The sequence below is a fragment of the Chelonia mydas genome, chromosome 8 (assembly GCF_015237465.2).
Source record: "Chelonia mydas isolate rCheMyd1 chromosome 8, rCheMyd1.pri.v2, whole genome shotgun sequence".
NCBI lineage: Eukaryota > Metazoa > Chordata > Testudines > Cheloniidae > Chelonia > Chelonia mydas.
In genome coordinates, this window is record NC_057854.1 from 76,833,706 (window position 1) to 77,334,718 (window position 501,013).

Genomic DNA, 501,013 nt, shown 5'->3' on the forward strand with positions numbered 1-501,013 from the left:
GTACAACTGGCTTTCCAATGAGCATGTGGTAAGATGTGTTAAAAGAGGCCTGGGAACTCTGATCCAGGATTTAGTGTTGTTAAGTTTTTAACAAGTCAAGACAAAGCAATACATGTGTGACAAACTAGGAAATATCTCTTATTTATTAATAAGGAGCTTGTCTCTGTGTGTTTATATATGATGCATTACTTATTATGGAGTTAGATCAAGGAGGTTGTTAAGAACATAAGAATGACCATATTCGGTCAGACCAATGGTCCATCTAGCCCAGTATCCTGTCTTCTGAAAGTGGCCAATACCAGATGCTTCAGAGGAAAAGAACAGAACAGGTTATCATCAAGTTATCCACCCCCTGTTGCCCTTCCCAGCTTCTGGCAAACAGAGGCTAGGGACACTTCAGAGCATCCCTGCCCACCCTGGCTAATAGCCATTGATGGACCTATCCTCCATGAACTTATCTAGTTCTTTTTTGTATCCTGTTACAGTCTTGGCCTTCACAACATCCTCTGGCAATGATTTCCATAGGTTGACTGTGTGTTGTATGAAGAAATACTTCCTTTTGTTTGTTTTAAACCTGATGCCTATTAATTTCATTTGGTGACCACTGGTTCTTGTGTTATGAGAAGGAGTAAATAACACTTCCTTATTTACTTTCTCCACACCAGTCATGATTTTATAGACCTCAACCATATCCCCCCTTAGTCATCTCTTTTCCAAGCTGAAAAATCCCAGTCTTATTAATCTCTCCTCATGGGGAAGCTGTTCCATACCCCTAATAATTTTTGTTGCCCTTTTCTGTATCTTTTCCAATTCCAATATATCTTTTTTGAGAGGGGTGATTAGATCTGCACGCAGTATTCAAGATGTGGATGTACCATGGATTTATATAGAGGCAATATGATATTTTCTCCCTTATTATCTATCCATTTCCTATTGATTCCCAACATTCTGTTAGCTTTTTTAACTGTTGCTGCACATTGAACAGATATTTTCAGAGAACTATCCACAATTACTCCAAGATCTCTTTCTTGAGTGGTAACAGCTAATTTAGACTCCATCATTTTATATGTATAGTTGGGATTCTGTTTTCCAGTGTGCATTACTTTGCATTTATCAATATTGAATTTCATCTGCCATTTTGTTGCCTAGTCACCCAGTTTAGTGAGACCCCTTTGTAACTTTTTGCAGTCTGCTTTGGACTTAACTATCTTGAGTTTTGTATCATCTGCAAATTTTGCCACCTCACTCTTTACCCCTTTTTTCAGATCATTTGTGAATATGTTGAACAGTACTGGTCCCAGTACAGACCCCTGGAGAACACTACTATCCATACTTACCTCTCTCCTTACTGAAAACTGACCATGGATTCCTACCCTTTTGTTTCCTATTTTTTAACCAGTTACTAATCCCAGGGGACCTTCCCTCTTATCCCATGACAGATTGTTTTTCTTAAGAGCCTTTGCTGAGGGTCCTTGTCAAAGCCTTTCTGAAAGTCGGTACACTATATCCACTGGAAAAACAATGAGAAGTCCTTGTGGCACCTTAGAGACTAACAAATTGATTTGGGCATAAGCTTTTGTGGGATATAACCCACTTCATCAGATGCATGGAGTGGAAAATACAGTAGGGAGGTATAAATACACAGCATATGAAAAGGTGGGACTTGCCTTACCAAGTAGGGGGTCAGTGCTAACGAGGCCAATTCAATCAGGGTGGATGTGGCCCATTACCAACAGTTGACAAGAAGAGGTGAACATTTGAGTTCCTTCAGAACTCTTGGGTAAATACCGTCTGGTCCTGGTGACTTATTACTGTTTAATTTATCAATTTGTTCCAAAACCATATCCACTGGCTTCTCAGTCTGGGGCAATTCCTGAGATTTGTCACCTAAGAAGAATGGCTCATGTTTGGGAATCTCCCTCACATCCTCAGCTGTGAAGAAGTAATTTAGTTTCTCCAAAATGGCCTTATGTTCCTTGAGTGCTCCTTTTGCATCTCAATCTTCCAGGGGCCTCACGGGTTGTTCAGAGGCTTCCTGCTTCTGATGTACTTAACTTTTTTTTTTTTTTGCTGTTACTTTTTGAGTTTTGGCTAGCTGTTCAAATTCTTTTTAGGCCTGTCTAATTATATTTTTTACACTTCACTTGTCAGAGTTTATGCTCCTTTCTAATTTCTGTTTTCCTCACTAGGGTTTAACTTCCACTTTTTAAAGGATGCCTTTTTGCCTCTCATTGTTTCTTTTACTTTGTTGTTTAGCCACGGTGGCACTTTTTTGGTCCTCTTACTATGTTTTTTAATTTGGCGTATACATTTAAATTGAGCCTCTATTAGGGTGCTTTAAAAAGTTTCCCTGCAGGTTGCAGTTTTGGCACTGTATCTTTTAACTTCTGTTTAACTAAGTTCCTCATTTTTGTGTAGTTCACCTTTCTGAAATTAAATGCTACCATGGTGGGTTGCTGTGGTGTTTTCTCCCCCGCTGCCCCACCCAGGGATGTTAAATTTTATTATGTTATGGTCACTATTACCAAGCGGTTCAGCTATATTCACCTCTTGGACCAGACCCTGTGCTTCACTTAGGACTGAATCAAGAATTGCCTTTCCTCTTTTGGGTTCCAGAACTAGCTGCTCCAAGAAACAATCATTTAAGGTGTCAAGAAACTTTATCTCTGCATCCAGTCCTGAGGTGACATGTACCCAGTCAATAGCTGAAATCACAGCCGCCAGCTTCTTCCTTCCCCGATGGTGCTCAACCCACACTGCGCCCCAGACCCGGCCCCCACTCCACCCCTTCCCCCAAGTCCCTACTCCTGCCACGCCTCTTCCCACCCTCCACCCCAGCCCAGACCCCACCCCCGCTCCACTACTTGAGAACCCGCAGCTGAGGAAACTGTATGCAGAGCTGTTCCCTGAGTCGGGCAAATCGGGGTGACCGCCCCAGGCCCCACACTCTGGGGGCCCCCACGCTTCGATAAAATCGGGACTGTCCTGATATTTAGCCCTTTGTGCTGCATCACGACCAGTGTGCGATCGGGATGTCATTTGTCCCAGTATTCAGGTGAGGAGGCAGGCAGGGAGGTGAGGTGGGAAGTAAGCGGGTGAGTGGGTTGAGGAGGCAAGTAGCAGGTGGGCAAGTGGGAGGGGGGTGAGGAGGCAGGTGGGTGGGAGGATGGCAAGGAGGAGAGCAGCATTCGGGCGGACGGAGCTGGCGCTGGATGGACGGCAAGGAGACTAACGGGGAGGCGAGTGGCAGGCAGGCAGGTGGGGGAGGAGGTTTGGCATCAGGCTGACAGTATTTGCCTGAAAACCCCACCCTGTTAGCAGATAATGATCTTGATGGGAAATGTTAAGTGCATTTTGCTGACTCGTGTTGCAACTGGCTTGCTAACTCTAGAGGGAATTCATTAGAGGGTCTAGAGAAGAGGGTGGGGGACAATGCTACAGAAGAGGGGTATCTCCCTACCACCCACCTCTTTGTCCTCCTAGATCTGTAGGCTTGCACCACTCCTCCTCCCCATTTAATATATTAGCAAGGTAGTGGGGGTTTTTTTGCCTTTTTTTAAAGAGACCCATAGCTCTCTTTCTGAAAATACCCAGATGGAATCAGAGCAGCTGCCTTAATAAAGATCAGTAAAATATTTGTGCTTGTTATCCACAGTTATACACCAGCTAAATCCATGCTTAGGAAATGGCAATGGAGATTTTCCTTGATCAGATACTATTGCCATAATTAAACGAAATGCTTTAGTTTCTCCAATTTCCTAAACATAAATGGAAAGAGTTGTTATATTTTTTAAATCAGATAAAGAATTGGACCTTGACAAACACCTAGCAGAGTCTGCATAATATTTAAAGCAGCATGTCTTTCCTGGCTCTTCCCATCCGTCCCACCTCTCTTTTTAAAGCCACAAAGTTCTTTCAATGTAGTTTTTGGTGAGTGATTATTATAATCCTGTGTATGTATGATGTAGAGAAATCAATATTGTAATGTTATTTCTTACTGTATAATCTATGACATATTATACATTCAGAGTCAAATCCTGCTCACCTCACTCATATTAGCAGTCTCACTGATTTCAAAAAGTCTACACATGTAAGAAAGTTTTATGCTATATTTCAGTGAGGAAAGCATGTTGAGTTTGAGCCTATGTATTGTGTATTACATAAAAACCAAACAACCACCTTCATTATAATTTACTACAACAATTTTCTGCTTTAATTTGAAAATCAGGTTTATCAGTTTCAAGGGTCAATTATCCAGTTTATATATCAATTTGTGATAAGATGAAATTTTGAATTGTCTGATATAGTTATGATGGCCTAGAAGTGGCTATTCACATACAGCAGCCCAATATCATCGTAAAACGCTATGCCAGTGAAAAGTTATATTTGAGGTTTTTAAGGCACAAGTCAGACAATTCAAAGTTATGGCTCCTACAGGCAACAAATGTTGGTCCTTTGCACATATGAGGGCAAATTCTCCTAGCTGTTACAGAGGTATAAATCTGGAAACAATCCAGCGTGGACAGTGGACTGATTCCATATTGACACGTGTAACAGAATGCAGAATTTGGCCTTTGTCATATTTTATATTTCTGCATATGGAATTATCTTTTTGTCTTAGGGTCTGTGCACTCTCCTTGTTCACTGTGGAGCTTGCGGGGGTGAGGGCAGGAGGGAAGGAGGGAGGGATGTATAATCATTCCCGAAACTTTCCCTGATATGGTACACTACAATCTAGCTCTTAATACATATGTATCAAATAATATAGCCAAGTTACAATACCCACACACTTCTTAATATCTGGCATTGTGTTGGCAAACAATTGACAATGTAATGACATTAATGCCATGAATACCACACATCTATATGAAAAATAGTCACTGTGCATTCTAGTGATCTTTCAGTTCAGCCCCTTTTTGTCAGAGCAGTCCCACTGCAGTAAATGGGAGTTTACATTTGTGAGTACTGTGTGCATCACTAATTCTCAGCAACACATTACCTCTTCATTAAATAAAAGGGTGGAAGAAGTAGATGTATAGTATGAAGAAGTGCTGGCAGTTTACTGAAAATATCTTTGGAGTAAAGATTTAGCTGCCTTAGCTATAATTTAACTTAATTGACTGGCTGAGGTGTTTTAGATTAAATTTTACATCAGCATCCTGAACAGAATGACTTGACTAGCAATAATGAAGTCCATGGCATATTTTGGACAAACACAAACAACTGAAACAATCTATATACAGATTATTAAACATTGTATTAAATTATTTTTTTAAGTAATGACAGTATAAATATGGTGTAGTCATTTATTTGGAAGTCATGACAACTGATCGTCCAATATGCAGTCATTTATGATAAAGGCCTTTGGGATTGCAAACAATACAGTACCAAGTACATTTAGATAATTTTTATATATCACATTATATAAGCCTTTCCAGCAGGCCAAAAAAAAATTAAAAGGATGTTTGTTTTCCTTACAGTTACAACCATGTCAGTCAGCCTATGTAGCATATACTGAAATAACCTAGTTTTGAACCTAGTTCAAAGACTAACATACTTACTTACACTAGTTTGTCTTATTTCAGCAAAAAAATGAAATGTCATGGCAGCTTGTAGGATTAGAAGATATATAAAGGGTTAGATTACCTTGACTAAAGAATATCTGTGTTTTGCAGTTTGTGTAAAGTGCTGGTGCTTAGCAATTGTGAGAATGCCTTGAAAGATTGTATGCTTAATTGGATATACTGGGCTTGGAATGTGACCTTAATAGGAAATACTGGACCTGGAGTGTGGCTCATAAGTTCCAAGGAAAATCTTTGAAGAAAAAGCCTCAATTATCAAGGATGGTTCTAACTGGTTTTTGCAAAGAAAGGAATTCAACAAGCAGTCACAATCATCATGAAGGTTCTGATAGATAAGGTATACAAGGGTGAACTCTTACTGTTAAAGGATTTGTTACTAGTACCTCCCTGTCCAGTGGGAGCCAGCCAACATGGGTTTAACATCCCAGGTCTAGCTAGTCCTGTTCTAGATGCCTGAACAATGTTATAACTGCATGCTACTGTATGGGTGTGATGATTGCTTAGGTAGTTAAGGTATATTTGGAGCAGCTGTAAAAATACCATTTAGCCTTTTCGATTTAAAAAAGAAATTTATAGTTAAGAAATGTTGGTGTTGTAGTGGAATCCTGTATTATTATCATTAATAATAATAATTCCAGCACACTGTAAGAGTGATATGTATATTTTTGCCTTATTTAGATGCTACAGTTTTATTTTATAGTATGTTTACGAGTGTTGGAGTTTGTACACTTGGTCACAGCAGTTGTGGATGTTCTTGATGAATGTGATTTGCATCTTTGTAATACACTGCTTACTGTGTGTGATTGTGCCTCCACCTGACATTGTCCCTAGTGGTTATAACAGTCTACTACTTTCTCACAGCTAAAAGTGTCCTCCTATACTCAATTGATAAAGGTCAGTGATTTTTGGAGCCGGAACACAGAGTTTCAATCCTTGCACATGATCCATACTGTTAGCATGTATACAGTCATTGTTGTTACACAGTTCTCACCATTTAATCGTAGTTTGCCCTTCAATGAAGCCCAACAACTGAGAAATTATTACTTCAGCTATATCCAAAAGAGGTATCCAAATATTGTTCAGCAAGGTTTCATAGAATGTGAATAGATTGTGAACTCCACTAAATAGTGTTGGACTGTAATAAAGAACATGCCATTTCATAAACTAAGCACCTTTTAAAAATGTTGATTTCACAAACATAATTAAATAATTGTGTTATTTTTAATAGTAGAAATGTGTTTATGGCTAAAAAGTCCCGGTTTTGCAAAAGGGAACAAAATGGGCTAGTGCTGTAATTCATCAATTATGGCTCTCTGGATTGCAAAATGGTGTCTAACATGCCAGGAGATGATAACACAATAGGGTGTCTGGGAGTGGCAGAAAAATACAGCACAATAAGAGACTTGCATCAGAACAATAAACACACTGTATGAACTATATTTACTGTTGTGTGAAAGTTGTATATTATAAACATTTACATTATACACATGGCCAAATGAGTTTCCCAAGAGTCCAGCACGGGAATGGTTGTACCATATTTTATTATCATCCCTTGTTCAAAATTCTGCTTGTCACTAGTGAAACATAATTTTGCATATTTTATTTGTCAAAATAACACAATGTAATCACACCAGTTTCAATTATTTTGGTAATTTATTAAAAAAAAAAACTTGTCAACAAGATGTCTAAGGCACTTAAGATTCAATAAATGTTTTTTAGACAAATAGATTCCTTAATAGGCATATTAATACAGAACTTTGAGTAATAATTCCTTTAAACTACAATACAGAAATGAATTTCCTGTACCAATCAGAAGCAATTCAAAGGCTTTGAGGAGCTGGGTAAACGGAGGAGCTGAGGGAGAGGGAAGTAATTGCTGGGAAGGAGCCTGGAGTGAACCTGGAGGGTTGTTGGGTGTGGGTGGGAGAAGTATGGAAATTCTTTTGTGGGGGAAGGATTGTTAGGGAGTTGAGGAACCTCTCCCTGCAGACCCGGATGACCCCTAGCCCTTCCCATTCAGTCAGGAACATTTTTCCCTCTCCCCATGTGCCCTTGCACCCCCACTTCCATTCAACATCCACCTCAGTCTGTCCCCCCAGTAGCCATTCACAACCCCAGTGTGACGTTGCACCCCATAATGCTTTATAGAAATATGCTTATGAGTGTAAATATGACATAACTGGAATATGTTTTATGCGAGATATGCCATGCAACATATCTCTGCAAAGGTTATGATCTACTGGATATATTCATCCTATTTGCATGTATGTATCATTTTTGTATTTGAAGTTATGAATATTGACTATGTACTTGTTTGATTTTAAGTAGCCTCAGTGAAGCAGTTGGTCAGCTTCTTGAGAAAAGACTATTCTCAGTAAGTGCCCAATCAAGAAACACTTAAGCTAACGATTAACTTTAAGAAACGCCAATCCACATCTGAGCTTTCCAGGGAATGTGGTGTCGGCCTGTAAGAAACTGAGTCATGCATGGACATGTGACTTGCCCATGTGACTCCAAAACTCCATCTTGGAGCTGGATTCTGCATAGGAGAGGGAAAGGGGTTTCCACCTTTCCACAAGAGAGAGACTATTTAAGCCCCTGGAGACGCCCCTCCATTTTGTCTCCAGCTGGCTCAAGAGATAGCCTCTCTACCCGAAAGGATGCCTGAAAGAAACTGGAACAAAGGACAGTAACTACAGGGGTGTGAGGGATTGCTGGACCCAGACTAGAAGGAGGCTATCTGTCAAAGAAGCTTATTGGAACATCTCTGAGGGTGAGATTGCCTGCATTTAGTTTCCTACTGTATTAGGCTTAGACTTGTGTGTTTTATTTTATTTTGCTTGGTAATTCACTTTGTTCTGTCTGTTATTACTTGGAACCACTTAAATCCTACTTTTTATATTTAATAAAATCACTTTTACTTATTAATTAACCCAGAGTAAGTATTAATACTTGGGGGGGGGCAAACAGCTGTGCATATCTCTGTCAGTGTTATAGAGGTTGAACAATATATGAGTTTACCTTGTATAAGCTTTATACAGGGTAAAATGGATTTGTTTGGGGTTTGGACCCCATTGGGAGCTGGGTATTGGAGTGCTGGAGACAGGAGCACTTCTTAAGCTGTTTTCAATTAAGCCTGCAGCTTGTGGGGGATGTGGTTCAGACCTTGATCTCTGTTTGCAGCAGGCAAGCGTGTCTGGCTCAAACAAGGCAAGGTACTGAAGTCCTAAGCTGGCAGGAAAAACAGGCTCAGAGGTAGTCTAGGTACATCAGGTGGCAGTCCCAAAGGGGGTTTCTGTGATCGAACCCGTCACACCCAGCATTTGTGACCTGCCCCCCCACCCCCAGCAGCCCCATGTGCCCTGCTCTGTCTGTCCCCCACAAATCCTCACCAGGCAGCACACATAAGAGGCTGTGAGGAATGCAGCCTCTCCTCCTCCCTATCCACTGCTGGCTGCTCTGGCCTGTAAGCCAGCTGCTGTCTGTTCTGACACCACAGCAGCGGTTGGTGGGCAACAGGCATAATTGCAGTGCCTCTTCGGCAGAATGTATTTTCTGCAGAGAAAATTAAAATGTGGGGGACAGGAATTCTGCACATGCGTAGTGGCACAGAATTCCCCCAGGAGTAACATTTACATGAACAGAGCTGCTTTTGCATATGCAATATACACATCCAAAACTCATCATATGTATGGGTGAAGGGTTCCCTCCACAGGGAGCCACCTGGAACTGGGGTACTACTGAGCCATCCTGGCCCACCAGCCTAGGCTTCCTTTACATCAGGGGTTCTCAAACTGGGGTCAGGGGGTCACAAGGTTATTACATGGGGGGTCGTGAGCTGTCAACCTCCACCCCAAACCCCGCTTTGCCTCCAGCATTTATAATGGTGTTAAACATATTAAAAAGTGTTTTTAATTTATAAGTGGGGGTCGCTATGTGAAAGGACTCACCAGTAAAAATGTTTGAGAACCACTGCTTTACACTGTACTGCTGTGACCAGCCTGCCAAGTCCTCTCCCAGGCATCAGCATGCCTACAAGTAGGGACACACCCAGTTGCAGTATATACAGAGCTGTGATCCGCTCTGCATGGGGAGGCTACAGCTAAGGAACTGCCCAGTTACTCAAATGCACACACCCCTCTTGAGTGCAAACCCAAAATTATACCGGTCTTGCACTGCACAGTGATCTGTACAGCGTAAGCTCATGAAATTTGCCCCATCCTTCAGTGTGGAGAAGGATATGCAACAGCTCTCTGCCCCAAGTTATGACTCCCACACACTCGTTTTATACAAAGCAAAAATAAAGTTTATTAACTACAAAAGGTTTTAAGTGATTATAAGGGAGAGCAAACAGATCAAAGCAGATTACCTAGCAAACAAACAAAACAAGCAAACTAAGCTTAATATACTAAAGAGATTGGATATGAGTAATCATTTAGGATGAGAATTTGCTATTCAAGCAGGCTGCAGATATTCTTAAGGGGCCAGCTGCACTTGCTTACAGCTTAAAAACCCCAGGTGTTCCTTTCACAGGCTAAAAATCACTTTAGCCTGGGTCCAGCACTCAGTTCAGTCTTTGTTCCTTAGCTCTTTCCAGGAGTCTCTTTAGGTGGGGAGTCAGTGAAGAACCACAGTGATGTCACTCCTCTGCCTTAAATAGCTTTTGCATATGGCAGGAACCCTTTGTCTCATGCCAGTCAGTGGAAAAACACCAGTACTCCAGGATGGAGCCCAGTACCAGGTGACCTGGTTATATGCCCCTGTAGCGCCACAGCAGGCTGTTTGTAATGTCCTCAAGAAGACACCCCACCCACCCCCATTGGGAGATAAATTTCTTCTAAGGCCTATTGTTTTCTCCTCAACAGGGCCTGACAATTGCAATCAAATAATTTGATCATCTATGAAAAGTAATATTTGTGTGTTTTAATGCAAATCTTTAAAAATATTTAGCATCTAATCCTTTCCTTTTCAGACAGTTTAGCTGGCTCCAGAAGGACCGTCAGGCTTATGGGAATCCTCAGGTGGGGTAGATGCCCTGAAATGTCATCTCTCCACCTGGCAAAGATGGTGCAGTTGGTGCAATTGCAATTGCTGGTGCAATGATCCATGGCTTTTGGAATGGTCCCTAGGGGCCATGGGCAGCTAGTACAATTACACCAGAAGACTGGCTCAGTGCTGAGCAGTCTCAAGAGCAGGGAATTCAAAGATGGCTCAAAGCCACTTTTCCACAAACACTCTTTCCCTAATTGCACTGAGTACTCCTCTGCTGGAGCCCATTATTAGAGCTTCAGTGCCTTTGACAGGCAGGACCCGCACTGCGCTTCAGAATTTGCTAATATGACAATCCATTAAGGAAGGTTAGCTTGGCATGAGAATAGCTCCATTACTGTGTCTTCATGCACATCTTATTTTTCTCATTGGCCACAGACAGTCAAGTGGCCCCGTCTGGCTGGTGAATTTAGGATTGGGCCTCTCCAATTTTTGATTAGTCTGGAGATGTGTGTGATGGATAGGCAGGGGAGGGGTCCTAGTCTGGAAATGCATGTAATGGGGAAGGGCCCTAGTCTGGAGATGCAAGTGATGGGTGGGCATGGTGTGTGTATGATGGGCAGGGGCAGACAAGGGGGATCCTGGCCTGGAGCTGTGTGTGATGGGCAAATGGGGGGGGGGAAGGGGTCTAGCCTGGAGCTGTGTGTGATGAGCAAATGGGGGGGGGGGCCTAGCCTGGAGCTGTGTGTGAGGGGCGGACGAGGGGGGCCCTGGCTTGGAGCTGTGTGTGATGGGCAAATGGGGGGGGCCTGGCCTGGAGCTGCGTGTGACGGGCCCTGTTCCCGGCGGGTGACGGGGACTTGGGAGGACAAAGCTGGGCTCTGTCCGGGGCGCTCGGGACCAGCCTCCGCGGGGCAAGGCCCTGCTCTCACAGTCACCAGCAGCAGCCAGGCCCGGCCGAGCGGCTCCCCGCGGGCGGAGCTGTCCCCGGCCGCCCTGCACCACTCGGCCCCGCATGGCAGCGGGCTCCGCCCCTGAGTGCTGGGCGAGGGAAGGGAGCCGCGCTGCGGAAGCGGCGGGCGGCTACAGGTTGCCAAGGAAGCAGCTGCGGCTCCCGCCTCCCGCCGGGGAGAAGGAGCGGGACGGCCGTGGAGGGAGGCTGGGTAACGTCACCAGGGACTCCGGCGGGGCAGGGCACCGGGTGGGCCTGGGCGGGGCAGGACTGAGCGGGGGGCGCCCCTGTCCTGCTTGGGGGCGGGGCGTGGCATGGCCCGCGGCGCTGCTTGGCGGCTCAGGGTCGTGGCCGGGAGCTGGCCGGTACCGGCGGGGCAGCGCTGGGGGAAGGTGCCCGGGCACTGCCCGCGGCAAGGGGAAGCTGCTTGGGGGTGCCCTGTACGGCCCGTGTAGTGCCGGCCCCTTTCCCGTCCCCTCACACTCACGGCGTCGGCTGCTGTGTCTCGGGTGGGGGATCTTGAGGCCAGGCTTTGCCCTGACGGGCCTCTCTCCCTCTCTCCCTTTTATGTCAGTTACAGTCAGTAGCCCTCTATTTTGGGGGGTTGTTTAACTTTTCTACAATGAATGTGTGATTGGTCGGGGCCAAGTAAATAAGTGCTAAATAAATATCCCTTACAACCTTACTTTATTAAGTATTGACTCTGGCCAGTAATTTCACTCAGGGTCTGGAATCCTCATTCTTGTGGTCGGTCTACGTTTTGTTCATCCTGCATTTTATATTCAACTGAACTGAGGTACCAGTGATCCTTTAACTACTGTGCCTTCCCTCATTAGCTTGCTTTTCTATTATGATGATGGCACTGTAGATAGATGCTTTTATATCAGCTTTTAATCTTTTTGCAGAATTAGGACACAATGTTGTCGTCCATGCACATACAGAATAACGATAGTCTATCAGAGTTGCATGTTCAACAAAAGCTGTCTTTTGACATTGCTGAGGTAAGTCAAATCATACTAATTTGCAGTGCCATCACTAGGGCCGTGTGTGGCCCGGGGCAGAAGTGACAGATTTCTCTTTTCCGGGACCGACCACTTGCACCGGCCCACGGGGCCCCCCAAAGTGCAGGGCCCGGAGCAGTCACCCCAATTCGCCCTAGCCAAGGGACTGCTCTGCTAATGTGTTACTGATGTATGAGCATTTCCTACAAAGGAGAGGAATGTATGCACTTTGTTACTGACTAGACCCTGGCTTCAAATCAAACTTTAAATTTTGTGTCCTATCTGTAGACAGTAGAAAGAAGGGATGCATTTGGGGTTTGATTTTCAAAAGGGTATGAGGGAGTTTTGTGCCCAATTCCCCTTGAAAAAAGTCAGAGCCAGGTATTTAACTCCCCTAGGCACTTTTGAAGAGTCTACTCTTGCTGTTTAGGAATGGAGTGCAATGCTAATAAAGGACAAATGTAGGATAATTCTTTAAGTGAGTTAGGGCAAATCTACATTACAGCGCTACATCGGTGCAGCTGCTAGTGAAGAGACACTATGCCAGTGGGAGTGCGCTCTCCTGTTGGCATAATTACTCCACCTCCGCAAGAAGTGGAAGCTATGTTGGTGGGAAGGTGTCTCCTCCTGACATAGCACCAGTGTGAACAGCACAAAACTTGCATCTCTCAGAGGCTGCTTTTTCACATTCCTGAGCGACGTAACTTAGATGGACTTAAGCAGTAGTGTAGACCTGCTCTTAAACAAGTGTTTGTTGGAAGCTGTTTGGTCACATCTCAAGCCACTGGGAAATAAATTCAGAGGGGAATAAAAGAAAAATGGGGTTAGAATAAAGGATATTATGTGGAAGACTTCTGCTTTGGTTTATGAAAGTGTATGCATACGGTACACATTTACTAAGAGAAGCTATGTTCTTAAAAGAAGATTCATGCAAGTTTGACACAAGGTAGGAGAGATCCTATATCCTAATTGAAGACTACCTCTAAAAATTACATATTGAAAAAATGGATAAATTCTAGTTTGTGCTTCTCTGGTTCTGGATGAACTAGGATAAATTAAATGCTATGCTAAGCCTCCCAAGATGCTGCATAGAAGGAATTTGACTAATCTCAGTCAGATTTTTGTGCTTAGTTGTGCAGTGTGTAAATATAGCAAAAATATTTTCATAGCAATATTAACTTGAGAACATATGAAAATTTGCATTCAGCACACATGGAATGAAATGCATTAAGCTTCTGTGTAAATATATTTTATAGAACTTAACAAGCTTACATACAAGTAAATTTGCAAGAATTTACTTTGTAGAACCAATGGAGACTTAATTCACTCTTACAACTGAAACTGGGGCAACTTAAATTAGTATTGGTTAGCTGGTTTCATTAAATGCTTATGAATTTTAATTTGGTTACTGTTTTGTTGTACATATTTATATCACTCTAGAAAAATTCTACTTCTCCTGGAACTAAGCACCCTTTTAACTTGCATCACCAGTCAAAGAAACAATCAGTTTATTATTATTTATTTATTAAGACTTCAGACTGGAAATGTTCTAGATTCATTGAGTATAAGATCTTGTAGCAAAACAGTGATGGAGAATTTGCCACAGCCTTTGAGTTGTTCCAGTGGTTAATTACCTTCACTGATAATAATTTTCACCTTATTTCTAGTCTAAATTTGTCTGGTTTCAACTTCCAGCCATTCAATCTTGTTATACTTCCATCTGCTAGATTGAGAAGCCTTCTAATATCAAATTTATGTTCCCATGTAAGTACTTAACAGACTTAAGTCTGTTTAATCTTCTCTTTGATAAGCTAAATAGCTCCTTATGTCTTTCACTAAAAGGCACATTTTCCAGTCCTTTAATCATCTTGTGGCTCTTCTCTGAATCATCTCCATTTTACCAACCTCCTTCTTGAATTGTTGACACTAGAACTGGACTCAATATTTCAGTAGTGGTCAGTTGCACCAGTGCCAAATACAGAAGTAAAATAACCCCTCTCTTCTCCTACTTGATATTCCCATTTTTACATCCAGAGTTCGCTTTAGCCTTTTGGGGTACACTGCCACACTGGTAGACCCCTAAAAGTCTCCCATCCTTTAAGTATGGCCTGCATTCTTTTTTGTAGATGTATGACTTTACATTTGGCTGCATTGAAATGTATATTGTTTCCCAGTTTATCAAGTAATCCAGATTGCTCTGGATCAGTGGTGCGAATTCATTTTTTAAACACTCCCCAAGTCTTTGTCATCTGCAAACTTTAGCAGTAATGTCTTTAAGGTGTGTCATTTTTCCATAGCCAATATTATACAAGGGAGTAATGTGACTAGCATCATGTCCAGCCACCTTTTGTAGCGCAATGTGCCCTCACCACTATGGCACCTCCTGCTGGTTAGTCCAGGAATTACCTCATCCAGCCTCAGAGCATCTGCTGCTGTTGCTACTTGTCTTTTTATTCTTGATCTCCACCACTATACTTCAGGCCCCGCATCCCTCCTGGCCCACAGTACCCCCACTCCTGGGTACTGCCCCACAGCAGTGGCCCCCACACTCAGGTTCTCCCCTCCCCAGGGAACCCCCATCCCCTAAGCCCACCTCACCTCAGTGACCCACTGCCAGTCCTCATCTAGCTCCTTCCCTCAGGGCAAACTGCAGTCTGAAGTGGCCACTCATCATCAGCAAGGGAGTTGGACTGGCTGCCTAGTTCTTCCCTGGCTGTTCCCCTCAGTCCCAGTACCTCCTCAGGCCTTGGAAGCAAAGCCTCAGCCTGGGAGTTCACCAGGCTGGAGCTCCTCCTGCTCTTCCCATCACTGCTCTGTCCAAGATAGTTCCTTTTGCTTGCAGTCAGTCAGTCTTTCCCTCTCTAGGCTGGAGAGAGACTGGCAGCCTTCTGGCCCTGCAGCCCTTTTATATGGCCTAGCCTGGCCCTGATTGGCTGCCTCCCAGCCTTCTCTGATTGGCTGTCAGCCCCAGCCCTCCCCAAGGACTGGTTTTTAATCCCTTCTGGGCTGGGGCAGTGTGACCGCCCCGCTACACCCTTGACTTCTCAAACCCTATGGAGGTGAACTGGAGACAGCCTTTCAGTGTAAGATCAATCGAGACTCCAACCCATTAACCTCTGGGATTGTTGTCAAGTGCATTAACCACCACACCACATTTTGTATATCACTTCCCCTCTGAACCAGGTTGTTTTTTAAGCAATATAGCCTTCTTAGTTGTGGAATTGTACCTTTTTTGGCATTTAGTAAAATCTAGTAACAGCTACCAATTATCTTTCACATTTTTCTGTATAAATTCTTTCTCTCAACCGATTTGGTTCATAATTGTTTTCAGCTTTCTATAATTGGCCCTTTTAAATCACCATGACTGGCTTGGACTTCATTGTCTTTGTGTGCAACATATGTAATCAAGTCACAATCACTTGCACCTATGGAAACGCTCATTTTTAGTTCTGCAATCGATTCCTCCTGTCAAGATGATGAGGTTTTTTATAGAATTCCCCTGAGCTGGGTATAACACTTTTGGAATTAAAAAAATTGTCCTCTAGAACTTTTAGAAATTCAGAGGATGTTTTCGTACGAGAAGCATAAGACTTCCAGCATATGTCATTCAGATTGAAGTCCCCTATGAAATGCAAACCTGTGAAAAAACAAAGAAATGAAAATGGAAAAAATAGAAGTTGGTTGTAAAATTTCACATTATGAGAGATGTAAATAAGTGTGATGTTATAGTCTAGTTATTAAGAGTCTGATGCTAAATTCTCAGTTTTCTCAATTCTCACCTCCTCCTGTTATGTCACAGGGTGGGGCCTTTAATGATGGTGGAAATAACAGATGAAAATGATAATTTAGTTTGTCCTGAACATTTTTCTTGAGTATTTCTACTTAATAAAGAACTTAAGTTGTTTTGTCTTGAGATGTCTCTTAGGCTCATGTGGCAGGTTATCATAGCAAGCCTAGCAATGAGTGGTACCAATTGTTACATAATTCTCAATATTGTTATTGTAGGGAACAAGACATGCACTACCTATTACACCCGGAGAAGCAGCAAAACTCTGTTCATTGATTCAGTCCTGTGAAGACTATTTTAGAATCAGAAAAGTCAACCAACATGGAAAATATTTTACTGGTCTAAGTGAAGAAGCAGACCAAGTAGGGAATTGTGGAAGTCCTAACAATAGTATCAGTATGAGGCTGACGTTCTTCAGCCTTTCTTGCACTCCTGTTGGCATTAGAGATATTTATACATTTGTTCTTAACTCCCTTGCATTAAATAATTTTCTGCTAAACTGGAAGGAATTCATAGAATGATGTGTGTGAAAGCATAAAAAAATTCTACCTAATTCCTGACTAGCTGCAAATTCCTGTAGAGTGGAACTTTCAAAGGATCATCAGGAAGTTAAGCACACAATTCCCTTTTGAAATTAAATAGGATTTGGTTGCCTAACTTTCTTAGGCTCCTTTAGAAATCCCAGCTGGATTGTTTTCTGTACAGTTTTTAAGAAGCTAATAATTAAACTATGTGACCTTAATGCTAAATTTGTCGCTATGATAACTATAATCAGAAACATCCTTCTTTCTGCCCATTTATACAAATAAATAATTCTGGACTTTCATTTTTCTCACTCTGATGGTAATATGCTTGATCTTCAGGGTATAACGTCCACTGTTAGCTGTTTTACAGCATTGGACAAGACTTCTTACATATAGACTAAAGAAAATAGGAGAAAAGTACGTAGAGTAATAAATTATTGAGGAGAAAATTGGTACCATCTTTTAATTCCATTCTGTTTCCCATAATAAAAGGGATGATGGACATTTGAAATAATTCTGGCCCCATATTCTGGTTTGTTATCTTTTGATTAAGCTTTGGTTGTTATAGGTAGAAAATATGTCTTGAAATAGTTGGGGAGAAGATAAAGACTAAAATAAAATGTTTGTAAGTTTTCAGCATGCATGGAGGAGGAACCCTTGAAGCAGAATTGGAGTTCATTTACCAAAGTTATGGATAAACATCAGAGCAAGCTGAAAGAACTGTCACCCCAGCTCAGAAGCAGATCACAGGAAAACTTCCTACAACAAAACCTGAGTGAAATGAGATGGTATGCTTCAGACCAGGAAAAATATAATTACAGAATTTCATGAGACCAACAGTCTTTCATCTGTTCTGACAGCATTTATTTATGCTTCTTTAGCTGTTCAAATCCACACAATGTGTTCAAAACATAAATATTTATCTTCTGTGAGTGCAATTCATGCCTGGGCAGATGATTCATTTAAGGCTTTGTGTTTAGACAACATAGGGGCTTATGTAGGTCCTCTGAACAGAGATTAATTTCACCCTATAATAGGGAACTTTTTGAAAGTCTCACCCTGCCTATGTTTGCCATCTGAACACTGCTGCATATTGTACTAATTCATGAGACCCTGCAAATGAGATTGTTTAGTCTATTTTCATTCCCCTGGCTGAGTGAAATGCAAAAAGCAAACAGCTTAATTAGTGAAAAGTACATTTGATTATTAAAAGTTCGTGGTACAGTCATCTAAGGAGTTATTGGTAACACTTAAAATAAACTTTGCTTCGAAAGGTTTTTTTTGTTTTTTGTTTTTTTAAATAGGGTAATTCCCAAAGTTCTTACTTCCTCTGGCTTTAGAGGACATAGAATGCAGCAGCAAGAAAGTGTTCCCATAAGTATTCAGTGTAAATAATTTATGATATGCAGTTGAAAAGGAGTTGTAGCCTGTATATTAAGGTAACACTATAAGAAAATTCTGCCTTTGGTTAATAAATATTTGTGAAATGGAAAAGTTTATTTAGATATTAAACATGTATAGTTCGTGCAATTTGATTTCTATTAAGTTCTTGTGAATAGGTTGAAAGAAGATGAAATTGCCACATTGCAGGAAAAGCTTCTTGAAGCAGAGATGGCAATCAGTTCAACAGAAATGTTTTTGCCTTCTTTTAAAGTTACTATTGCTGGAATGACAAATGTAAGTTACTGTATTTTAATACTATACAAAAGTTTGTGTACATATTTACCCTCAGAACTCTAACTGGATTAGTGTTCTGGGATATGCTGTATGGTTTTGGGTTTTTTTTTTTTTTTTGCTCCACTCATTTCTGCAGAATTAAACATTTATTTTATAAAATCTTAAATGTCTAACTCATATGGTTGATTAGAAAAACACTCTAAATGTTGACTGATGCGTTGATATGAGTGCAGACATACATCTTTAAATAAGAGCTTTGAGAGGTCCGAATGTTTGTTTTCATCTCACATGAATGTTAATTCTGAACCCTAACGATGCCAGTCAACATTCTGAGCTATTTTACTGCTGATCATTTTAGCAGAAATGTATATCTACTTGTGTATTGTGGGTTTGTGAGAAGAACTTGAGTACATTTGCATCTTCTTCCCCAATTGTAACCCTGTTTATACACAATATTGTACAGTAGTTACTTTTTTTACTATGATTTTAAAAAATATCTTCAAATGAGATTTTTGATGTCTGTAACCTGTTGAGTACAAATACATTATTACTATTTAAGTTTATTAAACAAAACAAATATTATTCTAGGAGTCAAGATATCTTGATTTTTTTGTAGTCCCTCATGGATAATTTGTTTAAGAATTACCATTGGGAATTCACACTTTTCTGTACCACAGAGTTAACATTTCCAATAGTACTTCAGTTTCTCTCCAGCTACAGACAGAAGTATCGTGAATACATATGTGCAAATCCAGATGAAATAACTTCTGTGATAGTACTTACTAAAAGGTCTATTACCTGATTGTCCTTTGTTATTTTTGGAGCAGCATAACTAGTTTGATTTAAATAGATTTTCCCTGGGGAGAGGAAAATTGGGTCTTTTATCAGCAAAAAAGTTAAACTAGAGAAGAGCATATGCCTGATCTCTCTGTAACAGACTTTGAAGAGTGAATATTGAATTATGTAGTATTTCATACCAAAATGTTTAAATTCTAATCTAAACAGTATTTTGCATATTCATTATGATATTTTTGCAGTGTACTTAGAAAAATAGTTTTATATTTTCTATATTTTAAAGCTAAATTTTAATAGTGGTAATCATGCTGTTTTGGGGAAATATTGTAGTACACTTACAGTATATTTGTTTGTGGCTTAATATTTTATCAGGTGTGTAACCTTTCTACATCAGATATGCTTAAGATTTCTAAACAAGAGGATTTACTGATAAAGGAACTGGAGACTCTCAAACACATAAAAGGATTATTACTGCACCTACTTAGAACAACAGAGCATGAAGAAGTAAGATGACCCAAAACAATCTTGGGCTGGTTTAGAGAGCACGAGCACATTTTATTTTTTTTCCTGAACTTTTTCAGTAGTGTTTTCAAAGAAAGAAAGAGCCAGTCACAGAAAATGCAAAATCATACTGTTTCAAATATTCTTTATTGTCCAAATCAACCCCAGGTTGTGTGGGAAGTTTAACCTATTTCAAGAAAACTATGCTATGCTGTGCTATGCTATGCTTGTATAGTATTGTAAATATCATAGAATACCCATACTTTCCTTTCATGTATATGTAGTCTTTAATCATAATCACATTTGCTGAATAAGTCAGAATAGGAATTGCTTGACTTCAAAAAAGATATATTAAGTTTTTAATAAAAAGCAGATGAGAGAAGGCATGTTTTTTCTTTTTTCTGGAGCCTATGTATATAGAATAATCAAGGAAGGAGAGGAAGTTTAAAAAGGAAAAGACAAACAAACAGAGAATGACAATTGGTAAATAATAGGGAGGCAGAGAGAAGAAAAGTGAAGAAATATAGAGAGCATTATATTACAATAGTAGTGTGATTATCTCTTTGTGTTTGAATACCTGCTATTCACCGGTGTTTGTATTTAAACAAAACCAAACATACATAAGCAGTGAATTCCTAAAGTGGACATTGTACACATGTGCTGGTGGCTCTGTTCAGAATGCTCTGTAAGGCTTCCCTCTCACTGATGAGCCAGAGTAGACCATGCTTCCAAAATCCAGCAGAGTGCACTCTGCAAATACGAGTGCCGAGAATGCAGCTCTCATTTGCTTTTCCCCTTGTTACTTTTCTCTGCTTTCCGATCCATCTGTAGTTTAACACCCAACTTGCTGGTTATCTCCTTCTTATAATTCAATATTCATATTGGGCCTGGTCCTGTAACATGCTGAGTCATCTAAACTTCCTTGGAAGTCAGTGAGCCCATTCTCTGAAGTTAAAAAGTTTGGGATTTACTTAACTGGAAGTTCCATCAATAAGGGTAAAAAGACTAACTGATAAAATAAGGACAACTCTGACTGCCAAATTATGTAATTGATGATTGTGTGATAGTTATGGCTACATAAATGGTTTTGCCATTCCAAGTTTATTTATATTTATGATAGAAGTTAATATTGTGGGATATAAGATTTTGGGGTCTGGAGATAATCTTAGCTGCCATCAAACAATATTTTCAGAAACTCTTAAGGAAATGCTTCACTTTGTCTTTAAAATAGATGAATGGAATACACATTTGTACTTTAGTCTACTATTTGAACAAGGAAAATTAAATATGAATGCCATGTAAGTGCTTCTATTTAAAAAATAATCAGTGTTTCATATAGAATTAACCTTGGTTTATTTTCCCCTATTCATAAACTCCGCACATAGAATGAACAGAATCTCTAAGGTATTTCCCACCAATTGTAAATAATCATGCATGTCAAAGTAAATACCTCCTTGCTGTGGGTATTTCATATATATCAGTCTCCATTCCGATTACACTGAATCAGCAAGTTCCATATACTATAAAATAATTAATTTTAAAATATTGGTTGTTTTTTCTATTTTGACTTGCAGATAAGCAGTAAACAAATTGACATTTTGATGCAGAAGTTAACTGAAAGTGAAACTGAAAATGATGTAAGTAAATTACATTTTCTGGCTCCTTACCCTATCAAGGTGTGCCAAAACAGTGAAATCCACATCTCATACAATTCCACTAGGCAACTGCCAGACCTAGGATCAGGAAGGCTGCTTGGTCTTTCTGTCTTGCGGTCACATGTATGTGTATATTGATATACTTGCCTGGCTCTCACCCAAGTTCCATCATTTTGTTTCTTCCTTACCCATTTTACTAGTGATATTTTTCAGGAGTATGGTGTCACAGAGTTTAATGTGCTGTACATTATCCTATATATAGCATGGGCCAGTTTATGATGATGTTCACCAGTGTTATTCCAGAGTAACTTTAATGGAAATGCTACTTATTTACACTGGTGTAACTGAGAAGAATGTCTAGCTCTGTTTCTCTAAGGCCAGATGTTACTTTTGTTTTAATGTTATGGTTATTCAAGTGTATTACCTTTTTATTCTGACATAAATCGATAGGCACTGTAAGGGAGGGAAAAACGTGAATTCATTGCTCCCCCAAATTACCATTTTTGTTATAGTTTATGTAATGTTTCCATTCCATGATGAGGTCGTATTCCTACCCAGATGGTAGCTATCGTGATCAGACTACACCATTTTGAGCAAGCAGATGGAACTAAAAGCTTGTAAACCCTCTGAATCATTCCCCCAAATATGCCATTTGCCACAAATGAGAAAATAAAGGTCAATATGGTATCCAAGTACCTAAAGCTTCAGAGAGGTAAATCCAGATAGTTAACTCCATGAAAGCAATGACAAGAGAAGTTTTAACCATTTTGTTGCAACTTCAGTATTACAAAGAAATGTAAAATTCCACCAGTGCCTTTTTTTAAAACAGAGTAATTAGAAGTTGAAGTTCAATTTACCCCAGTACTGAGAAGGAATAACAAGATGTTTAGCTGAAAAGCGTGATATGGTGCTAAATATCTCAGGTAGCATGTATTATTATCCTCATTTTACAAATGGGGTAAATTGAGGCCCAAGGTGGTGTTAATGACTTGTCCAAGGCCAAAAAATATAAACCAAATCACTTTATTCCTAGTCTGGGCAGAAACTGACTACACTGGAAGTTGAATGATATCAGATTTAAAAGAGCTGTTTATTTTTCACAACACAGGAAGTCTGATACTCAGTAGTTAAGGCAACCTGAACTATAGGTGTCAGTACAAGGGCTGCTTATGGAACACTACCAGTCTGGGAGAGGGGCAGAATATGGCTGTTATGTCTGAAAACCATTCAGCCAACAAATTTACCTTCAACAGAGGTCGAATCCTAAAACTCACTTTCTGGGGAAGACCAAATAATCTTTACAATTAGGAGCTCCTCTCTCAAAAGTAACATTACTTTTACTAAGTTCACAAATATTTACTGGCTCTGTGTTTAGATTGGTTTTTGTTTTTTTTACTCACCAGAGTAGCACCCTATTCTTAATTCCTTCTTCTGGCTTTTCCCTTATTGTCTGCTCTGTCTCCTTGCTCCCTTGTGGCCTCTTCAAATGTAATTTTAAAAAAGCAGAATTTTAAAAACAATTTGATAAGTAAATGAAGTGTATGTGTATCCTTCAGTAATTTGATTTGCAGGAAATTGACAAAACTTGACAAAAAGAGTGTCCCAGAACAAATCCTTGTAATACAAGGCATCATTGTACATCAGCTAAATTTAGGTACCCAATTATGTTGACTGTGCATCTGTACACTTAAATTCATGTCCCTGCTTTGAGACACTTTTGTTCTTATATTCAGGTGTACGATTTCTTTGCTTTTAAGCATCATCTTGAAATTTTGTGTCACTGGAAATGAGAGCTCAATTCCCTAATAAACTATCCCTTTTACATGTGCAATTTGAGTGCACTGTTATGAAAATGTAGCCCAAAATGTGCATATTGAGACCTTTTAATTTTGTATTAATTTTCCTTCATGAAGGGTCTCAGAAAAGAAACGCTTGAAACAGAAAAGCATATTGTAGAGCTTTCTTCTCAGCTTCAGCAGGAAAAAGTAAGTCCGTTTCCACCTCAGAATAGATGTTTTATCTGCGTGTGCTAAATTCTTACCTCCAAAACTCCTAATTTTTCAAATTGTGAGAAGTGTAATATTTAATTTCAAACATAATATGAAAAGCTATTCCTGTGGCCAGTGTTTCTCATAGAGGTGAACCCACACCAGGAAGTTTGGCTCCAGATGGTTTTTTTTTGGATTGTGAACCACTCTCACCCCAGCCCCTCCAATGGTCAGTGTGAGGGATGGCTCTGAAGCGGGAGGTTGGTTTGGACCTGACTGTCGTTTCTCATTTAAGGTTAGGTTTAGGCTAATGTTGCACACATGCATAAGGTAGAGGGTAGGGTTGCCAGGTGTCTGATTTTCGACCAGCGCACCTGGTCGAAAAGGGACCCTGGCAGCTCCGGTCAGCACTGCTGATCGGGCTATTAAAAGTCCAGTTGATGGGGGGGCTGGCAGGCTCCCTACCCGGCTCTGTGCAGCTCCCAGGAAGCAATAACAATTCCCTCTGGCTCCTAGGCATAGGGGCAGCCACGGGGACTCCACATGCTGCCCCCGCCCTGAGTGCCTGCTCTGCAGTTTCCATTGGCCAGGAACTGCAGCCAATGGGAGCTGTGGGGGTGGCACCTGCAGGCTGGGGCAGCATACAGAGCTCCCCGGCTGCGCCTCTGCCTAGGAGCCGGAGAGACATGTCACTGCTTCCGGAAGCCGCCTGGGGTAAGCGCCACCGGGAGTCCACGCCCCTCACCCCCTCCTGCAACCAACCCTGTGCCCCAGCCCTAATTTCTGGCCCCACCCCAGAGCCTGCACCACCAGCCAGTGCCCTCACCCCAACCCCATGCCCCAGCCCGGTGAAAATGAGCGAGTGAGTGAGGGTGATGGGGAGAGAGAGGGGTGGATGGAGTGAGAAGGGGTGGAGCCTCGGGGCAGGGGTGGGGCAATGGTATTTGGTTTTCTGCTGTTAGAAAGTTGGCAGCCCTATAGAGAAGAGAGTGCAAAAGCCCCTCTCCATTTTGCCTCTGTACAGGGGCTGTTCACAGTCACTCTCCTTGTGCTCTTTGAGTTCATCTGTCGCTGAAGGCTAGTGTTCTAGACAGTGCTAACCTCGCCAAAATATGTAGATAAAGGTCCCTTTTACCCTCTGTACCAGACAAGGGAGATGGCTCCATTCAAAGTGAGGGTGGGAGGAAAAGCACTGACTATACTCAATAAAAGGGTTAAAACAGCTCTAGACAGTGCTTCAGTTGAGGGTATTATACTTGAGTCTGGGTTTGCAATCTATTTCATAATTATATTGTGTATGTACATGACCCACAGAGTGTGTGTACTACTCTGTTAGAAATCAATTATACTGAAAAAATAGAGAAATCTTATTGCATATCTGCATAAATTAAAAGATTTGTGTTCATATCTTTTGCATAGGCAAATGCACTGAAAGCAGACCACCTATCAAAGTCAGTAGAAGCTGTACAAACCCACCTGCAATGCCAGATTCAGAAAAAGGAGGCTGAGAATGATCAGTTGAAAGCAAAATTACAGGTTACAAATATTTTTCCTTTGGTTTTACTTTTAGTTCATTGGTAAATTAATGAAAGTATATTGGGGCCAGAGGGCCATGTTTAATTAGAAGCTGTCAGTCAAATCTTAAAATGTCACTTGCTATTATTAAATTAAATCCCTGGTGTAGACTTAAATTAGAATAGAAAACCCCAAACCAGTAAAAATAATGGAAATATATATTTCTTGAGATCCACTTGGACAATGCTCTTAATTACAAATGAGTTTTACAAATGTTCAGAGCTTACACTATAGACACTCATAGAATGATGTAAAAAGTATCCAAAGTAGCCTTTATCCTGTAAACACTTACACATGTGCACCTAAGGAGTCCCGCTGAAGAGAATGCAACTATTCACATGCTTAAAGTAAACATGGATGGAAATGTTTGCAGGATCAAGGCCTAATAAAGGGACGTATATTAGTGTTAACAACCAGAGAGAGTTGACAGGGGTTGTCATTGTTGAAAGACTGCAAGGATTTGATCAGATGGCTGCAAGGGAGGGGACAGACTGTAGCCACAGATTCTCTACTAGTATTTGAAATGTGCAAGGAATGTGAAATTTAGGATTGAGCAGGGGAGTTCTCTTAAAAGTGGACTATCCCTATTACCTTTTATCTTTTTGAATTTGCCGGATACCTTACCATCAACCTGTTGGTCAGTTGCTTGTTATCACACATTCAATAAAAAGAGAAAAATCTTAGTATGAATATAAGCCTTTGTTTACTTTCTCCAGTTTAGAATAATAATAAAAAAAAGGAAGTTCACTCTTACTGAACAATATTTTGATAATGGTCTCTGCTGCACACACTTTCAATGTGCCAAACTTCAAGCAGAACTGCTACTGCTGAAAATATAACTGCCAAGCTTGGTTTTTTTTATTTAAACTCATTCTTGCTTGTACACTAAATAATGACAATGACATTGAGTAAAACCCTGTGTTAGCCATACTTTATTCTCCCTTATTAAAGATGAGCTAATTTTGTTTGGCTCTTTTTATGGTCTGTGCTGTCTATAGGCCTGGCTGGCATGCCTGCTGGTTCTTCACCAGTTCAACGCATGTATTCTATATACTGGATAATATAATTGAAATTAGCTACTTTGTCTACTACATATAGTATTGTTCTCTGAATACAGAATTATGGCCTACGGAGCCCAAACAAAACAGCCAAGTAAATAGGCTGTGTTCAGGGTTCTTTTCAGGGGCGAAGTAGCATGGAATCCTACCCCATTGGCAATGGAGCACCAGTGGAGAGGCCACTTCTACAATCCATGGTCTATGGGAGCTTGCATAGGTGCTCTGTCATCTCCCATCATATGTGGGGGGAAGGTTTGGCCAGTTGATCTGTATAATTAAAAATTCCTAAAATAGAATCTCTTACTAGAGAAAGATAGAGCAGCATATCATTTTCATTTCATTTTAACTGATCCTCCAAGTAATTACTTGTGGTTGCTCCAAATCAGTTGTAACTAGCCACATATTCAATCTTTTAAGCACAATTAAAGAAACTAGGGAAATTAATACAAGTTGGCAATATAATTTTAAAGGGGAAGGAGAGGTTTTATATAGTCTGAGGAAAGCTGAGTTTTGTAGTTAAACTAAGCATTGTATGTGTATTAGTTGAACATGTCAGAAAAATCAGTTGAATCATCTTACATGCGTAATTTGGGTCTTTTGGTCACTCACGAAGCCCTCCTAGAACAGTAGGAGTTGAAAGGCATGATATGTGACATTGCAAAGGTAACTTGCCTAGATTACAGAGTAGCAGCCGTGTTAGTCTGTATCCGCAAGAATAAAAGGAGTACTTGTCGCACCTTAGAGACTAAAATTTATTTGAGCATAAGCTTTCGAAGTGAGCTGTAGCTTATCTCCTGGAAGCATTATCTCCTGCAAATTGTAACCAAACTTGTTTTTCTGAGCGATTGGTTGAACTAGAAGTAGGATTGTGGACTTGTAGGCTCTAAAGTTTCACATTGTTCTATTTTTGAATGCAGTTATTTTTTGTACATAATTCTACAGTGGTAAGTTCAACTTTCACGATAAAGAGATTGCACTACAGAACTTGTATTAGGTGAATTGAAAAATACTATTTCTTTTGTTTTTTACAGTGCAAGTATTTGTAATAAAAAATAAATATAAAGTGAGCACTGTACACTTTGTATTCTGTGTTGTAATTGAAATCAACATATTTGAAAATGTAGAAAACATCCACAAATATTTAAATGGTATTTTTTAATCGTGTAATTAATCACGATTAAATTTTTTTTAATCGCTTGCCAGCCCTAATATATGGTATTTGCCATTAAGAAGTCAACATTTGGAAATAAAAAGTAGGGTAGATTTTTTTTTTTTTTTTCAGGTTTGGAAGATTACTTATTTTCTCCTCTAACACTTTTACTCCGGAACATGAAATTAAGTATACACATTCCATGTTTTGTTCTGAAGGATATTGTTTCTTGTACTTCTGCACAATGTAATTATTAGAATTCTCCCAGCAGATTTTATTAAATGGTATATTTCAAGGAATAAGCTGATCTTTGCATAAAGATTCAGTGAGAGTAGACAGCCGTATGGGCTGAGGATTTCAAAGGAATCTAAGGTAATTAAGTGTCCATAGCCCATTGAAGTCAGCTGATACCCTGACAAAGCCTTGGGACAGGTTGAATGTTTTCTGCTCATTATGAAATGAGTTCCAAGTTTAAATTTACTAAAGTCTTTGTAAAGGACATAGCTGCATGCTACGCAGGACTGTCAGTCATACTGTGATAGTGACATCTTGTGGTGATATAAAGGACTAACAATTGTATTCCATATGTATTTCTTTAACCTAATATACACAACACGGTAGGTGAGGTAATATCTTTTACCAACGTATAAGCAACAGACTGACAAATAAAAATCTTCTATATTCTCCTAAATTTGCTTAATTCATTGCAGATATTATCTCCCAAATCACAGTTATAAAGATCAAACACAAATATAAACTGCTTCATTTCACACTTACATCAAGAAGTAACATTGTTCCTTTTTTTTTTTTTTCTTTTGACTACCAAGTAGATTGCATACCATTCTAGCTATGTATGTGTTTGGAACCCACCTTAGGGAGGGTCATGGCCCAAACTTGAATGAGAAGGCACTATACCTGTTTTTAATTCATGTTACATTTAGTCATGTCTGCCTTTAAACTATTTTAAGATGACCTGATAGAGGATTTTATATAGACTGGTATATGTAGCTGACATATTTACTACTTTATTGCATGGTGGAAAAATTGTCGATAATATCAATGTGGCTTTAAGACTGTCCATCAAGAAACAGTTGCATGCTGGTACATTGTTGATGCCATCAATGGCCATCCTAAAGACAACTGTGTTTGGGCCCTCTTTCAAGCAGGCTTTAAGGATACATCTGATTGCTTTCTTCGCCAAATGTCACTATACCTTGTTTTAATGTCTTTGATGTGATTTGCCTCTAGCATCCTTATTGAAATAAAAAATGCTATGTAGGGGAACAAACATAAATATCTAGTTCAAGTAACTTGCCCAGCCTTGCATAGGAATTCTGTGGCAGAGGCATGGAGAGAATCCAGTTCTCCAGGGCAACGTTCATCTGACTCAACTTTGAGACCATCCTTTCTCTTTTTGCAATCTTCTGCCTCATTCACTGTATACTTCTAACTTCTGCAATAAATGATGCAGGGGTGCTGAAGATAATTGTCTTGTTCGCTGCACAGCCCTGATTCATCCCCAGACTGGGTGCATTCAGACCACTGAATGAGGCAGGGGTCCTGTGGAAAATATACTATGTTATCATGTAATTAAAGACTGTACTATAATTTATACACATAAGGCAGTGTTGGCGTTTCCTAAGTTTTGAGTGTATGACTATGCAGCCTTAATGTTCTTTTTAATGTATTTGGTTAAATGTAATTTCCTAATTTTTTCAAAAACAAACTGCAAAAAAGTTTCTGTCATGTGGAGTCATATTGATTGCCAGGTTGGGTCATCAGCAGATATTAGACCCTTACATCCACAGCACATACTTGAACCACTTGAGCTAATCTAGTAACTGATAGCAGTAGTAGGTGGTTATATGCTGTGTTGGCCAGCCACTATAGGAGGATGAAACACACACACACTTTTTCAGTGGTCTTCAGAACTATTTGCTGACAACAGAAGAATGTAGCGACTTAGGACTCTTGGGTTCTATTCCAGGTTCTGGATGGGAGTATTTTCTAGTAATTGTAGACTCTTCTGCCCCTCGAACCCCAGTCTGTCCTTCTCCCCATTTGCTGCTCGTGCCCCCCACAACCTACTCACTTATTCCTATCCTCTTCCCCTTCTGCTGTGCCCCCATCCCCAAGGCTTTCCCCCACCATTTGGCTCCTTCCTTACCCTCCGGCTTATGTACCCTCCTCCCCCTCTGTCCCTCCATCCCCATTTCTCACTATTCAGTGTGTGGAAATATGGGGTGCACAGCTTCTGTTCTCACCCTGGTGCATGTATTTGGGATGCAGGAAGCCTAGTGCAGGTGGGGTGAAAGTCTTTCTCCCCTGCATGGTTATGTTACTGTGACTCAAAATCTGCCCCATAATGTTCAGAATATATCATTCATTTTGCTTAATTATGCTGCAGACTCTGGAAAAGAAAATAACTGAGTGGAAGCTTCAAATTGGCAAACACAAGCACCAAATTTTAGCTGTAAAGGAAACAAATGAGCAAAAGAAGAAAGCTCTGAAAAAAGCAACCAGAGCCCAGAAACAAAGAGCTGAATGTTTTGAAGCATCTGTTGAAAAACTAACTTCCAAAATTAGAAAGAGGGTAAGTGGCTGTGTTGATATAATCAAATGTTTTTTAAAATAATCAATTATTTAAAATAATAAGTGCAATCAAACATTAAGATTGCCTCATCATTGAAGAACAGTAATGACCGACTGAGCATACTGTACTCTGGACTGGTACCTTTTAATTTGTTCCACTTTAGAGAAGGGTAATTTAAAATCAGTGATCCAAAAGTAATTGCTAGATAAGATGCATGAACTTTAAGGTCAGAAGGGACCATCATAATCATCTAGTCTTCATTTTGTTAAAAAAATTAAAACGTCAGTTTAGTGAATGACTTGGACCATGTGGTTGTACAATTTGTAAGTTTGCTCTAGGGGCTTTGGTCTCCCTTCAGTACGGTATGCCAGTTAATACTACTGGGAGTCATGCACATTAATCCTTAAATATCATTGAGAAGCTTGTTCCCTTACATTCATAGGCGGGCCCCGATCTTGCAGTTTGAGCTGTGTGGATAGACATTGAAGTTAATGGGCACAAATGTCCACTCACACAGATCAGATTGCAGGATTGGGGTCTTGATGTCTTAGTACGCAGCTATTGTCTTTTTTCAAAAATGGATCCAGCAGGCAGCATGTCTTGTAGATGCTCAAATCTCTCTTTGTAAGCTGTATGCTCTGAATTTTGTAGAGCTTTGAAAATGAAGTTAGAATCCTCTCATTCAGCTGTTGCTTGGACCTTGTTGAGGGCCTCTTGCTGCCTTTTTTTTCACCAATGTTAAGAAATTTCAGAAGGCCAGGAGGATCAGAACTTTTTTGAGTGATCTTTCTGGAGCTGGTGGATTACAATTCTGAATAGAATCAGTTGTCCCATTAGAGTACATTTAAAACTTGGTCTCCTTTCATTGCACTTCCCAATAGGTGGGAATATGCTTTCATCATAACGTTACACCATTTTAGACATACAATACATTTGCCTAGTTGATATATCAGGATCTAATTAAATTTGCTTTGTTTCTTCTTTGTGGGCTTAATTTACCTTCAGACCATACGATGCAACTTGGTTTTCTCATGATGACATTCAGTTGAACTGGACCTTTTAATAAATTAATTAATTAAAGTAATTTAATTGCCATTTGTCTAACTCCAATTTTTTTGTGTTCTCATAGTACTTTCCCTTTATTTTCCTATTGTGAGGTTTAAGCTGAAGGTTTTCGAAGCAGTTAATTTTAATGGAACATGTGTGGCTAACTCTTCGCTGCTTTGAGAAGCTCTACTTTAACTGCCATTAAATAAACCACAAAATCCAATCTTTCTTCTTTTGTGTTTGAAACTCTCTTAGTTAGCTATTGTTTCTTTTTCACAACATTTTGATATTGTGACTCAATTTCATTTTGGCATTTATTTTGATCTCTTATTTTAAAAAATGTTGTCATTCTTATGTCTCAAAGATTAGTACAGTCAAAATATTTATTTTAAGAAAACATTTTACCTCAAATTTTGAAGTCTTGCTGCAGTCTGCAGCTAGAAAACACTATGAATGCTTAATTGTGATTAAGTTCTAGGGACTCATAATTCTGTAGTTCAAGCTTATTTAACATATTTAAAAATTTATTTTAATTTCTCTTCTTGAGATTGCAAGCTTAAGTTTACATTATTTTATACTACTGAGGTGTGACTTATGGTTGCTTTAAATTAAAATTCCTTTTGTGTTTAGGGAACTGTGCAAAATTAAAAAGCAGTTCTTATGTTACATGATCTATATTTTGTATATTCTCCAGGAAGTCAAATTGTCTGAAGTACTTTCAGCTTCCAGTGTCTGGAAAAATCATCATGAGAAGGCTGTAGAAGAAAAGACTAGATTAGAGGTTCAAACTGAAACTCTGAAGAAGTAAGTTAAACTATTGAAGCTTTTTGCAAATTAATAAGAAATCATATTAATTTCATATACAGGTTTTTCTATTTAAAATTCTAGGTAGAATTTAGAACTTGGAAATTGGTGCTCAGAATTAGATATTTCAACTATGGAACATATCTTAGCATTATAGCCTTCTCTCTATTGGATCACACAACTTCCATTATAACTAAAGAGTAACTCCTACTCATCAAGGAGTGTATTCTGTCCGCTACATCATTCCTGACTACAGGGGCTTACTGTGCTTGACACAGGGAACCCTCTCATCTGCCAGCAGTGGCTGCAATTACAGGCTATGAACTTGGGTTACACCTCACACGGGGAAAATAGCTGAAGGATCTGAGTAGTAACTGATACAACAGGGATTCTCCTCTCCAGCCCCACTGTCAAAGCTTGCCTCCACAGCAGCACAAAAGAACCCCCCTGTATAGACTCCTGGCTTTCTACTCACAATTCTGCTGCAGTGAATCTGACCAGTTAGTTCCACTACGGAATGGGCCTTCCATACATGGAGATAGGGGTAGGATTTGCCACCGAATGTATGCATGTGTGCCATTTTTATAACATTGTATTCCCTGTAATCACAGACAAAACAGAACTCCCTAAAATCTTAAAATATATAATAGAAAAAGGTTGAATAATTAAAAATGCCTTTTTCCTTGGCATATGGTAAGAAATATTCTTACACATTTTTATGGTTTGAACTACAGTTTGTATTTCCAATAGGTTTTTCATAAATATGTAAAATAAGACTAATGGCTGCTGCCTGTACTTTTTAGTTGGGTTTCATGCAGAATGTTTGTTTTGTCAAATAGCTGTTTAAAGAGGAATGTTCACATGTTTATAAGGGCCAAAATTAAGTTTACAGGTTTTGGTTTTTTAAGTCTCAGAAAACCTAATTTTCATGGAAAGCATTCTCATTTTTTTTTTTTAATTTCAAAGAAAAAGTTTCTTTCCTTAGAGTTAAACATTGCAGCAAAAACTATGGCACTATGCCAGGGAATGAGCACCAGAAAGCAAAACTCTCTATGAACAGACGTGAATCTGATTAGACAATTTTCATTATCTAATTTGACAGTAGTACAAAAAGTAAATTGGCATAAATGGTGAAAAGTAAAGTAGAATTGGTTTACTTTTAATAGTTGAAGGTGGTATTCCTAACCTACATAAGACAATTTTTTAAGATGGCTTTTAATTTGACAGTCCCTTTTTAAATTCTGCATCATAATGTCTTGGGCTGTAAATATATATAATCTGATATTTGTGCTGGAAGAGTGCCTGTGCATTCCATCTAATCAGCTTATTTACAATTGTTCTAACCCCATTTCACATCCTTTAATCTTATTACATCATTTATTGGAAAAGCTGAAGAACTTGCAACTTCTCCAGTTGCTCATTTGGGGTGTGTAAATATGTGGAGTTACTTTAATAAAAACAAAAAACCAAAAACCCACAAACTTTTCAATAACTGCTAGAGGAACATAATATGCAACTTAAATTTTAAAAAGTACTATATGCTAGTTGCTGCAAAAGTTCTTGATTTATTTAATAAAGGCAGATCACAAACCTTTTGGAGGACCTGAAAAAAATACAAGATTGTGGAAGAAATTCAAATGAAGAAATCCATGGAAAGCTTAATTCTATCAATTCAGAAAATGCAAATATTCGTCTTGAAAATGCAAAATTAAAGGTAGATATATCATTTCATTGTTCAGTATGAGAATAACACTGGATACCTGATGCATTTTAAAATAAAGAGTAACTAGATTTAATTCAGATGTTGTTATTCCTATACATTTTTAATATCTCGAAGCCTCCTTTAATAATCTGTGCACTTATACAGTACCTTCCATCCAAGGATCCCAAAGAGCTTTACAGGCATTAATGAACTAAACATCACAAGACCCATGTGAAGTTGGTGAAAATGAGACAATGATAGGTTAACACAGGAAATCTGTGGCAGAGCTAGGAATAGGTCTTTGATCTCCCAGTCCTGTACCTTACCACACTACCTTGTGTCCTTTTCATTATCATTATCTGTATGATTACGTAACTAACAATTACCCTTCTAACTTGAAACAAATTTTAACAATGTTCCAAACATGGGAACTGAGTTCACTTTTAATAACTAGTTTCAAATTAAGTTAAGGAGGTTTCATACTTGCTTGGCGCAATTTGATAGAGTCTCTCGGACTTTCCTTTGCTGGTTTTGCTCCTACCTATCCTACTGTTCTTTTTCCGTGGCTCATATTATTGATTCTGGATATCTCCATTGTGGGCTTTTCCTGTAAACCAAAGCTTTACACACTGAAAAACCAATCACTGGGGCTTCTGGGTGGCCACCTTTCATCCCACTCCTCCAAAGATTATATTCACAATTATTATTTAATTGTTAATTACATCAAAAGATGCCTAGTTCATACGTCATTTGATCTACAAATACTGCAATCCAGTTTGTAACAAGAAAGCTTCTTTACCATTCAAGTAATTTTATTGCTGCATAAATAGTTCAAATGGCATTTGACTTTCTGTGTGAAATTCCCAAACAGTAAGTCTCGAGAGATCTAATTAAAAACAAGATTTATTAAGAGTGTAGAGAGAAGATCAGCTCAGAATAAAATAGTATACATAATATCTGGTTTATGTTTAGTTACAATAAAAGTTTAAAAAAAACCTAAACATGTCTAGAAAGTACTCTTTTCTTTTGTCCTTCTAGCCTTTCACAGTATGCCTACACTTGGAATTGGAGCTTGGGGGTGTAATTCCCAGCTCAAGAAGAAATACTCATGCTAGCTCTGATCAAGCTACCATGATAAAACTAGAGTATAGCCATGAGCAGCGGAGGGCCTAGCTGCCACAAGTACGATCCCATCCAAGACCCCAGACATATATTCGGGGCTGCTAGGCCGTCCGACTGCTTGTGCTGCCACAGCTACATTCTGTTTTTAGCATGGTAGCTTGATCAGAACTAGTGCGAGTATTTCTCCTCGAGTTGGGAATCACACTCCTAGCTTGAAGTATAGACGTACATTGAGAATCACATTCTCCGGTTTCAAGTACCTCCCTGCTTCCCTTTCAGATCCCAGTACTTTAATGTTGAAAGTGGTCACAGACTATAAAGAAAAGGAGTACTAGTGGCGCCTTAAAGACTAACCAATTTATTTGAGCATAAGCTTTCGTGTAGCTCACCAAAGCTTATGCTCAAATAAATTGGTTAGTCTCTAAGGTGCCACTAGTACTCCTTTTCTTTTTGCGAATACAGACTAACATGGCTGCTACTCTGAAACAGACTATAAAGATGTTCCAGAATTCATCATCACATCAGACCTGCTGGTCAAGGTTACATAGGCAATACAACAATATATTGTTTGATCAGGTGTACTATCTGGGGGAAGTGAAACAGTTTCTGTTCTCTATATAGTGACTTATCCCCTATAGTCCTTACAATCCAATAGCCCTTGCAACTTGGAAAATAAATCCAAGATTTCCTTTTTTTAACCAAGGCTGTCAAATGCCTCTTTGATTTTGCCTACTTCTTAGTCAGCCAGAGAATCAAGCTGATTGAATATTGGTTTGCCCTAACTAGAGTTAGATTAACTCACACTCAGTCTGTCTTTAAAATGACAGGATTTACATCTTTTGTGTAGTATTTCTATTCTGGATCAAATATGAATGAAAGTTGACAGATTTAAATGAGTTTGTCACAGTTACTTACCATGCAAAATAACAAAATGTGATCATGTACAACTAAATACCAGTAGTTTAATGGCTAGTCATATAATAGTGCTGATGGTGCTTTGATTTCTTAATTCTTCATTATCAGAAAAAAAGTGTATTGCCTATAACAAGAATAAAATATTTATTTTCTGTATATTTTAATCTAGGCTTTACTTGCTGCTTTGGAAGACAACACTGTTTCGGCTGAAGCTGAACTCTTAAACCTGCAAGAAAAAGTAAAGCAGCAGGAAAATCTTGCTGAACAGTATAAAACTCAGGTGACTAATGGACCTGGAGGCTTAAGTATCAGTTTTATGTCTACATGCAGTTTTGAGATAATGATGAGGATCTTATTTGAGAGACAAGGTGATAAGGTAATATCTTTTACTGGACCATCTTCAGCTGGTGAAAGAGACAAGCTTTTGAGCTACATAGAGGTCTTCCTCAGGTCTGGGAAAGGTACTCAGAGTGTCACAGCTAAATATGAGGTTGAACAGTTTAGCATAAGTAGTTAGCACATATTCTAAGGGACCATTCCAGGTGAAGTTACCTATTAACATCCCTGTAGTCATAGTACAAAAAAGGGGTGAGGGGATTAGTGGGTTACAGATTGTTGTCTTTAGTAAGATCATGATTTTTAGGCCTTGTCTACGCTACAAAGTTTTGTCAACAAAAGTTAAGCTGCTTTAATTAAAACCGCTGTTGCATGTCCACACTGTGCTCCTTGTGTCGACAGAGTGCATCCACGCTAGCAGCTGTTGCATCGATACAGAGAGCAGGCCACTGTGGTAGCTATCCCAATGTGCCACTGGCCGCAGGATGCTTTGGGAAGAGTTTGCAATGCCTCATGGGGCAGGTACAGCATCACATGTTGCAGGTTTCTCAATCCCAACTTTCCATGGGCATCCTAGTAGATTATCAGCTGCTTTTCAGCTGAAGTGGGGGGGCGAGGAGAGACAGGAGAGTGGTGTGTCCAGGGCAGGGAAGACAGCAGGCCAACCGACTGACCTATCCTGAGGCAGGGGAGGAGGACACGCCCCTCCACATCAGCCCCCGGCTCTGCTCTGCACAGCAGTCTGTCCCGAAGCAGCCCGCTCTGCCTGCCTATGGTTCTGTGATTCCCTCCGAGTTCTCTCACAGCCTCCTCAGCTGCCGGGAATGGCATCCTGAGCAGCTCTGTGAGCTCTCCATGCTGAGGAATGTCAAAGCAGCACAGCAGTCCCCACCCACCCTCCACTCCCTGCAGCAGCAGTCTGCCTGGTGCTGTGTTCCTAGTGCAGGGCAGAACAGGAGCATGCCAAGTTAATGATTTGCTCTTTGTTCTCAGAGCAGAGCAGCATGTTCAGCTGTCCTGGAGCTTTGAAAGGGGAGGGGCACATGCCTTCAGGGCAGCAGAGATCAAAACAGTGAGCAGAGTGGTCACTGCAGGCATTGTGGGATACTGGTGGAAATCAGTTATGTCAACAAAACAAACGGCAGCGTCTACACTGACCTGACGCTTTGTTGCTTTAACTTTGCCACGAAAAGCTTTATGCCTCTAATCAAGGTGGTTTTATTTTGTCAGCAAAACAGCAGAGTTTTGCTGCCAAAAACAGCTCTGTAGTGTGTACACCTCCCCTGTTTTGTTGGCAAAAGGCAGTGTTTGCTGACAAAACTTTGTAGTGAAGACAGGGCTATAGTGTCTAGCAAAGTTAGGAATTTAAGCTCCTAGGCTCTCCTTTTGAAAGTGGTGTTGTGCAAGTTTCCTTTGAGGATGAGGACTGATAGGTCAGATATATTGTTCACTCACAGGTGATATGGTGTTTTTGTCTTGTATCATTTTCCTGTGTGAGTTCATTCGAGAATGTAGCGATTGTCTGGTTTCACCCACATAGTTGTTACTGGGGCATTTAGTGCACTGCATGAGGTAAACCACATGTTGTGATAAGCATGTGTAGGACCCATGGATCTTTAAAGGTGTGTTGTAGGGGGTGTTGATCATGGTAGTAGTGGAGATAAGTCTGCAGGTTTTGCATCTGTTGTTCTGTCAGGATCTGGTGTCGCTTTGAGTTGCTGTTCTGGTCTGCAGGGAGGTTGCATCTGATGATGAGCTTGGAGAGGTTGGGGGGGTTGTTTGAAGGCCAGAAGAGGGGGTTCAGGTAAGATTTTTTTTTTTTCAGGATGGGGTCCACATCGACTATGTATTGTAGCTGTTTGATGATACCCCTTATGGGTTCCAGTGTGGGGTGGTAGGTGACAACTAGGGGTGTGCTGTCAGAGGGGGGTGTATTTCTGCATTGAAGCAGGTTCTCTCAGGGTATTTGGGTGGCCTGTTCCATGATGTGATCTACTTCTCTGGTGGAGTGTCCTTGTTCAGTGAAGGTGGTTTTGAGTGATTTAAGGTGTGTATCCTGGACTTTCTCCTTGGAGCACAGTCACTGGTATCTGAGTACCTGGCTGTAGTTAACAGATAAAACCTTGAAGAAATTTTTTTGGACAAATGCACCATGAAACCAATGATATACCTGAGATACATCAATGATATTTCAGATGACTTAAGTTCCCTCATAGATTTCAACCATGACTTCAACAACCACCACCCACCCATTAAACTCGCTCTGGAACATTCCGATGCTAGCATCAACTTCCTGGACACAATGATCAGCTTCAACAATGGAACCCTAGAGACAATTATATACAAGAAACCCATGGATCACCACACTTACCTTCATAGATCCATTAATCACCCCAAACACACCAAGATATCTGTTATCTAAAGCCAGGCACTCCGATACCACAGAATATGCTCCAAGGAGAAAGTCCAGGATACATACCTTAAAACATCCAAAACCACCTTCACCAAACAAGGACACTCCACCTGAGAAGTAGCTCACATCATGGAATGGACCACCCAAATACCTGGAGAGAACCTGCTTCAGTACAGAAATGAAACCCACTCCAAATGCACACCCTTAGTTGTCACCTACCACCCAACACTGGAACCCATACAGGGTATCATCAAACTACTACAACCCTTACTTGATGAGGACCCCACCCTGAAAGAAATCTTTCGTGAACTCCCTCTTCTGGCCTTCAAATAACCTCTCCAAGCTCATCAGAAGCAAGATCTCCACAGACCAGGACATCTGGTAACAGTCCTGGGACTAGTGAGGCAGCACTAGAGTAATGTTTTGGCAGTCTGTTTATATGGCATATGGATATTTTGTCTCAGTGCTAGGGAAATACCAACAAAGCCCATATTTTACAAATCTGTTTTAAGTTCCTTAGCAATTCCTTTGTAGTATGTGCCTTTGTTTACAGAGAGGAAATTTTAGCATGATGAAATCAGATATTTTATAGAATTCGGTGACAGCGTAAGGGCACACTTGACTGACATCCCTGACTCGTCATATTTTATAATTACTCACCAGGAAGTAGTCAGTTTACAAACTCTAAACCCTGCCAACAGGCCTTGCCTATGGAGCAAAGAGCTACAATAAAATTTTTAGCCTGCTGTAAGAGACAAGAGGTAGTTCCTTAGCACATCCAGCCTTAAGTAGGTATTAGGGTCCAAACTAATGACTGGGCTACCTTCAGAAATAGGCTACCGTTAGTTGACACCCATTGTTTTGAGATGGAAGGGACTGGACAGCCAACTGCTCTCACACAACAGCTGCAGCTCGTTTTCCATGGTGGATAATGAGCCATTATATTACCAGTTAAATTTGGCGTTTTATATTCAGAGTTGCCCTTTCAAAATATTTGCTGTGAAGCGGGGTCTGTCACACTGCAGCAAATTTGAAAAAAGAAAACTTTAATACAAATATCATTTCCTGATGCCAGGAACTTAGTTTCCTCACTGCTTCTCTTGATTACATTTATTTCAGAAAAAACTTTCTCCCTCTCAGCCCAGCTTCTCCACTTACTTGCTGCTGCAGGGAAGCCATAATTTTGCTCTTTATCATAAGAATTTGTTACAGTGGAAATGATTGATGTAATTTTGACTTCACTGCAAAGATGAGATAGAAGAGAGATTGGAATACAAAGGGGGAAATTCCTTGTTGAAGCACATATATTTTTGATAAGTAACAGAAGTTGGAGGCATGGAAAACCTGTGAAACACATGCAAGGAGAATGGGTTTACCTTTAAGTATTCTGCAGTGTAAAAGCTCTTTTTAACTGAAGTAGTATTTCTCTCTGTTAAATACATTACAAACAGATAGTTGCTTTCAGCAACCTGAAAGGGGGTTCCAAAGAGGATGGATCTAGACTGTTCTCAGTGGTAGCAGATGACAGAACAAGGAGTAATGGTCTCAAGTTGCAGTGGAGGAGGTTTAGGTTGGATATTAGGAAAAGCTTTTTCACTAGGAGGGTGGTGAAACACTGGAATGCGTTACCTAGGGAGGTGGTGGAATCTCCTTCCTTTGATATTTTTAAGGTCAAGCTTGACAAAGCCCTGGCTGGGATGATTTAGTTGGGGATTGGTCCTGCTTTGAGCAGGGGGTTGGACTAGATGACCTCCTGAAGTCCCTTCCAACCCTGATATTCTATGATTCTATGATTTTAAACAGTACAGCACTTTTTTCACAGACAGAATTTTTCAGTCTGCAATAAGATCTCATCACACCAAATCTAAATTATGGTAAATTAATGCTGAATATGTTTATACCAACAAGAAATAGAAATTCAGTTACTGCTGTCTAACTAAAAGGGCGTACAATTTGATCATTTTAAAGGTGGTGGTCCATTGGCTTCAGCAGGAGCTTCTGGGTACTGTGCACCTTAGAAAGCCACACCAGATATTTAGGTGCCAAAAAATTTGTTTAGGAGCCTACATTTATGCACACAATTTTGAAAATGTTGGCCTTGACCCTTTAGAATCAGTCGAACTCCCACTGAAGTCAATAGGAGCCTGTCCAGTGACTCCAATGGGAGTTGCATCAGGCCCTTAATGAATAACAGGCAACATCCATTACACCAAGGATGAATTTGACCCCATGTATCTTAAATTGATGGAGAATCTTTGAAATTTGGAGACATGGACGTATGATCTCTTGAAATGGGTAGATCTATTCATATTTATGTCTTTATAACTTTTTGCATATGGCCTTTGGCCATAACAAAGCTTTTGAAATGAAAGATATAGGTGCTCATAAATCATATTAATTAACCACTTGTTGCCTTTTATTTACTGTATGTAATAAAGTAACTTTAAAGTGCAGTGAGCATCAAGTGCCTGTGTAAATTCAAGTGAATTGTTTCAAAGATAGTGGGGATTTTTTCACGATAAGCACAGAGGCTTTTGATTAAAGTCTGTGTGTCTTAACATGAATATGTTAATGCTATTTGGGCTTTGTTAGATGAGTTTTAATTGCAGGACAGAAAAGTTTGCCTATGGAAAAAATAATGACGACAATGCTTGAATTAATACAGAGGAACCTCATCTGAAAAGTAATTTGGTCTTGTTTGAGTCCCAGAAGACTACATTTGCCATTTACACATTTGGCTGACTTCATTGGGTTGACCTGGTGTCACACGGCAAGGAAGGAAAACTGCAGTTGTTGTGACTGGGGAGTGATGCAAGCGGGCTCAGGTGAATGAGTCAGATGACAGTCAAATAGGGTGGAGTCACAGTTTCTGCCTCTGCAAAGATATACATTTGGGGGCAACATAAAGTCAAAATAGGCTTTCTGTATCTGTACGAGTACAATACATGGCTTGGAATAAGGAGCAGTCTCCACAGTTGCTCAGCAGTTTGGGTGGTATTCAGTGTTTCTGCAGCCTACTCAGTTGTGAAGGCAATGATGAAGATAGAGAAAATGAATAAGTAAGTGCAGGTCAAGACAAAGTACCATTTAGGGAAATGAAAGGCTGTTGCTTGCCAGAAATGCTTCCAGCTTTAAGGAATGATGGAGTTGCATTTGCAAATACATGTAAAATATATTGTATCCTAGGTACAAAAATTACAAACAGAAGCAGAAGAACTGAAAGTCAGATATGAAAAAGTGTTAAATGAAAACAAAATAACAGAAGCCAAAGATTTAGAGATAAGTGAGGTAAGTAGTCCACTTTAATAAACAGTATAACATGGTTTCATGGTATTTTGTAGAACAGTGAACCTCAGACTGGCCTGGGAACCACTTGCTGGTGTTGTAAGGTGCTGGCTTTCTTGTTTTCCAGGTACTAAATTTCATAAAAAGATGCCAAAAATACATTAAATACTTCACTAACATTACTTTTCCCTGTAAGCAATTGCTGTAATCACCACAGAGTGAGAATTGCAGAGCAGGAGCAGCAGTCGTTCCCAGGACAGTGACTAGGGAGGAGGTGGTCCATAAGCTGCTCTCAATTAAGGTGTGGTCCACACTATAACAATTTGTGAACCCATCATAGAATGTTCAGATTGACTTGTTTGTTTGCTTTTAAACACTAATCAGTGGCCTAGCTTATTCCCATCCTCAAGAAAATCTGTGGAAGCTGGACAGGGAAGAAGGAAATTACTGTAAGGTTTGCTTTGCTAAGCATCCTACAAATTCTTCCTTTTGGGGGGGAGCAACATTCCCAACTGTGCAGATACTATAGTTGTGCAGGAGACTAGATGACCTCTCGAGGTCCTTTCCAGTCCTATGATTCCACATAGATCTCTGGTATCTTCTACACTCTGCTTCCTGACTCCCCGTGACTCTTCCCTGGTTCATTGTTAGCCATGCTAGGTAGCAGAAGGTAGAGCCCTTCTGCTCTTCAGTTTCTGAATTAGTAAAATTGGGATAATCTTTACCTGATTATCTGTGACTGCATATAACTTAATTCCTATATGTTTGTGGATTTCCTTTATGGTAAATATTGTTGCCCTTTTTACTGAGACACAGACAGGTGTTGGTTCGCCTGTAGGGCACCATGGTTTTAAAGATTAGGCCTGAGCCTCACAGTGAGAAGACCTAGGTTTTTATTCTGGTTCTGAAAATAACCTGCTGTGTGACCTTCAGCAAGTCACATTCTGTTCCAGCCTTCATCTGTAAAATGGGGATATGGTATTTGCCTATCTCATAACTAAACAATGTTTGAAAAGTGTTGTATGTGGCTGTTGCAGCTGAGGAGGGCACTTGCCACTGCCTTTCAAAATTACACTATAATCCTCATGTTCAGAATGTCTCATCTAAAAAGCTTTTAGAGCTTTCACATGCCTCACTGTGAAAAAATTATGTTACACAATGTCCCAATAAATCAGCATTTTAGGAGTGCAATACACATACAATAAATTGTTGAAAAATTTCACATTACTTTTCATTAACATTTCATTACATTTCCAGTTTCACTGAGCTTTAACTAAAATATAGGGCTGGAGGGATGAGTTTGTGCCATAATGGTAATTACATTTTTCATTATTATTTAGGGTGACCAGACAGCAAATGTGAAAAATCGGAACAGTGGGTGGGGGGTAATAGGAGCCTACAAAAGAAAAAGACCTGAAAATCGGGACTGTCCCTATAAAATCAGGTCATCTGGTCATCCTATTATTATTGGAGGAATAACGTTATGCAAAAATGTGTGTAGAATTTTAGACGTATTATGTATGTAACCATGTGGAAAACATCTGAAGATTTTTAACAATTAATTTATGGTTTTGCACCTACCTGTTTTCCCTTAATGCTACCGTGCAGGTGAGGAGCCAGATGCAGGCTCACTTGAAGGAGTTAGAACGTGTTCGTGACTTACTGAAAGTAGCTGAAGAGAGGCTGCAGGAGTATCAGGAAAACCTGTTGTCCTACAAAAGGAGCTATGCAGACAAATCCAAAACCATTAGGAAGCTACAGGTCCAGGTGCTTAGAGCATAACCATTTAATAGTAAAGTACCTAAACTATGGAAGAAAGTCTTGGGAGTAGTTTTGCCATCTGAGGGAACCCATATCAATGTTCTCTCAGCCACATACTTGCTTAATACAACAAAAGTTCCTTGTGCAGCAATTGTGATGCTCTTTGTGATACGGTCTGCTTACGTTTTTCTGTACGTTTAGAGAAATGAAATTGCAGCTTCATTCCCTCACCGAAAATTCTTATTTACTTTTGTGTTTAGATTTTAGAGCTTTCTGATTAAAAAAAAAACAAAACACCCTCTTCCCTTTTGAATAATTAGGTATGTTAAATGTGAATCCCCAACTGAATCCCAGAAAGTTTTCCTTGTTAGTGTATTGTACAGTTCTAAAGGACACCATTATATCTAATGGAGTAATTTCAATGTCTGGATTGTTTCCATGTAATGAAAATATTACATTTTTAAAAAATGATATTGTAATGTCTAATTCATAAGCTGGGCAATATTTGTTCAGGGAAATGACTATAAATCATAAACTTCAAAGCAGTAAATTATATCCTTTCTATTTTACAAGTTATATTGTATTTTACGTATAAATGTACTAAAAAGGGCACTTCAGACTTCTAAAAAAGATTATTTCAAGTAATTTTTAGAGTTTTTTAATCACTGTTGTTTGTAATACTAATTAAGGGCCTGAACATGTTTTTCCTCCTGTTTTTTATATACATTTCATTTTTCAAAGATTGTTTTTCTCTCCGTGTTCAGAATAAAAACTTAGTTTTTTATTTTAAATTTAAATTTATGTGACAGACCATATATCTTTTTTGTGGACTAGAATAATCTGTGACAGCAGAGCTCTGGAAAGTGTTAGAATTAATGGGGAAAACCAGAAAAGGTCTCCTAAAACTTATTGACAGGTAGTCAGTGGCAAAACTTCCGATGACGCCATTAGAAACAGAATGAGGTTCCATGTGCTATTTTTATGATCCCTATAAAAATACAAGCTCTGGATTTTATGTTAAATTTCTTGGAAAGGTCATCTTTATAGATCTAGAACCAGCTTCTGCTCTCACTTAAACCTGTCCAAGGCCTCAATTCAGGAAATCACTTAATCATGTGTTTAATTTTAAGTATGTGCTTAAAGTTAATCTAATGCTTCCATGCTTTCCTGAGTAGGGAGACTGTCCTGAATTGAGCCCTAAATGCAGAGGAACTCTGTCAGTGATGAGAACGAGGAATACTTGTGGCACCTTCGAGACTAACAAATTTATTTGAACCTAAGCTTTCGTGGGCTAAAGCCCACTTCATCAGATGCATGCAGTGGAAAATATAGTAGGAAGATACAGATATAGATTTAACATGAAAAAATGGGGGTTGCCATACCAACTCTTAACGAGACCAATCGATTAAGGTGGGCTATTATCAGCAGGAGAAAAATAACTTTTGTACTGATAATCAGGATGGCCCATTTCTAACAGTAGGCAAGAAGGTGTGAGTAACAGTAGAGGGAAAATTAGCACGAGGAAATAGTTCTTAGTTAGTGTAATGACTCATCTACTCCCAGTCTTTATTCAAGCCTAATTTAATGGTGTCCACCTTAATCGATTGGTCTCATTAAGAGTTGGTATGGCAACCCCCATTTTTTCATGTGTTGTATGTGTATGTATATATATATATATATCTTCCTACTGTATCTTCCACTGCATGCATCTGATGACGTGGGCTTTAGCCCACAAAAGCTTATGCTCAAATAAATTTGTTAGTCTCTAAGGTGCCACAAGTACTCCTCGTTCTTTCTGCTGATACAGACTAACACGGCTACCACTCTGAAAGCTATCAGTGATGTTTCTCAAGGTTTTCACTGTGTACCTGTGATCAGAATCTGATCACTAATTTGTCAACAAGACATTTAATTTCAAATCAGTATTTTTCTTCTATTAGATCTGGTTATAGTCTAATATATATAGTTAAAGTCTAGTATATATGTTTGCAAAGTTTATTGCTCTTTTCAAAATGAATGATTTGGTGCTTTAAAAAATCCATCAGACAGCACTTCTAAGCTGCTCCTGCATAACAGCAGTTGTACATGTAGGAAAATGGTAAGGAAACAAATATCATTATCAAGCTTCCAAGCACTTTTTATATACTGTGAGGACAAAATAATTTTAAAATGGAGAAAAAAGCTTTGAGCCAGATTTTGCACTGATTTAAACCGGTTCAACTAAATGTATTAGGTTGCAGTGTGTAAGCCAGCCCTAAATTCATGCCTTTACAAGTCTTTAGCTTACATTATATTCTGCTACATTAGTTGTATTTTATTTGCTTCAAATATAGGCCAAATACTGCTTGCCATGGTGATGAAGTAGGCCCACTGATTTTAATAGGATAGCTTGAATAAGGCAAGCTTGATTTGGCTTAAAATGTCCTGTGCAAATCTCCATTAAACAGAATGGAAACATCATTTTCACAGATGGATGACAACAGGTTCTTGAGAAACCATTCTTTGGAAGAGGAAAATTGTAACATTAAGAAGAAATATGAATATCTTAAAAGGTAAATGTGATATCTGACTAGTACTCACTTTTACATTTTTCTCCTCTTAATCAAATTTCATGTGTGTATCTGTTTTGCATAAAGACAGCTAGAAAAGATGGAAGTACAAAATGAAGAACTTGCACATCAGCTGGCAAACCAAGAGGAGAGTCTTCAGCAGAGTGAATTGCAGCTTAAAGAGAAATTAGCAGAATATGGTGCTTTAGCCAGACAGTTGGAGGCTGTTTTGGAAGAAGGCAGAAAAAAGGTATATATGGTGTAATATGTTTCTAAATTTGATTGCAGTTTTTCCCATTTTCAAATAAAGAAAAACCTGGAAAAGAACAATGGGCTTGAGGAGGTGTGATGGTCAGACAAATCAAGAAAGGTAGATCATTCCATACGTAGGGGGCCGTGTGGAAAAATAGGTCAGTGGGAGTTTGCCTGAATAAATACAAAGAACTTTGGATTTCCTAACCCTGTTGAAACTGATGGCAAAACTCCCATTGACTTCAATGGGGCCGGGATTTTGTCCATCTTTATACAAAGGAATTCTTTCCTTCAAACAACATGAAGAGCTTCAACCGTCCAATATTTAAATGTGCAGAAGTGACAGAGTTTCTGATCAAAAGCTTCAGCTTGCCTTTTTTCATTTTCCTTTTGAATGTGCAGCCCACTAGGACTTTGTTACTGAGTCTTTCTAATGTTAGAAGAGGGCTTTCCACACTCAAAATGTACAAGTTTTTGTGTGGTCATGAACAGAAAAGATAGATTTCAAGTAATAAAACAAATAGGTGAAGAAGTGTTAGAACTTACATCACAAGTAACTATTGCAATACAATCAGAAAATATATATCTGAAGTGATAATGTCGCCATTAAATTAACTATAAGTAAAGTAGAACCTATAGTTGTATGATTGTTCTCATATTCTAGTAATACTGACATATTCTGAATAAGTCTCAGTTCAGGACATATTCACAGATGAGTCAGACTTTTTTTTCCCCCCCATTAATCATTCGGACAGTATTTTCCTATGAGACAACTTATTTAATTTTAAATCAGAATGTATTCCATGTGTGCTCAAGATAATTGGTGGGGAACAGAGGGAGGATTATAACCAGCAAATATGGAAGAGACGATCAATTGTAGCATAAAATAGTTTAAAATAATTATTTGTTGTTTTGGGCTTCAAATGCAGGTCTATATGTAACTACATCGCTACCTCGATATAACGTGGTCCTCGGGAGCCAAAAAATCTTACCGCGTTATAGGTGAAACCACGTTATATCGAACTTGCTTTGGCTTCGAGCATTTCCGTTATTAAGTCACTTCCCACCCTGACTGACACCTTAGAACCCCCGACCCATCCAACTCCCCCGCTCCTTGTCCCCTGACTACCCCCTCCAGAGACCCCCCGCCTATAACCCCCGCTCCAGAGACCCCCACCCCCTACCCAACCCCCCTGCTCCCTGTCCCCTGACTGCCCCTACCCCTATCCACACCCCCATCTCCTGACAGGCCCCCCGGGACTCCCACGCCCTGTCCAATGCCCCCCGTTCCCTGTCCCTTGACCGCCCCACCCCCAGAACCTCCGAACCATCCAACCCCCTCTGCCCCTTATCCAACACCTCAGCCCCAGCCCGGCACCCTTAACATGCCGTTTAGAGCAGCGTGTCGGAGCCAGACGCGCTGATCTGCCGGAGCGCACAGACCCACCCCCCAGAGCACTGCTTTACTGCGTTAGATCTGAATTTGTGTTCTATTGGGTCGCGTTATATTGGGGTAGAGGTGTATATAGCTTTTTGTTCTTTCATTACATCACAGGAGTCTGAAGTGGTGGAAAAAAATTCATCCAAGGAGAGAGCTCTTCAGACAAAAATATTGGCTCTGGAAACTGAATTGAGAGAGAGACGAGAGGAGCAAAAGCGACTTGTCTGCAAATTAAACAATGTGAGTATCTATCTCTTTCCTGACAGGTTTGAGAGTGGTAGCCATGTTAGTCTGTATCAGCAGAAAGAATGAGGAGTACTTGTGGCACCTTCGAGACTAACAAATTTATTTGAGCATAAGCTTTTGTGGGCCAAAGCCTACTTCATCAGATGCATGCAGTGGAAAATACAGTAGGAAGATATAAATATAACATGAAAAAATGGGGATTGCCATACCAACTCTTAACGATACCAATCAATTAAGGTGGGCTATTATCAGCAGGAGAAAAATAACTTTTGTAGTGATAATCAAGATGGCCCATTTCGAACAGTTGACAAGAAGGTGTGAGTAACAGTAGGGAGAAAATTAGCATGGGGAAATAGTTTTTAGTTAGTGTAATGACTCATCCACTCCCAGTCTTTATTCAAGCCTAATTTAATGGTGTCCAGTTTGCAGATTAATTCCAGTTCTGCAGTTTCTCATTGGAGTCTGTTTTTGCAGGGTTTTTTTGGTGAATAAGTGCGAGTTTTAGGTCTGTAATTGAGTGTCCAGGGAGGTTGAAGAGTTCTCTGACTGGTTTTTGAATGTTATAATTCTTGACATCTGATTTGTGTCCATTTATTCTTTTGGGTAGAGACTGTCCAGTTTGGCCAATGTACATGGGAGAGGGGCATTGCTGGCACATGATGGCATATATCACATTGGTAGATGTGTAGGTGAACGAGCCTCTGATAGTGTGGTTGATGTGATTAATCCTATGATGGTGTCCCTTGAATAGATATGTGGACAGAATTGGCAATGGTCTTTGTTGCAAGGATAGGTTCCTGGGTTAGTGTTTTTTGTTGTGTGGTGTGTGGTTGCTGGTGAGTATTTGCTTCAGGTTGGGGGGCTGTTTGTAAGCGAGGACTGTCCTGTCTCCCAAGATCTGTGAGAGTGAGGGATCGTCCTGCAGGATAAAATCATAGAATATTAGGGTTGGAAGGGACCTCAGGAGGTCATCTAGTCCAACCCCCTGCTCAATCCCCAGTTTTTGGCCCAGAGCCTTAAATGCCCCGTTAAGGATTGAACTCACAACCTGAGGTTTAGCAGGCCAATGCTCAAACCACTGGGCTATCCCTACCCCCCAGGTTGTAGATCTTTGATGATGTGCTGGAGAGGTTTTAGTTGGGGGCTGAAGGTGACGGCTAGTGGCGTTCTGTTACTTTCTTTGTTAGGCCTGTCCTGTAGTAGGTGACTTCTGGGTACTCTTCTGGCTCTCAATTTGTTTCTTCACTTCAGCAGGTGGGTATTGTAGTTGTAAGAACGCTTGATAGAGATCTTGTAGGTGTTTGTCTCTGTCTGAGGGGTTGGAGCAAAAGCGGTTGTATCTTAGAGCTTGGCTGTAGACAATGGATCGTGTGGTGTGGTCTTTACTAACACTGATCATAAACTTCTTAGTTAATTTAATCTCTACATATGCTAAAGTATTTTAAATATATGAATATATTTCTAAATGAACTTGTACATAGTTTGGGGCAAAAAGTCAGTTCACATAATTCAGTTAAGCATAAAGCTATCAGAAAGACTGCATATTTTGTGCACAGAATTATAGATGACAGGTTAGGAAAAGATCTCTAGGATAGTTAATCCATCTTCCTACATTAGTGCAGGATTGTTTACTCTGCTAAGACCCCTTAGTAACCTCCCTTAGGGCTACTCCTTATTCTAAAGGCTCACCTGGGCACAAACAAATTGGTAGCAAGTCCATACCTACTTAGTGAAGTGGATAAATGTATTTCTGAGCTGGTAAAAGAATCTGATCTTACCAGGAATCTGTGCCAAAATTTTCAAACATGAGTGCTTAAAGTTAGGCACCCATAGCCTTATATAGGAATCTAAATAAGTGCCCTGATTTTCAAAGGTTTCAAGCACTTGCAGATCCTAGGTGTGGCACATTGGTACTTACCCTATCAGGGCCCCATTTCAAGAAGGTATTGTGGGCTTGGCACCTTTTGAAAATCAGGCTAGCTATTTAGGTGCCAAAGTATGAATTTAGGTGGAGATTTTCAAAGCAATCTTGGGGATTTCAACACATTTTCCATTATTGTTAATGGAAGGCATGTCTAAATCCTCTACTCTTTGAAAATTGCATCCCAGGTGTTTAACTTTAGGTATCCAAATAGAAAATGTTGGCCCTTGAGTTCATGGCATCAGGCTAGAGACAACAGTACGCAAAGAGATACATACGTTTTTAGAGACCCGGGGCCTGATTCTGACCCTGCAGTACATCAGGTTTAACTTAACTGTAGTCATTAGATACACTAGTGTAAAAGTGGTGTCAAATCAGAATTGGGCCTTTGGTGTCCTTTCATTTAGGTCTACTTCAGACAGATGTTCAGAGCAAACTTTTACTACTACAAGCAGAATGGATTGTCTTGTCTTTTTTCCCCCCAGAGTTCAGTAAAGTTGGAGATTGAATTGGACTGTGTCTAATTAATCATATTTATTAAATCTTTTGCTTAGAAAGAAATTATTCTTTCTGACTGATTAATTTCTATGATTAAAAATCTCAAGTAACCTTTGGTCAGAGAAGGGGAGGTCGAAGCTCTCCTGAAAGAGATGTTTCTTATCTCTGAGAAGAATGTTGATGAAATGGTATTTTTGGCCAACGGCCACATAAACACCACAAAGGTAACAAATGTTTCCCCCTTAATTTAAAAAAAAAATTCATTTTTCTCTCATATCCTTCATGAGATGGATGAACATTACATAAATCTTCATAGACATTTTTTTTTTGTGCAGGGCGGGGGGAAGAGATGAATTCCAGCTAAATTGAAGGTGGTATATGGTCAAAAGGAACTCTGGCTACACCTGATCACCTAGAGCTAGGGATTCTTCTTACATTCTGAACTGGTCTTTTTCTCCTTCTAGCATGAACTCTGGTTTAAGATTCACAGGACGTTTTTTAAACTCTCTAGAAGCTTGTGGAGGGGGGGGGAGCCCAAAACTGATGGCCATTATCACATAATTAAAGACACATCAAAACAATTCTAATAAAATAAAAAACAATTTACAATGGATAGAAATGATAAAATAAGAATGGAAAGGCACATCGCTGACAAAGATAAGCAGTATTGTAGGGAAAATTTAGTTTCTTATGCTACTTTGGATATTTCTGTGAAGTCTGTTAGAGATTTCCAAGTTTGAGACAGAGAACAAAGTTAGCTTTTTTTTTGGCTCCATGTTCATCCTTGTGTAGTCAGGGTCAAGATGAAGGTAGTTAGGGCTCAGCAAGGGGGGTCTGGGTGTGGGGGGATAGGGTTTGGTGGCGGTGTCTGAGCAGGCGGATCCAGGTGTTGGGGGAGTGGGGCTTGGTGGAGTGGAGGTCCAGGTGTAGGGGGTGGGGCTCATCAAGGTGGGGTTTAAGTGTAGAGGGGTCTCGGTGGGGGTGGGGTCTGGATGCAGGGTTGGGAGTCCGGAGCCAGGGAGGAGAGGCTCAGTAGGTGAGCCAGGGAGGGGTGGGGCTTGGCAGGGAAATCTGGGTATGGGGGTTCTGGATGCATGGGAGTTGCATGGATGGGGGAGCAGCTCCCTGTACAATCACCCCTCCCCCCATGGCTGAGGAGTGATGGGGGCAGGAAGCCAGAGGGTGGAGCTTTCTATAGCTGGGGGAGGTTCCTATCTGACCTGGACATGGCTTCTCTTTGGGAGGAAGAGTAAGTCCCGTCCTCTCCCAGCCCAGCCAAGGCTAGCAGCTAAGCCCGGCTCTGGTAGGAGCCAATGGCCAGTAGGTCCCCAAATACCCCCTCCCAGCAGCGATTTACCTCTCCGAAACGACACACCTGGGCTGCTGGGGAGGGGTGCATGACTGTTCTTGCGGCTTCCCTATCAGAAGTCATTTTTCTGCACGGAAGCAAAGAAATCTGTTGGGTACATGAATTCTGTGCACGTGCAGTGGTGCAGAATTCCCCCCCAGGAGTAATGTTGACTCTTTGCTGGCTCTTTGAGGGCTGGATTCTTGAGAGTTTAAGATTTTTCTGTGGAAACTGCTAATCCTGTCATGGCTACAGGGCAAGCTGCGCCTTTAACTTATTTTAGTTCCTCTCAAATACACCTTTTAGGTGACAGGTCTGGCTTTCTGCACCTCGCTCCAGGTAGAACCACTCGGTCCAACAATTCCTAAACTGGATCTCTGGGCTGCAACCCCTTTTTACCAAGCATAGTAATCACCCAGGCCCAACTCATTTTTGGTACCTGTAAGAGGTTTCCTTCAGGGAAATGTAGTAATGTAAGTTTGCAGTGACATAGAAAGTGTCTTCCAAATGAAGCATTATTTGTTTGTTCCTCAAAAGTACAAAGCACTAGAATACAGGGTAGAAACGATAAAAGACCTACACTCATGAGTCTTACTTACAAAGGCTGCCAAGGAAAGTTTAAGGTACAAATACTAATCAGCCCAGCTAACTCCATCCCTGGCAGGGAGAAGCAGCCTGCCCTGCATAGCATCTCTGTCTCTTGGTGTCGGTCTTGGTGTCAGCTTCAGTCTGCTGACACCCTTTTCTACCTGTGGCAGTGTGCTGCCACAGAAGCCCTTAATCAGCTCCTGCCACTACAGCCCCAATACATTCTCCCTGATTGGGGCTGGGTGAACCTCCCTATCTTTGCCTGATAACTGACCACACCTGCTAGCCTCATTAGCAGGAGCTATAAGGCTGGAAGGCAGTGAGAGAAAAGGGGGTGGGTGTGGAGATGAGATTAAGTGGGAGATCAGGCTCAGAGGGAGTAGGAGCTTCCTAGTCTGTTGCTGGCAGCACCAGGACAGCCACACTGGCCACTGCTGGAGCGTCCCCACAGCCTGCTGCTCGGGCAGTTCTGCAGTCAGCCACAGTGGCTGCTGCTGGGTGGTCCAGGAGCCAGCCGCGCCAGCTGCTGCTCGGCATCACCCAGCTGTCGGCCCTGGGGACTGCCCAACCAGTAGCTGGTGCCGCTGGCCCCACAGACGGCCTGAGCAGTGGTACCAGTGAATTTTTGTTTATGGCCCGTGACCTGTCCATTACTTTTACTAAAAATATCCATAAGCACCTTATAGAGGCATGTATGTTATTCTTACAAAACAATGCAATAGAACCCCATTTGTCCACGCCTCCATTATTTGGCTCTCCATATTAACTGAACTGGGTAGCGGGGTTCGGGTTGTCAGCCCTGCCACTTCTGGAGCAGACAGCTGGAGCCTTGCCCATTCTCTTGATTTATCCAAATTTTTGATTATGCAATCTGGCCTCAGTCCCAATTAATCAGGATTCCACTATATAGCTGATCTTCAGTGGCACTCACACGGCCCGGGTCCTGGCCACCAGTACCGGGGGCTCTGCATTTTAATTTAATTGAAGCTTCTTAAACATTTTAAAAACCTTATTTACTTTACATACAACAATAGTTTGGTTACATATTATAGACTTATAGAAAGAGACCTTCTAAAAACATTAAAATGTATTACTGGCACGCAAAACCTTAATTTAAATTGAATAAATGAAGACTCGGCACACCACTTCTGAAAGGTTGCTGACCCCTGCACTAGAATAGGGGAGTTTTTAACATTTCAAATGACTTTGTTGTTTGTTTTTTTCTTTGTTTGTGGACTCTAGTTCGTAAAGGATTTTCTATGAAGCAATGCATAATTGTTTTCCCATAGCCTTACGTTTTTACTCTCTTCTGCTTTTGTTTTCTCTTGCTGTGTATCTTTTTTTCCCAATAGCATGGAGAAATGAAGGAACAAATCTCCACCTGGTACATGGTTCAAGCAGCTGAGCTGGACATTGGTCAGATTAGCCAGTGAAGTCAGTATAAGTTTACCTGAGTAAGAATTGAGGGCTATATTGACTCCTCTGCCTCAGTGGCTAGAGTAAGTGGTATCTGACAGATCTCGGCCTTGGAATGAGATCATTCTGTCCCTTTCCTGATCCCCTCTACAGTAGTCAAGGATCTACAGCTGTGAAGGCATGATCCAGAGGGGCAATTGCAGAAGTAGTATCAGATCTCCTGGAAATATATAGGATTTTGGCAAGCAAATTAATGCTGAATCTGTGGGGAGCCCATGGGAGTAGTGTTGGAACTACACAGCCAAATATTCTGAGGGGCATGGGATGATTATAGAGCCAAGTGTGAAGGCACAGGGATGACCCTGTGCCACTTTGAGGCTGGAAGAAAGCATTAGTAGAATAATTCCAGGGGAACCTCCTGAGTGAGAAAAGATATCACTCCCCAACAGAGGGGGGTATATCCACCCATGGGAGAGGACCACAGATTTCAGCCCCCTACCTGAGTGTTAACAAGGAAGACATGAGTTTCTTTTGTGGCTGCTTCAAATAAGGATATTCAAGATGTTCTGTTAGCTGTTTTTATAACTTATTTCCAACATTGCCAGTGTTCCTCCTCTTCCTTCCCCCCCCCCCCTTTGGCATTTCTATTTTGGGCAGGGTGTTCTTGTTCCCTTTTTTGTTTTTTCCCATTTTGAAAGGTACCTCTAAAAATCTATCCATGATACCTATGGACGTCTTCATTTTTATGAGCCTGATCCTGCTTCTGTTGAAACCAGTGGGAGTTCTGACATTGAGGTCAATGGGAACGTAGTCAGGCCTCAAAGCATGGATTTATTACAACTCACTTAGCTTTATAAAAGAATTTGAGTCACATGACCAGAGACTTTCCCATGCATTCTAAATTATTTTATCTTGCAACTCCACTTCCAAATCTCCCACCTGGGTCTGAAACCTTTTAGATAAGGACTACAAGTCATTGCTATTATTTTTTAGCAGAATCTCTCTGATACCTTTGTATCAGGTCTGTAGTACATTTTTCAGTGGTTTCATTCTAGAAGTATTTAGGCACCAGTTCAAAATAAATATGAAAAGAGAATTATTTATGCCTGAGGGGAGGTTTTATTCTGAACAAACACAAAACGTATACATTGCTCACCTTCTCCAGTTACATACCCATAAAATTGGGAATATATATGGAAAGGAAAAACAAAAATCAAATTGTTCTATTCCTGTTAGAATGATGCTGGAAACAGGGGAGGGCTCAAGAAGGTAATTTTTTCTTTAGCTCATTTTAACCTGATTATTTCATCTAATGTTAGAATTAAATCTAAATGTTATAATTGACTAAAAAATTTAAGAAAAATGTTATTTTAAGTAACTTACATCTGAAATCTTGTTATGATAGGCATAAAAGAGAATCCAAAAAATGGTAATTTGTTACATAAACAATAATCTGCGATTTACCGTGTATGGATCTAATAAACAAGTAAATGGTGTTATCATTCACCCTTTATTTTAAAGGGTAACATAGGCAACAAAAATCAGGCTGCATTAAAGATCAGTAACAGACGTTCTCATTTAAAAAAATAAGCATGTGAGTTTTGAGTTCGTATTGGAATTAAGGTGCCACAAATGTTTAATGATGGAAATGCAAAACGTTTGACAGTTGCTGTAAAGGCTATCCCAGGACTAGTGTCCTTTTTTAAGAGTATAAAGTTATACAAACAGATCAATTTGGGCTCAGGAGACATAATGTATAGGTTCAAGCTTTTGGGATCATTTTGAAGGTCTTGCGTTTGTGTGGAGTTGGCTAAAATTTTAGGGAATGACAGACAGGGTTATAAACTTGAAGTGCTAGTCTTACTGTATTTTTATTTTGTATTTTATTTCTAACTTGCATCCCCTTTCTCTCTTTTTCTTTAGAGTGAGAAACATCAGGAAGTATGTTTGAAAGAATTAGAGCACAATCTACAAAAATCAGAAAACCAGAACCACCGCATCCACAATTATGTACAGTTCTTGAAAAACTCATATGTAACAATGTTTGGCTGATTTCTTTAATTTAGAATACTTTAAATAGCACCTGACAAGATTCTGTCCTTATTGGGTGTCCTTAACTCTCAGTGAAGTCAATGGAAGTTGAGGACACTTTGCTGGATTGAACCCTGTGTCATTAGGGCTTCATAGCAAAACTCTCACTCCCAAGTTTTTCAGAATTGAGCCTACCCTGATGTGTATACACTGTCTAATCATGTTCTGAATGTTTACATGGCATTACTAATCTGCATTTCTTGAACAATAGTGAGGGAAAAACTGCGCAGTCTCCATGAAAGATATGCGTTCCTGTTATTCACTGTACTTCCGTTGCTGTAAAAATCTCACTGGATTCAATTTGCATTCCAGCTACCATGATAGTAATAGAAATACTATTCTTAATATTTTGTAAGTGTAATTTATAATTGAAAGAAAATCCATTCAAATTATTATATGGAGGCACTAAATGTGGTGACAATCCTCCTGATAATGGCCCCAATTCAACAAGGTATTTAAGAATATCCCTAATATTAAGCACATTAGTAATTCATTTGAAGTCAATGGATTACTCATGTGCCTAAAACAAACCACATGCCTAAGTACCTAGCTGAACTGGGGCCAGAATGAAGGAAAATCCTGATTATGTAAATTGGTTTTCTATAGCCATAATATAAAATATTCTGACAGAATTGTGATATAGTTTTTAAAGGATAACCGTTTCAGATAACATCTAAACATCTCAATATATAAATTTTAAATGTATATTAAATATCCTATAAATGTCCTTTTTATATAAAAATATAACTGACGTTTCTTATTTTGTTTTACATGCACATGTTTTAACTATAATCTTTTCTCAATATATAACAGACTACTAGCAATGAAATATTTATTGGTGCATCAGTGTTTCCTTTTTTAATTTGCAATTAGGTATCCATATCAACAAGCTAATGGTATATGAAGTAGTATTCTGTTGGTTTACACTCTACGTGTTTTTTGTTTTTTTTTTTTTTTTTTAAAGAAAACTATTTAAGTATATTTGATTATTGTGTCACGAGCACAGTACTTTCTATTACAACTTTTTGGTTGCCTGCCTTAAACTAACACTAAATTTTCTTTTGATTAGGTTTAATATTTTCCTCCACCATTCAGAATTTACCTGTTTAGTGATACTGAACCATCATAATCTTTTTAAAAAATCATGAATGAAGAAACATCAAGATATGCAGAAGTAAAATCTTGAATCCAGTACCAAGTTTACTTTTAAAAGCCTAGCAGAGTCCAATTAAACCACATGAAGGTCACTGTAGTAAGTGTAGGCTTCTTATTTGATAAATGGTTTAAGAATTTCCAGTAAATTGCTTTTAACCTATCCTCTGCTATCCAGGAAATTAGAAAAACCTGAACCTTTTGTCTTTACCTTAATGCAATAATTAGAGCCCTATAAATACGCGGCTATCCGCTTCATATCGGTAGACCATTTTTGCGGGTAGTTGAGCAGATGCAGATACAACCTTACAGGGCTGTCTGGATCTGGAGTGGAGACAGATACGCGTTTGCACAGGGCCAAGCCAAGCTGAGCCGCGCCCGGCCAACTCCCAAACCGTTTTGGAGACACTTTGCTTCTTCTCAGAGCCTGCTGGGCAGCTTATAAAACGCAGCCCGGTCCCGAGTCCCCTTCGTGGCAGGAGCAGCGACCCCTCCCTCCCTCCCCCACCCAGCAGGAGCTATTAAGCCAAGAAATACGTCCAGGAAAAGGTCATCTGATTTCCGACAGAGCCCAGAGCACTTTAAATAGGGATGGATAAATACGCTGCCTGGGCTGGGAGCGTGAGGGGCGAAGAGAGAGGAAGAGGGAAAGGGAGAGAGTCAGTTCCTGGCAGGGGATGGAGAGACCAAGGAGCCGGGCTGCCTGTCGGGGGTGGGGAATCTAAGCTGGGGCCTCCTGGGCCCTGTCCTGCCCTCATGTCCCCTAGGGCGGCAGGCCCCATACCTGGCAAGTACATGTTGAGCAGCAGCAGCTGGACTCTGGCGCCTTTTGTCACATGGCAGCACCTAGGGTGACAGCTAGCAAGTATGACAAATTAGGACAGACTGTGTAGGGTAATAGATGTCTATATAAGAAAAAGCCCTGAATATCAGGACTGTCCCTATAAAATCAGACCATCTTCTTATCCTACCGGTGCCTGTCCCATGGCATCCAGCTAGGGCAACCAGGGAGTGCAATATGCTCTGGGCCGGTGGCAACTGCCAGTGGCTGGGGCTGGGAGGCAGATCGGAATTGGGGCTGTCCAGCTCCTGCTCGCCATCCAGCAGCTCAGCCCCCCCTCCACACAGCCTCTTCTCCTCAAGACCCCACCCCTGCACCTACCCTCACGCTGCCACTTTGTGCAAGATTGCCCCCCCCTCGCTCATCTCAGCTCCTTCCCGCCCTTGAGACGGCTTGCGGATGCGGGTAGAGATAAACTTTGGCTAGTGGATTGTGGGTCGGATCGCGGGTTGATCCTGGCGGATGCGGTTCAGATGCGGATTCACATTTTTGTATCCGTGCAGAGCTCTATCCATAGCTATACCTTACCTCCCATAGCTGGCTACATGGATTAGTGGAATTGGTGACAGTTTCAGAGGCAGAATCTTTACCTCAATGTAGTACGCAAGTTTGTATGCTTCAAGTATCCCATGAGTATAATACACCTCAGTTGTGTCTGAGGCTGATTGTTGGTGATGCACTGCTCAGAAAACACTAAGCCACTGAGATATCAGGTTGAGGTTGCTGGGCTGGCAGTTAGAAAAATATATCTTTTTTTACTTGTGAACTGAGAAGAGAAATTATGGAATCACTAAGGCCCTTATCTTTCAAATTCTTATGCATGCACTTAACTTTATGCGTGTTGAAGCCAATGGAATTACTTATGTGTCAAGTTAAGCTTGTGCAAGATTGAGTCTGTGGGACCATTGTTTTTGTATAAAGTTGAACATGAAAGTATTTACAGGTTTGAAGCTTAAGAGAACATAGCTATTCAGCCCTTTTACCCACATACTTGGATGCTCCTACTATAGGTAGCTGCAACTAGAAAGCACTCTGAGTTTGGCTGAGACTACTAAGTTACCAGTAGATACTCTGACTGTGCTTAAGTATTATTTACTTGAAGGCCAGGATATGTTAATGCTAAGCAAAGAGAATAACCTCTTTTATAAACACATCAGGAGGAAGAATACTAGAGGAGGAAAAAATAGGCCCATTAGTAAGTGGTGTCCAGTGTTGACTCAAATACCTAAGGTATTGAACTCCTTGTTTAAATCTGTATTCAACTACAAAAAATAAAGTAAGTTTTGACGGTTCAGAAATGAGGAAACCCTTATAAAAATAACTGTTCACAAAGAATGGGGAGCCATAAGGGAACACTTGGAAAATCTGAATGTATAAAAGTCAGCCAGCATGTATGTACGTTATGCCTTGCAGGTCAGAGGTTCTTAAATTGTGTTCTGTGGAGCACTTTGTGGTCTGCAGGGAGCTGGTTGATCACATGGTGCTAGATCCTTCCCCCTTATTTCCAACTGCTAAATGGTATTAAAAGACAGATCGAAATATATGTAGTTGCCTCAGAGATATTATGGGATTGTGAATTGGCAGGCTGCAGACAATCTGTGTATTTACTACACAGAAGAACAAAGTATATTCGCCTATCTTCATGTTGATAATTGCCTGTCAAAAAATTACTAACCCCAGGCAAGTGAGTAACTTTCTGCATGGTTGAACTAATACATCTGGATAAACAGATATTCAGTAGGAGAAATTTATTGGTGATAGTGACAGCAAGTCAGACATAGTCTGTAATGTCAAATGAGAGCAACAAAGGCCAATGCAGTTTTAGGCTGCATACATAAAGGAACAACAGCCCAGGAAATGAAAGGTCTGTATGACTCCAGTGTAGCACACCCAGAATATAATGTTCAATTCTGAGCATTTTATTTACAGGAAAATATGGACAAATGGAGAGTGTTCAGAGATGTTAGGACGCATATGGTACATTGCCAGCCATCAGAATGTTCCCCAAATCTGCCCTTTTTTGAAAATAAGACAGCACAGTTCTTGATTGTGCTCTTTTATTGCTTCCAAATGATTTAAACAATTGCTGGATCCAACTGGATAATACTGCTAGGTCACATACGTCATATGTCTGCTCAGTCGTAAGTGCATGCTGCCTCCACACTGAAAGGGAACATCCCGAGCTCCCGAGGGGATGACAACCCAAAAAGGATTTTATCTCTTTATGAAGCATTAGCTATGTGTTACCATTAACATGTCTACATCTTGTAGTTTAGAAGGTACCTTTATGGCTTGGTGTCTCCTTGTTTTTCAGCATACACAGCAGCTAGTGATCTTTATTTTCACATTACAGAATTCAAATATTTTCTCTTTATTTGTAGTTCTCTTATTATGAGGCACATATATTGGCTTTTTTCTCATGCTGCTAGTGGCAAAGTTGACATTCATGTCATTTAGTCATAGCACTGAAATGATGTCATGCTTGTGTAATATATTGTACTCAACCTCATGATATGCAGCCACCATCAATGCACTGTGGAAGAAAATTTAATTTTATAAGCAGCTTTTAAGGACACTCTTGACCATGTAACAAATCAAATCATACAAATACTGAGTTTATTACCTTGGATCCAACCCATCCACAGAGCTGCTGGTTCTTTCTTAAGCAGGAGGAAACCTTCAGCGTCCAAGATGGCTTATCACTGGTTCTACAAATATGCAGCATAGTGTCCTGAGACATAACCTTCCCATTTGCATCCCAGTGAGCTGAATCCTGTCTGTACTCAGGCAAAATTCCCCTTAATTTATAGTGCTTAACTTGAGGAGTTCAGTGTAACCGCTTAGATAGGTTACTGTAGATAGAAGAAATTTAGGACTTGGCTCAGTAAATTTGATCTAACTCAATTTATGAAATGAAAGCTGTATGTTTTTAAAATTCACTTTATAATCTTCGCAATTCCAGAATCTTCCGACAGGACCATTTTGGAGTCTGAAGTCCCTCTTACAATGACAACTGTGTTTTCCTGATTGTGATGACATTTTGTGGCTGTTCAGAATGGTTGGGTTTTTTCCCCCCACCGTTGAAATAGGGTGGCTAGCCCCAAGCATAATTTGTTTTCTTTCTCAACTGGGCTTTTTCCTTTTATGAAGAAAGAGACTGATTTCTTTTATTTTTCTAACTAGTTAATTACTTAAAATTCGCACCAGATTACTGCAGATATTTTTAGCAACATTGTTAATACTGCCAATTTAATTATTTGTGTTTATTTTACTATATAGAAAGCAGTCTGTTACACTGCAGATTTCCTTAGCAGAGCTATGTTGAACCGATGGAGTTTGGGGTCTCTTATCCTTTAAATTATTTTATTTGCCCCCCCCCCCCACACACACACATGAAAATGATGGCAGAGCCTACACCATTCTTTAGAGAGAACCAGATTCTTCATTTCCTATATGTATATCTTAAATCTCTATCAAACAGGTCTTTTAGAATGTTGATATATGTACCTTTTACTGTCATTTTCATCTTTAGAGGCACATGACAAAGCTGCTAACATAAGTGCCCACGTAGTTTTCAAATAAGCTTTTGATTTTTTTTTTCCCCAGACAAATCTTTACATGTTCAACTGCAGCTGTATCACTTCAAAAGAGAGAAAGCTGGTTGCATCGAACTTCTTTCTGGTGGTTGTTACAAAAGGTTACAGAAGAATTGTCAAGCAGCAATATGAGCTCATCGGTACTGTACTTGCTTACGTGGTTACGAATATCTGTCTCTTATAATACTCTTTTGTTGGAGCTTTAACAAGTGGGAACCTTCCCTTTCTGCTGCTCTGAGCTCACATAGAGTAGCAAAAGTGATCAGACATTCTTCATGTCAGTTTGAACATCCTTTTCAAAGATGAGTTCATCCAGCAGAAAGTGATAAAGAGATTTAAGCTATGTAAGAACACAAACAGTTTGTGTTGTCTGTATAATGATGAGAAAAATAAGGCTGCAATATTGGTCAGGTCTACACTATTCTGTATTAAGAAGCTTCTCTAGTAAAAATATATTTCACTATAGTTTTTTAATTTTTAATACAAAGACATTCGTTCTGCATACTATAGGATTTGACATTCTGGATGAGACATCTGACTTATAAACAGTTTGTGCCAATACAACCTAAAGGCTGATTCAGCATCTGTACATAACTTTGAGCATGTGAGTAGTCCCGCTGTCCCATCAATGTCATTGGGACTATTCTCTGACGCTTAAGTTCCCTGCTAAACCAAGGTCAAGGACACTTACACTGTTACATTATGCTCTTGATAGTACTGAAGCATCCATGTTTTTTAATCACTATATTTGTACTAGTAACTCCACATGATGAATGGGATTTTTTTTCTTAAATTACGTTTCACTGTAGCTTCCATCCAAGGATTGTTAATATGTGATCCATGAACCCAAGTCTCTTTAATCAACCTGATAGATTTGTTTGGGACTGGGAGGAGAAACAACCCATTAAAGGGACAGTGTCATTCAGAAGAGTTGTCTTTCCTCCATACTCTGTACCTTTCTGTGTATATTTGTTAACACAATAAAATTTAAACTGTTTGGTTTTTTAGAATTATCTAGAACAATCTAGACACAGTGAAGTCAGGAAATGAGTTGCATTTATATCCATGCACAGTGTCCCTTAATTAAGGTTCTGAAATTCTAACCAGGTGGAGTTTTGAGTCTGCTAGTCCAAAAGAAGCCAATAAGCACTCAGTCACTAGTCTTGCAATTATTGATCTCTGATAAAAGGGAAAGTAATGCACCAGTGTCTCATTTTTCACTGTATTTGGGAAAGTCAGGATTTGAAGTAGAAGATGCTCATAATATCATATGCTTTAGATTTGTTAATGTCTGGAAGAACAGAATTTAAAGCAGAAGCATAAATTTTAAGACTACTTGGAGCCCTACCCTCTTTAATCCTGTCTGCCAAATAGCCTATTACTAGTAGTTTAAGGTTGATAGAAGATCTTTTATCTCTGTTTCCTATCCATGGCATAAAGCTGCTTTAAATTCTGTTGTAAGATATATTCATGGAAACTTTCCAGAGAGATAATAGAAAACTTAATAGCTTCCCTCTGTAAACCTGCCTCCTCAAGAAATTTCTTGATAGAAGACATATGAGATATGATCTCCACTGAGTTCCTTACAGCTGAGTCATCAGCCTGATGTGATATGTTACTAGCTCTCAAACCTTCCCAGTTCTCTTGCATAGTCCATTAGTATTCTTATTAGTGCCTGAAACCAAGATCTGGATCTCCAGATAAGTTTTAAAAGGGACTACTAATATCCAATTCACCATAACTTCCACTAAAATCTTCACTACTGCATTTTGCAGCAGAGGGAATAAAGGAAAGAAATTAGTCCCCATATATGCACTTTTTTGCAAAGGCACCTGTTATTGAGTCTTCCCTACAAGGGAACTTGCAAATAAATATCTCCAATCTCCTGTTTTCTGATTGTTCTGGAAGTCCCCCATAGAGCTATATATCTATGGAAAATTGTCTTCCTCCTGAAGACTTTCCTTTTCAAAAGGGCATTCCCCATCATCTTTCCTTTGCTTGGAATGTGAAGAGTTGCAAGAGAAGCTGCTAGAATCTAGCATAATTTCAGAATTATTAGTAGAGCCATCTGTCTAATATTGCCCTCTACAATCTCTTCCCTGGCTAAGAAACCACCAATTTGCTGCCTTAGAACTTGTGCATGATCTCTTGTGGGACATCTAGAAGAAGGAGAACATTTCAAATGGACTGGATTAATCTGTTGATTTTTGAGAAAAGTCCCCCAATTCCCTTTCCATGTTTGATTGGATGGGCAACCCACTTTCCTTTGGAAGCCTTTTGCTCCATAATCATAGGAGGTACAGTAGAAAGGAGAGACTGCTTGGCAGATATCTGGCACAGATTCAACACCTCTGTCTCATCCATTAATTTCTCTTCTCAGTTGCTCAGGGAATAACAAATTATTGTATTGTGCTTAATACTTAGTTCCTAATTTTAAAGTGGGTTAGGAAGAGAATAAGAAGGAGCAAGGGAAGTTAGAAGCCAAGAAAGAATGAGGTCAAGAGGCAAGTTGATAGGTTAAAATTGCCCCTTAAGAAAAGGAAAACTTAATTGTCAGAGACTGAGCTGAAACAGTCTTGGTCAGGTTGAGCAGGGGAGTGATGGTGCATGAGTAAGGTGAGTGTGCCTACATGTGGAAGGAAACAGCTCCTTCTTTCTCCATGAAGTAACTGGTGAGAGGTGGGCAGAGTGGGAGGAAGGGCTTGTAAGAGACAGTGAGCCAGACTTACTCCGCTAGCAGAATCCAGGCTGCTGCGTAACAGTAGAAAGTCAGCTATATTCCTTCCCCTAGTGGGAGAGCTAGAGCCAGTCAGTTCAACCAACAATAGAAGCAGAACCACACGGGAAGGGGGTTGGGCTACAGCACCAAGTAGATGCAATGATTTAGCTCAAATTTCAGGCTGCTTTTGTTGGTGAGGCTCCTGTGGAGCTCCAGTCAGTTTAAAGCTCCACTGAAGAATGCTTCTGCTGATGGAGCTTCCCCCACAGGTACAGGGAGCTTGCACACTCCCTGAGCCCATACTGGTAAATAAACCCCATTGATGCCGTTCACTGGCAAGGAATTCCTGCAGTCAGAGGGCATGTTTATTGTAAACCCCCTACCTATCCTGATTTGCACTTTGGGTTAGAATATTTACTCTTTTGTTCATGGTTAATCCCAAAGCTCATAACTGCACGATCACTTAGTGATAAACTTCAGAGTACCCATCAGTGGTGCAATGATTACATCATCACCAAAATGAATTCACAACTTGCAGCCCAAGATCTTAGCATCACATGGCTCGTTTGAGACCCATTACAAAGGTTCTTGGGGCTTATAAGTAGCCCAAAAGAATATCATCCTATTAAGTGGTGAATAAATTATTCCTGCCCAGAGAACTCTGATACCTTTTGACATTCTGATTGCATAAAAGGTATTTCCCCCCCAACCACCCACCCCAGAATCTCAGAACTCTGAGGTTGACCTTCCACACATTTTATTATTTTCAAAGGTTACACTGTACCAAATGCTTGATACAAAGCAATTAACACAAAGCAATTAATCTCTGATCTGGTTCATTTGAAAAGTGATAGAAAAAATATGCCTCCAGGTGTGTACACCTTCCCACAGGGCTGGCCTTACCATGAGGCGAACTGAGGCAGCTGCCTCAGGTGCCAGACAGTGGGGGAGGGGGCACCACTAGGACCCAGAGTGTAGAAAATTGTCTGCTCCTGGTGCATATGTATTCTCTCTGCTCTAGATGCACAGAGGTGGTGGAGTGCTGTGCTGGAGGAAGGAGGGCACAAGAGACATAACAGGCAGGCAGGAGAAAAGGTGAGAGGGAATAACAGAAAGCAGCAGGAGCTCTGGGGAGAGAGAGGAGGAAGAGCCTCTTATGTATCTCTCTAGCACCCCCAGGAGCCGGGACTGATTAACACCAGCTTCTCAGGAAGCTTCCTGTTTCCTGCTGCTTCCCTGAACCCACTTGAGGAGAACAGGCAGTCAACTGAAGTAGTAGGAGCCAGTTAGGCCCTTAAGACTCTGATATCTTCCCTCACTAAGGCCCTGCTACCAGCCTGCTTATTTGTCCCCTCGGGAGAACAAATGTTCCAGTGGAGAACGCAGCTTCTCCAAGCTGAAGTTAATAAAAACACATCTGTGCTCCACAATGACACAGGAGAAGCTGGTCGGCCTTGCAACCATCTCAATAGAGCATGAGCTGTCCCAGACTTGGACCTTGAGGAAGCAGTTCAAATCTTTGCAACCAAGAAAGCATAGAAAGCACCACTTTGATTATTCAAACAGATAAAAATGCCAGTGTTTACTATGCAGACAAGAAAAGTTACATTTGCTGTTCAGGCGTTCGAAAGTTAAGTGTTACTTAACATTTTTGAATAAGGCATTTTAAGTTAGTTCTCCTTTATTGGGGTAGGTAGCAGAGCAGTACCATGAGAGGAGTAGAATAGGAAGAAGGAACAGAATTGAGACCTTTAAAAGTTTTGGCCCAAGCGAGTGGGCATGGGGGCGTCATTTGAGCTCCCCGCCTCAGGTGCAAAAATGTTGTGAGCCGGCCCTGCCTTCCCACAGTCTCACCACATCTTCTCACAACACAAGTTATCTTTTTCTTCTCTAAAATTGTGCCTTCTGAATTATTGTTAGCATAAATACTTCAAATGCCCCTTTCTTTCATTGGCTCTGCTAAAAATAGAAACCATGGCCTATCAGTTATACTTTGTATCTTTTTCATCTTAATGTAACCCTTTTAAGGTAATCTATGCCATGTAATTTTTAGTGAAGTTTTTCTGTAGCCAGCAACCACCTCCATAGCTTTAATCGTTCCCCACCAAAGCTTCTTTCAGGCCAAGCCCTTTTTAATTATCACTGTGACCACATCTATTCTTAGTAAAGATCCTTGCAGAGATGCAGTTTACTCCGCTGTGGCAGCAATCCACTTGCCAATTTACAGCTCCACCCACTAAAGTACCCCTTTGAATTATAAACTACTAAAGTAAACATGTATTTTTAACAACCTCATGTATTTTTAACAGTCGTGCCTGGTTATCAAAACTGAAAACATTTTGAAGTACAAAAATGGTAGGTTGGCATTTCAGATTATTCTCAGAATACAGGGTGTTCTTCCAGGTTAGGTCTTTTTCCTCTAAGAAAATCAATATACAGTATATTGTAAAACATGAGCTATACGTTACTTACATTTAATTAATTTCTTCAGGTTAAAGCCCAATTTTCAATAATCTTAAAAGAAATCCCAAACTTTTCTACCTTTTCTATAATGGTCCTAATGCATGAATATACTTTTTTTTGTTTGTTTTCTTAATTTATAATGTGATGTACTGCACTGTACTTTTTATGACTAGCATAAAACATAACAGAACCCAGAGCAGTTGAAATGCTTTCACTGAGCTTCTTCCCCTTTCTTCATCTCTTTCTCTCTCTCTTTTTATGAAGTTAACTTTTGTATAGTAGAAGAGGCCACATTTAACTCAAGCCCAATTTGGCTGTAGCAAATTTGGGACTCAAACTTGTAGTCTCTTATATATGTGCTTAACTTTAAGCACACAAGTTGTTCCATTGACAAGTCCAGGGCAAATACTGTATATTTTCTTGCAGATTCATTCACACAGATTATTTTTCAGATAAATTACTATCTGACTATGATCATTATATTCTGTAGCATTCCATTAAAGTGATCTGAGCCACTGTAAATAGCAGTTATATTTTTCTTTGTTTTTAGTTATAGGGCTCTGCAATTGTTTCAAAATCAAATATCAAAAATATGTCATAATTACTTAAATAAAATATCAGATTATTTTATCCCCTTTGTGTTAACCATAATCCTAGTGTGTGGAGTACTACCAAGCAGTACCGGTAACAATATTGACATTTATGTTGACATGATTAGATTTCAGAGTTGACTGTTCTGTGACAGAGGTTTGAACCTCTGTCTATAATTCATAGGTTATGGAAAAAAATTAAACAAAATTGCTTGGAAAGTTTGTCATAGGATTTGATCAAAAATGGCAATTGCCAGTAAAAGTAAAATCTGAGCAAGTTGTAAACCTTTGAAAGGCAGCCATTAATCATAGTTAAGGATTTTCTTTTCCTCAGTGGACCATCTTCTACAAAGTGAAGAATAAAGCTGTTTTACCAGACGTTATGGTGTGCATAGGTAACTGGAGAAAACTGGTTAGGAAAAAGGAGGAGTAGCCCTGGATCAGGTTGCGCTTGATTAGGAAGTCTTGAGGATAGCAGACAAAAGTGTTTCTGTAGACACCAGTGCGATGCCAACAGATGGGCAAAAGAGTTCTGAAGGAGGATACTGCTTTCCAGGGATATAAGGCAATCACTTTTCTCTGTAACTAAGTTGAAGATACCTCATCTAGTTTAGTTTCATTTTCTATTTTTACTAAATCTTTTTATTTAGATTATTGTTGTAAGGGAAATTTCACAGTGCTGCCCAAAGAGAAAAGAACCCCACAACTTCTAAGTGCAAGTGGTGAAGGATAGAGTCCCTGAAACCAAAATTCCCAACTCAAGCTTGTTCAAGGAGCATGGACAGAAGAGTCTGCTCCCAATAAGTTGTGTTATCATCAGGCTGTAGAGGAGAATGCAAGGAGAATGAAAGACCAGTGTGGGGATGAGAGCTGGCCATTATGTTGGTCACACAGTTGGTTCAGAATGTCTGCATACTCAAGCGGGCTACATTGCATTGGTTATTCAATTTTTATGTTTTGAGGGCTATCTTTGCAACAATAAAGGCTAAAAGCTTTTTTTTATTAATGAACATTTAGATTCTGGATTATAAGATGGCAAGCATGAAAATATACTGGCTCACCAAGCTTCTGTGAGCTGTCAGAAGGCAATCCCCAAGCCAGAAAGGTCAAAACACATAACTCTGATTCTCAGTCTCGCTATCCAAATCTGGTTAAAGAAAAGCCCTTCGCAAGCAAATATTTTAGAAGTATGTAGCTCAGCCTTGATTATCCAGACTTCAGCTATTTGAAACTCCCTGTTATCAAAACAAGGTACTACCCATCAATGTTTATTAATTACTGTAAACCTCCTGATTATCAGAATTTAGCCCAAGTCCTCAGCGACAACTATGTAAGTCTGGAAATGTATTACTATAACAATCATTGTCTTTGGAAAACATCAGTAAACATACCTTGCATAACACACTTTTTAAATGCATCTTAAATTGCATTGAAAAGTGCCATTTAAAGCTTATGTAGGAGGGTCTATCATTTAGCTTTTATCCATTTAGTCATGTCCAAATTATTGCCGTAATTTTGGTGCAGTTAGAATGTAATGGAGCTTATAGCTATCTGTTTGGGATGCATGGATTGGAGATAGAAATATAAAGTTTTCTGTACCTGGGCCACAACTCCTTTTTGTATGCTTTTATTTAAAGGGAATTTCCCCCTAGACAGAAGCATTCAAAGGTGGTGTTCCTGTTTATTTCTCTTTCAGTCTGCATATGTAGTAATGGGGAGGAAATTTGGTTGTCCTATAAATGACATGATCTCATCAGGCAACCAAGGTCTTAAACAAAAGAAACTCCCCAGAACAAACTAAATCTCCACAACAAATACAAGCCTCCTCATCACTCTTTTGTGGGAGACATTGTCTAAATCCTACCAGGGCTTATTTTCTGTTATAACTTCTGCAGTAGTTTCTCTGCAGAGTTCCACATACCTACACGAGCCGTTCTTACCCCCAGCAGCATACAGTGCTTATCTGGATCTATGAAATAAGCTTCTGTTCCCACTTTTATAAAATACCACTTGCTAGGACTCAGTTCTCTTCTTTTGGCTTCAATTTCCAGACTAACATCTGGAAACAAGAGTACTTTATGATTTTTGTACAATGTCTTGTTTCTTTTTAGCAGCCTAATCACTTAGTCTCTGTTCTTGGCATCTGATCAGGCCTTGAATAGTAAATTGTTAACAAGAATTCCCTTTCCCTTCTTGTCTTCTCACCATATTGATTAAACTAATAACTTTATGTTAATAGTAGGCACTATTTTCCATCCAGTTCCACATCAGTTTGAGCCTTGCATCCAATAATTGAAAAATAATATCCCTTCTTGCCATGGTCTATTCCCACACTTAGCTTTCTCACTAAGATTTGGAACACTTTATCTGAATGTTCCTATACAGTATCCAAAACCAAATGGTAGGCATCCAGTTTTTCACAAGCCCTATTATTGGTATCCTTTCTCTCTGAGCCTTTTGACAAACCACATTATTTGCCCTAAGATCTCTACAGTTTTTCTAAATGGTATTCAGTGCCTGGTTTTCCTTTCATGGAACAGCATTTAAACTGTTGGAGTGAGCAACTTTCTTCAAACCTGCTTTCAGACATGAGCAAACTGATGTCTTTTACATTTCCCAAGTCTCTGATCCAGCTCCAGAATAGTTCCAATAGAGATGAGTTTGCCTGAGTTCCTGCATCACTGGAGCTGCACAGGAATAACTGAGAGCAGAATTAGCCCTAAGATTTTCTACTGTTTGCATTTTGTCTTACTTTACATGCCATTGTTTGTTTATATTCATAGATTTTAAGGGACCATTACAATAAGAGCTGTCCCTGAGGAGGTGCGGGGCCCAGGACATTAGAAACTCGGTGTCTATCTGCCGGGGGGTGCTCCGCCCAGGCCCCCGCCCCACTCCATCCGTTCCCCCAAGGCCCCCCCCCGCCTGTTCCTCCCCCGAGCATGCTGTGACCTCACTCCTCCCCCCCAGTGCCTCCTGACATCGCAAAACATCTGATCTGTGGCAGGCAGTAGGCGCTGGGAGGGAGAGGGAGGTGCAGATTGGTGGGGCTCCTGCTTGCCCCCTGCCCATCTGCCAGCCTGCCACTCGCCTCCCCATTTGCCTCCTCACCCCGTTCACCCGCCTGCCTCACCTCCCTACCCACGGGGACCCCCAAAGCATGGGGCCCAGGGCAGTCACCCAGATTCACCATACCCAAGGGACGGCTCTGATTACAATCATCTAGTCTTATGTCCTGTATAACACTGGCCATAGAACTACTCCAAAATAATTCCTACAGCAGATCTTTTAGAAAATCATCCCATCTTGATTTAAAACTTGACAGTGATGAAGAATCCACCAAGACCCTTGGTACATTGTTCCAGTGGTTAATTATGCTCACTGTTAAAAATGTACACCTTATTTCCAGTCTAAATTTGTTTAGCTTAAACTTTTAGCCATTGGATCATGTTTCACCTTTCTCTGCTAGATTCAAGAGTCTATTTGTTCCCCACGTAGAAGTTTATAGATTATAATCAAGTCACCCCTTACCCTTCTCTTTGTTAAACTAAATAGATTGAGCTACTTGAGTCTGTCACTGTAAGACATGTTTTCTAATCCTTTAATCATTCTCATGTCTCTTCTCTGAACCCTCTGCAATTTATCAACATCTTTCTTGATTTGTGGGCACCAGAACTGGACATAGTATTCCAGCAGAGTTAAAATATCCTGTCTACTCCTACTCTAGATTCCTCTGTTTATGCATCCCAGGTTCACATTAGTTCTTTTAGCCACAGAGTCACATTGGGAGGTCATATACAGCTGATTATCCACCCCCACCCCCAAATCTTTTTTCATAGTCACTGTCTCCCAGGATAGAGTCCCCCATTCTGTAAGTATGGCCTACTTTCTTTGTTCCTAGATCTATACATTTAGTCACATTAAAACGCATATTGTTTGCTTGCCCCCACTTTACCAAGCGAATCCAGATTGCTCTGAATCAGTGTACTCTTCAATATTTTCCACCCCCAATTTTTGTTTCATCTTCATCTCCAAGCCTAATCAGTGATAATTTTATATTTTCTTCTAGATCACTGATAAAAATGTTAACTAGTATAGGACCAAAAAACAGTCCTTGCAGGACCCCAGTGGAACCAGACCCACTCAATGACTATTTCCTGTTTAGAGTTACATTTTGAAACCTATCAGTTAGCCAGTTTTTAATTCATTTAATGTGTGCCATGTTAATTTTATATTCTAGTTTTTCAGTCAAAATATCATCTGGTACTAAGTCAAATGCCTTATATTAGTCATAGAAAGTTCAGGAATTCAAGACAGCATAATTCCCTGGGATCAAACAGCTGTACAATGAAGACTATATAAATCACTGAGTAGCCATTTCATTCTCTCTCTCTCATGGGCATTTTCCAGTGGCAGCTGTAGTTTGGCCAATTAAATACTGGAAACAAAAAAATCAAGCCAAAAAGACCTCAAAGTGGACTCAATAACTTCTCTCTGGGGCTGTGTTCTTGCTTAGTTTGCCTTCAGTACAGTTAGAGCAAAGCTTTTGATATGAATATTTTAAAGAAGACTTATTACAGCTATTGTCCCCGCCCACATTCCAGTATATTCCTTTACCAATCTCTTGGCCTTACTATAGTCACTATTACAAAGTTAGCATTTGTCATTGCTAACAAATAGTTTCCAAAATGCATAGAACTTTGGCTTCCCAGAGTATTCTGAAACAAGTCCCATTAATTTTGACACTTTGGTATTCAACATTATTTGACTATCCCAAGCAAACAAATGGCAGTCTATGGAATATTCATAAAAATCGGGGTGGATTGATTTAAATAGAAATGATTTACATCACAGATTTCAATACTTATTTAAATCAGTGAGCAGGAAACCTTGATTCAAAGAATATATTTTAATATTTGTGTTTGTACTTTAATTTTCTGAAAGAAAGATTGATTCTCGTTGGTTAGTAACTATTAAAGCATGTTGATTTGTATGAAATACAGCATTTACATTAAATGTGGTACTTCTTTTTGCTAATCAAGAGATACACTGTATTTATATATGTTTATTTAAGCAGCTATGTTGCTTAACATACAGTTATTCAAATTCTTAATTTTTACTTTTTTGTTAGAAAATAGTGAATGATGCATTTCTTATTAACAAGATCATGGTTATTTTTGTTTACGTATGATTTGTGTCAAGCTGTATTTGAATGGAAATTGAATTAAATTAAAAATATACAAAACTAGAAAAACTGAAATTGTTTTTAATTAGTTAAATAAAACTACTTTAAATGTGCTGAATACATAAGGAAAAAAAGGTAAGTTTATCAAAATACGTTTTGCATGTAAAACTAACTGATTTATTTAAAAAAGGATGTGTTGTTTGGAGTTCGTGCATAGAACTGATTGGTTTTGATCACTATGACCATCTAGATTTTAGAACTATAGATCTCCTTCTCTCTCACCTCGTTTTTGTTCATAGATTGGAAGAGGAAAACAAGTGGAAACTCCCATCTGGTTTCTCAACTTTGAATGAACTAATCATTGAAATGAACTACTTGAATAAACTGAAACAAAGAAAATATTATCGGTGCACCTGCAGGAGAAGTTACTGCTAGCAAAAGCTGGTTTACCACTTCAATGAGCTCCGGTTCCAGGTGTGTAGTCAGTGACTTTCACCAGTTTAGTTGCTTGATTTTCTTTAAAATTCAACAGTAAACATGTAATGTTTGAATATTTTTTTAAAATTAAATTAAATGATTTTAAGGGATTATAGTAAATGTAGACCTTGCTATAGGTTGTCATAATTTTAAATAGGTCTACTTTGAAAAAGAAGAATGAATGTAAATATTTTTTTTTCCAATTGAGTTTTATCCACCCTGCAAAAAATCTATTGTTGGTATTTGAGTTTCAAAATTGGTGACCAAGTGTTCTAGCGGGCAGAAATCACATACTGTGCTCAGTGCAAGACCAAAGAGGTATGCCAAAGATGGTTTAAAGCTACTTTTACTTTTAAGAACATAAGAATGCCCATATTGAGTCAGACCAAACGTCCATCTAGCTCAGTATCCTGTCTTCTGACAGTGGCCAATGCCAGGTGATTCAGTGAGAGTGAACAGAACAGGCAATCAAGTGATCCATCCCCTGTTGCCCATTTTCAGCTTCTAGCAAACAGAGGATAGGGACACCATCCCTGCCCATCCTGGCTAATAGCCATTGATGGACCTATTCTCCATGAACTTATCTAGTTCTTTTTTGAACCCTGTTATAGTCTTTGCCTTCACAACATCCTCTGGCAAAGAGTTCCGTGGGTTGACTGGGCATTGTGTGAAGAAATACTTCCTTTTGTTTATTTTAAACCTGCTGCCTATTAATTTCATTGGGTGACTCCTGGTTTGTGCGTTATGAGAAGGAGTAAATAACGCTTCCTTATTTACTTTCTCCACACCCATCATGATTTTTATAGACCTCAATCGTATCCCCCTTTAGTGTCTCTCTTTCAAGCTGAAAAGTCCTAGTCTTATTAATCTTGCTTCATATGGAAGCTGTTCCATACCCCTAATAATTTTTGTTGCCCTTTTCTGTACCTTTTCCAATTCCAGTATATCTTTTTTGAGATGGGGCAACGAGATCTGCATGAGTATTCAAGATGTGGGTATATCATGCATTTATATAGAGGCAATATGATATTTTATCTATCCCTTTCCTAATGATTCCCATCATTCTGTTCGCTTTTTTGACTGCCGCTGCACATTGAGTGGATGTTTTCAGAGAAGTATCCACAATGACTCCAAGATCTCTTTCTTGAATGGTAACAGCTAATTGAAACCCCATCATTTTATATGTATAGTTTCTTTTTTCCAACGTGCATTACTTTGCATTTATCAACATTGAATTTCATCTGCCATTTTGTTCCTCAGTCCTCCAGTTTAATGAGATCCCTTTAACTTTTTGCAGTCTGAGTAGCTTTGTATCATTTGCAAATTTTTCCCTCTCAGTAGTTTTCCTTGATTTTATTGTTGCTCTCATTGATGCCCAGCCCAGATGGTCCCAAAGTGCTCTTCCAACAACACAGGATCCCTGTAGGCACACCATCCTTCTCTCCAATCCTGTCCCCTGTCCCAAAGGCTGGGTTGGAGTGTGGTGGAGGAGTTTCTACACTGGCTCGCCATCAAACAAGAGTTTCCTCTCTGTGAGAAAATAACCCCATTAAGGGCTTGTCAACACAGGGAGGTTATGTGCCCTACAGGGGTGTGATTTCTAAAGCACCCTAACACATGGAGCGTTAGTTGGTCCATGTAGACCCTGCTGATGTACACTAACTGTTTTTAGTGTGCTTTCACATAGTGTACTTTAGAGAAAATTTAGTGCACACCAGCAGCATTTACACAGACCAATTAATATGCAACATGTTAATGCACTTTAGAAATCACACCCATTTAATGTGCATTACCTCCACTGTGTAGACAAGCCCTTAGAGTGCCTGGGTGAAATCTGGCTCCACTGAATCTATGGAGCCAAGATTTCACTCTACAACTCACTGTGAAGGTGTACTTAGATTAAATTTATAGCTATGATCTGACTTGGGGTCTTTTTAGCCAGCAATCTTCGGTGACTGGTTTAGTTGGCTTCATGGCAGCTTTACCATGCTGCAGTAGCACAAGCCAGCTAGAACAGGGTTAAGGATCTAGGGTGAAATTCTGACCTTATTGGAGTTGACAGGAGTTCCACTATTGACCATATCGGGCCAGGATTTTATCTATGGTTTCTAAAGTTTACAAACCCTATAACTCCTAGTCTTCACTACAAAGTCTAAAACAAAACTCTGCAGAGCTAACAGGATTTAACACTCTGCACAGAGCTGAGTAGGAAGAAGCCCAGGGAAATGGCAGCAACGATTGAGATGGTGGAGACCTTGGCTACTGATTGTGGGGTCCCTGGGCTGGAACCTAGATTAGCAGGTGTGCCTGGGTTCTCCAACTAGCCACTGGGAAAGCGGCACAAAATTGATTAGGAAGGTTGCCTGGAATGGCACCCAGATAACAGTGAGACTTGGTTACCCTGGAAGGAGAAAACTGTATAGTGAGCTGGCTGGAGGGCCAAGCCACAAAGAGGAAGCAGAGAAATTCCTAGAGAGCAAGAGGGCCACAGCGTCAGCAAGAGAAGGAAGGAGGCAGCAGACCCAGCAAAGCTAATCCCCAGCCTCAGCCACAGGGAGGTACCCCAGCTGTGAATAAAACCCCATGATCGAGACAACCAGACAGCTGGAAAGATACATGTCTTCTAAGAAAAAATGGCACCTACCAATTAAACCATGGCCCTAGAATCCCTTGAAAATACATGTTCAGATGCTGCGTGCCAAACTACAAAGGAATACATCTAATAGCTGTGCATATTAATAAACCATTTAAAATCCTGTCTAATATTTCCATAATTGATTCTGGATTTTAGTAATTTAACATCTATTTTGAGCAGGGATGGTGAAGCTGGAGTACTTCCACTAAGAGATCATAATGGGAACTCTTGTGTCCTTTATAAAAGTACACGAGAGAGCATATGGATTACAGAGATTCTTTCAAGGTAGCTAGCAGGCAATATTTTTTGGTTCAATGGGTAGAGTTTTTGAGACGCAATATCCAACAGTGCTGCCAAGTGGCTCTCACAATGAAATTATTCTTGTTGTGACAGATGAGGCTGGCCTATGATGTCTCATTGTGCCAAATGAGGCCTGTGATATACGACTAAACTTCCTGTATGTATGTATTTGATTACCCATCCAGAAGCTTAAGGTCTTGAATCTAGAACCCAGAATTGATCATCCTTGTTTAATTTTATCACACTGGAGCTGATGAAACATTCTTTGAGCTAGATTGTTTACCTATCAATATGTTACTTATGATAAATTTTCACTTAGCTGATCAGTACGTTTAGGTAAAACCCAAGTGGTGCCTATAGAACCATGGAAGTTATGTGTGTGATACTGGGTGAATCTCCATGGCTGGTGTCATGCAGGGGATGGGAGTACATAATTATAAGTCACTTGTGGCCTTAAAATCCATGAATCTAGTAAAACAACAAATGTAAGGTATTGGTTTGCAATACAAACATGATAGGGCTGATCTTATTTAGTAGTAATAACCCACATTTCCCTGCAAATTGTTATGATCTGGTGCTAGAAGTACTTGAGCCTTGTTAGCAGCAGTGAAGTTCCTCTGGCTGGAAAACTGGTGTAAAGTTTTTTGCTTAGCAACTGCCCACTGACTTCAGAGAGTGTTGCGAGCCCTCTGCATTGCTCAGGATCTGGCCTTTAGGGCGGTGAAGGGCCTCTCACAAGTATTAGGCCACATTCATCTCTCGGATGGGAGAAATTCATTTGCTCAAGTTAATGAAGATTTTTTGGATTGTCAGTCTCTCGTAACAAATTGCACCCTCAACCACATTTTTTAATTCTGGCCCTAATGATTACAATTCATGGGATAGAGCACATGGTAGCCATCTGAAAGTGTGTGTGAGACTTGCATTTTAGAGCTCTTGTGGTTCCACTATGTAAAACAATGTGCATATGTGCTGGTAAATATAAAATTATATTTGATCTACACACCTTTTCTTGGGTGACTACAAACTATGACCACATTCTTGAAACTAGGAACAACAGACGTACAGTGTACACATGAATCCCTTCCAGAAAAACATATTGCTGACAGCTGCATTATTATTAATACAATAAAAGCAGCTATAGTTAGATTCCTTTAAATGAATGAGCAGAGTTTTTTATAGGTCCTAACATAACTTTAAGCTGTATGACACAAATTGATAGATGGGCTTTGAATCTCTTGAACACGTGTTCAAGAGATGATGTTGAAAAGTCTGACTTTTCAGTCTTGTTAGCCTTGCTGCCTGACAAGTCTTGTCCTGCATTCATTAGTTGAAACTTTTCCTCTTCACCAACGTTTTGACCTTATGAAACAGAGGATACTGCAATCCAAATAGGCGACATTAAAGGAGATTTCGAGTTACACATTAAAGAGCAAAGTTGTTCAGCACTAGTAAATACTAGTTTCACTGCTAACAAACTGTTATAGAAATTACTTGTGCATAATTTTTTCTGACTAGTCCAGTAAATTGTTGTGCATCAGGTTTTGATCGCTTGCCTCTTTTCACTTTAAAAGATCCAGGTTAAACACACAAATGTAGCAATAATAAAACTTTAAGTATGCAAGACAAAGGGCTCTAACCTCAGCAAAATTACAGAAGTTAAGGTTTCTTTCAGTGACATTAACTCACCCAGGTTGCATATCCTATGTATCTTCTGGTATATGATTATAGCAAACAATATTTGAAAGCTTACATCAAACAAGGAAAAGAGAAACAGAAAATCCTGAATGCTTTCTGCTTGGCTACTCATGAAGCTGTTGTTCAGGTGAGACCCACCTGTCGCTTCCACTATGGACATGTCAGATCCTTTAACTTAAACTCCAAAAGTAGCATCAGTTCCATGAATAATTAATGCCAATTCCTTTCACAGCTATTTGGCTTTCTGCAGCTAATGCCCCTTTCCCAGCAGAGATTGTCAGCAGAGCTACTGAAACTACAAAGGCAATGTAAAGCTCTTTAGTCTGGAGATAAGCAGTTTCCTGTACTTACAAGCTCCACTGTCCCTTGCACCAAACTTGTTAATCCTCTCAAATGTACAGTTTCCTTCCTCCTTCTCACAACTGCGCTTCTAAATTCCTGTAGCCAAAGAACTAGGCTAACTATCTGCTTGTATATGGACAACACATCCATCTTTACATGCGCAGCTAACAATGTAACAATTTTCATAGGTGGGGGAAAATGTATTTTGATTTTGTCATTAGTATTATTATTATTTATATTGTAGTAGTGCCTACGGGCCCCAGTTAGGAATCAGGGCCCCTGTGTTCCAGCACTATACAAACACGTAATAAAAAATGGTCCCTGTACTGGAGAGCTTACAAACGAAGTATAAAATGAGTGATCACAGGTGAATACTACAAACAGACAAGGGGCAATATGAAGTTTATGAAAGTTGGCAATGAAAATAACTAACTTAGCTATAGGTCTCTAAATTCTGCTGTCTTTGAAGTTACCTGAACCTTTCCAAATTACAGAGGCTCTTCCTTACTAACAACATCTTACATTTATTATCTAGCATTCTTTGCTTTCCACTGATCTAGTGTATACTCAGTTCCCTTTGAGATCGCTATATAATTGCACAAAGGTCTAATCTCTGAGCATTCAGTTGAATTTTTATCTTACTGAGTCAGTGTATTGTTTTATGCTTTCCCTAATTTCCTTAAGAGCTGGAAACAATTGAAGAGTAATTTATATACTAAACTGAAGTGGTGTGTGCAAGCAGATTTGTAAAGATTTTAATTAAGTGGGCTTTCTGTGATCGGTAGACTTTGATGTTTTTTCTTAAAAGAAAAGGGGATTTAAATTAATTGTGGCAGTTACTTAAACAAATGAGCAAACCCAACTATCTGTGCTAACTAATTATTGTAATGGGCTGGCAGAGCAGTAGACAGTCTTACACTTCTTTAAAAAATTCCAGTTCTTAAGAGGCACTAAAACAGAATAAAGGTTTGTAGGGTAAATGTGAGGAAAACCTTCCACAAGTCTGATTTGAAAACCTCAGAGTAAAGGGATCAGTGAATCCACAACCACAAGCCAAACCTGTTTCAGCAGAACATGCTTGTGACTGTATATCCAGAGAGGTAATTCTGAAGGTAACATAGAATCATAGAATATCAGGGTTGGAAGGGACCTCGGGAGGTAATCTAGTCCAACCCCCTGCTCAAAGCAGGACCAATCCCCAACTAAATCATCCCAGCCAGGACTTTGTCAAGCCTGACCTTGAAAACCTCTAAGGAAGGAGATTCCACCACCTCCCTAGGTAACCCATTCCAGTGCTTCACCACCCTCCTAGTGAAAAAGTTTTTCCTAACATCCAACGTAAACCTCCCCCAACATGTCACTTTCCGTCTGAGATACAGATTCCTTGAGTGAACGTATGGGACATCAATATATTGTGTGAATGTTTAGTAAGTTTCAAGAAAGCTTTTATTCTGTGTTTTATTACACTTTCTCTCTTCATTTTTCTGTATAATGTCTGTATTTCAGATATTAGTGATATAGGCAAACTGCGATCTTACCACAAGATAGTGTATGAAGATTCTTAGAAGTCCTTGCAATAGGTCACAGTACTGTAATGATTAACAGACACTCAAGAGTCAAGCTGGTTGGAGAGAAGACCACATTTTGTCTTTCTTTAAGCTGCACCAATACTCTTCTCAATCTGATGCTGTTCAGGCTTCTCAAAATGCCTAGTTCACCCTGGTCATGCTCAGATGCTTTGAAGGCAATAACATAGTCCTTCCCCTACAAGTAACACGAGACCTCTCCCATAAGTGCTACAGGGCATTGTTTATGAGCACAACAACATATAACACAATTAATTATTTATAATCAGACCAAAAATGTACTACGGGTAGGTTGGTCTGTTAATCAGGAACTTTCCAAATTTTGCTCATTGCAAAAAGTTTGGCAGTTCTAATATCAATGTAAACTTCCCAGAGAAATGTAAGTGGATGGAGGTTATATATATTCTCCATATAAACTTCCATATGCACATTTCTGTAGCATAAGTTAAAGCTGACCCCAGCTAGCCATGATTTACGTGATCTTCATCTATACCAGATGTTGGTAAAGAAATTCATCATTCGTTTAATATCAACAAGCAATTCCTATAGACTTCACTCAGGCATCTCATGCAGTTATTTAAACCTCTAGATACATATCCCAAAACTTGTTCTCACACTTTCCAAACTAAAACAATGCCTGCACTGATCCAAAAAAAAAAAAAAAAAAAAAAGTCCTCTCCAGAAGTCCTTAGTACATAAACATATTTATCAGTGTAAAAGAAACTGTAGACTCTCCACTACCTAGGTCTATTTTAAAAAAAATAATTGATCTCACATGTCATGGTTTTTAAGAGTTTAAAATATATTAACTATTTTGTTTTAGAAAACATATAGGTGGAATTTTCAAAAACATTCAGCCTTGTCCTAACTGTCTTCCCTTTGAAATCAATCCTTAAACTCCTGGGAACAGAGAGGCCAACACTGATTCCTTTAAAAAATCCCACTCATAATACCCAAGATGAAAACTTAGTTGAAAATCTGGGTTGTTATTTTTATAGACGTCATTGCAGACATGCAATTGTGCCCTCAAAATCTATGTGCATACCTCAGTTGTGCATTCAAACTGGGTAGCTGCACATCCAAGTGACCATAAATATCCATTTATGTATTCAGTTATCCAGTTTGTGAACATAGTGTGAATAATTGCATGTGCAAATTGAGAATGTATTTGCATCCCTAGCTTAATATTTAATATTTAATATTAAATTTAATATTTACATTTTAATATTAAATTTAATATTTAAACCCAATCCTTATAAAATCCTTATTGACTTTTCTGTCATTCAGTTCATCCTGAAGAGATCTCCTACTTCTCTTTCCTTCCATGTAATTAAGAAATATAAATAAATATAAATGAGTAGAATTTAGCACTGGTGAAAGGTGCCAGACTGCCTTCGTTAGAGATGGTATAGAAAAGGTACACTAACAATGCAAACACATGTTAATGTGCCTCAATCCTTATCTGGCGGAATTACCTTTGTGGAGAATGGGAGTCTCATACCCTTTAACTTTGGGGCTTTGATATGAGAATATCAGTTATAACAGTGGTTTTGTGATATGGATACTTAGGATTAACTGTATATGTTCTGACACAATGCCACACCGAACTGTATTGTGCAACTCTTTTTGGATGTAGCTTTCAGTGATTTGTATGCTAACGGGTTTATCTATTAAGGTCAAATGGGCATCTTTCCACTGATGTCAGTTGGCTTTGGATCAGGTCCTAAATCACTGAGCCAGATTCCCTGCTGGTGTAAATGGGTGAAACTTCATTGAAGCCAATGTTGTCACTGAAAAACCTAATAGCAATGGTCAATGTTCCATGCTGCACTAACTCCATAAGAATATGGATTGCCATATTAATGCATGTTACTCTTTATAGATTAGGCATTTTATATTAGCCACTCCATAATTGCACAGCTCAGTATTATTCCATTCCTTTAAGGAAAATTTAAAAATAGAAATTAATATTAATTGAACCACACAAAATCAGTTAGGATAAATTTTTTGAAAGAGTCCAACTGACAGGCACTTAGGTGCTAAAGTCTCATTGAAAGGCAATCGGATTTAGGGGCCTAAATCCCTTTTTTTAAAGGGGTCTTTGGCTCCTGAGTCACTTAGGTTTCCTTTAAAAATTTACTCTTAAACTTAAAGTCCATCCTTGACTAATAATGTTCTGTAGATATAAAGCAGAGCTGTTAGGAGAGCATATGTTGTAGTATTGTCACCTCACAAAGATTTATTTTCAAGTGCATTTTTCAGAAGTGTTTGTTTTTTTGTTTTTTTTGTATATCACAGAATTTTATGTTGGTTTCAAGTTGTATATGGTTTTATTTTATAGTGTTCCTGTTCTTCTTTAAGAATACTTCTCATTGTTCTGTTAATGGCGTGCCACAGGAAAATGGTCTTGGCCCAGGTCCTTCCCCAAGGAGCTCTCTTCATCTCCTTCAGTGCTGAGTGTTAGTAGTCAGATCTGGCAAGGCAATGAAGACAGCAGGCGCTGAAGCTGCTCTGCACTTCATAGGATTGAGCACTTGAAGGACAATGCTCCTGATACAGTATCTCTGCTGTTGATATTGCTGTCTTTCTTCCCAACGAGGTTTTTGCCTCAGAATTCTCTGAAATTCTACTGTCTTCTTCCTCAGATTCCCCTCTCTTCTTCCTCAACGAGTACCAAATAACAAAATAATAAAATCCTACTATCCAGTAATAGTTAAATACCTTCTGCTTGTTCTTCACAGAGGCATATTCCAATATTAGTGCCCACTCTTGCTGACTCAGCTTATTTGTAGAGGTGAGGAACTGATTCGACCCCAAGTCAATAGAAAAAATGTGAAGAGCTAAGGTCTAAGCACTGAGAGAATGTGCCACAGGGAGAAAGCATACTTGAGTCTTGTTAGGGCAAGAAGAAAACAGCAAAGTGTCTGACATCATGTCTAATGAACTTTCCAAAAGTTTTTTCAAAAGAGGCGATAGGAGGTTAATGAGAGGGAGGGAGAGAAGTGTGAAATGGTCAGAAAAGAGTACTAGCCATGTCTCAGCAGGAGTGCAACTCTGGAAACCTTTCTAGTGTTCAAAGTGAGAAACTGTTTTGGTGCATAACTGCTTCTGTATTTGATTGTGTTGGTAGCGCTCTTTCATTCAGTTTTTATCTCTAGTTCTATCTAGTCCCTCTCTGCAATCAGCTTTCGTATGCTTGATCACTAGCCATGAGGGAGAAAACTTGTGCACCATTAAAATTACGCTGCTCGAAAGGTGTTCAGGAAAGGAATTTTACATTTATAAATCTTCATCCTTCTGTCCAGAGTAAGGAAGATTGGACAATAATTTATCCACTGTTCCCTGGCCAAGGACTTGAAACAACCATGGTGCTGGAGATATTGAACGCTGAAGTGTTCCTTGTGTCCAAGTCTCTTTGCCCAGATTTTCTAATACCATTAGGCCATAACGTTAAGAAGACCCCCTTGACCCATCACTGTAGGGGGTTGCAGAATCAGGCTGCATTGCTGTCACCCATAATATTGACACACATTCTATGTGTGCTATGAAAATGTCTCTGTCATGTGAGAAGGAAATTTGTTAAGGATTTAGGTGAACTCTGAACACAGCTAGCTTATATTAAATACTCATTGTTATTGTTACCTTGTCTTTCCTCTCCTCTCCCCCATTTGTTTGTCTTACTCACCTGTAATGTCTGGTTGGGTCACTCAGGATGCATCTGCATAAGATGCCTAGGGAGCAGTGGAGGGTTGTGACAACCTAAAGATGGAGCCATTCCAGGTTCATTTCCAGCAAGCCACGATTGTTTTTACTCTCATGTAGAAAACAAAAAGAGGGTGAGAAAGGGAACCTGCTCTCCACCTACTTCTCCCTCTACTATCTGCTCAGCTCATTCATGGGTGGGTTCCTGATCCATAGGGAAGCACTGTTTCCATGGCTCAGAACAGATTTTGCCCACTGCTGCTTCAGATGAGGGGTAGGAAGCCCTGCTATAGCTCTCTTGCTGACACCTGCTCTTCTCTGGCACTGGTCCACTACGTTGCTGGCCCAATCAGTGCCCATTTGCTGTTCTCAGTGGCCACCGTGAATGAAGCCTGTTCACTGGACATTCCTCCAGTATTCCTGCTGGCACTATTTTCACTTCACCAGTTGGCTCGTTTCTGGGTGAGGGTGCTATAAATTTGCGTTACCAACACAGTAGCTGCTTCAATTCAAAGGAAGGGCAATCCGCCCCTCTGGGTTTCCCACTGTACCTCGATAGAGCACAGCTGCGTAAAATGCATCAAGTGGAAGAACTATAGTTAAAGAGGACTTTGGCAGAGAAAGGGACATAGGCTGAATACTGGGGCAGGGAAGCAGAAATTCTTCAAAAGCACATTCTGCTCTGCTCGGGTATATTCAAGTTTGCTACATTACTCATGCCACTCCCTCACATCTCCTCGGATGGCTCAATCTCGGTCTTTCCCAGCCTCAGTCTTGTAGCTAGCAGTTGTGAATGCTTGAATGAAAACACACTATTTATTTTAAAGTGTTCCTGGGTTATTGGTTTTTCTGTTTGCTGCTTGTTTTGTTTCCATCAGTTCAGTAATCAACTGATTATTTGTCTACCCACATTTTTTTCAGGTAACAGGTAATTTGGCAAAGATATTCTTGAGCATATCAGTTAAGTGAGTATGAACATCTTATGTGATAGTCTATATATTTGATTATCATTCTTACTGTTTTGAAAAAGCTCTCTTGGGACCCAGATGACCCAGATATGTACTTCTCTGGGAGCTACCATACCCAATAAAGGTATTTGATAGAATAGTAAATATTTAATGCAGTGGTTACAGCCAATTTCTGTCTAGTGTTAGCTTTGAACTTCTCTCAGTCGATAAAACATAATGAAGCATTTGTGATCTCATTCTGGTGGGAAGAATTCCAGATCAAAGAAAAACCTTTCATGTTTCCTTCATTTTATTATCCAAACTTTTTATTCTATAGTCTGTGGACTATAGGATAAAAAGCTTAATTAACAGTTAGTGAGTTGTGTTGACTTCAGCAAAATCATTAAGGAGCTTACTTCAAAGATGCTAGCTGCCAGATGGATTATGTTTAAAACTAGGTTAGCATCCTCACACTATTTTTAAGGGAGACACATTAAAAAAGATATATGTGCAATTACAGTAGGAAGTGAAGATCAGGTCACAGCAAAATTACACTGGGTTACAGTTTAGTGAGAGTTGTGCTCCTATATTGCACTTTGAACATGGCGTCATGTAATTTTGTTTTCCTAAATCAAAGGTCCAGTCTCCTGCCTATAAATTATGCTAATTGATATTTGCACGCTGCAGAATCAAATAGACTTTTAGTGATAAATATATTTATCTACTGTTGGACTCAGGGTGAACTTTTTCAGTGGCAATAGAAGAAACATCAATGAGATACATATTTCAAATAATGTCTTGATAAGTTCACTTCTAAATTTTAAAATCTAGTTTTGTAAAATGTAGCTAGATCATGTGTCATATTATCCTGAGTTACACTAGTGCAAGCCATTGGCTTCAATGGAGTTGTGCTAGCATGACTCAGAGGGGAACCTGTCTGCAAGTACTGGAAACATTTTTAGTTTTCAGCTCTGAACCTGAGGATTTGTATTCACCTTAGTGTTGTATTTGCTGTTCTGTGTTGGCTGTAACTAATATGATTACAGGTATTTCAAAGGTTATTTCTAGTACTCTGTTCTTTGCTTCACATACCACCAGTTTTCCTGAAATGCTGGTAGCAATAGTGGGGAATGCTAGCAAACATTTTATTATGATCTGTTACAGTACTGCCATGGCCAAGATCAAGCTGGACTGTAGAAGGACATAGTGATAGACAGTCTGTCACAGGGTGACTGGCCCCTTAAGGGGAAGTGGGGGTCCAGTAAATCTGTGACTTGTCCACTGTCTCCCCCTTGGGTTTAAAGAAGGCAGCTGGGCCTGAGAAGAGGAAGTTATGAAGGGGCATTTGAGAGATCCCTGAGGAGATGAGAGACACAGGCAGAAAGAGGAGCAGCAGAGGAGAGCTGGTACAGAGAGCCGCTGGAAAGAACAAAAGGTGAAAAATGTTGTTGGCGGGGACTGTCCAGAGCTGGGGAATCCCATCTGAGTTATCAGAGATCTTGTGCAGTGGGCCCTAGAAGGAAGTGGAAGAGCCTTCCTGATTAGAGGAAGCCAAGTCCTTCCAAGAGGGTTGGTGCGGGAGGGTGGATCCACAGGGGTAGGACTCACAGGCAGAGAGGCCTGGGTGAGTAGAACACTGAGGGAAGCCCCCTTGCAATAGATCTGAGTGAAGGGCTGACAGGCAGGGAGGCCTGGCTGAGTGGAAGATGCCAAAAGTTCTCTTGTGGGAGCCCTGACTTGGGGCAGGAAAGAAGGGAATCTGGGAGCTCTCCAGTGGCTGACCTTGGAGAGTGGAGCCCTGGAATAAGGGCAGAGAGTTTGGGAACAGACTCGAGATGGATTCTTGGGAGGGTGAGCTGAAAATGATGTCCCAGAAGAGGGCATGGAAAAGTGCTGTCAACCTGTTGTACTTTGGGATTTGGAGAGAATGGTTTTGTCATGAGGGGTCCAGACTATTGAATCTGTCCATGAATAAATTATGCCTAGAGATGGGGTTTTGAAGTAGGCTGTGATGGGGTGCCCATCCCACATAAGGCCTTGAGGGATTGAAGTGGCTAGGCAGGCCAATTAATTGCCCCTGCTGCACCTAAAAAAGGAGACAGGGAGCAGGCCACTAATTGGAAATGGGCCCAGCTGTGCAGGAACAGGAGGGGCCTGTACAAAGCCTAGGAGCTGTGAGCAGCAAGGGAGCTGCAAGGAAGTAGTCTATACTCACTCCCTGGGAGGAGGAAAGTTGGGCTGGCAAACCCAGAAAGAGGGGGAAGCCAGATAGGCAGGTGGAAACCCAGGGAAACAGCAGCAAGGGCTAGGACTGTACAGACCTGGGCTGCTTGTTCTAGGGTCTCTGGGCTAGAACCCAGTATAGAGGGTGGGCCTAGGTTCCCTTACCAGCCACCTAGTGGAGACGCTAGCTGGACCCCTGGTCTGGAAGGACTTTGACTTCCCTGAAAAGGGAAGACCTTAGTGACCTGACTGGGAGGCCAAGTCACAAACAGGAAGCTGCAACTCTGGTAGCAAGAGGGGCCACAGGGAGAAAGAGACAATGGATAGAGACACTGCCAGAGGAGAGCAGTGCTTGGAAAGAGCTAATCCCCTAGAGCCACCAGGAGGAGGCACCATGTGCAGTGAGTGGACCCTGTGACATAAGCACAGAGAAACTGTATTCCTTTTTGACTGGACCAAGTAGAAACTGAGGCAGAGGTACCTGTCAAGGCATGGTCTGCCACAGGGCAAAGCCCTAGGCAGGGCCCACCTTATCATACTGTCCGTGCTGTGAAGAGCTTACAGTCTAAAGAGGCAGGACAGAGAAAGGATGTGAGGGAAAACAGAGGCACAAAGAGGTGAAGTGGTTTGCCAAAGGTCATCCACTACGTCAGTAGCAGAGTTGGTATTAGAAGTCAACTCTCCTGACTTGCTGTACAGTGACCTGTCCACTGGATCATGCTGCTTCATGTCCTAGTGAAGACAAGGTCAAATTGTTTCAGTGCAACTGCAATTGCAATTCCATTTACAAGGAACTCTCCTTATACTGGCATTCTGTGGAAAAAGAACACTCTTCAGGCCAAGAGTTTTCCGATAGTCTGACTGTATTTATCCAATTTCATATGTCTATAAACTTGAAATTCTATATTTAGGCTTCTGAAAACAAAGGAAATGGAAATAGAGCCACAGAAATGTGTGTCTGTCTGTGTCTGTCTGTCTCCAGGTTGGAGGTTTCAGTTGGAAGTCTTTTAGCAGATATTGTGCTCCTGCAGTCCATGTGTAATGGTGTTGTGTTTTGGTAACAGGCAAGGACAAATATGAAAGTAAGACATCAGTTTCACTCCTACACCTGGAGGTAATTTTCTCCAGAAAGTTTCTGCAGTAGAAAACTATTTTCAAAGAGCAATTCTTCCAGCCTGGTTGTTATTTTATTAGAGTATTGCAGGAAAAAGAACAATAAAGAACTCAAGGTAAATTTTTTTTCATTATAAAGTATATTTGTATCTCCACTTAAGCCAGGAATATATGCTCCTGTTTTGACTAACTCACCAACACTGTTAGTAAAAGCATCAGAAGAAAATAAGTCCTTTCTTTTATAACAAAACAAAAGGACTGCACTGCATATGAAAACTCTCAGTAGGAATTCTGCAGAATGTCAGTCCAAACTTTCTACAACTTGTTTCCTTAATAAGAGAGCTACAAAGGAAGTGGTTAGTTCACAAAGAGACTTATGAACAAACAGTAACCTCAAACTGGAGAGAGGGGTGAAACAAACATTAAATACAGTGGAAAACAAACAACAAGCTAGACATTACAAAATAGGAAGCCACAAAATCAAATGTGCATTTATGGCATTAAAAAAACCATCAGGAACAGGGGGCAAAGCTGGGAAGTTTTTTCTGTTATCGTTTTATCAGCAAGCTATATAGCACTAGTTCCAGTGGTATGCCCCTTTTGTAATTAGAGGACAGTACAATAGGCCTACTCAAACTGCTAATATCTTTACATTACAAAGGTAAGACAGAACTTTTTGGCTGCATCCACTGAATGGCAAAATGACTTGGTGGTTGTCCAGTGCCCTGTTTAAAATTAATCTTGGTCTCTCAGATCATAACACCACCAAATGCTCCGAGTACCACAGAGATCCTTCTTTCAGGCTTCTTGGAAGGATGCAGTTCATGATGTATTGCTCAAAAGCAGCCTTCTTAACAGGATTAATGGCACAAGAGACAGTTAGCCCTATTGTCTATAATAAGAGGTCACACATAAATTGTGGATATGTTATGAGAAAGGGGGAGGAGATGGCTATAAAGCATCTCCCAAATGACATAAAGAAGAAAGTCATATTCACTTGATTCAGACTTACAATAAATCATAAAACAAAAGGCTTAGCAAAGATGAAATTCCCAATTAACATATGCCCTGATCAGGCCAGGCCAAGCCAAGTGGGAAATTCCCATTCTTCTTCTACTGCTGCATCCAGATTGCAAAACCTTTACTTACCCAAATAGCCCCCATTGACATGAATGAGACTATCTGTGTGAGTAACCACTCACCAATACAGTCCAAAATGATTAGCCCAACTGAATAGAAGTAACCTACAAAACTTAACATGTAACTAACCGCATAAGAGCACTAACTTCAGAAAAAATAAAAGTTATCGAATAGCATCTCTCCATTCGGTGCATCTGTTTAAACAGGACCAGACAATACATGTAGTGATAGAGAATACTCTGCACACTTGTACTATGGACTATGTATAGGAATATGTCTAACTTGTTCAGTGTATAAGTAAAAAAAAAAAAGAGGCGGGGAGAGAGGTAGTACTACTAACCCTGCAATTTCCTTCTCAGAGTTGAAAGTCAAGCTGGGTTCATTCTTGTTTATTCCCCTTCATTAATAACAAAGATTTTGTAACTGAAACTTTAACAATTTAATTGCTGTAGAAACCAGAATAGAATCCAGCCCCGATAGCTGTAGTGGCTCTGCTGGACTACAAGAGCTATTTTAAAAAGGCTAATGAAAACTTTTTTGTCAGTAATGTAAGAAGCTACTATTCTGAAATGTCACAAGGTGCCTCCATTGGTATCCAGTATGTCACGCTGCCTGGTCTGGCCTGTCTCTTGGTCTCTTATCCACAAACACACATCAGGTTGTTACCCCTTCACCAGGTGTGCATTTATATTCTTCACTTACAAAATATAACAGTGCATACTGCAGGCGTGCAAGAGGCAGACTTCCATGCAGTCTTCTCTCCTCAACCCAGGCTAATCCTGTTCCTCCCACTTATATCTTCCCAATTACTGAGCCAATTGCCTCATTAGCCTAGAAATTGCCACCCAAGAGTCAGAAATCCCCAGCAGAAACTGATTAAGGGAATGTCGACTACTAAATGAGGTTGATTTAATAGAAGTCAATCTTTAGAAATCTATTTTATACAGTCGATTGTGTAAGTCTCCACTAAGTGCATTAAGTCGGTGGAGTGCGTCCTCAATACCATGACTAGCATCGACTCATGGAGCGGTGCACTGTGAGTAGCTATCCCACAGTTCCTGCAGTCTCCACTGCCCACTGGAATTCTGGGTTAAGCTCCCAATGCCTGATGGGGCAAAAACATTGTCCCAGGTGGTTTTGGGTACATGTCGTCAGTCTCCCCTCCCTAACTCCCTCCGTGAAAGCAACGGCAGACAATCATTTCACGCCTTTTTTCCTGGGTTACCCATGCAGACGCCATAGCATGGCAAGCATGGAACCCGCTCAGCTCACCGCTGCTGTTGTGAGTATTGTAAACACCTCGTGCATTATCCTGCAGTATGTGCAGAACATGGCTAAGGGGTGCCAGCATGAGGACGATTGTGAGGAGGACATGGACACAGACGTTCCTGAAAGCACGGGCTGTGGCAATTGGGACATCATGGCACAAGTGGGGCTGGTTGATACAGTGGGATGCCGATTCTGGGCCCGGCAAACAAGCACAGACTGGTGGGACCGCATAGTGTTGCAGGTATGGGATGATTCCCAGTGGCTGCGAAACTTTCGCATGCATAAGGCCACTTTCCTTGAACTTTGTGAGTTGCTTTCCCCCACCCTGAAGCACAGGAATACCAAGATGAGAGCTGCCCTGACAGTTGAGAAGTGAGTGGCAAGAGCCCTGTGGAAGCTTGCAACGCCTGACTGCTACCGGTCAGTCGGGAATCAATTTGGAGTGGGCAGATCTACTGTGGGGACTGCTGTGATCAAAGTAGCCAATGCAATCACTGACGTTCTGCTATCAAGGGTAGTGAGTCTGGGAAATGTGCTGGTCATACTGGATGGCTTTGCTGCAATGGGGTTCCCTAATTGTGGTGGGGCGATAGACAGAACACATATCCCTATCTTGGCACCGGACCACCGCAAGGGGTACTTCTCAATGGTGCTGCAAGCACTGGTGGATCACAAGGGACGTTTCACCGACATCAGCGTGGGATGGCAGAAAAAGGTGCATGACGCTCGCATCTTTAGGAACTCCGGGCTGTTTGAACAGCTTCAAGAAGGGACTTACTTCCCAGACCAGAAAATTACTGTTGGGGATGTTGAAATGCCAATAATTATCCTTGGGGACCCAGCCTACCCCTTGCTCCCATGGTTCATGAAGCTGTACACAGGCAGCCTGGACAGTAGTAAGGAGCAGTTCAACTATTGGCTGAGCAAGTGCAGAATGGTGATAGAATGTGCCTTTGGACATTTAAAAGCTCTCTGGTGCTGTTTGCTGAGTAGGTTAGACCTCAGCGCAACCAACATTGCCATTGTTATTGCTGCTTGCTGTGTGCTCCATAATATCTGTGAGAGTAAGGGGGAGATGGTTATGGCAGGGTGGGAGGTTGAGGCAAATTTTGAGCAGCCAGACACCAGGGCGATTAGAAGAGCACAGTTAGGCGCGCTGCACATCAAAGAGGCTTTGAAAACCAGTTTCATGACTGGCCAGGCTACGGTGTGACAGTTGTGTGTGTTTCTCCTGGCTGCAAACCTGCCCCCTTTGTTGATTTTAATTCCCTGTAAGCCAACCACCCTCCCCCCTTTGATCACAGCTGGCAAAGGAAATAAAGTAACTATTGTTTTGAAACCATGCATTCTTTCTTTATTAATTAAAAAAAAAGTGAGATAACTGACAAGGTAGCCCGGGTGGGGTGGGTTGGTGGAGGAGGGAAGGACAAGGCCACATGGCTTATTGTAGCCACATTACAAATCAAAACTATTTGAATGACAGCCTTCTGTTGCTTGGGCCATCCTCTGGAGTGGAAAGAAAAGGAGTACTTGTGGCACCTTAGAGACTAACCAGTTTATTTGAGCATGAGCTTTCGTGAGCTACAGCTCACTTCATCGGATGCATAGCATATCGTGGAAACTGCAGAAGACATTATATACACACAGAGACCATGAAACAAAACTTCCTCCCACCCCACTCTCCTGCTGGTAACAGCTTATCTAAAGTGATCATCAAGTAGGGCCATTTCCAGCACAAATCCAGGTTTTCTCACCCTTCCCCCCCCCCCCCAAACTCACTCTCCTGCTGGTAATAGCCCATCCCTCTTTGAAACCTCTCTTTATAATGCGCATGATAATCAAGGTGGGTCATTTCCAGCACTAATCCAGGTTTTCTCACCCCCCCCCCACACCTCCCTCCAAAAACCACACACACAAACTCACTCTCCTGCTGGCAATAGCTCATCCACACTGACCACTCTCCTTACAATGTGTACAGCAAACAAGGTGGGCCATTTCCAGCATAAATCCAAGTTTAACCAGAATGTCTTGGGGGGGGTTTGTAGGAAAAAAACAAGGGGAGATAGGCTACCTTGCATAATGACTTAGCCACTCCCAGTCTCTATTCAAGCCCAAATTAATAGTATCCAATTTGCAAATGAATTCCAATTCAGCAGTTTCTCGCTGGAGTCTGGATTTGAAGTTTTTTTGCTTTAAGATAGCGACCCTCATGTCTGTGATTGCGTGACCAGAGAGATTGAAGTGTTCTCCGACTGGTTTATGAATGTTATAATTCTTAACATCTGATTTGTGTCCATTTATTCTTTTACGTAGAGACTGTCCAGTTTGACCAATGTACATGGCAGAGGGGCATTGCTGGCACATGATGGCATATATCACATTGGTGGATGTGCAGGTGAACGAGCCTCTGATAGTGTGGCTGATGTTATTAGGCCCTGTGATGGTGTCCCCTGAATAGATATGTGGGCACAGTTGGCAACGGGCTTTGTTGCAAGGATAGGTTCCTGGGTTAGTGGTTCTGTTGTGTGGTATGTGGTTGTTGGTGAGTATTCGCTTCAGGTTGGGGGGCTGTCTGTAGGCAAGGACTGGCTTTTCTCCCAAGATTTGTGAGAGTGTTGGGTCATCCTTCAGGATAGGTTGTAGATCCTTAATAATGCGTTGGAGGGGTTTTAGTTGGGGGCTGAAGGTGACGGCTAGTGGCGTTCTGTTATTTTCTTTGTTAGGCCTGTCCTGTAGTAGGTGACTTCTGGGAACTCTTCTGGCTCTATCAATCTGTTTCTTCACTTCCGCAGGTGGGTACTGTAGTTGTAAGAATGCTTGATAGAGATCTTGTAGGTGTTTGTCTCTGTCTGAGGGGTTGGAGCAAATGCAGTTGTATCGCAGAGCTTGGCTGTAGACGATGGATCGTGTGGTGTGGTCAGGGTGAAAGCTGGAGGCATGTAGGTAGGAATAGCGGTCAGTAGGTTTCCGGTATAGGGTGGTGTTGATGTGACCATCGTTTATTAGCACTGTAGTGTCCAGGAAGTGGATCTCTTGTGTGGACTGGACCAGGCTGAGGTTGATGGTGGGATGGAAATTGTTGAAATCATGGTGGAATTCCTCAAGGGCTTCTTTTCCGTGGGTCCAGATGATGAAGATGTCATCAATATAGCGCAAGTAAAGTAGGGGCGTTAGGGGACGAGAGCTGAGGAAGCGTTGTTCTAAATCAGCCATAAAAATGTTGGCATACTGTGGGGCCATGCGGGTACCCATAGCAGTGCCGCTGATCTGAAGGTATACATTGTCCCCAAATGTAAAATAGTTATGGATAAGGACAAAGTCACAAAGTTCAGCCATCAGGTTAGCCGTGACATTATCGGGGATAGTGTTCTTGATGGCTTGTAGTCCATCTTTGTGTGGAATGTTGGTGTAGAGGGCTTCTACATCCATAGTGGCCAGGATGGTGTTATCAGGAAGATCACCAATGGATTGTAGTTTCCTCAGGAAGTCAGTGGTGTCTCAAAGGTAGCTGGGAGTGGAGTGGAGTGGCTGGGTGCCCGGAGGCTCCCGCCACCCCATGTTCTTGGGCATCTGGGTGAGGAGGATATGGAACTTGGGGAGGAGGGCAGGCAGTTATACAATGGATGCAGCAGGGGTCTGTGCTCTTGTTGGCTTTCCTGCAGCTCCACCAGATGCCTCAGCATCGCATCCTGCCTTTGCTCATCGCGCTCACTTAATGCTTTCCTGGCCTCTGCCACTGAATGCCTCCATGCATTCAGCTGTGCCCTATCAGTGCGGGAGGACTGTCTGAGCTCAGAAAACATGTCATTGTGAATGTGTTTTTTTTGCCTTCTAATCTGCGATAACCTCAGGGACGGAGATGATAGGGGGAGCACAGAAACATTTACACCTGCAGGGTGATAAAAAGGAGAGTAAAATTTAAGATGTTACATTTCTGAGAACAAAAGGCAGACTCTTTCACAGTGAATCAAGGAATTCGCAGCAGATAGCACATGTGCTTTAGGTACAAGATTGCATTTTGCCTTTTATATTGAGCGCCTGCCGGTATGGTGACACACCACACACAGCTGGGCAACAGAATTCGGTTTCCAGGCAGCTGTGGTAAGCCAAAGGGTATGCGGGGTTTGCTTCTTCCGCCTTCATAACATGTGGGAATGGTTTCAAACTGCAGTGCCCTCCTTTCCCATAGCAAGCAATGCCGGTTGGATTTCACATTTAAAAGGAGGGGCTGCAGTTTTTAGGGTGGATGTGCAGCACACACCTCCCCCCACCCCACCGCGTGGATATTCTCTGAGATGATCCCTTTTAGCCAGGCGCAAACAGCCCAGCATGAATGGGGTCCTTTTACTGTTCCCTTACAAAAATTCCCCTATTTCAACCAGGTGACCATGAATGATATCACTCTCCTGAGGCTAACACAGAAAGATATAGACCAAATGTTGCTTGAATGCAACCAAAACCCAGAACCATTTGCTGCCATGCTTTGTGCTGCAATGATTCCAGACTACTTGCTACTTGCTTGGCGTGGTAAAGTGTCCTACCATGGAGGACGGAATAAGGCAGCCCTCCCCAGAAACCTTCTGCAAAGGCTTTCAGAGTACCTCCACGAGAGCTTCATGGAGATGTCCCTGGAGGATTCCCGCTCCATTCCCAGACACGTTAACAGACTTTTCCAGTAGCTGTACTGGCCGAGAATGCATCCCAATTCTTCAGGGCAAATCAAACATTAAACACTATTGCTTTTAAACCCTGTACTGTAGTTACAAATGTGCACTCACCAGAGGTGCCTTCTCCAGCTTCAGGGTCAGGGATCCCGCCTTGGGAGGGTATTGGCTCCAGGGTGATTGAAAGGTCCTGGCTGCTGGGGAGAACGGATTCACCACTTGCCTGCTGCACATTCTCCTCCTCCTCCTCCTCTTCCTCATCCACAAAATCCTCCTCCCTGTTGTGTGAGACTCCCCCCTTGCAGGTGTCCACAGACAGTGGTGGGGTAGTGGTAGGGTCCCCCCCCTCGAATGCCATGCAGCTGATCATAAAAGCAGCATGTATAGGGCTCTGACCCAGAGCGACCATTTGCCTCCTTTGTCTTTTGGTAGGCTTGCCTGAGCTCATTAACTTTCATGCAGCACTGCTGTGTGTCCCTGTTGTAGCCTCTCTCCACCATGCCCTATGCAATTTTGGCATATATATTAGCATTTCTTCTTTTTGATTGGAGTTTGGCCTGCACAGATTCTTCTCCCCATACAGCAATCAGATCCAGTGTCTCCCGTTCGCTCCATGCTGGAGTTCGTTTGCGATTCTGGGGGGACTGCATGGTCACCTGTGCTGCTGAGCTCACCACGCTGACCAAACAGGAAATTAAATTCAAAATTTCCTGGGGCTTTTCCTGTGTACCTGGCTAGTGCATCAGAGTTCAAAGTGCTGTCCAGAGCAGTCACATTGGAGCACTCTGGGATAGCTCCCGGAGGCCAATGCCGTCAAATTGCATCTGCACTACCCCAAATTCAACCCAGCAAGGTCGATTTTAGCGCTACTCCCCTCGCCGGGGAGGAGTACAGAAGTCAATTTTAAGAGCCCTTTAGGTCGACGGAACAGAGTTGGTTGTGTAGATGCATTCATTTTAAAATCGACCTAATGCGGCTAAATTCGACCTTACCCAGTATAGTAGACCAGGGCTCAGTGGCTTAAATTAAGCCTGCACTCCAACCAGTGCTGCAGCAATGTCAGTGACCAGGGCACTACTAATAGTGCCCTGTACATGAATACACACAAGCAACAGGTCTGATCACATACTATAATCCAGGTGTGAGGATGTCTCAGAAGAGGAATCTAAGACCATACTGTTTCAGTAAAGTAAACAAAGCAATTCTTTAGACCACTTTTAAGTCTTCTGTCCATGATTCCTCTTTTCCCTGCTATATTCCTTAGTAATTAAACTCAATCATTCAAGAAGGAATGGGACCATTTAAAAAAAAAACTTATGCTATAGGGTGGCATTTTAAACTATTCAGTTGGTGGTTAGGACTTAAGTCTTAACTGATTGCAGCCACAGTCTCCATAAGACTTTGAACAACATTAAGGCCTTGTTGTTTTTGTAGAAGATTCTCAATTTGGAGCCTTTCAGGCTCCCACCAATTAGGGGCAGCCGCCAAAGATTTTCCTCTAGAAATCAATTGCAGAAGCCACCAGAAACCAAGCTGTCTCTCTGTATTAAATATGTGTGCAGTTCACAAAGATTGGATTCCAGTAAATTAGGCTCTTAAAGTGAACTCTCTGTATTGCTTCATTTATATTTTCAGCCATGGACCAGATAGATAATTCAAGGAATGCTATTCAATTAAGAAATGCAATAGAAAGAAAATCTCAAATTTAATAAAAGGGTATGTCTTACTTCAGAAGATTCAGAGCTACTGCAGTAATGGAATCTTCCTGCACTGAGAATCTAATAGAAGATGGTTTGGTCTGAAAACTGTAAATCGGAGAACATATGGCACAAATTATACTGTGTATGCTAAACAGCTCTTAAACTGTAAACATCCTCTGTCAGACCTTCTCTTTAGAGATGCTAGAATGTCTCTGGCATAGTCTGATGACTCCAATAACTCCTTTTAGTAAGATAAGGTTTATTTCGTTAATATATAAGAAAACACATTTTTCCTAGCTTATTGTGACAGACACTCACAGTACCTGTGGTGTAGCAAGTCTTGGCTCTATGTATGAGATGGGTTTAAAACAAAACCTGCCAATTGTAGAGCAAACCAGATTCTGCTCCAAAAGTTATTAAAATCAGCCTGGTTCAAGTTTGAATGTCTATGAACCCACCCTAGCTTATTTGTATGTAGATTGTGATTTTAAAAAAAAGGGTTTGCAAAAAGCTTCTGGCTTTACGTTTTAGCAAATTTTTATTTATGCTCTATTTTGATTTCAAGACTTGCTCATTGGACTAGGTCAAATGGAGGAAGTTGCATGGTATATCTTATGTGTTTTTGATTGACTAAGCCGCTCACATGCATAGGAGTGTCAGCTTGAACTAAAATCCTTACTCCAAACATAAACCAGGATTTTAGCACAAACATTACTAAAACTCACTGAGATCAGTAGGAATAATTCTATTGACTTCAAAGGGCACTGGATCAGGCTCTTAGCCCTCTGACTTCTAGCAAATCTCTGCCACTCGGTCTTATTAACATTTTGTCTGATAACTAGTACAAAATAATTTCCTATGAGGTTCTTGTTGTTCCAAGTGATGATGTAATCTTATGTTTAATCATAAGGATGACAAAATGTTCTACTGATCATGAATAAAGATCACTTATATAGTACAATAAGTTTATACAGTTTCAGAAACAGGATACACATGTACCCTACAACGGAAAGTTTACAACATAAAGGATCCCTTAAGATGTTTGTAATCCTGGGAAGATGGCAAATGGTAGGAAGGTTTTTGACTGCTGAGGTTAAAAATAGAAAACCTGTTGAAAATACAAAAAAGTAAATAAACCCATAAATCTCCTGGAAACAGATCTGCAAAATAATCAATTTGTAATTGGGAAGGTGCAAATAAATACTCCAAAAACTAGGTTTCAGAAAGAAAATGTGTGTGGCAATGATATGAGAAGGCATGATACATAGTGTAAGCTACTGAAATAGATAAACCCATGGATTTAGATGCAGGAAACGGATTATCAGTGTAAAAGACCAGTTTAGGATGACATGAAATGGGGAGGGAAGTTGTTTCCTTCAAAGAAATTGTAATCATATTCCAAATGAATAATTAGGCTAGATTAGTCAAATGTTCTGAATTTTGGCTTTCTGTTTCAAAGTAAAGAATTAGAAAATAAGACTATGATCATTTTTGTTCCCTACTATGCTGCATAAAATAGCAGTTCAATTAAAATGAAGGCTGTGATACAAGGAACAATTGATATTCCAAGTTAAGACTCCTGCTTTATCTTGGTCTTCATCTTGAGTAGGCACTGAAAAAAGAGCATGAAAATCATCTGTGTACCATATGTTTCATTAATTATCCACAATGGAAAGAATTATTAAGTTGTTAAAGTCTTAAATTGGAATTTCTTGGCTCTTGTTCACTTTGGTTATAATCTCAATGTTAGTTCAATTCATCTTTTTTTTTTTCATCATACAAAAAGGGTAAGAAAGAAGTTACTTCCACTTTGATTCTAGGAAAATTTGTTGAGATCTTGCATCTCAATACATCCTGGAAGCACCTGATGCTTTAAAAAACATAGCTCTGTGCTATTCAAGACACAGAGGGAGCACTATTATGGATCAGTTAATACATGTATGATTTAAGTCATCATAATTTATACTATCAGGGCATAGTAGAGATTCCTTAATGTATGGACCATTGACAAAATGTCATAACAGAATGTATTGCTAGTGTAATCTTAATCTTTAGATCGTTTATAACCACTGTGATGAATGGTGCCAAAGCATGCTACCAGGGAGTTTACTTGCTATGAATAAGACAAAGCTACTAAGTCTTTGGAGTTTGTTCTATCTAAGCATATATATTGAATTATGTTTTTGTATCTCATAGAATCATAGGGTTAGTAGGGACTGCAAGGGTCATCTAGTCTAACCCCTTGCCAAGATGCAGGATTTGTTGTGTCTAAGCCATCCAAGGCAGATGGCTATCCAGCCTCCTTTTGAAAACCTCCAGTGAAGAAGCTTCCACACCCTCCCGAAGCATCTGTTCCATTGTCCTACTGTTCTTACAGTTAAGAAGTTTTTCCTCAGAATTAATCTAAATCTGCTATGCTGTAATTTGAAGCCATTGCCTCTTGTCCTGCCTGCTGTGGCAAGAGAGAACAACTTTTCTCCATCTTTTTTGTGGCAACCTTTCAAGTGTCTGAAGACTGCTATCGTATCCCCCCTTAATCTCCTCTCTTCCAAACTAAACATACTCAGTTCTTTCAGCCTTTGCTCATATGGCTCGCATTCCATCCCTTTGATCATCTTTGTTGCTCGCCTCTGGATCCTTTCTAGTTTCTCTACATCCTTTCTATACATTGGTGACCAAAATTTGACACAGTACTCCAGCTGAGGCCTAAACAACGCCAAGTAGAAATATCACCTCTTGTAACTTGCATGCTATGCCTCTGTTAATGCCACCTAAACTTGCATTTGCTTTTGCAACAGCATCGCATTGCTGACTCATTTTGAGGCTGTGATTCACCACAACTCCCAGATCCTTCTCAGAAGTGCTGCTGCCAAGCCAGTTTTCCCCCATTCTGTGTCTGTGCATTTAGTTTTTCTTCCTTAAGCATAGCACCTTACATTTGTCTTTGTTGAATTTCATTTTGCTGGCAGTAGCCCAGTTCTCCAATTTATCAAGATCCCTCTGAATTTTAGCTCTATCTTCCAACGTATTGGCAACACTCCCAGTTTTGTGTCATCTGAAAACTTGATCAGGATGCTCTCAATACCTGCATTCTCTCAATACTTCATATTAGGATGCTCTCAATACCTCATTAATAAAGAAACACCAGACCTAGAAGAGATCCCTGTGCAACCCCACTTGAGACCTTCTTCCAATCTGACATCATTCCATTAATAGTTACTCTTTGTTTGCGCTTTTCAACTAATTATGTATCCACTTAACGGCAGTTCGGTGAAACCCACATTTCTCCGGCTTATTTATCAGAATGTCATGTGAGACTGTGTCAAAAGGCTTGCTGAAGTCCAGGTATATGAGGTCCACCACATTCCCCCTATCCACCAAATCAACTTGATTTCCTTCTTTGATAGGGTAGCTGGTTTGGCATGATTTGTTCTTGGTAAATCCATGCGGGCTGCTGGAGATCACCCCTTCATCCTCCAGGTATTCACAAATTGATTGTTTTATATATTACTCTAGTAGCTTCCCAGGCATTGAAGTCAGGCTGACTGGTCTATAGTTGCCCAGCACCTTCTTTTTCTCCATTTTAAAGATGGCCACTACGTTAGCCCTGCTCCAGTCTTCCAGGACCTCTCCTGTTCCCCATAAGTTTATAAATATTATTGCCAGTGGCTCTGAGATTTCTTCAGCTAATTCCTTCACTAGCCTGAGGTGAATAGCATCCAACCCCACTCATTTGAATTCATTAAAATTGGTCAGAAGATCTCTGATATGTTCTTTACTTATCCCAATCTGCTTCCCTTCTCCTTTATTGTCTATGGTAACTTCACTAATCGTCCGGTCACGTCTTATTTTTTGTGAGAAGACTGAAGCAAAGTAGGCATTGAGCAGCTCGGCCTTTCTATCTGTTCTGCTCAGATGCACGCACACTTTAAATCTAGCTCCTCTTTATTAATGATTTACAGAAATGTAAACAACTCTCACTGGAATTACATTGTCAGTTTTCTGCTTCATTTGAGCTGATGTGTATCTTGAGGAAGCTTGCCAGGTGTGGTGTGGGGAGGGAGGGCCAGCAAAGGATGCATTGTCTAAAAGACACAGAATATCCAATCCAGAAGTGAAAGCAAATTACATGAACTTTTCATCCACTAAACTGGAAAATAATTTAAAGCTGCTGATAATTGGCTTTAGTAATCTGCAAGATTTGTTCTCAGTTCAGACTTTGCACAGCATTTTTTCTAACTGAATTTATCCATCTTTCTATCAGGAATTAGCCCTGATTCAGGAAAACGCGCCTATCCAAGACAACATTAAAGTCCCATTGAACTCAATGAATTTGCTTAACTGCTGTCCTGAATAAGGACAGACTAGAACATATGCTTACATGCTTTCCTTAGTTGGAACCCTATTGACTGCTCTAGAAGTGTCCCTGGATTGTCATAAGATTGTGTAGCAGTAGCAAAACCAAAATAGCAGCTGAAGATTTAAAGGCAGATGCTGATGAAATTCTCATTCTGGACAACAGCTTCATCTTATCCCTCACATCTGGTATGTATTTATAAGTTGTAGAATGGGGGCAAGTAAAAATTAATGTGTAGACTTGTCCATTTTTACCTACAGAGGTGAAAAGGGGTGTTTGGATATTATCAGGTCTATAGTTGGAGGTAATATCACCAATGTGTAAATGCCCCTTGAGCTGACGGTACCTGGTGTAAAATTATATAATTCAGAAGCCTGAGAACACACCTCAGGAGAGCCAATGTATTTGCTCAATGGCATGTACAAGTACAGAAAAGCTGAGGAGAAGCTGTAATACATTCAGCATATTGTGAAATATTGTAATGGCCTCTTAATATGCAATCTTGGTGGGGGTGGGGCAGGGCAGGAAAAGTACTTACAACACAGCTGCTTCTGTAACATAATGCTCATTTCAAATTTTAAGAAAATATTCCAAAGTAACTTGCCCTTTTACTGTTATTGATGCATTATATAATACTTTAAATAATAATGGCACCTTTAAGAAGAAAAGCATAAGAAGTTTCTAACGCCAGCCAAACTTGCATCCATTTTTGCCCTCTAACTATAATCTAGTTACCTAGGGCTAAGCAAATCAGCTTGCATGCAACAAAATTTGCTTTTTAGCTGAGAATCAGTTTTCAGTCCAATGTAGTGTTGCAATGTTTACAGTACCTGAAGAAGGAGGATAAGGTGACATGAGAAAACCCCTTAACTGTAGTAGCAAAACTGGCAAATTAATTGTAGTCGCAAAGGAAGAACACTGCAGAATGATTATTGAGAAGTACCGAGAGTAATATTTTTAAATTACCTGTGTTGTGATTTGGCATTAAAAAAAGATCAGTTGAGATCCTGAGGCATATACAGTATATTAAAGCATGCATGAATAAAATGTAGAGAGATTCTGCATTATGAAGGAACCAGAGAGATTATATCTAGAATCTTTTTATTATCAGAACAATATTTGTAAGAATTATAAAAGTCCAGCAGAGCATAACTCAGAGTGTGGAGACTGTGTTAGATTCATATATGGCAGGGCTGATGGAGCCATGTATGGTTCCTACAATATTAGTATAGTATTGGTCCATTAAATGATAACTAAAGTCCTTATAATGCCTATCCATGCCAGACCCTATGTTCATTTAGTCTAGAATCGTCTAAGTGGGCTAATATTTTAGCAAGGCAAATGTTAGAACTGTAATATCTGCACTAAAGAGGAAGTGGAGATAATCTTGCAGAACACTTGCCCTGAAGAAAAAAAAAGCAATAAATGGATTTAGGGCAGTACTAACATATCAGAAACAAGATGTAAAGAAATTAGATTGAGAAGAAAATTAGAATATAAGCAATCCAGGCAAAACTTCTCTACACAGAGTTGGGAACAAACTTCCTGAGTCCGCAATTCAAAAACGTTATTTATGGGAAGCACATTGAGATGCAGTTTTGTGACAGGTGCCTGAAATTGATTTTGGCATTCATTGTCATCCTCAAGTCCCTCTTTTCCTTCAACTACCTTCTAGATTTAATTTTTACTCATGAATATCTAATTAACTCTGGAATTCTAGTCGAGCCAACTCCTGACCGCCTTCCTCATGCAAATTTTGATGTAACTAAGAATTAGTCCTTAATCCTTGCACTACCATACCTGCAGAGAAGCCCTAGCAACAATGGTTTGTTTAAATTTTCTTCAGAAAATTCACTTATCACTTCGTGAAGCTCTTTCTTTCACACCTTACATCTGTCATTCTCTGTTTCTGCAACAGCTACAGCTTTTGTTGTAGTGGTTTGTTAATATAGTTGGTGGATATCTGATCCTCTTTTGGATGCAAACTTTGGTTCAGTTTACACTTTAACTCTTCCAAATGCATTATTTTCTGTGCAATTTAATAGTAACATATTGCATTAAAATACCCGTAAATACTAATTAGGATAGGGCATTTTCTTTTACCCAGAATTCTTTACCCATTTAGAACTATTCATTTCATGTAGCATACAATTTTTATTTGTAATAACTCAGACAAGGTTTGTAAGGCCTAGAGCATTTATTTGTCTTGTTGCATAAAATAATAAAGGTTTGCAATTACATTTTATATATTTATATTTATGTAATATAAATCTTATAAAATAATATACACACAATAACCCCACACACATTTCAGTGTATAACATGAAATTCCAATAATTCTTCACCATTGGCCAATCTCAAGAAGAATGAATTACAGATGAGAGTTTCCCAGACCTAAAGAAGAGCTCCCCACGCTAGCCCTGCAAGAGCTGAATTAGGCCAGGTGGGCCCAATCAGTGAATTAGGCTTCAAATAGGGGAGCTTTCAGCTGTAGGCAGCTAAATAGAGAGAGAAGCTCACCTGTGAGGGACAGGCAGAGCTTCTACAAAAGCCAAGAGGCTGGCAATAGAAGGGGCTGCAGGGAAGGAGTCTGCAGTCACTCCCTGGGAAAAGGGAGGGCTGCAGAGATGAGTTGCCTAAAGTTACTCCCTGGGAGGAGGGAGTGAAGAGACTGGCAAACCCAGAGGAGTGGGGAAGGCAGGAGATATGGAAGTGGCTCAGGGAAAGGCAGCAAGTGAGCCTAGTAGGAGGCAGGAGTGCCAGCACCCTGGTCAGAGCAGTGCTGCCAGCAGGGACCAGGGAAGCTAGAGAGAACTTCTGGCTAGCTGCTAAAACTGGCAGGGTGAAGCCCTGAGGTAAGGTCGAAAAAAGTGCTGGGGGCTGCGGGGAAATGGCCCAGGGAAATGAACTGAGGAGTCAGAGGGGATGCAGCAAGTGGCAGCCATCTACAGGGTCCCTGGGGCAGGAACCAGAGTAGTGGGCAGGCCTGGGGCTCCCCCACCCCTACTCGCCACTGAGGAAGTGCCTGGACTGAGGGACTGTGAGACTATCCCCTGGAAGAGGGGAGCACAGAGTGTGGCACAGCTGGAGGGCTGAAGAGGATGCTGCAGTCCTTGGAGCAACATGGGTCCAGCAGCAGAAGTGATGGTGGCAAAACACCACCAGAAGAGGATGCACTGGTTAGCAGAGCTAATCCCTTGGACACCCAACAGGAGGTGCCGCAGTGGTGAGTGACCCCTGTTACAGGTGGAAACTTTGGAAAACCTATTTTAGAAACAATATTATACATATATTCCATCTTCTATATTTGTCTTCCATTATTCTTTATTATAAAAATAGATGTGTTCAAATTAATTAATAATGCATTTACTCTTGGCGGCGGTTTCCCCAGTATAGCCATGGCACTTTTTGCATCGTAGTGATGACTACGAATTTGAGTGGGGAATCTTAAAAGTGGATATTGATTTCTTGAACGAGTAGATTGTAAAAAGAACAAGGATAGTAAAATTCAGAACATATGCTATCCTAGCATTATTCCTAAATGATATAGTTACCATAAATCAGCTCTTGCAATCATACATTTTAACCTCAGATCTAAGGTCTTACTTTCCTGTACTTGCCTTTATATGTTTAAAATCTGTGACTTTGAAACAAAAGAGTAAATTTTTGGACAGGGGTATATGTACAATTTCAGTGTTAACATACAGCAGAGAGATTTCAGCTTTCATATGAAATGGAACCAGTTTTTCTGTTAATACAATACGCCTCTAACTTTTTATTAAGCCTCTAACCACATTCCCCTACCGATCGTTGCCCTTCTCTATTTTAGAGTGCTGTATCAGAAAAATGGCTGTCTTCCTTTTAATTTCATTTGTGAAATGATACAACCACTGATGTCACTATAACTGCACAGATTTTTTTTTTTTAAATAATAGCAGCAAACGTCATGGAGAAACCTGGTAGTGATGGCTGTTGTTAAGGTTGTCTAGTACTATCCATCACAGAGAGAAATTTGTGGCTTGTTTGGAGATGTAAAGGGTCGTGATGGTCAGAGTCTCAGAGCTGTGTCAGCTCATCCATGTAGAGAGACTCCAGGTGGAGCGAACCAGTGAGTGCTCCATTAAAGAGCAGGAGAATAGCAAGGAAAGGCTAGTAAGGAGGCCTAGGTTGCCCACGTAGGAAGAGTCATGGGGAAGCAAAATCAGAGCAGTTCACAATACAAGACAAACAGTCCAATTGTTAGGGTCCCAGGGCTATGGGAGGGTGGCCATGGGCTCCTTATGCTGCCAACTTGTTGGGAGGGTGCAGACACTCCTTGTCAGCAAGGGGAGAAGGGTCTGTTGGAGCCCAGGAAGGCAAGAAGTTGGAGAAAACAAAAGGCTAAAGACTGTTGCATTCTAGCTAACTTTGGAAAGGATGGATTTCTATGACTTAATCTGGCTAAGTCACTGCAGTGAGCTAACAGTGCTGGAAGCTGGTGGATGTCTTCTGAAACGGGAAATTGACACAGCATGCTGAGTGGACAGGTCTGAAACCAGAGTGGGTGAATCCCTGCTACGGGTCTCTATAAAAGCCTAGCTAAGCATTTAGGGCCACATTCTCTGCTGGGTAAATGGGTGCAGTGGTATTGACTTCATGGGAGTCTCACAAACTGACACCAGCAGAGAATTTGTCCCATAAAAGCTTCACTCTGCTTAAAGCTCCCAGAACTCATGCTCTGGTGGCCCTGCAGAGGTAGCAGGTTCCAGAGGTGTGGGCCCTGCTGCTTTAGATGGTTGTCTGTTAAAAGGTCAAGAAAGGAAAACTTTCAAATCATTTTCTCACTGTTAAGCCCTAACAGATTAAAATGATATTTTTCTCCCTTGCACAGATACACCAGTTATGTTACAGTAGAATTGGTTGTGGCTACGGAAGTTGGTTTTCTTTCTTCAATGATTTTTTTCCCTGAAGCATTTGCTTTGTAAAACAAATTATAGAAAGAAATTGAAAAGAGATGCTAAAAATTATAATAAATCAAATGTTAGGACTTGGCAACTGTGCTTTTAAGGATTATAATGATTACTCTAAAAAATATCTGAATCTTGCCCATAATATTGTAATCGTTTTACCAGAGGCTGGCTGTCTTGTCTCAACAGAGAGTGCATTTCTCTAAAAGTTTTGTAGTATATGATTCCTCTCCTGCTAACATGCCGGTTAGAGTGTGGACACTAGTGTCCATATTGTCCCACTGTAGTTGGTATATTGCTATTGAATGGCACATCCCTCCAGACTTTCTAACTGAAACTATATATTTCTGACAGGCAAAACCTCTGCTGATTGACTCTGCTGAGCAGGAGGATGCCAGTATGACACACTGTAGAACATTCATGTCAAATATGCTCATCTATCTTAAATGAAATTTACTGAGTTGGGGTAGTCATTCCAGTACTATAACCTCATGGGATTTATGCCTAAATTCCGTTGGTACAATCCCCGTTTCAGCTGTGAATAGACATCATTGTCTGTCAGATTTGGCCTTTGAATTTGTAGCAAATGAAGCCATAGCATTAGTCTCTAAAGTTTATTAGAATATTCATTTACAGGAATACTAATTAACTGGTGTTTACTTTCATCACCGTTTCAGTGCCAGTTATTCAACTGTGTCAGTATTTGGACTTATTTGATCATTAAAAATGTTTCTCATGCTGCTGAAAAGGCATTTGGATGTGCAGTGGCCGCAAAGTAGGTGTTTTACTACTATTTAAACTGAGGTGGTGATTCTTTTCACTGCAGATACTGAAACAAGGCTGAATTTACTCTGAACCTTTTTAAGAAGGTTCTCAGCAAGACATTATATTAAAGGAAATAACCCCCACCATTTTTGGCATGACAGCTACAACACTTGGTCATTCTGGGAGTATTATTTTGGCAATGTAGGAAGAGAGTCGTGTGATTTTTGGAAAGAGGTACTGAAAAAGTGTTGGGCAGAAGATTATTTCCTGTATTTTTGAAGAAAGGAGGCTTTATTTTGAGTGATGCACCAAGTTTTACAAGGATTGTTTATTTACAAAAAGTCAGTCTCTATCTTTCTTAACTAAATCATGCCTCTTGTTTACACATTGCAAAAAAGGAAACGTTGCCATATACCATTAAATTATTCCCTCAGATTGGTGGATTCTGCAGGATTAGAGGGGAATTAGCTGCCCCAGATGTAGGACAAGATGACTGAGCTATGTGGCTGTCTTAGAATGTAACTTTGGCTCTGCAGTAATTGCCATGTAGCGCAACTATGATTGCTTTGTGTTTTTCCTCACTCTGTGAACCGGAGATGGCCATAAACAAGGCCACTTGTTGATCCCAGACAAGAAAAGATACCCAAAGAGACTCCAATTCAAACAACACAGAGTGAGACTGCAGCTGTAGTGGGTGGTGCTATCCTAGGGCAGGTGGAAGCAGCAATGTTTTCAGATTGCTTTCACAGCAGTGTTTGAAAAGGGGAAAGGTAGAATTATAGGGAGGAAAGAGGAGCAGCTGGTAATCCATTGAGTCCATCTCTTTGTAGTAAACTAGCAGCTACCCCACACCTTTATGCCCTCCTTTGCAGAGATACATCCCTCCTCATTCCTTTGAAAATACTTCTTTACATTATTTAAAGGCTAGCCCTTGTTTAAAACGTTGGAGGAGGCGGGGATGGCAGCAAGGAGGAATAGAGGGAGACAGGAGAAGGATTTTAAACAGGTCTTCCAAGGAAACAGACTAAAGGGAAGTGAAAAGAAAAATCTTTGTCTGGAGCTATCTGTCTGCATGAATATTGGGATTAGGAAGAGGAGAGAGGGAATGGAGAATGGAGTTAGGGACAAGAGATGGGAGTGACTTCAATATGAGAGATGCATCCTCTCCTTTCTGCAGAAAGCAACCACAAAGTAACTGTACACACAACACCCCCAGAATCCAGCCTGTCAGATTAATGTGGGAAACTGTGGCGGTGGGTGGGGGGGAGGAGGAGGTAAAAGGAGTTTCCCGATGCCTCGTGTGCACCTTGCAAGGGTTACTCACAACTGCAGTCCTTGTACTTGTGGAAGGACAGGGCCCACTCTCTCTCCCTGAAGCCCCAGGGATGCACACTGCTTCAAAAGGAGGCAGGACCATGGCCCCTCCACTTATCCTTGTACTGGTCTGTGGAGGGGTGCTCCAGGAGAGTAGACTGCAGATAAAAGATCATGCAACCTGCCCGGTTCCCCTGTATTCTTATGTTTAACCACTCCAAGCTTAGTTTCCTGCTGATTCCTAAGGCCTAGCCCCTTCCCGTGGGAAGTATGGTTCTTCACGACCCCTGAAGAGCCCAGTGACTAAGTGCCAAAGCCACAATTTGGTTTTTTAACCTATTATCCTCAACACAGGAATAACCCTCTGACAGCTGCCAAGGGCCTCACTCCCTTTCCCTGGAGAGCTCCCAAGATCTGTAAGTCTCAGAATCTCTGCAGTAGGAAGGGGGACATCCAAGCAGATGTCCCTTGCCTCCCTTCTAGTAACTGGTCCCACTAGGAGCAGTGCAGGGACCCTCTCAACTGTCCCCTGAGCCCTCCTTCCCTGCAAGGAAGGGTTCTGCAGCACAAGTAGTTTAATGCAACTTCAGTCCTATCTTCTCTTCTTCTGTAGATTTGGGGCAGGGGAGAATCTAGAAAAACCCTGCTGATTAAAAATAAATCCCTCTTTCTTTACTGAGTCAAAACTGACATTGATTTTAATTGGAGGTATGCTAGAGTAAAGAGTTCAGGATTTGGCTCCAGAATACTTTATCTTAAAATCTATTGTCACATCAAAAAGTGAGACCGTAGCTAGTCATAATCTAGTGCCTTTACTGGTAATGACAGCAATTAACATTCAGTCTTTGGTGTGTTTGGAGGTCAGAAGTACATAGTAAAGTGTTCCGTACGTGCTGGGGATGGGAAAATGCATATTTCTGACAATCAAGATTTCACAAATCACACACCCCAAAATGTGATTTGAAGGTTACATAGAGGGAAAAACCTGATTGACAAATAGGATTTAAAAAGGACGGGAGAGCAGGTGGAGTGAAAAACCAGTCCAGTCAGTCTGTGAATTAACGAGTAGGGAGGCTGAGGAAAAATTCTGGATGTGAAATATTTTATTTGTGTGTGCAAGGCTTTAGGAGCTGAAGGAGACCTCTTTCCCAATAAAAGGAAAACAGTCCTCTTTCCCCTCTCCCCCACCCATAGAATTACCCTTCTGGGTGCATGGGGCATATTATGAGTTTAAATTTCAAAGGAAAGGGCTTGAGAACCTGGGCTAATTTTGGAAACCAAGAAAGAAAAAGATTATTTGAGACCGTACAAAACCTCTGAGTATAGAAATCTCCCATTTTTATTCAATGTGTTGCCCCTTTAACCCGGGAGACCTGGATTCAAGTCTTATTTAACCTGTGAGTGATGGACATGCAAAATAACCAAAATAAGGAACCGTAAAATTCCAACCTGTCTTGCAAGGCAAGTTCCATTGAATAACCCTGACTTCTTGTAAAAAGGACATATGCTTCCTGCAGAATGGAACTCTCTTTAGTCCTAGGACTATATTATTATGTGTATTATGGTAGAGTGTAGAGGCCTCACTGTACTAAATATGCTCTGACATTCTGTTCCATCTTGTTTTCCTTTCACGTTGTTTTTGCATCATATTAGCAAATTCTTTCATAGTCATCTTTTGTAAGTTCTCTTTAACAACACTATTAGAAAAATGTACTGCCAGACTCTCCCTCTTTAGATAAAGAGTGCAACACTACCAGTAAGTGCAATTCTGTCCGATACAACTAAACGAGGCATCACGTGATGAATTAGAAGATCATTTGATACATCCCTTAAAACAGCCTGGCATTAGTTTTGGGGTTTTATTTTATGCGTGCATCAAAGCAGACTGACAAATTCAGTTTCACTTCCATTCAAAGTCATTTCCTTCAAAAACTGAAAGACCTGGCACAGTTACACACTGTGAATTGTTCTGTAATTAAAAAGATCCTGGGCAAAATGCCCAAATTTGGGCGCTCTAACATGGCTCAATCCATATTCAGGTATCTAAGTGGCCTGATCTTTCAGAGGTGTTCAGCTCTTACAGTTTCCACTGACTTTCGTGAGAGCCATCAATGCTCAGCACCTCTCAAAATCAGGCCACTTATTTAGGTGCCTAAATATGGATTGTGGTGCCCAAAGATAGACAACCAAGCTTGAAAATGGTCACCCTGTTCCTTATTTACAGCATAATATATGCATAACCTTCTGATGCTTAACAGTGTTTAGCGTCTCTTATTTAATGCACTATGCAGGGAGGAGCACTCTGTATTTCTCCTCAGCCTGAACTGGATCTTCTGTATGTTTGCTTGCAATGTCTTCAAACCTTTTGTCCTCTAGAATGTCTGAACTGCCAAGTTCAGACAAGAAACAAGAGCCTCATGTGTGTCACTGACACTTTGCACTAAGTGCTACCATTGACTCAAAGATGCTATAGATCTTAAGAAGGGACTCTCACACTTATATGGGTCCTTTATAGCTGGGAATGTTGCGTGCCATATTATAGATCTTCAGTTAAAGGTAGTAGTATATTGAAAGTCTTTGGGAATGCTGTGAAATCCTTGAGAAGTGGAAAATAAAACAGAATGATTTACTAAACTCACACAATTGGCTTTTTATTCTTCAGTTGTCAGTGTATTAAAAACCTGACTAGTCTCTGGGCTTGTGTTGGCAAACTGGACACTGGTGCTGCACTGTGGGCTGCAGCATTATTAGCTATTTGAAACAGCTGCTGCCAGTAGAAATGCATGCCAAGGACCGTATCACTGAGTCCCCATTACACCAATAGTGGTGATCATCATAGCATGGATACAAAATGAACTCTGTATTTAATGGCTTTTTTCAGTCAGTCAAAGCTTTTCTTCAACAATATTTTCTCCATTTCTTTTCACTGCTAATGATCTATGTAAAGCGATTGGGAGAGCTGCTGAGACAGCATGGGCTGAAGTGGCAGCTGTAGAGGGATGACACCCACATCCCTGCCTTTTTTTTTTGCGATGCCTGGATCAAACTGGCACACCTCCACTGACGAGCCAGTGGCTAAGGCTAGGTCTACTCTATGGACCTTACAGCGGCACAGCTGTAGCGCTGCAGCTGTGCGCTGTAACGTCTCCCGTGTAGCTGCTCTTAATAATTAAACCACCCACAACTAGCAGCGTTAGCTATGTTGGCAGGAGAGGTTCTCCTGCCAACAGCGCTGTCCACACCAGCACTTTTGCCGATGAAACTTATGTTGGTCAGGATGTGGTTGGTTTGTTTGTTTTGTTTTTCACACTCCTGACCAACAAGAGTTTTACTGACAAAAGTAGTAGTGTAGACAAAGCGTAAGGTTGATGCCAGGCAAGACTGAGGTGATGCTGGCAGGAAAAGGGAAAGCACTTTGAGGAATATGTCTTCTCTATAAAATCCCCTCTCATGACCATAGCTTGGTTCAAGCTAAGGCCTAGTTTACTCAGCTGGGAAAAAAGAATAGACAGGGCATTGCTACTCCTCTTCCTGTCTTCTATAAATGTTTTCTTCTTTGATTAATGGCCTGTCCTACCACTTAGAGCAGGGACATATTTTGTATTCCTGTAGCCAGCTTAACATCCTTAATTATATGTGTCTTTATATGTCTAAGGAAAATTTAAGGTTTGAAAGTGAATGAAAAGTTACTATATTTGTAACAGTGTATATATATTTTTCATTTAGCACTTCCTGTCAGACATCTGGGACTGATTCTCACTGACAGTAGGGCCACACTACACTGCTCTGGCAGCGTGAAGAGGCTTTAAAGTGGAGTAAACCATATTTACTGCTAGAGCAGTAGAAAGTGGTGTTAGTGTAAATGAGAATCAGACACATTAGAGTCCAGCTGTCAACTTGAAAGTGATGGTACTGTTTGAGGTACTACACCTGGGGAAATAGCTTTATACTCTGAATCTTACAGACAGTTCTCCTGAAACTCTCTCACATTTATAATCGTGTCTGTGCAAACAAAAACATGTATTGCAATAAGATATTATCTAGAGTCCTTGTTGCTATCAGTCAGTTTAGTGTATCTGTATACAAACCTCATTCTGCTTCTTCTCAAACTTGTTTTGCTTCCTGGTCTTGCCAAGAGGTTGTTTTTTAAAAAGGATCCTCTTTATGTGAGCCTATTAGACTCTTCGGTAATGCTTCATGAAACTTGACAAAAGAGCCAGAACCTTAGCTATGGTTTTCCATCAGAATGATTTTTTCCAGTAGAAACTGTTTTTCACAAATCTGAAATTTCCTTTAGGAAAATTTTGATTTTGCTGAAAACTTTTTCCCATTGTGAAAATCAAAAGGGAATATTTAATTTCAGGACGGTTCAAAGCAAATCAGGATAGTTTTTGGCTTTTTTAATGGACCTTTGACACTTAGTTCAGCAGAACATTTAAACTGCATTTTCCTATCAGCACATTGCCTTAAGGGAGTTGTAGTTTGGAGGACTACATCTCCCATAACAAAATGCAGATTTCCCACTGACTGAGCTGCATGCTACATCACGGGAGTCGCACGGTTCTGGGCTCATCATGGAAGATGTAGTCCACCAGGAAGCCTGGCCCATAGGAACGAATGGGGGCATCGTAATCTTAAACTACAATTCCCATGAGGCAACTGTAAGGTGGGGGACCTGATCACCAAACAATTGGCCACACTCAGTTCAGTCTGTAACCTCTGCTCAGGGCTGTGTTCAACACACAAACAAAAGGAAATGTGGAATAATAACAAAAAGCAACAGTATTGTTCTCAAGTGAGATTTTGGGAACCTTTGTCCTTAGGCAGCTAAAGGTCTCAACCTTCCCCAGCCTTAAGAGGGTCCACAGGGCCTGCTTGCCCTTTTATAGCCTTCTGCTGCAGCCACAAGAGAGGGTACTCTCGGTCCTCTCCTTGTCGAGGCTCCCTTGTGGGGTTTAGGCCCTCATTTATATCCCCCAGCTGGGAATAATCAGACTCAGGTTGCCAACCCTCCAGGATTGTCCTGGAGTCTTCAGGAATTAAGATTAGTCTTTTATCGGAGATTATGTCATGTGATGAAACCTCCAGGAACATGACGAAAACTGCCAACCTAAATCAGACCCGGTTACTAGATGCTGTCCAGCTGGGTTGGCTGATCCCCAGCACCTGTCTACTAGTCTTCTCTCCAGAACAGGGCTAGCTGTTCTCTGGCTCTCTCTGCCTCTTAGAGTAGCAGACAGTCCTATTACAGTTTACTGTTGAACTGACTAAAACAAAAAGGCATTTTGGGTGATTTGGACAAACCAAAATGAAACATTTCAAAGTCAGGAACGTTAAAATGTTTTGACACTTCCAAATCAAAATTTCTTAGTTTTCATTCCACAAAAATGTTTGAAATTCATCTTCTGTCCTGATTTGGGACAAAAACAAATATTAACATGTTAGAATTTTCCATGGATGGAAATTCCATATTTTGCTCAGATCTCTTAATGATGATCATTAGGATTTTTCCCAAAATCTTATGATGGACTATAGAACCTTTTCAGACTTTCTTTAACTTAAAAATCATGGTAGTATCATATCCTGCCTCTTCACCACCATCGGCTTAGATCATTGCATTAATTCAGACTCCAAGACAGCAACAATGGGCAGTCAAGTACTATAGGATAATGTGAAAAATAACCATACAATGCATCTTCTCCTTCTGCTTGGTAGTCCACTATAGGAAAAAACTACACAATAACTCTGATTGTGAAAGTACTACTGATTGAGAGCACTACTTAGTCTTCTCTGAAGGAAAGACTATTCTGCATTTTTATTACTTCATATCACATGATTCAGTATCACAAAATGCATTATGATCTGAAACCAATATTAAAACAGCCACAGAAGAACTGTATTTAACAATGAAGAGTAACAAGTTCGTGAGCTCATGAAAGCTTATGCTCAAATAAATTTGTTAGTCTCTAAGGTGCCACAAGTACTCCTTTTCTTTTTGCAGATACAGACTAACATGGCTGCTACTCTGAAACCTGTCATTATGCAAGGCACTGAATTTAGCCGTATGGAGTGGAAATCTATCAACTTCATGAAAAAACTCATACAGATACAGAAGTGAGCTGTAGCTCACGAAAGCTTATGCTCAAATAAATTTGTTAGTCTCTAAGGTGCCACAAGTCCTCCTTTTCTTTTTGCGGATATAGACTAACATGGCTGCTACTCTGAAACTTAACAATGAAGGTTTTTTATAAAAAAACTTACATTAAAAGGAACTATTAAGATTACATTCTACTTTTCAATTGTTTTATACTGTCTGCATTTAGATGAGCAAATATACATCTGTTTTGCTAAATACTGGCTCAGTGTTGGAATTTAAAGTTATAAATTTTTGAACACAGGCTGAGAGGTGATCATTTCTTGCTCCTCTTTAGAAGAGGAGGTTCAGAGGTTTCTCCATAACCGATTCACAGAAATGTATATTGTTACCAGTTATTTTCACTTTCTGAATATTTATAAGATTTCTCTTCCCAAAGGAGCTACCTACCAGAGAGTCAGAGTTTACTTTGGTCTAGAATAAAAAGGCAACATGACAGAAATTTACATAGCTTTTGCTTGCTTGCTCAGTGCACAAACCACTGTCTTTTTTTCCATTTCCTCTACTTAAACTAGGGTGGAAAACTCATCAAGAAGACAAATTCATTCATTTTAAAGATGTTGAATCAGGAAATGAAATGGAAAACTCATTTATGCTAGATACTTCTGCGTGGATTTTACTATTTAACATTCTGATGGACAATTGTTTTGGGTGCTTTATCAGTCACAGTTTTGTTTTCTGTTGGATTATTTGGCAGCCTGCTGTTGTAGCCATTAATAATATCCTAAGCGAAAGATAAAAGTAGTCTGATTGGTCTGACATGTCAGATGCTTATAACCTGTACGTATGTAATTAAACAAACATTGTTGGGAACCAAAAGTACTTTCTTTCTTTTTCTTTTCTTATAATGTGAATTGCTTGTTTATATATAAATTTTTCATAGTGTCCCCAAAACCTTACACAAAATTATTTTTTTTCTTTCCAGATAAAGAAACTTGTATGCTAGAGTGGTTAGATTGGACAATAAAACTAAATACTATCTTTTACAAAGGATTTTGTTAAGACACAGGTCTCCATTCAGAGATGAATTACCCCTTGAATTGGAGATCACTCTAATAAACTAAAAAAAGAACAGGAGTACTTGTGGCACCTTAGAGACTAACAAATTTATTTGAGCATAAGCTTTCGTGGGCTACAGCCCACTTCATCGGATGCATGCAGTGGAAAATACAGTAAGACGATTTTATATACACAGAGAACATGAAGCAAATACTCACCAGCAACCACACAACAAAAATACTAACCCAGGAACCTGTCCTTGCAACAAAGCCCATTGCCAACTGTGTCCACATGTCTATTCAGGGGACACCATCATAGGGCCTAATCACATCAGCCACACTATCAGAGGCTCGTTCACCTGCACATCTACCAATGTGATATATGCCATCATGTGCCAGCAATGCCGCTCTGCCATGTACATTGGGCAAACCGGACAGTCTCTACATAAAAGAATAAATGGACACAAATCTGACGTCAAGAATTATAACATTCAAAAACCAGTCGGAGAACACTTCAATCTCTCTGGTCACTCGATTACAGACCGAAAAGTGGCAATTCTTCAACAAAAAAACTTCAAAAACAGACTCCAACGAGAGACTGCTGAATTGGAATTAATTTGCAAACTGGACACCATTAAATTAGGCTTGAATAAAGACTGGGAGTGGATGTGTCACTACACAAACTAAAACTATTTCCCCATGTTTATTTTCCCCACTACTCTTCCTCATACGTTCTTGTCAACTGCTGGAAATGGCCCATCTTGATTATCACTACAAAAGGTTTTTTTTTCTCTCTTGCTGGTAATAGCTCACCTTAACTGATCACTTTCATTATAGTGTGTATGGTAACACCCATTGTTTCATGTTCTCTGTGTATATAAAATCATCCTACTGTATTTTCCACTGCATGCATCCGATGAAGTGGGCTGTAGCCCACGAAAGCTTATGCTCAAATAAATTTGTTAGTCTCTAAGGTGCCACAAGTACTCCTGTTCTTTTTGTGGATACAGACTAACACGGCTGCTACTCTGAAACCCATCTAATAAACTAGAACATACAAAAGGTGCAAATCCCATGCTTTCCCTGTTTACTCATCTTCTCTTATTTCCAAAGCGACTAACTCAACGCCCAAAAGATGTGCAGATCAAAAGAAGGATAAATTGGCCTAAAGAAACAATTTGGAGCAGGACACAACTCTGTTCTTGCTAAGAATAAAAACTGAGACCCTTCACCAGAAAACTAATTGAGTCCAATGCTGCTCTCCAAACACCAATGTAAAGCTGGTGTAATTCCAAAGCAGTCAACGGAGTTAGTGCAAAACCAATTTAAGTGAAAAGGGCATCAAGCCTGTTGCATTTAAGTGGGAACTCGTCAGAAGCAACTTCAACTCTCAGTACCACAGTCTACTTTGGACTGCATTTAACTATTGGCTATTGTGTTCTATATATTTTACCATTGAGCGAAATCATGCAATCCTTATTCTGGTAATTGAATTAATCGAATTTTGCTGAATAAGGACTATAGAGTTTGGTTCCCCAAAGAAGTTTGTTTGTTTGTTCTTCTTGATAATTTTCTAAACATGTGCAACATCATTAACTTCAGAGTTTGGTTCATGTTCTCTTTTTCTAGAGTTAGTTTTAAAGCCCTTCTGTTTTGTTTACGGAAACCAGGGATTTAGGAAACCACATTTTCACCCATTTCTGGGCTAACATATAATATTGTGATTCATCACTTCCCATTGTAGGAGTGTGACACTTCATGTTAAATATTGCACTGCAACTGGATGGTCCAAATGCAAAGAGATGTGGCATGTTTCTGCAGGAAATCCTTAAAAGTCGGGCTCTCTTTTTTAAAAAGTGTTGTAACTTTTGTATTTTTTTTTTTAAGTCTTTCTATGCATGAAAGCATCAGGCAGGTTTTTGCAGGTAGAAATATCAAAGAAAAGAGGATATGTTTGTCCCATTCACTTACGTTTAGTTTCAAGCAAAACAGAGTGGTGAGCTTCTTGGTAATTCCTAACAAGGAAGATGGAGCTCATTTCAAATCCTGCCATGTGGGTTGTAATACTTGTTTGTTAGCACCCGTGGATGCTGAAATATTATATATTTACTTCCCAATTTAGTTCTGATACATGTACACAGCTCCCACTGAAGTTATTGTGCAGCTGAGTACCGGCTTCCCTTAGGGCTTGATACAAAGCCTGTTGAAGTCCACCAGTGTCTTTCCATTGATTTCAGTTGCCTTCGAATCTGGGCCTAAATGTTATGTTTTCCTACAATCTATAGATAAAATCTTGTAGTGGGCACATCATATGATATGACACTTTTCTCTAGAAATAGTCAGTTGAGTAAGACTCACATGGGCCTGATCCTTCACCAATGTAGTCAATGGGAATTTTACTATTGAGGTCAAGGGGAGCATACTGGGCCCTATATGAATTACAAATACACCAATTAGGTTTATGTGACCAGCCATTCTCTGAGCAAAAATTAAGGATTTCCAGTCCCTGTTGTTAAGCAGTATACATGCAATCTAGGAGCCAGATTCTGATCTCATTTACACCAATGTCAATTCAGAGTCACTCCTTTGAAGTCAATTGTCATTACAGACTTACACCACTGCAACTGAGACTATAATTTAGCCCATAAATTGAAATTTTTATTTCTGGGCAAAACATATATCACTGAAAATACAGGCATTCCAGGAGAAATTTGTAAAAGATTTACTGTCATATTCTGTTTGTGAGAGGAGCAACTCTATTGAATACAGGTTTACACAACAATGAGGCAAAGTAAAATTAAGAATGACCAGAAGAACAAGGCCAAAATAATTCCCTAAGGAGGTCTGCCATTACCAGACATTAGAGAAGCGATTTGTGATTTTCATGCAGTTGAATATAACCTTTCCTGAGCTGAGCTACACTGTCAACAAGCAGCAGGTAACTTAACAAATGGTAGAAAATCTGGGGGAAACAGAAAATGTATACGAGTCCACGGACAGGGTAATGTGATTAGAAGATTTGTCAGAAGAAGGGGGAAATTAGTAGGAAGATTGTCTCTACAAACTTGAAAGTAGATCTCCTTGGGCAGCTCTTCTGTCTGCTAAACACTCCTTTGCTCTCTCTTTAGAGTAATAGGAAAAATGTATTTCAAAATGCTAGCCAATTTCTCTCACAGAATGAATGAAAACAATCAGGTTACATATGTAATAACTCAGGGTAGAATTTGGTCCTTAGATTTTAAGTTCTACATATGCACCAGTGAACAATTTTTTTAAGTATATAATAGGCTATGAGAATATATAACTGCTATTGGAGGAAAAACACAGCATTTCATTGAGGGGAAAAAGATTGAGTGAGGTTCATGTTGTACATATCTGCAGAAAAGAAGAAACCTGGATTTCTTTGTAAAATATGATAATCCTGAACCAAATTCTGCTGTACTTAACCTCTTTATTAAAGGTTATTGAATGATTTTAGTAGCTGTTTTATTAAGGGCCACGACACTTCAAAAGTGCAATACACAAAAGCAAAACACTATGTACAGCACACAAAACAGGGGCAATCCTCAGCTGGATGGATAAACTGGCTGTGTGGAGACCCCCTCTATCTCTGGAGCAGCACAAAGGAGCCATAACAGACCAAGAAATCTGGCCTAAGATATTCAAGTGTGAAACAGACAGTCAATACTGGAAGCAAAATATAAATGAACCACTGAAGCCATATGAGGAGCTTGATCACCCTTGGGCCTAGACTGTCGGATCTATTTGAATTAAACTGTAAAGATTACCTCTTTCTAGTAGACTACTGGTTAGTTGTGCTTTTTTAAAATTGAGTAGCAATATCATAATACATTGTAAATTGCTGTCTGCTCATCATGAGATTCCAGATAAGCACTCACATTTAGGTAATTCTCGTTGATAGTCAGTTCAAGCACTCCGTGTTGAGCCCTTACTATGCACACACAAATAGATTAGCAGAAATGTCAATGCAACTAGCAAAGAAAGTGCCAACAACAACAAAAAAGCCCTGAGATCAGTACCTGTCATTGTTTAAAATATCACCACAGAGCTCTTGGTGCTTTATTAGGACTTGTGGACCAAAGGACAAAAAAATCCTAGTGCCAACATCAATCAAGCTTTTTGAGCTGAAGACAAGTAACCCTGAATCAGTTTCTAAAGAGCAATATGCCAAGAATCGGCAGCAGAAGAATTACTGTAATAAAGGACACAATGATGCCTGCTATTACAGTTGAGAGAATTAGAGTTGGTTGGGAATTTTTTGACAAATTTGTCAATTACAAAATGTTTTGCGAAAATGTCTCTGGTTCAATTAACTCTAGTTGAATCAAATAGGTTCTGTCGAAAACTGCCTGGTTTTCTGACTAGTTGCTGGAGGCCTCAAGGCTTCCAAGCTCCCTGCTGTGGAGCCAGGAGCCTGAGATGTACTTCCAAGGTCTGTGGCTGTGGACTGTTCTGGGCTGGGGACCCAGGATATCCAGACTACTAGCCCAGATGCCTCCTTGGGCTTCCCAATTCCTGCAGCCTGGGCAGTGGTGCAAGTGGAATCCATTTCTTACCAGTACGGGGGGATACACTTGGGAGGCACATGACCTCCTCACATGACCCTCCACGTGACTCCTCCACACCCCACACCCAGCCCGTGGCCCCCAGAGTCTCCCCGTCCCCTCCCCATGATCCCTTCCCCTTACCTGGGGAGTGGGGGGGCTCTGACCTCCTCCTGCTGCGCGAGACTTCAGAACTGCAGTGGAGAAAGGAGCAGAACACGGGACACTGGGTGGTCCCATGCCCGCAGCTCCTCCGGTGTGGCTGTACTGCCCCCAGACCTGTCCTCCAGCAGGGCTGCTGTACAGATGGAGGAGGTCCTGCATGGAAGGGCTGGGGGCAGTACAGCTGCACCAGAGGAGCTGCTGGGTGGCCCCACGTTCGGCTCCTCCTGTGTCTTTCTGGTACACCGTACCAGCTTTAAATATCACCATACCACCCTACTTGCACTGCTGAGCCTGGGAGCCAGCTGGCCTGGCAGTCTTGAAGCTCTTTATCCCCAGTTCTGACCAGTCTGCTGGATTGGGCTGTCCCTGAACCACAAGCCCTGTCTCACCCAGATTTCATTTTGTACTAATTATGTCAACATTTCCTGCAAACTGGAAATTCTGAGTTTTGGCCAGCTGTAAAGAGAATGTTAGCCTTCAAACTGATGCGAATTGGCAAACTCCGAAGATAACAGCTACACTATGTGCACCAAAGTTATATGAGCTAATCACCTCTTATAGTTAGTCCTAGAGGAGGAAGAAAACCCCCCCTAAATAAAACCAAACCCAACACTGCCTGTAGGATTCTTAAGAAAACCAGAATGCTGCTGACAGTGTTCTGTGTTGACAGAATTAGTGCAAGAATTTGTTCATTGATGATGGAACAAGAACAGGAGCAACACATGCAGGCCTCAGATGCCAAATTTGCCTTAGCAGCTGAATAGGCCACTGCAAAAAGTATTGTTTTGAGAACAGGAAGTGACCGGGTGATTGCAATATTAATTGATTATACTAATTGTCAGTTTTGATTATAAATTCTATATGCATTTGATAGTCCCTCTATAAGTATGTAAGAGTAACCACAGGAGCCAGTGCATACAGAACCCCTTTTGTGGCATGGACATTTGTCTTTGGAACTGTAACCCAGGTCCACTTGACTAAGGCCAGGAAATAAAACTTCAGGTACTTACCAATATTGCTGTGCAGCAGACCCTTATTAAAATAATCATGAGCACACATTTTAATCATATTTACAAGTTGTACCCTGTACTGTGTGCCTATAGTAGATACAGAATGCAGAGTAAATATTTTATTTAAAGCATCTCTGAGCAAAATAGAACAAAATCAAACATAGGGTGCAAGAGAAGATGACCAGATATGTACTGCATTTATGGAGTATCTCAATATTATTGCTGTTAAGACTCTGCATCATTACATCTCTCAGTGCATGTGTGCATGAACACCTCCCCAAGAAAGGTACATTGAATCAATCCTTAAAGCAGGGGTGAGCAAACTTTTTGGCACATCAGGGTTCCAAAACTGTATGGAGGGTCAGGTAGGGAAGGCTGTGCCTCCCCAAACAGCCTGGCCCCCGCCTCCTATCCCCCCCCTCCCACTTCCAACCTCCCCTTCTCCTTGTCCTCTGACTGCCCCCTCCTGGGACCCCCTGCCCCAACTGCCCCCCCAGGACCCCACCCACTATCCAACCCCACTTGCTCCCTGTCCCCTGACTGCCCCGACCCCTATCCACACCCCCAGCCCCTGACAGGGCCCCCGGGACTCCCATGCCTATCCAACCCCCCTGTTCCCTGTCCCCTGACCGCCCCCCTTCCCAGAACTTCCGCCCCATCCTACCACCCCCTGCTCCCTGTCCCCTGACTGCCCCCAGGGACCCTCTGCCCCTTATCCAACCCCCCCGTTCCACACCTCCTTACAGTGCCACTCAGAGCAGCATGTCTGGCAGCCGCGCCACCCTGCCAGAGCCAGCCACACCGCTGCACTGCCCGGCAGGAGCTCGTAGCCCCGCCACCCAGAGCGCTGGCGGCATGGTGAGCTGAGGCTGCGGGTGAGGGGAGACAGCGGGGGGGACCAGGGGCTAGCCTCCCCAGCCGGGAGCTCAAGTTCCAGGCAGGACGGTCCCACAGGCCGAATGTGGCCTGCGAGCAGTAGTTTGCTCACCTCTGCCTTAAAGGTTTCTGTCCACACATTCAGAACAATAGACAAATATAATATTGACAAGGAAGATGATTCATTCAGACATGCTATTTTGAACAGGCCAAGAATTAGCCAAAATCCAACCAGAAAACAACTGTCTGAGGTAAAAATTAGTCTGAGTTATATACTGTGCATTTTTGTGTAGTCTTTTAAAACATGACCATGAGAGCAGGGAGATCCAGGTCATTCAACGAAAAATAGCTGCTTATACAGTAGGACCTGGATAGGGTGACCAGATGTCCCTATATGAAGGGCTTTGTCTTATATGCAACTATACCCCTATTGGAGGGGGAAATGTCCCGATTTTTCACACTTGCTATTTGGTCTCCCTAGACCTGGATGAACTTTCACTGGTTTCTGCTGGTGTTTGAGGATCTTCACTAGAAACAAAATCCCATTAAAAATGTTGGGGATACTTTGGGATGGTTTCTAAGGTTAGAGGGTGATCTACGGGGGGTAGCTGCTAGTTCTGTCTTCACTATATAGGAAAACATTAATTTGGGTGTTTCATAGAACTGGAAGGGACATCGAGAGGTCATCTAGTCCAGTCCCCTGCACTCATGGACAATCCTGGACAGATGTTTGTCTAACCTGCTCTTAAAAATCTCCAGTGATGGAGATTCCACAACCTCCCTAGGCAATTTATTCCAGTGCTTAACCACCCTGGCAGTTAGGACGTTTTCCATAATGTCCAACCTAAATGCCCTTGCTGAAATTTAAGCCCATTTCTTCTTGTCCTATCCTCAGAGATGAAGAACAAATTTTCTCCCTCCTCCTTGCAACAACCTTTTATGTACTTGAAAATTGTTATCATGTCCCCTCTCAGTCTTTCTCTTTTCCAGATTAAACAGACCCAATTTTTTTAATCTTCCCTCAGAAGTCATGTTTTCTAGACTTTTAATCATTTTTGTTGCTCTTCTCTGGACTTTGTCTAATTTGTCCACATCTTTCCTGAAATGTGGCACCCGGAACTGGACACTACTCCAGTTGAGGCCTAATCAGCACGGAGTACAGCAGAAGAATTGCTTCTTGTGTCTTGCTTACAACACTCCTGCTAATACATCCCAGAATGATGTTTGCTTTCTTGGCAAGTGTTACACTGTTGGCTCATATTTCGCTTGTGGTCCACTATGACCCCCCAGATCCCTTTCTGCAGTACTCCTTCCTAGGCAGTCATTTCCCATTTTGTATGTGTGTAGCTGATTGTTCCTTCCAACATGGAGTACTTTGCATTTGTCCTTATTGAATTTCATCCTATTTACTTCAGACCATTTCTCCAGATCATTCTGAATTTTAATCCTATCCTCAGAAGCACACGCAACCCCTCCCAGCTTGGTATCGTCCACAAACTTTATAAGTGTACCCTCTATGCCATTATCTAAATCATTGATGAAGATATTGAACAGAACTGGACCCAGAACTGATTCCTGAGGGACCCCAGTTATTATGCCCTTCCACTGTGACTGTGAACCACTGATAACAACTCTCTGGGAATGGTTTTCCAACCAGTAATTCACCCACCTTATAGTAGCTCCACCTAGGTTTCATTCCCTATTAGACCAGGTTGTTGTAATGCAGTTTGAGTCATGGGGCTAAAGTCAGATCTAGGGTGTGACCAAAACTTCACTGACATTACACCCACGTAAGGTCTGAACTTAACCCATCATATTTGTTTGACTTCAGAGTATAAAGTAGAATTTATGCACCTGCATACAGCAATGTACCAGTCCCAGAAATCAGAATAAACCTTGAGTTTTTAGGTAATTCAGCATACTAACTGACCTGTAAGAGCTCTTCAAGTTTCTGACTACTGTCCTTGCAACTAATCTTTTCTGGATCCATCACAGTCTATGTATATGCTTTGTAAACACTTCCTCTTCCAAAAGGCTACAAGTATCATTTTCTTCAAACTTTATGGAAGATTATCAAATGACTCGAACAGCTGAACTAGAGAGTTATAGGAAAGGATGGAAAATAGATTATGTAACATTAACATGGAAGTGACTGTCAGATTGTTAAAAAAAATTTCCTTGAGTGCTGCACTATTAAAACATTTATGAAATTGGCTTAAAATGATATCCTGACACAATGCAGATGTAGTGATTTATATTTCTTTTCCTGAAGGGATCATAGCTTATACAGTATATTGTTTTTATATTTTTTAAATAGGGAAAAAATTAATCTATGAATTTACTGGAAGTTTTCATATGTGTAGTGGAAGAACACATAACAGAATCCAGCATAGGCAGTATGGATTTCCCTGCACTTCCCTGTCAATATGCCTAACCCTTGCCTAGAAGGACTAACTGGTGATGATGATATAGTTCAGCCTCCGTGCATGTTCAGTCTTTGGCCCCTCAACTGAGACTGCCGACAAGGCTATTGGTTACAGTGCGATGTCAACATTTGTCGGTCGCAATTTAGATCAAAACCGCCAACTCCTCTTATACAGAACATTGAAGAGACATCAGCTGTTAATGGCTTTTTTTTCACTGACAACCTGGCCTAGATTCAAGCCAGTGACCTAGAAATAGGAGCCTTGAAACCCAGGGGCTTTCTCCTGATTTACACCAGTGATACTAAAAAAAGAGTTTCCATGTACTCCCTCACTGCATAAAATCATATGGAGGGGAGAAACATAGTCCAAGAACTTTATGGCAGTGTTAGAACTTCAGTTTAGGTGAACATTCCCTCCTGAGTCATGGGACTGGCCATGGTTCAGGGCGTGCAGGGGTAGGACCAGGACTGGGAAAAGGACCAGAAGTTGTGGCCTGCGAACCAGATCCCAACCCCATGAGTGTTCAGGAGGCTGCATAGCATGGCAGATGTAGTTGCCAGGCTGCTAATAGCTATCAGGCCAATGCTGTATGTCCCTTCAAAAGGGAATCACAGAACACACAGCCTTAACCATACATTTATTGCCTATGTTACTCCGTTTTCCAAGGGAAATATACCACTTAATGTTCTGTCGTCTTCTGTCCCCAGACACAGCCCCTTCACTTTCTAGGCAGTTCCTTGGGTCTGAGGCTGTTTTATGGAAGACACTAATCTGTGTAGAGAGGGGAAGACACTTCCTATATAACTTCTTTTCCGCACTGTGCCGTGCCAACATGAGACTCTATCAGCACTGTGCAGTGCTCTCTATCGTTGCCCACAAGAAGTAACTTTCCTGTCTGTTGATTGCTTACTTGTGTGGAGGTTTATACATTTGTGAGGCAAGTATTTAAAGACTGTTAAAGTAGCAGATCCAATGGTGCCTTCTGGTAAAATAAATAATAACCAAAGGCCCAGTGTGGCAAGGTGCTGAGTGCCATTAATTCTTGCTGAAGTCAATGGGGGGCGGGGGGCATCTATATGCATGATTGCGCCCCAGTTGAAGATAAGCCATATGAAAGACTTTCCTTGCTTGGCTCCCTTCTTAGGAATCCATCTCACTTAAAACTTTCATGCCTATTTTAGTTACAAAAATAAGTGTTACCTTTCTGAGCTACAGGAAAACATCCATTAGTTCCTGCAGCCGTCGCAGACCTAACATCCTCTTTCAAGTACCCAGTCACTAGAAGAATGAAACGATTCTGTTTTCCTCAGCCATTGAACTATGTGACACATCAGCTTACTGACAATCACAGACTGTTTTCACCCCAGGATACTTTAGGGGGTTTGAAATGGATTTGTTTTGGTTTATTTTCCTTTGAACTTTACATTTTATAAAGAAGGGGGCAGGGTGATGGTGCTAGATGAAGATTTGAGCACCTTTTATGATTGAAGGAATTTTCAGGAAGTGCTGAGTGTATTAAAACTCGGCCACATAGGCTGCCCCTTGACTCTTTTAGGCCCTCGTCTCTGGAGACACTAATACTGCTTTTGCTGGCATCAATTACCGAATTTTCTTTCTTTCTCTCCTCACTCCTTTTATCTCTTTGTATAGCAATTTAGTCCTCTTGGACTAACAAAAAATATGCAGAATTTTATACGATATATATTTTTAATAATGTGTGATCCAAGCCCTGCATTGTGTATTCTGATGTATCACCACAGTGTTTAAACTTTATTGCAGTGAATTGTGTAGACTCTCATTTCTAAGTAGATACATTGTAATACTTTCCCCTATTAAACTAGAGGTTGATCTGGGCCACAACATTTGAGCTGGGTTTGGGTCTGGATTTAGAAATCCCCAAAGCTTGGAGTTCAGATTTGCGGTACTCAGTGGGTCCTAGTATAAACACAGTGGGGGAGATTGTGCCCTTAAGGTGCAGTCCTGCTTTGGGTGCACTGCAGAGCAGCTCCAGGCCCCTGAGTGTGAGCTCAGAGCTACAGTGTGCGTCCAAAAGGAACAATGCCTCCCGAGCTCTTAGTGCACCAACCGCAACTACTCAAAAATCCTGAGATTAGTTTAAAACATGAGATTTTAAAAACATTTGAGGTTCTTTTGATTAGGCTTCTGGAGTTTGAGCCATTAGGGGTCTCTCTCTCCATAGCCAGGAGGGATAAAAATATGTGTATGTTTAGTTTGTTTTTTAACAAAAGCTGAGATCCTCACTTAGTCACATGATTCCAGGAACTAAGGCTTTAAGAAAAAAGCCAAATATTGGGAGACTTGTGATAAAATCATGAGAGTTGGCCACACTGCAGGGCCCTCTGTCCCACCATGGCACCACGATGGCTATCAATGGCATACTGGGAATAACTGGCTGGACTACAGATGTGCCTAGTTTCTGTGTGGAGGAGCTGTGAAGAGGGTAAGGTCCTTTTTGCTCTCCTATCCTGCTCACTTACAGGCCAATCACAATCTAGCCATTATATGGTTACTATTCTCAGTGGTAGCTTCTTGTTTGTTTTGTGGTCATCTCCTTAGCTTTCTCACAGTGGGCATTGTTTTTATGACTTACTCTGCGCTGTTTTGTTCCTATGATTTGAAGTGAAATGTGCTAATGGAGATACAATGGGCCCAGTTCTCATTTACACTAAGGTCCCGTTACACCATTCCAGTAATGTACAAGGGCCCTAAACAAAATGTCATTTCTTTAGTACTATATAATTCCTGCCTTCTATATGGTAGCTTGCCTTGCAAGGGATACTAGCCTGGTGCAGTCACTCAGGAGAGCACAGACTACGATATTGCTTATCTCTTGCATGGGTGGCACACCAATGGGAAGAAGGAAGGTATTTTGTGCTCTCCCACCTTGTGCACCCTCAGAATGCCAGACACAATCCTCCCTTTTGAATAGGAGTTTTGTGATTTATGAACACTTGCACTTGGGACTAGTATGCAACTACCAGATTCCTTTCCAATTTTGACCAAAGAAGCATTTGAATCTAAGAATAACATCTCACAACCGAAACTAACTCTCCGACAACTGACATCTTAATTGCAGGAAAACCCAGCCAGCAACCAGCTCTGAGTGAGACCAATGCAAAAATTAGACATGGTGAGACAAGCATAGAGATGATCTAGTCTGAGAAAGAATCAAGGGAACAGATAGTAGGCATCACATTACCAGCATTGTGATATCAATCATGACTGCTGAAGACAGTGGAAAATTGTGTGAAGGGAGCGTTGGGGGAGGAGGGCCAGTATAGAAGATCATTGGCCATGAGGTTATTAGCATTGTTTATCATTAACAAAAAAATTATCTGGGCAATTTTGCTCTGGAAAATTGAGGATGTGCTTGATTACACTTCTCAACTGGCACTAAAATGACAAGCTGTCTGAGATCAATGATCAGTGGCATAAAACAGATGTTTGATTTCTGGAGCTAGAAGCTGTGAAGCCAGATAATTGAAAAGTACTGGCATAACACTGTGGGACCTCTGTGCAACTGTGAAAGTGCTCTTTCTGAAGTAACCCTGAGATCATTGCAAAATCAAATCTCTCTCTCTCTCTCTCTCTCTCTCTCTCTCTCAAGGACACATCAGATCTGATCTGTAATGAAATGTAAAGCATGCCATTGTGAATAAGTAGATAAATAAAGTAAGGACAGTGCAGTACACTGATTCCCTATTGGAAATTCCAAGGAGGAAGTGAGGGTACTCACAGACAGAACGAAGCATGTGGAGTATCTTTGGTCAATAGAAAGTTGTTACATTTATTAATGATCATTCACAGAAGTGTGTGTTTAAAATGTAATACTTATTCTTTTTCTTCAAAAAGAACAGGAGTACTTGTGGCACCTTAGAGACTAACAAATTTATTAGAGCATAAGCTTTTGTGGACTACAGCCCACTTCATCAGTACTGTATGTGTATATACTATATGTTCCATTCTATGCATCCGATGAAGTGGGCTGTAACCCACAAAAGCTTATGCTCTAATAAATTTGTTAGTCTCTAAGGTGCCACAAGTACTCCTGTTCTTTTTGAGGATACAGACTAACACGGCTGCTACTCTGAAACCATTCTTTTTCTTAAAAAGAAAAGGAGTACTTGTGGCACCTTAGAGACTAACCAATTTTACAACAAAAAGACTTCAAAAACAGACTCCAACGAGAGACTGCTGAATTGGAATTAATTTGCAAACTGGATAAAATTAACTTAGGCTTGAATAGAGACTGGGAGTGGATGGGTCATTACACAAAGTAAAACTATTTCCCCATGTTTATTTCCACCCCCCACCCCCCACTGTTCCTCAGATGTTCTTGTTAACTGCTGGAAATGGCCCACCTTGATCATCACTACAAAAGGTTTTCTTCCCCCACCCCTCTCCCCCACCCCCCGCTCTCCTGCTGGTAATAGCTCATCTTAAGTGATCACTCTCCTTACAGTGTATATGATAACACCCATTGTTTCATGTTCTGTGTGTATATAAATCTCCTCACTGTATTTTCCACTGAATGCATCTGATGAAGTGAGCTATAGCTCACGAAAGCTTATGCTCAAATAAATTGGTTAGTCTGTAAGGTGCCACAAGTACTCCTTTTCTTTTTGCGAATACAGACTAACACGGCTGCTACTCTGAAACCATTCTTTTTCTTGTTTATTTCAGAATCCTTGATTATTCCTTAGAGTTTATTATTTGTAATCCATTTAAAGAAGGAAGATAGTAGGGATAAATTAGATGAGGATTGGTAACTCCACTTTGTGGGATTAATTGAGAAACTCTTTATTTATGTATTTTGTTTAACAAGACTCTTTTGCCAAATTGTATAAGATAACATGTCTGCTTTGGAATTTTAAATAAAGTGAACTACTCCACCTAAGAGCCTGATTCCTAAAACCAGAATTTCTGGTTTTGTAATTTTTGAATGAATGGAACTCAACTTCTGTCTCTCGCTCCCCATTCACCTACAAAGTAATATTGTTATATTCATAGTTGCAGTAGTGAAACACTTGGGATTGCAGTGATGATATAGAAGTATTACACAAAATCTCAGTTTACTGTGCTCTGCAGTTGTCTTGGCAACTCTTAAAATGTCAGAAATAAATCTCGGCCTTTTACAAGGTAATGCTAATTTATAACTGGTCTGCAGAAATAAAAGGAGTACTTGTGGCACCTTAGAGAGACTAACAAATGCTCAAATAAATTTGTTAGTGTCTAAGGTGCCACAAGTACTCCTTTTCTTTTTGCGGATACAGACTAACACGGCTGCTACTCTGGTCTGCAGAGATCATTTAGGCTAATTATTCCACAACTGTACAAATAGTTATCAGTTCAAGATATCTGAATCTAAGGTATTTTTAGCTACAGCCTCTAGACGTTACAGAGGGCAGTTTTAAGAAAATGTGGACATTGGCACCCAATCCACGACCTCCCTTGGAAGCCTGTTCCAAAGCTTAACTACCTATATAATTAGAAAGTTTTTCCTGATGTCTAACCTACATCTCCCTTGCTGCAGATTAAGCCCATTACTTCTTGTCCTACCTTCAGTGGACATAGAGAACAAGTGATCACTGTCCTCTTTATAACAACCCTTAACATACTAGAAGATTGTTATCTGGTCCCACCTTGGTCATCTTTTCTGAAGACTAAACATACCCAGTTTTTTTCAACCTTTCCTCATAGGTCATGTTTTCTAAACCTTTTATCATTTTTATTGCTCTCCTCTGGCCTTGCTCCAATTTGTTCACATCCTTCCTAAACTGTGGTGCCCAGAATTGGACATAGTACTCCAGCTGGGGCCTTACCAGGGCTGAGCAGTGCAGGACAATTACCTCCTGTGTCTTACATACAACATGCCTGCTAATACACACCAGAATTATATTAGCTTTCTTTTCTTTTTCTTTTTCTTCTTTTTTGTAGCTGCATCACATTGTTGGCTCATATTCAGTTTCTGGTGCACTATCCCCTCCAGATCCTTTTCAGCAGTACTACCACCTAGAAAGTTATTCCCCATGTTGTAGTTGTACATTTGATTTTTCCTTTCTAAGTGAAGTGCTTTTCACTTATTGAATTCAGACCAATTCTCCAATTTGTCAAGATCCTTTTGAATTTTACACCTGTCATCCAAAGTGCTTGCAACCCCTTCCAGCTTCGTGTCATTTGCAAATTTTATAAGCATACTCTACTCCATTATCCAAGTCATTAATGAAAATATTGACTGGTACCAGACCCAGGTACTGACCCCTGTTGGACCACCTTAGATACATAAGAACATAAAAACATAAGAACAGCCATACTGGGTCAGACCAAAGGTCCATCTAGCCCAATATACTGTCTTCTGACAGTGGCCAATGCCAGGTGTCCCAGAGGGGATGAACAGAACAGGTAATCATCCCCTGTTGCCCGTTCCCAGCTTCTGGAAAACAGAGGCTAGGAATTGTTCCTGCCCATGCTGGCTAATAGCCATTGATGGACCAATCCTCCATGAATGTATCTACTACTTTTGTGAACCCTGTTATAGTCTTGGCCTTCACAATATCCTCCCAATACACCCTCCCAATTTGACAGCAAACCACTGATAACTACTCTTTCAGTATGGTCTTTCAACCAGTTGTGCACCCATCTTATAGTAAATTCATCTAGAACACATTTCCCTAGTTTGCTTATGAGAATGTCATGTGAAACTGTCAAAAGCATTACTAAAATCAAGGTATATGGAACACATACATGATACATGCCTACTGCTTCTCCCCTATCCATTAGGTCAATAATCCTATCAAAGAAGGAAATTAGATTGGTTTGGTATGATTTGTTCTTGACAAATCCATGCTTACTGTTCCTTATAACCCTAGTATCCTCTAGGTGCTTACAAATTGATTATTTAATAATTTGCTCCAGTATCTCTATAGATACTAAAGTTAGGCTGACTGGTCTATAATTCCCTGGGTCCTCTTTTTAAAGATAGGTACCATGTTCGCCCTTCTCTAATCCGCTGAGACCTTTCCTGTCTTCCAGGAGTTCCCAAAGATAATTTCTAATGACCATGAGATTGTTTCAGCTAGTTCTTTAAGTATTTTAGGATGAATTTCATCAGGCCGCGTAGACTTGAATACATCTAACTTCGCTAAATATTTTTTAACCTGTTCTTTCCCTATTTTGGCTTGTGTTCCTTCCCCCTGGTTATCAGTATTAATTGTGTTGAGTATCTGGTCACCATTAACCACAGATTTTAGTGAAGAATGAAACAAGATAGGTATTAAGCACTTCAGCTTTCTTGATGTCATCAGTTATTAGCTCTTCTTCCTTGCTAAATAGAGCACCTACACTTTCCTTTGTCTTTCTCTTGCTCCTAATGTATTTAAAGAACTTCTTGTTATTGCTTTTTATGCCCCTTGCCTGATGCAACTCATTTTGTGCCTTAGCCTTTCTGATTTTATCCCTACATACTTGTACTGATCTTTTGTATTCCTCCTAATCAATTTGATCATATTTCCACTTTTTGTAGGATTCCTTTTTGATTTTCAGGTCATTAAAGAGCTCCTGATGGAGCCATACTGGCCTCTTATTATTTCTTATCTTTCCTTTGCATCATATAGTTTGAAGTTGTGTTTAATATTGTCTTCTTGAGGAACTGCCAGGTCTCCCAAACTCCTTTATCCCTTAGGCCACGTCAACACTACCCGCCGGATTGGCGGGTAGTGATCCATCTAGTGTAGACGCGATAAATCGGTCCCCAATCACTCTGCCGTAGACTCCAGAACTCCACCATGGTGAGAAGCGGAAGCGGAGTCGACGGGGGAGCGGCGGCCGTTGATCCCGTGCCGCGAGGATGCGAAGTAAGTGATTCTAAGTCAATCTAAGATACATCGACTTCAGCTTTGCTATTCTCGTAGCTGAAGTTGCGTATCTTAGATCAATTCCCTCCCCCCCCCAGTGTAGACCGGCCTTAAATTTTTTTCTCATGCGACCTTACCACCAGTTCTCTGAATTTATTACAGTTTGCTTTTCTGAAGCCCATTTTCCTTATTCTGCTGCTCTCACTCCTTCCTATCCTTAGAATCATGAAATCTATCATTTCACGATCACTGTCACCCAAATTGCCTTTTACCGCCAGCTTCACTACCAATTCCTCCCTGTTGGTCAGAATCAAGTCTAAAATGGCTGTTCCCCAGTTACTCCACTTTCTGAAACAAAAAGTTGTCCCCAATACTTTCCAAGAACTTACTGGAGATTTTGTGTTTTGCTGTATTATTCTCTCAACAGATATCTGGGTAGTTAATGTTCCCCATTACTACCAGGTCCTGTGTTTTGGATATTTCTGTTAGGTGTTTTAGAAATACCTCATCCACCTCCTTTTCCTGATTTGGTGATCTTTAGTAAACATCACTCCTATTTTGTAGCCCTCTTATCTTTACCCAGAGACTCTCAATTTGTCCACCTCCCACCTCCTTCTGGACCTCAGAACGTGTGTATATAGCCTTTATGTACAATACAACCCACCCTCCCTTTTCCCCTGCCTATCCTTTCTAAATGAGCTATACCCTCTATGGCAATATCTCTGATGCCAATTAAATCATAATTTAGCTCAGGAAGAACTGGAAGTATTAGTACATGTTTGTTCCCCATACTCCTTGCATTTGTGTACAGAGATCTAAAATGCTGATCAGATTGCCCCACTGATTTTTTCTGGTTGTTCCTTTGATCCTATTGTACTTTTCCATGCCCCTCCCCCACCCCCAGCCCCACCCTGCCAAAATCTAGTGCTCTGTTAATGTCAACGTTTTTATACTTACCTGTGGGCTTTTGTCACCTGCCCCCATTGAATCTAGTTCAAAGCCTTCCTCATTAAGTTGGCAAGTTGGTACCTGAAGATGCTCTTCCCCTTCTTGGTCAGATGGACCTCATCTCTTCTGGGAAGAGCATCACGTGGTTGAAGAAGCTGAAGCCCTCCGGGTGACACCATCTGCACACCCATGCATTGATCTCCAGGATGAATGAGTTCATGCCTGGATCCTTACCCTCAAATGAGAGGATGGACGAGAACACAACTTGCTCCCCTGACTCCTTCACCCTACCTCCCAGATCCCTGTAGTCACTGCTGGTCTGCTAAGGGTCAGACTTGGCAGTATCCTTAGTGCTCACATTGATGAGCAGCATAGAGTTGTAATCAGAGGTGCTTATCATTATATCTCCTAGATTGCATGTAACACCAGATGTACAAGAGTCTCTACTGAAAATAGCAGATGTTAGTGAAGAACAAATTGAGTGAGTTGTGAGAAGTGCACTTGATTCTGATGAGGGACACAGGTTCTTCAGCCCAGTCAAGAAATCTGAGATCAAAACATTTGCTTACATGGCCAAGAAGACAAAATTTAAGTCTGGCAAGAGAGAGGGCACCCAAAGCAGCTATCACTCCAAAAATTCTTTTCCACAAACTCCTGTCCTTAGCCAGACTCAGAGATGATGTTTCAGTGGCAACTGTTCTTAGTCACCCAATAGGATCTATGCCTATGTCCCTCTTTCAGGCTAATGGAACAATGAGAAGAACAGATAAAGCAGAATTAGGGTATCAGCTAAAAGGTCAAGCTGAAAGAATCCATGTGTTAAGAGCATGCAACAAAGAAACCACAGTGTACCTCAGAGATGCCATTGCTGTCATGCAAATGATGGCTGGAGACAAATATCACACATTTGATGAATTGGCTGCTGAGCACTTGAGGCAGGTCCCAAAAGGATTTGACAGAGCTAATTCTGTAATCAAAGTCTTTGACAGATCTGACAAGAGATACTCTGTGAAAACTGCAGAAAGACAACACTGGACAGGATCTAAGGTTAGATTCCAGAAATAGAGGTAATTGGCGCATGCCCTATGCCTCCATGGAAAAAGTTTCTAAACATGGCATTCAACAATCAGTCACTTGTAAAATTCCTCTGTGAAATATATGGTTCAGAATGCACCTGAGAGTGAGGGAGTACACACAGTACAAACATGACTTCTTGCTGAAGGCTTTTGCAATGGTGAAGTAGCAAAGTCCATCACCAGTATAGGTGTTGAAGAAGCACAAGACATGTATAGACTCAACGGAAGTGGACATAAGGATGCTTCTGTATGTTCCCATATGGCTTTTGGGTCTCTTGGTGCAAAGGAACTGTAGTAATTAGATCACTTGATTCAGATGCTTTAATCCTTGCTGTTCACTGCTTTCCAAAAATGGAACACATACATGATATGTGGATAGAAACAGGCACCATTACCAGCACAATTGACAAGTGTCGCTTCACACCTGCGCATGCGATTTGTGACGCACTCACTCCTGACTTCTGCAGCATACGTCCTGCTGCACAAGCATTAACAGGATATGACTTTGTGTCATCCCTATTTGGAATTGGGGGAGGGAATCTGTTTAGTGTTGTCAAAACAAAGGGAGCTTACCACTTTAGAGATCTTGCCAAATTGAGAGAGAATCACAGACAAGCCTCAATTTCTGCAGCAAGGAAGCTGGTAGTCGTGTTGTGTGACCAGAGTGAGAAAGAAAAGGAGATCTACAAAGACCTCAATTCTTGCACCTCAATCCAGCTTAAAAAGGGACAAGTCACTGGTCAAACTCCCACTATGTGAGGACAGTTTTGAAGAGCATGTCAAAAGGGCATCTCAGCAAACAAAGACTTGGATATCTTTGCACATAAGTAAATCCAGTATTGGATCACCATTGCAACGCTGATGGAAAAATGTGGATCATGAACTACTTCCTGTATTTTTCGAGCGCCCAATGGCATCTGACCCTGTATCAGAAGGTGTTAGTGCACAATCTTCCCTGCACAGAATTATGTACATGCTAAGGCAATGAAGACTCTGGTAACTCACGCACTCTCAACAGGGGTAATGATGAACAAGATGATGATTACAATGTTGACTAGACATTTCACCAGTACTATTACATTTCAATGATACTTCTACAAATTTATTATTTGATTTTTGTCTTATCCTTTTGATTGTTGCTGTGATGCTTTGAGATCACAAAGAAATCCAATTTTATGTCTTGAAATATTCATAGTCATTAAATTAACAGAAACAAATGTAAATATTTAAAGTGGTTATTTTTAAATGTGTTGATTTTTATCCCTTTTTCTATGGTAACAACACCACTTGACAACCTCACATCATACTCCCCGAAAAGTAGACAAAATAAGCTTTCAGATGATGTGCATGTGTGGTACATTAAGAGGGTACATTAAGTCAACCAATTTTGTGGTGGCAGCCGCTTGCCTATACAGAGAGAAATACAGAGATTAAATTTGTTGGGTAGCTCTGAAAAGAGATTTTTCCTTGGAACATTTAACAGGTTGTATGCCAGTTTCCTCAGACTTTTTTCCCACTATATCACAAACTTGGCTTCCTTGGGCCATGGGGCTGTACCGGACAAGAACTCTGATATTCCTGCCCAGTTTTCAGCAGGAAATCCTTTTCCAATTCATTTCATACTTCCCCAACTACCCCACTGAACTCCACAACATGAAATTGACATGTTTAGGTTATAAATAACATTAAATCATGGGAAGGGATCTTGTAATCATTTTAATTCCACTTCAAGAGTAGGACAAATTGTCTGAAAACATGTAAGGAAAATACATCCAGTTTTTTAATGTATATTTTAATTGTTAAACATCTTTCCTACAATAACTAAGATTCTCCTTGTAAAGGCAAGCAAGTCTTTGTCATCCAATAACAAACTCATTTTGCAATAAAATTTCTAAACTGTTTTCCTCCATTTCTGCGACGAATGCATGACAATGTGTCAGCATACTTTATGTAAGACAAACCATCGAAATGTAACAGCTAAGGGTTAATGTTCATGGTGGTAGGCTGTTTGTATGTCATGCAATCCTATAGCAAAGCTAAAACATCTGATAACCATAAATGCCATTATTGTGAGTACACTCCAATGCCATAAACACTTCTTAAAATTAGAAAAGGGATCCAAGAAATTCAACAAAATATATTGAAAAAAAGAAGGGATTTTTTTTTGCCTCATCATTACTGGAATGGTCTAAGCTGCAGAGCCCTCAGACTTTCCACTCCAAGGTGGTTGCTTTGAAGGCTGTGCTTGCATGAATTAGGGTGGATATAAAAAGTTATTTCCCTTGTGGAGCACAGGTAAAAATTATACTGTTCTACAGGGGAAAGGAGTGATGTAATAGCATATAAATACTGTCACTAAGGATTTAAATTTATTTTGATTTTTGTGAGCTGTGATTGTCTAAACTTTTTCATACTGTATAAAAAGAAAAAAAGAAAAATTGTAGTTTGCACATGCCCAGTAGTGACTTGCTAGAGCTTTGTAAATAAATTCCTTGAAGATTCTGTCCATACTGGGCATGCTCTAACCTGTGGAAGAGCAGGACTTTCCCTGTAACTGCAGTTCTGGGTTTTTGCGGATTTGTGGGGGGGCCGGGTCCATGCACCTGAACTGTTTCTCCTGTGCTTTTAGTGATCCCCGAGCTGAACCCAGACAGCATGTTGGAGGAAGCTGCCTAGTTTGAATACAGGTTACAAGATGAGTAGATTGGAACAAAGAGCCTAGGGCAGCGGTGAAAGAGGCGAACTGGGACTGGGAGAGGGGTCGGTGCAGACTGGGACTGTCTGGGCAAACATGCTGGGACTAAGAGCTGGGGGAGTGACTGAAGGTTGGGCCTTGGGGAGGCAGATCAAATGAAGAGCCAGGAAGGGGGAAACCGGGACTGTCTGGGAAAGGAGACTGGGAACAAGAAGCTAGAAGGTGAAGGGGAATTTGGGAATAGCTGGGCAAGGACACTGGGACTGGGAAAACCCTGATTCATCCCCACAGCAAGTCCATCCTGTACATGGAATGAAGCAGGAGTCTTCTAGGAAAAATAGTATGTGATCACTTAATTAAAGGCTACGCCATTGTGCATATGCCCAAAGGAGGTGAATTAAGACAGCACATGTTCCTAACGTCTGAGCTATTGACTTTACAATCTTCATAATGTTACTTTAATATAGGGAAGTTTTGTGTATGTGTAATATAAATAAAGATTATGTATACAAATAGTTAGTCGTACTCATCTGGTGTTCAACTGTTTGGACTATTTTTAGGGCAACAGCTGAAGATTAAACAAACCATGAGGATTTTATAGTTCATTGTATTAAAAATTCTTCTCCTAGCAATTCTGGCCTGATGGATCTCATGTTTAATCTGAGGAGGAAAACTCCTGCTTCTGCTGTCCATCTTTTCTCTCAACTCTGTTTCTAGGGATTGTTGATTGGTTTTTTTTTAATTACCCTCCACTTTCTGAGAATATTCAGTGCCATAAGATATGCTTTCTCTGGGCTGAAACCATATTGGAGCTACTTAAGGGCCCAGTCCTTTAACCCTCTTGAACAATACTCACTCTTACACATAATCCAGTTGAAGCTGGGTTTTTTTCAGGATCCAGCCCATGTCTGCACTGCTGTTACCCAGGCTATGAAAATAGGTTATTAAAAATACCATGCTATGTTGATACTACAGCTGTAAAGGATTTTTAAAAGGTAATTATACTACAACCTTAAAAATATCAGTGTTGAAGAGCTACACAGCCAATGTATTTTGGTCTACTAGCTCCCTGTTTTCAGCTGTCTGCTGTTTTGAGAGGATGTCTGCTTAAAGAATCCACTTGGGAGTTTCTGAATAGAAACTTGTTTTGCTGCAGTCCTACATGCCTGATCTATAATTCTTAATTTAGAAGTTAATTGCCTATGGTACAAAAATGAGTCATGCCAGGAAATACTTTTGACTTTCTCCCTTTGGATTCTGAGGCAAGAAACTTTGCTAACCCATAAAGATGCCAAGCTCCAAGGGTGCTGGGTTGGTTTGGGGTTTTTTTCCCACTGTACAAAGAACTAACTAGCACTGAAAGATTTTGATATCAACATGTTTATTCCAAAAAGGAACGTGGGAAATGCTGTAACTTCCATTTTAATTAGTATACACCTATTGAACTTGCAAATCATGCTACAGTTTTGATGAACTTTGTCAACAGATATCATTAGCAGTAGATTACTAATTTCAGTGATCAGTAGCAGTTGTTTTTTGACGGTTCCATATAATATGTACACAGTGTGGCAAGACAAACTCTTAGGCTGTTTAAAAATCACATTGAAATGCTTCAAGTGTAGAGTGACTTACTTCAAAGATCAGAGTAATTGTCTATTAGTCAATTGTTTGAAACAACTGGGTGTTTGACCTTGGACAAGTTACTTAAAATCTTTTGTGCTTTGCTTTCCCTGTGTGTAAAATGGGGCAAATACTTATTCACCTTGTAATTTACTTTGAGGTTTTAGGAAGAAAAGTGCAAATTATTTCATCATTATTTTGCTCTGATTCATACTTGGGACTGCAAAAATGGAGCTTACCCAGCCACCTTGATTGTTTCTATTTGACATCATTTCTAAGACCACAGACTGTAGATTTTCTGTGATTTTTTTTCTCTTCTGTGATATTGATTAAAATAGTCAATTGTTATTAAAAATATTTAAAAGACCAACTAACCAAAGTTAACCAAACTTATTGCTAAAGACAAACAGTTCAATACAAAAGAGCAGACATACATAGCCTCCTTCTGGTAAGCGATTCATAGTATGCTGACCTTACACAGAAAGTGTGCTTCAAATCCACTTTTACTTATATTGTATTATTTACAAGCTAAAAGACCCCTATACGTCATTTAAAGTTGAAATTTAACCCACTACTTTGCCAGCTTTGCCTATGCTTTCCTGTATCTTGTTTTGAATACTACATTCCAACTGTTGATGAGCCATTAAAGTACTCCCTAACTGTACTTGGTATACAGTATTCATTCATCTTTGCTTTGACAGTTTTCCTATTTTCTAGTGCCAAAGCTGACTTCAACTTTGCAAAGTGTTGTGGGATATTTGACGTGTGAACAGAATTGTGGGAAAACCATAATAGATTAAGTTAACATAACTTCCCAACACCCCCATATATAATGTGTAGTATTAATACTATGGGAATATCTATTTTGGTATATACAATGCTTAACGCATATGTATTGACTAACAGTGATCTGGGAGTAATTTTTGACTATGTTTATATATGAAAACTTGCATCAGAATGGAGTTGGAAATACAGTGTGAGCCACTGACATCGACTCCAGGTCAGATAGTGCAGAGCTGAGTCTTTGCCAGATCTGAACACAGTACCTCAGTTTCCCTCCTACTGCCAGGATATAATTTGGCAGAGGCAGACTGAGAACTTCTATTGGTGATTGCAGTGGGAATGCCTCAAAGTCAGAGGAGATTAAACTCTTGTAGCTTGCAAGATAGCACTAAAAAAGCTATTTATTCCGCAAAAACCTTGAAGTGAAGTATTAGTTTTGCCATGAGAGGAGGTGGAAATGGTCATCAAGAAAGGTTTTTTAGGAGTAAGGAACTGGGGTTTTTTAAAGTTAACTATCCCTTCCACTGATTCAGAAATGGCTTTTTTTCTCAAACTCTTCAATAGAGGATAGGCCTAGAAGATCTGAATTTTCTAGGTTTGGGAGCCTAGTAGTGGGTAATTGTCAGAGTGTCCATGCTTATTTCTCTAATAGTTTTAGCGACCTTTAATACTACATGAGTTTTGTTAACTGGTTGGCAGAGCCAGGCTAAAGTGGAGAGCCTCACTCTAGATTGGTTGTGTTTTTTCTCTTTTTGCCAAAGCATGTTTTTAGGCAAATGTTTATTTGCCCCAAGGGGTCTCTTATGTGGGTTTTTGCAACACTCTCCATTTTCAACACTTCTGTTCATGTCTGGGAAGCCACTGGGGAAGATTGCAAGATAGGCTGGGCGGCAAAGTCATGACTACATGGATGACCACTATTGCTGACTTGGTTTTGTCAGACCTGAATGGTGCCGTGGCTGTGGCTTTCAGTTGCCCATCTAAGATCAGGATTTGAATGACACTCAGATAAAATGGATATGGTGCTGGCCGAATGGGAGAAGGATTTTGAGAGTACTGCAGGAGTGGTTTCTTCCCCCATTTTTGAGGGAGATTGCCTGCTGTTATCCCAAGAGGATCACAATGTTAGGGGTATTCTTAGACCCATTGACACGTCTGCAACCTCAGCTGGCATAAATGGCAGATAGCACTTCTATTTTCATCTGTGCCAAGCTAAATATTTACAAGCCGTTTGTTCTGTTGCTTTCCATAGCAGCAGGTTCCTCTAAACTCATAAGGATTTCTTTGCATAAGATAATGTTGACCTTGTCAGTATTACGTTTCACTCTGTCCAATCCCTCTCCCATTTGGTTCAGGCATTGGTGGAGAGCCACTGACAGCATGGCTCCTAATGGAACCATTCCTGTCATGGGAAAGAGGGTCTGAGGAATAGCACAGTTGCCTTGGCATTCTTTGTTTGCTCTGAAATGCATGGGATTTCCCCAGGGCTTTCTGATCTTCTACTGGCTAGATTTGCATCCCTACTCCCTGATGGGAAGATTTGTAGGAAGATCCACTGATTGAGACCCCTGTTGTTCTCTGTTTCTCGTGGCTTTCTTGTGGAGGTTATGATTCGACCATGTGAATACAAATTCTCTATCAGACCCAAAGATTCTAATTATGTGTGTTTTCGGTACAGTGAATATCCCAGAAAAAAGCTTATTTCCAAACAATCCTATCCACTGTAGGAATGGGTATTTCCAACTCTTCTCTGGGTTACAAATTGCTCTAGCAAGGATGGGAACAAATAAAGATTAAAATCACCATTTTCTTTCTGGATCCTTTCAGGGCTCTTCCTTTGCCAATTGCAAGGAGGTTACAGATCCGCACTGTGAGACGGAAATTCACCATGCCTCTCTCTAGGCAGATTGGCCTATTTGTCAGATGTAATGATGTGGGTCTCCTGGTCCATTGCCAATGCACTCTTAAAATTCTCACATCGCAGTTCCCTTCTTGCATCTTCTCCCCCGCCCTACCCCATTGGCTTATCACTTTTCTAGTGTTTCCTGACCAACTTTTTTCCTTCCCCTTAGTATTTTCTTGAGTGTTTGGCTAGTTTTCTCATAGATCCTGGGATGGCACATGCTACACCATCACTTAAATAAAGCCTCGTAGTATCAAGTATAGAATTTCCTCTGCATGGTTTGTATTAATAGTGTGTCTCAATCTTTTCAACAAGTTTTTGCTCAGCTTTATGGTGGTTTTTTGCTACTGAAGCGGCTTTATGAATTAGTGTTGCCAGGTCTTAGTAACAATTGCAAGTATGTTGGCTTCACTGCAACACCTTTCTCAGACTGAATCACAGGAACCTTGTGGTCTGGAACTTTTGCTTTCTATTGCAGTTCACTGCTCTTTTCTGTGCTTTCTCATTCCTTGCTGGGTATATTCCTTTGTTTTTGGTTCTAAATTAATGTCTTAAGGAATCTCAGTGCTGCTTGGCTATTTTGCCTTTGTGATACATGCCACATTTAGTATACAGGCTTGAACTCAATCACTGTTCTCTCTCTCTCGGTTTCTGATGTTGTTCCTGCAAGACAGAAAAATACATTACCCTATAGTCTGAACTCAGAACAATATAACTGTATGCTAATTACTTTTCCAGTTTGCTAATAGAAAATTTAAAGGGATAGAATCCATTTAATAAGTCATATGTATTGTGCTCATTTTAAAGGCCTTTCCAGACTTCTAGTCAAAATAAAACCAAGAGTCAGAAGATACTGCATTTCATACTAATTTCTTTAATAGAAAAAAATGTATGTAACTAGAGTTAAAAAAAAAAACAAAAAAACCCCAAGAAACCTGGGTTAGTTATTTCAATTCTGTTCCTTTCACATTCTACACAGAACTGAAATGTCTTAAAGTTTTTAAAACTGGAGTCCATCTTTTTAATTTAGCCAGTTAATTTAGCCATCAAAAACATCCTTCCATTTCTTGAATTTCCTAAATCCATATTTGATAGCTTGGCAATTCTTTCTTTTACCAGAGCAGTGTTATCCACTTCTTGGCTGCCACTGATAGAATTCTAAATAAACATTTTGCTACATTACGTTCCAACAATTTAGGTATGTAGCCTACCACCATGTATTGTGATGTACACGGAAAATAAATCTCCTAAGTGGCCTCAATTGCAGTGCAGATCTGTTGCCAAAATTCCCATATTGTGGGACTGAACCAGAAAATATGTACAGGTCCCATCCTACTCCCAGTGAAATCAATGGTAAAACTCCCCTGGATTTCCGTGGGAGAAGAATCAGATCCTAATTCTGAATCATGGCCTATACAATGTCATGCCCTACATTAATGGGGAAAAATCCTATTAATTTTGTGTTATACCAAGGTCTTGGAAAAATTCTGACCATTGCTGTCTATAGAATTTCCTTTCTAGAAAGAGAAATCAGCTGTATGAACCATCTTCCATACCTCAGACGAGTTCGCATCATCTCTGAGCCATCCCTGCTCTGTGCTTTGAAGAGTGGAGTTTAGAAATGTATCAGTGAACAAGTTGGTTCATGAAAGGAGAGACCTGCTAGAAAAAGAAAAGGCTGAAACAGCCTGCAGCCCTGGAGGAAAGGCAAAAGCAATATTGAGAGAACTAATTTTAGATCCCAGTAACCCCAGGATTTGCTTGAGAGATAAGATAAATCAGTGATAGACTGAGGTCAAGGAGAAATGGCAAGAGATACTGAAAAACTGGAATTGGGAAAAACTCATCTTAGGAAGTGCAATTCAAATTTCACTGTCAAGCACAGTTTTTATTGCTCAAAAGTATACAGACCACTATATATAGTCCTGGAGGTAAACACATGTAACTGGATTGCTTTACACATAGGGGATTTTGTGCATTAAAACATGTCAAAATGCATGGAGAAGGCACATTGAGTAAAGGAATAAGGCTGTTATTGATTGATTTTTAGTACAGTATGGTGATTAATACATGATTTGCAGTCTATTTGAAAAACAGGGCACTGGACAAGGAGTTGGGAGACCTGGCTTCTGTTTTCAGCTCTGCTACTGACTTGCTGTGTGAACTTGGGCAAGTCATTTGATTTCTCTGTACCTCAGTTTCACCATCTGTAAAATGAGAGTAACTGTTCTTATGCACTTCTGTTTTGGGAGCGGTGGGTAAAAAGTGCTGTGTAGATGTGTTATTTTTCAGTGATATTAATTTAATAATAAACTGCAGAATCACATTAGACACATTAAAAATACAAGAGGTGGTTGGCTGCCTGTACAAGTGAGGAACATCAGGGGAAGTGAGAAACTACCTCACATGTATGGACACAGCTAAATCCTACCCTATGATGTGGGAGTGCACTGGATGAAACAGGGGCAAAAAGAGAGGGTGCAAGAAAACCCTTTTCCTGGCCCCCATAGCCACCCCTGAAGCTAGCTATGCAAATTGAGGGGACTCATGAGCACTAGTATGTGTGAGGAATGGTGCACCACACTCCCATGAGGACATAGTCAAAATCGTCAGCCCATGGGTGTGCTGTGAGTATAGTAAGCGTCAGGTATGCTGCTCCTTTCTCAGCACAACTATGAAGTGAGTCCAAGTGTGTAGTCACCCTGCCCCATCTTGCCTTGTGCTGGCAGGATGGCTCCCATATGCACCAAAAGCCCAGCACTGCTCTACTTCCGGTCAGTGTGAAGGACAGGATTGGTGCAGTATTCAACCTTCCCCCAAGGTTTTTTCCATCACTTTTTTATATCTGATGTTAAAGAGTTAACAAGTCACATTGTTTAAAAACTCTGGTTATATAGCATCCAGTTTAAGTGGTTCATAGATTTCTGCTAATTCTTGGAAGGCATTTTGCAGTGCCAAATGCAAGCTCTAATGTACCTGTTTTAGCTCAGCTTATTGCAAATACACAAAAACTAATTGCTTGACTGGTTTTGCTGTAGTTGTTGGAGCTCATTCAAGTGGGGTTTAAAATGGAAATGCTAACAGAACCTTCACTACAGAACTGGTAATGCCACCACTATAAAACTCTAATGAACAGGCATTATGCCCACTTTAACAAACACATACATAGCCATGTTCTGCGGCTGTTTTTTTTATGAAAGAAATGTGGGTAGGAATACAATATGTTGTCGGCTTTTCTCACCTTCCTTTCAAAAACTGAAATAAATAGGAAATATCATGGTAGCCAGTGGGACAATATATATTTTGGATGTTTCCAGATGTTGAAATAGGCATATATGCGTGTGAAGATAAATGCTTAAAACTTTCAGATAACTTTTCTAGATCCACCTTTGTTCCCTGGAATTGTAGCCCTTGTTAGTGCAGAAAATTATTTAATATCCTCACTCAAATAAAACTTCAGCTGAACTTAATGGGAATTTTGCCTGAGTGAGCATTGTGGCATCTGGCCATTTGTCTTTGTACTACTCTTTCTGTAATGTATATAGTGCACTGTCTTGTATTATTCAATTCTCTATCAGGCATGTTTTGGAAGGCAGGTTGACCCTATGTAAGATAACACCATATAATATATTGTGTTACTGAGGCAAGGTAGGAACATTGGAAAAGAAATGAAAAAGACAAGAAGGCAGAAAAGGGTGTCCTCTTTCTTCTGGCATTATAGAGCTTCCAAATTACATCTGTTCTTCATACATTTTCCAGAGAGAGTTTTCTTAGATCCTGGTTTAATTATATTTGAGATGCAAAACCTCCAGCAAACTCATTTTTCTCTATATATCATTTCATCCTCTTTTTTCCCCATTCCCCTCATATTATTTGAGCCTACATCTTTCTGCCAGGACTTTGCTGCTGAACCCCAGCAGGAATCTAAGCAGATGCTAACCATTTAGGTTTATTAAATACATTCGTCAGTTTTATGTCTCCCATCCCCTTCATTTTTAGCCTGACTGCACCACCGCTAATCCGTTTGGGTAACATGCAAACAAGCAGATTGGGGTAAGGACGCTGAAAAATTCTGGTATCATTGATTCGCTCCAAAAAACAAAATGAAACAAAACCTCCCCTCTTTATTAAATTGGTCATACTTAGAAAGAAGGAGTCATTGTATAATGAAAAGGAGACTTAGCAATGTCTCTTTATTAAATAAGTAAATATAAGGTGACAAGGCTGTCATGGAGCAGGACACCGGAGTTTAGCCAGGGGCTTCAGTCAGTGGGAGCTGGAGCAGGCCCATGACAAGAAAGGGAAGTACACTGCTGTTATCCGGGCTACATTCCGCTCCCATGGACGTGGATGTAAATCGGAGGGGCTCTTCATTACTTCATTGGTCTTACTCTCATTTAGCTCGGTGTACTTCATCTGCCCTCCTGAGAGAGGCTTCGGGGGCGAGAGCAGGGAGGAGAAGGAGCAGAGGGGAAAGGAAGTGTCTGGGGAGAAAAAGCAGAGGGCAAGAAGGAAGGCGGGAGCAGGGACAGAGAAGATGCTTTAGGAGGCCACCTCTGGACAGATGCGTGCAAGAAAGGATCACAAAGGCTGCGCGGCGCTTCTGGCCTTCCAAGAGGTGCAGGGCTCCCAGGACAGCCGATGCAGCAGGCGGCTGCTAGAACTTGCAGACAGTGCTGCGGCCGAGCGGGGCGGCTGCGGCGGCAGCTCCCTCCCGAGGCGGGAACCCCGAGACCGCGTGCGCCCCGCCTCGGGCCAGGCGCGCGCTCTGCGGGGCTCTGCGCGGCTCGGCCCGGGCGGGCGGGGGTGAGGCGGGTTTGATGATGTAATCGCAAATCAGGGAGCGGTGAAATTTAACACCGAGCGCGGATGGGGAGGGTTTGCCTTGGGTCGGCTGGCGGCTCTGCTCCCCAGCCAGAGGCAGGCTGCGCTCAAGGCTGCGCGCCAGTGCATCGCCACTAGACACCTCGGGCGCTTTGCAAAGGCTCTGGTAACCTGGGCACTGTTTCTTCACCACGGCCAAGGATTTCTCCGCAGGTCCCCTCCCGGCCCGCCCCATCCCCGCCGCGGATCGTCGAGTCCAATGCAGGGCTCTGCTGTACTTGCAAAGGCTCCTGTCTGTGAACCACGTGTGAAGCCGAGTGCTCCGCTCTGGTTTATATTGATGCCATCCTCTCCCTGACTCCCTTGAGAGTGAAACCCCAAGTCACGCCCCTTCACCATGCGGGGGACGCACTAGGGCTTGCCAAGAGCTCGGAAGGGACCTCTGCTCTGGGGTGATTTCATGGACAGTACCTGAACCTTGAGCGGTTTGGAGCTGGCTTCTGTTTTCGGTTAGATCTTCGCTGCTCGGACAAATGCAGACAAATGCATTTAGGAGCAAAAAGGACAAGGAGTGGAAGCATCTCTCCCACAGCAAAAACGTAAGTAAGAGCCCAGCAGCCAAGGGTGTGTGTGTATGTGTGTGTGTTGGGCTGGGGGGGGGGGGCGGTTGATAGCTCGCTGCACACACAGCGTACGTCTTGTCAGTGTCTGTGAGCAGGGCAGGCGGTTTATTTTGGAGCTACGCGTTCCCCTTGTCTTTGCAATTTGTAAAATGCCCCGTTTAAAAGGCCTTCTGCCAGCGGGTCTACAGGCGGTTTATGTTAAAGCAATCAAGCCGCGCAGAAGGAAAAGTTTATTGGCACTTTTCCCACTGCCGGCTAAAACAGGCTTCGCGGACTTAGCGACTTTCAGGTCTTCCTCCCCCTTCCGAAATGAGTTACGAGATCCACTTATCTTAAAAACCAAACCAAACCCCCGAGCTGCCAGCTCCTGGGCTTGAGATTTCCCCACGGGAGGGAAGAATTCTGCGCTCGGTGCGTTCTCTAGGGTGGGAGACCGAGGAACGGTGCTCGCGGGTCTCGGGTTAGCCTAGTCATGAGAGAGCCTCGAAATGCTGGGTAGCAGTTTAGGGGGTCTCCGGAGTTATGAAGCGAGAAGGTTGGGGCAAGGGGTTGATAAAGAGATGACTGAGTGCGTGTGTTTGGCCGCAGCTTCCTTCTCCTCCCGAGGACACAACAGTAGTGCCGGAGCTGCTGCGGGGGCTGTGAACCCCGCAGGGACAGACGGGCTTTGCCTCCGGGGCCGGGGAGACCGCTGTGGCTGATCTTGTTGTCACTCACTGGTGAACTGCTGCTGATGGAGAGCGGGCAATAAAGTGAGGGAACTAAGGGGAAGTGGTATTTTGCCTTCCTCCCCGATAGGGCAGACCCTGGCGTTATTTTTAGACTCGAGGATATGCTCAAGTAGTTTTTTCCCGACGCACTTGTAGGGGGAGCTGCTCGTCCGTAGCTGCAGCCCCCCTCGCCTGTTCAGGCTAAGATTGATTACTCGGGCTAGTGGCTATTTAAAGAGTCTGCAGACACGAACCAGTTCGTAATAGCGTTTGTGGCGCCTGCAGCCTCCTGGCGAAGTGCTGGGGGGGGGAAGGTCCCAGATCAGCAGTTCCCCGCCGCGAGAGAGGAGTTGCAACGACGCCCTCGAATACTTGTATGGGGAGGGACGGCAGCCCATATAGGAGGCTTCCCCCCCCCCCACATGTTTACATGCAAATGATGCCAGAGACCCGGGTGGCAAAACATAGGTGCAAGTGCTTTCTTCTGGTGCATCGTAGTGACAGTCTCTCCGAAGAACGGGCAGGAGGAGACGGGGTCCGAGGGGGGAGGTTTGGGGGGGGGGGGCAGATGCCTGGCCGGGAAGAGTGCGTTACAAACACAACTTTGTGTTGTTTAAACACGTAAGGAGGGGTTGAGATCAAGGCACTGAATCCGATCTGATCACTCCGGCCGGGCGCAGTTTGACTTCGCTCCGTTTCTCCTTCGCAACGGACCCGCGTCCCACCGGACCGCCCGCCTTGTTCCTCGCGTACGGAACCGTCTGCTGGCCCCGTTTCTACAACGAAGCGCTTTGGCGGGGCGGGCCGTGGCTGGCCCAGGGAGCCGCACGGGCACGGCAGGGGGTGAAGTGGCCGTTTCACCGCCCGGCGGTGGGACTGAGGCTCCGTGTTTGACACGCTCGCTCCCGAGGAGCCAGTGCGCTTTGCTTACATACGGGTAGCTCAAGCGTGCACCGACTGTGGCAGGCGCAGCGTCGGCGAGCCCGCCTTGGAGATGCCCCCTCCCCGCAGACCCAGTCACCACGAGCTCCCTTTCACGTTCATGCCCGGGCCAGCCGCGCTAGACAGGCAGGGGGCTGGGACGGTTTTCATAGTGGGGGTGCTGCCGATGGAAATCAGGACTTCAGCACCCCTGGCTCCAGCGCCAGCGCACAGCGCGGGGTGCTCGCACTCAGCCGTCCCCCGGGCCCGCTGGGAGCCCCCTGCGTGCTGCAGGGGAAGGCAGGTGCGCTCGCTGCTGCTGCCCCCGGCTCTGCTGGGCCCGGGGAGCGGAGGGGCTGGGCGGCAGGCACGGTGGGGGGACGAGGGGGCGCCGGCGGGGGAGGGCGCGGCCCTGGAAGAGGTCAGGCGGAGACGCGGCGGAGCGTGGTGCTGCTGCGCCCTGCACACCTGCCGGGGGCCATAGCGGGGCTGGGGAGAGGTATTGGGGGGTGGAGGGGAGCCTTTGGAAGGCGCCGCGGGAATTGATGGGGGAAGAGGGCTGAGTGGGGGCGCGCAGGGCCCCCCAGGGCTGTGAGCGTGGAGTCCTCGCTTTGCTGGCGGCCGGTGCAGGCACCCGTTCAGCTCCCCGGCCCCGCTGCCTTGGAGCACCGCCGAGCCCCCACAGGCAGCGCTGATGGCTCAGTGGAGTGGGGCTCCCCCTGCACAGACCCTGCCCCGCGGGCTCGGTCCCCCCACAGCCCTGCTCCCCCTAGCTCCCTTGGCCACTCAGCGTGCGGCAGCATAAGGGGGACCCCAGCAGCACCGAGGCGGAGCAGGGCGCTGTGGGGAGCGTGGTGGGGGAAGCGGAGAACTCCCTGGTTCCCTAGCGCTGAGCTCTTTGATGAGCCCCCTGTGGTTTGTCATTGCACAGTTCCTCTAAACTCTGCTCCCCCAGCTCCTCAGCTCAAGCCCGCTTCTCCACCTGCACAGCCCACCTCCGTTGTCCCCTTCCCAGCAGCCACTCCCATAATCCCGACAGATTATCCCGATGCCGCTGTCCATGCCTGCTTTCCTGTATGCTCTCTACATCCTCCCTTGTCCAGCTGTCCCCTCCAGCGCCTATACCCCCCAGCCTCATTCCCCTTTCCGTACACAATCCATCCACACTACCTGCCCCTCCCTATGCCCTCCTAATACCCTACCACATTCTGCTTTTCAGTGGGAAGCCCAGCCTGGACGGGGTTATATGTTATCAGGACTGAAAGGCTGGGGCCTGTGGGGGACAGTGAAGTTGTGTGGGGTGGGGAGCCTGGAGGCAATCTGGGCTGTATGCAAGGGTCCAAGAGGGTGTGTATGGATTGTGGCTCTGTGGTGGTTGCTGCCTGTCAATGATGACAGCTTGCTGTGTGAATAACTATCGGAATTGACATATATAGTATTTATTAAAAACCTGGAAAATTCTCACTAACAAACAAAAAGCTTTGTTTCCAGCTTAGGTTTCTGAATTACTTAAAATCAAGGAGATCATGAGGTCAGGTAACCTATCTTGTAATGCCTGCTTACTTCCACAACTTCACTTGCATTTGCAACATATAACTACCACTGTGCACACATCAGATTCCTCTATGCAGCACGATAACATACAACTTTATGATTTCATACTTTTTCATATAAAAATAACATTATAGACTTTACCAGAGCATGTCGTCTGTCAAGTTTATGTGTTAACCTAGTTGTGGTCAGAGTTAAGGTTGCTTGTAAGTCTGGGTGAACAGTGAAGGCATTTGATGTGTACACTGTGACTAGTTATATGTTGCAAGTGCAAGGGAGTTTGTTGTGGAGGTGAGGGATCTTTGAGTGATGTTTAGTTATTAAGGCATATGAATGTAAATTGCCTTAATTCAGGATCTTCTTGATCTTTAGTGATTGCGTTGGTCGGATTTCCCCTTTAGCAACCTTAAATCTAAGGTAACAGATTTTTTACTGTGGGATTAAACAAAATTGTAGAGGGATCTTAATGCTAGATAAATGCAAATGCATTTGTTAAAGTAGTACAACAGCACAAACTGAAGTTTACCTAATTGTGTCCAAAACTTGTGGTGTTCAGCTAGTTTGAGCACTACACTAATGCAAATAATAATATAATAATAATAATTGTGGTTTAAATTACTTTTGTTTTTTAAAAGTCCAGACACTCTGGGTGCTACAGGATTGTCTCTGGGTTTAAGCTGAAGTAAAGATCCTGCTCTGTATTCTGTCACTTTAAATTCTACCCCTGACAGCTGTTTAAGCATGAGGGGTCCCTGTATCCCAGGCACTGGCTTAGAACTGCTGCCCACTATTTCTTACTAACTGACCAAATTGCTCCTCCAGCCCCCCTTCCCAAGCCCTGCATTCAGCCCTCAGATGGATTCATGGGTAATTCAGGGCTTTGCAAATTGGGTCCAGATGCGGAAAAATCTGAACGATTTGAAATGGGATGGAAGAGTTTGAAAAATCTACATTATACATTTGTGTAACACAGCAACATGAAAGTAGCAGCAGGGAAGGAGTTTGGCTTCTTGGGAGGCTGCTGCTGCTGGGACACTGGGGTTGGTTTGCACATTCCTGGCAAGGGAGCTGTCTTCCCCTGCCCAATAGCCTTGTGTCAGAATCAGTAGCAACCCATCCATTAATAAACTTCATATATGTAGCCAGCCAGGGAGAAAAGTATTATAGGAAGCTCCGCTTGGCAGGGTTTAAACAACATGACATATTTATCCAAGATAGTTGTGTTTTCTTAAAGGGCAATGAGAGAGAGAGAGAGTGTGAGAGAGAATGTTTTTATTGAGGGGGTTTATCTCAATTAGAAACAACAGGCAGATGCGTACCCTCTAATGCTTGGGAGAACTAAGTGTAATTCAAGAGCCAGATCCTGCTTGCCTTACACACAGAAATAATTTTGGGCTGAGTCTTGCTTACTCTCAGAAATAGTTCCATTGACTCCAGTGAGTTTACTTGCATGAATACAGTTAGGGTATTTTGTCCCCAAGTTAGCTGAGCAAGTAGAGCGAATAAGCACCTTCTGGCATAATGGAGTGTTTGTGTTAAGCAAGCAAAGGCCACATAGAAAGTACACCATTTTTTGCCATCTTGAAAGCATAATTTGAGGGGATGCTGTTCAGTCAAATTTGGCTCCAGTGTTCTCTGTGCAGGGTATGCAGTAATGTACCTGATCGTGCATTCCTTGCACTTCCAACCTCCCTTTGAATTCAGTTGACAAAACCTTTAATTCTTAAATGTGAACCATATAACCCTATAATACTTTTATTTACTGACTTTTTGCATTTGATTAGCTGCAAGTCCTGAATTGTTGTTTTATTTAAATCTTACATTGGTATCACTGTCTATAAAATGAAAAAAACCCCTAAATTTATTAGTGAAGAGGAGGATATAGAGGAATACTTTAATGAAAGGCTTTCCTTGGGTAGTCCAAATGGAAGTATTTAAGATACTGTGGATAGCAGAACTGGTTAAAATAAAAAAGAATCCGGTAAAAAATTCACAAAACATTTGTAGAAACTTATTTTCTTTTATTATCCTCTGTTGTTTTATTCCAAATGTTGTCAACATTAAAAAAAAGTTCTAGGTACATGTTACATGTGTTACCTTATGCCAAATCCTATTCGCAGTGCACAGCTTGAGTAACTTGGGTATTCATAGGGGAGTTGTGCAAGCGCTGGGGAGGGAGGCATCTTTCCTCCAAATCCATGGTGGAGTAGCAGAACTTCTCTCAGGCCACTGCTGCAGTAGCCCTTGTGGCTGTTCTGTTGCAGCACTCTTCCTCAGAGAGGAGAGGAATGGTACACTGGCCTCATCTCATCCCTGGCCTGCTGCTCATTCTCTCTCTGCACTTGCAGTGCAATCAATCTGCTATTCTCTGCAGCATGCAGAAATGTGGGCCTCCTGCAAAAGTTCCAGTCATTCTGCCCCCTAGTCTTTGCTGTGCAATGGAACCACACAGATTCCACTGGACTCTGGGTGGCAATACTGCTGTGAACTGGGGATATAGCAGTCTGAGATGGAAAGAGATTGTGGAGGTTTGGATCACTCCATCCGTGTTGGGTGTATGTTTAGTCCCAGTCAATTGATTCTAGGCTTGTTATAATATGGAAACTGCAGAAGTCATGATAATTGATCATATAGCAATGAATGAACATCTAGTGCCCTTGTTGGTTCTTCTCAATCTGTAAGATGCCCTCAACATCACTGACCGCAAGGTGCCATCGAGTTGCCTGAAGAAGCTAGCAGAACGCAATGAGGTTGCACTTGAGAAGCTTTGCTTCTTTCTTTGGAGAGATCTCAGAGGTGGTAGTGGGCAGATGCCCAGGTCTCACATTCTGTTGCCCCTCTCATTTAACATGGAGATTGGTCCACAATGGCAGTTACTGAGGATGTACGGGTTGCAGTATGTTCAGTATGCTGAAGATACCCAATTGTCAAACTTCATTTCATTGGACCAGTCTGATGTGGTGGAATGACTTACCAGGTGTCTAACGAAAATTGGGAAATAGACCAGGGCTAGCTGACAGAGACACCAATCATGATAACATTGAGATAATGCCTGTGGGCTGAGAAAAACAACTGAAACAAAATCGAGGAAAATATATCAGCACCTCTGGATCAGTGAGATGCATCTGCAGCTTGTTTAAGGTTCACAACACAAGAATCTTGCTGGATCCCTAACTGCTTCTGGTTACTCAAATAACAGCAATTTCCAAAAATGCTTTTTTCTCCTCTGTGCTTGGCAAGAATGTTGAGTCCTTTTCTCTCCGGTGTGGACATCACTGTGGGAATCCATGCTTTTGTCATCTCATGATTGGATTATGAGAGTGCAGAACGTGCTGATCTGCTTGTTAAGCAAGCAGTGTTTCACCCTGGGAGCATATTACTTCTGTGATCCATGATCTACACTTGTTAAGAAATTATTTCTTGGTGAAGTCTAAGGTGTTGATTTCAACCTATAAAGCCCCAAATGGTTTGGGTCCCATCACCTTGTAAGACTGACTCTTTCCCCATATTATAGCTATTGTTCCAGGCACTCAAGCTAATAGCCCCCGGTTGAACTGGGTATAATAGCCAGGAGGTGACTGTGAAAAGTCTATGGTTCACTAATGCACTCTCTGCTTGGTTGATCGGAGCCTGGATTTGATGACCTTCAGAATGAACTGAAACACTTACCTACTCTCTCAGGGGACTGAGCTGGAGTTGAAGAAGGAAGTTAAGATGGAAGCCATGCTGATGGTTTTAAAGGATGTGTGGGAAGTCTGTTAAGATTTAGTATTATGGTAAGATTTGTGTTCATAATGTATGTAATGTGATGAGAGCTTAAAGTTGGAGCAAAATGATAAATTGAAGTCTGTAATGAATGAATTTTAATAATACTTTAACATGTTTTAAGGGAGGTAAGTATACTTATCAATTAAAACAGAAAATGCCTCTCTCCTACAAAAACATATTGCCCTGTTTTGTAGGTCTGAAGCTGAAATCTCACAACAGATGCTTTAAAACCGTTGGATTAAAAAAAAATGACTAATGTAAATATAATATGTATGTGCAACCAACTCCCATCAGGCGTGTATCCCCAGGTGGCGGACAGGGAACATCCTGCAGGTATATTCAGGGACGGCCCGTCTATATATATGAACTAGGCGGTTGCCTAGGGTGCCAAGTTAAATGGGATGCCAAATTTGAGGGAAAAAAATCAAATTTAAAAAAAACCTTTTCTTTGTTTATAACTGGTTCACATGTAATAAATAAGGGCCATAAGAGAAAAGTAACAGCGTTAACGCTTACTAGACTATGAAAGTGATGATGTCACACTCCAGGCAGGTAACCGTGAGGAAGGGGATTACTTTCCAAACAACCGGTGTCGGGTTATAACGTTGAAAAAGATCATTTCGTGTCTGTGTAAATGCTGTAACTAACTGTTTTAATAGGTAAGTGAGAGTATGTTACTAGTCATTGAACCTTTAAGCAGTGAAAAGACGTGTTGGGATGGCTGCATGTGGTTTAAATCACCAACCATGTGGTGGGTGTGACAGCCATCCTTAACGCTATCATGCTTGCAGTCGGGAGCACAGTACATAACAATATTCAAATGCCCCATGGCGGAAAGAGGAAAAAGAGAACCCTCAGGAGCTGAGTATCGTAAACGAAAGGCTGAGAAGGAAAAGACCAAGCAAAACAGCAGGGATACTTCCTGAAATATCTTCTCTTTAATCCAAATAAAGATGGAAGCAGTTTACAGCATCCAGATGAAGGAATTTAACTTGGAGAGGAGGTTAGCTCACATCTGCATGGAAGCAGTTTGGAACATCAAGATGAAGGTATATTACTTTGAGATGAGGGTAGCTCACATCCACAAAAAAAGTTTGGTTTCAGAGTAGCAGCCGTGTTAGTCTGTATTCGCAAAAAGAAAAGGAGTACTTGTGACACCTTAGAGACTAACCAATTTATTTGAGCATAAGCTTTCGTGAGCTACAGCTCACTTCATCGGGTGCATAAAGTGGAAAGTACAGTGAGGAGATTTTATATATACACACAGACCATGAAAAAATGTACATTGTAAGGAGAGCGATCACTTAAGATGAGCTATTACCAGCAGGAGAGTGGGGTTGGAGAGGAGAGAACCTTTTGAAGTGATAATCAAGGTGAGCCATTTCCAGCACATTTCCAGGAGTTAACAAGAACATCTGAGGAACAGTGTTGGGGGGGGGGGGTGAGGAATAAACAAGGGGAAATAGTTTCACTTAGTATAATGACTCAACCACTCCCAGTCTCTATTCAAGCCTAAGTTAATTGTATCCAATTTGCAAATTAATTCCAATTCAGCAGTCTCTCGTTGGAGTCTGTTTTCGAAGTTTTTTTCTTGAAGGATACTCACTTTGAGATCAGAAATCGAGTGACCAGAGAGATTGAAGTGTTCTCCTACTGGTTTATGAATGTTATAATTCTTGATATCTGATTTGTGTCCATTTATTCTTTTACGTAGAGACTCTCCAGTTTGCCCAATGTACATGGTAGAGGGGCATTGCTGGCACATGATGGCATATATCACATTGGTAGATGTGCAGGTGAACAAGCCTCTGATAGTGTGGCTGATGTGATTAGGCCCTATGATGGTGTCCCCTGAATAGATATGTGGACACAGTTGGCGATGGGCTTTGTTGCAAGGATAGGTTCCTGGGTTAGTGGTTCTGTTGTGTGGTGTGTGGTTGCTGGTGAGTATTTGCTTCAGGTTAGGGGGCTATCTGTAGGCAAGGACTGGCCTGTCTCCCAAGATTTGTGAGAGTGATGGGTCACCCTTCAGGATAGGTTGTAGATCCTTGATAATGCGTTGGGGAGGTTTTAGTTGGGGGCTGAAGGTGACGGCTAGTGGCGTTCTGTTATTTTCTTTGTTGGGCCTGTCCTGTAGTAGGTGACTTCTGGGTACTCTTCTGGCTCTGTCAATCTGTTTCTTCACTTCCGCAGGTGGGTATTGTAGTTGTAAGAATGCTTGATAGAGATCTTGTAGGTGTTTGTCTCTGTCTCCCTCAGACAGAGACAAATGCGGTTGTATCGTAGAGCTTGGCTGTAGACAATGGATCGTGTGGTGTGGTCTGGGTGAAAGCTGGAGGCAAGTAGGTAGGAATAGCGGTCAGTAGGTTTCCGGTATAGGGTGGTGTTTATGTGACCATCGCTTATTAGCACTGTAGTGTCCAGGAAGTGGATCTCTTGTGTGGACTGGTCCAGGCTGAGGTTGATGGTGGGATGGAAATTGTTGAAGTCATGGTGGAGTTCCTCAAGGGCTTCTTTTCCATGGGTCCAGATGATGAAGATGTCGTCAGTGTAGAGCAAGTAGAGTAGGGGCATTAGGGGACGAGAGCTGAGGAAGCGTTGTTCTAAGTCAGCCATAAAAATGTTGGCATACTGTGGGGCCATGCGGGTACCCATAGCAGTGCCGCTGATTTGAAGGTATACATTGTCCCCAAATGTGAAATAGTTATGGCTGAGGACAAAGTCACAAAGTTCAGCCACCAGGTTTGCCGTGACATTATCGGGGATAGTGTTCCTGATGGCTTGTAGTCCATCTTTGTGTGGAATGTTGATGTAGAGGGCTTCTACATCCATAGTGGCCAGGATGGTGTTTTCAGGAAGATCACTGATGGATTGTAGTTTCCTCAGGAAGTCAGTGGTGTCTCGAAGATAGCTGGGAGTGCTGGTAGCATAGGGCCTGAGGAGGGAGTCTACATAGCCAGACAATCCTGCTGTCAGGGTGCCAATGCCTGAGATGATGGGGCGCCCAGGATTTCCAGGTTTATGGATCTTGGGTAGCAGATAGAATCCCCCTGGTTGGGGTTCCAAGGGTGTGTCTGTGCGGATTTGTTCTTGTGCTTTTTCAGGGAGTTTCTTGAGCAAATGGTGTAGTTTCTTTTGGTAACCCTCAGTGGGATCAGAGGGTAATGGCTTGTAGAAAGTGGTGTTGGAGAGCTGCCGAGTTTGGAAACTCAAGATGATGGAAACTTACTTCTAGATGAAGGCAGCTCACAGCATCAGACTGATATGGAAGTGGAACAAATTTATTCACCTTTAGAGACACATGCAGAAATTGAAGTAAAGTAAGTAGAAGGAAGAAAGGATGATGAACTTACAAACAAGTTACAGTATGGGGACCCAGCTTCGTGGCCCAGATGTGATGACAGTGTGCGGGAAATTCTCGTGGAACATGGACCTAACAAGTTCATGAATTTCCCTTCCATAAGGATGGAAATAAAAGAAAATTCTCTGCTCAGCATTACAAGAGGAAACTCATTAATGGGGAAGAAATTCATCGAAACTGGTTACAATATTCAGTGTTGAAGGACTCTGTGTTTTGCTTTTGCTGCAAGTTGTTTAGAAATCAAGCAATTGGTACATCACTTACTGAAAATGGTTCAAAGGACTGGAAAAACATATCTTCAATTCTCTTTTCACATGAAAGAAGTACAGAACATTTGGAATGTTTTCAAAATTGGAAAGAACTTGAATTACGATTGAAAAAAGGAAAAACTATCGATGAAGAAAATGTACATGTGACCAAGGAAAAAGAAGAAATATTGGCAACAAATATTAGAGCGTCTGATTGCTTTAGTGAGAATTCTTGGTGGGCAAAATTTGGCATTCCATAGCTGTGGTAGAAATGAAAAATTATACACGCCAGGTAATGGAAACTTTTTAAAATTTGTTGACTACCTAGCTTTGTTTGATCCATTCATGAAGGAGCATCTACGTAAAATAACTGATCATGAAACACAGGTTCATTACTTAGGAAAAAATATGCAGAATGAACTGATTCAAATCCTAGAAAATGTCATTAAAAAGAAAACAGTAGAAGCTGCCCATTCTGCAAAATACTTTTCAATAATAGTGGACTGTACTCCAGATGTGAGTCATGTTGAACAAATGATGAAGATCATTCATTTTGTGGCTATGGAAAAGTCTGTAGATGAAGATAATGTTGAAGTGCTCATAAAGGAACATTTTTTGACTTTCGTACCACTGAAGGAGACGACTGGAGCATTTATGACTGAAACTATTCTACAAGAACTTGAAACAGTGTCATTATCTGTTGAAAACTTACATGGCTGGCTATGATAATGGGAGTGATATGAAGGGTAAAGACAATGGTATGCAAAGGAGAATGATGGAAATCAATCCTAGGGCCTTTTTCATTCCTTGTAGTGCACATTCTCTGAATTTGGTTGTCAGTGACGCTGCTAGATGCTGTTTGGAGGCAAGCAGTTTCTTTGACTTGGTACAACGTGTTTATGTGTTTTTCTCAGGCTCAACACGCCGTTGGGAGATTCTGACTCACCATGTGAATTCTCTAACTGTGAAACTACTTAGTCAGACAAGATGGGAGAGTCGCACTGATGCTTTGAAGCCTCTTCCCTATGAACTTGGAAACATTTATGATGCCCTAACTGAAATTTCTGATGATACTACCTTTACTGGATCATCTGGCAATACGGCACGTTCAGATGCAGAAGCTCTTGCAAATGGCCTTTCCAGGTTCAAATTTGTGACTTCACTCATTTTGTGGTATGATATCCTTTTTAAGATTAACCTCGCTAGTAAGCAGCTTCAGGAAAAGAACTTGTACATACATTCTGCTACTCAAAAACTGCAGCAAACTAAAAATATTCTGGAGGAATTCAGAAGTGATGAAGGGTTTGAAAGAACACTGATAGATTCTCTCGAGCTCGCTGAAGAAATGGACTTTCCGACAGAATTTGAACCAGAGCCAGTTTGCATTCTGCAAAAGAAACAGCAGTTTTTGTATGAAGGATGAGACACACCCATTCAGAACCCAAAACAAAGGTTCAAAGTGAATTTCTACTTCGCAGTCCTTGATACTGCTATTCACTCGGTTGACAAAAGATTTCAGCAGATGCAGCAGCTAGAGTCAGTATTTGGCTTTCTATATGATATCCACAGCTTGCAAAAGAAAACAGCAAAACAGATAAGAGAATTTTGTATAAAACTGGACTCAGCATTGACTCATGAAAATTCAAAAGACATTGATGCTACAGATTTGTGTAGTGAGCTTCAGGCTTTTTCAAGACGACTTAAGAAGCATTGCACTCCTGAAGAAGTACTGAAGTTTGTTTGTGAAAATAAACTCAGTTTTCCAAACATTTTTATAGCTCTATGCATTCTTTTAACTTTGCCAATTTCCGTAGCTAGTGGGGAACGTAGCTTCTCAAAGTTAAAATTGATAAAACATATCTGCATTCAACAATGGTGCAAGAGAGACTTGTTGGACTTGCCACAATGTCAATACAGCATGAAATAGCTGGGACATTGGATCTAAAAGAACTAGTGACTGAATTTTCAAAACTTAAAGCAAGAAAAGTCATGTTTTAAGAGCACAGAGTGTTTTTTATCCGGCGTGTTTTGTAAACACAGGTTAAAGTTCATTGAAGAGTTTTCTTATTTCTTTCTATATTGGATGTGGCGATAATGGCAGTTAAAGCAGGATAGCGTAATGTACGATTTTGGATTTGTAATAATAAAAATTATAATTAACATTTGAATGCATTTTTATTTGAAATCAGACTGAAATATCATCTAGCTGTTGTGTACAAATCTATTCTGAAAATTTCATGTCTCTATTGTATCTGATCTCAGAAACATTGGTTGGACAGACGAATGGATGGGCAAACCAAATAATTAAGCCTCTGTTTAAAAAAAAAAAACGCTTAAAAAACAGCTAGTCTAGGGCTGCCCCTGCCTGTTAATGAAATTTTTGGGATTATTTTGTTTGTTTTTGTTCATTTGGGAGTCAATTTGGTGCTTATGAAAGTCACTAATAACAATGGGTTGAGGTTGAGCCATGCACACTGTGGCAGGTACAATACACGCTTCCATATATAGGTATGTTTGTTACAGCAGCTAAAATCTGACCTTCAGTATCTTTCTTGCTCTAGCTTTGAGCATCTCACTGATGAAATCACACAGTGCAAGTTGTATGATATGTGTGAATGGGGATTAGTATGTGCTCACATTTACTTGTGACATTACGTTAGGATTTGGATTCATGTCTCCAGAAATGAAAGCCTAAAATGCAAACCCATTGCATCACCTGGGTTTCAGATGTCAGCCAATGGTTTTTGCTGGTGAATGGCTGCTAAAAATGCTTGTAAAAGGCATTTCTTGCTGTAAAGGCAAGAAGAACTGCAGCAATTCCATCAGCCATGAAAGAAAGCAGGAAAAGCAGAGCCAAAAAATTGAATAGCTATTTTAAAATATAAATGTGTACTGCATGGGTGTGTAAAGAAATAGATAATAGAGTATATGCACTTTGACTCACACTTATAGGGTGGGATTTTGAATGTTGACCTTATTCTGCTGCCATTTAAATCAGTGGTAAAATTTCCAGTGATTTCAGTGAAAGCAGTTAGATCAACAATGAACACCTTTGAAAATCTCACCTATTATATATGCATCTCTCTTTAAAAAAACTGCATGTATTTATACTTTTAGTTGTAGGCAGCAATTAAGGGTACAAATCTGTGGTTACCCAGATTTCTTGTCTATGAACTCTTTTCCATGGCGTAGGTGCCTAAATGTAGGTACCTACAGTAAATCCATATAAAGATACCTCAATAAGATCCTGACTTCCTTTGAAAATAAGGCCACTTATCTAGTTTGACAATTTGGGGCTAACCTTCTTAAGAACTCTGTGCAAGCCTTATACAGTGAAAACTTTCCTTTGATTTGTGACAGATTGCATCATGATGGCAGATCCTAGCCGTGTAGCTATACCTAGTTTCATTTTGTAAATAATGCTATCTTTTCCTAAGCATCTGAAATATTATACAGTTGATAGAATATTTAGCCTAATATATCAGTAATGGTAGAGAGGTGGTTCCTGGGTGATGTCAGTGTCACTTGCTCATCAGCCAAAAAAGAACAACAAAGATGTTACCACTTGGAGTATTTTTTAAAAGTACCTTTTAAAGACAAAACACCTTTGACGAATTCTACTTGTTGGGTCTATAAAACGCCCTCCTGCCTCATAGCATCTACCACAGGTGTTTGTCTTCAGAACGTCAGTTGCCAGGGGACTCAGAGAGAGTGGTTTCAGCTGCAGTGAAAATTTGTGTCTTCAGGAAGGACTATATTAGAAGAATGAGCTCTTGAGAATCACTGCTGTGTGGATATGGGCAGAGCTGATAGTGGGATAATGTGAACAGAATTTGTCTGAATAAAGCTATTTATTGGTGAATGCTTGCTGCAAGTATCCCGTTTGCTGGAAGGGACCCTGGAGTTTTCAAAATCAGAGTCTTCTCTTCCACTAGTATTAGTTAGGAGCAACTCCTTTTAAGCCAATGGATTTACATCACTATAAACCTGTATAAGTGAGAGAATTAGTCTGCTATATTTAAATAAAACATTGGCTTTACCTCCATTACTAGTAGTATGTCAGTCATCTAACTTACTTTTCACTTTGTATTTGTTTTCTTGTTTCATTTCACTCACAGTTTGGACAATAGAAATAGTCTTTCACTTGGATTCTCCTTCGCTAGTATTAGACAGACTCAGTGTTAATGGATTCTTGTTAAAAAATCCAGACGCATTATCTTGATCTATTTTTGTTGCTATCTATTCTCATGGGTCACCTGCGAATACAGGAGTGCCCCTCTGAGCATGGAGTTTTATTCCAAAGATGTTCTGTGATTTTTATACCCCTAGGAGAGCATGATACACTGCTTCCTGGGAAACACTGGCAGTTATAACTGGGATCTTGGTCACGCAAAAGTAGAAAAGAAGGAAGTACAAGACTTACAAAATTATTAGTTACTACATACCATTTTCATTTCTGGATAAACTGATAGAATATGTGATAAAATTGGTAATGGGTACAATGCACAATGATCATCGTGTGTAACAAATTGTCATGTCTTATATTTTCATTACAATAGTATTTTTCTAGAAAGTAGTTTAATATATAACAGCCTCTAAATATGAAACAGATACAACAAAATAAAATAATTTCAAAATGAATATAGTTGTCTTGTGAATAGGAATCAATGTAGAATGTATCTACTGGGTATGTGTTGGTTGAAACATGAGGACATATATTATCCTTGAGCCTTGCGTGAAACTTCCTATTAGCATCAGTGGAAAGTTCTACAATCTGAGGGTACTGTGTCTCTGATCCATAACTAAGTGAAGTCACTAAGAGTCTTTTCGCTGACTTCAACTGGCTTTGATTCAGGCCTTCTAAATCCCAGGGAGTTTTAAACTGTTGATTGGTTAAGATTTTTTTCACATTTTAAAATTCTTTTTTCTTTTAGGAAAACCCTCCTCCTTTTTCTTGCGATATGCGTAGCTGTGGGTGCCGCACAAATGCCAGCACAAGGTGAGAAGACTTCCTTATAACAGAGTATTTGAATAATCTGCCACTAGAGGAAAAAAAGTAAATGGCTTCTGGTAGTAATGACCTTAAATTCAGCTGTTCAGAAGTTACTAATCCAAATGTCAGATAGAGTACAATGAGATCATAAGTTCAAATTAACCATTTGGAAAAGATGACCTTTTGAATATAACTCAGATTTTCTGTCTATGAAATTGCTTACATATTTAACCAAAGTCTTTATAAAAGAGAAGTCTTGTACAGTGAAAAGGCTTTGATTGTGTCGTCATTGTAAGTGGGTGTTCTTGGGGGTGGTGAACTGTGGCTGAGTTACCTTTGCACTTCTTAAGACTTTGCAAGCAAACAAGGGCCTATAATAAGTGCTTAGTCTAGATGGGCATTATTAGGCAAAAAGTGAAATTTGCATGTTAGCTTATTTTTGTATTCAGATACAGATGTTGGTTAGGAAATAGGGTGGTGTTTTGTTTTTGTCTGCTTGGTATCCTGGCACTGCCAGATGTGAAGGGTTACATCAGAGACAGCTGAGGAACATGCATCCTAAATTGATGAAAGTTAATGTGTCAGGATGGTAATTTTTGGCTGCCAGTAATGGGTCATGGATAGCATTGAGTGCCTGTCTTGTAAATTGCCTTTCACTGTCTAAGCGGCACACAAAATGACTTCACCTTTGAAATAAATGTTCACTTTTGGCTGGTGACTAGACTCACCACAAAGAGAACCAAACCAAACAACTGGAATATGTTTTAAAGAAAAGGACTGATTCCTGATTATATTGTGCTTGAGTCTGTGGTGATGAATCAGCAGCTGAGTACCCTCCTCCTCACGTATCACTTAGCATTGTTACCTGTCAGTTGCAATATTTTTCTGTTCTTGTTTTCTTCTTATCTTGTGGTTTTTGTTCCAGTATGTTCCTTCTTTTCCTTTCTTGCTCTTAATTTTTTCCTCTATCACTTGTTTATGTCTCCCCTGCTCTCTCCATCTGCCTTGGCAAGGCTGTCTCCCTATTCTCCCATTCAGAGCATGCTATATGCTGCCTGGGATGTTGCTAATTTCTTAGTGCCACTCTCATTGAGCCAAGTTCTGCAATGGAAGAGAAAGAAAGTTTGGCCTTGCAGGCTGAGCCTACAGCTGTATATGTACATGGACTGCTCCGATGGCCAGCTACATTAGGGGCCACCACAGGAACAGGGTAGGAAGGTGGGTGGATTTAAGGAGTCAGCTTCCACTTTTCCTGAAGCAGCAGAAATGGTAAGAGATACCAGTGATGGGCTTGACATTATGGAGTGATGGTAGCTGCTATATAGTTAAGGATGAAGCTAACTTCCCATTATATATCCAGTTTTCAACCAACCACTCCAAACTTCTCCAAAAGATAACAAGTTCCCCCAAAATTTCACATGCCACATGTCATCCCCAGGAGGAAATTTTCTGGGAAGATTGGCAAAATATCAGAAAAGGAGTTTTAAAGTTACAGGACTAGATCCTCAGCTATAGCAGAACCGCGCTCCTACCATTAGGAGGTGCAAATGTGCCCTCTGCTGTCCTTTCAGTTCGGGAGGCACAGGGTTGGTCTTCTGCATAAAATAGAGAAGTGTCATGACTGCTTTGTTTCATATAAGCAGTCTGGTACCCTGAGTGGCTGCTCTATCAGCTGGGGCTTGTTAGGTAAAGGAATGCCCTGTCTATGCTCCTTGTACCAGGAGGGGACTCGTGTAGAAGCTACAAGTGCAGCTCTACACTACCCAGAAATTCCACAATGAAGGGGAAATCCTGCACTGGCTGCCTGAGGAGTTTTAGGGCTGCTTTGCCTGGGAAAGATTATTTTGTAGTTGGGAGTTGTCTGGTTCCCTTAACTGTTAATTTTTAAACTTTTCAACCTTTGGGCTAGGTCTTAAATCCATGAAAGAACTGAAGGTGGTAGGTACAGAGTGTGCTTCATGCTTAGCAAGTATCTCAGCAGGAGCATGTTACACCCTTGCTTTGTGATCTGCCTATAAAACCCTAACTGGCCTTGCACCTGCATACTTCCCAGACTGCTTGTCTCTGTGCCACACTGCCACAGCTGAGATCAGTGGAAGCACTCAAGCTGACACTCTTTGAGCATCAGGGAGGGAGTTTTTGACAGGGCATTTTATCTTGCCGTTTATTCACTTCTATAGCCCTCTCATCCTAGTATTTGAGAACCTTTTGGCTTTGGAACTTGCTTCCCACTTGTTAATTCCTAGGGCACACTGAAAAGCTTACCTTCTAAAAGGGATTTGGGGAAGGGGATTTTCCTGAGGAGCTATCATTAGTTAGTTTTCGCACCTTTACTTTGCTGTAAGTACTATCTAATTACTGCTGTGTACAGTGGAGATTGCTGCAGGTTTTATATTTATATTAGTGGGTTTAAAATGATTTCCAAGGATGCCTAGAGCTTAGGATGCACACCTCTTCTTAGAAGTCTATGTAGATAAAATAAATATTCAGCAGCGGCAGCGTGATTTGGAATCATGTGATTTTCTACCCCAGCCGCATGCTCCCCGGTTAGAGGAAAAAGCAGATAAGAGGAGCCATTTCTGATGCATAAAGAAGAAAATGTTCTGTGTATTTCACATCCATATAAGCAAATGAACTTTCAAAGGTGTTTGTTTGCCCCTCTATGGACATGAACATAAAAATGGCCATACTGGGTCAGACCAAAGATCCATCTAGCCCAGTATCCTGTCTTCTGACAGTGGCCAATGCCAGGTGCCCCAGAGGGAATGAACAGAACAGGTACTCATCACGTGATCCATCCCCTGGCGCCCATTCCCAGCTTCTGGCAAGCAGAGGCTGGGGACACCATTCTAATAGAATTAATTGTTAAGCGCACACTGCAAAGTGAAAAGAACCCCCCAAATTGCATTAAAAGATAGTGAAAGTTGTGACTTAACCCACCAAATGTATGGAAGTTTGCAGAAAAACATCATTACTTGGGCACAAGAGAACACATTACTGTTCTTCTGCTGAAGTTTATTGTGACCTCTTACTCAGAGCCTAATCCTTAATTCTGAAGCCCGTTCTTCCCTTGGCTTAGGTAACAAATGTAACATTCTTCTTTTTGAATTTCTTGATGAAGTGAGCTGTAGCTCACGAAAGCTTATGCTCAAATAAATTTGTTAGTCTCTAAGGTGCCACAAGTACTCCTGTTCTTTTTGTGGATACAGACTAACACGGCTGCTACTCTGAAACCCATCTTGCTACAGCTGTCATTGCACTGTTGTAGACATTACCCCCTTTGTAGTTGATATCAGTTCCATGTAACTCAATGGGAAATTTCCTTAAATGAAAATCCCCCCTAAAGCAGATGTCCTATGCAACACTTCAGTTCTATTTAAGTCCAATATTAAGGGCTTAATTGGGACCAAAATAATATGCAGGGCCGTGCGATGGCAGCCTGCACAAGCATGAATTTTGCCTATCATGTGATTCTTTGAGATAGTAATATAAAAAGCTATAAAAAGTAGTTATACATAAAAAGCAACTGATTTATAAAAGTTTTCTGCTTTAAAGCGTATGTGGGTTAGTTTAAATAAGAAAAGGCATCAGGACATATTGAGATACCCATGCCTGCAAAATTTCAGTTCCTAAAAATCTCTCTTTAAGAAGTGGCTTAAATGTATGGTAGATTGCAGAATGATTTGTGAGGAACCATATTGTGAAAGAGAAAATTGCTTAGATTTCTCAGAATCAAAAGAAATTCAAAGAAAGAAGCAGCAAAAAGACAGACAGTTCAAGCAGCCTATCCCTCTGTCGAACTACATAGCAGATCCAGAGACAGTACTAAGCTGTTCACAGAGTTATCTAGGGAGTTTGCCAAAGATTCAGATGCCACCCATTAAGAATATCTTGGTACTTGGTTTCTGACTGATACATTGAAAGGAGAGGTTATACTGGTAGTTATTCTGCCAAACATTATGTTGCTGGGTGGAGTAATTAATATGCATTGCCTCCTCTCTTGTTCTTACAAGGCAGGTATGCACACATTGCTTGAGAAGCAATGCATTGTGTAAATGTCCTTGTCTGTATGGGGCCTAAGCCACAAGTCAGTCTGGGGAATTCTGCATGCACAGCCCACAGGTCTAATTGGTACTCACTGCTCTACTTATTCCGCTAGGTCTCAAGCATCAGTCAGAGGAGTGCTCCCCATGTTAACTAAAACCTGACGCAGCATAGGGAGTGTGTAGCAATTGGACTTACACAGTGATTTTGAGCTGGCCAGTCACACTTACTCACTGCAGAGTTGACCAGACAGCTAGAAGGGTACATTCCTGCACCTTAGGAGGGCTGAAGTGGGGAGGACACCCCAAGTAGCTCATCCTCAGCTGCCACGAGTGGCAAGGATAGCAAAAAGAGATAAGATAGGCACAGGTGTTGGAACTAAGGGTACTGGGGGTGCTGCCACACCCCCTGTCTTAAGGTGGTTTCATCATACCCGGGCTTTACAGTTTGGTTCAATGGCTCTCAGCACTCCCACTATACAAAATGTGCCAGCACTCCTGAAGATTGGATGGAAATGCAGAGCGATAAAACAATCAGGGTGCTGTATCCTGACAGTGCTACATAGTGATCGTTGCAGTGCATATGTCCCTGTTGCCACACAACACTACAGTTTCAGGCTCTTGTGCTGTCATTATTTGTGGCTGTTATGATTATATATCTGCTGGTGAACTGGGCATCCAGGTCACCTGACTCCCAGTGTGGTGCCGAGAGCCGGCTGAAAATTTTCCTGCAATGTATTTTTCAGTGGAAAATGGCTTTTTGATGGATGTTTCCATTTTGACACGTTAATATCCATTTTTGGCAATTTTTTGAGGTTTTAGTTGAAAAACACAAAAAACTTTAAATTTTGCAGTTTTCAGTGGCCAACAACTGGCAGGTGGGGGGAGCTGTTGGTTTTTCAGTGGTCTTCGCTACTATTGGTGGATAGGGAAGAGACAGAGCCAAAGTTTATTCCACCCCCCTCCTCCCCCCATACTCCCAGTGATGGAACAACTGAATGAATTTTGCAGGGCATTAGGGGGAGAAGGAGAAAAAGCATCAGGCTGCAAAAGCTAAAACAAATAGTTTTAACAAGATGAGCCATAGCAATGTGTGTGACAAATATGCTCTTATTTATTGGGTAAAAGAATAAGTGAAGACAGATGATGTGCAGACATACATAAGGGAAAACAACTGACCTTTAATGGGTATAGAAAAATAATGGCTTTCATAATGGGGAAAGAGTTCAGAGGATTACATGTTCCTAAAACCAATGATGAATTTTGAAAGCTAAAACCAAACTTAATGTATTCAAAAGGGACCACACACCTGACCAGAAATCAAATATCCAGAAACAGAGTTTGTAGCTGCATAGTAGGACATAGACAGTGCAAATATAGAAGTATAGTTGGGGTGATTTGTTGCTACTTAATCTTTTGTGTCATTTTTTCATTCTGCATTTGCTTTGTGTTTAGCCCTCTCCCGAGCTGCCACTTGTTCGGAGGAAACTAGTATATTGCGGGTGTAAAAAGTATTTATCCTTTCTTTTTCATGAGGATCTTTGGTTCTTTTCCTTTTTCCATTATTCTTTTATGATGGAATTAGAGAGATTCTTTTTTCCATTCTTTGGAACAATAAAAACTAAATTTACCCTGCTTTTGTGTCTCAGCAAACTAAGAGAATAGCTTCTAAGAACTCTTGGGGCATCAGGTAATTTTCAAAATAAACAGAATGAGGAACCAAGAATTGAGCACAATTTCTCTAGGGTTGTTGGCACAGATACTAACATGACTTTCACTCCCACTCACACTGACTTTAGAAAGTTTGTGTGCTGCAGATTTCAAGTGTCTCAGCAAACAGTCCGCCTTTTAGCTCACCTCTGCTGTGATATCCATGTTTACTCTTCTCACTTCCTTAAATGACAACCAGATTCACCAGTGACATTTCCACCCATACAGTTTATTGAGAAAAATGCCGTGAAATGAAAGTGAATATTAATTATTTTAGAAATCATAAGGATAAAAAGACTGCAAGGTTACAGTACTCATGTTGATGGATAAGGATATTTAACTTGGAGTTTTGCAGTCACAGGATGCTTGCCATCTTAGACAGTTCTCCATTTAATGTACAAAATGACTGCTGCTCATTAACTTGTTTATTCATAATTTCTTTTAAAGCTCTGTAAACTGAAATCTTTGATTCATTCACCAAGTAGTCTTCCTATACTACCTCCCCTACAATGTATCACAACAACTATCGAGAAGGTTAACCTCTAGAGGTGTGAGTGCAGCTCAGAGTCCATGGCCCTTTAGTTCTTCACCTGCTAGGTTCCAGTTGTAGTGATGATTTTTGTGATTTGGGCACATGTACTGAACTGTTAAGACCACAAAACTCATTCCCACAGGCCACTGAATAGCCATCATGAAGTAGTAACTTTTGGTCATTGATCTGGGGATGAAAGGGTCTATATCCTATTACAAATCCTCTGAGCTATCTAGTCAACCATTATGGGCCAGATTCTGCCTGGTTCTTAGATGGGTGCACAATAGTGGGATGGGGGCAGCATAAGGAGCTGTGGTCCCCCTTCCACAGCCCATGCAAGGGCCAGAAAGAATTGTAATCCCTGCACTCTGGACCTATTCCTTTGGTGGCGCACAGTACCCTAAAGAAGCCAGGGCCAGAGCTTCATTTTTCCCGCCCCAGGCCAAACACAACGCGCACTGGCCAATGGAGGAGGCTGGCTGCATTGGAGGGAGTATACTGCACCCAACTAAGGAGTGTGGCAGCAGACAAGTAGCCTCTAAGCTCTGGGTGACAGTCTGGCTCTTTGAAGCACAATGCCTCCTAGTATTCCCCTAGGTCAGTGTGGCACCTGACATCACTGCTGCCCCTTTCTCTGGGCTCAGTGTAACTGACACAATCAAGCTCTGTGATAATATTGTGCTGATGCATTTTTAAGAGGGAAGCTCTTAGCTAGGTTATTGAGGGCCTTCTTCCTGTACTGTATTTCTAAAGGCAATAGGATTGTATTAAGTCCATCCATGTAATCTTTACATTTGAACTGCCTGACTTTGGGCAGTTTTGTTATTACTTCAGAGGGAGGTACAGTATTTTTAATGTACAATGATTTAAAAAAATAATTATTAATAGCCCAGTTTGTTTGAGCCATCTCTGATTTATCCTTCAACTCATAATCCTTCTGACAAAGTCCATGCTTAAGCGTGTCGTTTTGCAAACACAAACACAATCCATCACAAACATAAGGTGTTTATAGAGTTTAAATGTGACATTTAGGCCCAGCCTGGAATTAGGGGGACACTGCCCCTGGGGGTAGCACCAAACCTTTTGTGGGGTGCAATTTGTTCCATCCTGTGCAGCCAACCACCTCAGCTGGCCAGTGCGTAGAGGGGACAGCGCCATGGCTGCTGCCTCCTTTGGGGTGTCATTTCCCCAGGGGAGCACCTGCACTCCCCAGAGCATAGAGGCTGTAATTTTACCTGGTCTTTGGTAGAGCAATGCAAATACTTCTTCCCCCTGTGCACACATGTCATGACTAAGCAGAATCTAGCCTATGGCAAATCATGATTTTTCATTACCACATGCATTAAATTTGGCAGTTGCATAGCAAGTATTTGCTATTAGTTTATGGTGGATTAAAATACAGCCTGGATAAATTAATTACTTTGTGGCATCCTGAGAAATTGGCAGGTATCTCTGATTTTCTCCGAAGATGTGCTTTCGCTTGCCCCTGTCTGTGCTGGCTACCTGCCAGTACAATCTTGGCACTACTGCAAACTTTCTAACAGGACTAGAACCACTGCAAGGTGTGTAATTAATTTTCAAGCTGTACAGTGCACTCAGGTTTATGCTTTTGGTTCCAATTTTTAAAACACTTCCAAGGAAATCTCCAGCTTTTTTGTATTTTCTATAGAAACTGAGCCAAGATGTGTCTATTCTTAACATTTCCTACTAATATGTTCAGTAAACAGAGAGTGGGAGAGCTGGAAAAGGAAATCTAATATCCACTAAAAATTGTGAATATCCATTTGTTTCAATTACTGTCTTTTTATTTTATTTGTAGTTGTGCCTCCACTTCCTTAACCTTGGCAAAAATCCTTAGCCTCCATTGGCTACTCCCAATTTCATTTAAACCACTTAATAGTTAAAAAGCCTCAGCTTTATTTGCATAATACAAACACAAATTACATAGCACAAAGTACCCTCTGCCAAAATACGATGGAAAATGCTAATCTCTCCCCAGTCAGGGGTAATAGCTTGGTCCAGCTATTTGGATACCAAACAAATTCAACTAGAGGCAAATTCTCTCATCTCTATTAATTGATCAGAATATATTCACCCTCTGGGAGGAAATAGGCTTTTATTTCACACTCAGAGCCAAAACTACTTTGTACAGCAAGGATTCTTCTGAAGTGACCCACACAGTTGTAGCAGCAATCTCGTGAGTGCTATATGTTAATGTATTACAACATTTTTCTCTCTTCCACTGGAATGCAATCCTAGTTTAAATCATTTCTGTATAGCTGCAGCCTCTTGATTAACAGAAAGGATGAGGGCAGGATGGGGACTTTTTAGCCCAAGAGCCAAAAGATGGAGAGCACTGGCACTTTTGTCCTGCTGATTCCCCTCCCTTACCTGGCCTATTCCTCTTTTGCATGGTCAGACAGCTTCTCCACGGCTTACCTCATCTATGCTCTTTACGAGTAAACTCAGCAGAGGAAGAAGAGTACAAACATGTTGTAATTAAGCCACCACCTTTTGTCCCTCTGGGGAAATCTTCATTTTCCTCTTCCTCTGACTGCCCCGTGGCACAGATATCTGCAACTGATATCGTTCGAAGCCAGCCTCATTACTGCGTGGTGAGTGGTGGATGGGGCACCCTGATGGAATGGCAGCAGCTCTCCTCCTCATGTACCAAATGCAGCATATCCACAATACATTCAATATCTCCGCTGTCAGGCTTACCTCTCTGCCTAACCTGTGGTTCCCTTATGGTACTTGGTGAGCTGTTGCTGTGCTAATATGCTGGTCGTCCCTCTTTAAACAAAATTCTACCTTGTGTTTTCAATAATGCTATTTATGCCACAGGGTAAAGCATTGTAGCATGGGTGGTTAACAGAAAAAAGTGCAGCATGTTTTGTCTAATTTAAAATAAGTATTTAAAAGTTAGGTGCTGTGGTGGTATGTAAGTAATACATGACCTCTTGCCAGCTTGAAAGTGGCAGATTGGTAGTGAGCATGTGAATTTAGAGTAAGTGGGGATTCTGCTTTCAGTCTGTTGGAAAACGGAGAAAGGACAGGAATTCGGAATTGTTCCATTTGGTAAATTAGCTGTTCCATGTTTTAAGTTTTGGGAGCTTAATTGGAGTGTAGAGTGCTATGAGGGTGTTCTCACCAAGTTGTAATCCCACTGTAGTACTGGGAATAAATTTACATTGACAGTTCTCAATCTCCATGTTATACAGCAGCAGGAGTTATGTCTCGGGTGAGTCCTTGGCAAAATGCCTGCAGTGGGGCCATTCTATCACAAAGCCAGGGGAGTGTAGGAGGCCAGAACCAAAGTGGAAGCAAGGGTACTCTCTGCCTCAATTCCTGTCAAATTTGGGAGTGGGACTTTTGTGGAGAGGGCAACTCCCCTCCCCCATAGGATGATATTGTGCGTGGGGTGGGGAGGGTGTCTCTATGAAGGAATCATCACATAGATTCCTCCCCTCATAGCACCTCCTGTGTGTGAACCAAGTGAGCAGACAAGCTGGGTCTTAGGTTTTAAAAGACAAGTTGGGGATTGTTTTTTTCATCAGTTTAGCTGACTTTAGTCAGGTTTCTGCTCTCCATTTATATCACTGACTGATGCATCTTCCTTTGGGATTTAGTGACCTAATAGTATACAGTACATTCATTCTGTGAAGTATAATTTTATTCAGATGCTGGTATTGATATTAGGGTGTGTGTGTGTGTGTGTGTGTGTGTCTACATGCTATATATGCATATATATCAATTTATGAACATATGAATGAAATAAAACAATAATACACCCCCCCCCTTTTTGTTTCTTTTGCAGGCATAGATGTTCTTCATCAGTTAGGCCTTGGTGGGAAAGACATACAACATCCATCAGCAGTGTCTACAATGCCCTTGTCATCTGTTCCGTTACCTCAGGGGGTTCGCTTAACAGCATCAGGCGTTGTTTTAACCAGAGATGCACACATTGAATCCCCTATCACTCAAGTCATACCATCAAGTCTAGGGAATCAGTTCACATTATTGATTGGGCTACACTCTTATAGAGTAAACAATGCTTTTCTTTTCAGTATTAGGGACAAAAACAGACTGCAGTTTGGTGTACAGTTGCTACCAAGGAAGGTAGTGGTATATACTGGAGGGAAGCAGTCTGTATATTTTGATTACAGTATTCATGATGAACAATGGCATTCATTTGCTATTGACATTAGAGACAAGACAGTCTCAATGTTTGCTGAGTGTGGAAAGAAATATTACAGCAGGGAAACACTTTCTAAAGTACAGATATTTGATTTGGATGGTTTGTTTACCTTAGGACGGATGAACTCTCAGTCTGTCAGTTTTGAAGGAGTAATATGTCAACTGGATATTATCCCCTCTGCACAAGCCTCTGCAAACTATTGTAAATACGTAAAACAGCAATGTCGCCAAGCTGAAACATACCGATCTTTGCCAGCACCTCCCGACACATCAGCTGGGGTGTCTGTAAACTTTCCAAGCAAACAGTTTGGTGACAACACCCAATCTGAACATAAATCATTTTACACACAGAAAGAAGCATTAAACCTTCCTATTAACAACACTGCACCAATCCATACCCTACCAGAATCCTTGGCGTTAAGAACTGTTACTCCATCAGAGCTTGCAAAATCTGAACCTCAGTCCACAACAATTAGACCTGAAGCAAGTGTCCAGGAAAACTTTAGTCTGTCAATTCATCAACAGGGCTTGAGCAAAAAGAGGAATGGCAGCAAAAAAACCCTGGGATCACCTCAAAATAGTTCAGATAATGCCACAGAAGATGCAGGTGGAAAAAGTGAGCCCCCCCTCATTTCTTCTGTAAAACAGAGTAAGATCAAAGATATGAAAACACAGGTAAAGGCCAAGCAGCTTTCAGATGAACCCCTGGAAATTCAGCAAATCTTAAACACAACACTATACAGGGCTACTGTAGACCTGTCTTTGGATAATCAGCTCAATCCATGGGAGGAAGGTGCATTTGATGCTGATGAGACTTATGATGCAGAAAATGGTTATGAAATTGATGTTGAAAGTTACAATTATGATTATGAAGATCTTAACAAAGTGTTTGAAATGGAGAATTCAAGAGGGCCGAAAGGGGAAACTGGACCTCCAGTAAGTTGTCTTTATTATAAACATTAATATACTATAGCAACACACATTGAACAGAAGGGTCTGAAATAAGCCCTGAAAAGTATGTCAAAACTGAGACAGAAACTTCCTAATGTACTGTATAAATGTATGGTTGCCATAAGATGTGCTGTCCAGAATGTAATTTTGGCATAAATGTATTTTTTTATACACTGACAGAGTACGAAGACACTCAGTTCTGGTAAAATGATAAACAAACCAGATATGTTGCCTTTTTTATTTGAAATGCAGCAAGATATTTATAATTGCACTAGATATAAATAGCTACTTAATAAAATTATAGGGTTAATGCATACAGTACATAAGTATTAAGACTAAAGCATGACAAGAATGGATAAAATGAACCAAAGAAAATAAATGAATTTATTATCAGAATGATATAAGATTCTCAGATGAGCAGCACTCTTAGGGTATGTCTACACTGCAGTTAGACACCTATGGCTGGCCCATGCCAGCTGACTTTGGCTAAGGGGCTGTTTAGTTGCAGTGTAGATGTTGGGCTCGGGCTGCAGCCTGAGCTCTGGATCCTCCCATCTTGCAGGATCCTGGATCCCAGGCTCCAGCCTGAGCCTGAGTGTCTGCACCACAGTTAAACAGCCCCTTAGTCCAAGTCCCGCGAGCCCAAGTCAGCTGGCATAGGCCAGCCACAGGGTTTTAATTGCAGTGTAAACATATGCTTAGAGGTTATAATCACATGATGTATCATGTTATCATGTTATAATCACATAATCACAAACCAGTTTATTCAGGTAGAAAATATTTGCATGAGACAGAGCACAAAATCTAAATCAGAAATGCCATTCCTGTGGGATCTGAATATAACCATATATTTAGAGCATTTTGATATTAATTAAAATTCTAATTATTGAGGCCACTCTGTAGCCCAAGCCTCTAGGGCAGGGGTTCCCAAACTTGGTTCACGACTTGTTCAGGATAAGCCCCTGGTGGGCCGCGAGATGCCTTGTTTACCTGAGTGTCCGCAGGTACAGCTGCTCACAGCTCCCATTGGCCGGGAATGGCAAACTGCAGCCACTGGCCTCCAGGCCTCTTTAATGCCTGGCCTCTTTAATGCCTCCAGGCATTAAAGATTAATCTTTAAAGATTATGTCATGTGATGAAACCTCCAGGAATATGTCCAACCAAAACTGACAGCTCTAGTAGGGCACCAGTAGTGTGTTAGAGGTACTGTGACTGGGAGGTAAGTTCTCTAGGTGCATCAACAGCTGGCCTTGTAGGCGCTAGCCCTGGTGGGTTCCAGTAACAACCTAGATACATGGCCAAGGGAAAGGTTATTTTACTAGTGCTAGTGGGAAAGGGAAAGGTTGCAAATATCCGTGGTACAGAAGCTTAAACAGTTACAGTTCAAAGTAAGCAATAGCGGTCGTTGATTGGGTGGGCCCCTGGGGGCAGTCCAGTTGAGAGTCAGGGCTCTTCATGCCTGGTGCTGGGATTGCCCTCTCCAGTCCAGTTTCTATACCAAGAAAATAGGGGCTTGCAGCTTTCCAAACCAGGCTCAGTTCGTGTCTCTTATTGAGGCCCCTCCGCACTGTCTCCACGCCCAGCTGCTGCTTCCCCTTCAGTCCACACAGACCTGCACCCTCTGTAATGTCCAGCACTCGCAGCCTGTTCCACATGCAGCTCTGCATCTGTTCCTGCCTCCAGTTTCTCTCCAACTCTCTGCTTGCCACGTGGTCACTGCCTCAGTTTCGCTGCCCCCTTGTTTCCATACCGCTGCCCTACACTACAGGCTGAGCCCAGCCACTACCTTACCTGGGCAGGAGAAAGGGAAGTGCTGTGGGGAGGGGGCTGATGGGAGTTGCAGTCCCTTGCTTTGCAGTTCCATCACAAAATGCATGTAATTAATTATCGTGATAAGCAACTTCAGAAATGTATGAAAATGCATGTTTGTATTTCTTTCATGTGAACTTAATTGTCGTCTTATTTTATATGTGTGATATCCAAACACCTTCCTAATATATGCAGATAGAAACTAATTTATGTGAGATTGCAGGCTGACTGTAGAATGTTTCCCAGCATGCTTAACTTGAATAATACGATAGCTGATTCTTATTTGAGTTTCTGGTTGAGGTCCAGAAACCATAGCATGGAGTAGATAATTCCACTTGTGCTCCTCTGTGTGTTTGTGGTTATTACTGGAAAGTTATTTGATATATGTCAGACAGCCTCTAATATGTTTGAATATGTCCATAAATTTAGTGTGTGTATTCTCTCTCAGCTCAGCAGACATCTTTTCAGAAAACTAGTCATCAGCAACTAAAAATCCTATCTAAGAGCCCAATTTCTACTTTAAACAAGATCCAGATGCTAAGGGCTAGAGAGACAATTGAGAAACGATGTGTTAAAAAACTAATTTAAAGATAATCCATGAGTGATCTTGCTTGCTTGCCCTGCATATGATGCCAGTCCTTCATTTTGTTGTTTTTGCCCTTTGTAACAATATTTCTATAGTTATATCATTAAGTCCTTGGCTGTCATCAAGATGTTGTTAATTGTTGTCTTTAAAGATGAGGACATTTTATAACCACCAATAGATTGTGTTGAATTGGAAAGGATAATGCAAAAATTGCATGAAAAGATTTCAGTCAGTCAGAAAAATCAAATCTGTTCTTTCACAAATAGCACTGAAATATTAATGGGACATATTATTATTTATTCTTGATACTACAATAGCACCTGGGGGCCTCAACCAGAATCAGGGCCCCCTTGTGCTTGGTGCTGTTCATACATGTAGTAGGAGACAGTCTTTGATTCAGGGGTCTTGCAATCTAAATAGACAAGACAGACAAAGGAAATGTTACTATTCCCGCTTTATAGAGGGAGACCTGGAAAATGCAGAAAAATTAAGGGTCTGATCTAGCAAAACATTTAGGCATGAGCTTAACTTAAGCATGTGAGTACTCCTATTGAAATAAATGAGACCACTTGCATGCTTAAAGTTAAATGTGCTTGGGAATGGATGACTTGATGATTACCTGTTCTGTTCATTCCCTCTGGGGCACCTGGCATTGGCTACTGTCAGAGGATGGGATGCTGGGCTGGATGGACCTTTGGTCTGACCCAGTGTGGCCAGCCTTACATTTTTATATTCTTTGTTGGGTCATAGATCCTAAGTATCTTACTCAAGGTAACCCAGAGGGAATCTGTGAAAGAGCCAGGAATTTAGCCTAGGTCTCCTGAGCTCCAGTCCAATGCCTTCACCACAAGACCTTCCTCCTGAAGGGATCATAGCCTTCTCTACAATAAGTTTTTGGAGGCATGCAGCCTGTAAATCCAGGGACTGCCACTCTGATTGGCCCCTATTCTATGGGGAATGTTCTTTGCTCCCTCTGTGAGTCTTGTACACCTCTGGAGGAGCCAGTGATAGTCTGGTTCTTATCTATTCAGTCACATCACTCCGTTTCCTCACTAAGTCTGCTCCCTTGAACAGTAATTCACCTCCAAACCAACACTTGAATAGATTCATGTAAGCCCAACCCCTAAAATCTCATCACTGGAAAACTGGAGGAAGCAGCAGCAAAGAACTTTCAAAGTTCCCTCACAGTAAGAAAATGCTGACGAGACATGGAAAAAAAATATTTTTTTCATTATGTCATGGCTGGTTTGAACCTTTTTTCAAGGATTCAACACAGAAATAATTTTTAATCTATTAGAGTTGACAAGCAATAACTCGCTTTTGTGGTTTTCAAACTCCTCAACTTTGCTTTAGCTTTATAATCATCCACCCTAACCGACTCTTGCCTAGTATAATTAGGGCCGCTGTATTCCATGATCCCACAGCTATGGAATTCACCCTTTGCTACCGAAATTTAAGCTTTCATTTATGGATAGCGTATGGTTAGGCACCCTTTTCTTTAGTATTTTTTATAAATCTCAATAAAATGCATAAGTGCTAGTGGGGTTTTTTTATGTATGATTGAAAAAATCCCCTTCCAAATATGGGTGAGTGCAGATTGGAGCACTATTGTCTTCCTGACTAAGAACTGTCTCATTCACCTCAGTGGGCTGTTGTATTGCAGTAACCCGTGTGGGCCTCAGTTATGGACCAGGACCCCATTGTGTTAGGTACTGTACAAACATAGAAGAAAAAGATGGTCCCTCCCCCAAAGAGGCTGTTGACTTGAAATATAAATATGACAATATAAGTAAATGTCATCATTTTTAACTGTTCCACTGCTGGTCATTTTAATGGAAACTGAGCTAATGTGCTTATTGCACAATTGTAAGTCACCTACCTTGACTTTCCAAATACCCCATGTCTTCATTTTCAAAAACCTCCATCCTCATCTCTTCCAGTTTATTGGAAATTTAGGGACAGAATACTATCAGCAGAATTTAATAACAAAATCAATAATGGAAGATGTACTGTAATTATGTATTATTTATTTTCATACTTAGTTAAACAAAGCCTAAATTTTTGAATTTCCCTGAAGATGTGACAATTTCCAGTTCATTGCACTGGCTTGTGTTAGAAACCAGGGGATTTTGCTGTAAAACTTGGATCTGGTACATGATGCCTTGCATACAGTCCTCTGATGTTAATGGTATCACTGTAGCAATCCTGGAAATTCTAGCCTGCCTAATTCACCATGGAAGAGATTTCCAGAACTGAAGGAGAAGGAGACCAGTCACACAATTGATTGGATACCCTCTCATTGTGGTTCGTGATGCACTTCCACGCAATTTGTAGGGAGAAGTGTTTGCCAATATTTTTGGCTGGAAATTTTGAAAATGAAGTGGCATAATAATAATTCTACATAATGCTGAAAGATTCTTTTATTTCAGGACTATACATTGCTTTATCAGCACTCAGGTGTTTTACAAGATTGGCTAGAAGGCAGAGTTGAAATCAAACATGAATATGAATTCAGGGATTTCGAGCAATCAAATTTTTTAATTGCTCCGCTCCAGCTCCACTCCGGCACCAATAGTGACAGCTCCAGCTCCGCTCCGACTCTGCTCCGCTCTCCGACTCAAATTAATTTTTAACTAAATAAAAAAGCGCATACTGTAATTTTGAAAAAAACATTATTTTTATTCAGACTTTTAAAACAATTTAAATTTCATCAACAATGATACAAACTGGAATCATTCATAATTCATTCTGTAAAAAATGATTGCAGCAATCAAGTTGTCTTTCATAGCCTGCCACAAATCATTTAAAATTAACTTTAAAGCCGAAAACAGTCGCTCTACACTAGCTTGAGTTGTTGGCATGCTCGAAGCAATTCTACAGGCAGCCTGAATGCAGTGTGGGTAGCTGTAAATGGCCTCAAAAACAGACCTAACTTTTAGCCTACCAGTAGACTCCATCATGTCTTCCCCAAATCTTCCCGAAACTTTCTCTCGAATAATGCTTCATTACAATTATGAATCGCAGAAACTCGCCGGCATCTTTCTTGTTTATCCAATTCCTTTTCAAAGGCATCATCTTCTGAAGAATTGGTGCTTGAATTATCTCCATTTCCCTGTGATGGTTGAAGACGTCTCAGGGATGGATGCTCGAACAAGTTCAGAGTGGAGACGGAAGTTTGAGAACAGTCTGCTATTTCTGAAGCATATGAACTTTCCGAAACCGCAAATTCGATTGTTGATGACTCCTTTTGTTGTGTTTCGTTTTCTTCAATCTCTTTCGCAGAGTTCAAATGTAGCAATAGATTTTGTTTATCTAGTCGTCGAGCAATATCAAGGAGCCCTTCCTTTGCCTTTGGTATTTCCCTTGAGGTAAGAAGAATCCGATACCATGGGTCAACATAAACTCCAGCAAGGAAATTAATATTGTCAAAAAGCTTCTCTTCACGTTTCTACATGGAGGATAGAATTCCTTTTGCAATTTGTCCACTATTTTCTTGCAAGAATTTTGACAGTTTTCGCCATTCCTTCATTAAAACTCCTGGGGTTACATCGACAGCTTGAAGATTCACGGTTGTTTGGTTTGGCTTGGCTTTGCCAAGAGGTCTCGCAGGTTCTTTACTTTGTCCCATTCAGCTTTTGTTAACTTGAATTCTCTTGTTCCAGCAGCAGCCACTTGTTCACAGTAAGATTGAAAAACGAAAAGCCGATCAATCATCGCAAATGTTGAACCCCAGCGAGTCACAGTATCCAGTGATTGAGTTACCCCATGTAGATCAAGCAGAACACTTCGAATACTTGGGGTTCGTAGTTTGACAACGACTTGTCGAATTTTTGCCAGAAATTTCTTCACATGTTCTTTGTTCAGTCCATCCAAGACTGCCAACTGAAGAGTGTGAATACCACACCTCATCAGTTGGACTTTTGAGCCGTCCTCATGAAGCCATGTTGGAAGTATGAGGCTAGGGTCATTAACCCATTGCACAGCAGCATCCATATTGAGTTCAATTTCATCCATTCCTTTAGTTTCTTCATCAGGCAAAATAGCTTCAGTTCTGTCCACCTCCCTGTTCTCAGAGGTAGAAATGGTTTCATTGTCCTCACTGAAATTTTTGATGGCACACGTCATGTTTGCTGCATTGTCAACGCAGATGCTCAGCACTTGCATTTCACTGATCCCAAATTTTTCTAAAATAGCTTTTACTTGACTTTTCATGTACAACAAATTGTGACGCCCTTCAGTGTCGATTATGTCCAAGGTTTTTACCACAGCTTTATCTTTTCCTTCTTCATAGTACTGAGCATTGATTGCAAGGAAATTTCTGTTTCCACATCCGCATCCATTTTCAGGTAGCACAATTTTTGCTCCAAAGCTTTCTTGAGCTCTTCGCAACCAGACTCAGCTGTGCTGACAACTAAATGATGAACCGCATCATGCCCTGTCGAACGCCAAGCTGCTGACCCATTTCACCTGCAATTTTTTGGAATCCTTTGTTCTTTAGCCTGAAGTTAGTGAGCAGTGTTGAACTCAAGCAAACCATTTCCATCAGCCCTTCACGGAAAGTATTGGCATCCATGGTGACTGTAACCTTTGAGGACTTCAAATATGAGTCAGGTTTTGTTTGCTCAATTTTGGGTTTCTTTTCAGATGAAGCTCCGCAAAAAATCTTTTCTCCAGGAGTTTTCAAAGACCCAGATGGACGTCGTTTAGCTGCGTCAGCTTTCTGTTTTGCCTCATCTTCCTGGTCCTTTTTTGTAACCAGAGCCACATAGTTTTCAGGATGGTTATGTTTTACATGCCACCAAAGGTCGAAACTTTTCACGGCACTTGCTTCACTTGTCTTGAAGCTACATGGTTTGAGCTCACCATTCACTTCCTTTTTCACCTTGCACATTGCTGATTTCTTCTTTGCTTTTCCCAAAAGCTCAAATTTGGGCTTTTCAAATTCAAAAGTAAAGATGTCGTTGAGATCCTTTTCCGTAAATCAGCTATCAGTCATGGGGGGCAGATTTGATTTTTTTGTTGAAGCCATGGCCAAATCTTCTTGTGCTGCTACCGCATCCATATGTTTCTTGTTATGATCTTCGAAAAGCAATGAACAAAAGCATTACATTTTTTAATAATGTAGCTGCTTGTGATATCTTAACCACTTAAGGTACTTCGAATTTATTTTGGATTTTCTGGACAAAAAAGGTCACATTTTCTTTTTACACAAAAATATTACTAAAGTATATTTTAATATTTTAACAGGTTTCTTGCAGTTTTAATGAAGTAAGAAGCATTTTAATATACAAAATTAATATAAATTTTTATTTATAAATTGCAAGTTAGTTTTTCTTATGAAATTTTGCAGTAAAAATATTCAAAATATTTTCCAAGTTTTTAATTAATATCTCAAAAATGCTTTAATATAGATATATCAGTGAAATTTGGTATGTGCCATAGCGTTAATACGTGCTATCGCTGTTCTACAACATTAATTGTTGGGAAATAACGAGGCTACATGTTACAAAGTTGAAAATAAACTTTAACGGGAAAGCAGATTCAAATTGCAAGCACAGTCCTTGTAGTAAAGAGAGCAAATTTTCAGAAATATGTTTTTGCTTCATCAGCCTGAATAGATTATACAAGATAGAGCAAATAACAGGTTCTATCTTGTATAATGTTTCCAGAAAAAAAAACTGGAGCAGTGGAGCAGTCAAGATTTTCTGTGAAAAATCTCCCAGCTCTGGGCAAAAACCTGCAGCTGCACTGCTCCGCGCTCCAGCTCCAGGCTCCGCTCCAAAGCCATGTATGAATTCATTCACTTCTTAATTCTTCATTAAAAGGAAATGGTAGTGACTGGTTCCAACACCTTATTAAGAGAGAGAATCCTATCATTACTCTGTGCATCAAACTTCCATTGAAGTCAGTAGAATTTCTGTGTGCTGAACTGCAACTGGACCAGCATCCAGGATCTGATGTTGCAAATGCCAGCTACTGAGTATAATACTTACCACTGTGGAACTACACCTGATATTAAGCACTATGGGTCTGGTTCTGCACTGTAGCACTCAATCACAAAACTTCCCATTGGGACCTATGTATCATAGTAAGACCCAGATCCTGCAAATGACTCTGCAGGTACACCTCTGTGTCCATGAGGAGCTGTACTGAAGTCTGGGGACTCATGAGGGTGCAGGAGTTTGCCCTCATGAAGTCATTGGGGCCCGAGTGTTTGCAGGATTGCCCCCTAATTATTTGTGATTTTTGTAGTATTCCTCAACCTCTGAAGGAAGCTTTCACTGTTTTTAGGTGCACAGTAAACTCAAGCATTAATTAGAAACATGCATGAGGAAAATATACAAGAATTACTGTTATTATACCATTCCTATTAAACCAATTTATTATTTTAAATTTGCATCTGTAGTACCATTTAGAAGATAATGTACAATTATTATGTTGTTTGATGTACCAAACAATGATTTGGTTCATCATATAAAATGTAATATGCTATGCAGTTGTTTAATGATTAATTACAGTTTACAATTATTGGAGGAAAGACTATTGAAACAAACCACCAATTTCCCTGGTTTGGGGACATATCAGATTGACTCTGGAATTATTGACTTAGTGACTTTTGTTGGTTGTGTAGAAGCTCTTCGGAGTCTTTGTGTAGCGTGACAAAGTTCCTCCTCTACCTTGGTGGGTCTTGCGCTTATTGGCGGATTTGCTCGCCTTGGAGCTTCACGGCAGCCCTCAGTTTGGCCGTTTTCGTGAACCCACAGTCCAGGTCAACTCCTCCTGTGTCTGACCTGGAGTTGGGAGGTTTGGGGGGAACCCGGACCCGCCCTCTACTCTGGGTTCCAGCCCAGGGCCCTGTGGAATGCAGCTGTCTAGAGTGCCTCCTGGAACAACTGTGTGACAGCTACAACTCCCTGGGCTACTTCCCCATGGCCTCCTCCCAACACCTTCTTTATCCTCACCATAGGACCTTCCTCCTGGTGTCTGATTATGGCTGTACTCCTCAGTCCTCCAACAGTCCACATTCTCACTCTCAGCTCTTAGCGCCTCTTGCTCCCAGCTCCTTACACACGCACCACAAACTGAAGTGAGCTCCTTTTTAAAACCCAGGTGCCTTGATTAGCCTGCCTTAATTGATTCTAGCAGCTTCTTGATTAGCTGCAGGGTGTTCTAATCAGCCTGTCTGTCTTAATTGTCTCCAGAAGGTTCCTGATTGTTCTGGAACCTTCCCTGTTACCTTACCCAGGGAAAAGGGACCTACTTAACCTGGGGCTAATATATCTGCCTTCTATTACTCTCCTGTAGCCATCTGGCCTGACCCTGTCACAGTAGGTATCTAGAACTAACTTTCTCGGTCAGTATAAAAACAGAAGAAATCAGTTGGTTTGAAGCTGTAACTATTGTAACTACTTCCACAGGCTGTAGAATTCTGTGCAGTGGTGTAACTTCTTGCAAATAATTGAAAAACAATGATCAGCAAACTCTCCAGTGGTCTCCACCAAATATACAATCAGTTAAGTAGTTGCTTTAGCTAAACAGGGGCATCAGTTTCCTAATACTGCTCTGCTGTCAATTTGAAGTAGCAGCAGTTCAATTAATTCAATTAAGGAGTGTTTCTATTAATAACTTAACCAACTGTTGGTGTAATAGGCTAGCAATGTTTGCCTGAAACACACTACCCTAGTAGCCAGTGATTATGTTGAGAAAGGTTTAAGTGGCGTCTGCTGACTCAAGTAGGCAGGTGGCTCATTATCCCACCTGGATGTAAGACAGGCAGTAGTAACTATTTAGAGAGAAGGTCGGTGCAGGGCAGAGGGTGTGTGAGCAGTTCTGAGGTAGGAACATTAGGGGGGAGGTTTATATTTACACATCGTTATAAAGATTCTGGCTACTTAGTGCAAGGTTCTAGGGATTGCTGGCAGTTGGTTTTGTCGTAAGGGTGGCATCAATAGACCAGATCTTTATGCCCTATGAAGAAAAATTCATTCTTTTTATATCATTCATTGTCCTTAGACCAATAAAAACAATTACTCATTAATTCATAAGTTGCCTAGTGCATAGCACATAGGTGCTATACAAAAGGCAAAATAAAATGAAAAAGAAATCTTAAAAAATTAGAAGCCAAACAGGCTGAAATACACATCCAGCTGCACCAAACAAATCTGGAACAAGGCTCACGTAGAGATGTAAATATGTATTAGTATTTTCATAAAGGGAAAATAGGGATTCCAGCTATCAAAACACTTTATTTTAAAGCAAATGTAATCAGTATCTGAAATAGGGTGTAGAAAGAGCTTCACATTACAATTAAAAAAGCAGTGTACCATAACTTCAAAATATTTTACTTGTCCACCTTTTATGAAGAAATGTAGTTGACTCTTTCCTTTATGTAGCCCCAGGATAACTTTCTGTGCATGGTGCATCTTCTAACTTCAGTGATTCAAAAAGGAAAGAATAGGAAACAGTTCCTCCAGATGTAACAAGATGCGGAAACTCCAGGCTTTTTTTAGTTATATTTTTGGAACTCTTCTTCAACAAGAATGCCAGGTCAAGCTCTGTGTGTCTGTCTGCTCTTTTTTTATTCTTGGAAGTGAAATGCACTCAAATGCCTTGTCTATGCTAGAGAAATTTGGCATGCTAACCAGTGCTTGTGTGATGGCTGCTATTTTGGCTGACTCATCAGGGAGTGAACTGGGAATTTAAAGAGCTAAAAATATGAGCTGCGACAGCATGAGCTATAGAGCCAAGGGCCTATAGCAGCCACTGTAACAGACTCACATCCTCCTCAGATCAGGCACAGAGGAGAACCTGTAACATACACTCACCAGTGGGTCATGGCTGGTCCCTGTAGCATGCCTGTAATGCACCATTTGTCCACACCTACAAATATTCCTAACAGTCCACAGGCAACCACATTAGCACTAAACTTGCTTTAGGCAAGGTTAAACACCCTGTTGACCTCCACCATGCCAACCCCTACCTGTACAATGCCAGGGTGTATGAAGGTTGCTATAATTGTAGTCCTGACTGCACACAGTTTTCTTTCTACTGTGTCACAGTGCACCACTCGCTACTTAAATGGCCTTCTTGGTCTACCCTCTTCACTTCGTGGGGGTTACATTTGCTGGAAACCTACTACCTGTACAATTAGCATTGTATAGGCCAAAGGGAAATAAGGGGGCTTGACCTCTTGTCCACCTATTCCTCTGTACTCCCAGAAAGCCCTTTGAGGTCTCCCTAAAGCCACTATCTGCATTCAATTGGTCTGTCATTGGCTGATAGTCAGTGTTGGCTTCTGTGCCAGTGAAGTTATCCTTCTATTTCAAAGGGAACTGATATTCATTTTTCCTAAGATTTAACATTTTTATTCTGGATTTTAATCATAATAAAATTATGCACCAAGGGCTCATAAAAGCCAGTGGGAAGTTATGTGGATAGTGCTATGCACATGCCATCTTTACATTTCCTGCACAGGTTGTTTATTGCCATCTCAGCCACAGTAGTAATCCGGGTGCTTTCCTTCATCTCTCCCCCCGATTTTAAATAATTTTGAACAGCGTCAAGCAGTACAGTCAGAGCTATTTAATGTATTTTACCCAGTGCACAAGCTGAGTAATTGGGTTGTGTGCAGAAGATCTTTGGGTGAGTTAGAGTCTTGGTGTAGGAGTGGTGATGGAATCCTTCCCTCAGGCCATTCCATGACTCATAGTGCAGAGCTAGGGCTTGGAGTAGCCTCTGTGGATTCACCCCCGACCCCAATTTCTCACCCTGCATACTGGGAAGTAGAGGCAGTGAGCCCTACCAGTGAAAAACTGTGTGACACATAGGGGCACTGCCTGCATGAAGTCCTAACATCTTGCCACTCACCTGCCTCAGCTGTGAAAGGGTATTGATTCTGCTACAGCCATGGCTCTCTTCACCTGCATGGGGATGGGAATTTGATTTGCTCTTAAAGGAGGAGGCCTGAATTCCACCCCATTACCATGCAACCTTACTGAAGTAAAAGTGATGGCATGCAGTGCGGCACAAGCCAGTGCAGAATTTGGCCAAGAGTTCTCACCATAATTTGAGCTCAGATGAAACACTGTCTTTGCTCTCAAAAGTTAACAGGTACAATGTAAAAGGAAAGAGATCATTTTTAGGGACAAAGCTGTTACCTAGCTCAAACTTGGTACTGTGCCTAATAGTGTTACAATTATTTATGATCAAATCTATTTGCAAAGGTTACATCAGCTCATAAAACAGAATATGAATTTATTTGATAAAAATCAAAAAGTTTTTTCTTTGAAAGCAGTTATATCGGTTCAAAAATATGAATGTAAAGAAACAAATAATGTGCTACCTATGATTCCTATGAAAAGTTCATAATTAGGAAGTCAAACAAGTCTTCAATCATGTCTGTTGTGTTTCTTTTTCTTCGTCTTTCTTTTCTATGGGTTATTATTATTACTTAGTTTCTTATATTGATTAACTGTCTGAATTGCCTCAAATGATACATATATTGTTTGCGATGTAAATGGTATGCCATGTTTTTAATTTAGTAAATTAACTGTTTTCTCTTTTTTTAAATACATTTTGTTTCCTTGTTTTTAGACTTTGAAATGGATTCTTCTTCCTGTAATAAAAATAAATTTATTTAAGTTATGCACTAAACTGGGAGTTACAAGCCTTATGCATAATATAATTTTGACCATAAGTCTCCAGTTGGGAGCCAGATTGGGAAAAAGCACATTGTATTTTCAGTTCTGAGCTTTTCTTTCAAAATGAGAAGATTTTGTAATCAGAAAATCAGTTGGGTGGCTGTAGGAGGGCTAGTCAGATTATGACCTGCAGCACAAAGACTGGTCTTTCTTACCTTAACTATCTGGTTTTTGTCCCTCCAGGGTCCCCCAGGTCCTCCAGGTTTACCTGGTCTATCAGGGAAGAGAGGTCCAAGGGTGAGTAAAAGGGCTATATTTTTCTATAGCTGTATACTGGATGCTGATAGTAAAACCAAACTTTGTATCATCATTTGATTGTAGAGTGTATTCATATACTAGTCAGCAAGGAAGCTGTTGCTCTTTAATCTCAGCATATAATGGGCTAAAACAAAATAAGACAAGACAGATAAAACAATGTGTATTTTACAATAAATACCTAGAGAAGGTATTTTTTACAATAAATACCTAGAGAATGTGTCCACAAACTGCTATTGAGTTTGCAATATAACTGTGATGCTGTTACCTGTAGCATTAATTTTTAGTTTTTCAGTGTAGTCATCTGTAGCTGAGACGGTTAGATTCATTTGCTTTTTGGAATGAAGGGGAGTGGGCTTCCCAGAATAGTGCATTCCACAGCTACAGACTGGAAAACAATGAAAGTGGAATTATCCACTGCTGGCTGGAAAGAAAATTGCTCTAAGAATCTGCTTTAGTTTCTTTGTTTACAGCAGCTCAATAAAAGCATGATTTCTGTGTCTGTAGCTTCTTCAAGTAACTTTTACCATAGCTAATACATCTTGCTATATTGCGTGCGTGTGTGTGTAACATGATAACAGTTTTCAAGTACATAAAAGGTTGTTACAACGAGGTGGGAGAAGAATTGTTCTTCTTAACCTCCGAAGATAGGACAAGAAGCAATGGGCTTAAATTGCAGCAAAGGAGGTTTAGGTTGGACATTAGGAAAAACTTCCTAACTATCAAGGTGGTTAAGCACTGGAATAAATTACCTAGGGAGGTTGTGGAATCTCCATCATTGGAGATTTTTATGAGCAGGTTAGACAAACACCTCTCAGTGATGGTCTAGATAATACTTAGTCCTGCAGGGGACTGGACTAGATGACCTCTTGAGGTTCCCTTCCAGTCCTATGATTCTATCTGCAGCTTTAGTGGGCGAGGGATGTTATATGCTAGGGCAATTCATTGAGGATAACTTCGCTCTTGATTCCTTAAAAAGAGAGAGCCCAAATAAACCACATGTTAAAAATGTAAAACTATCCTGTCACATGGCCAGTCAGAAAGTCCACCAGACTTGCTTGATTCCCTCTGATACCATTATGGTGGAGGTGGGAGGTAAGAGTCAGGATCCTTTATATCTCTTGAAGCTGTCTCTTTCAGATGCTTATTTCTTAACCTCTGATGGATGCAGTGCATTCTAGGGTGCAAAGCTCCACAGTGTGAAATTTGTGAATTGAAAGTGGAGTTGAACATGCAAAAAAGCATAATGGGAAGTGAGGAATCTTAAATTAGAGAGGGGTGGCTAGTGTCTGGAGACAGCCTAGATTGAGAAGGGCCAGTTTGATTTATTAGTAACTGTGATTTAAACAGAATTTTAAAAGCGTACTTAAATGTTGACACAAAGACTAGTCCAGGTGATGAGCTAAGGGCCAGGAAAACTTCATTTTTGAAAAGTCATTGTTGCGCTTTAGCTCTTACAGTCCTCACAAACATCAGAATACCACCAAGTGTTGATTGTTATTTTTTTACATTGAAAAGTGGGTCCCGGGCCTTACTTTTGTGTGCTAAGCTTGAAGCTGACGTGAGGCTTTTATGGGCAAGATATAACATGAACTTCCCAAAATAGAGGTTTTTATTAGAAAAGTATATGGGTAGTATATACATTATACACAGATGTGGTGTGACAGTCAGGTGGGTTATCTGAGCCTAGACCTACTGAAAACTTTGGCCTCCCAGTCAAAGAAAGCCCTTCATCACCCCTCCTGAACAGCCATGGATCCTGTCATATGACCTTCACCCAGGACTTTCTTCTGTCCTTTGAGTCATCTTTAGTCATACTGAGATGTGCCTTGAGCTGTTGAATAGAGGCACCTGGTATCTAAGGAACTCTCTTCTCGCAGTGGCCGCACTCAGCCATCAGCAGTCAGCTTTGTGCTGCTCCACTTGCTGCTCAGTTATTGTTATGTCAGTGACTCCTTCCCACTACTCCCAGCTGCATGAGGATGCTCCTGCCTCAGGCCCTCGTCTTCCCCAGGATTCCCATGCTTCGCTCCCTCAGCCCTTAATCGTGCCTTGGTCCGACGGTCTCAGTAGTGACACCTTAGTTAAGAGTGATACATTTCCCTCAGGAGCAGAGGCGGATTTACAGTAAAACACAAGGTGCCCTGGCATGGGGCCCCGCAATGACAGGAGGCCCCAGGGCCAGGCAACTGTGGGGGCAGAAGCTTGGTCCTGCCAGCTCCTGGGGCTCCTGCTGCAGGCTCTGCACCCACCAGCAGCCAAGCTCCCTCCTCCCCCGCCTCCTCCCCTGAGCCTGCCGTGTTCCAGCCCCTCCCTCCCAGTGCTTCCCCCGCCACCAAACTGCTGTTTGCCAGAGCTCAAGTTGCTCTGGGAGGGAGGGGGAGGAGCAGGGCCGCAGCACACTTGAGGGAGGAGGCGGAGAAGAGGAAGGGGCGGGCCCTTGGGGAAGGGGATGGAATCGGGGCAGGGTAGAGCAAAGGCGGGGCCCCATACTCCCCCTACACATCGTCCCTTCCCAGCTCCCTGCTGTGAGCCACTCAGGGCAGGGGGCTGGGGTAGGGCAGGGGGCTGGGAGCACCCCCACGAGATAAGAGAGAATGTTCTTTTTCTTGGCTGCATCCCAAGGAGGGGCCCCAAAAATGAACCTGAGCACAGGGCCCCACTAACTTTAAATCCACCACTGCTCAGGAGCTTGATTTTAACCCCTTTTAACTTTATTAGAAAAGTTCTTTTCTGTGTAAAATTTCTCAAGTGGGACCTCTGCACAGAGGAGACTTAAAAAATGAATTTTGGAGTGTATCAGCCAAGCTGAGTCTGAGCTAGGGCACGTCAAGGAAAAAAAAGTGAGTTTTCAGGATTTGAAACAAATTGTTTTTGCTGTTCACCTATATCTCCAGAATGTCTTGTTTGATACTGTTTTATCTAAGAGGTATGTTAATCCTCAGTGAGGTGGAATTCCTAGGCCAACTTTTATTGAGCAGAAATATAGGGATACCTCAGTAATGTGATGCTTAGGATTTCCATTTATCCCAAACTTTCTATGGCTGAAAAGTCATCGTCACAATGAGCTTGCTCTAATATATGTGTCCTGAATTACCTGGGAGCCCAGTGAAAAGTTAATGAATGAGACTGTCAAAGGAGTCTATGGGAGTTAGATGCTTAACTCCCATTTAATTTTAGAGGGAAATGGACACTGATTCCCTTAGGCTCCTTTGAAAATCCTAGCCAATGATTTTAGATGGAACAGTGATCCTTGAGGATGATTCTCTGCAATATTTCCACAAAATAATGAACATTGTTTGATGTACTTTTGAATAATCCCGCTCTTTCTCATTTTTATAGGGTGTTCCAGGGCCACATGGGAATCCAGGTTTGCCAGGGGTGCCTGGTCAAAAGGTGAGCGAACTTAATCACACTACCATAAGAATTATTTGAATGTCCGGATGTGTAACTTTTTGGAAGTCCTAGAGTTTGCTTCCAGTAATAGTAGTGATTAATTTTATTTGGTTTACAAATGGAGAGCACAGCTATAAACAGTTTTTAAGGAAATGTAACCAATAAAACTTAGACCAAGATCAAAAGGAAAATAGCCAGTTTCACAGGAGAAAATGATGCATGTGGAATGGTGACCTGGAAGCCTTTACTCATGTGAGTATTCCTTGCTTTCCAAAGGATTTTGATTGAAGTCAATCCAACTACTTGGATGAGTCAGAATTATTCAAGTGAGGCATTTGCAGGATTGGACATTTAATCCCTGTGGTAACCTTTTGCTTTGGTCAAAAAAAAAAAAAATAGGCCAAGTCCCTCTCCATAAATACTTCTATTTGCTGTCAAGATTTCACCTGTTTGATGGCATTTAATTACTCCAACTTTCAGAGTGTGTTGATTAAATGATAGACTAAGAACTATGGAACCTAGATTTGATATTGCAAATTTAAGAAAAAATATTCTGCTATAAGCTCCGTTAAAAACTTTCAAACCTGGGTTACAAAGGCCACTTAAATACCGCCAGGCAGATTTGTGCAGTTGCAAAAGCCTTCAACTCATATTTAGTTATAACGGTTTGATAGATACGTTAGGAAAAAACAACATGATGATTTGTTTTAGTGTGATTCCTTATGGCAGGAATCTGACCTGTAGTGACAGGTGTTAAAAACTGCTCTAGGCCATGAAAATATATCAAATAAAGCTTGTGATGTTTGACATTGTAAAACAAAGTGGCTTTGTGTTTGCTATGTGCCCTTTTGTTAGTATCTAATTTTATTACAACAATTAAACAGTGATTTCTGTAATTTGCTTTTACAATAATTATGCAAACTGTGGAATAGAGAAGTGTAGCCACTATTACTTGAAATAACTGTAGCCAGCTACTCATAGGATTTATTTCATAATATATATTTCCTTTCATTGGGTCATACCAAGATTCTTAGAGTTTATCTACTCTGTAGTTGAGTTCATGATTTTAAAAAATGAAGTAATTCATAAAAATTAATGTATTTTCTAGGCTTAGCTATGAACGCTACATTTTCTTGTTGGGCACAATTTATTATTGTTAATACTGTATCATTATTTTATGCAGAGGGAGCTAGAGCTCCACACAGCTTCTGTTTTCCTGTAAAATTACTGTCTCAATGCAAATTTGTATTACAATATTTTAATTAAATAGAAGTAAACCAGATCCTCACCAAGTGTAAACTGGAGAAGCTCCACTGAGGTCAATTGACCAATGCTGATTTACACTAGCTGAGATTGAAGACGCTTGGGTTTAATCATAGAACACACAAGATCAAATGTAATAATTTTCTGGTAGTAACATCATAATGGGTTTTATTCTCCCCTCAAGGTACGTGTGTATTTCCTATCTACGTTGAAGAGTTACACATGTGCTTCAAGAGTGGAATTTAATACATTTACAGCTTCCTAGATTGTCACTGATGACTTTAAACTGAAGGTCAGGTTCTGTCCCTGTGTGTGTGCCAGCAGTTTCCATTGACATGTATATAGTTTAGGGTTCTTAGCATGTAACCTTAGATACTTGACCTAGAGGTATAGGGTTGGCATGTGGTCTAAAATCACCAAAGCATGCATAAGTTTTTAGCAATTTTCCTAGCTATCATAAAAAAGAACTATTTCAAGAAAACTGAGTGTATGGATTTTGGCATTGGTATAGCTGCATTGTAATGCTAAATAGATTAAATACTTATATATTTTATTTTACCTTCACAAGATGGTTTATAGTTCCTTGCTCCTGCTTCACAACTGAAAACCATGTATAAAGATGACTGCTTGTTTCTAAGTTAAAATGACAAAGAATTGCATATGTTTTATTGGGGAAATGGCATTGGGCAAGGTATCAAAGGGAACATATTTTAACTAGCTAAGAACCAGCTGCAGCTTTATTACAAATAACTTTTTTAGTTCAGTCTGTGTGAATTTTAAAAGGGAAGCAGGACACTGCTCTCTTGGCAATGGGGTAAGCAAGAGGAGGATCACGCCCAACATGTATCATTTCAAATAATAGTTATCAACTTACACTTGTTCCTGTTCACTCCATCACCCAAACTTATCACCTGATTAGTACCTACTGAAGTCAAGGGGAGTCTTTCCACTGACTTGAAAAGGCAGAGAGTGAACACGACTTGCACTTGGGTCTCCATGCCAAAAGAAGCAAATATGGGGCTAGAAAAGGAGGGTGGAAAGATAATGGTGTGAAGAGATTTGATGGGAAAGAGAAATCAATGATGGTAAACATAAGTAAAGGGAGAAAGGCTGGTCCCCCAGTCCTGCAATTCATTGTGCACTGTCAGACTGCTGCACCTGTGCACAGCCATGCTGAGGGAATGGATCTCTGCAGGGAGGGGAGCAGTTTGCCAACATGCAACAAAGTGCAGAATTGGGGCCAAAATCAGAAAGTTTAATGTATTGAAAAGAGAGGGGGGAAAACCCTGAAAGTTCTTAAAGGAATTAAAATATTTATTATAAAAAAGGCATGGATAATTTAATGGTAGTTTTTAGAAAAATCAAATGTCCGCAGTTCTGGCTGGGGAGGAATTAGTAGTGCCCAGCTCCTTTTGAATGCCCTGAATCCTTTTCATTTTGGTTTTGAAAAGTTGGCAGGTATGTCAAACAGTGGGGTTTTTTAAAAATAGTTGTCTCATTGCATATAATCTGGCTATATGACAGAAAATCTATAGCCATCCTTCACCCTAAGTAAAGAGCTTTGTCTGAGACTACAGTTTAATGTCAAGATCCAGTCTGTGGCTGCATTTGACAGGAACTTAAACGTGCTGCTGGTATCTGTCATGTCATTTCTATCTTTGGGCCAGACTCTTGTGTTTAGAGAATTGACATTGTTCACCCACATGCCGCTCCATATACCACTGTTTATTGACATAACACACCAATCCTTTCTATACTTTAATGGCTACAGTGAAGTAGGAAATTAAATGAATAGGAGATGTTGAGCCAGTTTACTGAGGAAGAAAATAGAAATATGTATACAAGCGATGATTGTACAGAGGCGTAGCTATCACACAAGGCAGTAATTATATGTGGTTCTTTTTTGTTTTCATAAAGTTTGTTGCATGGACAATGAATTCATTTAGCTGTAATAGATTCTGTGGTGATGATATAAAGGTAAAATGCAGTGAATCATTGGATTCACCACTGCACTGCACCTTGTGTAGTCAGTTAAACCTGTGCAAAATGGGCATAAAGTGAGTGGAGGAATCTGATTTGAAGCATTTTATTCCCGCTTTGCATGAGAGTAAATAATTACACAAAGTGCAGGGCAGCACAGACTCAGGACTATGATTTCTAATGCCGTAGGTCCAGATCACCCTGTCCTGTGAAGAAACCTGCCCAGATGGGTTTAAGGGAGGGTTTGGACTCTGTGAGGTTTACGTGGTGGGAAGGGTTAGGAGGCTGCAGATTTTAGAGGCTGCAGTCCCTCTGAACCCTATACATTTGTGGGATATATTGTGGAATGGTCTCCCCCTCCCACACAGAGGCAGGAAACATCTTGGATGGATCTCCCTTCCCACCAGGCATCATGGCTCCTCAGAGCCTACCTTTATTTATATGTTAACTAATGTATTGTTTTCTTCTGTCTTAAAGCTGTTAAAAATTAGAAGAGCAAAGTTCTATTTGATAATTTTCTGGGCTTCACAACTTTGTTTTTTATGGGTTTGTAGTAAGAAAATAATGAAATAGAAGGGGTATGTGATTTGTCTGACAAGAGGAATTCCTGAGAGCTACCAACACAAGACTAATTGCAAAATAATTGTCATGAATTATTTTTAGAAGAACTAAATTGTTTACCGCAGGAATATCTATCTTCTGTTTGACACTGGCAAGTTTCCATCTCTGCTTGCAATATGGCCTTTCTGTTGTGCCACGCAAGCTTTGCTGTCATTAGAGAGATGCTAATCTTTATCACAGTTAAAGCACTATTCTGCAATAACCCTTGGAAGGTAAGTACTGTGTATAGAGTCTGTCTCATCTTCAGTTTGGAAGACCTGACATGCTTATCAACACAAGTCAAGCATTCTCTGAGCAGTCATAACAAAGCAATACTTGGAAAAGATTTTAAAGAGAAAATAGGCCAGATCCTCAGGTGCAGTGCAGCTGGTTTCTGTCTCATCATGGGTGGACTTTGGCTGTAAGCCCAGTCTGAACAATTGAGGGAGGAGTGCCACACAGCAAGGGGGAGTCTTCACTGCTATGTGGGACTTTTATGCCGTACTCCCTCCTTCCTGCTAACATAGCGGGGGAGAGTGGGCATAGGCAGGATATCTCTGTGCCACAACAGTTACAGGCTGTGTTTTCTGCTTTTTGTGACTGTTACAGGCCAGTGTAAGTCACAACCTACCCTGAGGCTTAAATCCTGTTCTCTTGAAGCTCTAAGTGCATGGCAGCATTAACACTTGGAAGCCTAATTGTTTTAGAATTAGGATTCTCTCTCTCTCTCTCTCTCTCTCTCTCTCGCACACGCACTCAGACTGGGCACTTTTTGCAATTATCAGATGTAAGTTCATTTTTCCAGAACTTGATAGCTGAACAGTGGCTTGGCTGGTTTTCTCCATCAGAGAAGTATTTATTTTGGACAGTTTTGTGTTAGTAGATGCAAAGTGATGCCAGTGCTACAGGGCAAGAGCTTCTTGAAGAAGAGGTGTCCTTTGCAGTTGTTAATATAAACCCCACCTTGACTGGGACTTGTGCTGACATAAGGGTCTGCCAATTTGTAAATGGGCACAATGCCTAACAGATGGGCATGAGTGTAGGCTACACACACACACGCGCGCGTATGACTCGGTGGCTGAGGGCAGAATTCTCTGCTGGGAATGCCTGAACAGCTGTCCATACTGATTTTAGTTACTTATACATAAAGGGCATGTGCCATCTTTAATCCAACTCTGATCTGGGCTAGCTTTAACCGTAAAAAATAATTTCCTTGGCTATAGTAAAGACATTCTTGGCAAGGCTGAACTAAGCTGAGTATGGAGCAATCCATTATTATATGGTTTTCAGCTTCAAGGCCAAAGGTTACGTCTGTGGTCTGTACAGTTTTGATATGACGAGGTCAATGGAATTTAACCATATGTACTGTGTGCAGCATTTAGTATAACTCAATAGTGGTTCTTGATCCACCCGCTGGAGGTTGTGGGTCCCCAGCATTGGTGAGTCTGCCAGTAGCAGAGAGCACTGCAGTGCCAGCCACTCAGAACCCCTGCTCTGTTGGAGGACTGAAGCTAGACTGCACAAACTAAAACAGTGGTCAGGGCAGGGCTAGCCAGGAGATCTGCTGGGTCAGTACTTCTCCCAGGGACCGCTGTTACTGAGGCTTCTATGAAATTCACAACTCCAGGAGAAGTCAATCAGAGTTTCCGGTCATTCTGGAAAATTGGGTCTGAAGTGTGTCAGAGACATTGCTCTTTGTCCAATTGATAATATATGACGCTTGCCAGCAATGCTGATGTTTTTCACAAAATGTTTTGGGGACATCAAAAACATTCATATAAAGAGAGTTTTCAAATGGTTGAGGGAGTTGATGGGAAAGTGACTCACATTATAGGACATAACTGGGATTTTCATAAGATATGAGTGTTAGATAAAAGAAAGCTCAGATACATAGGGGCCCAACTGTTTCAGCCCAGGGGATGTCTCTGTGATTCAGCTGAAGAGTTTCAGTTAAACATCTGACTAAATCAGGTTGAGTTGAGAAGAACTGAACATTAAGTGAGGTCACATTCAAGGTTAAATGGCCAAAGAGTCAATGTACATAAGTTATTGTCTTGGTGATGGAGGTGAGGAAGGCTGTGGAAAAGGAGAGATCAGCCTGGAAGAACTCCCTTCCCCTTGTGGAAACCACTTTTGCATGTAGAGGGCATGACTTGGTTATGTCATTCAAGTTAGCAGGGCCTGATACTATTTACCTCAGAGTACTGAAGGAATTAGCTGAAGAAATCTCGGAGCCACTGGCAATAATATGTGCAAACTTCTGAATGACAGGACAGGTCCTGGAAGTCTGCAGAAGGGCTAATGTAGTGCCCATCTTTAAAAAGGGGGGGGGGGGGGAAAGCTGGGGAACTATAGACCAGTCAGCCTGACCTTGATACCTGGGAAGCTATTAGAGCAGTGTATAAAACGTTCAATTTGCAAATACCTGGAGGATGAAGGGATAATCACTAAAAGCAGCATGGATTTATTAAGAACAAATCATGCCAAACCAGATTGATTTCCTTCTTTGACAGGGTAGCTGGTTTGGTGGATAGCAGGAATGTGGTGGATATAATATACCTGGACTTCAACAAAGCTTTTGACACCGTCCCACATGACATTCTGATAAGTAAGATGGAGAAATGCGGGCTCGACAGAACTACCATTAAAAGGATACATAATTGGTTAAACAACTGCAAACAAAGAGTAACTATTAATGGAATGATGTCAGATTGGAGAGAGGTCTTAAGTGGGGTTTCACAGGGATGTGTTCTGGGTCCAGTGTTGTTTAACATCTTTGTTAATGACCAGGATATAGGAATAGAGAACAAACTGATCAAATTTGCAAATGATACAAAGTTAGGCAGGGTTGCCAACACTTTGGAGGATCGAGCTAAAATTCAGAGGGATCTTGATAAATTGGAGAACTGGGCTACTGACAACAAAATGAAATTCAACAAAGACAAATGTAAGGTGCTACACTTAAGGAAGAAAAACTAAATGCACAGACACAGAATGGGGGAAAACTGGCTTGGCAGCAGCACTTCTGAGAAGGATTTGGGAGTTGTGGTGGATCACAGCCTCAAAATGAGTCAGCAATGCGATGCTGTTGCAAAAGCAAATGCAAGTTTAGGTGGCATTAACAGAGGCATAGCATGCAAGTTACAAGAGGTGATATTTCTACTTGGCGTTGTTTAGGCCTCAGCTGGAGTACTGTGTCAAATTTTGGTCACCAATGTATAGAAAGGATGTAGAGAAACTAGAAAGAATCCAGAGGCGAGCAACAAAGATGATCAAAGGGATGGAATGCGAGCCATATGAGCAAAGGCTGAAAGAACTGAGTATGTTTAGTTTGGAAGAGAGGAGATTAAGGGGGGATATGATAGCAGTCTTCAGACACTTGAAAGGTTGCCACAAAAAAGATGGAGAAAAGTTGTTCTCTCTTGCCACAGCAGGCAGGACAAGAGGCAATGGCTTCAAATTACAGCATAGCAGATTTAGATTAATTCTGAGGAAAAACTTCCTAACTGTAAGAACAGTAGGACAATGGAACAGATGCCTTGGGAGGTCGTGGAAGCTCCTTCACTGGAGATTTTTAAAAGGAGGCTGTATAGCCATCTGCCTTGGCTGGTTTAGACACAACAAATCCTGCATCTTGGCCAGGGGTCCCATCTAACACTATGATTCTATGACTTCTAGTCAGGAATGACTTATATCCTGCCCAGTAAAAAACTGAACCCAGGACTGTTGGATTTCTCTCTCACACTTTCTCCATCCTTCAGGGCTCTGTGCTATTTTTTGGAAATATTGGATGTGTGAAAAAAGATGGCAGAGGCTACTATTTCTGATAACATATAGAGAAGACATGGAATCTTGAAGGACTGGTGGATTACTTTCAATTGACAATAACTTTCTTCTTTTAAACTCAGGCTAGAAAACTGTTAAGTTAGTGTGCTATCTATTGTAAGCCTGGTCAATGGGAATGCTTCAGTTGCTTCTTTTAAAGAATTAATGCAAGCAGTTTACTATTTCTGAGCGTTAATTTATTACCCGGGAACCAAAAGCAGTTGCCTTCAAAAAGTTGTGAGAAGCACGCACGCTTCTCAGACTCTCATGGCAATAAAAACAGGTAGTGACACTTGAATGAGAGGGGAAAGTAAAGTGTAGCACGTTGCAGAACTTAATTATGTGGGAACACAAGCTATGAAATATGGCATATGAAACATAACCATCTGCTTTCCTTATGCGAGACAACATTTTCCTATTGCCAGAATATGTGAAAGGCCAAATATATATTTATGCAATTTATTTCCCCAATAAAATGTCCTCTGCCTGCCACCTGAACATCACATTTCCCCTTTAAAAATATCTACATTGTTTGTAAGGAATGTAACTCCAAAACCTTGCATTTTTGAAGCAACAAATGGGCAACTTAACACTAGCCTTAAGGGAAAATTATTTCCATCATGGGGTAATTCTAGTTAGTTTTATGACAAGTTTTGTTTTGGGAGGGAATATGCAGTGAATGAAAAATTGCAACCAACTGACTACATCTCAACAGCAGCTTTCAAGGGCACTAGAGTAAAGGATAGGAACAAAACAGAACTGAATAGAAATGACATCACAACTCTGTTGGTGTTCATGTTTGATATAGTTTGATACATCAGGCTTGCATAAATCAGCAAAGTACAAATAAAATATTCAATTATAACTGAGAATGCAGGCACACTGATTTGTCTGTACCTCTTACTGCATTTGCAATTAAACTCTGCCTTTTTAATAAATAATCGTCAGGTACATTATGAAGAAATGCAGGGAAGTTCAGACTCACCACATATGCATTCAGATTATTGTATTATGCCATGTAGTGTGAAATGCATTTTTAATAGGAAAATTGACATAAGGAAACATTCCTGGAATAAGACATATACTTTGTACAGCATTAGATCCTGCACACACACAATCAGTTTCTTCAACAGTGAAAATATTTGTGGCTGGCTATATAATTAAATCATCTGTCCCTGTACCACACTGATTTCATTTCTCTGCAATAGGGCCCTAAAGGAGATGCAGCATTCTCCCCAGGACAAGCAAAACGTGGAGAAAAGGTAACTGCTTCATAATTACAGAGAAATGTTAGCCATATTTTTTTTTGTTGAAGTTTACTTATGTCGTCTGTATTGTTGGGTTTAATTATCTTTTAAGTCTAGTGCTATGTAAGTTTCAATTTCTGTTTTCCCATTATTGTTTGTCTCAGAATGGCTGATGTCTATATGGGTGGCTGGATTTTAGTGTTCTGAGATAAAGTAAGCCTCCGGCAACAGTTATGAACCAAAGACAGACGTAAAATAACAACGCTTAATGGTTCATCTGTAGTTAAATTTTAAATTCTGTATTTCATTTCAGATTTAAGAAACAAAAATTAAAAAGTAAAACTCTATTGGAAGCATTAAATTAAATTCAGTTTGTTAGGACCGGATAAATGTGGTACAGTTAAACTGTTGTTTATGTTAACTTCCTCACATCAGCAACAAAATATGAGTATTGAAACCTTATAACATCTTATATCGGTACACAAAGCTAAGTGTGACAATGGTTAAAGGAATACTTTCAACTTAAAAATCACATCTCTACCTGAACTTATTTTACCTTCTGTTATTGCAAAGGATACTTCGTGTTAGAGTAACTGAAACTTTAGAAATAAGCCTTTGTGACCGGAATCCCAGGGGAGCCAGCTGAAGTCACTCAGTTAGGATGAACTGCAAAGAATGAGGCAGACAATCCCCAAAGCTGGTGGACATTCCAATACTTAGATTTACCAAGCCAGCACAAAACCTTCTCTAATACCTTATTGCTTACCCAGAAGTCAACAACACAGTTCCCTTTAAGTAACCCAGCCTCAGGCCTCCACCTAGACACCTAAGCCAGATATGATGAGGATTAGTGAATTTTATTCATCATATAAGAAAGTTCTTCCAATCCCAAAGGATCGGACATATTACCTCCCAGGTTAATGAATATTCCAGATCTTACCCAAATACACACTTGCCACCAATTCCTATTAACTAAACTAAAATTTATTAAAAAAGAAAAAAGAGTGAGTATAGGTTAAAAGATCAGTATACATACAGACATGAGTTCAATTCTTGAGGTTCAGATTCATAGCAGAGATGGTGAGCTTTGTAGATGCAAAGAGTTCTTTTCAAAATAGTTCGTAAATTATAGTCCAATGTTTGTATTCAGGGCAGTCCAATCAGAACTGGGATCTCAGTCCTTGTGGCTTCAGCTTCCCCTGCATGAAGCATCAAGCAGATCTGTAGGATGCAGAACCCTTTCTGGTTTCAGAGTAACAGCCATGTTAGTCTGTATTTGCAAAAAGAAAAGGAGGACTTGTGGCACCTTAGAGACTAACCAATTTATTTGAGCATAAACTTTCATGAGCTACAGCTCACTTCATCAGATGCATCCGGTGAAGTGAGCTGTGGCTCACGAAAGCTTATGCTCTAAGGTGCCACAAGTACTCCTTTTCTTTTTGTAATCCTTTCTGGTCATGCATCACAGCCTTTTCCCTGTTTTTCAAAATTTGACAGCCCTCTGTGTATCTGTTTCCCTCTTTCCCATGTCTCGTCAGTTAGGCCTTGATTCCATAGACACTTTAGCACATGTTTAACTTAAAGCACATGAGTTAGGATTATCCAGTCCAGTGGGATTACTCATGTATTTAAAGCTGAGCACATGTATAAATCTTTGTAGTATTAGGGGATCAGGGGCTTAGTTAGCAGATTTCCCCTTTTGTTTAAGTGAGTTTTTCACACCGTAACAGGAGAGGAAAAATATTTTTAAAAGGAAAATATGATTCTAAACACACAAACTTGTGGTGGAAGGGTCCTGGGAGTAGGTATAGTCCCTGAAATGATCTTTAACTTATTTTTTAAAACTTACGAGATTTCAATTTGATGCTGTCTCTTTATAGTATTTTGATGAATTTGCACACAGACACATTGTCCTGTTCAACACTCACCAATATCACTGTCTTCTCTCCAAAAAAATGCTAAAACATTTTGTACTTGAAAATAAAGAGCCTGATTCTGATCTCACTTACACTGGTGTAAATCAGAAGTGACTCTATTTAAATCAGTAGCTACCCTTGTGTATGGCAGGTTTAAGTGACAGAAGAATCAGGTTTCAGAGTAGTAGCCGTGTTAGTCTGTATCAGCAAAAAGAACGAGGAGTACTTGTAGCACCTTAGAGACCAACAAATTTGTCAGTCTCTAAGGTGCCACAAGTACTCCTCATCCTTTTTAGAAGGATCAGATGCAGAGCAAAGCTCTGCTTTGAAAAAAGACTGTAAAAATGACACCTTCTGAGTCAGCAGATCTGCTTCCTGTGCTTATTCAGGAACTTATCTGCTGACTTTAGTGAAAAAATAAGCTTTCCGCCCCTCCTCTTTCTAATCCTCTTGACCCAAGACAACTTTGAGAGAATGGTCAGAATTCTATTCCAGTTCGCACATCATAAACATAATTCTTATCTAAGTTGCAATTGGCTTGCACAGGTGTGGCTAAGAACAGAGTTCGGCCCAAAGAATCTTTATGACTTTGGTGATGGTGCCAAGCCAGAAAGAATCCAGCTTGACTTGTTGATTCTAGTTTGAAGCTGAAGGACTGTTAGAAAAACATGTTTTCATTTGCGAATGGAACAAACTGGTTCAAGAAGCAATCGAGAGATGATGACTGTGGACACAACTGCAGCCGTGTCCTATTAACAGTCACTTTTCAGATTTTCACTGCATATTAAGGAATTTAATTGCACTGGGAAAAAATGCAGCCACTGTTATGTAACCTTGGGGAAGCTAAGGCAGCAGAAGTCCCATCCCAGAAATACTGTGTCTTCATCACTGCTTTAGTCACAAAGGATCTTTCAGCCCTATTCTGCTATATTCATTAAGAACTCTCTTAATGCTAAGAAATCAAAGATTCTGTCCTCCACTTTACCTTAAAGTGGATTCCAAGAGTAAGCTCCTATAGTTAAATTAGTTGGTTACTTTGTCTTTCCAAAATGATTTTCAGATAAAAATACAGCGTGGTTCTTTATGGAAGCTATGGCTTGGAGGTTTATGATTACAGTTTACTTTTGAATTGCACACCTACTAATTATGGCTAACGCTTTAAGACCAAAGTGCTCATATTGAGAGTTTAATTAGCATGCTTATTTCATAATGTATATTTAGAGTTCCATTTTAAAGAGCTGCCTGTCAAAGGCAGGGCTAAATTCAGAAGTGAGACTATGTGTGTTTAGAGATCAGTTAATTTGGTGAAATGTGTATACCTCATTTGGTCCTTCCACTTGCATGTTACACAAATGTAGGCCTGGTCTACATTTAAAATTTAGGTCAACATAGCAATGGCATTCCAGAGTGTGAAAAATCCAAAAACTCTGAGCACCATAGCTATGCCAGCCTAAGCCCTGATGTAGATGCTGCTAGGTTGACGGAAGAATACTTCCGTCAGCTTACTTACTGTTGCTCAGGGAGGTGTTCCTGCAGTGATGGAAAACCCCCTTTTATCGCTTTAGGCTGCAACTGCACTGTGGGGTTACAGTGTCATAGCTACAGCACAGTCTAAATGTACACAGCCTACAATACCTCTGGCTTTGGCCCATCGTGCTGAATGAAAAAATTTGCCAGTTCACTGTTTCCAAACAGATTTAATGACATTTACATTTAGAAAATATTTGGAATACTTCCCCAGAAAACCTTTTTGTTTCATTTGTTACTTGCAGGTTTGTATGGAAACTAAATGTGGCAGCCATTTTTTTTTCCAGTGCAAGAAACATGTAACATTGGGGAAATGGATCTGATATGAACAAATTGAAAGTTAAGAAATAATTAAAAACTACTCACTTGGAGTGAAATTCACCTCTGGGCAAAGGCCACACAAGACCCATGTAACCACTTCAGTCCGACTTAAGCTGGCTAAAATGTAGATATTCTGAGATCCTGAAATAAATGTTGTTGTTGTTGTGTCTATTCCATTTTAAATGTCCAGGGATAAAGAGAATTTACTGCTTCCCAGGTGTTTAAGTCTTTTCAAATATTATAATAAAATGAAATGATTCTACCTTACTGTGTTGTACAGGGTGACCCAGGTCCAAGAGGCTTACTAGGCCCTCCTGGTATCAAAGGTCAGAAGGTAAGATTTTTTTAAAAAAAATTTTATATTCAGCTCTCGAGTGTAAGTCCACGGGAAATCCGTGGGGGGGGGGAGGGGGGTCTGCATAATCGGGGCCCTCCAAGTTTGAGCTGCATAGTCTGTCTTTGGAAATTCCTTACCATTTGAAATTTACAATGGTCAGCTATCAAAACCCAACAGGCAGGACTGAATCTGAGCCACAGATCATATACTGCATGTGCCTCTTTTTTCAGGATGGGCCCAGTCTGGAAAATAACAGGTTCTCCCAAGCTATGCAAGTTACAGAGCTCCATAGCAAGCCAATCTGTGTAGGAGAAAGGTCAACCTAAACCACAAGAAGCCCCACCATCCTCTTCCCATTTGCCCCACACCTACTTCAGAAGTTCCAGCTTTAATATCAGGAAGTGGATGGGAAGTCAGCAGGCAGTGTTCCGTGTTAGCCAGTAGTGGAAGCATAGCTGAAATGCACACCCATGTCAGCCTGTTCACCTTCCTATGTAAGCAATACTTCCAGGTTCAGTGCACACTCTGCTACTGGCAAAAGACGATGGTACATGCTGAAATCGTCCCTTTCGCTGCTTGTCTGATCTAGGTAGGGCCAGTACGAAACCTGTCTGAAACTCAGGAGCCTTGATCTAAGTGAGGCTATGGTACATGTACTGCCTCTGTTCATACTGTGGATAAGTATAAGACTTCGGTCCCTATGTGGTCCATCCAGAGCCTTTCCTGAGTACTAAATTAATTTAAAATGTAGTGAGCACAATGTAAATTAGAAGTTTTTTATGGTCACTCCCAAATGGTGCGCTACTCTGAAAAGCTTGCTATGTTTCTGCTCTGGTATCATGAGCTCCTTCGAGCTTCAATAAATATACTCCTGCCTGGAAGACACTGATATTTTAAATGAGTGAATCCCACTTTATTCTCAGTTTCAGGACTGGCCACCTCTTTTCTATTCATTAATTCGTTCACCGAATCATGTGTTAATTCATTCAGTGTTAGCAATGGAGCTCAGTCTTTCAGCACCACAAAATTGGATGTTTTTCAAAGATGTGTGTCAGAGCAGCTAAAACTCTTGCCTTGAAGCCAAGTGAAATAAGTTTAGATTTTGGAAGCCACCTAATATTCACATAATTATTTCTTCACTAGGAGAAATGTCAAAGTACTCTAAGAAATAAAAACCCCATACTCCATTTAAGAAACTACCCAGGCCTTAACAGTCCATTAACGTGGGACAGCATGAGGCAAACAAAGAAGTATTCAGGAAAGGGGACAAAAGGGATGCCAAGATTGTAGGAGTGGAGTGAGTGATAGGGAGAGTACATAGACATAAAGCTGGAGAAGAAGGGTGGAATGAATATATAAATTATTTTGAAAACCACAAAAATATTGTTTAATTGGGTTCAGTAATGGATAGGAAGTTAGAAGCCTTGTCTATACAGGGCCACTCAGGGAAAATTAATGTGAATTAACTAAAGATGTGAATTTAAAGTGGATTAGTTAAACTTCATTAAACCCCTGTATGGACACTCTCATTCAGAATTAAAGTGGCCGACGTCTGATTTGGTTTAATTGACTTTTCTTGTGTTGACCAAAAGCATAAATTTACTCTTTGTAACCCAAAAAAGGAAGATGTTGCAAAATTAGTTTAAAAGCTCCTAGGAAATGTATTTCACTTGTCCACAAACTTTCTGGGATTTATCAAAATTAACCCAATTTTAAAGGTCTGACTAAAATGTTCATTTCTTATGTGGGGAAATTCCTTCCAGCAGCATCTGTTCTTATCCAAGTCGGAGATTTATCTGGTAGCCTGCTTATTATCACCAATTGTCACCAGCAGAGCTGTGGCATCTTCTGAGTCCCAAAACATATACTGCTTTACTATATTATCAGGTTCACAGTTTTGCTTGGATAAGCAAAACAGTTTCTACTTAATTTTCAATAAAATCATGTTAAGCTATGTCTACAATACAAGCTAGGGGTGATGGTGTTCATTTGATTATTGGCACTTTTACTCTTTGTTTCCACTTCATGTAGAGAGTAGGCACTAACTGGAACCACATTTCAGAAAACTCCAGTCTGATCTAATCTTGTAAAATCACTGAGTCCATGAATTATGTTACACCTGTAAATACTAAAAAGTATTTTATGCTTGATGTTTAATGGACCTAAGTCCAAGCTTTGCAGTTTTAAGATGCTTGATCTTTCCATATCATTACCAGAACATACCCAAGATTTTGAACGTGTTTTCAGACTTCAGTTGAGTTGGTAGCTTGTTTTCATTTTGGAAACTCATTCAGAGTGTGTGCAAATTGTGCAATAATCCAGTTAGGAAAACAGGGGAATCCTTGGGGGGAAAAAAACAAACATTCTCTTCTGTTACTTTGTATTTGATTTTGTTAAATGCTGTTGGGGAACTGCTCAGGTGTGTATAAATGAGTAACATAATTCCTTTATCACCTAACTATAAAGAAGACAAAAAAATCCATAAATTCATTGCTTCCTAAGTCCTGTTTGATTTTGGCAGCTGGCTCTGATTTTTATCTTCCTGTAGATTGATCTTCAGTAAAATGATCAGCATTTAAACTGTGACATAAGTTTTAATGTGGAGTAGCTCTTGCACTATTTCAGGTCTCCCTTTTAAGTAGAATAATACCAATTTATTTATGCCCATTTCTTGGTAAATGCCCTTTTTCTCATTGACCTTCGTTGTTTTCCTGAAGGATTCGTAGGCTGACACTTTCAAAGGAGCACAGGAGATTTGAATAGTCATTTTCCCTTAATTTTAATGGTGAAATTGAATATTTAATTGGTAACATGCTGGCTGCATAATGCCTACTACTGCCCTCTCCTGGGCATAATTAGACCTGCTCAAAGTTGTGGATAAAACAATAGGATTTTTTTCGTTTGAAAAACGTTCGTCAGAAAATTTGTCTGATTTGGAACTTTTGTGAAATTTTGTTCAGTACTTATGCAATAGTGTGCACTGTTACAATGATTGTGAAAATGTTGGGGTCTACCATTCATATTAAATTTTTATTTTTTGAATGGAGATGGTTTGTGATTAGTCATGTGCTATATGCTCTTGGTTTTGGTTTCCTGAATGTCGGAATTTAGCACAGATGGGGAAGAGGTTAGTAGAAATGAGAGACTACGTTAGTAGAGTTTCCTTGAGAGATCTCTTTTAAAAATGCTACACTATTCAATGGTAATCCTGTACGGTACCCACCGTCTGTGCATGTGTGTCCTTGTCTTAATAGTTTATTGTGTTGCCATTGACTACATATTTCTACTGCCTGCAACCTGTTTATTTTGCAGGGCCAATTTTTGCCCAACTACACCTTTGCAAATCCAGAGTATCTCTAATGAAGTCAGTATGACAGGTTTCAGAGTAGCAGCCGTGTTAGTCTGTATCCGCAAAAAGAAAAGGAGTACTTGTGGCACCGTAGAGACTAACCAGTTTATTTGAGCATAAGCTTTCGTGAGCTACAGCTCACTTCATTGTTACTTCATGGTCTCCAAATTTATACTTGTGTGAACAAGAACAGAGTATTGTATCGTTGTCAGTCCTCTAAGGTCTGGTATGTTTGTTTGAAGCATCCATACAAAAAAGAGGAGCAGTAGCAGGAGAGTTCATAATATGTTGGTGAACAAATAATAAATATCTGTGGAAATTTCCACATTTCTGTGGTAGTGAATGGCTGAGTTTATTTCACAAAGAGTGTTATTTTCCTAGATAAGAATGAAGTTTGATTAAATGAGAGAAATTCTTCCATTGATTTCAAAGGGATAAGCACTCTCCTTTGAATGCTGTTTTAGATAAGTTTTGACATGTGTTTAAAATATAATATGTTGATATCGCATAAATGTACTTTTGCCTTAAACTGGCTTTATTTTTTACCAAGAAGATAGGGTCTGGGATTTACATGTGAAGATAAATAATGTGGATCACCTATCCCTAAGTAGAGGCATGTTTTCTGCTACCTAAGTATCTTGCCCTTCAGCGTCTGGGCTAGGCAGGGAAGAGAGGGAGAGGCTTCTCTCTTCATTATAACAACTCTAAAACTTTCACTGAAACTTGCTATGGCATCCATGTAAATTAGCTTTTGATTGCTCCTCCCTGCTAGATACACTGGACCTGATTCTTTCCTCTCTTACACCAGTTATAAATCAGGATCGACACCATTAAAGCTAACAGAATTACATTAGTGTAAAAGTGGTGTGACAGCAATATTAGGCCCGCTGCCCTTCTCAGATTCTTTGTTGGTTCCACATTAAAGTGAAGGTCTGGTTGCAGCAGTAATATAAAGAGCAAGATACTTACCTTTCAGATTAGTGCCAGGGCTTGTCGGCACTGCAGAGCCTTTGCTGGTAGAGCTGTGCCGGCATGGCTATACTGGCAAAGCACCTTAGTAGAGAGACAGTGTATGTCGGCAAAAGGAGTTCTTCTGCCAGCATAGCTGCATCACCTCCCCAAATGACATTAGTTATGTGACAAAAGCATTCTTCTGTTTAGATAGTTGCATCTACACTGGGGGGTTTTGCAGGCATAGCTATGTCGGCTGGGGGTATGATTATTTTTTAATGCTCCGAAGCGACGTAGGTAGGCAAAACTTTAGTGTAGACTAAGCCTTAGATTAACTGTGGAGTTAGACCACAAAGAGAGGAGACCCCTCCTTTCAACCTCTTTCCCATCCCCTGCAAAGCATGTGAAGGGGAAAGGCTCCCATATGAGCACTCGTTCTCAGGGTGTATGTTATTGCTGTACAAAACGTACATCTAACTATCAAATGTAGCAAACAAACAGACAAAAGATTTCAAACCAAACTTCATTGCCACCTAAAAACATTAATGCTTTCCTCATTGATATCAGTGAGCAAGGAACTCTTTCCATCTCAGTTAATTGAGTTTCCTGCCTGATCAGGGAAGAGAGAAGCTTCTATGGATTCAATGTTGGATATTGTCGTAAAATACCACATTAGCTTGTTGAAGTAGACACTCCCATTGTTTTCGATACAGGATTGTAGGTTTCTGAAATTTTGAGTAATCATGGGCATTTTCCTTTAATAAGTCCTATGAACGGAAGCATGATAACAGCATTATTTTAGTAGTTAGACGTGAAATAAGACCTCCTACATGTAGAATGTGCCTGGAAAATCCATGCAGGAGTGTTCAGAGGTATTGAAAAGCAACTATTTGGAGGCAATGTGATGCTCAGGCCCATGATAGAATCCTTAGAACAGCTTCATCCATTGGAGACACAAAGACCGACTCTCCCCAGGCACCAGGACTTGAGTGCAGTTACTCCTGATTTATACCAATGAGATGAGACACAGGCCTATTTTCTTAAAGGAAGTAAATCTTTATTTTTACCCTGGAAATATTGAATCCTGGGAGTTTGAGAATCTAAGGGCTTCACTACCCACTACAGGGGTATCAATTCCAGTGTGCACTAGAATGTTTCACACTAACTGGCCCATGTGGATCCTGCTCGAGTTCACTAACAGTTCCCTAGCGCATGTTACGATAGTACTATTTGAAAAGGGCCTACATTAATGTGCACGAGGGAACTTTTAGTGCATGTCAGCAGGGTCCACACAGGCCAGTTAGTGCACAACTCAGTAGTGCACATTAGAACGAACACCCCTCTTGGGAGACTAATGCACTGTGTAGCCCTGACACCAGGCTGGTGTAAAAAAACAAAACAAAAACCCAGGGCTGGAGTAAGGGTGAAGCCTTCTGTCATTATAATACTACAGGTAGCACATGCTAGCCAGAGACTCTGATTTATATGATTTACATGCCTCACAGACAAGAAACGCTGGATCTACAAAGAAGCCAAACACAATTCTAATCTGAGGGTGCATGGAGACCAAATAAGTATTTCAAAATTGTGTCAGATGGTGAAAATGTGGAGTTGATGAGTACATTGTGTCTTGTGGTGTTTGTGGGTTATGTGTTATGGGTCTGATCCAGCCTCAGAAGAGGACCGCAGGATTGCAGTCATGAGAGAGTAGCAAGAATGGGATGAGCTTATTTCCCTTACATTTTTGTTCCCGTCATTATGCTGACATAGGATTAATTTTATGCCACTTTTGGTCCATACAGTATTTGTCATAGAGGAATAAGAATGGTATTGTGTCATGTATGTCATTCATCTATATTGCTGCATTGTTCTTTGACCTTCTCAACATTTTGGAAAACAACTGTCCAGCTGTTTCAGCTTTTTCATTTACATGTTGATTTGTGTCTAGTTTTTAATATTGATTTAGATCTAAATGCTGGTATTAGTTCTATTTGCAAAGCAGTTCTTCATTGCCATGGCACCCATGGCAAAGGTTTCTGTAAAAACGCCTACAGTCGTATAGCTCGTTGTGCTCACCACGTGGCCACAGTGGCTTTTTTCAACTCTTCTTTGGCACTGTTCAGAGAAGACCAAATCCTCCTGCATTCCTGTAATTACCTGCCCATTCCTCTGTCTCTCTTGGGAGGCTGCTGTAACCAGCCAGCAACTGCCCCAACCCTGTGCTATTGGAATTTCTATGGAAACAATGGAAAACACTGCTGGGCTCCCAATGTTGTTGTTGTTTAGTATTTATATTGATATAATGTTAAGAAGAGGCCTTAGCAAGGTTGAGGCTCCATTGTGCTAGGCACTGTACAAACATATAGTAAATAACAGCCCCTTACACATGGCCCCTTACGAAGTAGAGGCTACGTTACTCCATTAGGCAGTAGAGTCCTTTCTCTCTCAGAGACCAAAGCACTCTTGTCACTCTGAGTGCCAATAACATGCCCACAAAGTGGGTGTGCTGGTGTAAGCAGGAGCTCAAGCCCTTCCATTTCTGTTTTTGCCTTTGAAGTCCAAATGTGAGCGTCTTCATTAGAATTTGGGGAGTATCTTATCCTCCAATCAACCTACAGATATTATTAGCTTTTCTTTTTACACATACTTTCCTTTTAGCTCAAAACAAACGTAGTTCCCTTTTTTCCTGGTCCAGATATTAAAACATTTGAACATTTCCTCTGTAAGCACCTATTCTAAAAGATCCTTTAAAACCCAGATGTAGGGTTGTTCTCAAAAATGCTTAAACCACTTAGGACCCAAATCCCTCTGAAAGTCTATCAGTGGGACTTTGGCTCCTAAATAACTTATGTCCTTTTAAGGTGCTTTTGAAAATTTTACACATAATTCCTAAGAAAGTGTTACTGCTTTGCCCTCCAGGTTTGCATTGCAGTCATTAATCATGCTTTTGTCTTTATTTAATGATCTTACCAACAGCATTTCTAAGGCATGCCTTGGCATGTTAATTAGGCAGTCCCTCTCAGCCCGTTTGTTCAAGACCCGCTCTCCCATACCTATGCCACAGACTAGTGGGTCTCATGCTAGTGCTCTAAAAATAGCTGTGTAGACTATTTTTTGCCACTTTTGAAGTTGCAGCCGGGTCCGGCTGGAGCTCAGGGTTGGTCTTCACTGTGGGGAGATCAACGCTGCTGCAATTGATGCAGCAGGGATAAATTTAGTGGGTCTAGTGAAGACCCACTAAATCAATGGCAGAGCACTCTCCGGTCAACCCCGGTATTCCAGTTCCCCAAGAAGATTTAGGGAAATCGACCAGAGTGTCTCCTGTCAACACAGCGCAATGAAGACACCAGGATAAGTCGACCGTAGCTACGTTGACTCCAGCTACGTTATTCACATAACTGAAGTAGTGTAACTTAGGTCAACTTACCCCCACAGTGAAAACAAGCCCTTGGGCTCTGAGGCCTGGAAAGGGGGTGGAAGTGCAACTTCAAAGCTCTGTCTATACAGCTATCTTTAGAGCACTAGCATGAGCCCCATTAACCTGAGTCTGTTGACTTGGGCTGGGAGGCTTGCTTCTGTGGACTGTGTAGACACACTCAGATGTATGGTTGAAATACGCTCTGCAGCTTGTGATTTGCAGATGATTGTTGTTTGCGTCTGCTTTACTGTAATATCTAAACTTTAAAGCAAGTTAGCAATGCTGTGTGAGTGTTTAGCAAGATGTAAGGGAATACCTGCAACACTGGTTTGGAGAAAATGGAGCCTCTAGGTTTTTTAATGAGCACATGTCCTTGGGACTAACGTTATTTCCCAAGCAAGTGTATAATGCTAAAATTGCAAAGTTTGAAGCTTAACAGATATGATTCTTTTTCATTATTTAAAACTATTACTGAACAAAATTACTCCTCTTTTATAATTTCATGTTAGGTAATGCCGTTTAGTTTGTTGTAGCAAAGCTCTTGGCATGGTGTAGAAACCAAACCGAAACTTGAGGCATCAGATGAAATCTTGGCCCTATTGAAATCATGGACAGAACTCCTCTTGACTTCGACAGGGCCAGGATTTCACCCACCATCTGTACAGGCAAACCATCATCATCATAATGCTCAATATAAAGAGGGGAAATGGTAAACTTTGATGATTTAAAGATTCCAGGATAATCTGGAAGACTTTCTTTAGTGTCAGGAAGATGGTAGTTTCATTTACTTGTGCAAAACTATCATCATAATACGAAGTATTAAAAAAAAATTAAGTCCATATAAGAGAAATCTTTTGTTTTCTTACAGTTATCTTTTCCTAGAGAGCTTCTTGGCGCTCTTTGCAATGACCTTCTTGTTATGCTTAACTCTGTTGAACTGGCTCATTCAGAGATAGTGTTATGACAAGGATTTGGAATGGGGAAACAGTCTGGACTAAATCCAGCTTTGCAATAATTACAAGCTGATTGTTGCTAAAGGCATTTTGTCTACGTGTTATTTAAGCTTACACAAATCTGGCACTACTGGTGCAAGTTTAGCAGGCATAGCTAGAAATCATCTATGCTAAGGTAAGTTTCTCTTTCTCCCTCCTCCCGCATCAGCTACTGAAATTAAGCCATGTGGATGTCACAGGGAAAGAGAGATTGCAAAATTGTTCTTTGCTGAAGAAAAATATAAAGCGGGGAGGGGGAAATCAAGACCCCCAAAGCTGCATCTTGCATATCTGAATGTATTCATTACAGCACCTGTTTATCTCTTCTACCTGCAGGGTCCCAAAGGCTATCCAGGGCCACCAGGTCCACAAGGCGAGCAAGTGAGTGGTGAAGGCACTGTAACAGTTGATACACATTGTACAAAGCATGTTAAGTACAATTAAGGATAATGACTTTAAATGTGTATATCAAATAATTTCTTTCAATTGCTGACTGGTTGAAGAAATACTCAATAGATTTCATTCTTGATCAGGTACTTAGTTGCCATGGAGATGGGTATGGTTTAAGGGCCTAGATAAAACATAATAAACAAACTTGTTTTCTCCAACTAGTCTGGTGGCATGGCAGAAATGTGTTGTGTAATGTTTTAGGAGGCAATTCAGTCTCTTTCAAAACCTTACTGACTGAGACTTGACAATGCATGCTTAATTTCTGGATGGGGAGATGGGAAGGGACTGTGTGTTGCTTTCTTCAAGTATCCTTCATGTGAGTTTCAGAGGTAGATACTTGTTACTCCTCCCTAAAGATAAGGGGCTATGGCTGTCAACTGTAATAACCTTGGAACAGGAGTCAAGTTTTTCTCTGTTGTATACAGTACTGAATGCACTGTCAATGCTGAATGAATAATCATGACCTAATGATAGTAGTGACCAAAGGAGAAGTCAAAAACAAAAAGTAAAAAAATAGATTTTACCTGTTCAAAACTTTAACTGAGCTCTACTCCAAGAAACCAAATGAAGTGAGGGCAGTCGTTATAGTTCAGTCCCTTGGCCTCTGGCATCTTTCTGCAAGAGAATTAATTATCAGAGTTGTTCAGAAGAACAGCATTGTTAACTGCAGGACCTGAGAACCAAGGAAGGAGCTGGTGAAAAGTGATTAACGAGTAATGAAAACAAGAGGGTAACTCTGTGTGTGTGTGTGAGAGAGATTGACATCAGAGGAATAATTTTGGCACTAAATATGCAAGTGTGTGAATTCTCTTGAATATAATCTGATACATTAGACCTCAATGTGAAATTACTGTCTGCCCAGCAGTACTGAAGACCGTCTGACCTCATCTCAACATATCCATACTATTGTTATAAATAATTATTATTCATAATCTGTTATATTATTTTGGAAATATTTAAAACTCATTTATAAAAATTTGGGAAAATACTTTTGTTCCACAGCCTGTTCTGACTGCTCCTATTTTAAGGACTGTGACAAGGAGAAACGTAATTGTAGAGGATGGCCTGGAAAGAGTCAGGACAATGATAGTCATTTTGCATGTCAGTAGCAACAGACTTTGTGAAGTTCAAAGTATCCACTTGTTGGCTGGAATTTCCATAAACCTCTAAACAAAGAAAAAAGTTACTGTAAATATATCAAATGTGGAATTACTTGAGAGTGAAGCACAACTGGGAGTGCAAGCAAGGTTTTTAAAAAGAACAAAGAGTAAATTAAAATGATTTGTTGCTCTTTGGGTCTTTTTGTCTTGATTTGCACTTGGAATTTTTGAGACCTGATTCAGCCAAAAATATCCACAGCCCTCTGAATTGTTTCAAGCTTTAGGAGACCCTGGATCCTGGTTCCATGGCAGACCAGCCCATTCAGGGAATAATCAACCATATATGCCATATATGCCAAGAGGATGAAAGAAATCATGGAAAACAGAACCGACTTGGAGGCACGGCACTTATGCAAAATAACTTTTGCTTCCCACATTCATGACTTGTGATGCCTGGGATTATTCTTCCTCACTCACACCAGCTGCATGTAGCTCATGGAGGAAGTCCTGATCTTGCATTAGTGTGACTCCCACATGACAATGGGTGGAAAGGTTGGACAATCTCTAAGCCTTCCCTATGGACTTGGTTTGTTTAAACATAAAATTAGCTAAGGAGAGTGACAGGAGTGGAGGGAAATATGGTGACATTCTAACTTCTTACCTCCTTCTCATTCCAAATCTTAGTAGTGGCTTTTGAGGAGGAGCTGATCATTGGAGAATCCCAAGGGGCTTCACTTCCTCCAGCACCTGTGCTATGATTTTCTTCTCTTTCAGTATTTTTGGCCAGTGGCACCTTTTGGTTTTCTTCCTGGTTGACATCAAGAATGGACCTCCTAAGGGCCCTGCAGTCCAGAAATGTTGGGCCAAATCAGCTTCTCTAATGGAAAAACTGCAGGAGTGGGTATTGGGTCAGGAAAACTACGTGAGTTTCCCGAGACAGAGGTTAGTCTAGATTGGCTGATACTGCCATGAACACCAGTCCTGGAGGCCAGGCCTAGATGCCCAGCTCCCTGGCATTGCAAAATTGAAATGCCAGGGCTTCATTTACCAATGGCTACCCATGGAATCCCCAATGAGGTGGGTTCATACAGGTCACGGGAAATATGGCGAAGCTATTGCAGCCTCTTTATATCTCTTCTTTAGTGGATTCTCCAAGGTGTTTGGGCGGCTGATGCATGTCTTTTCCAGCACCAGCAAGGACACATCCCCAGTAATGGTTTCCCCACCCAATGAAGGATGCTCTGGATGGCTGGTGGAGGCAGGGTACAGTTGACCCCTTTGTTTAGGATGGGCAGATTCAGGTGTGGAGAGTCATCCCTGGGCTCGGATTCTGTGTGCGTGATCCCCTCTTGTTTTCAGATTTCACATAGGGCATTGCAAATAATGAAACTTGTGTGTTTAAGGGAAAAATAACCCAGATAAACAAGAACTCTGAAGATAGATTTGACCATGTCATTGTAAGTAACTTTTTAGGTGTGTGGATCTAAAAGGATTTTTGAAATATCAAGGCTAGATTTTGAAAAGGGACAGAGGCTTTCATTTCATAACATGGAATCCAGGGAGTTAAGAACAATGCATTTTCAATTATGGGTGGCATGAATTAAGTATTTTGAAGCAGTAAAGCAAATTAAAGCCTCAGTCTCAATGTGAGTTTGTGCTACCTTTCAATACATTTGAGGAAAAAACAGTTTAATCTGCCTATACTTTCCCGCAACAGTTATTTTTTTACTATCTTAGGCTAATTTATACAGGGGTGGTGCTGGGGGGTGGGGGTTGTGGGGGCGATAGCCACCCCAAAATTTACCATAGCCTTACCACAGCCACCCTCCCAGTGCAAAGGTCAAACGTTATGCAGACATAACGACGGCATGATATGGCATTGCCACCCTTATTTCTCCGCTGCAGCTGACGGCGGTGCTGTCTTCAGACCTGGGCGGCTGGAGGGCGGTGGCTGCTGGCAGGTACCCAGCTCTGAAGGCACTGCCACAGCTAGCAGCAGCACAGAAGTAAGGGTGGCCTGGTATGGCATTGCCGCCCTTTCTTCTGCAGTTCTGCACAGCCGACCTCCCCCAATTTTCTGTTTAGCCCACCTCAGCCACCCACACCGGGAAAAGGCTGGTGCCGCCCCTGAATTTATACAACCAAAAGTGAGCCAAATTATACTCATTTACTCACGTGAATAGATAATTGCATACATTGTAAGGTCCCTACCCTGCAAACTCACATTTGAGCATACCCTGGTCTACACATCTGAGTACATTTGTGCAGCGTAATCCCATTGAACTGGTCAGTGGGACTATTCACCTTGTATATGTGCCTGCAGGATCAGGGTCTAAGTGAGGAAGATTTGGCTACATGAATAGATAATTGTTTGTTTTAACTAAATAGATGCCTAATGAAATCGTGTTTCGAAGTTAACCATTTCCTACTCTGTGCATTAAAATGAAATTAAATAGTCTTTATTCAAGGGAAACGGCAGCAGTTGTGACACCTTTGGTAACTAAGTAAATATTTACTAAATTAGGCCCCAGTCCTGCATACCTTGACCATTACTCCATTATGGAGTCCCATTGTTTAAGCGTGCTGATCCCTCTGCAGTATTAGGGTCTACAGAAGCATGTAGACACATTTTAAGGACTTTCTTTACATAGCTGTGGGTATTTCAGTGACTTTATAACCGTGAATGATGCTGTTGTCTTGCAATGAGAGCTGTCATTTTACTGATACTTCCCAGCAGGAAGTCCAGCATGATGACATAGTATGAGATACAGGAAGGGCAGTTCAGCATATGAAAGCATAAAAGAGGCAGGAGACTTTGGAAGAGGTTGGAAGGTAAGTTTTGCCGTATGTTTAAATGTTTTGGTTAATTTCAGATTAATTTATTTTATACGATGATGATGATATATTTTCTATCCAAAATAAATAACACAATGTACCTTGCAGATATTGTGAGAGTCTCCTGCCTTTCTTGTGCTTTTATATACTATATCTGACTATCAACAATGGGTCAAGATGGTAACTCCTGGTTTATTGTTAATTATTCATTTTTATTTATGAAAGACATTTTAAATGTTTCAGAGGTTTCTTATTCTCTGTAATGTGATATAATGACTGGGAAATTGTTGATATCAGAGAACCTGTCTTTCTGTTGACAATGCCTTGGACTGGTTCATTTGTTTGAAATTTTTTAGTGATCTTACTATTCCCTAAATTGAAGGACTAACAGGATCAGATACAGTTTAAGTGTCACCACTCAGCTAATGAAGTGCACTCCCATCCTAACTATCTTCATCACATCTCGTCTAGTTCTGGACCTTGCTTGAGTAAAGGTTGCTCACCAAACAGGTGTCCAGTTCTTCAACAATGAACTTTACCACCTGGCACCCAAGAACTTACCCATTTCAGAAAAGCAGAATTTTCTTAAAATAAACAATCAAATACACAGAATTATTAGGGGGGAAAACACTTTTGGATTTGATTAGAGAAGGAAGAGGGGGAAAAGGAAGAGTTTACTGTACCCATTATTAATCCACTGTTACTCTAACCTTATCCTAGCATACCCACATTGAGACCAATATAAGGAAATTCAGATATACAGGGACATTCCGATTCTTCTTACATTTGTTCCATAAAAGTAAAAATTTTAATAATACGGCCAAGATCAGTGTCAGCTTGGGTTATCTGCACCATAAATACCTGTCCCTTGAGGGCATCTCCCGTTGTGCATATCTGATTTTGCCAAACATTGTCTAAGAGTTTTCCATCATGAATCAGTGGTTTTTTTCCTTGTACTTCACTTCATTTTGGACTAATTCCCTCCCTCTCCCTCCCCCAACCTAGATGCTTTTGCAATGTGTGCTCCATTGCTAAGGAAGTAATCATGCCGATTTTAATTATGTATAAGGAGTGGGTTTTATGGGCTTCCTATGCAACTTACACAAGAAACAGTCTTGCATTAGGAAAAAGCTCTTTCATGATATCAACAGGTAAAAATACACAAAACCTGATTATTTTTTTTGCTTTCAATTTAGGGAATTCCAGGAATGGCTGGCAATGCTGGTTCACTTGGTTACCCTGGCAGGCAGGTGCAGTAACTATACAATAGAATTATATGTTTTCCTATTATAAGCACCTGTTCAGTACTATACATTGGTTTAAAATATGTTTCCCTTCCTCTCTTTGGGGTTAATTTTCAAAGTGATGCCTAGTGTACATGGTCTGTCCGTTGGCAAGGAGTGTTTTGACAAACTGATCTACCTCAAAAGGATTGTCTGCCATCATGTAGCATTAATGATGTCGCTTCTGAAAGAACCATATCTAAATCTGCTGGCACTGCTGATGACATCACTGCGTTGGCTGACATTGTATCGCTAATACTTAAAACAAGCCTCCTTTCAGAGGCACCATTCACGGAAGATATCTGGCACATTGTGCCCTCAGTACTGGGCTCTGAATGGGTTAGACACGGTTATTCTGTGTCCCTCTAGTGCATACATACCTTGTTACCAAATTGCTCTCTGTCTGTTTCAACCTTTTAGTATTTAATGTTCAGAAGAAACAGGAAGCATTCTGCTCTAGTACCGTTCCTGCTTATTTGCCTACACTTCTTTTTTTTACGGCTGAAACTATTTCTTTAACTTTTATGTGGGGAAAGAATATGTTAAAGGGCTTTTTCCATTCAGTTCATTGAGAGAGAGAACCAATGAAAACATCAAATTGCTATCAATGCAAGCCATTTGTAATATTGATTTTTATATACCTGGGACAGATAGATAGTTCAATATATGCTGTTGGTGCATTAAGATGAAAGGTCAGTCACTTTTCCTCACATTTAAATTACATGAGCCAAATTCAGTCCTTGTATTTGTCAACTGACTTCAATGGAGTCATTCCTGCTTGAGGGGCTGAATTTGACCCATGCTCTCTAAACTATTTCAGCATTTTACTAGACCAATTTTACAGTGGCTATATATTAAAAAGCATTAGTAAATAGTTTATATAGTGACTGGATGACAACATGCCAACATTTAAAAATACAAAATGCTTTGAAATAAACTTATTGTTCTAATGTTGGCTAGAAAATGACTGGAACTGCATTCCAATATAACAGTTTATGAAAAGTTCCATGAAGTTATTTTTAATGTCAAGTTCACAATTGGGTAGAAGGTTTCAACTGGATTGGGAAGAACTTTACAAAAAGAAATAACTTTAATATAAAGGAAGTTGCAGTCTCTGTCTAGAGGTTCACATAGCACCCATCATGAAAAGTGCATTGCCAGTTTGGAAATTAACAATTATTGTGATAATTCTTTTAAATCTAGTATTTCCATTTATTTTAAATGAAGTAAAAGTCGTGTCTTTTTATACTAGGGTTTAGCTGGACCAGAAGGTAACCCAGGTCCTAAAGGTGTAAGAGTAAGTAACATTTGTAAGCATTACGGCATGCATGACTGTATTTTTATACATATAGTATGCTTGAGAGATTTCATTGAATTGCCAGTTGCACAGCCACTGAATCACTCTGTCTATTGCAGAATTGGTTAATGACAAACTCTATTTCATTAAAAATTTGAGGATTTATTTCTTTTTCATGCTTACAAGCAGTACAGAATAATCTCATCTTGCTGCTCTTCCTTCACTTGGAACATATACGGACATGAAGAGAAAGAAAAAGAACCCTATGAGAGTGTGGGGGGAGCGAAGGAGGGGAGTGGAGGGGAAGAGGCTGTTTCCTGCCTGGAGCATTATTTCTGTAGTAGAAGCTGTCAGGAGTGAAGGCAGATCTGGCATTTGTAATCTTCAACTGTGACAGAGGTTGATGGAAGGAAACAATCTTGTCACATAAAGAATATGAGAGTCACCTTCTGCTAGATCCTAAAATATTTCAGTTGATATCTTTTGTAGCCAAGACCAGAGGTACAAATCTGAGCCCTTTAAAAATTTAAGCTTTGCTTGGATTGTTTTTGAGTAACGTTTCACGGAGAAAAGGGAAAAAACGTTTTTACTTTTCACACATACACACCTATAGATGTAAAAAGATCAGATTTTATTTCTTTCGAGATCACTGCCCTCAACAGATCATCAGACTTGGATCACATGTGAATATGATGTTAACTGTGTATTCCAACCTGAGATTTGTAATTGCTTTATGCTAGAAATTTCTCAGGTTTTTGATTCCACCCTCATCCTTACTCAACTCCATTATCATACAGGTTCCTGTGAAGTACACTGTGTACCTTATGATGCTGTCAAGCTTCTGTTACAACTTCTCCATCATGTTGCTGAATCTGTGCACTTGTGTCTTTTATTGCAGATATTTAAAGCCTTCATCTGCAACAGCTTTTTGAAATGTCTAAGCTTTGTTCTTCTTAAATTCAGTTTTCATTATAGGATGGGAGAGGTGATTCCTCTGCTTGTAAGGATCTTGTGTCCCAAAGATATTGCACCCACATGGCTCTCAACCCTGAGACATTTGTTCCTTTTTTTCTTGCCCCAAAGTTCTCCATAAACCTGTAGCCAACTCCTTCTCCTGTTATATAAGACAAAGGTGATCACAATCTTTTCCGCTAAGTGGCCCACAAGCTCGTTATTATTTTTGCCCACACATATGACTGTCATTGTTAGTATGAGTTATTTTTGGAGCAGTCTCAGACTGTCATGTTTCAAAAGGGTGTCTCCTACATAATCCTTTCTGTCAGATGTTGCCTGTAATGTTGACCCAGAAACATGTTTTTGTGCCATTGACTTACGCAGTTATGTCAATATAATTTGAGCTCTTAAGGTTAGAACGCACTCCTATGATAGCTCTGCATCCTGCTTATTTAAGGGTTTTAAGACAATGCAGGGAAAGAAAAGAGAGCTGCATTTTTCCCTAATGTGTGGGGTACCAAGAAGAGTATTGTCCTTCCTAAGATCCTCAAAAAATGAGTTAAGATATTTCATTAAATTCAAAGGACTGTAGAGATAGATGTGAAAACACTGATTTTTTTTCAATAATTAGATGCTGCTCCTGCCTTTGCACATTCGTTCTCAGAGCCTCTACGTGTAGAATCACTTCATTGTACTTTTGTTTATGCCAATTTGCGATTGAATTTGTACATGTCTGTCACATATGCACAGCCGTGAAAATGAAACTGAGCTTTGGAAGCAATGTAATGGAATATAGCACATACAAACCATTGACGATTTGAGAGGAGGTTTAAATTTCTCAGGACATAGTGTTAGTTTTCAAATCTTAAGAGCCAGGAATTTAAATGATTATTACATTTTAGGGGGTGGATTTTTTAAGCATAATTTTAAAAAAATACATTTCCCAGGATAGCTCCCTGTACGTGGAACTTATTTTCCCCCCAGTACAATCCTCCCTTTGCCAGTTTCACGTTGAAGGAAATGGGCTAGCCAAGGACATAAGTGTGACTTCCTTCAAGTCACCTTATATTCTGAATTGCACGTATCCCATTCAAACCCAACAGTGGAGTAATCACTAATGACATTCTCGTTGTCTAGTACAAGAAAGCTGCACCCGTGTTTTGCTCAACAGAGAATTATAACAGCTCTTATGAGTGAGAAACATTTCCTGCCCTTTATAACTTTTCATTGTATTTCATATTATGATTTTTTTATTTAACTAGACTTTGTGGGGCTTCTGCTGGTCTCCACTGTATTGATGAAAAGTAGAATTGCTTCCTAATTCAGTCACAAAAGACAAAATCTTCAAAACCTCCTAAATGCTATTTTCATGTGAGAATTTCTTCAGTTTAATGTTTTCACTTTCTTAACTTTTTATTTTTATTCATTTAACTGGAAGCGAATTGGATATTTTGAGACCAAAACACAGGGATATGACCTCTCTGTTAGCCAGTGGTTAGCATGTGTCCTATCGTAATAGTTACTACTCTGGCTACTCTATTGATCTTATGTTCTACAATAAAATTCAGTTATTTCTTCCGTACCATTTTAAAAATTGAACACAGTGGTATTTAGCTGTGGATTTTCAGATTTTAACGCAACATAAGGAAGTTACTTCTCATGGTATATCATACTAGAGCTGGAAGGTGTCATTTCCAGCTTGAGGAGACATACCTGCACTAGCTTTGCTAAAAATAGCAATGTAGCCACAGTGGCGCGAGGAATGGGAGAGGGTAGCTGCCCCAAATATAATCTCGTCTGAGATCCTAGGCATGTACTTTTGGCAGCTAGCCCCTCCCACCACTTGCACCACTGCAGCGGCACTTCTATTTTTGGCGCACAAGCGCAGTCAGAGCTAGTGTGGAATGTTTCCTTGAGTTGGAAATTGCAACTTCCAGCTCCAGAGTAGACAGCATCACTCTCTACATGAATAGAAAGCATGGCATGATGCAGTTACAATTAAACTGATGCTTACAATGATTTGTCTCACTGGTTTTAATGGGATAGACAATTCTCCCCTTCTACTTAAGCAGGGAGGGAGAAGACATCTTAGTCACTTTTAATTAATACAATCCAGCTGTGACAAGATAAACTTGCAAAATAATTACTTTGTAGTAGAAATCACTCAAACTTATTCACACAAAAATAATTTATTTTTTATTTACATGTGGGGAATATTGTAAATTTGAAAGCTTATTTTTAATATTCCTTTGATCAGCACTTTCTGATGCAGTAGCATATCATTTGGGAATTTTTTTCCTAGTATGGTTAATTTGTACGTTACCTCTGCAATGGTGGGTGATTGTAACTATCAGTTGGATTTGGAGGGTGAAATCCTGGCCACACTGAAATCACGGGGAGTTTTGCCATTGACTTCAACTGAGCCAGGATTTCACCCAAAATCTCAAACCACTATACGTTCATAAATGTGTGGTAAATCTGTATCTAGCATTGTTCTTGAGATGAAACTTTTTAATGAAAAAATTTAAGAATTATTTATCTGTTCTAAGGGTTTCATTGGACCTCCAGGGGCGGCAGGACAGCCAGGACCTGAAGGAGAAAGAGTAGGTTTAATTAAACATTTATTGAATATTTACACATTTATAATAATGAAACACACTGAAGTATAACATACACCAGAATGAGACCAAGGAAAACTTAAATAAGATTTATTAGGATTTATTACAAGGCTTGTCTGACAGCAAAACTGGGAGTGTGTGAAAATGTCATACGATTAAATAATAAAATTCTGCTGATTAGAATGAATCTAGTGAATAAAATCAAAATAGCACCAAGGTTAATAAATCTGAATTGACTGTAAAGTGAAGCTTGGATTTCATCTAAAACTTTTGAGATTGGGAGCCTGTTCCTGTTGTCATTGAAGTGAGCAGTGAAAGTTTCCTCTAAGAGTAATTCAGTCCATGTAAAATCTCCTTTCTGAATTGCCTGGTATGTGTTTAAGACAAAAATGTCCATGATAATCTGATAACTGTGATTTTGAGCCTAATTTTGCTACTATTGAAATCAGGGAAAGTTTTTCCATTGACCTTAATAACAGCCAAAGCAGGCCCTTCTCAACATTCTAGGACATATTAATATAACTAAACTAATATGCCTGAAGTGAAGAGATCACAATTTACATTTCTCCGTCCCATTCTCCCTACTCCCTTATAACAAGAAATAGGTATAGTGTCTGCTTTTTGTGGTGGTGATCTTTAGATTGCCTTTTGCAATCAAATGTGCGTGCCAATAATATGTCATTTAAATTACTTTTAAAAAATCTAGATTCTGTAGATTTTTTAGATTGTAGATTCTCTTTTCTTTCTTTCTTTTTTTTCCAGGGCATTCCAGGACAGCAAGGAAAAAGGGGTCTTAAGGGGAGACTGGTAAGGTTACTAATATGGGTTACTACTTTTGCTGCTAATTTAAATGAATAATGTAAGTATGCATATAATTTTAAGTAGCTGAAAAGGTTAGTGTTGTTTTATTCACAAATGATTTTATTATTGTTTCAGCACATACCTTGCACTACAGAAAAATGACAACTTGTTCGGTAAATTTAATGGTGCTGCTAAATAAACGTAAATTAAGAATTCTTAACCTGATGGCCAGTTCAGCCATGGGAACTATCAGTGTGACTGCCATGAGGTTAAAAGATCACCGAAAAATGCAAACAGTTCTAAAAAAATATTGTTAATGCAACACAGATTTATGATTCCAGGCTTTATGAAGAGTCTGATTCAGGTGTTGGCCTGAATACAAGTCAGTTGCAGCTTCTAATAAGTTCAGATGTTTGCAGAAAAAATTGTAGAAAGCAACTGTTGGCAAGTTAAAGATATTCCCTACTTAATAGAAACATATTTCTGCATCTGGGGGCAGACACAAATCTGCAAGGCATACCTTCCTAAGGTTTACAGTATTTCTGATAGATCAGAAAACTGTAGCATGATCTGTTACGTGCCAAGTTCTTTGTTTTCTGCCACATGGTTGTACTTTAAGACTTTTGCTGTCTGGATGTAAAATACTGTGGAAGGAGAGATTCATAGCTCTGTTGATGTAATTTTTGTGTTTGCTGCATAGTTATTACAAAACCCCCATGTGAAATATGGACCAGCTTCCAATACATGTGAATTTTGGGTTAATCAGTGCATAACACAAAAAGTACTAAAAGACACTCCTGAAACACGTTCATTAAAATCAAGAACCTTATTTAAGTTTTTAATGCTACAGATTAATGTGTGAATCAAAAAAGATTAAATTTATTAAAGTAATTGGCTAACAGGATAGTGTGTTCAGTTTTTTGTCTACATTGTTGCTGCTCATTTCTCATTTGAATCATGTACTAGTTTGTGCATCCCAAAAGTGTACATTAGCACAGTGGTTCTCAAAGCCGGTCCGCCGCTTGTTCAGGGAAAGCCCCTGGCGGCCCGGACTGGTTTGTTTACCTGCCGCGTCCGCAGGTTCGGCCGATTGCGGCTCCCACTGGCTGCGGTTCGCCGCTCCAGGCCAATGGGGGCTGCGGGAAGCAGCGTGGGCAAAGGGATGTGCTGGCCGCCCTTCCCACAGCCCCCATAGGCCTGGAGAGGCGAACCGCGGCCAGTGGGAGCCACGATCAGCCGAACCTGCAGACACGGCAGGTAAACAAACCGGTCCGGCCCGCCAGGGGCTTTCCCTGAACAAGCAGCGGACTGGCTTTGAGAACCACTGCACTAGCAGATACATGCTATTGTATTATGGCACCTTATTAGCCATGTGCAGTGTGCTAGCTTTTCTGAGAAGAAAGAGCATCAAGGTAAAAAAGCAGAAGACTCTTGCTCAATCTGTGTAAGAAGGAGGTGATGCTGATAGGGATCTTTGAAACACTGTCTGGAATTATAATCTTGTCTTCAACTGAAGGCACCTGACCTCACGTTCTCAAGGTGGTATGATGTCTCGATCCCACTGGACTGCTCCTAGCTGTACAAGTAGCAGAAGTGGAGAGAAATTTATTTTCCATCTTCAGCTAGTCACGTATTGCACCCATCCCTCTCTAGTGAGGACTCTTGACCGTAGAGATCTGTCTTCAAATAGTTTAACACATGGCAGTCCACTGTTTAAGTAACAGAGATCAATGAGAGCACATCAGCCCAGTGTTCTGCACATACCGTTGGCTTTCTACTTAATGCCAGATCTATTTCTTGATCCTGAAATCAGTTCTAAGACCTTAGCCCTTCACAGTGAGCTAAGGTTTAGTTATCATAAGGCCTAATCTGTCAAAGCACCTGAGTAGGTACTTAACTCTAGGTACTTCGTTGGATCAGGACCGTCGAATGCCTCTTTCCCCAAATCCAACCCAATGGCCTCAGGGTGAATACCTCAAGAGGTTGGAGCAGGATGCTCTCACCAAAAGAATCTTGGCTGTGGAATTCCCCGGTGTCAGAGAGATGAATCCTAGCCTTACGATTCAGGGTGAAATGCAAGACTCATCTTTGTGCAAACTTTCCATCAATAACAATGAGGGGAAAGAATGGCCAGCATGGCACCATCGCTTTTGGAAGAAGGGCAAATCCCAAATATGATCTCATTTTGGAAAGCAGCCTAAAATTTGAGAGGTGGAGATTAGGGGCTTGTTTTAGGGTAGTTCTTTTAATTTTTAACATAGTTCTAGACACCATGGTGATGAATGCTTTAAAATTCTGGTAGATAATTGTGCTTGCCACCATTTTGTTTACTGTCCAGATGGCATTTAATATACTATAAAAACCATCTGACATGAAAATCATCTTTAGGATTCAAAATGCGACCAATTAGCAGACTAGCTGAATAGTTATTAGTATTTATAATATCTTTGGCATATTTGAAATGGAACAAAATATTAAATTGACCAAATTCCTTATTATAAATATTAGAGAGTCTGAAATTGCCTGCATTTTAAATCAGTTGGATGTACAGTATGTTTTAAAGAAAATATTCTGTATTCAAGGTGCATGTGTCCCATTTCTTTCCATATTAAGTATGTAATATGAAATCTGGCCACTTCTGTATTATTATATTACCTGTCTTGTTATATATGCTGCACGGTATTTCACATACACTACTTTGAGCACATTTATTGGGAATGTACTATATAGGATTAGTTACAACAACTAGTACTCAAACTGACAAAGCAGACCTTTTGAACTATACCAACAATCTGCTAGTCTAGTCCATTGTAACTGTGTGAAAATACTACAGACCCGTTTTCAATTAAAAATATGAATGTTCTTGTTTTCTAGGATGTGTTATAGCAATATGCTAGATGATATTACTGATTTAATAAAACATTTCTTACACAGTAGTACTATTCTGTTTTCAGTTTTAGATGGTTTTCTCTTTTCCTAGATTAGAAATGCTTTTTCTTTTTTATAGTGCCTAAATTGTTCTTCTCTCATCAGTTATAAAACTCATGATGATGAAAGTGGAAATATCATGGTTATGGTTAATCTGCCCCTTTGTCTCATCCAGAACATCTTTTGCTCTTTTTTTTCTGTATATAAATCACTACCTACAGTCTGAATCTGAGACCTGGTAATTGGAAAAATTGCCTCGTTGCTTTCTCCATTTCACTTTTGATCCAACTGTTAGTTTCTATTTAAAAAGTTGTGTCTTCATGGGTGTCATTTGGAGTTTAACAAGTTTAACATCTATTGGGGCACACATCCTCACCAAAATGTACTAGTTTTCTTAAAAGAACAGTAAATTAGCCTTTGACTATGGCTTCCCAGAAGGTGGCCTTGAATAAGCAAAAGATATTTTAATAACATGGCACTATGTCAAATAAAATTTTACGATACAATTTCAGAGGCCAGTTGAAAATTTGGTCCAGAGAGTATAGGTTTTCAAGTTAATTTCAAAGTCTGTCTTATTTAATAATGAACATTATGAACCTTTACTGAATCAACAACCACATAAGGAGTAAATGCTATACAGTCTATTTATGTTATGAAAAACTTGTACCTTAAAATTAAAAAATAACAATTGTCACTTGAGAGCACCATGATCAGATATTGAATACAATTTTCACAGTCTGATAGGTGAGCCTGTTTGTTGCTTAGAAATGGCCTGAATCATTTTTGCTGAAAACTGGTCAGTTTGGAGGGATATTTTTTGGCTTTAACACACGCAGACTTTAGCAGAATTTTCTGAGAAATTGGCCGTTTGTTAGTTTGCAACAGAATGCAAAAAAAACCTTGGGCCAGGGTCATCCTGTGTTTGGGAGGGCTTCAGCCAGTGAAAATTCAGGAGCTTGATGGCAGAAACTTTGACAAAAGGAAGAGGTAGCAGAAAATGGCAGCAAACATCCCTTCCTCAGTGGGCTTTTAGAAGGCCAGTGCAGCCCAAAAAAGTTAACTGTGTTTGCCAGGACAGGGATGTTGCCTGGCGATGCCTTGATTCGGTGCATCCTCTGGCCACCTTCACCATCGGAGCGTCTCTGTAGTGTCAGCTGCTAAGAAAAGCTGGCCTCTTGCTCTCCCAGCAGAAGGCCCGTTAAGAGGGCAACAGTGGTGATGTCAGGGTGGTAACAGCTTTTTGATGTTGCGGCTTCACTTTTGGTAGATACAGCCTGGTCAGTTGAGCATGTCTGCATTTTGTTGTGAATAAGCCACATTCCTCTATTTAACTAGAAATCTAAAGGATATTAAATTGTATCTGTGTGATGTTGGTACGTTTACACTGTTGTAGGAACTTTAATGGTTTAACTTCTTTTATGGATTTTAATACAATGTCCAGTAATGAATTTCCACATTTACTTATGTTAAATATTGAGATCACCATAGCCATCCAATGGAGTTTTTTAATGTATGAATCATAAAACATTGAATAGTTTGTTGTGTATTTTGAATGTGCAAAGCTGCTACAGAGCATGGAGAATGTTTCAGAATTGATCTGGAGAACATCGGACAAATTAAAACTTCAGATGCAGTCACAGACAGTAATTTGTCAGGGCTTAAACTCCTTGGGTGAAATCCTGGCCCCACTGATGACATTGGAAATGCTCTCATTGACTTCAGGAGAGCCAGGATTTAGGCCCCCATTACTCCCTGGAGTGCTGAAGTATTGAGTTGACTTGCTGTTTGTAATAAACAACCATCTACTATGCAACAGTCCATTCAATATTACCTGTCTTTCTCCTTTTCATAATTGATATTTTATTATTTGTGTTAAAAATACAGTGTTAATTCATTGTAATGATTACAATTCAAAAGTCAGCACATGAATTAGAATGAATAAATCAAATTAATTCACATTATGATGAAAATATGAGGAATTATGAGCCTAGTAACTTATTGCAAGATACTATATAGGCTATTAATGGTACATTCACAGAGGAATAGGAGTGGGATATATTCTTGTCCACAGTGAAAACTGACTGGAACAAAATAAGACAAGACTGAAAAGTACAAGACAAAGTATAAGTAAATAAGACCAAACCAGACAATACAAGACAAAACAAAACTAGCTGGAACAACTCTAGTTCAATGGTTGTGGAGGAGAGAAGAGTTATACAAGGTAATTTTCCCTTATTATTTAGTTAAACTCCAGTTCTTATGATGACACCAAAGTAAAAGACTAATAGTTTTGATTAAAGAAAAACATGGCTGAGAAATCCAGAGGTATTTTGAATTACAGGGCAAACTTCCCACCTCCCTACTGCAACTGTTAAGGTTCCTTTCAGTTCCCGGCCTGTGGTTCCTGTTTATCCATTGTTAGGCACCCCTTTTTCCCCTTCCCAGCTCTTAACTAAAGATATTTAGCTCTGATAAATCATGAGCTAGACAACCTAAGGAAGGAAGGTTGAAAGGGCTAAACTAATAGTTTGTGTGACCTGAGGCACTTTTGAGCATGGCTCACTGGAGGTGAAAGGTTAGTATCTTAACCTCCTCTTGCAGCTATACAAAGAGACTATAACCTTGTAAAACACCTGAGAGCAGAAAAGGTAATGTTTGTGAAATAATTACATGCAGGATGAAAGAAACTGCTCCCTCCAGTCCGTGGGAATGGAAGGGTGGTTCCGGTTAATGTGTGTTGTGTAGTTGTGAATTCTAACATGCACACTCACAAATATTTGCAAAAACAATGAGAAGTACTTGTGGCACCTTAGAGACTAACAAATTTATTTGGGCATAAGCTTTCGTGGGCTAAAATCCACTTCATCAGATGCATGGAGTGGAAAATACATGCATCTGATGAAGTGGGTTTTAGCCCACGAAAGCTTATGCCCAAATAAATTTGTTAATCTCTAAGGTGCCACAAGTACTCCTCGCTGTTTTTGCTGATACAGACTAACACGGCTACCACTCTGAAACCTGTCACAAATATTTGTAAATCTCAGTGCAAACACTCCCAAAGGTTTGTTCTGGATCCTAGCTTATCCTGGGGCTCAGCCTTGGGCAGTAGTTCTCAACCTGTGGCCCAGTCAGCACACAGCTGCGGTCAATGTGACATCCTCAAAGCCATACAGGTAGTACTGGATGCGACCCACATGACAATTGTTATGCAGCCCACAATGGTAAATAGGTTGAGAACTACTGACATAGGATGAACCATGACTAGGAACAAATGTTTATTTCCTGGAACAAACTATTGTGGAATATCTACAGTACACTAGAATTTACAATTGTGGTAGTTAACTTAAATTACCTGAGCTAAATCCTGTTGCAGAAGTTGCAGTATGAACAAGACAAACCCTATGAGAATGCACTGAGAAGGTTAGGGATGGATCAGAGCAATTGTGGAGGGATGGCCAGTAAGTCTATAAGTGGTGTTAATCCACTGGCCGAAACACCTGTGAGGATGGAAGGGAAACATAGCAAACTGTGTCCTCTAGTATAGTCTAAAAATACTATGAACTGTCCATTCAAATACCATGTTCCCTACTTTTAGGATGTGTTGGCAAATTTAGCACAAAATTGCGCTGGAATTTTACAGCTGTATCACAAGCTCATACGTCCAAGATCATTCTTGCCTCTCTTACAACCCTGGTGCTTGCAAGATATTTTACTCTCATACTATCTATATTTAGGATTTTTTTTTCCTGGATGTATTAGCTTGCATTTTTCCAAGCGGAATCCCCTCCCAATTTAGTATCATCTGCAAATTTCATTGGTGTGCTGTTTTGCTACCTCTTCCAGATTATTAAGAAATGTGTTAAATCAGACTGGTTCTAGCATTAGTAGGGCTCTGCACAGTTCTCCACTACACACCTTCCCTCCAACTTAATATATTGGCATTGATCACTACATTTTTTGTGCTCTTGTTTACAACAGAATTGTGCTGCTCTTGTGGGCATTAACTTTTGTGCACCACCGCACTGAATCCACTCTCTCCCACATGTGGCTCTTCCAGTTGGTTAGTGAGCATTTGGTAGCGATAGGAAATCAATAGGAATTAAAATAATTCAATCAATTCGTGTTTCCTTTCCAGGGGCAACATCTGGGGAAGTAAAATAGGATCCATAATAGGGAGCAAAAAAGATCATGGTTCCAGCAAGGCAGGACTTCGAGTCCTGCAGCCCCAGACAACAATGCTAATTTTGGCTCAAAATTGAAATTTCACTTGTCCAATCAGATTCCAGGTGCATCCTGGTGACTACATAGCATCACTACCCCAATATCTAAACTCTGAAGTCAACACTCTGCTAATATGAATGAGGAAATTCATACCTCATTTGGTGCTATTGTTTCAGTCTCTAGCTGCAGACTCAACCAGGCAAGCATGCATTAGTTTACATTGGCAAAGATAACTTTGCATACAGAATGGTTAGAAAATGAAGGTTTAATTCTGAGCAGTGCTGAGTCCCTCATATTGGTCATTGATTTTAATGCACGTTTGTCATATTGAGTCTTCATCCATAAATATTAAAAAACAGTCTTAGGTAAATGCTATATGGCATGGGGGAGGTGTGATCTTGTAGTAAAGGCACGGAGCTGGGTACCAGAAGACCCCAAACAAACATTCCAATGGGCACTTGCATAGTATCGACCTCATAAGGGCTCAGTAAGATGATAACGTCATATTCTTGCAACTTAAAATGGCATCCAAAAAATCTTCTCAAATCTTTCTTGGATGGGATTTTGGAGTAAGACAATGAAGTGTGTTTTGAATTTTGCAGCTGAAATGGTTTATTTTCCCCCCATCTTACTTTCTAGTACCTTTGGTCAATTTGGGTTGGGGTTTTCAAGGGATCCTATGGGAATTAGGTGTCCAAATCCCATAAAAATTCAATGGGGGTTGTGCACCTGACTCTTGTAAGCTTCTTTTAGAACCTCCCAGCTTTGGATAAGAAAGGGCAAGTCATTTGTTCTTGCCAAATTTCTTAGTGTGTACGCATTTCTTACATATTTCCAAGTGTAATGTGAAGAATAATATCCGGTGTGTGCTGTGATTCTAACAGTGTTACCTCTCTCTTGTTACCAGGGTTTTCCAGGTGACTTTGGAAACAGAGGCCCCCCTGGTGCAGATGGGAGTCCTGTAGGTATCAAATTGTGTGTGTGACTTTGCAATTTACAACATGGTGGTATTAAAATGTGTCATTGATAGAACCTGTCCAAAAACCGAACAAACCCCTTGAAAAGGAGGAGATTCAATGCAGTCCACTAGAAATTTGCTATCACTCTTGATTTTACATTGAAGGTGCTCAGATAAGAGAGAGAGAGATTCTGAAAGCTGCTGAATGTGGCCAGCTCCCATTAGGAGCTGCAGATGCTCAGCTCCCTTCAGGATCAAACTCTTGCCTGTTTAAGGCTAACTAAACAAATCTGCATTCTTGCTAAAATTCTTAGTGACCAGGGCCCTAGGACATGGCTTTGCTTGATATGATACAGTTCCAGGGTCTCTTAAAAAGGGGATATTCTGAAGTTGTTTCTCAGGAAACTGGCTCTAGTATGTTCAGATATTTACTAGCTTTAACCTTTGAACTATTACTGAATAAGCTTCTGGACCTGTCTTTTGCTTGTCTGTCTTTTAGTAACTCAGCATTAGTAGGGCAGCCGCTCTTTCTTTAGAAACATCTCTTCAGAATAATGTGCTCTGATGATGCAGTAATCAAAACATGTGACAGTCATCATGTCATTGTTTCAGTACTGATTTCAAAGGAGCTTCTCTCTTGCCCTGTTCTTAGTTGACTCTGGCTGCAGCCTCTTAGCTGTGGATTCCCCTGGCTTGGAGAAGCTCCCCATAGATGTAGAGCTAAATTACCTGGTTCCTCCAACACCCTTCCTGTGGTCCCTGACACAATGAACAGGGAGTAGGAGTGGCCAGATTGCAGCTGTTCTCAGCTGATGGATGTTCCCTTGGGAAAGATGGGCAGTTAGTGCCTACGGGCTACTCTAACCTGGGTGAGGGCCAGGAGCTGGGCGAAGAACCAGGGAACTGTAACAAAATCTCTGAGGATGACCCCTCCTCTGCTGCACCAACTGGAAACTCTTTAAAGTTTTGCTGGTGCCTTGATTGCCCAGTGGCACCAGGATTTTGGCACGCAGTAAATGTATTCAGCATTTCTGCTCTCTGGAATGAAGCTCACCAAGAGGTTAGGTAATATAATATCTTTCACTTCTGTGGCACTTTTCATCTTGAAAGAACTCAAAGGGCTTTATTAGTGTAACCAACTGCCGTGCAAATTATACACAAGGGTCAGTTCGTTCTGTCCCTCTCCAAAGCAGATGCGTTCTTTCCACCAGAACTGAAGGGGAAGAGCAACACTTGAATAGAGGCAAACTCAGAAAGTTTAGGTCCTAAATTACAGACTCTGCATTACAAAGAACTGCATTTTAGCACCACACGTTTAAAATGAGTTTCTTCTAATCTACCAAGACAGCTGCTGATATCACAGCCTCCTCAAATAGCCAGTGAAAAACCCACCCTGCAGGGCTGGTTCAGGCAAGGTGCCAAGTCTGCAGCTGCAGGGGGCTGGAGGTCAGGTTGAAATCTAATGTGATATTTACTAAGAGTACTCTAGTGCTGATAATGTGGAGCAGGAGCTACTGCATGCTGACTGGGAGTTCTGCGGTGATAAGAGATAGCGGTCCCTGGAGACTCAGGAAGTCTCCCCCGTTATCTCAGCTATGGCTGGGACAAATCATACTCTCCACATCCCAGCCTCCTTCTGTTTACCAGGATTACCCCATCCCTGTTTTCATGTTTCTGTCCCTAGCCCTTAATCATGTACATGTTACATTCCCCATCCACAGCCCACTGCAGAATAGAACCCTCCCAGCTGGTACGGCGGAGGAGTTTGGGGCTGGTGGATGGGTGGCGGGGCAGAGAAGGAGGAAGTTACCTTTTAAATCTTTTGGTCTCACAGCTGGAAAGCCCAATACAATAGCTTCACCATGGGCCAAGATTTGCTTTCGTACTCCCCACCTCCAACATTGGGATGTGAAGGGATGCACTGAGCCCCTAACATAATTTCTATCACCTGGATGGCCACATGGTAATTAAGCTGCATAGCGTCTGAGCCTGGAAGGAGGCAGACCTGGGTGGCTAAAGGGAGAGAGCATAGAATCATCATAGAATCATAGAATATCAGGGTTGGAAGGGACCTCAGGAGGTCCTGTAGTCCAACCCCCTGCTCAAAGCAGGACCAATCCCCAACTAAATCAGAGATTGCAGTCTTTAATGCTGGGTAACCCGTAAGGTTCGTAGCACCTTTGAGGCTCTGCAACCACAGAGTTTAATTTGAGCAGGAAAGAGTCAGTAGTTTGTTAAAATTGCTAAAAAAGTTTGAAGTAATTTATTTTTTGAAACTTATTTAAAAATATTCTCCAGCTGTAAAAGAAGGAATAATTATAATGAACTGTCTGTTCACTTCAGATGTGCACTAGAATTTGAATCAGTTTTAGATATAAGTAAACAGTTGCCCATAAAGAGATCATTGCCTTTCAAGGCAGTCTGCAAAGAAATTCATTTTAAAATGGAGCTTGGGCCTTTTTTGGCGTCCTAGTTATAGATAAAGGGAGCCTGACAAGCTGTTCCCCCCCCCCCCAAAAAATTGTTTTCCCACTCCTCTTTAGTTTCCCCCCCTTAAAATAGCAGGAATGTCAAGTCTGATCTTCCCTGGTTTTAGAGGCAGGATTTCATTTCTCACGTCATGTTTATTATGGGTTCTCTTACCTTAATAAAAGGGCTTTTAGAACATACATTCTTTATGCATAATATTAGTCATCTTTCAGGCCCTATTTATACATAAGAGAGAAGCCAGAATTCCAATTTCTTTTTCTTTGCAGATCACCTTTCATTACCTTGCTATTTGTGGGGATGTATTAAAATATTAAAGTGCTGATTGTTCCATATTCACTCTTTCTTTAAAGGGAGTTGTTGGTGGCGTTGGGCCTCCTGGATTTCCTGGGCTGAGAGTGAGTGTAACTTTTTCCCATTTATTTGAACTTCATTAAAATATTTACATTTCGTCTCTGTGTCCAGAATCCTAATAATAAATCTCAAAACTAAGAGATTCTGGGGTTGTTATTTAAATCTAATCTTATTTTAATGAACTGCTCTGGTCATTCTAATAAAATAATATTACAGCATTGCTCTTCCATCATTACAGTTTGAACATTTGTATACTTAATAACATAAATCCAGTCTCAGCAGATCAGAACTTTTGTTTGAAACAGCTCAGCTTGCCAGTTCATTCCCTCGAACTCATTTTGATTTTGCTGTTAGGTGCAATATTTTCCACACACAATATAATTAAGGTATATAGTCCCAATTCATCTCTGGTGTAAATTCATTCTGTTCAGGGCAGAATTTGGCCTGATATAGAATCATAGAAATAGGGGAATGGGCAGGGCCTTGAGAGGTCACCTATTGCAATGGTTCTCAACCAGGGTTACACGTACACCTGGGGGTACGCAGAGGTCTTCCAGGGGGTACATCAACTCATTTAGATATTTGCCTAGTTTTACAACAGGCTACATAAAACGCACTAGTGAAGTGAGTACAAACTAAAATTTCATACAGACAATGACTTGTTTATACTGCTCTATATACAATACACTGAAATGTAAGTACAGTATTTATATTCCAATTGATTTATTTAATAAATTATATGGAAAAATGAGAATGTAAGCAATTTTTCAGTACTAGTGTGCTGTGACACGTTTGTATTTTATATCTGATTTTGTAAGCAAGTAATTTTAAAGTGAGGTGTAACTTGGGGGTGCGCAAGAGATATCAGACTCCTGAAAGGGGTAGAGTAGTTTGGAAAGGTTGACAATCGCTGACCTATTCCATCCCCCTGTGCTGAGGCAGGACCTAGTCGATCCCTGACAGATGTTTGTCTAACCTGTTTTTAAAAACCTTCAATGACAGGGATTCCACAACCTCTCTTAGTAATCTGTTCAAGTATTTCACTATCCTTATAGTTAGAAAGCTTTTCCGAATATCTAAAAAAAGAAATCTCCCTGGCTGCAGATCTAGCTAATTACTTCTTGTCCTACCTTCAGTGGACATGGAAGACAATTGACCACAGTCCTCTTTATAAGAGCCCTCAATGTATTTGGACTGTTATCAGGTTCCCCTTTCAGTCTTCTTTTCTCAAAAATATGCCTTAAATATGTCTAAAAGCAGAATCACATAGTGCTGTTTCCTGTGTCTCCCTCAAAATGTTCTATTTTATATATGCTATTAGTAAATGACTTTTTACAGTAAGTCATCACCTGGATGACCAGATGATAATTAAGCTGCATTGCAGATGATAATGCATATAATGCAGATGTGGCCAAATTCTAATTATACAAATATAACCCCATCAAGGAAGCATGCTTCCAATGACATAGGGAAGGATAGGAGAGAGATCCTGGAGGCCAAATTTAGGCTGCTAAGTAAGAGATTGAAGTCCAGGATCGCCGTGGTAGCATTCTCTGAAATGCTTCCAGTTCCATGCGCAGGGCCACCTATACAGGCAGAACTGCAGGGTCTCAATGCGTGGACGAGACGATGGTGTAGGGAGGAGGGTTTAGATTTATTAGAAACTAGGTAAACTTTTGGGAGCGGGGGAGCCTATACGGGAAGGATGGGCTCCACCTAAACCAAATGGAACCAGATTGCTGGCGCTTAAAATTAAAAAGGTCGTAGAGCAGTTTTTAATCTAAGGGCTGGAGGAAAAGCCGATAGGTGTGGAGGAGCACGTGGTTCGGACATCCCTTAGGGGAGGATCTATAAATGGAGATTCCCTACGCCTTAATAAGAAGGAGAGGGTGGAAGATGATAAAATACAGGTAGGATCTGATGAGAAACAGTCAAAAGAAAAAAAGTCCCATTGAATTACATCATGTAATGGCAGACAGCGAGAAAGTGACAAGTTTTTAAAGGGCTTATATACCAGTGCTAGAAGTCTAAATAATAAGATGGGCAAACTAGTGCCTCATATTAAATGAGGATATTGAGATAATAGGCATCACAGAAACTTGGTGGAATTAGGTTAATCAATGGAACACAGTAATATCCGGGTACAAAATATATCGGAAGGACAGAACAGGTCGTGCTGGTGTGGGAGTGGCACTATATGTGAAAGAAAGCGTAGAATCAAAGGAAGTAAAAATCTTAAATGAATCAAACTGTACCATAGAATCTCTATCGATAGTAATTCCATGCTTGAATAATAAGAATATAGCAGTAGGGATATATTACAGACCACCTGACCAGGATGGTGCTAGTGACGCTGAAATGCTCAGGGAGATTGGAGAGGCTATTAAAATAAAAAACTCAATAATAGTGGGGAATTTCAACTATCCCCATATTGACTGGGTATATATCACCTCAGGAAGGGATGCAGACATAAAGTTTCTTGATATCTTAAATGACTGCTTCTTGGAGCAGCTAGTCCTGGAACCCACAAGAGGCAATTCTTGATTTAGTCCTAAGTGGAGCACAGGATCAGGTCCAAGAGGTGAATATAGCTGGACAGCGTGGTAATAGTGACAATAATATAATTAAATTTAACCTCCCTGTGGCGGGGAAAACACCACAGCGGCCCAATTCTGTAGCATTTAATTTCAGAGAGGGGAAATACACAAAAATGAGGAGGTTAGTTAAACAGAAATTCAAAGGTACAGCACCAAAAGTAAAATCCCTGCAAGCTGAATGGAAACTTTTTAAAGACCCCATAATAGAGGCTCAACTTAAATTTATATGCCAAATTAAAAAACATAGTATTCTGAAGGCCAAGACTATAACAGGGTTCAAAAAAGAACTAGATAAATTCTTGGAGGATAGGTCCATCAATGGTTATTAGCTGGGATGGGCAGGGATGGTGTCTCTACCTCCATTTGCCAGAAGCTGGGAATGGGTGACGGGATGGATCACTTGATGATTACCTATTTTGTTCATTCCCTCTGGGGCACCTGGCATTGGCCACTGTCAGAAGATAGGATACTGGACTAGATGAACCTTTGGTCTGACGCAGTATGGCCATTCTTATGTCTTTTTCCCCATCTAGTAGCTGGCCCACACAGGTAATGCTTTCAGCTAATGTAATTATTCCTTCAGCGGTTCTCAAACTGTTGGTTGGGAGCCCAAAGTGGGTCATGACCCCATTTTAATGGGGTCACCAGGGCTTGCATTAGACTTGCTGGGGCCCGGGGCCAAAGCCCGAGCCCCACTGCCCAAGGCCAACTTCAGTTCTGGGCGGCGTGGCTCAGGTTACAAGTCCCCAGCCCAAGGCTGAAGCTCTTGGGCTTTGGCCCCCTCACCCAGGGAAGTGGGGCTTGGGCTTTGGCTTTAGCCTCCCCACCTAGGGTGACGGGGCTCGGGCAGGCTCAGGCTTCGGTCTCCACTCCTGGGGTCATGCAGTAATTTTTGTTGTCAGAAGTGGGTCCCAGTGCAATGAAGTTTGAGAACCGCTAGCTCAAGAAATAGCATCTGATGCTTTTTAGCAATGAAGGACATGGGTTCAAATCCTGCCATCAGCTCTGGTAGGATCAGTTACCCAAATATATTAATGGTACATAACTATGTGGGGGAATGTGGCATGTTAACAGTTTTAGTTAGGATAGCTCTGTTTGCTTCTAGTTTTTGAGCTTTAAAGATGTTAAAAAAAATTGGTATTTTTGTTTCTTCTCTGTAGGGGTCATGTGAACTTTCATATGAAGTAGGATATAGTTGAGTCCCAGTATTATTATAGTCTTTAAATGCTAGTGTTGTTTATAACATAAAATAAAAAATTCCTTTAAAGGTAAGTTATCCTTTATTGATTTTTTGTTATTGCATTAGCCCAGACAAGACACATTTTCTTGCTAGATAAACCCATTGTGGAGTCAGAGCCTGGTCATGAAAACACTTACGCATATGGATAATTTTACTCACGTGAATTGTCCCATTTGAGTCCATTGGATCATTCCTGGGAGTAAAGTTACTCATGTGCTTAAGTGTTAACAGTATTAGGAACTGCATTTGGATTACAATTAGCTGTTCTCTTCCTTACCTTGGCCTCATCTGGAATTTTTCTTCAAAGACTCTAACAATTGTATCAATCTGTATGTGTCTAATTAAAAAAACGTAATTTACTTATTGGGAAGTAACCTCTCCAGCCCAGAGCTGCTAGGAATTTGCCAGGTCTGACTCGAGCTGTTAATTAAGGGTCGTTAAAAAAGGTGAAAGAGCCACTAATGGATGCGTATACTGTAATTGAGAGTAAGGCACTCAAATTTCCTTGGTGGAGAGACATGTATTTGAAAAAGTAGGTTGGAATTGGTGCTTCCATTGATACTCATCTAATGCTGCTAGGAACAAAACCTCCTAACTGAGAATGAATGAGTTTGTGCAGTTATATTTTCCTTAGTGGACCAATAAAAATGCGATGTAATAAGCATCCTGTCACCATGAATATAGAAGTGAGAAAACAGAGATGTTTAAGTGGAGAGGGCTTTTGCTAACAGATGCATTTTGAGGACAATGAGGGTGAAGGTTGTAAAATTGGATTCAGAAGCTGCGAAACAGTTCTTGAGCTGTGGATCAATCACCAAAGATTCTGCCATTTCTGGATCTGGATAATAAATTCTTACTTTACAAAATAAACATTTCTGCCTGTCTAGCAGTATTTTTAGAAGTATTAGCCTAGTACTACCTTTGATTTTACACTTTTTCTCTGTCTTGCGTTTGTAAAATTACCAATTTAATTGAATCTCAGAACTGTTATTTCGGACAGTCAGTGATAGGTGTCTCAGAGAGAAATTAAGCTTTGACTTTGAAGAGGCAAAGCCTAGAAGAGTAACTGTTTGAATACAAAGAAAATGTGATCTTCCCCAAACAGTCGTATGGAAAGCTGATAGGGGGACAATGTAGGCACAGGGAGAGTCAAATACTGTGAAAGCTCCTGTTCATCACACCCCGGCACACAGTGTCTCATTCAGTCTTCCATTTCCTGACCTCTATTCCTATCTTCTTTTTGTTTGTCCTTCCCTTTCCAATAGTTTAATCTTATTAAGCATTGTATCATTATATTGCTGTTTAAAAAGCAACACTTCTAAGCAGTCATGGAAGCTGGATGCAGATGTAGAGAGACAGTTTTCCTGATAATTTTACCAGGCAGGCATCACTGGGAAGCTGAGTAGTCAATCTTCTCTTTTCAGTCAACTAACCATGAGGCTGTCGGTGGCTGCAGAAGGATTTTTGAACTTTCAAAATGTGTTTTTGGGCTGTTTTAAGTACCGAATATATCAGAAGTGTAGGAGGCTGCACCTGGGAAGCTCTCTCATCTTCTCTGTTATTTCCATTATCTCAGCAAATGATGAAAGACCTCATCCTCATACTTTTCTTTGCATTCTTGGATGGCATCTCCAGCAACTGGGACACACCATTTTGCTGTTTTCTTTTCAAATTGTAGAATCAATGGCAGGAAGCAGAAAAGCGTTTTTCTCTGTATTGATGATTGTAGCCATTATCAGATCATTTCTCATGTTCATCTAACCATCATGCATGAATATCATTGTTGATTCTTTTAGTTTTACCTTTAATTTTTTCTCTGTTTCTTCTCTTGCAGCAGCTAGTAGTGGAAGTGCAAGTTTAAATCACCTGGAGGAGTAGTATAGTAATTAATTTGATATAGTTAACCTTTATTTACTGGTGAAGATGCATGAGAATGAAAGAACCCGGCTTGGCTGCTTGAGTTTAGGCTAAATGTGCACAGCTGCATCTTTTCATTTGTATATTGGGTGTACTTGATATGGAAATCACTGAGATTCCTTTACAAGAGTCACGTTTCAAAGCAGAATAATTCATTTAAATCAAATTTGGTGCTGACAGAAAAGGGCTGGATTTGGCAGTCCCAGCATGGACTGAAGTTTTTATGTTTATGTACTGAACAGGTACAGACTGTACAGTTACAATACAAGTGCAAGCTTTCTCACACTGCCCCGCCAGATATGCATCTATCCTTTTCTGGGTGCATGACATTTAGGAATGAGGGGGTAGTTTAGTTCATGGTGCTTCTGCTGAGATAGAGGATGCCAGTAATGTGGAGGTTTTGTGATCTGGATACTTGTCCATGAGTACCTGGATTTGCATCTCCAAACAGATGAAAACACTTTCAGTCACTGCCAATCTGGGCTGGAACGCAACCAATAACATAGAAGCAAAAGATACTTTATGGCATTTCCAGTTCCCTGAATCATTCAGGAAGCAGTCCCCCTGTAAGTAAAAGTTTAATGCATTTTATTTTCTGTTGTTTAGGGTGTTGTTGGGCCTGTGGGACCGAGTGGACCTTCTGGAATTCCTGGGCCTCTGGTATGGCATTAAGCAGAACTCACATTACCATTTGCCAATTGCCTTGACTATTTTTCAAATAATAGTCAAACATTGTTTGTTTGTTTTTTAATTTTTAATAGGGTCTTCCAGGGAGTATGGGGCAGCCTGGAATGAAAGGTGATAAGGTGATCTAAATATTTCCATTCTCATAGAGATATATTACATTTAGACAGTCTTTCTCACATCTGTTTTGCAAAGCCCCCTTTTTCATTTTTTTCCTCTTTTGTTTTCTTTTTATCAAGCTATTGCAAACTGAGGGTGTGATTCTACAAACATTACTGGGCATAGTGCTGACTACCATGAATAGTGCTGTCAAGCGCTGTGTTAGTCATGTTTGCAGGATTGGGTCCTACAGCGGTACACCGTGCACTGTTCTTCAAAAAACCATGTTATAGTTTTAAATACTGAACATTGATTTAAGTCTTTCTGCTTTTGTGAATCTGAAAAATACACTATTTAAGCTGCATATATATGTCTGTTTAAAATAATATGTTGTTTAGGGTGAACAAGGCATTGCAGGAGAGCTGGGAGAGCTGGGATATCCAGGAGACAAGGTAAATTAGGATGGCACTTTTTTGCCATATCTTCTGGTCTAATAATCCCAATGGCCTTTTCTTTTTTTAAATTGCAGCAAGTAATTTACAATCAAATAGAATTCGGCGATATCAGTTGAATACCCCAGCACTATTTTATTTTCTGTACTGTTATTTTAATCAATTTCTTTGTGAAAATAATGATCAGAGGCATGTAAAATGTATGGGCCAAATTCTGGCTGCCATGAGTGCACTTATGCATGTCAGAAAACATGCTGTAAGAAAAGGGAGGACAGAGCAGTCTAATTCCCACCAAAACTTACTGAGAGCTTGTTATACAGGTCATTTGCAACAGAAGCCAAGAAGCGTCTTGGGGTGGAGCCTACAGTTTTAATGACCCAAAGAACCTGAAAATTGTGGTCAGCAGCCCGGCAAAACTGTGTTATCAGACAGCCCATATGATGCCCCTGGATAAAATGAAAATAGTTAATAAACAAGCTTTTTGCTCCTATTTGAGTAATGGAATCTTTGGTAGCTAATCCATAACTCCTAAATTACCCAAGGGATTTGTTTTTATAAAAATTCTAAGCTGATATGTTGTTGTTGTTGTTGCCGTGCAACTAATTAAAATAGCATAAACTAACTGAATTATTTTGCTGTAACACGAATGTAAGAGTTTGATTCAGATCCTGCTCAATGGATTTGAAATTTGGTCTGAATGTTGAGCTGATATTTAATTAATTTTGCACAAGTGGGAAAGTATAATCAGTTTTTTACTACGTGCAATGTTATAAATAATTTTCAACAACAATATTTAACAGCTTTTTTTTTTTTTAAGGGTTCTGTTGGTTTGCCAGGACCAGCAGGAATCAGAGGAAAGCCAGGGCCTCCTGTAGGTTTGAACACTTATTTTGTTTACTCTGGTTACATCAGTATGTGTCACGAGGATTGATACTTGTTTGTGTCATTCAGCCAATCCAAATGCTTTGGGGAACAATTCTGATCTCACTAGCATTGGTGTAAATTGGGAGTTAACACCGTTGGAGTCAAGAGAGTTATACCCCTGGTGTAACTGAGAACAGATTCTGGTCCAGAGGAGGGCATTTTGCTGCTCAGTCATTAATCTGGTAGTTCAGATTTCCCATGGAGTGTAGAAGGTCCCTTGGATATTTAGCAAAAAGAAAAGGAGTACTTGTGGATGCATCCGATGAAGTGAGCTGTAGCTCACGAAAGCTTATGCTCAAATAAATTGGTTAGTCTCTAAGGTGCCACAAGCACTCCTTTTCTTTTTGCGAATACAGACTAACACGGCTGTTACTCTGAAACTTGGATATTTAGGGCTCACTTAATCATCACCATAATAATAAATCACTTACCCCAAGATACAAATAAAGTAAGGCTTGAATTCATTCTTAGAAGTTCTGCTGGCTTATGATTAAGCCTGTGTGCTTGTCAGTTGCTTTTAGACAACTCTGCCATACCACTGCTCCTTCTGCCTTTGAAGAACCTGTGACAAGGAAGCAGCACTGAAGAGGATGTAGTATTGCCAGTCTTTTACCTGCCTTTTTGCACTGCTGATGCTGCAGGATTGTGGTGGCGGGCAAGGGACAGCACTTAAAATGGTTTAAGCAGTAGAAGAAGGGATATTTTGATTGTAATAATGCAACTGTTGGGTCTTGGAATTCTCATTACCAAAAATTTGAGACTTTTGCTCTTTTTTTGCCATGGCCAGACTGACTTTCTGCATAATTCATAGTGGCAAACACAACCAGCCCGCTTAATATGTCACTAGAACTTGTCAGCGGAGTTGGAGCTTTCCTATGCACAGTTTGAACCGTGATGATGGTGTTGCTATTTAGCATCCATAACGTGGTAGGCAATTTACAGAGCAATAAAAAAAAAACAAAAAACCAGTACTTTTCCTTACCTGGGGGAACTCATAAAGTAGAGTCTTGGTCTTGCAAAAAGACTTATGCACACATGCTTAACTTTATGCAGTGAGAGTAGTCCCATTAAATTTAAAGTTAAGCATGTGCCTATGCTTTTTGCTGAATAACTTAAAATAATCAGATGCTTAAGTGCTTTGTTAAATTAAAGTATTGGAAGCAAACACATGCTTAACTTTGCAAACCTCAGTAACATTAAACACATTTATAGGAAGAAGGCCCTAAATTTTAGAAAAAAGAAAAGGAGGACTTGTGGCACCTTAGAGATTAACCAGTTTATTTGAGCATAAGCTTTCGTGAGCTACAGCTCACTTACACTGCATTCAGCGACAGCAACAACAGAGGGAAAGAAATGGGGGAAAGGAGATCAAGATTTAGAAAAATACGGTCATGCAATTTAAAAAAATGTATGTGTAAATCTTCTGTAGCGGAACAACCAAGATATGTAGTTGGACCAGATCCTGCTACCAATGGCAAAACTCCCATTGATTTTAACGGTGCAGGGTTGGGCAAATAAATCTATTGAAAGTATCTATATCAACTTAGTTTTGTAACCCTCATATTCCCTTCATGTGTGTGTGTGTATAATATGCACACAGGTTTAAGAAATATTTTTTCATTATATATATTGATGTTTTTAAGTTGTTTCAAAAATCTAATACAAATCTGCTTCTTGTAAAGCTTTAATTTGCTATCTAAGTTAAAATTTTTGGATTTTTTTTTTTAGGGAAAAATTGGAGATCCTGGACCCCAGGGACCATCTGGTCCTCCTGGGCCTGAGGTAAGAAATTGCTTGAAAGATGTAAATGAAACATTTAATGTTAATTGTGCTTTGAACACAAAACAAAAATTAGAAGGCAAACGTGTGGTCGGTCAGTTCAAAGGTTTAGTTTTATGGTAGAAAGTGGTTTTCAATCATGTCCTTTTACAAATGGATTAGTTCATGTTTTTTTATATGATAAGGTGTTATTGGACAATAACTTTAATACACAGGATTAACACACATTGTACCTTGAATGCTCCTGGATGTGCACCATTCACATGTATGGCTGTGAACAGTTCTCAGTTGATTCCAGTTGTGCATTGTAGCTAGGATGAAGCACATGTGATTCTTAAATCCATATTTCCATATATGAACTCTGCAGCATGTTTATGTTCAAAATTTTTCAAGACTGGCTGTATATTTATGTTTATCTCTTGGGGCAGAGCACATGTAGTTGAGAGGACTGCAAAGCATATACATTGGACAGTCTGGATATATTGTTAAAATTTTAACTTTGGCATAGCAGTTGATTTAGAACTGCTTCATATTCTGGAAGTTTACATGGAATCCAGCTAAATCTTTGAGATATTACATCTGGGTGTTTTTGGCATTTGCATCTTGAGTCACAATATGTAGACTGAATGTTTCAGACTACACAGGAAAGCCACGCCATTTTCTGGACGGAAGAAAGCAACAATTCAGATTATTTTCTTAACCAGCTAACTTTTTCCAACAGATTTATTCAAAAATCTTTATAATCTTTAATATATGTGTATATTTGTAAAATACGCTAAACTTGCTAATGATGATAACGTTTATTAAATGACCATTGTCAACTTAAATAACACATTTACAATTATAAACTGAAAGTGTATTTTAAGAACATATTAACTTAGTTTTTCATAACTGTACAGAGGCTGTCTTTAAAAGTTAGCATTTGCTTTCAGTTTTTACATAGTGCTATCTGAGATGCTGCAGTTAGCTGCTAGCCCTAATATGAGACCTGTGCATATTAGTAGCTTCATTTACATGAGAAATCCCATTGAAGTAGGGGTCAAATATCGGAACCATGAAGGGATAGAGCGTACTCAGTCACTCTGTGGAGGTAGCACATGAACAATCTGGTCCCGGTAGGAGCTGGAAGAGCTCAAGCTTGTACGGTAAGGAGGGAATCTTCAGAGATTTTACCCTATTAAAAGTAATGAGCAAGCAATTTTTCAAAGAATTATAACTAGGCTAAATTTGGGCAGATTTTCACAGGTATGTCAAAATGCACTTCCCTGACAGAAGGTCCCACCCCTACCAATTTGAGCCCCCTGCTTCAAAGCATTGTGAAGGTGGTCTTTTCAAAGAAAAAGTCACCAGGATTTTTTAACATGGGCAAAACAATGTATTTTTCACTAGCCTCATTCTCAGACACAGTTGAACCGTTTTTGTTGAAATTAAAAAACAAACAAACAAAAAACACCTGAGGCAGACATCTGGCATCTAAAATGTCAGCCTGGACAGCTAAAATTCAGCAAAGTTATAAACAATCAAAAACGGGGTCTTATAATGGGGATATAAGGCAACCTTAACAGGTGGTAGTACCTGCTCTGCCTATAATACATTTAAATTTTTAAATTAATATTAGTGTTTTCCGTTTTAATTTTTAATGCAAAACCTAATATGGGATGTAAAACACCTGATGGTATCACATTAGAGATCACAATAGCACACTGTGTGTATGTGTGTTAAAAATAACTCTCTAAAAGTAGCAAAGATATAAGTGGAATTTCAATCATGTATTATATGGGGACAGTCTTCTTCACTTTGCGGAAACGATAAGGCTTTAACATATGCTTTATCAGACCTTTCTATACCACTGAAATTTTGTGTAAATAGATTCCACAGAAGTTTAATTTTAGTTAAAATTTCCTTACTGAAATTGTATAAAAGTTTGCATTTTATACTTGAAAGCTCTTTTACCCTTTTATTTCTTTAAAATGAGGTTATCTCTGAAAAGTAACTCTAAAAATTGCATTGTGAGGTTCCATGTTGACCATCCCTCTCAATGACTCCGGACAAAAATGTTGAGTTTACAAGAAAAAGTTGTTTTTCTAAATGCCAGTCCTGCAAAGCGAGCCTAAAATCTGCAAGTCGAGATAGATTCTTTCTGTTTCATGCTACATCGCCAGTAGTAAAGATTCTATAGACCAAATTCTGCCTTCAGTTATGCCCATGCAACTCTTATTTTCAGTAGAGTTGTGCAGAAGTGAATAAAGATAGAATTTGGCCCTGCATTTGGATTATTTTTTTAAAATCTGTAGATGATATGCAAGGTAGAAAAAAACCAACTTCCCATAGCTGTTTTGGCTTTGCAGTTTTAATAGGATTTAAAAGTGGTACAAAGATTGTCCCTTAAGTACGTAGAAATACAGAGGGACCAGATCTGCTGGGTAGGAAGATGCCATTTTTTACATAGTGATGTTCAAGGAAATCTCACCTTAAAGTAGGGGAAAATGTTAAATTAAGAGACTGCTTATTGCACGAAATTAATCCTTTTTGAACATAATTTATGTTGTTTAAAGAAGGGAATTGGTTTGTTCAGTATAATGTCATCAATAGAGTATGTCATGGATTTGAGTTCCTCTCATGATAGTAATAGTTCTTTTGATGCAAAAGAATGCATACCTGCATGATATTGTATACCATGTCATGCTCTAGATGCATTGTTAACAGGATTAGTGACCAAGCAAGCAAGCATTTCCTGTTGCTCAGGAGGAACAGAGCCCTCAGAAGAAAATCTTTGTCTTGTTATGTAAACAACACTGTGGAATGACCAAGTGTTTGTCTTTGAAAATTTGACTGAACAAATACCACATTTAACACTCCAGAGTTATGCATCCCTGAGCCTTTCTTATGCTGCTCAGGTTGACGTGAGATAAAATGAGCTTTGTCTGTACTATGAACACTTATAAACATGGTCACCATATGGTGAAATATGAGATGCAAATAAGGGCGGGACAGCTGTATTCCACAATCTTTAGAGGAATGTGAATGCCAAGTAGAAGGCAAAAAAACAAAACAAAACAAAAACCCTGCTTAAAAATTAGGATAACCCTGCTGAAAAATGAGGATTGTGTTTTATTTTCCCCATCTTATTTTTGTTCTTAAAAGTGACCTGAATTCCCTGCAAGTTGTTATTTTGACGTAACTAGACCATAAACATACAGTATGGGCAGTAGCAGTGCAGATCTCCCTGCTATGCCCTGCCAGTACATCTCAGGTAGCATTTTTTCTCAAAGCTTCAAAGAAAGCTAGCTGGCACGTGAAGGAGGAGCGCTTTCACTGCTTCCACTGCATTATTGGAGTGTTCAGACATGTCATGCCCCCTCCCCTAACAGTATGTCTACACTGCACCTGGGAGGTGTGATTCCCAATGCTGGCAGACAGAGTCGTGCCCGCTCCTCTCAAGTTTGTGCACTACAAATAGCAGTGTGGACATGGCAGCGCAGGAGGGGGGCATGAGCTAGCCTCCTGAGCTCAGACCCAGGGAGTTGGGTGGCCTTGGACTCAGGTAGCTAGCCCAAGCTGTCACCCATGCAGCAACATCCACGCTGCTATTTTTAGCATATGAGCTTGAGCAGAGCCAGCATGAATCTGTCTATCTGCCCTGAGAAACATACCTCCCAGCTGCAGTGTAGACATAGTCTCTAAGAGGTCCTATAAAGACTGGTTCAAGCCCACACTCTGCTCTTTTTCACATGGTTGAGATTTCTGAACACATCTATTCTCAGACTCAAACCACAGCTGGGACAGTTGTGAGATATAGAAGTTGGGGTGATACAGCCCCACAGGTGCTGAAACTAGATGTGCTGGGGTTGCGGCAGCACCTTCTGGCTTTCATCATATCCAGGGTTTACAGTTTGGTTCAATGGCTCCCAGCTCCCCCAGTATACAAATGTTCCAGCACCCCTGTACAGTCCTTGATTCTTCTCTCATGTAAACTGTTGTAAATCAGGCAATTCCTCCACTGTAGTCAATATTTATCATAGTGTGTGCAAGAGCAGGAATAGACCCACTAGGCCTCACACACACACCCAGATTTTTGCTTTTTATATGCAGTCCAGCCTCAAATAACTCACCAAATCTGTCTTTCCTCTCCAGCTGTGCAACAGAGTTACTTCAGATTAGAGTTTTAGTAACTCCTGATTGCTTTAGGGCCATGAGTGGGTGGCTTAAAGTTTCTGAGAATAAGAGACAAGTGTGTGTGTTGGGGTGGGGGGAGAATAGAGGGTCTCATATTCATTCACTTTCTGGGTGGCTCCAGGACCCTTGGCTAGGGAGTGCATTTTTTCAATCTGGGAACTGTGCACCATCAGGCCAACCCTTCTTCTGGGTATGCTTCCACTGAACCAGGATCCACTGCATTCCAGGGTATTTACTGCTAAGAGGGCAGAAGATATTTTTAGCAGACCCTTTACCGTAGTGTGTTTTTTGAGCCATTGAAGAAATGACATATTTTCCAGCCTCTTCCTGTCTCTTAAAATGGTTCATGTAAAAGTGGCCTTTTCTAGACATTTGCTTTACTCACAAAATTATTTGCAAGCCTTTGTATAGCAGTGTGTGTTAACACACAACACATATTTTTTGCATAATAGCTATAACAGGATTGAGTAGGTGAGATGTCACTCTTAACATGCATGAAACTAAAATGAGTTTTAAGAGGTTTCCAAATGCATTAATAATATTTTATTTGTAGGTGAATCTTGTGCCATGAGCCTATTTTAATTGATCCCCAAAATAGGCTCTTAAAGCAGAGTTTATTGTTTCCTTCAGATGTGGCTTAAGATCTGCTTCAAGTATTACAAATAGATTTCATCTGGAGTAAAGGGAGCATTAGTCATTATCTTCAGTAGAACATTTATTTCATTTTTGCATTATTTTGGTCTGAACTTGTTAGCTTCTTCTCTCAGGAAGGTACACATATGGGAGTCAGCTGCTATACGTTTTATCCTTGGGGCTATAGAATTACAAAGAAAAGGGGCACATTTGCATAATAGCGAACAGTAACAAAATCCAAATCTTTTGCAAGTGAATCACTGACTGCTTTGAATTGTTAGCTCTAAAAGGGAGAAAGGGTTGTCTTCAATGCACGTTTCATCTCATCACATGATATTTTGAGATTATGCAGACAATGAAGTTCAGGAGCTAAGAACAGTCCATGTCCTAATGTTCAAAATTCACAATTATAGAGTCAAATTGTGATGTCATTACTCAGTTTACATTCAGCCTTTACCCAGGCAAACTTTAATTTACTTCAATAGGAGTTTGCCTAAATAAGCAATGAATGAATACTGAAATGGGGCCTCAGGATTTGGCCCTTAGAACCTAGTCCTGGGAACTTAAAATACACAAACTAGGGCTGGTCAAAAATTGAAATTTCTATCCCATAAGAAGTTCCAATATTTGACATTTGTTTTTATCCCAAATCAGGACAAAAGGTCAAAACATTTGTAGAGGTTGGTTCTGTGCTTTGTTTCTTGTAAAATAAAAAGGTCCCCAAAATCACTGTTTGTTAATGTGAAAATATTCTGTTTCTCTTTCTGTCTGCCTTGTGGGAGTTGTTGTAATTCAGGTGTCTCATTCCCCCATTCTCCTCTATTTCACATGATATACCATGGTTGTGAGATTCTTATGATGTACCTGGGTGGTTGAACCTGAGATGAGACCATGCTGCATCATGGGAGATGAGGTCAAGCCTCAGCTAGCCAACAGTTTTTCAAGTATGGGAACATTACAACATACAAAAGTTGCCGTGATCTTGGCAATAAGTCTAAGCTGGCCCTTCCTGAAAGGGTCATTTTCTCCATAAGTGTGGAGGAAAATTATTTTGTCTTCTCTGTGGAAAGGAAGGCTTGGGATTTTTCCAGTATTTCATCAAGGTAGGTAATTGATTGCTATCATCCAGCCTATGAAGTCTCTGAGATGAGAGCACATTTTTCTGAAAGCTCTCTTGTCCTATGATCAGAGAATATGCAGTGGGGAGAGAATATGCCTCTATCTATTTAAGGTTGGCTGTTTTAAGCCTAGTGGAAGTCCATTAAAATTTGTTCAAGATCTTATGAAAGATGGTGCGGGCTGGGGGGGTCAGAAAATCTGTTTAGCATTGTGCCACATTTATTTCCTTGCTAGTCTGGAGGTGAGAAGGCTGAGAGGGGACATGATAACAGTTTTCAAGAACATAAAAGGTTGTTACAAGGAGGAGGGAGATAAATTGCTTGTCTTAACCTCTGAGGCTAGGACAAGAAGCAATGGTCTTAAATTGCAGCAAGGGGGGTTTAGGTTGGACATTAGGAAAAACTGCCTAACTTTCAGAGTGGTTAAGTACTGGAATAAATTGCTTAGGGAGGTTGTGGAATCTTCATCATCAGGGATTTTTAAGAGCAGGTTAGACAAACACCTGTCAGGGATGGTCTAGATAATACTTAGCCCTACCTTGAGTGCAGGGGACTGGACTAGATGACCTCTCGTGGTCCCTTCCAGTTCTATGATTCTATGCGTGAGGGTTTGGATCTCAGAAACTGCCTTGGGACTGCCACCTGATGTGCCAAGACTACTTCTGCTCCTGCTTTCCTGCCCTCTCAGCTTTGGATTTCAGTGCCCTGCCTGGTTTGAGCCAGACCCTCTAGCCTGCTGCAAACCCAGACCCAGGTCTGAACCACATCCCCTAACAGCTGTAGTCTTAAATGAAAGCAGCTTAGAGAAGTGTTCCTGTCAGATGTGCAACTCCCAATGGGGTCCAAACCCCAAATAAATCCGTTTTACCCTGTATAAAGGTTATACAGGGTAAACTCATAAATTGTTTGCCCTCTATAACACTGATAGAGAGATATACACAGCTGTTTGCAAAGCCCCCCCCCCCCAGGTATTAATACATACTCTGGGTTAATTAATAAGTAAAAAGTGATTTTATTAAATACAGAAAGTAGGATTTAAGTGGTGCCAAGTAGTAACAGACAGAACAAAGTGAATTACCAAGCAAAATAAAAAAAATACACGCAAGCCTATGTCTAGTACGGTAATAAAACTGAATACAGATAAAAACCTCACCAGTTCCAGTAAGCTTTCTTTTACAGACTAGTCTTCTAGTCTGGGTCCAGCAGTCACTCACACCCCCTGTAGTTACTGTCCTTTGTTCCAGTTTCTTTCAGGTATCTTTGGGGATGGAGAGGCTCTCTCTTTAGCCAGCTGAAGACAAAAAGGGGGGGGTCTCCCACGGGCTTAAATAGACTTTCTCCTGTGGGTGGAGACCCCCTCCTCTCTCCTGTGCAAAGTCCAGCTACAAAATGGAGTTTTGGAGTCACCTGGGAAAGTCACATATCCAAGCATGACTGAGTTCCTTACCAGCCAAGCCACATTCCTGGGAACGCCCAGATGTAGATTGGCGTCTCCAAGTTCATTGTTGGCTTAAGGGCTTCTTGACTGGGCAATTACTAAAATTAGTCTTTTCTCAGGAAGCTGACCAACTGCTTCATTAAAACCAACTCACAATCAAACAAGTATGCAGCCAATATTCATAACTTTGAATACAAAAATGATACATGCATACAAATAGGATTAATAGATTCAGTATATCATAACCTTTACAGAGATATGTTACATGGCATAAGTAGCATAAAACACATTCTAGTTATATCATATATACACGCATAAGTATATTTCCGTAAAGTCTTATGGGAGGCACCTTTACACCCTCCTCCTGAACTTACTGCCAGAGACTTTGACCCTGTCCATGGCGGAGGCAGTACATGTAAAATCCCCACTTGTCTTTGGTCACACTCCTTTTCAGTACCTTTAAACCATATGATGTCATTCATAAGTGTTCTAGCCAGTTTTAGGGTTCCTGGTCCCTGGATGCCTGAAAACAGGTTGGGGTGTAGTATTGCTGACAGAATGGAGACAGCAGTATCTGTTAAAATGTAGGTGTCTTGGCATTTAGCCACCAATGCCATGAGGTGGTATGCCTCAGTTTCCCCTTCTACGTAGCAGCATGGGCCTGTTATGCTTTTGCTGCTGTGCCAAGCTTCCAGTCTGTTTACAGGTAGAGGCTGAAAAGTAACGTGCTTGTGGGGCTGTCTTGTCATCATCCTGAGCATGTACAACAATTTCTTCCACAAATCAGATATGTCCCACATCTTTAAAGGGTTAACCACTAGTATTAACTCCTTTGTCTTGATGACAATAGATGCAGTTGAATCAGTTATGAAAATGGTTTAACTGCACACATATATATGACCAACCTGTGTTTGGCATTTCAGAAATCCTAGTTGAGCCCGTGGTGTAAGGCCTTGTTTAGACTGAAAAATTTCCTATGCTAAGTACTATTGTTTTTCAGTGGAATGATTGCAACTCACCTTGCATCCACACACAAGTGCTCCAAATGGTTTCTAAGCAAGTTGCATACCACTTGAAATAGACAATGAGCTTCCTACGCCACAAAATAGAACCATTGCCAGCAACTGCTGTTGGCAATGTGTAGAGCTGAACTGACACTGAACGTGGCTTAGGGTTTGTCTACACTACGAAATTAGGTCAAATTTATAGAAGTTGGTTTTTTTAGAAATCGTTTTTATATAGTTGATTGTGTGTGTCCCCACACAAAATGCTCTAAGTGCATTAAGTGCATTAACTCGGTGGAGTGCTTCCACAGTACCGAGGCTAGCATCAACTTCCGGAGTGTTGCACTGTGGGTAGCTATCCCACAGTTCCGACAGTCTCCGCCGCCCATTGGAATTCTGGGTTGAGATCCCAATGCCTGATGGGGCAAAAAAGATTGTCGCGGATGTTTCTGGGTACATGTCATCAGGCCCTCCCTTCCTCCCTCCCTCCATGAAAGCAACGGCAGACAATCGTTTTGCACCTTTTTTCCTGAGTTACCTGTGCAGACGTCATACCACGGCAAGCATGGAGCCCGCTCAGCTCACGGTCACCCTACGTCTCCTGGGTGCTGGCAGACACGATACTGCATTGCTACACAGCAGCAGCAACCCATTGCCTTGTGGCAGCAGATGGTGCAATAGGCCTGATAACCACCTTGATAAGGTCAGTCAGGAGCGCCTGGGCAGACATGGGTGCAGGGACTAAATTAGGAGTGACTCGACCAGGTCATTTTCTTTAGTCCTGTCGGCAGTCCTATTGTACCATCTTATGGCAAGCAGGCAGGAGATGAGGAAGGCTAGTAGTCCAGTCCTACCGTCTGCTGCCAGCCAAAGATGTAAAAGATAGATGGAGTGGATCAAAACAAGAAATACAGCAGATTTGTTTTCTATTCATTTGCTCCCCCCCCCCCTCCGTGAAATCAACGGCCAACAATCGTTTTGGTGAGGTCTGTCAAGGGAACCTTGAAAAGTTTAATGGAGATTCAGTCCTGCCTGAAATACCAGGGGGAGGGATAGCTCAGTAAGTTGAGCATTGGGTTGAGCATTGGCCTGCTAAACCCAGGGTTTTGAGTTCAATTCTTGAGGGGGCCATTCTGTGTGACAGTTGTTTTTGTTTCTCCTTGATGTAAAGCCACCCCCTTTGTTGATTTTAATTCCCTGTAAGCCAACCCTGTAAGCCATGTCATCAGTTGCCCATCCCTCTGTCAGAGCAACGGCAGACAATCGTTCCGGGCCTTTTTTCTGTGCAGATGCCATACCATGGCAAGCATGGAGCCCACTCAGATCACTTTGGCAATTAGGAGCACATTAAACACCACGCACATTATCCAGCAGTATATGAAGCACCAGAACCTGGCAAAGTGAAAGTGGGTGAGTAGGCGACGTCAGCGTGGTGAGGAGAGTGATGAGGACATGGACACAGACTTCTCTCAAAGCACGGGCCCTGGCAATGTGGGCATCATGGTGCTAATGGGGCAGGTTCATGCGGTGGAACGCAAATTCTGGGCCTGGGAAACAAGCACAGACACGTGGGACCGCATAGTGTTGCAGGTCTGGGACGATTCCCAGGGCTGCGAAACTTTCGCATGCATAAGGGCACTTTCATGGAACTTTGTGACTTGCTTTCCTCTGCCCTGAGGTGCAAGAATACCAAGATGAGAGCAGCCCTCACAGTTGAGAAGCGAGTGGCTGAGAAGCAGAGGCAATAAAGTAATTGTTGCTTCACATTCATATATTCTTTATTAATTCATCACACAAATAGGGGGATAAGTGCTAAGGTAGCCCGGGAGGGGTGGTGGAGGAGGGAAGGACAAGGCCAGACAGCACTTTAAAAGTTTAAAACTTTAAAACTTATTGAATGCCAGCCTTCTGTTGCTTGGGCAATCCTCTGGGGTGGAGTGGCTGAGTGGCCGGAGGCCCCCCCACCGCGTTCTTGGGCGTCTGGGTGAGGAGGCTGTGGAACTTGGGGAGAAGGGCTGTTGGTTACACAGGTGCTGTAGCGGTGGTCTGTGCTCCTGCTGCCTTTCCTGCAGCTCAACCATACGCTGGAGCATATTAGTTTGATCCTCCAGCAGCATCAGCATTGAATCCTGCCTCCTCTCATCACGCTGCCACCACCTTTCAGCTTTAGCCCTCTCTTCAGCTCACCACTTACTCTCTTCAGCCTGCCACCTCTCCTCCCGGTCATTTTGTGCTTTCCTGAACTCTGACATTGTCTGCCTCCATGCATTCATCTGTGCTCTGTCAGTGTGGGAAGATAGCATGAGCTCAGAGAACATGTCATCGCGAGTGCGTTTTTTTCGCCTTCTAATCTTCACTAGCCTCTGGGAAGGAGCAGATCCTGTGATCCTTGAAACACATGCAGCTGGTGGAGAAAAAAAAAGGGACAGTGGTATTTAAAAAGACAGATTTTATAGAACAATGGGTACACTCTTTCAGGGTAAACCTTGCTGTTAACATTACATACATAGCACATGTGCTTTCGTTACAAGGTCGCATTTTGCCTCCCCCCACCGCGTGCCTAGCCCCTCCCCATGGCTAACAGTGGGGAACATTTCTGTTCAGCCACAGGCAAACAGCCCAGCAGGAACGGGCACCTCTGAATGTCCCCTTAAGAAAAGCACCCAATTTCAACCAGGTGACCATGAATGATATCACTCTCCTGAAGATAACACAGAGAGATAAAGAACGGATATTGTTTGAATGCCAGCAAACATACACTGCAGTGCTTTGTTCTACAGTGATTCCCGAGTACGTGCTACTGGCCTGGTGTGGTAAAGTGTCCTACCATGGTGGATGGAATAAGGCTTTGGGAGTACATCCAGGAGAGCCGCGAATACCAGGGCAAATTAATCATTAAACCATGTGTACTATTTTAAAAGGTACACTCACCAGAGGTCCCTTCTCCGCCTGGCGGGTCCAGGAGGCAGCCTCGGGTGGGTTCAGGGGGTACTGGCTCCAGGTCCAGGGTGAGAAACAGTTCCTGGCTGTCGGGAAAACCGGTTTCTCCGCTTGTTTGCTGTGAGCTATCTACAACCCCATCATCATCATCTTCCTCGTTCCCAAAACCAGCTTCCGTGTTGCCTCCATCTCCATTGAAGGAGTCAAACAACATGGTTGGGGTAGTGGTGGCTGAACCCCCTAAAATAGCATGCAGCTCATCATAGAAGCGGCATGTTTGGGGCTCTGACCCGGAGCGGCCGTTCGCCTCTCTGATTTTCTGGTAGGCTTGCCTCAGCTCCTTAAGTTTCACGCGGCACTGCTTCGGGTCCCTGTTATAGCCTCTGTCCTTCATGCCCTGGGAGATTTTGACAAATGTTTTGGCATTTCGAAAACTGGAACAGAGTTCTGATAGCACGGATTCCTCTCCCCATACAGCGATCAGATCCCGTACCTCCCATTCGGTCCATGCTGGAGCTCTTTTGCAATTCTGGGACTCCATCATGGTCACCTCTGCTGATGAACTCTACCTGGTCACCTCTGCTGATGAGCTCTGCCAGGTCACCTGCAGCTTGCCATGCTGGCCAAACAGGAAATGAATTATCAAGCCCTACTGTCAAGATACCATTTTAGTCTCTGTGAAAAAATTGCCGCGTTCACCAGTAAAATTCTGGCTGATTCCCGAGAAGAATTTGTGCCCTCAATCACAGAGGGGCAGCTGATAGCAAAAATGAGTCTCCAAGCAGCCCTTGATGTGGTTAACATCACTTCTCACACAATGGCAACAGCCATGGTTGTACACAGGTTATCATGGTTACAGGGATCTGGCTTCCCCAAGGCTAAGTCCAGTCCACAGTGCAGGATCTTCGGTTTGAAGGGGCTCATGTCTCCCCATTTCAAGGCCTGGCTCCTGGATAGAAGTCTAGCCTTCCATGTTCCTGCTCTTCTCCATTCAGGGTTATTTTGGTCAGCAGAGGAGACTCCACCAGACATACTTACTTTGTGGAGTGGACAAGATTCTCTCACTGAGGAGGAAGTCAAAGTCATTCCTATGATTGTGGGATACCTGCTACAAGTGAAATGATTTAATGTTTCTCTGAGCTTGGGGAGAATTCACCTGGTTGGAGTCTCAGCACATCATCTACCTGTCAGTGGCCAATCTGTCTTCTCTCATCAGATGGTTCTGAGATTCATAAAGGGGTTGAGAAGACACCCATTAAGGTCCCATTTCTTCTTGGGACCTTAACCTAATACTTCCTGTACTTATGGGGCTTCCATTTAAACCTAAGGCATCATGCCCTCTTCTACATCTCTCTGTGAAAGTTTCCTTCTGAGTGGCTACAGTCTTCTTCCCTGATAAAATGACTCTCAGGACTTTATCCAAAAATTTTACCTATGGTGCTCATGGAATTCCGTCTAAATCAGTAATCCACCTAATTGTATTCTTTTCCAGGCCTCATGTGACTAAGATGGAAGGCATCCAACACTCTTTGGCTGTTACAGAATTTCAGAAGTACTCTGTAACCTATCAGCTGTTTGGCTTCTGGTTATTGGCAGAGTCTAGATATTCTACTTTTTACATTTCCCTAGGAAGTGTCAAAATATCTGCTCATATTTTGCACACAAGAATTTCATCTGGAAATTACACATAAACCTCCTAGATTATCAGTTGTGTTTTAAAAAAATGATTTTTTTTTTTATTCTGGGAGTAGACATGGGAGGGTGGACTCCTGAATAACTCTTGGCAAACAGAAATTCTGAAGGTTGGAGTATACTGAGTGCAGTTACATTGCTCAGAGTTTGGAAGGAAAAAAAAATTGTCAAGACAATTTAAGAGTTCCAGCCTCGTTCATTTCTTTTACTTCAACTTGGTCCTGTTTGGTGTTGATGAATAGCAATGCTGTTTGTTCTCTCCATCAAAACAGTAAACCATATTAGAAATTAAAGGACCAATTTCCATTTTATGTAATGAAATGAGGACATTTTACAGATTCTAGATTCCTGTGGTATTACATTACTGGATCCCCTGTAATTTGAATTTGAAGACCAATACCAAGGTACCTATTTAGCATAACAAAAGTAGATAAGTCTCTATATCTTGATGAGCCAATCTGTGCATGCCATTATGTGATAATTTCTTACAGTTCTAAGTCAGGAATCTCACTGAATTTCATCTGTTTCTTCAATTAGTTTCCCCAGTACCAGTCCATAGGATTTAATACTGATGTCTTTACTCAGCAAAACTTCCATTGTTGAAAATGTGAAGATCTATTAAGAGCTTCAAGATGCAGCTCTAAGATTCATTGCATATTTTTGTGGGGTTAGGTTTTCTCAACGCTTGTGTAGATTAGGGATGTAGGTTCTTACTGATAAACTGGTCATAAATATTGTTTAACCACTTTCCTACTGGTACATTAGTAAATCATGCATTAATTTGAAAACTTCTTTAAAACAGTCTTCCAGGACTGTCATAGTATCTATGTTTTCCCTATAGATTGTGTTCAGCAGGAGAAGATGAAAAAGGAGACTTTGTGATACAGAAGAAATTTTTTTTAAATAAAAATGAAGATATGTGAATATATGGATGTACCATTATTGTTACTGTATGTATTCCTACTGTGCCCATCACCGTAGTTCCTGGGCACATCACACACCTTGTTGACATCTGGAAATAGCACAGTTTCAAGGATTGGTTTAGCTGAACCAATGCTGGCTTCAGTTTGCTCTTGTCTACACTTACAGCTTAATCATACAGCTTTTAGAATTTCTCTTAGAAGCATTTGTATACACCCAAGTAAATAAATAAATTAGAAGGATTTCTGCACAGAAAATGTAAGAATGCTTCTAAAAGGAATATGGCTCTTCCAGTACCCTTGTTAACACAGCATTTTCTGGGCTGTTTATCACCTAAAGGAAATTGTATTCATGTCAGCAGTTACTATCCATTCATGCCTTTGAAAATCTCTTCCCCCCCTCCAATATAGTTAGAGAGATATAAAGAACTACATTTTAAAATTCTTGAATGCCTCTAAATTCAGCAACGTTTAGAGGTACGAAAAGGTGAAATAGCAACTATTGTTGCATTGACCTAGTTAGTTTAATTTAGTGAGTAATCATGTGCTTTTTAGATTCTAACCTGAACAATTAAAAAATCTGGGGTGATATAAATAATGTATATTAAATATTCAATTCGAGTGCATTTATCATATATGTATAAAATAATATGTGCCATCTGAGGCATGTCAGTGTTGTTGCACAACTATTCTGGTGAACATTTCTCCATTTTGAAGGGGAACATTAATTTTGATGTTTTAGTATAGATTAGAGTATACAGAGTCAGGATTGGTACAGAAACTTCTGTTTTGAAAGTTCATTGTAAATCAGGCAGTCACTCTGTCTAATGGGCTTGTTCTTGTGCCCCTCGGCATCCAAGTGCTAAAAGTTTAGAGGTTTCTTTAAAGGTCATAGAACCAACTGGGTCACAAACAGGTTACAACAATAATTCTCAAACATATGTTTTAGATTTCTGATTTATTTACTCATTTACTTCTGGTTTGTTACAAAAGTGAACATCACAGATTGAGTTCATTTATAGCATATTAAAAGCAGTTTATGAAAAGTAAACACAGGAAAACCCAAACATCTAAGACTAGCAGTACTATGTATTTCATTCTCTTTTGTTATACTATTACACTAGCAGTAATGTGGTTAAGGATGAGATTGCACTTTCATTCTAAAGCAGGGGCTTTAGAATGAATTTGGTAATTTACCTTTAGGGTTGAAATGTAATAGCTTAGTCTCAGCCAATACTGAATAATTTTCAGAAAGATTAATAAAAATCACTCGGTGTATTTTGAGTTACTTGATTTGGGGGAACAGAAGGTGATGGGGAAACATTTTTCAACTCTTAGGACTTTTTCATAGGTTTCTTTTGTACTTGGGGAAACTAAAAAATGTTCAAAACTTCAATGATGACATGCATTTAGACATAAATAATAACAGGGAGCAGTGCTGTTTCCATCTCTGAAAGAATTTGGTATGGCAAATAAAGCTGTGGATATTTTTAAAAGATGTTGTGAGCCAAGTTTGGTAAACTTTGAAAAGTAATGGAACAACAAAATCAAATAATATTTTGGCAGATGAATAAGTGCATCCTGTGCTGAATAAAGTATCAGTGTCACGGTACTAGCAGCAGTTCCTAGCTTGAGAACAGATGGCAATACCAGTGTGAAAAAGTCTGATCTTGTTCAATTTTAAAAAGTTAAGTTGGCTTGGGCCTAGTTTGTTCTAAAATGGAATGATCACCTGAGAATTCAGTGAATACCACTAAACATCATTGTCCTGTAGCCACACTGATATGGACTACAGTCTCATCGGATTTCATAAATTAAACTCTGTCTGTCTGCTCATCTCGGTTTCTGCGTCACACCCCCCATCACCTTTATATTTTATCAGTCAGGACTTGTAAATGGCAAAAGAGTCCATGGACAGCATTTGAGTTTATCAGATTGCAGCCAGTTTTTAATCTCCTGCAGAACATGTTCCTGCAGTTCTACTTTAAAGCAGTAAAGAACTCACAAGTTTTGTTTAAAAGACTTGTTCATTTCCTTTGTAAAATGAAGCAGAGTTAAGGTGGCTGTGGGAAATTTATATCGGACTTTCCTGCCCCTTGTGTGACTTTCATATAAAATGTCAGAAAACATCTCTGTATAAAGAGCTCTTGTAAAATAGTAAAAAACAGTTTTTTGTTGTACAACTACGAATTCATTGTCTAAATCAGTGGTTCTCAACCAGAGGTCCGGGGCCCTCTAGGGGGCCGCGATCAAGTTTCAGGGGGTCCGTCAAGCAGGGCTGGCATTAGACGCCACGACCTCATTTCCCAAAGGCTGCTGGACAGCTGCTGTGTCGTGGTGCCCAGTGCTTAATTTGTAATGAAAGAGGTGCTGGGGCTCAAGCAATTAGGTGCTGGGGTTTAAGCAATTGTTTTACATTCATAACTGATGGAGCAAGGTTCCTTTGTGGATTTCAGTGGGATCAAGTCTGGGTCTATAGTTAAATAATAAAACTTGTCAAATGGACAAAAGGGTTCAAGACAAATAAAAGCTATACTGACATCTGTCAAATTGAGTTTAATGAAGCCAAGTTCTTTCAGAACAGCTTACTGGACTTCAAAGTGTTTTGGATTTCATAAAACAAATCCATGTCTTGATTTCTGTGATTCAGGTTTGTTACATTTCTAAAATGAATAGATTCAAAACAAAAAAAAATTTTTTTTTACTTTGTACAATGGAAACATTCCTATGCTATGAACAGCTTGCCTATCTTCTCCTCCTTAGGGTTTTCCAGGAGATATTGGAGTACCTGGACTAAATGGCCCTGAAGGTCCAAAGGTAAGAACTTACAGAGCCTTATCGCAATGTCATTAATGCACTGAGAGTGAGACAATACTAAGAGAAGAGAAGGTTCTTGGGAAAAAATACAAAAGAAAACCATGGACTGGGGATAGGTGTCACACTGCAGCCTCGGAAATTAGCAAAGAACTGTGAACTGAGCATGATTTGCCTCTCACAGTCAGGAGACAGGCCTTGTCTACATAGGAAATTTGCACCGGTGTAACTTGAATTTGTTTTGATTCCAGTTTAGTTAAACTGGTGCAACCCCTGTATGGACACTGTTATTTTGGTTTAAGAGTGACTTTATTTCAATTTAGCTTAAACCTGTCCCCAACTGACTTTTTGCTAAACTGAAACAAGCCATTCTTAAACCAGAATAAGAGTGCCCACACAGGGCTTTGCACTAGTTTGACTGTATGTGTTTAAATTCACTCATTAGGTTATACTTGTTCAACTTTCCTATGTAGACAAAGCTTAACTCTGTTTTAGACAGTGGAGTTACACTGGTGTTTTTCTAACCCTTTAGCCATCTGCTTTTAAAAATATGAGCATACGTATTGTTGCTATGCAAATACTACCTAAATCTCTGTTACCCTTCATTGCTTCAGCCGTTTCCTTAAGTTTTGTCTGCTTGAGTCTCATATGTTCCCTGGGTTGGCCATAATATCCTTTAAACACTGACATCCTAATAAACAGTAAGAATTATACAAAACCAAACACCGTCTTCTTTTATCCCTTCATTCAGATCTCATAGTCACTCCAACTACTGGAAACCTGGTCAACCTCAGACTCTCACTTGCCTCCCACATCTGTCAAATGTGTAAATAGCCTTGATCCATCACCCCAAACATGATAACCTTCTAGGCATGCTGCAAAAGCCATTTATTTTACAGGGCTTGGGGGAAAGGTTGAGGTTATGTTTCCAGAGGCAAAGATGACTAGAGAGGAGCTTTTCTTTTGCTCTGATTTGTTGGCTGGCTGAGTTAATTTGTTATCATTTATGCTTGTTTAATATGAATACTGTTGGGTGGTCATTATTATGTTTTTGTAAGATTAATGAATTGTCAGGGAACCTAAGATCTTTCCACGAGACATGAGGCCTATGCATTAGTGGACATGAGAGAAGTGGAATTAAATTAGATCTAGAAAATACAGATTCAGTTTAAATATCCAAACTAATGCATCTATAGTGTAAATGAGCTCAAAGCCCTTCTTAGTGATGTGATATATATTATTTCCCTGTATATGCAGTTCAAAGTTAATGTTAATTTGGTCTATTAGTAGTGGATTTATGTTTCAGAGATACAATACTAGTCTATCTCCTTTCATTCAGATCCCAACAGAAATGCTAAGAGCCCGCAGTATTTAAGATTCCAGAGTTCATTTAATACAGCAAGAATTCCATAACTATACAAGACATTGTGTCTCTCCAGCACATTGGCTCGCAAAGACAAAAAGCTTGGACAGCCAGGTCTAATCAAAGAGAATTGGTGACTTACACTGGAGATGGAGTGTTACCAAAGTGGAATAGCCTTTGCACTGCTCCTAATACCTAGAGAGCAGGGCTACATGAAACTGGAAATGTTTGCCTTTAGGATTCCCAGTGGTCTTGCGTTCACTGCAGTTTTTCAAGAGTCTCCTTTAGTCTTTATTTTTAGAACACTGTTTTCACCAAGCTGCTGTTTTCCTCATTCTTCTGTTCTGTGCTTCCTCAGAGACAAAATCTGCACAAAGTGCCAGGAAGGTGGCGTAGTCTTTATATTTTAGCATAAGAGAAACCAACCATCATGATAGAGTGTAGGATATGCAAACATGATATACCTGTCTCTGAAGACCAGTAGAACTTTGGGATGGCCATTTTATCCAAATTACTACAGTAATTAACAAATATGAACTCCTAGAATAATGCACGAAAGATACATTACATAGTTTGGTCCACAGCACATTATTCATCTTGCGAGCAATATCTTAGAAGGTGTTTGATCTTGATCCAATGTTCATAAAAATGAGGCACTTGCATAATAACTAATAAAAAGAGGAGTGTTTTAGTTTGGGAAGTTCTGAAATATCTTTCTGTTATTTGTTCGTTGTGTCACTCTTGCAAATACTTTTGGCTGCATGTTACAAGAGCCAGAGTAAAAAGTAAGGCAGACCTGCTCACTATATAAATATCATAATGCTTTCTCTAGCAATACATGTTGTACCATGGAAATAGTTGCGAGCTTCCTTCCTGTGCTCATTCATGTTTTGTTTGGGTAGCATACCTCCTATAAATGGCTATTAAGAGTTCTATTAATCCTGTAAGGGAGGGTCGAATGGAAAGTTCTGAACACATGGGAAATACATGATACCCCCATTTGCTGACTCCCTGAATTCTTTCCAGACATTTTGGCACATCTCTAAAGACTACCTTCATTTTCTGTTCATTGCCTGAAACCTCAGAGTGTGGGTATGGAAACTGCAGTTAATTATCAGTTTTAAAGGCCGAGGTGTTCTTTACAAATTTGAGTAAGTACGGTCTAGGAACACACACAGTAACTAAGAAATTTGCTAGTATTTGCACCATTGCATGAGTTTAAATGACACTGAAAAGCTTAGCATTTGTTAATTTATTGCTATTGCATAGTGAAATAACAGTTCTGTTTTCTAAGGAAATACTTTTCTTCACCGACTAAAGATCAGTATTGTTTATGGAGTAAGTGTCTTGCTGTTGCTTTTGCCAGAGAGATGCTCTCCAGCTGCAGTTCTCCATCGTACTTTATTCCAGATAAAATCAAATGATGGGAACTTTAATAAGACTCGGTATTTTGAGATGGCCCGATACATTTTCTGTGAAGTGTTGCTTTGTGTGCTAAGCAGGCAGGCAGCTGCTGGACAAATGTGTGCACCTTCAGTCTAAATTTCATAAATTTAATAACGCTGAGAGTTGGAGCTTTTCCATCCAATATTTCTTCAGAGGCTAATGATCTCTTTCATAAGAGATGATTTTTTGTTCTCGTTGCTTTACCTGATATAAGTAAGCCTGGCTTCCCTCATACAATAATAATATATTTACGTAGATCTTTTTTGTCATAAAGCTGGGTTGAGTGCTTATTCCAGTTACTACCATTATAACTTGGATAACCAAGGTCTCTGAAACACCATTAGTTCCTCAGTCTGAGTAGTGGAGTTTTACAAATGTTGCTGTAAGAGGATGTGATGACTCAGGGTTGGCAATGGGATATGTCCTTCACTTCTAGGACACTGGATATAATCCTGCCAAGGTTTGTAATGGCTGAATATCATTGCTATCTGGCGGCAGTTCTAAATGATTTGATACCCTCAAATCACTTCCCAATCCACAGAACAAATGCCAGCATTACATTTGACGTCTCAGTAGGCATTCTCGACATATTGGCTGAGGGTTGAATCTTTGTAAACTCCCTCTCCATCTGATCAGAATTTGGGTACATAGGTTTGGCAGTGTAGGAAGATTATATGTGATGCCACTACCAAGGTGTACCTCTTGTGTGGATAAATAGAGGTCTTCAGTCTCCAAAGTTATTTTCTACACTGAAAATTAAGTTGTCAGGACAACACTGAAAATAAAGTTTAGAGACATGACAGGATATCACCCTTGCCAAAGCAGTGCCGAGTCACACACACAGCAAAGCTTAGTTTTATTTCGTTCTGTCTTATGCTACTCACCAAGATTTTGTTACAAATTCAGTCATGGCTAATTGCCTTCAGAGTCAATGCTCGGAAGTGGCTTGCAGCTGGGTAAAAATATAAAAGTCTAAACTTTGTACAGCTATTTCCATAATGCTTGTGTTCTGACAGCAATCGTAATCCCACCAAAGAATAAGAAAAGATGGATTTACTGATCTGCTTTGGTAGTGTAAGTGGTATTGTGTTGGACCTTGGGAAATAACTACATAAAATGAGGAGTTTGGTGGAGAGAAGAATAGTTTTAATATAAGTCAATTTTCATTATCACCAAATATTACCCTAAATATTACCCAAAACCTGGATTTACAGGGGATTTCTCAGTTCCTCTTTAAGCAGCCCATCAAATTCAAACTAATGTTGTGTAACAAAAATAAACTGTTCTCTTGTGAACATCAATTACTTTGATCCTCCTCCTCCTTCAAAAGGTAAATGAAAATAGTCTGAATCTTAGAAATGTCGATGTAGCTAAACTTCGTTAGATACTGTAGCGTTACAGCAGATGTTAGAATTAGGGCAGCTTTTCTCCTGGCTTTCTAAGGGAAATGAACAATAGCAGATAATGATGTCTCCTTCCTCAGCTTTTAGCCTCTCATTCACTGCATGATTGTAAGAGGAAAGAAACCAGACAAACAGGCTTATTGATTGATATAAAATCTCATTTTGGTTGTCTTGTTATTTAGGGACTTCTAGGTGACCGAGGGCCTCCGGGGGCCCCAGGCCCGAAAGGAATTGAGGTAGGATGGAAACACAGTCCAGTCAACAAGTTACATTTTTAAAAAATCTGATCCAATTCTTTTGTATAAGAAAACGTTGCTTCAGGATGGACAGTATTGCCATGCAGGATTTCAAGTTTCTATTTTGAGAGATTTTTAGATATTTTACAGTATTGTGCATTCATTATAAGATTTATTTCAGCAGCTCTGTAGAGTGTCTAAGGAGTGTGGGTCCAGAATGTTGCATGTGGAATCCAGAATTAAACAGTGGCAGGTTTTTTAAAATAATAATATTGAATAAGAATATTGGGTGAAAACCTAGCCCCATTGAATTCAATGGCAAAACTTCCTTTGACATCAGTGGGGCCAGGATTGCATCCTATAAACTTATTAATCAAGGATTCTTAATTCATTAGCATAAAATATATATATGTATTAAATCCAACTCCACGTGCTGTTCTGCAGGGCTGCCCTGAGGTGGGGCAATTTGCCCCAGACCCTGGGCTCCGCAGTGGCCCCCTCAACAGTTTTCAGGGACCCCCACGAGAGTTTTCAGTGGCACTTCAGCGGAGGGGGGTCATTCTGCTCCATGTCTTCGGCGAAATACCCCGAAGGCCCGGAGCAGAAGGACCCCCGCCGCCGAAGACTCCAGGCCCCCTGAATCCTCTGGGCGGCCCTGCTGTTCTGTGCTGTTGAGATAGCTGGTAAATATAGGTTTTAAAAATGCATTAAATCAGATAATGAGTCTGATGGTAGAGCTCTAGAGCTTTATGTAGCTGATTTAATGATGAGTTATCATGAGTGCTTTTAAATGATAAATGAGTAATGGTGACAAAAAACGATCAGTTTAATCAGAAGCCATGTAAAATGCAGACCATATTTCCTCCATTCAGACTGCTGTGTTCTCCTCCATGTTGAGCATCTCTGCCTCCAAGAGCTGGAGAAATACTTTCATATTAAGTGGAGTCACTGAACCATCAAATAATCACAGTATGACATCATGTCTTGACATTATAATACAGAATCTTGATTTAACGTCATAATGTAATGCGGCAACCTCAAAAGCCTACCATTATAATACACGGTCATGTATGGTTATTTTGAGGCTCTTGGTAACACTATAATGTCTCCTCTTTCTTCTCCTGTACTCCTGGCAGCTGGGATGAAAAGAAGACGTTGTCAGTCTGTTTTGGCTCCACACTCATTCCCATCTGCTTGAAGAGGCAAGAGAACTGTTCTGCTTGCTTAGGAATCAAACCATAACTATGTGTTGACCATGCAGAGCAAGACAAAGTTCTGTCAGAGTACTAGACTCCATGAGAGACAAATGCATATCTATGCCAAATTAGACCCTCAGATACATCTGTGAAACCCCATTATCTTCTCAGTACAGCTGGTCAAAAATTGTGAAAATGTTTGAGCAGCTCTGTTTGTGGGCTTTTCTTAAGCAGATTGTGTTTGATGGTTTTGTAAAACATGGATTTCTGACAGATCGTGGCTGAGATGAGGTCAGTTTTAGACCCTTTCCTGTATAGTGCAAACCTAGATCCTAACAGTAAAGATGTCTAGCTATGTCCATTCACTATGCAAATTTAAGATTTTAATATAAGTGAATATAGTTTTTTTCAGGTTTTAAAACTAAATACAGTATCAAAAAAGTTATTCCAAGTCCTGATTGTTTTTTCAGGGAGAAGAAGGACCAGTTGGACTTATTGGAGGAGTTGGACCAAGAGTAAGTATGAGTAACATTACTACTACAAACACAAATTACTATAGTTAACAAAAAGTACTGTTTAAAGGATGAGTCTACTCTGAAAAATGACTGTGTAAAAATGGATCTCCTTCCTGTGTGTATTCTGAGTCAGATCTGTTCACTTTAGTGTCAAAAAAGTTTTTATTGGTTGTATTACTCCTATTAGCCCCACAGAATCAACACAGCTGATAAAGAGAGCTGGATTATGTCCCTCATTATCAGAATTGTTTACTAAATTCTAGGCACTTGCATCTGTCCAACCCTAGTGTAGACAGTGGCATTTCACAGGTGTATCTGAAGGTCTAATTTGGCTTACAGAACCTTTATTACTGGAAATGATGCATGAGAAGAAAAGAACACAACTCAGTTCTCAGATCTCAGTGTGCATTTGCAGGGCTGGCTATTAGAGAAATCATCTTTTAATTGTAAACTAATCACATTTGATATGGAGTCACTGACAGCAATAAAGATGGAACTGCACAATGTCAGTTTTACAGTCTTTTTATAGACTTTATACAATCACACTTTGAATCTCTTATTTATTTTTTAGCTGTTAGAATCCATTAGGCTCTAAACTCATTTACACAAGAAATAATTAAACTTGAAAATATAAGTGCTGGATAATAATTTACAATAGAGTGCAGGGTAACGTAGCAGAACTTTGTCTAAAGCAAATTAAACAAATCAACTCAAAGCACAGGTCTCAATGGAAAGGAAGGATGGTCTTGTAGTTAAGCCACTGGACTGAGTCTCAAGTGATCTGCTTTCATTTTCTGGTTGTGCCATAGATTTCCAGTGTGATCTTAATCTCTCTGTGCCTCAGTTGCTTATCTATAAAATGAGTATAATACTACTTCCCTTCTCCCGTCCTTTGCCTTTCTTGCCTATTTATTGAGCTGGTCAGAAATTAGAATACCAGTCAACCTTGGACATTCGATATTTCAACATTTATTTTCATCCTGAATTGGGCTGAAAATTCAAAATATCAAAAAAAATTCACAGAACAAAAATTTGGGAAAAATTTTGTTTAGTAAATGTTGAAATGTTTTGTTGAGGCATGGTTTGATATTGAATTGCATCTGCCTGAGCTGCTGCAGTGCTTCATGAGAATTGTAGTTTGCATACTTCATACTCACATTCTCTCTTATGGAGTGAGCTCTCGGAACTGACTACAGCTTCCGTGATGCACTGTGGCATTTCAGACAAAGGAGAGACTGCAATGCATCATAGGAGATGCATTCCAGCCATGGGAGTATGAGGCACTGCAGAAGCTCTGTGGGGTTGCGAACCCTCCAAGATTAACCTGGAGTCTCCAAGATGATGAAACCTCCAGGAATACATCCAACCAAAATTGGCAACCCTAAAGCTCTGTCAGCCACAAAGTAATGTCGAACTGACCCAAAAGGAAATATTTTGATTTGGTTCAAGAAACTGAAATTTTTTGATTCAGGCCAACTTGACCCGGAATGAAATATTTTGTTTTAATTTTCCTGATAGAAAATTGAAAAATCAGAAGCTCTAATGACTAGAGCTGCAGATTTGTCACAACAGCTTTTATCAAAAACCACAGAGCAGTCATGGTTAATTTAGTTAAAGGCATGAATTTAGAGGAAAGTGATGTGTAAAGGAATTTACACACCATTTTTCCAGAAAAGTGATTATTTGTACTAAACATATAGTGACTGAGCCTTGATTTTTTATTTAAAAAAAAAAGTTGTAACAAATGGAATCGACCTATACCTCTCTAAAATCATAGGACAGAGTCGTCCTCCTCCTCCTCTTGCCACTGAGAGGGCACAGGCTACCTCCAGCAGCATCCTCCACCCCTGCACCGCAACCCTAATCTCAGCCTTGTGAGGAGGGGAGGCCCCAGCAGGGTGGAGGCATGGCTGGAGATAGAGTGTGTCCCACACTCACCCCACAGTGGCAGCTGCTGTCTGGAGGGGCTGGGCCTGGCTCCACACTCTAGGCATTGCAATCTGGTATGTGGGGTAAACGCAACACTCAGGTATGGCCAACAGGCCAGAGTGCTAGTACGAGTCCCCTCATTCAAATTTGAAAAGTCACAGACAAACAGAAAAGTCACATTACGTGTGACATTTTCTTCACCATGACAAACATGTAACCCTACTAATGATTCACTAATTCAGGGGTGGCCAACCTGAGCCTGAGAAGGAGCCAGAATTTACCTATGTACATTGCCACAGAGCCACAGTAATATGTCAATAGACCCCAGCAGCTCCCACCATCCGCTCCCAGCGTCTCCCACCCACTAACAGCCTCGCCAATCGGCTCCTCCCCCTCCCTCCCTGCGCCTCCCGATCAGCTGTTTCATGGCGTGCAGGAGACTCTGGGGGAGAAAGGGGAGGAGTGAGGGCATGGCAGGCTCAGGGAAGGGGGCGGGAAGGGATGGAGGGCGCAGGGCCTGTGGCAGAGCCAGGGGTTGAGCAGTGAGCACCACCCGGCACATTGGAAAATTGGCACCTGTAGCTCCAGCCCCAGAGTCAGTGACTATACAAGGAGCCACATATTAACTTCTGAAGAGCTGCATGTGGCTCTGGAGCCACAAGTTGGCCACCCCTGCACTAATTTCTCTATGCTGACAAACAATTTTGAGTGAAGAATGCATGGACAATATATGCTTCATGAACACTGAAGATTTCAACCCTGTGGCTCACCTCAGATATTTTGGAGCAGATCGCTAGCCCACATTCCTTGCCGAGACAAATGAGCAAGAGAATCAGGGATTTTGGGGTGGGTAGGAGGTCAGGATTCTCTCTGTGTGTTTCAACTGCCAGCTTTTCCCCTTGCTTCAGGGACCCAGCTACTGTGGCCTGGATACTTCTGTTTCCTCTGCCTGAGGCAGTCTCAGGACCTCTTGCCAGCTTACTTCTTCCTATTCCTACCCCTGGATCCCTTTTCCTTCCTCACACTTCCCCCACTCCTGCCTACCCTTGCCTCTGCACCTCTTCTCATAAAATGGGTTGGGGGAGATTGGATGGTTACATGGGAGTGAGGATGGGCCTCGATCAAATGTACCCCAAATATGGTTGAACAAGCCTGGATGCTTGTTCAGATCCAAATCAACAAGCTATTTACATGTCTTGCTTTTCACAGTGTTTGGTTCCAAGTTTCATGAACAGAGTTTTCAAAACACATTATGAAAGCTAATGTTATTAGAGAATTTACCATACTAAAGAAACAAAGGGATTACAGTTATGATCCTCCTCCCATTGATGTCAATGGCCAAACTCAGAATTTTTTTCTGTTCTTCTTCAATATCTCATCTATTTTTTATATCTAATATGCCCCTATTATCTACAGGTGAAAGACATTAGTGTCATGGCCAGTCTTAGGCATGTGCAAAGATCCCCTCTATAAATCTACAAGATCAACTTGGGACCAAATCTTCACAATGACAAGTGCCCCAAACAAATTCCACTACCAGCTATTGAACGAATGAGATGAACCTGAACCCAGATTGCAGATCCCAAATTTAGGTCTGGATTGGAATTCCCATATATCTTAAACAGGTAGAACCAAAGCACAGGATCTCTCCTTGCTGAACTCCAGGATTCAACATCCAGATCCAAATCTAAAGTTCCAGGTGTTTCCCTTTGGCTAATTATAAAGAGAGTTTTTTGAACTGCCAACTCCACGTAAAATCCAGCTGCCAGGCTCACCACTTACCAAAACCTTCCCTCTCATACTAGCTCAGTGACAAATGCCTGGATTGTTCTTTTATATGTTCTTGTACTCTATGTAGAGTAGCGTATTCTGATTTTCATTTTAGCTTATTTTGCTTGTGAAAATACAATAGATGCCACATGTAAGAGATGCCTCTGCATATTCAATTTAATCACAGTTAACAAACAGTCATAAAGTTTATCCAGACATTAATATCACTATGTCACTGTAGGTCAGTCAATCAGCTGGTTATGGGTTTTGTACCTTATTATTATTGGAGGGGAAAATGGATTAACTTGCCATTTAGTCACTGATTTGAATCTTTCAGAACATTAGAATGAATTTAAACAGTATATTACTGGATATTCCCTGATTACCAATGTGAGAGACAGATGAAGAGAAAAAGCCACAAATAATCTGTGAAATGATATATTAGCCTGTCAACCAGTTCCTCCTAGGAAGGTGTAGAATGTCCCAGCAAAGTTCCCTGAGCATTTAAAATCATTCTGTTATAGCAGCATATCCCAAAGTGTGGTGCATGTCTTTCTGTGGGCTATGGTCATGTGAAGGACTAGCCAGGGTTAGGAGGGCAACATGTAGAATGTAGAAATTAAAATGGATAGGCCATTTTGAGGGTGAAAGGGGTGCACTTGATTTCTCTTCCCTGAAGGGGGGCTTGGCACATTCCATTCATTCATTAAGAAAAAAATCATTTTCCTTAGGTTTTTTTACTTCATTAAAGTTCCTTTTCCAAGAATGATGTAGGATTAGGAGAGGCCACCCTTACTTTATCTTACATCTTATGTTTTCTTGTCAAATCTGTGTTCAGTTTTACATTACTTTCTCACTTACATCCACTTTCACCCATTTTATGATCAATTTTCATCTGATGTGTGACCTGTACTGCCATTTATGTAGTTGGGAAATTTGACCAAGAGACTTACACACAGTTGTACATGTTTAATCTGAACTGGACCCAAAATATCTTGGCAATTAACAATGATTGGAAAGGAAATATGGGGGGGGGAATAATTACACGGGAACCTGCTAAATTCTGTTACTTTGTGAAATGTGTGTATGTGGTATGGATACTTTAATACCGATTCATCCAATGAGATGATTCAGAGCAAGCTCCAACCATTTTTCCCCTGAAGAAATTGTAAGTGAGATTCTGTGTATGAAAACTTGCTTGCTAATATGAAGAGGCGACAATGTAATACAAGTTGGCACAACAAAGTCCACAAAGTAAAACATCAGGTAGACTATTAACCTCATAACTGCAGTTTCCAAGAGCAAGTGAACTATTAAATTAATCACTCAAAAGAATGTTTTCCTCCAATTTAAGTTTTACGTATTCAGATTTATTGAGCAACTCGAAACAATAGGCATGGATTTCAGGGTTATTCTTTGCAATTAGAATACAGACTGTAAATTGTTCTTGGCTAGCATGGCAAATTTGCAATAAACTAACTCCTGTAGCTGAGCCATATCAATCCTAACTTTAAGTGCCCCTTAATTAATTTATCACATGACACCAATTATCCTATAAAGCCAGATTCTTCAACCGTTACTTAGGTTGCGTAACACTTATAGAACTAGTCCCATTTACTTTAATGAGGAGTAAGTGCTGCACAATAGAAGGGTTGCAGAAACTGCTTCACAATCTGTAGAAATGAATGATAAATATTTAGTCGTATATCATTACATTTTAGAAGGTTAGATTTTTCTCGTGGGAATTCCAAGTAAAACTATGATATATTGTGAGCTAGTGGGTGTAAATAACACAGGTCTGTTTCCAACAGAATAGTTTCACAGCCCCTGTGCATGCAATAGTCTGTAGAAACCCATCACTTATAGCCCTCGCATCATTGACCCATGTATAGAAATGTGACTTTCCTGCAAACCATGCTTTCTCCGGTTCTGCCGACACTCTTCGCAAAGCCCTAGGCTTTATTACCATACCTCTCTCCATTCCACTCCCACGTAACTGGATCCAATGTGGAAAGGTTGAACCAACACTGAGCAGGGTAGTGACAGCATAGCCCTTAACGCGGAGTTTGTAAAGTCAGAATGAGATACAGTTTCAGTACTTCTGACTTGGAATCATGCCCTCAAATAACTCATTTGATGCTCCCATATGGTCTCTTCTGCACCTGCACTTATGTCCTCATGTTAAGATGGCACTGGGCCTGCTGATCATAAACTGGAACTGCAACTTCAGCAAATGGAAGGTGCCAGCCAAAGATTGTTTCAAATGGGTTGACTTCAGTAACTGCCTCCTCTCTGGCAGCACTGCTACCCTGGGTTGTATTTAACCCATTTATAACAACTAAAGAATATTACCAAAGCACTTGTCTGTCCGGACTTGTTGAAAGTTGTGTAACAAAATGGAATGCTTATAGGGTTATTGTGGCTGCCAGAAAAAAATGGGATTAAAGTGTGTATCATGGGAACTTAGTAAGAATATATAGTCTCAAAACATACATTGACTGCTCAGGTAGTCAGGGAACATGCCCAGACATTGGCACTGAGGGATAGATACAGTCACAGAGAAATCAAGGTAACAGAACCCAAGACCTAGATTGTGCCCTTGCCCTGAGAAATAAGTAGGTAGCTTAGTGCCCATTGCTTTGATTGCACTTTGCCCTGATTTTGATGGGTATACTGTAAGTGAAGGTCCCAGTGCAGACTATTGATCCTATAATCACAATCATTCCGTCTGTTGCAGCTGTTATGCTCAAAAGACTGAAAATTCCTGCTAAGGAGAACTTCAAGTATCTGTACAATACTTGTAGTTTCCCTTTTAAGGCTTTTCACCTACAGTGGTATTGTCAATCAGCCTTTAAGAGGAGTCCATTATGTAAAGCAGAGGTGGGCAAACTACAGCCCGCGGGCCACATCCGGCCCGCGGGACCGTCCTGTCTGGCCGTTGAGCTCCTGGCTGGGGAGGCTAGCTCCCGGCCCCTCCCCTGCTGTCCCCCCGCCCCGCAGCTACACTGCCGCATGGGCAGCGTTCTGGGCAGCGGAGCAGCACGCTCCTGCAGGGCAGCATAGCAGCGTGTCTGGCTCCAGCCAGGCGGCACAGCTGCCAGACATGCTGCTCTGAGCAGCATGCTAAGGGGGCCAGGGCCAGAGAGGTCTTGGGGGGCAGTCAGGCAACAGGGGGCAGGGGGTAGTTGGATCGGTGTGGGAGGTCTGGAGGACCTGTCAGGGGGTGTAGGTAGGGGTCAGACCAGTCAGGGGACAGGGAGCAGGGGTGGTTGGATGGGGCTGAGGTTTGGGGGGGGCAGTCGGGACAAGGAACGAGGGGGGTTGGATAGGTGTGGGAGTCCTGGGGGGGGGGCCTGTCAGGGCATGGGGGTGTGAATAGGGGTCAGGGCAGTCAGGGGACAAGGAGAAGGGGGGGTTGGATGAGGGTGGGGTCCCGGGTGGGGTGGTATGGGGCAGGGGGTCCCAGGAGGGGGCGGTCAGGGGAAAAGGAGCTGGGGGGTTGGGTGGGTTGGGAGTTCTGAGGGGGGCAGTCAGGGCGTGGGAAGTGGAAGGGGGCAGATGGGGGCAGGGCCAGGCTGTTTGGGGAGGCACAGCCTTCCCTACCCGGCCCTCCATACAGTTTTGCAACCCCAATGTGGCCCTCAGGCTGAAAAGTTTGCCCACCCCTGATGTATAGCATCACCATTCTCCTAGTATATATTTGTTTTGAGTGTTTGGACTGCAAGCTTCTCAGACATAGTTTGCATTCATTAGGTACTGGGCACAGTTATAGTGTTTGTGCTCCCCTGAGCACAGGGACAGGATGAGACTAGCCACCCCAAAGGAGTCAGCCAGGAGGAAGACTTCAGTATCTACCTCCTGCACACACACATTGGTCTACAGAGTACCCACCCTGTACACGCTTGTGCAGCAGCCATGCTTTCACTGTGCACCAAGGAGCTCCACGATGTATTTTACTTGCAGCTGCTAACTGCAAATGGCATGGGTAATTGTGTTCGGCATTTTGCAGTCCCAAGTGTGATATAATCCTCAGCATATGCCATGTTATCTCCATAACTTGCAGTGACGTACTGTACTTTTGCAGTATCATGGTGTATTTCTAGAAAAACAAGACGGTCCTTTTAAAATACAGTTGTTCTGAAAACCTTTACATTTGGATAAGCAGTCTTAATTGAAATTTGGGGACATTCAACAGAAGTGTGGTAAATAAAGCTGCCATCGCTTAGGGAGACTAACGTGTCACTGCAGTTATGTGACTGTGCTGGGCTAAGATTTCTAGGCTGCAAGTTATTCTGAGGAGGAAATAAAACATATTTGAAAAAAATAAATGGCACAATAAAAATAAGACTGTCCTTGGCACAATTAAAGTTTTACAAATAGCCAAGTGAAAATTCAGAAGAAGAATCCCCTTTTTGTCTTTCTGTGCCTTTTTGTTTTGTGCGATGGCAGCAGCTTGAGCGGGTCACAGTAAAAGGCTTCTAAAGGCCTCCTCATCTGTGGTCTCTCAGTCTGATTAATGGTACCATACTTCTCCTCAGCTAACAATATGCTACAATTAAGTAGTTATAGCAGCAGGATTTGTCAACAAGTATAATCATCGAACCAAAGGTAAAACCACTCAGGAGCTGAAATTTACAATACTCCTTCTGAGCAAAGGAGAGAAGAAATTTGAGCTGATTCTGTCTGATAGAGAAAAGAGAGTTGGAACACCTGTCATTAAATTCTCTGGTAGTATTACTCCCCCTGCTTCAGTGGTGTTATGACAGCAGTGACTTAGCTCCTTTCTGTTCTTTGCCACCTTAATGGTCTCTTATAACTGAAATTGAAGTGGATGTTACATCCTTGGGTTTTGATGAATTTTCTCTAATAAACCATTGGCTGTTGTAAAAGTTGATACAGGTTTTGTTGATTGTACTGTATTTTCTTTTATATTCAATAGCATATTTTCAGAAAAGTGGCTGTAAAATGCACGGTACAATAAAGTTAGTAGACAGTATATTATATTTAAACATTTAATACAGTTAATGAAATCTCTTTGAGAGAGACCCTTTGATAAATAGAGAAATTAGGAAATGGAGATATATTTTTTGTAAAAGTCAAATATTAGAAATCTTTAATTTTGTTTATTATTTTAGGGAAGGCCAGGTCGGAAAGGGTATGCAGGTGAACCTGGATCAGAAGGCTTGAAGGTAATACTACTGGGTTTTATATATGAAAATGGAATATAGTTTGAGTCAGTGGTGCTGGAACTGGGGGTGCTGCCACACACCCTCCCTTGAAGTAGTTAGTAATAACAAACACCAAATACATGGTTTCCATCAACAGCTCCCCCTACTATAAAAATTGTTCAAGCACCCCTGGTTAGAGTGCCCGCAGACGTACGTATGTGCTTGTGCGAGAGAGATACATTGTAACAGGGTTTCCAATAGGACTAAAGGAAATTGGGCTCAACACTCCTGTTCCAGTACAGCTGCTCCCTATTTGGGCCAATTAAGAGGGCAAGGCACCATCTGGGAAACATAAGAGGCCTGAGAGTGAGTTAAGGGGGTTAGAGAAGACTGGTTCAGTCAGGAAGAATAATTCCTAGGAGAGGACTGAAAGCAGGAGAGCAGCAAGGGTTTTGCTGGCAGGTTTCCCCAAGCCAGGATTGGAGAGGGAAGGAGCAGCAGATGGAGATGCTTGCTGGATCCAGAGGGCTGAAGGGAGGGGAGCAGTAGAGGGCCTTACCTGCTGGTGCTGGCATCTCCTTGCTGGGGAGCTGGGTCTCAGAGGAATCAGATGAGGCTTTCAGCGGAGAGGCTGTGGGAGTTGCCACTGGGAAGAGGGGGATTGTGCCCTAGAAGGAAGGGCTCGGGTGGCAGTCCTGGTGGTGGGACAGAGAACAACTGATAAAGAGTCTGGGTCTATTGGAAGACACTGGGATGGTGAGAAAGGAGCTGGGTTTTTAAGATTACATGAACAGGGATGATGTGAACTATGTTGTGTGACTTGGGATGTTTGCACTGTGTTTTGGTTAACAAACTGTGATGGACTTGAGGACATGCTTGTATTGGACTTACTGTGAATTCAAGAGGAAAACTGAGGTGTGGGACCACTTGCAGATTGGCCCTGTGGCCACAAGGGGCACCTGAGAGGAGGCCACTCATTGACCTACATCTAGCCAGTGAATCTGCTTACTTGCAGGCTCCTCAGTTGGGAGAACAAAGAATACTCCCAACAGGATTGGGGGACATGAATGGCACCTGCTGTCCCTCCATATGGCTCAGAGGGGAAGATAAGTGGCAATTTGAGGAGGGTTAGTATGAATGTTGGGGACATAGGAGTGTGGAGGCAGGAAGAAAGGAGAGGATTGGAGTATGTGCAGGGGAAGGCTGGTGTGAGCTCAGTCACTTTGCATTTAAAGGACTTCCATGGCACTGATGCTGCAGCTACTTGCACACCGATGCTCTAGCTGCAGGGAAGCCCAATGCCTCACAGCTGAGCCACCATAACAGCAAGTGCTCTTCAAATCAGTATTTGATGGGACAACAGGGCTGATACTGCCACTTATGTAGTGTTAGCAAGATAATTAATACAGTGACATTCTCTTGTAAAGTTCTGCTGTAAAATACATCAGTGTAAATCCACCATGACTCCATGGAGTTCTATGGATTTGCAAGACTTACAGTGTAATAAGTGGGAGCAGAATTTCTTCTCTAATACTCCTATCTCTTTCTAATGTAGCATTTTGGAAGAGTAACCTGAGTTTTTTAGAATTTTTTTCCAGCTGTTGTATAGAGTAGGGTGTCTCGCAAAACCATCATAAATGTGGAACAGTGCAAATTTGGAAAAGAAATCGAAGAGTTAAATATCTGAGTAATATTATTATACTTTATGCAGATAATTGCCCTATATGGTGTATTGTCAAATTGATATAAATAAGTTAACAGACTATTTACAAATAACATTTGCTTTTAGAAGTGGTTATGAACTAATAAAGAGAATTATATAGTGTATTTATATTTAAGTTCCATTTGACAAAAGGAAGATATGAATGTAAGAGGGGGATTAAAAAGAGAACCAAAGAATACCTGATCATACAGGCAAAACCATTGTTTTTGTTTAATTTGTATAATTTTACTGCTTAGGTTTTATATAGAAAATGAAACACAAAAAGGGAATTTGGGAAAATGGAGAAGTGTAAAACACCCTCCTGCAAGAAGCGAAATATATAATCTGTTTTCTGCATTAACAGGGAGAACCAGGAGATCAAGGAAACCTTGGAAAAACTGGTGAAGCAGTAAGCTTAAATGCTCTTTCTAGATTTTTTTTTTTTTTTTACAAGTTATTTTGAGAGCTGTATGTTGCAGTAATTCTGTTTGACTTAAATCGTTTTAAAACCATGTTTTCTGGTTATACAGTGAGCTCTGCTTTCTCCTTTGGAGTGCACCTCTCCAGTATCAGGCCTGGCTTCCTGCAGTCCAGGAAGACTGCATCTCTGGGCTACAGCCCCCATGTTTTCCAGCCATGTTAACACAAGAGGCCCTGTTTGGCATTTGGAAACCTTTTTCCTCCAGGAGCCTGTGGCAGTAGCTGATTATAGTGACTCAAAAACAGCATATTCAAATCAAAGCAATATTTACTCACCCAAAGGCACGTAGCACACAGCAGTGGATAAAAACAAAAAGGCCGCTACACCTATTTTCCCGTTACCTAAGCTTTAAATCTTTTTTCTCATTAGCTTTTGGAGAGTTCCTCTCAGCCAGTTACCCCCATCTCTAAGCTGGGATGACAGCCTGCTTGCTGCAGTTTCTGTCTCTCTGTGTGCCTGTCATTCTTCTTCCTGGGCAGCTGACAGCCCACTCAATCTGTCCTCTTCCCTAGGCTCAGGTCTGGGAAGAATACATTTGCCCTCATAGTTGGAGCCAGGCTGGAAGGATTCTCCAATTAATAGCTTCCCTATTGTTTCCTCAAGGGCCTATAGTATTTTCTGGACTGTATCTTAACTTTGCCATTGTTTTGCTTCCCATTTCATTCCCCTGCTTCCTTTGATTTAACTCCTTGCACTCAGACAGGATAATATCCCACATGTAAACTGAGGTGCATGTGATATTTTTTAAAAAATGTTTCCCTCACTTTCCACACCATGGAATTATGTCTAAAGGGTGCTTCAGAATCACTCCTGTTAATAAGTCCCTAATTAGATTGCCTTTTGATTGAATGTAGTTTGTAATCTGGCATTTTACCAGTTTGAGTTCATTTTAATGGGTAAACTGAAAACTACAGATTAAGGGCCTGATTCAAAACTCATTCAAGTCAATGAAGAGACAGTTAACATAGTGATGATAAATATACGCCTTCATATGTAGTCTTCCTTTAGTTTTTTCCAGCTAATTATTTGTGAAGTGTACTGGCAGTGGTTCACCACTGTCTGAGATATTTGCTTTATATTTCTCTCAACCATTTTCTGTAAAGTGCTTTGAAAAACTTCTGTAGGTTGTGTGGGTGAAAATCGCCTTCTGGGAACTCCAGACAAACTCAAATGTTTGACAGGTTTCAGAGTAACAGCCGTGTTAGTCTGTATTCGCAAAAAGAAAAGGAGTACTTGTGGCACCTTAGAGACTAACCAATTTATTTGAGCATAAGCTTTCGTGAGCTACAGCTCACTTCATCGGATGCATACTGTGGAAAGTACAGAAGATCTTTTTATACACACAAACCATGAAAAAATGGGTGTTTACCACTACAAAAGGTTTTCTCTCCCCCCACCCCACTCTCCTGCTGGTAATAGCTTATCTAAAGTGACAGGTTTCAGAGTAACAGCCGTGTTAAACACCGATTTTTTTTTCATGGTTTGTGTGTATAAAAAGATCTTCTGTACTTTCCACAGTATGCATCCGATGAAGTAAGCTGTAGCTCACGAAAGCTTATGCTCAAATAAATTGGTTAGTCTCTAAGGTGCCACAAGTACTCCTTTTCAAATGTTTGAGCAATTGGGAAAACTTTCAGAACAGCTTATCAGTCATACCCAAGTCTGTGGAGGGCTCTTGGGACTGAATCCTCCTAGAAGGAGGACCGGGGGTATGGCTCATGGGACTGTCCACTGAATCAAGATTTATTTATTTTTTTAAAATGCTCAGGCAGGTCCAGCTTAAGTCACTTGGCCCGCTTTGAAAATAAACCTGCACATCGTATATCATATCTATTGATAAACTGTAGTGCCAATTGCTTGACGATACTTTGGTTTGTTATGAGATATACTTGAGACCAAATAACCAGTGTCAGTCAGGTTTATTACTGTAGTACAGGACAAAGGTTCTGGGCAATGCCAGTCTCCAAGAAGCCATCTTGTGCACCAATGTTAGATTCGCCTTATGCAGAAGGTGTGCACCCCAAAGTTACAATTTCAGCTGGTATTAGTTAAACAATGATTTCACAGGTTTACACATCATTAAAATCCAACCCATCCATTTGTCCTAGTTCCTTAACTTGTTGTTCTGTTCCTTTTTTATCTATCTTATGGATACTAGCTTTCCAGGTACTGGTCCATGAAGGTACCTCCCTAGTTTGTACTAAGATATAGACCAAATTAATCTTAATGTTTACAAGTTTCCTATCTGCTTATGCAAATGCTTGTTTCAGCAAATGCAAAGAGTTATGGGATACTTAGCTTAAGTGAATAGAATTATGGTATAGGCCAGTTTAGTCTATCACTGTTATAATTGTGCTTAATGTTCTTGGCACTTAATGCATGCGCATATATATTACATTTATTAATATCTGATAGTCAACATATCTAAAAAAAAAAAAATATATACCAGTAACAGCTTGATCCCAGAACTACTTCAACAGTTTATAAATATCAAAACCATTGGCTGGCTGACTAAGTTAAAAAGCAGTTTGAAAGGGCTGTGTGTATTTTGTAAATGATGGTAAGTTATCTGTGCAAAGATGGGAGAGAATTGGTTGCTGATGTAATAGGTGGGGGTGCATATTTATGATTGAAATGAGCAAGGTCTCTTCTCAGGGGGAGATTCAGAGATGAATGTTTACTGAAACTTAATAGCTATGTGACCAAGTGGAGTCAGGTCTGCTACCCACATTACCAGCATTGCTATGCCAATATACACTTATTTCATTTTTTTTCCCCCATCAGACTGCAGAACATAGCCTTTCTTACACACACAAGTTTTTAAGTTGTCTTTTAGACTAAGATCATCTGGACAGGGACTTACTCTATGTTTGTGTAGTGCCAAGTACAATGGGGCCCTATCTGATCTATGCCTCCAAGCACTTCCACAGTATTAATACTAATAATATTTAGCAAAGACACACCAGTGAATTCCTTCATTTTGCTTGCCTCCTTCCTGAACTTTTAAAATTCACCTGATTATAGGGATATTGGTTTTTGAATTCAGAGAGAAGAACATTGAAAATCCCAGCCACTAAATATGTGGTATACTGGAACAGATGAAATAATTTGTTTTGTATTACAGTTGTGCCCAAAAGCCCCAATCAGGATAATGCAAAAAATTGTAAAAAGAAACAGTCCCTATCCAAAGATCTTGAAATCAATTGGTTAGGCACCTAAAAAACTTTGAAGATCTATCTGGGCTTTAGGGTACGTCTACACTGCAATGAAACACCTATAGCAGGCCACAGAACCTCACCCACTCACTCTTGTAATAGACCCATAACCTCTGGCTGAGTTACTGATGTCCTCAAATCATGATTTTAAAGACTTCAAGTTACAGAGAATCCACCCTTTACTCTAATTGAAACTTGTAAGTGTCCTGTGCCCCATGCTGCAGAGGAAAGTGGGGGAAAAAAACCCAGGGTCTCTGGCAATTGTTCAGGCTTGAGCTGGGGCCCAAGCTCTGGGACCCCACAAGGGGGAAAGGTGCCCAAGCTCTGGGACCCCACACGGGGAAAGGGTGACAGCCCGGGCTCCAGCCCGAGCCCAAATGTCCACACTGCAGTTTTATAGTCCTACAGCCCGACCCTTGCAAGCCCCAGTCAGCTGTCATGGGCAAGCCCTGAGTGTTATATTGCAGTACAGACATACCCTTACAGTCTAATCAGACAATACAATGGGTGGAAGAAAGGGGATATACAAGCAAAGTGATCAGGGGAATGGCAGCCACAAACCTTGTTAGGGGCTGTACTTGGCATATGATGATTTGATTATTTTTTCTCTTAGTTTATTGCTCTTGCCTATTTACTTTTTTGCCTATCTTTCTTTTTTTTTAAATGAACTTCATTGACTCCCCTTTTCATCCAAGATTACATACATACTTATAAACATATATACGTATATACTTATAAACCTGCAACTGAAGTGAACAAAGTTGTTATACTACATGGGGGAAAATATAATAATCTCAAAATAAAAGCATGCAAATTCTCTGCCTATGTTATCAAAAGTTTTTTTTAACATAACTTTAGTTAGTTAATTAACAAACTACATGAGGAGTCCACCTTATTAAAAGTACTAATTTAATGGTTGTCACCTTTTTTTATTCTCCTGTCCCCTGGTTCCAGCTGGCTCTCTTGGTTGGTTTTTTTGTTTTGTTTTTAAGCTGATGGAACTATAGCTTTTGGCCAAGGCATCAAAAGGATTACTCTCCAGCGAACAGCTTTCTCAGGGTAAGCCCTGCTGAACACAAGCTTGAGCCTGCATGGGTACACAAGAGGGTTGAACGTGAGCAAGACACAGCTACCTGGAGGGATTCTAAGCATGGTGTTTTGTTATTCATGATCCAGTAAGATGAAATATGCTGGGGACTCAGGCACTGTGTGGTTAATGGTCCAGCAAGAACATCTGCCTGGCATATATTAAGGGGCACTGAGCTGCTGACTTTTTGGGAGCTGTAGCAAGCATTTCTATCTACATGATTGGCGCAAATGACAGCTTCTGCTCTCGGTCCCTCTAAGGTCAGCTTTTCCATACACTCAACTGGAGAAGATCTCCAGCTGGTTATCCTGAAATGGTGAAAATGCTCGCTGTGCACATAAGCCCTTATCTAGATTCGGTGGGACTGTTCATAGAATTAGACACAGGCTTCTTGCTGGATCAGGGCTATCATTTCCATGTACAGGATTGCACTTAGACTATTAGTACTTGGCTATACCCTGGGTCCCTCAACACACTCCCTTCCCCCTACTCCCATGTTCCTTCAGTGTGGACGTACAGTGGAATTTTCCAAAGTGCCTGTGTGACTCAGGTGCAAAACACCTTTGGAAAGTCAAAGCTTATCTGAATTTGAGCACAGTTCATATTTTTTCTCTTTACCCAGAATTCTCTCTCCAAGGCTGCTGAGCAAAAGCTGGGTTGCCAGAGCTTAGCACTTTGCCTCTGTGCACCTCCTTCAACAGTATTCAGCTGCCTGCTGGATTTAGCTCTATGTACTTTAGCAGCTATAATATTCATGAACTATATGAAATAAAAAGTAAATAGAAAAGTTCTTAAAACCAGCCTATTTTCTCAACTTCTCATGAATCATGGTGCCAACTATTCTTCTGCTGGAACTTGAACTGCTTAAGAATGTTTTTAAATGTAGGAGATTTTCACCATTTTCTGTATTTAAAATTCCTTCCGTTCCTCTCTGCATGTTTGTGGATAGCTATCTGAGGCACCTATGGATGCTTACCCTAGAATCACATAAGCTCCTTTTGCTAAAACACTCGTAACTATATACTGCAATTTTTCTTGAGGGGAGAATATTATTTGTCTAATACATGCTGTTGTAATGGGCCCATATCAATCCTTGACCAAAAAAGTAACCAAAGGAAAGCTTAAAATCAGAGTGATGTACTGTACAGAATCGTTTATCAACTACTTTCATCAGGATCAAAATTCCATAGTTAAGGCAAATGTAACCAGATTTAAAAAGTGGTTGCAGAGATGAAGGAAAGACATACCGTAATATTAATAAGGCATTGCTTTGGATTTGGTTCAAAGTTGACATCAGAACACAGAATTGTCAAACACTGGATGAGACCAACTGATCCATATAATCTAAAAAGTGATGCCTCAGAAGATGATGAAACACTACATCCCCACAATGGAGCTAGCTCATTGTACAATATAATATAAAAATAAAAAATTCTTCCTGACGCCCGTATGATTGTGCCCAAAGAGAACAAGAACAAAAAGGTACTTGGCTGGGATGGCTGAGTTCTGTATGATCCAAATAAGAATAAAGGAAACTGAAACGCTGCTGTGATGAAGCCTTGAACAAAGCTATTGTCAGCATATTGTCTTGTAGTATAAAACCTGTCAGCTGTTCAAAGTAGGGATGATTTTAACGTAAAAGCTGCATCTGTTTCACCTTGGTTTATATGGTGAGGTTCCATTTTTGGCTGGTGTGGTTTGGTTGAGCAGAATCAGAAACTGACGTGTTTTGATAGATCTCTTTGCTGATGAGATAATCATCTGCTATGGAATCAATAGATCCATTTAGACAGTGGTTGGTTAATTTAATAAGGGACACCAGCCAGAGTAAATTTACAATACCAGTGAGAGAGAATCTTTTGGAAAGCATCCCAAAAGAAACACTGGCTACAACTACTGAGAAAATTGCCTCTGGGTGAGGAGGAAAAAAAAATCTCACTGTGCTGGCATGTGGGTTTCATATGCTTAAATTATTGGTGGTTGGCAAATCTTTGAAACCATGTTGCTTCAAGCACATCAAAACAAATACCACATCTGTGTTGTATAGAGTGCATCCCAGTGCATGGATAACTTCAGACATTTTAAGAAAGTGATTGTTTTTTGGGTTTTGTGCCATAAAACTGAAATTCTCTGAGATTAAAACCGTTGCCTGCTAGGGCTGTGTTATTGTTTAGTAATGCTAGTGTTCATCCAGGCAGTAACAGACTATGAATAGCTGGGGGAAAAATTAATGAACATTTCTCCCTGCCAAAATCACTGCAAAAATTCAGCAAAAACAGAGAAGCTGTTAACAGCACAATGTCGGGTTAGTGTCAAAATGACAAACCAGAGTAAGCAGAGGCATAGAACACAAACCCTTAAAAAATAATCCTAGCACTTCATAAATGACCTGTTAAAGTACATTTAAACAAGTATGCCCAATTGTGGACAGCATTCAGTACCACAGAAGGGAAACTAAGTAGATACAAGTAGTACAAAAACTGGCAACAAGAATAATAAAATACAAGGTCCAGCAAAGAATGTAGGTGACCTTCTGGCTGCAGATGCTAGCTGCACAGCAGGCAGACCTGTAAGAGAAAAGGTCATGCTGCCTTGGGAAGATAAGGCAAGTTGTGCTGTGTGTCTGGAGATGTGGAGTTACTTTTGGGAAGAACTCATGTAAGTAATTTCCCCACCTCCTGCAGAGGCAAAATGTAGCAGGATTGACCCCCATGGAAAGGATGTTTAATTTATGGGGAATGGAAAATTGCAATTCTCTTTGCTAGAGGAAAAGATTAACGGGGCTTTGAGTGAATTTTCAAGATGCTAAATAGACAAAGTTCTTTGAACTATGGTGAAAAGTCTGGACGCGGGGGATGCATAAACAAAAATTGGAAACATCAGGAAAAAGAAAAGCAAACTGAGTAAAACATTTTTCAAAGAAAGGATAGTGAATGTGAGGTCAATACTATGAAGGGCATCAGAAGACACAACTAGCTCCGCCATTCTCAAAAACCTACTTCATAAAGGTTTGAAAAAGAGAGACTATTAAGAATTTATAGAGTAATAATAACAATACTTTGCATTTATATAATGCTTTTCATCTATATTGTAGACCTCAAAGAGTAAAACCCCTCTCAGATCCCACATAACTGACAGTATCCATCAACCACTTAGCCCTCCCCCTCAGGAAAAGCATTGGAAAACAGATAGACATTGTGACATGACCTGAAGGTCAACAAATTCAGGCTCTGGTGTACCAGTTTAAGAAGCAAATTGCAAAGTTGAAGGATTCCTCACTGATAAAGCCCTTAATCAGCTGTTTAGTATCCCACATGGACAGAGAGGTAGTCTTTGAAGTACCCAGCACCCCAAACCATTTATGGTTTGATAGATCAGAACTAGCATCTTAAATAGACTCTCCCAAATGAAGGGGAAGTGAAAGTGATGAAGCACAAGTGTTACATGCTCCATGCAAGAACCACCACTTAACAGAGAGGCCACCACCGTATTCACCAGCTGAAATTTCCAATTGATATAAGGAGGAGCACCACATAGTCCTTTGCAGCAATCCGATCTCAAGATGACAGTAGTGTGAAGCCACTGTGTTAAGTGTTAATTTCAAAAGAAAAGGCCATGTTCAGATTATTAAAACACCATTTGGCCCATACGTCTTTCTTGACCTTCAGAAACATCTCCCTCATCCAATGAAACGCCAAGTTATGAATCTGGAGAAAGAAAAGTTGGCAAGGTACCTTAGCTGAGGGAGCTGGTATCATCACAGATATTTCTTCTGGCTATTTCCCCCAGCCTACCAGCATAATCCATCCAAATCCAGAGGGCTGTTCACACTCATCAAAATCCCAATCCCAGCATGTCACTGAATAAACTGGTCAACCACACCAACCAGATCCAGTAAAGCAGAGACAGAAGTCTTTATTCTCCGCTATGTCTGAGCACAGCCATGAGTGCAGCCTAGTTGTGGCTCCCTGTTCAGTGCTGCCCAAGTGGAGTTGTCCTCTAAATTATGCTGCTGGTATAAGGCCTCTTACACTAGGGGAGAATCAGGTATAATGGAGCTGAGCTCCATCATGCTCCCACCTCCCTCTTGCACTGAGGGGGAGCGGCTGGTATAGGAGGTGGCTACACTATCTCCGGCAGCCCTGCATCAGTGAAGATTCCCCATACATGGGGAATTTTCTGTGAGGAATCACCAGCTGTTTTAAGGCCGTTTTACACTGTGTAAGGCTCGTGTCCTTAGCAGCCAAAGAGCCTAGCCCTGAGTTTGCTCCAGATACTGGAATTGCCTTAGTCCACGCTACCTCATTATCATCCCCCCCTTAAAAGCATCACATACATGTTGGAGGAGTGACAAAATGGAACTCTGCAGTACTTCAGAGAAGAGAGCTATGGGGCACATAGCTTCATAGATCCCAAGGCCAGAAAGGACCATTGCGATCATCTAGTCTGACCTCCTGTACAGCACAGGTCATAGAACTTCCTGAAAATAATCCTTAGAGCATCTATTTTAGAAAAAAATCCAATCTTGATTTAAATGAGCTCTCCATCTGGTCTGCCCTCACAGAGAAGAAAATGAAACCATACAATAGTGAGTCCAACAGTTCCTGCACGAGGGTGTGCTGTCGTCTCAACTGCATCTTGCTCCAAATCCAGGCGATCTTATCTGCAAAACAGAATAAAAACTCCCAGCAAATGCTCAGCTGTGCTACTTGTGGGAGGCAGCATGACATCTACTATTCAGAAGAGATCTGTTAAGTCTTGTTCACCAGATGCTATGCTGGAAATAAAGAACCTCTTTGTTGCATTTTGGACAGCAATGGCATCAGACTTCAAACACTCTTAATGTCACAGTCATTTACACCCAGCATAATGTTTTTACCACCAGTTCTCTAGCTACCTTCCTTTACATGTAGCAGGCTATGTGTATATCAAGGTCACCTGTGAAGATGGAATATGAGAAGAGACATTTGGCAGCTACCTGACCAATGATCATGGAAATGGCATTGTAATGGCTGGGGCATAGGCAGTTGGAACAGTAGTGTCCCCTGGACAGGGATCGAAGGCAGGAGTCAAGACTAGTTACCAAGCCAAGTCAGGAGATACGTATCAAGGTCAAGCGGGGCCAGGATCAATGGCAGGAATCAGGATCAAGACAAGGCAAACGACAGGGTTGGTAGCAGCAGCAAGCTGGAGTCTGCACTGTTGCTCAGACAGCTCTCTGCGGCAGCTTCTTGGTTTAAATAGTTGGTGAGGACCAAACAGGTGTTCACAGGGTTCTGTGTCACTCTGGTGTTTTTGGGCAGTACTTCCTGAGGTGTATAACCCTCCAGTATTTGTTGGATGCTCCTTTAACTGGCTCCCCAGTGGTGATGTGGAAGTATCAGTCATCCAAGGACCCCACAATTACACATTCTAGACCCGTGGATCCTTACAGCCGTTCATAGAGTATATGTATTCATTTTCACCCAATAATGGTGCAGGTGTGAGCATGCTGTTTACTGCTGGTCCCGTGTCAGTCTGCATCTCAAAGTTTAATGCACGTCTTTTGTACACTGATGATTCAGGAAAACATTTTGTTTTTTAACAGGAGTAGTGTCATCACATGGCATCTGGGAAGAAGGTGGAAGAAGACTGACTTCCAACACTTTGCTTATGAGAACGTCCTGCCAGCACTCTGTCATCTTAGATGAGAAACATGGGGTGGAATTTTGGTACATCATACTGGTGTACTCTAGAATAATTACTCTTAATTTACTGTGGTGTTTCTGAAAGCAGAATTTGGCCCATGATATTTGTATCTTTGAGTTGTGGATAAAGCAGTGATGCCAACATGTTTTCTCTTTCTAATATTCAGTTCATTCTGGAGTCTGTCAACTGCACCTTTGAAGGTTCCAGTGAGACTGTAGCTATCTGCTACAAAATCAATACATTTCCCCAGCCGGATGTACATATCCCAAATAAGTAGCCTCAGAGGCTTTTACACAGATTACTTTGATTTACTACCAAATACTATTTCAAAGGACAGAAAATTTTAACAAAACAGAAAGTCAGATCCCAGTGTGTGGAACAGAGGACAAGGGCATCTGCCTTTCTAACCTTGTGCTTCTGAACATAATCATGATTAACGCACCTCTAGATCTTATGTTCCCTTCCTAACATTTTTAGTACAAAGGCTCTGAGGCAGGAAATTGATCTGAAGTTTTAAGGTTGACTGTTAATGCAGATCACTCACCAAAAAGCTTAGACTGCCAAGTGGCATAAGCATAGCAGTGAGATTCAGAAACGGTGATCAAACAGCTGTTTAGTTGTCAGGCGCTGCACATTGGGCAATGTTCTAGTCTACCATCATATTTTTACCTAACTCAGAATGAAGTGCTATCAGCAAGTACATGTAGCACAAGGCATTAAAGGTTTTGGAAAAGACTAAATTCAGTAAGCTGTTCAATTTTCCTCCCTGGGCTCCTGGCGTATGGCATTGTAAAGCAAAGCCAACTCAGTCTGCCTAGTAAAGGATGATGGCATTGTAACATGCTTCAGTATCTCAGGTTGTTCCAAAATCTTGCAGAAACAGTACTGCGTGTGAGTTAGATCTGATCTTGATTAGAGAGAAAGTATGTTATTTCTCAAAAAGAAAAGGAATACTTGTGGCACCTTAGAGACTAACCAATTTATCTGAGCTGTAGCTCACGAAAGCTTATTGTCAAATAAATTTGTTAGTCTCTAAGGTGCCACAAGTACTCCTTTTCTTTTTGCGGATACAGACTAACATGGCTGCTACTCTGAAAACTATGTTATTTCTGTTCTTTTTGAAATTGAGAGAGCTTGGTTGCAGAGTATAGCAACTGCAGCACAATGTTATACAAACAAAGCAAAAAATGGGAAAGCTACAAGAACAAAAAATGGATGAGGAAGGCAGCATTAGAATGAGTGAGGTGTGTGTACATGCAAACTTCTATATTTTCATCATTATTCCTTTCTCCAAGTAAACCAACTTGCTAGGGACTTAGATTCATCTGAGGAAGAATTTTCCCTCTATCTCCTTGCTTTCCCTGCCGTGAAAAGCCTTTCCTAACCCTTACGGAATAAAATATATTATTATTTTTTAAAAAAACAACTTTTTGGTGTTCCCTCTGGAAGGATAAGTAATATGACTCACGTATGTTGTACCTCGCTTACAGTCATACAGGCAGCTCCTGGCAAGTAGTTACTTGGCATTGACAAAGGAAGTGTCTTGGGCCCAGGAGATGACCCCATTAGCTAAATTCCCCTCTTTGTGTAGGAAGTCAGAATTTTCTCAAAACTTTTTCCATTTCAGCTCCTTTTTGTTCCATGTTCACAGTGGTCTGGAGAGAGGACAGCCTTTAAAACTAATTGTCTGCACTCTGCATTAGTGCTGATCAGATTTGGGCTTCATTTCAGGGTCTTTACCTTCATCTTCAAAACTCTGAATGAACTCAGATTCATTTATCCATTGGATCCAAAGGATCTGCATTTTGGTGCTACCTCTGGAGCAATCAGGAGTGATGCCATGACTCAGAGAGTCACAGTCCTCCTCCTGGCTCCCTTGCTGCTCCGGGGAGGGAGTAAACTGCTCTGAGTCTGTCTGCAGCACAATATTCTGTTCCCCAGAAAGCCAGCACAATGGTGTTAGCGGACAGGCCAAGGTTCCACCCCCTCCTTTGTGCGTTGGGAACAGAGTGGCTTTTTTGAGCATGCTTCTCTTCCCATATTATTAGCTGTGATGTGCATTGCCGTTGCAGGGGTACAGCGGATGCCTTGCTAGCTGGACAACCATTAGGCCTATTTTTTTTTGCAAATAAGCTGCATTACCTTTGTAATTATTAATTTATTTTTGCTGTTGACCATGAAAAATAAGATCAAACTAATCTAAAAACACCAACTCTTATTATGTCTCAAAATGCAGGGCTGCTGAACTTGGTCTGAGACTGGACTTTAGTTTCAAAGGTTGGGGGTGTTTCATAGTAAACGTTGAAAACACAATTCTAGGTATATCAGTATGACATAAAGTAATAGAAGCTCAGGTTTGTAATATGGTTGTTGTTTTGTTAAAATTAACATAGAAAGAAACTGTCTTAAACCCTAGAAATATTCAGTTTAATGTGTTGAAATCTGAATGTTGGTTGGTTTTGTTTGTTTGTTTTTTAAATACTGTACCTAGGTGAGGGAAACTCTTTGCAAAGACTGAAGTTTATAGGCTCTTGAGAAAAGTGTCTGTGTATAAATCCTTACAAGCAGACATAATTATTGCATTGGTACAGGTTAGATCTTATCTTCCAGCTGGGAGGAATGTGCAGATGCAGGGAAAGTTTTCATGGATGAATGGAAAGAAAAGAGTACAATAATATAAAGATTTTCTTATGGCAAGAAAATATTGTATGGTTATTTGTATCATGTCATTAACATTATGTCTTATGAATATGGTGAAATTTTGAATTCTATATGAAATGATGCTTCATTGGAAAATTTTCTTTTGACTTAAAAGTAAATATTAGTCTATATAGCCTGACAGGTAACTGCTTACACATGACTCTTTTGGAACTGGAAGAATATCCGCTTCTCTCTAACCAAGCCTTTTAAAAAATTACTATATACTCTATTTTGCACTAAGTATACAATATGTTTCCAATTATTGCACTGTAGTCCGGTTTCTAACACAAAGCATGTGCTCTGGCAGTATGCTTGGTCTTCCTTACGCATGTGTTAGATGTGGGATCTGGTCTCTGATCCATTTTCCATAAAAATGCTTATGTCAAGGAGGCTTCTATAAAGGGATATTTGTCATTAGAGACTCGTACAGAAATCCTTGCAAATGAAAGTTTATGGCCTAATTTTTTAACAAGGTTTATGGCCGTGATCATTTTTTTCATTCAGTTATTTTCCTTTTTCCTTTCCTCTGTAACACATTCAATTTGATTTTTGGAGTGTACCACTGTGCCAAAAGGGAGTTTATGGGGATGCCAAAGGACTCTGACTTAATACACTACCTTTGGCAGATATTTATCCTCTTCTGTAATAAGCAGAGATGGGCTCAAACCTGTAGTGATCTGGATCCAAACTTTGCAGTTGGCTTCTTTATGTGAGCCAAACTAAAGCCCTGGATCTAAAGAGCCCCATGAACTTTGAGAAAGTTTAGTATGAGATCAAAACTATTTGGCTCAGCCTATTGGTATAAAGATGTTTTTGTTTCTGTAAATAAACATCAGTAAATGTTTTAGTAGGCTCCCTCAGTCCCACTTTGTCTGCCCAGGAGGTTGCCATTTTTTTTCAAAAGAAAACTAACATCATCAAGAATTTTCCTCTTCTTCAATCTCTGCTGGCACCCCCATCATGTTCACCTTAGTCTCTGACTCTCTGATCTCTCTTCTGACCTTTCTCTTCCTTCCCATCCTCCTTGAAAACTCCATTAACCTTCCCATTTTTCAGGCTTGCAACCTCTAGTTTAAAAAAGGGACTCTCCTCCCAGAGATCCCGCTGTGTTCGTACTCCTGTAAGTAGAGACTCTACCTGGATGGCTTCCATTGCTGGTACCAAGAAAGGATCTGCATCCTCTTCACTCAGTTGTCCTCAGTCTTCCAAACCAGATTTGGCAATCAGCGCCAAAACCTGGTACCGCCTCCACTAGGCAGGGCAGATATGAGCTCTGCTCAAGGGGTAACTCATGGCACCGATCCTCTTTCTGGAATGGGAGAAATCAAAGAAATTAGTCATTAGGCCTTCCAACATTTCTAACTCACAAGCCCACATGCCTGATCACCCTGGACAGGCCAGCGGGGCTGACTCTCTGTTGCATCCATGTAGAATTAAGTGCACTATGCCATGAAGCTCAATACTGGCAATGACTCCTCACTGGCACCTTCCGTGCCAGACCTACCAGTACCACAGTCCTGAACAATACCAGCAGACTTGTTAATAACTATTGACGCCAACCTGGCCCCAGTACCAATACCTCTAGCACCTGTATCTCCAGTACTGTTCCTGAAAGGAACCACAGTACATATCCTGACAGAAACACCTCCACAATGTATTACATCAATGGGCAGGAGGATGCCTGCTTATCTCCCTGTGTCAGGAAGCAATCAAGCAGTGCACATGCTACCAGCTTCACAGGATAACTCCCTTGGCCCTTCACTTACCAGGAACAAACAAAGATCTGGTGGATTGCCTCAGCAGACAGTACTCAGCCAACCATGAGTGGTCACTCTATTCTTAAGCCTTTATTCCACTGATGGGGCTCCCTGAGGTAGATCTTGCCTTGTCTTCTGCTCCAGAGCAGATATCAAGGCCAGGGTCATTCCAAGATGTTTTCCTCATCCCCTGGCTTCATTGGCTTCTCTGTGCTTTTCTTCCCATCTCCCAAAGGGTCATAAGGAAGATCAGTCAGGATGTGGCCACAGTGACACTTACAGCCTCTTATTGGGCCAGACATTATTAGCTCACAGACATACTGCATTTGTCCACACAGCCACCGATCTCTCTCCCCAGTCTGCCATATTAAATTTTCCTCCCAGACTCCACTTCCTTACTCTGATTACCTGGAAGTTGGCTGGCTGAGCACAACGGACAGCATTAGAGCCACATAAATCGAAAAGATCCTGTAACAGCACAGTAACCTTTCTAGACGATCAGTCTGCAAATCAAAGTGGAAGAGATTTTTCCATCTGGTCTTCACAACAAGATCTCATCCTGTTGTAAGCTTCTATTACCAAGATCCTGGATAACAGCCCCCAGGTCAAGCTGTTGGGCCCCAACATCAGCTCTGTCAGGGTGTGTTTAGTTTTCATTTCAGGTTGCTACCCTCCCACTCAGACTTACAGTGTTCTCTCATTCCACTGTTTCAAAGTTTCTAAAAGGACTCGTTCACACATATCACCTTCTTAAGGAACCTCCCTCATTTTGAGATTTTAATATAGTTTTTATGGCCTTGTGAAGCCCTTACGCTCTGAACTCTTATCCAAGTGCTTTCTTCGCCAGCTCACACCCCAAACTGCCTCCCTGGGGGCTACAACTTCAGACGCTAGAGTTAGTGAGATTCAAGCACTGATAGCAGACCCTCCTTATACTGTATTCCACAGGGTAATTGAGATGGCCTAACACTGGCTATGATATCAAAATATATTAAACATTGAGATTTCTAATACAGCTCAAATTTCAGGAAAATAGGGAGCAGAGTACAAATCACAAAATCTAGCAGTGATTTTTCACCTGCTGTTTTCTAGTGGCCTTGATTGTGGATTTTATTGAACATATATATATATATATATATATATAACAGAGCATGTTTAAAGGCAGAAATCCCTGAATTTGTTGTTTTGTCACCAGTATAAATCTATTGAGCAATGATTTTGATAGACTGAAATAAAATAATAATTAAATCATAAAAGGAGTAACAGCTATCTGGTGTGTATGAATATTTTTGCTCTTGAAAAACAAACACCTGTTTAAGTGCTAGTTAAAGTTGCTTACTGCTAATTAAACTTGGTTATATTCCTATGTATGTAGAGATAGCAGTTGCCAACTTCTGAATCTTATACACATAATCTGATTTAATGTGTTACAGACATAACACAGTTGAATATTACTACATTACTAGTAACTTTCATATTTCTGCCAGACTTCACAAGCAGTGTCAGTCCAGGGACCAACATGGCTACAACAACACTGCATATTTCATGATCACTTATATGATGTATTCCAGGTGCCTTTTGCTATTTCTTCACTCACCATTTTTTTTAAATGTTCCACTTTTGCTAACCCCATGCTAATCCAGATCTTCAGGGTAGCAAGGAAATTGAGAACATGTTTCCAACAATACTTGTTTTACAATTGCACTGACCCCCTAAAGCAGTTTTCTTCCAGAATTTAATAGTAATCAGAGGTATCCTCATGATGCTTTAATGTGTTCAAAACCTGGAGCGCACATAGCTGCTGACTGATTGTGGCCCATTTGCATGATTTTCCAGTTGGAAACTCTTGGAAGAAATATCTTGTGAATGTAGTAAAGGTGGCTTAAAGGAGTTGTTTTGCACCTTACCAAAAAGAGACAACAGCCAAAAACTTCCACATGTTTATTAACAAGATCCAAAAAGAGTTACAATCGAGGAAACACTCTGAACCATAACTCTCAATCTCCTAAGCACCAAAGGGCAATTATGCTCCCAGCTCCCATTGAAAGTCATTGGGATTGGATCCCTAACTCTAATTTGTGCTATTGAAAATCTGCTGCCTCCAAGTACGTAGCTGGGACCACCAGCTCTGTGCATTTTCTTTTTGAAAAAAAACTTGCAACATCCTCAGAAGACAAGGTGGAATTGAAGGAGTTGAGTCAAGCATTTACTGATAATTATTTACAGAAGCAAAAGGCATCATTATGCCAATACATAGCTGGGACAGCTAATATGTGTAACAAAGGGGCAGCATTCATACATCATTTTTGCCATGTCTACATGCTGTTTTGCAATTTCCTTACTGCTATAAAAATACATTAATCATACATTTGGATCTGTTATTATTTGTTATATTTAGTAAAATACTGAATGTGCATTAATTTTTTTCACTTCATCAAATAGCTCAAAATTGGGATCGTGAATGTGCTTTCCTTTCCCAAGGCATTCACAGCTTCTCTATACTGACTGTTTCTTTTCTTTTCCTATCGCTCCCGTTGTTGTTTCTGCCACCCTCTCCACAGCTTTCATGTCCCAGGGAGAAGGAGCCCGTGCTCATTACTCCTGCTTGGAAGTAACTGGCTGCAGTCACTAACCAACCTTGAGTGTGGGCACTTCCAGTTTTCCACCTAGCCATGGAGTGTCCTGTAAAATTAAAAGTACCTGAAATATCTCTTCTAAATCTCATTTCAGGGAAAATAACTCTTCCAAATGAACACAGCTCCACGTAGCTTCTAGCTATGATTCTCTCAGAATAAAATAAATGCACTCAACAGGAATAAAGATTATTTCTTACCTGTAATACATTCAGGGGCAGATACTCAGCTGGACTAAACCATCCTAGCTCCATTTTGTTTAAATCCCTGAAGCTGTGACAGTTGACACTAGTTAAGGAGTTGTCTCTCAGAACATGACTGTGTGCTTTTCACAATTCAGTCCCTACTCTCAGTCCAGGCTGTGAATGTAATGTTCAGAACACAAATCCCAGAGCCGCTAAACTGCCTCAAAGCATTAAGACTTCCTTTAGCAAATTGGCTGTAGGTGTAATTGGTTTGTTGTTTTTGTAGTCTCTATCACAATTAAGAGCTATTAAACTGGGCCAGATTGTGAACCTCTGACTTCCATTGGTGAGGAGTTACTCCCATGAGAAGTCCCATTGATTTTAACGGTCAGATGGAGTTTATATGTCTGGGGTGAACTCACTCATGTCAGTGGCAAAGCTCCCATTAATTTCAGTGGAGCCAGAATTTTCCACTTGGTATATAAACTGCTGTTACTATGTACAAACTGATAAAACATATCCATTTTAACAAGATGTCTTGTTGACAGGGTTTGGTGTTCTGTATGTGTTCCTATTGGTATGAAAGAATGGTTAAAAATGAACATAAAAAGAAGATATTTTCTGTTGTTCAATATAAAGAACTGCCTTTTCCTCTATAATTTGACTCTCATTTGTTTACATAGTGCCTCGTTTTCAAAGTTTCCTTCTACCCTAGAAACTGGAGGCAGTTCAAATTGAAGGAATATGTCTCCAGGATGGTAGATTTCTGAGGTAGTGCTAGTAAAAGTAAAACAATGTGTGGGCTATATAGGGAAGGCATATGCAGTAGGATTAATGATTACAGGTCTATTCAAATGAGAGTCTGTAATTATGTTATGGATTACAGAAAGGACATTTTCTTCCATTGGAGATGTTTTCATTTTTTCCTAGGCAAACTGTACAAGCCTTTTATGGAAGGTATTTTTCAAACACTGTCAACAGACTGCTTTAAACTCTGCACTGGACAGATATGTCTGCTTACCCTGATGCCTTTTCCCCTCTGTTTGTTAAGTAAGACTCCGTTTTCTTTAAAAAAAAAAAAAAAGAAAGAAAAAAAAAGAAAGAGTTCAGAGGGAGCCCAAAAGCTTTAACAACAGCCTCAAGAGAAGAAATGTCAATCATCCAAGTCTTTTGAAGCTGGGAGGATACTCTGTAATTGTCAATTATATATCCATTTTAGAGAGATTCAGAAAAAAGGCAGCATAACTCCACTGAACAACATATATATGTATAAAATTAAAAATAAATAATCATGCAAGTGGCACCATTTCGCCATATGGTTTCAGATATTGTAGCTGCTTAGCTTCCATTATCTCTTTTGACATCTGTCTATCTGCCTTTATATGGACCCTTGCCCCTCAACATTCCATCTCATCATGGTCGTATCTAAAATGGACATCGAAACCTATCAATATATTTTGAAATAAAACAAATCCCTAAAAAATAAGCCAATTTATTTATGTTTTCATTGCCTTAGTACCTGTCGCAGAGAGTATGAAATACTGTATGGAAAAAAATTGCAGCTTTAATTAAAATTTGGCCAAGTGGACTACAGAAAAACAGCACCTGCTAAATAAGATGAGCAAAAAGAAAAAAAAAGCTAAGGCTGCCCTCCACTATTAATACCCAGTGGGAAATATCAGGATACTAGTCAAAGGGTTGTCCTGTTTTAACTGTATGTTGGAAAACAGGCCTCGCTCTAAATTTCCTTGTTTTCTGCATTTAGGGCTCAATTCAGCAAGGTACTTAGGGACCTGCCTAACGGTAGGCATTTGAAGTGAATTGGGCTACACACAGGCTTACTTAAAGTTAAGCACATCGTTAAGTACCTTACTGAATCAGGGCCTAGAGTTACAATGATCCAAATGCTACAAAGATGTAGGTGTTTTATTTAATTGTTAATTTATTTGGAATGTTGTGGTGGCGGTGTGTTACATGGTGTTGGGGGTGAGATTTTTGAAAAGTACTCGGCATTGGCCTAACTCTCCGCCTGTTGAGTGTTACCATTGGCTTCAGTGGGAGCGGACTGAAGCCACTGAGAGTGGACTAGTTCCAAAAGGACCTATCTTTTATTAGTGGAACATCCCTGTGAAGAACCCCTCCATATAGATCTTTTGTTACAGCCTGTAAAATACTGGTGGAAATTCGTAGGAGAGGGTCATGAGAGAGCTATTTTCTTAGGAAAAGATCTGATCCTGTGTCTTTCTCAGCCAAAACTCCCCATGACTTCAATGGGTGTTCCATTCCTAGCAAGCTCAGGAGACAATAAGTATTACCTCAATCCAATAGTATTTTTATTTTGCCCGGGCTGCGTTCCAGTGACATCGAGGATATTCTTTGATGAATTTATAGCTTCCTAGAAATTTGTGGCTAGGACTAAAGCACTGGGAAAGCCATTAGCATTGCTAGTTATATGTTGATAGAGCACCTGGCACAATGAGGACCAGCCTTGTGGTAGCATTTAGGTGCTACTGTAACACCAACAGACCCTGGTTGTGGGCGGGCAGGATCAAACCTGGGACCTCTGGTGCTAAATGCATGAGCCTCTACTGCATGAGCTAAAAGCCATATGCCTGTAGAGCAGACTCATTAATCTCTCTCTAAGTGGTCTCGGTGCCACTAAATGGGACACAACACCACACCCAGGAGGTGTGTGGGGTACACTACCACAACATAAAAGTTAAATAATAATTAAATAATATTTCCCCTTCTTCCAACATCCCTGGATTGCATCTGGATCTGAGTACAGGAGGTGCCTCCCACAGGCCACAGTCTAGCCCCAACTGCATAACGTCAGCAGAAGCTACTACCAGAGATGTCTGCTCAACAGAGAAAATGGTATATTAGGAAAATCTCTGTAATGCTGTGGCGAGACTACCAGGAAGGGGAAGGTTGGGAATTAGTATTAATTATCTGCCCCTGAAGTCCTATGGGCTAGGCTGTAAAACACTTCCTCACATGGACGAACTCTGACTCACACAAACAGTCCTTTGCAAACCACTGGGTCTACTCTTGTGAGTAGGTGGCTCACCAGGTTGAAAAAGGACTCCACAATCTGCCCTTTGTTTGTTGGCAGATGCAAAAACACGAAGCGGCATGGGCATCATACAAATAAAATCCATTTGTTTTTTCATGTAGGGACCCATTGGTTTACCTGGAGAAATTGGACCTGCTGGAATCCCTGGTGAAAAGGTAACTTCTAACACCTCAGTCTGAACAGCAGTATAAATCGCTTATAGAAACCATACATTGATGATAGATTATTTAGCGATCATTGTGACATAAACTAATATGTCAGTATGCATTTTAACACATAGGGATGTAATCAAATGCAGCACAAATCCAATACCAGTGACTAGCACGTGGATCGTTTGCCTTTATTTATAATGAAATTGGAGCTTGTGAATTTACTGGAGTGGGCAGAGATATTGTTTGTGCCCAAGGGCTTGCCTTCCTATCTATTTCATTGGGTTCAGTCTGAGAATGTGACATGATCAGTATTTGTTTTAATTGGGTGGCCATTTTTCACTTCACTGTGGAGAGAGATAAAAGCGGAACACTATAATTTGGCAATAAGCATTAGTAAAATTTCTGTGCCAGTTTTTAAATGAAGCTAAGTCAATAAATGCACATAATTACAGTTTCCTCTCCTATATGACACTCAGATGTGTTTGTGAATGTAATGTTTGGCAGTGTTAATATTATTACCATAATGTAAGTCTAAGAATATTAGACAAGTTCTACTTTAACAAAAAGATAAAAACAGGAAGCTATTACTTGACTGAATGTCAGTTTCAAATATAAAAAACACATAATTATTTGTCAGAATGATCTAGCACCATTCATATTTTAATCCTGCAGGGTTGAATTAGTTCACCAACTTTGGTGGCTGGAATTCAAAAGAATGCTACTGACAAAATCTTACTCTATGAATTTATTATAACTTCCATGAAAATATGGTGATATTTTTACTGTTGGTTTATATTACAAGGAAAAGGAAATACATGAAATGAAAGCACTGGTTGTCAAATCTTAAATATGGATAAATTTTATAAGGCTTTAATCATAACTGCATGCCTAGAATACAGTATTGAAGGAGATCTTGTCATTTTGTTTTCTCTTCATGTACTTACAAACTTACTTCAGATGCTGGTTTAAAATAGGAGAGGAAGTGTAGCAAATCTGTCAGCAAATGGAAGCAAATTGTTTAATGACAGATTGACAGTTTCCATGACTACACTGGATACTTGTCTCTTCATGATTAGTGGTGTACTGTAATGTGATGTACCCAGTGCCTCTCTATAACATAAAGGAATCATTTGTTATTTTCAAGCTGTATTTTAGCAGCCGAGATTAATCCTCAGCCAGGCCTAGTAGCTGGGCTGGAGGTTATTAGGATAGAAGAGGAGTCAGGCTATAAGAAGTGAGGAAAAAACCCTCCTCCCCTTCTAGCCTGGGAGCTAGACAAATGGCAGTGGCAGTTGATGCTGAGGTGGGGGCTTGACTTGCCCATATGTACGTGTTATTAAAAAATTGAGGGAAATGTGAAGTTTTTTTTCTCTTGTTTATTTGTTACGGTTATAGATAACTCATGGGTGCATAAAGAATGTAGGTAGCTAGGAATGTGACATATCCCCATGCAAGGCACGTCCCTGCTGCCAGTGGGTTGCATAGCCCAGTTAGCTTTCTGAATCTCTTTCCTGTAAGCCACCTAGTAAATGGAAGGGAAAGAGTAACTTGTAGTTTGATTTTATTTTCAAAACAAAAAACTGGGACACTGTGGTTGCATCTGGGGGATCACAGGAAGGTGTTGTGCTGGGGGGGATAAGAAAGGTTGGTGGGGAAGTGGGGGAAAAAAAGAGGTGCCCTCTCCCACTTCCCTTTGAGGAAATGGGACGCTTTATAGTAAAGGCTACAGTGGGAGAAAACCATATTTATTCCTCTATTCCCCCTTCACTGTTGTCTCCTAATCTAGCACTTCCCATCTATCTCCCCACTACTGACTTGTCCCCCTCTCTTACACCTGTTCACCTACTTCCCCATTCATCAGTTGACTCCATTCCCACCTGAACTCAACTTGCCCACACATCATCCTCTGAGCTCAGAAAGTTCCTAGGCCGCCTCCTCTTCCTACAGCCAAACCCCCACATGCTCAGAAACACCTCCCACGTGCTTGTGTGTGTGAATGCACATGTGTCCCTCCAGGCTGATAACCACTTTTCTTCCTACCTAACCTCTCTAGAGCTCAGAATCACTCTCATTAGCTCAGAGGATCCCACACACAATCCTTCAGGTTCATGAAACCAACTTGCAGGTTCTGAACTTTTTACCTACCTAATATCCACCACCAGCAGGCTCAGAAGTTTAAACCCTCCCCCTTCCTACTTGGTGCTAAGTCCAAAACAGTAGGAGTAGTGGCAGTAAGGAACAGTACCTGTGCTTTGAAATAGCCCCACAGAAGCCTGATTTCTGCTTCTGCCCTCCTCTGCCTGCAGCTCATGTGTTACAGGGACCTCCGGGGCTGAAGGCTCGAGACATCATGAGCAGAGGGCCTTCCAACTTTACCCTTGTGGGGCAGAACTGAAATACTCCCCGTGATGCCTGTATTCCTTATGCTGGACCTCCTCCTCCTCCTGCTGCCTACAGTATTATGTGCTAGGGGGTCACAAGTCCCCAGTATACTGCAGCCTCCAGGGTCTGGAGTGGCTCTAGACCAACCAGAAGTCCCCTTTGGGCCTTGTAATTTCCAGTTCAAGGTGACATACCTGCTCTAGCTCTCCTCAAGCTAGCACACGAAAAGTAGAAATGTAGTTGTTGCAGCTAGCCCCTCCGATGTCGCAGCTACATGCCTATTTTTAGAACGCTGGCTCAATCAGAGCTTGCACAGGTATGTCTTCTCAAGCTGGAGATCACATCTTCCAGGTCCATTGTAGACATACTCCTACACAGTTGTGGCACTTAGCCTCATTAACCCCTAATAGCCAGACACCCCTGCCACAGTAAGAAATCCTTACACTATGGAAAGAGAACTGTGCCAGTGAAATAACACACCATAAATTTGTTTCTTCTCTTTTTTTAAATTGTTTGTTAAAGGGAGAGCGGGGCAGTCCAGGACCAGTGGGCCCTCCTGGGGAGAAAGGTGTCATGGTAAGCAGTAAATGAGGTACAAGTCAGCTTTATTTTACTTGTAAAGGAACTTTTCCTTCCCAAAAACCTAATTCATTTTGGCCATGCCAAGAGCAAAAAGCCTTATGGAAAAGTAAAGCATTTGCGATATGTTGTTTCTAGGAAAGTTTCCATTTAGCAGCTTGCTAAGTACTTTGCAGACTGAAGCAGCATGCAGTGAATATGAATTACCCACTTTTTAAAAAACGGCTCTCTCATCAGATTTATGTGCAGGATTGAAGCCCAGTGAATTAGCAAGCATGACAAAAAACAAGGAAAAGTAAACTTCATAGTCTGCGGATTATGTTTGCTGAGAGAGAAACTACTTTCTAAGACTAAGGGCTGGATTCACAGGTGTTGCAGTGCCTGACTTTTAGATGCTCTGCTGCCTTGTAGAATTCACAACCCTGGTAGTTGTCCAGGCTTTCTGTACACTGCATGGGGAGAATTAGGCACCTGAAAAAGGGATTGACAGAAGCCAGCAAGCTGAGCAGGGAGTTGCCTTCGCTAGCCAATAGGAAATGCCAAGGAGAGGGGTATTTGAGTGACTTTGAGGCTATGACTACACTTCACACATAACTGGCAGTGGCATATAGCGTACATGTAGCCAGTGGTGAGCTGGAGCCGGTTTGCACCGGTTCGCGTGAGCCGGTTGTTAAATTTTGAAGCCGGTTTAGAACCGGTTGTTAACGGGATGGGCAAACTCCGGCCCGCAGGCCACATCCGGCCCACGGGACCGTCCTGTCCGGCCCGCCTGAGCTCTCGGCTGGGGAGGCTCCCCTGAGAGTCCCTTTTTAATTTTTACTCACCTGGCTGCACTCCGGGTCTTCACTCGCTCCGGGTCTTCAGCAGCACTTCAGCGGCAGACCCTGCAGATCCAGAGCGACTGAAGGAACCGGTATTTCAGCTTTTGGCAGCTCATCACTGCATGTAGCTACCTCCCTCAATGAGAAACACACCACATCCACACTGTGGTATGTAGCTACACATGTCAATGAAAGGCTCTGGCAGAGGGGATGCAACACTGAAAGGTTCCAGCAGCTCCCCACAGCCAGAACCATTCCCCACTGCCAGAGTCTTTCCCTGCAACAGGGAGCTGCTGGAGCCTTTTCCTGGCTGCCAGACTGGAGAAAAGCTCCAGCAGCAGGGAGGCAGTGGGACGCTACACTGCTAAAAATAGGAGTGTAGGCAGAGAGACATGGCTTGGGTGAATAGACAGCCATTGGGGGATGTACTTGTTTACATACTCAGCCCCTTCTGGCATGTCTTCACTCACCTAAGCTGTACCTCACCGTTGACCCTGCTATTTGTACCAGTGTTAGGGAGGTTTCACGGGGATATACAACATGCTGATGAAAGAAGCGTGCAGCATCGACACACCCTGAGAGAGGCACCTATTTCCACTTGGGATTCAGAGTCAGGGATCCTCTCCTGGAATTGGGGGGCCAATACTGGGTCTACTGGTGGTTACATTGTTACATGATTTTTCCCTCTCTCCTTTTAATGTTCTTTTTCTAACAAGACAAAACTCTTGTTGCTCACAGCATCATTATTATATTTAATGATAGCTGCTGTGGGAGGTCATGAGCAGGAGGGAGAGGCAGTCTCTCAGGTAGCTTGGTTGAGTTCCAGGGATGGATTTGAATAGCAAGAGCAGGGACCTTGAAGCTAACTCTTTTTATTCGGTAGGGAAGCTAGTGCACAGAGTAGAGCCCTGGGGTGATGTGTGAGTGGGCTGATGTATTTTGTAACCATTGTCCTAGTAGAGTGATGCATTTGGTACCAGTTGAAGGTTTTTCAGGGTGTATGGCTTCATTCCTAGATATAGTGAGTTTCAGTAGTCAAGCTGGAAATCACAAACACACAGATCACTAGGCCTGAGACTGATAGGGTGTGATGTATTTTCTAGCCAATAGAATAGACATTTTTTTGCAGCAGTTGCTCTTTAGGTGTGCATTAGCAGAGAAGAGTCCGAGCGGACCTCTAGGCTCCAGATCAGTCTGTAGGAAGGGGATGATATTCTCTGAAGCACTTCACTCTTCCTACCAACATTAAATCTGTCTTGACTGGGTTCACCTTCTACCTACCACTTTACACTCAGGAACAGATCTCAGCCAGGAACTGAATAAACAAGGATTTATTAGTATAGGACACAATCGTGTTAACACTTTACTATCAGCCATAGTGCATACTACTGTGAGTAGTTCCAAGTCTAGTGCATACTACTGTGAGTAGTCCCAAGTAGTCCCAAGTCCTCAAGTCATGGTAGAAAGTGCTATGCTGTGTGGTAAGTGTTTGCAGTAAATGTAACATGCCGTTACATTATGGACCAGAGCTGGAGTTCGCAATCTTGGGTGGGCCTGCAAAATAATTTTTCCTTCCCAGTCCTGTTCACACAAAATACCACTGACACTTGTCTACAATGATCACTGTTCACACCACTATGCACAGTCCTGGTTGGAAGATAATGGATGGCAAACAAGTTCTTTGGGATTGGGACACATCCCAAATTTAAATGACTTCTTTGAAATGTATGTATCCAGTTCTGGATTGTGGCACTGTAAAGTTTTTCTGGTTTTGGCTCTGGCAACATGTATCCAGGAGAACTATAATTTTGCTGTGTCCTAGGCGCTCACCAAATCAGAGTTGCCAGACTGGATTATCTTTGGGATGGGATGGAAATCTTTTGGCTGTTTTAGAAATTTGAAAATCTGGTTTTGTTCGTAAAAGCTCTTTTGTTGATGCACATTCATATCTTGTGACCTTGGAGAGTGGATTGCTCTTTCGAATACTCTGAAGATGATATAATCAGCTTTGGGGGGATTATTTTAAATGCCATTACCTGCCAAAATTGCAATTTTGAGTTCAGCAAATTAAGATCAGAATTATTCAATCCCTTTTCTATATCTACTTCCATTTTAGGGTTATCCAGGACCTCCAGGGGGCTTTGGGCCTTTAGGGCCACAAGGATTGCCTGTAAGTATAGACCAACATTTTGATTTAGCATAAAATGCAGTCTGTTTAAAAATCACTCTTTTGTTCTGTTACTGTTAAGGCTATTTGCAGAACTGTCATGAAAATATACTAGCCAGGCACAAATACTGTTCACCTGCCCTTTACCTATATTTTTTACTTGCCCAGAGCTAGAATTTTTCAAGGCTGATTTAAAGTGTAGCCATTTTAATTTTATTTTGCTGATATTTAATTAAAATCAAATAATAGTATGCATGATGTGTTTACTATTAATCAAAAACAAATGGAATCTTCCTCATTTGCCTGTGTTACACTCTCCACCATGGGTCACCAGCAGGGATAGCAGATGAGTCTTGTAGCACCCTAAAACACAAGTTTCTACCACTTGAGCCAAAGGAGCTGGTAGTAGTAGTAGGTTCTTATAATTTATGTGAATAGCCGCTAGAGAAAGGCACAGTCCACATTATTTCTTACCCAGCGCAAAGCCAGTACTAATGGCACAAAGCCAATACTAAGCATATTTTATTGGATAAGTTGTACTAAAGTAATTTGGTTGATTCTGAGCTTTTAGAAAGAGAGAATGCTTGATTTTTTTTCAGCCTATATTGAACTACTATGAGATTTTATATGTAGTCTATAATATAGACCTCTTGTCACTTCTGGAGGTATTTCTGTAGTGGATATTAAATAATGAGTTGATGTAATACTTAGGGTCCTTCAGGGGCAAGAGGACCTCCAGGACCACAGGGATCTAAAGGACGAAGAGTAAGTAGTATTGTTGTTATATTTTACCTAAAGAAATGAGCAGCACATGACTTAATAGGAATTGAGTTTCTAAATCACCTCCAATTGCTTCTTTTGAATTCTCTGCAAGGTTATCAATATCATCAATATCGATTCAAGGCATTTTAACTGAAATATAACACACAAGACATGTGCTTCTAGTAAGAAATAAATCCAAGGTCCAGTTCTGCTCCCATTGAAGTAAGTTTGAGTTTTGCCATTGACTTCAATTGGAAGCAGGATCAGAACCAAAATTATTGCTTGTTTACTTTACCCATCTCTACTTACAGAAATATATTAATGCAAACCCTCATCCCGGCTGATCGACTGTGTTTCTATGTTTTACAGACTAAAATTTTTCTTTATCAGCATTCTTTTAATGCCTTCTAATGGCTGTGAAAGAAAATTACAATTCCTACTGTATAATTTTAGGAGAGGAAAAACAAAGCTATACATGACACCTAACATCATCATATTCCTGCACCATAAAACTCAGTTTAGACTATTTTATCAGCAAAATGTGGAAACTTATATTTTTTTCCTTGTGCACAGTGAACTGATCCAAAGCCCATTTGAGTCAATGGGAGTTTTTCCATTGAGTTAAACAGTTTCAAAGAGACCAATTAAGCTGTAAAATAGTGTGATGGTTTGATACATGATCCATGTGAACTCTTCCTCTTAGAAAGCCAGTTAATTACTTATTCTTGTTGGCCTGAGCACTCATCACCTTAGATTTAATGTACTGCTTTGAACCAGGGGGCACTTGATGCCTTAAAGAACAGGGTCTTTTATGAGATGAAAAGTAGGGTATCATCTTACTTAGAGAACATTTAAAACAAATTCTTAATGGTCTCTTTTGCCAAAATTCTTGAATCCTTTTCTGTCAAATAGTTTATTGTAACAGGAACTGTAAACAAAAATAGTCTTTCATACAGTTAAATATCTGTTACATCATTTCCTTCTTTTAAAAAAAGACATTTCAATATATAGTTTTTTGGTGAAAATGTTCATATACTTTAGTTTACGAATAATATAAGGTTAGAGGATTTTTAACTTTTGTTGGATAAAGATAAATACTTAAGAAGCTTACATATATGTCCTAACACTAGGGTCCTATACAGAAGGTTAAGTTTAGTAAACTTGTTTTGCATCATAAAAGTATGTGACCTGTATGGTCTTTTAAATTTTTCTTTCATTATTATTACTGCCTTACATATGACATAAGATATTTAGAAAAAAGTGTTTTATATTTATTTCCAATATATTTGAAATATACTTTATATAATACTAAGAATATACTACTTTTTCATTAGAGAAAGTTAATATCTTGCCTATAATGTTCTTCTTCCTTCAATTATGGTTTCCTCCTTCAAAATAAATCTGTTGTAATTTGCTTCTGTTTTGCTAGTACAATACATATGAACCATTTGTGAAATACTGCACGTAAAATGTATAATCTCTGCTAAAAGTTAGGAATTGGTGTAATAATAAACCTTATTATGAAGATGCTTCTAACTAGAAATGCCGCATCACAGTTTTCTTTTCTTTAGGATGAGATATACAGAATAACTTATCCCAGTCTTTTACACTTGATCAAATATGTGAAGCTGAGTTGAAACATGTACTCATATCCACTTTTCATCTAAAAGTATCTATGTCCACCCTAAGTGCCTGTGCTAACATTAGATGTTCCTGTATAGTTATTCTACATATAAAACCATGAGATTGTGATGGATATTTTAAATCCGGTACATTATAGGTCTGATTCTGCTGGCCTAACTCAAATAAAACTTGTATTTAAATGGAAGATTTGTCTGAGTTAGGGTTGCAGGATTAAAGAAATTAACTTAAAGCTCAACTGCTCACAGACAAAAGCATCTTCAAGTCCCACCAAGGAGAATTGCTATAATCCTATGAAAATAGGGTGTTTGCATTCCTACTTCATTAATAACAATGGATTTATTCTTCTAAAATATTACTTTGTTGACATGATTTAAAAGGTTAAGGAAATAAAATGTTACAATTTGGGGATGTATTTGTTGATTTAATAATAATAGTATACCTTTTAACTAAACAACGAATAATCTTTAAAGTCCTCCTAAAAACACAACACCTGGAAATGTTCAGAACTGGTTAAATAAATTTACATGTGAAAACAGTCATACATAATTTAGCTCAGAAAATCATCAAGTGAACTGTGGGAAGCAGCTAATGAGACACGACTTGCAACAACATGAATGGTATGTAGAGCTACAAACCGCAGTGAAAAACAAGCTGCATCCACACTGCAGCATGTAGCTACACATGTCAGTGAAAGGCTCTGCCGGGGGGAGGCAATGGGGAAAGGCTCAGCAGCTTGGAGTGCTGGAGCCTTTCCCTATTGTCTCCCTACCAAAGCCTTTCGCTACTGCCAGAGTCTTTCACGGTGGTGGGGAAAGGCTCCAGCAGTGGGGAGGCAGCAGGACACTGCACTGCTAAAAGTAGCTTCATTAGGACTTGTTACAAAATGATCCCAATGCTGCAGTCTTTGTTCAAGCTAAACTCCCCATTGAAGCCAACAGGAATTTTGCCTACATTCTAGACTACAGGATCGGGCCCAATATGGGATTAATGTATGAAAAATATATAGAGACCACTTAAAACCGAAGATGTCACCTTTGGATTCAAATGAAAGCTGTATGGGAACCCTGAGCTGTGTGTGGCAGGATTTAAAAGGGCACATACAGCAAGTTGCATGCAAAAGTTAAATACAAACATATGAAAATTCCCCTTTGTGTATAAATAAAAGAACGGATCACATCTTCACAGCTGGAATTTATAGGAAGTTTTAAGAGCAGTGACCAGCTATTGCTGCATTGTTACACAATGAAATGGCTTTATACCATACACCATTAAGCCCTGAGCAGCCATTTAGAATTTAAGATTACCCAGCAGTCTAATTTTAAGACTGTCCAACTATGCAGACTTCAGTACATGGGGGAATTCTGACCGGCTGAAGAAAAGATCAGTTGTTCATGCTTGAATATTTCCCTACCAGAGGTTCATTCTCTCTTTACTGTGCCACTTGGTGTGCAGTTTACCAAGTAAGAGTCTCATCAGCTTCTACAGTATTTCACCACTTCATGCTTAAGACTTTCTGCATCCCAACTAAAGTCGTTGTGGAGGGGCAAGCCACCTGCCTACTGCGGGGAGGCCAGAGATAGGAACAGCAGCAGTAGCATGGGAACTGTTGGTTCTGGTCCTGCAGTAACCCATGTTTTATTCTTTAAATGTTGCACTTGTGACAAGGGAATATAGAGGTTGCCACGCTGGTGGCTCCTCTCGGGCAGGACACATTGATACTTGCTGAGGTGGGAATAATTGTACTTGAGGAGGGGAGTCAATCGGGTTACTCTTCTTAAGATGGGTGAACTTGAGAGCTTGTATGAACCCAGGAGAGGTGTTACTGGAAGTATAAAAGGGCCCTGCTTACAGGAATGCAGCTATTCTTCCTGCTAGCTGCTGTGCCTGCTCACTAGTACCCAGATATCAGTCAGGAGAGCTGTTAGTACCATACTGCTGTGATGCAAGCTAATTTATGCAATAGAAATCTAAGAGTATGTCTACAGTAGAGCAGGTGGTAGAACTTCCAGCTCAAGGAGCCATAGCTACACTAGCTAGCATGGCAAAAATAGAACCATAGCCACCCAAGTGTACCTGTGGTCTCAGACAGGATTGTGCTCAGGACAGCCAAGTCCTCCAACTCTTTGTGCCACTGCAGTTACACTTCTATTTTTAGCATACTAGAGCTAGTGCAGATATGTCTCCTGGAGCTGGAATTTGCACCTTCCCACTCTAGTATAGACATAACCTAAAACATGAGGTGCCAGGTGCTTTTTGTTCTTACTATAACCTCTTCTCTTTCTGCTAATATAACCAGTCTCCCTTTTTATTTTGTAACGATAAAATATAAATTATGGACCAACTTCTGATGTCCTTGCCTGGGCAAAACTCTCATTGAAATCAGGGGGAATTTTCACTGAGCTAGCACTCTTTGCCCTATGTTTAATAAGGATGTGTCCTTGCAAATTAAAGATGATATAATAGCTGTATAAACATGATTGCTTTTGCATGGCAGGGAATGGTAAGAAGAAGAATGAGAAGTTGTTGAGAAATATTTTCATTATTATACATTACACCATTCTTAGTCACTAACATCTTTCAGAGTGAAGTTCAGTATGTTAAAGGTTAGGAGGCATTCATATGTCCCACCTTGAATAAACATTTTATAGTCATTCAAACTCAAGCCTTTCTAAGATGCATGCAAATGATGAGCCAAAGTCAGGGAAGGGGATAGCAGCGCAACTCCATTGAAGCCTATAGAGTTGCACTCACTCCAGCTAGGTCTGAATTTGGTCTAATGAACCTAAATTACAGAAGAATAAGGATATCAACTATGTGAGTTGATGAGATGGGTTCAGTATATTCTTAATAGTACTGAACTGAGAGCAGGAAAGAACGTGTGATCGGTGTGCATGTGGACAAAAATCAGATGGGGTCTGTGATATGTTACTAAGGGCTGAATGTAAGTGTGTATCCTTAATTGTTCAAGGCAAACGGTTTTAAAATTGATGTAACTTTCCATTGTTCTTGCATATTAAACTTGTGGGGGAAAAACATAAGAGTATGCTGTGTTCATTCTTTTTCCTGTGTTTAGGAAACAGGGTGGGGGAGAGAGCTGTTTGTTTATTTGTTTTGTCAGGCAAATATTCCTTGGTTAATTATGATTAAATAATCATAAACATGCATGATAATATATTCCCTCCTCAAAGCTGAACTCATGCGAAAGAAAAAAAGCAGTAGTGATCACTTGGCAGCTGTTTTGCCCAGCTCTGCAGTTCGTAGACTCGTACAGTATGTAGCCTATATTAAATAACTGCAGCCAAATTGTGTGTATTTCCTTCTGCACTAGCTACTGCAGGGAATGATACTAATTCTATCTGATCGAGTTCAACAGTGCCAATAATGAGTCACACAGTAGTATTTATAGGAATGATGCTCTGCTTTTGATAGAGAGTATACAACTGCCCTTCCTTTGGATTCGTATTCTTTGCCCTGTGGCAGGCAAGAGGTTAATACAATACCTAGTATCACTGGACATCATGTTCATTTCCTTTATTTTGTGTTCATTTAATAATTAAATTACGGTGTTTCAAAACCTAGTCCTTGGCTTCTAGTTCTTGCCCCCAAGTTTTATTTTGATTAGCTGACATTTGATTAGTCATGATCAAAGCAGTTGTTAAGTTCTTCCTAATGAATAGACAACTGAAGTCACCTTCCCTTAAAACAGTGGTGGCTCTATGTCCAGCAAAAATTCAATGTGTGCATGACGTACCCCAGATCATACACCCTCCCTATTTAGTTTCTCTATATTCTGCAACTGCTCTACTTAGTATTCTGATTTTCCCCCTTTCCAGTGTCTTCTCTTGCTTATTTGGCTGCTTCCTTGTGTGATGCATTCTTGACTCTCCCTTCAACTTCCAACCTTCTTTAGCTTACTGACCTGTCCACTTGCCCTCTCTGGGATTCTCCATCACTAATGTGTCTCCTTCCTCCACTCTCCCTTAGAAAAGTCTGAGTACCACCTGGTACTACTATCAGATAAGTCAGACAAATGAGGATTTCCAGTAAGTCTACCCAGCCTGCCCTATATATGCATTGCAAGCAAGTGTGCATGCATTAGATGACATGAGCAAGCAATTCTGAACAAGGTAATATGGAACTAAGACTGCTTTACACATTGGGAAAAAGAAGAAAAAATTATGAATGTTGTGTAAGTAGATACGTGGGTTTTATAATAACACTTAGGAATGTACATGACTTTTAGTTGAGCGTTCTCTGTAACGAGTACCATTTATTTGAATAGTTGTAAGAGTGTGCTTGGTGCTATGCAAACCAAAGGTGAAGAAGAGCTTACAATGTGAAAAATAGACACACGCAGGACAGGATGCACTGGGAATCCCAGAGTTGGATTTAATTTAGCTTTTGTTTTTGTATTTCCTTCATTAAAATGATAAATTATCTTCTTATGGGCATCCTAGGAGTTTTTGGTAGGATTATTTTTCTTCTCCTGTGGAAATGTATGGAACATTTTGTTGTGGGGTGTATAGGCTGTTAGGAATCAAAGAATGTTAGACTAGAACTCAGGCAGTGATAAAGTAGTGGCAATAATCAGACATTTTGCTGAATCTAATTAGATGAAGATGTTTTTCTTTCTTCTAAATTATACTGTATAATAATTTAATAATCAGGATTAAAAAGTTATATAAGTTCACTTGGAGTCCAGTCATGTACTCTTATGTAGGTCAAGCTCCCTTTTAAAATCAGGGAATCTTTGGGTCTGATCCAAATCTTATCAAAGTCAGTGGGAGCCTCTCCATTGTCTTCAGTCTGCTTTGGATCAGGCCTTTTTCCGGCAAGGAGATGTGTACTTTTGTTCACCCTTTTACTCCCATTTTCCCTTGAAAGTTACTTCCACATTCTCTGTTCCTTTGCTCTTTATAACAGTTTAGAAAACATACATTATTCCCAGTGCATTTGTGTTTTTAGGTAGGAAAATTTTATAGATTAGATTTTCCTACTTGATGAAAAACCATATATACCAGACAAAGCTTCTTTTCGTTGTTCATTTCTGAGAGCTGTGTGGCTTTGGAAAGAAGGTAGGAGAAGACATGAGCATGTTCTCTCTGGCAAAGAGGTGTTTCTGTTGTAGTTGTTCTACTTGCTGTGTGCAAAATGATGGCCACTCCTGGGAGGCCTGATTTCAGTGAAGGACCCAAGAAAAAGATGGATAAGGCAAGCTTAAGTTGAGCTCTGAGATGTATAGCTGGCATTTCTGAGTCAAGTACAATTCACTGTGTCTGATTTTTCCTTTCTCTGTGTTGTAGAGTATATTAAATGCCTTGTTAAGAGCGAATCAGCTATGCACAGGTGCCCCAGCCCTATCTCTCGGTCTGTCTAGGTTTTTATTAGCATGATAGCTAATCACCTTCCACAATAAGTATATACCAAGGCTGGTTTTGTGCCCAGCCATGCAATATTTAATGAGTTTTGTCAGCGGAAGCAAGGTTGGCCCCAGAATCAGAGTTCAAGTTACATACGACCTACTGAGTGATTTGTTTGGTGCATTACACATCATTCTACGCTCAGTTGTTTATTAGATCAGGGCAGGAGAGATGGTTGGAATAATACAAGAACTGCTCCCAAAACCTGTGCCAAAAACTAAAGGGGTTTCAAAAACGTTAGCCAACTTACCTTTCCCATTGATTTTCATTTTCCTGCCAGAAGCAGAAGTGCGGGAATATCCCTTTTCTCATAAAATGTGCAGTTTAGGAGCCCCATCCTGCATGATTCTGAGCATATTCGGTTCCCAAGAGTCACTGATCACCTGTCACTCTCTCAAGTGTCAGAGAGTTGGGTGCACCGCACCTGTCAGGATCTAGCCCAGTGGTTCTCAAACTTTTGTACTGGTGACCCCTTTCACATAGCAAGCCTCTGAGTGTGACCCCCCCTTATAAATTAAAAACACATTTTATATGTTTAACACCATTATAAATGCTGGAAGCAAAGCAGGCTTTGGGGTGGAGGCTGACAGCTCATGACCCCCCCATGTAATAACCTCACTACCCCCTGAGGGGTCCCAACCCCCAGTTTGAGAACCCCTGATCTAGCCCTTGATTTACATTATTAAATCCAAGTCTGATCAAACAGAATTCTGTGATGCAAGAGGAACACGTGTGAGTCAGACACGTTTTAGAGAGAAAGTGAGCCAGGCAAAACCAGCTAAACATAGTGCTCTTCTGAGAACAGGGTGGTCCCAGGTACCCAAGGAGAGGGTCTTCCAGCAGTTCTCTACTAACCACATACAAGTGTGACGACCGAGAGCAACACTTAGACATTGCTTGCAGCTGCAGCATGTTGTTCACAGTCTTGAGTCTTACACAACATGCTTTCATCTGAGTCCTTGAATTACCAACGAGAAAAATACTGTGTATAATATCGCTCTCGTGACAATGTAGAAATCCTGCATGACTGTCTAGATGGAACAATGTAGCATGCGATCTGAAGAACAAGTGGCCAACAATGTAGGAAACTCTAGACTATCTGGAAGTGTTACTCAGCCATGTTCTGTGCACTTGAAACTGCAGACCATTTTCTTCTGTACACCTCAGTTCACTTTGCTGTATGATACTGCAGATCTTATTTTGCTTTTAAGAAAACTGTATCCATGTTATTAAATACAACATCCTGAAATATTACTGTTCTGACCACATCTGAAGAGAATAATTCATCGAGTCCTTAAATGCTGATGAAGATCTGGTGGTCGTGATTTACTTGTTCTATATCTGTATTAAGTTCTCTTAAATTTATTGTCATGGTGCAAATGGTTCTAATGTTTAGAATCATAAAAACATCCTCCATTCTCAGTATGGATGAGATATCCCTTGTCTTTTTTGGTCATTATCTACTTTTGGTTGTTTTGATTTAGATGCCTACTTATGGACTCAGATGCTTAATTTTAAACAAACACTTTTGAATATTTTTAATTTAAACATTTGCTAATATATAATAATAATAGTACCTAGGTCTTATGCAGCACTTTTCATCTGTAGATCTCAAAGTGCTTTACAAAGGAGATAAATATAATTATTCCCATTTTACAGATATGAATTATAATGCAATATACAGTGTAACTGTAAGTTATCCTTTGTTCATATGTTGGTACTACAAAATCTCAATTTTCAAGAGACACTAGTTAATCTAGAAATAGGGAAGCCCCTGCTGAAAAATAGTTCACCATTTATATTTGGCTTTATATTGGTTTAACATCAGAAGAACTGTACTGTCTAAATTTGAAAGGCCAGATGTTCAGTCCCAGACCAACTTTTTCACATTCAGCTGACAGCATGACCAGATGTGAGCATCCAAATAACCAGTTGTACTTGCAAATGCAGGTTTGTCTGCACAAAATGTGGGTAAGATGCATATGCAAATTAGAAGCATAGAAATAGAGTTTGCCTTCAAGCAGGTTAAACATCTTGTTTAAATATTAAACAGTAAAGGCTTTCTTTTTAGACTCATATTACAGCAAGCTGGAAACTGATTTTATAATAGTTGATGCTTTATTTCACATTTAGCAAAATAAAAAGTGCTTTTCGTCATGTGGAATTTCAGAGCTCCATGCTAAGAGAATGGGTAGTTTTCCATTCAGTTGTACAGCTGATGTGGTATCTTTCTGATAAACCTCTATAGTAGTTACTGTCAGTAGTTTATAATTAAAACCAGAAATCACTTGTTTAATTTTCAGGGTCCAAGGGGTCTAGATGGTCCTCCAGGAGAACAAGGGACACAAGGTATTAAGGTAATTATTTATTTGTTTTGTTCAGTACTGCAGAGGACGCTTATACGGTGTTGACTGATGGAAAAGAAAAAAAAGTAAAGGGCACCATGAAATAGTTTTGAGTTTGCTATTAATTCAGTGAGGGACTCACAATTTTCTGCTTCATTGAGGTTCTTATTTTTATGTATATAGTAGACATGTAGATCTGAATTCTGGTCTCGTTAATCCATAGTAGATGCATCAATTTAAGTGAAGTTACTCCACATTTATACTGGTGTAAATGATGGCACAATTTAGCCCATGGTAGTTTTCTTTTTCTACATGTGTAGTTTTCTGTGTGGCAAATCTAGTAAATTCATACTGAACTCATTCATCGTTGGTTATTTGTCAGGGAGAAAGCGGTGATCCAGGGAAAAAGGGTGTTCATGGACTTATTGTAAGTATCAGAAATGTTCTGGGCATTAGGCACTAATACCTCCACTAGGAATTTTTGCCTGACGTTGGTTTGGAATTTATCTGACATCAGCATTCTCTTTTAATAATTTTATTTGACCAGGGCAAGGCTGGAAACCCTGGAGAAAGGGGTGATTCAGGAGTACCAGTAAGTACTGAAATCTTATAGCACTGCTACAGGAAACAAAACAAAACAAAAAACCTTGCTTCACGCTCAAATGCAAGCGAAATTATTTTCTTTGTACCAGTCATTGAGCTCTGAGAATAATGGTTTGCATTTACTTTGTATAGAACCTTTCATCTGAGGATCTTCAGGCATATTAGTAACATCAATGTACAAAGCATCAGAATTCCTCTGTGACATTATATCTGAGTTTTACAGATGCGTAAACTAATGCGTAAACAGATGGTAGAGTGACATGCTCAAGGTCAAACAGTGGCAGTTACGGGAATGAAACCCAGGAATATCTGATAATAATCCTGTCTATTATTAGAAATGTAATCTTTCAGGTGAGACACTGTCTGTAGGATGTAACTTAAAAGAACATTGCAGCAGAAGAAATCACTGTTGCATAATTGTGGGAGACAGCTAGAAGTTGCCATGCTCATTAGAATAGTTTTATTGCCATTTTTAGAGGAGAAAGCAGCAATGGTATAGAAGAAATGTTACTTTTATACCTTTTACCGTAGAGTTATGTGATCATTGCAGGGATAAAATGTATGTCATATAAACATAACTGGAACTATATGTTAGGACACCTTTCCTTTGAACTGTATACCAATAAAAAAGCTTTTCCATAAGAAAACAAAGCTCAAACTTCTATGAAAATCACACCTTTTCCTATAGTAATATGTTTAACAGACCAGTCACACTATCGTGACTTTTCAAGGGTGATGAGCTAATCGAAAAGAAGTAAGGAAAACAAAGGCAGGAGAATAATACCAATCATATTAGCAATGCAATGCTATGTACTTAAGACTAATAATGTTGGTTGCCATTTTAATCAGGGCCACTTCATAGCTTTGCCTGTTTGTCTAGAGAATTGGAAATTTGCTGCCCCTTGTCAGTTGTTCCACAGAGTATTGTGTGTACCACGTCACACCATTCACTTGGAGGGAGTATGAAGCCACAGTGGTTGCTGACAAGTAGAGAGGTCATGTAGAAAACACACTGAGGAAATGGCATCCCTCAATAAGAGAAGGAAAAGAAAGACAAGGAAGATACCTTGCCCGACCTCTCTTCAGTCTCTGAGCAACTTTCTATTTAAATCCAGTGTTAGGGGTTCAACAAATTTGGAATCTCACATAGTTGTAAATCACATCCTTTTTCAGGTGAGATGTAAAACTGAGGTCCTGACCACTTGTGGTTGTGAAGGACCGCATGGCATTTTTTGCCAGAGTAGAAATTGCCCCTTCAATTTCAGTCAGGTATGGAATTCTTCATTATTTCCTGTTCTACATTGTTGCCTGATATTGCAGTCATTCAAACCAGAAGTCACTTCAGTGCCAGGTGACCTCTATATATACAGTAGATGTAATTCAGTTTATTTATGGAGTTCTTGAGGATCCATTGGGATGAAGGGTGCTATATAAATTCAAGACATTATTCTCTTGATATTCCCCTTTACTTGGTGATAGTCTTTAATTCCACTACAGTGCATAGGTGCTGGAACTGGGGGTGCTCTCGCACCCCCTGACTTGAAGTGGTTTCCATCATATAAAGGGTTCACAGTTTGGTTCAACGGCTCTCAGCACCCCCATTATACAAATTCTTCCAGCACCCCTGCTGCAGAGGAAACCCCCTTTTCTGATGTATTAATCTGTGAACTATGGCTGATTCTGCAGGGTAGGTTGGCCCAAGGGTTCTGTTTTATATAGCTGCACTTAAGTCTAAATTCTGGTTCAGACTCAATAAACACACTGAGTATTTAACTCTACTTGCCTTTGTTTAGCTCACTCTATTTCGTATCTGTATAAATGACTCCGATTACAAACTCAAAGTGGATTTTGACTGAGAAACTTGAGTGTGGCCTCACAAAACTCCCATGTACAATATACCCACTTCTGAGATTACAACTGCTGGGCACCACCACACTGGATGAAAAGATGGGTTCATCTGCCAAACAGGGTCAAAGAAATAGCTAAGGAAGTCCCATGAGTGACTCTAAGCAGATTATGTCTCATTCCCCAGGCAGGCAATAAACCTGTCTAAACAATAGGGCAGGAATGTGTCTTGTTTCTACTGCTGCAGCACAGTGGATGCTGCCTCTTGCTTTCTAACATCTCTTCTGTTTTTTTCTCTTCTGTTCCCAAGGACCCTTAATGAATCTGAGGGGCATTTTCACGTAGTGATCTGTGACAGACAAAAAATAATGTCGAGAGCTCAGTGTTTCATTTCTTCATGGACTCTGGTGTTTATACCAAAGGAACAAATAAAGCAAAACAGCATTAGGTTGAATTAGATATTGTCTGTAGGAACAAGTGAAGTTATTGCAGAGTGTTAAAGGTTGCCATTATGCTTCTATATCTCCTCTTCATGGATGCAAATAGGGTTCTGTCAAACAGTTGAGTAGAACTTGCGTGTGTTGCTATGGTGTAAAGCCTGAGACTTGTCCAATTAATCCCACATATACTGTTTGAGGGACAAAGAGTCCCTTAACACTGTTAGGTCACATGAGAAGTAAGGAGTCTGTCAAGATTTGAAATGGCAAATCAGCAAACCAGCCACCCCCAAATAAATGAAGCACAAGCAGGCTTCAGCTCACTCATGAATCACAAGAGCTGACGTGATAACACAGATCACAAAGGAGAAGGCTAAGCACGTTTCTAGAGGGATTATTTGAGGGAGTTGCTGGGTGTACAGAAGTGGGAAGGAAGTGGCTTTTTACAGAATTTGAAACAGATCTTTTTCCTATTGGTTTTGTTTCTCTTAGGGCTTACCCGGACCTCCTGGAAACATGGGTGACAGAGGCCCTATGGGAGAGCCAGTAAGTTGATCACCATACTTTCCTAATAAAGCTTTTTATATATTGTACTTAATTTCCTGATAACTCGACTTCCACTCTATCAAGGTTTGGAACTGTCACTACTTTTGGAAACTGCACGAAGACTACTTTGGAACAGATTCTGCAGCCCTTTCTTTGGGTAGCTCAACATGAGTAACAGTGGCAGAATCTGGTCCATTATATTATGTGACTTCACACTACTTAGAGACAGACATACTATATGACGTAGTATGTAAATAGAACTTTAAACATAGACATTGATGGTTTCCTTGTTATTTTCAGCCAAGTTTTATGCTAGTTATTCTGGAACCCCATATACTTGGCAGGTTACTGCTCTAACAAAAAAGAGTCTGTTTTAATAAACTTCAGGCATTCTTTTCCTGAATGGTTTGCTGTTCTTATTTTTATTATTACAAAGCCCCCCACACTTTTATGTGGCTAATACTGTAACAAAAAACCATATAGAGAGGCAGTAACTATATACAATGGGCTGGAAGGTATAAACACGGCAAGAATGCTGTTACATCAACAACTCTAAAGCCAAGTCGCAAGTTTATAAATATAATGCAGTAGTGTGTGTTTTTGTGGTGGGACTTGCTAGAAGGCTGCCATTTTATTTTGCAAAACATAAAAACTTGTCAAATAACTTTTTATATTTTATTTTTATTGCCTATGAAAAATTACTTCTTGTTGCAAATGGCATAAAAGTACATTGTTGATATAATCTTAAGATTTACAGTACTCTGTATTCTTTCAAGTGCTGAACAGATGCCTATAAATTCCATAGGATGACATGGATGCCTGCAGGTGGTCATAACGTAATTATTTTGGCTAAAACAGTGGAAAAATTCTGACAGCCTAAGATAAATAATTTAAGTAAATTTTCTTTGATACATTTTAATCTACATATTCTAACTCACTTCCTGCTAAAAGTAGATAGCTATCTTATAAAAACAAATAGATTTCACTTTATAGAAAATCTCCACTAAACATTCTATATTCTAATGTTTATTATTATTAGTCCCCTTCATTGTGTGTCTTTCATCTAATCTAATCTAGTCTAACTCACCTACCAGCCTAGGCAATTTATACTTTGCTCCAATCTGTGGTATCTGAGAGCCTTACAAATTCTAAAGCATAGTATGCGTGTTCATCCTCCCACTATACTGCCAGCGTGAGCCTGATTTGCATGTTTATATATGGGCCAGCAAGCACACTTATGTAATCTAAAGCCATCTACTGTACTCTAATCAATCTACATTTCTACTCTGCTGATCATTGTAGCATTTATGAGTGAAATGCAGCAATTAAGAAAAGTCTCAATTGTGTCCAGGAGCTGACTATTTGCATATTTATGTCAGAGATTTAAGTGGATTTGGTTGGAAAATGTTGTGTATAGTTTCAAAGAGGGCTAAGTAAATGACACAGGATATTGCAAAATAAAATTTTTTTTCTGAGGATTTATCCAAGCAGTCTGCCTTCTTCCTCAGTCAGTGGGTTGCTGCATGTAAGGTAGCTTCAGAGGCCCTGTCACTGGCTTCTCTGCAAAAAGTAAGGAAATATTTTTAGAGAAAAATCCCTAAATTGTTACGTTTGTTTAGCAATTTAATTTAGTTTGTTTAATGTAAAGTAAAGGATTCATTTCACCTAAGTGTCAGACATCTGTTAGTACAGTAATTGGTTACAAACTGTCTTTTGATTAGAATTGAAAGTGGTCTCAGCATTATTCAAAATGTTCCTGGATTTGTTTGGCTTCTGGTGTTCCACAGGAGTGGTATAGTGCCAAGCCCGCAGTCTGAGCTCCGTGGGAATATGGGGAGATGTTTGGCTCCTAAATCAGACTTAAGCTTTATAACAATAAAGCTGAGGAAGACTACGGAGGTGCTGCAAGCCAAAACCAAGGCAATCCTGGTTCAGCCTGGATAGATCCCTAATAGTGTATTCATTGCAGTTCTTAGTTGTTGATTGTACTTAAATGACATTGCCGAGTAATTTAGGGATACCGCTGTTGAAATCTTCCCAGCAATATCTAATTAGCTCCGGTGCCAGAAAAGAGGAAGAGGCTGCTTTTATTAATACTAGCAAGTCAAGAGGAACAGCAAGACCACATGCGCAATCCATGTCCTGAGAAGGTGTACAGGGAAATTAGCTGCTTGGAAGGCTCATATTGCACATATAGATGTAGCACCAAAAATCTTGTTTACTTTAGCATTGAAGGGGTTTCTTTAAAATATAGATGGGTCCAGACCACAGTGTTCAGGTCTGGATCTGATTCTGAATATCCCCAGAGATCAGGGGTGACTACATCCGGGGTTTTGGTTTGTCCTGTTATAGAGTTTGGGCCAAGGGGTGGAGTTCTTAGATGTCTAGAAGCTAACTCTAACTGAAAGTTAGGCACACAAATCTCACTGTCACATAGTATGGATAACTGGAGTTGTACACTGAGTTCACGCACACTGCTTTAGAAATGCATCCCTTAGATGTTACAGTGTCTTACTTATAATATATTGGCTTACAAGAACACTGCTTCATAGTATAGTTACTTACTGAAACTGCCAGAAAGGCTCCAGTCTGCAGTCCCTTACACCTCAGTGACTGTCCTGTGTAAACATTGTTAAATCCATAAAATGAAACATACAGGAGTTGTTTTCAGTTAATTCCATACCAGACTGTAGGCTTTTCTGCAAAACAAACCAGACAAAGAATTAAATAAGTCTTAATTAAACAAAGTCTCCATTAATCAAGAGAAGAATATAGTTTAGATTAGAATTCTCTTCTGGTTCAAGAGAAGAGAGACCAGTGCTATCCTTCTGAAATCTACTTTTAGAATATGTCAAGAGAGGCAATGAAGTCTTCACTGCTATTAACAATGTGCTCTTACAGGGACTAACATCAGTCACAGAATTTGGAAGGAAACACAGTGATGAAGCAAAATAAGATATACTTGATTATGCCAGCTGGCAGTTAAACATGATACATTTAAATAATCTATTATATTATATGGTTAATATTATGTATTTCCTAAATATAACTGAATTATACATACAGAAGATTTTGTTTAATGCTAGGGCCCAAGAGGACAAAAAGGTGATGCTGGCCCTATAGGAGAAATGGGTTTTGAGGTGAGTTTTTTATGCTTTGTCTTTATTTATTTATAATAAATTTCAACAGAAACTTAAGCCACAGAATGTACCTTATCCATGTATTCAAAAACTATATTTCTGTTACCTACAGTGAACTTGAATATCATGTGTAATTAAGAGATTCTCCATTGCTTATGGCTGTTGCAAACAATAATTTGAAAGAAAAAAAGGATGTAATGATGCCAGTGGCTTCTGCAAACCTAATCTCAGGGTATCTTCATCTGGAAGGACAATGGTACATTTGTTGAATGCAGCACTTTCCCAGAAGCAACACCATTCCCTTTGCAATTAATCAGTTTTCACCTATCCAGGGCTGGGGGTTTTCAACTAGAATTTTAAGGGCTGTAAGGGACTCCAAGAGGTCATCTAGTCCATCCCCCCCATGCTGAGGCAGGACCAGGTACACATAGACCATCACTGACAGACGTTTGTCTAACCTGTTCTTTAAAACCTCCGATAACAGGGATGCCATATCCTCCCTTCGTAACCTGTTCCAAGTGCTTAACTATCCTTATAGTTAGAAAGCTTTTCAGAATATCTAAGCTAAATCTCTCTCTCTCTGCAGATTAAGCCCATTACTTCTTGTCCAACCTTCGGTGGACATGGAGAACAGTTGATCATCATCCTCATCATAATAGCCCTTAATATATTTGAAGACCGTTATCAAGGCCCCCTTAGTCATCTTTTCTCAATTCTAAATATGCCGAGTTTTTTTAACTTTCCCTCATAGATCAGGTTTTCTAAACCTTTTATTATTTGTATTGCTCTCCTCTAACCTCTCTCAAATTGTCCATATCATAAAATATGGTGCCCAAAACTGAGCACAACACTCCAACTGAGGCCTTACCAGTGCTGAGTACAGTGGAACTGTTACTTCCTGTGTCTTACATATCATACTCCTGTTAATACACCCCAGAAAGATATTGACTTTTTTGCAACTGTGTCACATTATTGGCTCATAATCAATTTGTGATCCAGTACTGTTGCCTAGCCAGTTATTCCCTATTTTGTATTTGTGCATTTTATTTTTCTTTTCTAAGTGTAGTACTTTGCACTTGTCTTTATTGAATTTCCTCTTTTAGATTTCAGACCAACTTTCCAATTTATCAAGGTCATTTTGAATTCTAATTCTACCCTCCAAAGTGCTTGTAATCCCTCTCAGCTGGGTGTCCTCACAAGTTTTATCAGTATACTCTCCACTCCATTCTCTAAGTCATTCATTAAAAATTAGTGAATACTAGCGCACCCACAACAGACCACTGCGAGACCCCACAAGATACAGCCTCCCAGTTTCACAGCAAACCACTGATAACGACTCTTCAAGTCGTTATGTCACTTCCTAGTGGATCCTCCTAAACATGCATTTGGCTTGTGGTGTAAAAACTGCTGGAATTGTAAGTCGGTATCTGGGAACAAGGTTGCAAAATGTAGAGTTGTGCTTATACTACATGTGTTTCATTATGAAGGATACGGGATTAACAATTCTGTTGAGTCTGTGGTGTATTCCTGAACCTCTACCATACTGCATTCTCTCTTAACACCGCATGTCTCAGGCTAGGCCAAAGAACACAAGTTCCTTTTGTTTTTCAATCATGTAACTGTCCTAGTGCATCACATAGTTTTTGTGTTTGGATCTTTACTGTTTTATTTGATAGTTGTAAAACCATTCTTGGTGATAATGTGTAACAGTAGCTTCTGTACCATATAGGGACCTCCTGGCCCTGAGGGAGAGCCTGGCCTGCAAGGAGAACCAGGTGCAAAGGTAGATGGTGGGATTGTTTTCTTCCGTGTTGCATAAATTTTTCGCTGAATTAAGTAAAAGCAAATCAACTCTCTGTTGTTGATTTAGCTTATTGGGCAATTAAGCAATAAGAAAGAAAATGTCATAGAATACCCATCATCATCAGTAATCCTCATCCTCATTAGAGACAATTTGTTCCCAGCAGTTTAATAGTTTAATTTTCATATTGCATATTTCAGGGAGACATCGGACCTGCTGGCAATGCTGGAGAAACAGGAGAACAAGGTTTAAGGGTGGGTGAAAAATATGATTCTGTTTCCAAAAAGGAGAATGTTTTGAATTTCAGAAATGTCAAGTTGAATGACCTGTATGTGTGAGAGAAATTGAATAAAATGTGTCTTTGATCCGTTTAAAAATAATATTGGCAACACTGTAACGGGTTAATTAAAAAGAGCATAAATTATCATACTAAAATATCTGAGAGTGGGTTTAATTTGTGGAAATAACAATAAGGTTAAGAACATGATTTTCTCAAAGCATTTTAATTAAAATGAGTAAAGACTGGATTTTTAAAAATATATCCATGTAGTATCTGGTGTCACTGAGAGTGAGGTGGTCTAAGCACAGGACTGGGAGTCAAGAACTCCCGAGTTCTAAGCCTAGCTCTGATATTGACACACTTTCCAAGTCACTTAACCTTTCTGTGCCTCAGATTCCCCATCAGCTTACCAACTTTTGAGGGGCGTTGAATGTTTGTAAAAATTCTTTGAAGATGATAATCAAAGAATCATAGGACTAGAAGAGACCTTGAGAGGTCATCTAGTCCAGTCCCCTGCACTCATGGCAGGACTAAATATTATCTAGACCATCCCTGACAGGTGTTTGTCCAAACCTGCTCTTAAAAATCCCCAATGATGGAGATTTCACAGCCTCCCTAGGCAATTTGTTCCAGTGCTTAACCACCCTGACAGTTAGGAAGTTTTTTCTAATGTCCAACCTAAACCTCCCTTGCTGCAGTTTAAGCCCATTGCTTCTTGTCCTATCCTCAGAGGTTCAGAAAAACAGTTTTTCTCCCTCCTCCTAGTAATAACCTTTTACGTACTTGAAAACTGTTATCATGTCCCCCCTCAGTGTTCTCTTTCCCAGACTAAACAAACCCATTTTTTTCAGTGTTCCCTCATAGATCATGTTTTCTAGACCTTTAATTGTTTATGTCGCTCTTCTCTGGATTCTCTCCAGTTTGTCCACATCCTTCCTGAAACGTGGGACCCAGAACTGGACACAATACTCCAGTTGAGACCTAATCAGCCTGGAACAGAGTGGAAGAATGACTTCTCATGTCTTGCTTACAACACTCCTGCTAAGACATCCCAGAAGGATGTTCGCTTTTTTTGCAACAGCATTACACTGTTGACTCATATTTAGCTTGTGGTCCACTATAACCCACAGATCCCTTTCCATAGTACAGTACTCCTTCCTAGGTAGTCATTTCCCATTTTGTATGTGTGCAACTGATTGTTCCTTCCTAAGTGGAGTACTTTGCATTTATCCTTACTGAATTTCATCCTATTTACTTCAGACCATTTCTCCACTTTGTCCAGATCATTTTGAATTTTAATCCTATCCTCCAAAGCACTTGCAACCCCTCCCAGCTTGGTATCAGCCACAAACTATAAGTGTACTCACTATGCCATTATCTAAATCATTGATGAGGATATTGAACAGAACCGGACCCAGAACTGATCCCTGTGGGACCCCACTCGTTATGCCCTTCCAGCATGACTGTGAACCACTGCTAACTACTCTCTGGGAATGGTTTTCCAACCAGTTTTGCATCCATCTTATAGTAGCTCCATCTAAGTGGTATTTCCCTAGTTTGTTTATGAGAAGGTCATGCGAGACAGTATCAAAAGCTTTATTAAAGTCAAGATATACCACGTCTACGGCTTCCCTCCTATCCACAAGGCTTGTTACCCTGTCAAAGAAAGTTATCAGGTTGGTTTGAAACGATTTGTTCTTGACAAATCCATGCTAACTGTCACTTATCACCTTATTATCTTCTAGATGTTTGCAAATTGATTGCTTAATTATTTGCTCCATTATCTTTCCAGGTACAGAAGTTAAGCTGACTGGTCTGTAATTCCCCATGTTGTCCTTATTTCCCTTTTTATAGATTGGCACTATATTTGCCCTTTTCCAGTCTTCTGGAATCTCTCCAGTCTTCCATGACTTTTCAAAGATAATTGCTAATTGCTCAGATATCTCCTCAGTCAGCATCTTGAGTATTCTAGGATGCATTTCATCAGGCCCTGGTGACTTGAAGACATCTAATTTGTCAAAGTAATTTTTAACTTGTTCTTTCCTTATTTTAGCCTCTTCTGATCCAAACTCATTTTCACTGGCATTCACTATGTCAGTATGTCCAATCACCACCAACCTTCTCAGTGAAAACCGTAACAAAGAAGTCATTAAGCACCTCTGCTTAATATATTCAATGAATGCTAAGTATTATTACTACTTCTAGATAGATACATAACATACATACACACAGAGGCATGCAGTGAAACACACAATATCAATCCAAAGAAAAATCCTTTTGTTGATAAGGAAAAACAACAATGCCTAATGTAGTCTTAAACTTTGGACTGTCCAAGTATCAGCGCATGAGGTGGGTCTGATATGGGAGAGGGAGAAGTTTTAAGAATGTATCAATTGTGAGAGCTATTTAGTTATTTTTAATGTTTTTCAATTTTCTGACTTGTGCAAAGTGTTTTATTTTTTACCTGTTACGGAGTTATTGCATTTTTTGCCTTTCTTTTTTGTCTTTTGAGTGTAGAACCACTTTGCCTAGCCTTGTCTTTCCATTTCGAGTTAGTTTCCAGTGGCTAGAGATTTTTCTCTGCATGTCCAATAAATTTTCACTTAGATTAGGATAGGTCTTTGTGTCAGTTAATCCTGTTCTTCCCCAGCCTTGGTCCTCTTTCTCTGTTTGGTTGATCCCTGGGACTTTTCAAAAAACATGGTGAAGCTGTGATATAGTTTGTGACAGATTTTCTCTAGAAAGATTTTGACAAGAATATAAGCAAGACCCTTTCTAACTTAAACTTTAGAATGTAATTGTACATTCCATCAATTCATCAACACCCCGTTTTCTTCCTTTAGACTAGAGAATCCCAAGTGAAGTAGGTTCCAAGATTCTGCTGATCCTTAGAGAAAAGTAAACTCAGCATTAAAAAGTCAACACTTATCACACCACTGTATTTCAGATACCACAAAGTTATTTCCTACGGTGCAGTACACCTGCAATTTGCTGTGAAGGCAAAGTTATGAGTGCTCAGTCTCTCTCAGGATCAGACCCTAATAAAGACAAATATTGCAGAACCTAAAATACCCTGGTATTGTAACTGTTGGTAAGTGATGATTTTTTCATGGACAGTGTTGATCTTGAGCGATATATATAACTGAGCTAGTAATGGGGACCTACCAAATTATTCATGGTCCATTTTGGTCAATATCATGATCATAAGATTTTAAAAATCGTAAATTTCATGATTTCAGATATTTAAATCTGAAATTTCACAGTGTTGTAACTGTAGGAGTCCTGACCTATACCTTACTGCATTTCAGATTTACAGGCTTCTGAGTTTTATTCCCTAAGGTAATGAACAACTGCATTAGTTGTTACCTCTCGAGAAAGAGATCTTGGAGTCATTGTGGCTAGTTCTCTGAAAACATCCACTCAGTGGGAAGTGGCAGTCAAAAAAGCACAATATTAGGAACTAATAGGAAAGGGATAGATAAAAGACAGAAAATATTATAAACCCACTATATAAATCCATGACACGCCTACACCTGGAATACTGCGTGCAGTTCTGGTTGCCCCACCTCAGAAAAGAGCTTAGAATGTGAGAAAGCACAGAGAAGGGTAACAAAAGTTATTAGACATAATAACAGCTTCCATACACAGAGATAGAGAAAAAGGACTGGGACTGAGCAGCTTAAAAAGAAGATGACTATGATAGTCTGTAAAATCATGCTGGGTGAGGAGAAAGTGAATGAGGAAGTGTTATTCACCCCTTCACATAACACACAAACTAGGGATCAAGCAATTAACTTAATAGGCAGTGGGTTTAAAACAGACATAAAGGAAGTTCTTCACACAACACGCAGTCAACCTGTGGAACTACTTGCCAGGGCATGTTGGGAAGGCCAAAAGTATAACTGGGTTCAAAAAAGAATTAGATAATTTTGTGGAGCATAACTCCATTAATGGCTATTAGCCAAGAAGGTCGGGGACGTAATCCCATGCTTCAGATGTCCCTAAACTTCTGATTGCAAGAAGCTGGGACTGGATGATAGGATGGATCACTTAGTTATTGCCCTGCTCTGTTCATTCCTTCTGAAGCATCTGGTACCTGCCACTGTCAGAACACAGGATGCTGGGCTAGATGGACCATTGGTCTGACCCAGTATGGCCATTCTTACATTCTAGTGAAGACAAAAAAATAAAGAATCCCAGCAACAAAAAATTTGTCTAAAAAAATCTTTTGATTTCAGTTCGAAAATGCATGTAATGCTAAACAGCACAAATTCTTCCGAGGCAACTCTGACCCAATAAAGAGAGCTCCTTCAGAGATTTGGAAGTGGTAGTAACTTTGTTTCATTTCTTCTCAAAATTAGGGTGAACCAGGATCCCCAGGAGAAGATGGTGTTCAAGGGAAAGATGGCTCAAAGGTAGTCTTCATTTTTCATAATAGATGTGAAATATTCCTGGTTTTACTTACCTAATTAAGAACCTAAGTCCAGTTTTTCTTGTCTGTATTTCACAAGCCCAATGATGCACTTAATGTAAAATAACCAAGGGTTGTATATTGCAATAAAGCTATTGCCTTACTATTTATGGATCCTGTGGACCATCCCAGTAAGAAATCTGGGAAAGGGCACTCAGGGAGGCACAATGCTTCCTGCCACAACGCCAGTGCCTGGGGGAGCACAATGACTGTGACCCTTAAGAGGGTGCAACATGTCATTCTTTACATAGCCAACCAAAAGTGACCAAGTGCTAAGCCACTCGCAGTCCTTGCTTTCAAATGAGTACAGAGACCGAAACTATACTGTGCAATGGACACAAAGGAAGGAAGATTTTGTGAGGCCTCCAAAGAATTGTGCAGTTGCATAGCACTCAGGCAAAAATCTGGCATTATGAGGGCAATTTGAACTGGATAAAAAGCATTTCACCATAACTGGGGGCCTGATCCAAAAACCTTTGGAAGTCAGTGGAAAGATCCCATTTGCTTTAGATCAGGGCCAAAAATAAGCAGAGAATTCTTGTGTAACATCATTCAATATAACAGTTTAATTCTTTTTAGGCTTGATTTATTCTTCTGCTGTATTTTAGGGGATCCCTGGAGACCAAGGGCTTCCAGGAGAGGATGGTGAAAAAGGAGAGACCGGAATTCCAGGAATTACAGGCCCCACTGGTGAACCTGGCATAATGGGTATTCCAGTAAGTATAATTTCAACCAAGATGGGTGTTACTTCTTGCAAAAAGAAATATCTCCTTTGAATGAGCTCACCACTTCCATATAACTTTTCATGGCTTGATGCATGGATAAGAAGAGAAACATGTTGGCCATTTTTTAAATGTGGAACCTTTTGGCAGATTTTTCACTCCTCACTATCACTCCCTTATGCCTGGAACAATCACCCGGATCCTGTGCAACATATAATTTAAAGTCTCCTACTTCAGACCCCTCCTGACAAGTTACATACATAGCAGTAAATGTTATGTCATGACCTTTCATGCTATACACATTGTCCTCCTCCTCCCCCCTACCTGGGTCCTTATTGTCATCCTTTGATTGTGTAATGTTTTATTGTCTAGATTGTAAGTTTCTTGAGGTAGAAAGTTGCCATTTTTTGGTCTATAAAGCACCTAGTGCTGAATAAATAAAAACAATCTGCAACCTTTATAAATGCCGAGGCTTCAGGCTTTAAAGTGTAACCAGGTTTTAGCTACAAGTCCTTTTATAACAATGAATCATAAGGCTTAAAACTTTTCTTTAAAAAGTTCTGCAAAAGAATTTAGCACTTGTAAAGAGTGACAGCTTGTAGGGGGAAAGGTGCTCTCTCAATGTACAAAACAGTTGCTCCACAGACACCAGCAAGTGTTCCCTATTCTGCCTCAGCTATGTGCCTCAACCCTCTCTTTGAAAGACCACCTGTAGGAATGACAAGTCAGCTCAGCCACCATCCCCAATCAACACTTAGCTTTTCTGCTGAGAATATCAATAGTGTCACTTGGTACCAATCATCACGTGGGCACCTGTATTCACTAGACACCAGAGTGAAAGCAATAACTTATTCTAGAGAAACCACTGAACAGCTGTCAGATTAAAAGAACTTTTAGACTGTGCTGAACAACTGGCCTAGAAGTGGAAAACTCATTAGAATGAGCTCCCCTGAGCCGAATTTCTGTTAAATCGCTTTCCCCAGATTCTGCTTAACCGAGGGAAGGGAGGCAATTTCAAAGTAACTCTACAAAAAGTACCTTTTTTAGAGTCTAGACACAGACAGTGTGCATGGACAGGGGACTTTAATATTCTTATTCACATAGATTAGAGAGAAGGCCTCAGCCATCCTCTCCTCTGCCTGCTGTTATGGTCCCCTTCCCTCAAAGGGAGAGAACACAAATAACACTTATCTTGAGTCCATCTGATCAAATGAAAGCTACAGCTTATTCTGGGACTCGCTCGTATACATCATTAGTTACTGATGTCACCAAAATCATTTATCAATGTCATCACTTTGAAAACAGAGGAAATTTGATTTGGTTTAGAATACTGAGGTATCTCTGAACTGACTTCACTGATCTTTCTGTAAACTGACAGTTAGCTTCCAACAGTTGAAAATGAGTAATCAGTTGGTCATGGTTGAAATTGGAATCATACGCCTAAGGCATGTCTTGAACCTGCAGTTGAGATAGTTCTGAGAGTTTCAAGATTCTGGATAATTTTGTAGCCTTTCTATTCAAATCTGGATTGAATACTGGACATTGTAAAATCAATTACTTAGAAGCATAAGTACTTATAACATTCCTTTGCTGAATTTGGGTAGCTGGGTTCACCTGTCCCTATTTGCATTTTCTTGAGAACTCTTCTCTTCTTTGGAAGCTCAGGCATTCCAACTGTCTTCAACTTTAAACTCTTCTGGTGGACCTCTGCAATATACTGCTTATTCTTGGCTCCTTAAAGAAACAGTCTCACAAACTGAGAAAGGAGCATATTATATTTTTTACCCCATGATCTAGTCCCCTGAGATATGCAGTCCCAGAGAGTCAAATGCTTTAAGATTTTATGTAATGCATTAGGGGAAACACTGAAATCACTAATTGAACAAGCTTCTTATATTTTTCAAAAATAAAAAGTATGGGGCTAAATTGAGCCCTTGGCATGATCAGGGATGTTGGAGGCATGCAGTGAGGCAGTACCACAGGTAGAGTCCCCAGAGGGAATTAAAGCTGATTATCATAACCGGGACATGGATTGTCTGACCTAGTAGTCAAAGCAGGAGTCAGGCCGGGTCAGCCACCCGGAGGTCAGAATCCAAGACTGCCCAGAGGGCAAACTGAGAATTGAATGTCAGGAAGCAGGTAGTCAGGGTACCAGGAGATCAGAAGCTGGAGACAAACTTGAGAGCAGAACCACAGATTGATAACCAGAGTCAGACTGCAGGAGCGGGAAGCACAAGGCACACAGTCCAGATCAAGGTGGATACCAGATGCACGGACACGTCTTGTTCCTGTGCTGGGTTTAAATAGGGGCTGTGGACCAATCGAGGTCCCCAGCATTCTGCCAATCAGGTCTGGGGACTGGGTTCTCTGTCTGAGTTCAGCTCCTATTCTGATAACAATTAGGTGGTCCCTGGGTGGCAGGTTGGAACCTGCTAGCTCCACAGAGCCCTGTGGATCAGAGTTCAAGATCTATGGTCCCTGACGTTGATTCTCATGGTTTTAGTTTCCTCTTTGTTGATTTTCAGCCCTACTAACTTTGCATAAATCTGGAGATCAGCAGTACCATGCTGGATATTTTCTTCTCCTTGCTACAAATATCAGAAGAACTCAGAACACTTTGAATGCTTTCTGTTTTCCCGACTTGATATATTGAAATGGTCAATAAACAACCCAGCTTCAGGACATCTTCATTTTATAAAATTACATTTTTATACAGCAAATCTCATCATCAAAGTCTTATTGTGCATCAAAAACAAGATTAATCAGGTGGTTAGCTGTTTGTTAACTGAAGCTTTTTCAGGCTTCTGCTCCTTCACATGTTTCAAAGGCCATTATAGTAAACCTACTTTCCTTCTTCCTTAAAGGTCTCAAAGGTTGAGAGTGTTTGGACCTCGCGTTTTGGTTTGGCCTCATTATGGGCATATGGACAAGCTCCAAAGTTCAGCTCTAGACCAGGAAATGAATTTCCTCAAAATTCAGTGATGTTTTAACCAATAGTTTTGCTTTGGGGCCATGTCTAATCATAGAGGAGGATTATAAAGTAGGAGATGGGTTTAACCTGCATTGATCCTGAATTCACCAAAATATCTCTCTCCCCTCCAGAAAAAGAAACCCTACGCTTCTTCTCTCCCCCCTGAAAGTCAGCATCAATTGTTGAGCACTCTGGCTCATTTGGAATCATAAGACTCCCAGTAACAGCCTGGCATCCCCCCTCCCCTGGTTTACTCATATTGTGATGTAACTTGAATAGCAGGGACAACATGGACCTGATATTCATCTCCTGCTCGGTGGGCCCTGCACCTGGATTACTGGGTGGTTGGCAGCAATGAACTGTGGACCATGTTGCTTGCTGCTTACTGGTTTAGGCCTCAGACCTGCAGTGAGCCCTGCATGGGCCTTACTGCTCTCACTAGGGCTCCCTCTACAGAAGGAACCTTGGGATCCACAGTCAGTTTTCCACTGTCTGCATATCATATTTCACTAGATGCAGTGTTTGGCTTGAAGACAAAATGACTTTTATTCCTCCATGAATATTTTCTGTTTGGCTGGTTTTGGTGCCTTTTCACTTGTTTGATAAAAGTGCTCTGATGCTTACTTCATTCTAACACTCATGCTAACTTAAGGCCAAGGTTAATAAGATTTTTCCACCTACATCTCTAATTTTCAAAGGCCTTGCAGAGATTATCCAATCTGGAGTGCAATTTAAACATGTTTTCAGAGCCTTCTCAGTATCTGTTTCTCCCTCCCTCCACAGGGGTCTGAAGGAACACCAGGAAATCCAGGTCAAACGGGTCGTCCAGGAAGAAAGGTAATGTCGTTTTCAGCTTTCCTACTTTCCTTTCTATGTGAGCCTTGAATTTCTATTACAAAATAATTCCTCTTAATCACTTGGTGTTGAAGGATCCAGAGCCCCAGAAGATACCATAAATTTTTGTGCCACTTGTATCATTAGGCTCACGTGATGAGCCAGGAAACCCCAGGCATAAGAGGAATCAAGTCCCCATGTACTTCATCTCATACTTTGCCCTGCGGTTGGGCAAATAATTTTATATCACAGCACAGCAATGGGACCTGTTGTAGGTAGGTAGGTAGGTAAGGTTCCAAAATAGAACATCAGATCCAAGTTCCTCAAGGGAAGTTTGCATCAAAATGTGGTTCTGGATTTTGCAGGTTGAGCCCCTCACTAGTAGTAGCATAAAACATTAAGTTTGGCTAATATAGAAATAAATTACTAACAAACCATCATGCTTGTTAATGAAATACTCCTCATTGCATGTCCTAGAGTCTCAGATTTTAAAACTACAGTTAAAAGCAAATTGTGTGTTTAAAAATAATACCCTTACCGAATGATACTCTTTTGCTGAGGTATAAACTGATATTTAATTTTAATGTAAATGTCTTAATTCTTTCCATAAAATAACACCAACAGGGGGGAAAGGGGCAGCTAGGACCCCCAGGAGAGATTGGAGCCACAGGTGAAGCTGGCCAACCTGGAGAATTTGGTCCTAACGGCGCAAGAGGAACTAGAGGTCTATTGGTCAGTACAATATATTTTTTATGGAGTCATGTATTTACAGTTTAGGGGCATGGAGTCTCATAGAAGGGAAGAGACAAGTCTTGCTTGTCGTGAATTTAAAAGGTAATTTTTATTGAGGCTGCTGGACACAGATAGACCCTGCATTTCTCTCTGTCTGTGTCGTTCCTAGAATAGCTAATACAATCAACACTGTCTATTGTCATCACACAGGGTTACCCTGAATCCTGGCCTAGACTAAGCAGTTCAGGAATCATCTGCTGAATATAATAAAGAAGGATGTTTATAACTGAGCACCTTAAAACATTTTTAGACCAAAGATAATATGAGATGTAAACAAACAATACTATCAGTGGGGGAAATGTTTTTTAGCTTTGAACACAGTTTATTCTCAGATACTCCAAAAACATAGTCTGTCCCTTGTAAGTGGGATTTTCTGACACAAGCGCCCTTGTGTCTGTGATTAAAGTCATATTTTTAAATTCACCCCCTATTCTGAAATAGGTGTCTTTCCATCATCTTCAATGGGCTTTGGATAAGGCACTATTTGTACAAGGGCTGCCAGGTGTCTGGTTTTCAACCAGAACACCCTTCGAAAAGTGATCCTGGCAGCTCCGGTCAGCACTGCTAACTGGGCTGTTAAAATCCAGTTGGCGGCACAGCGGGGCTAAGGCAGGCTCTCTGAGTGCCCTGGCCCTGCGCAGCTCCCTAGAAGCAGCAACATGTCCCTGTGGCCCCTAGGCGGAGGCGCAATCAAAGGGGGCTCTGCGCGCTGCCCCCAACCCAAGTGCTAGCTCTGCAGCTCCCATTGGCCAGGAACCGTGGCCAATGGGAGCTACGGGAGCGGCATCTGCAGATGGGCAGCATGCAGAGCTGGAGGGGGGGACATGCCGCTGCTTCCAGGGAGTCATCTGAGGTAAGCGCCACCTGGAGCCCGCACTCCAAATCCCTGCCCCAGCGCTGAGCCCCCTCCCACACCCAAACTCCCTCCTGGAACCTGCACCCCCTCCCGCATCCCAACCCCCTGCTCCAGCTTGGAATCCCCTCCTGCACTACAATCCCTCGTTCCCAGCCCAGAGCCCCCTCCTGCACCCCAAACCCCTCACCCCTGGCCCCAGCCCAGAGCCCGCACCCCTCCCACACCCCAACCCTGTGCCTCAGGCCAGAGCCCCCTCCTGCACTCCGAACCCCTCATTTTTTGCCCCACCCAAGAGTCCATACACCCTCCTATACCCCAACCCCTTGCCTCAGCCCAGAGTCCCCCATACACTCCAAACCCCTAGCCCCAGCCCGGAGCCTCCTCCCGCACCCCAAGCCCCTGCCCCAGTCCTGTGAAAATGAGCGAGTGAGTGAGGGTTGGGGAGAGTGAGCACCAGAGGGAGGGGGGATGGAGTCATCAGGGGGTAGGGCCTCAGGGAAGGGAAGGGGCAAGGGGTGGAGCAAGGATGTTCGGTTTTCTGCAATTAGCAAGTTGACAACCCTGTTTTGTACAGATTTCTTGTATTCCCTCTAATGCTCAGTAATGGTATTCATGCCTGCATACACAACCTCTGTACAAAGATGAAACCATTACTCAAGTGCCAAGCAATTAGTTTCTTTATCGCTGATTATTCTGTTTAACAGGGACATTTAGGAGTAATGGGACCTGAAGGAGAGCCAGGAATTCCAGGTTACATGGTGAGCTTATTACTAAATTAATGTGCGTGTGTGTGTGTGTGTGTGTGTGTCAGTATTTATATCTGATATGTAATTTTGTGATTACAATATATTTTAAACAATCTCTCATAATTGGAGGTCAACTGTATAAAGAATGTGTAAATATCCAACTAGGTGACTGCCACACCAGATATTTTTACATGAAAACTGATTTTTAATAAATAAGTTTAATCTTGATGGATGGATTGATAAATAATAAAGTTTCAGTGGCAATTATTTCTTACGCACATGAGGTCCAATCTTGAAACCCTTGCTCTCAACCACTGCACTCAATAGGACTGCTCCCATAGACAGGACTACTTATGGAGGGTAATGATGGTAGAAGAGAGCTCCTACAAACTTACCCATTGCCTGCTGATTGGACAGGCATTTCCCCTTTCAATAAGAGAACCTGTAGTTTTTAGATTTAACAAGATTAGAAGAAGGACATTAATTTTTTGTGGCCTATGTCAAAAAATAATCATTTTCTTCCAAACTGATGTAATAGATGCAAAGTGTAGATGGATTCCTGCTGTCACCTATTGGAATAATAATTAAATCTTTGTCTTCAAATATTAATTGCAAACTAAGGCCCTGATCCTGCACTAGGAACCACACTTGGCCCCCTTTGTTTCAACAGAGCCCCACTGAAGTCCATGGGCCTCTGTGACTGCACACACAGAGGTCTACCTGCCTGCAACAAATTTCCAGACTGGGCCCATAATTTGTCTGAAATGTCACTATTCAATTTACCATACAGCAGAAAGTGCTAATCTGAGCAATATATAACATTTTGTATTTAGTTGTTTGGGATTTTTTTAGGGTCATCAGGGTCAGCCAGGATCACCTGGTCCTCCAGGACCCAAAGGAGAGAAGGTACGGAAACTAATTCTTGTTGTTTACAGTCCCAGTGATTGTAAAGGGTGGAAATATTGTGGTACATTCATAGCTTATCAAAGCATTTCTCAAAAGACAGTTTTCACAGCCTTTGTTTATCCAAAGCCATCAAAAGGAAAAAGGATGACACCTCGGCTGTTGTGATGCAATGTGAGCAAAAATGTAAACCTGCGGAAACAAATTATAGGAAGATAAAGTTAAGAATTAGAATAATGAAATGTTTCAGTTTCTAAAACATAAGGTCCTAGTTCTTCAATCATTTTGTGCACTACCAGACAGCACCATTGCCTTCCCTGGGTGTGATTACAGTAGTAAGCAACGTGGATCCAGCAAAGTACTTAAACTTTGTGCTTAACTTTAAGCATGTGAGAATTTCCATTGACTTGACTTTAAAGTCAAATACATGCTTAAGTGCTTTGGTGGATCAGGGCCTATGCATGGTAGAAAGTGATTCCAAGATCAGGACCCAATGTTATAGATTCACTCTGATTCTTTTAGGCCTTGATCCTGCAGGCAGACCCTTATGTTCACTGAAGGCAATGGGGTGTCAGACAGGTACACAGATCCACCCACGCAGATGAGCTTGTAGGATCAAGGCCTTGCAGAGTAACCTATTAGGACCAGATTTTCAAAGGTGTTTAGGCTCCTAAAGATGCTGATAGGTGCCTGGTGGAATTTTCAAAGGCATCTAAGTAGATTGACTTCATGATTATTAGTTGCCAGTGGGAGTTAGGTTCCTAACCTGCTTAGGCTGTATTGAAAATCCTACAAGGCACCTCTCTGGATCTGTGGATGCCTAAACACCTAGGAAAATCTGGCTCTTGGTCTTTAAGGGCAATATGTTACTGGAGCAGAGAGTGTTTTATCTGTTGGTGTGGGTAGTAGTGTGACATTTAAAACATCATAAAATTAACCTATACAATTATTATGTTACTCAGTATGATTAACAGTGTTTCCTCTACACCTATTGGATTAGGAGTAGTTAGCCTTTTTTTAACACTGGCAGGAGTGTCCTTTTTTCACTGTCCATTAACTAAAATGGAATTTTGTTCAGATTTCTTTTTGTTAAGAAAGCAAGTATGTAATTTTTCAGCCCAAAATGCGAATGTTTTTGAAAGTGAGATGCATGTAAAAGCGGTGGGTTTTCTGCAGCCTTAAGTATAGTAGTCACTACCACCAATTGGTATAAAAGTGTATATAATCCATATTTGCATGTATGTACACTGTATGAAATGTTTATTTCAGTTTAATATTAAAGAAATACTTGAATAAATAGATTTTCATTACCAGGAATAAATATTTTTAATAATTATTTTCCTTTTAGGGTTACCCAGGCGAAGACAACACAGTACTGGGACCACCTGGGCCCATAGGTGAACCAGTAGGTCTTTCTTTCTCAAAAAAATTATTTTAGTGATTCAAGACGAGAGGCAGTAAATGGAGTTTCCACAAGTTATACAGTTGCTTCAGAAGTCTAGGGTCACTTTGTCATAAAAAGGTTCAGAACCAGTGTCATTAGAAACAAAACTGAACACATGGTTTTACTGTACAAAGTGGCTGTCCAAAAATGGCACCTTCTTACTCAGCAGATCTGCACCCTCTGTTAAATTATCCTAATGAGATGACTTTTCATTTAGATCAACATGTCTGAGAACAGAATTTGATCCCCGTATTTATTCCAAATAGTTATCTATTGTTTTAGTTACCCAGTATAAGTGTCTTTTCATTTCTGTTAGCAATGCAACTGTGCGAGGGTGAGCTGCTATGATGATTTGGTTCAACAAGGACAAGTGCAGAGTCCTGCACTTAGGACAGAAGAATCCAATGCACCGCTACAGACTAGGGACCGAATGGCTAGGCAGCAGTTCTGCAGAGAAGGACCTAGGGGTGACAGTGGATGGGAAGCTGGATATGAGTCGATAGTGTGCCCTTGTTGCCAAGAAAGCCAATGGCATTTTGGGGTGTATAAGTAGGGGCATTGCCAGCAGATCAAGGGATGTGATCTTTCCCCTCTATTCAACATTGGTGAGTCCTCATCTGGAGTACTGTGTCCAGTTTTGGGCCCCACACTACAAGAAGGATGTGGAAAAATTGGAAAACATCCAGCGGAGGGCAACAAAAATGATTAGGGGACTGGAACACATGACTTATGAGGAGAGGCTGAGGGAACTGGGATTGTTTAGTCTACGGAAGAGAAGAATGAGGGGGGATTTGATAGCTGCTTTTAACTACCTGAAAGGTGGATCCAAAGAGGATGGATCTAGACTATTCTCAGTGATAGCAGATGACAGGACAAGGAGTAATGGTCTCAAGTTGCAGTGGGGGAGGTTTAGGTTGGATATTAGGAAAAACTTTTTCACTAGGAGGGTGGTGAAACACTGGAATGCGTTACGTAGGGAGGTGGTGGAATCCCCTTCCTTAGAAGTTTTTAAGGTCAGGCTTGACAAAGCCCTGGCTGGGATGATTTGGTTGGGATTGGTCCTGCTCTGGGCAGGGGGTTGGACTAGATGGCCTCCAGACGTCCCTTCCAACTCTGTTATTCTATGATTCTATGATTCGTTTATTAAAAGGGTGTGAGTACTACCTACAACTATCTACATCAACGAGGAGCATGCCAAATAAAACTCTCCCATAACCTTAAGTATTTTTTTAATTCAGGGCCAGCTTCTGTCCTCAGTTATACTTATGCAGCCCCCTTGGCTTCAGATTCTCCCCTTATTATTTAGACCTTTGCTACCCCAAAAAAGCAGAATTTGAAGGCAATGGAATGAGAAGATGTAAATGAAAACAGAATTTGGACCCCCAGAGGGAACTTAGCGAACAATTCTCATGAAGATGCCTGAGAGAGAAAAGAACCTAGTTCACTCGCCCATAGCCGTGTTGATTCTGCCGTGCTAACTGGAGCAAAAGTTGTATGCAGAGGAAATATGTGTGTTTCCGCTGGGAAGCTGCTTCAGGAGGCCCAAACCCCAATGGAAACACAGAAGAGAGGAGAGGCCACGGAGGGGGATTCCACAATCCCATGCATGCCATGGAGCTGCGCTCTACAGCAGCAGTCTCTGCAGAAACGTTAAAGCACAGGGGAGAAGTAGGGACCTGGCATCAGATACCCTGGTGATGAGCATGTAATACAGATGGCCACTGGATCAGTTCATAAACTTTGAAGATCCACTGTGCCTGATGATCCACTGGTAACCTTGAAGTAAAGCAATATTTGCTTTCTTAGTGCTTTTATTTCAGATACTGGCGGAGGGTGGGAAGCTGGTCCCTATTAAAATCTCCATCCACCTAGATGCTGAGTGCCTTCGGGAAGGTACTGAGCCCCCTTACCTCCATTGGGTAAGATCCTGAACTCATCAGCTTCAGTGGATGCAGAATTTGGTTCATTGACTGCAATGAGCATTAAAGCACTTAACGCTTCCCAGGGGGGACCCAGCACCTTGCAGATTTGGGAGTTGAGACTTTTTTCCTTGAAGTCAGCAAGCTGCAGCTTCTACTGCAGGTGATGGGATGCAATTGTAGCAGCACCATCATTCACAGGGCCCTGCCTCTGGATTAAATGAGAGGCTTCCCTGCCTCCCCTGTCTTCTGTACAGTTCTCATACACAAAACCTCTTCATGCAGACTTCGCTAAGGGATTGAGGATTTCCTCTCATAAACAGAGTTTCACTATAGGCAGGTTCATTATAAAACAGGATCCATCTGTACCTAGTGGTCCCTGTCATTTGTTTTCTTTACATATTAATCATGGTAATGGCACCTTCCTATAATCTTCTGCAATTTGAATCAAATAATCCCTTCAAATTAAAAAAAAAAAGTTAGGGTCACATTCTGATCTTACTTACCTGGGTGTAAATCTGGAGAGATTCCTTGGATATCAATAGAATTATTCCAGATTTGCAGCTGTGGGAGGTTAGAAACTTGGACTGGGGTCTTCATTTACAATATATTTTTGACAGTGAGGTGTTGCATGTATTAATGTAATACATATTTGTTTTAGAAATAGTTCATTTTTATTCTGTGAACTTAGCTGATTTTCTAATTTGACAGTATGTAGATTTTGGTAACCTCACAGCTGGGTGGTTTGTTCTGAAGGAAAGGCCCAGATGTATTGTTACTGCAGCAGTATTTTAATCAGCCATTAAACTCTGCTCTTTGGTTGTCTCTCTAGGGTCCTAGTGGTGAACGTGGAGATAGAGGGGAACCTGGTGATGAGGGATTCAAGGTAAATACCACTTGCTTTGTAAAGCAGTAAAACAAAATTGCTGTTCTCTTGCGCGGCCACGTGAGCGTGCTGATGCTTCACCTGTATTGATTAGTTCTTAGTGTAAATTTATACTGTATTGAATAAACTAATAAATTTGTCTGGAATTGCAAACACTATTATTTTGTAACTCTCATTCTAATAATGATGTGTATGTTTTATGCAGTTTTCCTACAAATATGCTGTAACCTCACTATAACAAACACTCAATTACAATTGCTACTGTTGTGGTGTCAGCAAAACAAAAAGACGCAGTCCCTGACAGAAAGATCTTACACACACAAAACAGATCAGACCTATAATAAAGCAATAAACCAAGTATGAGCCAATCTCTCAAGAAAGCAGAAAAGTTTAAACAATGTATAATTCCCTCCCATGGTGAGTGTGGTGTAGGGATTGTCACGAAGAAAGGGTCACTAAGGGCTTGATTCGATGAGGCACTGAACAGCCTGAATTCCATTTACCTCAGTGGAATTGAGGATTTTCAGGGTACGTCTACAGTGCAAGAAATCGCCCATGGCAGCAAGTGTCAGAAGTTGGGTTAACTGACTTGGGCAGTGGGTCCCCGCGCCCTTTGTCAGGTTTCAGAGCCTGGGCTCCAGCCTGAGCAGGACCATTTACAGTGCTATTTTTAGGCCCATCGTGTGAGCCCAAATCAGTTGACCCAGGCTCTGAGACTTGCTACCGCGGGTTATTTTGCAATGTAGATATATCCGCAGCCCCTGCCAGGAGTGGGCTTCAGAAGAAAATGATCAGCTCATCAGAGTTATCTCTGCAGTGATATTTATGTTTTCTGTTTCTAGGGTCACACAGGGCTTCCAGGTCTAAGAGGAGCAATTGGACAACAAGGGCCTCCAGTAAGTGTTCCAGGCAGTTAGCTGTATGTATTGTGCTTCTGTATTTGTTATTGAAAATAATTTATTTCTCTCCTACCTTAATGGCCAATTGTTGTTTGCTTGTGTTTTTTCTGTTCTTTCTAAAGGGTGAACAAGGTGAATTGGGAGAACAAGGACCAAAGGGAGAGAGAGGATCAGAAGTAGGTGGAAAAAAAAAAAAAAAGAAAACTCCACTTTATTGTAATTCTTTTGTGTTTGCAATTGTAACAACCATTATTGTCCACAGAAGGCACAGTGAAGTTTTTAAATCATAAGGCTCCTTTCAAGAACAAAGTATGATTTATAGCTGTTGCGCTGAAAGATGACTGTAGTATTTGTCTTCATGTTCTATTTTAACATAAAGTCTTATGACTTCCTGACACTTATTGACACTCTACACCTTGTTAAGTCCTTACAAACACAAACCCAATGGACCTGATTGCTACCTAAAACCATACAGAGATGGATAGGATAGTTGTCCACTTGTGTGACTTGAACAGGGTCCCAGTCAAATTAGGTACACTTCATTTGTATTTTTCCGAAGAATTCCCTGTGCTCACTAGACTTTTCTCTATAAAAGATTTCAAATTAGGCCAGATTCAAGATGCCAACTTATTTTGGAGTTGGTTGATTTTTAGCCCTAATTACTTGATGTACATCTCTTTTTGCCATATTTTATTACAACATATTTATATTTCCAAATATTTTAGGAACTGTTAATGTGTATTCACCTAAGTTTCAACACTTCCTTTAAGGCACCACTCTGAGTTGGAGGCAGTGAAGAGTTTTACCACTCCAGAGCACAATGTGTTCTGAAGCTCCCACAATGTGCCGGAGGAATATGCCCACTTCTACATCCCTTACCATGCATTTCACTGGCTGAGTTGGAGTGGGCTGGGGTTAGGGTTAGAGGGTAGAGAAAATGTCACCCCCACCCTCTCCCAAATAGTATTAGCTAGGAGCAGTCATTGCTCTCAAAGGTCTACAATGGAGGCTGACCACCTGTACACAGGTCACAATGATTAAGTTCCTTTAGTGTTTCCTCTTTCCCATGCCCACACAAGGGCCTGCCCCAATCTGGCTCCTGTGTGATACCTATGTGCTGTATGAACTTTATTAAGAATCAGATATCAGAGTCAAATACAATTCTGAAATATTGGGATTGCTTTTTCCAGATATTAGGCTTATAGAAAAAAAGATGTGATAATTTTCCTGAAAATGATTGACAGTGCCATGATGGAAATTTTTGAGGCATCATACAATTATATTGGTGTTGAGACTAAAATGATCCTGTTTCTGTTTCATCCCTTAAGGAGAAAAATAGTATGAAATGGAAAATTACCAAAAATTCACAATAACCTAAGATAACAAATAAGTACTACTTGATAAGTATTTTTACCCTGAAGTGGTGAAAAGCCTTTAAAAATTTACTTCTTCTCAAAATACTTGAATGTCCTTTTTATGTCCTTAAATGGAAGTCCATTTGACAAACTAGCCCTGTACAAACACCCAGAATTACATAACGCTGATCCATCTGATGAAATAATCTGTAAAGAAAGCCCAATCAGACTGTATAGTATGTACATTCAGAATGGCTGGGCTTTAGACTGAGGCCTGGAAGTATGCAATATGCTACAAAACAACAGCACACTAATGACAGAGCAAGTCTTGAAGGAAAATATTTATATTTGATCTTTTCACCAGTAATACTTTGTCCTCATGGTGTACTGCAAATTGCTTAAAGTATTTCACACTTTGCCATTGGGTGACTTTTATTGGCTTCTAATATTTTTAGAAGGATTAGAATAAAGATGATTTGTAATCTGTATTCCCATTGCAATTTAAATGGGATGGATATTAGTGATTTGTCCCAAAACTCCCACTGTCACCCTACAATCCTGCTGCAAATAAACCATTTTCGGTGTATAGGTGATCATCTGGATCAGATTGGAAATGGGCATTAATGCATAATGAACACACTAAATCCTCATATACCAGTACCAACATGAAACCTCTCTTATGCATTCCGATATACTGACTTTGAGAACATATGCACACTGTAGGACAAAAACAGTCATCCCTCAACCCTCTCCCTGGGGAAAACTTCCATTATATTAGTCAGAAAATACTCCCCAGCAAGAAATCTCCATATGCCAATTTGGAGCCAATATTCAGCCTGGAACAAAACTTTACAGCTTAACGTCTTATAAAGTCTTTACAGCCTAAAGTCTTATAAAAAAGCAGGTTAATAATAGAAACATTGACACAACCTTAGCGCCTGTGGTGTGAATAGTGCTGCTGTAAATAAGTTTTACAAGGCTAGTCACACAGAACATAAATTAACTTTTTATTTTATATGAACTCTGAAATGTTAATGAAAGCGAAACAGGGTGCTTTAAATGTATAGATTGCCGTTTTAATTGGTGGAGTTTTTGTGCGATAGTTTTATTAAGAAAAGTTATTAAATTAAACAATGGAACAGTATTTTGTTAACTTTCTGGTATTTATATTAGTTGGATGGTGGGTTTTGTATTTACCTTTATCTTTAGTTTGTTTAGACTTTATTAGGTTGAATATAGTTTTAACATAGTATGGTTATTCACTAGCCTTTATTTCTAGAAATTGTGTTAAAAATAATTTAGACCAGAAAACTTTAAAAGGTCTTTTCTACTCAGTCTATGCTGTAGTGTTGCTGTGTGCTGCTGCCGTCTACTTAGAGGTGGCTGTATTTCTAAGGTGGATGAATGATCCCTGTATATACTGTGATTATAATGGCTTTTTAAAGTTTTCTGTGTGCTTTGGGATCTTCTCAAAAGTGCTTCAGACTCATTGAAAGTCAATGGTACTTAGATGCTTTTGAAAATGGTACCCTCTCCATATAAGTAAGTTAGCTAAATCCACAGATGTCTCCACATTGGTTGCGCAATCCAAAAAGTGGGGTTTTTTTTAATTAACTGTTTATTTCATCATTCGTATTGTGTTTAGAGTTCAGATAAAAGGGAATATTCACTATGGCAAGAATCCTGTTTTCCAATACAGGCGTCAACATATACATATTCTTATTTTGTATGCTTTGCTTTTCAAAAAGAGATGAAAGTGCTATTGAAAAATGTACTTTATTACAGTGATATTGCCTGATGGCACAGAGTTACCTAAATATCTGGAATATCCTGATTAGCTCTGGTACTGTTGAAATGACCTGAAATTGTACAGTGTATTAAAGAAGAGGGGGGAAATTGTGTGCAACCACACTATGAAGTCTTTGTTTTGATTGTTGAAAATGTCATGCTTTTAGGGCCTGATCGAAAGCCAGGTGATGAAAAGATTTTCATTAGAGTCTTCTTTTATGTCTTTGATTTGACCAATTCACAAATGTTTGAAATATCTAGGGTCCCACTGGAAAAAGAGGAATGACTGGTCAAGCTGGGAAACCTGGAATTCCTGTAAGTAACAAGATTCTGCCATCTATGTTCTGTTTATATAACAGATAAACGCAAATGACGATGCATATAAAAATCAAAAGTATTCGTTGCTTGTCGTAATTTAAGGCCTGATTTTCATTTACCCTAAGACCACTTTATACTGCTTTGCCAGTCTAAATGGGACTCAAAGTGGGTCTAAATGTAATTGTCCTTAAGGTATATGAGAATCAGGCCAATAATCTTTGATGAAACACAAAATGGTATTAAATGATACTGAAAATGAACTCTCTCAGTTAATCAGCACATTGGAATGAGGTACAATTAGTGAATTATATCCTGAGGCTGCTTCCCATTTGCAAAGTTATAACTACATTCTTTGTCTGTAGAGTTTACACAGAGCATACAGTTCTTATCACCATTAACAGGGACCACCCTGAAGTTAGCTGCATTTGTTCCACGCACCCACCCACCCACGCACCCACACTCACTGATTGGCTCCCATAAATTCTCCTTCGAATGTCTACTGCCTTCAGCACTCTCCATCTGTGTGCCCATGACAAATATGGCTGACTGAGCTTCTGACCTTTCCCCACCTTTGTCACTCCATCAGACACCAGATATTAAATACACTTTCATTGAAAAGCAGTTACTCCTTTTTAAAGGAACTAATCCTTCCCCCTCTCCACAAGGAGTGAGTAGAAGAGGGAACAAGTGGATGTTCCGTAAACATTACCCAGTATACATTACAACAAGGCTATTTCTGGGTCCACTAATAAATAACACCACACCAGCACATGGTGTAAACAACTTACTAGCTTTACATATTATCATTTCTGGTAAATGAGAAGTACAACTACCTAATAGATGCTTGTCAACAAACTGCACATTCTGTGCAGAGTGGATGGACAGCATTTTATTGGATAAATGAAGTTATGAAGCAATCCTAGGAGTTTAGTTATGCCCTCTGGAGTACTGAACAGATATATATATGTAGTATCAGTAGTGCAGAACAAAGAGAACATGGGGTATGGCAGGAAAAAGGAAGGAGAAGCAGGGAAGAGAGGAGTGATGAGAGGAGGCTTCTGGGGAATTTCAAAGCATATCTCAGGCTCATTACAAGGTGCAAGTTTCTTGTACTACTAACAATTGAAGCCAAGATTTAGATGACAAATGTTTTACATATTTATATCACTGTTTAAAACACATTTTTGGATGAGGCATAGTGATCTAGTTGGAGAGGATATTTTGTATTTCTGGTGCATGCATTCACTTGGAGATAGTTGCATGAGTTCTAAGCCTCTTCCGCTAGCATATTGCAGTTTAAAGGTAAATCATATTGTTGAAAGAAATTCACTGGAGCTTTGATGAAGATGGCATGATAGCATTCAGTGAAAGCTTAACTAAGGGCTAGCAAGGTAAGTGCTGTTTAATGAGAGGTTCTCATGTGTTTTTGATACAGACATGTTTGAATTATGTAATTTCTCAATTATATAATAGCTCTAAATACTTTCAGAAATGACTTCTGACTTCTGAAGCCTTGATTGTTGGATGTCCCACCTGAGATACCTTGGACCTGATGTGCAAACAGTCACAACTCCAGCTGAAGTCACTGGGATCTGCAGGTCCTCAGCACCTCTGAAAATAAGAACCAAGGAATCTCAGGTTGTCCATCCAAACTCAGAGGCCACTTTTGAAAATGTTGATCTAGGTCACTGAGACTATTATAGTATGGCTTAGGAAATATTGTTTTGAAATCTTTTTTCTATGACTTTAGACACTGCTCATGAATATGAATAGATTAAGTAGATTCATATTCTATTTGAATTTGTTTCAAGGGAAAACCAGGCCCACCAGGGCAGAAAGGTGCTTCTGGATATCCTGGACCAGAGGGCATTCCTGGGAATCCTGGAAAGCCTGGGTTACCTGGGAAGCCTGGCTTTCCTGTGAGTAACATATACATTACCCTTCTCTATAGCCTTCTCCTCAAGAAACTTCCAAATGCTAAAGCATCCAAACAGAAGTACATGTTCTAGATTCCTTTGGCATCTTGTTAGTTATGTAATTAGAAATTAGTTATGTATTTTCTTTAATTTTTGCTTCTGGAAATCTATCTAGGATGTAAGGTTAATTTACAGAAAAGGTGATGTCAGAGGAAGTAATATTCTGTATATTTCATAACTAGTAACTAAGAGCTGAGCAAAAGATTCACATAAAAGCACAGACACTCCTCTCCTCCCCCTCCTCCCCCCCCAAATTTGGGTGGGTTCGCAATTCTGTTACCTTGAACATAGCCCAAGGTCATGAATGAGTTACAGACCTGGGCTGATGTTGTGATTCCTCACTGCCCAGTTCCGGGGTCACCCCACCTTATCTATGTTAACTTCAAGTGGGGGAACTGATGACCTGCCCGCTCACACTGAGAACCTGGGACGTTTTTCTTGTCATCGGAGTTGCTGGGTGAATAGTCTCCTACAACCCAGTATCTTTGACTACCACAAGGCAGGGGTTTCCAGCTCCCAAATCAAAGAAACTGAAGGCAACCTACCTCTGCTCTACACGCTTTACATATAAACAGAGAGAGGCTGCAGGGTTAAGGAAAAGTTCTTTTTACAGCATTGTTACAGCATTGTTGTTATGGCATAGTCATCCCGTATTCTTTCCCACAGCAGCTAGAAAAGTATTGGGAGTTCCTTAATAACTGCACTAGAGATTAAGGCATCCTAGGTAGCCCAGAGTTGCTGGGGAACTCTGGAAGAGGGGGAGCGGGGAGAGAGAGAGAGATACTGGCAATGCCAATCCTACTTTCCTATAGAGAAGATGGCAAGCAGCATTCCGCCCCGCTCAACATCTTTTATCTGTCACCACTTCTCCAAAAGGAAGGATGAAAACCCTGTTGCTAATTCTCCACCATGGAAAATTAGGCCCCATTGAAATCAATTAGACTACTTACAGTAGTAAGCACTGTGCGGGGTAGTAAGTATTGGCTGGATTGACCCATAATTTATTATGAAGATAAATTAGATTAAAGTTGGTGTAACTATTTAGTCAAGTTAATAGTTAATGAAGAACTGCTGTAAATACTGGTGTATTTGCATTTTGATGAAAAAAAACAAAAAAACAAATTAAATAACTTGTTGATGAGGGGGAAGATGCATATTACACTAGCTGTTAAAGTCTTCATATCATATTAACTGTGGAGTTATAGGGTTTATTTCAAGTGACTGTAATTCTTTGAATTTAGAGGGAACACCATAATGGATAGCTTTTTCTTATTCTTTTTAGCCTTTTCAGTAATAATTCAACATTCTTCCAGTACTTCTGAATAATGCATGTTAACAATAACATTGACATGTCTCTACTTAAGAGATATTTTAAACACAAGTTAGCCACATAAAATAGAGAGAGCAGAACATTTGTTATGAAAGCACAGCAGTTCATCAGGCTGGGAACCAGAGTAACATATTGAAAGGCTGTGGGAGCCACTCTTGGAAACCTGCTCTATTAATAGAAATGATGAATGGAACTACATATGAAAAAGATATTCTGCGTTTGCTTCTAAATGACATCATAATGAACACTAATTACAGATGAGGAGGGCATCTTTCCATTCATTTTTTTAAACATGACATAGGCATGTTCTTTTGGTTTAACTCCATACACTCAACAGCATGTTTTTCATTAAAAATTGTTACTCTTCTGTACAGTCTGGGGTACCAATATATTTTAGTAGCAAATGTTCTTGATGTGGTAAATTTATTTTTATATTCATCCTTTTTGTAAACAATAATGCTAATGGTATTAGTACGTTTGGCATTTATAAATAAGCATGTTGAATTTGAATGGCTCTGAAAGACACTATGAGAAAAAGGCGCTGTCTTTTTATTATGTGGAGAGCCTCCTACACACACAAATGTTTCAAGGCTGAACAGTCTTTTCAGTACATCTGCAATCAATGAGTCTGACATCTTGTTTTCATCAAGAGGAGTTCCTTATTATACGCTTGTGATCTCTTGAATTCTCAGACCTAATTAAAAAGAAAACAACATATCTATGGAAAGATCATACATGTGTCATCCAAGGATGAGCCCAAGCAGTCATTTGCTATTACTAACACTGATCAGGGCCCTGACCCTGCACATTTTAAACTGTAATCAAGCAAAAACAGCTATGGGTCAGATCCAGATCCCATTTTATTGGTGTGGGGTTAGTTTTAGATAGATGATTCCATCACTAATATAAACAAATTTGTATGATCCACACTACCCTTGAACAGGAGAAGTGAAAGCAGCCACTGGGATGTCAGTAAAGCGGTTTTGAAATATGCAGTTATATGGAAGATCATTCTGCTGGTCATCAATGTCCAGACTCAATCTGCAGTCCTGCAACTGACCACGCACATGGGGACTTCAGTGCCAGCAGGGAGCCCCACTGATTTCATGTTGATTCACTTCACAGTTCTCAGTGCCTTTATCCAGGCCTGCGGAGATGATTCTCAGAGTAAACATTGAGAGCAGGGAGGTCTAATCACAAAATCAGGGGCACCATTTGTGGGGGGAGGAGGGGACTCCTGCCCCCACCCTGAGTTTTGTATGGGTGGTATGCTCCCAAACGGAGCTCTTAACTACAGCACAACATTAGTGTGCAGTGTGAGTTCTGCAGAGGAGAGGTGCTGCTCCCAGCTTGTGCCCCTGGGGCAGGGAGTCAGTATTTTGTTTACAGACAGAGGCAGGGTGATTACGATAAGAAAGGGCTGGCAATTAAATTAAGGATCTGGAAGTGATTAGATGAACCTGTAAAACAGGAATCCCTGGTGCGGGTGAGGAGTGTTAAAGAGAGAACGTAGGGGACTCAGAAAAATTACGGCCAAGCCCTCTAAGCCAAGTTTACATTCTGAAAAGAGGGAGATTTGAGGGGCATAGGTCAAAAGAAGGGGCCAAAACCCAGGGAAGGGCTAGCAGTGGTATAGAGAAGTTCCCACTCTACCTGTGGTACTTATGTGGCCCCATCACTATAGCATCTGAGCGCCTCACAATGTCTAACCTATTTCTCCTCACAGCCCCTCTGTGAGGTCGAGCAGTGCTGTTATCCCCACTGTACAGAGGGGGAACTGAGGCACAGAGAGACTAATGGCCAGATTTTCAAAGGTATTTAAGGACCTAGTGGGATTTTCAAATGCCTAGCTGCATCTTTGGGTGCCTAAAAACCTTTGCAACTGATCACCAGTTGGCAAGATCAAATTGGACAAATGCACAATTTTGCCAAAAAAGTGGGGTGCAATCCCTAGCAGTGCACGGAGGAACGTGCAGGGGGGTGAGCGGCAATGCCAGCCCCATGCAGGAGGGAGGGCTCAGGAGAGCGGCTCAAGCTAGGCTGGCCCCGTGTGGGCGGCAGGGGGCACTTGGGCTGGCCCTGCATGAGGGGGAAGGAAGAGTACCTTGGGCTGGCCCAGGGAGGCTTGGGCCAGCCATGTCTAGAGGTGGGAGGCCTTTGGCTGTCCCCGTGGGGTGTCCTATTTTCTCTTTGGGAAAATATGTCACTCTACTCAGGGCTAGCTTCCTATCCATTGGACCAGCCTATCTCTCTGCTGCATGCTGCAAAAAAAAGAGGACTCTGATAGATGGGAACAAAACCAAGAAGGCCAGTTCTCTGAGACTCCAGAAAACAGTCACAAGTGATTAGGAAGCATGGCTGACAACATGTAAAGCATCACAGAGGTCAGGAAGGATGAAGAGAGAATGAGAGGAGATTACTTGATCCACAGTAGGTGGTAGGTTCTGCCCCAGGCTGGGCTGTACGGCAATGGCTGCTGTGCAATTTTAGATTTTAACTGAAAACCATTTTGTTTTGTCATTTTTTGTTCTGCGTTCGAGAAAAGGAAGGAATGAGAAAGTGTTCTTTGAGTTCAAAGTGTTTACGCCTGAAATTCTTAGGCAGCTATATTGAGCTGTATCCTGGCCAATTCCAGAACAAAGAACAGAAATTCCATCCACAGAGTCCATAAAGTCAACGATTATTGTCATGATTTGTATTATTCACTGGGCACCATCTGTGTGCTCAGCACTGTTCAAAATATGCCAGAAAATGTAATCCCTGAGCCAATGTGTATAAGATGTGTAGCCCTGGATAAGATGGCTCAGATATTTAAGTATGAAGTATATAGTTATTGAGCTCATGTTAATATCTGTGAGTGGAAGCACTTATGGCAATAAAAATGTTACTTGATTAAGGACTAGAAGATTTGACCCTCCAACTTTCTTTCAAGAGGAAGAGCTGCCCAGAGGTCCTGTGCCTGTTTATTTTCCTTTCCTGCCTACAGTGGCCCTGGTATACCTTGGAAGTCTCATTTGTTTCCTCATCTTTAAAATGTGGAATTTTCTTGGTGTTTAGTTTTAAATACTTTCCTGTGAAAATTGCAACTCAGTCACTGTAGCGTTGTGTTTAAGAGCCTTCTAGGAAGTAACTATCCTTTGCAGTGTTGCCAATTCTCATGATTTTGTCTTGAGTCTCATGATAATTATTGTTTTCCTTAAAGCCCCAGCTCTTGGAGTCAAGTGGATATGTGATGATTTCAGCTTTCATTATTACAAAAAAATGAAGTTTCTAGCCCTTGTGGCTGTGGAGAAAGCTTTAAAGCATGACCCCAGCGCACCTTAAAGGCTCAAAAAGCAGAAGGCAAATAAAAAGAACACCAAATCTATTATTTTTACATAATCTCATTATTTTAAAGCCAATCTCTTGATTTTGGGTGAGCCTGATTCATGATTTTTGAACACTTGATGTTGGCAATACTGTGAAAGTGACTTGAAAGTGTCAGTTTCACTCCCGTTTAAAGTCTGTTTTTAGTCTATTATTTGTAGTGGGTTAACACCCCTAGAGCCCAAAGCAGATGCAGTATAAACTCATGGGGTCTTGCCCTCGTAGGATGTTTCCAAAAGTTAAATGATCTATTTCAAGCCTGATAAACTGCAAAAAAATGATAGAAAGTAATTAGATTTTTCTACAATTGTTTCAACTGTAGTATTCAAGAGTTAGTAACAAAGTAAGAATATACCTTAAAATTTTAAACCTAACCAGTGTCCCTTAAGTGACTTGATATAAGATGTCAGAACATGTTAGTATTAGAGCTAAGTGAGTCTAATATTTATTTAATTTTTGTTCTTTATATAGGAATTAGATACAGTGCTCCTGTCTGCAAATTTCTGAATTATTATCTGCAAAAAGACCTAGAGTTTTCAGGTGCCTAAGTAGCCCCTGGAATCGCAGTTAAAGTTGCCCCTCCTCCAAGTCTGAAATGGTATCCCAGCACAAAATGTTGTTTTAGTTACTAAGAACAAGTTTATTTATTGAGTAATCTCAATATGTTTTACAGCTGTATACTATTGTCTAGCTGTATGCGCATATACAGAGATGTGATATAAATATATACACAAATATATAAACAGCATTGACTGAACATTAAAATGTGTGCCTGCTTTAGTGTGCAATGGAAATGCTGCCAATGGCTGTTCTGATTGTAATCTGTTGTTCTTGACTTGTTAAGGGTAATAAAGGAAGCCCAGGAATAGCAGGGCTGGCAGGGTATCCTGGAACTCGGGGAGCAAAGGGATTGCCAGGCATGCCAGGTATCAGTGGAGAACCAGGACTAAAGGTACTGTGCATGATATTTTGTTATGCTTGTCAGATCCAGTATTGTTGACATTCCTTAATCTTCATCTTAATCTCCTATCTGACAGATTATGGGACAACAAAACGCCTTTTAATAACACTAATGTTAATATCAAACACACATTTGAAATGTAAGACTGCAGATGGGGCTGGTATAATTTTTCTTTTCTTTCTCACTTTTATAAAAACAGAGCAAATTAATCTGGCTTTGGAGCGCCAGTTCCCATCCACCAGCATTTTACTTCCAACACCAAGAACCATTCAAAATTCATCTATCTGGCCCCTTACTAATACAAGTTTTAGAGTCAAATCCTTTAGTCTTACTGAGGCAAACTTCCCCTGACTGACATAGGAGTTTTGCTGGAGTATGTCCTGCATGATTTGTCCTGTGAAGCAATCCGTTAACATTTGATTGCAATACTTTCAAGCGTAAGGCCCAATCTGGGAAGGTGGCAGGCATCTCTGAGCTTCAATGGAAGTCCAGGGTGCTCAATATCTCACAGGACCAGACGCTTTCTTCTTGAGCCCAACATCCCAAAAGGAGTAAACAATTTGAGAGAGCTCCATTTTCCAGGCAATTCCAGATACCACAGTAACATGTTTTGATCCATCAACTAATGTGAAACTAACTAGAAGTAAACTGAAGCAAGTGCCAACAAAGCTACCACCACTCATTGGGAGTGGAAGTTGTTTTGTTAACAGGAGAACTCTTTCCTGCCGACAAACAGCAGCTACACTGCGTGCCTTTTAGCAGCACAGCTGTAGTGGTACAGCTGTGTCACTAAAAGGTGCATAGTGTAGACATAGCCTGTTCCTGCCCTGAAGAGCTGACATTCAAGGAACAGACAATGGGAGAGGAGAGGGATACAACTCACCGGCAAAGTTGTCAGAGTGATGTTTTGTGTCCCCAAGTCAAACAACAATCAAGCAACGTTTGTCTTTTAGTGAAAGGAATAATTACTAGAAAATATTCCTGAAAGAAAAGTAGTGAAATACTGTACAATTGTTTGAAAGAGATAGTGAAAAAGCTTGTTGCTATATAAAAGCTGTTTAGCTACATAATTCTTTTCTGACACACGTTCATTGAGGAGTTAATCTTTTAGCTGTTCTGTTGCAATTATAAGGTAAGATGCATTATCTGTCTCTCCACAGGGTGAGCAAGGGCTTCAGGGTCATACAGGAAAACCAGGTAAAAGAGGCCTTCCTGGGGTACAAGGTGATCAAGGCCCACCAGGAGATCCTGGACTGAAAGGGAAGACTGTACGTATCTACCATGGATGACGCAAAACAATATTCTAACAATTCAGTCAGCAACATGTAATAATAACCAACATGCCTGCTAATATTACAGGGAGAACTTGGAGATCAAGGTTTGATGGGGTTTCAAGGATTCCCAGGTCCAAAAGTACGTGTGCATCTTTTTTTTTTTATTAGAGTTTAAGCCATTTGCAAAGAAAGATGGGGCAATTTTAATTGGTTTTAAATGTATCCAGAACTGTGAGAGTGTTTCCTTGCTCACAGCTCCAAGCCCCTTTCAGCCAGCACTCAGCCCAAAAGCTCTCTCTCTCTCTGGCTTTTCTTAGGGCCATGCTCTTGGTGCTTGTCCAGGCTGTGTCTGGCTTTCTGCACTTTCTCTTGGTATGTTTACACTGCAGTTAGACACCTGTGACTGGCCTGTGCCAGCTGACTCAGGCTGAGAGTTTCAGACTAAGAGGCTGTTTAATTCCAGTATAGATGTTCAGGCTACAGAATAAGCTCTGGGACCCTAGAGCCCAGGCTGTAGCCTGAGCCTCACATCTACACCACAATGAAACATCCCCTTAGCCTGAGCCCCACGAGCCTGATTTAGCTGGCAGAGGCCAGCTGCAGGCTTTTAATTGCAGTGTAGACATGCCCTCTGTGTCTGTTTCGATGGTGTTTCTCCTGCTTCTCTTTCTCTCATGCACACACCTCTGTTACAATACCCACCTAAGCCCCTCTCCTACATAGTGTCAGATACCTGTGTTTGGGGTGGAGGCCTCTACTATTTCATATAGGAACTTAACTGTTTCTTACAGCTATCTTAAATAAAGGGCAGCAGTTACATCCCCCAGCTTCCATGAGTTTTAGCTTAACCCAGAACAGTAATATTCTGAGCCCTGGTCTACACTACCAACTTATGTCAATATAACTACATTACAACTACAGAAAAACCACACCCGAGAGACGTAGTTATACCAACCTAACCCCCAGTGTAGGCAGCGCTATGTCGGCAGGAGGACTTCTTCCATTGCCATAGCTACCGCCTCTCAGGGAGATGGAGTACCTATGCCAATGGGAGAAGCTCTCCCATTGGCATAGGTAGCATCTTCACTAAGTGCTACAACAGTGAAGCTGCCACCACTGCAGTACTGTAAGTGTAGACAAGCCTGGAGTCAGTTTGTTTAATGTTTTCACTTTGATTGATCTTAGCAAGTATCATGCTTCCACTTTCCATACTGTTTTTTCTGAGAAAAATAATTGCTTACGTACAGTAGTTTTGGCTGATAGTGGCTAGATTTTAATCTGTCAGATGTTCAGGTGGTTTAAGCTTTTTATTTTTATTTTTAGGGTCCTGATGGGGACATTGGTTTGGTTGGAATTCTGGGTCCTAAAGGTCCTGTAGGCCAAATCGTAAGTATTATATGTAATTCTACAAAATAGTTTTCACAATACTGTTTAGTTGGTGCATCTTCATTTTCTATAGCCTTTTCACGTAGAGCTCTGTAATCAGATTGAATGAGCTAAATAACTCCCTTTTTCTTCATAGCAAACTAGAACGTTTAGTCAAATGCCCACCTCTCAGCTGCTAGAAAGGGCCAAACTCTGCCTCTGAAGGGCAAATTTGGCCCCGGGAATAGTTAATTCAGATGTCACATTTAGGAATTATTCCTTTTAACTGAAGGGTAACTAAACTGAATTAGCTGCTTGTGTCCAACCTGTGACAGCTTTTCACATTGTAATTTTCTCTCCTGTTACTCATCCAAAAATCTGGAGGCACTGCTGGGATTTATCAACAGCGGTATTTGAGGGAGGGAATATTCATCCATCGCGCAATCTGGGGTGATGGCCAGGTTGCAGCTCTGCACATCACATTGTAAAACGCTCTATTCGTCACTGCCAATGACAGGGTCTTAGCTCTTGTGATATGGGCCCTGACATCACTTCTGGGAGAGTTTGATTAGCTGGTGTCTGAGATAACCAGCTTGAGAGACTTATTTTTATAGCTGTTTTCTCTTCCTGATCATCAGTATACAGGACAGACAGTGCTTCTGAGCTATTTGCCCAAAAGGAGCTTTATCATTTACCAGAATGAAACAGGAAAATACCTCTGTTAGCAGTGTTCACTAGTTGTCTTATATGATTATTTGTGGGTTGCCATATACCTCAGGATGTGGCTGACGGTAGCTCAAAACAAGGAATATTTGGCTTTTGGGTAAATAAAAGACTTCATTTACCATGGTTTTAGTGCTCTGACTTTCATAGCGATATAAAGGCTCTCCAAACACATACAAATACTTACTGATTATTAAAGTAATTATCTGGTTCATTGCCTGTTGATAGTCTTCAGAAAGCCAGCATTGACATGGCACTTTGAATACATATGGAATCCTGTGTTGTTTCATTACTGTGCTGTTGAAAGTTTTAGGCCTATAATTATGCATGGAGGCATAGTATGGTGTTATTTAAATATAAATACAGTTATTTGAAGACTGAGTAATCTTAAAAGAGAGTATGTGTTTTTCCTGGGATTTTATTCATGTTGAAATCCTGTAAATCCTTTGTTTGTTTACAGGGATACACTGGCCCCATTGGTCAAGAAGGCATAATAGGCCCAACAGGCAAACCTGTAAGTTTAAGTCCTTAGGTTTCCCTTTACATTTCACATTATTCGTTAGGATGTTCTTTCATCCATGTGTTTAATTATGTCTTAATAGAAGATTTTTACAACTTAAGTAGCAGCTAGCAAGACTATTTTCATATTACACCATATCCACACACTACTGTATGTGACTCTAATCTAAGTAGAGCAAACTAAAAGATGGCAAGAGTCATTGGAGTGAACCAGTTCTCTTCTTTGACAATGCAGTACACATAGGGTGAGATTCCATGCTGCTCCTCTCATTGGCTCAGCACAGATTTTGTAACCCACAGGGAGGAGGTGCCGTAGTGGCTTCAATTCGTCTTTGTATTCTCCCAGTCCTGGAGAGGACCTATCATAATACAGACAGCCTGTGGGCCTGTGTAAATTAAGGCAGCCTGCTTGGGTTGTCCTCTGGCCCAAAGTGCTGCCTAGAATCTCTGTGCTGCTGTGGCCCTACCCACATTCAATTCTTCCTGCCCCTAGCGCCATCTCCAGCACACACTTTATGCCAGGGCTAGCAAAGGGGACCTTAAGGAGGCAGCCTTATGGCTCTCTCATCAGTTCCTGTGCTGGAGAATCCTCTCCTGGCCAGATATGAGGCTTTTAGGGCCCCTTTACACCCTCTCATGGCACAGAGGGGCAGGAGCAGAAGTGAGAATCTCACCTGATATCTCTATGAAGTTGGAATAAAGATCAGCAAAATAATGTTTATATACAGTAGTTAATATTTAGTATTTGTAACAAGTATGTAACTGGAGTGAAGAAAGAGAAGGGAAATAGGATTAGAACATTCTTGGCCCTTGTTGAGAAAAAGGCCATACCAGCAAAGTACAATATTTGCATTCCTTTTTTTCCCCAGCAAAAGTAAAGATGACAACTCTTACTCTAGAATTTTTCTCCACAATTGTATGAAGATTGTTAATGTGCTTCATAAAAGCCAGACAGTCTGTCATTGTAATAAATAAAAAGATTGAGCTGTGACTCATTTTCACACATCGGTGTGTATCCAACCATCAAGATCCAAAATTCTATGCACATCAGATTAATTGCTAGATTAACATTTTTGGAGACACAGTATGAATGCAAAACTGGCCAAGAACATAATATAGGCAAAGAAGAGATAGCTAATCTGCCTGTAGTTGGGAATTAATAATCATCATGTATATCTTTGATGACAGCAGTAAAAGTAGATGTGGAAATACCCATAGAACGTCACATGGAATTAAATGGATTTTCTCACTTGAAGATAGTATATAGTTTAATTCACAGCATTATGATGGCTTAAGCACTGAACCCCAGTGATGGTGGTTTAAACATGCTGCAAGATTTAGCTAAACAAACAGCTAAACAGGGCAAAACTGACTAAAAGAAAAATAATATTAACCATTTTCAAAAAGAGCAAAAAATGGAATTACAAACTGAAAAGATAAAAAACAAAATATATAGATCACAGATCATGTTCATGTAACTCCTTGTCTAATCTATAATCTATGTATCTATAGTACAAACTGTGGCCGCAGTCCTGCAACATTTGTACACATGAAGCAATTAATATTAAAAGGACTGCTGATGTGAGTAAGTAACTCACGTGTATATGTTTTTGCAGGTTCAGGTCCTAAAATATTACAAAGTGCACTGGATTAACAGTCTCTGTTTCTTTCAGGGATCCAGGGGTGAAAAAGGCTCCAGGGGTGAAATTGTAAGTCTAAACATTGTTTGTATATTTATTTTTTGGCTGTGTCTTGCCATGAGAGTACTGTGACAGCAGCACTGCCTGGTGCTCCCACAGTATTCCCAGCTAGAGTTGGGCAGGAGACTGTATTCCAGTCCTGGGGGAAATTTTGAGATTTTAAAACATTTTCACATCCTGAATTGGGATGAAATGACAAAATCTCTAAATTTTTTGTGAACCAACAATCCAAAACTACATTCAGTTCAGGCCAATTGAAACGTTTCATGTCAATAATTTTGAAACACTTTGTTTTGATTTTTACCTTTTTAAAACATTTTTCTTGTTATAAATTAACTTAAATTTCAAAACAAAAAATCAGTACTTTTCATTTAAAAAATGTTGAAACAGGATGTTCTGAAGATTTCAAACCATTTTTTCAATGGTTTGAAATCGGAAAGTCACTGCCACTGTCCCCCAAAAAGTTTCAGTTTCAATGAATCGGCATTTTTTAATGGAAAAATGTTTTATCAGCAAATTCGTGACCAGCTCTATTCCCAAATGCTCAGTGGCTGGCTGTGATGCCTTTCCATTAGTATAACAGCTGACACATGCATGAATATGCTGCCCATGGACACAGACCTTGTTGACTCTGGTCATAAAATAATTGTATATTTAAAATGTATCCCAGTTAGGAATTGAGCCTACAAGGCCTCTTGTCACTCTAGTACAGGGGTGGGTAAACTACGGCCCATGGGCCGCATCTGGCCCTCGAGCTCCCGCCAGGGAGTGGGGTTGGGGGCTTGCCCCGCTCCTGCACTCCAGCCGGGGAGTGGGATTGGAGGCTTGTCCCGCTCCATGTGTGCCGTGGCTCTGCACAGCTCCTGGGAAGCAGCTGGCATGTCCCACCTCTGGCTCCTACGTGTAGGGGTAGCCAGGGGGCTCCGCATGCTGCCCCGCCCCAACGGCCAGCTCTGCAGCTCCCATTGGCCAGAACCATGGCCAATGGGAGCTGCAGGAGCAGCGTGTGCCAACAGGGCAGCTTGCAGAGCCGCCTGGCTGCACATCCACATAGGAGCCAGAGGGAGGGACATGCTGTCGCTTCTGGGAGCTGCGTGAGGTAAGCACTGCCCGAAGCCTGCACCCCTGACCCTCTCCCTCCTGCCCTCCGAACCCTCGGTCCCAGCCTGGAGCCTCCGCACCCAAACTCCCAGCCTCACCCCGGAGCCCTCTCCCGCACCTAACCTGAACCCCTCATTTCTGGCCCCACCCTGGAACCTGCACCTCCAGTTCAGAGCCCATACCCCCACCACACCTCAACCCCCTGCCTAAGCCCAGAGCCCCCTCCCATACTCTGAACCCCTCTGCTTTGCCTGCAGCCACCTCCTGCACCCCAAACCCCTCACTTCTGCTCCCCCTCCGCAGACCCCACACCCTCAGCCGGAGCCCTCACCCCCTCCCGCACCCCAAGCTCCCATTTCATTAACATTCATGGCCCGCCATATAATTTCCATACCCAGATGTGGCCCTCAGGCCAAAATGTTTGCCCACCCCTGCTCTAGTAGCTGATACTCTAATCCCTGTGCCACAGCACTACTTGTGAATCCTATCCCTCTAGGTAATCTCACACAGAGAGACAGGAATTCACAGGCTGTGTGAGTATATGCAAAAGCAGAGGCTGAGATCATGCAGGCCAGCAACTGAACATATATGGACTGCTATAGTAGCAGCAGGCATTGTTGAAGTGGTATATACGTGATTAAGTCACTTTCCTCTTATTCTTCTCCTCCTCCTTTTTCTTCATCATCATCATCAGCATCATATTATTATTATTATTTTAGCTTTCTTAATGTCATAAACGTCCAAAATATCTAACTAAGATGCACTGCATTGCATTGAGCATACAAGAAATTGCCTACTAACAATGACCATGTAGAGTCTGTTGTCCATTGCCACAATAGATATATATGTGTGTGTGTGTGTGTGTGTATAGTATAATATATATAAATTCTTATAATGATTTGGAATGCCAGTGTTTTCCAGTAACTAACCTATGTAACCTTATTCCTTTTACTCTCGTTTTCCCTCTCCTCTTCCCTCCTATTGTTTGTCACACTTGCTTGTTAACGTCTTGTCTTAAATTAGATCATAAGTTCTTTTGGTGTCTACTTGTGTGTTTGCAGTGACCTAGCACAATGGGACCCCAATTCTGACCTAAACACTACAGAAATAGATATTTTAAAGCAATTTGGAACATTGCTGAGGGAATGTGGGCTGTGTGCTTAGCTAACTCAGAATGTGTTGATGTTCATTCTCTGAAACCATCCTTTTTTATTTTAATGCTCTTAAGGCAATTCCTAGCTGAGGGACAGAACAAATACCACAGTGCTCATTTAAGACTATTCTCTAGATATTTAACTCTCATTTCCATTCCTTCAGTTTAGGACCTGCCCCCACAGATGCCCTCTCTCTGGGCAGTGTGGAGCTAAAAGTGCCCTTGCATTTTGAAACCAGTGCAAATGCTTATTCGTCAAGAAACACTGGTTTCTATTACCTGTACTCACATTTAACACTCAATTCCTTTTTTAATGTACTCATCTCGTGAGACTCTCTTTTCAGAAGGTATAAGTGTGTGCAGTGGTATTAGTTTAAAGGCAAGTGTGAGATTAACCTGAGGGACATGAACAAGTTGTCATTAATTCCAGAAGTTGTGGGTTTGATTTCTCCCAGATCCAGATACCCCTCAGTAGATTCTTAGAATTCCAAAATAATGACAGAAGTCATTTCTATTTCTCTTGACCCAACATTGGCTAGGACTCACAGAGGCATTCTTTGGGGACAATAAACGGACCTGATTTTCTAATGGCTCACTGATGTAAAATGCTACCAAATCTTAATTTTTCACTCATGCTGATGGAAGTGTTTCTAATACCTACTGTCCATTCACTTTGCACAGATATAAATGGCTCCACAAGAGGAAAGGCAGAGGGGAATCAGGCCCATTAGTTTTTTAACAGACAGAACTAATCTGTATGGAACTTCATATAATTTCACCTCTGCCCTCCCTCATAATTTACGTGGTTGACAGTGGATTTTTTTTAAGTTCTCAGAGGTTTAAATAAATGTAAAGCATTACAAACTCACAGTAGCATCCTGTGCTTTTCCTAGTTTGAACTATAAAATGGATGGCTCTCAACATTTTATAGCACCCAGAAAGTACAGCTCTTAATAAAAGACTGTCCGCATCTCAAGGAGCTGCCAGTGTAAATGTTAGATGTGATATAATGAGTGGTGGTTAGAAACAGCGGGGAGGCAATGGGGAGATGGAGGGTGAAGGCTATAGCAATACAGTCACTTGAATCTTCAGTTTGTATATATGCACATCTTGGTGGTTCTATACATTTGTTTCGTTTTCCTTTTATAAAAAATATTTCAGGTGGTGTTAATGGCTCCCTTGTTGCAGGCATTGCAGAAGAATTGAATTTGCAGTAGGGATTTAAATGAGGAGAGGGTGTTAGCAGACATGAGGAGGGGGTTTCATGTGTAAGAGGCAGTATGAACAAAGGTGTCTCACCTCTTTGGCATTGTTAGTTAGTCACAGTAACAATAAATTAGCATATTATACCACCTTTTATGGACTTGCTCTCTAATATTCAGTACTGGAGCTAATACCGTCTACAACTTTGTGAGCACAATCATAGAATATCAGGGTTGGAAGGGATCTCAGGAGGTCATCTAGTCCAACCCCTGCTCAAAGCAGGACCAATCCCTAACTAAATCATCCCAGCCAGGGCTTTGTCAAGCCTGACCTTAAAAGGAAGGAGATTCTACCACCTCCCTAGGTAACCCATTCCAGTGCTTCACCACCCTCCTAGTGAAAAAGTTTTTCCTAATATCCAACCTAAACCTCCCCCACTACAACTTGAGACCATTGCTTCTTGTTCTGTCATCTGGTACCACTGAGAACAGTCTAGATCCATCCTCTTTGGAACCCCCTTTCAGGTAGTTGAAAGCAGCTATCAAATCCCCCCTCATTCTTCTCTTCCGCAGACTAAACAATCCCAGTCCCCTCAGCCTCTCCTCATAAATCATGTGCTCCAGCCCCCTAATCATTTTTGTTGCCCTCCGCTGGACTCTTTCCAATTTTTCCACATCCTTCTTGTAGTGTGGGGCCCAAAACTGGACACAGTACTCCAGATGAGGCCTCACCAATGTCAAATAGAGGGGAATGCTCACGTCCCTCGATCTGCTGACAATGCTTCTAGTTAAACAGCCTATAATGCCGTTAGCCTTCTTGGCAACAAGGGCACACTGTTAACTCATATCCAGTTTCTCATCACTGTAAGCCCTAGGTCCTTTTCTGCAGAACTGCTGCCTAGCCATTCGGTCCCTAGTCTGTAGCAGTGCATGGGATTCTTTCGTCCTAAGTGCAGGACTCTGCACTTGTCCTTGTTGAACCTCATCAGATTTCTTTTGGCCCAATCCTCTAATTTGTCTAGGGCCCTCTGTATCCTATCCCTACCCTCCAGCGTATCTACCACTCCTCCCAGTTCAGTGTCATCTACAAACTTGCTTAGTGTGCAGTCCACACCATCCTCCAGATCATTAATGAAGATATTGAACAAAACTGGCCCCAGGACCGACCCTTGGGGCACTCCACTTGATACCAGCTACCAATGAGACATGGAGCCATTGATCACTACTCACTGAGCCTGATGATCTAGCCAGCTTTCTATCCACCTTATAGTCCATTCATCCAGCCCATACTTCTTTAACTTGCTGGCAAGAATACTGTGGGAGACCGTATCAAAAGCTTTGCTAAAGTCAAGGAATAACACATCCGCTGCTTTCCCCTCATCCACAGAGCCAGTTATCTCATCATAGAAGGCAATTAGGTTAGTCAGGCATGACTTGCCCTTGGTGAATCCATGCTGACTGTTCCTGATCACTTTCCTCTCCTCTAAGTGCTTCAGAATTGATTCCTTGAGGACCTGCTCCATGATTTTTCCAGGGACTGAGGTGAGGCTGATTGGGCTGTCGTTCCCCGGATCCTCCTCCTTCCCTTTTTTAAAGATGGGCACTACATTAGCCTTTTTCCAGTCGTCCGGGACCTCCCCCAATTGCCATCTTTGAGTTTTCAAAGATAATGGCCAATGGCTCTGAAGTCACATCCGCCAACTCCTTTAGCACCCTCGGATGCAGTGTATCCGGCCCCATGGATTTGTGCTCGTCCGGCTTTTCTAAATAGTCCTGAACCACTTCTTTCTCCACAGAGAGCTGGTCACCTCCTCCCCACGCTGCGCTGCCCAGTGCAGTAGTCTGGAAGCTGAACTTGTTCGTGAAGACAGAGGTAAAAAAAGCATTGAGTACATTAGCTTTTTCCACATCCTCTGCTGAATAGCGTAGAGAATAGCGTAGCTGAAGTTGACGTATCTTACATTGACTTAGAATCACTCACTTCGCATCCTTGCAGCGCGGGATCAATGGTCGCCACTCCCCCATCAACTCCGCTTCCGCCTCTCGCCCTGGTGGAGTTCCGGAGTCGACGGCAGAGCGATCAGGGGTCGATTTATCGCGTCTACACTAGATGTGATAAATCAATCCCCGATAGATCGATCACTACCCGCCGATCCAGCGGGTAGTGTAGACGTGGCCCAAGAAAACTGAATACAGATAAAACCTCACCCTCAGATGTTTCAATAAGCTTCTATCACAGAGTGGACGCCTTCCTAGTCTGGGCACAGTCCTTTCCCCTGGTACAGCCCTTGTTCCAGCTCAGGTGGTAGCTAGGGGATTTCTCATGATTGCCCCCTACTTTGTTCTGTTCCACCCACTTATTTATCTTTTGCATAAGGCGGGAATCCTTTGTCCCTCTGGGTTCCCACCCCTCCTTCTCAGTGGAAAAGTACCAGGTTAAAGATGGATTCCAGTTCAGATGACATGATCACATGTCAACGTAAGACTTCATTACCCACTTGCCAGCCCACGGGTATACAGGAAGACTTAAAGTAAAACAGAGCCATCTACAGTCAATTGTCCTGGTTAATGGGAGCCATTAAGATTCCAAACCACTATTAATGGCCCACACTTTGCATAACTACAATAGGACCTCAGAGTTATATTTCATATTTCTAGTTTCAGATACAAGAGTGATACATTTATACAAATAGGATGACCACACTCAGTAGATTATAAGCTTTGTAATAATACCTTACAAGAGACCTTTTGCATGAAGCATATTCCAGTTACATTATATTCACACTCATTAGCATATTTTTATAAAATCATATAGAGTGCAAAGTCACAACCTGCCCTAACTCTTCTCTCCTTTCCCCAGCTAACTCAGAAACTGGTTTCATATGCTGGGCCAGGTCTTCAGCTAATGTAAGCCAGTGAAGCTCCATCTACAGCAGCTGAGGATTTGGCTCATAATTTTTTCCTTTTTAGCCTTCAACAGCAGGCCAACTTGTATCTAAATAGGGACCCTGGCTTGAAGTTGCAGCTACACTTTGCTGGACTGAACCCTACTCTTGTATTTGCAGCAGACATTTTCTTTTCAAATGAAGGGATTCTTACCGCTTGCGAACATTCACAACTGAGTTTCATTTTCCCACCAAACATCTGCTTAAAGGTCAAAAACACCACTCAGAATATTCCTAATTTCAGTCAAGCAGCACTGCCTGTGCTGAATGAGAAGATACTGAGTATTCTGCATTATTTTCTTCAGCTGATGATGTATGCCTGTCATAAAGTCATGGATTCCAAGGCCAGAAAAGGGACTGTTTTGATCATTTAGTCTGACCTCTTGGATAACACAGACCATAGAACTTTCCCAAAATAATTCCTTTTGAACTAGAACTTGTCTTTTTGAAAAACATTCAATCTTGATTTTAAAATTGTCAGTGATGGAGAATCCATCACAACCCTTGTTAATTGTTCCAATAGTTAATTAACATAAGAACATAAGAATGGCCCTACTGGGTCAGACCAAAGGTCCATCTAGCCCAATATCCTGTCTTCTGACAGTAGCCAATGCCAGGTGCCCCAGAGGAAATGAACAGAACAGGTAAGCATCAAGTGATCCATCCCCTGTTGCCCATTCCCAGCTTCTGGCAAACAGAGGCTACGGACACCATCCCTGCCCATCCTGGCTAATAGCCATTGATGGACCTATCCTCCGTGAATTTATCTAGTTCTTTTTTGAACCCTGTTACAGTCTTGGCCTTCACGACATCCTCTGGGAAAGCGTTCCACAGGTTGACTGTGCATTGTGTGAAGAAATACTTCCTTTTGTTTGTTTTAAACCTGCTGCCTATTTCATTTGGTGACTCCTAGTTCTTGTGTCATGAGAAGGAGTAAATAACACTTCCTTATTTACTTTCTCCTCACTGTTAAACATTTACAATTTATTTCCAGTCTGAATTTGTCTAGCTTCAACTGCCAGCCATTGGATCTTGTTAAATATACCTTTGTCTGCTCGACTGAAGAGCCTATTAGTAAATATTTTTCTCCATATAGGTACTAATAGACTGTAGTCAAGTCACCCCATGACCTTCTCTTTGTTAAGCTAAATAGATTAAACTCCTTGAGTCTATCAAGGCATGAACATCTTTCCTGAATTGTTGGCACCAGAACTGGACACAGCAGCAGTCTCATCAGGCCAAACACAGAGGTAATATAACCTCTCTACTCCTACTTGAGATTCCCATTTATGCATCCAAGGATCACATTATTAGCCCTTCCTATCATCATATTGTCTTCAATCAAATGGGACATAAAAACATGTAAAGGGTGATTCTTCTCACTTTACACCAGTGTAACTCAGGAAGAATTCCATTCCAGTCAGCATTGTTACACTGGTATAAAGGTTGTGTAAGACAATGATCAAAACCATGTGTCCTGATTTTCATAGAGGCTGGGCACCCACGACTCTCTTTAAATCAAACAGGAGTTATGAGTGCTCAGCACCTCTGAAAATCAGGCCAGCTGTGTTTATGATCCTGATCCTGCGAACACTTATGTACATGCTTAACTGTAAAATGTAAGTAGCGCTATTGAAGTCCCTGATTGCTCATGCTTAAAGTTAAGCACACGCATAAATGTTTGTAGGATCAGAATTTTGAAGTATCAAAGAGAAAAGAATGGAGTTTGGACCTTTGATCTTTTGTGCTAGCTGTCAATTAAGGGCTTGAAAGGATTAAAGAGCACACTAAAAATAATTCATTTTATTCTTTGGTTTTGGTATTAAGGAACTGGAATTATACTTTTCTCACTCCTTTACTTATCCTTTGATCACATTAGCATTTAAGTAGATTCATAAAGCTAATCCTGTACATTCCAGGGGAATATTCTGCTATTAACTTAATTCATAAAATGTGCAATTTAACCTTCTACTGCAGCTCTGTGGTAGAAAGGAGCATTTATAATGTTTCTACAGAATTTCCAACATACTATTTGAAATTTAGTTATGTTTAAAAGACCTGTAAAAGTAATTGATGTAGATCCTTGAAGTTTTAAAGCGTTTAAGAAATGTAATATGCCCAAGGGGGTTTTCCCCAGGTAGCAGTTGGCTGCCAATTTACCTTTTCATACGGGATTTGATTAGCTAGGTCAGGAGATAGTGGATCAAGGCAGACTGAGTCACATCACCTCTTTATAGAACAGTTTAAATTCATCAGAACAATACAACTGTCAATAAAATCCCTCTCTATAAATCTCAAGTGTCTTAAAATAGTTCCACAGACATACAGTTGTGGTGCATACACCAAAAATATAGACTCGTTCAGCTATAAGAGAAATCCAGTGAAAGTTTTGAATCACTGTACACAGAACAAAGACATCTATTCACCAGAAATAAGTGTTTACATAGGAGCAGTATAGATCATTGAAGCCTTCACATCTTGATGTGACTTGGCCATTGTGTAACCTAGTCCTGAACCAAGATACACAAATATCTCCTTACACTGTCGAAATCATTCTTTTTGTTTCTTTTCACCCTTTCCCTTTCTTTTTCTACCAGTAAGGATATCAAATGCACTTCGCTAAGCATGATCAAAGAATACCGCAATATACACGCATTAGTTTGAAGGATCCTTGAGACATATTGACAACAAATGTGCTACTGATCTGGTTAATTAAATGCAAAATTTTCAGCTGGCATAAACTGGCATAGCACTTTGAACTCACTTGACTTACACCAGCTGAGAATCTGACCCAGAGTAGTCATCGGAAGATTTTGCTAACATCATTTCTCATCAATATTATAATAACAATTATTTAAAGGTCAGTAAGTATTATTAGTTGTAGATGGATTAAGTGAGGCAGAGTGAGGTTATGTGACTTGCCAAAATCACACAGAGTTAGTGGCACAGTTAGGAATCAGAAGTTTTAGGTTATATTACTGTTCCCCTACATTAACCACTAATCAATGGTGCCTCGGTAAAACTACAGTAGATGTTGGTCTGCGGGATAGAGGTGGTGGCTTATAGTCTTGAATGTGCATACACTGGGTGAAACCAGGTAAGTAGGATCCAGTGACAGTAGGTGATGGTTGAAAAGCTGACAAAATTAAATATCCAAACTGATTCAACCCTTAATGCCTTCACAGTAAAAATCAGCAAAGGCTAAACTGAAACATAAAGAAATGTCCTCAGTTTTAACTCCTCTCCATAATTACTATACAGCTGTTTATAGAACAGCAGCACTCACAAAATACAGATTTGGGCTATGGAGATTGAATCAAGGTGATCGTAACAGCTCCCATTGAAAATCAAATGCGCTCTCACGTAGCTACCATGTGTTCTGTCCCATGAATTTTACATCATATAGGCTAAAGAGTGTGAACAATGTGCTTGTAGAGATCGATACATCTGAAAAGTCTCGGTTACCCACATGTGTCTCTTTTATATGATCTTATCTGGCATCCTCCCATTTAAATGTATGTGGACTAGCATGGGACACAACCCTGCATGCTCTTAACACCCCAAACTCCCATTGACTTGGTTGGCAGTTTGAGATGGAGGATCATGCTCACAGTTGTTCTGCACAGTGATGCTTATGCAGATGTTTCTTTTGAAGTCTCTTGGGTGACATACTACTTGTTGGTGTATTGGTTAGAGAACTGAAAGAAACAGATGAAATGGTTTACTACTAGGATGAGGGTTTTGGCCAGGTCTACACTAGAAACTTTTGCTGGTATAACAGTGTTGATTAGGGATGTGATTTTTATGAGGTCTACACCCAAGGTGTAGACTTTTCTCTTTCCTTTTCTACTTGTGTTAACCTTTTGTGTGTGTTGTACACATTATGCCCTGCAAGGCCCCTGTGACTGTAATTGGTTCCTCCTCCCTTCTTGCTGCTTAATTCCACCCTTAAATGAAGTTCCTCTATGGTCAGCAATGGTGGTGACATGTTGCTTGCATTAGAAGGAGAGAAGTTTGCAATGTCAGGGCCCATGATGTAAGTGTTCCATGTCCTGAATCAAATGTCATACTTTGTATTAAGTGTACTTTTATAAATAGTTTATTAAGGGCTAATAATTTATTAATATATCATTTAGTAAAAGGTTGATCAACTATTAGAGTCCAGTAAGTCAAGAAACTCTTTATAACCATCTATAACACTTTGTGCTAATGTGCTTATAGCTATCCATAACACACACTACTCATGTGTGACACGCTTATAAGATCTATTAAATATTTATTAACCCTCTGCACACTATTTATAAATGTACTCTTAATATCAAGTGTGATCAGAAAAACAGAGGGTTGTTTTTATATCCAGCACTGTCAGTCTGGCACCTTTCATAAGAACAACACTTAGTTTTTAAAAATGCACAATGCAGTACATTCAGAAGTGGAGACAAATTGTCTACAGCTCTACCAAGAAATCTTTGTGCAGATCACAGCTGACTACACTTCATTATGGCATTTTCTGATTTAAAAAAAAAAAACAAAAGTAGAAGGATTTTTTTTAACCCTAATGCATTTTATCTTCCTTGCTCCTAGGGCCCTCAGGGACCACGGGGTCATCCAGGTCCACCGGTAAGTGTATAAAGAGCTATTTTTATCTAGGTTCTCCTTGCATGTGTGATTTAAAGAAGCCTGCAATACCTAATAACTGCTTTCTCTTGTTTTCTAGGGTCCACCTGGGGTACCTGGTCCAAGAGTAAGTTTCATAATTGTGCTCACTGCAACTCATTCCCTCAGCGTTGAAAGTGAAAATGTTGAGACCCTCTTCATAGGGTGTTGCTTCCTCCATCATCTCAAGTGAAATTCCAATGTTTTTTCTTTAGCATTCATCACTATAATATCTAAGCTCAGATATAGTTGCTACGCTAAACCTCCTGTCTGACATCTTCTGTTCTAGTAGTGCTACCATGTTGCAGAGTCCTAAAAGGGCAAATCACATGCCCATGCTCACACGCTTGGCCTACGTAAACTTCACTCCAGTTTTAAAGCTTACGTGTAGGAATTCAGCATATACAAATTCTGAAGGGAAGTAGGATGCTCCGTGGTATGTCATTCACCAGATGCATTCACATCAAATGTATCCGTTTTCTTCCAGGGGATTATTATCCAGCATTTACTGGGAGGATGGATTTAGTGTTCTAGTCCTTTTCTATTATTTCTGCTCTATTGGGCAGCCCCCTTCCTGGGCCACCCTCCTGAGTCAGGTCATGGCATGACAGAAGCTGCACCCCCTCCCACTCTGGCATTCCCCCTACAGTAGGGACTAGGGTGGCCTGTGGTATAGGAGGCAGCTGAACTAGTTGGATGCCAGCCAAGGACTCCATCACATCAAAGGACTTCTCAGCTGGCAAGATATAGCACTTTTCACCACTAGAGTAGTGCAAAGGGACCAGGGAATCTGGCCCATGTTGTATGTGCATGACTAGAGACTGAATTGTTTTTTGTGTATCTTGTCTGGAGAGTAAATATCACCTTTTTCTCCATCTATAAATAGTATTTGTAACTGTTGATGTATTAGATTAGATGGATGGCAGACAGATTTGGAGCCAATAGTTTGGGCTGGGGATTTTTTGTTTTTTGTTTTATTTTTTTTCCAGGAAAATTACTGATAAAAGAAACTAAAGTAATTAATTTATTTTTTAAAATTACAATTCTTTAAAATAAGAGTATCCCATTTCATCCGTTTGTTTTTTCTTTTTAAAAGTAAAAATTCATAGTTTGTAATTTAATGGATGTGGAGCATTCAACTAAACAATTAGAAGGCCTCAGAGGTTTTGGGGAAGTTGTGGTTTTTTGTCCTTTTTGATACATACACATTTATGTGCAATATGTTTTAATTAAGAGACTTTCAAATTCTTCATCAGATATAACTGGTATATTTCTGCAGCAATACTTGAAGAACTTACAACCTTAATTTTATTCTCTGTTGATCTTACTGCTGATCTTCAATGGTTTTGGTTTACACAGAAACAAATGGACATCAATGCCGCTATTCAAGCGTTGATTGAATCAAATGGTGCACTACAGATGGAGGTAATATATCTTGCTTTATTTACATTGGCACATACATTAGAAAATGTATAAAGAGTTGGGTTTTTTAAGGCCAAAACATGGCTTCTTCACAAAGGCTTTATTGAAAACAGAGAAAAACTAGAAACTGTTTTGTGAGGAAAAACTAACCCATGTATAATATGATTAAACACAATTGGATATATAGGATGCAATTTAAGTCAAGTTTTAAAAACCACAGTATTTCTAATGTTTAAATATGATTAAAGAGGATGGAAAGTATCAATCCATTATACAATGTGAAGTGTATACATTCAGCTACATGTCTACAAATGAGACTGTCATTAAGGCCTTGATCCATCAGTCACTTACACAAGCTTAACTTCATACATGTGAGTAGAGTCATTGCATCAATGGGACTCTGCACATGTGTAAAGTTAAGCACATTTGTATGTGTCTTTATTTTTGGGACCTAAGACTATTAACTCTGTTGTTCAAAATCTGACAGTGTAAGGTATCGCTTATAAAATGAACTAATTTCTTTCTTTTTTTTTCTTTTTTGTGTATTCTAATTTCCATTTCCATGTATTATAACAATGTTTATAACAATTTTTAACCTGACTGTAACGCCTTTTCTCCAATGATTTTAATAAAATGTACTAATTATTTTTAATTTGAATAAATCATTTCTATTATCTCATATGTGGCCGGGCTGCATGCATCATAAACACCTTTCATTTCTGCATGTGGTCTCCAATGGGCATTTGATTTAACTGCATGCACTGCTGCTATGGCGTTTTTGTGATAACATTATTGCTAACGGCAGAGGTACCAGAATACTGAAGTAAATTTACTAGATCACAGTGCAGAGATATTCAAAACGCTACACTACCTTAGCAATTTACTGCACAGTATCAAGAACCCCCTCGGCACTCGGGATAACCCAGCACGCATCTGCAGGGATTTGCTTAACTGTGAACGTAAAGTATCAGATGGTAAGTGTCTACTTTCATCAAATCATATATACCATCAGGATTTAGAATATCTTGTTTCCAACTTTTAATTTCTAGAGCAAAACCGTAATGGGTGGCATTTTAATAACTGTATTAATTTTAACTTGTTAATTCCATATAACTACTGAGTACCACACACCTATCCATAATGGACTTACCTGTCATTTTATCCCCAAAGCTGCTTCTGCTCTCTGTGGATGGTGAAAAAATAATTGCTGCTTCTTCTAGGCTATTCCAACCTGCCAATACTCAGTGCTGAATTTCTTGTGAGTGGCAGCATCTTTAAAACAATCTCAAACCTGCATTTTCTCAGTACAGAGGATATAATACTCTGATCATGCTGGTGTAAACCGGGGTAACTCAGCTGAAGTCAATTCATATACACTGATGAAAATCAGGCTTAGAGACTTCTTACTGCCCACACCAAGACTGCTAAGTTTACCTTTTTCATTTGACATTGTGGGTTTGCGTACACTGAAACTGGAAGATTTCAGAGTAGCAGCCGTGTTAGTCTGTATCCGCAAAAAGAAAAGGAGTACTTGTGGCACCTTAGAGACTAACAAATAAGCTTTTGTGAGCTACAGCTCACTTCATCGGATGCACTCAGTGGAAAATACAGTGGGGAGATTTATATACACAGAGAACATGAAACCATGGGTGTTACCATACACACTGTAACGAGAGTGATCAGGTAAGGTGAGCTATTACCAGTAGGAGAGCTTTAACCTTTTGAAGTGATAATCAAGGTGGGCCATTTCCAGCAGTTGACAAGAACGTCTGAGGAACATTGGGGGATGGGGAGAATAAACATGGGGAAATAGTTTTACTTTGTGTAATGACCCGTCCACTCCCAGTCTCTATTCAAGCCTAAGTTAATTGTATCCAGTTTGCAAATTAATTCCAATTCAGCAGTCTCTCGTTGGAGTCTGTTTTTGAAGTTTTTTTGTTGAAGAATTGCCACTTTTAGGTCTGTAATCAAGTGACCAAAGAAACTGAAGTATTCTCCGACTGGTTTTTGAATGTTATCATTCTTGACGTCTGATTTGTGTCCATTTATTCTTTTACGTAGAGACTGTCCAGTTTGGCCAATGTACATGGCAGAGGGGCATTGCTGGCACATGATGGCATATATCACATTGGTAGATGTGCAGGTGAATGAGCCTCTGATAGTGTGGTTGATGTGATTAGGCCCTATGATGGTGTCCCCTGAATAGATATGTGGACACAGTTGGCAACGGGCTTTGTTGCAAGGACAGGTTCCTGGGTTAGTGGTTCTGTTGTGTGGTGTGTGGTTGCTGGTGAGTATTTGCTTCTGGTGGCAATTCTACAACAAAAAGCTTATGCTCAAATAAATTTGTTAGTCTCTAAGGTGCCACAAGTACTCCTTTTCTTTTTTCATTGGAAGTTGAGCATCTAGTACCTTTATGCCCCTTTGAAAAGCCCTGCCTTGATCTAGCTACCATAGTATTTCTGCAGCACCTATCACAATATCTCCATATTGTTTACATGTTTACAGTAGGTTATAGATTTATTTTTCAAAAATAAATTTTGGAGGTAATTGGTACTTAGGTATTTAAAATATTTGCTCTAACACTGGATCACTGGCTCCTAACACCATATTCAAAATTGCTTAAACTTCTACAGAAGTGCTCATGGCCATCACTGCTCAAACTGGCACAAATCTATATGCATTTTGCACTAAGTTGATATGAATGTATTGTATATGTAAGGTATATCTTCTGATGTTAGCATATTTAGTGTTCACTGCTCATACCAACACCCTCAGACTGCAGCTTGATGAAACTGGGCATATTGACATGACTGACTGAAGTGCCCACTCCTGGAAGCTCTTACATGTTTTAATAACTTTATACACGTGAACTAGTCCCATTGAACTACTCACATGTATAAAGTTACTCATGTATGCAAGTATTTGCAGAATCTGAGCCAGTGGCATCATCTGACTCAATGTGCAGAATCTGAGTTCTGTAATTATCACAGTTTCCTGACAGTATGGATTTGATCCTGCTCCCACTGAAGCCAATTGTATCTTCAAAGGGGAAAGGATTGAGCCCAGTCATTACATAGCATAAGAATAGAGTAAATAACAGGCTACTAGACAGTGCTTTGGAATGTCCTGTATTATGTTCAAATATGGTGAAAGCAGGCCATATTGTATAGATATGTATAATTATATTTTTATTTTAACACTAAAGTACTTCAGATATAGAGTAAATAAAAAACATGCTGAAAATCTATTTTTTTCTAATATTTAGTAACATTTTCACATCTTTTAAATCTAGCTTTGTTATAGAAATAATTTCTCAAATATTTGATCCTGCAACGAACTTTGAGTGGATAAAGGTCTATATTGTTATAATAAAAAATGTGTATAATCAGATATAGTGACAACTATTCTATTTGAGGCAACCATTAATCAATAAATCTTGACTGGTCATTGAAATGTGACATCAATAGAAGTATTTCACATACTTCACTGTCTGAGTGTGTTCATTATAAATATCTGCAAATCTTTCCATTAGCATCAGGAATTTCTAAGAGGTAACAATTGTTAAAATAAAAGCAAATATGCAAAAAGGAAATGTATTTAGAGGTAATAGGGACAAAGTACTTATTTTAAAATGTAACCTTATGTAAATTTTAAGGGGAATTATTGTTGTGCCCTCTGATGAGCTAAACAGCATGTAAGAAGCCAGACTTATCAAGTCCCTAAACATTCCTTAAGCTTTTCTGTATTCTTCCTTCACCAGACTTATAGATAGCAACTGTAGGATTTCATTGGCTCTGCAGAAGGTATTTGAGCTTAAATAAATGGGAAATGTAAAAGTATTCAGAACTATTTCTGGTTTCACATTGACAGAGTAACCCGCTCTAAAATACATTCCAGATACTGTTGGAATGTTTTTTGGAGTCTTTACATCCCTGAAGTGTTTAAACAGGAAGGACTAATTTGCTGAAGCATTCTCTGAGCATTCTGTATCAGATATGATACTTCTGGGCCCTACCCAGAAACTAATACAGAAAATTCTTTCCTAGGTATCTGGCTGGTGAATCTTGCCCATATGCTCAGGGTTTAGCTGATCGCCATATCTGGGGTCAGGAAGGAATTTTCCTCCAGGGCAGATTGGAAGAGGCCCTGGAGGTTTTTCGTCTTCCTCTGTAGCATGGGGCACGGGTCACTTGTTGGAGGATTCTCTGCTCCTTGAAGTCTTTAAACCACGATTTGAGGACTTCAATAGCTCAGACATAGGTGAGAGGTTTTTCGCAGGAGTGGGTAGGTGAGGTTCTGTGACCTGCGTTGTGCAGGAGGTCGGACTAGATGATCATAATGGTCCCTTCTGACCTTGGTATCTATGAATCTATTTGCCATCTAAATGGGTAAAATTGTCCAGAGTCAGTGTTTGTCAGAGTCAACTTACTGACTCATACCTGATTGTTATTAGCCAATCATGAGAGAATTTTCTTCCTATATGTAGACTCTTTATTTTCTGTGGGCCAAGTCCTGGCCCTGAGTAACCAGACTGTGCACTGTGGATAGCTGCAGAGGTCAAGAAGGAAGGTATCTCCCTTCTGAAAATTGTGGAGCAGCAATGGAACAACTCTGAGACCACTGCAGACAATAGCTCCTACACCCCCTTTGCACATGAGGGAAGGGGAAACAACTGGTGAATCATCAGCCCTTGCCCCATTTCTGACACTGCCCTGTGCATCAAGGTACAGGGTGTGCAGACAGCAGGAACCTAGCCCTCCACCCCTAACCCTGCAATGGAGCTGTACTTACCTGTGGTGGTAGGGTTTGCCTGTATGTAGCAAAAGTATTCATTTGCACCATAAATGTATGCATTGGCTTTCACATACTGTAATGATTTAAACATGCATAAACATGTTTAGAAAACTCATGTAAAACAAGACTCTTCCAAGGAGCCTAAGGGAGTTAAGTAGCCAAATCCCAAACAGTTGAGGATTAAAATCTCATTGTCTGTGTCAAGGTAGCATGGTAAAAGCAAAGGATAGGAACATCCCTCATGCAGTAAAAAGCCGCAAGAGGCTAAGGGAGAGGAAAATTCAATGAGGTTTCCTAAACAAAACTGTTCCATCATGGGGGTTTGCCCCCTCACCATGCCCTCTGTGGGTTAGACTCCAAACTCCATGGGTCCTCCAGGATCCACATGAAGCCAGAGCTATTCTCTCAGGCTCTAGAACCCAGGTGTCATTTCATCTTGCCTTCTCAGTTCTTGCTAGTGCACTCCCAGTGGAACTGCACAATCAGAGGTCCAATTGCCCCCAGGACCGCCCTTTGAAAGAGAGGTTTCTATTACAGAAGGGGCACCACACAAAAGGTAATAGAGCCCCAGGTTATATTATCTTGTCTACGTAATCTCAGTACTTAAAGCACCAGTAAAGAAAGGATGTGCTCAGCCCTCACTGGAAGCCACCCATTCCCGTTGCACTCTCCTGCATGGATCCCAACCACAAGGAGAACCCACCATATGGTCCTAGGAATGGGGGTGGGGAGAATGCTGCAAGAGTGACTGACATCATCTTCCATGCAGGCTGGGGGAGATTTGCACAAAGGAACCACCATTTGTCGATTCTGGGGCGCCGTCTAGTCCATCTTTAACTGCCGCTTAGGAAACATGGAACTAAATTCTGCTTTATTTTAGACTTGTCACTTGCACTGTTTCTTCTCTCACTGACTTTAGTGGGAGTTGCATCAAGATAACAAACAAATAATTGGCCTTAATGTTCTATCCCAAGTATGAAAGCAAACACTAACCAACATCTTTAAGCACATTACACACACATATTATAGAGAGGGTCACCTGTGATCTTATCAGCAAAAGTGAAATGAAGATAGGGAAAATAAAAGCATTTTGTGCACTCCAGGCCTTATGTGCAAAAAAAACAATTTGTTATTTTATGATCTGGCACTTGTACTAATTTCCTGTTCACAGAAATTGATGAGCGTCTATTACCCTAACTATAGAAAAAGGATTTCCTCTCAGAATTAATTTTGAAACAAATCTCTAGCTACTGTATGTGGAGAAGAGGATTCAGCATTAAGAGCCTAATTTACATCTCCTAGCTGCTGAATAGTCAGTATTATTTATAGAATGAACATTAGTTTCATCAAGGAAATGTGCTCTAGAATCTAGAGTGGATAAGAGTGTACCAGTTCTACGTGTGTAACTGTTAATATAAATGTAAAACTTAAGATATCTTTCTTGTAATTCCAAAGCTTAAATTTTTTTCTTTTCTCTGTTGGCACAGGTCTTTCGGTACATTTTTCAAACTGTATTTTACTTTGAGATTAGTTACAATGTCTGCCATGTATCCAAACCCCCTGTTGTATCCCTCTAGATGGAAAACACACTTAAATAAACTCAAACAATCAAGAGAGAGGGGATTAAACAGAACCCAGGTCATAAATACAGATGAGCCGTGCCGTACATCAAATATAGATTAGCTGTGCTCAGAGGCAGTGATTATGACTTTGTCAGAGTAACAGGGTGGCAGGAGCTATGATCCAGCATAGGAATGCTGGGCTCTTCTGCTGACCACCCTGTTAGAGCCCTGCATAAAGCTGCCCAATAACTTGTCCAATTCATGATGGCAGGTTGTGCTTAATAACTCCATCAAGATGTGAGAGCTGCCAATGAACCGCTGGTCAGAGGAAACTGAGGACAGGGACATGGAGGAACTAGCCAGGCTTGGGATGAGAACTTAGGCTTATGTTCATGTTTTGGTATTATTTGAATAAAGCCAAACCCCAGGAAGAGGAGTATGTGTGACCACCTATAGCATGCATAGATTTTGTTGGGAGCAGACCATCTGCTCACACTCAGTATTTAGTATTGGAAACAAAGGATAGAGTTGAAAATCCCAAACTCGTACAAAAGCCATAGAAAAGGTAAACAGCAGGGAATATAGTTACTGATGACATGACAGTAATGTGGAGGCTTTGTGGATTTTGGGGTTTTTTTTGGCTTTGCTTTAGCTTAACATCAAATATTTGGTGCTAAATTCAGATCTCCTACATTGGGCATAAACCCAGAGTAATTCCAATGAGGCTAGCCTGTTATGTTCTTTAGTGATGCCATAGGAGGTCAAGCTGCAGTAATAATACTTCTAACATTTGCCAAAAATTATGGAAATTTTATTCAGAAAGTTGTTTAACAGCAGTTATATCTTTTTTTACCTTTTATCTGGGATTATAAATTGATAGGAAAATACTGGATTGACCCAAATATTGGATGTCCTTCTGATGCCATTGAGGTTTTCTGCAACTTCACTGCTGGTGGCCAGACATGTGTGTCACCTGTATCTGTGACAAAGGTATGCATTGCTTCTCATTAGGATATGTTTCTGTGCTTAAACTCCGAATAAGTGAACACTGACCCACCCAATATATGCTGGCATGTCAGATTTCTCAGTGCTAACCAGCTTTATTTCACCATAAATTAGATCTGTGTTCCTCTGTTTCATTTGATTATGTGTTTCTTTTCATGTATGTCTCTATGTGACTACCTTTATGGGTCTCTCTTTAATCTGTCTATAATATTTTAAATGCCCCATACCTGTATTGCGCACTGTAGTCATCATTAAAATGTGAATTGACATCAGGGTCTCTGCTCTTGAACATGTCACCGAAGTACTCAGTACAAACTGGTTTTCTTTTCATTTCACTAAATGCATCCTAACATCTATTTACATTTAGACTGCAAGCCTTTTGGAATGGGGACTTGATTTTCTGTGGAGTTTTACCTATGTACTTTAACTGAACTGTACTGTACCACATCTGTAGGGCTGTGGGCCAGATTGCCCATGGGAGGAAAAAGCCAAGTGTTTCCCCTCATTGGGTTTCTCCCACATTGTTATTCAGGTTGGGCCCTCCCATTCCAATAGAATGAGCCATGGTTCTGCTCCGTACTCCATAGAGCTTCCTGGGATGCTGTCTATGTGGAGCACCTGTGTCCTTTATGCCAACTGTATCTCCAGAACATCCTACTCTCTCTGCCAGTCAGCACAGCTCCACTGGAGGATCCACATGAGCAAGGGCCTCCCCTAGCCATTGCTTCCCCCAGTATCCCTCTTCAAGGGCATTTCCCCCTTATGGAGGACACCACAGAAATGTATTATATTTTCAAGGCTTAGTCCTCACCCAACATGCACCACCTACTAACTGCCCAGTCCCTGCCCTGTCTCTTCTAGGCAGATTCCAATCCTGGGGAGAGTCCTTCACAAGGCCTGGAGGATGGTGCAGCCCAGGCAACTGACACCTCTCTGATTAGGAGAGGTGAGATCTCTGCACAGAGGGTCTCCTGTGTGTCCAGATTTAGGGGGCATAGGTTGGCCCTCTATATATACTACTTCTTGCAAATATGTATTAAGAATAAAGCAAGAAAAATTACATTTTCCATATATAGCTCAATGTATATCGCCTCTCTCTCTGTGTCTTGTAATATCTCAGGTTGTTAATAAAATCTAGGTGTTGAGAGGCAGAGCAATATAGTGGACTGAAAACAAGACCGGGAGCAAAGAACTTCTGAACTCTGATCCAAACTCTCACTTCTTTTAGTGCATATCTTCCTTTGAATCACTTAACCATTCTTTGAATCAGTTTCCTATCTGCAAAATAAGGATATCTACCTACCTACATTTCAGGGGTGTACTGAGAATTAATTAATTTTAAAACAAGCTTTGAAAATGTAAGTTATACAAGTGTATATACTTGTATACAATTGTATTCATTCATTATGATGATTATGGGATTCCACTCTTGTGTATATATATATATACACACCTGACAAGTCTTCTGAAGAAAGCAGGAGACACATGCATTTTGGTTTGTCAACCAAATTAACTGGTACAGTTAATATCCCCTATAAGTACTGTATTTATATTGCCAAAATCTTTCTGATTGTTGGCCATTGAGCATGATACAACTGTTATGTCTAACAACGCATTTTTGTAAACTAGTTGGAGTTTGGAGTTGGAAAAGTGCAGATGAACTTTCTTCATTTACTGAGCTCAGAAGCAGCCCATACCATCACCGTTCACTGTCTGAACACACCAGTGTGGGGAACAAATGAGGCAGATGCTCAGAAAACATCAGTTAGCTTCAAAGGCTGGAATGGTCAAATGTTTGAAGCAAATACACTACTTGAACCAAAGGTGCTTACAGACGAATGCATGGTAAATACATTTTGGCGTTATTAAAACAAATATAAGCTTTGGGCATTTATTTTTCCTTCTATCATTACAAGAGTCATTTAGATTTTCATAACATGAAGCACACTTCTCATATTGTTTAGCAAGTCTCTCCATATGTTGACCATTTTATATTAAATTCAAGATATATCCAAATGCTAACAGCAATTGCAGTTATGCAGGGAATCTGTCTTTGCTCTTAGCATCAGACTCAGTGGACCCTGCTTGTTAATGCTACCAGAACCTGAGAGGTGACAGGACCCTCTCTTCGGAGGCAACTTAGGGTAGTACATGGAGGTTCTTCAGGAAATCCTGGAACAGCCAGGCATGGGGTGAAAGCTTAGGCTGAGCTATATATTCTGATGATGTTATCTGAATAAAACCAAACTGCTGGAAGAGGGCAAGTTCATTACAGGCTAGAAGTTAATCTTTTGATGACTGAATGTCATTAACTTCACTAGTTACAGGGCAATCGTCTACTTATGTAATAAACTGATGATGGACAAACTTTCATTGGCTAAAATAAATTTTTTTGAACTTGGAAAAATCTGAAAAAGCTAATAAAATTCCAATAATTATTAGATCAACTCCATTAACAGGCAAGATGTTGCCTTTACCACTGACTCTTGTAGCAATATATTTTTATTACAGAGAACCTAAAATATCCAATTCTATGCTGTGCTAAAGAGAACAAAGGACTTAGCCTTAACCTATCATCATTCTAGGGGTGGAACTCTTTCAAATTCACTGGGAGATCTGTGTTCAGACAGATGGCATGATGACAGGTGCTTTTCAAACTGGAAACTGTATTAAGTGGGTATAAAATGTTACCAGATCAGAATTTTCAACACACTTAGACCTGTAGCACTTTGCACTGGTATAAATTACTGCAAAAAGTGAAAAGCAGTGAAGAATCAGGCCCTATATTTATAGAAGTACATCAGATTTGGGTTTTTGTTGTGGAAGAAGGTAAGACATGCAGTGATGGCTATTGAAAAGTGTAGTTTTTCTGTGAGATTCTATGAGACATCTCTCTCTCTTCAGGAAACTATGTACTGTACAGATTTCCTGGAGAATCTCACTTATCCCTTCCTGCAGGGATTTCACTTTTCAACTGTCTCCACTGTACCTGCTGCTTTGACTGGTTGGGCAAGAGAGGAGTGACTGCAAACATCAAGACTCCCACATCCCCAAACAGTGTTATACTGTTATTTTATATTTTTATAAGGTAACAGTTTTTATTGAGATTTTCTAAAAATTAAAATAACCAAACAAGTTCATGACAAAAAATGGAGCTGATTTCCCCATAACTCCTAAGAATGCATATTAAATCCAAGCAGAAGCCTAGGCAATATAGAAATGTATTAGTCTCATAGTTCAAGCCCTCATCAAGCTTTATAGCAAGTTAGAATTTTGACAGATGTTTTTTCTTCAATGGATTGGGAGATGGTCCTTGGAAAAAAAAAAAAAAAAAATCACACAAATGTTACATGCATTGACAAGAGAATAGATCTCTCATTTGCTTCTCCGGTTCCTTGAGTTCTAGATTCTCTCTGTGTTTTGAAATGTATAGTTTGATATGTATTTAATACTCTCTCTAATTCCATGAACTGCAGATACAAGATGGCAGCTGGCATAAGACAGAGTTCCTTTTTCACACTCAGGACACTACTGACCTTCCGGTTGTTCAAGTGCATACGTTTCCTCATCTCAAACCAGGACAACAGCAATACATAGAAAGTGGTTCAGTGTGCTTTCTCTAAGCTTCCTGACCTGACTCTGGTTTCTCACAACACCATGGAACTTTTGCACAGAAAAAGCATCTTTTAAAAACAAAAATGAATTAAAGATTAAATCATTATGAAACTGTGGAAGAATTTTAAAGCAAATTGTTGGTTATATCTTAAAGAATCTCAGGAAGAAAAAGACTTCCTCCTAAGAAGGAGAAATGGCATTTTAAAAAAGAGACTATGACGACATTGCTAAAGTATTTAATTTTTTTAAATATTGGTTGGTGCTTTCTTGTATATTTCCCTGGAACTGAGAACTATATATCTAAACATAAAATTCTTCAGGACCTCTAGTATTCTGAATAACCTATTTAACAGCACTGTACAAGATATCCTAAGGAAAGCTGGAGACATACAGTAGTAAGGAGCAATACTGGCTAATGCTCCCAAATGTGCAATAGCTTGTGTATGAGAGTGAATTATGCCACAGTACAATAAGTTGTCTTTTCTTAAACACTAAGTTGTATTATAGTCCTTTTGGACACATACATCTTAACAGATGGTACACTACCTCTTACGTGTTTCCTGTTTGTATTTCTGGTGCTCTTTATAACACAAGGTGCTTGTGGCTTTAGTAGAGATTATTTGATTCCCTTTTTCTCTTGCAGACTGTATGTGCTGGTTACATCAAGATATGTTTCTGTTGTAAAAGTACTTATCTTAAATTGTTTGGATACATACTTCATTACAAGTAAAAACATTATTTATGTGAAATTCTTAATTAAAATGTTTTTGTTTATTCTTGTGGAAGTGATATACCAGACAGCACATTGTATATGGTGCTTACAGGCAGGCCAGCTAATTGTTAGCCATTGTAAAGATTGTTGTAGAAGAGCTACATACAGTAGTTTTGGGGTTTAGTTTCTGGACTGCAGTTAACTATTTTAAACACCCAATAGCATCTAAGATGATGTACTGTGTATATGTTTTGTAACTTGTTGAAAAATTTAATACAGCATATGTTTTGAATGACTAAGTTATAATCATAATTATTTCAGTAACTTAGAAATTCCATTTGTTTGCAATATTACTAGACACTGTTTCACACTTTTATTTTGAGTCTAAAAGTATTTGACCCTCAGCTGTTGAACAAAATACACTTTTATCATTAAGACAAAACATTTACTCTAAAAGGTTTGCAAACTGCTTGCCTATATCTATTGTCAAAGCAGCGTTTGTACAGTAATATAGAGCAAAATTATACCTCATATTTGGGGGGAGGGAGAGTGTTCAAACAGCAATTCATTTAAATCACTTTATCCACAGTAAGTCACGCTTACTGATCTATAATAAAATGTGCTTCAAAAATAACTGTTTATCTTTTATAATTTTGATTCCCTTTCCTTGTATTGTTCATTTTCAGCAACCATGAAAAGGCTGTACAGAGTCTCTTATTTGGTAAATATTTGTATTAGGAAGGGAAACACATGCATATTTGTGGTGTTACAGGATATTGCACAAATGACAGAACATTTCCTTATACAAGACAAATGTGTAGAATCTCCAATTCTAAAGCTGGGGCTGAAGTAGCATTTTTTCCTCAAATTATGGATTTCTTTAAAGTGTGCATATTCTTTGAGTAATCTAAAGAAGCAACTCAAGCTATAGAATGATAAATTAAGGGGAAAAAGAGAAAAGAAGAGTTGGTTCAGAGAAGATTTTTCATTGTCATTTCAGCATTTAAAGGCAATGTTACCTATGATAGTTAACAATTTCACGTGTTCTTATTTTGACTTTCCATTGAGATCATGTTACATCCATTTGTTTTTGTAAGAATGCTAACTTTTTTATCCTTTTATCAACCTTATTCTCATTTTCACTTAATTTTTTAATGTTTAATGCATTTTTAATGCTTGTATCTCATAAGAACAGTGTTGTGTTAAAAACAATCATCTTTAAGTAGTAAGAAGTTACTTAAAAGTAAATGTGTATATTCTTTATATTAGCGTATATATGCATTCCTGAATCTTATAGCTGATGATCTAAAATGGTTATTCTACATCAATAAAATTGGAGGGGGAGAGAGTGGGAAACCCTAATGAGCCACTTTAGTGGCCCATCCTACACAGTTCAATCCAGATAAGAAGGTTAAATCACTACTACTTTTGATTATAATACTTTAAATTGCGCTAGGTAACACAGGATCAGTCCAGCCAAGCAACTAGATGCTCTTGTGAACCCCTCCTCCCCAAACATCATTAAAATAAAGGAATGTGTAATAGTTTTAAGTTTTCATTAAGAAAGAGCGTGTCTTGTGCCAAAAATGTCTTCAATATATTTCTAACAATATAAAAAGTGAGACAGAACCTCTACTTTGTTTTAAGCTTTGCTAAGCAACTTACCAGCTTACGTAAAGTATTGCCTCTCTTGACTAGTCAGCAGTGACTGACTGACCAAATAGATATTTTCTGTATCTAACATCTGTAACCGAATATAACAAATAGAATATGAGAAAAGGTAAACATTTAAAGTGCAGTACTACTCTGAAAAGTAGCTGTGAAAATGGCATTGTGGAGCTCTAGCTGATTTTTGTATCACATTTGTTCATTTACAAAAAATAAGAGGGTTTCTGTCACCTGGGCAAACCCAAACAAGTCTGGTTTTGCACACTCTGCTCTACTGCAGCCTGAATTTTCAAGCTGGATAGTTTCTGATGTGTGTCACACAGATTTTGTAGGCCAACAGCTGCTTTAAGTTACACATACACAACCCGATTGTCCTCAAATTCTGTCCTTAGCTACACCTCTGCAAAGGTAGGAAACAATGAATCAGACCCAAAATAATACCTATTTAATAGGTTTAAATAATGCCTATAACCAAATGACACCTCATGAAGAGAAACACATAGGAGAGGGGGAAAAAAATACAGTGTGTATCTGGGTGAGGGGTGCATGCCACCTCATCAACATGAGAAAGAAATCAGCATAACTATTAGGCAAGGGATTTGTTGCAAATGGAAACCCAACCCTTGCAGATCTCCACCCAGACTTGGAAATCTTTACACAACCACCATCAACCTACTCTACCATGGGAGGAGAGCCTGCTCCCACCGCAGTTGCACAAATAGCCCATGCATTAATGCTGGTCTAAGTGGCAGGGAACTTGAAGAAAACCTGCTCTGATAGGAACTACATTAATCCATTCTGGCATGCTGCCTGCTAGCCTGTAAACCCCTATCAATACAAAGGGTGTTCTCTAGGTTTAGGGGGAGAATGCCATAAAGCAGGGTGGGTTTCCACCCCTTTGCCCACATAAATGGAGGGATACACTAGTCGATATTTAGGAATTTAATCCCAGACCAAGTGAACTAAGTAGGCTGTTTATCATATGATCATTAACATTCTAAGGCCTAGGTGGCCACCTTTGCCATTTAGGCCTCACTAGTGAGACGGGAATCTATGGCCCAACAGACAGAGTGTAACATATGCTCTCCTGGAGTCATTGAGCTTGATGCTGCAATCAGTCAAACCATTTAGCTGCACTAAAATCAATGGGGTTACTCTGGATTTACTGTGTGTAGAATTTGGACCATTATCCCTAAATATCAAACTCCAGCCAGAAAAGTAACAGCTCTTAATTAGGTCTAAGAATTTTCCAAATAGCCAGCAGGGCTTAGATTAGTGCAACAGCACAGCCCACACACAGTGACCAGATTTTTAAAGCAAACAAACAAAAACTCACTGGTTATAGGAAATATTAAAAAGCTAAAGCAATTTAATCCCCAGCGTGCCCATTGTATACCAGGGATATTTCCCAATCAGAGGAAACCACGCCTGCAACAGTGAAATGAACCTCTGTATCCTCTCAGAGAGGTGATCACTCAGAGCCATATTCTACCCTGCCATGACCCATGCAAGTGCCCTGGGCTCCAGGCTTACGACTGCATGAAACTTAATGGCACAACCTGCCCCATCGAGGACCACAACGCCCCCCCCCCGGTGAACTGTTAACCTCCAAGTGCAGCCTCGGGCCCAGCCAGGGATGGGCGGGGCTATGAACGGTTAAACAGCTCTGCGTGGGAATGTGTCAGTGACACCGGCCCCAGCCCCCAACGGGAGGAGGATGGAGAGGCCCCGGCCCACCAATGGGAGCGGCTTGGGCACGAGGGGGCAAAGCCGCCCCCCCGCACTGGAGCAGGCTGGGGGAGATGAGGGGGGTTTCCAGGTCGCCATGGAAACAGCGGAGCTCTCCCAAGCAGCCGCCAGAGGGCGGTCACCCGCCGCCATCCCGCAGCGCAGCCGCAAAGCGCCGCCACTCGTAAGGAACGCGGCCCACGTGGGCCCTGGCGGAGTGTGGGCAGCTGGGACACGGATGGAGGAGGAGGGAGCCGAGGTGGCGAGCGGGCCGGCGGGGAGCCCTGAGGGGCCCGGCACGGAGACTGGGAGCCCGGGGCTGGCCTGCGGCAAGCGGAAGATGGCACTGCACAGGTAGGAGCAGCCCGGGGCCTCGACTCCGCAGACCCACGTTCGCTCGTCGGGCGGGGTGTCCCGTTCCTCCCTTTCCGAGGTCTGGGGGCAGCCGCGGCGCCGCCGGTCTCACCCTCGGGCCGGGGGCAGGCTGCCCTGTGCCTTCTCTCGAGGGGACATGGCGGGAGGGTGTCACCGTTGCCCCGGCCCTCAGCTCTCGCGGGCGGAGCGAGCGTTGCCCTCTCGTCCGTCACTGGTTGGCCTTTTCCTCGGAGGTGGGCTAATGGACGACAGCCAATGAGTGTCCCCCTTTGACTCTGAGTGGCAGTTTGGGCCCGGACCCTCGAAGGTATTTAGACAGTTAGCGCCCATCCATTTGAATGGGAGTTAAGCACCTAAGAGCTCGGTGTTGATTCCTCGCTTCCCTTCGTCTCTAGAAAAATCTGCCCCTGTATTGATCTGTGGCTCACCCTATGAAAATGTTTGGAAACTACTTGCTTTGCTGAGGCATCCATATTTCCTTTCCCTGCCTTCAAGCTTCAGTGATCGTTTCTCAGAATTATGACCCATGCTTGGTTAAATGTAAAGAAAACCTGCCTTTTAAGTACAAATGCATCTGTTCTTTTCCAACACAAATGCACTACTTTAATGAAAATGAAAATCTTTTTTTTCCTTTCAGATGTGAAACCTGTAGTGGAGAGGAAGCAAAGTACAGGTGTCCACGTTGCATGAAATACTCATGCAGGTATATACAATTTGAATTGTCTCTTGTTTGTTTTCTTAAATGCTAGAGACAGGATGCTCATTTTTCTCTTTACTTTCAGTTTGGCATGTGTGAAGAAGCACAAAACTGCACTAAGTTGTAATGGAATCAGAGAAAAGGCAGCATTTGTCTCCATAAATGAGTTTAGTGAATTGAATCTCCTAAGTGGTAAGAATTTCTCTATGTAAACTTCACCCCATCTTCTTTTTTAAACCAGCATTAAACTTTTCTTCCTGTTCCTTGTATATTCAGATTATCGTTTTCTGGAAGACGTAGGAAGGATGACTGATGGTGCTGCTCGAGATGTTTTCTTGCATAGACCAACAACCAATAAATTTGTGAGTTTCAAGTTACTTTTTGGTCAGTTTAAAGTAGAAATGAGGCTGCTCCAAAATCCCGGATTAGAACATCTCCTGACATCCAAGTTAAGGGTATCCAGATCCAAAATTTGGCTGGTTATTTTCCTGTAATGGACTGAGCAAACCTGAGATCTGTGTGCCCCTGAAGGATGTATCTTGTATTAGAAAAATGTCTTTAGTGGAAGTTACAAGGTTTTGAGCTTCACAGGGCTGTTCTTCCATTCTGGGGAAGGAAATCAGTGTTTCTGAGCTAAATACAAATTGAGACAAATTAAGCATAAGGAGTTAACATGTTGTGGGAAACCCCTTAAAATATAGTAGCTAATTAAGGTTTAGCAGGCAGTTGAGTGTGTTGAAAGTTGTTGTAATGAGTCAAAAAACTAGTGTGTCTATTGAGTTCATGGTTTTAGAAGAGCCAAGAAGAGTTACGAAATTAAATTTCCAGGCTCACTTTTTGAAGATATTGTGCAAGTTCCCCTTGAGGACAAATATCAAGAGGTCAAATATGGAGTGATCGTTTTATGAAAAGTGTTTGTCCACAGGTGATACGTTTTTGTCTTTTATGATTTTTCTGTGTGAGTTCATTTGAAAGTGTAGTGATTGTCTGGTTTCACCTACATAGTTCTTGGGGCATTTGATGCACTGGATGAGGTAAACCACATGTTGTGATAGGCATGTGTAGGACCTAGGGATCTTGAAAGGTGTATTGGGGCAGGTATTGATTATTGTAGCAGTGGAAATATGTCTGCATGTTTTGCATCTGTTCAGGCAGGGTCTGATGCTGCTTTGAGTTGGTGTGTCCGGGTCTGTGGGGAGCTTGTTTCTGGTGGGGAGCTTGTCAAGGTTGGAGGGTTGTTCTTAAGGCCAGAAGAGGGGATTAGGAAAGACTTCTATCAGCATGTGGTGCCCATCAAATATGGGTTGTAATTATTTGACGATACCCCATTTGGGCTTTAGTGTAGAGCAGTAGGTGACAAGTAGGGGCTTGCAGTCAGTGAGGGGTGTTTTTTCTGTATAGAAGTCGGTTCTCCTGGGGTGTTCGGGTGATCCTTTCCATGATGCAATCTACTTCTCTGGTGGAGTGTCCTTGTTTAGTGAAGGAGGTTTTAAGTCCGTTAAGGTGTATAGCCTGGATTTTCTCTTTGGAGGTGGTATCTGAATACCTGGCTGAAGGTAGCAGATTTTTTGGTATGTCTGGGATGGTTACTGGATCTGTTGAGGTAAGTGTGGTGATGTGTGGGTTTCATGTGTACAGTAATTTGTAAGGTTTCATTGTTGAAGTTAATCATGGTGTGCAGGAAGCTGATGCTGGTGTGGAAGTGTCCAACAGAGAGTGTAATAGATCGATGGTGGTTGTTGAAGTAGTGGAAGTCTATGAAGGAGTTTAGGTCTTCTGTCCAGAGGATAAAAATATCATTGATGTATCTCAGATATATTGGTATATTGGTTTTGTGGTGCATTTTTCCAGAAATTCTTCCTCAAGGTGGCCCATGAAGAGGTTGGTGTATAGGGGAGCTATCTTAGGACCCATGGCTGTTCCTACAGTTTGGACAAAGTGTCTGTTGTTAAATGTGAAGTTGTCGTGGGTAAGGATGAAATGGATGCATTTGGCAATGTGCATGGGGTGGATTTTCAAACGTACGTTATCTTGTAGGTATTTGAGGCAGGCAGCAATGCTGTTGTGGTGAGGGATGTTGATGTAGAAGGAGGTGATATCCATGGTGGTAAGGATGGTGGTCTGGGGGAGGTTGTTAATGTTGCGGAATTTCTGATGGAAGTCGGTAGTGCCTGGGAGCATAGTTAAGTGTTGTTGTTGTTTTAGCAGGCTTTACCATTACAGAATACTGATGGTGCTTCTGTCATGCCATGTCAACGTTATTACCCCTGTGCATTGCAGAGCGTACTTCTGTGGGTTTTCTCTGCACTGGCCAGTTGATTCATGACTGTGTGGATATACTAATTATTCAGCCTTCATCTCGGGGAAACTGTGTGTGCAGCAACTGCAGTAGTGGAGTGAGTTTGGGGGAAATTTCACCTCTAGACCTCACGGATACAGGCTTTGTACTTGATTTTGTGCACAGAAAGGTGTTTAGGGCCCTTTGGATTTAAAAAATCATAAGAGGTCAGTCACTAATTCTGTAGCTGTGTTGGATTCCAACCCTCTCATACTGTTTGAATTCTACTTATAACATACGTTTTATGTTTCATTGGGACTCCTTGTGCTCACCATGGGAAAACTTTGTTAATCTTTAAGAGTAAGCTTGGAAACTCTTGAAAATATCTAAGTATCTTTTTTTTACTGAGAACTTTTCTTTAAAAAAAGAGAAAAAAGTTTACAACTGTGGACAGTTCTACATTATGCTTCTTCTTAAATGCTTGAAAGGTACTTTGGTTCCAGGACTACTCTTTTGGCCTCAATTTTTAGACTTGCAGGACAGAAGTAATAAATGTTTCCATGTTTGAATATGCTTTGGCTTTTGTTTTCTGTGTTAGATAAATTATTTGAAAAACCGAGCTCGAAAGCACAATATTCACTTGAAAACTTTACCCATTGGGTTTACAAAAAGGAGAGAGAATTCAACCACCTTCAACAAGAAGTAAGTTTCTAATTAGTATGGGGTTTGGGGACAAGTGGGCAAAACCTTAATTTAAGTATTACTGAAAGAATAGCTGGTGAATAGCTCTTGTGTAAGATTTCAAGGCCTGATAGCATTTTTCATGACAGAATCACATTAGGCAGTGAACAAAACTCATGAAATATCTTTGGAAACATATTCAGATGGAAATTTGTACTAAATTCTTCTACAGCCCTCTAGTGCTTAGCTCACTTAATAATTCAGCTTTTTCAGAGAAGATTTATTATACCCCAAATTTCAGTTGGGGTTCTTCTGTTGTGCTTGGGCTGATGTTTCCTATTATCATAAAGTAGTCATAACTGGAAATCCAAGCACTGAAGTCAGCAACGTGGCAACATACTATCCATTGCTGGTGCTAGTCAATTAAATGTTATCTTTACTGAACAATGGTATTCACAAAGAGAGTGAGAGAGATTCTTCCTTCTTCATAAATTAATTTGGGCTTTTACTTGCATGCATGTCTGTGATGGGGGACAAATGGGATTTTTTTAATGCTTTTACCAAAATGATTTTCAATTCATATTTCCTTGCTAAGGACTTTTAACTCTTAGTCCCTAGATGAGTTCTGTATCTGTCATTTTTCCATTAATTGGGATTACCAAAGTAGTTGCTGATCAGATACTCTTGACTTTTTCTTTGATTGGGAGGGTGGGTACATCTGCTTAAAATGAAAAGACTTGCTGAAAATGTCTCATGGCGGGGAAAGGATGTAGATTTAAGTCTGGGTTATTCATGTAGCAAACATTTCCCAATATAAATAAAGTTTATATTCCTTGTATAGTACTGTGTCGTAATACAAAAATGTAGTAACTTGGTGAAGAGTGCTTCTGTGTGAACTACAGGGACAGGTCCAAAGTTAATATGAGGGCTCATTGAAATTTAAATATTTGATTGTGCTGTTGGGGGAAAAAACAGTAAAGACTTCAAGAGCATCAGATAATAGCCACTTGGGGCAGACTTTTTCTTTGATGGCTTCTCTTTGGGCTTTTTTTTTTTTTTCTTCCCCCTGCTTATTATTGGTTTTGGTCACAAGTTCTGCTTCTAGATTTTTTTTTTTCTATTCAGTTAATGCCATTTACCGCTAGTTATCCAGTAACAATGAATGGATGAGAACTTGACAATATTTTAGTGACTAAACCACTAGGTGTCCCTCTTGTAATGGTTTAGCAAGTAAGTTTGCATGCATAAATAAATAAATAAAAACTAGCATAATTTCTTCTGTTTTGAAACTAAACCAGTTTTTCTCATTGGTGGAGAAACCTTATTCTTAGCAGAACATAATGCATAAAAGACTTTCTGAAATGATAGTTTTCTGCTTTACATACGTTAAAGCATAGGGTCTGACTGGCAGGGAAAATCCACAGGAGGGGTTAAAGAAAAGGAAGTGTGAGGTTTTTCCCATTAAAATTTCTCATGAATTCTTACATTGATGAGGATTCTTGGCTTCCTCAGAACAGCCCACAAGGCAGCCCGCAAATACTGTAGATCTCTGCATCAATGGCTAAGAGTTGTGGGGGGCACAACTACAAAAAAGTTCTCCTCACTGGTAAGCCCTGTACACAAGACAGCCACACACTGACAGATAATTGTTGCTGTTATGTAGTGTGGCTTTTAAACTCTTCTGTTCACAAAAGTACTTTCACATATGGAAACACACAGCTGAGCACTGGGAATTAATTTATCTCTGCATTGAATTACATATGTCTATATTTATATATTTATATTTACCTTTATTGAACAGAGGCCCATTTTAAGATCTAGCAGGATTGGTGTGTTATTTTTAGGTAAATAGTTAAGCATGGAACTATTTCAGGAGCAGCCAGAAAGAAATAAGACCATGGCTTTTTTTTTTTTTTTTTTTTTTTTTTGGTAATAGTGGAGAACAATTTTTATTTTGAATTGTTGTTCTTTCATAGACACATTCTGGTGTCATCAAGTGGAACAGCAACATCATTCTTTAGGAAAGTAGACACCTGCTTTCTGCAAATATTTTTCCAGGCACTGAGAATGATACACATTTTGTGGATGAGTATGAGAGGGAGGTATTAAATACAAATTTTACATGGTAAAGTGCAGTTTTGCCTCCACTGTAGGGGAGGGGAAGGGTTGGGGGGGAAGTGTTGCAGATACTGCAAAATGCCTGTCCTAGCTGTATTGGAACAGGTGTCATCACTTATCAAGGCTGAGAAGTCTGCCTTTTCTCTTAAGTTGATCTTTTCTTTTCATTTACCTTTAAAACTAGTTATAGCATATGAGTCAGAAAATACGGTCCAATCAAAGTAGTGACAAAATGATATTTGGGCTGCCTTCTGATGAAGAAAGTTGTGTCTAAGAGATGCTGGGGGAAAACAAGTTGTTACTGGGAGCCACCTGCATCTCTTTGTGTGTCCCGCTGTGGTCCATGTTTTTTTGCAAATCAATGGTAAACCTTGAAATCTGCAGTATCTGTCAAAATGAGACATCCCAATTTTTCAAATAATGTAAAGGCTGAGAGCATCCTCTTTATTTTCATGTATGGAAAAAATGCATGTTCTCATTGACAACTGTTCACAAAAAGTTAAGAGAGATTATATACAAACTCTCATCTCTTTGATTTCATACAAACATTTAGAAAATGGAGCCATAACTTTAGAGCTTGGTGATAGTATTAAATAGGTGATGCTTAGGATATTGGAAATGACTTTGAAGTAGTACTTCTTGCCCCTCATCTGCTGTGTCCAAAAAACAAACAAACCATTTGTAATCAATTAAACTTCAGTTTGGCCTTTGAAATGAGAGAAACAGACATGCACATTCAATGTAGATCAAATATTTACTGGAAATCATGGCTAGAGAAATTGTTATCCACATTTAGGAAATCAGATTTTATAACTCTTATTGTCTAATGCCCCTAATAAGATTATACTAATCTGAGATATACTTCTGGGGAAACTTAAGTACATGAAAATCTCTTCACTTCTTAACTGCTTTAAAATAATGAACAGAAGCCATATCTCAATGCTAAGGTTTAGACTACTCAGAAATGCAAAGATATTTTGAATTAAATCTACCCTATCAGGGCTCAAGTATCAGGGGATAGCCGTGTTAGACTGTATCCACAAAAACAACAAGGAGTCCGGTGGCACCTTAGAGACTAACAGATTTATTTGGGCATAAGCTTTCATGGGTAAAGAACCCACTTCTTCAGATGCAACTAACAGGGCTCTTAAGCCTAAATCTAGAAGTACAAGTTGCATTTTTTTGCTTGCTGTCTGGGATTCATTGCAATCAATGGTGCAGGAAAAATTTTTGTAGTAGGGGTGCTAAAAGTGTAAACCGTGTATTTAGGTTGCTATTACTACTTCAAGCCTGGGGGTGCACCCCCACATCCCTAGTTCCAGTACCTATGATCACAATGTGACACTTTCTCTGCCTACAAGCATGAAGAAGGCCAGGTAGTATTACATGAATGCTGCTCACTAATGATCAGAGAGGCTGATTCCTGTGCATTTCAATAATTTGATAGTCTCATGAAAATGGAGGGATGACATACAAACATGAGGAAAGGCTACATCCCAGCTCAGCTCTTGGCAGGCTGTCTATCCCTGAAGTGTGATAGAAACCTAAATGTGTTAGTTCTCATGCAGGGAAGCTGATGGGCATTTTTGTTTCCTGTCAAAAAATCAAAAGAGAGGACAACACATTTTTAAAGAAGGTTAAATTTTGGACTAGTCAACCTTGGCAAAGTCTTTCGGTTTCCACAGAACCCTTAATTCAAACCCAGTGTGCTTGAATATTACAGCACATATGGTTAGTAAGATCTCCTGCTGTTCTGAGGCCTCCTGGGAGAAGACCATATGTGTTACAAAGGAAATGTTTTTCAATCAGTTTCTTGGTGGATAGTCTTGCTTTACAGTTTACTACAATTGTTTTAAAAAGAAGTAACCCAACTTTATTGTTCGTCCATCACATCTCAGCTGGGAATTAGTTTAGCTGAGCTTCAGCAACGTGTGGGTCCCCTCTGCTGTTTAATGTCACTAGCACAGTAGGTATGGTGGCACTAGCGACAGTGTATTTTCGTGAAAGCTTCAAACTATTATTTATTTTTATTGAGGGGCTTTTGGGTTTCACAAGAGAATCCAGTGACTTAATTGGACTGGATCTGTGTTGCCTAAAGCAGTTTAAGGCAATATTATCAAAAAGAGTAAACATTTAATCCCCTTATACTTAAATTAAACTGCTGCACTGTGGGTGATATGAGCCACTAAAGTAGCAAATCAGGGTGAAAGGACGACTAGTACTTCATTAAACTTCCCCATTTCTTCCCTCTCCCCTTTTTGTTGATACGGTGTAACCTGTGTATAGCAGATGCTATTGTATTTGTGAACATACAGGTGCCCTGATCTAAGGTACTTCCACATATTCTTTCCAATAACTTCATAAGGCATCTGTTATTCAATAGAATAAAATTCCCAATGAGTCATTCTGTCTTTCACAGGGTTTCACTTTAAGTGGAAGTTGCTGTAGTCACAATTGCAATTGGTACATTACAATGCACTGAACAATTTGGGACTTTGTCTACTTTCATATATATATATATATATATATATATATATATATATATATATATATGTGATGTCTTCTGTATCTGAGTTCATTGTAAGCAGATTCCAATGTACATTGTTTGTTTGAGATTTTTGATGATTAAAGTTAGGAGTTTCCTGTTAGCAAATTAGGATGTGAATAATGCTAGCTAGGACAGTTATTAATACAATTACTAATACAACAAGCTGATTCTTGCATTAATCAAGGCTAGCGTCTAGGACTGAGTTTGTATAAAAGGTAAAAGAACAGTCAGATGAAAAATTGTATACATGATATATTTCATAAAAGTACCTTGAGAATTAATGAACTAAGCCCCTCAAGTTTATAATTTTAACTGAGAAACCTGAAGCATAACTATCAAAATACTTTAATATAAACACTTTTAATAATGTTCTCTCCTGTCTCTGAGAAATAATTTCCAGTATCCTTACATCTGACTTGGTTTTTTACGGTTTTGTGGAAAGTAGATGACAAATGTAAACAAATCAGTGTTGCATATACTGTAAACCTAGTACACTAGGCAAAATCTGAGATAAATAAGGAGAAAAGTACAATGCACAGTTCTACTCACTGGGCACGAGGAGCGAGAGCTTAATAAATTTAGCAGCAGGACTTGTAAGTTCTTTGAACTAACAGGTCTGCATCTGACATATCTCTGAAAGGCAAAAAGGGTATTGTGGCTTCCCCCCTCCAGTGAACAGAAAAGTAGCTACAAGAGCGTTATGTAAACTTCTGAAATAGGGTTCACATAGAGGCAAAAAACAAGCATGGAAAATTTCAAACCCCAAAGTTGAATTTGAGAGTTAAGAGTATGTGAAAATAGGGTTAAAACAAACTATTTTGCAACCTTAAATATCACAAAGCCTAACAAGAGCCCATTATAATATTAAACTGATTGTAATAGTGGCTGTATTCGTATATATGTATAAATGCTTCTCTGCTGCTTTGCAGGACTACAAAAGGGGTTTTGTGAATAGGCACATGATAGGAGGTTATGGTGGCCGGTGAAACTCAGAGATGCAGATTCTACACATTTTCATGAAATTCATAGAAATTTGTGTACCATCAAATATATTTTGCTTAGAGGGGAAGCGAAGTCCCAGACACATCTGGGGAGTGGATCAAAGAGCTGAGGTCTTAAAGTGTGTACACTTTCTTAGGTAGTAAGTAGCAGCTCACGCTGCATGTTTGACTTCTGATACTCTGTAGGAGCGTTTCTGATTCTTAAGATGGACTAAATGTGCAAAAAGTCAGTGATCTTAAGTCAGGGTGTGATGATTCTTTATAATTCAATAATTTTAGTTTGGTTCTTTTAGTATGTTGTTCAACCAGCCTTGAAAATAAAATCAATCTTATCTTACAGTATTTACTAATGTTAGAATCTGTAAATACGGTTTGTCTCTCATGCCTCCTCACGTTTATCTAGTTGAAGCTGCTTGATTTAAAGTAATTAAGATAATGTCCAGAATAGGTGGGAGTGGTCTCATGTGACTGCTTTCAAGGAGTGTATCCATAAAGGGATACAGAGCATTGGAATTAGCTTTGGTAAATGTAAATATTAAAGCAAAGGCTAATTTGAGGGCAGGAAAATAGAGTTTAATTTCTTTATTGAAAAGATCTATTGAATTAGGGTCATCCCAGCTTTTGTGAGGTGTTTGAACAATTTCAAGTACTCTAATACTGTGGGCAAGTGGTTTTTGGATTGATCAACAGTAAATGTCTACTTCTTAATTTCAGATAAGCTAGAGATTCTTTAATAGAAAACAAAGCAAGGAAAGAGCAAAGGGCCTGATTCTCTTCTCATCGTTGTAAACCAATTACATTCGTGTAAGACAGGAGAACAAAGCCCAAAACCTTTTGCCCTCCATCCCTTAAATATATACAGTTACTATACTTCTAAATCGCTGAGCTTCCTTTCAGTGCTGCTTCTGCCTCTGCTGCACTTTCACAGTCGGGGTGTGGGGGGGTTGATTCTCTCCTTTAAATCCTGTTAAATCAGCTGAGTGGTGTGGCAGGTCAGCAGAGTGCAAGTGTGATGACTCTGATAAGGGTGAATCTGCTGCCGCTTTCTCCCTGCTTCTGTGGCAATTGGTGAAGGAAAAGGATCACAGAAATGAGGTGTCTGAGGGAAATGCTGTACAGAGTGCTATTTATGACTACCGGGTGCTAGTAGAACCTTGAGGCCAGACTTACTGTGATATTTAAGTACCTAAAGATGCAGATAGGCTACAAATGCCAGAGCACATTAGGCACCTTAAATCTGTGCTTAGGCACTTTTGAAAATACCAGTAGTCACCTATCCTACTTCCTTAGGCACCCAGATACCTATGAAAATCTGTCTCTTGGGGTCTAGAAGCTGCAGTGTCTACAGCACTTGCCTAAATCATGGTACACAGACCCACGCTACTAGGGATTGTTTCAGCAAAAAGATTGGAGACCACAGCAATCCAGACACTCTACAACAGCGTTTCTCAAATGTGGCCACCAGGGGCTTTTTCCTGTGGTGATGGTAGGGGGGAGGGGTGTGCAAGCAGCAGCTTTCCCCTGGGGTTGCCAGGAGGGGTTGGGCCCTGCCCCCCTCTGGAGCAACAAACACCAGAGAAAGCAGGCAGCCAGTGTGAGTTCCCCATCGCCCTTGGCCCCTGCTGCCTCCCCACCTTCCCTTCCAAGGCTTAATTTGTCCTCCGGTTTGCCAGAGCTGAGTAACATCTGCTGTGAAAAGTGATATTTTTGTTTAATATCACTTTTCACTGCCTCCCAGCTAGCTAACAAGTCTGCTGCTGTGAAGTGATATTGACAAACATACAAATATCACTTTTCACAGAAGCAGACTTACTAGCTAGCAAGTTTAAAAAAAAAAAAAAACAACAAACCCCCCCCCACACACACACACAACCAAAAAAGCAAAAGAAACAACAACAAAAACAGCATGCAAAGCATCTTATTTGTTTCTATTCAGTTTAAGTCTAGTAAATAATAGAGACAACTGTACTTTTTTTTTATTATTGAGTCTTCAAAAAAATCCTTACATAAATAAATTACTACATGTATTTGTGCATTTTTATTCATTTTTTCCAAAGTTAATTAACAATTTTAGGAAAAATTGTCACAGCGGCCATCAGCAAGAGTTGGTGGCCACACACTGAGGCCACCAAAAAATTGGTTGTGAGAACCCCTGCTCTGAGGAGGTGATGACTGTGCTGCTCATAGAGCTACCACCATTATCATATGGAAAGAAATGACAGTAACAATCGCTGTGTTCCTTGCCTATAGGAACAGTAGCTTGGTTTGCTTGTGGATTATTTGCTTGTATATTTATGTGGGGAAATTAGGAAAAGCACAGTTGAAGAAATTACTTTATGTTGCAAATTTAAAAGGTTTTTGGCAGGGTAAGGGGGAGCAGATGTTTGTTCAGGAAGAACCAGTAGTTGTTAAAAAGCCTACAAATTTTAGAACCTAATTTGCATAAATATTTTTAAGTTTGATACATCTCATTTAGGAGAAGAGGTGCTTAGATTGCTATCCAATTCAGGTTCTGGGCCACCCTGCACAACAACTGTTACAGGACCCTGCTATCTTCTAAGGCCTTGAGTCTCCCTTCCTGCTCTCCCCTGCCCCCGCAGTGCAGCCCCCTCCTGCGCTGGCGGTGCGGCATGCTGAGACTGCAGGAGAGGGGGGACAGCAGGGGAGGAGCCAGGGGCTCAAGGGCCAGGCAGGATGGTCCCGCAGGCTGTAGTTTGCCCACCTCTGCTCTACACACAGGTACTGGAGGAGGATGATTTCACCTCTGAGACCATTTTGCCCAAACTGAAAGGAAAAGAAAAAGCCAAGCCTCATTCTTAGGCCCTATTTTCAGAGCAAGAAATGAAATATATCTTCTGAACACTACTACGACATACATGTACATCTTATCAGTTGTGACTATCAGTTGTGATCCTGCAACCTGCCTTCCAGTTGACAACACCCCCACCTTTAGTCCCACAGCAAGTTTTAATTAAATACTGGAATAGTGCTTTGCACATGTACATGCCGTGTAAGTGCCCATCACAGACTGGATGACAGGAGATGGATCACATGATAATTGCCCTGTTATGTTCATTCCCTTTGAAGCACCTGGCATTGGCCTCTGTAGGAAGATAGGATACTGGGCAAGATGAACCATTTGTCTGACCCAGTATGGCCATTCTTATGTTCGTATATTCTAAGTGCTAAATATTAAAGTACAGCTGAGATGGGGATTGTGAGCTTGTTAATAGTCAGTTGAGTTGAAGCCCTTCTTCATTAGCATTGCAGTTTGCTGTACAATTGTTCAGTGATATTAATGTTGCTTTGAGTTTGCTAGCTCCAGAGGTGCTAAGAATTTTCTGACAGAATTTTTCATATGGCAGATTTAACATTCAAAACATGACTCTTCTTTCAAAATTAATTTTAAATTAATGTTCGAGTTTGGAACTTGTAATAGTAAATACCATACCATTATACCAAACAGCAGGTCTTAAAATGTGAAGACAGGGCACATACTTTCAACTGTACCAACTTCTGATTACAGAAGCCACATAACTAGCTACCCTTTTTGTGTCCTCCTCCAACTCTAGTCTTTGCAGCCTCTTTCCTCTCCCTGAGCTGGTCTGCTGTGACTCAGTCTCTCTTTAGAACACTCATACTTAAAGAAGCCTCTAAATATTAATCCTCCCTTTTAACAAACTTTAACAAGTGGTTCAGAGAAAGAGGATGGAAATGGAGAATTCACAAGACATTCTGTACAACTCCACTCAGTCATTTGCTGCTTGTGTACCCTATCATTCATCTATACGTTTGTTATCTGTTTAGATTCTAAGATTTATGTAAGGTAAGGACCTGGTTTTCCCTCCTCTTAGAAAAGCATCCAACACTGTTTCTGTGCTATGTAAGTAATCTGAAATACAGTATGGACTGTAACCTTCCCCTAGAAATAACTAGGTTAAGAATAATTATTTATTTCAGCAAACAAACTTTGTAAGTCTCTCATCTAAAAGCAATAACATAGTTAATTGTACTTAGCAACCAATTTGTTGTCTACTGTTTTGCTACTGGATGCAAGTACATGCCTCTGTAGCCAGCTGGACCCAACTGTATAGTGTTTCAACTGTCTGATACCCAAATTAACTTCATTACAACAGCAGCACATTATTTTTAATCATAATTTTGTAAACCTTTGTAAACTTGATTGTTAGGAGTCCCAAGTCTTGGATAGCTGAAAAAAGTACCATCAAAAGTTCCTGAATTTCAGGGAATTGTCAGACCTCTGGAACTTTGTAAATGCTGCTTCAGTTTAACCTCACCTTAACTATATGTGCTGTGTGTAAAATTCTAAACTAGAAAGAGCAGCTGCATAATAATACCTAGCTCTTATATAGTGCTGTTCATCAGTAGATCTCAGAGGACTTTACAAAGATGGTCAGTGACTGTCTCCCCACTTTACAGATGAGGAAACTGTGGTGCAGAGAAGTGAAGAGATTTGCCCAAGGTCACCTAGCAGGCTAGTGGTAGAACCAAGAACAGAGCCCAGGTCTCCCAAGTCCCAGCCCAGGGCTGTCGGGAAGGTCTGACTGCCTCCCATAAAGAATGTGTCTCTTTGAACCATGTAGCAGTAGGTAATTTCTGCTTCCAAACACCTAATAAAAATTTGCTCTATAATTAACTATGTTGGCAAGAGAGGAAGGGAAGGGAAGGGGCTTCTGGTTAAGGAACTGGACAGGGACTCAGGAGATCTGGGTTCAGTTCCTGGATGTACCACAGCTTTCCTTTCTGACCTTCCTATAGATTGCTTAATCCCTTGGTGCCTCAATTTCCCATATATTAATATGGGAATAATAATAATAATACTTTTCTCCCACCCTGTGTTTATGTAGATGGTAACCTCTTTGGGGCAGGGACTGTCTCTTACTATTTACAGTACCCCATCTTGGTTGAGGTCTCAAGACCATACCAGTACAAATAATGATGCATATAATACCTCTGAGATATTAGTGTGTGTGTTTTTCTCTCTCTCTTTTTAGGGAGCAAAGGTTCTACTGGCATTTGAAGCTCATATTTCCTCACAGTCATGCTGAATACACAGTAAAAAGGTACCTGAGATTGTAAAAAGCAAACTAGTTTTATAAGACTGTTTGGTTAGTTTCTTAGCCATCTTTTTGTATGTGGTAATAAGACTCAAGATAAAGATTTATTTTGTTTTTTTGGTTGTTACATAGGGGACACTTCAAGTTAATTCACTTTTTTAAAATACTAGTTTTGTTTCTATCACCTTAGAAGCATAACACTGAAGTCTGTTTTCAAATTGAATTTCTCTAATTTAAATACTTGTTTTATTTGATAATCTTTTGTAAATAGAGCAGCCTTGTATATGCCTCTTGATGCTTGCTGTCCACATGCATCAGCATGCTAATATAGAGGAGTTTTGCATACTCCTAATGTTTTCCTTGATCTTCAGAGAAAATCCCACTCCCTGCAGGAAATCCTTTCCCACACCAGAGAGGATGGAAAGGAAGCCATGTTGCCTTTGTAGCAGATGCTACTAACCCGCTCCCTGAAAGGAAAGCAGAAAAACAGCAACTCCTTAACAAACAAAAACTACCTCTTCTCTCCCCATGCCTATTGGGCTAGGAAAGCTCAGAAGTAGCCACTTGCTGTCAGGACTGGAAGTTGCTTTTCCAGCTGCAGGCATGGGGAAGGATAAGAGGCAGAGTCTCTGTTTCCTTCCTGCAGGTGCCAGCTAAGTCCTAATGTTGAATGAGAGTATGTTTGTGCTGCAGTTAGACACCCATGATTGGCCTGCACTAAGCTGACTCAGGTTCACTGGGCTGTTTAATTGTGGTGTAGATGAACAGGCTGGAGCCTGAGCTCTGGGACCCTCCCCACTCAGGGTCCTAGAGCCCAGGGTCCAGCCTGGTCCTAGAGCCCAGGGTCCAGCCTGAGCCCAAATGTCTACACTGCAGTTAAACAGCCCCTTAGCCAGATCCCTGCGAGCCCCAATTGACACAGGACAGCTGCAGGTTTTTAATTGCAGCATAGGCATACCCTGTGTGCTGGGGCTGGTAATATCCATTGCCAGCTTGTGCTATGTTGATGCACATTGCACCCTTTCCAGATGTTACCTGCTGGTGATATATCAATTTAAACATGGAAAGACCATTTCCTTAAAATTGCTTTAATACTTCTTTTTGAATGATACTTAATAAACTGCATTTTTATCTTTTTGGCCAAAGGGTGCCCGATGATAAAACACTAGGTGAAATCCTTAAACCTTACCTTGATCCTGAAGAATCAGATCCTGTTATTCGTCAAAGGTATGTATTAAAAACCATTAGTAATTTTACTTAACTGATTTTAAAATAACAAAACTATTCAAATAAATTCTGTCAAACTGTCAGTTTTCCACTTTTACCATTCAGAATTGGATTCCTAGCTAATAGTGCACTTGCCATCTTTGTGATGAAAGCCACTTCATTAATGCTTATTGACTGAAACTAAATTAAGTAAATTTCATGATTCTAAGGAAAGGAAGGAGAGAGCGAGAGAGCAGCTGAATAAGGACTTCAAAAAGCAGACTCTAAGAAACTCAGAGAAGTGGTAGGTAAGGTCCCCTGGGAAGAAAATCTAAGGGAAAAGGGAGTTCAGGGCAGTGGTGGTTCCTCAAGGAGACAATATTGAAGACACAACTGTAAACTATTCCGATGTAAAGGAAAGATCAGAAGAATGACCTGAAAATTAAAAAGGAATCGTACAAAAACTTGAAACATTGAGAAGGAGGAATACAGAAGAACAGCACGAGTATGTAGTGACAAAATCAGAAAGGCTGAGGCACAAAAAAATGAGTTACATGTGGCAAGGATCATAAAAGACAAAGAAGAGGATCTTTAAATACATTAGGAGCAAGAAAAAGACAAAGGAAAGTGTAGGTCCTTTGTGTATCTGGGAATGAGAGCTAATAACAGATGACATCAAGAAAGCTGAAGTGCTTAATGCCTATTTTGCTTCAGTCTTTACTGAAAAGGTTAATGGTGAGCAGATACTCAACACAATGTTAACAACCAAGGCAAAGAAACATAAGCCAAAATAGGGAAAGAACAAGCTAAAGAACATTTGGATAGATTAGATGTATTCAAGTCAGCAGGGCCTGATGAAATTCATCCTAGGGTACTTAAGGATCTATCTGTAGCAATATTGGAGCCATTAGCAATTATCTTTGAGAACTCCTGGACGACAGGAAAGGTCCCAGAAGAATGGAGAAGGGAAGCATAGTACCTATCTTTTAAAGGGGGAACCAGGAGGACCCAGGGAATTATAAACCAGCCATCCTAACTTCAGTACCTGGAAAAATACTGGTGCAAATTATTAAACAATCTGTTTGTAAGGACCTGAAGGATAAGAAGATTATAAGGAATAGTCAGCATGGATTTGTCAAAAAATAAATAATGACAAACCAACCAAATTTCCTTTCTTGGTATGATTATTGACGTAGTGGATGGGGGGAAGCAGTAGACATGCTATACCTTGATTTTAGTAAGGCTTTTGACACAGTTCCACAGGACATTCTCATAGCAAACTAGCGAAATGTGATCTAGATGAAATTACTCTAAGGTGGATGCACAACTGGCTGAACAACTGTTCTCAGAGTTATCAATAGTTTGCTATGAAATTGTCTAGTAGAGTCCCACAGGGGTCAGTCCTGGGTCTGGTACTAGTCAATATTTTCATTAATGACTTGGATAATGGAGTAGAGAGTATGCTTATAAAATTTGCAGATGACACCAACCCGGGAGGGGTTTCAAGCACTTTGGAGGACAGGTTTAAAATTCAAAATGACGTTGACAAATTGGAGAATTGGTCTGAATTCATTGCGATGAAAGTCAATAAAGACAAGTGCAAATTACTTCACTGAGGAAGGAAAAAATCAAATGCACAACTACAAAATGGGGAATAACTTTCTAGGTGGTAGTACTGCTGAAAAGGATCTGCGGGTTATAGTGGATCACAAACTGTATGAGTCGTCAATGTACTGCAGCTGCAAAAAAGGCTAATATGATTCTGGGGTGAATTAACAGGAGTGTAATATGTAAGACACAGGAGGTAATTGTCCTGTCTACTTGGCACTGGTAAGGCCCCAGCTGGAGTACTGTGTCCAGTTCTGGGCACCACAGTTTAGGAAAGATGTGGACAAATTGGAAAGAGTCCAGAGGAGAGCAAGAAAAGTGATAAAAGGTTTAGAAAAATGACCTATGAGGAAAGCTTAAAGGAGGGCATGTTTTGTCTTGAGAAAGGAAGACTGAGGGGAGACCTGATAAGTCTTCCAGTATGTTAAGGGTTGTTGTAAAGAGGACAGTGATCACTTGTTCTCCATGTCCACTGAAGGTAGGATAAGAAATAATGGGATAATCTGCAGCAAGGGAGATGTAGGTTCGATATAAGGAACAGCTTTCTGACTATAAGGGGTAGTTAAGCTGTGGAATAGGCTTCCAAGGGAGGTCATGGAGTCCCCATCATTGGAAGCTTTTAAAAACAAGTTTGAGAAACGCCTGTCAGGGATAGTCTAGTTTACTTGGTCCCTTCCAGCCCTGCATTTGTATGCTTCTAAAGTCATTGAATTTAAACCAGCAGCACTCAAAGAAATTGCTGATGATACAAATGAAATGGTTAAAAAATCCAAAGAATTAATTTAAATGATGGTAATGTTAATGCCTTATCTGGAGAAAGTAGAGAAACACGTTTGCAATCCAAGCTCTGATTCACAGACCGTCTTAAAATTCTGGCTAGTGGCAAACCTGTATTTACATTGACAGGAAGGCTGTTTTCATAGAGTATCAGGGTTGGAAGGGACCTCAGGAGGTCATCTAGTCCAACCCCCTGCTCAAAGCCTGACCAATCCCCAACTAAATCATCCCAGCCAGGGCTTTGTCAAGCCTAACCTTAAAAATACCTAAGGAAGGAGATTCCACCACCTCCCTAGGTAACGCATTCCAGTGTTTCACCACCCTCCTAGTGAAAAAGTTTTTCCTAATTTCCAACCTAAACCTCCCCCACTGCAACTTGAGACCATTACTCCTTGTTCTGTCATCAGCTACCACTGAGAACAGTCTAGATCCATCCTCTTTGGAACCCCCTTTCAGGTAGTTGAAAGCAGCTATCAAATCCCCCCTCATTCTTGTCTTCTGCAGACTAAACAATCCCAGTTCCCTCAGCCTCTCCTCATAAGTCATGTGTTCCAGTCCCCTAATCATTTTTGTTGCCCTCCGCTGGACTCTCTCCAATTTTTCCACATCCTTCTTGTAGTGTGGGGCCCAAAACTGGACACAGTACTCCAGATGAGGCCTTACCAATGTTGAATAGAAGGGAACGATCACATCCCTCGATCTGCTGGCAATGCCCCTACATATACATCCCAAAATGCCATTGACCTTCTTGGCAACAAGGGCACACTGTTGACTCATATCCAGCTTCTCGTCCTGCAGAAAAGGACCTAGGGCTTACAGTGAACTGCTGCCTAGCCATTCGGTCCCTAATCTGTAGCAGTGCATGAGATTCTTCCGTCCTAAGTGCAGGACTCTGCACTTGTCCTTGTTGAACCTCATCAGATTTCTTTTGGCTCAATCCTCTAATTTGTCTGGGGCCCTCTGTGTCCTATCCCTACCCTCCAGCGTATCTACCTCTCCTCCCAGTCATCTGCAAACTTGCTGAGGGTGCAATCCACACCATCCTCCAGATCATTTATGAAGATATTGAACAAAACTAGCCCGAGGACCGACCCTTGGGGCACTCCACTTGATACCGGCTGCCAACTAGACATGGAGCCATTGATCACTACCCGTTGAGCCCGACAATCTAGCCAACTTTCTATCCACCTTATAGTCCATTCATCCAGCCCATACTTCTTTAACTTGCTGGCAAGAATACTGTGGGAGACCGTGTCAAAAGCTTTGCTAAAGTCAAGGAACAACACATCCACCACTTTCCCCTCATCCACAGCACCAGTTATCTCATCATAGAAGGCAGTTAGATTAGTCAGGCATGACTTGCCCTTGGTGAATCCATGCTGACTGTTCCTGATCACTTTCCTCTCCTCTAAGTGCTTCAGAATTGATTCCTTGAGGACCTGCTCCATGATTTTTCCAGGGACTGAGGTGAGGCTGACTGGGCTGTAGTTCCCAGGATCCTCCTTCTTCCCTTTTTTAAAGATGGGCACTACATTAGCCTTTTTCCAGTGATCCGGGACTTCCCCGGATCGCCATGAGTTTTCAAAGATAATGGCCAATGGCTCTGCAATCACATCCGACAACTCCTTTAGCACCCTCAGATGCAGCGCATCCAGCCCCATGGACTTGTGCTCGTCCAGCTTTTCTAAATAGTCCCGAACCACTTCTTTCTCCACAGAGAGCTGGTCACCTCCTCCCCACGCTGCGCTGCCCAGTGCAGTAATCTGGGAGCTGACCTTGTTCGTGAAGACAGAGAAGAAAAAAAAGCATTGAGTACATTAGCTTTTTCCACATCCTCTGTCACTAGGTTGCCTCCCTCATTCAGTAAGGGGCCCACACTTTTCTTGACTTTCTTCTTGTTGCTAACATACCTGAAGAAACCCTTCTTGTTACTCTTAACATCTCTTGCTAGCTGCAACTCCAGGTGTGATTTGGCCTTCCTGATTTCACTCCTGCGTCCCCGAGCAATATTTTTATACTCATCCCTGGTCATTTGTCCAATCTTCCACTTCTTGTAAGCTTCTTTTTTTGTGTTCAAGATCAGCAAGGATTTCACTGTTAAGCCAAGCTGGTCGCCTGCCATATTTACTATTCTTTCTACACATTGGGATGGTTTGTCCCTGTAACCTCAATAAGGATTCTTAAAATACAGCCAGCTCTCCTGGACTCCTTTCCCCCTCATGTTATTTTCCCAGGGGATCCTGCCAATCAGTTCCCTGAGGGAGTCAAAGTCTGCTTTTCTGAAGTCCAGGGTCCGTATTCTGCTGCTCTCCTTTCTTCCCTGTGTCAGGATCCTGAACTCAACCATCTCATGGTCACTGCCTCCCAGGTTCCCATCCACTTTAGCTTCCCCTACTAATTCTTCCCAGTTTGTGAGCAGCAGGTCAAGAAGAGCTCTGCCCCTAGTTGGTTCCTCCAGCACTTGCACCAGGAAATTGTTCCCTACCCTTTCCAAAAACTTCCTGGATTGTCTGTGCACTGCTGTATTGCTCTCCCAGCAGATATCAGGGTGATTTGAAGTCTCCCATGAGAACCAGGGCCTGCGATCTAGTAACTTCCTTGAGTAGCCGGAAGAAAGCCTCGTCCACCTCATCCCCCTGGTCCGGTGGTCTATAGCAGACTCCGACCAAGACATCACCCTTGTTGCTCACACTTCTAAACTTAATCCAGAGACACTCAGGTTTTTCTGCAGTTTCATACCGGAGCTCTGAGCAGTCATACTGCTCCCTTACATACAGTGCAATTCCCCCACCTTTTCTGCCCTGCCTGTCCTTCCTGAACAGTTTATATCCATCCATGACAGTACTCCAGTCATGTGAGTTATCCCACCAAGTCTCTGTTATTCCAATCACATCATAATTCCTTGACTGTGCCAGGACTTCCAGTTCTCCCTGCTTGTTTCCCAGGCTTCTTGCATTTGTGTTTAGGCACTTGAGATAACTCGCTGATCGTCCCTCTTTCTCAGTATGAGGCAGGACCCCTGCCCTCTCACGCGCTCCTGCTCGTGCTTCCTCCCGGTATCCCACTTCCCCACTTACCTCAGGGCTTTGGTCTCCTTCCCCCGGTGAACCTTGTTTAAAGCCCTCCTCACTAGGTTAGCCAGTCTGCTTGCGAAGATGCTCTTCCCACTCTTCGTTAGATGGAGCCCGTCTCTGCCTAGCACTCCTCCTTCTTGGAACACCATCCCATGGTCAAAGAATCCAAAGCCTTCTCTCCGACAGCACCTGCGTAGCCATTCGTTGACTTCCACAATTCAACGGTCTCTACCCAGGCCTTTTCCTTCCACGGGGAGGATAGACGAGAAGACCACTTGCCCCTCAAACTCCTTTATCCTTCTTCCCAGAGCCACGTAGTCCGCAGTGATCCGCTCAAGGTCATTTTTGGCAGTATCATTGGTGCCCACATGGAGAAGCAGGAAGGGGTAGCGATCCGAGGGCTTGATGAGTCTCGGCAATCTCTCTGTCACATCATGAATCCTAGCTCCTGGCAAGCAGCAGACTTCTCAGTTTTCCCGGTTGGGGCGGCAGATAGATGACTCAGTCCCCCTGAGGAGAGAGTCCCCGACCACCACCCGCCTCCTTCTCTTGGGAGCGGTGGTTGTGGAACCCCCAACCCTAGGACAGTGCATCTCATGCCTTCCAATCGGCAGAGTCTCCTTCTGTTCCCTTCCCTCAGATGTATCATCTAGTCTCCGCATACCACTCTCCGCATTAGTACCTGTGGAGAGAACATGAAAACGGTTACTAACCTGTATCTGCGTTGCTAGTACATGGACGCTCCCCTTTTTTCTTCTGGAGGTCACATGCTGCCAAATTGGTTCACCATCGTCCTGTCCCTGCTGTTTTGGTTGTAGGCATCTAAAAAGTTAGTAAATCTCTTAACGGTAACAAGTGGTTTAGACTTTTTCTTTAATGTGATTTGTCTAGATTTCATGAGTTGTGTTTTTTTTCCAGATTAAAAATATATACAATGTCTCCTCAGTCCGATGTGCAAATTTTAATGAAAATAGAAAACAGGCAACATAATTCTGTCAGGTAAGGGATATATTTTTTCTGTATGTAGGCTGTTTGTGTACTTTTTAGAGAGAAATTACTTGTTGAAGATGTTTCCTAGTCTCTAGTGGTGCTGTGATAAAGATAATGTGTCTGTACTCTCCCAGATTAAATCGCTTCTGTTTAGCAACATGAAATTACAAAAAAGTTGCAGTTAAAATCAAGATAAAGTTTAGTGAGACAACATGTAAGCATCTGTAAAATTAAGCTGAATTTACTGTGCCATATGATGCTTTCTCAACATTACTAGCTGGTCAGATTTCACATTCTGATGTTTTCAGATCAAGATTTAAGCTTCTTGAACCTAAACTTTAATAAAATTTTATTCTTTATTATATTAGCTCTGGACAAAATTTGTTTTATACCATCAAAATAAAAACTGTGCAAATAGCTAAAGAAATAATTCTACACATATCATAAGCACCATTTGGAACACTTCACCCAGCTGCCATTGTTATTGAAAAGGGAACATACTTTTAATACTGTAGTTTATTGTGATTCTTATTGTGATACTGTAGTTTATTGTGATTCTTAGTTAAGATTTCTGAACTGCATTCCTTTCTTCAAATGTAACAAACTTAATGTCATCTAACTTTTTCCCTGAAACATGACATACCATTGTTAAAGAAAAGCATCAATGATATTACGAGAATGTCTGTTGTAAACAGACATTCAATTTCCCTGTCATTTAATTTCATTGTAAACTCTATGCAAGAGTGAGTGTAGAATATACTCTGAACTTGAATGACAGAACGAAACTTTACAAATTCTTAACTTTTCTTCTTCTGATACTTGTTTCTCAGTAACTGTAACATTGGCTACAAGATAGTTGTCCGCTAGCAGTTTTTCTTTTTGCATAAAATGAGCTGATTTCAACGTCAGGATTTAATACATTTAGGAGACTTTGTCAACTTCTACTTTTTTTAAAAAATTGACTAACTTTATAAAATTACCTTTCTGATGGAGCACCATTTAAATAGTATGTACAGTATTTTTTAGAAAAATTCCCCATTTTAAATTATTTTTATTTGGGCTTTTCTGCTCTCCTGCTAATTGGTTGGTGGCGGGGGGGATCAAGAGCTCCAAAAACAAACATGTTGTTGAAATCTTTACTTATTATGATTGCAGCCTATCTTGTTCCCTTCCTCTTTATGCATATATTGCCTGCCACCACTGAACTGAGACTTGCTGCAGAGTTTTTTGTTTTGATTTGGTTTTTTTGTCATGTAGGCATTCCTTCTATGAACTAGTATAATAAATTTGAGGGGAGGATCAGCTTGATAAAGTATGTGACTTCGAATCCGAAAGTATATGTTCTTTTACCTGCTCTATCATGGACAGTTTGTGTGCCTGTCAGCAAGTCACATAATCTCTTCTCAGTTTCTCCTTCTGTAAAATGGTCATTATATTTTTCTTAGTTCACAGAGGTATTGAGCTAAAATTCATTAATGGTTTGTGACGCTCTTTTGGATCTTCAGATAGAAGGTGTAGTGCATTTAAAAGAAATTAAAAATCCTTAAAGGTTGATCTTCATCTTTTATGTCCAGATATTCAGCAAAATGAATGGGATTATTTACATGTTTAATGTTAGTACTTAAGTACCTTGCTGAATCCTGGGTATAGTTATGCATTCCTCTTGTGGAATGTGACTAGAAATTAAAACTTGTTCTGTTCTTGATTAACTTACCATAGCACTAGGCAAAATAGCCTAAACTTACTAACCAAGACCAAAGGTAGACCCGCGCTTTGGTTCCACAGTGGGGTCTAAAAGGCAACATTCTAATGGGAAGCCCTGGGCTTTAAAGGAAAGACTTAAGTTTTGGTTGAAGTTGAGTATTACAGGAGAATTTAAGAACAGTCACCAACATCAGAATTGCTCTTTTGTGTGAAATCTTCACTTTTTATGATTACAAAGAGGACTGTGTGAGAGAGAAAAATCTTCCTTAGATTGACTTCATATATCAGCACATTTTGTGCAGTCAGTTATCTTCTGTTTTTGTGTGGTTCTTACACACAGAAAAAGGAAGCAAAATATTTTTAAAAGGAAAATGTGATTGTAAAACACCAAAAATTTGGTGAGGAACTCAAGCAGGTAACTTTTTTTAAGTGATAGATTTAAAGCTGATGGCATCCCTTTTAAAATATCAACACTTAGCAAATATATCTGTTTCAGTTCTGTTAAAACAGATATGCTTGTTTTTAGTGCAGTTTTGGGTGCAGCAAGGAAGTTGAATGCTGATCTTTGCTATACCTTCCTCCCCCTTTGCATTCCTTCGGACCATTTTTTCCTCCACCACCATGTTGGTGCCCTATATTAATAAGGGTAGTGTTAACAGCTTTTCCTCTATTGTGCAGGCCAGGTTATTCTTTAATAACATGGGCTTGTCTATGGAGATCTAGTGCACAGCAAGGCAGGGTGTAAATCTACAGTGCTCTAGCCTGCTGCCCACTAAATGGCTGTTTGGACCCTGCTGCCATGCACTAAAAGTTCTGTTATACACTTCGATATACTGCTGTTTCACTCTGCAGCATTCCATGCACTACATGTCTGTATAGACAAGCCCATAAGTACAAAGAGTACCCCATAATCCACCAGTGCTCTGCTCTGCTCACATTGTCTAAGATCAGGCAGAGCAATGGCCCAGCTGTGTGAAAGGAACCCTTTTACCACTAAGTAGCGGGTTGGTGGAGGAAAGTACCAGTATACTGCCCCACAGCCTTTTAAGTTTATGTGAATGTTCTATTATCTAGGATTCAAAAATCACCTTATTAAAATGATTAGATAATAGGAGGACTTTAAGACTATACATTGCCAAATTGGGTAGGGTTTTAGTCCAGAGTCTTTGAAGACAGTTATCTTCATAATTGCAATTATGTATCATTAAAGCACTGGTTCTCAGCTTGCAGCTCAATCAGCGCACAGGTGTAGCCCATGTGACATCCTCAGCACCATACAGGTAGTATATATCCGTATGTATGCAACCCACATAACACAGAGAGCCGCATATGCGGCCCACAGTAGTAAATAGGTTGTGAACCACTGCGTTAATGGAATGCAGTGGTGTTTCAGAGAACTAAATAGGATTATTATAGGCTATAAAACATTAGGCTCCTAGTTTTAAGATAAGCATCTTACAGGAGGATTTCAGTATTTCCTGAAAATGTTTATAAAACAGGAATTTGTGGTTTAATTTTGACTGTTTGATTCTATGACTCACAGTGTAACAACCATTTTAATTTGAATGTCATTTACAAAATGCTAGTCTTATCGGATTTTTTTTCAGGAGAATATTTATATTTGCCAGCTACTACATGTTTTTACTTAAATCATGGGAACCCCAGCTTGGGAAGTTAAACAACAGTTAGCTAACACTACTTCTGCACAGATAGACTGGGTAGCTGTTGAACAACATGAAACTTGCTTGCTTTCCATTGACTCCTTTTTATGTTAGATAGTGACATTCTTCTGCAACCTAATTTATCTGAGATAAGCCTCTGTTTTTGTTTCCCTGGTACAGTCTTCTTCCTGTAGTGCACATAATATGGGAGCCTATCTTGGCTGAGGAGGACTTTGCCAGGATTTTTTTCATTGTGTGTTGGTATTACTCCTTAATCATTTGGAATAGCTTTGGTTGAGTGACTCAAAGCACACCCTCTCACCGTTACCTAGAATTTTAGAGTGTGACTACTAGACCCTTGATAGGCCTCTCGATTAACTACAGGTACTTTAAAAGGGATCTTATAGAGGGAGGATTGGTATTACCAGTGTTATATAGACACAGAAGTTCTCCTTTTACTCTGAAGTCTACAGCTCTCTTCTTTTTGGTTTTGGAAAATCTGCTTTTGGATGGGTTGCTAAAAATTAAGTTTTCCATCTGGAGATGTTAACCTCTATCACCTGGTATGCAATATTCAGTTTGTCTAAGTTTTGTTCTGGTGTGAAACTATTCCAGGGGAGGTTTAAGTGCTGCCTGTTGGATGATTTTTGCACTCTTCTACATTCTTTTATAAAATAGCATTTTCTTTCTTCAAAATAAATTAATGTCCTTACTGTGTCTAATCCTTTATTTGGGATGCCTTCAAAGTGACTTCATGTGGTAAGATTATTGCTTTTTCCACTAAGGGAAGGAAAAATGCAACTGCCAAATTATACAGTCTAGTTTGGGAAATACACCTTCTCATTTTCCTGAGAGAGCTGCCAGATTTGCCTTTGTGAAGCAAATAACTTCATGTTCATTGTAACTAAATTGATGGTCAGAATAATTTGATCAGATTAGTAAACAAAGACATGCAGTTTACATGCATTTATACCAATACAAATATTGCCTGATGAGGCTGCTGTTAACAGGAGAATATTATATGAATGATTTAAGTTAATACTGACTATGACAAATTTTGTTTTGCAAGAAATATTTTTTCTAACAGACTGTCTTTTTGAAACTCAACAAGGATCCTTTCATAAGCTAATTTTCTTCCTAGCCTGTTAACTGTTCATGACTCATTATTAATATATTTTTTTCAGAATAACTGTCACGGAATTAATTTTAATATAACATCAGGAGCCAGATTTTAAAAGGTATTTAGGCACCTAAAGATGCAGATAGTTGCATAGTGTGAGTTAAAATCTGGCTTTAAAGGCCTAGAAGCCTTCCATTAACTTCAGTGAGTTTTGGATCAGTTCCTTGAAGTTCCTCAGGAATACTGAGTGAAATCAGTTTTGGATCAGTTCCTCAGGAATACTGAGTAAAATCAGGCTATATCCTACAGGTATTCCTAATGCAAAGCTTCCATTGACTTCAGTGGAATTCACACTTTCAGAGGGCTCCAATGATGGGGTCTGTACATTTTGTACTGGTGCAACTCATATTTCGATGCTTTAAGGAGCCTTAAAACATCAACACACCCCCTCAGATTGCCTCTTGCTAGCTGCAGTGAGTGACATTGGCCAAAGCAAATGGAAACACAGCCATCCTATCTTATTCAATTGTAGTGGATAGTGAGGAAGAAAAATCCATTAAACAAGTATTGCAAGTGCTTCTCTTCTAAATGCCACTTCTTTATGGTGGTGACCACTTATTTTTCTTTAACTGATCCAAAACAGTTGCTTCCCAGAATTCTGGATGTTAGTAATTCTGGAGCACTTTCCTGTCTCAAGATCAACTGGCAGAAGTAGGAGTTATTTGCTTTGGTAAACTCTTATTTCCATGCCCAGAGAGAATTTTCCTCTGTGGCCTAATGTTTTTTTAAATATCTAGGGATTAAAGTCGCTTTAGAGTCTGCTAATATTATGCTCTTTGCTATTAAGATCGCTAAAACCAACTCATTGACAAATTAAAAAGCTTGATGTACATTCCTCTATCACTTAAAGATAGTATAAATCCTGTAATAGTGATTGTGCTGGAATGCACTTTGTTGTAAATGTTGATATTGATTTATTAGTTTTTATATATGTATTTGTGTGCACCCGCCATGCGCTATGATCTGTACAAATATGAAAGAAAGCTCAGTTTGTGTCCAAATAGGATTATTGTCTAAAAAGACAAACTGATAAAAATAGGGAGCCTTTCTTTCTTTAACCTTCCAGTTAAAATAATTGTAGGTGTCACAAATAGAAATGGTAGGTTAAAATAAAAATCAGATGTAAATGGAAGTTGACTGTGTCTCTTAATTATAAAAATCCATTTGCTTTAATTGTGTATTTATTCAAATGTGCCACTTCACCTTCAGAAAATTGTCTTGGAGTTTAAGATATGGTATAAATAGTAATAGTATTCTGATCAAGACCAAGCAAAATAATAACAATTATTAACTACGGCTATTTTATTATCAAAGAAAGGAAAAGAAAACTTTCAACAGAACAAACAAATGACACAATACAAATGATAAACTAGTGACTTCCATTTCAATTTGCTCTATGTATCTTTCTGAAGAGAGCTTTAACAGAGATTCCACCCTTGAGAGTGAACCCCTCTGTGGGCTCTTCTCTCTTGGTAAGTTAAGAACAAAGTAAATTATTTTCCAAAATTATTGTGAATCCATCCCTTACTATGTCCTTAGGCAGCTAAGAATGTTTATAGATGGGCTAAAGAGTTCTGTTTCAAAGCTGGTGAATCTGTTGGTTATTAGTAAATAATTAACCAGTTTATAGTTGGCAAAGTAGGCAGTTTTAGCTAAACCCTGTGAAATCAAGGAAAACATTTAAATTTATTACTTAGACGCAGTATTTAATGAGCCAGTTATGAATATTAAGACTCTTAAGGCCAGTTACATTCCACTGTTTCTCTGGGCATAAGCTTTCATGGACTAGAACCCACTTCATCAGATGCATGGAGTGGAAAATACAGTAGCAGAAATAAATACACAGCACATGAAAAGATGGGAGTTGTCTCGTTAGACCGACTTCCCACTTGGTAAGGCAACTCCCATCTTTTCCGGTAGAGGCTGTGCCGCACAGCCTAAGGGGGAAGGAGTTCTACTCCCGGTACTTCCTCGTCCCCAAGGCCAAAGGGGGCTTTCGCCCCATCCTAGACCTGTGCGGGCTCAACAAATTCCTGGTCAAGGCCCGGTTCCGCATGGTCTCTCTGGGCACCATCATCCCTTCCCTGGATCCGGGGGACTGGGGACGCCGCCCTCAACATGAAGGACACATATTTTCATATCGTCATCCACCCAGCACATCGGCGGTTCCTACGCTTCACCGTGGGCCAAGAATATTACCAGTTTGTGGTTCTGCCATTCGGTCTAGCCGCGGCCCCAAGGGTGTTCACAAAGTGCATGGTGGTGGTGGCGGCCTTCTTACGGAGGCAGAGAATCCCGTACCTCGGCAACTGGCTCCTGGCGGGCTAATACGAGGCAGAATTGCAGGGCCATGTGGAGGTGGCCCTGAGATTGTTCCGTGAGCTGGGGCTCCTGCTCAACGTCCCCAAGTCCACGCTCATATCCATGCAGAGAGTGGAATTCATAGGGACAGTCCTGGACATGGTGCAGGCCAGGGCAAGCCTTCCGGTATCCCGATTCCAGGCTATCCAGCAAGCAGTGACATCCCTACGCCAGTTTCCAACGACAACAGCCCGGTGCTGCCTGCAGCTGCTGGGCCACATGGCAGCATGCACACATGTGGTCAGGCATGCGAGACTGAGGCTCAGGACTCTGCAGGCGTGGCTCGCTCGGGTGTACCACCCAGGCAGGGACCCCCTGGACTTGGTAGTGACAGCCCCAAGGGACGTTCTGGACTCCCTGCTGTGGTGGCAGTCACAGCCTGTGGTTTGCGAAGGCATCCCCTTGCCGCCCCACAACCGGACTTGATGCTGGTGACGGATGCATCAGACCACGGATGGGGGGCTCACCTGGGGAATCTCATGATGCAGGGGTTGTGTTCCAGAGTAGAGCGGTCACTCCATATCAATGTGAAGGAGCTCAGGGCGGTTCGTCTCGCCTGCCAGACCTTTCATGCCACTCTGAGTGGTCACAGCATGACAGTTCTGACAGACATCGCTACAGCCATGTTTTATATAAACAAACAGGGTGGGGCTCGTTCCTCGCCACTCTGTCGCGAGGCTCTCCTCCTCTGGGACTTTTGCATAGCCCACGCAATTCACCTTGAGGCGTCCTATTTCCCAGGGGTATGAAATGAGCTGGCGGACTCCTTCAGCAGGTCGTACTGCATGCACGAGTGGACGCTCAGGGTGGATGTCATGCTTTCGCTCTTCCGCAGGTGGGCATTTCCCCAGGTAGACCTGTTTGCCACCGGGGCCAACGCCCAGTGCCTGCGTTTCTGCTCGTTCCAGGGCCGCAGCCCGGGCTCGCTCTCGGACGCGTTTGTGATCCCGTGGAGGGGGGCTTGATGTATGCCTTCCCCCCGCTCCCCTTGGTGCACAAGGTCATACTCAAGGTGTGCAGGGACAGGGTGGAGGTGATCCTCATCGCCCCAGCCTGGGCCCGCCAGCACTGGTACACGTCGCTCCTAGAGCTGTCGGTGGCAGCCCCAGTAGTCCTGCCCCTACACTGGGACCTCATTACACAGGACGGCGGGCGGCTTCTCCACCCCGACCTACAGTCACTGCACCTGATGGCATCGAGGCTCTGTGGCTAAACACCCTGGAGAGCCAGTGCTCCCTTCCAGTGCAGCAGATTCTGCTTGGCAGTAGGAAGCCCTCTACCAGGGCGGCCTATATGGCCAAGTGGAAAAGGTTCTTGTGTTGATGTGAACCCCGACAGGTGCGGCCATGCCAGGCCCCCGTGCAGGCCATCCTGGAGTATCACCTGCACCTGAAGCAGCAAGGGCTAGCCCCGTCCTCACTCAGAGTGCACCTGGCGGCCATCTCCGCCTTCCGTCCAGGGTTCTCGGGGGGGCGGGGGGTTGGTTGGTGTTCTCCCACCCAATGATGGTACGGTTCCTTAAAGGGTTGGAGAGGGTGTTCCCATACTCCTGCCCACCAGTCCCTCCATGGAACCTTAACCTGGTCCTCTCTAAACTCATGGGACCCCCTTTTGAGTCCCTTGCTTCCTGTTCCCTCTTCCACCTTTCCTGGAAGATGGCATTTGACTCCTGAGGTCCCTTCCAACCCTGATATGCTATGATGTGCGTTGAGCACTGGCGTTCTATTTGGAGCGCACCAAGCCCTTTCGCAAATCCGCGCAGCTGTTTGTAGCTGTAGCAGAGAGGATGAAAGGCCTCCCAGTGTCGGTGCAGTGGATTTCGTCTTGGATTACAAGCTGCATCCGAGCATGCTATGAGCTCGTAGGTGTTCCAGCCCCGGCGGTCACGGCCCCTCGACCAGGGCGCAAGCGACTTCCACGGCATTCCTGGCACAGGTCCCAATCCAGGAGATCTGCAGAGCAGCCACCTGGTCCTCGGTGCAGACCTTCACGACCCACTATGCGGTCAACTAGCAGACCAGAGAGGATGTGGCAGTTGGCAGAGCGGTCCTCAGAGCAGTTGTTCCGTGACCCCTACCCTCCTCCAGAGGTAAGTGTGTGATTCACCTAATGTGGAATGGACGTGAAAAAGCACTCGAAGAAGAAAAAAACGGTTACTTCCTTTCTCATAACTTTTCTTCGAGATGTGTTGTTCACGTCCATTCCACCACCCACCCTCCTACCTCTCTGTTGGAGTCGCTAGCAAGAAGGAACTGGAGGGGGTCGGCCCGGCAGGGGTATATATGCACAGCGCAGTGGCGCCACTCGGGGGCCCCACCAGCCCGAAGGGAGCCGCTAAGAGGAAAAGTTTCCGACGCTCGTGCACGCAGCGTGTGCACACCTAATGTGGAATGGACGTGAAGAACACATCTCGAAGAACAACAGTTACGAGAAAGTAAGTAGCCGTTTTTTCTAACCACTTGGTGATTAACAGGAGAAACTGTTAGTCTTAAATTACAACAGGATTTCAACATTCCATCAAAATCATTACAGTAGTTTTAAATCTCATCCACTGGCAGTGTCTTAGGTAACTTCATCTCACCAATCCAAGTTGAAGTCTTGGAGAGATTTTCCTTGAGTTGATTTCTTCTTGACTCCTCTTTCTTAAATGGTTTTTCTTACTTGTCTGTGGCAGTGTTGTGTTTGAGGTGGCAGTGCTGTGTTTGAGTTGGGTAGTGGTGTGTGTAAGTGAGGAGTGCTCGCTTCAGAGTTTTTATACCCATCCCCTTCCTATGTCCATTAAATTATAGGAAAACACACCTCTTGCAGGGTTGTTTAGATTCAAAGGTCACTGCTTCATGCCTTCGGGGTTAGCTTAGTTGACATTTTCAGCTCCTGAGTATACACTCTGCTTAATGAATATGCAACATTTCTTTAATTGCCTTTGTTTTTGTGACACGAAAGATCCAGATAACTTTTACTTGGTTTTAACTCTTTTTATTCAGTCTAGTTTCAGAGAAGTTCTTTCAGATTTGTTTAGTTTGACAGAAAATGAATGTCTGTTTTCAAAAAGCCCAAACACACCTGTTTATACAAAAGTTTTTAATCTTCAAATATCTTTTAAAATTAAATAACTTTAAAGTCTTTAACTTAAATAATTAAAAGTTGTTAACTTTAGAGAGATGATTCTTATCTTCTGAAGTTAGTTAAGGGTTTTCTTATCCAGGGCCAGTTCTTAATTTCCCATTAATATAAATATTCACTACTTAATGGCTTTTACACTGGTTTAGCAAGGTCATTAGATGCCATGTTGGTACGTGAAGCATTTTACTATTTACATAGCAATGACATTAAGAGCTATATTAGGAGCTTTGCATTTAGCTAACATATTTGCAAGTCTGCATTTCACAAAGGTGTTTGCCATTTCCGCATTTAAAAAATAAACAAGTTTAACAGTTCTCCAGCTACATATTCTTCTCTGAAAGTTTTAAGAATACAAGCAGGTTTTCTTGCAAGAGGGTGGGGGTTGGTAGAGCCCACTCTTCTCAGATTTATTGCTCTGATAACACACCCTGCATTCCTTTTTACAATTAAGGCTCCACTTAAAATATGGGTGTTTTACATGGTCTGTTTTCTTGAGATTTGATTGTCCTTGAAATATAGAAGCAAAAACCTTCTGGAATTTCTTTGATTAGCTTTAACATTTTGTAACAGAACTAGCAAAACATATGTATTGCTTTATTTCCAAGCACTTGACTATAACATTCTTAGAGTTATATCTTAATATTCAGTAAAAGTGCAAACAAGTTTGTAACAACTCAATTTTAAAGTTATAATAATTTTAATATCGCTTCTGCATCAATATTGAAGATTCTCCCCAATAGCTGGATCTAAATGTACTCCTTCCATGCCTCTAATGCTGTGTGTGTTCTTATTTATCTCAAACTTCATTTTTTTATTAAAACTTTCTTTCCTCCTTCAAAAAAAGAAAAGAAGTACTTGTGGCACCTTAGAGACTAACAAATTTATTTGAGCATAAGCTTTCGTGAGCTACAGCTCACCGATGAAGTGAGCTGTAGCTCACGAAAGCTTATGCTCAAATAAATTTGTTAGTCTCTAAGGTGCCACAAGTACTTCTTTTCTTTTTGCGAATACAGACTAACACGGCTGCTACTCTGAAACCTTTCCTCCGTCAGCTTTTCTTATAGCTTGACATATCTTTTAAATCTTCTGATCAGTCCATCTTCAGCCTTAACTGTTGTCAGCAACTCTAACCATTCTGTATCCAACTAAAGTTCTGCTTTCCCTTTCTTCTTGGGAATATCAGTCTGTCTGCTCCTTTTAATAATAGGTTTCAGAGTAGCAGCCGTGTTAGTCTGTATCCACAAAAAGAACAGGAGTACTTGTGGCACCTTAAACTAACAAAATTATTAGAGCATAAGCTTTTGTGGGCTACAGCCCACTTCATCGGATGCATAGAATGGAACATATAGATAGACAGATATACAGAGAAGGTGGAAGTTGCCATACAAACTGTAAGAGGCTAATTAATTAAGCTGAGCTACTATCATCAGGAGAAAAAACTTTTGTAGTGATAGTCAAGATGGCCCATTTCAGACAGTTGACAAGAAAGTGTGAGGATACTTAACATGGGGAAATAGATTCAATATGTGTAATGACCCAGCCACTCCCAGTCTCTGTTCAAACCCAAGTTAATGGTATCTAGTTTGCATATTAATTCAAGCTCAGCAGTTTCTCATTGGAGTCTGTTTTTGAAGCTTTTCTGTTGTTAGCTTGAATTTTTCAACTGATTAAAAACAATAGGGAGCAGCAGTTTCCAGAACTTGTAAGTTTTACTGTAATGATCGTCATTTTCATTCCTATTCACTTAATGTTCTTTACTAAAATCTTGTATTACACAACACAAATGGAAAGCAGCAATATAGTCATTGCTAACGGTAACAAATACGTATGATCTGAATCTTTAGTATGCCAAGTTGAATGTTCATAATCGCTTACTTGACCTTTGAAAAACTTTTATAGATTATTCCAGTCTGCATAGAACATGTCCTTTTTGCTATCTTGAGCAATAAGTTGTTTTCTCAGGAGTAATTGTTTTAAACCTGGAGTATCCTGCTTCCATTTTCACAAAATAGCATTTAGTACCCAATAGTGAATTCCATTGGATTTAATGGACTCTTTTTAATTGTTTGTATTACTGCACCTAAGGATCTCAATCAAGGAGTCAGGGCCTTACTGTGCTAAAACTGCACAAAAGCTACAAACATGGGGAAAAGGAGTGTAAGGGAAGAGATGGAGGATGAGAGAACAATATAATCTATTTAACATTAGTCATGGCTTGCCTCCTGCCTATCTGGTCAGCTTGGAGTGTTCTGTAGGCACCAGGGGGAGACCTGAGGTGCATGTGATGTGGTATATATGGCCAGCATCCGTCAGGATAGTGAAACTGGTAAATGCCTTCAGGGGGGCGCGAAGAGATTCTGCCTTGATTCATAAAGGGTTCATTGGCTGCTAGGTTTGGCCAGAAGAGTCTTCAACGGGGCCATATTAAGATGTTTCCATAAAGCAGGGATGGTTTTGGGCTTCTGGAAGAAAGGAGTTGAGCTTGTTCACAACTGAGCAGAGAACACGCAGGATTGTTCAGTGAATCCAGACTGCTGTGAAAAATGGTCTCTTGGATGTCCCTTCTGTCACAAGGGCAGACTTGAAAAGGGAGCCTTTTATGTTCCTGTCAGAAAGGAGAACCAGAGCTATTTCCTTCTGACCCTGCCAAAGGGGAATCCCTCTGTTTATCTCTTACTGACAAAAGGGAACTAGGACTATTTGTCCCCCACCGAGGAGGGACTTGACTTTCCTACTTGTTTGCCAGGAAAGGAGCTTGTTTATTTTTTTTTATTTATATAAAAGGGTTAGTAACCCCTTATTGGCAAGTGTATGGCAATGAGCCTCTTACACAGATAAGATGTAAAAGCCCAAGACAGATGAGTAACAATACAGAGTCAAGATTTAAGTTTTAGGCAAGATAAGCTGTACCAATCTAAAATAATAGAGGGAGTGAGGAGAACACATGTCAAAAGTAGTGAATGTAAGGAAGTAATAAGTCCTCTCAAGTGAAGCATCATTCTGTCTATAGTACATTAAAGGTCCTGTATTAGTGTTTCCAGATATCTTTTATTCTATGTCACATTTCATTACATTGGATTATCCAATGGCTATAGCATCAGCTTTTTATCTTCCCTACATTCTGTCAGAAAGTAGAGTTTGATGCTAAGGAAACTGCCTTTGCTAGTTGTTTTAACGATACTGTACTATATGTTTACACCCACGTTCTGGAGCTTCGTTTTCGATTGGGATTGGACACTGGTGAAGGGTGGAGTAAGGATTCTGCACTGTCAGGGTTGGATTTATGTGCTCTGGACTGAATTCAGGGTCTGTTAGGGCTGCTCTATGCGGTGCCAGCTATAGTAGTTCCTGTGTAACTGCTGTTCTAATTGGAGATCAGGTAAAATTCTTTGTGCCCTTCTCCTCCACACCGTAGGCCTGCCAGCTGGGTCACATGATGAAAGAAGTACCTACACAAGTAGAAGATACCTAGAGAATTCTTTAGTCTAGCAGACAAAGACATAATGAGATCCAGTGGCTGGAAGTTGAAGTTAGAAAAATATAAACTAGAAAAAAGATGCAACTTCGTAACAGTGAGGGTACTTAATCATTGGTACAGATTACCAAGAGAAGTGGTAAATTTGTCATCATTTTGAGTCTTTTAATTGAGATTGGATATTTTTCTAAAATATAGACTCTAGTTAAATCCAATATTCCCTCTAATTTTTGACAGGCCATGTGCGCAAAAAATTTCTTCTGTGCAAATTGTTGTGCTTGCATGCAGTGTTTCGCCGTGTGCACGGGGTTTAGGATCTGTGTGCACGCGCACAGCTTAGAGGGAACAGTGGTTTAAACCACAAGTTGCTGGGCTTGATAATATTCACGTAAGAAGAATAATTCCCTCCACTTCAGGAATAATTGGGTGAAATTCTATGGCCTGTGTTATGCAGGAAATCAGACTACAGTTGTCCCTTCTGTCCTTAAAGTCTATAAATCTATATCATTCCTTGTGCTAATATTGCCAAAAATATTGCTAGCCAGACACTAGTGCTTATTTTGTAAATAAGAATCCGATAACTAGGAATCTTAAATGACAGAGTCTTTGTGTCTGACCTGCAACTTAAAAGCTGTCTCTACTTCTGAAACAAGTTTTACAACATTACTATCCCATTCACATTCCCATAAAATGCCTATTTGTAAAATCCTTCCCCACTTACAAGGAATAAATCTCTCAGTTTTGTAGCATCTGCAGATTCCATTAATGTGCTGTTTACTTCCATTAATTAAGATATTAAATGACACTTGACCTAACACTTCCTCCTGCTCTGTACGTGACCACTTTTCATTATGCTTTGTTTACAGTCACTTAGGCAGTTTGCAGTCCACATGATCAAACTCTTTCCAGTAAAGTTTTACAAAACCGTACAGAATGTACTAAAATCAAAATACACTGCATCTCCAGCATTCCCTTTTTTCTTCCCATTTTTTGGTAACTAATTGTCCATGACTTTTGCCGGGGGGGGGGGGAGTAATTTAGTAGTATAGAAAATGACAACATCTGAGCTATTTTTGAGATATCAGTTTAATTGACCCTTCTGAAGTATTAGCTGACCTGCTTTCTTCCTCATGCTTTTTCTTTTCGGAGACTTCCCTTTAGCCCCTCTAGCTAGCATTAGCTCATTTTTCTGCCCATATCTTTTCTATGCTAGCTTTAACTGACTCAGAATCTTCTTGTTTGATTACCTCCCCATCTTACCATTTAAAGTACCATTATTTTTTAACAGCAGTTCCTTGTGAGGCCACATGGGTAATTATTTTTATAAGATGTTTCTGTCTTCTACATCTTAATTGTAATGTATTGTGAAACTCCAAGTGCCTTTCATGTGGGTGGTTTTTAATATTTCCTCCCATTATGCCTTACTAAATTGCTTATTTTCCCAACGGGTTTTTTTTTTTTTCCTGAAATTTAATTCCTTTGTACTGCTGCATTCTGTTAACCTGACTGTATTGAATCCAGGCAGCTGGTATTCACTAGTTCCAACCTCATCCCCTTTTCCCCCACTCCCAAGGGTTTTCATGTTTTCTGCCACCCTCCCATAAGTGACAAGTGAATCCAGAATGGTTTGTCCTTTGGTTGGAGACTTTGGATTATGATTATGCATCCCAAACTCCTCTTTTTCACAAGTTACCCCTCACTTTCTGTCAAAGGAATCATTGCAGCAGACAAACTGTCTGCTTTTAATGCTTTGCCATTTTTCTATGCTTCTCTTTAGACAAGTTTTACTCTGCTCAGCTCTGAGCCATTGCCTCATTCTCAAGAAGCGACAAGGACAACCTTTGTCCTTCTGAGGTGGCTTAGTTCCACTCTTATTTTCTTGCATAATGACAGGTTTCAGAGTAGCAGCCATGTTAGTCTGTATCCGCAAAAAGAACAGGAGTACTTGTGGCACCTTAGAGACTAACACATTTATTTGAGCATAAGCTTTCGTGAGCTACAGCATCCGATGAAGTGAGCTGTAGCTCACAAAAGCTTATGCTCAGATCAATGTGTTAGTCTCTAAGGTGCCACAAGTACTCTTTTTCTTCTTATTTTCTTAGTATCTTTTCTTCCCATTCACTGTTACCTAGTATCTGTAGACTAACAATGAAAAGCTTATCTATGTTGAGTATTTAAATATCACTAGTAATTAAGTTAATAAGTAGATTGTAGAGGGTTAGTGGTGGTCCCTCCCTCCCTGGGTCATTGGAAGGCCACTCTGCCTCACTACGTCACTGGGCATCGCCCAAAGTCAGGGAATTAGCAGAGCATTGAACAGCTTATGGCTCTGGCCTGCAGTCTAGGCAGAGCAGCAAATAATCAGGGGCTCTTGCCCATGATCTGGGAAGAGCAGCACAAGTCTGAACCTTGGCCCTCAGTTAGGGCGGGACAGACACGTTCAGTGAGCCCAGACCTTCAGTCAGGGCGGAGCAGTGAATAGTGTGTGACTCTGGCCTGTACTCAGAACAGAGCAGCAAAGGGGTAGGTGTCCTGGCTCCAGTGGATGGCCGACAAACGCAGGCCTCTTGGCCTAGAGTGGGGGTGGGATGGCAGGGGATAGAGGGGCCCAGGCCCACCTGACTCCACTGGGCCCAAGCCCAGGGCCCTAACAGTGGCAGAGTATTCCGCCACTGGGTCAACGGGGAATCCAGCCACAACACACTAACCAGATCTGCGGCAACAGTGCAGCCAGATTGGGGTCAGCAGTCCCTGGGCCACTTCCTACCATTCTCTTGAGGTGTACCTGGATCCGTGGGGGTCCTCCGTTTCCTCAGAGTAGAAGGCCCGTGACTCCTCAGTGCCTGGGTCAGTGGGCAGCTCCAGCAGTTCTGGCCCATCCTCGGTTCAGCAGTACTCCGCTACAGTTTCTCAGGGCGGAGCAGTGAATAGTGTGTGACTCTGGCCTGTACTCAGAACAGAGCAGCAAAGGGGTAGGTGTCCTGGCTCCAGTGGATGGCCGACAAACGCAGGCCTCTTGGCCTAGAGTGGGGGTGGGATGGCAGGGGATAGAGGGGCCCAGGCCCACCTGACTCCACTGGGCCCAAGCCCAGGGCCCTAACAGTGGCAGAGTATTCCGCCACTGGGTCAACGGGGAATCCAGCCACAACACACTAACCAGATCTGCGGCAACAGTGCAGCCAGATTGGGGTCAGCAGTCCCTGGGCCACTTCCTACCATTCTCTTGAGGTGTACCTGGATCCGTGGGGGTCCTCCGTTTCCTCAGAGTAGAAGGCCCGTGACTCCTCAGTGCCTGGGTCAGTGGGCAGCTCCAGCAGTTCTGGCCCATCCTCGGTTCAGCAGTACTCCGCTACAGTTTCCCAGCCCGGGAGTGAGCAAGAGGTGCCTGTCTTCTCTGGCGGCTGCAGTCCAGCTGAGCTCCAGGACCCTCCCTTTATAGTTCCTGTTCCACCTCCTGACTTCCGGTGGGATGGGCAAGCATGGCCTTGCCCAGCCCACCTGGGTTCAGAGTGTGGACCCTCCCTGTCTATCTCAGTGGGAGGCCACTGCACCTCACTACATATCTCTTTTCCACTGGGTCTTGCTTCACTCTTGCCTCAATCATTCCATTTTATTGTAACAGTTGGAATATTATTTTCCTTTTTTTCTATCACTTCTGATTCCAACTGTACTTTGATTTCCATAGTCAAAGGCTTGTTTATATCCCACAAAAGAGAGGAGATATGGCTTGCTGTAACTGTGTCTTCAGCAGGATCTATATTATTTTCTGAAGGTTATCTGTGGCTGAAATGATCACTACAGAGTCTGAATAACTTAATCTGATTTTAAAGAAAAGGTGTGATGCTATTCCTTATGTACACTAGGACTTTTTCCCTGAAATTTCCTATCACTGCTGTAGTGGGAATGCTAGTGTACATGGGGAGCTGGCAACCACCAAGTTGTCTACACCTGTACTTAGGAGGGATAGGTGACATAATGGTTAAAATGCCAGAGCTGGACTACACTCTCAACAGTATTAGCACAGGTAGAACTGTACATGTGTTAACAGCAAGGGGGAAAACTTAGAGAGAGACTAGTGTAGATACAGCTTAAAAACTCTCACAGAGCAAAGGTTCACAGATCTGTAATAAAATAAACTACTGAATTAAAGGTGATGTCAGGATATTTTTAAATATTAGTGTAAACTACATTTTCATTTGTCAACTTAGTTGTCTTGAACTTGCTTTCTCTTTTCAAAAAGTATTGTTCAATTCAAAAACAGTTTTATGTATTTATTGTGTTAAAGTAAAGTTTATGGGGAAGGGGTGTTAATCAAAAGCTAGTTTCATGGTGGGAGTGTTCCTTCTAAAGATTTACTTTTTTCCCAGTTCTTCAAAGTTCAGATCAATATTCTTAAAATTTGCACATTTCAAATTGTGACAGAACTTGTAAACACAAAGCTAAAGAATTTTATGTAGTTTAAAGGAAAAATGTATTCACAATCCAAAAATAAATTTTCCTCTCTCATCTAATTCAGAAGTGTATTTCACTACTTCCATGTTCACCAAATCATAACCACACGAAGGGTTTATTCACCGCTTAGGAATGAAAGTCCATCTGTTAGCTATTATCTTTGCTGTGCTACAGCGCTTCAGAATGAGTGCTTAGGAGAGACCTTGTAAGTGCTCTCTTTGAGGAAAATGTAGGCATCCAGAAAAGTTTAAAACTGCAGTCTTTTGTCAGGAAAATTGCATTTACTTCCTAGAAGTTATTGGGAGTTTGCCTGAGTAAGGATTGTAAGATGGGGTCCAAAATTGATGGCATGAGAAACTTTGTGTCTTAATTACACTAATACCTTTATGTTTCCATTTAGGGAAGCTTGATCTCAACAAAATATTATGGGGGGAGAGGGCTTTGCTTCAGGACTACCATCTTAAAATCTGGGTAATGATCATATGTGATGGTTAGTGCAAGAACATTTTTAAAAGTGTGAACTATTTGCATTCTGTTTATTTTTGTAAATGTTATGATTTATCTGATCAGAGATTGTTTCCTATATGACAGTTTTCTGTCCTACAACTAGAGTTTTATGGGTTCCAGAAATCGCATGAGAATTTAAGTTTTATCTTTAAACTCAGATTGCAACACAAAATCAGAGTTCCTGTGGATGACATAGGGGAAGACCTGATCTTAGCAGGGAATTTCCTGTTGTTTGAACCAGTGCACAGTTATACCATTGAGATGATAGCTGTAGGCTCCAGTAGAGGGGGTCTTATTGCAATAGAAGAAACTAATGTAATGTTACTGTCTATAGAAGGAGGTTTAGGAGATTGGATATTTTTGTCTTCCTGAGAGATGGAAGAGTGGTTGCAGGGTGCAAAACTGCAGATTCTTCTTTGAATGGTAGTCCACTGTGGGTGAGCATGCACTCCATGCAACTGAAACCAGAAATTTTTTTAGTAGAAGTGTCCCCTGGTCTGCTCCTGTGCATCTTCATGTTCTGAACAGAGGGCATCAGAGGAGTGTCGCTGGGTATGCACCCCCATCCCCTTTTGGGGTTGTGATACCACCACGGTTACAGTCTGTCTGACTATCCCTGGGCTGAGAGCAACACAGCCCAATGGCTGGAGTCAGTATGGCTGCCATGGGGATCAGGGCTGTGTGGCCTAATGGCCAAAGTCAGTGTAGCTGCTCTTGTGTTCAGGGCAGCGCAACCTAGTAGCCAGAGTTTATACAGCTGTCCTTGGGGATCAGGACTGTGCAGCTTAATAGCCAGAGTCAGTATGGTTTCCCTGGGGATAAGTGCAGTGTGGCCTAATGGCCAAAGTCAGGGGCCACCACCATGGGGATGATGGCCAGGGTAGGGGGACCCCTCCACTGGGTCCCGGTCCAGGGCCCCGTCAGCAGCGAGTGTGGTCACCATCCAGTCAGAGGGGAACCCTACTGCAACATGCTGATCTTCCTCGGATGGGAGATACCACTCACTCTGCCTCCCTGGGCCACTTCCAACTATGTCTCCTGAAGCTAGGGTCTGTACATCATTGGGGTCTCCAAGCTCCTCGGTGTAGGTAGCGCTCTGGGATTCCGATTCTGGTTGGTTGGCCATAAGCAACAGGTCTCTGGTCTGGTCCTTGGGAGCTCTGGTTCCCGCAGTCAGATACTGGAGCCTTCACCAAGTGTCCTCCCTCCTCTGTGGTCAGCCTAGAATGAGCTTGCCTGCTCCCTTTTATACTGAGGCAGCAGTTGGAGCATACCCAGCATGGTTTGCGAGGTGGGATTCTGCTGCCCAGAGTGTGGGGTTAACCCTTTCTTGCCTAGTATGCAAACCTTGTCACAAGGAGGCACAGACCAACTACCTCTCCAGTTCCTTTCTGCTGTTCAACCCCTCATTGTACATAGCTTCACTAACCTTCCTGCTTCTAATCTAGGAGTGTGCTTTTTCTGTAAATAGTGTACCCTTTATATAGTTACAGTAGTTTTACTAGTAGGTAGATAGTGTTTTGCTGTCTGGGGGTTTTCCCCCTCTTTTACCCCACCACCATTTGGTTCTTAGTATGCCTAAGATTCCAGGGCTTCATATCCTGCATGGCCTGCCCCTGGATCATCCCAGTGAGTGACCCCATTATTTAGGATTATATTGCTTTGGAGAATCCCACATTCCCTCCAAATGCAATGTTTGTTGTTCCTTTCCACCCTGAATCCAGCAATCCCATGAATTCCAGCTCTGAAGACACTTGATGGAGCGGTCTATGAAAGCCCAGTCCAACCCTGGGTCAGCTGATCTTCACACACACCCTGTACGTCAGCTGGAGGTACATGTTAACACCCCTGCTGGCTAGACATGCCCTAGCTTTGGACTGTCAAGAGACCAGGCCCAAGGGCTCTTAATAAGCAATGGCAGGAGGGTAAGGAGAAACACCCTCAGAAGAAGCAGGAGAAATCTTCTCCCAAGGGTTCTAAGATGACGACTGCCTTCCCTGCACCCTCCAAATTGAGTGAGACTCTGCACCCTGGTACGGATGTGTCAGGGGCTCACAGAGAGCGTGGATCTGAACCTCCAAGAGCTGTCCCAAAACTGTTGGTCATGGAAGGGGAAGGACACCAACTCTGGCACCAGCAAGAGAAAGAAGGGAAGGATTACCAGCTGCACCAATGGTACAGGAGGAAATGCTTGGTAGTAGTGACATTCACTTCCCAACCTAATTCAGCACCATCTGCCTGACCAAAAGGCAGAAGCCCTTCCCATTACCCACCCATCAGACCCTGGTTGCTATTCTTGAGTAACTGGCTCCATATTCCAGCCCAGTCACTGATACTGGTGGAACCAGTGGTCTCTAGGTAAATATCCATACCATCGTTGCCCCCATTCTACAGTATTGTCCACCAGCTGAGCTATCACAAGACATACAGTGCCAACAACTATGCCAGTGGAATCTGGATATTCATACTCCTATAATGAGCTAGAGGCTGAGATAGCAGCTCTGAGGCTATCCATTGCTACTCAGCAATTCCTGCCAATTTCAAGACCTCCTGAGGAGCATTGGGGAGTCACTCCAGATTCCCCTGGAGGAAGTCCAGGACTCCACTCACAAGTGTTGGATATCTTCCAGACTACAGTCCCTATCAAGGTAGCACTTCTGATCAATGAAGCTATACTGGAGTCAGTCCAGACAGTCTGGCATACCCCAGCCACTTGTGCCCCCACCCTTAAAAGGTGTACCATCTAAGGGGGTTGAATATTTGTTTTCACACACACCCCAAATCTCAGGTAGTTCAGACTGTCACTGAATGCATCAGACTGAGACAGCCTAATTCTGTTCCTCCCAACAAGGATGCCAAAAGATTAGACCTCTTGGGAAGAAAGTTTCTCCTCCACTAGCCTACAGTTTTGGGTTGCAAATTATCAGGCATTTATTTCTAAATACAACATTATTAATTACAACAAATTGTCTGAGTTTACCAATAAAACTTCCACAGAAACTCAAACCACAATTTCAAGACATCATTGACAAGTATCAGCTGACAGCCAGGTCAGCCTCCAAGCTTCAGTTGATGTCATGAACATAGATCTGTGCTGACTTCAGTTTTCATTATACGGGTTTCATAATTCCAATCCTCTGGGTTTCCCAAAGAGGTTCAAGCTAGTGTGGAGACCTCCCCTTCAAAGGCAACAATCTGTTTAGTGAAAAAATTGATGTCTTTGCACACCATTATGGACTCCCATGCAATCCTCTTCTCCTTGGGTATTTACACTCCAGCACCTTGGAGAAGGTACTCCAAACCAACCCCAAGTAAGCAATGCCCTGTTCCTTAGCCTTTTTACCATCACAGAGCACATGAGCCCCCAGGAAATGCCAGAGTGTGCAGCGCAGCAGAAAGAATGCCATGCTTTCATCCTCTCCCAGTCACAGCTTCCTGCCAAGAGATCATTTTGATGGGACCCTCTGAAAGATGCCAGCCATAAGAATGGCCATACGGGTTCAGACCAGTGGTCCATCTAGCCCAGTAGCCTGTCTTCCGACAGTGGCCAGTGCCAGATGTTTCAAAGAGAATGAGCGGAAAAGGGCAATTATCCCCTGTCGTCCAGTCCCAGCATCTGGCAGTCAGAGGCTTATGGATACCAAGAGAATGGGGTTGCATCCTTGACAATCTTGGCTAATAGCCATTGATGGACTGATCCTCCATGAACTTATCTAATTCTTTTTTGAACCCCATTATAGTTTTCACCTTCACAATATCCCCTACCTACAAGTTCCACAGGTTGACGCTGCATTGTGTGAGGAAGTACTTCCCTTTGTTTGTTTTAAACCTGTTGCCTGTTATCATTGGGTGACCCCTGGTTCTTCTCTTATGTGAAGGGGCAAATAACATTTCTTTATTACTTTCTCCACACCTTTCCTGATTTTATACACCGCAATCTTCTCCACCCTCTGATGTCTCTTTTCCAAGCTGAATAGTCCCAATCTTTTTAAACTCTCTTCATATGGAAGCTGATCACAACCTCTCTCATTTTTGTTGCCTTTCTCTGTACCTTTTCCATTTCTAATATATCTTTTCTTGGAGTGACCAAAACTGCAAAACTATTCAAGGTGTGGGCATACCATGAGTTTATATATTGTCATTATGATATTTACTGCCTTATTATCAATGCCTTTCTTAATGGTTCCTAACGTTCTGTTAGCTGCTTTTTTTTTTTTTTTTTTTTTTTCTGCCACTGTACATTGCACAGATGTTTTCAGAGAACTAGCCACAATGACTCAAGATCTCTCTCTCGAGTGGTAATAGCTAATTTAAACTCCATTTTGTATGGATAGTTGGAATTATGTTTCCAGTGTGCATTACTTTGCATTATCAACACTGAATTTCATCTGCCATTTTGTTGCCCATTCACCGTGTTTAGTGAGATCTCTTTGTAATTCTTCACAGTCAGCTTTGGACATAACTATCTTGAGTAATTTTCTATCATCTGCAAACTTTGCCACCTCACTGTTCACCCCTTTGTCTTGACCATTTATGAATATGTTGAACAGCACTGGTCCCAGTACAGATCCCTGGAGGACCTGCTATTTACCTCTCTCCATTCTGAAACCTGATTATTTATTCCTACCCTTTGTTTCCTGTCTTTATCCAGTTACTGATCCATCAGAGGACTTCCCCTTTTATCCCATGACTGCTGGTACTGAAGTTAATCTTACCAGCCTGTAATTGCCTGAATGACCTCTGGAGCCTTTTTAAAAAAACTGGCATCACATTAGCTATCCTCCAGTCCTCTGATACAGAAGCTGATTTAAATGATAAGTTACATACCACAATTAGTAGGAACCCAGATATGAAATTGAAGAACTTCAGAACTCTTGGACATCCAAAACCACCTCAACTGACACATCAGTCTGGAATGGTTCCTCAGATTTGTCACCTAAAAAGAATGGCTGAAGTGTGGGAATCTCTCTCTCATCCTGTGTAGTGAAGACTGCTGCAAAGAATTCATTTAGCTTCTCCGCAATAGCCTTGTCTTCCTTGAGTATTTCCTACCGTGACAACTCACTGCTCATGAATTGGTTACTTGGAGAGGTACACTCAACAGTCCTCTCCCTACTCAGCCTCCTTCAATCCTTAGGACTTGAAGTAAACCTAGAAAAGTCCTATTCAAATTCTAGAGTTCATTTGGAGCAACTCTGGACTTGATTTCAGCCAGAGCATACTTACTTGAGGACAGATTCCACACGAGGAGGGACCTCCTTGCTCAGTTTCAGCTGAACCCTCAGATGACAATTTGATCCTGCCTGCTCCTCTGAGGCCACATAACCTGCACCTATGTGACCTCCTTTGCAAGGCTTCATCTCTGGTGCCTTCAAGTGTGGTTATAGACTGTCTGTGCTCTGAGCAAGTCTGGATGAACAAATCTCAATTCCTTCACAGTGTCCTGACATCGTTCACCTGGTGGGGGACAAAGAAGCTAGGTGTGTAGAGGGTCCCTTCATTTTCTCCCACCAAAGAGACTGTTTTCAGCTGCCTTCCTACTGAGCTGGGGCGCTCACCCAGGCAATCATGTGGCTCAAGGTTCATGATCCCAACAAGAGTCCAGATTGCACCTCACTCTCCTCAAATTGTGAACAGTACGTGATGATACCTGTAAAATACTCCTTCCTTCTGTCCAACCCCAGCACATTCGGGTCCTGTTGGACAGTAGGACCACAGTTTATTACATAAGCAAGCTGGGAGACTCATTAGAGGAGACACTGGTAGTGAAAAACTTTCCAATATCAGGCACATGGAGCACATGTGTACACCCAGTGAAATACCTATAGGGACCACACATCTTGAAGAATTCCAGTCACTTTAGGGTAAGTGTCACAGTTCTCAACAGTGGTGACAGACATTATTAAGAAATATAAGACCACAAAAATACATGTCACTCCTGTGACACATTTCCTGTCCTAAAAAGGTGACACACACAAGGCTAGGACTTGAATAACAAATTCAGGTGAAGGATAATATGGGGCCTCATGCACTGTTCCCATATCTTGTGACATTTTTCCAAGTTGTTTTAGGTTGGTTTTAAAGCTGCTGATTTGTGATTTTTTATTTTTTTTTTTATTTTGGTTGGTTGGCTGGTTTTTTGCCCTTACCAAAATGGCTACTATCTACCATTGTCCCAGCAGAGCTGAAACTACAAGCATCCCCCGCCAAGTTGGCAGCCATCTGCCTACATCCTTTACCAGGTGTTAGTGAAGCTGTACTTAGTGGGACAGAATCCAAGCTTCCCTCAGCTTATTCACCATGTGAAATCTGGGCAGAAGATGGGAGGGACAATGCAATGTGCGGGGCAAAGAATGACCCAGGGTGCAGAGTCGTCATCTTAGCATATGCGCAACGTGCCTCAGGTGGCATGTGACCAGGAATTATTACCAGATTTGGTCTGCTGGTTGGATCATTAGCTTCCCTGGCCCAGGCCAGGTGCTGACAGGGAGTACGACATGAACGCTGAACCATGCCCCACAGGGTGGGGAATAAGGGCAGGGAATCGGAGAGGTGTGTAGGAGAAGTCGGGAATATACGGTAGTGAATGCAATGGGTGGCCAGGACAATGAAAGGAGAGCTGGTAGAGAATGTAGGATGGAATTGGGGGTGCCTGTGGGGACAGGGGAACGTGATGAGATAGGCATGGAGATTGAATACAGTGCCAGATAATGAAGCCTTGTTTACAACAGCAGGCTTTAACCTGAAACAGTACTGAACATTGTTTGTTCCTGTCTACACATGCAGTTCAGCAGTGTTCCATACCAGTTCAGACGCACCCATTGCTGACATTTGTTGTCAGTAGGGCTGTCAAGCGATTAAAAAAAATTAAACATGATTAATCGCACCGTTAAACAACAGAATACCATTTATTTAAATATTTTTGGATGTTTTCTACATTTTCAAATATATTGATTTCAGTTACAACACTGAATACAAAGTGTACAGTGCTCACTTTATATTTATTTTTTATTACAAGTATTTGCACTGTAAAAAATCAAAAGAAATAATATTTTTCAGTTCACCTAATACAAGTACAGTAGTGCAATGTCTTTATCATGAAAGTTGAACTTACAAATATAGAATTATGTACAAAAAAAACTAAATTCAAAAACAAAACAATGTAAAATTTTAGAGCCTGCAAGTCCACTCAGTCTTACTTCTTGTTCAGCCCATCACTCAGACAAACAAGTTTGTTTACATTTGCAGGAGATAATGCTGCTCACTTCTTGTTTACAATGCCACCTTAAAGTGAGAATGGCACTGTTGTAGCTGGCATCACAAGATATTTAAGTGCCAGATACGCTGAAGATTCATATGTCCCTTTGCGCTTCAACAACCATTCCAGAGGACATGCATCCATGTTGGTGACGGGTTCTACTCGATAACAATCCAAAGCAGTGCGGACCAACGCATGTTCATTTTCATCTTCTGAGTCAGAGCCACCAACAGAAGATTGATTTTTCTTTTTTGGTGGTTCGGGTTCTGTAGTTTCCGCATCGGATTGTTGCTCTTTTAAAACTTCTGAAAGCATGCTCCACACCTTGTCCCGCTCAGATTTTGGAAGGCACTTCAAATTCTTAAACCTTGGGTTGAGTGCTTATAGCTATCTTTAGAAATCTCACATTAGTACCTTCTTTGTGTTTTGTGAAATCTGCTGTGAAAGTGTTCTTAAAATGAACAACATGTGCTGGGTCATCATCCGAGACTGCTGTAACATGAAATATATGGCAGAATGCGGGTAAAACAATTCTCCCCCAAGGAGTTCAGTCACAAATTTAATTAATGCATTTTTTTTTTTTAACGAGCGTCATCAGCATGGAAACGTCCTCTGGAATGGTGGCTGAAGCGTGAAAGGGCATACGAATGTTTAGCATATCTGGCACATAAATACCGTATATACTCGTTCATAAGCCTAATTTTTTAGTAAAAAAGGGAAGCATCAGAGAAGGGGCTCGGCTTATGAATGGGTATAGAGAGGGAGAGGTAGGATGCAGCCCCTCCCCCCAATAGAGGGAGCAAGGAGAGGCAGCACAGCCAGCAGAGCCAGAAGGGAAGAGGCAGGGCCAGAGTCTCTCTGCTTCTGGCCACGCTGCTCTCCCCCCAGCCTCTGAAGCCGCTGCAGCTCCGGGGCTGGCAGGCTGCGGCTGCCCCGCCCGCCGGAGCATGCTACGGCCGCGCCGCCCAGGCTTCCGGAGCAGCTACGGCCTGGCCAGAGACATGCTCCCCTGTCCCTCCCCAGCTAAGGTGGGAAGGGATGGGATGGGGAGAGTGTGGGGGTCCCAGGCTAGGGGTGGGGGGTGGTCACAGGGGTTATTCCCCTGACCTCCAGCTTCTCTCCCCCCAAAAAAATTTCCCCACCAGTTGCTGTCCTGGCCCGTCAGGGTAAGCAGCTGGCGCGCCGGGACACTTTGTTTACTTAAGTTTACCTCTGTGCCTGCGGACGCTCGAGGTAAACAAACCATCTTGGCCCTCCAGCGGCTTATCCTGATGGCCCAGGAGCCAAAGTTTGCCGATCCCTGAATTATAGGGTCGGCTTCTGAATTTTCCATTTTTACTTATCCATCTTGGGGGGGGTTGGCTTATAAATTAACCGGTTTATGATCAAGTATATATGGTACCTTGCAATGCCAGCTACAAAAGTGCCATGCAAATACTTTAAAAAAATCAAACTGTGGTTCAGTGATCTAACACTTTAATAATTTACTATCATAAAATAGTTTAAAGTACAAAGGTTTTATGCTATGCCAAACTGGACGCTAAAACTGTTTTGTCTAAAACATGAGAGAATGGAAAGTGTATTGTGGCATGTGAATTACTTTAGCCTCTTTGAGGTAAATGTTTGCTTAACCAGAAAAGAATGTGTTGAGGTCCTTGCCAAAGGAAAGGTATTGCTGTACTTTAAATGCAAAGTACTGTAAGTAAACCAGTAAATGTTTTTCTGTTCGTGTGTTTTAATCCACAAGTTATGAATGCATTCATTGAATAAGAAATTTAATATATTGTTATCCTTTTTAAAGAGTTTAAGTAAGAACAGGTCATAATTACTTTGGGTCAAGAGAAACATGAAACCAAATACTGTATTTTCATGATGGTTGAAGTTGAATATATATGAGAAAGAGAAAAAAATCTATTGCTTACATGAAGTTTCCTTCAAAGCCAGAAAACTCAATTCCTAGCTTACCTTCAGTATTTCTTTTGTCTGGTGGTTTCTGTGATGTACTGTTCTTAATCACACATTACTGTAAATAGTAAAGTGTGTCAGTAACTCCTCTCATCCATGCCATGTGGTTATTGGCAAAGAACAGCTACACAGCATGTAAAAAAAAAAAAAAAAAAACACTGCGTGAAGAGCAACTTAAGGGAAATGTCCCCCTTGTACATAAAATTTATTTTTGTATCTAAACTTTATTTGCCTTTAACTGATTCAGTATCTTAGTAGTAATTTAATAATCCTAATTTCAGTTTCAAAACAGGAGTCAGGTCACTCAGATCACATTGTAATAATATCTGAGCATCTGTTAAATGTTGCAGTTATGTCAAGTATTAGAAACAGGGTTTGCATTGTAGAAGACTTTTGAAAATTCTTTCCCCTCAACACCACCATCCAGCTTTTTTTGGTTTTGAGGTTTATAAAGACCGGAGAGGATATGGTAGTTTTCGGATGTAATTGTAGGGAATATGCTCAGTTTACTTTTTATTACTGTGGCATAACTTGTGTTACGTAAAGCTGATGTCAGTACTGGCTCCAAGTATATCCTTCGTAGAGGGTGAAAAGGCTTCCTTATATGGAAAAGGCCTGCTGATCCAAGTCATGTGACCCTGCAGAACACACAAATAAGTGGAGTTTTCTGCTGGGAGCTGTGTTTGCAGCTGATGCTGTGAGGAGAGGTTTTGGCTGAGGGGTAAATGGAAAGATTATGCCATTTTTTAAAATATGATTCACATAATGGGGATCATACATTGTCTAAATTGTTTCCAAGCAATTTTACCTCTACAAGATAGCTGTAAATGCCTCCAATATAAATTTGTTCTAACAGTTTCAGCCTATATGATCTTTTTTCTACCTGTCTAATAAGCTATTGACAATTTAAAAGCAAGTATGTTAAACTAATATTCAATATTAAGCATGTAAATTAAACTTTTTAATATTAGAACCTTAAAGCATGAAAAATTATGATTACATCTGTTTATTTACTTAGCATACTATAATGGCAACTGGTTCAGGAAAACAAATTGAGCACTGAGTTATTTTTATTTAATTCAAAATCAGTTTTTGGTCCTCTTAGTTCAGTCTTCAGAGAAACTTACATTTCACTCATTCCTATATTTTTAGGATAAAGTGTTAAGCTTTAAAATGTTTGTTTGATTTAGATGAATAGTAACATTGGCTTGTAATTAAAATGGTTTCCAGTTGAAAATTAGTCTTACCCAGATGATTTACAACTAATGATTATGTTCATTTCTAGAAATTAAGAAAATGCATATTACATCCTTGATGCTATAAAAGTTGAAATAAACTTTGCAATTATTTTTTTAAGCTATGATGAACTGCATACCAGTAAAAGCCTTCTAGACAATTTGAAAGACAAGGTAGTAATTGAGTACCCAACATTACTTGTGGTACTGAAAAAACTCAAGAATGATATGAGAGTTCTTGGCCAAGGTAAGCATAAATTTATTTCCTGTTATGCTACACTTAGATATTTTAGCTGAATAAACAATAATTAAGGATACATCCTTTATTAGTCTCAGGAATGTATAGTATGTTTTCTATTTGCCTCTAAATTTAAAATATTGCTAAAAAAAATCTTTTACAGATTTTGTGAATGCTCTGCTTTAATTCTATTAAGTAGGTGGCTTAAATTTTATGCTTACTCAGTTTACTAGTTTTTAGTATATCTTATGTAGCGTAACCACAGCAATAAAATAATCTTTTTGGACTTTTTTGTAGTCTTATTTATTACATTTCATGGGTAGCAAAGCTGTGCAACACTTGTTGGTGTTAAGGACACAATTATGCATAATTTCCCAGTGTAATTTTTGCTCACATTGGACAATTAATTGACATTACAAGTTCAAATGGCTATCATTTAATTCAGAAGATGGAGTTTCAGTGGGCTTAAAAGAGTTACTTTATCTTTCCAAAAGTAAAGGAAATTTTCATTTTTATTTTTTAATTTTCACTGCAAAATTGTTGTTCTACTCCACTCCAAACGGCCACATCTTAACTAGTCACCCTTCTTGCAAAAGGTGCTCATCACCTCATTTTCAGTCATGCTGATGACAAGTGAGGCACAGGCATTTTGTCTTCTGCTCTACAAGAAACACAGGAAAGTGTTGTCTAAAGATGCCAGTACAGAAACTTGGGATGCCTGTTTGAATGCTAGAAGGTTGAAGTTGCCATCTGGTTGAGAGGAACTTGCTCCCTCTTTATACTGCTGCTTTAGAAATAAGTTACTGTACAACAAAGGAAAAGTATAAAATGGATCCAGAAAGACCGCAAACGCACAAAAAACATAGAGAACAATGAAGGTGCTGGTATTGGGGATCTAACTAGAAGAAACACAATGGGTAACAATAACATGTGCTTCCTAACTGGTGCATCAACTCAAACAGCTGGGCTCTAGAGTAAGCAGCAATATAAGAACATAATGACAGGTTTCAGAGTATCAGCCGTGTTAGTCTGTATCCGTAAAAAGAAAAGGAGTACTTGTGGCACCTTAGAGACTAAAAATTTATTAGAGCATAAGCTTTCGTGAGCTATAGCTCACTTCATCGGATGCATACATTCCCCTCCTACTGTTCTTGTAAAGTGCTGAAAATGGCCCACCTTGATTATCACTACAAAATGTCCTGTCCCCCACCGCGTCCCCCGCTCTCCTGCTGGTAATAGCTCACCTTACCTGATCACTCTTGTTACAGTATGTATGGTAACACCCATTGTTTCGTGTTCTCTGTGTATATAAATCTTCCCATGATATTTTCCACTGTATGCATCCGATAAAGTGAGCTGTAGCTCACGAAAGCTCATGCTCTAATAAATTTGTTAGTCTCTAAGGTGCCACAAGTACTCCTTTTCTTTTTACGAATATAAGAGCATGTAGGTGATCTGGAAGATCAGGAATGTCAGCATTAGGAATTGAGTATTCAAATGCTGCACCAACAATCCAGTCTGTAATATTGACAAAGCTCTGTGGAGAAACACCCAAATAGGTTTGCAGCAGATCTTTCCTGGCAAAGACTTAATCATGGCTCTGCATCAGGGGTGGGCAAACTATGGCCCAAGGGCTGCATCCAGCCCTTCAGACATTTTAATCTGGCCCTCTGTCTCCTACCGGGGAGCACGCTCCAGGGCTTCCTCCACTCCAGCCAGGGAGCGGGGTCGGGGGCTTGCCCCACTCTGTGCGTGCCGTGGCTCCACGCAGTTCCCAGAAGCAGCGGCATGTTCCCCCTCAGGCTCTTACATGTAAGAGCAGCCAGGGAGCTCCACACGCTGCCCCCGCCCCAAGAGCCGCCCCCACAACTTCCATTGGCTGGGAGCTGCAGGGGTGGTACCTGCACAGAGCCGCCTGGCCACACTCCACATAGGAGCCAGAGGGGGGGCCATGCTGCTGCTTGCAGGTGCTGTTTGAGGTAAGTGCCACCTGGAGCCTGCACTTCTGATCCCCTCCTGCACCCCAACCCCCTGCCCCAGCCCTGATCCCCCTCCCGCCCTCCGAAACCCTCAGTCCCAGCCTGGAGCACCCTCCTGGACCCCAAACCCCATCACCAGCCCCACCCCAGAGCCCGTACCCCCAACCGGAGCCCTCACCCCCCTGCACCCAAACACCCAATTTTGTTAGCATTCACGGCCCGCCATACAATTTCCATATCCAGATGTGGCCCTCGGACCAAAAAGTTTGCCCACCACTACTCTATCTAGATTCAGAATTGGACTGGAGAAAACACTGACTTGTATGCCATAGGAAACAGTCCTGCAGTAGCTGTGGAGAATGGTATAGCCTTATTGATGGATTGGTGATTGATTAATATTGATTGATTATTGATTAATCTCTTAGACCACAGTGATCAATAAAGGTTTGGTCTCTTGAGGGATACAGCTTCAGGAATATTACTATCCGTATCTTTAGAATAAGGGACCCTAGAAGCACATGAGAAGCAATTTTCAAGTTATCACAAGTCCCTTTGTTAACAAATCCACTAAGCAGATAAACAGTCCCGCAAATGTTGAAATATAATAGTGGATAGAATGTGCAAAGTGCTTAACCGTAAGAGTGGTGTCACTCACATCTCAGCTCCTGCTGGGGGACCTTGGAGTATCCGTCTTTATCTTGCCCTGCATCGTTATTGTCACCTGTGGTTCTCATCCTGACATCGCCCTCTGCATACCCTTTCCCCCTACTCCCCAGCACACAGGCTGGACAACACCTTTTTTTCCTGAGTCATGCTTATACCTTCTAAGGCTCATATATAAGGGTTCCAGCCCCTTTTTCTTCAGTGGGGTGTGAAAGTATAGATAATTTAGGGATTACCCTCACTTAAAGAAAGGAGTGGGATCCTTTCCAGCCGACCTTGAGAGCTTCTGGTAAACAACAGAAAATCTAACTTCTCCTGAGAAGTAAGGCACCACATCAGAGGGTGAGACTGAAGTCTTTGTCTTGCAACTACATTCACTCCAGGAGGAAAAGCAGACACATTACACTTACTGGAACATTTCCGTTCAACGATAAACTTTTGTCTTCATCTTATCCAGTTTGGCTTGAGCTGAGCCCTTCCCTGTTGAACAGGACCACCATATTATAATAACTGATATGAGAGAATTTGTTTTAAAATTGATTGGAAAACCAAGTCTGAATAGGGTTGATGTCATTAAACATATTATTTCCTGATGAGCTATTATGGCAACTGCCTTTGAGCTTATTATCCAAATAAAGTATTGAATGAATTTCTAACCTTTGTAGTGCTACTGCTTCTCTGACTAGTTGGTTCCATAAGAACTCCGAGCAGAGGATGGACCAAAGGGAAGAGAAAACTGATGTTGGCCAGAAACCTGAGGAAATGTTGAGGAATGTGTTAGAGATGTGCAAATAAATGTCTTCAAGACAGTGACCATCTATTGCAGGCTTTGTTCAAAAAGCGGCTCTCTTAAAAAGCTTATATTCAGTGAATGTAGACACCCATTTCCGGTTTAGTAAACCATGAATTTGCTTAATCTTTTTATGGCTGTTAATATAGCGCCACGGGTTTCCATAAAAATTCAAGAATGCAGTCCCCCTACCGTGAGGAGCTTACAAACATGATTAGACATAGCATAGCAAAAGATTTTATACAGGGTAAAGGAAGATGCTGTTTTTACCTTTGCACATCTTATTAGTTAACATGTCTTTTTCATTTTGTTTTTTAATAGTGAACTTAAGCCATGTGCTCAGTTTGGGCAGTATGGCCTGCAGGGCCTACTCTGTGCATACTAAAGGACTTATCCCCTTATATCCAAGCCCCTCCTCACCTGGTGGGTAGAAGGGGGAGGTTTGGAAAAATACCACCCTAGCACTTGTTCTAATTTAAATGTAAAAAAATCAGTGTTTGATTCAAATAGTCACATTTTTAAAAGGAATATATATAATTTTGGTGTTTTGAAGAATCCTGAAACTGCCCAGAAAGTGGAGTTATACTTGAAGGAAATTATCATAACTTTTGAAGCCAACTACATTGTTCAATTATTAAGACTTTTTAAAAGCATAGTTCACTGCTTAAGATATCCAGGTGCAACCTTTTTTGTAATGGACTGGAAATCTATTGAAGGTACAAAATAAGATGGAAGAAAAGGTATAAAATAAACTGACGAGTGATCACATAAACAGCTGAGACTCTTCAGGTTGTTTATCTATCTATAGAAACCTAAAGAATTAATGTTCCCAAATATCCACAATAAGGAGCAATCCATTCAAAGATTGTTAACCGAAAGTCTCTTTAGTTCCTGTTCATTATCACCAGTACCGTAACAATCATAGCCTTCATTAAACAGAGTCTTATAATGGGAAGTGTTGGGTAACCTTAATAGGTAATGCTACCAACCCCACCCTTAATAAACAATATACTATTTTTAACTGAGTGAAAACAATGTACACTGTCCATTGAAGTAGTAGTACTTGTAACAAAGTAGAAATAAACTACTATTCAAACGTTAAGCCCATTGAACATCTTTGAGTCAGAAGTTTCTCTGACTATTTTCTATAAAGTTGTGATGCTTGACTTGCTTAAAGAAAAAATACAGGTACTCTTCTGTCAACACACGAGGTCAGTCATGGGTCAAGTTCATAAGGAATTACAGACGTTTTGTCAAGACTTAGAGGCAAAAACAGTCCTCACTTTGTGCATTAACTCAGTACATAGCTGGCATATAAATCTTAATTGATTATACACTAGATTTAATGTAGACAAAATGTGACCTCTAATGTTTCTGGGTGAAATCCTTCTGTTTTCTTGACCAAATTCCATTGAAAATGTACAGGTGCACACTATGTTCCATGTATTATCTGTGCTTGCCAGCTGCAGAACTTATCTTGACAACATAATAATGATGCTCCATTAGCTCCCTCTTGTAATATTTCATTATTAAAGAGCAGCTGACACCATATGTCCAGAAAACCTATTTGAATTCATCACTGATCAGACACTGAAAATACCAATGCGGGAAGGGGAGGTTGGTGTGTGTCTGTATCATAGCCTTACTTTGCTCTAGCTGTACTTTATATTTAGGTTTGGCAGAATTTGATTTTTTTTTTTTTATTCATTTTGCTGGATAATATTTTTAAGCGTTTTCATTTTGTATTAATTTTAAATGTTCACAGCTGTGAGAAATTATTGGGGATCAGGCAATAGTAGTGGGTCAGATATCTATTTAATGACAATAGATGCTGAGACTCAAAAAGTTAAATCTTTATAACAGGTAAAACATCACGTCAAAATATACAAAGTAAATATCCTTAAGCTCTAATAATGTCAAGCATTTTTCTTACTTTGCCTATTTAACTTTTGATTATTATGGAGGAAAATACTGTTCTTTTTGTGCACCATGATATAGAAGTTTGACAATAAAAGCGAATCCTTCCAAGACTATTTATATTGCTTATATGGTGGTGCTGCAAACTGCTGGTATCTGGTGACCTCATCTTGGGATGGTAGAAGCATAGGTACTGGAACTAGGAGAACTGGGGGTGCTGCCACACGTCCGGGCTTGAATTGGTTTCCATCATATACAGGGTTTACAGTTTCATTCAATGGCTCTCCATACCCCGACTATAAAAATTGTTCCAGCATCCCAGAGTAGGAGTCAGTACCTGCTGAGTCAGGAAATAAATATGAGGGTAAAGGCCAGATTGGAAAATGTGTGCTGCATAATGTGATGTCATTAAGACAGTATAAGTCTGTCCTAAAGCTCTGGGCATTCTGAACCCATAACATCATCTTCTTTGGCTCTGAGGATTCTGCAGCCTTGCCACATCTTTAGGATTGAAACGTATAAACATAACACATTACGTGCATCATGTCTTAATTTTCCAACAGGAAACTAGCATGTCTCAAGAGTTCCCTCTCTTAATCAAAACACAAACAAAACTGCAAATAATTGATACTGCATTTCTTTTGGGTTATAAGTATGTGGCAACCAAGAAAGTAGTATTTCAAAACAAATCAGCTGAGGGAAAAAGCCAAACTTCAGTGGATGGAGAAGAAAAGTCACCTGGATGCAAATGCACTGTGCCTTTATTGCTAAAGGTAAAGAAATCCATAAGCACTCTTGCTCTGTCCCGCAATAGTGAGATTCATCTTGATGCCACCAGTTTGTGTTCATAACCTCACTGTGAAATGGCCATTCTCAAGAAAATAATCACTGTTATTGGAAGGCAGAAATATAACGTGTTCTTTCTAGAACACCCATTCTCTACCATGAGCAAATAGATGACAAACAAATAGTGCTGTAACTAATGGTCTCCTCTTTTTTTTTATGCCCCCCTCAGATGCTAGTGAATCTACTGAGGACCTGGACAGTGACAGTTCATCCCTCTCATCTGAGGAAGAAGGGGAAATACGGGACAGTTCCTGAAAAATCTGTTTTGACAGAAGAGGGTGTGGTTAGCTTTTTTTTTTTTTTCCCCCCTTCATTAAATTTATTGTGACAGTTTTATTTTAAGGGCAACATTTTCAAAAATGGATGCCTAACTTTAGGGTAAATCCTAGCCATACATTTTCCATAAATCAGCGTAATAATACATATTTCAAAGGTACATTCAGCTTGTTCAGTAATCTCGGGCATCTAGCTTTTATCTTCACAACCCAGCTCCATATTTCTCAAACAGAGCTTAAAATCTGGCCATTTACTTAGGTGCCTAACTTTAGCCTCCTGTTATTTTTAATAAAATCTTGAGCTAAATGTTTTTCTAGTTGAATTTACTTTTTACAGTATTTCTTTGCCGTGCTGAGCCTCTATAGACAGGGTCATAATTTCTTGTTGACTTTAATGTTCATTTCATAACAATGTGTGTGTTTAGTGCAGTAAATTTAGCTTTTCATATTTAGGTGCATTGTGCAGGATCCAGTGAGAACATTTTTTTCTGGCTCGAGTAGTAGTGAACTTTTGAATTGTTAGTATGGTGTTGTTTTAAATCAGCATAAGCTCGAAAATCAGTAGAACTGAATAAATTCATTAACTGCAGGTAATGCTACTACATTTATGACTTATAAATATTTCTTATTTTGTGTACCTTTGCATTGTGATTTCATCTGTTGAAATCAGACATTGTAAATATTTCCTAGTTTTAATGGAATATCTTCTCAGATTTATCTCGAATTTAAAATAAATACATGAATCTCTATGCAGCATCTTTCAACACATCATCTGCTGGCAAAGAACATTTGCTGTAAAACTCTAGAGTAGACTTTGATTATCCCATAGTACACATCCATGTCATGAGTCACTTCATACCTGCCAGCCTGTTTTTGGGTTAGATCCCATGTCTATGGTATTTGCTATAGTGGGACTGCACACACAGCCTGGGGCAGTAAAGCTCCAATACACCTACCTGGCACTATTAGTCTCAAATCATTGAGGTCCAACATAGCATTGGGGATCTGCACATGCAGGGCTGCTTACAAACAAGTCCTGATCTTGCAATATACTTTTCATGTAAGGTAAGTTCTCAACTCAGCATGGTTAAATCCCTTACCCACCTTCTAGTTTAAGATGACCCAAGTGATAGGAACTTGGAAAGCCAGTCCTTGACTATTAGCACATAGTGGCCCCAATTCAGATTGAGCTCTCCTGTCAGGCACTCCCAAACACACACAGAAAAACAGTTCCTGCAGAGGGCATACAGTCCAACTAGACAGGAAAACAGCAGCACAGAGAAGTGAAAGGACTTGTCCAAGATCACATAGTGGTTCCATGGCACAGCCAAGAAGAGAACTCAGGTCTACTGACTCCCACTCCCTGACCCATTGTGGTAGTCCCACTAGCTCCTTACCCATCATGCTTCTCTCAGAAGACTTTGGTAGCTCTGTCTGTGCAAGATGGTCACGGTTAACCTGTGCCTGATATCCCTCGAACCCTGATCAATTTTTCCACCAGTTTTCGTGGGTCTACAGTATGCTTTCATCACCTCCTAGGAATCAAATATTCATCAAATGCACCATTCATTGGGCCATCCAGTTAATCAAGTGTTGGCGAAAGAGTTGATGCCTTGTTAGCACTGGACAGTTGTAGAATACATGCCATTGTTTCTCATAATAACACCACATCTCCTTTCCCCAGCCGCCCTTCCACTCAATATACCAACCCCCATCACCCTGGCTCCCTAACCACTTTTGATGGGTGGCAGGGAATCCAAACTGCAGTATCCAAAGAAGTTGGAGTTAGGAAAGAAACCACAGCAAGTCACATCTCTAACTCTTTTCTGTGCCCTGGGTTCTTGGTAAATTCAAACAACCAAACTTCTCCCTGTCTGGTGACAGCATCCTGTGCCCTACTTTATTTTTACAATTCATAGTAATAGAGAAAAATAACACAAGAAGACCAGCTAATCTTTTACCCACTTTTACAAGGACTTTTGTCCATGGTTATAGATACTTTCATGTTACTTTCACTTCAAATGAAATACTAGGTCTTTCATAATCTCTGATTGCTGCATTCAGGCTCAGTAGCCACAAGTTACTGGAAACAAGTCTTGCACTTGTTCACATAAATATGCATTAGCAATAAACCTCTCATTTTAACGAAACAATGTAACTGCCAAAGCATATTTGATAGAAAATTAGTTTCATCTGTAGAAAATAGTGGGATTCTTGTTCTTAAGATTCATGGGATACAGTGGAAATTAGAATACTACAGATATTAACAAACCGGGCACTTCATCTGTGTATGATTAATATTTGGCTGAGGCACATGGTTTTGTAGTAGATACAATTTGCATTACTCTTCTAAATGCTTGCTGTTTTTCATTAATTGTACAGAAATGGCTCGCCCTTATTTTTACACCAGTCCAGTTTAAGCTCTTTTGTCACAGGCGAACACAACCCTGATTTGTTTTTAAATGTAAACGCTGTTAAATCTGCCTTTCAGATTGAAAGTATTCATTGCTTTAAAATGATAAAATAAACATAACTGGGCATAATTCTTTTGGTTGTAGTTAGAAATAAAATTCATCAGAGCAAAGCTGCAAACCATCACCCAGGCTTTTGCCATATAGATAGAATTAAATCTTAATTTTTAACAGATGCATTTAGCATTGTTTTCCAGATTGCCTTCAATCGCTTTCACCTGTATTGGCAAAATGGTGCTACCAATTTGAACAATGGGGATGACTCCGAATTTCTTCCATGACTAGTTCAAACACAGTTTTTTAATTTCACCAGTATTTGATAAATGTTTATTTTAAGGCAAATGCTTAACACAGTGAAAGAGTGGGTTACTGATGATGCCTGAGTAGCTCAGTTTTATACCCATCGTGGTCAAGGACAAAGATATAACAAGCTCTTCCTAGGAGGCAGTGAAGCTAAGTGATGGGATTGGGTCTGCCCTATTAAAGAACTGTGTTCTACTCCCAGCTTGTGTGACCTGTATTTGGGATAAGAGGCTTTGCTTAATAATGAGAGTTATAAAGAGTACAGACTCGTCAGCATAAAAAGTGAGTCTAGAATTCATGTTGTCTTGATTCCCAGTTATTGTCATTTGTATTTCTCTGCTCCAGGAGTTATCCCATTCCCAGACAGTGTGAAGAGGGGAGGCTGCTGCCCATGTGCTGCCACCAAAGGGGTAGATGAGGTTCTGAGGCCATGTGCTGGGTCTGTGGGGATTGTTGCAGGGGAGTGCAAACCAGTCTCTCCTAATACAGTACTGTAGTATGTTTGTACTAGAGAATTCTTAATATGATCGAGTGATGTGACTTTTATCAAACATACTCTAGGACTTCGGAAAGCATAAAAAAATTAAAAAGCCTGATCATGTATCAAATGGTCTGTATGCACTGTAGGTGAAATTCATCTCTGTGCAGAGGGCCAGCACAAATCCTATGCAACACTTAGGCCTGGGCTACACTGCGGGGGGGTTCGAACTAAGATACGCAACTTCTGCTACGCTAGTCGCGTAGCGGAAGTCGAAGTATCTTAGTTCGAGTTACCTGTCTGTCCTCACAGTGGCGAGTCAACTGCGGCAGCTCCCCTGTTGACTCCTCTTACTCCTCTTGCCGAGGTGGAGTACAGGCATCGATTCGGGGATCGATTTATCGCTCCTAGATGAGATCCGATAGATCAATCACTACCCGCCGAGCCGGTGGGTAGTGAAGATGTACCCTTAGTCCTTTAGGTGGGACTTAAGCTGTGCATAGTCCTGCGCTGGCTCTATATTTTTACGTGGAGGTATTTATCATCAAGGGCCTGATCTTTAAGGATGCTGCCTTTCCGCCACTGAAGTCTGTAGGCGTTGAGTATGCTCAGCACCTTGCAACATGGGGCCCCCAAAGAGTAAATGTACAACTGTGACAGTGTTACTCAGTTCAAGCTGTTTGCTCACAAACATTGCATTCTGTCTTTAAATTCCAAACAATTTCCCTGAAAACACTTACCAAACAAAAAAAAAAACCACCATACACCATGAATTTGTGTTTGTGTCGTTGCTATGGAATTTTAGTTCAACTGGATGCAGATGCAGATTCTGTTAATAAGGAAAAAAATGAACTGTGTGCTCCAGTGAACAAAGATTACCCTATGTTTGTATTAGAATGTTGCTATGGTAGTGCATATGGTTTTGTTTGATAGAAATTTGCCATGAAATGGAAGGAAATCATGTATGCAGGTCAAACAAAAAAGAAATTGCAGCAAAGAAAGTTCAGTATAAATACTGAAAGTGAAAGGGCTGTCATAGATGATATATTAAATCCAGGAAAACATCACATAGATAATGTAGACTTTTTCCTGCCAGCTTTTTTATAATTTGGTAATAGAACTGCACTCCCACTGTGTCACAGGCCTGTATGACTGATGGACAATGGAATAGTTTCTAATGATGTTTTTCTTGTTATAGCTCATTTCCCATAATAACTCTATTGATCATAATAGTTTTTGTTATGGAAGCAAAGCTCCGTTGGCTAAACTTACTTTTACCACTCTATTAATTAAACCTGCTGAAAAGCCCATTACATTAGGATAGACTGGAAGGACTTTTCACCAGGCTTAATTAACATGGTGATAAAAAGATCAGAAGCCACTGCAGCCTTTCCTATACCAGGGCTCCCATTGGTTTAGTGAGATTAGATATATAACTTTTGGTAAACTACTCTAGTGGAGGCACAGCCCAAGTGATGTTATCCCCTCACTCCTCAATGTATTACTTTCAGGTCAGGATGGATGCATGTTGGCTGGTGGTGTGGGATAGCTTGCACTGAGATTTCATGTACTGTATCTGTACTGTGAATAAAATTAGTTGTCAGCCAGGTTTGTCAATCCAGCTTCTCTAACACTTGGTGTTTCCTTTTTCACCATCTAAGAGAAGAAAAGTTCCTCCACAACATATATCTCACACTTCGCTCTGCACAGTATTCCCAATGATCTCACAATGAGATGATATTGATACAGACATGTGCACAGTGTGTGAGGGAGAGAGTGTAAATGGAGTTTTTAATTAATAGTGGTGTCTGCAGCTGGTTGCACTCACCCCGCACTGGACAGGGAAGAGTTAACTCTATATTGTGGGCTGGGGAAGCCAGGCCCCTTCCTCCCTACTAGGCATGCTCCAAGTACAGCAGTAGTATAAAAGGGAGCTACGCAGCTCAGTCTGGGCTGACAGCCGAGGAGGAAGAACGCTCGCCGCAGGCTCCCACCTGGGAAGTGCCAAAGGCTCCAACATCAGGAACAAGGAATGCTGAAGTCCAGGCAGAGACTCAGATGCTGGTGGAGGTTCAGGAGAACCCAGGGCTGCCCAGAGCCATCCGCAACAAAGTGTTTGGAAACCACAGAGGCACCCGAAGTATGACTATAAGAGATACAGTCGGAAGTAGTCCGGGGGGCCCTCAGCTGCCCGGCCGAGAATAGTCAGCGTGTTGCGGTCAGGATCCCCGTCACTGGCAGGGCCCTGAGTTGGGACCCAATGGCGTAGGGAGGACCCGGGTTCTCCTTCCCTGACCATCACCCTCCACTAGGTGGCGGCCAGAGTTCCTGACTCCGGCCATTGGGCCTTACAGCCCTGAGAGTGAGGGCAACTCCACAGACTCTGACTACTAGGTCTCGAGGCCCTGAGGCCAAGAGCAGTCCGACAGACTTATTCATGGGACAGGGTCCCCCCACCCGTCACAGTGTCACTGAGTCGCATGCAGGCAGCAAGTGTTCTCCCATGGCACATCAATCACACCAGTGTCTGACTGACTGTAAAGCTGTTTCCAGCTTGCTTTTTGTATCTTTAGTTAAATGAAGATTTTTGCCACAAAGCTGTATTCCAAATAGTTAAACCACTTCTAGAGCAGGATGGAATATGGCTTCTTATTTGTTGACATTAACAGTATCCATGTAGAAGCTCAAAAGATGGCGACACTACAGTACTAGATCACCTGCCTTCTGAATAATCCAGAAAAAGGTATTTGCTGCCAGCTACTGTTGACTGTAGGAATTTTTTCTGGGATGTAGATGCTTTTTCTGAGATCTTTTCACGTTTTCCTGTTTAAAGTGCTCATTCTGCTCAAACTTCCATTCTCCATATAAAAGTTAATGGGCTTTACATGGAGGATCTAGGCATAATGGTCTCTTCACCCCACCAGGACAAAGAGCAGATCCTCCTGCAGCTTCCTGGCTACAGTTGTGGCTCCTGCCTGATACGGCCCCTCTTAAAGGGGGTGTTGGATAGTGGATTTGGCAGACTCACTGTTAGCACCTTGGCAGCTATCCAAACTCGCCTCTGCACTAGTGCAAAAATTCCATGTAATAATGCTCTGTGGTGTGCGGGGATGTAAAATTCCCCCTCCTGGGTTCTGTGACCTTGTATGTACTCTTTGCAGAAGCATGTTAGTTCTACTGCTTTCAGGCCACATGATTCCATGCAAAGAGGAAACAGAATTTGCCCCTGGTTGGGCACTTAGTTTTTTCAGATTATTTGCTTGAATTTTTTGTACCATTGCATGTTACACAAAAATGGAATTTTTATTGATCTTCTGAAACTTCAACGCAATGGGCTTTCTCGGTATTCACAATCTTGTTACATGTATCCACATTTGCACATGCCTCTTGCCTCCAAAATTCATCTTGTGCTGCCCTGTTATCTCACCTTGGTAAGATTTTTATTCCAAAAGAAAAGGAAATTAATGTAGTGGAAAGAGAAATAACTTTGTATTCAGTTAACTTGTTGAATCCAAGCAGAGTCTATTTCTCAAGATTATTTTGCTCTTTCTAAACTTCCATTACTTATTTGATACTTTTAGTGGCCTTTTCCTCCTTTATTACATATAACTACTAATTCTGCCTGTTAAGTGTTAGAAGGTGTTTTCCAGTATATGTTTATTTTCCTTTCCATTGGAATGCTGAGGGCTCTTCCAGCATCAAAGTTAATATTGATTTGCACCCTTGTTAGCAGTCTTAACCGCTTTCAGGGAGTCAGTAGACTGAATGATCCCTGTGCTCAATCAGAAGAGGGGCTTCTGCTGGTCTGGGCATCTGGGACTGCTCCATAAGTGGTATGGAGGATTGCAATAGTAGCTGCTGCATGGTCATCTCATTTTGTGCCATCTGTATAGCAGAATGGTTTGGAGTTGTGAAGCAAACTTTTATTCCAGTCTCTCACTGAAAAGATTCAGCCTTGTGAGCTGCACTTATAAGTAGGATAAGCAGATGGCTGTGCTAATGAGAACCTAATGGGGAGGCTTTCTGTGAAGATGAATTCACATGTGTTCTCATAGGGAGCAATATGGAACAGAGTGTAAGTTAGACCAACCCTGAAGCTGCACTAATTCTCACCGGTGCTGGGCAGGTCCCTGCACAGTCCCAGAATATGTGGCTTGCAAAGGTGTCCTTACAACTGTATGTTCCACTCCCTGCCCTCCCTCTATCCCTGACTCTCACACAGGAATAGAATGACTGAGCATCAGGCCTAATGTGTTTCCACCCATCAATTTAAAATGGACCCTGTACTCATACCCAGGCTATGTCTGCACAATACACCACTTTTGGTGGCATATAGAGTAGATGTAGCTACACACCTCAGTGAAAAGCAATCTGCATCCACAGTCTGGTGTATAGCTACACATATATCGCTGAATGGCTGTGGCAGGGGGTTGGTAGCGGGGAAAGGCTTCAGCAACTCCCTGCTGCTAGAGCCTTTCACTACAGTGAGGAGCTTTTGCTCCCTCTCTCTCCCCCACCACCCAGCAGAAACCTTTCCCCACTATCGAAGTCTTTACCTGCAATGCTGAAGATGAGAAGTAAGAAGATGGTGGAGACTTTACCTGCTGCCTCCCCACTGCTGGAGTCCTTACCTGCAATGGTGAAAGGCTACAGCAATGGGAGCTGCCAGAGTCTTTCCCTCCAGTGGTGAAAAGCTACAGCAGAAAAGAGCTGACAGCGTCCCAGCTGACAGCTCCTTTTCCCTGCGGTGGGGAAAGGCTCCGGCAGCAGGGCAGTACTTGACTAAAAATAGCAGTGTAGAAGGGAAGGCACAGCTTGGGTGAGTAAAGTCATGTAAGGTATGTACTTGGGAACATACCCACACCCTCTACTCACCTAAGTTGTGCCTTACCGTCTACATTGCTACTGAACCCCTTGCTAGTGGGGCTACCTGAGTACATGCTCTACACTCTGCTGAACGAAGCATCCAGTGTTGACATAGCCCCAGACTCCTATTACAGGCCAGGAACTTACCCACTCTCCCCAGATGGCCCATATTGTATGTGCTGTGCACAAACTGGGGCAGAATTAAAGCTGGTGTGCGTGATGGAGAGATGGCTGTGTGGGATGGTGTTAGAAACTTCACTGAGAGTCTCCTGACATTTTATGTTTAAATTTTAATCTGTATCTTCTTAATAAGCTTCACGCTAATTTCTGCTCCCAACTACACCCATGCATCCCTGTTGGCTTTCATGGGATTGCTCCAGTACACCTGAGAGCAGAAGTGGGCAGGCAAGGGCAGAGTTGTAGAAGAAATAGTTTTTCTATCTTAAATTCTCATTAACAAATGTCTTGGTTTTCCAGCCAGACCATCTCAAACTGCGATTCTGTCATCTTTCATAAGCTAAATGGGTCACACTTAGTCAGTACTTGGAGTGTTAGATCTCCAAGGAAATCACAGGTGTTGGAGCAAGCGATTTCTCTGACTCAGTAGGTTTCATGGTTTGCTTCTAATCTTGTACTGAGGCAGTGTCCCCAACATAGTGCTAGAAGGAACTGCTGGTGTTTTGAGATGAGATTAAAAATGGAATACCTGTGCACGTGTTATTAAAAATCCCATTGTGCTGTTTACAAAAAGATAAGTTAACATTTATCACCTAGCCATATTCCATTCTGGGTAATTACATGTGGCTACCTTAAAAAATTCCCTTATAATGTGAATTAGAGAAACTGTCCTTCATCTCCACCTTAAAAACATTTCAGAGTAGCAGCCGTGTTAGTCTGTATTCGCAAAAAGAAAAGGAGTACTTGTGGCACCTTAGAGACTAACCAATTTATTTGAGCATAAGCTTTCGTGAGCTACAGCTCACTTCGTCGGATGCATTCAGTGGAAAATACAGTGGGGAGATTTATATACACAGAGAACATGAAACAATGGGTGTTACCATACACACTGTAAAGAGAGTGATCACTTAAGGTGAGCTATTACCAGCAGGAGAGCGGGGGGGGGGGGACACCTTTTGTAGTGATAATCAAGGTGGGCCATTTCCAGCAGTTGACAAGAATGTCTGAGGAACAGTGGGGGGGTTGAGGGGGGAATAAACATGGGGAAATAGTTTTACTTTGTGTAATGACCCATCCACTCCCATTCTCTATTCAAGCCTAAGTTAATTGTATCCAGTTTGCAAATTAATTCCAATTCAGCAGTCTCTCATTGGAGTCTGTTTTTGAAGTTTTTTTGTTGAAGAATTGCCACTTTTAGGTCTGTAATCAAGTGACCAAAAGAGATTGAAGTGTTCTCCAACATTGCGCATTTCAGTTGTGGATGAAGTTACATACATACATGTATGTGTATATATATATATATTGAAGTTGTTCATATAAAAGGCTCATCTCTTCAGTTATAGTAATCTCAGTTCATCATCATAGTCCAGACATTAGCTATCCCTTTTTTAGCATTTGCTTTTTTATGGTCTTTGTGGATGTAACTGGATGTTTAATTCTTTCAATAATTTATCAGGTAGAGGCTTAACCCAGAACCAGCGCCTCTTGAGATTAATATATTATAGATACCAACCTGTCATTACAGCTCCACTTGCTTCCTCTGTTCATGATTTCCACACCTGTGGCAATGTTCTTGGCGGTGTGTTCAAAGTTAGCCATGTGTTGTTTCCCTCCTGATCTCTTTACATTTCATCCTTTTATGTGAACATTTAATAAGTGAAAACATGAATAAAGGTGAAGAGCTGTGACATGCCAGTATTAAATGCAGATGTGAGGCAGACCAAACAGTAGCTCCACCCAAAGGGCTTTATCCTGCAAGGTGCTGAGCATTTAAGCATATACTTAACTTCAGGCACACACATACACCCTTTTAAATCAGTGGGACGACTCATGCTTAAATGTACACATGGTCTTAAGTGCTCTGCTGGATTATGGCCAGTGGGTTCAGCACAGGGGGGGACATGTCAAACCCAAATACACCCCAGCTAACACACTCTCAGCTGTTTTGTCTAGGCAGGGATCTCAAACTCCCAGCCTACAGGCCGTAGCTGGCCCTCTCAATATCCAGCTCCTATGACACATTTAAATTGTCAAGTTTTCATTTACAGAGACAAGTTTTCAGCTTTGGTGGCTGCACCGTGAACTCTCCAAATGTGAGCCAAGATAGGATTTGTGTTTTCCTTGGGAAACTATTTCACCTCTGTACTAACTAGTAGCTAAACATTTTCGATTAATACACGCTTAATTCTGCGCCCGAGGGGAAGAAAGGATTGGAACGGGATCCACCATTCTGAGGAGAGTGCTCTACCCACTGGACTATGCAGTAATTCTCAGGCGCTCTCTTTCTCTGACCCAATGACTATTTAAGTGTTTTATCTACAATGGAACAGTCATTGGGTCAGAGAGGAATGACTCTACAGTCCAGTAGTTAGGGCACCCCTGAGAGGTGGGAGACCCTGGGTCCAGTTCCCCTGCTCCAATGACTTTATCCACAATAGAACAGCATCAACAGGAGAGACTGAGGGAGCCCCTCCCATCAGAATATCCTGTAGCCCAGTGGTCAGAGCACTCTCCTGAGATGTGGAGACCCCCCTGTTGCAATCCTTTCTCCCCCTCCTGCAGAGAGGGGTAATTAAACCTGGTTTCCCACATTCCAGGCAAGTGCCCTAACTACTGGGCTAACAGCTCTGAAGTTGACAGCAGCAGCACCAGCTTCTCCAGATATTTTATGTGGTGCAATGCAGGCATCTAATTAATTCCTGCAAGAAATACTTAAGTGCCTAAGCCTCCTGACTACAAGCAGCAGATTCCTATTCATGGATAGCTAGTGCAGCTAGGTGCTTTTCTGTAGCTGGCCTTAGTTGCCCATCTCAATGAAAGGGGTGGGGCTTAAGACACACCCTTGTCATCAGAGTCTCCCATTGGCTAGTTTAGGCAGCTCCCTGCTTAGCATGCTGGCTTTCGTAGATTGCATTCGTAGGCACCTAGCTCTCCCCATTAATTGTATAGGGAGCCTAATTTAGGTTTGTGAATTGCAGTGTTCCTGTGATTTTCTAGGTTGGAATGCCTAAGTCCCTTTGTGGGTATAGGCCTGAGAAATCTTAGGTTCCATTTCAGGCTCTTCAGAGGAGTGTGCTTCAATGGCTACAGACTCCTATGTTTCAACCCAACCCAACCCTGTCTCTTCCCCACTTCTGGTTCCTCGTCCCATTCTCCTTACCTAGGCTGTCCCAGTCTCTACTTCTCAGGCTTTTCATCTTTGTTCCAGTTTCCTTGCCCACCAAGTCCAAGGCTCACCTCTCAAAACTCCCCATCCCAATACCACTGTGTCCCCCCACTCCCTCTCCTAGTCTCCTGGCCCAGGCAGTCCCAGTCACTACCCCCACCCGAACTCCCAATCTCCGGTTCTGTATCATCCCCATTCTCTTTGGCCCAATCTACTCTCCCACCCTCCAACAGGTTTGATTCTTGCTACCTCTATATTTGACTGAAGCAGCTTCCTCCTCCACTCTACCTGGGCCCAGCAGGAAGGTCATTGAGAACACAGGAGAGAGAGAGAGGCTCCCTGCTCTTAGTTCAGGATCCAGAACAACTTGCAGCAGCCCAGAGCTGTAATTACAGGTAAAGTCCTGCTCAGCCCCAGGCTGAAGCATGCCCTGTGTGAACAAAATATTTGGGGAATTTGGCTGCTAAAATCTTAAGTCTCTGTGCACATATGCACACTGCAATTTTTTAAATGCATATAACTTCACCTAATGTGGGCAGAATTTCACAGGGACAGCAAAAGACACATCCTTGTCCCAAATGTCAAGTTCCTTCTCTAAGGTACGGGTTTGCTTATAGATTATCAAAGAAGGCCACTAGAATTTTTTTTTTAACATGGGTAAAACAATGTATTTTTCCATAGTCATGTTTTCAGAAATGGATTATGTGTTTTCGCTAAAATTCCCACACACACACAACCCTCACACCACCACCACCCCTCCAAAAAAAACAAAAAATAACGCTGAAACAGACACCCAGCATGGAAAATTTCAGCCCCAACATTTAAAGTTTAGCAAAGTTATAAGCAACTGAAAGCAGGGTCTTATAATGGGGAGTGCCAGACAACCGTAGTAACAAGTGCTGTTAGGGCCACTGACCCACCACTGTGGGATTGCATTGCTATGGTCCTGTTTCTGAAGCTGCTCCATGGAAATAAAGGTGATCAGGGAATTGGTCTGTGTTTGCAGGAGGTTAATGATTGACGTGAACATCTACATACATCTGCTCCCTATCAGGTAGTCTGTGATAGAATTTTAGAGGCATTCCACCAGAGATGGTTGACTATAATTCTTGAATTCAACTTCCTGGCTGGTGTTGCTTGTTCTCTCTCTGCTCCCTCCCGGAATCAGGCATCAAATAAGGGAACTTGAATACCTTCCTTAATTTTGTTGCTCAGGGTCGGTGGGGGTATTAAAATACAGCCCAGATACTTACAAGCACATAGAATACAACAATAGCTAGAATATTGGATTCCTTCAATCTTTTGGCTGCATAGTGGTGCTCATTATGGTAATAAGTTCTTTCCAGGTGAATAGATTGGCATATCAGAGTCTTTACTGGTGTTCATGGAATCTGGCCCTGGTTATAGGAAGCTCTGCTTTGTATAGGATGGTTTGGTTTTGTATTGTTTGGGGTGGGGAGGGGTGAAATATTTAATGTCCTGTTTTTCAGAAGTGTTGAGCACCCACAGCTCCCTTTGGCATGGATGGTGCAGGGTCCCCAGTACCTATAAAAAGCAGGCCATAGATCTGCTTTAGTATCCCTCTCTCAGGAAAGGAATAATATATCTTGAAGGGGGATTCAGTGCTTTCTTTTGCTCAATAAATAAAATTATAATAATGCATACAGAATTTAGTTGTAACCCCTGCCATTTACATCATGAGTATACTGTTTCCCGTTTTTATGTACAATGTGCATGGTTTTCTGTTGAGGTAATTGAGGGGATGGAGAGTTTCGTAGAAGCTGCAGATGAAAAATAAGTGGGAGGTGAAATTTACAGTATCAAACTTCGTGGGGTTTAGTATTTTTATTTCTCTGCTATTTCCATTTCACAGCTGTGTAGAATATAGTTAATTCCGTTATTACTGATCCCTGTTCTACACACACACACTCTGTATGAAATTTTGACTTTGGGAGATTTGCCTTTGACTTCAGTGGGGCCAGAATTTTCTTTTTAACAGGATAATTCCATTTAGTATATCTTGCTTCCCATTCTGTTTCTGCAACCCTTACTCCTTGACTTCAGGTAGACTGCTCTTAGTAAGGCTTACAGGATTAGGCCCATAACTTGTAAAGTGTTAAAGGCCAAAAGCATGTCATTCTTGCTGGGGCATGACTACTACCCTGCTTTATGAGAGTTGGAAGTGCCATTATGTGTGTTTTTTAAAAGGGCACTAATTCACTCTGATTAACTTTTAATATTGAATGTATTGAATAAAATACAATAAACTAAAGGTACAGTCACAAACTAAAAGTAGGGGTGGCTAGGAATGAAAATACAGCTACTGTGTACGTGTCTGTGGAGGACATGCCCTTTTCATTCCCTCTATCCAATAAACCAGCACATACAAATGGTGAACTCTCAGCAAGAGTTAGTTTGTTGGCAATACCCCAGGCATGAGCTATGTACAGTCTACATCCTGATGTATACACTCTTTGTTGCTAGATTAAATGGGAGCCCGACAAAAGTGCCTCACTGAATTCCATACTTTTTCTGTCAGCAAATATTATACAGACAAGTTTAGGTATAGGTAAGACTGGGGGCCAGGTGGTAAATTCCAATACAAGCTAAAGTTTTAATGCCTTGAGGGGGAAAACCTGACTGAGCAGAAAATACCAAGTTATAATTTTTCAGGTGAGGCATTCGCTGCCAAACAGTGAAGTTCTGAGATCTTTGGCCATTTATTTGGTGGTAGTATTTATGTCTAACCTTAATGGAAGTTACCTTAAGCCTAAACTATAACACCAGACTACTGATGCGTGTCTTTTCTGGTGGCACTCACAGTGACTGTATTCTATGACTATGGAAACAAACACCCACATCTGCTTGTTGAAAATAATTTACTTTAAGAATATAGTGAAATATTTTGCTAGAGGGCCGTATTGATGACAAGAGGGTAGAAATGACAGAGAAATCTACGCTATCATAGTTTTATTGTCAGTCCTGTCTATAGTGCAGCTTGTAGTAGCCAGCATTAGTACAAACATTGATGCAGACTTCCTCAGCTTCTTATAGCCTTAGTAAAAAAAAGTGTTTTTCTTCACATATCCTAGTCATCTACCCTTTGACCACACTGATAATCAAACTTAATTCACATCTACAAAATATAATTATATTTAAAAAGAGGGAGGAAGGGAAAGGGAGAGAAGCTGGCCTTAACTATTGGAAAAGTACTTGAAATTCTTCACATTCTTCTCCTGTTAACAGCATGTTTACTTTTAATCACTGGGTTATTAGGATTAACACAAGTCATTGCTTCAAGCTCATTTTAGTGAAAGCAAACTACCTCCTACAGATTCAAGGAAACATTCTTTTTCCACATAAATGTATTAATTTTCAAGAAGCAACTATACACAGTAACATGTGAGCCCTGGCTAACTCTTCCAACCCACCATTCAACACTGTGGTGCATGTATACATTCTAATTAAACACACTCTGTTGCAAATTTCAGGATAATTTGAATATTTTGACAATGTAATGAACAAAGCAAAGCAATCTCTATTTTAGAGATTTGATCTTAAATCTACTAAGTAGTTTTCATCTGTTTTAGTGAATAGGGGACTGCACTTTGTGTACAGCAATTTTTTTCCCCCAAACTAATAATTTTAAAGTCTATCAGTCATCATTAGTTCCAAGGTAGAGCTTGTTTTAGGTTTCAGAGGAACTAAGTTTGCAGAAGTTCAAGCTTCTGCTACAGAAAGCTTCCACGTTTAGCCAAATTGTCTATTACCTGTCAAAATTTTCTACTAAGAGTAAACTTAGGTAAATATTTCTTTATTAAATGATTAAATCCATAAATAAATTCTTTTAATTCATTGAATATAAAATTAAAACCATTTACAACTTATTCCAGTATTACGGGGGGAAGGGGGTTTCAAAAAAAAGAGAGCTACATTTTGATAAATAAAATACTCAGCTTTAAAACAACTGATTTCTGTTTGCAATTAAACTATAGTTGGTACATAATAGCTGCCACCAGTGAGCTCTCTAAAGTGCCCACCTCAGGAAGGAATGTATCTTCCAACGCATGTTTGGAAAAAAATAAAAAAAAGCATAATGTTAAAACTGAACAGTTTTTAAAGTTTTCATAACCAGAACAAACATTTATCTGATCAGTTACAAACAGAAAACAGCACATGATTAAGGTAAGGTGCTCCAAAAAGAAGCAATAAAGTTGCTCCAATACTATGAAGCTTTAAGTATGCTTAAATCTCTGTTGCATTAGTGTCCAGTTGCACAGGGTGCTCTTGTAGTAGTATCTCAATGTTGCCCTCAAATGGCACCATTTCCACAGAGTTCTTTTCTCCATCGCTTGTTACTTCAGAATTCTGATAAATCCCCACCCCCATCACAATTTAGTCCCTAAATTTGTGAATGTCATTGAACAGTCTGTAATAGGGGTAAGCTTCATTTGCATGTGGACAGTTGTAGTTGCATTTGCAAGACTGGATCATCATTACATTCTTAGTGAAAGTTTCTCCATCATCACAACGGAACCTGATCTTGACGGTCCTGGTCTGATGGGGGGTACAGCATCTTCCATCCACACAGGAGCCACAGTATTTGGGGCGATATTTCTTCACACTGGAACATCCAGCATAAGTAAACTTCACTGGGGCTTGTGACTTCTTGGTCTTGGTGCATTTCTTTCCCTTCTGTATGGAAGAGGTAATATTATTAGCAAAAGATTTCTTTGTAACATCCACCTTCCACCCAGACCCATCTGGGGGGGGAAAAAGGGGGCTATCACAGAGATCTGTATTTACCTTTAGGGAACCATAACTGGGCTGTTCACATGGCCGCACTTCACATATCCTGGTCTCTTTGACTAGTCTACAATCAGGATTATCATTGGTGATCCTGGTAGAGATACCAGTTCCACAAGTCTTTGAACACTGGGACCATGAAGTTGTCTGCACAATGCATTTGAGACTCTCAAAAGATCGGCTGTATGGCTCAGATCCAAAGACTAGAAGGGAGGAGAAGAAGAAGAACTTTGCATAAAGTTTCTCATATATCTTGGTACCTCTTCTCAATGAGGAGTACAGCAAAACACTATACTCCTTGTATTAAAGTATCCCCTCCCAATACAGAATATGCCCAATAGCCTTACTCACCAGGTAGCATTTTCAGTCCTCCTTTCACAACGGCAATCAGCTCATTGTTCCTGGTTAATTCACCTTCTGAAGCATCCAGACCAAATTCTTTGTTGAAGAAACCTTCCAACTCCTCAGGAGCATCTTTGGTCTCATCACAGACCCATTCTTCACAGCACTGGCCAGGGACTTTAACCAGCCTTGGGTTGGCACAGCCCAGGTTAGGGAGAGAGAGTTCTTGTGGGCAGAGCGGGATGCAGCCCACAGCTCCATCTATGCATGTGCACTGGTGTTTACAGTTGGGCTGGAAACTTTCACCATTCTGGTAGATTTTTGAGTTATATTCACATGGTCTCCCCTCGGATTGTGCTGCAGAGATTCATAAAGAGAGAAAGAAGGGAGTTAGAGGTGAGACCCGCTCTTTTAAACGCATGCATATTTGCTGCTCTGCTAGATTCGAGTTATGGTAAAGTTCCCTACAATCCCCTAGAGACTCTAGGCTAGAACAATAAGTTAGTCAGGAATCACTTTTCCTTATGCGCGTTTAGCGGAGCCCAGACATACTGAATTGCATTCCAGACTGCTGAAGTCATATGCCTTTCTGCCAAGCTACCAACAACAAAGCATAACCATACATGGACTCAAAATTACTAAACTTGGGCACTACGGGGACTATTATTATTTTTAAAGGAGCCAAACCACATGCCTCTTACCTCTGCAGATCCCCTTCTGAGCCGTGGTACTGGCGCCGAAATTGCATTCCAGCCCCTTGGTGTGATCACAAGGCTGGGTCTTACTGCAGTCCTCGTTGAGTTGTTTAGCGCAGACTTTACAGCAGCCGCAGCCGTCCAGAACCAGACCGACTCCCGGGGCACATTTGGGCACCTCCAGAGGGCACTGGCAGGCGGCTGGGCAGGCGGAAAGCGCCTAAGGAACGAAGCACATTAAAAGCCGATGAGTGTATGTGCTAAATGGCCCATGCCCAGAGAGACAAACCCGAGACTTACAACAGCCCCATGGTATGGACAGCAGCGCTGGTCCGCACCTAGGAGTTAGCGACGCTCCCAGTTTATGCCTTCACAACACATACACCCAGGCGGTCGACTTTCCGCGGGTATATTTCACGGCAGGAAAGTGACCAAAAAATGGCAAACAGCTTTAAAAAAAAAAAAAAAATCCCTCGAAGCCCTACGATCCCAAACAAAGTTACATGCAAACGCAAACTTACCAGCCGGAATAAGTGGAGGAAGGCAACAGCCAGAAAGAAATAATTGGTGGTTTGGTAGTTCATTGTTAGCGAAGGAACTGTTTTCCTAGTACAGCTAAAATAAACTAGAGTAGAGAGGGAGCCTAAAACTTTCCCTGCGGCTTTCAAGACTACAGGCTGAGTGGATCTCTTCTTGTGCCTGTAGAGAGAGGAGTCTAAATCCTAAAGGGCTGTGAAAGCGTGTGCTGCTACGTTTTCTTCTTTTCTGAGAAGAGCAGGAGAGATAACAGGCTGCTGCCTGGATCCTCCGCTTCTCCGGGGTCCCTTTGCAGTCTGAGGAGGCAGTGAGGGAGCCACTCCTTATATACAGTGCTGATGCCGCCGCGTGTTGCAGCTGCACTGACGTTGAGCGTTCCAGAATGCTAAAGCATCCAGAATTCCAAAGCATCTCAGGAATGTTTCTTGGCGCGGTTTGCGTCCAAGCTCCTCCCTGTCTAAATTGCACCTTTTTTTTTTTTTTTTTGGTCTCAATAAAGTAGTTCTACACCCTTCTTCCCCCCCAATCCCCACACTTGAAACGATCATTTAAATAATCCTCCCTTTAAGGATCTTTTATGATCATGTGGGAAATGCATTTTAGGAAGTTCTTTTTTTAAAAAAAAAAAAGTAAGTTCCGAGTTTTCAGGCTGGGAAACGCTGTATATAGATACTCCCTGTGTGTTTATTAAGTAAGTTCTGTACGACTGAATTTCACTCTGAAATATTTGGGGGTGGGGGGTCAGGAAAAGCAGCACAGATCTGTTGCTGAAATTATGCACGTTCCTATCAAGGCTAAAAAACTTTGATCCAGTGTGTGAGTGAGGGTGTGTATTTCAAACTAATGCCCTGATGGCTTACTTTTAAATATTTATGAATGGGAAAGAAACACAATAAATGGCTCCCTAGTATCTGGCAAAGTTCCATTAAAAGGTCTTCCCCTAGCTTTTTGCTTTGAGAGGTTCCCACTTTTGTTATAATCATGGAAGGTGGAGGTTCTCAAGTGCAGTGACTTTGAAGAATCACAGTTAAAAAGCTGGCTACTTCTTTACAGACCAAGTACATATATAATCAACTAACCTTGCTCGGCCCTCACCCCCAGGTGGTGTACTGTTTTTTTAAAGATCAGAATTTGGAAATGCTAATAACTCTGCTACATGTTCTTATCCTAAGCCTTGCCCTAGGAAGGGTAAATCAGACAACTCTTTTATATATACTATTCCTTGGAAAAATGAAGAAACTGCTGCACTGAGCTCTCTCTAATTTGTAATCTTTAAAGTTGAAGTCGCTGCAAGAAAGTCGCTCCTTGGTTTAGAATTATTTTAAAATCTGGATTTTGAAAATGATTAAAAGGAACCTTTTAAATTATTATATTGAGTTTACTAGCCTCGTTGCTATTTTATTCTGCCTAAATACTTTAGGAGGGCAGAATAACAAACCTTAAGTTTCTATGGAATATTGACCTCTCTATGACCTTCACTGCAGCATACAGTGATAAGCAATTAAAATAAACATCTGCCTAAACTATAGGTTAACCCTGGAGGAGTGAACATTCAAAGATTTACCATGTTGCTTTTGTATAGGAATACTCATACATAGATGTTTTTAAAGCTTTTAATATATTCTCTACATATCAAGTTTACATTAATCCAGTCATTTGTTATTGGGGTTGTTATTTCAGAGATAAACCCTTGAGTGCTTTAGGTGTCTAGTGTTTAGGCCAGGAACAAGTTAGGAGAAAATCCCGGGCCCTGCAGCACATACATCCCTCTGCAGTCGTGTTTATCACAAAAGTTTTTGGTAATCCTCAGTAAGGTTAGACTCACTTAGGGATTCCTCCATTAAGCGAAAAATTTGGGGTTGGGGCGGGGGGGGAGGGAAGAGTTCCTAGCTTATGTTGTGGCGTTTTTTCGGTTTCATGGCTGTAAGTATTTCCAGATGGTGATTCAGACACCAGACGTAACAATATTTCCATATTTGGTATAGCAGTAGCCTGCATTTTTCACATTTTTCTACTCTGTTATCCAACCACAAAGCATTCTTGACAGCTTCAAATGGTGTTAAATATAGACTTAACTTCTGTTCCCAGGGCAGGAAATTCTTTGGGATTCCTGTTTTTCACGCAATCTGTCTATCATGATTTAGTAGAAATTACAGTGGAGGAGCCAACTGTAGCTTGCTCGTTTATTGAAAAAAGCAAAGTAGTTTAGTCTGCTACCCAACAGCATTTCAATAAATCCCCATTCCAAGGATTTTTTTCTTTGCAAACAGATTACGGTTCCTAAATTTGTTTTTTTGTTGCCTTCAACGACTGAAGGTGGAAGAGCAGACCCACAGCAGAGGAGAAACTTGACAAAAACCTCCAATGCCCTTGGAAACCAGAAGTGGTGGGGAAGAAGTGGAGAGGGATGGGATGGGCAGAGGAGGGGGGATCTGATTAACCTGTCTGCCTAGCATTTCCAAACAGTATGTGTCTCTGTGTGCTGCTCCTAAAGGATGGGCAGTTAGGGAGGGAAAGCAGCACCAGCCCTGCTGCTAGAAGGAGAGAAGCCCAGACGTCTTGTCGCCTGCTCCTTTCCACCACTGCAAGGGTTACAGAGAGGATCATTTCATGGTGACTGGTTGAGGGACTGTGCACATGTTTCAGGGTAAGTGTTGCTCCCAGTGCTAAATCTGTTTAGGGGGCTGGGGGATGTGTGTGTGTGTGTGTGTGTGTGTGTGTGTGTTTGGGGTTTTTTAAATACAGCAGGAATAATAGGCAGCTTTGTTGTACCTTGCTGGAGCCACAGAAAAGGGGGTTTGTTGTTGTCTTGGGAGTGCCTGCTCCTGGACTTGGCTTTAGATTGAGCGGTGTGGTGGGGGGGACTCTGCTGCCCGGGAGGTGAAGGCGACACAAGAAAGGGGCCAATATAATAGGGCCACTGTCTTCAGCAGAGGCTTGGAGCGGCAGCCTGAACCCTACAGTGCAGTTTCCAAAACATATGTGGTTTTGTTTTACTTCTCAAGCATGTATCTTTTCTAACTGGCTCCAGCCACCCCTCCCCCCTCCTGCCCCCCAAGGAATAGACCAGGGGCTGATGAATAAAGTCCATCTTTGTTGATTCTCCTGGAGACCATTCTCCCTCCTCCCCATCAACACCCCACCACCATCACCCTGGATAAATAAAGTAACATGAGGAAACCATCTGTTGACCCAAAATGGTGGCATAAGGGACCAATTTAAGCATAAAATAATTCTCCCCCACCCAACCCCCTCTGAAAGTGCCTTTACAATTATAAGAGAGACAAGGTGGGTGAGGTAATATCTTTTATTGGACCAACTTCTCTTGGTGGAAGAGACAAGCTTTCCAGCTCAATGGAAGTATTTTACTGGGAGAATTTCTGCTTTAAAGGCTCTTTCATGGTCTCCCCGTTTCAGTTATGTTTCATATGGTGCCAGGGTGGGAATGTGGAGAGTATGGATGTGGAGACAGAAACAGGCGTTTGTGTGGCTGTCATTGCACTGAAGCTAGTCTCAGCAGCAGCAGCCCCCAGAGCTGTCACTGCTGTGGAGGTGTTGCTGCCCCATGCTGGAAGGGAACGGGCTGCACTGGCCCCTGGCCTTGCTGAGGCTCTGCAATGAGGGAGAGAGAGTCTGTTGCCAGAGTCTTACTTCAGCACAAACTTAGGATGTTTCCAGCTCAGTTCCATATTTGGTGAAAGTCTTGTGAGCTTCGTCATCCATCCGATGATGGGGATGATGCAGCAGCAGCAGCAGCCACCAAGCTCCTTTTAGAAAGAGGAAATCAGGGGTCCTTGACCTGCATACCAAAAATACAGGTCACTGGAGAATCTGTGGGCATGTTTTCAATCCTTCCCTTCTGAGCCTGGGGGAGGGGTTTGGGGGGTTTCCTCCGCTGGAGAGTTTATTGATGACCATTGTGTCTCAAGAATGAATATCATCAGTTCACCCTGGCATGTTAACCACATTAAGTTAGGGATAGGACTGAACAGCTGCGTTTGTTTTACATTATTTTAGAGATGGACCCAAACCATGAAGTTCACATTTGGATCTGACAGTCCTCAGAGTTTGGGTGGGATGGGGGATTTGGATGATGATTTTGTTTTGACCCATTATAGAGATAGGGACCAGTGCAAAGTTTGGATCTGGGGCCAAATTTCCCCAATGCCCTCAAGGGATTTTGGTTCTGGGCCAATGTTTTGCTGTGATTTGGTTAGAATAACAGAATCACAACTTTATGTATTTGTTTTTGTTTTCATCTGTGAAGTCATTTTGTTCAGGTTTCCATAAGGGAAAGGAAAAGGGTAGCTAATCCTGTAATCGGTCAGTGCCTGGAGGAGTTTAGGAGAGCTGGGAAGAGAAGGCAGGTGTGCAGTCTAAAAGAACAGATTATTCTCTCTCTTTCTTAAGGATTTACATTTCCTTGTGTGCCAGTGCATGTGCCTGATACATTGCTGGGGGCAAAAAGCAGGTGAGCAGCTGTCCCAGATGTGTGCTTTAGTGATGTTGATAGATTAGATTAGCAGCACCAAATACTTTGAAGTGCTCTCATTTATAAGAGTATAGTATACGCGTTCTGCCATGGCTCAGAGCCTGCAGCTGAATGTAGCCACAAAGGGGTTAATGTGGTGTTTCACCCTTTTAATCTTGCCCCCATTTTCTTTTCATTCTAATCTAAATCTCCCTTGCTGCAATTTCATTCAAGTGACATAAATTTGTTTTTGTTTTTCCTATGGTGTTTGTGTGGCTCATGAAAAGTGATGCGTTGGCTGCCAGGCCTTCTCTTCACAGATTAGATATTACCTGAGCATGAGTGGTGGCAGGCAATGCTTCCCTTCTCTTCTCTGCCCTTACCCATCAATTGCCTCAAAACTTGACCTAAAAACACCAGGGTTGCAAGGGTAATTAATTCTTTATTCCCATGCATCTCATTGACTGTCTCCCAATATTGACAATAGGTCACCAATTAGTGCTATTTGTGATTATAGGCATTCTTATGTGCATAACTACCCATTAATAATTGGCCTGAGATCACCGACTAATTCACATGAGCCACCAATAACCGTTAGGTGGTTCCATTAACCATTTCTATCCCTACTGACTTGGCAAAATTGCAGTTGGTGACCTGCAGGTGAAAGGTTTCTTATCCTGTTTCCAACTCTCTGAGCTATCCAGTATTCCAGGTTTTCCTTTTTTGCGGGTGTATGATTTTCCTCAGATGTTTTAATGTGAAGATCTGTAATTCCTTTTGAACCTGTGACTGGCTGAATCTGTGACTGATACAATTTTATCCAGGATAAATCATAGAATCATAGAAATGTAGGACGGGAAGGGACCTCAGTAGATCATCTTGTCCAGTCCGCTGCATTGAGGCAGTACTAAATATTATCTGGACCATCCCTGACAGGTATTTGTCTAACCTGTTCCTAAAAACCTCCAATGATGGAGAAGAGAAGACTGAGGGGGGACATGATAACAGTTTTCAAGTACATAAAAGGTTGTTACAAGGAAGAGGATGGAAAATTATTCTTCTTAGCCTCTGAAAATAGGACAAGAAGCAATGGGCTTATTGCAGCAATGGAGGTTTAGTTTGGACATTAGGAAAAAATTTCTAACTGTCAGGATAGTTAAGCACTTGAACAAATTGCCTAGGGAGGTTGTGGAATCTCCATTATTGGTGGGTTTTTAAGAACAGGTTAGACAAACATCTGTCAGGATGTTATTACTTAGTTATTACTTAGTCCTGTGCTGAGTGCAGGGGGTCTGGACTAGATGACCTATAGTCATCCCATTCAGTCCTACGCTTATATGGTTCTACAGCCTCCTTAGTCCAAAGTAAGCATTTAGAACAACTGATTATACTCACGGTTATATATATTTACTGGGTATATATAACATTAATTTCACAGGCCACCTGTCTTTGCATTTCCCTAGGACCCGTGCTTTAGGAGCCTAGATTCTAAACTTTCATTTCTTCAGGGAAAAGGGTTCCAATGAAACTGTGATGGGTTGGACCCCTTGGGGAGCCACCTGATGTGCTGAAATACCACTGAGTCTACCTGTTCGGTCAGCATGGGCCCCCTTTAACCTGTCTTGCTGAGCCAGGCCTTAAAACCTCCTCTAACACACACACAGGCAGGGCCACACCCAGCTGCAGATCAGCTCAGGGAAGACTCATTTTAAGGGACTTTCCACGGCACCCAGATGTCCACCCCCCTTTGGAGTACAAGCCCAAAATAATATGAAATTTGCCTCTTCCCTCAATGTGGAGGAGGGTATGCACAATTTCTCGTTCCCCCTCCCCCAGTTAGAAATCATATAAACTGGGTTATATTGTAAACCAGAAATGAATTTATTAACTATAACAGGTGTATTTTAAGTAGTTAAGGAGGTAGCAGACAGAACAAGGCAAATTACTAAGAAAATAAAACAGCACGCAAACTAAGCTTAATACACTAAAGAAACTGGTTACATGTAAGTTCTCACCCTAAATGTGGTTCTAATAATCTTCACAGGCCAGACACCCTTCCAGCCTAGGTCCAGTTCTTCCCTCCAGTCCAGTCTTAGTTGTTTCCAGCAGTCATCTTGGGTGAGGTAGCAGGGGAGAACTGAGGACTTGGATTACCTCACTCCCTGCCCTTAAATAGGATTTGCATAAGGCAGGAGTCCTTTGTTTCCCTAGTTTTACCTCCCTTCCCTTACAGTGGAAAGTTACAAGAAGTCCCAGGTAATGTTTTAGTATCAGGTGACAAGACCACCTGACTCTGTAGGATTATAGCATCCATGAGTCAGGGGCAGTATAGAGCGTCCACAGGAAGGCCAAGCTTTTCACAGTCCATTGTCCTTGCTGATGGGCCATCAGCCCCGTCTGGCTTTTCCATTGTACCTGAAGTGTTAGCAGTGGGCATCAACCAAAGTTACATTGTTGAAATACGGATACATAGTCAATATTCCTAAATTCAGATACAGAAACGATACAGGCATACAAATTGGATAATCACATTCACTAAATCAAAACCTTTCCAATGATGTCTCACATGAGCCATCTGACATAAAGTATAGCTCAGTTATGTCATATTCATATCAGAAACATATTTTCATAAATAATATGGAAAGACACATCACAGGAACCTTACCAAAAAGGAAATTAATGGAGGGGTATATCTCCCTACCTAAAGATTTCAGTCTTTTAAGACTATTTTCAGGGATTTTGGGGCTATGAACAGATATTCCCCTAGGTGTTGCTGGTCCCATTGAAAGTACCTACCCAAAATTGGAAAGGAGAACATCAAAAGGCTGTAGTTATGTGAACTTTTGGGAAGGTTCTGATTAAAACCAGAACCCAATTCTTTTTGTACTGTTTTTAATTTCCTCTTTCCCATTCTCATCTTCCTTTACCCATCCCCTCCTATGTGTTCCCTCTTCTTTGGTTTCCTTTGCCCTGTTTCAGTTCTCTCTCCCCCTAGCCTTTCCTTTTTTAATGTTTACTTACAAAGATTGGGCCTCTTCTGCTGCTCCTGCCAGGCTGCTGGTTCCTGCTGCACAAAAGCAGCTCTTCCAGGGTCAATGGTTCATCTCAGTGACTCACAGGAGGTGCTAATCCAGTGGGGCAAATTAAGCACAGCAACATACAGGCAGAGCAGCGGAGTAGCAGGAAGGCCTCAACATCTAAAATGTAAGTGGGTTCAGATTTTACTCTCTGGATTGGCGCAATTAATTCAGAATTTCTGGGTGCAGGGTTTCCTATCTGTACTTTCCCCTCCCTCACTATCAACTTATTGTTTCTTTTAGCTGGGCTCAAGCCTGTCAGCTCTCCTGTAGTCTGTGCCTGTATTTTCTGATATATTGGGTATCTATGTGCTCCATGCTGCCCTCCACATCTGCAGGGGGAGTTTGGCTTTTAGATACACTGCTAGAATAGCCATGGGTAACAATTTCTTGATATGACAGCTTTCCACTGACTCCTTTCCAGGATATCATGGGCTTCCAGTTCTATGGAACTGGAGGGGGAGCTAATTTCCTCCTTCTAACCCCACAATAAAAACTGGGAGACTAAGACAGTTGCAGTCAATATTAAATTGTGCAGCTTTCCCTTCTAAACTGTGTAGCCCACACCTCACACAGACAGTAGATCATGGAAGCATGGTCCCTGTGGGGTATGACAACAGATTGGAAGCAAGAGCCATCCACATGGATGCCCCTTTGCTTTTTGTTGATTTCCGGAGACATGGGTTAAAAGGGTGGGTTTCTGGCTTCTCCTTGGATGGGGAAGCCATAGTCTCTCTCCCAGATGGAGAATTCATCAGAAACTGCACAAGTTGAAACTCACCGTTCTTCAAACATATCTGTGTGGATCCCACTCAAGCTGTGCGGCCTATATCATGGTATTGCTACCCTTACTTCTCTGCTGCTGCTGCTGGCAGCGGCGTTGCCGTCAGAGCTGGGCGCCTGGCCAGCAACTGCCGCTCTCCCACCCCTCAGCTTCAGGCAGCACCACCAGTAGCAGCACAGAAGTAAGGGTGGCAATACCATGACCCCCTACAATGGACTTGCAACCTCCTTTTGGATCAGGGCCCCCAGTCTGAAAAATGCTGCAGAGAAATCACACATTTTTTGTGGATTGGTCATGGCATGTAGCAAATTTCATGGATCTGTAACACAGCCGTGAAATTTGATATTTATGCCATGACCAACCCATGTAAAATGTGTGATTTCTCCATGATTTAAGTAGACCCCTACTCATAACAGGGAGGACGGGAGCAAGGGAAGAACTGCTGACGTCTCTCAGCCCAGGGAGGAAAGGGACTGAGTTACAAAGGAGGCCAGCTGGGGAGAAGCTGGTGTAAGGCTGCAGTGAGCCTGAATGAATTCAGACTCCGAGCAGGGCTGTGTGATTCCTCAGCCCAGGAGTGGAAGCTGGCTTGAACCAACACAGATCCCAAGGAGGGCTGTCAGACTCCGGAATGAATGGCAGGGCTTAGGGCTAAAAAAGTCTGTGTTTTGGAAATGACTGAATAAAATGAGACCTCACAAAGCGGGGATCTTGTTTAAGTGTTCTGGTCTGAGACTAAGTCATTGCAAGGAACGAAGAGGGAATGAGGGCAGATGCCTGCAGGGCTACCTCACGCCACAAGGAGGCACTCAGGGATGGCACCTGTCCATAGGCAGGTACAGCTCTCTCTCCAAATATTAAAGCTCATTTGACTAGAGTGCATGTTCCATCCTCTGAGTGTTTCAGGAACATCCCCAGATCTGAAATTTGCAAGGCAGTTACATGGAATAATCCCTTACTTTGGTTAAACACTATGCCATTGACCTGGCTGCAAGACCAGGGGCAAAATTTTGTCTGGCAGTGTTACAGACTGTTTAGTTAGTGGCAGTTGGTACTCCTTGGTCCCACTTGCCACATCAGCATTGCTTATCAGTCACCTAGAATGGGATCCACACAGACACATACTCAAAGAAAAAAAGAATGGTTATTTACCTCATAGCAACTGTGGTTCTTTGAGATGTTGACCATATAGACCCCATGACTCATCCTCCATCTCTTCTTTTTCAGAATCCTTCTTATCTGGAATTCTGAATTCGTGTGGAACGGAGGACAGTTGCAGCGCTTATGTCCTCAGGTGGGGTGCAGGGAGGGTGTCACAGTGACATGCACAACACAGGCGTGGCCCTGATGACACTGCTATTCAAAACAGTACAGTCTCATACACATGAGGTGCATGCAGACCTGGAGTGGGACAACAACATCTTGAAGAACCACAATTACTGTAACATAATTAACTGTTGTATTTGGCTTCCATATGCAGGTTATTCAGACGTAGAGGAGAATGGATCCCTATTTAATTATTGCACCTTTCTCAATGGATGAAAAATCCAATGCTGGGGAAGGAAGCTATAAAAAGGATTGACAGCAAAATCATAAGAATCCACAGCATTTCAGGGGCCCAGGGAGAGAGGTGAGAGGAAGATTTTCCAGATTAAAACTCTGAGGCAGATCTTCCAGATTTTACTCTTAAACTGAGAGGCAGATTTTCCAGATTAGCGGCGATTTGTTGAATTTTGCACTGCAAGGTTTGGTAGGAGAGTTTCAGCTATGTCTCTGATTCTGTCACCTGTAACTCTTTATTTGGCAAACTAACCAGACATAACCTTAGATTTGTCTCTGAGTAGCCTCAGAGCAGGAGGAGTTTGCATTTTCAGGATGTACCTATCAGATTTTTACTAGTACATTGTCAAGATAAAAATCCTAGATTAAAATGCCCCTTGTTTGTGTTACTAAAACACTTTTAGATTATTCACGCTGAAAATGGGGAATGTTTAATGTACAAATCTACCTTTACTCATTTATGCTGTGACTTCATTCCGCTTGACAGGGAAGCTAGACTGATCTGTTCATAGTCAGTTCTGTGCACTAGCACAAGGCCGCAGTGTTTGGCTTGCGAGCACCACAGAGGAATGTTTAAAAAAATAAAAGTGTTCCACTGACATTTAAAAAAATCATGGAAGTGTTTCTATTAATATTTGCTGGTGTAAAAGCTTCCTTTAGAAACCCAAATCCTACATTTGAGGCCTGAAATATTTTCAAAATAAGGAGCTAGATTGTGGCTAGCGGGGTTAGGGAAGGAAGGAAGAAGTCTTCCCTATCTTGCATGGCCTGTGTCAGGGACATTCAGAATAAAGCCCCTGTGCTTGGGGGAGCACAGAGCTGCTGCTGAGCTGCTCGTCCTGAAGAGCTCGCGCTCTGAAGCTGGAAGGAAAGGATGGGGAATATCAGCCACCACCTCTGGTCCTCCACACTGCCCCTTACTACAGGTTAAATGCTGTCAGCCCAGTCTCCAAAGTTGGGTAGTTAGAATATTATCAGCATTTTCTTAAAAACTCTGAGTCAACATCGTTAAAGCTCTTGCCAGTTTAGAAAAAGAGCACTAGAATGAATGTGTATGCAAGAGCAAATGTGGTGGATGTGACTGAGTGGGTAGGTCTCTCAGCATTTGACAGGAGAACACTCTCAAGTCAAAAGCATGCAGGGCAAACCTCTGTCATCTGCATAAACAATACTGGGGATATGTATAGGCAACTGGCAGTGTTGCTCAGAAAGCCAGGAACATCCAAGGGGATTTGTAAGGATTGGTATTGAACCTTAATCAAGATCTTAACTGGGGGCCAGGTTCTCATTTCAGTTATACGGGCATATTCTTAGTTACCCAGTTGAAATCAATGGAATTGCTTCCAATTTACATCCATGTAAATGGGATTTGGAATCTGTGTGTGGATTTTCTAGAGAGCTCTTGAAGAATGGGTGCGTGGAATGCCATTCCTTCCTCTGTCCCTAGTCCTGTCCTACCCCTTCTTCTCTGCAGTTTCCCTGGGCTGAGGGACAGCCACTGGGCCTCCTTGCTGATCTAATTAATCAGAGCAGGGGATTTGTTAAGCTTAGTTACCCAGGCTCATTAAGGTAATGCATAAAAGCAGTCTCTGAGGCTGAGCTGCCTGACTGACCTAGCTGGAGAGGCTCCTGATGATGGAAAATGAATTCTGGAAATAAGAGTCTGTTAGAGCCTGGATATTGGTAAGATGTATGCGGTCAAATATAGCCAGTTATTCTGGATTGTGATATTTTTAATTTAACTGTCAGCACAGCACAAGAGTAAAGCCAGGAGTCTCCACCAGATTATTTTTTTCTTACCTGATAGGACTCCAGGGGAGTGTGTCTGTCCAACTGCAGTGGCATAAAGGGGCCAAAACAGTTTCCTGGGAGTACCCTAGTTCAGGGCTGTTGTAAGCCTGCTATAGGTAGCCCTACGCCGCCCTTCTGCACAGCCCCCAACACAGGGCATGCTATCAGCAAATTGAGGACAGGAAAAGGAGTGGCAGGAGTGCTTTGCACTGCAGCTATTCTGAGCTTTAGAGCAGTGCATAGGCAGCTGTGCCAGCCTGTCATGTGTTCCTGGATCAGCCCAGAATGAGGGAGGTGCAAACATGTCATAAAGCCACCCTTAACCCCAACCCCTGGACTGCACCTTCTGTGGAGCACCTCCTGAAAAACAGTGCAGAATCTGGCTCCCAGGGTTTGTCCCTGTTCTTGGATGCAACCCCACCCTTGACTAATACAATTAGCTTTTGCTGTAGGCTTTGTAACAAGTATGCTGGGTTCTTTAAAAGCTGATGCCACCATATGAGACAAGCTTGTGGCTTGGTCTGGGAGAGCTATCTCCAGGTCAATCCAAGGTGTGGGTGTTAGAGGCCTGGGAACAGAGACTGTAAAGAGCTGAGCCTTAAGAGGCCTGGAGAAGGTCTAGGAAGGAGCAGTGGGAGACTGCCTAGGAAGGGGCCAGAGTGAAGGCCTAAAAGGCAAGCCAGTCACTGTGGTAAGTAGCCCTGGTAATAAGTGAAACAAACATAGAGGCCGAAGCAGACAGCTGCTTCACTTATTATGTTCTTAGAGGTGGAGTCTGGGATGATGAGAGGGACTGGATTTCCCTGCACCCCGATAGTGTCAGCTAGAGAATTGGTACAGAAATCTCTTGCTTGAGAAGGAGAAAGGACTATTCAGCTCAGAAAGGCTGAAGGAAGCTGTGTCCTGGGGAAGAGATGATGAAATACTCTGAGTCCAAAGAAGGGCTGTTAAAGGATTACTGAGGCAGGGAAGGATTGATGGATTGTTATCCCTGGGAAGTGAAGGGTTTGCATAGAAATTTGGTTAAAGGGCATAACCTGGGATTATGCAACTACAAGCCACCTCAGAGCACCAGAAGAACTGAAGAATGCAGAGGATTGCATTGTGAAAGCATGGTGCCAGCAGAGGGAAACTGAGGCAGACACCATGTCTCCATGCTGAGGAGAGGTACACTGGTGTTACAGGCCGCCGACTTAATCTTACTACTAGAGATATGCTGTTTAGGAATAGAACTGGTAGAAGAATAGAAAAACTTGGTTGCAAAACTAAATTAGAAACCAAGTTTAAATTCAGGCCATTAAGACCCTTTTAGTATTAGTTGTTTGTGAATAGCGAGTCAAACAAAAATTCAGCCATATGAACATTTACAAACAGCAGTCGTCAGGCCCACACTGAAATTCGTTGATTCCAGAAAGAGAATTTCCCTGGGGCACCTCTGGTCCTGTAGATATTCCCCAGTGAGTGTGCCATTCTCTGCCTTTATGACCCATTTGTGCTGCTAGAGAGGCATGTAGAGTCTGCAGTGAATCAGAGAAACTGGCCCATGGACTCCAGAGGTTGAAATGCTAGTGTAGTGGCCTGGCAGGGACTTTTGATTCTCTCTTGATTTTATGGCAAGAGATTTTCTCTTGCCTGAATATCACACACTTTGAAGGCAGCACAGTTGGTACATAGTCCGTTCCTCAGGGACAGCTGGCATAATGACAAGAGACTTAACAAATGAATGTACTGTCAGCCTCAATCTGCATGTCACCATCGTTTCGATGCTAATGAGCTTTCTCCTCAGCCAGCTCTTGTCTGACTGTAGGGCACTGAAGCATCCCAATATTTATGGGATTTTACTAGATTTTCAGTTACAAATCTATAAAGCAAAGAAAGAGACAGTTCATGCAGTAGCGTGTGTGGTGGTAGAGGTTTTAATAATGCCACCTCAGATAAAATGCTATGGGGGCTGAGTAACCATAAATAACTTTGCCTATGAAATGGTTTCTTATGTGAACTTGGGATCAGGGCCAAGAGAATGTCTATGTCTTAGGGAAATTTATTAGCCCAGGTCAAGAGTATTTCTAGGACTCAGAAGATGGGCTGGCTAAGAATTTGCTTGCTGAAGTCTGCTCTTCCTTAATTCCCTGTCCTCTTTGTGACAGGAATTTTACTTGTAAAACTCTCAAGATGATGCCATTTGCATTTTGAATGTTCTGGTTCCTGAATTACTGCCAAATAATAATAGCTCTACACAAAAATGATTAGGGGTATGGAACAGCTTCCATATGAGGAGAGATTAATCAGACTGGGACTTTTCATCTTGGAAAAGAGACTACTAAGGGGAGATATGACAGATGTCTATAAAATCACAACTGGTGTGGAGAAAGTGAATAAGGAAGTGTTATTTACTCCTTCTCATAACACAAAAACCAGGAGTCACCAAATGAAATTAATAGGCAGCAGATTTAAAACAAACAAAAAGAAGTATTTCTTCACACAACACACAATCAACCTGTGGAACTCTTTGCCAGAGGATGTTCTGAAGGCCAAGACTAAAACAGGGTTCAAAAAAGAACTAGATAAGTTCATGGAGGATAGATCCATCAATGGCTATTAGCCAGGATGGGCAAGAATGTAAAACCATGCTCTGAAGTGTCTCTAGCCTCTGTTTGCCAGAAGCTGGGAATGGCCAACAGAGGATGGATAACTTGATACCTGTTCTGTTCATTCTCTCTGAAGCACCTGGCATTGGCCACTGTCAGAAGACAGGATACTGAGCTAGATGGACCATTGGTTTGACCCAGTATGGCCGTTCTTATGTTCACACCGAATGCATGTGCAGTATATTGTGTTCCTGGGGAGCTACCCCTGCGAAGCAATCCCTCACTTGGAATGGCATAGCTTTTCTAAAGGAGCAATTCTCCCATTTAAACCCTATCATTTCATCTGGTTGGACAAGTTGCTGGGCCTGGGCCTCTTACTGCAGATTCTGTCACTTCATAATGCCTACCACTGTGAATGTCTGCCACATTGAGTTTATTCTGACACTGGTTATGCATTCATTTTTAAAAAGGGAAAATATACAGCAGTACAATAGAGCTGTGAGTTTCTCCCACCATTACCTTTCTCATCTCTTCATATTTCTTAATCCCACCATTCTTACCATTCTTGCACTCCATTCCTCCTCCATTTAGTCTGTCCTTACCTGCTTTCTCTTTCTCTCTCTCTCCCTTCCTTCTCTTTTCTCTCCCCCCTCCCCCTCTGCCCGCAAACCATTGTTTCTGTTTGGATTTCTCTTATCCATGTCCCCTCATCTTTTTGCCTGTTTGCTCATCTATTCTTTTGTGGGTTTTGTCCCCAACCTGCCTCCCCATCCCTACAATCTGTCTGGTTTTTGTTTGGCTGGTTTTCATTCTCTTCATCTCTGTGGAATTCTTCCTCCTAAATATTTCTTTTTGGGCTATCTCAAATTCCAGGGACCTTTCAGTAATTGCTATCTGTGCCCTATTCTGCCTCATTATGTCACTCTACTGATGTGGAAAGATTTAAGCATAGGAGCAATGCAAAGAACTTGGGAAAAATCCATGAGTTCCTTCCATTTTAGGGTGTGGGTTAGGTTTAGGATTACCTGTTTTTTTTCTGTAAAATTCCTAAGAGGGATGGAGTTAACTCCCCGCTCTCATGTTGATACCTATGTTTCCTAGACAGGTTATCTCATAGCCCCCTTTAAAACTGTATGTTCATTGGTCCTTGTGGTACTCACACACACACCAGTTTAAATACCTCTGCTACAGATATCTTATGATAAATGCCTTAGGGATAGATACATTATATCATGCCATGTACAATGATGCTTTCTTGTGATCACATAAAGTACATCAGTGGCCTGTTGGTAATGCACTTAACTGGAGTGTGGGAAAACTCTCTGACTTGAGCTTAGTTTTGTATCTTTATGCCACATGAACCTCTTTGAATGTTTGTTATTCCCGTCACGTGGCTGTTGCCGGCTCCTGTACTGTAATTATTGTACTAACATATGCGAAATCTATTGTGCTCCTTTTTAACGGGCTATTTACAGTATAAATACAAAAGCAGACCATGCTACCAAACAGAAATAAAAGTGCAGTTGTGGAATTTTCATTTTGTGCAGCTAGTGCCAGGACTATTAATCCATCATACAGGAATCTCAAGTGTTGTATGTAATATAAGATTAATACTCATATATTTACTATCAAAATCTCCATGCTGTGACTTGCCAAGCACCTCATCACTCATTGGCTTCAATGAGAGGTGAGGGTGCTAACGTTCTCACAGGATGAGTCCTAAGGAAATGGTCTTCAAAAACCAATATATGCCAAATCATGCACCTAACTTGCACACACACTTACTGCTATTACACATGCAAATCAGGTACTGGCATGTGTGACTACCCCTTTTGCATGTTCGACAACATGTGAATTAGGGCTGTGTGCTTGGAAGCCATGTCCTGAAGTGTGTGGTAGTGCATTATTCCTTCACTGGGGTGACATGAACATTTATTTATTGACAAAACTGTTGTTTTCCCTGCCCGAGGCTGAGGCATTTGTCCCATTTGAGTGAAAACCAAGGAGTATTCTATTTTTTTAATTGCATTTGTACATAATTGGATTAAAAATAATCAGTGTCTGCTCCCTGGCAGCTCTGATAGAGTGCTATATATTTTCTAAAAGAATATGAAAAGGGGCTGAAGGCCCAGAAATTCTCTTGGCAGCCCTGCTGTCTGGTTAGAAAAGGAAGTGAGCTACAAAATTTGAACATTCTGTTCTGAGACTTGAAAGATTTCTGGATTTTATTACTGACTCAATAGGGTTTTCATTATGTATGTGGCCAAGAAGAGAGGTTTACACAAGCAAGAGGAACATATTGTAATTGAACTTGTTTGTAATTTTACACATTGTTAAATAATTGAGATAACTAAATATCTTCTAAATGTACAAAAAATGAAGTGTTAGCAACACTGATTGTGGCACAAATAAACAAATACAACATGATGGCTTGCATGCTATCTTTAATCTACCTCCTTGTCAGAAGGGGCCTGAGCCTGAACCATTGAAATCTAATGGGAGTTTTGCGATTCACTTCAGTGGGAGCAGGATCAAATTTGATGTTTGTTTCACTGAGTGTGTATATAAAACTTTTGCTGTTTGGCAGCCCCTCAGGTGCCTACGGGTATGTCAGCCTTAACTTTGACTTTTTTGCTCTATAGTATCTCAATACCTCTGCTATTTAAACAGTTCTTTTGTGCTAAGTTTCTTCTGTTTTCATTTTCATGTTTGGTTTTAGAAAGAAAAATACTTTCAGAAGCAAGTTTTCACCTAGATCATGAGGGAGAGGATTTGACACATAAGCTATGCTCTCAGTACAAACTGAGAGTTTAAATTGCTGTCCTCTTGCTGCTAAATTACTCAACCTCAGTATAGGATGTGCTGTGTCAGATCACACCATTGTTCTATTTAGCCTGGCATTCTACCAATATGGGTGCTTAGGAGGCATGTCAGTCTCTCCTCCCACAAACAACACGTTTCTAGCCAATTGGGAACTTTTATATTTGATGGATTGCTTCCTGACCACCACAACTAACTTATTCCCTGAAGCATCTATCTATCTTAGGTACTTATATGGCCCCATCACCACAGTATCTGAATACCTAGCAATATTTAGTGTATACTTCTTCACAACATCTCTGTGGGGTGGGGAAAAACTATTATTCCCATTTTACAGATAGGAAAATGAGGCACATGAAGATTCAGTGACTTGCCTGCAGGAAGACCATGGTGGAGCAGGGAATTAAACCTGTATCTCTTTGGGGTATGTGTACACTAACAGAGTTACAGCACCAGGAGTTACAGCACCGCTCAGAGAGAGTTGAAGGGAAACCGCTGTTCTGTGTTCACACTGTCAGCTGCCCGCGCAATAGCGTGTTCATATTTGCGGCACTTGCAGCGGTATTTGGAGTGGTGCACTCTGGGCAGCTATCCCACAGAGCACTCTTCCTCTTCTGCCGCTAAGAGTTGTGGGAAGGCGGAGGGGGTTGCGGGGCATCCTGGGTCGCATCCCAGCAATCCCTGTGCTTCCATCCGCATTTGCCATCATCTTTCAACGGTTTGTGTACTGTGCTCCCTGCCTCTTCGGGCTGCAGGAAAGGATCCCGAACTGTTGCCCAGTATGCTGCTCGCTCTGAGCAACGCATCACAAGTGGCAGTGGAGTTATTCCTTAAACTACAAAGGCAAGCGGGGTGCGACATTGATCTCGCCACGCGTGGTAGCTACAACATGAGATTGCTTGTGGCATTCACGGAGGTGCTGACCACCATGGAACGCCGCTTTTGGGCTCGGGAAACAAGCACTGAGTGGTGGGATCACGTCGTGATGCACGTCTGTGATGACGAGTAGTGACTGCAGAACTTTCGGATGAGGAAAGCCACATTCATGGGACTGTGTGATGAGCAAACCCCAGCCCTGTGGCGCAAGGACACAAGAATGAGAGCTGCCCTGCTATTGGAGAAGCACGTGGCGATTGGACAGTGGAAGCTGGCTACTCCAGACTGCTACCGATCAGTCACTAACCAATTCAGAGTGGGAACGTCTACCATTGGACTCGTATTGATGGAAGTCTGCAGGGCCATTAATCGCATCCTCTCCGAAAGACCGTGACTCTGGGCAACGTGCATGACATTGTAGATGGCTTTGCACAAATGGGCTTCCCTAACTGCAGAGGGGCAATAGATGGCACGCATATTCCAATTCAGTGGTTCTCCAGGCGCTTGTGAAGCACTGTGGGCATTTCACAGACATTAACGCAGGCTGGTCTGGAAAGGTGTATGCTGCACGCATGTACGAGACTGCGGAAGACTTTGTTACAGCCTAGCTAGGGAACTTCCGCTTTCTCGGAGCCGACTGGTCACTGTAGGACATGGAAATCCGGCTATAACCAGCTTTAGGCCGGTTTTGTCTGCCCTGCATGGCCCTTTGCCAGGTAGCGGGAAAACCCCTTTAGGAAAGTACCTAATTCTGTGTACTGCTTATTATGGCTCGCTGTTTGCCCCTTCGTCGGACTCCGTCCCAGGCAGAGCTCTGGTGCGCTGGGTTCCCCGCTTCCGTGACAGCAACGCTTGGAGTCCCCGTTGTGGGTGTGTCACTTACCTTCATTAAAGCCAATAACTCGCTGCTTTGCTGCATGTAGGCCTCGTTCTTTCGGAGCACTCCTGATAGGCCTGGGGCCTAGCACAGAACAACGCATCTTTTGGAACACTGGCCTGTTCAGGAAGCTGCAAGCAGGGACTTTCTTCCCAGACAAGAAGATCACTGTACGGGAAGTCGAAATGCCCCTTGTGATCCTGGGAGACCCCACCTACCCCTTAATGCCATGGCTTATGAAGCCATACACGGGGCAACTTGACAGCAGCAAGGAGTGGTTCAACAACAGGCTGAGCAAGTGCAGAGTGTATGTTGAGTGTGCTTTTGGCCATTTAAAGGCCCACTGGTGCTGCCTCTGAGGGAAGATGGATCTGGCTGATGATAATATTCCTATGCTTATAGCCACATGCTGTACCCTCCATAATATTTGTGAAGGGAAGGGTGAAAGCTTCACTCAGGGCTGGACCGCTGAGGCTCAGCGCCTGAGGCTGAGTTTGAACAGCCAGAGACCGGGGCTATTAGAGGGCCACAGTGCGGGGCCATAAGGATCAGGGATGCCCTGAGGCAGTGATTTGAAGCTAAAAGCCACTAATATTTGTTGCTGTGCTCAGGAGTGCAGTGCTCGTCATGCTAGGAGGTGATTGGTGCAGACAATGCAATATGTAGGTTTAACATTACTTTGCAGTGCTCTTTTTGCTTTCAATTAATACAATAAAGATTGCTTTCAAACCAACAAAATTCTTTTATTAAAAAACAACAACTGGAGGAGAGAATCAAACCAAAAAAAATCAGCAGTGAGGGGGATGGGGGAAGGGAGGGTCCCAGGAGGAGGAGAGGTCCCGGGATGGCTAAAGATTTGTGTGTGTCCCAGGACATATCCAATCTTCTCCTTTGGACTACAGTGCAGCGGGTACTGTACTTCAGCAGGACCAAAATGCAGAGGCATGGGTGTTGAGTGCAATGGGTAGTGGGAGTCCGCAGTGCTGGACTGTGAGGGGGGAGGAATGCCGTGGGTATAGCCTGGAGCCAGGAGGTTGATAAGAGTGTGTTGGCGGTGTCTGGGGGGAGCATGGGAAGGAGTTTTGTGATAGCAGCTGCAGGGGAGGGCGGACACGGAGCTGCTCAATTTGCAGTGCTAGAATCGCCTGGAGCATGTCCGCTTGGCGCTCCATAACATTTAAGAGCCGCTCCATGGCTTTATTCTGGTATGTCGCATTCTCCTTTTGGTACCTCTTCTCGCTGTCCCGCCACTCCTTCAATTCCTGTTTCTTGGCCGCAGAGTGCATCATGACATCATGCAGAAAGTCCTCTTTAGTTCTTCTTGGCCACTTTCTAATTCTGCACAGCCGTTCAGCCGCCAATAACAAAGAAGGAGGCTGGGCTCCCAAGGTCATCTCTGTGAAGTTTAAATGCAACATTTTACAGAAGCAGTATTGTTTGCAACACAGAGAACACTTAGGCAGTGATTTAAAACACAGCCAGTATTCTCACACCTGTCATTAACTGGCTGACCCCAGGCAAGAACACCATGAGCCATAAGACCCCCAAAATGGTGAGTAGTCACAGGGGCAGGATAAATCACTCTTCCCAAACTGTGCTGTACACTGGGCATGTGGCTCTTGGGGAGAGCCAGCACTGCGCCGGGGGGGGTGGGCTGATGATCATCCCCACACTTTCCACAGGATGTGATCATTATGGAAGATGTCTTGCTGCTTCTCAAAGACTGCAGCTTCTGCCCTGGCCCCTATGCAGCTCACCTGTGTGCAGCAATGGTCCCCATCACAGCACAGAGGTGTGGGAAAGTTACTGTTAATGGGGCAAGAAACAGGAGATGGCCTCCTCTCCTGTTTGCACTTCGCCAACATCTGACAGCTGTGACTGGCTAGCCTCCTCCGGGGTAGAAAAGAGCTCTTGGGTGCTTGCATCTCTGACCTCCGAGTCATCCTCTGCCATTGGGTTCCCCTCCCCCTCATATCCTTGTCCAAGATTTCCTCCTCCTGGCTCCGTCCACTTTCGACTGGCATGCGAGCCACTGAAGTATCCACAGTGGCCTTCGCAGTAGAGATCGGGTCACCGCTGAGTATCGTGTCCAAGTCTTTGTAGAACTGGCAGCTCGTGGATGCAGCACCGGAGCAGTGGTTTGCCTCCTGCACCTTGTGGTAGTCGTTCTGCAGCTCCTTCACTTTGAGCCTGCACCGCAGTGTGTCCTGGTCATGGCCCCTTTATATCATGCATCGTGAAATCTGTCTGTAGGTATCATAATTCCTAAGGCTGAAGCACAACTGGGACTGGACAGCCTCCTCTCCCCAAATGCTGATGAGGTCCAGCAGCTGAGCATTGCTCCACATCAGGGATCGCCTGGTGCATGGAGCAGGCATGGCTACCTGGCAAGATGCGTTGAGACCACTGCACGCATCACCGAGCGAACAGGAAGGGGACTTTCAAAATTCCCAAGGAATTTATGGGGTGGAGATGACGGCTGATCACCTGAGGGCAGGGCAGGACAGTAGAGGTCAAACCGATGACCAGAGAGGCGAGAACAGGCATTGTGGGACACCTCCCAGAGGCCAATCACAGTGCTGTAATCAACCACAGTGTCTACACTGGCACCTTCTCTATTCAGGAGATTGATTGCCCATATTGTCTTAACTTGCATAGCACAAGTGGTGTTAGTGCTTATTAAATTATCTAGCCACTGTGTTTTGATTCTATGACTTCCTGTGCAGTGAGTTCCACAGATTAACTATAAAATAAATTCCTTTGTTCTAAAATTACTGCCTTTAATTTCAGCAAGTGTACACTTGTTGTTTTATGGGACAGGATACAAAGGTGAGAGGCTGATTAGTTTTCAGTGATCAGTTTTCAGTCTTTCCTCATTCTGAATGCATAACTTCCTCTTCTCCTTTCCAGGCTATTTAATGTTAGTCTATTTGTTAGTCCATCTTTGTAAATTCAGACACACATCTAGTCATTTTAGTTGCCCTTCTTCAGATTTCTTCAGTCTGTCCTATATCTCAATGAGGCCACCAGAATTGGTAATGCTATTTCAGATGATGGGGGTACTATTTTTGTCATCCCTTTATTAATGCACCGGTGCTCTATTTGCTTTAACTGCTGATGCCCAGGGTGCAGATGTCTTCACTGAGTAGCTACAATGACTCCTGACTTTCTGTCCCTTTTGAGGGTCTGGAAAGTTTGAAGCCCATAGGGGTAAGTATAGAAGTTAAAATAATTGTATCAGTATGCCTTACCATACACTCATCCAAGTTGGATTCCATCTGACATGCTGTCCAATCTCCACTATGTCTAAATCCATCAGGAGTTTCTCACAGTCCTTTAGTTTTTACTAACCAGAAAAATGTAGCACTATCAGGAGACCTCACCAGCTTGTTGTTCACATCCTTCTCCAAATCATAAAGGTGTCAATTGTGTCTTTAAGGCATAATCTGTTGTAAGGGTGGACGCCAGAGGAGCATCTGGATGCCTCTTTGAACTCTTCAGTTGTACTGGATGAGAACAATTTGCTATATCCCTTTGAGAGGTGTAAAATATTGCCCTCCCCGACCACACACATGGAGAGAGGGAACCCACATTCATACCATTCAGATCTCTTACATACCCACCAAGTGCAAGGGCTGTGATTCTGGGCTGTCCTTTTTTCAGGCAGCAAAAGTGGGGGGTGGAGGAGGCTCCTTACTTTCTCACACTCCACTTAGTGGCTACGTAGGCGCTAACCATAATCTAGTCCAGAGATAATTGTGGTATTAAAACTTCGGAACTTGTAGTCATATAGAAAAAAATGTACCATCAATAGCAGCCAACCAGAATCCAAGATCAATGTATGTGGTGTAGCTACATACAAAATAAAAAAGAAATGGACACTGCTATGTGTTCAGATTGGAGATTGGGTATTTTTGGTTTCCTTTCATGAAGTTATTCAGCTGGTTCTGTGATAGGATCCTTACAGTTGACACACACTAATATGTTTATCTTACACAGTGAAATGTAATTGCAAATGTAGCTATTTGCAGTTCATTAAATAGAAGAGGCTTTCATACACAACATGTAACTTTCAAGAAAAAATTACCCATTTGAGACCATTATTGGGAAAAGGTTTGTGATTACTTGAACAGCAGCTGTTAAAAGTGTGGTAAAGCTTTTATTATGGTGATTATTAACATGTATGTTAATGGGAGTTTAGGACTTTGTGAAGTCAAAACTACTGCCAAGACTTAGTTTATGGCCTCTGCATTGTTGAATACACACATCCCCACCCACTCCTCGTATTCTCCACCAAATAAAATATTACCTATGCAACAAACATCCACCAATGTGATATATGCCATCATGTGCCAGCAATGCCCCTCTGCCATGTACATTGGTCAAACTGGACAGTCTCTACGTAAAAGAATAAATGGACACAAATCAGATGTCAAGAATTATAACATTCATAAACCCAGTCGGAGAACACTTCAATCTCTCTGGTCACGCGATTAAAGACATGAAAGTTGCGATATTACAACAGAAAAACTTCAAATCCAGACTCCAGCGAGAGACTGCTGAATTGGAATTCATTTGCAAATTGGATACAATTAACTTAGGCTTGAATAGAGACTGGGAGTGGCTAAGTCATTATGCAAGGTAACCTATTGCCCCTTGTTTTCCTAACCCCCTCCCCAGCCCCACCCCCTTCCTCAGACGTTCTTGTTAAACCCTGGATTTGTGCTGGAAATGGCCCACCTTGATTATCATACACATTGTAAGGAGAGTGATCACTTTACATAAGCTATTACCAGCAGGAGAGTGGGGTCGGGGGAGAGAAAACCTTTTGTAGTGATAAACACCCATTTTTTCATGATTTGTGTGTATGAAAACAAACATCTTCTGTATTTTCCACAGTATGCATCCGATGAAGTGAGCTGTAGCTCACGAAAGCTTATGCTCAAATAAATTGGTTAGTCTCTAAGGTGCCACAAGTACTCCTTTTCTTCTTGCCCACATATTTTCTAAAACTACGTCAAACATTTCAAAGGTGAAATGAAGCTGTTCACTTTACCTGTAACCCTAATTGAATATGCCCCAGTATTACTGAACACAGCAACACTGTTGCACGTTACTCTTCACTAGCTACACCTCCTTACTTAGCAACTCTCTTGGCTAGAAACTTTCCAGCCACAATAAACATAGCATCCCTCAAAAGATGTGTTACAGCATCTAGGAGCCTGTGGAAACACTGTCTATGCCCATCACATAGCTGACTGAGCAATCTTCTTTCACTGGACAGAGAGCCTTACCAGCAACCACTCTATGTGGCCTCTCATTTTAAACAGTTTGCCAAACTAAAACTTGAAGCCTGCAATTTGGTTACCAGCTACAGCCCAGAAGGCGTTACATATGGCAGGGGCGTTTGGGTGTGTTTAAAAATTCTGGACTGTTGCAGGTTTAGTTACTCTTAAACATTTGGATAATTTAAGGAGTAAGACCCTTCTCTATGTGAGTAGGGGGAGCAGAATCAGACTTTCACAGGACAAAGCTGACTTGACTTCACAGAACTGTTTAAATGAAGTGCTGTCTAAATTCCCAGTCATCCCCCCAAATATTCTTATTAAACTGGAGATAAAGGGACACCTGCGCTTGAAATCTAGTCCTTTTAAAAATACAAAAAGTAGTTTCACCTACTTCTGAATCCCTTTGTCAATTTTTTGTGGCTTACCAGCACATTTTCCTATTTGTTTTCAATGTTTTTCTCTCCTCTGTTGCTGTGCAAAAGACCCACACAAACACAGGAAAGTGACAGTATGTACGAAAAAGTGAAATTGAATCTGTCAAATGCACTAAATAAACTGTGAAAAAATGAGAAATATTTTTTCCTTAATTTCTTTCAGGTTTAGTAATTGTAGATGTTATTTATAACTACAATTTGTTTAAAACAAAAAATCAGTTCAGACAAGTGTGATTTCTAAGCTGACGGTCTTTTTAGGGCAGTATATACATCAATATCTTAAGAGAAAACACATGAAAAGAAAGTTGTAATTTTAAAATAATGAATAAACACACTTTGGAAAGTATAGAAATGTGTCATTCAAAAACCTCAAACAACTTTAACTTCTCTAACTCCACCTCTGTGCCACCGGGTGTTCTTTCCATCTGTGTGACAAGTCTCTGAGCTGTTTGACATACTAAATCCTGTATTTCTTGGCAGTCTGACCATGAACCCAGGGGGCTAGGAACATCTGAAACCCTATATAGTTTGTTAGTTCATACAAGGACTCTAAGGGCTTGATCCTTTTCTTGCTTACACTGGTGCAAATCAGGACTGATTCCACTGAAGCCAATGAAATTACAAGAGTACAACAGTGGTATGAGATCAGAATCAGGCCCTAGGCTTGGATATTAGTTGCTACATAGCTGAAGTTGGGGATAAGATATCCTCTGCTGCAGTATGATCACTGGCGATAACCAAGAGCTAAAATGAAAACATGCTTATGTCTCTTAGAGCACTTTCTGTCCATTGATCTCAAAATGTTTTACCAAGAAGGAAAGTATCATTATCCAAAAGTTACAGATGGAGAAACTGAATTGCAAACAGGGAATGTGGTGTGACCAAGGTCAAGTTGCAGAGCCAGGAGCAGAGGCCAGATTTCCTGAGTCTCAGGCCTGTGCTCAAGCCACTAGACTATGCTGCTGCCAAAATTATTATAAAACATCCAGTGCCTGGAGTGAGACAGCTATATAGGGAAGGTGGCATGGGGGTGGGATAGGTATACGGTGTGTATATAACATAAGTGGTGAACTTGTCTTGTCAGTGAAGAGTGAATAGGAAGATAGGCTGTGACCACAGCCGTTCCAGCACCCTGACCTCCTGTACTGTGTCATCCAGAACTCCTGGACCTTCTCTCCTCTGTGCTGACTGGCTGTTTGCTCCAGCCCCACTCTTGCTCCCTCCCTCCCAGGGTATGTCTACACTGTGATTGGGGTGTGTGACTGCAGCATGTGTAGACAAACCTGAGCTAATCTAGTTAGTGTGGCTACCAAAGCAGTGAAACTGTGGCAGCCTGGACTTCAGCATGGGCTATACCAGCCCATCCAGGAGCCAGGATACTTCCTGAGGTGAACCATGTACCGTGGCTTCACTGGTATTGGTCCCCAAGCTAGCTAGATTAAAGCTATACTTGTATGGTAACCTCTGCCCCCATAACCTCTCGTTTCCTTGTGTATTTAACTTATAAGCTTTTTGGGACAGGGACTGTCTATTATTCTGTTTATCTAGTGCTAGGCACAATGGAATCCCAATCTTGGCAGGCCTCTAGGCACTCATAATATAAATTAATAATAATAATAAATAGCAGTTCTGTGCAGCGCTGACATATTTAACAAGCTCTGTTTGGGGACATTAGTGTCCATATGTAATAACTAATAGGTAATAACAATAAGAGATAGGGACTGTGGGTTGGAGAGGATTGTATGGCAGGTGTAGAGGAGTCTCTAGTGGAAGGTATATTGTGCGATGTAATGAATGTTCTGTTAAATGGGTAGCCAATGCTGGAGGATGAATACCCTCCAAAGACTTGTTGTTGTAATGTTCTTTGTTAAAAAAATAAATCGAATTTTGTTTTTAAAACAAATGCACTGAGGGAGTGATAAGTTCAATAATAATTGAAATAGATAATGAGATCTCGTGTACCTGTCTGAGGATCCCAAAAACCAGATCAAATAACAAAAGCTGACCACCCAATCTTCTCAGAAATACTAGCGCACCAGCTGTCAGTAAGGACAGAAGAAATCAAATTTGACAATTCTAGGCCAACTCCAGTTTGATACACAGTGTTTCAGGACAGAAATTAAAACAATTTTACACAAGGAAAAATCAGCTGAGACTTCAGTCACATCTCATAAACTTCCTGAGCTCAATTCTCAGGTGATGCAGGAGCTCAGAGGGGAGACAAAAGTGGCTTTATACCACCTTTCAATCCCCTAACACTGAGGCAGAAAATGGGATGATTCAACCCCTGGCACAACTGTGAACAGCTTCAAGGCTGCTCTAAATTGTGTAGACTATTAACAGGCCCAAGGGTTGTTACGCTGTATGGAGACTGCTGAAGTACAGAGTGTTCTGGCCACAACCTTTCTTTGTCCGGGGTGCGGTATAGAACCTGCCATGGTGAAGCAGAACAAAGGGAATCTTGCTTGGGCCAGGATCTTCCTCCTTCCCGCATTCAGATTACCTCCAAAAGAAAGCACAGCCAAGAGAAGACACCTGTCCCTTTTGGGGCAGATCTGTTTCATTTTGGGATAGCAGAGAGTTCAAAATGTGGTTTGTAACAGAATGCTAGCAACACCCTTAACAAATGGGGAGAGGCTGTCATCTCGTAATGAAAGCATTTGCTGCAAGAGAAACTTTCAACTACAATACTGAAGAAATCCATTTGAAAGCCTGAATTCACATATAGTGCACTAGAGAAGGAATAAACACTAGTTATTTACCTCCCTGGTAAAATACATCATCTGATGTCAGTGAGAAATTTTGAACTTGGTTTCCATAAGATTCTAAAAATGCATCTTTTTGGTCATACACATTGTGTGATATAAAGGTCTTTTTAAAGGTACGTCTGCACTGCACACTCTTTATGTCAGTAAAAAGAAAAGGAGTACTTGTGGCTCCTTAGAGACTAACCAATTTATTTGAGCATAAGCTTTCGTGAGCTACAGCTCACTTCATCGGAGTGAGCTGTAGCTCATGAAAGCTTATGCTCAAATAAATTGGTTAGTCTCTAAGGTGCCACAAGTACTCCTTTTCTTTTTGCGAATACAGACTAACATGGCTGCTACTCTGAAACCTGTCTTTATGTCAGTGTGTAAAGTATCTACACTGCACAGCAGTCTAGGACAGGCATAAATACCAGTGTAGAGGGTGAGGCATTGCTTAGGTGAGTAAAGACATCCCTGAACCCTGTGAGTATGTACATGGCTCTCTACGCGCCCAAGCAGCACTTCCCACATCTACGCTGCCTTTTTAGCAGTGTACTGTCCCACTGCCTCTCCAGCAGCAGGGAAAGGCTCTGGACCAGCAGCTTCCTGCTGTGGAACCTTTCCCCACAGCAAGGAAATGCTTTGGCAGGGGAGAGGCAGTGGGGAAAGGAACCTTTTTCCCACTGCTTACCTTCTGTTGCAGCCTTTCTCTGCACTATGTAGCTACGCATACCCTACACACCGCTGCCAGTCATGTGCAATGTAGATGTAGCCTAAGCCTGAGAGAAGATGATGCAAATGATTCAGAATGCCATTTGCAAAACAGTGGGCCACAAAAAAAAAAAAAAAAAAGAAGAAGAAGAAGCAGGTCTGGCATATGCTGAATCCATTCCTTTCTGTGGAGGAAGAAGTAAAAAATTCTTTCACATACAACTGAGGTCTTTCACAAGCTGCACTGCTCACAGAGTAACTGCAGTCAACAGCAAGGATGTTAGTTTGTCTGGAATCTCCCCCCTCCCACACCCCACACACCTCCTACCATCACCTCACATTCCATGAAATATAGAGCCAAGAACAGCATCTGCCTCAGCAACAGGAGACCTTGATGCAAGGTCTTGACTAGAATTCTCACTATACCACTTGTACCTCCTGGCTAGGTCCCTAGGTCAAGCACAGCAAGCTGCAAGAATAAAGCCTGGTTGAGACTGCTCTGACCTGCTATCACACACTTCTCTAAATTACCTGTAAGATACCAGTCCTGAATGACTTAAGTGTGATTTTGCTTTGAGATGTGACTATGACTAGAGTGTAGCTCATTGTCATGGCATATGCCACCCTGAGCAGCTTACATAGAAGTGTCCTAGAGTGGCCAACCCTCCAGGAGTGTCCTGGAGTCTCCAGGAATTAAAGATTAATCTTTACTTAAAGATTCTGTCGTGATGAAACCTCCAGGAATACATCCAACCAATACTGGCAATCTGATAGTGTCCCCTAGGAAACTTTTCAGGATCTGAATGTGTGCAATGTACTGGATATAGAAAGCAAGTGACCAACTCTGACTGATGAGACATCTTTCTCCTAAAGCAACTTAGATCTTTGAAAATATCACACAGTTCTGTAAGAATTGATAAGAAAGTCAAATGGAATGCCTCTAGATTTTGAAAGGCTCTGAGAATGTTAGAATGGGTCTGACGCAGAACTAGTAAAATCTGGCTACAAAGCTAATTATTTCGTCCAGGCCAACTGTACTGAGAGTTATCCTAAAGACACCAAACATATTTTTTCAGTTTCAGGTCAGATATGGCCTACTCATCATAATGATATTTAGGAAGAAGGCTGACTATAGCATGCTTACAAAGACCCCACAGCTGACTAAAATTAGCTTGTTCTACAGCATTACCAATTACTAACTTTAGATGGTGATACAAACAGTGCTAAGTTTGGATCTCATCTTTCTGGCTCATCTTGGCTGGCAAATTATAATCTTAAAATAGCAATTATCTAATGAGGAAAATCCTGCAAGTTCTAGATATCTGGGTTCTAAAAATAGCCATCGTTGTTTGTAAGACTTGCAAAATCACTGTGAGCCACATTCTGGTTAAGCCTTGTGGAAATGTACCTGTTATCAGAAATGTGATGCACCAAAAGATGCCTGCAGTTACATCAAAATCTGCTTGGCATCAGACCAAACATCTACCTATTTGCCAGTCCGGGAAGGTGTAATGATAAACACCAGGTGATAACCACATAAGCAGGAAAGCCTGCTCACGAACTGGCATTTTTCTGTGTCAGAGGAGTAGTTTAATTGGGTGCTATGCACATGGCAATACTCAAAATATTGTACTCTTCTTTCTTCTTTATCCTCCCACACACTCAGGTCCACCAGCTTCTGCCCTTTATTTTTGGTCTTGTGCTGGTCTGTTCAAACTTCTGACTGTTATGTGGATGGATGTGTCTTCTTTCTCTATTGTTCTGCATAATGTTTCTCTAGGACCCCCTTCATGTTCTCTTTTCAGCTGGTATTCAGATTATCACTTGCCATGGAAATCATGTTGTTGGCATCCTTAAAGTGTGTCCTAAATATGTCCATTGTTGTCTTACCATATTTGATGCTTTAGAGTGATTTGCTCTACTTGGACACTTAAAGTTAGGTTTGAAAAGCCATATTTAGGCACATGATTGAAATGGATTGATTTTTTTTTTCAAAGGTGCTGAGCACCCCATTGTCCATGGGAGCTGTGGGTGCTCAGCACTCTGGCTTCTGCAGTGAGATATGCAGAGATTCACCCTTACTCCCACATGTCTTTAATTACAGAAACACGGCCTGAATATGGATTTAGAAGACTAATTTTAGGCACCAAGGTTTGAAAAAAATTGTTCTAGCTGGTTGTATAGGTGAATTATGCTCTGCCTGGATTAATGATACTAGGAATCAAAACAGGTTCTTTTAAGCACTTTTACAGCTGAAGTGTAGGAAATACTATTTCTCAATCTGTCGGCTATTTGTTGAATGAGATAATCGTTTCTTTTCAGAACTACAACTAGGCACTGCTTTGACAGTTGATTTTATGCCATCTTTGGTACCCATTCTGTCTTCCCTATAACTCATTATTAGATATAAAATCTTTAACATATGGCAAAGTGATTTTGTCTCTGAAGAATTAAGTGCATATATCATTACAGACTTCATCCCAAAGAGGTGTCCACGGACGGAGATGACCATTTTCCATCTGTTTGTTTTATTCTCTGGCTTATTTGTCACCATTAAATGCTTCCGTCAGTGACAGAACTCCCAAAGTATGCATTAGTGAATTTCTATTTCAACTGGTGAGCAAGATGATATTGGAATGTGCAATATCAAGGGAAGAAAAATGAGGACAACCTACGGGGTTTGGTTTTGATATTTATGCATGATCATTTTTAAATAATCTTTTAAGGCTCTGTAATGAATCCTACACTGTCATAGGCCCAATCCTAATACCTCTGAAGTGAGTGACAAAACTATTGACGTAAATAGGAACAGGAGGAGGAGCCCAAGTAGGATATTTTTCTTGATTATTTTTACATTTACCATCTACGGCCCCACTCCTGCAACTGACAGCATGTGAGTGCACTGGGGAGCCTAGGTGGAGTCCTAATGAATTAATTGAGGCTAGACAAAGATGAGGCAATCCTCCTGTAAACTAGCAACTGCAGTATCAAGGGCCAAGGGTTGACTCTGGAAGGGCTCAAACTATGCCCCTAATTTCCATTTACTTTAATGGGAGTTAAGAGTGCTCCCAGGACCAGACTCTAAAAATGCGCAGTGCATCTGCTTTATCCAAAAAGGCAGCCCTTGTGAAGTAGTTGAAGTTTTCAGAGTTCACCTTACACTAGGGGAATCAGACAGTTCAGGGAGTTAGTAATGCCGCAGCCTTTTGCTTTTAGGGCCCTGGTTTGAATTCCATTCTGGATGGCAATGATTGAATGTGTTTCCCAGTTGACAGCTGTTTGGCCTATGTGAAACATGGTAGTGGTCTCAGGACATTTCCTGGTGGACAGGAGTTCCACATCTCAGACTGTCACCATAATTGGCAGTGGTACTTTTGTTGGAAATCTGGAGCCGAGAAGCTAAGAGCTAATGATGAACTCTCCTTTCATCCTTATAGATAGTTCCTGGGATCAGGGCTGAGCAACATGGATGGGGCAATGTGGGGGAATCATACACTGCTGATGCTTGTTCTATATATTTGGTGGGTACATTGAGGAGATCTGTTTTCAGAGCACCTTTCATAAAGGTATGTCTACACTGCAAAGACACCCATGGCTGGCCCGTGCCTGCTGACTAAGGCTAAGGGGACTGTTTAATTGTAGTGTCAACATTTGGGCTCTGGCTGCAGGCTGAGCTCTGGGACACTCCCACCTTGCAGGGTCCTAGCGCCCCACAGCCCAGGTGTCTAGCCCGGGTGGCAGGGGATGGATCACTTGATGATTACCTGTTCTGTTCATTCCTTCTGAAGCACCTGGCATTGACCACTGTCGGAAGACAGGATACTGACCCAGAGGGCCTTTCTTATGTTCTTATTAATAGAACAGCACCCACAATTAAAGGGCATAGGCAGTTTGATGTGTGCATAGCACAGTAAGGGCAGAAAATGAGGAACTTGTGTGAGAAACAAGCAGTGGGAGAAAATCAATTTTGAAATGTGTTTCAGAGTTTGCACATAACAGGGATCCCATCCTATGCACCTAGAAATCTGAGAGGCAAAGTATTTTTTAGGGGGCGGGCAGGAAGGTATCAGAAAAAGATCTGATGGTTGGAAAATATATTTCCAACCATTTAAAAATAAACTGATTCTGTTTTATGTTGTGGGGTTGTTGAATAAGTTGTGTATATGACACATTAAGTGGTGGGGTGTTATGGTAATTATTAATGGCCCTTGATTACTTGGTTAACCATTGTATATAAACCCACATACAATAGCCTTTCCAGGAAGAATTTAGATCAACGCTTTGGGCAGGAATAACTGTTAGTCTCTTGTTTCAGCAACTTTTCAATTATTTGATTTCAAAACTAGGAGTTTTCCATTTTGGAAAACAGCATGTCCTTTTGACATCTGACTTTTAGAAAAAATGTTTCATGTCCCTTTCTAGTAATGAACTGTGAGGTTATCACTTGTGCACATGGGAGAAGGGTTAGGAAAAGTCTTTCAGAATTCTGAAGCCACATGTTCTACTGCAAAAATTGATGGTATTATTCCCTCCACTCCCTAAATTCAGTGAAACACACACACACACAAGGCACAAGGCACAAGTGACATTGAACTTTTCAGGTCAGATCCATGCAGCAATATTAATATGAAAAATGTTACACTCCTATCTAATTCTCCTCCTCACACCCTGCTCTATAGGCATTTAAGAAATACCATTCTGCCCCCACATTCTTCCTTCTACTTTATGCTTTTCTTCCTTGCTCTTTATGCCAAGTCGGCTTTGATTTATACCAAGTGAGCATGGTAGTGGGTTGTGTGGAATATGGGCAGAATTTTGTCCACTTTCTCTGAGTTTCATTCCTTCTCTGTGAGGAATTCTATTTCCTTGTAGTCCTTGCTTGGAAATATTTTAAAAATTGCCAAGCTTTATAAGACTTCTAGCCCATCTAGTTGGTATCCCTCATTCGTCAGTGGCTGATGTTCAGAGAAAGATTAATCCTTCCAACTAGTGTCTCTAGACAAATGGGCATTGCTATTCATGGGGCAGGGGAAAACTCCTTCCAGCCTCTGGTTCCCTATTCAGGAAAACATTATAGCATATGGGACTTAACTTTAAAGTCCCATTAACTTCAACTGACTTTAGCCATGTGCTTAAAGTACACATGTGCTTAAGTGCTCTCCTGAATCAGTCTCTCACACAAGAGAACTTTATAATCTAAAGAAACACAAAAGCATCACTGTGCTTTCAACAAATGTTCCTATCCTGGGTCAGACTTTTCTGTGTAGGTTCTATAAATGCTATCAGTTTGCTTCTCCCTCTCCTTTACAGCAAGCTTTTAAGCAGAATCTTAATAGTCTCCGTTTGTTGCAATCCATTTTCCACTTCATCTTTTTCTGATTCAGTTGTTTGTTTGGTGCTTCAGTATCATGGTGATAAGCGCCTTACAATCAGGGGTGAAAGTAAGTTAGAGGACTTACTGGTACGCCGGAGTCCTGAGGAGGGGGCTTGGCCTCAACTGGAAGAGGCGTGGCCTCAACTGGAAGAGGCAGGGCCTTAAATCCCCGGGCCCTTTAAATCTTGATTTAAAGGGCCAGGGCTCCAGCTGCAGTAGTGGCGGCTGGGACCCGGGGCCCTTTAAATCACCCCTGAGCTACCAGCTGCAGAGGCGGTGGGAGCCCCGGAGCTCGGGGGCGATTTAAAGGGCCCAGGGCTCCAGCTGCTGCTACCGCAGCGGAGCCCCGGGCCCTTTAAATCAGTGAGGAGCCCTGGGGGCTCCCGGCTGCCACCACTACCACGGGGCTCTGGGCTCTGGCAGAGCTTTAAAGGGCTTGGGGCTCTGCTGTGGTAGCAGCTGCCGGAGCCCCGAGCCCTTTAAATCCCTGCCTGAGCCCTGCTGCCCGAGCCCTGGGGTAGCAGTGGCCGGGCTCCATCAGGGATTTAAAGGGCCCCGGGGCTCCAGCCGCCGCTACCTCCCCGGCCCTTTAAATGCCCGCCAGAGCCCCACCGCCGCTACCCCAGGGCTTTGGCAGCAGGGCTCCGGCGGGGATTTAACAGGCCGGGGCAGTAGGGGTGGCTGGAGCTCTGGGGCTCTTTAAATCCCCACCAGAGGGCCCCCCCCCCACCCCTACCCCAGGGCTTCGGCAGCAGGGCTCAGGCGGGGATTTAAAGGGCCAGGGCAGTAGGGGTGGCTGGAGCTCCGGCGTCCTTTAAATCCCCGCCAGAGCCCCACCGCTGCTACCCCAGGGCTCGGGCAGCAGGGCTCAGGCGGGGATTTAAAGGGCCCCGGGGCAGTAGCAGCAGCTGGAGCTCCGGGGCCCTTTAAATCCCCGCCGCAACTCCGCCGTCGCTACCCCAGGGCTTTAAATTGGCTTCTCTGAAAGCCGGGCCTGGTACGGCGCACCGGCTCTTAACGGTACGCCGTACCGGGGCGTACCGGCTTACTTTCACCTCTGCTTACAATTACCTTAGATAGATGAGTTAGATTTGATTTGTAACATGGCCTGTGTACCCTTTAACACACGTTTCTCTAGGACATCTTAGCTCACACTCATGCGGCTTGACACTTTTCCCCTTCCTTGATTCTCATTTTTATCAGAGTTTGACTCATATCACTTGTGCGTTCATGTGTCATGGGCTTAGTACTTCCCTTATGCTCAGATTTATTAACAGAATACAAACAATATAATTAAAATCTTTGACACACTTTCTTCTTCTTCTTCTTTTTTCTTCTTTTCAAAAAAGTCAAACCACAAATAAAATAATACAAATTATAGTTACTTTCACACATAAATTCTATAAGCAACATAAAATAAGACCGTACCTCATCAGAGAACAGTTAGAAGCTTAGGAAAATGCCAGCTCTTGCACGCTGGTGTTTAAAACAAGTCTGAATTTAGTTTCCAAAAATTACTCAGTACAAATTAAGTACCTATTTCACTAGCAACAACCTTTTTATGGAAACTGCAGAGGTTACAAGAGCACATTTGATCAAGGCTTCAAATGTAGCAGCCATGACAGTGTGTCCTGGTGCCCTTTCAGAAGCAGAAATGGAATGATTATATGAATGAACGTCCCTCCCATTGGGCATTTTAATATTTAATATTTTAATCTGACTGCAAACATTTAATGATTTTATCATTTGTTGTTTCATCTTCAACTCCCATAATTATGATGGTTACTCAGCTGCAGCTCCAGTCCTAGACTCAATAACTCTTCAGAAATGGGCCCAGGAGTCATTGAACTAAAATGGTATACTAAGCATCCTGTCTTGTACAGTAAACTCCAAAGTAAAATTAGTGCATAGGAAACCTGTAGTTTTAAATTAAATTACTAAACCGAAATCAAATGTTATAAACAATTATTGCTAAATACATTACTTTTTCACTCTAGTATCATAGTAAGTTAGAAATGTCAAAGACCTTAAATTACTTTTGTCCATCTTCTTTCCAGTTACTGTTAGTTTGATAGTGTCTAGAAATTTGCTACGTACTTTACAAAAGCTTTTTTTAAGGCAAAGTTCCTGGCCAGAGATGCAATGAGAAGGTTTCAAACAGAAGTGGGAGGTAGGAAGGGAGCGGGGAGGACTAGGTTATAGTTATAGTTATTTCACAGTGTGATTTTGTTTTGCCAGGAGCACTTCTTGAGAATGCATTGCAAATAATTAAAGTTTGGTTGTGTTCATTTGTTCTCAGTTAACTCACTTCTTGTAGACAACATGGCAGAAGTGAGTTTTAAAGAGGGATTTAAAGGAGAAGTGATGGATTGGAGCAGAGAGGGTCCATAGTAGGAGATAAGGTTGGCTGGGGCAGAACTGTGCCTGGCCTTCAAATGACGAACAAGGGGGCAGATCTGCAGCTGATGTAAATTGTCATAGCTCCATTGAAGTCAGTGGGAGCTAGGACTGTTTACATTTGAACTTATTGGGGCAGATCCTCAGCAAACTTGAAGCAAGACAATGAGGAGCCGGTGCAGGGGTTCAAAGAGGAGGTGGTCATCTGAGTGATCAGCAAGGAAGATGATTTTAGCAGCATTTTGGATGGACTGTAGGGGTGGCTAGCGTGGGTATCAAGTTGACTAGAGAAGACACAATTATTGTCAAGGCAGGAGATGACTAAAGTGTGGACAAGCTGCTGATGCTGATGGGCCAGGTTGGATTTTCATTTATGACGTGGAGGAAGAAATGACAGGAATTGGACACATCCTGGATAGAAGGGGATGAGGAAATGAAGAAGTCAGAGGTGTCCCTACTTTGTATGTGATGGTGGTGTTGACACTAATGGAGAAGGGAAAAAGGATTTAAGAGGAAAATGGGGATTCAGTCTATCACACTGGTAAGGGCTCGGTCCAGTCTTGCTTTAAGTAAATTGCACTGCTCTCTATTTTAATGGTCTCAGTCCAGGACACACAAATCACCATCAGAATTGGCACTAATCTGTTCCTTCATAGTTGCAGCAGACGGTCAAGGACGTTATTAAGGGCATGGAGACTAAGATGCCCTAGGGATAGTCCCCTGCAGCTCATGGTTGAAGAACATAATGGTAGGGCAGTGGGGGAAACATCCTTTTCCACTGCTTGTATTGTACTTGGTCTGGGAATTACTAAAGGACTTCAGTCTCTGTAAATAGTAAATGCTAGGATTCAGTCATAGATGTGAGGAAATTAACCACCTATAAACTGAGTTACCCAATCCTATCACCCTGGTGTGTGGGGGTGTGTGTCTCAGTCACACCTTTTTTTGAAGAAATGTCCGTGCTAATCATCAATAGGTTAGCATATCTTCAAACATACACCCAAATAGCATAAAAGCACCCTCTTGGTGGACTTACAGTACACTAAACATCCTGGACACTCAAAGGTTACAATTACTCAGGATAATTAATGCCAAAATTCCTAAGTATTTCTCCGTTCTGGAATGGCTGAAGTAAACCTATTTACATTTAAACCCCTGAAAGAGTTTGAATTTTCTATTCTTGTCTGAAAACAGCTTTTACTTTCTTCTGCAGCTCTAACCTCATTCTTTTATTTAGAAGACTCTGCAGTTAGTTTTTGTCCTTTCCTGTGCTCGGTTCTCATTCATCAGCTGATTCGCTCTGTTACCCTCTGTTAGATATTACCTCCTCTTCTTTCCTAGGCTGTTCTTCTGTTTCAGAGGTTTTCACTTTCTCATGTTCAGCTGTGTCAGGCTTTTCATTTGATTACCTCACACGGCTGAATGTGAAAAACATTCTAGTTTCTAGTCAGGAACTTTTCACATCTATCATCTTGTTCTTATTTCAATATTGTATATTGTACCATAGCTTACATTGTATTATATTGTACAACACTGTGTGTGTGTGTTTATGTGTATGTAATGAGATTTTCTACTGGACCATCTTTGTTTCAACCCTTTTGTTCATTTTAGCGGCTCATTTCCCTGAATGCTGCATGTGTTATGGAACTGTTAATTAAAGCCAATGTTCAGGTTTGCAAAGAAACTTCTGTGTAACACATTTGAGTATTAAAAAAGAGCAGACCTTTAAAATTCAAATGCTTATGAATGACTTACAGTAGTGCTGAAGCTTACAGTATGCAAACAAATGATGAAACACACCTTTGCCATGCAACTTTTGAGAAATCAGTATTTACCTAAGGCAATCACAGAAGGAGATTTCCCTTGTGTGTGAAATGAAAAGGGAGCAGAATATAATAGAAGGCATTTTTGGTCACAGCATACAAAGAACAATGATCCAAGAATCAAAATAGTAGAGAAATTTTGGCGCAATTTACTGCACAAATATGCTAGGACATCTTCAGGCTTTTCCAAGGTATGATGCAGTCTCCTCATCCTTCTTAAATTCTTTCCAAGACAATATGAATTAAGTAGTTGCTAATCTTTAATCATCCTCCCAATTTCCTTGAGATCCTGGTTAGAAGACGGCCTCACAATGTGATCATAACGCAACCTTGTTGTGTTATGATTCCTAAACAATAAAACCTACTGTATCACAACACATCCCCACCACATGGCTATCCACTGCTTTTGTGCTATAATTGTTGTCTGCATGTTTGTCATCTTAAATTATAAGCTCCTTGCAGCAGGTTCCTTGCCTCCTCTTTGTCCTGGATAGTACTGAGCACACAATCGGTGGTCAGTAAGTAATAATGGGAACAGATCTGACCTTTTAGGAACTGAAACGACTTCTGACTTGCCTTTATACCTCCACCACTGATAGCCTCCTCATTGGCCTTTGTTCTAAACATCTTCTGTCTGACAGTATGACCATTACCCCTGTGATTTTTTTCAAAGACTTCAACATGTCCTTCACCTTTGTTTTGTTTCTTTCCCCATATTCTTGTTCTGTCTCTCCATGTGATTATGATAATTTCACATCTCTCTAGGTTTCACTGTCCAGCTTTTAGCTTCCCTTCAACTTGATGGCCTGTGTTTCTGCCTCATGTATCATGATTGGCTGGCCAAACCCTCAGAGGTGCTGGAACTAAGGGTGTGGAGGAGAGGGGGTGCTATCGCACCCCCTGGCTTGAACTGGTTTCCATTACATTCAGGGTTTACAGTTTGGTTCAACGGCTCTCAGCACCCCTATTATAAAAACTGTTCAAGCACCCCTGCAATCCCTTGTTTCTAGGGCTAGTTCGGACAGTGCTGTCATATCTGTTCTGCAGCTTCAGGTTGGCCCTATTTCAGGGGTCCTACCAAAGCAAGTGGACACACACAAGATAGAGCATAAGCTGCTTCATGTTGACTGAGAGATCTGTGATGCTTAACAATCTGAGATCTCTGGGTAATCATATGTGTCCTTATCTCAGCCTGACTAGAGCACCCTGCATAGTTCTCTCTTTCTCCTGATCAACAGGAATCCTTCATCCTTTAATCCCCTAACTCCCCCACCCAACCATACAGAGAGTAAATTATCTGGACTTACATTGATGGATTGGTGCAGAATTTGGCATTATCTAGTCTCCACCCCTGCAACCTCCTGCTGGCCTGGCATAGGAGTCAGGGTAAGGAACTCACAGACTCTGGCCTCACAGTACTTTATTATTATTTGATGGAGTTGTTAAGATTTGATTTTACAACTAAGTGAACGTTAATTTACCTGGACTGTTATTGATACCTAAACTAGAAACAGTTTTTTCATTTTAAAATGATTAGTAATGAGAACATTCCATTAAATAAGTTTTCAGGGCACTTTGTGACCTTATTGATAGTTCTCCATCCTTATCTTAACACATGCCTCATTTTTCCGAAACAATAGTAGAGTCTCGGTGGCAACTCTGAATTTCCTTCGTAAGAAAGACAGTGGATACGAGTCAGGTCATTTGAGGCTGTGGAAAGAAATGGGTGGAAGCTGTAAATGTTCTTAATTTACATTTGATTGGTGCAAGAGGAAGCCTGAAAGAAAACGTAAATTCTAAAAATTACATCGGCATGTTTTTACCTCTATAGCCATTTCAGCCTCTTTAATAAATATGTATTTATATGGATTTAAAAAACCCATGTTTTTGTATGACTGTAATGAAGGTCTGCTTACATTGCACAGTGCCTGCATTTTCCCAGTGCGTATTGTGCAATAATTTGGGTTTTTGTGGGCATACAAATTGTGCATGCAAAAATGTGGGTGGAAATTTAGGCCTCAGTTCAGCAAAGCACTTAAGCACATACTTAACTTTAAGTACATGCTTAAATGCTTTGCTCAAGCAGGACCTGAGAGACTGGGTTCTGACCCCTTCAACAGTGATGCCTCTAAGGTAGTTCTGGCTCTGAATATCTGATAAATACTACTTGTAACTATTAAAATGCATGATGGATAGCTGAAAAATATCAGTGTTCTGATATGCTATATGGTGATTACTTGAATAAATATTCAACATACTTGTTTTAAAGTAGAAGAAAAAAATATACTTGAACACGCAGCAGAGGGGAAGAGATTCTTTCTCTTAGCAGTATTAGCGTTGCAGGCCTAATCTATTTTAAACTTATTTCTGCACTGAACTCTGCAAATGTGACTGAATACACCCAGGGAAAGTGATCTGATGAGTAAGAAGGTGCCATTTTCACAAAACTGCTTTTCAGATTAGAACTGCACATTTAAGAATAAAGAAAAGGAGTACTTGTGGCACCTTAGAGACTAACCAATTTATTTGAGCATGAGCTTTCGTGAGCTACAGCTCACTTCATCGGATGCATCCGATGAAGTGAGCTGTAGCTCATGAAAGCTCATGCTCAAATAAATTGGTTAGTCTCTAAGGTGCCACAAGTACTCCTTTTCTTTTTGCGAATACAGACTAACACGGCTGTTACTCTGAAACCTGACATTTAAGAATGTGTTTGTAAGCCTTTGAAAACAGGAGGAGAGAAATGGTGGGACTGACATGTACTGACCTAATAACAGAGCTACACAGGTATTGCCAATCCCAGGCATTCAAAAAGCATGAGATGGTCTTTAAAATAATGAGATTAGAAAGAAAACATTTGCGGTTTTTCTGTTGTTGTGGTTTTGTTCTAGTTTCTGATTTCTGAGCCTTTAGGGTGCACTCACTTCACGTTTCCAAGCTTTCCCTCTGCAATCACAAGGGCTAGAAACTTCCTTTTTAAATTGAAGGCTGAGATTCTCATGGAATCAATTGATTCCAGCAGCTGGGGATTTATGAAGAACACTAATCCTGTATCATGAGTAAGGCTAAGATTTTGTCACGAATATTTTTAGTAAAAGTCACAGACAGGTCACAGGCTTCTGTGAATTTTTCTTTATTGCCTGTGACCTGTCTCTGACTTCTATTAAAAATATCCATGACAAAAATGGGGAGCTACAGAATCCTCACACACCCACCGCGGCAGCTAGGCAGCTGTGGGGGCGTCGGCTCGGAGCTCTAGAGGCCCCCACCACCCATGAGGGGTCTGAGCTCCAGGGTCCCCTGCCACCCATAGGCTTGTAGCTGTGGGATCCTCCTGCCA

At 41.1% G+C, this 501,013-nt stretch overlaps 4 protein-coding genes and 1 long non-coding RNA gene across 23 annotated transcripts; 3 read left to right on the forward strand and 2 right to left on the reverse strand.

Annotated features, from left to right (window-relative positions):
• The first annotated feature begins 8,206 nt into the window (after positions 1 to 8,206).
• On the forward strand, positions 8,207 to 56,322 carry ODF2L (outer dense fiber of sperm tails 2 like). 17 transcript variants are annotated; one of them, XM_043521013.1, is made up of 19 exons: positions 10,308 to 10,323; positions 12,429 to 12,524; positions 16,530 to 16,673; positions 17,466 to 17,623; positions 18,395 to 18,512; positions 19,680 to 19,811; positions 21,383 to 21,445; positions 23,377 to 23,448; positions 24,871 to 24,987; positions 29,642 to 29,827; positions 31,569 to 31,678; positions 33,257 to 33,392; positions 35,587 to 35,697; positions 41,353 to 41,454; positions 43,060 to 43,218; positions 45,682 to 45,764; positions 45,849 to 46,011; positions 47,569 to 47,694; positions 55,395 to 56,322. In XM_043521013.1, exons 2-19 carry the CDS (start codon positions 12,441 to 12,443, stop codon positions 55,521 to 55,523), a joined length of 2,193 nt encoding a protein of 730 aa, XP_043376948.1. In that variant the 5' UTR covers positions 10,308 to 10,323; positions 12,429 to 12,440; the 3' UTR covers positions 55,524 to 56,322. The 17 variants fall into 17 exon arrangements, with proteins under 17 accessions (XP_043376952.1, XP_043376957.1, XP_043376949.1 ...); XM_037907273.2 differs by lacking the exon at positions 10,308 to 10,323 and adding an exon at positions 11,583 to 11,734; XM_037907274.2 differs by lacking the exon at positions 10,308 to 10,323 and adding an exon at positions 11,849 to 12,319.
• Positions 56,323 to 145,266: 88,944 nt separating this feature from the next.
• Positions 145,267 to 381,054, forward strand: COL24A1 (collagen type XXIV alpha 1 chain). 2 transcript variants are annotated; one of them, XM_037906297.2, is made up of 60 exons: positions 145,267 to 145,802; positions 161,320 to 161,384; positions 171,481 to 172,796; positions 186,090 to 186,143; positions 189,504 to 189,557; positions 198,434 to 198,487; positions 202,517 to 202,570; positions 211,620 to 211,664; positions 216,865 to 216,918; positions 218,204 to 218,248; positions 221,752 to 221,805; positions 222,583 to 222,627; positions 230,678 to 230,731; positions 233,569 to 233,613; positions 239,930 to 239,983; positions 240,085 to 240,129; positions 240,505 to 240,558; positions 241,376 to 241,429; positions 243,211 to 243,264; positions 259,946 to 259,999; positions 264,391 to 264,444; positions 266,111 to 266,155; positions 274,990 to 275,043; positions 277,089 to 277,133; positions 297,648 to 297,701; positions 300,603 to 300,656; positions 303,597 to 303,650; positions 304,359 to 304,412; positions 313,777 to 313,830; positions 314,201 to 314,245; positions 314,366 to 314,410; positions 317,196 to 317,249; positions 320,336 to 320,389; positions 322,119 to 322,172; positions 322,391 to 322,444; positions 326,832 to 326,885; positions 327,550 to 327,657; positions 331,418 to 331,471; positions 332,093 to 332,200; positions 333,821 to 333,874; positions 334,715 to 334,768; positions 336,114 to 336,170; positions 338,961 to 339,014; positions 339,857 to 339,910; positions 340,036 to 340,089; positions 343,318 to 343,371; positions 345,186 to 345,293; positions 350,891 to 350,998; positions 352,168 to 352,275; positions 352,367 to 352,420; positions 353,605 to 353,667; positions 354,830 to 354,883; positions 356,562 to 356,597; positions 367,574 to 367,609; positions 367,707 to 367,733; positions 369,005 to 369,070; positions 369,873 to 370,041; positions 376,307 to 376,416; positions 378,061 to 378,276; positions 379,908 to 381,054. In XM_037906297.2, exons 1-60 carry the CDS (start codon positions 145,747 to 145,749, stop codon positions 380,052 to 380,054), a joined length of 5,091 nt encoding a protein of 1,696 aa, XP_037762225.1. In that variant the 5' UTR covers positions 145,267 to 145,746; the 3' UTR covers positions 380,055 to 381,054. The 2 variants fall into 2 exon arrangements, with proteins under 2 accessions (XP_037762225.1, XP_043408933.1); XM_043552998.1 differs by lacking the exons at positions 369,873 to 370,041; positions 379,908 to 381,054 and having other exon boundaries at positions 145,273 to 145,802; positions 378,061 to 378,196.
• On the reverse strand, positions 376,207 to 384,736 carry LOC122466845. Its single transcript, XR_006292735.1, has 3 exons — positions 384,621 to 384,736; positions 382,424 to 382,502; positions 376,207 to 380,114 (listed from the first exon to the last, which is right to left on the reverse strand). It is a non-coding gene; the product is annotated as an uncharacterized LOC122466845 (long non-coding RNA).
• Positions 384,235 to 442,965, forward strand: ZNHIT6 (zinc finger HIT-type containing 6). 2 transcript variants are annotated; one of them, XM_007068776.4, is made up of 10 exons: positions 384,235 to 384,508; positions 385,167 to 385,232; positions 385,312 to 385,418; positions 385,503 to 385,588; positions 388,103 to 388,206; positions 398,868 to 398,936; positions 400,077 to 400,157; positions 406,514 to 406,594; positions 435,629 to 435,753; positions 442,109 to 442,965. In XM_007068776.4, the coding sequence occupies exons 1-10, from the start codon at positions 384,252 to 384,254 to the stop codon at positions 442,192 to 442,194; spliced, it is 1,062 nt and encodes a 353-aa protein (XP_007068838.4). In that variant the 5' UTR covers positions 384,235 to 384,251; the 3' UTR covers positions 442,195 to 442,965. The 2 variants fall into 2 exon arrangements, with proteins under 2 accessions (XP_007068838.4, XP_043408934.1); XM_043552999.1 differs by lacking the exon at positions 384,235 to 384,508 and adding an exon at positions 384,867 to 385,069.
• A 14,540-nt stretch (positions 442,966 to 457,505) lies between these two features.
• CCN1 (cellular communication network factor 1) lies at positions 457,506 to 460,600 on the reverse strand. Its single transcript, XM_007068741.4, has 5 exons — positions 460,040 to 460,600; positions 459,525 to 459,738; positions 458,833 to 459,180; positions 458,482 to 458,684; positions 457,506 to 458,370 (listed from the first exon to the last, which is right to left on the reverse strand). The coding sequence occupies exons 1-5, from the start codon at positions 460,100 to 460,102 to the stop codon at positions 458,071 to 458,073; spliced, it is 1,128 nt and encodes a 375-aa protein (XP_007068803.1). The 5' UTR covers positions 460,103 to 460,600; the 3' UTR covers positions 457,506 to 458,070.
• Positions 460,601 to 501,013: the final 40,413 nt, after the last annotated feature.

Excerpts from the sequence above, each read along its gene's own strand:
- ODF2L (XM_043521013.1), top strand. The coding sequence starts at position 12,441 with ATGTTGTCGTCCATGCACATACAGAATAACGATAGTCTATCAGAGTTG. Across the intron at positions 12,525-16,529 it reads TGTCTTTTGACATTGCTGAG|GGAACAAGACATGCACTACC; the intron begins GTAAGTCAAATC and ends TTGTTATTGTAG. Across the intron at positions 16,674-17,465 it reads TAAGTGAAGAAGCAGACCAA|TTTTCAGCATGCATGGAGGA; the intron begins GTAGGGAATTGT and ends AATGTTTGTAAG.
- CCN1 (XM_007068741.4), bottom strand. The coding sequence starts at position 460,102 with ATGAACTACCAAACCACCAATTATTTCTTTCTGGCTGTTGCCTTCCTC. Across the intron at positions 459,181-459,524 it reads TCAGAAGGGGATCTGCAGAG|CACAATCCGAGGGGAGACCA; the intron begins GTAAGAGGCATG and ends GAATCTCTGCAG. Across the intron at positions 458,685-458,832 it reads AGGACTGAAAATGCTACCTG|TCTTTGGATCTGAGCCATAC; the intron begins GTGAGTAAGGCT and ends CCTCCCTTCTAG.
- COL24A1 (XM_037906297.2), top strand. The coding sequence starts at position 145,747 with ATGCATTTAGGAGCAAAAAGGACAAGGAGTGGAAGCATCTCTCCCACA. Across the intron at positions 202,571-211,619 it reads CTGGTATCAAAGGTCAGAAG|GGTCCCAAAGGCTATCCAGG; the intron begins GTAAGATTTTTT and ends TTCTACCTGCAG. Across the intron at positions 304,413-313,776 it reads AGGGATCTAAAGGACGAAGA|GGTCCAAGGGGTCTAGATGG; the intron begins GTAAGTAGTATT and ends TTTAATTTTCAG.
- ZNHIT6 (XM_007068776.4), top strand. The coding sequence starts at position 384,252 with ATGGAAACAGCGGAGCTCTCCCAAGCAGCCGCCAGAGGGCGGTCACCC. Across the intron at positions 398,937-400,076 it reads GCTGAATACACAGTAAAAAG|GGTGCCCGATGATAAAACAC; the intron begins GTACCTGAGATT and ends TTTTGGCCAAAG. Across the intron at positions 400,158-406,513 it reads GATCCTGTTATTCGTCAAAG|ATTAAAAATATATACAATGT; the intron begins GTATGTATTAAA and ends TTTTTTTTCCAG.